The sequence below is a fragment of the Salmo salar genome, chromosome 10 (assembly GCF_965601325.2).
Source record: "Salmo salar chromosome 10, fSalSal1, whole genome shotgun sequence".
Lineage (NCBI taxonomy): Eukaryota > Metazoa > Chordata > Actinopteri > Salmoniformes > Salmonidae > Salmo > Salmo salar.
The window spans coordinates 10,290,746-10,867,461 of record NC_138300.1 but is presented as its reverse complement, the minus strand read 5'-3'; the positions used below and the strand labels follow the sequence as shown (position 1 = coordinate 10,867,461).

The 576,716-nt window shown below is 42.1% G+C and overlaps 8 protein-coding genes, 1 long non-coding RNA gene and 2 other non-coding genes across 17 annotated transcripts in view; 4 read left to right on the top strand and 7 right to left on the bottom strand.

The window, feature by feature from the left end:
- Positions 1 to 31,613: 31,613 nt before the first annotated feature.
- Positions 31,614 to 145,865, top strand: LOC106613492 (26S proteasome non-ATPase regulatory subunit 1). Its single transcript, XM_014215780.3, has 25 exons — positions 31,614 to 31,831; positions 42,505 to 42,548; positions 42,682 to 42,755; positions 42,860 to 43,029; positions 43,287 to 43,495; positions 43,717 to 43,860; positions 44,419 to 44,645; positions 44,914 to 44,971; positions 45,086 to 45,214; positions 46,899 to 46,987; positions 47,187 to 47,265; positions 47,378 to 47,551; positions 47,910 to 48,021; positions 51,557 to 51,753; positions 54,091 to 54,186; positions 55,444 to 55,508; positions 94,574 to 94,688; positions 110,665 to 110,781; positions 112,382 to 112,484; positions 124,358 to 124,527; positions 129,758 to 129,850; positions 130,260 to 130,346; positions 138,240 to 138,401; positions 139,890 to 140,054; positions 145,677 to 145,865. The coding sequence occupies exons 1-24, from the start codon at positions 31,816 to 31,818 to the stop codon at positions 140,034 to 140,036; spliced, it is 2,877 nt and encodes a 958-aa protein (XP_014071255.3). The 5' UTR covers positions 31,614 to 31,815; the 3' UTR covers positions 140,037 to 140,054; positions 145,677 to 145,865.
- Positions 62,332 to 82,211, bottom strand: LOC106613493 (5-hydroxytryptamine receptor 2B). The gene is made up of 4 exons (XM_014215781.3): positions 81,409 to 82,211; positions 79,703 to 80,339; positions 72,252 to 72,452; positions 62,332 to 67,893 (listed from the first exon to the last, which is right to left on the bottom strand). Exons 2-4 carry the CDS (start codon positions 79,962 to 79,964, stop codon positions 66,971 to 66,973), a joined length of 1,386 nt encoding a protein of 461 aa, XP_014071256.1. The 5' UTR covers positions 79,965 to 80,339; positions 81,409 to 82,211; the 3' UTR covers positions 62,332 to 66,970.
- Positions 145,866 to 157,424: 11,559 nt separating the features above from the next.
- Positions 157,425 to 276,108, bottom strand: LOC106613490 (arf-GAP with coiled-coil, ANK repeat and PH domain-containing protein 2). 3 transcript variants are annotated; one of them, XM_082956698.1, is made up of 24 exons: positions 275,706 to 276,108; positions 234,889 to 234,946; positions 232,116 to 232,235; positions 231,036 to 231,089; positions 220,403 to 220,461; positions 218,855 to 219,038; positions 214,462 to 214,506; positions 214,262 to 214,357; positions 204,629 to 204,703; positions 176,532 to 176,644; positions 175,498 to 175,549; positions 173,750 to 173,850; positions 168,915 to 169,020; positions 168,329 to 168,534; positions 167,808 to 167,877; positions 166,924 to 167,018; positions 166,276 to 166,478; positions 165,656 to 165,757; positions 165,175 to 165,267; positions 164,699 to 164,934; positions 164,443 to 164,552; positions 163,955 to 164,065; positions 163,621 to 163,682; positions 157,425 to 160,061 (listed from the first exon to the last, which is right to left on the bottom strand). In XM_082956698.1, the coding sequence occupies exons 1-24, from the start codon at positions 275,756 to 275,758 to the stop codon at positions 159,955 to 159,957; spliced, it is 2,511 nt and encodes an 836-aa protein (XP_082812824.1). In that variant the 5' UTR covers positions 275,759 to 276,108; the 3' UTR covers positions 157,425 to 159,954. The 3 variants fall into 3 exon arrangements, with proteins under 3 accessions (XP_082812824.1, XP_014071253.3, XP_082812825.1); XM_014215778.3 differs by having other exon boundaries at positions 168,329 to 168,537; positions 275,706 to 276,106; XM_082956699.1 differs by lacking the exon at positions 165,656 to 165,757 and having other exon boundaries at positions 168,329 to 168,537; positions 275,706 to 276,104.
- Positions 276,109 to 276,611: 503 nt separating this feature from the next.
- Positions 276,612 to 298,742, bottom strand: LOC106613489 (protein phosphatase inhibitor 2). Its single transcript, XM_014215773.3, has 6 exons — positions 298,209 to 298,742; positions 291,271 to 291,378; positions 282,325 to 282,396; positions 281,602 to 281,696; positions 279,853 to 280,017; positions 276,612 to 278,880 (listed from the first exon to the last, which is right to left on the bottom strand). The coding sequence occupies exons 1-6, from the start codon at positions 298,343 to 298,345 to the stop codon at positions 278,867 to 278,869; spliced, it is 591 nt and encodes a 196-aa protein (XP_014071248.1). The 5' UTR covers positions 298,346 to 298,742; the 3' UTR covers positions 276,612 to 278,866.
- Positions 283,309 to 283,381, bottom strand: trnaa-ugc (transfer RNA alanine (anticodon UGC)). The gene has a single exon. It is a non-coding gene; the product is annotated as a tRNA-Ala (tRNA).
- Positions 298,743 to 320,336: 21,594 nt separating the features above from the next.
- Positions 320,337 to 320,407, bottom strand: trnaf-gaa (transfer RNA phenylalanine (anticodon GAA)). The gene has a single exon. It is a non-coding gene; the product is annotated as a tRNA-Phe (tRNA).
- Positions 320,408 to 327,782: 7,375 nt separating this feature from the next.
- Positions 327,783 to 420,994, top strand: LOC106613488 (E3 ubiquitin-protein ligase RNF13). Of its 4 annotated transcripts, none has more exons than XM_082956695.1 (11): positions 327,783 to 328,065; positions 348,697 to 348,899; positions 349,113 to 349,193; positions 369,301 to 369,378; positions 373,444 to 373,569; positions 394,593 to 394,680; positions 397,422 to 397,512; positions 398,313 to 398,418; positions 401,112 to 401,205; positions 417,342 to 417,422; positions 419,442 to 420,994. In XM_082956695.1, the coding sequence occupies exons 2-11, from the start codon at positions 348,786 to 348,788 to the stop codon at positions 419,789 to 419,791; spliced, it is 1,209 nt and encodes a 402-aa protein (XP_082812821.1). In that variant the 5' UTR covers positions 327,783 to 328,065; positions 348,697 to 348,785; the 3' UTR covers positions 419,792 to 420,994. The 4 variants fall into 4 exon arrangements, with proteins under 4 accessions (XP_082812821.1, XP_014071245.1, XP_082812822.1 ...); XM_082956696.1 differs by lacking the exon at positions 327,783 to 328,065 and adding an exon at positions 328,210 to 328,402; XM_014215770.3 differs by lacking the exon at positions 369,301 to 369,378.
- A 2,805-nt stretch (positions 420,995 to 423,799) lies between these two features.
- LOC106613487 (profilin-2) lies at positions 423,800 to 430,582 on the bottom strand. 2 transcript variants are annotated; one of them, XM_014215768.3, is made up of 3 exons: positions 430,116 to 430,474; positions 427,756 to 427,948; positions 423,800 to 425,610 (listed from the first exon to the last, which is right to left on the bottom strand). In XM_014215768.3, the coding sequence occupies exons 1-3, from the start codon at positions 430,242 to 430,244 to the stop codon at positions 425,513 to 425,515; spliced, it is 420 nt and encodes a 139-aa protein (XP_014071243.1). In that variant the 5' UTR covers positions 430,245 to 430,474; the 3' UTR covers positions 423,800 to 425,512. The 2 variants fall into 2 exon arrangements, with proteins under 2 accessions (XP_014071243.1, XP_014071244.1); XM_014215769.3 differs by lacking the exon at positions 423,800 to 425,610 and adding an exon at positions 425,629 to 425,990 and having other exon boundaries at positions 430,116 to 430,582.
- A 71,915-nt stretch (positions 430,583 to 502,497) lies between these two features.
- On the top strand, positions 502,498 to 571,639 carry LOC106613485 (TSC22 domain family protein 2). The gene is made up of 3 exons (XM_014215765.3): positions 502,498 to 504,876; positions 567,194 to 567,245; positions 568,934 to 571,639. Exons 1-3 carry the CDS (start codon positions 503,228 to 503,230, stop codon positions 569,219 to 569,221), a joined length of 1,989 nt encoding a protein of 662 aa, XP_014071240.2. The 5' UTR covers positions 502,498 to 503,227; the 3' UTR covers positions 569,222 to 571,639.
- Positions 520,927 to 521,634, bottom strand: LOC106613486 (uncharacterized). The gene is made up of 2 exons (XR_001330490.3): positions 521,520 to 521,634; positions 520,927 to 521,424 (listed from the first exon to the last, which is right to left on the bottom strand). It is a non-coding gene; the product is annotated as an uncharacterized LOC106613486 (long non-coding RNA).
- A 4,021-nt stretch (positions 571,640 to 575,660) lies between the features above and the next one.
- The window catches only part of k0226 (K0226 protein), an 8,173-nt gene continuing 7,117 nt past the window's right edge, over positions 575,661 to 576,716 (top strand). The window contains 1 exon segment of the mRNA NM_001141377.1: positions 575,661 to 575,865. Coding sequence (NP_001134849.1) covers positions 575,828 to 575,865 — 38 coding nt within the window. The 5' untranslated portion in view covers positions 575,661 to 575,827.

Sequence of the window (576,716 nt, the reverse complement as noted above, 5' to 3'; positions counted from 1 at the left end):
AAGAGTCCAAAATACAAAGTCTACCAGATCACACAAATCCCCAAAAACAAAATAATACGTGACTTTCAGAACAGAGCAATGCAATAACACCTTTTCGCAAAGAACTGACGTGCAATCGTGTTTCCGTTATGAAAAGTAGCTCCCTCGAAGTTTCCCTCTCTGAAGATTTACACAGTGACGGTTCACACTGAATTAGATTGATAAGACCTCCGTTGGCTGTCAGCAGCAGTAATTCTTGTCTCAAATTAGAAAAGAGGGAGCTCTGTAAAACTAGACACAGCTATTTTCCTGACAAAATATTTTGTTCCCTTTTGCTCATGCAGATCTCATCCAAAAAACAATTATTTCCTGTCACGGCCGTTCTCCCGCTCTGGCGCCTGAGGGTGCCAGACTGCCTTCATTACGCACACCTGTCACCATCGTTACACGCACCTGCACTTCATCACCCGTCACCGTCACGTGCAGCAGCGCATCATTGGACTCACCTGGACTCCTTTAATTTGTTAACTGCCCCACCTATATCTGTTTGTTGCTTTGGTTAGATCCCTGTGTCAGCATTGTTGTCATTGTTTATTCCTGTCCAGACGCTGTCCCGTTCCATGTCCGAGGTTAATTAAATGTTCACTCCCTGTAACTGCATCTCTTCTCCTGCGTCATTCTTTACAGAATTCTGACACCAAAATTGAAAGCATCAGGGAGGCCTGTTTTTTTGTTGGTGACGTGGGGTCCGGGTGCCGTCGTCAATGGAACCGGGGGGTGCCTCAGCTAGCTCGTCGGGCTTCCATGCCCTAGCTGGCTCTAGAAGTTTTTCATGCCCCAGTGGGCTCGGCAGGCGCCCCGCCCCAGATCATGCTTCGGCCGGCCATCGGGCTCCCATGCTTCCGCCGGTTCGTCAGCCTCGCACGTCTCAGCGGGATCATCAGGCTTTCACGCCTCAACCAGATCATCAGGCCCCCATGCCTCAGCCGATTCGTCAGGCTCCCACGCCTCTGCCGGTTCATCGGGCATCTACGCCCCAACCGGCTTATCCAGCGCCCATGCCTCGGCCGGCCCGTCAGGCTTGCCCAGGTGGGACGCTGGGTGGCGCCCCTAGGGGGGGTACTGTCACGCCCGCTCTCCCGCTCTGGCACTCGAGGGCGCCAGACTGCCTTCATTGTGCACACCTATCACCATCGTTACACGGACCCACGCTTCATCACCGGTCACCATCACGCACAGCAGCGCATCATTGGACTCACCTGGACTCCTTTAATTTGTTGATTGCCCCCCCTATATCTGTATTTTTCTTTGGTTAGATCCCTGTGTCAGCATTGTTGTCATTGTGTGTTCCTGTCCAGATGCTGTCCTGTCCTTTTCCATGTTCGTGGTTACTTAAATGTTCACTCCCTGTACCTGCTTCTCATCTCCAGCATCATTCCTTACAATTTCCCTTTATTTTGGCAGCCGTGCCACAGATCACATTAGTCAGATGTGTCTTCAGCTCGGGTACTTTGGTCTCCCCACCCTTGAGGAACAAAATTGTGTACTGTGAACACAGCCCCTCAGTCTGGTGAAAAGTGTTGAGGTCATATTACCTTCAAAGGCTAATGTTGCAGGTGGACGATGGATGCTGCAGGTGCCAGTGCCCCTAGTGGCTCAGTTAGAGAATGCAGTCAGCACCAGAACCAAATGATGCCTCACAGCTTGGCCCAGGAGTTTTTTTTTTGTGTGACCATATTACTTAACCAGTAAAAATGAGGCCTTAGAGTATCAAAGTCAACACAGAATAATAATTGTTTTATTTAACCTTCATGTTTTGCAGGCATGTCAATTAAGAACAATTTACAATTTACAATTTAGACTATAGAGAGCCCCTGTGCCCAGTTTTTCAGAACTTTTCATCTGGATCAGAATTATTCTTTTTTTTGCCTTCCAGAATCAGATCGATCTGGCTGTTTCTGATCCGTTTTTTCTGAAAATAATTGGACATGATCATTCTGATCCAGATACCACAATATCAAGATCACAGAATCCGGATTTTACTTGCTTTGAACAGGCCAGCACCTTGCTATCTACTGGAAAAGTTATGGTACTACTTCTACACTGTCATAGGGTACCAGAGATGAGTAAACGAATACATGAATAAAGGTGCCTAGATTACTTATAAGTAAGTACATGCATTTATTTGTACTCAATATAACAACTGACCACATACCTGTACTGCGGTCAATTTAACGTAATGAACCTTTGTTTTTTCAGATGTAAGAAGGTTTTTAAACCTTGTCACCTTAGTTACATTGACCTTTCTTGGTTGTAGTGGCTCTCACCTGAATCCACCCTTCCAGTGGGATCAAGATAATCCTGATGTTCAGTATCAAAACTCTCCTAATCACCTGGAAAACGCAAAAACAACATTTAATCCCGATTAAATGTCAGAATGGATTACCAAATCTGAACACAATTTTAACATTTAATCCTATCCAACTTCCGAAATCTGATCAGATAACTTTCTAAAAACTGGGCCCTTGTGGCAGTGACTGAGAGAGGCACTTATCCAGGCAGATATTTTAGCTTAGGTGGCACTATGGCACAGAAGAACAGTGCATTGACAGTGGCAGGCTCCCCGGAGCGGATGCATAAGGCAGGTGCCAAGCCCCTACTACTCTTGTGCAAGGCACCCCTCAACCTGGGGGGAGATGGCAGCTCTGAGTCCTGGCTTCCAAATCATCAGTGAGCAGCTGCAGAGGAGCTCTCTGAGAGCTGGAGGGCAGCAGTGGCATGGTTTTCTCTTGGCTGGAGGATGGTGGGTGGCAGGAGGACAGAGCCAGTAGTGGGAAATACTGTTGTTGAGTCAGACTGCCTATACCCCTGAGTGTAGTAGGACAACACACTTAAATTGAGGTTTCAATTGTGTTTCTTCCTTTGTCTACTCATCTGTTATTTGTTACACATGTTTGTTTATAATGAAACATTTTGGAACAGATTTTGGAACAGAATTTTCAGCAATATTTAGTATAGAAGGTTCTTTACCTGCATTCCATGCATTTTTTTACTTCACAGCACAGGGCTTTCCGTAGAGCTTGTATTATAATTATAAGATTTCCCTGTAGCTCAGTTGGTAGAGCATGGTGTTTGCAATGCCAGGGTTGTGGGTTCGATTCCCACGGGGGGCCAGCACAGAAGAAAAAAAAAAATAATGAAATTGTATGAAATGTATGCATTCACTACTGTAAGTCGCTCTGGATAAGAGCGTCTGCTAAATGACTAAAATGTAAATGTAAAATTAAGATAGCTGCATAACCCTTCTTGAGGAAAGACAACAATTAAGATTGGGTAAACATTTCTGAAAAGTACCACTTTAACATGATCTAATATGAATAATAAAAGTTGTTCACATTGATCTGCAGCTGCAGGTTACTTGGCCCTTGCAGCTGAGAAGACGTTTCTGGTGAAGTTTCCAGCCCAATCACTTACAGTGGCGTGTATTCATACCAAGGGAACCCAGGCCTCCCAGAAAAAAATATATCAAAAACAACACAAAAAAAACAAATTATTTTATCTTTTGTCTCGCTGTGTTTCATAATGTTCCTTCAATTCACAAGAGGCTGGATGTATCTCACAGGAGAAAGCATCCGAGCAAGCAAAACAGCGCCCCTCTGTCTCTCTAAGTGTAGGCCATCAATCTGATGCCGTCTGGTCCAAATGAGTATGACATGTTTGCCGCCAGTAGCATTGAAGGCACGGGAAGCCAACGAGCATCTGGCCTCACTTGACTAAAAAAGTATACAAAATTTGCCAATCAGCGTTGAGCTAAACTGAGCGAGCTCCCAGTTTGGATTTGGCGTCATTCCTATCAAATCCCATTGAGAGCATTCATCATTGACAGAAAAAGTTGAATTGTTGCGTCTCGTTGTGTTTCATTGTGTTGTTGTCCTCCGGTGGCTAGCTAGCCAGCTAGCTAAAATTGGCCCTTTCCTAAATTAGCCATGGATGGAGATAGGGATTTGGACTTGGGGTTTTACTTAATTCTCTGGCTGGCTAATGATTATAACATGGATTCTGATCCAACCATTAATTCATACATTGTTGTGCCCCTGACCTGAGAGGATGGATGTTCCATAAGTAGCTAGATGTAGTAACTTGCAGTAACTCTCTGTGGTTCTAAATCAATAGTTGTTTAGTGGTCCAAAAATGTCAAAAACATTATCTTGCTTGACCATGCTGTAGGTCTGTTACTGTACATGCAATATGCTTTGTGGACTTCATCTGGAGAAAGGTTGCTATCTGGTTTTGTGATAAAACAGGTGTATAAACAAAAGAGGTGTATAAACAATGACTTTGTACTATACTAATTTAATAATATGTTTGTTATTGACTTGGAGTAAATTAGAACATATCATGATGTAAATAAATGTCCTAAATTTGGAGACTTAAAGTAGAAGTTTGCTTTTTTTCAACCAAATCCACATTTTTTATGTTAATTGCATGTTAAAGAAGGGTACCATTTGCCTTGTTTTTGAGAAACTTACCCCAACAGGAGACACTATACGGACACGCTTGGTTCCCAAATTGATCACTTATGTCGCGCAGCTGAGAGTCGAGACGAATGGAATCAGTTCAGTCAGTCATCCTGATGAACCCTTCCCAGCAAGCTAATTTATGCTGGCTAGCTGGCAGCAACAGCAGCATGGCGCTAGTTAAAAGAAAGTGATGTTTATTTCGATGGGCGAGGGAGAAATAACTTGTAGTATTGGTCACCATCTGGATGTCACCGTGACATGCCAATTAGCTAACATAACGACAAGCCGTTGCGAATGATCAGTGCAACGGTGTTGTTTCAAGGTGCTTGTTAGCCTCTCTGCTCCTGCCGATAGGTCGACTAGTGGTTTGCCGATCTGAGTTGCTTCCCACTGGGCAGCAGTTGCTTCCCACCACGAAGCTGTATCACATGTCGCCAGCGGTAGCTAAAGTGTCCCATTTTGTTCCATACCATTTCATTTTAGGATAACAGCCTACACAAGAAATAACTTGAAATATTGGTATTTTGTACTAGTAACCATCTGGATGTCACCGCGATACAGTATACTCCTTTGCACTGCAAGCCGGCAACACAACAACACAGCACAGTGTCCTTCACTGCCGCTTGCCGCAGTAAGGAGAGGGAAGTAGCTAGACAGGGTAGCCAATATCAGGCCAGGGTGAGAGCGAAAGCACATTTATTGTAGTGATTTTCACAGAAAATGTACAACTATGGCATTAACGTCAACATTTTTGTAAAAAGAAAATGAACAAATACTCCTATAAAAATTTAATGATTCTGAACACGTTCCCGAGCCACATCTATAAACTAGCTAGCTGGGAAGGGCTCATCAGGATGACTGACTGAACCCAATCTGTTTGTCTCCACTCGACTCTCGCTGCGCGACATGCAGTATGTCATCAATTGGGGCACCAGGCATGTCCATATAGTCTCTCTCTATCCCAACCAGCAATTTACTTCTTCATCCTCATTGTGCAGTACGGGGCTCTGAAAAAACATGCAAAAAATTGTTTTTTAATATTGTAATGCAGGTTTTAGATATTGTATACATGATCTGTTTCCCCCTATCCAGCTGTTTCAATATCTGTGTAGCCTGCTGCTAGAATGGACTGAGAGGTATTGCTTGATTCGCAACAAAATGGAAAATAACGTTGCGGATAAAATTTGGAATGACACAATTACATGTGTACAACATCTAAAGACCTGTATCACTATATTGAGAGCTTTTCCGTTTCTAAAATGACTTATTTGTGTGTTTTTTGAGTATTTGGTCATGTTCTTTCAGAGCCACTGTACTACACAACGAGGAAGGGAATCGGTGGTTGGAGTAAGTTTCTCAAAAACATGTGAAATCACATCAAAAAAAACTTTTATAATATGCCATTTACATTAAAAATAGATTTGGTTGTAAAAAAGCTAAATTATTTTTTAAAGACCCACCTCAGAGGACGTTTGGACATATTTGGACATGCACACGGACATTATCAAATAACTATATTCTTTGTTATCTCTGTTATTCTTTGTTCTGTCTGTTGTCATTTCAGCAAGCTAGCCAGCTATATATCAATGCATTATCTAAATTGTGGCCGCGAATCCGCCATAGAAATATAAATAATATAAGCTCTGGTAATATGGATAGCCTAATTATTAAAGCAATGGCCGAGTTCGTTTTGCATGGCCCGGTGCCCTGGGTGAGTAGAGATTTCTCTTTAGGATCAATGGAATCAATGGAATGTTAACAACATTAAGGCATTCTCAACACTTTTTTCAGACCAGGTAGCGACTTCTCTCTTCAAAGTCAAGACATAACTAAATCTATTGATATGACAGAGAGCAGAATTGACCATCCATCGAGTTAGACTCAACCATTATTTCCATGGTAATCAACCCAATCATCTACTGGCTAACAAGCTTCACCGTAGTTATCAATTAGCAGATATTGCAACTATTGATTCTGAATCAGTTGAATCAGAACCCAAATTATCAGAACCCAAATTAATCAACCAAACATTCTCCCATTTCTATAAAGAATTGTACACCTCTGATTGTAAATCAACACCAAGCCAGATCAAGTCGTTTTTAAAATATATAAGAACTCCTCTTCTCTCAACTGAGGAAGCCGGCTTGCTAGGAGCCCAAATCTCTCTCAATGAACTCAAAAGGGCATTGGATAACATGAAATAAAGGCAAATCACCTAGTTGTGATGGTATTCCTCCTGAGGTCTATTTAACATTTTGGAACCAATTAGATCCACTGTTACTTGAAATGGTTAACACAGCCATTCTCAAAGGTTCAATTGGCAGAGATGTAATTATAGTACTAATTTCGCTTTTATTAAAAAAGGTAAGGATGCCACCCAGTGCTCTCATTGTCGCCCTCTATCTATCTATCTTTGATAAACACAGATATTAAACTATTTTCCAAAATTCTGGTGTCCCATCTGAAAACTTACATACCCACATTGGTACATCTGGACCAAAGTGGTTTTGTTAAAAACCTCTGTCATCTATTACATATCTTACATGCTTCATCAAAAACCAAATATCCTTGGGCAGTTCTATCTTTTGACGCAGAAAAGCTTTTCATAGACTAGAATGGTCATATCTTTGGTCGGTTTTGGAACATATGGGACTTTGCTCCAATTTCATTAATATGATTCAAATACTATATGCCAATCCCTCAATCATAATAATAGCAGGCAATACCTGCTCTGTTCAATTCAGAATAACTAGAAGTAGCATGCGAGGTGATCCCATTTCACCTCTGCTATTTGTATTGTCTCTGGAGCCACTGGCTCAGGCAATTCATCATTCGAAAGAAATTACACCAATATCTCTCAATTCTATGGATCACTTCATCTCATGATACGCCGACTATATCTTACTTTATCTTGACAATGTATCTCAATTCCTCCCAAAAGTTTTGAATATCATAGACAAATTCAGCTGCATCTCAAGTCATAAAATAAATCGAACCAAATCTGCCCTACTGACTCTCAAGACCCCGATGGAGGGCTTCATCTGTACTTATGGAATCCCACTTGTCTGCCATTTTAAATGTTTGGGAATAGATATATACTTTCCTTAGATAAAACCATTGACAAAAACTTTAACAGAACGCTCAAATCAATTCAATCTGACCTCAGTAGATGGACTAATATCCCAGTTGCTTTATTAACCGGCAGATTATCTATTGTCAAAATGAATATATTGCCACAGCTTAATTTCTGTAGTTCAATGCGTCCCTTGTCTCCTGCTCCTGGCTATTGGGATAAAATCCATAGTGTCGTTTCAAAAATGTATATAGCAAGGTAAGCGCGCTTGGATAAAATGAACAAACTTGCAAAGAGGGAAAGATGTAGGAGGACTATCCATACCAAACTTACCAAATTGTATTTTGTCACATCTGCTCCTGCAACGCCCTCTTCTGCTCATCCTGTGTCTCCTTGACCTGCCGCCACTCCCCCAGTACTCTCTCCCTCTCCCTCTCTCTCTGTGTGTGTGTGTGTGTGTGTGTGTGTGTGTGTGATTGTGTGGGCGGAGACAGGTGTGCTGGAGTCAGAGCAGATCCCCACCAGCTGCAACCTCTTCCATAATCAAGACCTCTACAAATACTCAGCCCTGCCACTTCCACACTGCCAGATCGTAATCTCTGCTCAGTCAGTCTACATTTCTAGCCATTTGTTACTATTCAGATCCTGTTATCCGGTTGTACACTGTTTTCCTTGCCTGATGCTGTTTTCCTCTCCGCTACAGTTCTGCCTGCTCTGACTCTGGTCCCTGTCTCCAGTCCCATGTCTCGTCATCCTGTTACTCTGTCCTGGATTTCCCACTCTACTACTCCCTTGGATGAAAATGGCAAGCCCATACTCCAATATTTCACAATAACGCCTTATGATCTGGAGGGCGGCCTTTTGCATCCCCTCAAAGGTCCAAATGTGGAATTTGTACACTTGCCGATATGATGGATAGTAATGGTTTGAGAACATTCCAAGATTTGAAAGACACAGACACATTAACCTCTTACATCTAGACGATCCGCTAGCGGAACACCGCTCCAATATCCAATGATAGGCCGTGGAGCAAAATACAAACTCCTCAAAAATCCGAAAAATTCAATTTTTCAAACATATGACTATTTTACACCATTTTAAAGACAAGACTCTCCTTTATCTAACCACACTGTCTGATTTCAAAAAGGCTTTACAACGAAAGCAAAACATTAGATTATGTCAGGAGAGTACCCAGCCAGAAATAATCAGACACCCATTTTTCAAGCTAGCATATAATGTCACCAAAACCACAGCTAAATGCAGCACTAACCTTTGATGATCTTCATCAGATGACACTCCTAGGACATTATGTTATACAATACATGCATGTTTTGTTCAATCAACTTCATATTTATATCAAAAACCAGCTTTTTACATTAGCATGTGACGTTCAGAACTACCATTCCCACCGAACACTGCCGGTGAATTTACTAAATTACTCACGATAAACGTTCACAAAAAACATAACAATTATTTTAAGAATTATAGATACAGAACTCCTTTATGCAATCGCGGTGTCCGATTTTAAAATAGCTTTTCAGTGAAAGCACATTTTGCAATATTCTGAGTAGATAGCCCGGCCATCACAGGCTAGCTATTTTGACACCCACCAAGTTTGGTACTCACCAAACTCAGATTTACTATAAGAAAAATTGGATTACCTTTGCTGTTCTTCGTCAGAATGCACTCCCAGGACTTCTACTTCAACAACAAATGTTGGTTTGGTTCCAAATAATCCATAGTTATATCCAAATAGCGGCATTTTGTTCGTGCGTTCAAGACACTATCCGAAGGGTAACGAAGGGTGACGCGCCGGCGCGTTTCGTGACAAAAAAATTCTAAACATTCCATTACCCTACTTCGAAGCATGTCAAACGCTGTTTAAAATCAATTTTTATGCGATTTTTCTCATAAAATAGCGATAATATTCCGACCGGGAGTCGTTGTTTTCGTTCAAAGACTGAAAATGTAAAATGGACTCTTCACGTGCACGCGCGCACCCGTCTCATTGTTCTCAGATCGACCACTATCCAAACACGCTACTGTTTTTCAGCCAGAGACTGCAGAGTCATCGTTCAACGTTCTGGCGCCTTCTGCGAGCCTATTGGAGCCTTAGAAAGTGTCACGTTACAGCAGAGATCCTCTGTTTTGGATAGAGATGACAAAGAAGGTCAAGAAATGGTCAGACAGGGTACTTCCTGTACAGAATCTTCTCAGGTTTTGGCCTGCCATTTGAGTTCTGTTATACTCACAGACACCATTCAAACAGTTTTAGAAACTTTGGAGTGTTTTCTATCCAAAGCTACTAATTATATGCATATTCTAGTTTCCGGGCAGGAGTAAAAACCAGATTAAATCGGGTACGTTTTTTTATCCGGCCGTGAAAATACTGCCCCCTATCCATAACAAGTTAACATGCAAATTTAAAATTTAGGCTATGCTGGCCTTTAGAGTCCCTTGGGAAATGCAACTACTGAACCATCCAATGATGGGATTTATATATAAATTATCTGGGCACCCGAAAGGACTGATCTCTATAACATATAAACAACTTTTGGAAAGCTCATATTCTGATCTAGCCATTAAAGTATGGCCCAGAAATATAATTGAATCTGAACCACCTTTTAGCTGGAACAGAATATGGAAAATAATAACCACCTTTTAATTGTTCACTTTGTCCCCTAAATCAGGTAGGCACATTCTTCCATATGATGTGGGAGTGCGCTGCAGTTAAATGCCTCTGGGGTTTCTGATGAGTAACCCTAGTTGCTAGCGTGGCGGTGGGAAGGGGAGGGAAACATGGTTTCAGGTGGTGGTGGAGTTGGCTGGGTTGGGTTGGGGAATGGGATGGGATGGGAGGTTGGGGTTGGAGGCCCAGTTCTTTATTTCTTTTTTTCCTCTTTCTTTTTTTCCCTGTTTATAATGAATTTATTATCACTTAAACTCTGTATGTATTTCTTACTGTTTTTTTTATTTTGAGTGGCAGCCTATGAGTACATGTTTTATAAACATATAATTTGAATTGAATAATGTACCTGAAACCCTCCCCAAAATAACAAAACAAATAAAAATGTGGTCCCCCAACAAAAAGTGGAATGGTCGAAAATGAGCAAACCCGGGACACCGGGCCTTGAGGAACAAATTTGCCTAAAACGTTAGTGGTCAAAACCATTTATCACGGCTTCATCACATCTTGGAGCCCCAAAAACTTCTCGGCTGCAGATATAATGATGTCCAGCTTCTTGGACTTCTTAGACACTTGTGCTGTACAATTAACCTCTTACATCTAGACGTTCCGCTAGCGGAACACCTGCTCCAATATCCAATGATAGGCGTGGCGCGAATTACAAATTCCTCAAAAATACAAAAACTTCAATTTTTCAAACATATGACTAGTTCTGTTATACTCACAGACACCATTCAAACAGTTTTAGAAACTTTAGGGTGTTTTCTATCCAAAGCCAATAATTATATGCATATTCTAGTTACTGGGCAGGAGTAGTAACCTGATTAAATCGGGTACGTTTTTTATCCAGCCGTGAAAATACTGCCCCCTAGCCATAACAGGTTAATCACTGTGGCTATAAATGCCACAAAATCCACTTTCTTCCCAATGAGTGTATCTGTCACGACTTCCACCGAAGTCGGCTCCTCTCCTTGTTCGGGCGACGTTCAGCGGTCGACGTCACTGGCCTTCTAGCCATCGCCGCTCTATTTTTCATTGTTCCATTTGTTTTGTCTTGTTCCCTGCACACCTGGTTTACATACCCTAATCACATTGTATATATATATATTCCTCTGTTCCCCCGATGTCCTTGTGTGGAATTGTTTTTGTTACATGTTCAGTGTGCCGCGCCAGGCTGGTTATTTCCCCCCTGAGTATTCTTGTGTAACCCATGGGAGGTTGGATTATTACGTTTGTTTTGTGACACAATTTTGCGCATTTCTCTTTTGCTTTTTTGCTGGAGGCTTGACGCTGTTGCGTCCGTTTGTTGTGCTTCTGCCCAAATAAAGAGTGCGCCTGATCACAACTCTCTGCTCTCCTGCACCTGACTTCAACACCAGTGGCGCATACGCTGACAGTATCCAGATCACTCGATTGAATTAAAACACTAACAACTGGTTGCAATGTATCCCCCGCCATATCGTCAATACTACTGTTGCCTCTTGCCCCTTCGACTCTCTTCACCGCCTTCACATAGGAGATCTGCTGCACAGCCCTGATCCTTGACACCTCAACCTCCTTCACCCTAACAGGACACTCAAGGAAGTCCGGACTATGATCCCCACCACGGTTGCAACATTTTCCATTGACAGATTCTTCAATACTATACTTCTCCCGTCTGCAAACATTTGACACGTGACCATATCCTTTACAATTCCCACCCTGAAATGGTTTGGACACAAATGCTCTCACCGCATAGCTCACATATCCAAGCTTAACATATTCAGGTAGAGTCCCCTCAAACAACAATAATATAGATAGGCTTTTCTCCTTCCATATACCATACGGGTCAGGCGACGTCCCTGACCACTCCTGGGATTTTCTGATTAAGGTACTCGTCATCTATATCCAACGAGACTCCAGTTATAACTCCTTTGGCAGGCGCCCTGCTCCTAAGATCAATACATGTTACTTCTGACGTGGACAACTTTGCCAGATCCAGGTCACGCTTTTTCTGTTCTTCATCAACACAATTAACCAAAACAAGGCTGCTTCTAGTGATCGTGACTGAATCCACCTTTCCCACTGCTTTCTTCACAGTCCTCAATATTACAAATTGATTTCCCAAATGAATCTCCTTGTTCCAAAAACTTTGGCTCATTTGTTCCATTCTTTGATTTCACTATTTTCCATTCATTGTCAGACTTCACTTGCCGCACTTTCAGATTCAAGCACAGTCACCATTTCTTCTCCGCTCTAAACCCTGAAGATTTCCCATTATTTCGTTTTTGTAAGTACCCTAAAAACTTGCATGGGCTAGATCTGTACAATCAGCTGCCTAGGCTAGCTACTGGATAGTGCGGGTTATTTTCTTAGAGGATATTATGAAAAGATTGTATACAAAAATACAGTTCAACATCACACACAATATATAAATCTACTACAACTGGAGCAAGCCAACCCTGCTGGAGGTCTGCTGGGTTCTGTTTCAGCCCAACAATAACACACCTGAACATACCATATCTAATGAGTTGATAATAAAGTGCTATTGCTGGGCTGAAATAGAAGTCTAATCATTGGAGCAAGGTTGGCCACGACAGCAGGTATGGAGTTTTTTTGTTTTTGAAATGATGCTTTAGTAATAATAGCCTACTTGTTACTATTTAATTATCAATTGTTGTTCAGACTAAGATGCCTGTCTAATCTTTACGTACAAGTTAGTTTATTTGTACATTTTGAAGTGATGAATTATTGATTATCTCCGTATATCAGCTATGTGAATCCATTTTGCAGCTTATCATACAGTATGCATCGCCAGTGCAGCCATAGGCCTACAGTATGATGGCATTACTGGCCTTATGGGCATCTGTCATCTGAAGCAGAGAATAGCTAAACTCACATTGTTTACATGTTGAACTATATATTCTCAACTTAAAATTATACCAGTAGACAATGTATATGAGGCAAACCATACAGTGAATGTATTCAGACCCCTTGACCTTTTCCACATTTTGTTACGTTACAGACTTATTCTCAAATTGATTCAATTGTTTTTTCCCTCGTCAATCTACACACAATACCCCATAATGACATAGCAAAAACTGTTTTTTAGACATTTTTAACTGAAATATTACATTGACGTAATTATTCAGACCCTTTACTCAGTACTTTGTTGAAGTACCTTTGGCAGAAATAACAGCCTCGAGTCTTCTTGGCACACCTGCATTTGGGGAGTTTCTCCCATTTATCTCTGCAGGTCCTCTCAAGCTCTGTCAGGTTGGAAGGGGAGCATCGCTGCACAGTTATTTTCAGGTCTCTCCAGAGATGTTAGAACAGGTTCAGGCTCTGGCTGGGCCACTCAAGGACATTCAGAGACTTCTCCCGAAGCCACTCCTGCGTTGTGTTGGCCATGTGCTTAGTGTCATTGTCCTGTTGGAAGGTGAACCTTTGCCCCAGTCTGAGGTCCTGAGCGCTCTCAAGCAGGTTTTCATCAAGGATCTCTCTGTACTTGCTCCGTTCATCTTTCCTTCTATCCTGACAAGTCTCATAGTCCCTGCCGCTGAAAAACATCCCCACAGCATGATGCCACCACCACCATGGTTCACCGTAGGGATGGTGCCAGGTTTCCTCCAGATGTGACGCTGGCATTCAGGCCAAAGAGTAATTCAGAGCAGAAAATCTTGTTTTCATGGTCTGAGTGTGACGTGTTGAGGTTGGACGAAGGTACAGAGAAAAGACCAGATGAGGAATTAGTGGTTAAGGATAAACATAATACTTTACTGAGAAACGGTCGCCGCAGGATCACAGAACACTTGAAAAACAACAAACACTAAGTCTCAAAAACTCACTCAGGAAACAAATGCACACGGTAAACAATACATGCCTCTGCAAAGCACAACAGAAAACACACCTCTTTTAACCCTTTCACTCGTGAGTTCCAAATATCTCTAACGGTCGCCCAAGCGTGAGTTTTTTTATGCACGTGATGTTCGAACGTTCTCTCCATTCCAGAATGTGATTGTTACATAAACAACAACACTGAATGGCTCAGAGTGGGAGTGAGAGGTTACCGTGATTGACTGCCTGCACGCGCCATTTGTATCAATAAATCACTATCATAAAATGTTTTGTGTGGTATTATTGATATATTTAGTATTTTATTCACGTTTTTCAATTACTCGTGATAAATCATGCGTTCCGATTTTTGCATAAATTGTAATGGGCGCATAGTATGTGTGTAAAATAATATTTTGAAGGTTGTACTGATTATGATGAGCTAAGCTAATTCCAGCTATGTGTATGGAGCCATGTTTGTTGACATACAATGCATTCTGGGTTTCACGTAATCGTCTGTTTGACCAAAGATGTTATAACAAAATGAGGTGAGTAAGAGTTAACTCATTTTTTGAGGACTTCCGGAAATGAATGGTGGGATGTAAAAGACGGTAGATGACACACTCCTTCAACATGCAAACAAACAGACCAAACTCATCTTGTCTTCTCTTATTATCTTCGGTTTCTGTGAGGAAAAAATGCATGGCTGTGCGCTGAAACTAATCGTCGGATAACTTTCGATTTCTAGAAAGTGTTTTACCTAATTATTTCGATCAATGGTGAGCTCACCCGTGATGTGATTAATTATACATAGTAATTGCTATTAGCTAATTCATATTGTAGTTTACGTCAGCCGAGAGTTAGAAAATATGACTGCTTGTGTTGAGTCAATCTTTCCTCAGTTAGCGCTAGGACAAATGTAGCCTACATTTTTCTGGTTAGGATGATTGTGTTGTGCTATACATACTTCTGTGAATATCTGAACATTGCATCCAAAAATAAACTGCTCACATTCTGGAGATAACTTTGTAAGGACTGTGTTTGTGTAAATAGTTTCTGAAAAAAGTGTGGCCAGCTCAAATGCTGATTGTTGTGTCATTCGAAACTGGCCATTCTAAATGAGTGTTCTAATCACACAGGGTGTGATCGTACGCTTCAGGGACCACTGTAGAACGATCACACCCCGTGTGATGGTACGTGTGAAAGGGTTAACACAACTGAGTGTCGTTAATGTCTCTAGGACGGTCTCTGCCACCCTCTGGTGACAGGTGGAACCATGACAGTGCCCCCCTTCTAGGAACGTCTCCAGCTGCGGAGCCAGGGTGACCACCAAGTAGTTGGTTCAAGTCCCGAACATGTCCCGGATCCAGGATGTCCCGGGCAAGCACCCACACCCGCTCCTCGGGCCGCAGCCCTTCCAGTCCACCAGGTACTGCAGGGTGCCTCGGACCCGATGAGCCTCCAACAGACGCCGGACAGTGTAGGCCAGGCAACCATCAACAAGTCGAGGGGGCGGAGGGGCAGGTGTGGGGGGAGAGAAGGGACTGGTCCTTACCAGTTTGAGACGGGAGACATGGAAGAATGGACAGACCCTCATAGACCTGGGAAGCTGGAGACGATAGGTGACCAGGTTGATGCGACTCAGGATCTTGAATGGTCCTATGTAGCATTGAGCGAGCTTCCGCAAGTCCACCTTTAAGGGAAGATCACGGGTGGAAAGCCACACCCATTGACCCGGTTGGAGGAGCCGAAGAGGCCTTTGTGTCTTGTGAGCATACTCTGCCCAGATGAGAAACTTGCTCCAGTTGCTGGCCTGGGTGGAGACAAAACATTGGAGGAACTTCTCCAGCTCCTGGTTGGCCTGCTCTGTTTGCCCATTCGACTGTGGGTGGAACTCAGAGGAGAGGCTCACCGACGCCCCCAACAGGGAGCAGAAGGCTTTCCAATACCGTCCGACGAACTGGGTCCAATGATCCGAGACAATGTCCTGGGGAAGTCCATGTAGTCTAAAGACATAGGTAATCATGAGATCAGTGGTCTCCTTCGCTGAGGCCAACTTGGGTAAGGTGACGAAATGGGCTGTCTTGAAAAACCAATCAATGACCACCAGGATAGTGGTAAGCCCTTGGGATGGGGGTAACCCTGTGATAATGTCTACGGTTTGGTGTGACCAGGGCCGGTTGTGGATGGGCAGAGGTTGGAGCAACCCAGCCGGTCGCTGTTGTGAGGACTTGCTTTGGTCACATGTGGAGCAGGCCGTAACGAAGGATCTCACATCCTCAATCATGTTGGGCCACCAGAATTTCCACCTCATGACCTCCAGTGTCCAATTAACCCCTGGATGCCCAGTTAATTTTAGAGGAGTGTCCCCATTGTAGTACTCGGGAACGGGCTGATCGCGGAACATAAAGTCTGTTAGTGGGACCCATGCCGGGGTCAGTTTCTTGGGTCTTGGCTTGTCGAACCATGGTCTCAATCCTCCATATCACGGGGCCACAATGTGGGACCTGGGGATGATGGGCTCGGAGTCCCTCTCCTCATTAGAGACATCGTGTTGGTGGGACAGGGCTTCTGCTTTCTGATTCTAGGATCCTGGGCAATAGGCTAGTGTGAAGTTGAACCGGCTAAAGAACAGAGCCCTCCTAGCCTGGCGAGCATTCAACCTCTTGGCTTCTTGAATGGAGACCAAGATCTTATGTTCTGTCCGGACCACAAAATGATGAGATACCCCCTCCGACCAGTGTCTCCACCCCTCAAGGGCCCACTTAACTGCCAAGATTTCCCGGTTGCCTACATCTTAGTTGCGTTCCGCTGACGAGAACCGCTTGAAGAAAAAGGCACATGGGTGCAGTTTCTTGTCCCCCTCATTCCGCTGTGAAAGGACCGCCCCTGCTCTGTTGTCTGAGGTGCCTACCTCTACCACAAAGGGACGGGTAGGATCAGGATGGACAAGGATGGGTCCAGAGGGGAAATGTTCGCTGAGCTCCCCGAATGCCCTGTCAGCCTCGGGGGTCCAGCAAAAATGGTTCTGGGACTTGCAGGCTAGGGCCGTGAGAGGAACTGCAACCGCACCAAAGTTGTGTATAAAACAACTGTAAAAATTGGCAAACCTGAGGAACCACTGGCCTTGTTTGAGTGAGGCATGACGAGGCCAGTCGGTGACCGCCCTCACCTTTATGGGTTCCATTTGGATGCCGGCGGTAGAGATCATGTGACCCAGGAAAGAAACTTGGCATACATGGAACTCGCACTTCTCTATCTTGATGTACAGTTGACTCTGCAGGAAGCGTATCAGGACTTGGTGTACGTGCAAGGGTCTTGGAGAAGATCAGGATGTTGTCAATGTAAAAAAAATGAACTGATTCAACATATCACTAAGTGTGTCATTGACCAATGCTTGGAAGACTGCCGGGGAGTTCGATAATCCGAAAGACATGACTAAATAGTGGCCACTCGGGGTGTTAAAGGCAGTCTTCCATTCATCTCTCTCTCTCTGCTTCTTACCAGATTGTAAGCGATGCGGAGGTCCAGTTTGGTGAAGAATTGGGCCCCATGGGCCAACTCCAAGGCGGCGGACATCAGGGGTAGGGGGTAACGATTCTTAATCATAATCCTGTTCAGCCCTCTGTAATTGATACAGGGACGCAGACCTCCATCCTTCTTTCCCACAAAGAAGAAGCCTGCACCAGCTGGGGATGTAGAGGAGCGAATGAAACCTGCCTCCAGCGACTCCCAGATGTAATTGTCAATGAGTGCTGCTTCAGGGTTTGAGAGGGAGTACAGATGGCCCCGGGCAGGGGTGGAGCCGGGTAGGAGTGCTATAGTGCAGTCGTATGGACGGTTAGGATGGAGGGTGGTGGATTGCCTCTTATTGAAGTCCTCCCGGAGGTCAAAGTACTCAGGAGTGAGAGCGGAAAAATCTTGGTCTTCAATGGATGCCCGGGAAACACGGCAAGGCTCTTGGTGGGGGTCTTAAGCATTTAGTCTGACAGTTCTTACCCCAGTCTAGTAGGTTTCCCGTGGACCAGGAGAACAGTGGGTTATGTAGCACAAGCCAGGGATACCCTAGGATAAGGGGGTTGTCGGGAGCAGTGATCAAAAGAAAACTAAGAGTCTCTGAGTGGTTCACCCCAACCTGCAGTAGAATGGGCTTGGTCTGATATTCCACCTGGCCAGAGCTGATGGGGCATCCATCAAGAGCTTGAATCTGCAGAGGGATGGGCCATTTCACGCAGGGGATTTAATTCTCTGGTGAAGCCTTGGTCAATAAAATGATTATCCGCGGCCCCAGAGTCGATGAAGGTTTGAATGTGGTGTTAACGCTTGTCCCAATGGAGGGTTGCGGGTAGTGTCAGACAGGGACCGGGTAGCTGGTGTGTAACTGCACAACTCGTCAGAGCGTTAATTATTATTTATTTTTTTGTAAAATTACTATAATTATATATATTTTACCCCTTTTTCATGGTATCCAATTGGTAGGTACAGCCTTGTCTCGTCGCTGCAACTCCCGTACGAACTCGGGAGAGGCGAAGGTCGAGAGCCGTGCGTCCTCTGAAACACAACCTAACCAAGCCGCACTGCTTCTTGACACAATGCCCACTTAACTCGGAAGCCAGCCGCACCAATGTGTCAGAGGAAACACCATACATCTGGCAACCGTGTCAGCATGCACTGCTCCCGGCCCGCCACAGGAGTCGCTAGTGCGCGATGGGACAAGGACATCCCTTCCGGCCAAATCCGGACGAAGCTGGGCCAATTGTGCGCCGCCCCATGGGTCTCTCGGTCGCGGCCGGCTGCGACAGAGCCTGGACTCAAACCCAGAATCTCTAATGGCACAGCTAGCACTGCGATGCAGTACCTTAGACCACTGCGCCACTCGGGAGGCCCTGAGTAGAGCGATGATGTAGGTGATCATGGCTCGATTGGTGTGGAATGAGGTGGACTGTAGCTCGAACACCAGAGAGCACTGAGTGCACTTGCATCCTCCCCGGTGGCCATCATACCACTCGGTGGCTGCGATCTTAGGTTCCCGGTGCAGGTTCCATGGAGGTACTACGGTGACGCCTGTAGCACTGGGCGATGAGACTTGGGCATTGGCTCCTCCTGGGTTAGGGTTGGGCCGGGGTTGGAGGGAATTGGTAAGTGCCAGGAGGGTCTCTGATATTTGAGAGAGTTGTTCTTGCTGCTGCCCTAGCAGTACTCCTTGTTGGGTTATAGCATTCTGGATCTGGGTGATCTCTGGGGGGCTATGTTTAGGCAGAAGCTTGCTATGACGTGGTGAGGTTGGACCCTGGTGCAAAGAGGAGTCCAGACGAGGAATCAGTGCTTAAGGATAAACATAAAATGGTAGCCGCAGGATCACAGAACACTTGAAAAACAGCAAACACTAAGTCTCGAAAACTCACTCAGGAAATGAATGCACACGGTATACATTTCAAGCTTCAGAAAACACACCTCTTTTAACAGGGAAATCATAATGAGTAAATAGGACACACCTGAGTGTCGTTAATAAAAATCTTTGTATCTGTAAAATACTGAAGACATATTTTTGGTGCATTTTTTCAAAGAACATGTTATCTAGAATAAAACAATTACAACATAGCAGCAATTCCCTCTGAGCAAGTCTGGAGAATATACAGTACCTAATGATAACCACACAACATTTTGTGACTTCAGATGCTTCTCAAGCTGAGAAAAAATTGTTGGTGTGTGGGAGGAGTCAAACTTTTGGGAAATGGGAGTTAAAGACAAGTACATTACATTCAAACTACTAAATGCCTATTTAGACGCAATCAACATCTCTTCAAAGTAAGTTTCTAAATATAGTCCAGCTTGTAACACTCTCTATGAAATTAACTTTTACATTATATGTAATTTAATGTAGTTAGTTTTGAAATGATTGATGTGATGTATTTCCATTTTAAAGTGGTTAAAATTCATTACAATTTTGATTACAATAGTATGATAAACTAAAACATGTAATTAAGTTTAACATTGTTTAATTTTTGAAAATAATAATAATAATGGAGCAAAATACAAACAAATTGATAGGTAGATGCAAAAATGTCATTTCAGCCTGTGGTGCCTGGATTTAAGTGCTGACATATACAATTGTTTAGTGCAAATCCAACCCTTGTAATTTAAGTACAGTATGAAAATAAGGAAACAATTAGGCTCCAGGACATATTTCAGGTAACATTTTCTGAGGTTAATTTTATTTAATTAATTTCAGCAATGTTGCTTGCAGAATGATTGCAGTTTTTCCAATACATAGACAGTACATGGCTGCTCTATTTATCACTGACCCTGGATAAGCTAAACTTTTAGGCTCTGATCCCTCTTTAGCTGATTTTTGCCATGAAACTTCCCCAACGAGGCTGCCTCCATGGTAATCGACCCAGTCATCTACTGCTGACAGGCTTCGCAGAAATGATCAATTAGCGGATAATTCAACTATTGAATCTGAATTAAGTGAATTACTATCAGAAACCAAATGAACCAACCATCAAGATTTGCCTATTTACAGTACCATTCAAATGTTTGGACACACCTATTAAAAAATAAAGGGTTTTTCTTTATTTTTTACTATTTTCTACATCCTGGAATAGGTAGACGAAGCAACAAAATGTGTGCAAAAACCTTTTAACCTTGAGGTAAAAAATCCAGTGTATATCCAATATATACAGTACCATTCAAAAGTGTGAACACCTAATCATTCAAGAGTTTCTTGATTTTTACTATTGTCAACATTGTATTATAATAATAGTTAAGACATCAAAACTATGAAATAACACATATGGAATCATGTAGTAACCAAAAAAGTGTTAAACAAATCAAAATATATTTTATATTTGAGATTCTTCAAAGTAGCCACCCTTTTCCTTGACAGCTTTGCAAACTCCTGGCATTCTCTCAACCAGCCCCCTGGCTGAATATATATATATAGAGAAATATGGTGTCTCCTATTGCCCTGAGCGGAGAGGCGATGATATGAGGAGAGGGAGCGCAACAGGCACGAGAGGCAGCCCCAAGATTCTTTTGGGGGGGGGCACACGGGACAGTCGGCGGTGCCGAGGTTGGAACCAGAGCCAGTCGGGTTGACGTTGGAGGTGAGCGAAGGGTGCGAAGCAGAGACAGTGAAGGAGTTGATGGGGAGATTGGAGGAGAGAGAGATGAGAGAGCTGCTGGTTTGGTGCATAAGGCACGGCATTCGCCCTACGGAGCGTGTCAGTGAATTGATGTCACCTGAGTCAGTTCTCCATACTCGTCCTGAGGTGCGTGCTGGTTGTCTGGTAAAGACTGTGCCTACGCCCAGAAACAGGCCTCCTGCATGTCTTCCCATCCTGGTCAAGCCCGTGCCTCCTCCTCGGACCAGGCCTCCAGTGGGTCTCCCCATCCTGGTCTCTCCTGTGCCGCTTCCACGGACCATGCCTCCAGTGGGTCTCCCCATCCTGGTCAGTCCTGTGCCTCCTCCTAGGACCAGGCCACCAGTGGGTCTCCCCATCCTGGTCCGTCCGGTGCCACCCCCCAGGACTAGGCCGCCAGAGTGCCCCGCCTGTTCGGAGCTGCCAGAGTGCCCCGCCTGTTCGGAGCTGCCAGAGTGCCCCGCCTGTTCGGAGCTGCCAGAGTGCCCCGCCTGTTCGGAGCTGCCAGAGTGCCCCGCCTGTTCGGAGCTGCCAGAGTGCCCCGCCTGTTCGGAGCTGCCAGAGTGCCCCGCCTGTTCGGAGCTGCCAGAGTGCCCCGCCTGTTCGGAGCTGCCAGAGTGCCCCGCCTGTTCGGAGCTGCCAGAGTGCCCCGCCTGTTCGGAGCTGCCAGAGTGCCCCGCCTGTTCGGAGCTGCCAGAGTGCCCCGCCTGTTCGGAGCTGCCAGAGTGCCCCGCCTGTTCGGAGCTGCCAGAGTGCCCCGCCTGTTCGGAGCTGCCAGAGTGCCCCGCCTGTTCGGAGCTGCCAGAGTGGCCCGCCTGTTCGGAGCTGCCAGAGTGGCCCGCCTGTTCGGAGCTGCCAGAGTGGCCCGCCTGTTCGGAGCTGCCAGAGTGGCCCGCCTGTCCGGAGCTGCCAGAGTGGCCCGCCTGTCCGGAGCTGCCAGAGTGGCCCGCCTGTCCGGAGCTGCCAGAGTGGCCCGCCTGTCCGGAGCTGCCAGAGTGGCCCGCCTGTCCGGAGCTGCCAGGGTCGTCCGCCAGCCGGGCGCAGCCAGGGTCGTCCGCCAGCCGGGCGAAGTCAGGGTCGCCCACCAGACCTTCGGCGCGGCCAGGTGTGCCACCTAAGAGGGCGACGCCAAGGGTGGGGCAGAGGCCACGTCCCGCACCTGAGCCGCCACCGTAAGAAGGCCCACCCGGACCCTCCCTTCAGTGTCAGGTTTTGCGGCCGGAGTCCGCACCTTGGGGGGGGGGGGTACTGTAATGCCCTGGCCATAGAGAGGGGTTTTTTGTTCTTTATTTTGGTTAGGCCAGGGTGTTACATTGGGTGGGCGTTCTATGTTCTGTTTCTATGTTTTTGTATTTCTTTGTTTTGGGCTGTGTGAGGCTCCCAATCAGGCACAGCTGAAGTTCGTTGTTGTTGATTGGGAGTCACACATAAGTGCATGTTTTTCCATTGGGGTTTTGTGGGTAATTGTTTCTGTCATTGTGTTTCACCTGACAGGACTGTTTGGCTGTCGGTTTTTTCTTGTTTTGTTTGTATAGTGTTCTTCCTTAATTAAATATGACGAACACTAACTCCGCTGCGTTTTGGTCCACTCTCTCTCACGGCAGTCGTTACAGTTGCTTTGAGTAAAGTAATGTGAATTACTCATCTCTGTGTCCTGCACCTGACTCCGCCTTACCTGCTACACCTAGATGCCTTACAAATAAATAATGAAACATGTTCAATTTGGTTTAAATAACGCAAAAACAAAGTGTTGGAGAAGAAAGTAAAAGTGCAATATGTGCCATGTAAAAAAGATAATGTTTAAGTTCCTTGCTCAGAACATACGAAAGCTGGTGGTTCCTTTTAACATGAGTCTTCAATATTCCCAGGTAAGAAGTTTTAGGTTGTAGTTATTATAGGACTATTTCTCTCTATACCATTTGTATTTCATATACCTTTTGACTATTGGATATTCTAATAGGTACTTTAGTATAGCCAGCCTAATCTCGGGAGTTGATAGGCTTGAAGTCATAAACAGTGCAATGCTTGAAGCACAGCGAAGAGCTGCTGGCAAATGCACGAAAGTGCTGTTTGAATTAATGCTTACGAGCCTGCTGCTGCCTACCACCGCTCAGTTAGACTGCGCTATCAAATCATATAATAATAATATAATAACACACAGAAATACGAGCCTTAGGTCATTAATATGGTCAAATCCGGAAACTATCATTTCAAAAACAAAACGTTTATTCTTTCAGTGAAATACGGAACCGTTCCGTATTTTATCTAACAGGTGGCATCCCTAAGTCTAAATATTGCTGTTACATTGCACAACCATCAATGTTATGTCATAATTATGTGCAATTCTGGCAAATTATTTACAGTCTTTGTTAGGAAGAAATGGTCTTCACACAGTTCGCAACGAGCCAGGCGGCCCAAACTGCTGCATATACCCTGACTCTGCTTGCACAGAACGCAAGAGAAGTGACACAATTTCCCTAGTTAAAATTAATTCATGTTAGCAGGCAATATTAACTAAATATGCAGTTTTAAAAATATATACTTGTGTATTGATTTTAAGAAAGGCATTGATGTTTATGGTTAGGTACACATTGGTGCAACGATAGTGCTTTTTTTCGCGAATGCGCTTGTTAAATCACCGGTTTGGCGAAGTAGGCTGTGACTCAATGCAGGGGCGGAAATCCCGGGGGGGACGGGGGGGACACGACCCCCCCATCCTGGGAAAAATATGATTTGTCCCCCCCAATATATCACTGAAACATAACTACGCAATTTAAATAATATTAATAATACGCAATGAAAGCAATTGTGCTGATTATAGACACTTAATAGCGCGTTTTTAAGTTTCAAAAGATTGCAATCCCCCCACCCTTTGCCTCACAATGGTTTGATCCACTGCCAGTTCCTTAGCTTGTTAAGTAACAGAGGGGTCGTATCTACTGTCTGAAAGGCACTCAATGCACGTAACTGACGTGAGGTTAATCCAGTCAATCGCACACATACACTAGCTGAATATGCAGAGCTAGTGCGCAAATATTAACTATTAACCTCTTACATCTAGACGTTCCGCTAGCGGAACACCTGCTCCATTATCCAATGATGGGCGTGGCGCGAAATACAAACTCCTCTAAAATACAAAAACTTCCATTTTTCAAACATATGACTATTTCACAGCATTTTAAAGATAAGACTCTCCTTTATCTAACCACACTGTCCGATTTCAAAAAGGCTTTACAACGAAAGCAAAACATTAGATTATGTCAGCAGAGTACCAAGCCAGAAATAATCAGACACCCATTTTTCAAGCTAGCATATAATGTCACAAAAACCTAGAAGACAGCTAAATGCAACACTAACCTTTGATGATCTTCATCAGATGACAACCCTAGGACATTATGTTATACAATACATGCATGTTTTGTTCAATCAAGTTCATATTTATATCAAAAACCAGCTTTTTACATTAGCATGTGACGTTCAGAACTAGCATACCTAGCATACAAACTTCCGGGGAATTCGCTAACATTTTACTAAATTACTCACGATAAACGTTCACAAAAAGCATAACAATTATTTTAAGAATTATAGATACAGACCTCCTCTATGCACTCGATATGATTTTAAAATAGCTTTTTGGTGAAAGCACATTTTGCAATATTCTAAGTACATAGCCCAGGCATCACGGGCTAGCTATTTAGACACCCGGCAAGTTTAGCACTCACCAATATCAGCTTTACTATTATAAAAGTTTCATTACCTTTTGTTGTCTTCGTCAGAATGCACTCCCAGGACTGCTACTTCAATAACAAATGTTGGTTTGGTCCAAAATAATCCATCGTTATATCCGAATAGCGGCGTTTTGTTCGTGCGTCTCAGACACTATCTGAAATGGTAAATCAGGGTCGTGCGCGTGGCGCAATTCGTGACAAAAAAAATCGAAATATTCCATTACCGTACTTCGAAGCATGTCAACCGCTGTTTAAAATCCATTTTTATGCCATTTTTCTCGTAAAAAAGCGATAATATTCCGACCGGGAATCTCCTTTTAGCTAAACAGAGGAAAGAAAACAAAGCATTCGGTCGACGCGGGCACGCGCCTGAGTCTCACAGTACTGTAACCAGCCACTACCCAAACACGCTACTTAGTTTCAGCCAGAGCCTGCAAAGCCACGATTCAGCTTTTTACCGCCTTCTGAGACCCTATGGCAGCCGTAGGAAGTGTCACGGGACAGCTAAGATCCTCACTCTTCAATAAACAGAGAGAAGAAGAACGACACCTTGTCAGACAGGCCACTTCCTGCCTGAAACCTTGTCAGGTTTTTGCCTGCCAAATGAGTTCTGTTATACTCACAGACACCATTCAAACAGTTTTAGAAACTTTAGGGTGTTTTCTATCCATATGTAATAAGTATATGCATATTCTAGTTACTGGGTAGGAGTGGTAACCAGATTAAATCGGGCACGTTTTTTATCCAGCCGTGAAAATACTGCCCCCTAGCCATAACAGGTTAAGCTAGCTAGTACCTATTCCATTTATGTGGCGTCGTCAAAGATGGAATCAGCATGCAGATGATGTAAATTAGTGCTTCAAAGTCCCTGTGATAAGGTTAGCGATAAACTGAAATCCAAACTGAACAGAACTACACTCTCTTCAACCATTGTCTTAAATATATTTAATGGTCTCGTTGCAAAAGCTAAATTGTCACAAGTGAACTTTTATTTATTTATTTTATTGCACCTTTATTTAACCCGGGTAGCAAAGATTATAGCAAACACCACTGAAACTGAATTGGTGCTCGCTAGCTTTGCAAATTCAGCTATTGTTGGAAGCCAGCCAATATGAAACAAACTATTCAAATTACAAAAGGTTGCAGCATATGTTGTGTAAATGGTGAACTCATACAGCTGTCAACTCTTGTCATTTTAATCCGTTTCACATTTGCTAGTTACCTTTTACATCGAAGCCCAACTAGAATGATTGAAGATGATAGAAGCCCATCTCCTACTGTAAATAACCTACACACTGTGTGTGTAGCCAGCCAGCCAGCCAGGTAGAAAAATTGCAGAAAAATAAAAGACGGACATCAGAGTATTTTTCAGTACACCAAAACGCATAGTAAGAACCCTAGTAGCCTAATATCTCAAAGACTAGTTGACAAAATGTTCATAAGAAAGAAATGAAATTCTAATGGAAATGTTTCACAATGATGTCATTAGGCAGAGCAGGCAACAGATGGCACACAGACAGCAGAGTTGGGGACAGATATGCAGGGACAGACTGGCAGAGACAGGGAGTCTCAGGTAAGTTTGTTGAGTCTTTGTTTGGCAACATGAAAGGTTCTCAATTTTTTTGACTTGTAAAATAGGAACATAATTGGAAAATGCCATGGATACCCCCACTCTCAACTTAAACTGGTGACTGAACTATGATTTGTTAAAGGCAATGGTATTGCTGTTGTGATTAGTTGTGTAGTTTTGGGTACCGGTAGTTAGGAGTACGGAAAACACCTTATTTCTTTGGTTCCTCAATATACATTTACCATATTACAATGTAGGCTATGTGTTACAGCACTACTTTTGGTGTCCCCCTCAGGAATTGCTCTTGAGAAAATTTCATGTAATTGTCCCCTCCAAAGTTGATATCAGATTTTCGCCCCTGACTCAATGATAAATTAACAGGCACCGCATCGATCATATGCTACGCAGGACAAGCTAGATAAACTAGTAATATCATCAACCATGTTTAGTTAACTAGTGACTATGTTAAGATTGATTGTTTTTTAAAAGATAAGTTTAATGCTAGCTAGCACCTTACCTTGGCTCCTTGCTGCACTCGCATAACAGGTAGTCAGCCTGCCACGCAGTCTCCTCGTGGATTGCAATTGGCCATAATCGGTGTCCAAAAATGCTGATTACCGATTGTTATGAAAGCCTGAAATCGGCCCCAATTAATCGGCCATTCCGATTAATCGGTCAACCTTCCAGCAACTCTTTTTTTTCTAGATTTACAACTTAAGTCAGCTATACTGGCCTATGGAGTCCCTTGGGAAACCCAACTACCGAACTATCCAATGATGGGATTTATAAATAAATGATCTGGACTCACAAAAGGACTGATCTCTATAATATATAAATTACTAAATTACTACATTTTCTGAGCTGGCTATTAAACAAGTATGGTCCCCAGATCTAAGTGAATTTAACTTTTATTTAACTTGGCAAGTCAGTTAAGAACAACTTCTTATTTACAATGACGGAATAGAGTACGGAAATATATGACCTTGGCATTCCATAATCGGAACCGTCAACTTATACACTTTAAGTTTGTCCAAAGACACCAAGGAAAAGTTTTACGATGAAATTGGCCCCAACTACTACAGGAAAAGGTGGGCCGTACAGGCCCCCATTAACATCAACGTGGCTGTAGTGTAGCGGGTCGAGAGTTTAAAATTCCTTGGTGTCCACATCACCAACTAACTATCATGGTCCAAACACACCAAGACAGTCGTGAAGAGGACATGACAAAACCTTTCCCCCTCAGGAGACTGAAAAGATTTGGCATGGGTCCCTAGATCCTCAAAAAGGTCTACAGCTGCACCATCGAGAGCATCCTGACCGGTTGCATCACCGCCTGGTATGGCAACTGCTCGGCATCTGACCGTAAGGCGCTACAGAGGGTAGTGCGTACGGCCTAGTACATCACTGGGGCCAAGCTTCCTGCCATCCAGGACCTATATAATAGGCGGTGTCAGAGAAAAGCCCATAAAAATGTCAGAGACTCCAGTCACCCAAGTCATTGACTGTTTTCTCTGCTACCGCACTGTAAGCGGTACCGGAGCGCCAAGTCTACGACCAAAAGGCTCCTCAACAGCTTCTACCCCCATGCCGTAAGACTGCTGAACAATTAATCAAATGGCCACCGGACTGTTACATTGACCCCCCCCCCCCCCCATTTGTTTTGTACACTGCTGCTACTCGCTGTTTATTATCTATGCATAGTCACTTCACCCCTACCTACATGTACAAATCACCTCATCTAACCAATACCCCCGCACCCTGTATATAGCCTCGTTATTGTGTTACTTTTTTTTCTTTTTTTTTTTTACTATTGTTTAATTGGTAAATATTTTCTTAACTCTTCTTGAGCTGCACTGTTGGTTAATTTTCCTTCAATTCCCAAGAGGCTGAATGTATCTCACAGGAGAAAGAATCCGAGCAAGCAAAACAGTGCGCCTCTTTCTGTCTACGTGTAGGCCATCTATCTGATGCTGTTTGGTCCAAACGAGTATGACATTGTTGCCGCCCATAGCATTGAAGGCAAGGAAAGCGATCGAAGATCTGGTATGCCTTGACAAAAAAGCATAGTAGCTTTGAGATAAACTGAGCGAGCTCAACTGTGAATGGTCCTGGTGCACCAAAAAAAAGTGTCAAGGGAAGCCAGCTTGGATTTGGCATCACTCCTATCAAATCCCATTGAGAGCGTACGTCATTGATAGAAAAACTTGAACCCTTTGCATCTCACTGTGTTGTTGTCCTTCGGTGGCTAGCTAGTCAGCTAGCTAAAATTGGCCCTTTCCTAAATTAGCCATAGATGGAGATAGGGATTTGGACTTGTGGTTTTACTTAATTCTCTGTACTGGCCAATGATTATAAGGGGGATTCTGATCCAACCATTAATTCATACATTGTTGTGCCCCTGGCCTGAGAGGATGGAAGTTCAATATGTAGCTAGATGTAGAAGGCTTATGTTAACGAGCTAACGTTGCCCGTGAATGGAAGTTAGGCTAGAGAGCAAGCATTTTAGCCAGGTAGCCTAGAGCCCTATTCGGACCGGGTAAGTTTTACTGAAGGAGCTAAGCTAATTATGTGCACGAGCACAAATCACAACATCTGTCATTTTAGTCCCGTCCATATCAGTAATTTTTACTAAGCAGGAAGGTTATTATCCCAGCCCTAAAAACCTGTTGTTTTGAGGGATATTATAGAGTTAACAGGTGCAGCACCCAGTTTGGGTAAGAAGAACATGAGACAATGTTCCATGCTTCAAAACAAAGTACTATGGACCTATCCTACAGACGAACTATCTGTTTTGTCACATATCAACTTTCCTAGTGCCATTGTTCTCTTTTAAAAGATGAAGTGGATGATATTGAGCCAAATAGCTGATAAGTTGCCAAATACGTCAGGTAATTAAATGTCTGCATAGGTTACAGTTCATAGTTCTTTGATTATTGATAGGGTTTTATGGGTTTTACGCTGCATTGGCAAGATAGAACAGCTGCCTCCGGTAAGACAAGGGGTGGCGGTCTGTGTATATTTGTAAACAACAGCTGGTACACAAAATCTAATAGTAAGTAAGTCTCAAGATTTTGCTCGCCTGAGGTTGAGTATCTCATGATAAGCTGTAGACCACACTATTTACCAAGAGAGATTTCATCTATATTTTTCGTAGCTGTCTATTTACCAGCACAAACCAATGTTGGCACTAGGACCGCACTCAATGAGCTGTATACGGCCATAAGCAAACAGGAAAATGCTCATCCGGAGGTGGCGCTCCTAGTGGCTGGGGACTTTAATGCATGTTAAATGTGCAATCAGAGGAAAATATGTGCCTTAAATTCTAAATAAACACCTCCTCCATGCGGTGGGAACCACACATGCGGAGATCATCCGTTCACCTGCTCTGCATCTCACAAAGACACGGTGGTTGCAACCAAAAATCTCCAATTTGGACTCATCAGACCAAAGGACAGATTTCCACCTGTTTAATGTCCTTTGCTCATGTTTCTTGGCCCAAGCAACTCTCTTCTTCTTATTGGTGTCCTTTAGTAGTGGTTTCTTGAGCAATTCGACCATGAAGGCCTAATTCACGTAGTCTCCTCTGAACAGTTGATGTTGAGATGTGTCTGTTACTTGAACTCTGTGAAGCATTTATTTGGCCTGCAATTTCTGAGGTTGGTAACTCAAATCAACGTATCCTCTGCAGCAGAGGTAACTCTGGGCCTTCCTTTCCTGTGGCAGTCCTCATGAGAGCCAGTTTCATCATAGCGCTTGATGGTTTTTGCGACTGGACTTGAAGAAACTTGAAAAGTTTTTGAAATTTTCCTCATTGACTGACCTTCATGTCTTAAAGTATTGATGGACAGTCGTTTCTATTTGCTTATTTGAGTTGTTCTTGCCATAATATGCACTTGGTCTTTTCCGAAATTGGGCTATCTTCTGTATACCACCCCTACCTTGTCTACCCCTACACCTACCTGATTGGCTCATACGCATTAAGAAGGAAAGAAATTCCACAAATATATTTTGATTTGTTTAACACTTTTTTTGGTTACTACATGATTCCATGTGTTATTTCATAGTTTTGATTTCTTCACTATTATTCTACAATGTAGAAAATAGTAAAAATAAAGAAAAACCCTTGTATGAGTAGGTGTATCCAAACTTTTAACTGGTACTGTACATCGTTCCGTTTTGTACGTATTTTAATCTTGTTGTTTTTTGTTTCAGTTTATACTTGACTTCAATTAACATTAAGCCACTGATAGTTAGTTTGAGAAACATTGTTCTTTCACTCAGGCTACCCATGCTTTTAATTATTTTAATTGGCTAAATAAAAAGGTGTTAAAAACAATGAGAAACCAAGAAACGTGTAACATTTTGGTGCCTTAGTCTAATAATAATAGCAATTGCACTAATCCAACCATTTATGGGTTATGGGTTTAATCTAACTTGTGTTTATGATTTTAAACTAATGGTTGTATAATTGCATATTCATACAATATTAAATTAAAATATACTGAATTTAGTTGTTGGATTCTACATGTTCTGTCTTTCATGATTCATTCATTGTTTTCAGGCAATTCATAGTTTTGAAGCCGCTGCTTGTTAACCAATTACAATAACCAAATCCTTCAGTTAACCAATTACAATAGACTTATCAAACATTTTATTTTGAAAGAGCAACAATGTATTGCACCTCTTTGCTTTAAGTTATGTAGAAGGACTGATAAAAGGGAGATAAATGTAAGTCACACAAATCAATTTTCATTTAAAAGACGTAATAATGATGGTACAAAACTCGTCTAAAATAAACACGCACTGATGTGAATTCACTGTCATTATTTCTGACGGAAGATTACGAGTATTTTTTTTTCTCTCTCCAACGCTAGGTTTGCAGAAAAACGTGTGTATGACATGTAAAATAACTGATTCATGCGAGACTGGCAGAATAGAAGCCGGTTTGTGGAAACAAAATCATACCGACATGATGCTTAAAATGTTCTAAGAATCGAAATATACAGTCTTTTGACAATGATTTAAATCATAATTTTTCTTCACCCTTTTCAAGAATCAGCCAATTTGACAACGATGAGCTGTAATTTCACCAGGCACTAACTATATATACCTAACTATGGGTCTTTCGGGAAGGGGTTTTCATTATTGAACAAAACAATTATTTTCAAGAGATAAGTGTCCCTCTGTTGAGAACAACGGACACCTTTACGGTCCTTTCAAGATTTTGATTTTCCATAAGTTCATTGTTGCTAACTGAAACGGTACCTGGGTTCTTGGAGTTGAGGGGGAGAATAAAGAACCATGATAACATCTGCCGGTAAGCAGTAACGTTAGCAAATGTGAGCATGGAATACGGGAAAGATGCCGAGTCACATAGCTGGCTACCTATTTTACAAACTTTTCAAGCGAACTAACGTTATCTAACTAGCTAGAAACGGACAAATGTATTCCAAAACATTATTGTTAGTTAGCGTTTGCTATATTGTTTCATTATTCTGTAGTCAGCATTAGCTGTTGGACAACATAATTGCCTAGCTAGCTGGCTAACTTTAACTAATGTTAGCTGTCTGGCTACCTAAACTCAGCAAAAAAGAAACTTCCTCGAACTGTCAACAGCGTTTATTTTAAGCAATTTAACATGTGTAAATATTTGTATGAACATAAGATTCAACAACTGAGAGACAATTTGAACAAGTTCCACAGGCATGTCACTAACATAAATGGAATAATGTGTCCCTGAACAAAGGGGGGTCCAAATCAAAAGTAACAGTCAGTATCTGGTGTGGCTACCAGCTGCATTAAGTACTGCAGTGCATCTCCTCCTCATGGACTGCACCAGGTTTGCCAGTTCTTGCTGTGAGATGTTACCCCACTCTTCCACCAAGGCACCTGCAAGTTCCCGGACATGTCTGGGGGGAATGGCCCCAGCCCTCACCCTCTGATCCAGCAGGTCCCAGACGTGCTCAATGGGATTGAGATCCGGGCTCTTCGCTGGCCATGGCAGAACACTGACATTCCTGTCTTGCAGGAAATCATGAGCAGTATGGCTGGCGGCATTGTCATGCTGGAGGGTCATGTCAGGATGAGCCTGCAGGAAGGGTACCACATGAGGGAGGAGGATGTCTTCCCTGTAACGCACAGCGTTGAGATTGCCTGCAGTGACAACAAGTTCAGTACGATGATGCTGTGACACACCGCCCCAGACCATGACGGACCCTACAAGCCCTCAGTCCAGACTCTCTCAGCCTATTGCGGACAGTCTGAGCACTGATGGAGGGATTGTGCGTTCCTGGTGTAACTCGGTCAGTTGTTGTTGCCATCCTGTACCTGTCCCGCAGGTTTGATGTTGTTGTTACACGTGGTCTGCCACTGCGAGGACAATCAGCTGTCCGTCCTGTCTCCCTGTAGCACTGTCCTAGGCAAGTCACAGTACGGACATTGCAAATTATTGCCCTGGCCACATCTGCAGTCCTCATGCCTCCTTGCAGCATGCCTAAGGCACGTTCACGCAGATGAGCAGGGACCCTGGGCATCTTTCTTTTGGTGTTTTTCAGAGTCAGTAGAAAGACCTCTTTAGTGTCCTAAGTTTTCATAACTGTGTCCTTAATTGCCTACCGTCTGTAAGCTGTTAGTGTCTTAACGCCCGTTCCACAGGTGCATGTTCTTGAATTGTTTATAGTTCATTGAACAAGCATTTGAAACTGTGTTTAAACCCTTTACAATGAAGATCTGTGAAGTTATTTGGATTTTTACTGATTATCTTTGAAAGACAGGGTCCTGAAAAAGGGACATTTCTTTTTTTTGCTGAGTTTAGTTAGTATCTGCATCACATTAGCTGTTACCTTGTTGTAAGGTGTCAATAAAAAAACATATTTTGACCAATGGGTAAAATATGTTAATTGTGGAGGTAATCATCAACGAAAACCAATGGGTGAAACCTTGCGAATCCATTCCCAATTTATTGGTGGTGTTACCCTTGTATGATGATGGTGACTAAATCAGTGGAGGCCAGAGGAAAAAGTGATTAAAAATCAAGAAAATAGTATCGTTTCAGCTAGGCTGGATGCTGTGTGAGAATAATGGCTACCAGACTGACTTACCATTGAACTCGTTATCTTCTCAAATCCGGAGGACATATAACAATATCTATAGGTAAAATGGATACATTGGCGGTCGGTGCCGTTTAAGATAAGGGAGGACTATTTTTTTTTATTGGCCTTATTTCTATTACAGCATATTGGATGACTGTCGGTCATATTCCATTCACCCAGTTCAATGTAACATCGTAACATCGATAGGTTTAGGTTACCTCATGATACTCAAATTTTCCCTATACCCATAATGAGGTTGCTACAACCTAGCCTATGAGTGAAAGTTTACAGTGTAGGTGCAGAGGTCGAGATAAACATTTGCGTAATCACGGTGACAGTGACACGTTCAATTCCGCTTTGCACACGCTTACCTGCATCTAGCTGATTGACGGTGTAACCGTTAGTTCAACAGTTACAAACGAGAGTATTTATTGGACAAATTCAGGTATGTTTATCCCCGTTCTGTTTGCTTCTGTTTAAGAAATGTTTTTCAACAGAATCGGAGGAATGAATACCCCTGATCACACTCAAACACAGTTCACTTTCATAGCAGCCACAAACTAAGAGCATAATTGCTTTGCTTGTTAATTCCTTCTCGCTTCTACACACTCTACTCTCACCTTTTACCTTTGCTTGTAGGCTTCAGTGCAACACACATCAGCAGTATGGGATCAGGTGAAAAAAAGACTTTCCAAGCCAAACCTTCATATTATAACTTTTAACCGTTACACACAGCCTACATTGTTGTCCCCATATTAGCTAAAGTCAGTCAATCAACATAGCTACTAGAACTAACACATTAGTAAACCATCTACAATCATGCAGTACAGTTAGCTAGCAGTTACACTGGCGGGCCTCGGTGGCAATAAATTAATAAAACCATAAACTTCCCTTGACTTGGAAAAGTTCCAGTGTTGTATAGCCAGAGCTAACATGGCAACCCTTTCTGTTTGAGTAGGCTAAACTAGCTAGCTGCTTTCGCTAGCTAAGTGGAAAAAAATACAATGAAATATAGCTAGCTCTCCCTCTTGCTTGTCCTTTTTCTTTGTTAAACTATTGTCTTTCACTTTCTCGGTCAACTACTCACCACATTTATGCACTGCAGTGTTAGCTAGCTGTAACTTATGGTTCAGTACCATTATTTGATCCTTTGATTGGGTGGACAATGTCAGTTCATGCTACAAGAGCTCTGAAAGGTTGCAGGACGTCCTCCCTAAGTTGTCATAATAACTGTGCATGTCTATGGAAGGGGGTGAGAACCATTGCCCTCCTAGGTTTTGTATTGAAGGCAGTGTACCCAGAGTAGGACGGAAACTAGCTATCCTCTGGCTACACCATGGTGCTATTCTCCGGCTACACCATGGTGCTACCCTACAGCGTGCTGTTGAGGCTACTGTAGACCTTTGCAAAATAGTGTTGTAATCAATTATTTGGTGAAGTGAATATATTTAGTATAGTTTTATCTAAAACGGATAACTTTAAAAAAAATGTTTCACTATTTTTATGAAATTCACTGAGGAGTATGGTCCTCCCCTTCCTCTTCTGAGGAGCCTTCACTGGATAGATATTGATTTTGACATGACATGTCAAATTTTTATAGCTTACTTCATTTAGTATCATCCTAAATAAAGATATTTAATTATTTAGCCATATCTAATTAATGTATGTTACGCTACTTTCCATGAAGTGGACTGTATTTGTTACTACGTTATACAAGCTGACGTTTGACCACAGTGAATTGGGGGGGTATTACACATCCTTTTTACCTCAGATTGTTGATGTTTATAGTCAACACGATGACAAGATCAATTGCTTAAAACAGATCAATATCTTTGGTTTTGTACTGTTGATTTAGTCATACGCTGGGGTTCGCAGAAAAGGATAGCTGCATTTTTAAATGGCACGGATAATTCGGAGCGGTCTCTATAAAAGTCGCTGGCCACACACCAATACACGACTTTGAAAGTCAAACTATCATTTAAATAGCAGCCAACCATTGTCACTTGATATCCTATGGCGGATTGTGATTAGTTGAAATTAACAGAAAAAGTAGTTTGTTCCCTTGCGTGATGGCAGCCTCCCAAAATCAACATCCAACCATGTATAGGTTATTCAAAATGTCTCTGTGGCCTTTGAATAGTGTTAGTTTAAACAGTGCTACACCCCAAATGTTTGCCCCTTGTTCTATTGATTTCAGCGTGATATCGATGGAAGTGATTAACAAAAAAAGTGTTGCGTTACACTTACAGAGTTGGTGACCCACTTGAAACAAAATGCAACACTTAAATGTAGCTAGCTGTCTTTTACAAATTGTCCTCCAACCAGTGATGTACATATTGTTCCTAGATTCTGTGCGGTTTTGAGCTGTGTTCTTTTTAACAGGACGTGCAACCGCATCCTGTTCCTCTTTTAGTTTTGGTGACCCTCATATCAAAATGCATCATTCCAAAATGTACAGTGCCTTCAGAAAGTATTCACACCCCTTTACTTGTTCTATATTTTGTTGTTACAGCCTGAATTAAACATTTATTAAATTGAGATTGCGCCACTGATCTACACAATACCCCATATGTCAAAGTGGAATGAATTAAATGAAAAGCTGAAATGTCTTGAGTCAATAAGTATTTGACCCTTTTGTTATGGCAAGCCTAAATAAGTTCAGGAGTAAAAATAAGGTCTTGGGCTGTGACGGTAATTGAATAACTGTAACTGATGGTTATGGATGAAGACCGTCAGGAAATTTAAATATCTGTCAAAACCGTTTAAAAAGGCCTACATTCATTTTAGGAAAGTTTCCATTTTTTTATTAACTTAATTTTAATGTAGATGAACTAGACCTAATAGTGGGAGTGTTTTACTAATGATTATAAGCACTTGTTTTGCTAACTTAAGTCTATTAAACGTTCTACATCTCCTATTTCCAACTGATGGTGCACGGGGTGTAGAGCGCTATAGGCTAATCGTTTAATGTGTGAACCTGCATTGTATAAAAGTCTTCATTGCTTTGCTAGTAAATCGGTCTGACTATTCATAAATTATTCAACAGCAGTCGAAAAGGTTGTTCAGGCTCTGAGGCCTATAATGCGCTAATGTTGTTTCAAATGGAAAATGCGCCAATCCTCTCCAACCTAACATGTAAGGATGTTAATCGGTTAGCCGCTGAAAATACATTTGATGGTTCATGCTTATCGGTCTATAGGTTAATTTGCATAATGTGTAATGAAATTGCTGTGTGTGTATTTTCGGTAGTCGTCATGCATCTTATTTATCACGCGCACAGCATACAGAGCCTAGTTTGAGGAGAGGAATAGCCTCCACCTGTCAGACTGCACAAGAGTAGCTCCTATTAAAGCCGGTAGGCTACTGGAGTGAACCTACTTTTATAAGCCCAGTCATTACGCAACCAATAACAATTCTAAATGCAATCGTGTGTTAAAAACTTTGATGACGACGACAAAGGAGCTATTTTTATTTCTCAATTTCAACTCACAATTAAAGCGCTCCTCCCATTTACTTTTTCGGGTGCATAGGCTATAGTCTATGGTCCTGTGTGGCTCAGTTGGTAGAGCATGGTGTTTGCAACGCCAGGTTTGTGGGTTCGATTCCCACGGGGGACCAGTACGGAGAAAAAATGTATGAAATGTATGCATTCACTACTGTAAGTCGCTCTGGATAAGAGCGTCTGCTAAATGACTAAAAATGTAAAATGTTAAAAATGTCTGCCTACCGCATCATCCACCACTTTGCAATGTGAGTTTCAGGCAGTATAATTGTTTGAAACCTGAATGTTTTACTTTACTTCAAATAATGAAGCACTTCGTACTGGAGGCAATTATTTTATATGCCGTTAACCAGCATTTCTCTCCTGTTCTATTGGTTTTCATATCAACTTTCTTTCGTTGTCCAGAAGCTAAAGTCACAATTCTAGTCATACTTGCAACCCATTATAGTTGTTGCTATTAGATTTCCCCCTTTTTCTAGGTTTCTAACTGAGATTTTCATCTGTCACAACTGCCTATTAGGTGCGCTGTTTAGAACGGTATTTTCCGCAAAATGCCTTTTGGCAAATGTTTGAAAATGACATTTTATTAGCTGCTTCATTACATGTTCAATAATAGTTTATAGCCTTTTGACTGTAAGATGATAGGCTTGCTATTGTTGCATTTTTCCAATAAGTGCTTAATGAAACATGTCCGGTCGTTGTATGCATGCATAGTATCAGAGAGGAATAGAAAATCTGTTCAAAATAAGCCCTATGGGTTTATTTTGGGCCTAAACTAGTCACTTGCCTTCCCGCCTTGGGACGACTCCCATTGTTCGGGCGGAAACATAAGCATCTTGTCATTTATATACAGATCTCTGAGTATTTTGACCGTTTGTTGACCGGTTAATGAGGGTCAGTTAGTCAACATCAAAATTGACCGAAATGTACATCCCTACTGGCATGGTATAATTTGATACGGAATCTTTTAATTTATAGACTGAGCATACCCGGTCCTGGCCGATATGCCGCACAAACCTGGAATTTCGAGATTTTAGGGACAAGGTAATTTGGCCTTCAAGAGGTGCCCAATCTGCCACGGCACCAAGGACATCTTCTATGGCACCAAGCCCATTAACCAAAATAGCCAATTACATTTATTTGAACAACACTAGCTGTTCTTTTATTAAAAAAAGGTATGTAAATGTAGATAAATCATTTGCCTGTTAAAGTGTAGGTGACATATGCATGTTGGCTACAGCTTCACTGATGCTGACATGAGGGAGGCGCCAGAAAATGTAACCTAACTTTAATGAGACTTAATTACATATAGGCTTAAAGCCAGTCATGTTTGGCAAATATAATGTAGGATAATTAATATTAACTTCTAAAGGTTTGATTCTGTTGACATAGCTGCAGGGGTGTAGCCAGAAATTTGTTGGTGGGTGGGTCTGCAGAAATTGGGCCAACAGAGTGTTTTTGCTCATATCTGATTGGGTGGGCCTGTACCCTCCCTGACCCACCCATGCCTACGCCCCTGCATAGGCCTACTGGAGGCACTGTTAGTTAGTTAGTAGAGAAAGGTCATTGCTTGTTGCAAACTGCAAAATCACACACCGTGCAATCTGAGCGGATGCAGTCAACATTTTGAAACTATTTTGTCATTTCATGAGGCATGTCTTACCTTGTTTCAAAGTAGATTAGCCAAATTCCAAATGTAGGAATATTGAGGGAATTATTTAATGAACACTTCCTCATATGCCATTGAAACCAGTAGGCTATTTATCTCATGTTCTATTGGTTTTCAAATCATTGTCCTGCAGCCATGGACACAATCCTAGTCATATTAGCAACATATGCTAGTTGTAACATCTTTAGGTCTTCTCTCTTTCTAAATTTCTAAAGGATATTTTCATCTCTGTCACATGAAACAGCTCGTATTTGCAGTGGGCTTTTGAGAATGGTGTTTTCCTGCTAATTGGATTTAGGAACATTTGCACATATAGCCTACTGCCGTGTGCGCATTGCTGTGCTTATAATGTGAAGAAGGAATAGTTTGTCAACATTTTAAGTGAAATGTTTTGATCTGTTGCATCAGCCTCATTGCTGTTATTAATAGTTTGTACAGCGGTTGTATGAATTAGGGATTTGTTTGGAATATTTATTTCTGGCACAAAACGTCAAACTGGCTAACTAAACTTTTGTACTATGGGAGATAGTAGCTTGACATAAGCTAGTGCTTTTGCTGTTTGTTACTCATCTTATTGGCTGAGGAAAAGTAAATGTGGAGAGTTCTTCTAACACAGGGCTGTCATTCATTTCACGGAGGGCCTAGTGTCTAAAGGATTTAAGACAGCAAAAAAAAGAAACGTCTCTTTTTCAGGACCCTGCCTTTCCAAGATAATTCGTAAAAATCCAAATAACTTCACAGATCTTCATGGTAAAAGGTTTAAACACTGTTTCCCATGCTTGTTCAATGAACCATAAACAATTAATGAACATGCACCTGTGGAACGGTCTTTAAGACACTAACAGCTTACAGACGGTAGGCAATTAAGGTCACAGTTATGAAAACATAGGACACTAAAGAGGCTTTTCTACTGACTCTGAAAAACACCAAAAGAAAGATGCCCAGGGTCCCTGCTCATCTGCGTGAACGTGCCTTAGGCATGCTGCAAGGAGGCATGAGGACTGCAGATGTGGCCAGGGCAATAAATTGCAATGTCCGTACTGTGAGACGCCTAAGACAGCGCAACAGGGAGACGGGACAGACAGCTGATCGTCCTCGAAGTGGCAGACCACATGTAACAACACCTGCACAGGATCGGTACATCTGAACATCACACCTGCAGGACAGGTACAGGATGGCAACAACAACTGCCCGAGTTACACCAGGAACGCACAATCCCTCAATCCGTGCTCAGTCTGTCCGCAATAGGCTGAGAGGCTGGACTGAGGGCTTGTAGGCCTGTTGTAAGGCAGGTCCTCACCAGACATCACCGGCAACAACGTCGCCTATGGGCACAAACCCACCAAATTCGGTGTACCGTTTTATCTGTGGGTTAATTGTTGGAGTAGAGGACCTTGTGCATTTCAGGTAAAATAACAACCCAATGTTTATGTCCCAGGACAAATGATCTAGCAACAGCAAGCTAGCTAGCCTAATTGCCAAAAATGACTAATGCTTTTCAACCTGTCTCTGAATTAAGGTATTTAGTTGAGTTTGTTTTGATATTTCAACCTGCGTGTCCTGATCAAGTCTGGTGTGGCTGAACAAAAAAAAGTGCGCGCAATGGCGGACACATGTGCGCGTCCAGTTTGGTCAGCATGTGAGCATGCATTGAAGAACCTGGCCTTGCAAATGTCAAATGTAGGGAAGTGCCCAGCTGGGCTTATGTCATTTTTTTTTCTTCACCTCACACAGTAAGCCAACAAAGTCAGTTTCTTTTTACTTCCATTGAAATTATAATAGTTCCTCACAATATTTGAAAAAATGTTTCCAACACTCTCCCCCTCGATAATCAGCGTCGCTGATAAATAGGCTATGGACATTGCGTGTATTTGTTTCAATTTGAGTGATTGTCAATTTCATCTTCATACTATAGCATAGCTGTCCCCTTCATGCTTTCCTTGTCAATTCATTATCTTCTAGCCTACATTCAGAAACTCTAAGGTATGCCTAGGTTTTATAATACGTTTTAAAGAGAAAAATATTTGCTATTGTATCCGACATACGCTGGAGGCTTTTGAGTCTCTCCAACCTGGCATTTCTTAATTTGTTCATTAATATTTATAAGTAATTACCTGAATAATAATAGTAATGAAATGCCATGATAGTAACAAAGTGTAATGGCTTGTTTCAAATAGGTTTTATTAAGAAGCATATCCACGTAAACATGTGTACAAACAGAATTTTGACCTCCCCTTTTTTGTCCTCCCTTATTCAGTTGCCGCAGAGGGAGGAAACGGCTCAGGGATTTCCCCATAATGCCAATGGTGACTTTAAAACAGAGTTTATAGCTTGTGATGGGAGATAACTGATGATGGGTCAACAACATTGTAGTTACGCCACAACAGTAACCTAAATGAGAGTGGGGGAAAAAGGAAGCCTGTAAAGAATATTCCAAAACATGCATCCTGTTTGCAATAAGGCACTACAGAATAACTGGAAAAAATGTGGCAAAGAAATTACCTTTATGTTCTGAATACAAAGCCTTATGTTTGGGGCAAATCGGTGGTGCGCGCAACTCAATATTAGGAAAGTGTTCATAATGTTTGGTATACGCAATGAAAATTGCACAAGAATTATACATTTATGGACTATTTTAATGTATTGATTTCTCCTTATTCAACCCACCCTCCCTTCATCCACACAATATTTCATGACCCTAAGCCCGCCCATCCCGCGGATATGACTGCGGGTTGAGTTAACTCGCGCATCTCTAGCCCAGACACCCAGTGCAGGCTAAGTGGCACGGTGCACTCGCGCTATAAGGGGGACATCGGCTGTGCTGGTGTACGGACTTGATCAATGAGACACATTTGACAGAAGTTCCGAAAGCAACAAAAATTCTACTACCTAGCAGTTTTTCAGGTTCTATTATTGAAAAAGTACCGAAGTTCCGGGATACCGTGAAGCACTAGTACTTAGGCTTCCAGAAACATACTGCGATTTTTATTTTGATGATGTACCAGTAATCACCAAAACAGGTTTTCCCTTCCTACATGTAGTATTTTAGTATACGCTGTTCATAGTAATGCAAAGTTCTGTTTCTTTTTCGACTTGTCACAAAAACAAGCATATGTCTGTGAAATGTCAATAAAGCACTGAGCTTCCCACTAGCTTTTTATTTTCAAAGCCGTTTACATTTATTTCAGCTCGTGTCATGCTAATTATACTATTTGCGAGCTGTGAAAACAACTAGGAAGACAATTACCACAAAATGTAAATTCATCAAGTTTTGTCAAGAAAGCTGCACCGCTCTGTCTCGGATGTATTAAGTTACAACATTTTGGGATATGATGTTAATTATGTTAGAGTAAGACCCCACTGAATGATTCATAACATAAATAATCATATTTGTCTTGGTGAAATGTATTTTTATAACATAAGTGAAATGTCATCACCTAAGCGTGTTTTCACCACGCTGGGCAGAGTGGGTGGACACCCTACTAGTTGTCAACAGTTGTGCCCGGCCCATTCAGCTAGTAGGCAAACTAGATAATGTAAAACAACATGCTGTATAATTTGTTTTCAAAGCCTGGTAAACGCGGCTACTCGTTTGACCTGTTTGGGCTTCACATGTAGCTAATTTAACTAGCTAGGTAACTATGACAAACGTTAGCTAGCTAGGTACACATGCATCAGGTTTTATCCATGGTGTTGAAACTGACTAGCTACATATTCTTTGATTTCAGCTGGAATCATTTCGCTCCTGGATGAGGAGGAGCCCCAGCTCAAGGTATCATAAACACAGCTTGTTATCCAGTGAGAATACACCAGGTGTCACCAATTCTGGACCTAGAGTAGACCAAAATCCTATTAGACTGTGATCTTTAAATGTTATTCTAACGTTGGGATTGTTTTGCTTGTAGGAGTTTGCTCTGCACAAGCTGAACTCCATTGTCAATGACTTCTGGGCTGAGATATCGGGATCTGTTGACAAAATGTAAGTTTTTTTTGATAAGGAAGTTTTATTGGAAGAGAAACATGACAAGGTAAAGTTCTTCATGTTAAATGGGTTTATTTCTAAATGGTGTTCTCTCCTCACAGCGAGGTCCTGTATGAAGATGAGACATTTCGGAGCAGGGCGTTTGCTGCCTTGGTGGCTTCTAAAGTGTTCTACCACCTTGGGGCATTTGACGAGTCGTTGAACTACGCTCTGGGTGCAGGAGACCTTTTCAATGTCACAGACGACTCTGAGTATGTGGAGACCATTATCGGTGAGTGATGTCACAACTGCATGTTTTGGTGTCCTCAAGTACACAATCTTGATGATGACCTCAGCGTCCTGCTGATCTTTAGGCTTCCCTTTTGTTACATTACCCATAGACACCTCAATAACGTTCAATTGATGTATACCCACTGACCAGCGTTGCTAATTCAGATATCAACTCACTGATACCACAAATCACAGCGGTTAATTATTCCTCAGCGGTATAAAGGAGTTATTTGATGACCTCGGTTCTCTCCCTCTTAGCCAAATGCATCGACCACTACACCAAGCAACGCGTGGAGAACGCTGAGCTTCCCGAGGATGAGGAGAAGAAGAGCATCGACCCCCGGCTGGAGGGCATCGTCAACAAGATGTTCCTGCGGTGCCTGGGCGACCACAAGTACAAGCAGGCCATCGGCATTGCCCTGGAGACGCGGCGCCTGGACATCTTTAAGAAAACCATCCTCGAATCGGTCAGTGGTTCCCCTGGTCGTCGTCTGAACCAATTCTGTTTTGGTTACACAAATTAAGTTTAATTTGACTACTTAATGTAATCAAAAATTATTAGCTTCATGAAAATCCACAGATCATTGTCTTTTTGGTTTAGCCTACATTTGAATGGAATGTTGTGGTGTACATTTTTTTTCTTCCAGTAACAACTTGCAATCCTAACCCTTTTTCTTGTCTTGTACAGAACGACGTTAGTGGCCTACTGGCCTACAGCTTGAAGGTCTGCATGTCACTGATGCAAAATAAGAAGTTCCGCAATGAGGTCCTCCGAGTGCTGGTCAAGCTCTACATGAATCTGGAGAAGCCTGACTTCATCAACGTTTGCCAGGTAACAGGAAGAAAGGACACTTCAAATTGGGCTCAGATTTTTTTGGTATCCATTCAGTTTCCCACAGTTTGGTGGTAGGATAGTTCTCCGATTTCAGCATCTGAAACTGTAACTTCTTGACCCAGTGAGATTAGACAGTCATTCAATGACAAATTACTTTCAAAATTAACATTGTCACATGCACACCTTATTGTTAGGGGAGTATGTGAGAAACTGCATGAGGAAACGAGAAGACAAACACAATATTGTTCATAAACCACTTTTATTTGTAGCAATGTTTTGTTCTGAGGTGGGTCTTCATCAGGACAAACAGGTTGCATGTGCCCATACTCACGTGTTGCCAGCAGAATCAGTCGCTTTGAGGCTGACTAGAGATTACCGGTCTTCATTCCCCCCACCTAAATCTCTTTTTGTTTTGGTTACTGCAATTCAGCTTTTAGCTGCAAATGTGTTCAATGTCAAATAAATACACTTTACTAATATAAGGAAGTAACCACTTGACCACCATGCATCACACTCAAACTTTGTCTCTCTCCCTTCTTTCTCTCTCCTCCACAGTGCCTGATCTTCCTGGATGACCCACAGGCGGTGAGTGACATCCTTGAGAAGCTGGTGGAGGAAGACAACCTGTTGATGGCCTACCAGATCTGCTTCGACCTGTATGAAAGCGCCAGCCAGCAGTTCCTCTCCTCCGTCATCCAGAACCTGCGCACTGTGGGCACGCCCATCCCTGCCGTGCCCGGCTCTACCAACACGGGCACCGTGCCCACCCTGGACAAAGACAGGTAGGCGAGGCGGAGGGTACAGTCTCAGGGTGTGAGGGGTAGGTAAAGGAAAGAAAAAAGGGTTACGGAAAGATGGAGGGAGCAGGGTAAATGGGTAGAAAATGTAGTAAGATGTGTTAAAATTGCACCTTGGTGTAGGCAGGATATCTTGACACTTCACGAATAATTTACTGTGAAATGAAGTTGATTTTGCCAAGTTTAGCCAATCAGGATTGCATTTTATAATTTAAGTTGCATGGAAGTTATCATATTTTCTCCTTTGTCTCAGTGATGCTATGGAGACAGACGATAAGGCCGGCGGCTCCCCTGCAGGAAAAGCAGCAGACGTGAGTACGAAAGACCCAATGTTACCCCCACCTCAACCTGATGGTTGTCTTATGCAATTTTAAATGGTTGTTGTCGCCCAAAATAATTGGTCAGCCCTGCCTCTGCTTGCATAGAATGATGAGCCGAAGGACCAGAATGCAAAGATGACAAAAATTCTCAGCGGCGAAATGGCCATCGAATTGCATCTACAGTTCCTCATCCGGAACAACAACACAGACCTAATGATCCTCAAGAACACAAAGGTAAAGGATGCCAGTACGAGTATTAGACATACAGTACCAGTCTCAAGTTTGGACACCTACTCACTCAAGGGTTTTTCTTTCTTTTTTACTATTTTCTACATTGTAGAATACTGGGGTAGACATCAAAACTATGAAATAACACATGGAATTACGTAGTAACCAAAAAAGTGTTGAACAAATAAAAATATATTTGAGATTCTTCAAAGTAACCACCCTTTGCCTTAATGACAGCCTTGCACACTCTTGGCATTCTCTCAACCAGCTTCACTTGGAATGCTTTTCCAACAGTCTTGAAGGAGTTCCCACAAATGCTGAGCACTTGTTGGCAGCTTTTCCTTCACTCTGCGGTCCAACTCATTCCAAACCATCTCAATTGGGTTGAGAATGGGTGATTGTGGAGGCCAGGTCATCTGATGGAGCCCTCCATCACTCTCCTTCTTGGTCAAAAAGCCCTTACACAGAATGTAGTTGTGTTGTCCTGGTCATTGTCCTGTTGAAAAACAAATGATAGTCCCACTAAGCGCAAACCAGATGGGATGGCGTATCGCTGCAGAATGCTGTGGTAGCCATGCTGGTTAAGTGTGCCTTGAATTGTAAATAAATCAGCAACAGTGTCACCAGCAAAGCACCATCACACCACCACCTCTATGCTTCACGGTGGGAACCACACTTGCAGAGATCATCAGTTCACCTACTCTGCGTCCGACAAAGACACTCCGGTTGGAACCAAAAATCTCGAATTTGGATTCATCAGACCAAAGGACAGATTTCCACCGGTTTAATGTCCATTGCTTGTGTTTGTTGGCCCAAGCAAGTCTCTTCTTCTTATTGGTGTCCTTTAGTGGTTTCTTTACAGCATTTCAACCATGAAGGCCTGATTCACATAGTCTCCTCTGAACAGTTGATGTTGCGATGTGTCTGTTACTTGAACTTAGTGAAGCAATTATTTGGGCTGCAATTTCTGAGGCTGGTAACTCTAATGAACTTATCCTCTGCAGCAGAGGTAACTCTGGGTCTTCCTTTCCTGTGGTGGTCCTCATGAGAGCCAATTTCATCATAGCGCTTGGTTTTTGCAGCTGCACTTGAAAAAACTTTTAAAGTTCTTCAAATTTTATGAAGTGACTGACCTTCATGTCTTAAAGTATTGATGGACTATCGTTTCTCTTTGCTTATTTGAGATGTTCGTGCCATAATATGGACTTGGTCTTTTACCAAATAGGGCTTTCCTCTATATGCCACCCCTACCATGTCACAACACAACTGATTGGCTCAAACACAATAAGAAGGGAAAGAAATTCCACAAATTAACTTTTAAGAAGGCACACCTGTTAATTTAAATGTATTCCAGGTGACTACCTCATGAAGCTGGTTGAGAGAATGCCAAGAGTGTGCAACGTTGTCGAGGCAAGGGGTGGTTACTTTTTAGAATCTCAAATATAAAATATATTTTGTTTTGTTTAACACTTTTTTTGTTTGTTGGTTACTACATGATTCCATATGTTATTTCATAGTTTTGATGTCTTCACTATTATTATAAAGCAATGTAGACAATAGTAAAAATCAAGAAACTCTTGAATGAGTAGGTGTTCACACTTTTGACTGATATTGGATATATACTTGATTTTTTTACCTCAAGGTTAAAAGGTTTTCACACACATTTTGTTGCTTCGTCTACCTATTCCAGGATGCAGTCCGAAATTCAGTGTGCCACACAGCCACGGTCATAGCCAACTCCTTCATGCATACGGGAACCACAAGTGACCAGTTCCTCAGGTATAGCCACTATGCTTTAACATCACCAGCTATAACATTAACAAATGGAGACTATCACCTTCTGTTTTGCCAGTATAGTTTTACATTTCTCTTTTGTTGTGAGGGTGGTAGTGGGGTACATTTCCCTAGTGGTGTGAGGACATAAAGGAACAACGCTGTGTTTAAATGTGTGATGTGATTTTATTCATTATTTTAACAGAGAGAACTTGGAGTGGCTTGCAAGAGCCACCAACTGGGCCAAGTTCACAGCCACAGCCAGTCTTGGCGTCATTCACAAGGTAAACTTTTGCTGAAACAATTTAAACCTAAATGGATATCTGAGACCTCTTTTTGGTTTTCTGATTTTTATATAACGAACCACGTTTCACCCACATCTCTGCATATTTTCAGGGTCACGAGAAAGAGGCGCTGCAGTTGATGGCCACATATCTGCCCAAAGACACCTCCCCTGGATCGGCCTACCAGGAGGGAGGCGGCCTGTACGCCCTCGGGCTGATCCACGCCAACCACGGGGGGGACATTATCGACTACCTGCTCAGCCAGCTCAAGAACGCCAGCAACGACGTGAGTGGCAACAAGCAGATGCGTCACATTTATAGCGCCCAATTCCAAATCAACCTATAGTCTCCCTACCCCTTTGGTCACATAGATTTGATCTTTGTGTGTGTGTGTGTGTGTGTGTGTGTGTGTGTGTGTGTGTGTGTGTGTGTGTGTGTGTGTGTGTGTGTGTGTGTGTGTGTGTGTGTGTGTGTGTGTGTGTGTGTGTGTGTGTGTGTGTGTGTGTGTGTGTGTGTGTGTGTGTGTGTGTGTGTGGAGCAGTATATAAATAATTATCGAAGCCCATCAGAGGGACGTCATCTCACATTTGAGTTGAATTCAAAGTTGTCTTCATGTCTGTGGTTTGCTTTGTTTCCTTCCACAGATTGTCCGTCACGGCGGAGGTCTAGGCCTGGGATTGGCTGCCTTGGGTACAGCCAGGCAGGATGTGTACGACCTGCTCAAGTCTAACCTGTACCAGGATGACGCAGTAACAGGTACATGAACCTGAACAGACAATAGGGAATTCAGTGCTATTCAAGTTTAAATGAAGCCAACTAGCATCTCTCTGTAGCCTTTATCGAGTAGCATGGGATGTCAAATCCCCATCGGTAGTGAATTCAGAAAAACATTTTGATAAGAGTTCAGTGATACTAGCAAAAACAACACAGTGCCCCTATTGCCCAATTGGAGCACCGTGTTGTCCTATTGTATATCCTATATGTAGAGGGCAGAGATCATTGCGGCGTGGTCTGCATTTTTCATACTGGGTGCAAGTGGTCAGACAGATAGATAAATATGGAAATGGTCATCTTTCTGTTTTGTATGCGTTCTCCAATATATTGTATTAAAAGCACCTTTTTGTCACACTATTCTCACACACACACACTCATCATTCGCTGCTTCAAGTTCAGTAGCCTATACCTCTCCTCTCCTAGTTGGACATGCAAGATCATGTGTGACAATAGGCTAAATGTGTGGTCTCAATTAAATGTATGGGCAGAGAAGCATGGTACAGTTTCTTTCCAAGGAAATTCACTTTAAAACGATTAGGCTACAGTTTACTACAGTGTCTTGAAATAAATATTGATAATGGAAAAAAGTGGAGGGCACTCAACCAACGTGAATTGAGGTGCGAAGGAAAAGGCGCAACGTTATTTGTCTCTGGCTGCAAATCGTCCCACAAGGTAGGCTATAGGCCAGGGGTATTCAATTCTTACCCTACGAGGTCTGCAGCCTGCTGGTTCTCTTCAACCTGATAATTCATTGCACCCACCTGGTTTCCCAGGTATAAGTCAGTCCCTGACTAGAGGGTAACAATTAAAGAAACGCAGTGGAACTGGCTTCGAGGTCCAGAGTTTAGTTTGATGGCTATAGTCTGGCTATGCAAAATGTTAGACAAAGTTTCCTCTCATCATTCTTGCTGCCTTAATTTTCAGTAGCCTTCCTCTCCTAGTTGGGCATGCGAGATCAGGTGCACATGTGATCTCTATTAAATGAATAATCCAACCCCAGAAAAAAAGAAAGAAACTCCTATCAATTTGGTGAAAGCCTATGTTCTATCAGTGGGTAAAATAAGTGTTCCCCATGATTTAATTTCTAAGTGGTCCATCTGTAAAATCAGGAAATTGTGTAGGAACTTAGCTTAGACGTGCTCAATCTGATCGGTGTACTAAATTATTCAACTCAGTTTCTCCTTCAAGTACCATCTCGCAATGCGCCCTGTGTCTGTGGGAAAGAGCCGTTGTTGCCATAACAATGCACTCTGCACTCGCTCTGTGCAGAGAAGAACTGCAAGCTGAACTCTGTGAGATGAACTCCTAAATTGATCGTACAGTTTGTTTAGGCAATTTTACAGCTAGCTCCTTCTCATGATGATATTGACTTTGGTATTATTGTGTCCTCGGGTGGCCTTTTATTTTGTTTAAATATATTTCTGGGATGGAAAACACTTAAGTGTAAACTTAAACGACTAAAACCCAGATATAAAGTATGTAGAAAATATAATGGACCTACATTTTTAAAAATAATATAATCTTTGAGAACTAACAATCACCAAAATAAAAGCTAGACGGAGGATTGGCAATTCCAAAAACAATGAATTTAGCAGTATTTTATGTTTCAGCAAAAGAACACATTCATGGATAAATGAATAGAATTGCCAATTAGCTTTAAAACTGCTAAATGTTCTCTCAGCTGCATGGAAAAAATTGTAGAATCGCAGGAAACTTGCTTTAAAACTGAAGGAAAAAAACTCAGCTTTATGGAGAAATTAGTACAGTTGCAGGAAATTGGCTTAAAAATACAAAATAATTATCTAGTGGCAAGATGGAGGCCTCTAAAATGTAACCGCAATCATTGCCACGCCCCCTACCACGCTCACCACCTAACCCCCTTTTGATCCAGAAAAAACCCTGGTGTGAACCTAAGTTTGCTAGCTAGCCAGCCATCCTAGAGGGAACATTGCATTGTGGGTTTTGTAGTCTACTTTAGCGGCAACAGATTTCCACAACGATTTTCAGCTGTTACCAACCTTGTTTAACGACAAATAATGAAACGGATGCATTTTTTGTCATTATAACAAGGTTGGTAGCTACGTGGAAAAAAAAAAAAGAATACAAAAATTCACATTACTGTTAATCCTAGGGAATTAGGGATGGGGGTTTAAAATATTTTCACTAAGCGTATAATACATTTTTGTCGGGTATCCGGATATTCAAAATAAATGTGTATTTTTAAACATACGTTTCTAACTTGAGCATTACTACGCGAGGAAGAGGCAGGCGTTCTGTTGCTGCGGAGGTGCCGGTGAGATGGGCGCAAGCAGATGGAGGCAGAGAGAGAGAGACTACTCGGCTACTAGCTAACTTGTATCAGCCACAATGTTATTCATCATCCCTTATAACAGTGCCTGTATTGACTAGAGTAGCTTAGAAAAGATGCATAGCTAGCTAAGCCCAATCAGATAAAACAGCCTACCTGAACTCTGACTACATTTACTACACATTGAGCCTCTTGCTGCTTTGGTTGGCCAACATGAACAACAAGCTACACACGACGGCTGCCAGCCTTTTTATGGGGAGCATGTCATAAAAACCTAATTGAAAAGATTGTTGCTTTATTAAATTAATAATTTGAAATGTCATGGTATATTCTTGTATGGAACAATGTCAAATGGATATTTTAATTGATAAAAAGCCCTTTCAGTGTTAAAATAAGCCTATACATTTTCTATGTGCAAAAATTAAGACTAAATAGAGTAAGCTATATGCATGGGTGGGGAAGCACGGGGCAGTTGTCTTTTCAAGGAAGTTAACTTCCTAATTATGATTCATCTATAGTTTAGGTCTACTACATGGTCTGGAAATAAATATTTATCACCCATATTTGTCTCTGCCTGCTCCTGTTAAAGGAACAATCCACCCAAATCCACTCATTCCTTTAATTGACAGTGTTAAATAACACTGAGAACAATATTTTTTTGTTTACAATAAGGTTGGTAGCAACATAGAAAATCGTTATGGAAATCTGTTTCAGCTCAAGTCGACTCATCTACAATGCAATGCTTTCTCTATGGGCTGGCTAGCTAGCAAACGTAGCTACACACAATAATACCAAAGACAATATCAGCATGCAATGTAGCTAGTTAACTTTAAAATTGCCTAAACAAACTGAACTATCAATTTAAGAGTCTACAATCTCACCATGTTCAACCTGCAGATCGATGTGCCTCACAGAAAGGAGTCAAACGTTATTTTTGCCCATTTTGGTTTTGCCTATAGGGCACAAAAATTGCTGGGACCATGACTGCCAAGCAAGCTGTGTCACATACGCCTAAAATAACATTTACAGGACTGTGGTTTGGTTCGGGACCAGTTCTTGCAGGAGCGGGTGGGAGTCGGACAAAAAGGCAGCAGAAGTAGGCGCGTGTGGTATGAAAAGCTATAGGAGAGGGTGGGATAAAGAAATCAGTCCCGCACAGACCTCTACCATCATGCGGTGCTCATGTCTGCGTCTGCCCTCTGTTCCCAGGTGAGGCTGTGGGGCTGGCCCTGGGGCTAGTCATGCTGGGCTCGAAGTCGGCACAGGCCATTGAGGACATGGTGGGCTACGCCCAGGAGACGCAGCACGAAAAGATCCTGCGCGGCCTGGCCGTTGGAATCGCCATGGTCATGTACGGATGCATGGAGGAGGCAGACACGCTCATCGAGAGCCTCTGCAGAGACAAGGTAACAGTCGGACTTGGCACACATTCACACCCACACACTCTTCTTCCATTATGCCTGGTGATGATGGGTATATGGCTTCTCAGCACTTTGCATTGTAAGGGGGGAAACTCACCTTATCTGCTGCTACCACCATATTTATTCACATTTATTCCTTGGCTATGCACCCATGACAGTTAACCCTTTTGCCTATTGTTGCCAAATGTGTTTGCTTTTGCTTTTTTCCGGCCTGTATTCATCTCGGTTTCAATTTACTGTGACAATGAATACCTCTCTTGAACTATACAGCTCTGGAAAAAATTAAGAGACTGCTGCATATTTTTCTTAAATCAGCATCTCTACATGTATTGCTTCCATTCCAGTGTCTGTTGAATTCCAACACAGGCACACCTCATTCTACTGAATGAGGTACTGATTAGGTGATCATCTGAACAAAATCTTATTTAACGAGGAAAAGTATAAAAACCACTGCTGTGGTCATCACTATCCTCTTGCAATAGGACCAGCTGGATGGCAAAAGCAGTGCTTAGTAGTACCTCAAACGTAATTGGAATTAAAAATACCAATTGACCATGCCGAAAGTTTTGAGTGAGTGAAAGATGGGTTGAATTCTGGCTTTACTGGCAGAGGGATACAGTGAGTGTCAGGTTGCTTCCATCCTTACAATTTCAAAGACGGCGGTTCATAAGAACAAGGTCAAGCAGCAGACATTTTGGACAACAAAGGTACAGACCGGCAGAGGACGAAAATGACTCTCCACTGACCGGGATGACCGACAACTCATTTGAATGTCACTCAATAACCGTAGGATGATATCAAGTGACCTACAAAAATAATGGTAAATGGCAGCTGGGGTGAAGTGCATGGCGAGGACGGTTTGAAACAGGCTCTTAGGGGCAGGGCTGAAGTCGTGCAAAGCCAGAAAAAAACCCAATGAGAAGCAAAGAAGAGCCAGGCTGAGGTTTGCAAATGACCATAAGGATTGGACAGTAGAGGACTGGAGTCAGGTCATTTTCTCTGATGAGTCCAATTTTCAGCTTTGCCAAGCACCTGGTTGTCTAATGGTTAGACGGAGACCTGGAGAGGCCTACAAGCCACATTGTCTCGCACCCACTGTGAAATTTTGGGGGATCGGTGATGTTCAGGGGGTGCTTCAGCAAGGCTGGAATCGGGCAGATTTGTCTTTGTGAAGGACGCATAAATCGAGCCATGTACAAGGTTGTCCTGAAAGAGAACTTGCTTCCTTCTGCTCTGACAATGCTCCCCAACTCTGAGGATTGTTTTTTTTCCAGCAGAACAATGCCACACAGCCAAGGTGTGGATGGAGGACCACCAGATCAAGACCATGTCATGGCCAACCCTGTCATGGCCTGAACTCCATTGAAAACCTCTGGAATGTGATTAAGAGGAGGATGGATGGTCACAAGCCATCAAACAAAGCCGAGCTGCTTGAATTTTTGCGCCAGAAGTGGCATAGTCTCCCAACATCAATGTGAAAGACTGGTGGAGTGCATGCCAAGACACATGAAAGCTGTGATTGAAAATCCAGGTTATTCCACCAAATATTGATTTCTGAACTCTTCCTAAGTTAAAACATTAGTATTGTGTTTTAAAAATGAATATGAACTTATTTTCTTCGCATTATTCGAGATCTGACAACACTGCATCTTTTTTGTTATTTTGACAATTTTCTGCAAATAAATGCTCTAAATGACAATATTTTTATTTGGAATTTGGGAGAAATGTTGTCAGTAATTTATAGAATAAAACCAAAATGTTCATTTTACCCAAACACATACCTATAAATAGTAAAACCAGAGAAACTGATAATTTTGCAGTGGTCTCTTCATTTTTTCCAGAGCTGTATATTTCTACACTGAGGTTGGAATAATATTGTGAAAATGCTGATGAGGCCCTTTTAGTGTAAAAGCTGTTCACTTGAAATTTCAGCCTGTTTTGGTGGGTGTCGGCCTGCCTGGTGACGACATCAGACGGTAAATTAGTTAATAGACCAATAAGAGTTCCATACCTTTGCAAATAACAGAAAAATGTCCGTTTTCCCCTCCCCATTTAGACCACTCCCAGACAGTTCTATCAAAATGCTTGCTTGAGAAATTACTCTTTGCTAAGAAGCTATTTTTTTTCTTCTTTTGGGCTATTTTGATTGAAAACAATCACCGTAAGGTTCTTAATTGTCTGCGTTGGACCTTTTTTTAAATGTGCTAGATGTCAAATAAGATGTAGACGTTGTTGACTACACATTGTTGCCATGGCTAGACTTACTGCTGCAGACTCGTCTCTTAACTAAGGCTCTGTGTTCTGTCACTGTGTCTGCTCTAGGACCCGATCCTGCGACGTTCCGGAATGTATACAGTGGGCATGGCCTACTGCGGCTCCGGAAACAACAAGGCCATCAGACGTCTGCTGCATGTGGCTGTAAGTATCCTCCTTCCCTTTTCTCACGCAAGACACCGACAACCAGGTAACAGAGCACGCCATGGATAGCCAAGCTATTAAGTATTGTAAATGCGAGGATGGTTATGACAGACTATATACAAAAGTATATGGACACCCCTTCAAATTATTGGATTCCAAACTGCCTCTGGAAGCAACGTCAGCACAAGAACTGTTCGTCGGGAGCTTCATGAAATGGATTTCCATGGCTGAGCAGCTGCACACAAGCCTAAGATCACCATGTGCTATGTCAAGCGCCACCATTGGACTCTGGAGCAGTGGAAATGCGTTCTCTGGAGTGATGAATCACGCCTCACCATCTGGCAGGCCGACGAACGAATCTGGGTTTGGCAGATGCCATGAGAACGCTACCTGCCCCAATGCGTAGTGCCAACTGTAAAGTTTGGTGTAGGAGGAATAATGCTCTGGAGCTATTTTTCATGGTTCAGGCTAGGCCCCTTAGTTCCAGTGAAGGGAAATCTTAACGCCACTGCATACAATGACATTGTAGACAATTCTGTGCTTCCAACTTTATGAAAACAGTTTGGGGAAGGCCCTTTCCTGTTTCAGCATAACAATGCCCCTGTGCACAAAGTGAGGTTCATACAGAAATGGTTTGTCGAGATCGGTGTGGAAAAACTTGACTGGCCTGCACAGAGCCCTGGCCCCTCATCCCCATCTAACACCTTTGGGATGAATTGGAACGCCGATTGCGAGACAGACCTAATCGCTCAACATCGGTGCCTGACTTCACAAATGCTCTTGTGGCTGAATGGAAGCAAGTCCCCGCAGCAATGTTCCAACATCTAGTGGAAAGCCTTCCCAGAAGAGTGGAGGCTGTTAATAATCACAGCAAAGGGGAGACCAACTCCATATTAATGCCCATGTTCGACGAGCAGATGTCCACATACATTTGGTCATCTAGTGTATATTTTTCACGATAATGAAATCCTTTGGTAGTACAGGAAGCCCAAATAGATTAATTAATGTTATTGTTACTGGCTCAGATGGTTGTTCCTACAGATTGCAGCCTGCGTAAGCTAAAGGTGTGATTATGCTTTGATATGAGCTGTTTGTGAACAAAAGTATAGGCTTCTCCCAAATCTTTGATATTTTGGCTGATTGGGAGTTTTTCATTTTTGCTTTTGTGCAGCAAAATGATTAGTAATGGATGTTACATTATCTCCTTGCCCCACCGCATTCTTCCTGCTGTTAATTCGTCGTTCTCTACCTTTTCAGGTGAGCGACGTGAACGATGATGTCAGAAGGGCAGCGGTGGAGTCCATTGGATTCATCATGTTCAGGTAAGGCCTTGGCCCTATGCAATCCTGTATACCTCTATATCCTCTATGTAATCCCCTTTTCGCCCAGCTGAGGTCCCCCTACTTTCAGCCTCTTGGTCCACTGTGAGTCTCAGCCAAGCGAACTCTGATTAATCAGCCCCTACTTGTATACACATAGACGGCATTCTTCCCATATCCCGGGAATACTTTCCAAATGAGTTTGGAGTATGTCCTCGAATGGGTATTGTTGGCAGTTTATGTAGCCTCCGCCCACTCATCCCGACCGTTAAAACATCCAAAGCAAACAGTGAGATAGATATCTTCCGCCCAGACCTCAGATTAATAGATGTGACTTTTCCACTTGTGAATGCCACTGGGGCTGTTACCCACCTTCGGACCAGAGGTTAATCCATGTTCTCCCGTCAAGAATTAGGTTTTCACATGTCTTCACTACAGCCTGTGGAATTGTGACCTTGCTTGGCTAGAGAGTTAATGTTGTCTGAACACTGTTTTGGGTTTTAAGTAACCAAGGGCATGATGTATAGTTAAATTTAAGCCTAGATGGAGCTCTGGGCTGATCTCTGTTTTCTTATAAGCTGAATTGTTTATGTAAGTGCTGGGTGTCAATTGTCATTTGAAAAACCAACACTGTTAAATGTTTTGAAAGTGTGATTAAGTTTCCCGAAATGTGAGAACTTGTTTGATGTTCAAGTTAAATCTATTGAGTATGAAAACCCTTTGAACCACCCTTGTGGTGGTCAGTGCAATGGTTTTCGGTAGTCTTATCCAATTATTAAGTGTCATTCATGATCAAAGATATGACACATTTTGAAGTGATTTTACTCTTGAGAAAGTATTTCATTGCATCCTTATAGCTTAGCCTACCTCAAGGAGCTGAAACAATCCCTCACTTTCCTACAGGGTTGGCACTCTTAAGTGATCCCCATGTGATTGGTTTTCATGTGGAATATCAACATGACGTAATGACCAACATCTCCTCTGTCAAATCAAAGACAGAATTTAGATGCACTTTTAGCTGAGATGTTATAATTACTTCCTGGCTCTCCTTACAGGTAGTTCAGTGTCTTGAGGACATTTGTTTTTCATGTCGTCCTCTTGAGTCACACATTTTTCTTTTCTGTCTGTTAACGGAGACTCATCACTCATTCTCTGACGTGAATTTACCCATCAGGCAGCACTGCAGCATTAAACAGTGCGCTGGGCCAAGCGGAGGAACATGGGGATCTATTTTAAGCCCAAAAAAGGTTATGTGATATTCCCATGATCAATTGGCTGTTAGATAAACCGTGTGTAAATCCTTCCTGTGTTTAGAGAGCCCCCTGAGCAGCAACAATTCCCCCCCCCCCCCCACACACTCCCTTCTTTGTCTTGGGAGGCCAGGATGTGGTGCTCAGAGCCGCTGTCTCTGAGTGGGCCAGAAGTCAAAGGTCAGAGTGACTGCTCCAAAAGGCCAAGGGTATATTCTTCCCCATTGGCTAATCTCATGATCGCAGATATATGCATTGAAAGTTCTGAAGGAACCAAATGTGGGCTATTGCATTACATTTCAATGCAGGGTGGTACTTAATAATATTATTATAGATTTTATGCTATGGACTCCGGAATTAGTTAAACTCACCCAAAAATAATAACCTTTTTGGTTTATTATATAAATTCCTTCGTTGTTTTTGCTTAGTGACGTCACTTCATTCACTGGTATGGATTTTGTAATGGAGAATTTATCAAAATGCCCTCTTTTATGGCCACTCCTAAAGTGATTATGACACTAGGCACATAACTTCAGGATTCGGCCTCCCTGTAGTCGTTGTTTGTGATTATGAACTCCAGAGTTAGCGTGGGGGTTTATGGTGTGTTTATTTTTGCTCCCCTGTCCATTTAGCGAAATGTCCTTTCATAGGGTAGCCAGAGGCAAAGTCATTCATATTCATGATTTACTTTGGTTGATTGGTTGAGCCTTCTTGGGTGTGACGTCGCACAGATGCGCTGAAGAGCCATCTGTTTAGTTTGCTCACGGGCATGAGCAGTGAGCACCAAACGACTTGGGAAACCCAGCTTCAGCTGAATTAATTAATTGGGAAATAAATGAAAGCCCCACCAGATAGCTACCAATCTATTTTAGTTTCATTGTCCGATCTTTCATAAAGAGTCCACTAATTGTTATTTGTACCTTCCCACAAACTGTATCTTGCATGATATGAGCAAGTTAACCCAAATGTATCAAAGAATAGGAAATCCATGATTAGTTGGCTAGTAGTGGCTACTGCCAGGTTAGTAAGCTATCTAACGTTAGCTACATTTCAGACAGTAGCTATCCTTCTAAATATGGTGGTCACTGGATAAACTAGCTATGAGTTGAACATTAACTACCGGTCAAAAGTTTTAGAACACCTACTCATTCAAGGGTTTTTCTTTATTTGTACTATTTTCTACATTGTAGAATAATAGTGAAGACATCAAAACTATTAAATAACACATGGAATCATGTAGTAAACAAAAAGTATTAAACGAATCAAAATATTTTATATTTGAGATTCTTCAAATAGCCACACTTTGCCTTGACAGCTTTGCACACTCTTGGCATTCTCTCAACCAGCTTCACCTGGAATGGTTTTCTAACAGTCTTGAAGGGGTTCCCACATATGCTGAGCACTTGTTGGCTGCTTTTCCTTCACTCTGCAGTCCAACTCATCCCAAACCATCTCAATTTGGTTTAGGTCGGGTATTGTGGAGACAGGTCACCTGATACAGCACACCATCACTCTCCTTCTTGGTAAAATAGCCCTTACACAGCCTGGAGGTGCGTTTGGTCATTGTCCTGTTGAAAAACAAATGATAGTCCCACTAAGTGCAGACCAGATGGGATGGCATATCCCTGCAGAATGCTGTGGTAGCCATGCTGGTTAAGCGTGCCTTGAATTCTAAATAAATCACAGACCGTGTCACCAGCAAAGTACCATAACACCACCACCTCCATGCTTTACGGTGGGAAATACACATGCGGAGATCATCCGTTCACCCACTTCGCGTCTCACAAAGACAAGTTGGTTGGAACCAAAAATCTCCAATTTGGACTCCAGACCAAAAGACAAATTTCCACCGGTCTAATCTTCATTGCTCGTGTTTCTTGGCCCAAGCAAGTCTCTTCTTCTTATTGGTGTCCTTTGGTAGTGGTTTCTTTGCAGCAATTCGACCATGAAGGCCTGATTCATGCAATCTCCTCTGAACAGTTGATGTTGAGATGTGTCTGTTACTTTGGCTTTTTGAAGCATTTATTTGGGCTGCAATCTGAGGTGCAGTTAACTCTAATGAACTTATCCTCTGCAGCAGAGGTAACTCTAGGTCTTCCTTTCTTGTGGCGGTCCTCATGAGAGCCAGTTTCATCATAGCGCTTGATGGTTTTTGCGACTGCACTTGAAGAAACTTTCAAAGTTCTTGACATTTTCCGCATTGACTGACCTTCATGTCTTAAAGTAATGATAGACTGTTGTTTCTCTTTGCTTATTTGAGTTGTTCTTGTCATAATATGGACTTGGTGTTTTACCAAATAGCCCTACCTTCTGTATACCACCCCTAACTTGTCACAACACAACTGATTGGCTCAACCGCAATAAGAAGGAAAGAAGTTCCACAAATTAACTTTTAACAAGGCACACCTGTTAATTAAAATGTATTCCAGGTGACTACCTCATAAAGGTGGTTGAGAGAATGCCAAGCGTGTGCAAAGCTGTCATCAGGGCAAAGGGTGGCTATTTGAAGAATCTCACATATAAATGGTGGCCATTTGAAGAATTTGATGATTTAACACTTTTGTTTACTACATGATTCCATATGTGTTATTTCATCGTTTTAATGTCTTCACTATTATTCTACAATGTAGAAAATAGTAAAAATAAAGAAAAATCCTTGAATGAGTAGGTGTTCTAAAACTTTTGACCAGTAGTGTATTTTGGTGAATACTAACTAGTAGCCAGTTTGTTGTTGCCCATGGTGGAGTCATATCTACTAGCTGGCTCCTGAAACCTGTGGTCGTGTTCCCCTGCTCAGACGTTGCATGCATCAATCAATCGTTGCGTGCCATGTCATCGACTGTGTCATCGAATGACCGATTGCAATAACTAACATATGATGTGGTTAGCTGTTACTTAAAATACCTATCTAAGTCTGTGTCCATGCATGAGCTCTTGAGTATAGCTAATGTTATAGTACAGACACACCGATAGATCTGACTGCCAATAAGGGCTTTGCACAGTAGGAGGCCATTTCTTCTCTTGCTCGAACAATATGTCTCTGCTTTGTACCGACCTGGTGCCGACGAACCTGACGTTTCTACTTGTATACAAGCTGTTGATGCGCGCCTTTGGAACATCTACATATCCGTTTTTATATATATGTATGTATGTATGTATGTATGTATGTAAGTATGTATGTATGTATTATTTATTTTTTTAAATTCTCAGAAGAACAGAATGAGTTGGCCTACTGTATGTTATCTGGCTATTTGTCGTATGCTAGTTCATTTAGTGGACTAAATATGCTTAAGTCTCGTGCCATTATTGTCTATGATTTTATAGTATGAAGAATATAATTGAACTTGGCTGAAATAAAATAAAAAGGAGCGAGTGTGCATATGATGTGTCTATGTCAAGTCCTATACGCCAGATTTAGTTATTTGGTAGCTTTATTTGGGAATGATACAAACCTTAGAATGTCTTAGAACTCCAAAACAAATATAGGCTGCATGATGCGACCCTAAGCTATTGATGATTTGTCGCAAAAAAGCTTGTTCTTGCCTCAAGCTACACATGCTGTTCTCTCATCAAGTGATCATATTTTCACCCATCAGACTATTCTCAATTTAATCTTGTCTTTACTAGTATGGAGAATTTGTTTTGATTTAGAATGGCCCATCCCATTATCAAATTTGCATGGGAAAAAATACATAATAATAATAATAAAAAATACATAATAGTAATCCGTATGCACTAGAATAGGGAATGAAGACCGCTTCCTCGCATTTAGTTTTTTAATCATGCCGGGTAGGCTACTCCATTTTTATAGCTGAGCATGTGCTTAATATGAGCAGCTGAGAAATAAATTATAGTAGCTGCTAGGATCTTCCTTTTTAGTGGCAACTATCAAAACTCTGCTTTAACACAGGATTGCAGATAGAAATGTCTGGGTTTATAAGAACACTTACAGTACATGGCCAAAGTATGTGGACACCTGCTCGTCGAACATCTCATTCCAAAATCATGGGCATTAATATGGAATTAGTACCCCCTTTGCTGCAATAACAGCCTCCACTCTTCTGGGAAGGCTTTCCACTTGATGTTGGAACATTGTTGCGGGGACTTGCTTCCATTCTGCCATGAGCGTTAGTGAGGTCGGGCACTGATTTTGGGCGATTAAGCCTGGCTCGCAGTCGGCATTCCAATTAATTCCCAGAGGTGTTCGACGAGGTCAGGGCTCTGTGCAGACCAGTCAATTTCTTCCACACCAATCTCGCCAAACAGTTTCTGTATGGACCTCGCTTTTGCACAGGGGCATTGCCATGCTGAAACAGGAAAGAGCATTCCCCAAACTGTTGCCACAAAATTGGAAGCATAGAGTTGTCTAGAATGTCATTGTATGTTGTAGCATTAAGATTTCCCTTCACCTGAACTAAGGGGCCTAGCCCGAACAATGAAAAACAGCCTCAGACCATTATTCCTCTTCCACCAATCTTTACAGTTAGCACTATGCATTGGGACAGGTAGCATTCTCCTGGCGTCCCCCAAATCCCAGATGAGTCTGTCGGACTGCCAGATGGTGAAGCGTGATTCATCACTCCAAAGAACGCGTTTCCACTGCTCCAGAGTCCAATGGTGGCGAGCTTTACACCACTCTAGCTGCTTGGCATTGGTCATGGTGATCTTAGGTTTGTGTGTGGCTCCTCGGCCATAGAAACACATTTCGTGTAGCTCCTGATGAGTACTTCTTGTTCTGACGTTGCTTTCAGAGGTAGTTTGGAGCTCGTTATTGAGTGTTGCAACTGAGGACAGACGATTTTTACGCGCTTCAGCACTTGGCGGTCCCATTCTGTGAGCTTGTGTGGCCTATCACGTCACGGGTGAGCCGTTGTTGCTCCTAGATGTTTTCACTTCACAATAACAGCACTTGCAGTTGACCAGAGCAGCTCTACCAGGGCAGAAATTTGACGAACTGACATGTTGGAAAGGTGGCACACTATGACAGTGCCACGTTGAAAGTCACTGAGGTCTTCCGTGCTTGCCATTCTACCGGCAATGTTTGGCTATGAAGATTGCATGGTTGTGTGCTCGATTTTATACACCTGTCAGCAACGGGGGGGGGGGGGGGCTGAAATGGCCGAATCCACTAATTTCAAGGTGTTTCCACATACTTTTGTCCAACCACTGTTTTGAGGAGCATGCAGTCTCTTTGCATGACAGGTAATATATTCCGCCCAAAGTCTGTATGCCATGGGCTCTCCTACCCTGTTTCTGCAGCTACCGATGGTAATGTTTTCACAACTAAACATATTTCATTAAACTGCACGCTCAACATAGGAATGAAGGACAGAGAGGAGGAGATAAACACACAGTGGTGAGATATTCTGTATCTAAAGGTAATGTCTGCCTATTATGAAAATATAAATTCACTATAATTGTAGGCCAACTCTGTAAGCCGCCCTGCAAAATTAATGAGCCAATAGCGTTGCCTAGGCCTATACTTTCTCTCCAAGACTCATGCTACACTCCAAACATTCTATTCATAAGGCAACCAGCCCATCCAGTATGGATAATAATACAGTCCACACTCAAAAGAGATTACTAGAATTTGTTTAATTCTGGAGTATAGCCTAGACCAATTATTTACCAAGGACATTTTAAATATTTTATCAGCAACCATCATCCCTGTGTTCCAATGGCACGTTGTTAGCTAATCCAAGTTTATAATTTTAAAAGACTAATTGATCATTAGAAAACCCTTTTGCAATTGTTAGTACAGCTGAAACCTGTTGTGCTAATTAAAGAAGCAGTAAACTGGCCTTCTTTAGACTAGTTGAGTATCTGGAGCATCAGCATTTGTGGGTTCAATTACAGGCTCAAAATGGCAAGAAACATAACTTTCTTCTGAAACTCATCAGTCTATTCTTGTTCTGAGAAATGAAGGCTATTCCATGCCAGTAATTGCCAAGAAACTGAAGATCTCGTACAACGCTGTGTACTACTCCCTTCACAGAACGGCGCAAACTGTCTCTAACCAGAATAGACAGAGGAGTGGGAGGGCCCCGGTGCACAACTGAGCAAGAGGACAAGTATATTAGTGTCTAATTTGAGAAACAGACGCCTCACAAGTCCTCAACTTCATTAAATAGTACCCGCAAAACACCAGTCTCAATGCCAACAGTGAAGAGGTGACTCCGGGATGCAGGCCTTCTATGTTTAGAAAAGAACCAAGATATTTTCCCAACATTCATGCAATGCACTCTGGGTTTTTACCATTAGCAGGACAAGCCATTCCATTAATGTGTTATCAGACAGCTATACTGAACAAAAATATAAACACAACAATTTAAAAGATTTTACTGAGTTACAGTTCATAAGGAACTTAGTCACTTTAAATAAATTAGGCCTAATTCAGGGATTTCACATGACTGGGCAGGGGCACAGCCATGTGTGGGCCTGATAGTGCACAGGCCCACCTACTTGGGAGGTTGGCCCACCAACTGGCGAGCCAGGCCTAGCCAATCAGAATTAGTATTTTTTTCCCCCACGAAGGGGCTTTATTACAGACAGAAATACTCCTCAGCTGTCCGGATGGCTGGTCTCCAACAATTGCGGATGTGGAGGTCCTGTGAGGCAGGTTGGACATACTACCAAATTCTTTAAAATTATGTTGCTGGCGGCTTATGGTAGAGAAATTAACATGAAATTATCTCGCAACAGCTCTGGTGGACATTCCTGCAGTCAGCATGCCAATTGCACGCTCCCTCAAATTGAGACATCTGTGGCATTGTGTTGTGTGACAGAACTGCACATTTTCAAGTGGCCTTTGAATGTCCCCGGCAGTAGGTGCACCTGTGTAATGATCATGCTGTTTAATCAGCTTCTTGATATGCCACACCTGTCAGGTGGATGGATTATCTTGGCAAAGGAGAAATGCTCACTAACAGGGATGTAAACAGAATTGTGCACAGCATTTGAGAGAGAGAGAAGCTTTTTGTGCGTATGGAAAATTTGTGATTTTTATTTCAGCTCATAAAATATGGGACCAACACTTTACATGTTGAGTTTTATACTTTTGTTCAGTATAGATGTACCTACTTACATTTTGGAAACTAATAGATTACAATTATTGTCGCATCTTTTAACTAAATGCAATCTGAAAATACTAATAACATGTAAATATGATTGGTAACAGAATAAATAGCAGAAGAATAACTGCAGATTAAATATTGCTGTAATTTATAATTACAGCATTATTATTCCAGCGCCATGTGCTTCCTAATGTAGGCTATTGCCCCTTTTAAGAGCTATAATTTATTTTGTAAGTATACCTTATGTTGTGATTCTTACCAAGTATGTTGTCTTTTCACACTATTCAAACCCCAATTTAAATAAACAGCTGATGAAGCTATTTTAGCCAATAGTTCACATATTGCAAACAAATAATCTGAACTAAAATCTTTACACATATTTTGGAATTTCTGTGCATTCTGTGCATAATCTGTATCTAAAAACGGCACGTTTTTTCAGCGAACCTGCACATCTCTCTTGTGGCATCAATGTGAGGGTTTATGGCAGGGGAAACGGTGTTGCAGTAGTCTAGTGTGTGGTGCGGGAATAATGAGAAGTGAACTTGTAGAGCATTTCGAGAGGATGTCTGACCTGAACTCAGACCACCTCTTAATTGTATTTTCAGTTAGCTTCGGGAGCTCTTTTGAGGGGTCTGAGTTCATACTGGACAAAAAATTAAGCGAACGGTACTGAGTTTACCGAAATTGGCTGAAATTTTACTGCGGTCAAGACTCATGACTGCCGGTGTGGCGGTAATACGGTCACCGCAATCGCTCTAGTCCCATCTAGCTATTTTAAAGAGTAATCTACCCCCAGAAATAAAAATCATGAAACTTCTGTCAATTTGCAGAAAGCCTATGTTTTATCAGTGGGTAAAAAAAGAGAACTCCCCATGATTTAACTTCTAAGTGGTCCGTCTGTGAAATGAGGAAATTGTGTAGGAACGCGCCATGGTTCTCATCACTGGAGATGGGGGATAACCCACTATCACATGTCATAGCCCTTTGAAATCAATTACCTGCACTCCAGATTGCCAAAAGGCCAATGGATGGTACGGACATACTTGTCTAGAACACATCCATCCGTTTTAAATCGTCTTGACAAAGTATATATTTCACTTGGATGTGTTCAATCTAAACAGTGTACCAAATTATTCAACTCTGTTCGTCCTTCAAATACCATCTCGCAATGCGCCCTGTGTGTCTGGGAATGGGCCGTTGATGCCATAGCAACATACTCTGATAAATGACAAAAATGTAAATGTAGTATCAACAAGGGCTTTCTAACAATTCTAGCTAGCTAGCAACAAAATTAGCACAGCTTGCTAGTTAGCTTACATTAGCTACAGCAGGCACAAGCTAAACAAGCTACTGCCATCTTGTGGCCTGGAGTATTTAACAACGTAAAACTATTCCACAGTAAAATGTCAATTTAATAGCCTTGGCGTTTATTTGTTTAAATCACTGAACAAAACAGCCGCTTATTAGAGACAGTTTTCTATTTGAGCCTGGCATCTGTTTCCTTAATGCGCACACCTTTTGCTCATTTGCATACTTAATTGTTTAATTCCAACATTCACCTCCAGGATTTTAAACAATTTCTTAATTATCATTTACAGTGTCACATTTTTTTTGTTTAAAAATGATATATAAACATGTTTTATTTTACCACTTGAGGGCGATCAGACGATTTCTGCGGGTCTGTACTCCAGAAGTTCTTACTGGCAGTAAAAACTGATGATTGCCAGAACATGGTGTAGTTTTTAAATGCATTGGGGCCTGTAGATTGCCATGCTTCTCTCTATATTCAGCTATTAATAGGCTACATCTAGTTATTAAAAAGCTGTGTAATATAATTTTGCAATGCAAGTAATTACTATATTCTAAAGTATGTCATTTTGAGATTATTTTTTACATCCCAAAATAGGTCACTGCCCCTTTTAAGACAACCATTCCAAAATATATCAACTCGCTACAGTAGGCTAGCCAAGACACATGCTAGGTGTCTTTTTGTAGCTTTCTTTTAGCAGACTATCAACAGTAGCCAGCATATTGCTAGTACTGTATGTTCACTATTGAAGGTTGTAAATCACTTTCCCTAAAGTAAAGGAGCTCAGCGAATGGATTAATGACCATTTATTTTGCTCAGGACAGCTCGTGTGTGCTGTGTAAAGGCCATTGGCGTCGGCTAATAAAACATTTTTTTAATTTAATGTGCTGTAGTTGTGACTTGCGGGAACAAGTGGTGCTTCAATGAACGGTCAATCATATTGCTCAAATACAAATGGCATGACTTTATCGCGTGTAGTCTTCAGTGGTAGAGCGGGTAAATGTTGAACTGGAACACAAAAAATGCACTGAAAAGTTACTGGGCCAGTGAGACGAGATCCATCGGGCATAGTCAATGTCAGACCCAATTTATGAACCAGGAATTTTATGCTAAATACATATCCATCTGTAGGCTATACATTTGTATTTTACAAGCTTCCCATTTGCAAAGGTTTTGTCTTTGTTGCATTTTATATATAATAATCCATTTGGATGCTATAACAGTTTGGGAAAATAGGACCTGTGACTATACAATAAATCTATATTATTGTATATAAAAGCACTTACCAAAAAATTGCAATTAAAATGGGTGGTATTTATAAACTATTGTGTGAAGGTGACGTGTTTGTCCTCTCAATAGGTAAGAATCCCATCTCCTCAATGGAAATTGTCCATAGCAGAGAATTAAATAGCCCAAGGTGACAGGATTAGCATTGGAATACACATTGTATCCACTGAGAGAGTTTCCAGACAGTCATGTCTTCATTCCTTATGTATTTCTCTGGCGGCTTTCTTAAGAACAATCCGACCTGACCCTTGTCAGCTTATCTTTTATTGAGGGCAACCACCTCAACACACCTATTTGATGTCTCATTTTACGCATAATGTTCAGCTATCTCTGTACAGAGGGCCTCTTATTTGTTTGACAGAAATTGACATCTCCTTTTTGTTTTCCCCCTGAGAGCACACTGTTTTCTTGAATAGAAAATAATCCATGTGATGCTCATGGAAGGTAATCCCCTGGGGAGCTCACAACTCAAGCCTTGGGTACCTCTTACATGTGGCTTTCTGGTTCTAGTTGTTTCCCTTTTGCTGACTGCATTTTCCGAAAGGCCTACAAGAAACTGACATGCTCTTCGGATTTGCAGTCCTCGTTCTCGGTAAGGAGCAGTGTGTCCAGTAGAATGCTGCCAGAGGACTGTATTGGTGCTTGCCTTCGGCTCAGTTGACTCTGATAGCACACTGGCCCGATGCCGTTTTTCATTCCCCGCTTCATGAACAGCTTAGAGTTCTCCGCCACAGATGAACGGAAGGAGATCCGTGTTAGATTCCTGCAGCCATGCTGTTCCCTTGTATGGCTGCCTGGCCCATTACTGATGCCGCTGTAGTTAAAGGTGATGTAGCGTGTGAAGGCTTGGCGGAAAGTCTTGTTGAATAGGGTATAGACCAGCGGGTTGATACCAGATGACACGTAGCCCACCCACACAAAGATCTCCATCAGACGGCCGATCACATTGACGTCGCAGCTCGCACAAAGCACAGAGGTGATGTTAGTGATGAAGAATGGGCACCACATGACCACAAACAGCAGGAAGACGATGCCCAGCACCTTAGAGGCACGCTGCTCATTGGTCAGGTTTTGCATGGACTTCTTGCCCATGGTGGACATGCGACGGATGGGGATATCTTCACTTGTCATGGGGTTGGTAGGAGCGGTGGGATTTCCTGGCAGTTTCTCAGTTGTGGGAGAGGCCATGGACTGCTCCCTCTGGAAGACTGTGGAGACTGTTGGGCGAGTGAAGCGCTGGGTGACCTTTGACCTGAGCAGAAAAGCTTTCTTGCGCAACACCTGAATGGTGAGCAGGTAGATGACCATCATGATGGTTAAAGGGATGAAAAAAGCTGTCATGGAGCCATACATGATGAACTCTCGGAAGCTGTCTGGTTTCAGTAGGCAGGTATGGTTGCTGTTAAAGGTGACATTGTTTGGAAGATGGTAGTTTCTCAGCCCCTTGATGGGAATGGGGATTGCGATACCTGTGTAAGAGAGAGAGAGAAGTTTGGTTAATCAAATCATCAATGCAAACTTTGCATCCTACTCTTGGTTGTTTGAGATTCAATGTGTTTTGGGAGTAGATGTAGTATCTTCTCACAGCTTAGTTTTCCACGGTGGTCACTTTATGCCGCTTTTGTTTTTTGCATTTTATTGTTGGACATCAAATCTTCATATCTGCTTTTCCTTTTGATGTTGCCGGAGTATAAAACTGTATAAAGCCTCATGCTTTCACAACTGAGGACAGCAGAGGTAGTGCAAAGGGTTAGGAAGAAAAACTGCTTTCTGTGAGTCCTGGAAGTTCTCATTCTTTGCTTAACAATCCAATAAAGTAACCATATATCGCCAGCTATAATACAGTGACAATGAACACACACGCTGGACAAAGACACTCTTCCACAGTTGTGGTGTCTAAGTGCTGCCCCTGTAACTCAAAGCAATCTGGTTTTGCTCAGCGAAAGAAAGTAAATGTGTAGAACCTAGCCCTGAGTGAAAACTAGGGGTGTGCTGTTGTGAAGATGTCCGAACGCTCCATGACTACCACTATTGCCAGGCTAAACTCTGCCAAGTCCTCACACCGCAGTCTCCCAAATGCTTCAGCCAGAGGAACCGTCTGGGCTGACGATGTTAACGAGCATAGGGGTGTTTAATTTCATTTCCTACTGGAAAGCTAATATTTAACGGATAACAGATCATTAAAAGCAAACCAGTATGCTTATATACCGAGGGTTCACTGGCCAGTCATCAGTAATACAGACTCGGCAGTGGACTCTAAAGTAATATCATCAATCAGGAAAATAAAACGATGTTTGTTTCAACTGTCAAACTATCTCTTTGGACTATGGCAAATGACATTTGGGTCTAGGCTTACATTGGGCCAAAAATGGGAAACCAGTTTGAGTCTGGAATTCCCTCGTATGAAATATGCCCTGTGAGAAGAGGATTCCAGTGTTTCAGCTCCATCTGCACCTCATTTATAGTCTAATAATAGGCTAACCAAATGGATGCAATGATCAGGGGCCCTTCGAGTTCATTAAGGTAGGGGCTATCAATGAGAAGGCTAAGATATTCTACACATAACAGACCTAAGATTTGAACACACACTCCCATCTTTCATAGCAAATTAATCTGAGATTAATAGCAGAGAGAGGGGCAGGCAGACCGACAGTCGGGACTGTGCGTATAGGCGATAACATGGTCATCTTTATCTCACATTGTCTTGTCTTGCAATGCCTCAAATTCAGTCTATTAAAATATATACACTACCAGTCAAAAGTTTTAGAACACCTACTCATTCAAGGGTTTTTCTTTATTTTTACTATTTTCTACATTGTAGAATAATAGTGAAGACATCAAAACTATGAAATAACACAAATGGAATCATGTAGTAAACAAAATGGCATTAAACAAATCAAAATATATTTGAGATTCTTCAAAGTAGCCACCCTTTTCCTTGACAGCTTTGCACACTCTTGGCATTCTCTCAACCAGCTTCATGAGGTTGTCACCTGGAATGCATTTCAATTAACAGGTGTGCCTTGTTAATAGTTAATTTGTGGAATTTCTTTCCTTCTTAATGCGTTTGAGCCAATCAGTTGTTGTGACAAGGTAGGGGTGGCATACAGAAGATAGCCCTATTTGGTAAAAGACCAAGTCCATATTATGCAAAGAACAGCTCAAAAAATATATATATTTAAAAAAAATTATATATATTTTTAACCTTTTATTTAACTAGGCAAGTCGGTTAAGAACAAATTCTTATTTACAATGACGGCCAAGGAACAGTGGGATAACTGCCTTGTTCAGGGACAGAACGACAGATTTCGACCTTGGCAGCTCAGGGATTCGATCCACCAACCTTTTGGTTACTGGCCCAATGCTCTAACTAGGCTACCTGCCGCCCCAAATAAGCAAAGAGAAACGACAGTCCATCATTACTTTAAGACATGAAGGTCAGTCAATGCGGAAAATGTTAAGAACTTTGAAAGTTTCTTCAAGTGCAGTCGCAAAAACCATCAAGTGCTATGATGAAACTGGCTTTCATGAGGACCGCCACAGGAATGGAAGACCCCGAGTTACCTCTGCTGCAGAGGATAAGTTCATTAGAGTTACCAGCCTCAGAAATTGCAGCCCAAATAAATGCTTCACTCAGTTAAAGCAACAGACAAATCTCAACATCAACTGTTCAGAGGAGACCGTGAATCAGGCCTTCGTGGTTGAATTGCTGCAAAGAAACCATTACTGAAGAACACCAATAAGAAGAAGAGACTTGCTTGGGCCAAGAAACATGAGCAATGGACATTAGACCGGTGGAAATGGGGTGTTGCTGGTGACGCTGTCATTTGATATATTTAGATTTCAAGGCACACTTAACCAGAATGGTTACCACATCATTCTGCAGTGATACGCTATCCCATCTGGTTTGGGCTTAATGGGACTATCATTTGTTTTTCAAAAGGACAATGACCCAACACACCTCCAGGCTGTGTAAGGGCTATTTTACCAAGAAGGAGAGTGATGGAGTGCTGCATCAGATGACTTGGCCTCCACAATCACCCATCCTCAATCCAATTGAGATGGCTTGGGATTGAGTTGGACTGCAGAGTGAAGGAAAAGCAGCCACCAAGTGCTCCACATATGTGGGAACTCCTTCAAGGCTGTTGGAAAAGTATTCCAGGTGAAGCTGGTTGAGAGAATGCCAGGAGTGTGCAAAGCTGTCATCAAGGCAAAAGGTGGCTATTTGAAGAATCTCAAATATAGAATATATTTTGACTCTTAACACTTTTTTTTCTGGTTACTACATGATTCCATATGTATTTTCATAGTTTTGATGTCTTCACTATTATTCTACAATGTAGAAAATAGTCAAATAAAGAAAAACCCTTGAATGAGTAGGTGTTCTATAACTTTTGACCGGTGTTGGGTGTGTATGCTACCGTTCAAAAGTTTGGGGTCACTTAGCATTGTCCTTGTTTTTGAAAGAGAAGCACATTTTTTACGTCCATTAAATAGCATCAATTTCATCAGAAATACAGTGTAGCCATTGTTAATGTTGTAAGTGACTATTGTAGCTGGAAATGGCTGATTAATTTTTTTTTTAATGGAATATTTACATAGCTGTACAGATGGCCATTATCAGAAATCATCACTCCTGTGTTCCAATGGCATGTTGTGTTAGCTAATCCAAGTTTATTATTTGAAAAGGCTAATTGATCATTAGAAAACCATTTTGCAATTATGTTAGCAGAGCTGAAAACTGTTGGTCTGATTTTAAAGAAGCAATACAACTGGCCATCTTTAGACTAGTTGAGTATCTGGAGCATCAGCATTTGTGGGTTCGATAACAGGCTCAAAATGGTCAAAAACAAATAACTTTTTTCTGAAACTCGACAGTCTATTCTTGTTCTGAGAATTGAAGTCTATTCCATGCCAGAAATTGCCAAGAAACTGAAGATCTCCTCCAACGCTGTGTACTACTCCTTTCACAGAATAGCGCAAACTGTCTCTAACCAGAATAGAAAGAGTGGGAGGCCCCGGTGCACAACTGAGCAAGAGGACAGTACATTAGTGTCTAGTTTGAGAAACAGACGCCTCATAAGTCCTCAACTGGCAGTTTCATTAAATAGTACCCGCAAAACACCAGTCTTAACGTCACCAGTGAAGAGGCGACTCCGGGATGCTGGCCTTCTAGGCAGAGTTCCTCTGTCCAATGTCTGTTCTCTTTTGCCCATCTTAATATTTTTTCTTTTTATTGGCCAGTTTGAGATATGGCTTTTTCTTTGCAACTCTGCCTAGAAGGCCAGCATAACTGAGTCGCCTCTTCACTATTGACGTTGAGACTGGTGTTTTGCGGGTACTATTTAATGAAACTGCCAGTTGAGGACTTGTGAGGAGTTTGAGCCAGTTTGCGCTGTTCTGTGAAGGGAGTATAGACAGCGTTGTGGTTATGTGAAATTCATTTCCTTCCTGGAGGATAACTCTCAATCATTTAACCTCCCTTTTCATTTTATGCTTCTTTTGGTCAAGTCTTTCAGGATCGTTTACTGGGTTTTTCCACAGGTCACCTTGACTGCTATCACTCTGATGCTCTGTTACTGTTACGATGTGTTGCATTCCCTCCCTAGAAACTTCACCCCCACTTTATGTGAAAGTTTGTATAGTTTCTGCTTTTATTGCATCCGACTTTCTTTTCTGACCATCACAAGGCTTGCCACAGATGCTAAGGAATTGAACTGCAATGATATAGACTAAAGTACCTCGATCAAGCTATCACTTTAGAAACATTGCAGAATGCTCCTGATATCAACAGTCAACACAGGACAAAAAAAACAGCGCAGCTTACCAATGGATATGAGCCACACCACTGCTATCTTGGCCATGGCTTTGGACCTGGACTTATACTGGCTGTGCTGAATGGGTTTCTTGATGGCTATGTAGCGGTCCAGTGAGATGGCACACAGGTGCATAATGGACGCTGTGGAGAACAGGACGTCCAGGAAGAGCCAGATTGGGCAGAGGAACTCCGGAAGAGGCCACCCGGAATCTGAGAAACAGAAAAAAGATGGAAAGAATCGGATAGTTAACTGCTCTCATAGGCCAATACAGAACCATTTGAGATGAAAAGAACACAGTTCTCAAACTTGATTACTGTGGTGCTGAATCTTTTATGTTTTCACCTTACATCAGATAAGTCTTATTGAATTTAGATTTTAGTGACTAAGTCATGATGATTTTGTTTTAACAACTTGAGTTAAATTGCTATCTATAAGTGTTCGCTCATGAAACATGGGACCGAAATAAGATCCCAAAAATTTTCCATGCGCACAAAAAGCTATTTTCTCAAGTGTTGTGTTGAGGAGGATTTCTGTTTGTAATAAAGCCCTTTTTTTGTGGGGAAAAACTCATTCTGATTGGGTGGGCTTGGCTCCCAGGTGGGTGGGCCTGGCTACCAAGTGGGTGAGCCTTGGAGGGCATGGCTACACCCCTGCCCAGTCATATGAAATTCATAGATGAGGGTCTAATGAATTTATTTCAACTGACTGATTTCCTTATATGATCTGTAACTCAGTAAAGTCTTTGAAATTGTTACATGCTGCGTTTATATTTTTGTTCAGAAATTGTACTGATATGTCCTCAGCACACCTATTATATTGTAAATGGAGGTTGTGTTGTTGACCTCACCAGCATTGGGGAGATACGCTTCAATAGTGGATTAAAACCAGCTCTGATGTAGTGAATTCTGTTTGTTTATTTTAGTAAAGAATGAATTCACTGCAGAGATGCTTCTCTTATGACTGTGTATGGAGCTGAAAGCTCTATGCTCTTGATGTAGATGTGTTCAAGCACCCTTCTCTCCAGAACTGTTTATTCTGGGTCTCGGATGTGAAATTAGCGAGTAATGTGGCTGGATTATGTCCCATTGCACATCAGCATTGTAAAAGATCCTGTTGTTGAAAAAGTTGTTGAATGATTTATTTAGTTAGTGTTAACCCTTTAGCTGATTGCTTGTACTTCATAACTCGAGCATTAGTGAATACATCACATTTATTTTTGGATCCAAGTATTACTTCTAATGTATCTTCGTATACAATTCTAAAAGACATCCGCTTTTGAAGAAATGGTTCTTAAACACAATATTTGAGTGTCCTCCCTTCATGTTTTACATGCGCCCTAGGACTGTAATGGACACTCCTTACCCACTTTATTGGGTTCCACGGCACACCATTTCAGGTGCTTTGTTCAGCTTGATGCATCATTTTGCCATTTCTCCTTGTTTAATTATTATATATTTTGGTTTATATTTAAATAAACTTTGATAGGGACTTTCTAAGAGTATTTTTTTGTGGGCCCTTTGTAATTCCTATTATCTGTCTACTTAACATGGACAAAGACACAAAAAATTCTCTCTATGGGAATAAGCTCATACACTCAACATATTCTATACATGTGGTGATATTATGTGCTTAGACCGGAGTTTAAATCTGTCTGCAGGCAAAGTTTCTGAAGCTGTACACTGAACAATAATATAAACGCAGCATGCAAAACTGTACAGTTCATATAAGGAAATAAATAAATTGGGCCCTAATGTATGGATTTCACATGACTGGGAATATAGATATGCATCTGTTGGTCACAGATACCTTAAAAAAAAGGTAGGGGCGTGGATAAAAAAAACAGTCAGTATCTGGTGTGACCACCATTTGCCTCATGCAGCGCGACACATCTCCTTCGCATAGATTTGATCAGGCTGTTGATTGTGGCCTGTGGAATGTTGTCCCACTCTTGGCTGTGCGAAGTTGCTGGATATTGGCGGGAACTGGATCATGCCGTTGTACAAGTCAATCCAGAGCATCCCAAACATGCTCAATGGGTGACTATATTTTTTTTACATTTAACCTTTATTTAACCAGGCAAGTCAATTAAGAACAAAACCTCTTATTTACAATGAAGGCCTACCTTTTGCCTGACTTCAGTGTGCAAATGCTCCCCTTTGATATGCTCTTCACGGATGAATCCCGGTTTCAACTGTACCGGGCAGATGGCAGACAGCTTGTATGGCGTGTGGGCGAGCAGTTTGCTGATGTCAACATTGTGAACAGAGTGCCCAATGGTGGCGGTGGGGTTATGGTATGGGCAGGCATAAGCAACAGACAACAAACACATTTTATTGATGGCAATTTGAATGCACAGAGATACTGTGATGAGATCCTATGGACCATTGTTGTGCCATTCATCATCCACCATCACCTCATGTTTCAGCATAATAATGCACATTCCTTTGTAACTTGTCCCAATTGAAACCAGCTGCTTTCTATGAGAACGTCGCAAGGATCTGTATACAATTCCTGGAAGCTGAAAATATCCCAATTCTTCCATGGACTGCATACTCACCAGACATATGGGCTCCTGAGTGGCGCAGCGGTCTAAGGCACTTCATCTCAGTGCAAGAGGTGCCACTACAGTCCCTGGTTCGAATCCAGGGCAGCGCACAATTGGCCCAGCGTCGTCCGGGTTTGGCCGGGATAGGCCGTCATTGTAAGTAAGAATTTGTTTTTAACTGACTTGCCTAGTTAATTGAATGTTATTTAACCTTTATTTATCTTGCAACAGCTTTGGTGGACATTCCTGCAGCCAGCATGCCAATTTCCCTCAACTTGAGACATCTGTGGCATTGTGTTGTGACAACTGCACATTTTAGTGGTATTTTATTGTGCCCAGCACAAGGTGCACCTGTGTAATGATCATGCTGTTTAATCAGCTTCTTAATATGCCACAGGTGGATGGATTTGTTTGGCAAAGGAGAAATGCTCACTAACAGGGATGTGCAAAAAATTTGAGGGAAATTACCTTTTTGTGCGTATGGAAAATTTCATGGGTATTTTGTTTCAGATCATGAAACATGAGACCAACACTCTACATGTTGCGTTTATATTTTTGTCCATTATGTGTTGCCAATGCTACAGAGGTGTCCACCCAAGGCCACATTTATAAGTAAAACTTATAAAGCCATAGCAGTGGACCGGCTACTCTGTGAGAGCGAATACTTTGAAAACCGAGCTACAAACCTCTAGTGTAGGGTGAGGTCACCATTCCAAAGTGGGATAAAGCCAGTTAGCATTTTCAGCTTTGTTTTAGTACTGTCTTATTAAAGGGCTGTCTTTTGAGCATTATTGTCTTAACGATAATTATTATTGCTTACTTTAGAAAATGTCCCCGTTCCAGCAAATACCAGGGTATAAACGCTCTGTCCTGCGCCATTGATGTCTGTCAGGCTCTCTGATTACACAAGACATGCACACAGTTCTTAAAGGCCTCATACTTTATATGGGAATCGTTTTTTTTCTCCTCCACACTCCGAGTGCATCTGTAAACGCATCCTAAATCTTAAACACTCACCTGGCCATCACAATTGTTTTATGGTCTTTCTGGATACCCGTATTAGTGGAATCGGCTATTTATTAAGCCACACCAGTTGCTGACAGGTGTATAAAATCGAACACACAGCCATGCAATCTGAATAGCCAAACATTGGTAGTAGAATGACCTTTCAATGTGGCACCGTCATAGGATGCCACCTTTCCAAGTCAGTTCGTCAAATTTCTGACCTGCTAGAGCTGCCCTGGTCAACTGTAAGTGCTGTTATTGTGAAGAGGAAACAACTAGGAGCAACAACGGGTCAGCCACGAAGTGGTAGGCCACACAAGCTCACAGAACGGGACAGCTGAGTGCTGAAGCGCTTAAAAAGTCTGTCTTTGGTTGTAACTCTCACTACCGAGTTCCAAACTTCCTCTAGAAGCAAGGTCAGCACAATAACTTCATCAGGAGCTTCATGAAATGGGTTTCCATGGCCGAGCAGCCACACATAAGCCTAAGATCACATTGTCAAGTGTCAGCTGGAGTGGTGTAAAGCTCGCCGCCATTGGAGCAGTGGAAACGCGTTCTCTGGAGTGATGAATCACGCTTCACCATCTGGCAGTCCGACAGACTAATCTGGGATTTGGGGGATGCCAGGAGAATGCTACCTGTCCCAATGCATAGTGCAAACTGTAAAGATTGGTGGAAGAGGAATAATGGTCTGAGGCTGTTTTTCATGGTTCGGGCTAGGACCCTTAGTTCCAGTGAAGGGAAATCTTAACACTACAGCATACAATGACCTTCTAGACTATTCTGTGCTTCCAACTTTGTGGCAACAGTTTGGGCAAGATCATTTCCTGTTTCAGCATGACAATGCCCCTGTGCACAAAGCGAGGTTCAAAAATAAATGGTTTGTCGAGATTGGTGTGAAAGATCTTGACTGGCCTGCACAGAGCCTTGACCTCCACCCCATTGAACACCTTTGGGATAAATTGGAACGCTGAGTGCAAGCCGGGCGTAATTGCCCAACATCAGTGCCTGACCTCACTAATGCTCTTGCGGCTGAATGGAAGCAAGTCCCCACAGCAATGTTCCAACATCTAGTAGAAAGCCTTCCCTGAAGAGTGGAGGCTGATATAGAAGCAAAGGGGGTACAATCTCCAAATTTGATGCCCATGATTTTGATATGAGATGGTCGACAAGCAAGCAAGTGTCCACATACTTTTGGTTATGCAGTGTTGCTAGATACTTTGCTTGACAATTGAGGTCCCACAGATGAAAGTAAATAATTGTAGTTTTTTGAAGGCTGTAAGAACTTCCAGAGTTTTCTGTTTTCACTGAGGTCCTTTAAGGCAGCATTCATTCATAAATTGTATTGTTCTTGTTTTAAGCTCTCCACTGGAGCACTAATTTGATATTCTGGAGGTGGCTCAAAAGCTTTAAATCTAGCATGTTTTGACCCAGGATTCTCCAAACGAATTATGGTTAAGCCTAAATGAAAAGACAGCTCTGGTTGAGTGGGAAATATATATCTATGCCTACCTGTTGTGTGTGGGTAGACTGGGTGAGTCTGGGACCGAGGCATGCCTTCTAAAAGCGTGACCTCTCCCTGAAACAGACAGTATTGAGCTCATTAGTGAAGAAGGGTAAGAATGTTCTGTCATCCCCTTGGTTCAGAGGAGCATCGACCATAGTGACACTTGTGGGCTATTTCGTGAAATCTTAATCATCACTCTACTTTTCACACTGGTGGTTGAAAAATGTACATCGTTTCTGGAATGTCAGGTCTTGTGACCCAGTTGTCCCATGGCCCAAACATATTTAAGTAAGCATTTATATCTGTCCTCAATATAAACACATTTCGTCGTGCTACCTCGCAAACATGGCACTAAGGTAGGCGCCTCCCTGTCCGACTCCTTCAAACAGCTTTTCTTAATGGGTCTCTATGGTTACCCGAGACTTATTCAGCTGTATATTTAGGTTTACTCTGTAGTGTAGTCAGTTTACAGTGCACCTTTTTAAACAGTGCAACCATTTAATTTTTCAAGGTGTTGACTGTAAGCCTTAAATTCATCTGCTAGGCAGATGTGGAAAAGGACCTCAGGACTTCTTACAGCTCTTATAGACATCAATTGTACACTAGCCATACCCTCTTTCTCAGTAAAAGGTTTCATTTTGGAGGAAGGTCTAACTATGATTGGGTTCACCATCTCATTAATATTGGATATTTGATGCAATAGCTAGGCTAATTGGGATTAGTCTGGCATTTCCCCCGCAGCCAGGGCTTGGGATGGAGAGGAGATATTTATCCAGCCAGACACAGAAGAAAGTGGAGAAATGTTCAAAAACCATGAATTGCTGGCACTTTCTCTACGCTATGTAGTTGTGGTTTATTGGGTGTTTAGAGAGTCTTAGGTTTAATGTCAGTGGTATATTAGCGGTCACGATACTGTGGTTATATAACATGTAGCTACAACATGTCGTCCCTGTCCTCTGGTAAATGTCTTGTATTATTTGGATGTGAGCACTGATCCCCTCTCTCGCCATTTGCCTTCACACACTGTTCTTAGCGCCGCCGGCCTGGATGTACACACGCCTTAACTGGCCCACCGTGCCGAGAGGCTCTAAAGGCTCGGCGTGAAGCACTAAACTCTGTTTATGTGTGTTTATGTCCCCCTGACCCCCCCCCCGCTGTGTGCTCTGTCTCCAGCCAGTAGAGAAATGACAGCTGCCTCTGCACAGTCGTACTTTGCATCCATTCCGTACATTGACGAGCTCTGTGTGCTCTTACACGTGCGTACGCATACTCACACACACACACAGCCCCCCTCCATCCTCTGAACAAAGGCTACTTCTCTTCAAAAGCCACTAGCTGTTTAGTCTTGGCCCTTTCTGTCAACTATAAACTATGGTCACTGAATACAATCCATCTGCTCATGTTCTCCAGATTTAGAACTAAGACCCTCGAAAAAGACACAGGGATTGTCTGACATGATAAGCATGAGGACATGGCTTTGACATTGTTTATCCCCTGCTATCCATGCATCTAGCCCCGACGACTGCATTAAGATGTGATGGAAGGAAGCAGCTTCCCCCCCTTAGCAGTTTGCCTCATGCCCGCAGTTTGCACGGCACATTTGGTTCTTATGCAAAGAAAGTGCTTGTTTTCTGAAAGCATGACTTTTGCTTTCAGAAAGGTTGGTTTGTGATTTGGAAAATTGTCTGTGAAAGTCGTGCAGAAATTGGGTCATCATGATCATTGCTAGCTGATAGGGCTGTGCTACGGTCGTGATTACATAGCCAAAGGAAGTCGTTTGTTTATTGTCCACTATCTTGTGTTTTTGTCATCTGCTATAATTTGTTTACAGCTGGCGGAGATTCAGCAGCATCTCTGTTGGTGTCCTATTAAACTCTAGCGCTCTTGAATTATCGTAAATATGCACGCCTATTTTTTGGTTCTGTTAACGAATGATGAACACAATTCTTGTTGTCAACGAATGAGTCTGCTCGATCCAATTTCCATTTTTAGGCAACCTACTGTAATGGCTTTCTGCGTTGCAATGCATATTTACTGAACCGGTGCGCTCAGGTGTTTCCCGGGGCTCTCGACTGACAGCAGCTTTATAATGGCAGCTCCATGGGGACTGGGCTATACAAGTGCAATTTAGACCTAATTTATGGGAGCCAAGCTAAGCAAAAGTACTAGGCCAGCCTTTTCACTTGAATCAGCAATATGTCGCTGTATTGAGGCTGGAAGGGAATCATTCTAAATTAAGATGATGTTGAGGCAATCATCGGGTCACAGTTCTATGAACTGTTCACACTTGTAGGACCAGTAGATTTTAGTATAAGCAGTGTCTTGAGTTTCAAGTGAATGTACCATTGAAGGGATCCTTTCTCATGGCATGGCAAACGGGCAGTCATGTTGGGGTGACTTACTGTATAGCACAGTGATGAGGGCGATGGGCATCACCAGGAGTCCCACCAGCAGGTCGGCCACTGCCAGGGACATCAGGAAGTAGTTGGTGGCGTTCTGCAGCTTCCTCTCCAGCGACACGGCCAAGATGACCAGGATGTTGCCCCCGATGGTGGGGATGATAACCATGATGATGAGCAGAGCAGCCCAGTGCAGCTGAGCCCCGGCCACCTCCCCGGCCCCCGAGCCGTTGGTCCCCAGCGGGACTGCATCTGGCTGGGACATCCTGCTGTGGAAGGGATGGCTGACCTGGGCACGGGTCGTGGTTCTGCTCTGGCTGGCTCAGGGGGCTTGGCCAGCATGGTCACAGGGTCCCACAGGTACGGGGGAGGGCAGTGGAGGGCAGCTCAGAGCCAGCACACAGGGCGGTAGCTCATCCTCAGACTCAGCGTACAAACCAAAAGGGCCACGTCACAATCGAAAAAGCCCCACCACTCCAAAACTGAACAGGTCGCCTCAAGCTTGTTCCAGGTAGTAATCCAAGCACAGGTTGTACCACCACAGTAAAGGGGATGTTAGGTCAAGAGTTGGTTCTCTGACTCGTAGTTCAGGCGCCGGTGTCTTTTGGTTTCTGTACTCCCTAGAACATACCAGTTTCTACTAAAAGTTTTAAAAGGAAACAAAAGCGACAATGTTAAACCCCTTGCTCTGAAGGGGACATTAGCTTCAGTTTGAAGACTTAATGATGAGTGACATTTATGGTAACAAATGTTATGTATTTTTCCTGTATATTCATTAGTATTGGGTTCCAGTCCATGGCTAAGCAATTAACCAAGGAAGCAGATATCAGCTGTAATCAGTACTTGCATTCTTAACTCTGGCATGTTTGTGTGCGTGTGTTGGTTTTAGGTCTATTTCTGGAGTTTTCAAACAACTAACTTACAAAACAACTTTTAACCCGTAAGGTTTAAAACCATTGCATGTCATTTAAAAAACATAGAACTAATATTAAATGATACATGGTTTAATTTTGAACATACAATTTAATTAAGCTTATTTATTTTTGTTTTCAAATGCGATTTTAATTGACTTATTTCCTTAATTTCCCTATTGCTTTGTAGTGTTTATAGGAACTTAAAACATTGCTTATTTATTGCATATCCTAGTGGCTTTTTCTACTTTCATATTTCTAGATCAAAGTCATTATTTCATTGACAATAATATTACTCTAAATAGATTCATTGCATTCTCTAAATATACATGTTTTTTCCATCAATTTATCTTAGCCTTTTAATGTTAATTTGGACATACTCCAAGAGTCTTTTTGAAGTGTAGAACAATTATTTGACCCTCCTTAGCCTCTAGTCCGCTAGTTGAAGCCGCTCCCTAGAAACAAACTGCTTATCCCTGTTTAAGTTGTCACTGTTTTATCATTTGTCTACAACAGTTGGTACACCTCTGTCTGTGAGGGCTTTCAAAGGCTTTTTATAAATGCACTTGATAACGGAAAATAATTCAGGGTCTTAGCAAAAAGAAACTGGTTTTGTTAGACGTGAACTGGTCAAGTGGAATGGTATAGTCTAACGTTAGAACGAACAAAGCTCAGAAGTTCTTACAAATTGTAAACAATTTGAACACATTAACAATTTTCTGTAGATTTGTGATTATTTTATTTATTTTAGAATTATGAACAAACAGTAAGTGATTTTACTGAGTTTCACTTTCTTACCTTCAGCTAACGCAGAAGCCTGTGTGTTCTCCTTTAGTTTGTCCAGTTCATTTGCATCGCATTCAGAGCTGCTATATCCTTATTTTTCAATCACGCAATACCTTGCGCATTGGATAAACAGTGCTGTTCATCACCAAACAACTCAATCCTCAGACTCCTTTAGAGTGGCAGCTTTTTTTCTTGTCCCTGCTCACGTTTTTATATACGTAGAACCCCTCCAAAATCATAAAATGTCATAGGCAGCCCTCCCCTTGTGAAAATACTTGCCTAATATTATCTCACTTCGGTGCATTCCATGCTGAGGAATTTCCTTTGTCCCCGCATGTTGGATGAGCCCCTGGTTTGGATTCGCATCACCTACCGTTATCACAGGTTGAAAAGGTTCAGAGGTCCTCTCTCTGTCTCACGCTCTCTGTCTCACGCTCTCTGTCTCACGCTCTCTGTCTCACGCTCTCTGTCTCACGCTCTCTGTCTCACGCTCTCTGTCTCACGCTCTCTGTCTCACGCTCTCTGTCTCACGCTCTCTCAGGTTCTCTCTCGCTCTCTCAGGTTCTCTCTCTCGCTCTCTCTGGTTTGCTCTGTCTCTCGCTCTGTCGCTGTCCGTCTCTTTCTCTTGTCTCGCTCTTGCTCTCTCTGTCTTTGGTCGACTTGCTATTTCTCACTCTTTCTTTCTCCAACCTCCATGCTTACCCATGAGTCATGCTAAGGAGAAAATAGATGAATGTCCCAGAGTTGGCCGAATGCCAATGGTTCTGGGAGGTAATTTTCTTCAACACAGTCGTCCTACTGTTTATATTTGTCACTTTCTGCTCTCTCCTCCAGTAGGGACTGGGGATGGAAGTTGGAGGAGGAGGGAGTTGTTAGTGATGTCCTATTGAAACTGCATTTTCACTTCTTGAAAATATTTTTGTCTGCCTAGTCTCAAACGTTCATTGACATTTTTTTTAATCAAAGATAACATGATAGAAAGAATTGCCTTAAACGGGTATATTAGAAATTGCACAGCCAACCATTTTTATTAGTATTGATATACATACACCTAGCATCTCCTTGCATGCTTATATTACTTCCACTGCTGTCTTGTTGCATTGCTTTTAAAACCAGATGAAAAGCCATGAAGATGAGTATAAATATGATGTTCATGAAGTATACTGTGCTCCTAATGCACCTCAGGTGTCTAGACAGGAGTTGGACCAGACAAGGTATTTTATAAGCTCCCTTTCAGAGCCTGTTTAACATTTCAATTCACGGGAGCCCGAGAACGTTTCATCTCACTCCGATACCAGGCAGATACATTTTTGATAGTGCTCTAATTCATGACCACTGGTGTTAAGGACTGCCCTACCTCCACTGGCCAAGCGATTGCCTTTTAATTTCAGCTAAAGGTCATTCCTGATTCCTGTGTGGATCACTTGGATGCTCCTGATCCTCTGATGTAAGGAGTTGCTGAGAGACTTGCTGCTAGCACCTCACAGACATCTGTTCTCCACTTTGCTAGGCCAACGCTGCGGATGCTACTAGAAAACATTCTTGAAATAAATGCAATTTGAAGTTTCAGCTTACTTAGATATTCAGACCATGACATGCCCAATTCTTTAGATATCTTCTAGCTATACAGAATAACAATGGACATGTTTTCACTTAGATTTTCAGCCCTTTCAACTCTTGATTAAGTCTGCAGTCATTTCTAATTGGAGTGGGATTGATGGTGCACAAAGAGAAGAGCTGCAAAAGTTTCTTATGTCTGTTTGTGGAAAGAAACACTACACAGGTGCTTTTCATGGCACATTTTAATCATATGAATTGACAAAGCGAATCAAATCTGCTTTTTGGCATTGCAAAAATGTACTGGTTTCATTAACCTTTGTGTTTCCCTGCTTCTTTCACCTACTATGTGTGCCACTTCACTGGCCATCTCTGGAGGCTGAGAGTGGAAGGGACAGGATGGATTGATCTGGTGCTACTGTGCTTTTTTGTCTTTCCTGTTCTCTAAGCGTCAGACACCATCTGGATGTCTGGTGAAATGAAACATGAGGTGTGCACTAGGGTTGGTGCGATGTCATTCAAAATAAAGCTGTGATAGAGAATCACCTATAGACTCTGACTTTCACAATTGTTCCCATTTGAAAGCTGCAACTTTAGGACAAACAGTTATCAAATAAGCCTATTTGGGAAATATTGTCTTAAAGGGATACTTTGGGATTTTGGCAATGAGGCCATTTATCTACTTCCCCAGAGTCCGATGAACTCGTGGATACCATTTTTAAGTCTCTGTGTCCAGTATGAAGGAAGTAGGAGGTCGTTTTGTGAGCCAATGCTAATTAGCATTATCGCAATGATTGGAAGTTTATGGGTATCTGCTAGCGTGTCGCCTGTACAATTATTCTATAATGATATTAAAGCCTCTGACCTGGTGCAAGTGGATGAATTCTTCTAGAATGACCTGAAATGTTGATATGACCCCATTCTCTTCAAAGATGGCCACATTCTCTTCAAAGATGGATGAGACGGGTCAGAAAAAAGAAAAAAATATATTAGTAATGGATTTTTGTTAAGCCTATTTATGTTGTTTGTGTGCAAGGCACAAGACCATGGCTCTGATAGGGCTTGACATGAACCTTTTCTGCCACTTTGGACAAGTAGGACAGATTCTTTACTTGTCTGAAAGCTGAAGTCGGCACCCCAAAAATAATACTTTAACACCATCGCTCAAAATGGTGACAAAAAAATGGTGAATTACATAGGAGGGATCTGAAAGATCCCCCCCCCCCCCCAGAAAAAGACTGCTAGCTCAAACTCGCATAGACGGGCGAGGGAGGAGAGTAACCATGACACTATCCAGGTTTTCATCCAACCTTTTTATGATAGTAAAGTACATGTCGGATAAAAAAAAAAATGAAATGACAGTTCTGATGGAAACAGAACATTTTTCGGTAAAATGTCCAAATGTTCCTCAAAACAAAATACGCTACACACGGTGGGATCTTTTTGTGTCTAAAATTAATTATGTGAAAAATGTTGGTGGAAATGCTTTCATGCTCAAGTATTGATATAATAACCATCATATCGAAGTAAACTTGAAGTCATGCGATGCCATGTGAGCCACCCACTACCACTGATTGGGAAAGCATGTTTTCTGTTAGGTTACAGATTAAATAAATTAGGATGAACTTCACAGGGTGATGAAAGTGCAAGGTGATGCGCTTGATGTTCATTTCCATTAAATATCGAGGGTCTTATTCTGGTGACATTATAATAGATGCTTGGCTGCCGTTTGACTATGAAAAAGTCTCTCTTTTGTCATAATCTCATCATGTAGGCTATATGTGCGCTATAGCCAACAGCATCTCATCACGTAGGCTATACGTGCGCTGTAACCAACAGCGCGTACTTAGCCTTTTATCTGCAACAAGTAAATTTGATGGAAACACATCGTTGGTGTAAATTTTAGAATATTTCCATAAAAATCTGTCGCCAATTGGATGGAAACCTAGCTTGTGACAAAATATATGAATAGCCTATTCCACTCTGGTGGAGCTGTGGTACAAAGGCCTAGGCTACTACACATTTCCTATCTGGTTATATTTGTGTCTGTGTGGGATGAAGCGCGCAGATGGAGCAAGTTACAGTCAGCGAGGCTCGCTGGCTGTGCTTCTTGTGATGGGTTGTAAATCATCATGGGCTGCAGAGCAATTGTGCAGTCCTCAAAACTGGATAATTATAATTATTTGCATTTTTTTATCATTATAAACTGATTTGCATTTTTGCCTCATCCTGCTCTGTCTTTAGGCCTAGGCTACTAAACTCAGCAAAAAAAGAAACGTCCTCTCACTGTCAACTGCGTTTATTTTCAGCAAACTTAACATGTGTAAATATTTGTATGAACATAAGATTCAACAACTGAGACATAAACTGAACAAGTTCTGAACAAGACAGAAATGGAATAATGTGTCCCTGAACAAAGGGGGGGGGGGGGGGGGGGTCAAAATCAAAAGTAACAGTCAGTATCTGGTGTGGCCACCAGCTGCATTAAGTACTGCAGTGCATCTCCTCCTCATGGACTGCACCAGGTTTGCCAGTTCTTACTGTGAGATGTTAGCCTAGCCCACTCATCCACCAAGGCACCTGCCTTGTACAAGCTCAGTCCGATGATGCTGTGACACACCGCCGCAGACCATGACGGACCCTCCACCTACAAATCGATCCCGCTCCAGAGTACAAGCCTCGGTGTAACGCTCATTCCTTCGACGATAAACGCAAATCCGACCATCACCCCTGGTGAGACAAAACCACGACTTGTCAGTGAAGAGCACGTGGTCTGCCACTGTGAAGATGATCAGCTGTCCGTCCTGTCTCCCTGTAGCGCTGTCTTAGGCGTCTCACAGTACGGACATTGCAAATTATTGCCCTGGCCACATCTTCAGTCCTCATGCCTCCTTGCACCATGCCTAAGGCACGTTCACGCAGATGAGCAGGGACCCTGGGCATCTTTCTTTTGGTGTTTTTCAGAGTCAGTAGAAAGGCCTCTTTAGTGTCCTAAGTTTTCATAACTGTGACCTTAATTGCCTACCGTGCATGTTCATTAATTGTTTATGGTTCATTGAACAAGCATGGGAAACAGTGTTTAAACCCTTTACAATGAAGATCTGTGAAGTTATTTGGATTTTTACGAATCATCTTTGACAGGGTCCTGACAAAGGGACTTCTTTTTTTGCTGAGTTTATATGCTTTGTAGGTAGGTTGCATATTGCTAGAATAATAAGGAAATATCATTTCTTTCATATATTTTCCTCAGCTATAGCCTAAGCTTCCATTAGAATAATTTTTTGGGAAAAATTACTTCAATTTCTAATTTTGGTCGTTTGTTTCGCAACGGCAAGGAGAGATTTTCTTTCGGCCTCGCATGCATAATTTCTGCCTTATAATGCAATGCTCAAATCTAAGGTTTGTTCAAATTTCTCATTTTTATATCTTGCTATTGTTTCCTCTCTCATATGATTTGGGGTTATTCAAAAACAACTTTCTGAACTCTGTTAGATTCATTCATTGTTTGATCATGAAATAGCTGTATGCGAACGAGTGATGTGCGTTTTGGAGTAATACTGGTTGTATCCAAGGCTCAGCCAAATCATTCACATAACAGAATTCAGTATGCGACTGAAGAGAGAAGAGCTTGGCTAGTTACAGCATCAGCACGCGCTCTGGAAAGACAGCAGGAGAGTTGAAAGGCAGTTTACCAGTTAACTTACAGCAGCGCGTCCCCTAAACGATAACTAAGAGGTAGGTGAGAAGCCTGGTCACTGAGACGGGGGTGAGAAGGTGATGAAGCGTACTCCATGAGCTGTAACCGAAAAACAACTGGCATTTTGAACGTTTGAGGTGAGGGAGAAAGCGTGGTGGAACAAGTATTGTTAGCATTGTTAAGTATCTTGCTAGCTGGATCGAATGATCCGTTTGCTAGACAGAGAACTGTTGAGCAACATTAGCCAATTTAACTGATCAAATAATTGAGTTGATGGTGTGAAAATTAGCTGGCTAATAAAGTCAGACAGCTAACGTTAGCTAGCTAACGTTACAACATTAGATGAGCTAACTTTAGTAACCTAACCAATTCGCTATAGTATTAACTGGTAACATTATATGACTCCTTGCCTTTCCTCAAGTTATAACGTGTTAGTTGCTTACTGGAGCATGGCAATCTGTGTGAAATGTTAACTAGTTAACGAGCTATCTGTGAACTCATCTTTTCCCTCTACAGTATTAGGCTAGACACATGACATTTTTAACAATGTTTTTTTTTTCTGATTAAAAACTAATTAATTGCATCCACCGTGGAGCCCAGTTTCATAATATTACTATATGTCCCAGCTGCCTGCCATAGTTTTGAAGTAATCACGAAAAAACAGTCCTTATTTTAGGGCATTTTTCACCCTGCCAGCTCCTCTTAGCTCTATTGAGCACCGTGGCACTAACTCACCTTCTGAACGTTCTATTCCCAGCTTATTGTTCTACGTCACAATGCCTGCTTTGCTATGGTTGACAATTGAGATCGGTCCACGTTGTTTATAATTAAAATGTAAATAACAAAAATGTACTCATGGAACTCTGAGGTCGTCCCATTGTTTACTATAGGGAAATATAGGTATGTCTGTCAATTTCGCCAAATAATTGGATACCATTTTAAACATGACAATATCCTCTTTCTAATTATGTAAGGCTGGGCAGTGTATTCCGTTGTCATCAAACGCTAGCCCCGAAATACCTTTGCCCTGGGAACGCTGAGCTCCCCCCATTGTTTTCCTATGGAGAGGCATGCTAGTGTATTTCCCGAAATATCTTGCGATGTGTATATTTAGCTGTTTTTCAAGTCGGACACCATTTTACATTACATTTACATTTACGTCATTTAGCAGACGCTCTTATCCAGAGCGACTTAGAAATTGGTGCATTCACCTTATGATATCCAGTGGAACAACCACTTTACAATAGTACGTCTATATATTTTTTTTGGGGGGGGGGGGTTAGAAGGATTACTTAATCCTATCCCATGTATTCCTTAAAAAGGTGGAGTTTCAGGTGTCTCCGGAAGGTGGTGATTGACTCCGCTGTCCTAGCGTCGTGAGGGAGCTTGTTCCACCATTGGGGTGCCAGAGCAGCGAACCGTTATGACTGGGCTGAGCGGGAACTGTGCTTCCGCAGAGGTATGGAGGCGAGCAGGCCAGAGGTGGATGAACGCAGTGCCCTTCTTTGGGTGTAGGGACTGATCAGAGCCTGAAATTATGGAGGTGCCGTTCCCCTCACAGCTCCGTAGGCAAGCACCATGGTCTTGTAGCAGATGCGAGCTTCAACTGGAAGCCAGTGGAGTGTGCGGAGGAGCGGGGTGACGTGAGAGAACTTGGGAAGGTTGAACACCAGACGGGCTGCGGCGTTCTGGATGAGTTGTAGGGGTTTAATAGCACAGGCAGGAAGCCCCGCCAACAGCGAGTTGCAGTAATCCAGACGGGAGATGACAAGTGTCTGGATTAGGACCTGCGCCGCTCTTAGCACTCTGGGAGGAGGACACAATGGAGTTGTCGACCGTGATGGCGAGATCATGGAACGGGCAGTCCTTCCCTGGGAGGAAGAGCAGCTCTGTCTTGCCGAGGTTCAGCTTGAGGTGGTGATCCGTCATCCACACTGATATGTCTGCCAGACATGCAGAGATGCGATTCGCCACCTGGTTATCAGAAGGGGGAAAGGAGAAGATGAATTGTGTGCCGTCTGCGTAGCAATGATAGGAGAGACCATGTGAGGATATGACAGAGCCAAGTGACTTGGTGTATAGCGAGAATAGGAGAGGGCCTAGAACTGAGCCCTGGGGGACACCAGTGGTGAGAGCACGTGGTGCGGAGACGGATTCTCGCCACGCCACCTGGTAGGAGCGACCTGTCAGGTAGGACGCAATCCAAGAGTGAGCCGCGTCGGAGATGCCCAACTCGGAGAGGGTGGAGAGGAGGATCTGATGGTTCACAGTATCAAAGGCAGCAGATAGGTCTAGAAGGATGAGAGCAGAGGAGAGAGAGTTAGCTTTAGCAGTGCGGAAGTTGAATGACCAGTCTTGAAACCTGACTGATTTGGATCAAGAAAGTCAATCTGAGAGAGATAGCAAGAGAGCTGGCCAAGGACGGCACGCTCAAGAGTTTTGGAGAGAAAAGAATGAAGGGATATTGGTCTGTAGTTTTTGACATCGGAGGGATCGAGTGTAGGTTTTTTGAGAAGGGGTAATCATGATAATCTCCTCTTTTCTAATTATGTAAGGCTGGGCAGTGTATCTCGTTGTCATCAAACGCTAGTCAGAAGTTGCCATTTTATTCCCACTTCCTCGTTATGCAGAAGTAATCACACTTGGCACCATTGAGGTGCGGATGTTTACTTTCTACAGGAGTTGTTATTTTTCTGTTTCGTCGTAAGAACAGATTGTAGTGGTAATATGAAAAGGGATACATTTTTTTTGTGCCATTTAGTCGAAATGGAGTTCGAAACGTCGCTCCAGTCAAAACAGGCTCTGCGAACGTTTGATTCCATAAATTTGCTTTGGGCTCGGGCTAGTGTTCCAGTTTAGCCAACGTTATTTTGCCATCTCCAGCCTTGGGTGAATTTTGACTCGTTCTATTGTCCAGCCTAACAGTATTTGGTTATTTTTCAGAATGAGAGAATTAGGTGAAAATGAGGCATTGCTTGTTAAACAGTAAAGTGGAGCTGGGCCTGGCTTAAACTGGATGCCACTATAGAGGTGAAAGGAACACCACACACTTTCCCTCTTTTTCAATACATTGGATAAAGAGGGGTATCCCAGGTGTACTCTCTGCCTAAAATAGATAAATTATGCCAACAAAGGGTATCATGCATGCTCTGCTGGCACATTGTAGAACATATGTCCACATCAGGCAGAAAGTGTACAATGTAATAATGTGCAGTGTAGCCCAAAGATATTGCTTTTGTTGTGTTGAATTTGACAGTAACACTTGTGTGAGTGAGGGGGAATTATTAAATGTTTTACTCAGTGAATGTTATTTTTGCACACATGTAGCCTTGTGCACTTCATCGACGTCTACTATAGTGGCCACTATAAAATAGCAAAATGGAATGCCTATTTGTTTCATTCTTTTTCTACTTAAGATGTTTTTTCCCCAAGTGCAATATTTAGATATATGTGTGTGTGGTCACAAGCGTTCTATTATAAAGGCTGTCATGGCTAACTGCAATATTAGTGTATTGTTTTTTTTCTCAAGACTTGAGTGTCATTTAGTAATGTCTAGGCGAAAATAACATTGGATTGCTTTCTTTACATTTTTTTTTTGCTGTGAGTTAGGTTCACATGAACTACTTATTTCACACACAGAGACTGATCATGTAGATCATATTCTTTGTTGTTTAATTAGTTAAAACCTGCATTTCCCCCTAGCAGGGATTTTTTGCATGTTTCAGTGCAAAAAAAAAAAAAGTGTCACCTTTTTGGGCCCGCACCAGTTTGCATCCCTGATTTAAATTGAAAGAGTAGTGTAATAGGCCAGTCATCATATCAAATGGAGAGAAAATTGACTTCGGCTATTGGCCCAGATCATTTGAGAGAGAGAAAGAAAACGACTTATTTCCTGACTGGATATTTTGCGCTGCTTTGTTGACTCTTCGCTACTTTGTTTACTTTGTCTTCTGCTTTGTGTAAATGTAATATGTTTATTGAAATAAGCTATAGGAATATGGGCAATTTACTCAATGTTTATGTGCAATTTTGTATATATTTTTTTCTTCTATATTCTAGTTGTCCAGCAATTTATTTATTTTTTACTTGCCCCGGACAAGCCTTAATGTCCTGCGGTCATTACGCGACTTCCTTCAAACTGCACACAGAGACATAAAAATGGTATCCATGAGATCATTGGGCTTCATTGCCAAAATCCCGAAGTATCCCTTTATTGCTTTTGATAAGCTATTTTAATTAGTCGGTTTTGTATGTTCTTCAACAGCAAGTAGGAGGGATGCATACATTTATTTTGTAATAGACTAAGCTTTGCTCAACTGTAAGATTTGTTCAAACTAATCGTAAAAAAAATCTATCTTGCTATTTTTTTGTTCTACCTCTCTCATTATTACCTTAGCCCTATCATGTTTTTAAGTTATTCAGGAACAACCTAAAACCTTCTGAGAGACCGTAGAACTCCGTTGGCTAAAATGATTGTTTAATCATGAAGTAGCACGGTGGGAGAAAGCCAGCATGCATAAAAATTGCCATTCATATTAAATAGACAGAAAATACAGAATGGGGCTTTTATAGAGTGTCAGCTATATGGTGTTTGGTTATATGGACCAGATCATCTGACATTGAGAGAGAAAAAAAAAACATTTTCTGACTGGACAATTTGCACTGCTTTGGTGAAAATCCTAGCTTTGTCTACATTGTTCTCTTGCGTTTTGTAAATTGTTTCTAACATATTTATTGATATGTTATGCAGGCTGCAAAGGAATAGGCCACTTTGCATGGCCCTGCTTTGAGCTACCAGGTCATCTCTACTGCGTGGTGCTAGTCAAGTTGAAATAGGTTATACAGTGCATCGTCTGTTACATCACAATGTTGTCACCATCGACGATGGCTGTCAATCATCTTCGATATCCGATACAATCGTAAATATCGCTGAACCCTAGTGTGCGCGCACACAGAGACATATCTTACACTCACAGTCAGAATGTACAGCTAACTCCTGGAGCATTCCGTTTAACTCTGTTTATGAATGGTTCTAAATGTTAGTTATTTATCTGCAGTAGCAAAGCACATTCAACCTCAAGCCATTGCATTGCCACACAATGGTCGTAAACCTTACATTTAGAAAGCATTGGATCATTGGCAAGTTGTTATTCTACCACACCCTCATTCATATTTTGTAAACATTAGCTTGATGGATGAGAATTGTGGCATTGACAATTTTGGCACTGGCAGGAATGTTTTGTTTTGCCATACAATAGAGTTTATAGGCTACCTGAGGACCCTATCCACAAAGCCTGTGTTTGGCTTCACAGGTCTCGCTCTACTCTCTACAAGTTGCGGTTGATCCAAGAATAGATTAGTGGTAGTCATATATGTACCAGAATAGCATCTCATATCCCTGTTGGCGAAATTGAAAGGCAATCCAGATCTTCTAGAGATTTGCCATTTGTGATCAATGAAAGCCCTGGTTGGCCAGTTGAGATGAGATGCTAAATCCAATCAGGCCAGTTGACATTAGGCTGCCGGAATTCACCACTGCATTAATGGAGAAGACTGAATGAATGACCCTGGGAGGTTTATCGATTTATGTGCATAGAACCTTCTGGGCTTTATCATAGACACTGAAACAGTGTTTCAGACCCTTTCCGAGTACCCTAAGGTGTTTCATTTAGCGTTTGATTACAGCGAGCCGATTCTACTCCGATAAAAGCTGAAGTCAAATCACTCTATTTTTTTCCTGCTTGTTTGTGTTAGGGTTGGTTAGATGCTAGTTTTTTAATTGTGTGTAAAATCAAGACGGCGCAACTCACAAACATCAACGGATTCTAACGGTTTTCGTGAGCTACTCCTATGTTGATTTCGGTTTAAAAGTCTAATCAGGCTAAAATATGTTCTGAGTGGGAGCGCAACCGTATGAATGTGTACATTGTATTCAGTGTACGGCAACAGGGATCCACCTTTATTCCTCCTGAGCTCTTCACTCCATCAAACCAATAAGGTTTTGTTTTCTCTGAGAAGCAAAGGACCTCTTCAATTGCAGCAAAGCGTCACATTTCTGGGAGAGAGTGGCAAATGTGAAATTTTTGTGAGTTAGTGGCATGGGAGTCATCGATGATGCCTGTTTTTTTGGAGAAAGCTGAGGAGTCTGTTTTTATAGAGGATTGGTTTACCGCCTAGCGTTTGAGTGAATGACGATTAATACCTGACTGATAGACTCCCAATTACCATTACAGGGAACCGAACCTTTCTGGGAAATCTGAAGGCACATGGTAATCTGATTGGTATCACTGTTCATGCCGAGGCAATGTTGGTCTTATCAACCGCCTTTCACAGCATAGCAGGCTGTATAACACGCTGTTTGCTCCTCTATGGTTTCAACCATGTCTGTGCCTGAGAGACTCCCTAATTCAAGACATTACAACAGGCTATACCGTAATACATTTCCAACACTGGTAATATAGCACACATTATACTGATTTGAGTGACTTGTACAGTTATGTCATTACTTCAGAGGAAATCCGTCTCTTTCTCAGGCAGTATTATTCCATACCAGTTGTAATTTATTGCACTCCCTTTTTTTGTGACCAAATATGATTCATTAAACATTTCATTTAGCTGACAGGTTTGGCTGTCAGGAATTGGCAGGAATTTTCACTAAAAGATACACTGGAACACACAGTACAGGCTACAATCGACAGCACATTTGTATTTTTTAAGTTTCACTTTAATTTTCCCTCACGTTATGAGTGGTTCAAGGTTGAAAGCCATCCGCAACTTTAGAAGAATTGGGAATGTTGGAGACTGCTCGCATGTGATGGTTGGCCACTGACTGTTTTTGGCAGATCGTCGGCCATGTGTGTCCTCAAAGACCTACCTGTCTTGTCCCAGCAAGAGTCGAGTAGCCCAGATTTTCCTTCTTTATCCGGTCCCGCTTCATTCCTCTTAGAACAGAGCCCATTAAATTCACTTCACATCTCAAGCGCCTAATTGCAAATGGCCCTTACCCTAACGGCACATTAAGTGCTAAGTAAAGATGCAGTTACGGGAGGTTAGGGTCCCAAATCTACATCCCCTGGTCTCCACCCGTACACCCCACACTGCTCTTACCTCTATATTCTCACCCCATACGCCTGTAAGGGTTCTAATGTCCCAACCTGAACAGGGAAGGCAGCGGGTTAGGATGGGAGGGGGATCGACCATAATCACCTTGTGTAAATTGTTTAAAGAAACCATCTTGACACAGCTGCCTGGACTTGGGAGAGTTTGTAAAAGGTATTTGAGTCTTGGTTCAAAACGAACATGTGAGGAGGCTTCTCATAGTGAGACGGTTGGGCCCGTGGAAGCCAGGAAAATGTGATGGGGAAGAAGCCCTGGCAGTTACATGTGAAACACAAGATGGGTTAGCCAGAATATTCACTTCATTACCCTGGTGGTGTTAGACTTGAAGTAATATTCTGCCAAAATACACTAAGTTGGCATGGGGCACAGTTTTCAGCAAAAATCCAATCACCTAAATGATGGTGTTCTTTATTATTATTTAATAAAAAACATAATTTTATTAACTTTGACTGTTGGGTGGATGTTAAAATGTTTCAGTGTGCTTGTTCTTTTTGTAAGACTAAAAGGGATTTTGACATAGTGAACGAGTTAAGAGGCTGGCGTCGCCCCTGCTGTACGTCTTAATTGACTTTGCTCAGTCTTCACTTAAGTCAGCAAAGAAATAACAATTTATACTTAGCAGAGATAATTTTTTTCTCCATTCTGCGCTAGACTCATGCCATTATAATTCAAGCCAAAGATTTCAATCTAGCAAAATGGTTAAGCACAATGTTTTCCCTTTCCCATACAGCACACCCAGATAAAATGCATAAAGACTTTGAGAGGTGTTAGACCTAGTCTTTCTCTCTCTTTGTGTGTGTGCAGGACCCCAGAGCAGTGCCCTAGTGTGGTGTCCCTCCTGTCAGAGAGCTACAACCCCCATGTACGCTGCGGGGCCGCAATGGCCCTTGGCATCTGCTGTGCCGGGACAGGCAACAAGGTGAGTGCCCCTTCCACCTCATGTACTGTACATCCTTTCCCGACCTCCCTCCCTCCCCTCTCTGTGAACAACCTGCAAATTCTATTGTCCAGTCCAAAATCAGTCCATAGGCTTACCTGTAGACACTTCTTAATGCTGCTTCATGGATCTAAAATAATTTAAAGGGTCTATGAAATATTGCGAAAGCTCCTCCTAGCCTACCAAAGGGCTGTGTTGTATCCCTCCCACACACCATGAGTGTAGCAAAATAACGGACACCACCGAATACCTGAGGCTAACCGAGGCTAACTACTAGAAGACTCAACCTCTGCTAGGAACATACGGAGAAGGAACTGCCAGATGCGTCGTCATAGCCCGGAAGTAAAGCTGCACTGGGAGCCAAATTTGAAATTGAATACATGGAGCAGGTTGGAAAAAATCAAATTAAAACATGATTTAAATGTATTTTCAGAAGGGCTGTGGTCAACGTTCAAGGAATACATAAAATATAAACATTACATTGGTAGTGGGGAGCTATTTTATACTTTTTTCACAGACCCATTATTTTCTCATTTGTCTTATAGCAACCCTATATTTTTGGCAGCCCTGGTGTGAAGGGGAGAAATGGCAGAGCAGACCGTCATATGACACAAAATATTTTTGCTACTTGGAATTACAATTTAAGAGGACCAGTGCTTCTACAGCGAAAAATAAAATCTTACATCTCTGCTGTTTGGGAGCAGGTTCTGAAGGTTTGCATTAAAATAGTGTGTAGGCTACACTACATATCACTGGTGTAGCCTATAGGCCTGCTATGACATTTTTTTACAGCATATAACCTGATTGGATCCCCCTCACCTACTGAATGAACACGCTATACAGTGCAAAGCCCGCCACATCATCCCCAGCCCAGACCACCCACTCCACCACTGCTTTGATCTCCCATCAGGTCAGACAATTCGGACAATTAAATGACGCACACTGCACGCTTTTGGAGGAGTTTCATCCTACGGGCAATCACTTATTATGAACAACTCCCCATATGGGCAGGGATGGGAGGGTAGGAAAGGAAAGGTATCTGTCCTATTGTTTTGTTTCCTCTTGTAGGACAAACATGAATCTGAATCGGAATTGTTTTCACTTTTCCGTCATATGACAGTCATGATTCTAATGCATTGATACAGTTGAATTCAATCAAAGAATCAAAAGTTAATGCCGGTATTATTTTCTCCTTAATGGCATGAAGAGCGTAAGCTCATAAACCGTAGAGAATTTAAGATTGATTGGCTTCTTTCTCTCATTGATACATTTCACACCTTCACAATCCAGACCCAAACACACATTTGAATGACACACATGAGGACTTGATTAACATAATGTGGGATGTGATGGATTATGGTCTTCTCTATTCGCTACAGAAAATTGTAAAGGAATAATGTTATGAAACAATCTCAAACTACAGCGGTCAAATGATTTGGCATAAATAGAAGCGAGCACCAACAGCTTGATAAAAAGTATAAAACACACAGGTTAAGTCTTAATTACAATATTATTAGAGAATGGAATATAATTGGATAAATTACAAAAAAGATTAGTTGATGCAGCCACCACTCGCGTGTGGATCGCTATTTGTTATTATTATTATTTTTTTTGATCTTGTCTCATCGCTGCTACTCCCCAATGGGCTCAGGATAGGCGAAGGTGGAGTCATGTGTCCTCCGAGAAATATGATAAGCTCAATATCCTTTAATAGAGTAGGTAGGCCTATTAATAAACATGATTTTACCACTGTAATCAGATCAAAATTATTGTTATTGTCATTGAATTGATTAGCCCACTAACCAAGTTTTAAATGTGTAGTGTAGGGCTATAAATTGGGCAGCTAGTAGGCTATTTGCAAATAGGCTGTTCTGGCCTGCCGACTAGCTACAAGTTCAGGAAAGAAATGGCTAGAGGCCAAACCTAGTTGCCAACCCCCGTTGTATATTGTATTCAATCACCCCCTTCATCATCACATATTTTCCAAGATGGCGTAGCAGCAAGACGTGTTTGTTTTTGTCCCGTGTAAATATATATCTTTTTGGGCTTTTTTTTCTTTTTTTTCCTAGTTTTTCTGTATACATTTCAATCTCTTTTTCAATTTTGGAATTAAATATACCTTCCTGCAACCAGCCTCACCCAACATGGTACGGATCTGCAATTTTTTTTAGACCTTATAACTGGAACCTCCATCAGAAGCTAGCCAGCTAATTAGCCACTAGCTATTTAGTCATTGTTAGCCACTGCTAGCAGTTTTTAGCACAGACACCAGCCGCTTTAGCCCGGATAATATCTGCACAGCCCTGAACATATTCCTGCCGCAAGCTCTGGACCATTACACCGGATCATCGCAGCTAGCTAGTTGCTACCGAGTGGCTATCGTGGCTAACGCCCTTGTCCAGAAGCAAGCACCAGTTAGCCTCGAGCTAGGCCCATTCCCCCAGATAGCAAACGAAGTACACCAACTACAATACCTCTCTTGCCAATACCTCTCTTGTCGTTTGACCCCGGACCCAAGTTGGTCAGGATGATATCTATGAGGGTGCCCATGTTTACGGATTTGGGGTTGTACCTGCTAGGTTCTTTGAGGGCATCTAGCTTAGATTGTGGGACGGCCGGGGTGTTAAGCATATCCTGACCAACTTGCCCTCTAAATACACCTCTGCTGTTTTCAACCAGGATCTCAGCGATCACTGCCTCAATGCCTGCGTCCGTTATGGGTCCGGGGTCAAACGACCACCCCTCATCACTGTCAAACGCTCCCTAAAACACTTCTGCAAGCAGGCCTTTCTAATCGACCTGGCCCGGGTATCCTGGAAGGATATTGAACTCATCCCGTCGGTAGAGGATGCCTGGTTGTTCTTCAAAAATGCCTTCCTCACCATCTTAAATAAGCATGCCCCTTTCAAAATATTTAGAACTAAGAACAGATGTAGCCCTTGGTTCACTCCAGACTTGACTGCCCTTGACCAGCACAAAAATATCCTGTGGCGCACTGCACTAGCTTAGAATATTCCCCGCGACATGCAACTTTTCAGGGAAGTCAAGAACCAATATACACAGTCAGTTAGGAAAGCAAAGCCTAGCTTTTTCAAACAGAAATTTGCGTCCTGCACTAATTCCAAAAAGTTTTGGGACACTGTAAAGTCCATGGAGAATAAGAGTACCTCCTCTCAGCTGCCCACTGCACTGAGGCAAGGAAACACTGTCACCACTGATAAATCCACGATAATAGAGAATTTCAATAAGCATTTCTCTGCGGCTGGCCATGCTTTCCAACTGGCTACCCCAACCCCGGCCAACAGCTCTGCACCCCCCGCAGCAACTGGCCCAAGTCCCCCCCGTTTCTCCTTTACCCAAATCCAGACAGCTGACGTCCTGAAAGAGCTGAAGAATCTGGATCCCTACAAATCAGCTGGGCTAGACATTCTGGACCCTCTCTTTCTAAAACTATCTGCCGCCATTGTCGCAACCCCTATTACTAGTCTATTCAACCTCTCTTTCATATCGTCTGAGATTCCTAAAGATTGGACAGCGGCCGGGGTGCCACAGGGTTCAATTCTCGGGCCGACTCTTTTTTTCCTGTATATTTCAATGATGCCGCTCTTGCTGCAGGTGATTCTTTGATCCACCTCTACGCAGACGACACCATTCTGTATACATCTGGCCCTTCTTTGGACACTGTGTTAACCTCTCTGGGCCAGTGGGACGTTAGCGTCCCACTCTAGTCAACAGCCAGTGGAATCGCGTGGCACAAAATACAAATACCTCAAATGCTATAACTTCAATTTCTCAAACATATGACTATTTTACACCATTTGAAAGGTATGACTCTCGTTAATCCAACCACGTTGTCCGATTTCAAAAAGGCTTTACAGAGAAAGCAAAACATTAGATTATGTCAGGAGATTACCCTGCCAAAAATAATCACACAGCCATTTTCAAAGCAAGCCTATATGTCACAAAAACCAAAACCACAGCTAAATGCAGCACTAACCTTTGATGATCTTCATCATATGACACTCCTAGGACATTATGTTATACAATACATGCATGTTTTGTTCAATCAAGTTCATATTTATATCAAAAACCAGCTTTTTACATTAGCATGTGATGTTCAGAACTAGCATACCCACCGAATAGCCTCCAACACTCTACTCAGCAAATTGGATGCAGTCTATCACAGTGCCATCCGTTTTGTCACCAAAGCCCCATATACTACCCATCATTGCGATCTGTATGCTGCCGTTAGCTGGTCCTCGCTACATATTTGTCGCCAAACCCACTGGCTCCAGGTCATCTATAAGTCTTTGCTAGGTAAAGCCCCGCCTTATCTCAGCTCACTGGTCACCATGGCAACACCCACCCGTAGCACGTGCTCCAGCAGGTATATTTCACTGGTCATCCCCAAAGTCAACACCTCTTTGGCCGCCTTTCCTTCCAGTTCTCTGCTGCCAATGACTGGAACGAATTGCAAAAAACATAAGTTGGAGACATATCTCCCTCACTAACTTCAAGAGTCAGAGCAGCTTACTGATCGCTGCAGCGGTACACAGCCCATCTGTAAATAGCCCATCCAACTACCTACCTTATCCCCATATTTGTTTTTTTCTGCTCTTTTGCACACCAGTATTTCTACTTTCTACACATCCTCATCCTCACATCTATCACTCCAGTGTTAATTGCTAATTTGTAATTACTTCGCCACTATAGCCTTTTTATTGCCTTACCTCCTTACTTAATTTGCACTCACTGTATACAGATTTTCTATTGTGTTATTGACTGTATGTTTATTTATCCCATGTGTAACTCTGTGTTGTTGTTTTTGTCGCACTGCTTTGCTTTAGCTTGGCCAGGTCGCAGTTGTAAATGAGAGCTTGTTCTCAACTGGCCTACCTGATTAAATTAAGGTGAAATAAATAAAAATATTCAGATCATTAAAACATTTGTGGATAAAGTGCTAAACTTGAACTCGTGGATGTCTCGGTGAAGTGAAATTATTATGTTGCTCACCAGTGCGCTATGAAGAAGAAACAACGATACAATGTAGCCTAACATCGCTCGCAAACTTGACTTATATGACATTTGTTTCACTATAGAAGCACTGGTCCTCTTTAATTGTAATTCCAGGCTCATATCAAAATATTTCCATGCATATCGGATGGTCTCCTCTTCCTATAACAGTCACGCCAAGCATAGGGTTGCTATAAGACTGAAATGGGAAAATAATATATCTGTGAAGAAACTATGAAATAATTCCCCAATACCTTCTGATGTATATATTTACATATGTCTGATGTATATATGTATTACATGAATGGTGACCACATCCCTTCCGAAAATACATTTAAATGTTGTTTTAATGTGATTTTTTTCTTCTCTACCCAGCTCCATGTATTCAATGTATTCCATTTCAAATTTGGCTCCCAGTGTGGCTTTACTCCCGGACTATTATGTCGCATTTGGCAGTTCATTCTCTGTATGTTTCTGTAGCCTCTGTCCGAGTTGCTAAGCAACGGCTCCTCTTTCAGTGCAAATTATATCATGAATGAATGACACTGAAGTAAGCAAATGTGTGATTTCGTTTCGAAAAGGGTAATACAGTGCATTCGGAAATAATTCAGACCCCTTGACTTTTTCCACATTTTGTTACGTTACAGCCGTATTCTAAAATGGATTTAAAAAAAAATTCCCTCATCGATCTACACACAATACCCCATAATGACAAAGCAAAAACTGTTTTTTAGAAATGTTTGCAAAATACATAAATACCTTATTTACATATATATTTACATTCTCTTTGCTATAAGACTCAAAATTGAGCTCTGGTGCATCCTGTTTCCATTGATCCTCCTTGACGTTTCTACAACTTGATTGGAGTCCACCTGTGGTAATTTCGGAAAGGCACTAACCTGTCTATATAAGATCCCACAGTTGACAGTGCATGTCAGAGCAAAAGCCAAGCCATGATGTCGAAGGAATTATCCATAGAGCTCCGACACAGGATTGTGTCGAGGCACAGATCTGGGGAAGGGTACCAAAAAATGTCTGCAGCATTGAAGGTCCCCAAGAACACAGTGTCCTCTATCATTCTTAAATGGAAGAAGTTTGGAACCACCAAGACTTTTCCTAGCCAAACTGAGCAATCGGGGGAGAAGGGCCTTGGTCAGGGAGGTGACCAAAACACTGATGGTCACTCTGACAGAGCTCCGGAGTTCCTCTGTGGAGATGGGAGAACCTTTCAGAAGGACAACCATCTCTGCGACACTCCACTAATCAGGTCTTTATGGTAGAGTGGCCGGACGGAAGCCACTCCTCAGTTAAAGGCAGATGACAGCCCACTTGGGGTTTGCCAAAAGTCACCTAAAGACTCAGACCATGAGAAACAAGATTCTCTAGTCTGATGAAACCAAGATTGAACTATTTGGCCTGAATGCCAAGCGGCACGTCGGGAGGAAACTAGGCACCATCCCTACGCTGCCAAAGGTGCTTCAACAAAGTACTGACTAAGTACTGAGTTATGTAAATGGAATATTTCAATTTATGCAAACATTTCTAAACCTGTTTTTGCTTTCTTATTGATGTAGTGTGTATAGCTTGATGAGGGGGAAAAAACTATTTAATCAATTTTAGAATAAGGCTGTAACGTAACAAAATGTGGGAAAAGTCAAGGGGTCTGGAAACTTTCTGACTAAACGGTATGTTCAAGTCTAATAAATTATATAGAAAGGGAATGAATGAGAAATTATACCTTTTGCGCAACTCAGGAGGAGTTTGGTTTAATGTTTGGTTGGCATATCGTCACTGGTGGTCAGGGATCTAGGGGGAGGGAGAAGAGGCCATCCTCTTCGCCCTCGTCTTACCAAAGTAACAATGACCCTTCAGCACACAAAAAAGGGAATCATGAATGGAAGGGAATTATAAAAGTTCTCAATCAGCTTGCAGGTGACAAAAATAGATTTCATTATTGAAAGGTTTTTACTCTAACATTTGAGAACATGTAACATAATTTCATATCTGATAGTCCATATATGAAATAATATGTTAATGTGTGACTAAGTAGCAAAGTTACGAACCAGCTAACCTTAGACCAGAGGGGTATCCTACAAAGCAAGCTAGATCTACTCAGGGTTTTCTTCATGTGAAGCTTCAGTTAGCTTCACATGAAGCTCTGGCTTCATCCGTACTATGACGGTTGATATTGCTCGTCCGCCTGCTGCTAACTCTAGCAGGCTTGTAACGGCGTGTGCATTTAACACAAGGCTAATCAAACTCCGAACTCTTCATTGGGACAATGCTGAAACATCAATCCATGAGTGAGTCAGTACCACATTTTCATTTGTGCCGAAATCAAAATGAAAGACAAGTAATCTTGCAAATTCTGCAGACTATGGTGTGAATTAGGCTTTTAGAAGTACCAACTTCATTATTTATCATTAATGCCGTGTTTTGTGTGCTTATCAATGCACAAGCACCTTTTTTCCCCACTCTTCTCGCTATTTTTTTTATTTATTAAGTCATACAAAAGTTACATTGGGTGAAGTTTAAAACACATCTGTCATTACTAAATATGTAATGTGAAATACCTTAACATTACTAATTTCTATCACAAAAAAATATGATGAATAAAATATTAAATCATTTATCTTCAAATGATGGGGACAATGGCGACCCGTCACTCAGGGCAGGTGGGGCAGAGCTCTACCTGTTTAGCTAAAAAAATATACAGTACTAGTGAAAATTTGGACACACATACTCATTCAAGGTTTTTTTTTTTTTTTACCATTTTCTACATTGAAGACATCAAAACTATGAATTAACACATTTGGAATCATGTAGTAACTAAAAAAGTGTTAAACAAATCAAAATATAAAAAATGCTCTTGGCATTCTCTCAACCAGATCCACCTGGAATGATTTCTTGAAGGAGTTCCCACATGTGCTGAGCACTTGTTGGCTGCTTTTCCTTCATTTTGCGGTCCAACTCATCCCAAACCATCTCAATTGGGTTGAGGTCGGGTGATTGTGGAGGCCAGGTCATCTGATGCAGCACTCCCTCACTCTCCTTCTTGGTCAAATAGCCCTTACACAGCCTGGACATGTTGGTTCATTGTCCTGTAGAAAAACAAATGATAGTCCCACTAAGCGCAAACCAGATGAATGGGGTATCGCTGCGGACTTGGTGGTGCGCATGTAGCCTATAGCCTGTTTTAGAGAGATGTAATCATCGAATATTGTAAGTGCTTTCATTGTCTGCTTATATACCCCCTTTATTTATCCTACGGTTCTGACTTGGTGAATACTGTAGGAACGGTCCATGTTCTGAATTCTGTCGCTGTACATTTCAAATGTGCTGAACAAATAGTTATATTGACCACTTCCATCTTAGCTCGCTCATTAATGTCTTAATCGATATTATATTAATATTAATTGCCTCTTATCAGCTCATCGTTCCCATGACAAAGTTTGTACATCTCAATTGTCAGTAGAAACCACATTTGTTTAAGCAAGTCAGCTATGTTTTTATTTTTTTTAAGGCAGTAAATGAGGCTGAATTAACTGTTTCACTGACCAACAAGGCTCCGCTGATAGCCAGGTGTAGCGGTGGTGCGTATTCACTCCATGGTGCTGAAAATAAAGCTTTGCTGTTGGGACAGCTTTATGTAGGCCTTAACAGTTTGTGGGCAACGTTTGTCACTGTTATAGTGCAATTCATGTATTGTTTAGTGCTGTGTTGTGTTGTGGCTTTGCTGGCATGCATCTAAAAAGAAACTGTTGAGTTTTTAGGAATCATATCACAGATAAACCGACACATAATGAGATATTAGCTAGCTATATAGTTAGCTAGCTAGTTGTTAAAATGACTATATGGGATCATAATGTTACATTTTGGTAATATAGCAGTCCTGCAGATGTTCTCTCTTCCTGGCTTGCTAGCTACAGCAGCTTCATATCTAATCACTAGCCAGTTCGTTTTAGCTAGCTCAGGCCTGGGCAATAATTTTCCATGGAGGGCCACATTAGAATATATTTTTGCCATCATGGGCCAGAATCCTATTACAGGATTATACATCATGTGTATGACTGTGTTGACAGATATATCTACTGTAAATCACGTCCAGATATGCTACTTTTTAACATGCACAGAAATAAACCACATCCATGTTCTCCTTTTTGGTAGGTATTTTCATTATTAAACATGCAATGAACTACCCGGAGGGAAATGTACACTGTGCATTCAGCACCACGGACAGAACTCTTGTTAACGGGTATGCACAAAAACACAAAGTGAGAGCTCAACATTACATTTAAACTACTCAATCAGTGTGAGGAGTGAAGTCTCTGATGGGCATTGACTAGAGCAGTGAAGTCCGGTATAGTTTCTGATGTCGCTATGCGCAGGATTGGTAAGAGTCCGTAAGAGATGATCTGTGCCTTGACTTGTTAAATTTCATCACTGAAAATGTCTCTTCACATAAATAGGTTGACCCAAACAGTACAAAAATGTTCTGATCGTTACTCCTAATCTTTGGGAAGTATGTGTTCATCAAGAGATGCATAGAACCTCATCAGTGACATTGGAGAACTATTTAAAAACAATCACTGCATCAGACTGAAGATCGATAAGCTCAAGTTGGGAGCGTTATCCACATTGAAGGTGAAAGGAGAGGAAACCAACAAACTCACCATTCAAAGCACGCAGCTGGGAACAGACTAGTAGTGTTGGAAGGTGGGTGAGATTGTTGGCTTGTACTTGCCGGGTCAGGAGGAGTAAGTTTCCCTTGAAGGCTTTGACAAGGCTGTACATCTGATGTGCAAAAAGGCCTTTCCCTTGTAGTTTAGAATTCAGGTCATTCATGAGGGCCATGATGTCCACTGTGAAGGCAATATCAGCCAACCATTCTTTATCTTGCAGTTGAGGGAAATCCACATATTTTCCTTTCATTTGCAAAAACTCAGCAAACTCTGACTTCAGGTCCCACACCCTTTTAAGCACCTTCCTCAAACTCAGCCATCTCACGTTTGTGTGGTAGGGGAGATCTGCATGACCCGACTGTCTCTTCCAACAGCAAGACAAACTGCCTGTGGTTTAAAGATTTTGCTCTTATGAAGTTTACCACTTTAGTGACTATCTAAAACATGGTTCATTTTCAGAACACATTTACAGAGCACCTCCAGATGAATAATGCAATGCAGGAAAATAATTTTCTGATCTCTCTAATATCATGCCTCTCTCTAATATCAATATGCCTCGTCCATTACTGTCCTGGTCAGTGATTACTGTCTTATTTCACTGTAGAGCCTCTAGCCCTGCTCAATATGCCTTAACCAACCATGTTGTTCCACCTCCTACATATGCGATGACATCACCTGGTTTAAACATCTCTAGACACTATATCTCTCTCATCATTACTCAATGCCTAGGTTTACCTCCAATGTACTCACATCCTACCTTACCTTTGTCTGTACACTATGCCTTGAATCTATGCTATCGTGCCCAGAAACCTGATCCTTTTACTCTCTGTTCCAAACGTGCTAGATGTCCAGTTTGTATAGCCTTTAGCCGTACTCTTATCCTATTTCTCCTCTGTTCCTCTGGTGATGTGGAGGTAAATCCAGGTCCTGCAGTGCCTAGCTCCACTCCCACTCCCCAGGTGCTCTCATTTGTTGACTTCTGTAACCATAAAAGCCTTGGTTTCATGCATGTTAACATTAGAAGCCTACTCCCTAAGTTTGTTTTACTCACTGCTTTAGCACACTCTGCCATCCCGGATGTCTTAGCCGTGTCTGAATCCTGGCTTAGGAAAACCACCAAAAAACCCTGAAATCTCCATTGCTAACTATACCATTTTCCGCCAAGATAGAACTGCCAAAGGGGGCGGTGTTGCAATCTACTGCAAAGATAGCCTGCGGAGTTCTGTATTTCTATACAAGTCTGTACTCAAACAATTCGAGTTTCTACTTCTAAAAATTCACCTTTCCAGAAACAAGTCTCTCACTGTTGCCGCTTGCTATAGACCTCCCTCTGCCCCCAGCTGTGCCCTCGATACCGTATGTGAATTGATTGCCCCCCATCTATCTTCTGAGCTCGTGCTACTAGGTGACCTAAACTGGGACATGCTTAACACCCCGGCCATCCTACAATTTAAGCTTGATGCCCTCAATCTCACACAAATTATCAATGAACCTACCAGGTACAACCCCAAATCTGTAAACACGGGCACCCTCATAGATGTCATCCTAACTAACTCGCCCTCCAAATACACCTCTGCTGTTTTCAATCAAGATCTCAGCGATCACTGCCTCATTGCCTGCATCCGTAAAGGGTCTGCGACCAAACGACCACCCCTCATCACTGTCAAACGCTCCCTAAAACACTTCTGCGAGCAGGCCTTTCTAATCGACCTGGCCGGGGGATCCTGGAAGGACATTGACCTCATCCCGTCAGTAGATGATGCCTGGCTATTCTTTAAAAGTGCCTTCCTCACCATCTTAAATAAGCATGCCCCACTCAAAAAATGTAGAACTACGAATGGATATAGTCGTTGGTTCACTCCAGGCCAGTCTGCCCTTGACCAGCACAAAAACATCCTGTGGCGTTCTGCATTAGCATCGAATAGCGCCCGTGGTATGCAACTTTTCAGGGAAGTTAGGAACAAATATACACAGGCAGTTAGCTTTTCTAAGGCTAGCTTTTTCAAACAGAAATTTGCATCCTGTAGTACTAACTCAAAAATGTTCTGGGACACTGTAAAGTCCATGGAGAATAAGAGCACCTCCTCCCAGCTGCCCACTGTTCTGAGGCTAGGAAACACTGTTACCACCGATAAATCCACTATAATTGAGAATTTCAATAAGCATTTCTCTACGGCTGGCCATGCTTTCCACCTGGCTACCCCTACTCCGGTCAACTGCCCGGCACCCTCCACAGCAATCCGCCAATGCCCCCACCATTTCTCCTTCACCCAAATCCAGATAGCTGATGTTCTGAAAGAGCTGCAAAATCTGGACCCATACAAATCAGCCGGGCCCCTCTCTTTCTAAAATGATCTGCCGAAATTGTTGCAACCCCTATTACTAGCCTGTTCAACCTCTCTTTCGTATCGTCTGAGATTCCCAAAGATTGGAAAGCTGCCGCGGTCATCCCCCTCTTCAAAGGGGGTGACACTAGACCCAAACTGCTACAGACCTATATCTATCCTACCCTGTCTTTCTAAGGTCTTCGAAAGCCAATTAACAAACAGATTACCGACCATTTCGAATCCCACGCTCAAAGTCCTAAACGACATCATAACCGCCATCGATAAGAGACATTACTGTGCAGCCGTATTCATCGACCTGGCCAAGGCTTTTGACTCTGTCAATCCCCACATTCTTATTGGCAGACTCGACAGCCTTGGTTTCTCAAATGATTGCCTCGCCTGGTTTACCAACTACTTCTCAGATAGAGTTCAGTGTGTCAAATCAGAGGGCCTGTTGTCCGGACCTCTGGCAGTCTCTATGGGTGTGCCACAGGGTTCAATTCTCGGGCCGACTCTCTTCTCTGTATACATCAATGATGTTGCTCTTGCTGCTGGTGATTCTCTGATCCACCTCTACGCAGACGACACCATTCTGTATACTTCTGGCCTCTCTTTGGACACTGTGTTAACTAACCTCCAGACGAGCTTCAATGCCATTCAACTCTCCTTCCGTGGCCTCCAACTGCTCTTAAACGCAAGTAAAACTAAATGCATGCTATTCAATCGATCACTGCCCGCACCTGCTCGCCTGTCCAGCATCACTACTCTGGACGGCTCTGACTTAGAATACGTGGACAACTACAAATACCTGGGTGTCTGGTTAGACTGTAAACTCTCCTTCCAGACTCACATTAAGCATCTCCAGTCCAAAATTAAATCTAGAATCGGCTTCCTATATCGCAACAAAGCATCCTTCACTCATGCTGCCAAACATACCCTCGTAAAACTGACCATCCTACCGATCCTCGACTTCGGTGATGTCATCTATAAAATAGCCTCCAACACTCTACTCAACAAACTGGATGCAGTCTATCACAGTGCCATCCGTTTTGTCACCAAAACCCCATACACTACCCACCATTGCGACCTGTACACTCTAGTTGATTGGCCCTCACTTCATACTCGTCGCCAAACCCACTGGCTACAGGTTATTTACAAGTCTCTGCTAGGTAAAGCCCCACCTTATCTCAGCTCACTGGTCACCATAGCAGCACGCGCTCCAGCAGGTATATCTCACTGGTCACCCCCAAAGCCAATTCCTCCTTTGGTCGTCTTTCCTTCCAGTTCTCTTCTGCCAATGACTGGAACGAACTGCAAAAATCTCTGAAGCTGGAGACTCATATCTCCCTCACTTGCTTTAAGCACCAGCTGTCGGAGCAGCTCACAGATCACTGCATCTGTACATAGCCCATCTGTAAACAGCCCATCTATCAACCTACCTCATCCCCATACTGTATTTATTTATCTTGCTCCTTTGCACCCCAGTATCTCTACTTGCACATTCATCTTCTGCACATCTACCCTTCCAATGTTTGATTGCTATATTGTAATTACTTCGCCACCATGGCCTATTTATTGCCTTAACTTACCTCATTTGCACTCACTGTATATAGACTTTTTGTTTTCTTTTGTTCTACTGTATTATTGTCTGTATGTTTTGTTTATTCCATGTGTAACTCTGTGTTGTTGTATGTGTCGAATTGCTATGCTTTATCTTGGCCAGGTTGCAGTTGCAAATGAGAACTTGTTCTCAACTAGCCTACCTGGTTAAATAAAGGTGAAAATAAGATCTGAGTTCAGCTCTGCTACTTGCACTTGTATCCTTTTGAAAAGGCCAATGTTTTTTCCTGTCAAGTTTGGGCTGGATAACTTTTCAAAACTTAGTCCCAGCTTTGCCGCACACTTATTAACCTCCTCCAATAAATGTTTCCCTGTGGTTGTGCTCTTCATTGACTGCACTGAAGCAAGCTCATCTGTCATTAAAAGTCTGGGGTTATGCCTCATAAGAATATCAACAACTACGTCTTGTCACGTGCATCACTGCTCTCATCCAGGGCCAAGGAGAAATGGGTGAACTCCTTTACCTTGTCGTTCAACTGTTGTTCCATGTTCTTTGCGATGTCCTCAACACGCCGTGTCACTGTTTGTCTTGACAGGGAAACATTTTCAAACAGCTCTTTCTTGTTGGGGCAAAGTATTGCTGCAGAGTCAATTAAACATTCTTTAATGATTTTGCCCTCAGCGAATGGCTTGCTATGTTTTTAGCAATTTTGTGGGACAGTACATAGCTAGCTCTCGCAATTCTGTTTGCTGAATGCAGTTTTGTGAAAAGTCCTTGCTGCTTTTCCAACTGAGAAAGCAACTCTTTCAATGCACTTGCCCTCTGCTCAGAAGACATTCCTATATTTTGCTGCATGCTTCGTCTGGAAATGTCGGGACAAGTTGTAGTCTTTCAAGACAGCGATGCTCTCTTTGCACACTAAGCACACAGCTTTCTCTGATACCTCAAATAAATATTTCAATGTCCACTCTTGCTGGAACACCCTACATTCATTGTCTACCCTCCTTTTTTAAAATCTTTGTAAAATGTTCCCGCAATTTCTAGCTAGCTACTATTTGTAACTGTGACGTGTGTGTCAGCCTGTCTGTCCTTGTGCAGTTGTTATTTATACGTGCCTTGAAAATATATGTCCCACAAGCGGTGGAAGTTAAATCGTTACACAAAGGCGAGTATTCATTGGGCTTTTAAAATGAATAACAAATACGTTTTTCGAAACTTTACTATTGCAAATTCTTTGTGATCTGAGCATGATTCCGTGGCCCGTATTGAATCTTGTCCTGTGCCGCATATGGCCCCCGGGCCTGCCTTTGCCCAGGCCTGCTCTAGCGCATACCTAATGACAACTTTTTTTTTAATCGTCAATATGAGCATTTGACTTTGTGCCGTTATCAATGAAAACAATTACATCTAAAAGACAAGAGAAGACCTAAATCAAGTAGGCTAGCTAGCTACCTTGTCTCGTTTAGGCTGATTCAGTAATTGTCTAATGTTACTCGGCTTGTTATCAAATATACATTTTACAGACTCATCAATCGGAAAAGTACTCAAATAATTAACATAAAAACAGATTGTATATAGTTTCTTACCTTAATATTGTTGTTCTGATCTCCATGACAGAGCTGTAAAAGATGTGAGAAACATTTCTGGTCTAGTAGAGGTGTGGCAGCATTCACTTTCAGTCTCCGCGCAAAAATTCAAAATTTGCTCAGTCCTACCAACGACTCATTGGCGTCAGTTGTTACTATGGCAATTCAAGGTGGCGCTACCCATACCTCTAATAGTAAATGTTCACAATCATAATACAACAAATGCAGATGTTACCATGTTAAATGCACCTGTTTTGTATTAGTGGCTTGAATACATCTCTTTGCTTAGCTTTACTTTCTAAAGTGTTTTCAATCTATGAATCTGATAGAGATCTCAAGTGTAGGCCTCATCTTGGGTCCTCACTGCTGAGTGCTGAGTTTTGCCCTGGCACAGCTGAGCCCGCCCTTCCTCAGAAGCCCCTGGTAACTTGTGCCAAGCGGCTGAGCTGGCACCCTCTGCCAGGCTTACTTCTTAATACCCAGGAGAGCGCTGGTCCAAACACTGGCCTAGAAGTTTCTAACTGGACTGAGAGAGCTCACTGTTTACCCACCTGAGTCACTTCTCCCTTAAGGAGCTGGGGCTTATCCTCCTGTAGAACAGCAAAATACTGTGCTCGTACTTAGTGAGTAGCACCCAACTTTATCTATGTATTTATTTGGAGTCTAAACAACATGATAACCTTGTCTTGAGGATTTACCTGTTTTCTGTTCAAGTTGCCATCTAGGTATTTGTTTAATTTGTGTATTGTATTATCATTGAAAGTTATTTTGTTCTTTCTCTCTTCTCAGGAGGCCATCAACCTGCTGGAGCCCATGACTAATGACCCGGTGAACTATGTGAGACAGGGCGCCCTCATCTCATCAGCTCTCATCATGATCCAGCAGACCGAGGTCACCTGTCCCAAGGTGACTGGAAGTGAAACAGTCCATCCCATTCACAGCCCACATTTAGGAGAGAAATTGGCGACCAGTAACTTTGTTATTCACTGACTTTAATATATCTTCGTTGTATGGCTGATGGTGGAATGATCTGTTTGCATGGTATGCTACTGTAGCCTATTGAAATGTTCTCAACATTGTCTAGAATGTTACTTTTCGTTGCCTGGCTTGCTAGACTGACATATTTTAAATACATTTTTTTACTGTTTGTTTTTTGTTGTTGGTGGGGTGCAAAAAATGATGCAGGTAACGTTGCTATTTGGACCAGTCTTCTGCGCTGTCATGCAGACTGCTGTTTTTGTGATATACTTTTTCGTAATGACAAAGACAAGTTTTATGTCGGACACAAAAATAGAACGTTCATGATTTAATCCATGCCAAAGACGGTAAGATGAAAGGCGATGTTGATACTGAGGGGTTGGCGAGTCTTTGAAATACCTTACCGCAATCATGACTATGCTGGTTGGCGGAAATAAAAGTACAGGCTTTGTCGCCAGTAATACCTTTCAGATATAAAGAAAAGGTGGCAGGTTTTCGGTTCTGTTTGAAAGGGATATCAGTCAGCAGAGGGTAGGAAAGAGAAGGGTGGGGAGGCTAGCTAAAAGGAGCTGCTCTCTCTCTCTCTCCTCGTTTGCACAACAAGCTCTGTCACAGCCGTTTAAGAAATGCCAGACTCATTTTCAAAGCGTCCTCTGGTCTCGGCCTGTACATCAACAGCCTTTGAGCTCGGGGCGGTGTGAAAGATTGTGCAAGAGACTCATTTTAAATTGGAAACGGCAGGAGGCACAACATGTGTGCCTGTGTAATTTTCAGCGTCTTTCCAGATTTTGTTTGGTGTGCTCTCTCACTGGTGATGGTGGCATGGCAGCTTGCGTGACAGTGCGGCGGGTGTGTCAGTACACCTTGGGCATGCAGGTTGTTTATGTAGGCCTACACTGCCATACTGTTATGGACTGCCCGCCTGCTGTTTTTTTTTTTTAAACTAAACTTTTCTTTCATACACACACCCTCTCTGGGTTATTTCGTTGCATGACATTTTTTATGATTGAAGCCACGCTGTCATTAATTGCGGTGGGCCTGTTTAAATGTGAAGCCACACTGATGTTTTCAAGTGTTCTCGAGACAGGAAGGCGATTCGGTGCAGTTGTGTTAAATCGTGTTCGTCGAGTATGTGCCTCCGTGCCTCACACTCCCAGGTGGGCCACTTACTTTACAGGACTCATTTTTTTAATATCTTACATGGAATTATTAACGGTAATGTTTTAACCATATAACCCTTCTTATATATTTATTATTGAGAAGTGTGGCTAGTGAGTTTTTAACCAGCTACTAGTGGCTCTCACTTCATGTCAGTTCCAAATGTGGGCCTTGGCATGCATATTGACTTTATCAAAGCCAAAGTGACATGGCAGCCAAAAGGTTCCCCATATGCAGATGAAAAACCGGACAACAAAGAACTTAAGTATATTTCATCGAATACGAGTGCTAGATTGTAATGTGGAGGCCCACCAAATAAACTGAACAATGAGTTTGAGTCATGATGATTTTCGTTGCTTTCCCGGCACAGGTGAACCAGTTCCGGCAGCTCTACTCCAAGGTCATCAATGACAAGCATGATGACGTCATGGCCAAGTTCGGGGCCATCCTGGCCCAGGGCATCCTGGATGCAGGTCAGTGTCTTGTGTCAAGTGTATGTGACTGATATTTGGTGGCAGCGGTGGGGTTTCTTCAGAAAACTTGTGGGTGTATCTGTTTCTGTCTGCTCTTTAGGGGAAGTGTGTGTGTGTGTGTGTGTGTGTGTGTGTGTGTGTGTGTGTGTGTGTGTGTGTGTGTGTGTGTGTGTGTTGGCAAGATTTACAAGGGGTCCAGTTCCAGCCACCCCTCAGGGCTTGACCACCCCTGTGTCCTGTGATTTTCCCCAACTTCCTTCTCTGGAAGCGATCATGCTACGATGTATTAGCACCTGGCTGTCCAGCACTGAGAACAGCCACATGACTCTTGTTATTACTGTGTGTGTGTGTGTGTGTGTGTGTGTGTGTGTGTGTTCGTGTTCGCCAGGGTTTCCGTTAGCCGTTAGAGCTGAGATTAACCAAAATGTCAATGTTTTTTGTTGTTGTTGTGGTTATTAAACAACTAATTGACGTCAATTAGTTGGATACACTTTTACGTCTGCTACGTTAAGTTAGATGATACACACAGACCACATACACGGCCACATGAGAGGAATGTTCACAACGACAGGCGAGAGGGATGGAGAAAGTTTGAAAGTATGTCTGATCTACTTTGAAAAACGAGTAAAAATGATTGTCAGACAGCTCTGCACCGTACTTAGGCAGGCTAGCCTAGCTAAATAGGATGACTAAAGACAGTACAGTATGGGGAAAACAGAGAGACTAATGTTAGATGGTTGGCTGGCTGCTACTGCCTGAGTAGAGATCAGATGATGACTAAGGAATGAACAATTATGAAGTCATCAAATAAAACTAAGTGATATACACAACTGAAATATTTGGTTATTTCATAGAAATGTCGTATTTCTCTATGTGGCCCTGACAGAGATGATGGAATATTTTCAATGTTTTGGCAATTGAATGTTCACTGTTTTTGGCTTTGGAATTTAGGTTCATAATTTAGTGGAATTAAATTGGCGCGTGGGTATTTTCGTTAGTCGTTATGTTTATCACACAGCATACATGTACAGAGCCTATGATGAGCAGGAAGTCAGACAGCGCTACAGCTTTGCAAACAGCTCATTTGTTGCTGCTGGAGTGAAACGTGTATTTAAAAGCCCAATCATTGCGTAACAATTCTAAATGCAATCGCGTGTTAAACAGTTTTGATGGCCACGATTTAAAAATATCTATTTTTATTTCTCAAACTGGTAATTGAAGTAAGCTTTCCATTTGCCATTCAAGTGCATATAGGCAACGGTAGGCAGGCTTCAGTGCGTCACACACCACTTTGCAATGAGGTGGAGGCAGTATGCAATTTTTAACATATATTTAATTGTTTGAAATCTGAACGTTTTACTTCATATTAAGATGCATTTCTTACCTTGATTAAAAGTCAAATTCGACCATAGAAACGGTGAGGCAATTATTTCATAGACTTCCATATGTCATTGAAACCATTAGCCTATTTCTCTCATGTTCTATATACGGTTTGGCTATTTAGCAACAAAACAGACAGGGTTAGCTTAGATTGTTGACTTCATGTAAGCTATATTTCGTCTCCAATGTTTATTGAAAACATAAATACATTTGCAGAATGAGCACTTGCTGTCTCTCAAATACATCGTTAAAGTTGGTGTTAGCTAGCGAATTTTTGCCATATTAGCATTGACATGAAATCAGTCAAAACACCTCAAAACAAGACATGATATTGTTAGGGTTGAACTGGCTATTTGTATGCATAACCTTTATAATATACCGGGGAAGCTATGCTACAATATTAAGTATATAAACTACGGGTAAATCAACTGTTGAAGACAAGAAGAACTACAACCGGCAACAGGAAGTGCGTCACGACGCTGGGATCAGCCTGCACGCCGACGACAGGAGGAGCAAGTTTAAACCACGCTCCTCCTCCCTCTGACAGGCCAGCATTGAGCGGGAACTATCTCTGTCAGAGTATAAAAGAGAGAACAATAGAATGTGACACCCTCTTCTTCTGTCTGCCCTGCGAGGTGTTACAGAGAGACCGTATACGAACGACATATTTACCATACACGTGTTTGCATTAATTAAAGTACAACTAAATCAGAAGTTACTATGTGCTGACTATTTTGTTCTGATACCAGAAACAAACTGTCGTAACTTTAACAATATCAAGACCAAGATGAAACGAGCCACTTATGATTCCCCACATGGCAGTTTCTTATCATTCTTGCTAGCAATCTGGCCATCCGGAATCACAACAACACACTGACTTCTACCCCATGGAAGCGCGCACATCGTTTTCGTGACGTTGTAAGCGAACCTATCTAATGGTTTTCAAGTCCACTTTCTTTCATTGTCCACTAGCCAAAGGCACAATCCTAGTTATATTAGCAACCCATGCTAGTTGTTGCATCTTAAGCTCTCCCATCTTTCTAAATTTCCAACATATAGTTTGATCTCTGTCACATGAAACTGCTGGCATGTGCGGTGTGCTGTTGACAAGGGTATTCCCGCTAATTGCATTATGGAATGAACATTCCCATGTAGCCTACAGCCTTCTGCGCATTGCTGTATGTATAATGTGAAGAAATAATAGTTCATCAACATTTTAAGCTAAACGTTCTGATCTGTTGCATCAGCCTCATTGCTTTAAAATATATACAGTGCATTCAGACCTCTTTGACTTTTTCCACATTTTGTTACATTAAAGCCTTATTCTAAAAATGGATTGAATTGTTTTTTTCCCCTCCTCAATCTACACACAATACGTCATAATGACAAAGCAAAAAAAAAAAATGTTTTTGTGATTTTTATTTTGCAAATATATTCAAAATAAAAAAAGATAACATTTACATAAGTATTCAAACCTTTTATTCAGTACTTTGTTGAAGCACCTTTGGCAGAGATTACAGCATCGAGTCTTCTTGGGTATGATGCTACAAGCTTGGCACACCTGTATTTGGGGAGTTTCTCCCATTCTTCTCTGCAGATCCTCTCAAGCTCTGTCAGGTTGGATGGTTACCCTTTTTAAGGTCAAAATTGAGGGAGGGTAACTAAATCAACAAAGCCACCAGTTTCACAAAATCACATTGATTTCTCTTAATCCCAGGCCAAAAGCCTCGCTAACGTTTCCATTAGTCATTTATGACCATTTTAGCTTAACAAGCTTTTAAAAGTGAAAAGGGAACAAATGTCAGTAAAACAATGACCTGGCACGGCTAGTATAAGAGAAGAGTGGGTGGTGTTTGCTGTGATTAGGCGGTCAAGGGCTGGGGGTGCAGAGTTAGAATAATAGACTGCCATTGCCCTCTGGGAGACAAATACGGAGAGGAGGATGGAGGGAGTGGGAGGAAGAGAGGTGCGGAGGAGTATCAGGATGAAGGAAAAAGCAGGGTGATTGGAATCAGTGTCGGGAGATGGGGAGGTCCTTCCCCATATAAATAATGTAAAAAGTCCTTTCAGAACGAGTTACTTTGGAGGAATCATTCGATTTAAAATACATTATTACACTGGAAATGGTTCCAATGTAAAATCAGATTAGACAATAGTGGTTAAATCACGTGCCGCTTCAGCCCAGTTTTTTCTATTTAATTTCAGTGATGATGACTTGTGGGTCATTTAATTCCTTTATTTTGACATCTGAAATGGTCCCTCCTAATGCCCCGAACAAATGGATTTTGTCGCCAGAGTGACTCACAGATTCGAGTTGCTGCGCCTAAATGAGTGTCACGTTTACATTACATTTTAGTCATTTAGCAGACGCTCTTATCCAGAGCGACTTACAGTAGTGAATGCATACATTTCATACATTTAAAAAAATATATATATATAATTTTCCATACTGGCCCCCCGTGGGAATCGAACCCACAACCCTGGCATTGCAAACACCATGATCTACCAACTGAGCCACACGGGACCACGTGTCACACAAGTCTCTTTAAAACTTAAGACGCCTCTGGAAGGAGGGGTATGCTCTGTTTTTGTCAATCTATATGGGAATCGAATTGTAATTTTCCTTGGGGAGGGGACTTCTTTTCCCAGAATCCATAGGTGTTATGTGATTACTAGCTAGATCAACTACCATTTTTTTAGTGGTGGCGTAAGGTCCTTCGGCAGTACAGAGCAGAGGGATTTCTTTAGAAAGTTGCCCTGGATAAGAGCATCTTTTACATTATTTTCCAAAAACGTTTTGGAGGAGCTTTGGGAACTGAATACATGAACAGACACTGAAAAGCTTCACATTTAGGGCCGAGATTAAAAGGAGTATAATTCTACGTAATGAATGAGGGAATGTCTGGCGAGACGGAGGGAACGGTTGGGTGTGCGGTTTCTTGCGAGAGCTGCTTTCGAAGGCTAAACCCTCGGTAATGAAATGGAACCCTAATGGTTTCCGCCTGTCACATTTCATATGATTATCCAACCCCACTCATAACTTAAGACTAATACTCCACATCTGAAGTCAAAGTGGTACACTAGAAGTGAAGTGATCGTTCTTTAGGTGGAAGCTGCCTTTACAGTACTCATCACATAGCCTTTCTGCCTGCCTCAACACATGGATAAGTATCTGGGAGCAGTGACCTGACAGTTAAGGGTAGTAGAGCGAGAGGAAGAGGCGATAGCTTCAGTGTGCTATCTGGCTAACGATCGCGTATTAAGATCTTGTCTGGGCGGTCTAATGCGACAGAAAACAAAGGGGACTCGGGAGTTCTTTATCTTGGCAGGAGAATGGGGGCTCCCGGTTTGATCTTGTCTGTTGCTGTAGTGGCACGGATCGGCTAAAAGCATTATGGGAACACAAATATTGCAAAAGACTAATCCTACTGCAGTACGAGCCCAATATAGGCTCCTTTACTATAATGAGTCACACACACACACACACACACACAAAGTGCACATGCACAGCATAATTCTGATTTACACTTGTTGCCGGTGTTAAATTTGACTAAGTATTCTTCAAAATGAAACGAGGCTTGGTTGTGTATACACCAGGTTGTATACACCCGCACCTGATATGTATTTAGACAGCATTTAACACATAGAGGGACCTGCTGGTCTCTATCGAGGTAATACACAAGGTCCAATGTTAGCAGTGTGACATATGCCTTTCTGCTCCAGCCTGTGTTTGGGGTATGCGTATACACATCTGTGAGTGTGTGTGTGTCAAGTGTTTGATGTGCAGCTCTCTGGGACCCCACACACAAACACAAATGTAGACTGTGTGCTTGCACGCACACACAAAAGCGCTCACTGTACCCTTGCGCGCACACCAGGGTTTACGGACATTTGACCGAAAGCACTTTTATTTCACGGACATTTGAGAAATTTACCGGACCCATATGAGCAACGTGGGCATCCACCCAGAAATAGTGCCGATTGTAGATTCCATCAATGTAATTGTCGGCATCATTTCCAATCCCATATATTTATGTAAATGTGATAATTAAATTTGCTAACTTTTCTAAAAATGTGTGTGTGGGGGGGGGGGGGGGGGGGGGAGATCAGGACTGGACAATTATTTTATTTTCCATGGAGGGCCACATTAGAATATATTTTTGCCATCAGCCCAGAATCATATTACAGGATTATACATACTGTGTTGACAGATATCTACTGTAAATCACGTCCAGATATGCTACTTTTTAACATGCACAGAAATAAACCACATCCATGTTCTCCTTTTGGTAGGTATTTTCATTATTAAACATGCAATGAACTACCCGCAAAGTACACTGTGCATTCAGCACCACGAACAGAACTCTTGTTAACGGGTATGCACAAAACACAAAGAAGGAGCTCAATATTACATTTAAACTACTCAATCAGTGTGAGGAGTGAAGTCTCTGATGGGCATTGACTAGAGCAGTGAAGTCCGGTATAGTTTCTGACGTCGCTATGCGCAGGATTGGTGACAGTCCGTAAGAGATAATCTGTGCCTTGACTTGTTATACACTGCTCAAAAAAATAAAGGGAACACTTAAACAACACAATGTAACTCCAAGTCAATCACACTTCTGTGAAATCAAACTGTCCACTTAGGAAGCAACACTGATTGACAATACATTTCACATGCTGTTGTGCAAATGGAATAGACAACAGGTGGAAATTATAGGCAATTAGCAAGACACCCCCAATAAAGGAGTGGTTCTGCAGGTGGTGACCACAGACCACTTCTCAGTTCTGATGCTTCCAGGCTGATGTTTTGGTCACTTTTGAATGCTGGCGGTGCTTTCACTCTAATGGTAGCATGAGACGGAGTCTACAACCCACACAAGTGGCTCAGGTAGTGCAGCTCATCCAGGATGGCACATCAATGCGAGCTGTGGCAAGAAGGTTTGCTGTGTCTGTCAGCGTAGTGTCCAGAGCATGGAGGCGCTACCAGGAGACAGGCCAGTACATCAGGAGACGTAGAGGAGGCCGTAGGAGGGCAACAACCCAGCAGCAGGACCGCTACCTCCGCCTTTGTGCAAGGAGGAGCAGGAGGAGCACTGCCAGAGCCCTGCAAAATGACCTCCAGCAGGCCACAAATGTGCATGTGTCTGCTCAAACGGTCAGAAACAGACTCCATGAGGGTGGTATGAGGGCCCGACGTCCACAGGTGGGGGTTGTGCTTACAGCCCAACACCGTGCAGGACGTTTGGCATTTGCCAGAGAACACCAAGATTGGCAAATTCGCCACTGGCGCCCTGTGCTCTTCACAGATGAAAGCAGGTTCACACTGAGCACATGTGACAGACGTGACAGAGTCTGGAGACGCCGTGGAGAACGTTCTGCTGCCTGCAACATCCTCCAGCATGACCGGTTTGGCGGTGGGTCAGTCATGGTGTGGGGTGGCATTTCTTTGGGGGGCCGCACAGCCCTCCATGTGCTCGCCAGAGGTAGCCTGACTGCCATTAGGTACCGAGATGAGATACTCAGACCCCTTGTGAGACCATATGCTGGTGCGGTTGGCCCTGGGTTCCTCCTAATGCAAGTCAATGCTAGACCTCATGTGGCTGGAGTGTGTCAGCAGTTCCTGCAAGAGGAAGGCATTGATGCTATGGACTGGCCCGCCCGTTCCCCAGACCTGAATCCAATTGAGCACATCTGGGACATCATGTCTCGCTCCATCCACCAACGCCACGTTGCACCACAGACTGTCCAGGAGTTGGCGGATACTTTAGTCCAGGTCTGGGAGGAGATCCCTCGGAGACCATCCGCCACCTCATCGGGAGCATGCCCAGGCGTTGTAGGGAGGTCATACAGGCACGTGGAGGCCACACACACTACTGAGCCTCATTTTGACTTGTTTTAAGGACATTACATCAAAGTTGGATCATCTGTAGTGTGGTTTTCCACTTTAATTTTGAGTGTGACTCCAAATCCAGACCTCCATGGGTTGATAAATTGGATTTCCATTGATTATTTTTGTGTGATTTTGTTGTCAGCACATTCAACAATGTAAAGACAAAAGTATTTAATAAGATTATTTCATTCATTCAGATCTAGGATGTGTTATTTTAGTGTTCCCTTAATTTTTTTGAGCAGTGTATTTCATCAGTGAAAATGTCTGTTCACGTACATAGGTTGACCCAAACAGTACAAAAATCTTCTGAGCATTACTCCTAATCTTTGTAAAGTTTTTTTCATTGAGAGATGCATTGAACCTCGTCTGTGACATTGTTTTGAATAGTTCTCCAATCACTGCATCAGACTGAAGATCGATAAGCTCAAGTTGCAGGTCAGTGGGAGCGTTATCAACATTGAAGGTGAAAGGAGAGGAAACCAACAGCATGTCATTTTCCAACACTTTGAAATCCTCAAAACGACGAGAAAACTCACCGTTCAAAGCACGCAGCAGCGATGTATACTTCTCCCGCTGGTCATCTGATAGGGAACAGACTAGAGTTCGACCGATTAATCGGCATGGCCGATTATTTAGGGCTGATTTCAAGTTTCATAACAATCGGTAATCAGCATTTTTGGATGCCGATTATGGACGATTATATTGCTGACCACTTGTTGCGCCGTGTCACTGTTAGTCTTGACAGGGAAACATTTTCAAACAGCTCTTTCTTGTGGGGGCAAAGTCTTGCTGCAGAATCAATGAAACATTCTTTAATGATTTCACCTTCAGCGAATGGCTTGCTATGTTTAGCAATTTTGTGGGACAGAACATAGCTTGCTCTCGCAATTCTGTTTGCTGAATGCAGTTTTGTGAAAAGTCCTTGCTGCTTTTCCAACTGAGAAAGCAACTCTTTCAATGCACTTGCCCTCTGCTCAGAAGACATTCCTATATTTTTCTGCATGCTTCATCTGGAAATTAGAGGTCAACCGATTAATCGGAATGGCCGATTTCAAGTTTTCATAACAATCGGAAATCGGTATTTTTGGGCTTTTGAAAAAATTTATTTTTACTTACATTTTTTTAGACCTTTATTTAACTAGGCAAGTTAGTTAAGAACACATTCTTATTTACAATGACGGCCTAGAAACGGTGGGTTAACTGCCTTGTTCAGGGGCAGAACAACAGATTTTTACCTTGTCAGCTCGGGGATTCAGTCTTGTAACCTTATGGTTAACTAGTCCAACGCTCTAACCACCTGCTTTACATTGCACTCCACGAGGAGCCTGCCTGTTACGCGAATGCAGTAGGAAGCCAAGGTAAGCTAGCTAGCATTAAACTTATCTTAGAAAAAACAATCAATCAATCATAATCTCTAGTTAACTGCACATGATTGATATTACTAGTTTATCTAGCCTGTCCTGCGTTGCATATAATCGCTTAGGTACATGTTGCTCCAACCATAAACATCAATGCCTTTCTTAACCTCTTGGGGCTAGGTGGGACGCTAGCGTGCCACCCGTGGTGCACTCCATCAACAGCAGGTGCATTTCAAGAGCGGCAAATTTGAATCCAAATAAATGTCAAAATTCAAATTTTTCAAAAATACAACTATGTTACACCATTTGAAAGATAAACATCTCCTTAATCTAACCACGTTTTACGATTTCAAAAAGGTTTTACGGCGAAAGCATAAATTTAGAGTATGTTAGGACAGTACATTTACAAGAGTTGTGTGTAATGTTTTGTCAAGTCAAAGACAGGGTCACCAAAACCATAAAACCAGCTAAAATGATGCACTAACCTTTTACAATCTCCATCAGATGACACTCCTAGGACATTATGTTAGACAATGCATGCATTTTTAGTTCTATCAAGTTCATATTTATATCAAAAAACAGCGTTTTACTATGGCATTGATGTTGAGGAAATCGTTTCCCTCCAATAACCGGCAGTCAAGTCAGCGTCACAAATTAAATAATTAAAATTAGAAAACATTGGTAAAATATTATATTGTCATTTAAAGAATTATAGATTTACATCTTTTGAACGCAATCAACTTGCCAGATTTAAAAATAACCTTACTGGGAAATCACACTTTGCAATAATCTGAGCACTGCGCCCAGAAAAATACGCGTTGCGATACAGACTAGACGTCATGTTGGGGAGATCTAAAATCGAAAATACTATGTAAATAATCCATTACCTTTGATTCTCTTCATCAGATGTCACTTCCAGGTATCACAGGTCCATAACGAATGTAGTTTTGTTCAAAAAAGCTCATCATTTATGTCCAAAAATCTCCGTCTCGTTAGCACATGATGTAAGCCAGCCGGACTTCTCGTCATGAACGAGGGGAAAAAATATATTTCCGTTCGTTCAAACATGTCAAACGTTGTATAGCATAAATCATTAGGGCCTTTTTTAACCAGAACATGAATAATATTCAAGGTGGACGAATGCATACTCTTTTATAACGTATTGGAACGAGGGTACCCAACATGAACTAGCGCGCCAGGTGTCTAATGGGACATCAACGTTCCATGGCTCTTGTTCGGTCAGATCTCCCTCCAGAAGACTCAAAACACTTTGTAAAGGCTGGTGACATCTAGTGGAAGCAATAGGAAGTGCCAAAATATTCCTAAACCCCTGTGTTTTTCAATGGGATAGGTTTAAAGTCAATACAACACATCAGGTATCCACTTCCTGTCAGAAAATGTCTCAGGGTTTTGCCTGCCAAATGAGTTCTGTTATACTCACAGACACCATTCAAACAGTTTTGGAAACTTTAGAGTGTTTTCTATCCATATATAATAAGTATATGCATATTGTAGTTACTGGGTAGGATTAGTAACCAGATTAAATCGGGTACATTTTTTTTATCCAGACGTGCAAATGCTGCCCCCTAGACCCAACAGGTTAAAATCAATACACAAGTATATATTTTTAAACCTGCATATTTAGTTAATATTTCCTGCTAACATGAATTTCTTTTAACTAAGGAAAATGTGTCACTTCTCTTGCAAACAGAGTCAGGGTATATGCAGCAGTTTGGGCCGCCTGGCTCGTTGCGAAATGTGAAGACTATTTCTTCCTAACAAAGACAGCCGACTTCGCCAAACGGGGATGATTTAACAAAAGCTCATTTGCGAAAAAAGCACAATCGTTGCACGACTGTACCTAACCATAAACATCAATGCCTTTCTTAAAATCAATACACAGATGTATATATTTTTAAACCTGCATATTTAGCTAAAAGAAATCCAGGTTAGCAGGCAATATTAACCAGGTGAAATTGTCATTTTGTGTTCATTGCACGCAGTCAGGGTATATGCAACAGTTTGGGCCGCCTGGCTCGTTGCGAACTAATATGCCAGAATTTTACGTAATTATGACATAACATTGAAGGTTGTTCAATGTAACAGGAATATTTAGACTTAGGGATGCCACCCGTTAGATAAAATACGGAACGGTTCCGTATTGCACTGACAGGAAAAACGTTTTGTTTTCGAGATGATAGTTTCCGGATTCGACCATATTAATGACCTAAGGCTCGTATTTCTGTGTGTTATTATGTTATAATTAAGTCTATGATTTGATATAGCAGTATGACTGAGCGGTGGTAGGCAGCAGCAGGCTCGTAAGCGTTCATTCAAACAGCACTTTTTTGCGTTTGCTAGCAGCCCTTCACAATGCATTGCGCTGTTTATATCTTCAAGCCTGTCAACTCCCAAGATTAGGCTGGTGTAACCGATGTGAAATGGCTAGCTAGTTAGCCGGGTGCGCGCTAATAGCGTTTCAAACGTCACTTGCTCTGAGACTTGGAGTAGTTGTTTCCCTTCCTCTACATGGGTAACGCTGCTTCGAGAGTGGCTGTTGTCGATGTGTTCCTGGTTTGTTCCCCGGGCTGGCCTTTGCCCCATACTTTCCGAATGCATTGTAAGCCTGGGACATCAACTATTCAAAGTTGGCATTAGTAGGAGTCATTTATAGAATTCTGTATTTGTCCATTTTTGCAAATCACACTACTGTGAGGTGTGGCTCCATAACCAAGGTGTACAAGACGCGTACGGGGGAGGATTAGGGGGAAGATGTTATAGGAGATGATTGGTTGGTAGATTAAACCAATGTCTATGCACCGGGAGTTTCTCCCTGTCTTTCTGTATTGGCTGACGAAGACCAAGTTTGACGCTTTGGTCCACCAGACACTTAGCGCATTTGGGCGGAAGTGTCTGAGAACGAGATTAGTTTCATTCTATCCCCCTTTTGCGCCTAACTCTGTCTTTTTGTCTCTCTATTTCTCAGATTTATGGTTGACTGAAGTGGAAGATTATTGTTGCCAAAGCACAAAGATTATCACGACTATGTCAAAACACCCTCTCCTTCCTGTGTGTGTGTGTGTGTGTGTGTGTGTGTGTGTGTGTGTGTGTGTGTGTGTGTGTGTGTGTGTGTGTGTGTGTGTGTGTGTGTGTGTGTGTGTGTGTGTGTGTGTGTGTGTGTGTGTGTGTGTGTGTGTGTGTGTGTGTGTGTGTGCGTGTGCGTGCGTGCGTGTGCGTGCGTGTAGGTGGCCGTAACGTCACCATCTCGCTGCAGTCGAGGACGGGCCACACCCACATGCCATCAGTGGTGGGCCTGCTGGTATTCACCCAGTTCTGGTTCTGGTTCCCCCTTTCCCATTTCCTCTCCCTGGCCTTCACCCCCACCGCCATCATTGGGCTCAACAAGGACCTCAAGGTAAACAACGTGTGTGGGTGGGGTGCATCTGAAGTATACACATGTACAATTGAAGTCGGAAGTTTACATATACCTTAGCCAAATACATTTTTTCACATTTTTTCACATCATACAGTTTTTCACAATTCCTGACATATAATTCTAGTAAAAATTCCCTGTCTTAGGTCAGTGAGGGTCACCCCTTTATTTTAAGAATGTGAAATGTCAGAGTGATTTATTTCAGCTTTTGTTTCTTTCATCACATTCCCAGTGGGTCAGAAGTTTAAATCAAAATCAAATGTATTTATATAGCCCTTCTTACATCAGCTGATATCTCAAAGTGCTGTACAGAAACCCAGCCTAAAACCCCAAACAGCAAGTAATGCCGGTGTAGAAGCACGGTGGCTAGGAAAAACTCCCTAGGAAGGCCAAAACCTAGGAAGAAACCTAGAGAGGAACCAGGCTATGAGGGGTGGCCAGTCCTCTTCTGGCTGTGCCGGGTGGAGATTATAACAGAACATGGCCAAGATGTTCAAATGTTCATAAATGACCAGCATGGTCAAATAATAATAATCACAGTAGTTGTCGAGGGTGCAACAAGTCAGCACCTCAAGAGTAAATGTCATTTGGCTTTTCATAGCCGATCATTGAGAGTATCTCTACCGCTCCTGCTGTCTCTAGAGAGTTGAAAACAGCAGGTCTGGGACAGGTAGCACATCTGGTGAACAGGTCAGGGTTCTATAGCCGCAGGCAGAACAGTTGAAACTGGAGCAGCAGCACAGCCAGGTGGACTGGGGACAGCAAGGAGTCATCATGCCAGGTAGTCAGTCCTGAGGCATGGTCCTAGGGCTCAGGTCCTCCGAGTGAGAGAGAGAGAGAGAGGGAGAGAGAGAGAAAGAGAGAAAGAAAGAGAGAATTACAGAGAGCATACTTAAATTCACATAGGACACCGGATAAGACAGGAGAAATACTCCAGATATAACAGACTGACCCTAGCCCCCCGACACAAACTACTGCAGCATAAGTTTACATACAGTACACTCAATTAGTATTTGGTAGCATTGCCTTTAAATTGTTTAACCTGTTAGGGCTAGGGGGCAGTATTGACACGGCCGGATAAAAAAACGTACCCGATTTAATCTGGTTACTACTCCTGCCCAGTAACTAGAATATGCATATAATTATTGGCTTTGGATAGAAAACACCCTAAAGTTTCTAAAACTGTTTGAATGGTGTCTGTGAGTATAACAGAACTCAAATGGCAGGCCAAAACCTGAGAAGATTCCATGCAGGAAGTGGCCTGTCTGACAAGTTGTGTTTCATCTTGGCTCTTTTTATTGAAGACTGAGGATCTTTGCTATAACGTGACACTTCCTACGGCTCCCATAGGCTCTCAGAGCCCGGGAAAAAGCTGAACGATATCGAGGCAGCCTCTGGCTGAAACACATTATCGCTTTTGGCAAGTGGCCGATCAGAGTACTATGGGCTTAGGCGCGTGCCCGAGTCAACCCCATGCTTTATTTTCTTTCGTCTGTTTACCTAAACGCAGATTCCCGGTCGGAATATTATCGCTTTTTTTATGAGAAAAATGGCATAAAAATTGATTTTAAACAGCGGTTGACATGCTTCGAAGTACGGTAATGGAATATTTACAATTTTTTTGTCACGAATTGCGCCATGCTCGTCACCCTTATTTACCCTTTCGGATAGTGTCTTGAACGCACGAACAAACCGCCGCTATTTGGATATAACAATGGATTATTTTGAACCAAACCAACATTTGTTATTGAAGTAGAAGTCCTGGGAGTGCATTCTGACGAAGACAGCAAAGGTAATAAGATTTTTCTTATAGTAAATCTGACTTTGGTGAGTGCTAAACTTGCTGGGTGTCTAAATAGCTAGCCCTGTGATGCCGGGCTATCTACTGAGAATATTGCAAAATGTGCTTTCACCGAAAAGCTATTTTAAAATCGGACATATCGAGTGCATAAAGGAGTTCTGTATCTATAATTCTTAAAATAATTGTTATGCTTTTTGTGAACGTTTATCGTGAGTAATTTAGTAAATTCACCGGCAGTGTTCGGTGGGAATGCTAGTCACATGCTAGTCACATGCTAATGTAAAAAGCTGGTTTTTGATATAAATATGAACTTGATTGAACAAAACATGCATGTATTGTATAACATAATGTCCTAGGGTTGTCATCTGATGAAGATCATCAAAGGTTAGTGCTGCATTTAGCTGTGGTTTGGGTTTATGTGACATTATATGCTAGCTTGAAAAATGGGTGTATGATTATTTCTGGCTGGGTACTCTGCTGACATAATCTAATGTTTTGCTTTCGTTGTAAAGCCTTTTTGAAATCAGACAGTGTGGTTAGATTAACGAGAGTCTTGTCTTTAAAATGGTGTAAAATAGTCATATGTTTGAAAAATTGAAGTTTTTGCATTTTTGAGGTTTTTGAATAACGCGCCACAGGATTACACTGGCTGTTACGTAGGTGGGACGATTTGGTGCCACCTGCCCTAGAGAGGTTAACTTGGGTCAAACGTTTCGGGTAGCCTTCCACAAGCTTCCCATAATATGTTGAGTGAATTTTGGCCCATTCCTCCTGACAGACATTGTCAGGTGACCCTGTACAATTATAATAAAATCTATTGTAAGCCCCGTTCAGCAGGGAACATATAGCCAGATAAGAGTTCTCCTGTAACTTAACTGTAACTTCGAAATGTTTATAAATGAATTAAAAATGAAAAGCTGAAATGTCCTGAGTCAATGAGTATTCAACCACTTTGTTATGGGAAGCCTAAATAAATTCAGGAGTAAAAATGTGCTTAAGTCACATAGTAAGTTGCATGGTGTTAAACATGATTTTTGAATGACTACCGTAATGTCCGGACTATTAAGCGCACCTGAATATAAGCCGCACCCACTGAATTTAAAAAATATATATTATTTTGAACATAAATAAGCCGCACATGTCTATAAGCCGCAGGTGCCTACCGGTACATTGAAACAAATGAACTTTACACAGGCTTTAACGAAACACGGCTTGTAACAAAAATAAATAGGCTTTAACGAAACACGGCTTGTAACAAAAAAAAAATAATTAGCAGTAAGCTTAAGTTGTCTTTTTGCACTGAGTCAATTCCTCACGCTGCTGTTTCCAACGTCTTATCATTGACTCATTAAGACCAAGCTCCCGTGCAGCAGCTCTATTTCCTTTTCCAACAGCCAGATCAATCGCCTTCAACTTGAAAGTTGCATCATATGCATTTCTCCTGTCTTTGCCATGATGAGGGTGACAAAATGACTACCGTGATCAGAATGATGAAGTTTGAGAGCGCTCGATTTAATCTAAACAGTAAACAAAAAAGTTGTTTGACCTTAACCCGTTCGGCAATTTCAATGCCGCCAAAAAACTGAGCACGTCACAGAATGTTTTTTTTTTGGAAACAAAAAATTGAAAGTGGGAAAAATCCATATATTAGCCGCGTCATTATTTAAGCTGCGAGGTTCAAAGCCTGGGAAAAAAGTTGCGGCTTATAGTCCGGAATTTACGGTACCTAATCTCTTTAACCCACACATACAGTTATCTGTAAATTCCCTCAGTCGAGCAGTGAATTTCAAACACAGATTCAACCACAAAGACCAGGGAGGTTTCCCAATGCCTCGCAAAGAAGGGCATCAAATTGGTAGATGGGTAAGTTATTAATAACACTTTGGATGGTGTATCAAATCACTACAAAGATACAGGTCTTCCTAACTCAGTTACAGAGTTTAATTGGCTGTGATGGGAGAAATCTGAGGATGAATCAACAACATTGTAGTTAGTCCACAATACTGACAGAATGAAAAAGAAGCCTTTAAATAATACACATATTCCAAAACATGCATCCTGTTTGCAATAAGGCACAAAAGTAATACTACAAAAAAATTGCCAAAGCAAATCATTTTCTGTGCTGAATACAAAGTGTGGCAAATCCAGTACAACACTTTACTGAGTACCACTCTCCATATTTTCAAGCATAGTGGTGGCTGCATCATGCTATGGACAATAATGGAAAACAATGAATGTTTTTAAGTGTAGGAGTTAGTTTTGACTTAAATCTACTTGGAGACCTATGGCAAGACCTGAAAATGGTTGTCTAGCAATGGTCAACAACCAATTCAACAGAGCTTGAAGAATTTTAAAAATAATAATGGGAGAATGTTGCACAGTCCCAGTGTGGAAAGCTCTTAGAGACTTACCCAGAAAGACTCACAGCTGTAATCGGTGCCAAAGGTCCTTCTACAAATTATTCACTCAGGGGTGTGAATACTTATGTACTGAAAATGAGATATTTCTGTATTCCATTTTCAATAAATTTGCAGAAATGTCTAATGTTTTCACTTTGTCATTATGGGGTATTGTGTGTAGATGAGTTAAAACAATCTATTTAATTTTGAATTCAGGCTGTAAAACAACAATGTGGAATAAGTCAAGGGTCTGAATACTTTCTGAAGGCACTGTAGACAATGATCCCTCCTGCCTCCACCTGTGCCAGCCTTAGCATTTGCCCAGATCAGCAGTTGTGCACAGTGGCTTTTTTTGCGCCTAGAGGAAAAGACGTTGTTTACCAGCACTCATATTGCGCCAACCTACTGCAGCCATGCCATTCCATGCCAGCCTTTTATCGCAGGTGAAGTCACCCACTGCTTTGACAGCCAGAGAAGCACTTTATGTTCCCCTTCCCTCTCATACTTACCACCCTGCAGAGAACAGAAGTGAGTTATGACATAACATTAAACTAACTGAAAGCCTCTCTGGTCAGTGGTGGCTCCCTATATGGTTCTGTTTAAGAATTTGACGGGAAATGTTAAGACATTAATTTCCTGTGGGCATTATCAGTTGACTACAAGAGAGTAGGAGTTATACTATTTTGTTCCTGTGAAATAAATAATTTGTATTATTTACAGCTGACTTTCCATGAAAACGCATTTCAGATACAACGCTCAATGCGCTCGTATACATACGTACATACCATGCGCCGTAACTACTATGCTCACCAATAGCTTTTTCATTTTTGTTTAAATTCTGAGTGGTATTAGTATCAATGTGGCCAATGGAAGGTGGTGTTTTCAGCGTTTCTTGTTGTCAAACCAGTCTATGAATAAGTCAAACGGAACATCCCTTTTCAATAGGTGATGGGTCAGACTTTACAATCATTGCTTTTTTCTGGTGTTTGACCACACTCTCCCCCCCATCCAGATGCCCAAGGTACAATACCGCTCCAACTGTAAGCCCTCCACCTTCGCCTACCCTCCGGCCCTGGAGGTGCCCAAGGAGAAAGAGAAGGAGAAGGTGAGAGTCCCCCAACAGCGAAAGGATGTCACATTGTTTTGATCGATTGAAGTCATATTTGCTGCTACTCACGGTTGTCATTCTGAATGAAGTTTCCTCAGCCGAGATCAATTTCTTGGAGGGTTTTGTTATTAGTGTCCCTTTTTTTAAATCTTTCTCATCATTTTAATTTCATTGCCATGTTCGCAGTCTGAGACCAAGTTATTTTAGCTGCTCAGTCTAGGGCACAAATTTTGTTTCATTTTAGAACCGAGGTACAATATAATATCGTAATAAAAAAAACTGGCTATTTTGTGGTTCATGCATTCTAAGAAGTATTCTGATTGGCCTCAGTGCCTAAAGTATTGTTTTACCTTTCTTTGCAATACTCCCTTCATTTAGTCTCTCACTCCCTCTTTCTCCATGAAAGGTGTCTACTGCTGTTCTCTCCATCACAGCCAAAGCTAAGAAGAAGGAAAAGGAGAAGAAGGAGAAGGAGGAGGACAAGATGGAAGTGGTGAGTGTGTGGAAACAAAACCCATCCTTTTACGACAGCCAGCCCCATAGAGACCACTTTCTATTTTTTGAATTTTTTTTACGTCAAACGAAGTCTTCGTTTCTATGTAGTTGTTTTCAACCATCCTTAAGCAAGAATCCTGTAGCCCCCGTACCAAACAGTGCTCTGCTCAATCTGAACAGTCTATTGAGGAACGGTCCGTGTAATTGATAGTGAGGTGCTAATGGTTCAAAGACCTGAACCACAGTCTGAGACATTTTGGGCCCTGTACCAGGGCTCTTTAAAGGGGTAGTTCACTCCAAATACATAAACTGCTTATCGATTTCTTACCTCAGAAGTCATGTCCAGGCACATAGACTAAATCGAATCACATTTTATTGGTCACATACACATGGTTATCAGATGTTAATGCGAGTGGAGCGAAATGCTTGTGCTTCTAGTGCCGACTACTGCAGAGACGACCATTTCAAAGGTAAGAAAACGCTAAATTGAAATGTGAGTGAACTATCCCTTTAAAGCAGCAGTTATTACAAAATATGAAATGAGGGAACTATCCCTTTAACCTCTATGGGCTAGGTGGGACGCTAGCGTCCCCCCCGTGGTGCACTCCATCAACAGCAGGTGCATTTCAAGAGCGGCAAATTTGAAACCAAATAAATGTCAAAATTCAAATTTTTCAAACATACAACTATCTTACACCCTTTGAAAGATAAACATCTCCTTAATCTAACCACGTTGTCCGATTTCAAAAAGGTTTTACGGCGAAAGCATAAAGTTAGATTATGTTAGGAGAGTACATTGACAATAGCTGTGTGTAATGTTTTGTCAATTCAAAGACAGGGTCACCAAAACCATAAAACCAGCTAAAATGATGCACTAACCTTTTACAATCTCCATCAGATGACACTCCTAGGACATTATGTTAGACAATGCATGCATTTTTAGTTCTATCAAGTTCATATTTATATCCAAAAACAGCGTTTTACTATGGCATTGATGTTGAGGAAATCGTTTCCCTCCAATAACCGGCAGTCAAGTCAGCACCACAAATTAAATAATTAAAATTAGAAAACATTGGTAAAATATTATATTGTCATTTAAAGAATTATAGATTTACATCTCTTGAACGCAATCAACTTGCCAGATTTAAAAATAACCTTACTGGGAAATCACACTTTGCAATAATCTGAGCACTGCGCCCAGAAAAATACGCGTTGCGATACAGACTAGCCGCCATGTTGGGGAGATCTAAAATCGAAAATACTATGTAAATAATCCATTACCTTTGATTCTCTTCATCAGATGTCACTTCCAGGTATCACAGGTCCATAACGAATGTAGTTTTGTTCAAAAAAGCTCATCATTTATGTCCAAAAATCTCCGTCTTGTTAGCACATGATCTAAGCCCGCCGGACTTCACTTCATGAACGAGGGGAAAAAATATATTTACGTTCGTTCAAACATGTCAAACGTTGTATAGCATAAATCATTAGGGCCTTTTTTAACCAGAACATGAATAATATTCAAGGTGGACGAATGCATTCTCTTTTATAACGTATTGGAACGAGGGTACCCAACATGAACTCGCGCGCCAGGTGTCTAATGGGCCATCATCGTTCCATGGCTCTTGTTCGGTCAGATCTCACAGTAAAAGACTCAAAACACTTTGTAAAGGCTGGTGACATCTAGTGGAAGCAATAGGAAGTGCCAAAATATTCCTCAGCCCCTGTGTTTTTCAATGGCATAGGTTTAAAGGTAATACAACACATCAGATATCCACTTCCTGTCAGAATCTGTCTCAGGGTTTTGCCTGCCAAATGAGTTCTGTTATACTCACAGACACCATTCAAACAGTTTTAGAAAGTTTAGGGTGTTTTCTATCCATATATAATAAGTACATGCATATTCTAGTTACTGGGTAGGATTAGTAACCAGATTAAATCGGGTACGTTTTTTTATCCAGCCGTGAAAATACTGCCCCCTAGCCCCAACAGGTTAAGGAGCAGCTAGTTCTCAGCCTTGGCAGGGTCCCACAGCCCCTCTCTCCACTGATGTGACCAACTCACCCATGAAGCACACAGCTGGAACACACCAAACAAATCAAATTGTATTTGTCACATGCTTCATAAACAACAGGTGTAGACTAACTGTGAAATGCTTATTTGCGGGTCCTTTTCCAACAATGTAGAGTAAAAAAAATATATAGAGATATGTATATATTAGTACCAGTCAAAAGTTTGGACACCAACTCATTCAAGGGTTTTTCTTTATTTGTACTATTTTCTGCATTGTAGAATAATAGTGAAGACATCAAAACTATGAAAAAACACATAGAATAATGTAGTAACCAAAAAAGTGTTAAACAATTCAAAATATATTTTATATTTGAGATTCTTCAAAGTAACCACCCTTTGCCTTGATGACAGCTTTGCACACTCTTGGCATTCTCTCAACCAGCTTCATAAGCTAGTCACCTGGAATGCATTTCATTTAACAGGTGTGCCTTGTTAATTTGTGAAATTCTTTCCTCAATGCGTTTGAGCCAATCAGTTGTGTTGTGACATGGTTGGGGTGGTATACAGAAGATAGCCCTATTTGTTAAAAGACCAAGTCCATATTATGGCAAGAACAGCTCAAATAAGCAAAGAGAAACGACAGTCCATTATTAAGACATGGTCAGTCAATGCGGAACATTTTGAAAACGTTTAGTTTCTTCAAGTGGAGTCGCAAAAACCATCAAGTGCTTTGATGAAAAATAGCTCTCATGAGGACCGCCACAGGAAAGGAAGACCCAGAGTCACCTCTGCTGCAGAGGATAAGTTCATTAGAGTTAACTGCACCTCAGATTGCAGCCTAGATAAATGCTTCACAGAGTTCAAGTAACAGACACATCTCAATATCAACTGTTCAGAGGAGACTGTGTGATTCAAGCCTTCATGGTCGAATTGCTGCAAAGAAACCACTACAAAAGGACACCAATAAGAAGAAGAGACTTGCTTGGGCCAAGAAACACATTAGACCGGTGGAAATCTGTCCCTTGATCTGATGAGTCCAAATTGAAGATTTTTGGTTCCAACCGCTGTGTCTTTGTGAGACGCAGAGTAGGTGAACGGATGATCTCTGCATTTGTTGTTCCATCCGTGAAGCATGGAGGAGGTGTGATGGTATGTTGGTGCTTTTCTGGTGACACTGTTGCTGATTTATTTACAATTCAAGGCACACTTAACCAGCATCGCTACCACAGCATTCTGCAGCGATATGCCATCCCATCTAGTTTGCGCTTAGTGGGACTATCATTTGTTTTTCAACAGGACAATGACCCAACACACCTCCAGGCTGTGTAAGGGCTATTTGACCAAGAAGGAGAGTGATGGAGTGCTGCATCAGATGACCTGGCCCCCACAATCACCTGACCTCAACCCAATTGAGAGGGTTTTAGATGAGTTGGACCGCAGAGTGAAGGAAAAGCAGCCAACAAGTGCTCAGCATATGTGAGAACTCCTTCAAGACTGTTGAAAATGTTCCTCATGAAGCTGGTCGAGAGAATTCAAAGAGTATGCAAAACTGTCATCAAGGCAAAGGGTGGCTACTTTGAAGAATCTCAATATTAAAAAAATATTTTGGTTAGTTGAACACTTTTTTTGGTTACTACATGATTCCATATGTGCTATTTCATAGTTTGTCTTCTATTATTCTACAATGTAGAAAGAGAAAAAAAAAAGAAAAAAATTGACTTTTGAAAGAGTAGTAGGTGTGTCAACTTTTGACTGGTACTGTATAAATAAAAAAATGTGGGTTCACAGTTTAGACCGATCCGAGGTCCCAGTACTGAACAGTACTGATACGTGTACCGTTATGCACCAGTATTGCTTTTAGTAGGATGTCGACCACAGGGAATTATCGCCATGTTTGGTTTCATGTCCTCGTTGAGGAATTGCTTTGCGATCTGAGGCGAAGTTGGATCGTCTTATTTTGATTGATTGGGCTTGCTGTCATCAAGGTTAAGGAGAAGGGGCAATATTGTAGCCTTGTGTTATATCAGTGTTTTAGTTTAACCATTTTCTCACACAAACACTGTATGGGAGTGTTTGTTCTGTAGTAAACACACACACACAGACAAACAGGCGTGCTGATACGAGTCGCTGCACCACTATGGTTCAGTTTTCAGCCTAGCGTCAGACAGTGCAGGGCTTCCTGGTAGCAGCCGGTTCCACACATGCATGGTAGAGGCCTGGGCAGGGAACAGATGAGATGCAGGGATAGGTAACACCGGGAGGGCATACATAGAATGACAGGCAAGGTTTGTTTGTTTATTTCAGGTGTAGATGCACGGTGGCTAGGAAAAACTCCCTAGAAAGGACAGAACCTAGGAAGAAACCTAGAGAGGAACCAGGCTATGAGGGGTGGCCAGTCCTCATAGCAAATCAGCAACAGGTCAGCACCTCAGGAGTAAATGTCAGTTGGCTTTTCGTAGCCGATCACATTCAGAGTATCTTTACCGCTCCTGCTGTCTCTAGAGAGTTGAAAACAGCAGGTCTGGGACAGGTAGCACGTCCGGTGAACAGGTCAGGGTTCCATAGCCGCAGGCAGAACAGTTGAAACTGGAGCAGCAGCACGACCAGGTGGACAGCAAGGAGTCATCAGGTCAGATGATCCTAGGGGGTATGCCTCTAATTTGATAATGCCTCTAATTTCACGATGGCATCCCCTTTGTGTGGCCTTAATACACCCTAAAAGAAAATCATGCCTTTTGCGGCCAGTGGCCGTTGTGCTCTTGGCCCGAGTGCTGCGTTGTGACCTACTCCCTGAGTGCTGCGTGCTCTGAAGCACCTCTCACTCAAGTGGCTCTCCATCATGTGATTGGGTCTTTCTCACAGGCTACAGGTGAAGACAGACAAATCGGGGACGCAGCTGCGCGCATCCTTATCCAATTCCGAGGTGCATATTGAAGATATTGGAAGAACTGTCCATTTACTTTCCGTCGGCCAACAAAATTAGTAGGCCTAACAAACAGCAAAAGCACTAGCCTTTGTCAATCTACTTTCCCCCATAGTACAAAAGTTGACCTATTCTGTGCGAGAAATAAATATTACAAACATAGCCTGGGACAGTTGTGGGATGCGATAATTACTACTAGCATCAACAAAAACTTTTTTACGCAATATGGCTGATGCAGCATATGAATGTTTAGCTGTAAATGTTGATAAACTATTAGGCTATTCACGTTATAGAGCAGCAATGTGCACATGGCAGTAGGCTATAAGCAGGAATGTTCCATTAACAGGAAAACACTTATCAAAAGTGACCACAAATGCTACTATGCATGTAATGCTAATGACCATCAGCAGCATCAGAGCTCGGAGAAGCCTAATTACCGTGACTAAGCGGTCACGTGGAATTTGACTGCCTGCATGACTCGTGACCGCAGGTGTGGGGGTAATACGGTAACCGCAATAGCCCTATGCACAACTCCAATTGAGGTTTAGGTCTTGGAGAATATTTTGAACCAAATAAACTCAGCAAAAAATGAAACGTCCCTTTTTCAGGACCCTGTCTTTCAAAGATAATTTGTAAAAATCCAAATAACTTCACAGATTTTCATTGTAAAGGGTTTAAACACTGTTTCCCATGCTTGTTCAATGAACCATAACCAATTAATGAACATGCACCTGTGGAACGGTTGTTAAGACACTAACAGCTTGCAGACGGTAGGCAATTAAGGTCACAGTAATGAAAACGTAGGACACTAAAGAGGCCTTTCTACTGACTCTGAAAAACACCAAAAGAAAGATGCCCAGGGTCCCTGCTCATCTGCATGAACGTGCCTTAGGCATGGTGCAAGGAGGCATGAGGACTGCAGATGTTTCCAGGGCAATAAATTGCCATGTCCGTACTGTGAGGCGCCTAAGACAGCGCTACAGGGAGACGGGACGGACGGCTGATCGTCCTCGAAGTGGCAGACCACATGTAACAACACCTGCACAGGATCGGTACATCTGAACATCACACCTGCGGGACAGGTACAGGATGGCAACAACTGCCCGAGTTACATCAGGAACGCACAATCCCTCCATCAGTGCTTTGACTGTCCGCAATAGGCTGAGAGAGGCTGGACTGAGGGCTTGTAGGCCTGTTGTAAAGCAGGTCCTCACCATCTATGGGCACAAACCCACCGTCGCTGGACTAGACAGGAATGGCAAAAAGTGCTCTTCACTGACATGTTGCAGTTTTGTCTCCCCAGGGGTGATGGTCAGATTCGCGTTTATTGTCGAAGGAATGAGCGTTTCACCGAGGCCATTGAGTACGTCTGGGACCTGTTGGATCGGAGGGTGAGGGCTAGGGCCGTTCCCCCCAGAAATGTCCGGGAACTTGCAGGTGCCTTGGTGGAAGAGTGGGGTAACATCTCACAGCAAGAACTGGCAAATCTGGTGCAGTCCATGAGGAGGAGATGCACTGCAGTACTTAATGCAGCTGGTGGCCACACCAGATACTGACTGTTACTTTTGATTTTGACCCCCCCCTTTGTTCAGGGACACATTATTCCATTTCTGTTAAACTGAACAAGTTCTGAACAAGACTATGTCTCAGTTGTTGAATCTTGTTATGTTCATACAAATATTTACACATGTTAAGTTTGCTGAAAATAAACGCAGTTGACAGTGAGAGGGCATTTCTTTTTTTGCTGAGTTTACAATGCTTTTAGTTTTATATGTATTTAAGACCAAGTTATTTTGAATCACCTATTCTGGTACTGACTAACTCCTTATTTAGAATTTCAGTGAGCTCACTGTCTGTAGGTGCTGACATGTTGTGTGGATTCATTCTAGCTTTGTGTAAGACCAGTGGCAAATCATTTGTAAACATAAAGAGTGCTGTACATATCTGATGTTAGAAGAACTTCAATTGAAGAACACTCTCCAACCACATGATGGCAGGTGATGTAAAGCAAATATTATTAAAGGCTACGCTGAAATCAGACAATACAGCTCCAGCTATCATCTTATCCATTTATTTTAACCAATCATCTGTCATCTTAATCAATGCAGTACAAGTTGAATGCCCTTATCTATATGCATGTTGAAAGTCAGGAGTTGTTCTCTGAAAAATAGCATTTTGTTTGGTCAAACAATTCTCTCCATCAGTTTACTAAGAACAGGCAGCGAACTGATAGGGCGGCTGTCAGAGCCAGCAACAGGTGCTTTGTCGTTTATTTTGGCAGTGGAATTACTTTAGCTTCCTTCCACACCTGTGGACACACTCCTTTAGATTTTGGTTAAATATATAGCAAATAGGGGTAGCAATCCGGTCTGCTACCATTCTCAATAGTTTCCCATCAAGGTTGTCTATACCTGGTGGCTTATCATTATTGATGGATAACAATAGTTTTTCCACCTCTCCCACACTAACTTGACCAAAATAAAGTGTGTCCATTTCAGAGAAACGGAAAGTCATCCACTAAAAAAGACAGGCCAAAGAAGCTTGTAATATGAACTTAATTTTCATGCCCCCACAGGACCTTGTACCATTCAATAACTCAGACCCGACACACAGTGTCTTATAGAGGGGGAGTTTGTTGTATTGTTTGGATAGTTGAACAGTGAGATTGTCTTGCGCGGGGTGCTGCAAATAGCCTAACAAATCACTGGCCACCAAGTGCAACACAACAGATAAGGTGTATCACCCATCTCAAAATCAACACATCTTCCAGAGTTGAAACTTTTCGGTTGTCGGGAAACGTGTGACATGAAAAGCCCACTTTATTTCGGGGTTACGCTTATTGACATTGATATTTATTGTATTATCCAATGCATTTTGTAGTCACTGAGTCATGGGTTTTCCTCAGGAAGAGGGGGGAAAAACGCTTAGCATTGTTTGTGTTTGTTGGACTCTCAGGAGGTACAGGAGGCTGAGAAGGAGAAGAAAGATGAGGAGAAGGAGAAGAAGAAGGAGCCCGAGCCCAATTTCCAGCTGATGGAAAACCCAGCTAGAGTGATGCCCGCCCAGCTCAAAGTGCTTAACATGCCCGAGACATGCCGCTACCAGCCCTTCAAACCGGTACGTACTGTTGGTGTGGGATTTTTTTTTTTTAAGTGTGTTTCTCGGTCCAGCAATGAAGCTGTCTTTTATCAGACATCTTTTATTTCTATTTAGTCTAAGATTATAACCCCAGATGGTTTGGTTTTGGACCATGTACCTGACCCCTATCATCACCCACTGAGTCTTAACGTTGCCGGCATTACACCACTGGACTCTGGCCCCGCGCAAAGTGTTGACCGGTTTCCACAGTAAATAAAATTAGATATATGCATTATGCAGTCACCCGCACACTTATCGTAATCCCACTCCTATAAAGAGGAGCATTGTCTGGTTACGTGTAAAATCAACAAGTCGAGCTAGGACCAATTATCATATGACACAGGTGCCTCTTTGCTCTCGTCGATCTTCTAAAACATTCCACATTTTGTTTTTTGTATGCAACCTTGAGAGGTATTTATTTAAATTGAACCTTTATTTAACTAGGCAAGTCAGTTAAGAACAAATTCTTATTTACAATGACGGCCTACCCCGGCCAAACCCGGACGACGCTGGGCCAATTGTGCACCGCCCTATGGGACTCCCAATCACGGCCGGATGTGATGCAGCGTGGATTCGAACCAGGGACTGTAGTGACGCCTCTTGCACTGAGATGCGGTGCCTTAGACCATTGCGCCACTCGGGAGTATTGTTTTAAGACCAATACATCTATTGTTGCGGGGTCAGGGTGTGCCTCCCACAGAATTTCCCTCCATTTTGTGACTATTTCACCTCTTCCATAAAAGACAATCAGAGCACTGTTCCAAAGACCTTGTAGTGTGGTCTGTAAGTAGTTTAGTGTTAGCTTAGCTGCCCAATGATAATGTAGGAGTTAGAATCAAGCCTGTGCGGTGCTCACCATGCCAGATGCTTTAGTGTGGACCTGAAATGCATCATATCTTAAACAACCATATCTATAACACTGCTGTACAGTGATAACAAAGCTGCATGATGTACAGTACAACCACTCCGATGGCAATTTGATAACTGAGTATGTCTGAGGCAACCATCCTCTCAAAATCCTCACAGGCAGACCGAGAGACTGAAAAAATACCTGTTCCTTCTTGCAGTCACGATAAATCCCTTCACTGTTATCCATCACTTTGTCTGTGGATTGTTTTTGAAAGATCCTCTCTCTCTTCTCGGCTTCAGAGATTTACGTAGACATGAGCCTTCTGTGAAACCTTGTGAAATGTGTCCAATTATTGCATAAGCCTGCTAGTCAGTGTTGACAGTGGAGAGTGGGTGAGATTTAAACAGTATGAGGTGCAGTGTGTTCTCTTGAGTTGAGATTATCGTGGGGCAGGTGGGTGATGTTTGATAGGGTGTACTGATCAGTCGGGGAGGCAGACAAGGTGTTGGGTATTAACACAGCACGACACCGCCCTTGAGATCAAAAAGACACTCGTCATTGGTCAAACAGCCTACAGTCGCTCATGCCATTGGTCCGTGTCCCCTGTCTGTTTTCAGCTGCACACTGGTGGCATCATCATCATGAAAGACACCAGCGAGGAAGATGAGGAGCTGGTGGAGCCTGTCTCCGCCCACGGCCCAAAGATCGAGGAGGAGGAACAGGAGCCGGAGGCCCCTGAGTCCTTTGAGTACATCGATGAGTGAACGCCCTCCACGTAAAAGGTATCTATGTGTCTTACACCAGTGTTTATCAAATGATGGATCTGGATCCATTGATGGTTTGCAGGTAATTCGTAATGGGTTCTCTCTGAAAGAGTGGGTGCTGGTTAGAAACCGGTGTTGTTGACCAAAAGCTGTAGATGGGTCACATTGCTAAAATATTTTAGAACCGCAACCCCATTGGATCTGTAGTCTAGGGGTACATACAGTGACCATTCTTCCCCCTTTGTGTAAGAACTCAAACTTTCAGGATCAAGCTGCCTGAATATTTAATATTACCTTGTAATTTGCTATACAGAGCAGTGAGGCAGTCTCAGACAGAGTGGCTCTGCCCCATCGCTGGTACAGATATAGCAGAGAGAGGTAATGGTACAGTGCAGGTCTTTGGGTTTTTGTTCCCATGCCTAACCTGGCTCGCACCCATCGGTGCCTATGGAATGTAAACAATGCTGCCATTTCCAAACTACAACCCCTGAGGGTTGCACAGCAAAGAATGAGCTGAGATAGATTGTTTTGTCCGTCTTGGCCATCAGCACACTTATGTTTGTCTTGGTCCCAATTACTTCCCATGAAGGCTTGTACAACATCTTTAAAAAAATACAATTAGGGGATGTTTAGATAGTGTTATGCCTTTTGGGATTAGAAATGCTCTGCATGTAAGAGGATTTGAAATACACACCACTGTGGTTATCTTAATGAGTTGTTTTAATGAAAATCTTTAAATTATCATATTGAAAAGCATCATTTAACCTCCCTGGGCAAGGTGGGACATTTGCGTCCCACCTAGTCAACAGCCAGTGGAATCGTGTGGCGCGAAATACAAATACCTCATAAATGCTATAACTTCAATTTCTCAAACATATGACTATTTTACACCATTTTAAAGACAAGACTCTCGTTAACCTGTTAGGGCTAGGGGGCAGTATTGACACGGCCGGATAAAAAACGTACCCGATTTAATCTGGTTACTACTCCTGCCCAGTAACTAGAATATGCATATAATTATTGGCTTTGGATAGAAAAAACCCTAAAGTTTCTAAAACTGTTTGAATGGTGTCTGTGAGTATAACAGAACTCATATGGCAGGCCAAAACCTGAGAAGATTCCATGCAGGAAGTGGCCTGTCTGACAAGTTGTTGTTCATCTTGGCTCTTTTTATTGAAGACTGAGGATCTTTGCTATAACGTGACACTTCCTACGGCTCCCATAGGCTCTCAGAGCCCGGGAAAAAGCTGAATGATATCGAGGCAGCCCCAGGCTGAAACACATTATCGCGTTTGGCAAGTGGCCGATCAGAGTACTATGGGCTTAGGCGCATGCCCGAGTCGACCCCATGCTTTATTTTCTTTCGTCTGTTTACCTAAACGCAGATTCCCGGTCGGAATATTATCGCTTTTTTATGAGAAAAATGGCATAAAAATTGATTTTCAACAGCGGTTGACATGCTTCGAAGTGCGCCATGCTCGTCACCCTTATTTAACCTTTCGGATAGTGTCTTGAACGCACGAACAAAACGCCGCTGTTTGGATATAACAATGGATTATTTTGAACCAAACCAACATTTGTTATTGAAGTAGAAGTCCTGGGAGTGCATTCTGACGAAGAACAGCAAAGGTAATAACATTTTTCTTATAGTAAATCTGACTTTGGTGAGTGCTAAACTTGCTGGGTGTCTAAATAGCTAGCCCTGTGATGCCGGGTGCTGAGAATATTGCAAAATATGCTTTCCCCGAATATTGCAAAATGTGCTTTCACCGAAAAGCTATTTTAAAATCGGACATATCGAGTGCATAGAGGAGTTCTGTATCTATAATTCTTTGTTTCATTGTTCTCAGATCGACCACTGCTACTGTTTTTCAGCCAGGGACTGCAGAGTCATCATTCAACGTTCTGGCGCCTTCTGAGAGCCTATGGGAGTCTTAAAAATGTCACGTTACAGCAGAGATCCTCTGTTTTCTATAAAGAGGGTATAGAAGGCCAAGAAATGGTCAGAGAGGGCACTTCCTGTTTAGAATCTTCTGAGGTTTTGGCCTGCCAAATGAGTTCTGTTATACTCACAGACACCATTCAAACAGTTTTAGAAACGTTAGGGTGTTTTCTATCCAAATCAAACAATGATATGCATATTCTAGTTTCTGGGCAGGAGTAATAACCAGATTAAATCGGGTACGTTTTTTATCCAGCCGTGAAAATACTGCCCCCTATCCTAAACAGGTTAATATTGTTTGCTAACATTAATTTATTTTAACTAGAGAAATTGTGTAATTTCTCTTGCGTTCTGTGCAACAGAGTCAAGGGTATATGCAGCAGTTTGGGCCGCCTGGCTCGTTGCGAACTGTGAAGACTTTTTCTTCCTAACAAAGACAGCCAACTTCGCCCAACTGGGGAGGATTTAACAAAGCGCATTTGCGAAAAACGCACAATAGTTGCACGAATGTACCTAACCATAATCATCAATGCCTTTCTTAAAATCAATACACAGAAGTATATTTTGTTTAAACCTGCATATTTAGTTAAAAGAAATCCAGGTTAGCGGGCAATATTAAACTTGGGAAATTGTGTCAATTCTCTTGCGTTCATTGCACGCACAGTCAGGGCATATGCAGCAGTTTGGGCCACCTGGCTCGTTGTGAACTAATTTGCCAGAATTATACGTAATTATGACATAACATTGAAGGTTGTGCAATGTAACAGGAATATTTAGACTTATGGATGCCACCCGTTAGATAAAATACGGAAAGGTTCCGTATTTCACTGAAAGAATAAACGTTTTGTTTTCGAAATGAGAGTTTCCGGATTTTACCATATTAATGACCTAAGGCTCGTATTTCTGTGTGTTATTATGTTATAATTAAGTCTATGATTTGATATTTGATAGAGCAGTCTGACTGAGTGGTGGTAGGCAGCAGCAGGCTCGTAAGCATTCATTCAAACAGCACTTTCGTGCGTTTGCCAGTTCGCTGTGCTTCAAGCATTGAGCTGTTTATGACTTCAAGCCTATCAACTCCCGAGATTAGGCTGGTGTAACCGATGTGAAATGGCTAGCTAGTTAGCGGGGTGCGTGCTAATAGCGTTTTAATTGGTGACGTCACTCGCTCTGAGACCTTGAAGTAGTTGTTCTCCTTGCTCTGCAAGGGCCGCGGCTTTTGTGGAGCGATGGGTAACGATGCTTCGAGGGTGGCTGTTGTCGATGTGTTCCTGGTTCGAGCCCAGGTAGGGTCGAGGAGAGGGACGGAAGCTATACTTTTACACTGGCAATACTAAAGTGCCTATAAGAACATCCAATAGTCAAAGGTATATGAAATACAAATGGTATATAGAGAAATAGTCCTATAATAACTACAACCTAAAACTTCTTACCTGGGAATATTGAAGACTCATGTTCAAAGGAACCACCAGCTTTCATATGTTCTCATGTTCTGAGCAAGGAACTTAAACGTTAGCTTTTTTACATGGCACCTATTGCACTTTTACTTTCTTCTCCAACACTTTGTTTTTGCATTATTTAAACCAAATTGAACATGTTTCACCAGTTATTTGAGGCTAAATTGATTTTGATGTATTATATTATATATTAATTAAAAATAAAAGTGTTCATTCAGTATTGTTGTATTTGTCATTATTTCAAATAAATAAAAAAATATCTGACTGAATAATCGATATCGGCTTTTTTTGGTCCTCCAATAACCGGTATCGATATCGGCGTTGAAAAAGCATAATCGGTCGACCTCTAATGTTGATCACAGATACCTTAAAAGAAAGGTAGGGCCGTAGATCAGAAAACGAGTTAGTATCTGGTTTGACCGTCATTTGGCTCATGCAGCGAGACACACATCTCCTTTTGCATAGTTGATCATGCTGTTAGCTGTGGCCTGTCCCACTCCTCTTCAATGGCTGTGCGAAGTTGCTGGATATTGGCGGGAACTGGAGCAGGTTGTCATACACGTCAATCCAGAGCATCCCAAACGTGCTCAATGGGTGACATGTCTGGTGAGTATGCAGGCCATGGAAGAACTGGGACATGTTCAGCTTCCAGGAATTGTTTACAGATCCTTGCGACATGGGGCCGTGCATTAAGTTTACAGACGACACAACAGTGGTAGGCCTGATCACCGACAAGGATGAGACAGCCTATTAGGAGGAGGTCAGAGACCTGGCAGTGTGGTGCCAGGATAACAACAACCTCTCCCTCAATGTGATCAAGACAAAGGAGATGATTGGGGACTACAGGAAAAGGAGGACCGAGCACGCCCCCATTCTCATTAACGGGGCTGTAGTGGAGCAGGTTGAGAGCTTCAAGTTCCTTGGTGTCCACATCACCAACAAACTATCACGGTCCAAACACACCAAGACGGTCGTGAAGAGGGCACGACAACACATATTCCCCCTCAGGAGACTGAAAAGATTTGGCATGGGCCATAGATCCTCAAAAAGTTCTACAGCTGCACCATCGAGAGCTTCCTGACTGGTTCTACAACTGCTACAGAGGGTAGTGCGCACGGCCCAGTACATCACTGGGGCCAAGCTTCCTGCCATCCAGGACCTCTGTACCAGGTGGTGTCAGAGGAAGGCCCTAAAAATTGTCAGACTCCAGCCACCCTAGTAATAGACTCTTTTTTTCAGTCTCTCGGTCCCAGCTTTGATGCACCTGTACTGATCTCGCCTTCTGGATGATATTGGGGGTGAACAGGCAGTGGCTTGGGTGGTTGTTGTCCTTGATGATCTTTTTGGCCTTCCTGTGACATCGGGTGCTGTAGGTGTCCTGGAGGCAGGTAGTTTTAAGTTATTGTCCCCAGCACAAGGTGCACCTGTGTAATGATCATGCTGTTGAATCAGGGTTATCTTGGCAAAGGAGAAATGCTCATTAACAGGGATGTAAACAAATGTGTGCACAAAAGTTAAGAGCGATACGATTTTTGTGCATGTGGAACATTTCTGGAATCTTTTATTTCAGCGTATGGGACCAACACTTTACATGTTGTTTATATTTTTGTTCAGTATATAAAAAAAAAAATGTTTGACACATTGAATTTGGCATTACTGCTATTAGCCAATAGAAACACATTGCATAACAGATTCACTACATGGAAGAACAGATTGTCCCAAATAAAACAAAATAAATTGTTCTGAAGTGTCTGTCCTATATCTGAGATACAACAAAGATCAGGAAGCTATTTGTATTTATTTTTATTTAACTTCTTATTTAAGGCATTAAACTATCCCCATATATACTTACAATGGCGAATACCATCGTGTTCGTGGGAATTCTCATAATAGTTTGTAGGCCAAACCGTTTGGACGCTTTAGACTTTTTTGTGAGAAGACCGGTTTTTGGGACGTCTCATGGTCTGACCACTCTAGCACTGCCACCTTTTACCGCAGATGCGGAAGGGTGATATCGGCGGATGTGATGGATTGAGATGCAGCCCATGCAAAAAAAACCATCTCTAGATTTCCGCAGGGCCACGGACATTGTAGGAGAAGGGTTAATAAACATTGAAATATAGATAGGCCTAATTACCATAACTTTCTTGTAAAAACAAGCAATGAATTAGGTGTTTTGTGATCAAACACAGCCTATTCAGGTCGTATCCTTCTAACTGCTCTGGCCTTTCTATTCCACAGGTGGCGTTACGAGGCTTCTACAGGAAGAATCTTGACATCCCAGCATGCATCTCTTTGTCCCCCCTCCGTCCCTCTTTTACACGGTCCTGTCCTGGCCCCCTTTGTCAGACAGGGAATGTTTTACATTCTCTTGTTAAATGGTCTAATTTTCTGTCAGTACAATTAAAAATGTGTGTATATATTGGAGAATGGAGCATGTGTGCTTATTTTTGTTCCTGTATGTGCTGCGTGTACATAGCGTAATCCCTCTAATCCTACACATTTAGGCTGGTTTACATTCTCTGAGCAGTTTTTCCTCATCACAGTCTGCCCGTCAGCCGGGCCGCCTCAGCCTGCCATTGTTCCGCCCAGTTTAGCTTACTCCTTACCATACCAAGGGCTTGATGATACACACAGTCACATTGCATTTACAAGGACATACTCACCTACGCTTAGAAATACAGGTCTAATTAATATAAACAGACATCGCAACTGAGGTTTTTGGCTGCATAATGCAAACTGTTAACACTTGTTGATGGAAAGACAACTAACTAAATGAGGCTGTGTATAATTGAGTTTCAGTGGCACAGGGTATTTCTATTTCCCCAGTTGGTTTTGGTTTTATTTGTTTATATGAACGACTGTGGAATGCCAGTTGGGGGTATGGAGGCAACGTTTGATATTTAACATGAGAAGCAACTGTTAACTTTAAGGTAATTTGTATTTAATGAGTGGCTGCTGTTAAAATGTGCCCTCTTTATTCCATTGCCATCTGGGGAAGAGATGAGAGTTCTCTTGAAATGTCGCTGGGCAAGAATGAATGAAGCAAGTGTGGAAAGAAATTCCACAAATTAACTTTTAACAAGGCACACATCTTAATTGAAAGACATTCCAGGTGACTGCCTCATGAAGCTGGTTGAGAGAATGCCAAGAGTGCGCAAAGCTGTCATCAAGGCAAAGTGTGGCTACTTTGAAGAATGTCAAATAAAACATATATTTAGGATTAACACTTTTTTTTTTGTTGGTTACTACATGATTCCATATGTGTTATTTCATAGTTTTGATCTCTTCTCTAGTATTCTACAATGTAGAAAATAGTAAAAATAAAGAAAAACCCTTGAATGAGTAGGTGTCCAAACTTTTGACTGGTATTGTATATTTCACCTAATTTTAACGTTGTCATAAAGAGCACATGTTCACCTTTATAAATAAATAAATAAAACATTTCCCATCAAGAGGTTAAATAAAAAAAATACTATACTAAGTGCCTAATAAGAGCCAAATAAACATGGTGGATGATTTAATCTTAAATCAACAATAAATCCCCTTGTGACAGGGAATGGAAGTTTGTTGTGTGCAACAGGGGGTGGCAATTGAATGCAAGCTTCACCCCAAAAAATGTAATTGTAAAACCCAGCTAGCACAGTGGATCTGGGCCGATTCTGGCTGAGAGTCAGACACGGCCGACGTCATGTGGCTTGGGTCTGGGCTGCCTTCGGCAGTATTACTTATGGCTAGGATGCGGGGATTGAGCTCAGGCTGATTCCGGTGAGAGTTATCTTGCCCAAATGTACAGTTGAAGTCAGAAGTTTACATACACCTTAGCCAAATACATTTAAACTCAGTTTTTCACAATTCCTGACATTTAATCGGAGTAAAAATTCCCTGTCTTAGGTCAGTTAGGATCACCACTTTATTTTAAGAATGTGAGATGTCAGAATAATAGTAGAGAGTGATTTTAATTTCAGCTTTTATTTCTTTCATCACATTCCCAATGGGTCAGAAGTTTACATACACTCAATTAGTATTTGGTAGCATTGCCTTTAAATTGTTTGATTTGGGTCAAACGTTTCGGGTAGCCTTCCACAAGCGTCCCACAATGAGTTGGGTAAATTTTGTCCCATTCCTCCTGACAGAGCTGGTGTAACTGAGTCAGGTTTGTAGGCCTCCTTGCTCGCACACTTTTTTTCAGTTTTGCCCACATATTTTCTATAGGATTGAGGTCAGGGCTTTGTGATGGCCACTCCAATACCTTGACATTGTTGTCCTTAAGTCATTTTGCCTGACTGATGCCTTGAGAGTTTGCTTCAATATATCCACATAATTGTCCACCCTCATGATGCCATCTATTTTGTGAAGTGCACCAGTCCCTCCTGCAGCAAAGCACCCCCACAACATGATGCTGCCACCCCCGTGCTTCACGTTTGGGATGGTGTTCTTCGGCTTGCAAGCCTCCTCCTTTTTCCTCCAAACATAACAATGGTCATTATGGCCAAACAGTTCTATTTTTGTTTCATCAGACCAGAGGACATTTCTCCAAAAAGTACGATCTTTGTCCCCATGTGCAGTTGCAAACTGAAGTCTGGCTTTTTTATGGCCGTTTTGGAGCAGTGGCTTCTTCCTTGCTGAGCGGCCTTTCAGGTTTCCTCCAGCATCTTCACAAGGTCCTTTGCTGCTGTTCTGGGATTGATTTGCAGTTTTCGCATCAAAGTACGTTCATCTCTAGGAGACAGAACGCGTCTCCTTCCTGAGCGGTATGACGGCTGAGTGGTCCCATGGTGTTTATACTTGCGTACTATTGTTTGTACAGATGAACCTGGTACCTTCAGGCGTTTGGAAATTGCTCCCAAGGATGAACCAGACTTGTGGAGGTCTACAATGTTTTTTCTGAGGTCTTGGCTGATTTGTTTTGATTTTCCCATGATGTCAAGCAAAGAGGCACTGAGTTTGAAGGTAGGCCTTGAAATACATCCACAGGTACACCTCCAATTGACTCAAATAATGCCAATTAGCCTATCAGAAGTTTCTAAAGCCATTACATCATTTTCTGGAATTTTCCAAGCTGTTTAAAGGCACAGTCAACTTAGTGTATGTAAACTTCTGACCCACTGGAATTGTGATACAGTGAATTATAAGTGAAATAATCTGTAAACAATTGTTGGAAAAATTACTTGTGTCATGCACAAAGTAGATGTCCTAACCGACTTGCCAAAACTAGTTTGTTAACAAGAAATTTGTGGAGTGGTTGAAAAACAAGTTTTAATGACCTAAGTGTATGTAAACTTCCGACTTCAACTGTATATATTACTTGGGGCTTGGGCCGATTCTGGTGAGGGTTATCTGCCCCAAAGGTATTACTTGGGGCTCGGGCCAATTGGGGCTACTCTCTGGCAGATGATTACACGGGCTGCTTTATATAATTAACATTTATTTTTCCATATTTTCTCATTGTTTCCGTGATCAAAAAATACAATTAACATTTAAATGAAATTCTTTAGTAGTCCTGTGTAGTATTTTAGTATTTTGATACTTTGTGCAAGGCAATTGATAAGCATTAAATACTTTGGATGGAACTTCCGGAGTGGCACAGCGGTTTAAGACACTGCGTTGAAGAAAGAAACTGCGTTTCTACAAATGTTGGTTCGAGACCTGTGCCGGCCGTGACCGGGAGACCCATGAGGCGACGCCAAATTGGCCCAGCGTTGTCAAAGTTGGGGGGGGTTTGGCCGGCCGGGATGTCCTTGTCCCATCGCGTTGTAACGACTCCTGTGGCGAGATTGGCTCATGCACGCTGACACGATCACCTGGTGTATGGTGTTTCCTCCGAGACTAAATGTTTTTTTTGTGGATGGGTATAATTTACATGTATAATAGTAATATTTAAAATTACTAAATTGGGTAATTTTGTATACATTTACATAAATTTGCATCGGGCCGCTTCTGGGGGGATTCTGGTAAGATGCCGGCAAAGTCGACTGATTTCTGGTAGACGGAAACGGCCCGATGTACTTGGGCCGATTCTGGGCAGTCATTCATTTTGATTCCGGGCTGAGTCTGACACCCGATTCTGGGCCGATTCAATCAGTTCGTGCCCCCCGGAATTAAAATAAATAAATATATATATATTTCACCTTTTTTTATTAACCAGGTAGGCCAGTTGAAAACAAGTTCTAATTTACAACTGCGACCTGGCCAAGATAAAGCAAAGCAGTGCGACAAAAACAACAACACGGAGTTACACATAAACAAACGTACAGTCAATAACACAAAATAAAATAAAAACAGAAAAATCTATGTACAGTGTGTGCAAATGTAGAAGAGTAGGGAGGTAGGCAATAAACTGGCCATAGAGGCGAAATGATTACAATTTAGCATTAATACTGGAGTGATAGATGTGCAGATGATGATGTGCAAGTAGAGATACTGGGGTGCAAAAGAGCAAGTAATAATATGGGGATGAGATTGTCAGGTGTGCTATTTACAGATTGGCTGTGTACAGGTACATTGATCGGTAAGCTGCTCTGACAGCTGATGCTTAAAGTTAGAGAGGGAGATCTAAGACTCCAACTTCAGAGATTTTTGCAATTCGTTCCGGTCATTGGCAGCAGAGAACTGGAAGGAAAGGCGGCCAAAGGAAGTGTTGGCTTTGGGGATGACCAGTGCAATATACCTGCTGGAGCGTGTGCTACGGGTGTGTTGCTATGGTGACCAGTGAGCTGAGATAAGGCAGGGCTTTACCTAGTAAAGACTTATAGATGACCTGGAGCCATTGGGTTGGGTGACGGATATGTAGTGAGGGCCAGCCAATGAGAGCATACAGGTCGCAGTGGTGGGTAGTATATGGGAATTTGGTGATAAAACGGATGGCACTGTGATAGACTACATTCAGTTTGCTGGAACAGGGACGCTTCTGGGCCGATTCCTCATTGCTAGCTGGGCAGGGTTGACGTGTTATGCTCGATCCGCTCAGTTTTCCACCAGAAAATGTCAAAGAAGAGTAGAATCAGTTCAAATGCTTTTACACTATGATTTATAGATGTTCAATGTTTCTACTGAAAATAGTTTCACCGTATTAAATCGACAGTTCAGTTCATGTAACAGGGTTGACCTTAAAAACCTCTTAAGCTGACATTCCCCGCGAAATCTGGTACTAGAATTACTTAAATATCTATATGTTTACATTAGTTATTTTATTGATGTTTTAACTCATCTTCAGAAATGACAGTCAAAGCCACAAAATAACTAGGGCTTTACAATGATGGTGAAACCTTGAATAAATGGGTTGAAATCTTCCTAGAAGTGAGAGGGTGCATTTATTCAAGGTTTCACCATGTCAAAATGCTGAATCTTGATTTATTGAATTCTAAATGTGTTCTATTTTAAAGGGCACTTCATGTAATATAACAGGCTTTTAAAATGCAACGTTGGAGCACAGTTTCTACTTAAAATATCAAAGGGATGCAAAGGGCACTCTTTTTGTGGAACGACTCAAATGCATGTTTATTATAGAGGGAATGTTAAGCTTTTGGGAAATGATAATAATGGGCAGTTTTTCTGCATGATATGGAACTCTGGGGATGAAAGTATTGGTACTTAAATTTGTATCCATAAAAACTAGTGGAAAAGTCCAGTGCTACTCGTTAATTGCTTGTCAGAAATGTTTTGTAGCTGTCAATTCCCATTAATGAAATGGCTTGTCAGTAATATTACCAGTAGGTTTTTGGCCCAGACATTGAGTCATGGAAGTCTTCATAATAGCCTTTTATTGAGAGTGAGAGTTCCTCATTCCTAAATCTTTACTCATGTGAGTCCGGTCTCTATTCTTTTCGAGGTACAGTTGCTAACATCATTCACCATCTGGGAATACACAACTAATGAGATTGTAAATGCCTCCCTTAACTAATGGACTATCGAAATCCTGTTCTGATTATAGACTGAGCTAGTCACATGGGCCAAATTGTGGGTTTGAGGTGAATACCTAACCTCAAACAACACACGACGCTATAACACCCTGTACTCCCCAACTGAGAGGAGGAAATGTTTAGTCACACTATGAGCCTCCCTTCTCTCCACCCTGTTTCCCAAAGATGAGCGGACTGCCAACGTTTCACTTCCCGTATGTCTGTTCTATGCGGGTGGAATATTGTAGATTTCTGGAAAAAAAGTGGAAAATCATCTCAATTCCTGGAAGAAACTCATACATTTTAAATAGTTAACATTGACTTTAATGTTTATCTCAGCTTTGCTTGTTTTCTTCTTCCTCAACATCCTATCCTTGGCGCTCACTTATCTGACCAAGTAATTGAACAGAGTAATGACGTGCGCACACAAACCCTCTCCATCATCACTTAAGTAATCAACCTTTTTATGACCCCAGTATTGCCACATGGAATAATTCTATAGGTTCTATAATTCTATATCAACTCTAACCATGACTTTGTTCTGTGACCTCATGAACTCTTCCTGTAACCTTAACAAGTTCTAAACCAGGAACTTGTCTTTATGAATCAATATCCGGAGCAACATCGTCCTTTTCTAAAATTGGTGGGTTATGGGGGCAAAATCACAACACCATACAAGGCGAAAAAAATATATTCTAAGGTTGCGTCCAGCCAGGCCAAGCTGTAAACCCTGGGGAGAAGTTATGGGCAGGCAGTAGACCGGCGCCTCCAGTGCCTGTCAGCAAACTGACAAACAAATGAGGGCAGGGGAGGAGAAATGGAAGGAACGAGTAGCACTGTGCATACCTTTTGGCGTTCTCGCCCGTTTAGTCACCGTCTGCTGGAACATTGGTGAGTAAGTGTCGATGAAAGGACGGTGGCTCAACAGCATACTCATGTTGTTTAGGCAAACGAGCAGACCCACCGGATCAGCATGGGCCAGTAGTCGTCGGAGAGGAGGGTTGTGAAATTGAGTGTGTGGCTATGGAGCTGAATGCAGGGTCCCAGCATATTCGCTTGACTTATGGGCCAGCAAGTGACGTGTAGGTGGTTCATGGGACTCTGGACAGGGCAGACTGTTTTGACTCCTCTTGATGAGTCTTGAGATGGAATGGGTGGGATGTTGTGGATCTTGGGCTGATGTGGCCTGGTATCTCTGATAACTAGAGGGCAGAGTGCATCGGACATCCCATTGGGACAACGATCATCAAGAAAAACATGAAGAGATGACCCATCATGAAGTGATGATAGCACAAAACTGCATGTTCATCATGCTGAGGTTTGTTTGCATGCCTGCATCATCATTTCTTCTGAAGGACTTGGCTAATGTTCTTCACATGAAAACAAAATCGAGCCATGCATACTTACTTTCTCCCCAGTTACAATAAACGTGCAACTGAGTTCAGTGCTCTTCTTTAACCTGCAGCTTTTTCACTGGAGGTTACGACCTAGTTTGCATCACAAGAGTGGCTGTGCTCACGCGAGCTAGCTTTCCCTTGTTTATGAAGGGCTTACAGTGCATTCAGAAAGTATTCAGACCCCTTTACTTTTTCTACATTTTGTTATGTGAAAGCCTTATTATTCTAAAACTGATTAAATTGGGGTTTTTCGCACATCAATCTACACACAATTCCCCATAATGACAAAGCAAAAACATTTTTTTTTTTTTTTAGAAATTGTTGCAAAATACCCTTTACTCAGTACTTTGTTGAAGCACTTTTGGCAGCGATTATAGCCTCGGGTCTTCTTGGGTATGACGCTACATACTTGGCACACCTGTATTTGGGGAATTTCTCCCATTCTTCTCTGCAGAACCTCTCAAGCTCTGTCTGGTTGGATGGGGAGCGTCGCTGCACAACTATTTTCAGATCTCTCCAGAGATGTTCGATCGGGTTCAAGTTCGATCACTGGCTGGGACACTCAGAGACTTGTCCCAAAGCCAAGGACACTCAGACTTGTCCCAAAGCCACTCCTGCTTTGTCTTGGCTGTGTGTGTAGTGTCCTTGTCCTGTTCGACTGGGGTGAAGGTTCACCTTCCGAGGTCCTGAGCGCTGTGGAGCAGGTTTTCATCAAGGATCTCTCTGTACTTTGCTCCGTTCATCTTTCCCTCGATACTGACTAGTCTCACCAGTCCCTGCCACTGAAAAACATCCCCACAGCATGATGCTGCCACCACCATCCTTTACCGTAGGGATTGTGCCAGGTTTCCTCCAGATGTGACGCTTTGCATTCAGGCCAAAGAGTTCAATCTAGATTTCATAAGACCAGAAAATCTGTTTTTTTAGGTGCCTTTTGGCAAACTCCAAGCGGGCTGTCATGTGCCTTTTTACTGAGGAGTGGCTTCCGTCTGGCCACTCTACCATAAGGGCCTGATTGGTGGAGGTCTGCAGAGATGGTTGTCCTTCTGGAAGGTTCTCCCATCTCCACAGAGGAACTCTGGAGCTCTGCCATCTGGGTTTGGCGGATGCCAGGAGAACGCTTCCTGTCCGAATGCATAGTGCCAACTGTAAAGTTTGATGGTGGAGGAATAATAGTCTAGGGTTGTTTTTCATGGTTTGGGCTAGGCCCTTTCCTGTTTCAGCATGACAATGCCCCATGCACAAAGTGAGGTCCATACAGAAATGGTTTGTCGAGATCAGTGTGGAGGAACTTGACTGGCCTGCACAGAGCCCTAACCTCAACCCCATTGAACACCTTTGGGATGAATTGGAACGCCGACTGCGAGCCAGGCCTAATTGCCCTACATCAGTGCCCGACCTCACTGATGCTCTTGTGGCTGAATGGAAGCAAGTCCCCGCAGCAATGTTCCAACGTCTAGTGAAAAGCCTTCCTAGTAGAGTGGAGGCTGTGATAACAGCAAAGGGGGGACCAACTCCATATTAATGCGCATAATTTTGGAATGAGATGTTCGATGAACAGGTGTCCACATACATTTGGTTATGTAGTGTATCTAAACATAAGCCTGAATTCCATACCTCACAGAACAAGTATGAAAACCTCCTGGCCATGATATTACATACTTCCATAAAAGTTGTATGGTAAAAGCTGATTGACCCAAAGAAGGGATGTCACTAGGGCTAGACTTGCCAGCCTTCACTCTCTCCAGCTTGGGTTCCCCATCCCTGGCAGAGAGGGGTGTTCTGGGGTCCTCTGAACAGCTGGAGGCCAGACCTGTGATGAGTGGACTCAATTTTCCTAGCTGGAGCAGCCTGCTGGAAAGGCTGACCGCTGGCTGCTCACTGGGGTGTGAAGGACAGGCCTCCGGGAAGCCCTCTCTCATAAAAAGTCTCCTCTAAACGAGAGGGGCAACAGTGCCGGCCCATTTTGGGAACCTAGACATAAACAGCTGAACTGCAGAATGAAGTAGCAAGTGAGAGGAAGAGGAGGGGGTGGAAGGACTGTATAATATTCTACACGTCCTCCACTTTTCATCCTCCCTCTTTGTCAGGAAATGTGGTGGAGGACGAAGGATTTGCGGTGTGAAAGAATGCCTGCAACACTATGCCTATTCATCCTGGCCGTCCATTCATCATCAGCATTTAGAAAATACAGGCAGGACTGTTTGGATTCCCCTCGCAAGCCCATTACAAAATATGAAACCCTAGCCATTCTTTCTGAGTGAACTCGTGAGCAGTCTACCCGTTAGTGCTGTTAGCTTGTTGAGCTGTGGGTCTCGGGAGTTAGAGGTGAAGAGAACTGAGGCCTACCGCTAATGAGGTGGATACATCAAGGTCTGAGCAGGAGTTGTGTCCTGTCAAGCCATTGTCTATGAGGCCTCAGTCTCTGCCTCTGGTTCCAGTAGATTAAGTTATTACCTGGTCTTGTGACAGTTGGCTTTATCCTGAGGGGTAAGGATCCTCCTTTTGTGCATGTTTGAAGAGCAAAAGTAAGCTTAAGTGTACAAGTGTGTGTGTGTGTGTGTATAATCTGCAGTGTTGTATAAAAGGGTCATTCCACGAAATGAGGCCCTTTTGTGCCTGTTATATTAAATTAAGTGCCCTTTAATATAGACCACATGTAAAATTCAATGTATCTGTTTTTAATATGAATACAAAGTTGCTAAAGTGCCAAAATTCTGCATTTTGGCATGTCCCTCTGAATTCTAGGAAGATTTTAACCCACTTAACCCCAGAAGTTTACCATCATTGTAAAGCCCTACTTATTTTGTAGCTTTGACAAAATCATTTGCGAAGATTATTATTTGTGATTAGTGATTCATTTTAAGGACAAAAAAAAAAGTTTTAATATGGTGAAACTATTCCTTTTCAATGTTTTTTCCCCCCAAAAGAAACACTGAACATCTAATAGTAAAATTATAGTGTAAAAGCATTGAGCTGGTTGTACTGTTTTTTGTGTGTTTTTTTTGTTGCCATTTTCTGGTGTTTTGTGGTGGAAAACTGAGTGTGTCGAGCCAGTCTCTTCCCAGATAGCTGTAGACCCTGGCAGGCTCAGTGTACCGAGGAGACCCTTGGATGTTGTGGCTGGGTGAGTGACATTAATGGAGCTTGGCCTCTTTGCGTTTGTGCACATTTCTCTTTTATGGAGAGGAAACGTCTCCAGCAGCGGCCCTCTGCTTCTCTGCAGGGGAGCCGAGCGCAGACTTCTCCAAAAAAAGCCTAGGATCTAGGACCTGTGGCTGGGTACAGACTGGACAGATGGCCTTACCACCACAAACTGTGTCTAGACCTAGACAGGCACATCTATACAGGCTGAGTCTGCATATGCTCTTAAATAACCGTTTCCCCAGGCTCACAAATTCTGTTTTTTCAAAATGTGATTTGTCCTTTATTATTTATATATTGTTTTACATACAATACCAAAGAATGAACTATGAGTAACAGGCCTACACAGCAGATGTAATTCCATTGCCAATAGCACATACAGTTATGTGACCAGGCTAGCAGTACATTTTGTGATGCGTTCCAGGACAATGGTTTTGGAACAGACTAAACACACCACAGCTCATCGGAGGAATAGAGGACTGGATGCCTTACATTTTTGCACAAGGTGAAATAAACGAAGTGTAATTATTTAAGTGGGTAAGCCATCAGGGATGTACAGGTAACTGCCAAAGTAAAGGAAACCCCAACCGGAAGTGTCTTAATATGGCATTTTTTTTTTTTTTTAGTCATTTAGCAGACGCTCTTATCCAGAGCGACTTACAGTAGTGAATGCATACATTTTCATACTGGTCCCCCGTGGGAATCGAACCCACAACCCTGGCGTTGCAAACACCATGCTCTACCAACTGAGCCACACGGGACCACGGCATTGGGCCACCACGAGCCACCAGAACAGCTTCAATGAGCCTTAGCGTAGATCACAGGTGTCAAACTCATTCCACTGAGGACCGAGTGTGTGCGAGTTTTCGCTCCTCCCTTTTACTTGATTGATGAATTAAGGTCACTAATTAGTTAAGAACTCCCCACACCTGGTTGTCTAGGGCTTTATTGAAAGTAAATATGTAGGTTTTCAATTAGGTTGAGAGCTGGATACTGACACACCCTTTAAACCCCCTATGCTCCTTTGAAACCCCTCTTTCAAAGCCAGAGCTCTTTTTCTAGCCATTCTCAGCAAAAATAATGGGAAACTGGGAATTTTTATACATGACCAAAAGCATGATGATTAATTAACTCAGGAAACACACTTGTGTGGGAGCACCTGCTTTCAATATACTTTGCATCCCTAATTGACTCAATTATTTCCTTTATTTTGGCAGTTACCTGTATGTTCACTATGTCGCCGACATGGTGATCCTTTCTCTGTGACATCACTGTTGTGAGCACATTGCAAGGACGGCTGGTGAGGCTGAGACGCATGCATTGTTTGTATTCGCCCGCCTTCCATGGAGGAGGAACATAAATCCTTCATGAGGTAAGGACTTTGCTTGGAAGAGAGTGGGCGACTTTTCTCAGAAGGATCCGATAACATCTATGTATCAGGGATAAAATGAGGACAGGACATTTAATATGGAAGCCAAACTCAATTTTGTGTATTATAAAGCCCTTAATTATTGCTGTAATTGTTGTTGAAATTCATTAAGACAAAATCACAACGGAAAATGTATTTATATAATCAATCTGACAAAGCAAACAAACAATTCGACATTCAGCAATACATTTTCAGTCCACTATTTGCAGTAAATGTAATATAGTCCTTAATTACATGGATAGTATACATATGAGTGGTATAGGGAGAGAAAATATAAAAAGACGAAATGTAAGAACATGGACAGCATTTACAAGAGCTTATTTAATTATTCTGGTACCACTATATTTAACGTAGGCATATACAAAAGCAGTACAAGAGATATCCCATGTTGTATTAAGTATAGCCCCGTTTATACCTGCTGATAACATGTCCTGATCTTGCCCACATTTTTAGACGGGTATAGACAATTAAAAGAACCGATCTTCCTGACCACCTCCAGACAGTCAGGGATGAATTGATTGGTTGGATGAAAGCTCAGTGGGCCGAGTTTAGCGAGAGGTCAGTGGGTGGGTTTTTACAGGCGAGAGTCAAAGAAATGTTTAGGTTCCAGACTACCTCCAGAAGTAGTCAGGAAAATCTGATCACACTCCGTTATTTTAATCGTTTTGGCAGGTATAAAAATGTGGGCATAATCAGAATGTGGAGCCGATACGGACACAGGAAGCATGTTAGCACCAGGTATAACGGGCTGAAGAGCTCTTCGCGTTGTAAATGCAATGCCGAAAAGAGTGACAGTAGTATGTATCCACAGAATATTGAGTTGCACCCCCCTTTGCCCTCAGAAAAGACTCAATTTGTCAGGGCATGGACTCTACAAGTTGTCGAAAGCATTCTACAGGGATACTGGCCCATGTTGACGCCATTGCTTCCCACAGCCTACAGTTGGATGTCCTTTTGTTGGTGGACCATTCCTGATACACACTGGACATTTGAGTGTGAAAAACCCAGCAGCGTTGCAGTTCCTGACACACTCAAACCGGTGCGCCTGGCACCTTCAGTACTACCATACCATAAGTGCCCCATTCAAAGGCACTTAAATCTTTTGTCTTGCCCATTCACCCTCTGAATGGCACACAATTACAATCCATGTCTCAATTGTCTCAAGGCTTAGACTGCAGTAAAGTGCTACAGAAGGATTTCTATGACCAAAAGCACCTTCTTTGGCCTCATGGGTGGAATGTTAATATTTTTCATAATTATAAACAAAAATCTGGTGTCTCTCAAACAGTTTTGTTATATTTCAGTCTTCTGTGATGTGTATATAAAGTGTAATATTGGGATACAAACTCAATTTAATACATTTAAACTCTGACATGGTACAGGTGTATTTTCTTTAAAGCCCATAACCATGTGTGTGGTGTGTAGATTTGTTTAAGATTACCAAGAATCACTGTGACCATGATTTAGCCCAGTGCAGAAAAAGGATACCGGTCTCTTCATCTACACTGATTGTTTGTAGGTGTTATTTTTTGCTATCCAATGAGCAGGAAGCAAAAATACTGAGTTTGAAATATAATAGTGAGCATTTCAGAAACAGCGGGTACTACAATATGGGGACCTAAACTCAAACATGAACATACAGAAAGGGCCAAACACAGGGCCTCCCGAGTGGCGCAGCGGTCTAAGGCAGTGCTAGAGGCGTCACTACAGACCCGGGTTCAATCCCGGGCTGTGTCGCAGCCGGCTGCGACTGAGATGCGGCGCACAATTGGCCCAGCATCGTCCGGGTTAGTGGAGGGTTTGGCCGGCCGGGATGTCCTTGTCCCATCACGCTCTAGCGACTCGTGTGGCCGCATGCACGCTGACTTGTATAGTGTTTCCTCCGACACATTGGTGCAGCTGGCTTCCGGGTTCAATCCCAAAATGAGATTGAATATGAAATGATACTCAAACAACATAAGGCTTGTTTTCCCCACACAACAAAACAAAAACAAAACACTACTACCAATCCCCTCACAAACAAATAACTAGTCTGGTGTCAAACATGGAGAATCTGACAATTCATTTTTACCCCTAAAATCACACAAAACAAAAGTATTGTCATCAAAAATACCCACTATCAAAATCTTTGCATGTGCCACATTATGGGCTTTTCAACATTATCGGAAGAGTGACAAACCAGCAACGTGCACTCTACACCAACTGTACATCGACTCACACTTCAAAGTTTCACCGTAAACATCAGTGATGACTTAAGACGAGGAAAGTGGGACCTTGTGCAATTAAGTAAGATGGCAGGATATGTTTACCTGGGGGTTGACATTAACCTTAATGTTTAACATTGTGACATAATGAATCTCGCTTGTAGCTTAATATACAACAGATCAATGCTATGAAAACATGCTACCAGAACTGCAAAAAGTGCTTATTATGGATCAACAACAAAGCACCACATTGAAATGTATTTTTTACTCGAGGGGTAAAAATGTAGACCATTAAAACCAATTAAAAGCGATATATGACAGACACCTTCGCCATTGAGGTTCTGGAGAAACGGCCTTCTGATACTGGTGCTGAGCACACCCCGTTAGAATTCCGGACCTATCTGCACACTTCCAAGTGGGTCCTCCTGAGTTGTAGCATCTCCCTCATGGCCTCTGTTGCGAGTCGTACTGCTGGTAGCGGTTCAGCTTCTCCGGGTCGTTTGACGCCATCTGGGAAAAGTCCTGGAAAATGTCTTGGTAGGTTTCATCTCCTGCAAGTACAAAGTAAACCATTACAGTGTAAGTACAAGACTAGCAGAGACTTACAGAGAAGAAAAAAATTGCTATTGTATAATAGAATGCAAGACTGCGGAAGGAAAGTTTTCGAGAGCTCAAACATGATACAGGTGAGGGGTTTGAAGAGCGAGGGAAAGAAATATAGAAAGTTAGCCATACCTGTTAAAGTGTCACTGTGGCTCAGTAGAGAGAAAGCACATTATGCGGAGGAGAAAGAGGTGACAGAATGAAAGAAAGCAGCACCACAATGTTTGAGCAGTGTGAAGGCCTGAAGCAATACCAAGGTAAGGCCCTCTCTTTGCAGTGAATTGTGATGCGGGAAAAAAATCATCACAAGATTAGTTTTGTTAGCAACTGTATTGTATTTAAAGTGCAGGATTTATGTACAAAAATACAGCTGTGTTGGCCTCAGCACCCCAAAGAAACGAGAGAACAGAAGAAAGGCACAAACTCCGGGGAGAGAGAGGGAAAAAAGAGAACAGTACAGAAAACAGAAAAGTGAAGTTAGAGAAAGACTAAGTAACAAGACAGCCTCGTTCCACACTTCATTTGGATCCCTTCCCTACAACACATTCATACACTTCAGGTTCCTTCACTAACAAAGTGTAAAACATTGTCTTTGTAATCAACACTACTGTATCCACACTACTGTATTTGCTCTTGACCTTAAGGCAATAATAATCACTCACATCGCATTTTTAAAGTATGACAGAAGTTACATTGAGGAAAACGGTACGTGGACAGTCGTATTCAATCAAGTATTCTTCTTGTTACAGGTCCAATAATCTATGGTGCAGCTATGCCATCTATGGCCATTGACTGAATCTACATAGTGAGAAATTGCCAAACACATTTGAAATGGAGGAACAATATCCAATAGCCTACATTACGTCAAGTCCAAAGAGCAACATACTGTCACCTAGGCTGCCTTCCAAACGCAACTGTTAGCCCTCAGTATATTCCACTCATTCAGTGAATGGGGGGGAATTTCTAAATGCAGCACTCTTGTGGCACAAATTGTTTCCTTACCCTGTCAGACTCACACTTCAAACTCTAGCCTAAGGCCTTTGCAGACTGTACGATTTGACCTATCTTATGTCACGATTTTGTCGCCCCCGACAAAGTTTCCAAGTCGTCGGCAAATTCTTAGGTCGTAAACGATTTTCGGACATCTTGGCTCGTAGGGTCTGCCAATTAAGTACCACTACGTGCGGTCGTAGGCTCCGACCAATTTTTTTGCCTTTAATATTAATTAATATTATTGTGATTAGTCAGATTAAATATAATAGTTTGATTTAAACATGTACATGCTGTGCAAGAACAACGATTTCCCTAATAATCTTGTTTACATGACATCTGAAATCAGGCTACCTGATGAGATTTTGATAAATGCACAAAATCAGCAATCATAATAAACGTTCTACCACAGCGTCCATGTTATTTTTGGAAAGCCTATTTGACTCAGTTTGGACATATAAAGTTTGCATACTTCCAGTTTTTCCGAACTCACTTCACTCGCGGAAAAGCAGTGTGCTGGTACATGCGCAGATCAAATACACCGATGCAGTTGATGTAGCCTGTCTGGTGACGTGGCCAATTTGGTAACGTTGCACAGTGTGACGTGATAATCGTCAAAGACTGAATCGACATACAAAGGCCTTTAGACAAAACTTTTCAGGAACAGCGCTATCCATCACAATCATTAAAATCACTTTTTTAACTGATACTCAATCTCCTCAGTGCACACTCACACACACTGGCTGGTCACAGAGCAGGACTACATGGTACATGAGACCACCATTGACATATATCAGACAACCAAGGGGGAGGTACATGTCTTGCCTCTGGGCTGTCCAACCTGCTCAACATACAGTGAGATGGCTGACTGGATACATGGTGGAGTCTCTGTGTGTTCTCTTTCAGCTGATATCCATCCCCTTTGGCCAGGATCAGGGTACAGTAGTACTCAGTAAGTGCTAAGGGGAGTCTTATATGGACTTCTAGGAGCAGTCTGATGTGTCAGTAATGATGAGGTCGGATAAAAGTGCTTTTTGTCCTGTTTAAATTACCCATCTGGCCCGGGGGCATTGCCAGGGGCATAGACTACGAGAGCGGGGAGATGAAGGATGAAAGAGGGGTACATTTCATTCATTCATTATTTTCCAACAATTCTCGAGTGAGCTTCACACTGTTCTATATTGACATTCTCAGTAAAATCTTTTTTTTTTTTACATTTTCTTTAAGCTCCAATAAGTTTAAGGTAATTATATAACTAGTATGTGGTAAAATGCTGTAAATGGTTAAATATGGATACTTTTCTATACTACTGTCCTCTACCACCTTGATATCCCTTATCTAAACTTAAATTCACACCCTAAATAGTGTCAGCTAACATTAAGGACAGTCAATTAATGTTGTCAGACAAAGAACAGGATTCCCAGTGGGGGAAAATGTTCAATTTTGACAGGCAGCATACTGTAACCAGGTAGACTAACAATCAAATGAAAGCTTAATACTTAAAACAGGTGTATAAAATACCACACAATACAAAAAAACTAATACAAGGATGCAAGCACAGAAGCCACAGCACTCACCCAGTGTTGTTTTACATTACCGCTTCAGAGAATCTCTCTCAACTTTACTTCCTATTCTGCTTAATACTGTTATGATATAGACATGTATATTTATGTACAATACACAATTTACAACAATTTGTATGCTTATATGGATCCAATTGTCGTTTTAAAATAGATTCTTTCCCAAGTCAATTTCCCAAAAGTAAAGTTCATACGTAAAATGTGCCAAGATTGATACTTCATTGTAACGATAAAAATGTCAAACAAGACAAGGTCTTTTACACAGGAGTTTAAGACTCGCTGTGGGAAACATACAAGCATGTAACACACTGAAATATTGCATAAGCATATCAGGAATATGCATATAAATATTCCCTAAGGTAAATCACTAATAATCACACCTGGTGCATGGCAAGACACTGCTAGCTACTCAACAGTCTGATGGTCAAAACTGTCATTCAAAAAGTCAGGATTATTGCCTGATAGTCAAGACTGACGTAACATAGTCGTGACTGCTATTTGATAGTCATGACGACCTCTGTTGCAAGTCCTCTTTGAATAGACATTGCAACTAATAAAAGACATGGCTGTTTGAAAGTTGGAACACATCAGACAACAACAGCCACGACTTCAAAGGAGCAGCGAGTCACAGCAGTTCACTAGTCAAAACACTGGCTCTACGGCTAATGGCTTTGACCCCGGTCACGTAAATAAAAGTCTAGCACCTTTCTCTAGACACAAGATGCAGCTTAGCTTACCACCTGGCTGACCTGAGTCTTCATAGAGGTATTGAACAACAACACAGGACATCAAATGTCTGCTTATTAAAGATATGATGCCAGTCCTGTCTGTGTATTGGGGCTCTACTGTCTCTAGGGTTCATCCAGCTGCAGGTTAATAAACTCCTGCATGCACTTCCTGTATTGCATCTCGGTGGGGCTGTTGGTGAAATATTGACCTGACTGCATGTAGGGCCCCTCCGCCTCCCGCATCTCCTCATTCATCTTGGCCAATCGCAGCCTGGGAAAAAGGGAGGGGGGAGCAAGATTTTAACAAAAGTTAAGAGATTGATATGGGGAAAGAACAGTCATTTAATTCTTTCATCTTTTTTCAACCCATGTTTTGCCAACCTGTGTACGGTACAATTTTAATGATGCAAACACAGAATGTTAGCTTTTATTTCAAGGTTACATACAGGTATCCATTATACCATTTAAAAATAAATGCACTTTACGTATCTAGTATCTACTGTATATATTCTATTAAAAAAGGCCAACAGGCACAACACTCACAGTGTGACAATGTCTGCATTGGCAGCGTCCACTGCCATGGATAGGGGCGTTTTCTCTTCAATGTCTGCCGCTTTCTGATTGGCTCCTCTTTTCAGGAATAAACACACTTGACTGTATTGGAGAAAAAAAATCAAAAAGGAACCAATCAATTTTACCTCAACATGAACTAAGATCATAGACTGTCAACTTGGGTCACCACAATTAACCTCAAACACAAATAACCTCAAATACTACCCTGGTCTATTATGGTCAAATCAATTACAAACCGCCTTTGTGGAGGCTTGACATAATGGCTTTAATCTAAACCAAAACACAGTCTTATTAAGCCAAGTGAAATCGTCTAGGAATAACAGACCGTTAATGCTAGAGCTGTTTTCTTTGTACAGGCCTCTAATGTCAACTCTATAAGAGCAGTCATTGTATGGGTCTTTAACGGGCCTAGTAAAAGAGTGGAGGTTGTGGTAAGTAGTGAGAGGGGGGAGACTGACCCAGTGTGACCCAGGATGGTGGCGTGGTGAAGTGGTCCTCGGCCCTGGGCGTCCTGCTGGTTCACGTTGGCCGCATTTTGGAGAAGGAACTCACAGGTCACCAAAGAGCCCTGGAATAATAGGTGTGAAATGCAAATTTACACACGCATATAGGTGACAGATGTTTAGAAAAGGACCAGTCCATTTAACACACAAAGAACACACACACTCCCCATGCCTGTCAACAATACTCAAGTATCCTATCCATCCATCTCACCCCCTGCACAGCCATGATGAGCGGGGTCCTCTTATCGTCGTCGGTGTTGACCCAGTTGACCTCCCCTCCGTGGGCAAGGGCCTCAGCCATGTCAGGCAGGCTGCGGGCACACGAGGCCCAGTACAGCTGCAGTCCCGGGGAGTACTCCTTGGGCTCCGAGAACACCACCACCTCCTTACAGGGCGACGGAGGGGGCAGGATGGCAGGCATAGTCATGGGAGGCGCCTCGGCAGCTTCTGGGGGTGGGGGGAGGGGTAGAAAAAGAGAGAGGGGGTAAAGGGGTTATCAGGAGTATCAAGGTGTAAATTGTTGTTTGTCATGGCAATCAGGAGTATATTTAAATAAAGGAATTTAAATAAGGTATGGCGTTCTAGTTTCAATGTGTGCACATGTATGGGGTTATTGAACAGCTAGCTATATTTCACTATAGGCTGGGTACGAGTGAGACTCATCAGGCTGGTGTGTATGTGTCTTACCTGCTTCAGCCAGGCTGTTCGTGGAGGGGATGGTGGCCAGCATCTCCCTACTCCCATCAGCACTGTTCTGGATGCCACTGTCTGCACTTCTTACTGCAGGGGACCAAACAGTCACAATCACTATACAACAGCACAGCAGCGCACACACATTCACCAACTTCAACCAAGTGGTTAGAGAATTCAGTGCACTTTGGCCGCCACACCCAGTGAAGCCATTTCCCGGCTAACCCCACAGCCACAATAACCCATAAACAAGTCACTGACCACAACCACGTGATGAGACAACCCCGAGAAGGACACATGGTATGCTCCACACCAATACATTCAAGATGATTGCACTATCCATTTAGAGAGTGAGATTGGGGTTGTGTGAGGGGGATGGAATGGGTATTAGTCGACAGCCTGAGCGGTGAGTACAGATGGGTGGAGGGAGGGAAGGAAGGAGGGAGGTGGAGAGCGAAACACACAGAGCCGTACTTACTGCTCCTAAGCTTGGCGGAGGTGTCAAAGTAGGAGAAGAGCGAGTCAAGCTCGTCTGGACAGAAGAGAGAGTCACGGCGGGCCTCCAAGCCCTTGGTGGCAGCTAGGCAAGGGCAATGGATGGGGTCGGAGAGTAAAGGGCATGAGGTGGAAGGGTAGGAAGGAAAGAATAAAAGGCAGCGAGGGGGAAGGGGTTAGTCCAGAAGCACAGAGCAGCCGAAGGAGGGTGGAGAAGAGAGGGATTGAAAGGAGAGGATAGAAGCACAGGCAGTTAGACTACAGGCTAGGCTACCTCAAAGAGAGAGAGCAAAAAGAGAGAAGATGGGAGAGAAGGTGCCTAATGTTGTGTGTCCTGAGCATGACATGGTGTTGTTCTATTATACTAGTGTAGCGCAATTCTGTTGCTGTACCTTTAAAAGGCACACTCCATAGCTGGTACTGTATTTTTGGTCAATAGTAATAACAGTAACAGGCCCTAACGCGTTTGTTTTTGTTTTGGAGGACTGAGAGGGATGGGGTCTTCGCAAGTGTAAAATCAAAGAGGAAGAGAAACAGGTGCTATGACTGGCGTTTTTGTGCTGCACCTTCAAGAGACTGGATCCGGAACTTGTTGACACCTACCTGACTGACTTGAGGCATTGGAGGCGGGCCGGAGTTTGGGCGTGGGCGGTGGCGGCCGGGGAGGCAGGTGCTCCAAACTGCTGCTCAGCCTCTTCTCCTGCATGGACAGGGACACCACCTTGGAGCGCAGCTCCTCGTCAGACGGGCGCCGCACGAAATGCCGGTCCACGTACTTGGCCCTGATGTAGGCCTCGATCTCCTGCCTGGGGAAAGACATGGGATGCAGGGGGAAAGTGAATTCAACAAACTAAACAAATCTGGCAACCCAGGCAAAGACGGCACGCAATCTTGAGAGTGAATTCAACAAATTAACCCAATCTGGCAACCCAAGGAAAGATGGCAGTCTTTGAGCAATACTATTGCACACATGCTGTAGTATCACACTTGCTACTTATGTGGGACTATCCTTTATTTACTTAATAGAAATATAATGTAATTTTTCAGATGCTTTTATCCAAATCGACTAGTTGTACAGTTTATTTAATGAGGTTCATGGAGGACTAATCCACAAATCTAATGTTTCAAGTGCCATGAATTGTCCCTTTAATGTTAATATTCGTCATCATCAATCAATCCAATCAATGGTTAATGTTAACCATCGCCCCCCTTGTCTCCATGATGGTAGACAGAGAAGTTGCAGTACCGTACCTGGGGTCTGCTGGCCTTGGCTTCCTGGCTCCCAGTTCCTCTCTCCGAGCCTCGTAGATCTGGTTGATGACCCCGTTCCCCAGCTCACACATCAGCTGTGTACCACACACACACAAACAAGGAATAAAGTTACTATGTGTCAAAATTAACCAGCACATTCAGAGGACAGCATGCCACATTTAATGTAAAGTGACATATAAAGTCAGGCATGTAAAATCATGACATATAAAAAGTCTGTTAAGTCATGAAGTTTTGGCTGTGTTTATATAGGCCGTCCAATTCAGATTTTCCCCCTCAATAATTGGGCAAAAGATCAGAATTGGGCTGCCTGTGTAAATGCAGCCATAAAGTCATGACGTGAAGTCCGCTGTAATCTGTAACCATTACATTTGAGCATTTATTTGTCACCAAGGAATGTAAAAGAGTCTGAGTATGTGAAAGTCTGAAAGAGACACTTAAGTATGTAAGCTGCCTTAAGGCTTCTGCATGCTTCAGTTTGGCTGGCCAAACAAGTGTCATTGCATACTCCCTTAAAAGAACATCGCTTGAAAAACAAGAAAAAAAGCGGCAATAGTATTGTTTGTCCATTTTGAGATGCCGCAGCCAGTATACACTTCCTCAAAATAGTCTGAATTAACCTAAAATAATTCACGCAATTTTGCATCTGTTTGGTGCAGTTTTTCTCATTGAATGACAACAAAGACTTTATTGAAGAATCCCTACTGTTGACCAATCGCCAGCGAAGGGGCGTAGACAAAAATGTCAGAAAATGTTGTCATAATATATGTACGAACTGTTCCGAACAGTTTCGTCTGGGAAGCATGTGGACACCTTTAGGACCATCTGTTAGGCAAACCCTCCTCCCACTCTCTCTCTTTTTTCACCTTGAGTAGTTCCGGTTCCCATGAGTCCAGAGTGAGCGAGCGCACCTTGGAGAAATGGACCCCCAGACTCCTGCAGATGGAGAGAGTCTGTTAGCAACTCATACATCAATGATATTGTCTACAAATATCTAAATGACTCCACACAGCTTCAAGGGCTGTGTAGTTTGCGTTACACGCTGGTCCATCGAGGGTGTAGTGTGTGCTGTGGCCACAAGGTGGGAGTATACAATCAGTAAGAGAGAGTCTACAGTCCAAAATGTACTTGGGGCCAAATTTGCTGAGCCTTTGATTTTTTTGTATCATTATTCCCATCTAGTAAAAAAACGTTGAACATTAGTTCTGCTGTATAGCACCAGTCTAGTACCATACCTTTATAATACCATGGTAAGATAATACTTTGGATTTATCTTAGTGTCATCTTGATGGTACTTCGGTATTGTACGTTGGTGAATACATATGAAGTTTGGTACTTGTATACAGTAGTGCCTTGGTGTGTAGTATTTGCAGTGATAGGAATGTACCTGTGTATTCCAGAGCACTGGATGCAGAGGGTGATGCCCAGGTTGATGCTGGCCCAGCGAGGGTCAGGCTGGCCACAGTCGCAGCAGCAGGCATTGCCCCCAATGACCATGACCCTCTGGAGGGCACTCTCCCCCTTTAGTGACTTTTCTTTGGGTTCGCCGCCCGATTCCAGGCTGCCAGTCGACGTGGAAGACTTCCGGTCCAGCTTCTGGCGTGGAAGGTCGAATACATGATGTTATACACAAGATACACACACACACACACACACACACACACACACACACACACACACACACACACACACACACACACACACACACACACACACACACACACACACACACACACACACACACACACACACACACTCTCTAGAAGATTACTTTATTGCCTATTGTCACAGACCACATAGATTTGTCACACAAGACAGATATTCACAGACACACGGAGGGGTTGCAGCACACTAGAGGGATATCCTTTATTTTTGTTCACATCTTTTGTCTATGAGGTATGTCTGATTATTTTCATCCTGACATTGAGATAATGGATTGATTGCATAAGTTAAGCCAGTGTGTGGTGACTTACCTCAGCGTCCTCTCCCTGCTCCCTGAAGGCGGTGGCGATGCTGTTCTGGACAGCTTTGATCCAGGCCTGCCTCAGCTTCTCAGAGTCCGCCTGCATCATACAGCTCCTGAGAGGGGAGGGACACCAAGAGACATCAATCAGCCTGTTCCCTGGCCTGCTACTGGAGCTCTTCACTATGTGTCTCTGTGTGTGTGTGTATGTGTCTCTCTCTCTGTGTGTGCTCATTTCTGAATGCGAGTCATGTGACGATAGTTGGGTGTCTAGGTACTCTGTGTGCACTTGTATCTATAAATGTATACGCACCTAGACTTCTTCCAAATTTTGCTGTGTTACAAAGTGTGATATTTTTGGTCAATGATCTACACAAAATACTCTGTCAAAGTGGATCAAAAAAATAATAATAATACATTTGAAAAAAAAATATATATAAAAAAATACCACTAATATATATTGAGTATTCCTGAGTATAAGTATTCAACCCCCTGAGTCAATACATGTTAAAATATCCTTTGGCAACGATTACAGCTAAGATTCTTTCTGAGTAAGTCTTTAAAAACTTTGTACACCTGGCTGAAAATTAAGTCAAAACTGTAACTAGGCCACTCAGGAACATTCAATGCCATCTTGGTAAGCAACCCCAGTGTAAATTTGGCCTTGTGTTCTAGGTAATTGTCCTGCTGAAAGGTGAATTTGTTTCCCAAGGTCTGATGGAAAGCAGACAACCAGGTTTTCATCTAGAATTGTACTTGTGCTTAGCTCTATTCCGTTTCTTTTTATCATAACAAACTCCCTAGTCCTTGCCGATGACAAGCACACCCATAACATGACGCTTGAAAATATACCCATGCTTGAAAATATGAAGACTGGTACTCAGTGATGCGTGTTGGATTTGCCCCAAACAACGCTTTATATTCTGGACAAAAAGTTAATTTCTTTGCCACATTTTTGCAGTTTTTGCCTTATTTCAAAACAGGATGCATGTTTTGGAATATTTCTTATTCTATACAGGCTTCCTTCTTTTCACTGTCAATTATGTTAGTTTTGTGGAGTAACTACAATGTTGTTGACCCATCCTCAACTTGAATAGTAATTGACTCAAGACATTTCAGTTTTCCATTAATTTGTAAAAATGTCTCCCCCAGCGGCCAGCTCTAGGAAGAGTACTGGTGGTTCCAAACTTCTTCAATTTAAGAATGATGGAGGCCACTGTGTTCTTGGGGACCTTCAATGCTGCAGACATTTTTTGTACCCTTCCCCAGATCTGTGCCTTGACACAATCCTGTCTCTGAGCTCTACGTAGAATTCCTTCAACCTCATGGCTTGGTTTTTACTCTGACAACTGTGGGACCTTATACAGACAGGTGTGCGCCTTTCCAAATCATGTCCAATCAATTGAATTTACCACAGGTGGATTCCAATTAAGTTGTAGAAACATCTCAAGGATGATCAATGGAAACAGGGTGCACCTGAGCTCAATTTCACGTCTTATAGCAAAGGGTCTGACTACTTTTGTATCTGTTTTTTAACCTGTTAGGGCTAGGGGGCAGTATTGACACAGCCGGATAAAAAACGTACCCGATTTAATCTGGTTACTACTCCTGCCCAGTAACTAGAATATGCATATAATTATTGGCTTTGGATAGAAAACACCCTAAAGTTTCTAAAACTGTTTGAATGGTGTCTGTGAGTATAACAGAACTCATATGGCAGGCCAAAACCTGAAGATTCCATGCAGGAAGTGGCCTGTCTGAGAAGTAGTGTTTCATCTTCGCTCTTTTTATTGAAGACTGAGGATCTTTGCAATAACGTGACACTTCCTACGGCTCCCATAGGCTCTCAGAGCCCGGGAAAAAGCTGAACGATATCGAGGCAGGCTCTGGCTGAAACACTTTATCGCTTTTGGCAAGTGGCCGCTCAGAGTACTATGGGCTTAGGCGCGTGCCCGAGTCGACCGAATGCTTTCTTTTCTTTTGTCTGTTTACCTAAACGCAGATTCCCGGTCGGAATATTATCGCTTTTTTATGAGAAAAATGGCATAAAAATAGATTTTAAACAGCGGTTGACATGCTTCGAAGTACGGTAATGGAATATTTAGAATTTTTTTGTCACGAATTGCGCCATGCTCGCCACCCTTATTTACCCTTTCGGATAGTGTCTTGAACGCACGAACAAAACGCCGCTGTTTGGATATAACGATGGATTATTTTGGACCAAACCAACATTTGTTATTGAAGTAGAAGTCCTGGGAGTGCATTCGGACGAAGACAGCAAAGGTAATAACATTTTTCTTATAGTAAATCTGACTTTGATGAGTGCTAAACTTGCTGGGTGTCTAAATAGCTAGCCCTGTGATGCCGGGCTATCTACTGAGAATATTGCAAAATGTGCTTTCACCGAAAAGCTATTTTAAAATCAGACATATCGAGTGCATAGAGGAGTTCTGTATCTATAATTCTTAAAATAATTGTTATGCTTTTTGTGAACGTTTATCATGAGTAATTTAGTAAATTCACCGGCAGTGTTCGGTGGGAATGCTAGTCACATGCTAGTCACATGCTAATGTAAAAAGCTGGTTTTTGATATAAATATGAACTTGATTGAACAAAACATGCATGTATTGTATAACATAATGTCCTAGGGTTGTCATCTGATGAAGATCATCAAAGGTTAGTGCTACATTTAGCTGTGGTTTGGGTTTATGTGACATTATATGCTAGCTTGAAAAATGGGTGTCTGATTATTTCTGGCTGGGTACTCTGCTGACATAATCTAATGTTTTGCTTTCGTTGTAAAGCCTTTTTGAAATCGGACAGTGTGGTTAGATTAACGAGAGTCTTGTCTTTAAAATGGTGTAAAATAGTAATATTTTTGAAAAATTGAAGGTTTTGCATTTCTAAGGTATTTGAATAACGCGCAACGGGATTACACTGGCTGTTGAGTAGGTGGGACGCAAGAGTCCCACCTAGCCCATAGAGGTTAAATATTTTTTATACATTTCTAAATACCTGTTTTCACTTTCTCATTATGGGGTATTGTGTGTAGTTTGATGAGAATTTAAAAAAAACTATTTTAGAGTAAGGCTGTAACAAAACAAAATGTGGAAAAGGGGAAGAGGCCTGAATACTTTCCAAATGCACTATATACAGTTGAAATCGGAAGTTTACATACACCTTAGCCAAATACATTTAAACTCAGTTTTTCACAATGCCTGACATTTAATCCTTGTAAAAATTCCCTGTCTTAGGTCAGTTAGGATCACCACTTTATTTTAAGAATGTGAAATGTCAGAATACTAGTAGAGTGATTTATTTCAGCTTTTATTTATTTCATCACATTCCCAGTGGGTCAGAAGTTTACATACACTCAATTAGTATTTGGTAGCATTGCTTTAAATTGTTTCATTTGGGTCAAACGTTTCGGGTAGCCTTCCACAAGCGTCCCACAATGAGTTGGGTACATTTTGGCCCATTCCTCCTGACAGAGCTGGTGTAACTGAGTCAGGTTTGTAGGCCTCCTTGCTCGCACACACTTTTTCAGTTCTGCCCACAAATGTTCTATAGGATTGAGGTCAGGGCTGTGTGATGGCAACTCCAATACGCTGACTTTGTTGTCCTTAAGCCATTTTGCCACAACTTTGGAAGTATGCTTGGGGTCATTGTCCATTTGGAAGACCCATTTGCGACCAAGCTTTAACTTCCTGACTGATGTCTTGAGATGTTGCTTCAGTATATCCACATCATTTTACCTCCTCATAATGCCATCTATTTTGTGAAGTGCACCAGTCCCTCCTGCAGCAAAGCACCCCCACACAACATGATGCTGCCACCGCGGTGCTTCATGGTTGGGATGGTGTTCTTCGGCTTGCAAGCCTCCCCCTTTTTCCTCCTAACATAACGATGGCCATTATGGCCAAACAGTTCTACATTTTTTCCATCAGACCAGAGGACATTTCTCCAAAAAAGTATGATCTTTGTCTCCATGTGCAGTTGCAAACCGTTTTTATGGCGGTTTTGGAGCAGTGGCTTCTTCCTTGCTGAGCGGCCTTTCAGGTTATGTCAATATAGGACTCGTTTTACTGTGGATATAGATACTTTTGTACCTGTTTCCTCCAGCATCTTCACAAGGTCCTTTGCTGTTGTTCTGGGATTGATTTGCACTTTTCGCACCAAAGTACGTTCATCTCTAGGAGACAGAACGCGTCTCCTTCCTGAGCGGTATGACGGCTGCATGGTCCCATGGTGTTGTTACTTGCGTACTATTGTTTGTACAGATGAACGTGGTACCTTCAGGCGTTTGGAAATTTCTCCAAAGGATGAACCAGACTTGTGGAGGTCTACAATGTTTTTTCTGAGGTCTTGGCTGATTTCATTTGATTTTCCAATGATGTCAAGCAAAAAGGCACTGAGTTTGAAGGTAGGCCTTGAAATGCATCCACAGGTACACCTCCAATTGACTCAAATTATGTCAATTAGTCAATCAGAAGCTTCTAAAGCCATGACATCATTTTCTGGAATTTTCCAAGCTGTTTAAAGGCACAGTCAACTTAGTGTATGTAAACTTCTGACTCACTGGAATTATGATACAGTGCATTATAAGTGAAATAATCTGTCTGTAAACAATTGTTGGAAAAATTACTTGTGTCATGCACAAAATAGATGTCCTAACTGACTTGCAAAAACTATAATTTGTTAACAAGAAATGTGTGGAGTGGTTGAAAAACGAGTTTTAATGACTCCAACCTAAGTGTATGTAAACTTCCGACTTCAACTGTATGTGCAATATTTTGTGTGTGTGTGTGTGTGTGTGTGTGTGTGTGTGTGTGTGTGTACACTCACTTGGTGGGGGACACCACTTCAAAGCAGAAGCGGCGTTCGATATCCTCACAGTGTTTGACTGTGCATAGCCGCAAGTCCTCCACCACCACTGTGGGATTATCCTGGGAAAGGAGAACACACAGTCTTAGTAAAATGAGCACACTACAATGCACAATACACACACTCAGATACAATTGCACACACACACACAGTGCTCTGACACACATGCACAAATGGAAATGCTTCATAAGTATACAACACTGCATAGACTATGATTTCACATTGTAACCAGCAGCAGAGTGAATTGTTTTCCTCCACATTCCACAAACTCATCATCTATTAACTGTGCTCCTTATTCAACGCTACTTCATTACATACAAAATGTAAGGGGAATATTAGGCTGGAAGTGAAACATGTACAGTACCGTTCAAAAGTTTGGGGTCACTTAGAAATGTCCTTGTTTTTGAAAGAAAAGCACATTTTTTGTCCATTAAAATAACATCAAATTGATCAGAAATACAGTGTAGACTTTGTTAATGTTGTAAATGGCTATTGTAGCAGGCAAAACGGCAGATTTTTTATGGAATATATACATAGGCGTACAGAGGCCCATTATCAGCAACCATCAGTCCTGTGTTACAATGGCACGTTGTGTTAGCTAATCCAAGTTTAGCATTTGAAAAGGCTAATTGATCATTAGAAAACCCTTTTGCAATTATATTAGCACAGCTTAAAACTTTTGTGCTGATTAAAGAAGCAACAAAACTGGCCTTCTTTAGACTAGTTGAGTATCTGGAGCATCAGCATTTGTGGGTTCGATTACAGGCTCAAAATGGCTAGAAACAAATCACTTTCTTCTGAAACTCGTCAGTCTATTCTTGTTCTGAGAAATGAAGACTAATCCATGCGAGAAATTGCCAAGAAACAGAAGATCTCGTACAACGCTGTGTACTACTCCCTTCACAGAACAGTGCAAACTGGCTCTAACCAGAATAGAAAGAGGAGTGGGAGGCCCCGGTGCACAACTGAGCAAGAGGACAAGTATATTAGAGTGTCTAGTTTGAGAAACAGACACCTCACAAGTCCTCAACTGGCAGCTTCATTAAATAGTACCCGCAAAACACCAGTCTCAACGTCAACAGTGAAGAAGTGGCTCCGGGATGCTGGCCTTCTAGGCAGAGTTGCAGACCATATCTCAGACTTGCCAATAAAAAGAAAAGATGGGCAAAAGAACACAGACACTGGACAGAGGAATTCTGCCTAGAAGGCCAGCATTCCGGAGTCGCCTCTTCACTGTTGACGTTGAGACTGGTGTTTGCGGGCACAATTTCATGAAGCTGCCAGTTGAGGAAATTTCTAAGTGACCCCAAACCCCAAACTTGAACGGTAGTGTATATTTGATGGTGGGTGGTGCAGTTGGAGTCTGCATCCTAAATCAATCAAATTTATTTAAATCAATCAAATGTATTTATTACGCCCTTTTTACATCAGCCGATGTCACAAAGTGCTGTACAGAAACCCAGCCTAAAACCCCAAACAGCAAGCAATGCAGATGTGGAATCACGGAGGCTAGGAAAAACTCCCTAGAAAGGCCAGAACCTAGGAAGAAACCTAGAGAGGAACCAGGCTCTGAGGGGTGGCCATTCCTCTTCTGGCTGTGCCGGGTGGAGATTATAACAGAACATGGCCCTATTAAGTGCACCACTTTTGACCACGGCCTATAGGGAATAGGGTGCCATTTGGGACACTGCCGGGGTCATCGGACTTACCTTGAATTTCTTCTGGTAAACTAACTGATTGTTTTGAATGGAGAACCAGCGCCTGAAAGGAGATCACACCAGCAGTCACGGTCACAGGTAAACGGGTGACACAATTTATCGCATTTATCTCAGAGGCTAAAGGTTGACTCTGAAATGCATGCTAGCATTCCAGCTATTCTCAGTAGTCAGAGAAACAAGTTAGTTAAGAAAGTAAATTGAAATGGTTATAGATTTAATGAAATATAAATATATAGATTAATGTCCCTAGACCTGATAATATCGTTTTTAAATCCTGGATTCTTATTCTGGGAGCGTAAGGTAGAAAACTATGCTGTCATGGTTTGACAGATTTTCTGTGTGGTAACATTTAACTTTGTAACATTTGAAACCCAATTGTTTGCCTGAGACAAATAGTTGATTAGATAATACAAGTTATTCTCAAAAGGCATGGTTCCAGAGACCTTCATCTTGCAGTACAGGGAATGGCTTTGAAAGCTACAGGACAATAAAGAGCTGGAGGTCTACTTGCTAACTCCATGCAGCACACAGAGCCATACGCCATTCAGGCAGCGCTCCCCGTGGTGTCAGTTGACTACGCCACATGTCACTATTGATCGCCATGGAGACGCCGCCTCAGCAGCTTGAATCCCTCCCTCTCACCATCTCTACCTCCCTCCATCCTTCCCACCTGGCTGAGTAGGGCCCTGGGCGGATTCATACTAAACAGAGAATTATCACCTCTCCACCCTAATCACCATACAGTTAGAGGACATAAAGATTACTTCTCCTATGCATGTTCTACATACTGGACATGTATTGTGGGCTTTAGTGCACTGGTGAAGCTGTGCTCGGGGACAGATATCAGCTTGACCAGAAAGAGACAGGGGGGGAAGGTGAAGGGAGAGAGAGAGAGCGAAAGAGAGAGAGAAACGGAGGGAGAATGATAAAGAGAGAGACAAGGGGGAGAAGGAGAGAGAAAAAAAATAGGGAATGTCAGAGAAAGAGGGAGGAAATAAGAAAGAGCATCATTTCTTGCAGCTGACCTGTTCCATGTCTTGAAGGCATTGCTGGCCCTCTTAAACAGGTAGCCCTCCATCGCGATGCCATTGTCTGCGTCCACATTGTACTCCAGCTTGGTGTCGTCATTCGAGAAGTCCTGCAAGGGAGAGTCAGTCAGGAGGGTCAACAGAAACAGTCTGATCCTGATTCACTGTGGGTGGCCAGTTGAGGACGATGAGTGACTCAGTACTGTGCCACTGAGCCACACATCTGGGGTCCAGAACAAGGAGGTACCACCTGAGCTAGTTTAATAAGAAATGCCCGTTTTGCTACGATGGGCGTTAACCCGTTGCACTCGTGGGAATTGGCCTATATGTATAGGGCTAAATTGAAATGTTTCTTACAGAACAAATATGAAAATGCATAACCATGGTAGCACTTGATAGGGAACAGTTTGGAGATAGAGATTTTTTGTTGTTGACCAAAGGTGAGTACACAACAGTTTACATGACAAGTCTGAATCCAAATATTACACTGTTCACTTTCTGTGCATTTCACATTTACTGTACTTTTCGCAACGTTTGTTGATAACGAAATCTTAAAATACTCTGGATACATTCAGTAACATGAAAAATGTAGGGGAAGGTGCAACATAAGACAAAAAAATGACAAGGGTTTGAGTGAGATGACTAACTGGTGTCTCCAAGTGGCCATACACCACTTCAAAGTGTGCAGTTTCAAAGCAATTTCAATGCACTTTTATGACTCAAAGAAATCTTCAACTATAAGATACTTTTTTGAGCTCTCTGAGCTGTGTCGTTGAGGAACTAGAGCAAGCACACTTGTAGTTATTTATTTTGGAACACAACCCTGAATCCCCGCCATGCACACAATTACTGTTGTTGTACAAAAACGGTACATTATAAATCACAATCTGGGTCAGGTGTGCATGATTTGAAAGCTTGATCTCTTGTCAACATACAATCTTACAGTGTTAGGCTTTCACAAGGTAATTCAGAGAAACAGATCGTAATTTTGGTGTCCATAGAAAGTAGTCATGAGCGCATTCAGGTGCGTGTGCTCCGGCAAATGTCTTTCATAGGCTCAATCTGTTCAGAACAACCCAGGCTATGACGACATGTCATCTTGTAACAAACAGTGATCATAAATATTGACACTGTATATGACATGAGTTTTATGATTTGGAGATGTGGAGTAGATTTGGACTCATGGGTGTTTGACTTGCTTGTATAGACTGTCATGACGTGGCCCTCTTTGGGTATAGTGAGTGGCTTCCCCCTCTTAACCTCCTACACCCAGGTTCTGTTATCTCAGGTTGTAAATTCCTGGAGGAGAGTTTCTCCTTCTGGCCATGCAGAAAGAGACACATAGAGAACAAAAGGAACTTCTTCTACATCACAGAACTTGAGAACTGAAGAATATCCATGTTTTGGAGAATGTGTAAACGGTCGATGGAGATTCCAGCTAAGACCCGGTCCATTTTGTTTCATGTTTGTGACCTCATGAAAGACAATACAGCCACATTACCATAACTCTGTTTATACAGGAGCCGACTTGGAATTCTAAGTTGGATGACAAGTTTTTTAAAAACTATCCCCAGTTGGAGCTCGTTTTTTTTCAAGATCCCTGTTGTCTTGAACGCACCGAACTCGTGAGTTCCCAGTTGTTTTGAACGTGGCATTTCCCTCACTCAGTGTGACCATGGTCCTATGTCCTCCGTCACTTAATCTAAAGACATGCTTATATGAATAATTGTTTTTATTTTACCTTTATTTAACCAGGTAGGCAAGTTGAGAACACGTTCTCAATAACCAGACACAGATGATTTACGGTTGATGAGCACATTTATTTATTTATAATAAAGTGGGTTAGCGATGTCCTACTGGTTGTTGCTGATCACCAGTAAAAGAAGAAACATGTATAAGAGTTTGGAGCACCGGCAACTGGTTTGGCGGCGAAACCTATTGTTGTGCGTCTCCCTGTAAAATGTTACTTTCTTATCACGTAGGCTATGCAATGATCAGAAGCTACCTATATAATGTGATCATGTTTAGCAATTGAAACGTTAAGGTGAATCTTTAGAAATGATCCCTTTGTTTTCCTCTGTGACTGAAGAGGGTTCTATCCATTTTCTGGTCCGAGACATAACGGTCAAATGGGGTGCTTTCGATCGCATAGTTAATGAATAGTGCGGTAGTAGCTTATCCCGGGGAGACATACATGTTTATATCCCAGATGGTATTTATGCTCTAAAGCATGGTTTCCCAAACTTGGTCCTGGGTTAGGGGAAAGTCAAGAGGCAAAATGAGCCAGCTACTACACTGAACAAAAATAGAAAAGCATCATGTAAAGTGTTGGTCCCATGTTTCATGAGCTGAAATAAAAGATCCCAAAAATTGTCCATACGCACAAAAAGCTTATTTCTCTCAAATTTGGTGCACAGATGTGTTTACATCCCTGATTGTGAGCCTTTCTCCTTTGCGAAGATAATTCATCCACCGGACAGGTGTGGCATATCGAGAAGTTGATAAAAAGCATGATCATTACACAGGTGCACCTTGTGCTGGCCCCCCCCCCAAAAAGCCACTATAAAATGTGCCGATTTGTCACACAATACAATGCCACAGACGTCTCAAGTTTTGAGTAAGCGTGCAATTGGCATGCTGGCTGCAGGAATGTCCACAAGAGATATTTCCAGTGAATTTAATGTTCATTTCTTTACCATAAGCCGCCTCAAATTTAATTTTAGAGAATTTGGCAGTACGCCCAACCGACCACACGATCGCAGACCACGTGGCGTCGTGTGGGCGAGCAGTTCACTGATGTCAATGTTGTGAACAAAGTTCCCCATGGCAGCGAGGGGGGTTATGGAATGGGCAGGCATAAGCAACGAACAAGGAACACAATTGTATTTTATTGATGGCAATTTGAATGCACAGAGATACCGTGACAAGATCCCGAGGCCAATTGTCGTGCCATTCATCCGCCGCCATCACCTATGTTTCAGCATGATATTGCACAGCCTGCCCCATGTCGCAAGGATCTCTACACAATTTCTGGAAGCTGAAAATGTCCCAGTGCTTACATGGCCTGCATACTCACCAGACACGTCACCCATTGAGCATATTTGTTTTTTCATATTTTATTTATTTATTTTTAAATGTATTTTTTCAAAAGTATTATTCACCTCGTAAAGCTATCGGCAGTTTTGTACAACGCGACTCAGACCAGAGCATACTGGACCTATTTTCTCTCCATATCCCTGAATTTCTACCGCAAGCTCTGGACATTTACACCTGGATCTTTCAGCTAACTAGCTGCTATCCGAGTGACTATTGGCTAACGTCAATTCCGGAGCAAACACCAATTATCCCGGAGCTAGCCAGCTGAAGAGTTCCATCAGCCACTCCTGGGTTACAATCACCTATCCGGACCCGTTTTACTGCCGATGCGGAGCCCCACCGGGCCTTCACGACTGGAATTCCGACGTTATCTCCCCGAGGGAGTTATTCAACTGGCCCCTCCATCGCAACGTAACCTGAACGCCCATCTGCTAACTGCGGCCCGCTAATCGTTAGCTGTCTTGAGCATATCGGGCATATCGGCTGCTATCTGAACAGGTCTATCGAACAATCTTCTTGGGCCACTATAACTATAACTATTTTGACAATTGGATTGGTCCTCTCTACCACACAGAACCCACTAATATACCGACGGAAACGGGTGGCTAAAAACACACCATGTTCTGCTAGCTTGCTACCCATGGCACGGCTAGCTGTCTGAATCGCCGTGACCCCAACCAACCTCACTACTCACTGGACCCTTATGATCACTCGGCTAAGCATGCCTCTCCTTAATGTCAATATGCCTTGTCCATTGCTGTTCTGGTTAGGTAGCCCTGCTCATTATACCGTATCCAACCCTTCAGTTCCACCACCCACACATGCGATGACATCACCTGGTTTCAATGATGTTTCTAGAGACAATATCTCTTTTATCATCACTCAATACCTAGGTTTACCTCCACTGTATTCACATCCTACCATACCTTTGTCTGTACACTATACCTTGAATCTATTTTAATCGCTCCCAGAAACCTGCTCCTTTTACTCTCTGATCCGGATGTCCTAGACGTCCAATTCTCATGGCTTTTAGCCGTATCCTTATCCTACTCCTCCTCTGTTCCTCTGGTGATGTAGAGGTGAATCCAGGCCCTGCAGTACCTAGCTCCACTCCTATTCCCCAGGCGCTCTCTTATGATGACTTCTGTAATCGTGAAAGCCTTGGTTTCATGCATGTTAACATTAGAAGCCTCCTCCCTAAATTTGTTTTATTCACTGCTTTAGCACACTCTGCCAACCCAGATGTCTTAGCCGTGTCTGAATCCTGGCTTAGGAAGACCACCAATAACTCTGAAATCTCCATCCCTAACTACAACATTTTCAGACAAGATAGAACGGCCAAAGGGGGCGGTGTTGCAATCTACTGCAGAGATAGCCTGCAGAGTTCTGTCCTACTATCTAGGTCTGCACCCAAACAATTTGAACTTCTACTTTTAAAAATCCACCTCTCTAAAAACAAGTCTCTCACCGTTGCCGCCTGCTATAGACCACCCTCTCACCCCAGCTGTGCTCTGGATACCATATGTGAACTGATTGCCCCCCATCTATCTTCAGAGTTTGTGCTGCTAGGTGACCTAAACTGTGACATACTTAACACCCCAGCCATCCTACAATCTAAGCTTGATGCTCTCAATCTCACACAAATTATCAATGAACCTACCAGGTACCACCCCAATGCCGTAAACACGGGCACCCTCATAGATATCATCCTAACTAACTTGCCCTCTAAATACACCTCTGCTGTTTTCAACCAAGATCTCAGTGATCACTGCCTCATTGCCTGCATCCGTAATGGGTCAGCGGTCAAACAACCTCCACTCATCACTATCAAACGCACCCTGAAACACTTCAGCAAGCAGGCCTTTCTAGTCGACCTGGCCCGGGTATCCTGGAAGGATATTGATGTCATCCCGTCAGTAGAGGATGCCTGTTTTTTTTTTAAATGCCGTCCTCACCATCTTAAATAAGCATGCCCCATTCAAGAAATGTAGAACTAGGAACAGATATAGCCCTTAGGTCTGGAGAGAACCGACTGCCATTAACCAACACAAAACCATCCTGTGGCGTTCTGCATTAGCATCGAACAGCCCCCGTGAAATGCAACTTTTTAGGGAAGTTAGAAACCAATATTCACAGGCAGTTAGAAAAGCCAAGGCTAGCTTTTTCAAGCATAAATTTGCTTCCTGCAACACAAACTCAAAAAAGTTCTGGGACATTGTAAAGTCCATGGAGAATAAGAGCACCTCCTCCCAGCTGCCCACTGCACTGAGGATAGGAAACTCTGTCACCAACGATAAATCCACTATAATTGAGAATATCAATAAGCATTTCTCTGTCCTTATATGAACTGTAACTCAGTAAAATCTTTGAAATTGTTGCATTTATATTTTTGTTCAGTATGTATGTATATATATGTATATATATATATATATAAATATACACACACATATATATATATATATATAACTGTATATATATATATATAACTGTATATATATATATATATATATATATACTGTATATATATATATATATATATATATATATATATATATATATATATATATATATATATACACACACATATATATATAACTGTGTATATATATATATATACACACACATATATATATATATAACTGTGTATATATATATATATATATATATATATATATATATATATACACACACATATATATATATATAACTGTGTATATATATATATATATATATATATATATATATATACACACACATATATATATATAACTGTGTATATATATATATATATATACACACACATATATATATATAACTGTGTATATATATATATATATATATATATATATATATATATATATATATATATATATATATAGTAATATATATACACACTGCTCAAAAAAATAAAGGGAACACTTAAACAACACAATGTAACTCCAAGTCATTCACACTTCTGTGAAATCAAACTGTCCACTTAGAAAGCAACACTGATTGACAATACATTTCACATGCTGTTGTGCAAATGGAAGAGACTACAGGTGGAAATTATAGGCAATTAGCAAGACACCCCCAATAAAGGAGTGGTTCTGCAGGTGGGGACCACAGACCACTTCTCAGTTCCTATGCTTCCTGGCTGATGTTTTGGTCACTTTTGAATGCTGGCGGTGCTTTCACTCTAGTGGTAGCATGAGACGGAGTCTACAACCCACACAAGTGGCTCAGGTAGTGCAGCTCATCCAGGATGGCATATCAATGCGAGCTGTGGCAAGAAGGTTTGCTGTGTCTGTCAGCGTAGTGTCCAGAGCATGGAGGCGCTACCAGGAGACAGGCCAGTACATCAGGAGACGTGGAGGAGGCCGTAGGAGCGCAACAACCCAGCAGCAGGACCGCTACCACCGCCTTTGTGCAAGGAGGAGCAGGAGAAGCATTGCCAGAGCCCTGCAAAATGACCTCCAGCAGGCCACAAATGTGCATGTGTCTGCTCAAACGGTCAGAAACAGACTCCATGAGAGTGGTATGAGGGCCCGACGTCCACAGGTGGGGGTTGTGCTTACAGCCCAACACTGTGCAGGACGTTTGGCATTTGCCAGAGAACACCAAGATTGGCAAATTCGCCACTGGCGCCCTGTGCTCTTCACAGATGAAAGCAGGTTCACACTGAGCACGTGACAGACGTGACAGAGTCTGGAGACGCCGTGGAGAACGTTCTGCTGCCTGCAACATCCTCCAGTATGACCGGTTTGGCGGTGGGTCAGTCATGGTGTGGGGTGGCATTTCTTTGGGGGGCCGCACAGCCCTCCATGTGCTCGCCAGAGGTAGCCTGACTGCCATTAGGTACCGAGATGAGATCCTCAGACCCTTTGTGAGACCATATGCTGGTGCGGTTGGCCCTGGGTTCCTCCTAATGCAAGACAATGCTAGACCTCATGTGGCTGGAGTGTGTCAGCAGTTCCTGCAAGAGGAAGGCATTGATGCTATGGACTGGCCCGCCTGTTCCCCAGACCTGAATCCAATTGAGCACATCTGGGACATCATGTCTCGCTCCATCCACCAACGCCACGTTGCACCACAGACTGTCCAGGAGTTGGTGGATGCTTTAGTCCAGGTCTGGGAGGAGATCCCTCAGGAGACCATCCGCCACCTCATCAGGAGCATGCCCAGGCGTTGTAGGGAGGTCATACAGGCACGTGGAGGCCACACACACTACTGAGCCTCATTTTGACTTGTTTTAATGACATTACATCAAAGTTGGATCAGCCTGTAGTGTGGTTTTCCACTTTAATTTTGAGTGTGACTCCAAATCCAGACCTCCGTGGGTTGATAAATTGGATTTCCATTGATTATTTTTGTGTGATTTTGTTGTCAGCCCATTCAACTATGTAAAGAAAAAAGTATTTAATAAGATTATTTCTTTCATTCAGATCTAGGATGTGTTGTTTAAGTGTTCCCTTTATTTTTTTGAGCAGTATACATATATATATATATACACACATATATATATATATATACATACACACACATATATATATATACATACACACATATATATATATACATACACACATATATATATATACATACACACATATATATATACATATATATACATACATATATATACATACATATATATATATATATATATATATATATATATATAAAGAAGGCCAGAATCCCGGAGTTGCCTCTTCACTGTTGACGTTGAGACTGGTGTTTTGCTGGTACTATTTAATGAAGCTGCCAGTTGAGAACTTGTGAGGCGTCTGTTTCTCAAACTAGACACTAATGTACTTGTCCTCTTGCTCAGTTGTGCACCAGAGCCTCCCAAACCTCTTTCTATTCTGGTTAGAGCCAGTTTGCGCTGTTCTGTGAAGGGAGTAGTACACAGCGTTGTACGAGATCTTCAGTTTCTTGGCAATTTCTCACATAGAATAGCCTTCATTTCTCAGAACAAGAATAGACTGACGAGTTTCAGAAGAAAATACTTTCTTTCTAGCCATTTTGGGCCTTTAATCGAACCCACAATTGCTGATGCTCCAGATACACAACTAGTCTAAAGAAGGCCAGTTTAATTGCTTCTTTATCAGAACAACAGTTTTCAGCTGTGCTAACATAATTGCAAAAGGTTTTTCTAATGATCAATTCGATTTTTTAAATGCTAAACTTGGATTAGCTAACACAACGTGTCATTGGAACACAGGGGTGATGGTTGCTGATGATGGGCCTCTGTACGCCTATGTAGATATTCCATTTAAAAAAATATGCCGTTTAAAAAAAAAATGCCATTTACAACATTAACAATGTCTACACTGTCTTTCTGATCAATTTGATTTAATTTTAAATCTGCTTTTCTTTCAAAAACAAGGAAATGTAAAAGTGACCACAAACTTTTGAACGGTAGCATACCTACCTACCTACCTATTCATTCAAGGGTTTTTCAAGGGTTTTTCTTTTTATGCCTTGTTAAAAATTAATTTGTGGAATTTCTTTCCTTCTTAATTTTGGGTTAGTATACAGAAGATAGCCCTATTTGGTAAAAGACCAAGTCCATATTATGGCAAGAACAGCTCAACTATGCAAAGAGAAAGAGTCCATCACTACATTAAGACATGAAACAGTCAACCCGGAAAATGTCAAGAACTTTAAAAGTTTCTTCAAGTGCAGTTACAAAAAACAAAACCATGATGAAACTGGCTCTCATGAGGACCACCACAGGACAGGGAGGCACAGAGTTACCTCCGCACCTCAGATTGCAGTCCAAATAAATGCTTCACAGAGTTCAAGTAACAGACACATCTCAACATCAACTGCTCAGAGGAGACTGCGTGAATCAGACCTTCATGGTACAATTGCTACAAAGAAACCACTACTAAAAGACACCAATAAGAAGAAGAGACTTGCTTGGGCCAAGAAACACGAGCAATGGACATTAGACCAGTGGAAATCTGTCGTTTGGTCTGATGAGTCCAAATTTGAGATTTTTGGATCCAAACGCAGTGTCTTTGTGAGACACGGAGCAGGTGAATGGATGATCTCTGAATGTGTGGTTCCCACCGTGAAGTATGGAGGATGAGATGTGATGGTATGGGGGTGCTTTGCTGGTGACACTGTCAGTGATTTATTTAGAATTCAAGAAGTTCTTAACCAGCATGGCTACCACAGCATTCTGCAGCGATATGTCATCCCATCTGGTTTGTGCTTAGTGGGACTAACATTTGTTTTTCAACAGGAAAATGGCCCAAAACACAGTGATGAGTGCTGCATCAGATGACCTGGCCTCCACAATCACCCGACCTCAACCCAATTCAGATGGGTTTTTGTTATTAACCTTTATTTAACTAGGCAAGTCAGTTAAGAACAAATTCTTATTTACAGCGACGGCCTACCGGGGAACAGTGGGTTAACTGAATTGTCAGCTCAAGGATTCGATCCAGCAACCTTTCGGTTACTGCCCCAACGCTTTAACCACTAGGCTAACTGCCACTGTTTGGGATGAGTTGGACCGCAGAGTGAAGGAAAAGCAGCCAAGAGTGCAAAGCTGTCATCAAGACAAAGGGTGGCTACTTTGAAGAATCTCAAATATATTTTGATTTGTTTAACAATTTTTTGGTTACTTCATGATTCCATACGTGTTATTTCATAGTTTGATGTCTTCACTATTAGAAAATAGCAAAAAAAAAAAAAATGGAATGTGGGAGTCCAAACCTTTGACTGGTACAGTACATACATACATACAGTTGAAGTAGGGAAGTTAACATACACTTAGCTTGGAGTCATTAAAACTTGTTTTCAACCACTCCACTCTTGTTAACAAACTATAGTTTTGGCAAGTCGGTTGGGACATCTACTTTGTGCATGACACAAGTCATTTTCCCACCAATTATTCACAGACAGATTATTTCACATATAATTCACTGTATCACAATTCCAGAGGGTCAGAAGTTTACATACACTAAGTTGGCAGTGCCTTTAAACAGCTTGGAAAATTCCAGAAAATTATGTCATTCAAAAAAAATAAAAAATAAAAATGTTTTCACCTTTATTTAACTAGGCAAGTCAGTTAAGAACAAATTCTTATTTTCAATGGCGGCCTAGGAACAGTGGGTTAACTGCCTTGTTCAGGGGCAGAATGACAGATTTGTACCTTGTCAGCTCAGGGATTCAAACTTGCAACCTTTCGGTTACTAGACCAATGCTCTAACCACTAGGCTACCCTGCCGCCCCAATGGCTTTAGAAGCTTCTGATAGGCTAAGTGACGTCATTTGAGGTGTACCTGTGGATGTATTTCAAGGTCTACCTTCAAACTCAGTGCCTCATTGCTTGACAACATTGGAAAATCAAAAGAAATCAGCAAAGAACTCAGCAAAAACTGTAGACCTCCACAAGTCTGGCTAATCCTTGGGAGCAATTTCCAAATGCCTGAAGGTACCACGTTCACCTGTACAAACAATAGTATGCAAGTATAAAAATCATGAGACCACACAGCCGTCATACCGCTCAGAGATGAATGTACTTTGGTGCCAAAAGTGCAAATCAATCCCAGAACAACAGCAAAGGACATTGTGAAGAAGCTGGAGGAAACGGGTACAAAAGTATCTATATCCACAGTAAAACGAGTCCTATAATTGACATAACCTGAAAGGCCGCTCAGCAAGGAAGAAGCCACTGCTCCAAAACCGCCATAAAAAAGCCAGACTACGGTTTGCAACTGCACATGGGGACAACGATCATACTTTTTGGAGACATGTCCTCTGGTCTGAAGAAACTAAAATAGAACTGTGAAGCACGGGGGTGGCAGCATCATGTTGTGGGGGTGCTTTGCTGCAGGAGAGGACTGGTGCACTTCACAAAATAGATGCCTTCATGAGGAAGTAAATTATGTGGATATATTGAAGCAACATCTCAAGACATCAGTCAGGAAGTTAAAGCTTGGTCGCAAATGGGTCTTCCAAATGGACAATGACCCCAAGCATACTTCCAAAGTTGTGGCAAAATGGCTTAAGGACAACAAAGTCAAGGTATGGGAGTGGCCATCACAAGGCCCTGACCTCTATCCTATAGAAAATTTGGGGGCAGAACTGAAAAGGCGTGTGCACGCAAGGAGGCCTACAAACCTGACTCAGTTACACCAGCTCTGTCAGGAGGAATGGGCCAAAATTCACCCAACTTATTGTGGGAAGCTTGTGGAAGGTTACCCGAAATCTTTGACCCAAGTTAAACAATTTAAAGGCAAAGCTACCAAATACTAATTGAGTGTATGTAAACTTCTGACCCACTGGGAATGTGATGAAAGAAATAAAAGCTGAAATAAATCACTGTACTATTATTCTGACATTTCACATTCTTAAAATAAAGTGGTGATCCTAACTGACCTAAGACAGGGAATTTTTACAAGGATTAAATGTCAGGGATTGTGAAAAACTGAGTTTAAATGTATTTGGCTAAGGCGTATGTAAACTTCCGACTTCAACTGTATACAGTGCCTTTGGAAACTATTCAGACCCCTTGACTTTTTTGACATTTTGTTACATTACACCCATATTCTAAAATGTGTTAAATTGTTTTTTCCCCTCAATCACAATACCCCATAATGACAAAGCAAAAACAGGTTTTTAGAATATTATGCTAATTTATAAAACATGTAAAACTGAAATATCACATTTACATAAGTATTCAGACCCTTTACTCAGCACTTTTTTGAAGCACCTTTGGCAGCGATTACAGCCTCAAGTTTTCTTGGGTATGACGCTACAAGCTTGAAGTACCTGCACAGGTATTTCCAGGTCTCACCAGAGATGTTCGATCGGGTTCAAGTCCGGGCTCTGGATGGACCACTCAAGGACATTGAGACATGTCCCGAAGCCACTCCTGCATTGTCTTGGCTGTGTGCTTAGGGTTGTTGTCCTGTAGGAAGGTGAACCTTTGCCCCAGTCTGAGGTCCTGAGCGCTCTGGAGCAGGTGCTAATCAAGGAGCTCTCTGTACTTTGCTCCGTTCATCTGTCCCTCGATCCTGACTAGTCTCCCAGTCCCTGCTGCTGAAAAACATCCCCACAGCATGATGCTGCCACCACCATGCTTAATCGTAGGGAGGGTGCCAGGTTTCCCCCAGATGTGACGCTTTAAAGTCAGGCCAAAGAGTTCAATCTTGGTTTCATCAAATTAGAAAATCTTGTTTCTCATGGTCTGAGAGTCTTTAGGTGCCTTTAGGAAAACTCCAAGCTGGCTGTCATGTGCCTTTTACTGAGGAGTGGCTTCCGTCTGGCCACTCTACCATAATGGCCTGATTGGTGGAGTGCTGCAGAGACGGTTGTCCTTCTGGAAGGTTCTCCCATCTCCACAGAGGAACTCTGGAGCTCTGTCAGTGACCATCGGGTTCTTGGTCACCTCTCTGACCGCCCTTCTCCCCCGATTGCTCAGTTTGGTCGGGTGGCCAGCTCTAAGAAGAGTCTTGGTGGTTCCAAACTTCTTCCATTTAAGAATGATGGAGGCCACTGTGTTCTTGGGGACCTCAATGCTGCAGACTTTTTTTGGTAACCTTCCCCAGATCTGTGTCTCGACACAATTCTGTCTCTGAGCTTTACGGACAATTCCTTCGACCTCATGGCTAGGGTTTTGCTCTGACATGTACGGTCAACTGTGGGATCTTATATAGAAAGGTGTGTGCCTTTACAAATCATGTCCAATCAATTGAATTTACCACAGGTGGACTCCAAGTTGTAGAAACATCAAGGATGATCAATGGAAACAGGATGCACCTGAGCTCAATCTAGAGTCTCGTAGCAAAGGGTCTGAATACTTATGTAAATAAGGTATATCTGTTTATTTTGAATACATTTGCAAATAGTTTTTTTTCCCTTCTTTTTTTCCCTTTGTCATTATGGGGTATTGTGTGTAGATTGCTGAGATTTTGTATTTTTTTTATATACATTTTACAATAAGGCTATAACGTAACAAAATGTGGAAAAAGTAAATGGGTCTGAATACTTTCCGAAGGCACTGTACATACATACATACATACATACATACATACATACATACATACATACATACATACATACATACATACATACATACATACATACATACATACATACATACATACATATATTGTTCTGTACTCAAGTCATTGGCCCTATGATGGTCAAACATACAGGTTTATTTGATTTAGGCCTAGGTGAGATCAGATGTTGATCAAAGAAAGATACTGACAGGGATAGCTACGGTAATCCAGGGTCATGTTCATTTGGCATGAGATACAGGCCTAGAAGACACACAGAAGGACAAGGGAATGACTTTTAAAATGGTTGGCAGTCCACCCATTACGGCATCATTGACTTGAATGGGGACGCCATTCTAGTTCTACTCATTCTAGTTCTGTGACAATGCAACCTTTCAGTGTGTCTGCTGCATCCGCATCCTTGTTTCCAGCAACAGTAAACTGACTAACACCTGTGGTCTGGGGCAGAGTTGACTTCTCTCTGAAAGAGCCACCGACAACCCCATAACCCGACAGGCTAGCCACAAGTGTCATGAGCTAGATCTCACCCCTGCCACACTATCCTCTGTAACACTAGACACCACAAACAGTCAGGGTGTTGGTGGAACGATTGAACTTCTATTAATTCACTGTTCAATTCCAAGGATTGTTGTGGGAAACATTTGAAGAAAAACAATAGGAGTCAATGAAAAAGTCCTTGAAGCAGTCAATCGGGGATCGAAAGATATTACTTTAATTTGTAGGCTTATAAACATCAAAGTGGAAATGATAGAAGTAATCCTCAGCTCCAAATGACTATTAGCGCGACATGGAGATCACAAGGCACTTCCTAAGATTGTCATGGTCAAATCTGCCGTCTTCATACTGTCAGATATTGGTTCCACTAGCCTATATTCGGCCCAATTGCTCCTGAGTCTGTAAGATCTGCAAAACGCCGTTGGCTGATCTGGATAGGAGTTTGACCATTGTGTTGTGCTTCATCATCACTCCCTCAGACTATACTTACAGAGAGCTGTGTGTGTGTTTGTCTTCACAGCCAGATTAGATTCTGCACTGTAACCTGAGCAAAGGGGCCTGGAGCTAAACACCTCAGCCTAGTGATTTCCTGATTGGACACACCCTCTTTTCCACCATGACACACCGTAGGACAGAGGATATTTCTGGATGGGGTACAGTACAGAATGTATCCAGTGGACAGGGCCAGGCTCATGAATGTTAGGGGAACGGAAAATGGCATATAAGATGCCCAACTGTGTCAATACAAGACTCCCATCACAAAATGTAATTAACCCTTCAATCCAAGTGTGGGTGACTGGTAAATACACCACAACTCTCATACTACTGGCAAGTATCACTATCGAGTGCCCCTGTTTTGAAATGTATTACTGTTATAGTGTTGCTGTATTTTTGCTAAATATAAAAAAAATATATGAAAAAAAAAGTAACTATAGAGTCTAATGTTATGCTAGAAAGACACATTAGAAAGAAAAAACTATTTAGGGTTGGGCGATGTCAACCTTTGTCCTATCATGATTATGCACTCATAAAACATTGTGATATGATGCTATCGCCCCCTATTCCGAAAAATTTTACTCCGCTAAAAAACACAGTTGGGCTGTAGCACGAAATCGCATGCTACAACTGGACAAATCATGATGAAATATCATGTTGTTGAAAGCCTGGGCAGAGGCTAAGGGCAGGCAAATCTTTTCTAATATTCCTTTTTGGTGGAGCTTCAGCATGGAACAGGTTTGTGTGTGTCTGTCTGTCTGTGTGGCACGCACATGGCGGATCAAAGCGACTGATGAACTGATGAGGAATGGACTGTCCTGCTGTAATGAGTTCGATTATAGAACTGGATAATAATTGCTTTATTTGCCTCATCCTCTTTTAATATTGTTTGTTCAATCTCTCAAAGTTGTTACTGAGAATAGCCTATACCAAGGCCTATAGACTCAGACTTTCATTCTTGTTCTTTTTGAAAGGGGCAACTTTAGGACAACACCGTCTTAGGCTATTACAATACTTGGGAAATAGGCTAGGCCTACTGTTCATAACTTGAACTTGTCTTAAAGCTTTTATGATAGGTCTAGTAGGAGGATTGGCCATTTGGTTTTCAACCTCGCATGGAGTGATTTTTATACCCCACACGGATAATTTATTTCTTAATAAGCTTAAACTTGATTCAACTTCTCATTAGATTTTTATATAGGCTATCGATATAGTCCCCTGGATACCTTTCGTTTTTGAAGGTATTCAAACAACTTTTTGAGATGGAACTGCATTAAATTCATTCATTGTTTGATCGAGAGAAAGCGTACCATAGCCCAAAGTCATATTTATAGCCTATGAATGGAGAGAGAAGGGAATATAGCCTACTTTTTTAAAACAGCTAGACAAGATAGTCAAAGGAAAATTCCACCCAAAAAATATATTTTGATATTTGTTTCATTAGTCCATTGTTGATATAGTCCCAAACTGTTTTGCATGTCAGCAATCACGTCGTCAAGATCTATATCTTTCAAAATTCCGAAATACAGCCGAAATGATGCATTTTCTATGATGACCAAAGTATGAAAAATGACTGTTGCTTCTACATTGATAAAATTGGATCTTAAAGTTACTGAGACCCTCCCATCCTTGGATTCAGGAGGCCAGATTATTAAGGGGATAGGGTGATATCACCCTGTCATTTTAATACACCAATGGTAACATGATATTCTCTTACTTAATTTAAATAAGTACTGCCTTTTAACCAACATCGGAAAAGGCGTCTTTGCGGAGGGGCGTGGTTTATATAGCTAGATAGCTACTCGACTATAGGGTTTTAGCAATTATAAAAGTTTACGCTATTCATCTATGGCAAAGATACATATATGTCTGCCCTTTCATCCGTGTCTGACGTTAGCTAGTTACTGGCTAGCTAGGTCTTCAGCCAGCATGGAACAAAAGGGGGGGGGTTCATTCAAAACTGCTGCTGTGAACCGCATCACAAGAGCCAAACGGGAGATGTATAAAAAAAAATTACATCATTGATATAATTTCCATGTTGCTTGACTTGCTTTGTGTATCACCAAATTTGCTTGAGATGATTTTACTGAAACACTGCTCATAGCATCCAAGTTTCTTGACATAGGCGTTTCAAAGAACTGTCAAGGAACTGCGAGCTCATGAATATAAGCTCCCCACCCACTCAGCCGGTCTTTTCAAAGTTCCTGGTAGTTAGCCATGGGAGAAAAAAAATACTTTCTCAATTATTTAGCATTGCTATCCCCCAAAAATATGATGGGTGATATTTTAGTCACTCAAAAGGCTATTTTACATGGGAATTAGATTTAAAGGTCCCGAACGGTCAAACAAATAAAAATCAGAAATTACAGATGCTTGGGAATTGGGGCGGTCGCACCCAAGGCCCTCAAGCTTTGTATTTATTTTGTATTAGTTGTTAAACAAAATCTTTCTCTGAGCAATTGCATAAGTATGAAATAATATAATAAAAATAAAGTATACAATAGCATACAAATAGAGTATTTGTATTTATTTTATATAATTCCAGACCCCACAGTATATCAAAAAAATTGAATAGGTTTAGGCTATAAGGCCCATGCATCCGACAGAGAGAAACAATATTTTATGATTCGACATTTTGCACTGCTTTGGTGGAATTCTCGCTCTGTTTACCCTACATTCCACTCTTGCATTCTGTATACAACATATTTATTGAAATAGGTTATAGCAAATAGAAATTACTCGGAATGTCACTTGTGTGCTGCCCTGCTGTGCGAGATTTTGTTCTTTACTGCGGGGCGGCAGTCAAGTTAAAATAGGCTATCCATCGTCTGTCATATCACAATGTTTTCACCATCAACAATGGCTCTCAATCATCGTCGATAGATGATACTATCGTAATATCACCCAACCCTAAAACAATTTACCCTAGTGTGTACACTGTACAGTACACTTCAACTAAGGAATCATTGTTCAATGTAACATAGTGTGTAGCCTACTCAAACAGACTCTCTAAGACGTATTTTTAGGCTGTATGTATTATTCAAGGCCTCTGTCCCAGCATGTGCCCTGGAGAGGAATAAAATAGTTGTTACTTTTGGGCAGGGATAAAAACATGGCATCCCTCTACATACACACCACTAAACCTGGATCCTGTCCACAATACCCACACACAAAGCCATACAACTGTAAAACAGCCATACAGCCAGGACTCAAGACAGACAAGGGACATAGAATCCAATCCAATCCCCAACCGGTCAAAGGCAATAATCGAATGTGTGGGCAAAACGTGGCCCTGTAAAAAAAATAACTGATCTGACAAGATTGGATAGGTGAAATCATGGGTTGCATCATATGTCAATCCATCCATGTCAGATCAGATATTGCTTCAAGGAACGGAGGTAATAAAGGTGTCAAACAGAGCCCAAGTAATGACAACAACCAGAGCACAGAACTCACATGTAAGCAGACGTCAAACCCATGCTTCTTTAGCCTGATCCCAGATCCAATTGGGCTGTCTTGACAACTGGACCATGAGTGATAAGGAGTTGGCAAGACAGCACAAACAGATCTGGGACCAGGCTATTGCTTTGTAGTCAGAAGGTAAACCGTGGGAGCCATACTTTAGAATGAGAAAACCACATGAACGTACAGCATGACAATGGAATTCCTCATCACTCTGGTTATGCAGGGAGAAGAGGAGGGAGTTGGTGGGGGGGGTCAATGGAAACCAAATAGCAAATGAAAATCAAGTATTACATACGGAGGACCTCCACGCGCAAAAGCTGCGTCCATCGGGTAAAGGTTCAACCTCTGTCACCTCCTAAAAGAGTAACACCAGAAGACTGAGAAAGGGCTGAGAAACTGAGAAAGAGGAGACAATTGATTCCATGACATACAATTGGAGATAGTTGAACACACACACAACAGAGCGCATGACCATGGCACAGAGCCATATGAAGCTAAAAATAAACATGTTTTGTCCCCTTCTTTCAGCGGACTCACCAGATACCACACATAGTGGAATCTGCTGAAGAACTTCATCTTCATGTCTGTGACAGCAGGTCAGTGTATGTGTCGGTGTCCCAGTCACCTTGACAATGGCTAGCTAGCGGTAGCTACCTCTGCCTGTCCTCCCGCAGCATCTCAAGTGACAGCCCTGTCACACTCGGACTAGCTCCCTCTCTCCAAAACTAGCCTCCCTCCTTACCCTGTGTGTGTGTTGGAGGCAGTGGATTGTGACTGGTGTGTGTGTGTGTCTGTCCGTCCCTCATCAACACTCGTCACTGCTGCTGGCTGAGTTTGGCACCTCCCCCTTCCGCTGAAGCCGCAGCGGCATGCGAACTCATTGGGATGCGAGTGTGTGTGTGTGTGTGTGCAGGTCGATGCTGGCTGGCGCAATGGGTTTAGAATAACCAACCGAACCCCGTGCAGATTAGCTCCAGCATGAAACATTTATACAGCCTCTATTTGAGAGCCATGTACTCTACTTCTCCCAGTGTGTGTGTATGTATACAGACTCATGTTTTCTCCTGCAGCATGCACAAACCAGAAAACCAAAATTAACCCTTTCCAGTTCACAATCCACTGCCTCCTCCTCTGAGAAGCAGAAAAGCTAATACTTTGAGCTAAACTTAGAGCCCCCCTCCGTCCAATGGGGACAATCTGTAACACGACGGAGCCCTCTAGAAATGTATTAATAATTCACACAGGCAGATATAAGGCATACTAAGCACACTCTAAAAACCGCAGTCATGAGGAAATGAAATGCACATGAGTCTAGGCGAATATTTTAACTGAGCATTTAGCTAGTATGTTATAGATTCAGCCTATCCCAGCTAGCACATTTTCGTAATGTTCTGCAACGTTGCAATTAGACCGATATCAACCTTGCCTCTCACATTCCCTTTGCAGTAAGGCATAAAGACTAGACTGTCGCAATATGCTGTATCATAAACACATTAGGTGAATGAATGGCTGGCATATAACACAGCCGACATGCATGGATTTCAACAGACATGCGCATACCTGTGACGAGGACTGAGTGGTCTTAACCCGGTCACGTCATGTATGTGTCAATAATATATCATGATGACTTCAGACTATCAACATGCAGAAAGAACCGAAATAGCACAGAAATACACAGAGGAAAAAAGGCTTACCTGCAGAGCAGCCTGGGGAACAGTGGAGAGAGGTAGAAGAAAAAGAGGAGAGGTTAGAACTGCTGATACATACTGGCAGAAAGAGAAAGAGAGAGGGAGTGAAGGAGAGGCAGAGAGAGGGAGGGAGCGAGACAACATAAAAATAGCATCTAGTAAAAGGGATGGGGGTTGGACAGGGAGGGCGCTGGGATGCAAGACGCACAAGGATGAGCGTAAATTTGCACGGCTGCGAATGAGAGGGCTCCTGGCTGGAAGTGCTGCTCATGCCGGAGAGCAAGCTGCTGCTCGCCATGTCCGCTCACACACACAGACAGACATGCACACACTCTCACACAGAAACAAAAAAGGGAGCTGGAAAGAGATTTCCATATAGACACAGACTGACAGACATACTAAGAAGCCAGACAGGCAAACAAACTTGGACACAGATACATACACCGACATTCACACACAACAAATCCCACCAAACTCACTCATGCACAAAAACAGGTTCCAGTGAAACTTATCCATTGTGTTCCCTTTTTTTAAATTTGAGATATATGCATTCAAAATGTATTCAGACGCCTTGACTTTATCCATATTTTGTTACGTTACAGCCTTTTTCTAAAATCGATTTAATCATTTTTTTTTCTTATCAATCTACACACAATACCCCATAATGACAAACTGAAAACTGGTTTTTAGAAATGTTTGCAAATGTATTAAAAATAAAAAATTGAAACACCTTATTTACATAAGTATCAGACCCTTTGCAATGAGACTCGAAATTAAGCTCAGGTGCATCCTTTTTCCATTGATCATCCTTGAGAATTTTCTACAACTTCATTGGAGTCCATGGTCTCTATAAGGTCCCACAGTTGACAGTGCATGTCAGAGCAAAAACCAAGCCATGAGGTGGAAGGAATAGTCCGTAGAGCACCGAGACGACAGGACTGTGTCAAGGCACAGGTACAAAAAATGTCTGCAGCATTGAAGGTCCCCGAGAACACATCATTCTTATATGGAAGAAGTATAGAACCACCAAGACTCTTCCTAGAGCTGGCTGCCTGGCCAAACTGAGCAATCGGGGGAGAAGGGCCTTGATCAGGGAAGTGACCAAGAACCCGATGTTCACTCTGACAGAGTTCCTCTGTGGAGATGGGAGAACCTCCCAGAAGGACAACCATCTCTGTAGCACTCCACCAATCAAGCCTTTATGGTAGAGTGGCCAGACGGAAGCCACTCCTCAGTAAGAGGTACATGACAGCCTTCTTGGAGTTTGCTTAAAGGCACCTAAAGGACTTTCTGACCATGAGAAACAAGATTCTCTGGCCTGATGAAAGCAAGATTTAACTCTTTGGCCTGAAGGCCAAGCGTCACATCTGGAGGAAACCTGGCACCATCCCTACGGTAAAGCACGGTGGTGGCAGAATCATGCTGTGGGGTTTTCTTCAGCGGCAGGGACTGGGAGACTAGTCAGGATCGAGGGCACGATGAAAAGTACAGAGATATCCTTGATGAAAACCTGCTCCAGAGCCATCAGGACAACGAGCCTAAGCACACAGCCAAAACAACGCATGAGTGGCTTCGGGACAAGTCTCTGGATGTCCTTGAGTGGCCCAGCCAGAGCTCGGACTTGAACCCGATCGACCATCTCTGGAGAGACTTGAAAATAGGTGTGCAGTGTAGCTCCCCATACATCCTGACAGAGCTTGAGAGGATCTGCAGAGAAGAATGGAAGAAACTCCCCAAATACAGGTGTGCCAAGCTTGTAGTGTCATACCCAAGACGACTCGAGGCTATAATCATTGCCAAAGGTGATTCAACAAAGTACTGAGTAAAGGGTCTGAATACTAACGTAAATGTGATATTTAAGTTTTTTTTTGTTTTCTAAAAACATGTTTTTGCTTTGTCATTATGGGGTATTATGTGTAGATTGATGAGAAAAAAACCTGATTTAATCGATTTTAGAAAAAGGTAACATAACAAAATGTGGAAAAAGTCAAGGGGTCTGAATACTTCCCGAAAGCACTGTATACAGTACCAATCAAAAGTTTGGACACACCTACTCACTCAAGGGTTTTTCTTACTTTTTTACTATTTTCTACATCATGGAATAATAGTGAAGACATCAAAACTATGAAATAACAAATATAGAATCATGTAGTAACAAAATAAGTGTTAAACAAATCAAGTAGCCACCCTTTGCCTTGATGAAAGCTTTGCATACTTGGCATTTTTCTCAACCAGCTTCACCTGGAATGCTTTTCCAACTGTCTTGAAGGAGTTCCCACATATGCTGAGCACTTGTTGGATGTTTTTCCTTGACTCTGCAGTTCAAATCATCCCAATTTGGTTGAGTGACTACCTCATGAAGCTGGTTGAGAGAATGCCAAGATTGTGCAAAGCTGTCATCAAGGCAAAAGGTAGCTACTTTGAAGGATACCAAAAATAATCTGGCACTGTGTGTGTGTGTGTGTGTGTGTGTGTGTGTGTGTGTATGTATATATATATAATATATATATATATATATATATATATATATATATATATATATATATATATATATATATATATATATATATATATATATATATATATATATATATATATATATATATATATATATATATATAATATATATATAATATATATATATATATAAATATATATATATATATAAATATATATATATAATATATATATATAATATATATATATATAATATATATATATATATATATATATATATATATATACATATATACATATATATATATACAGTATATATACAAAAGTATGTGGACAGCCCTTCAAATTTGTGGATGTGTCTATTTCAGCCACACCCGTTGCTAAGAGGTGTATAAAATCTAGTACACAGCCATGCAATCACCATAGACAAAACATTGTCAGTAGAATGGCCTTATTGAAGAGCTCAGTGACTTTCAACATGGCACCGTCATAGGATGCCAGCTTTACAAAAAGTCTGTTTGTAAAAAGTCTGCCCTGATACAGCTTCCCCGGTCAACTGTAAGTGATTTTATTGTGAAGTGGAAACGTCGAGGAGCAACAACTGCTCAGTCGCAAAGAGGTAGGCCACACAAACTCACAGAATGGGTCCGCCGAGTTCTGAAGCACTTGGCGAGTAAAAATCGTCTGTCCTCGGGTACAAGACTCACTACCGAGTTTCAAAATGCCTCTGGAAGCAACGTCAGCACAAGAACTGTTCGTCAGGAGCTTTATGAAATGGGTTTCCATGGCCAAGCAGCCCCACACAAGCCTCAGATTACAATGTGCAATGCCAAGCGTCTGGGGTCGTGTAAAGCTCACCGCCATTGGACTATGGAGCAGTGGAAACAAGTTCTCTGGAGTGATAAATTATGCTTCACCATCTGGCAGTCTGACGGACGTATCGGGGTTTGGCGGACGCCAGGAAAACGCTACCTGACCCAATGCATAGTGCCAACTGTAAAGTTTGGCGGAGGAGAAATAACGGTTTGGGCTAGGCCCCTTAGTTCAAGTGAAGGGAAATCTTAATGCTACGGCATACAATGACATTCTAGACGATTCTGTGCTTCCAACTTTGTGTCAACAGTTTGGGGAAGATCCTTTCCTGTTTCAGCATGACAATGCCCTTGTGCACAAAGCGATGTCCATACAGAAATGGTTTGTCGAGATCGATGTGGAAGAACTTGACTGGCCTGCACAGAGCCTTGACCTCAACCCCATCGAACTCCTTTGGGATGAATTAGAAGGCCAACTGCAAGCCAAAGCCTAATCGCCCAACATCAGTGCCAGATGTCACTAATGCTCTTGTGGCTAAATGGAAGCAATGTTCCAACATTTAGTGGAAATCCTTCCCATAAGAGTGGAGGCTATTATAGCAGCAAAGGGCAACTCCATATTAATGCCCATGAATTTGGAATGAGATGTTCAATGAGCAGGTTTCCACGGAGAGCATAGCCTGAAGGTATGCTCCGTAGGTATGCTCCGTTTGCTCCGTAGGCAAACAACAGGGTCTTGAAGATGATGCAAGTTTCAAATGGAAGCCAGTGGAGTGTGCGGAGGAGCAGGGTGACATGGGTTGAACACCAGGCGGGCTGCGGCGTTCTGGCTAAGTTGCATGGGTTTGGTGGCACAAGCGGGGAGCCCAGACAACAGAGTTGCAGTAGTTTAGATGGGAGATGACAAGTGCCTGGATTAGGACCTTCGCCACTTCCTGTGTGAGGAAAGGTTGTACTCTACATGGATGTTGTAGAGCATGAACCCGCAAGAGCGAAGTCACTGCTTTGATGTTTGCAGAGAACAACAGGCTGTTATCCAGGGTCATGCCAAGGTTCTTTGCACTCTGGGAGGAGGACACGGTGGATTTGTCAACCATGCGTGATGGAGCGGTCTTGCCAGTGATGGAGAAATCATGCCAATTGCACAATCCATCAAAACCTGAGACATCTGTGGCATTGTGTTGTGTGACAAAACTGCACATTTTCGAGTGGCCTTTTAACGTCGCCGGCAGTAGGTGCACCTGTGTAATGATCATGCTATTTAATCAGCTTCTTGATATGCCACACCTGTCAGGTGGATGGATTATCTTGGCAAAGGAGAATTGCTCACTAACATGGAACTAAACAAATTTCTGCAAATAATTTGAGAGAAATAAGCTTTTTGTGCATATGGAAAATTTCTGGGATCTTTTACTTCGGTTCATGGGACCAACATGTTGCGTTTATATTTTTGTTCAGTGTACATTCATAAAGCATGTCACGGACCATTCTAAAACTAGGCTACTTGCGGACGGGGCTGCTAAAAATTTGTTTAGGCTTCACCTTGTTCAGGCTTGTTACCTCATTAGTTCCCATTCAAAGTCATTAGTCTCCGTTTTACTTTTGGACATCAATGTGGCTTCGGCGTCTGTGGAACATTGATAATGGCGCGATCGAGTGACAGAGGTGGAACGTCTCCCTCTCCGTCGCTTTTTAATATCTATGTAGGCTTAGGAATTCATGGCCAGATTATTATTTTTTTTCCCTCATATTTCTTCTGTTGGGAAGAGAATAGGATGTTATGCAGAAAAATGATAGACTAAAAAGAGTTCCAAAATGAACACTGCCCGGGAGGAAGAGCAGCGGTGTATTGTCGAGGTTGACCTTGAGCTGGTGGGCCGACATCCAAGTTGAGAAGTTTGCCAGGGTGTAAAGAGAAAAAAAGGATAGGGCCTAGAACCGAACCCTGGGGAACAGCAGTAGTGAGAGCACGTGGTGCAGACACAGATCCTCTTCACGCCACCTGGTAGGAGCGACCTGTCAGGTATGATGCAATCCAGGATTGTGCAGAACCTGAGACACCCAACCCTGAGAGGATGGAGAGGAGGATCTGATGGTTCACGGTGTCGAAGTGAGCAGTTAGATTTAGTCGCAGAGGAGAGAGAGTCAGCTTTGGCAGAGAGGAGAGCCTCCGTGACACAGAGGAGAGCGGTCTCAGTTGAGTGAGTCGCCTTGAAGCCTGACTGGTTAGGGTCAAGAAGATCATTCTGAGAGAGATAACGAGAGAGTTGGTCAGAGACAGCAGGCTCAAGTGTTTTGGAAAGAAAAGAAAGAAGGGATACCGGTCTGTAGTTTTTGATGTCAGGGATGAGTTGAGGGAAGTGAAGAATGGGAGAAGGTCTCCAGAGATGGTCTGGAGAAGGGAGGAGGGGATGGGGTCAAGTGGGCAGGTTGTCGAGCGGCCAGACATCACTAGTCCCAGGATCTCATCTAGAGAGAGAGAGGGGAGAAAAAGGTCAAGGCGTAGGGTAGTTCTGTGTGAGTGGGATCAGTGGGCTCAGTAGCCTGAGAGAATGAGGAACGGATATTGTTAACCTTTTTTCCAAAGTGGTTGACAAAGTCGTCCACAGAGCGGGAGGAGGGAGATGGTGGAGGAGAAAGTGGAAAAAAGCTTGAAATTTAGAGTGATAGAAAGTGGCTTTAGCAGCAGATACAGAGGAAGAGAAGGTACAGAAGGGGGAGTGGAAGGATGATAGGTCATTCAGAAGTTTAGTTATCCTCCATTTCCGCCCAGCTGCCCACAGCCCTGTTCTGTAAGCACACAGTGAGTCACTCAGCCACGGAGCAAGAGGGGAAGGTCGAGCCGGCTGGGAGGAAAGGGGACAGTGGGAGTCGAAGGATGCGGAAAGGGAGGAGAGTACTGTCGAAGAGGCAGAGTCAGGAGACAGGAGGGAGAAGGATTAAGCCAAAGGAAAAGAGGATAGGATAGAAGAGGAGACAGTAGTGGGAGAGAGAGAGCAAAGATTGCGGCGGCACATGACCATCTAGGTAGGGGCCGAGTGGGAAGGGTTGGAGAAGTAGTGTTCCCGAGACATGGAGGGGGGTTGCAGAGAGATTAGAAGGCAAACAGCCTCTTGTGAAGATGAGGTTAAGCATATTGCCTGCCTTGTGAGTGTAAGGGGACTGGGAAAGGGGTAAAAAGAGTAAAGGACAGGGTTCCTACACATTTTGACAGATGGAATTTCATGACTTTTCCATGATTTCTCCATTACTTTTACCCCCCCCCCCCCCCCCTCCTCCAAAGTAGAACCCTGTTAGGCAACGGTATAAATCACGTGGTCTACCCTCAGTCTGGAGAGGTTCTGGGTGTGCAGGCTTTTGATCAAGCTCTGCTCAAACACAGAGCCAGTTTATCAAGGTCCGGTTGAGCAGTTCATTTCTAAAATTAGGTTTGTTAGAGGGGCACTGGAATAAAAGCCTGCACACCCATTAGCTCTCCTGGAGGATGGTTGACCACCCTTGATGTACAACATTGCAACATTACAACCAAATACGTTTTATGCTTTTTGAAATAATTCACTCATTTAATATATCAAAGATCAAAAGGCTATTCAGCAGAAGCAAGCCCACACTCGCAAGTGTCGGTGGAAAGTTTTTTGGGTCATGACGAAAACATTTAACTACAAGATATGTTTTGAATTGGCTACCTAGTTATTAGTCTGTTCTCTATCATATTGTTCGACTGCCTCTCTCTCCTTGAGCAACGGCCCACTCGTCTCGGACCACACATGCATGCAGGTGATACTCGCTAACACAGACGCGCTAAAGTGTCATTCCGATTCTGGCTGATATTTTTATTTGATTCATAAAATATTTAAAAACAGTACCTAAATAAATTACATGAACTGAAATGATTTAATTTCCATTGACTTTTCCAAAACTTTTCTGATTTTATAATTTCTAGGCCTGGAAAACACAACTTCAAAATTCCATGACTTTTCCAGGATTTTTATGAAACCCTGAATGGAGTGAAAAGAAAGAGTTGGAAAGAAATGAATTGCAGTCAGGCGTCAGGAGTTTAAAGTCGCCCAGTACGATGACTGGTGAGCCATCGTCGGGAAATTAGCTTATCAAGAACTCTCCAAGGACACCTGGTGGCGATAGATGAAAACAATGTTAAGCTTGAGTGGACAAGTAACAGTGACCAGATGGAATTCAAATGAGGAGATACTGGTGAGAGAGAGGGAAAAGAGAAAATCTCCAATTAGGAGAAGTTAGTAGCCCAGTGCCACCACGACCAGATGCTCTCGTATTATGAGAGAACACAGTCAGATGACGAGAGAGCAGCTGGAGTAGCAGTGTTTTCTGGGGTAATCCATGTCTCTATCAGGGCCAAAAAGTGTAGGGACTTAAGGGCAGCCTTATTGACCACAAATCGGCAGTTCTAAAAGCTGCCGGAGACTAGGAATTCCATATGGGTTGCAGCCACAGGCTGGGGAGCATCTATAAAAACTACAGGGAGAGTAGCGAACAGGGATAGATGGTGAAACGTATCCCTGTCGTTTGGTAAGTGAGCCCCGAAGCGTCCAACCCACTTGAATAAGGCATGGTGTGTGACTGTGTGTCGGTGACTTATTAGGGTGCCATTTAGGACATAGCCTGTGAGATCCCATTATCAACGCCTGCCCAATGACTCCTCTACTCTTCTAGTGTTCCACAACCCATTAGTAAGTTGCAGTTCTGTGTTTCATAGCACTAAATAAACCATTAATAGTCATCATTAATGAAATAATGAACTACCATTCATACTGTTTGCATAGAAATAGAATGATAAATATAATGATAGCGTGTGTATTAGAGTGAGTAGATATGTACAGAAGTGAATGGGTAAAGGGGTGACAAAATACAATGACAAAACACATCATAGATAGTCGTTAATAATAACTTTTTTTCATTACAATACATGCTGTACTCAGAAGTAGAATGACAGATCCTCCATTTCTATGACTGCATGCATTCGAGTGAAGAAGAGCAGAAGTGGATGAGTAACTGGGGGTATATTGGTGAGGCTTTCTGAAAATCCCAGTTTCAGGGCTGATCCTTTAATAGAATGGGTTGGAGTGCAATAAGAAAGGCTTTATGGCTGAGGGAAAAGGATCCACCTCAGTCAAATCACTGCTTTAAACCAGAGCTCCCCAAGGCTAGAGACAGGGAGGGGGTGTGTGTGTGTGTGTGTGTGTGTGTGTGTGTGTGTGTGTGTGTGTGTGTGTGTGTGTGTGTGTGTGTGTGTGTGTGCGCGCTCAAGGTTAGCTAGAGCAGGGTTTCCCAAACTCTATCCTGCCAGTGCCAAAGGACATCCAGCCAACTTGGGAACCATTGGAGTCAACATGGGCCAGCATCCCTTATGGAATGCTTGACACCTTTTTGAGTCCTTGCCCCGACGAATTGAGGCTGTTCTGAGGGCAAAAGTGGGGGTGCAACTCAAGATTAGGAAGATGTTCTTAATGTTTTGTACACTCAGTGTATAGCGCAAGTGTGCCAAAAAAGGTGAGTCATGTTTCCGTGTGTGTGTATGTGTGTGTTACCTTCTGTTGAATGGTGGAGTGTTTCTGCTCCATGTCCCTCTTCTCTTTGGCTGCATCAACCACCAGCTGGTCCAGCTGAAACACACAGAGTACAGGATAGGATTGTTTGAAACCATCAAGTGTGTGTGTGCCATATTTTTAAGCAGGTTGCAATAGTCTAAAGAATGTGACCGTTCCTTAAATGGACAAGTTCAGGTAGTCCCTCCCTATTTCAGTTAGATATCTGTACGTTTTGTGCCTAATGAACATGATCCAGGTCTGTTCCCCACAATCCCCAGTAGGCCTCTATCCTCTCTAGCTACAGTAAAGGGTTCAAGGCTAGTTTGAAAAGGTTTTTATGTCTGCTGTTGCTAATTAACTTTCAGTTTCCCCTACAAATAGAGCTCATATGCAAAATACTTGGTTATCTGAAGTGGCTTTCTCTACTCATCCGATGTTCTTAATTTAGCACTGTTCTGAAAACACTAGATGCATGAAAGCAATATTGCAGTCTGTAGTCTGTACGCTCTCTTTCAAACTTGGACCATAAAGGTGTCCCTTGGATAAATAACTGCTCCACTACGAGAGGAGCTCTCCTCCTTCAGATTGAGGAACTTAAAGACTGTTTGAGTAGATCGTTGGATGACCCCAGAGTTTGTTTCCTACATCCGTGTAATTCTAGTCTCCGCTTCGGAGGGTTTTCGGCCACAAACAGCCTAAATCAGCATCTATGATAACTCATCTCAAGCAAACACTATCTGGTAACAAAGATAATTTGTCGAGAAAGGAACCAGGATGCAGCGAATGTGTGTCTAATGGAACTCCTGTATCATCACAACCTACAGAAACGATCTAACCTAAGGGAACTATGGGACATTACACTTTATTTTACAGTTCTGTTTCAGTCTTGTTATTAACTAAGAAACAACCTATTACTTACAGTAGATTTAGAGTTCAATGAACCCCAAAGAATCAAAAAGTAGGTAGTCGATTTGTAATAACCCTTTTTCATGTAATGTCTAAGTAAATACCAGGGCTGTAAATTAAAACATAAACAACCTCACTGATATAACTTATTAAACAACATGCTTATAAATGAATGAATACACTGAGGAGGATTAGCTAACACTCCACATAATCTATACTCCAATACACCCAGTAGTAAGTAACGTTAAGAGAAAGACATACATTAATGTCATCAGAGGCAATCTGGGGGGCTTTGTTGAAACAAAGAGCACAATTACAGCACAGATTCGCCACAAGTGCAGCATAGCATAAGCCTAATTTCATAATTCATACAAGACAAGCCTACACTATGGAATAAATTATTCTAAGGAGCCTAAATCAGGATCCAACTCCACTCACACTAAACCTGGGCGGCAGGAAGCCTAGCGGTTAAGAGTGTTGGGCCAGTAAACGAAAGGTCACTGGTTCGAATCTGCTGTTCCGCCCTTGAGCAAGGCAGTTAACCCCCAACAACAACCGCTTCCTGGGCACCGATGATGTGCACATCGATTAAGACAGCCCCCCGTACCTCTCTGATTCAGAGGGTTGGGTTAAATGTGGAACACACATTTCGGTTGAATGCATTCAGTTGTGCAACTGACTAGGTATCCCCCTTTCCCTTTTCCTTTCCCAGCACCCACTACTAAAGCCCATTACTAGATGCCTCTGGAGCTGAGATATATATTTGGGGACAGATTTTGTTTTGTTTTAGCAGAAAGTTGGCGGTTGTCGGAATGGCAGCTGGACTGGATTGGAAATGTTTCCCCCTTCTCCATAACAACCAGCCCGATAAATTCCACTAGAAGCTGTAGTCTAACAGTACATGTGACTATATTCATAAACACAGAATTACAGTCCCTTCTGGTCATTCTATTTCTCTGTGTAGGCTATATCACTGTAACTGGTCCATTCAGAAGTAGGCCTTGTGATTCTGACTCACCCACTGCACGACCACCGACTGACTTGGTCTACAATTCAAACGACTCACTAGGGTGGTGGTTGTGCATCTTTGTTCCCTTTCACTCTAATTGTCATCAACACCTCTGGCCTGCTCGCCTCCCTACCTCTGAGGAAGCACAGTTCCCGCTCAGCCCAGTCAAAACTGTTCGCTGCTCTGGCACCCCAATGGTGGAACAAGCTCCCTCACGACGCCAGGACAGCGGAGTCAATCACCACCTTCCGGAGACACCTGAAACCCCACCTCTTTAAGGAATACCTAGGATAGGATAAAGTAATCCTTCTAACCCCCCCCTTAAAAGATTTAGATGCACTATTGTAAAGTGGTTGTTCCACTGGATATCATAAGGTGAATCCACCAATTTGTAAGTCGCTCTGGATAAGAGCGTCTGCTAAATGACTTAAATGTAAATGTAAATGTAATGTAGAAAATCAGTCACTAGTTACACAGTGTGCATATTGGTTCTGACATTTGACTGATGAACAGTCATGGTAAATGAATTCATTCATTTGTGAGTGTAAAAAAATACATTTCGTTATTCAGCCTAGGCTAAAAGCGTCTTAGAAAGACAATCGCTTCAATCTTTCAATTCCTGATATGAAAAGTTCAGTTACCGAAATCCCTAAATTGTTTAGGAAAAACATTCCCTACCCTTGCTCTCTTTACATGAAACATGTTAGTATTGCATGCATGTGACCAATAGGGCCTGACCTATAGGCGGGGCGGCAGGTAGCCTAGTGGTTAAAGTGTTGGACTAGCAACCGAAAGGTTGCAAGATCGAATCCCCGAGCTGACAAGGTAAAAATCTGTCGTTCTGCCCCTAAATAAGGCAGTTAACCCACTGTTCCTTGGCCGTCATTGAAAACAAGAATTTGTTCTTAACCGACTTGCCTAGTTAAATAAAGATTTAAAAAAATACAAAATAATAATAAATGCCTAACATAATCACATCAATAAATTGGTTAAAACTAACTCTGAACCCATTAATGTCGACAGCAAAATGTATGCGGAGGACGTGAAAAAGAAACTTGAAATGGGGGAATGTTTACTGGTTGCTCCGGAGGGAAAGGGGAAGTCAGATGTGTGGAAGACATTTGATATAAGTGTGGAAACTACTGGAGATCAAGAAAAAGGAAGGTATAGGAGCAAGTGTTACATTAGTATTATGTGTGCCACACAGTTCCTGTTAGATTACAATATAATAATTTTTTCTGACCATTTGGAACAATGTAAACACTAAATAAGTTTACCAGAAAGTCTGTTCTAACGAGAAAATAAATAAATATATAAAGCATTTATTTACATGTTACATTTTAGTAATTTAACAGACGCGCTTATCCAGAGCGAGTTACAGTAGTGAGTGCATACATTTTCTTACTGGTCCACCGTGGGAATCGAACCCACAACTCTGGCGTTGCAAGCGCAATGCTCTACCAACTAACCTCAGACTAAAAACAGTTACATGCATTCGTGAATAGCGTTTTATTTATTGTTGAGACTGATTATTCAAAGCTCCCTTTGTTATTTAATTTTAAAACTAATATGCTTGATTGCATTTCAAAGCATGAACATCTCGTATGTTGTGTGATGGCATGAACAAATTAATGACTGATTGATAGATACAGTAGCCTATATATATTGAAAAATAGGCCTAAGTAAGTTACGGTACAAAGATGCGCTCTTAGGCCTACAGCTCGATGGTGTTTATACAAGGCTACTATACAAAGCCTACTAATGATAACGATATTACTTATTATTATTATAATGATCATAATAATAATTCTAATAATAACAATAAGAAGGAAATCAAGAAAAAGAAGGGTACAGGAGCGAGAGCTGTGTGTATATTACGTGTGACAAACAGGTGCTGTTAGATTACAATACTCTTTCTGCTTGTTTGGAACAGTGTAGGGCTGGGCGATAAATCAATATGAATAATTATCGAGGTAATTACTTCCCTCTATAACGATATAAAAACGATTAGATTCATTTTCGATAATGTCGATATAGAATAATTAGGTACAGCAGTCCATTTCACCTCTGTGACGGCGCAGGAGCGTGCGGAGAAGTGACAATATGCATGTGGAGAGGTATACGCCCACTGAAAACCACTTAGCACCTCGAGTGATGGAGTAGCCACTATTAACCACGAAAAATGAGTGATGTAGGCGAAAACAGTGGCAGTGATAGCCATGGAGAAGGAGCAGCTTCCAACGAAGAAATGATTGATTAAAAGGGTTAAACTGTTTCAGTAATTTGGAAGTGGTTTGGCTTTTTGAAGTCCGACAAACAGCAGAGCAATGTTCAGTCAAATTGTGCCGTAGACCGGTGGCTACGAAGTCTGGTAGTACGACAAACCTTTTCAACATCTGAAGCAAAATCACTCTTTGGAACACGCAGGAAGTCTGAGTTTGCGCCACGGTATTGATAAATGCCCCTCAAGCACCAGCCAATCTAGAGATGTTTGCCCGAAGCAGTCAACACTGACAGCGTTTATGCCCTACAAGTAAACATTGAAAAGACAAAGACATCACAAATGCCATTATGCATCGCTAAGGACATGCTACCAATTAGCACAGTTGAAAAGGAAGGTTTCAAGAGGCTTATCAATTTAATAGACCCCAGGTATGTGCTCCCTGGCTGCAAACATGGAACAACTTTCCTTCAAGTATAATTTTATGTGTAGCTCACATAATAATAATAAAAATGTAACCTTTATTTAACTAGGCAAGTCAGTTAAGAACAACTTCTTATTTACAATGACGGCCTATCAGGGAACAGTGGGTTAACGGCCTTGTTCATGGGCAGAACGACAGATTTTTACCTTGACAACTCGGGGATTCGATCTAGCAACCTTTTGGTTACTGGACCAAAGCTCTAACCATGGTTTGTTCAGGCATTCTTGAGTTTGAAGCAGATATGCACCTTTAAAACATTATTTGATTAATATCGTGATAATTATCGTTATCGAATGAAAAAATATATAGATATATAGAAAAAAATATATATAGAAAAAAAAAAATGTAAATGTATATCGTGATAATTTATTTGCCATATCGCCCAGCCCTAGAACAGTATAAACACGAAATAAATAAGTAATACCAGTCTGTTCTCACCAAAAAAACTAAAGTAAAGCCTTTACTACAACATAGCAAAGATTAAAACAGCCAAATCTGTGAAATGTATACAACATTTTGCCATTGCATGGGGCTTGGTGCTCACGGAATCAGCAGGCTATTAAAAAACACACAAAAAAAGGCAACAGAAGCAATATCTGTCTTATTTCTGTAGATATACAGCGCATTCAGAAACTATTCAGACCCCTTCCCTTTTTCCCTTTTTTTTTTACATTACAGGCTTCTTCTAAAATGTATTACATCCTTTTTTCCCTAATCAATCTACACACAATACCCCATAATAACAAAGCGAAAACAGGTTTTTAGAAATAAAATAAAAAACAGAGTTACCTTATTTACATATTTATTCAGACCCTTTGCTATGAGACTCGAAATTGAGCTCAGGTGCATCCTGTTTCCATTGATCATCCTTGAGATGTTTCTACAACTTGGAGTCCACCTGTGGTAAATTCAATTGATTGGACATGATTTGTAAAGGCACACAACCTGTAAATATAAGTTCCCACAGTTGACAGTGCATGTCAGATCAAAAACCAAGCCATGAGGTCGAAGGAATTGTCCGTAGAGGTCCGAGACAGGATTGTGTTGAGGCACAGATCTGGGGAAGGGTACCAAAATATTTCTGCAGAACACAGTGGCCTCTATCATTCTTAAATGGAAGAAGTTTAGAACCACCAACACTCTTCCTAGAACTGGCCGCCCAACCAAACTGAGCAACCTGGGGAGAAGGGCCTTGGTCATTCAAGCTCTGTCACTCTGACAGAGCTTCAGAGGTCCTCTGTGGAGATGGGAGAATGTTCCAGAAGGACAACCATCTCTGCAGCACTCCACCAATCAAGCCTTTATGGTAGAGTGGCCAGACGGAAGCCACTCCTCATTAAGCGGTACATGACAGCCCACTTGTTGTTTTCCAAAATGCACCTAAAGGACTCTCAGACCATGAGAAATAAGATTCTCTGGTCTGATGAAATCAAGATTGATCTCTTTGGCCAAGCGTCACGTCTGGAGGAAACCTGGCACCATCCCTACGGTGAAGCATGGTGGTGGCAGCACCATGCTGTGGGGATGTTTTCAGCAGCAGGGACTGGGAGACTAGTCAGAATCAAGGGAAAGATGAACAGCGCAAAGCAGATCCTTGATGAAAACCTACTCCAGAGCACTCAGAACCTCAGACTGGGGCGAAGATTCACCTTCCAACAGGACAACAATCTTAAGCACACAGCCAAGACAACACAGGAGTGGATTTAGGACAAGTCTATGAATGTCCTTGAGTGGCCCAGCCAGAGCCTGGACTTGAACCTGATCAAACATCTCTGGAGAGACCTCAAAAATAGCTGTGCAGCGATGCTGCCCAACCAACTTGACAGGCCTTGAGAGTATCTGCAGAGAAGAATGGGAGAAACTCCACAAAATCAGGTGTGTCAAGCTTGTAGCGTGATACCCAAGAAGACTCAAGGCTGTAATCACTGGCAAAGGTGCTTCAACAAAGTACTGAGTAAAGGGTCTGAATAATTATGTAAATGTGATATCAGTTTTTATAAATTTTTTACATTTGCAAACATTTCTAAAAACCAGTTTTTGCTTTGTCATAATGGGGTATTGTGTAGATTGATGAGGGGAAAAAAACAATTTAATACATTTTAGAATAAGGCTGTAACGTAACAAAATGTGGAAACAGTCAAGGCGTCTGGATACTTTCCAAATGCACTGTAAATGGATGATTTATAAAGCCAGGCACATTTAACAGTTAGGCTATTGTTTATAGACCTAATTAAGTTGGGGATTGCTCACTCCTCAATTTTCTAAGACAATTAGGCTGTCTTATTAGCACGGGACTAGTATCACTAACGTTGGTTATGTAATTATTATCCCAGAATGTCCGTTATTCCAGAGGACAATTCAGACGGGATTCGTTTCTTCCAAACTGCCCCCTTTAATTATATTTTTTGTATATTTCATGCTGGTTAATTTTGCTATTATACACACAGCAACATAGGGAAAGATGCCAATTGCAAGGCGCACTGAAGATTATGTTTCAGAACCGCGGTCAGCGACCATATCCAACGCGGGGGGAAAGCGCATTTGTTATAAAATAATATTACATTTATTAGTGTTGCGTCATTATTTTTACATAATATAACCAAATACAATTTCAGTATCACATGTCTTAGAGTGATGGACTGTGTCATCCCCGTTGCATCCGCAATGGATTAGTCCACTGAGATAGGCGCGAATCAGACAGGTGTCTTGTGCACCATGATTTTTTTTGTTGTTGAAAATTGCGACTGCTCGACTAAAGAAATCTTGGTCGACCAACAGCCTATCGACCAAACAATCAACCAGTAGACATAATACACGTCAAATACTTCAGCCTTGCTTGATTTGCTTAGTACAACGTAACTAACGGCATTGTCTTAAAAGTGCTAAAGCTTTGTCAGTCGTCCCATCTTTCTATCAATATCAAACTGATAATGTTGTCGTTAAGCACTGGTCTCAGACCTGTTGGTAGCTCCTCCACACCTCCCTGCATAGCCTCGCCACCGTCTTCAGCTTCATGATGGCGTTTGACAATCAGCCTTGGAGTCCGCCGTTATAATCCACACTCCCCTGCCGCTGTCTATCTGCCACTGTTCCCTCCTTTTTTTTTCTCCTTCAGTCTACCACATGAGGAACTCCTGTCTCCTTCGCGCCTCGTCTACCGCTCCCACAGTGACAAAGTCCTCCAAACTGGCCCCCTGTTCCTCCCTCTTTCTACTCCTGTCTACACCCGCTACCCCTCTCTCTCCTTCACTAATAAGCCTACGTTCCGGGTCCCAGGGTGGGAATAGCCTGTCATTCCTCTTCCAGCCCTCCAGCTTCCTCATTCCCACTGCTCTACTAAGATAATAATCATCACAGGAGCAGCAGATCGGTCATGTTTTCCCCTGTTTAAACTAGGGCTGGGTGGTATACCGTATTTTATGATATACCGGTATTGATGCACAGACCGGTTTTGGTTTTTACTTTACCTTCTATGACGGCATTTGAATGTTTAGTTTGTTAAATGTGATTCGCCGTGTGTAAAGTCAATTTTTATAATTTACTTCGCTACTTGAGTCATCTCTCTCCGCTCTCTCCATGCCGCTTTCTACACAGACCTAGTCCCACCCCGTCACTCAAGGAGTGCATTTGTTGTTCCTCGACCACGAGACATTTGCGTTCAGTCTGCATGGTCAATGCAGCACAAGCAACAATGTTGATGTCAACAATGCTGCTTTAAATTTGCTTCTTAATATAAATCCCCTAGCGTTCTATCATTACATCGTTAGTTTGTGTTCCTTACATCTGCAAACAGCTAGTTTGTCTTTTCTTAGCAAGTTGGGCCTAAATTTTGTTAGCCGCTAATGCTAATCTCTAGTTAGCTGGCTAGCTAGCCAGGTATTTGGAGGTATTTGGACATAAAGAATGGACTTTATCGAACAAAACAAACATTTATTGTGGAACTGGGATTCCTGGGAGTGCATTCTGATGAAGATCATCAAAGGTAAGTGAATATTTATAACGCTATTTCTGACTATTGTTGACTCCAACATGGCGGATATATTGTATGGCATGTTTTTGTGTCTGAGCGCCGTACGTGATATGATACTTTGGCCATATCGCCCAACCCTAGTTTATACTCCTCCTGGTCCAGAGGAAGCTGCTGATATATCTGACCAGTGATGATGGGGGGGAATCGATAGTTACATATTATTTTCGGATATTTCACTCCATATTTCACCCCACCTAGTGCCAATTACTATTATTTGCTACTGTAGGTAGCGTTAGCTAGTGCTAGTTGTCAAAACTCCAGTATGTTTTATCCTATAGCTTGTTCTCCATCTTCTTTTAAAATAGTGAGCCAACAACTCTTCAGTACTTTTATTTGCCTGACTGATCAAAACTTGTTTTCTCATGCTCTCTCTTCTCTCTGCAGCAGACATATAGTGAGCAATATCGAATTGCAATACATATAGAATCACAATACATATAGTATTGGCACCTAAGGATCATGATAGTATCTCATCAGGTCGGCCCTACCAGTGGCCATGACACACACAATGAAAGTGCATCATCACTGGCCACAGGCCTAGTGTTGGTTGGCCCCACCTAGTGCCACTGAACTAAACTAGGGCACATTTTTGTACATGTGTGCACCCAGCAAAAAGAATGGACAACAGTTTGGTTTGTGGGCCGAAGCAATTACTTTTCACCCTAGTTCCACTCCTTAGCAGGGAGGAAAAGCGTTGACTGGCATGGCTTTACCTTTCTGTATGGAGAGTAAGGGCTTGATGATAAGCTGCCAAGTTGAATCAGGTGTGCTAGCGCTGAGGGAACAGTGGTTTTCAAACCTCTCCTCGGGGACCCCCCAGAGCTAGCACACCTGATTCAACTTGGCAACTTATCATCAAGCCCTTGACTAAGTGAATTGTAAAACATCTGGGGATCAACAAGGAGAGGTTTAAGAACCACTATGCGTTTGGATGGGCTAGGTGAAGATACAGTTTAATCGGAGTAAATGGGGTAAAGGCCTACCTGTCCCCCCAGCTGTTTCATGAGAGGTTGTAGTTCACTGAAGAGGTCGTATCCCTGGTGGAAGAAGGTCAGGTGGGCGTACATGAAGGACAGCATCTACGGACGGGAACGTACCAGTCAGAGACGTCGTACACGAGGCAAGAGACATGGGAACAACAGTTAGGTTCATAATGGTTATTTCCATAGAAAACGATATTTACCGATTTCAGGATTTCCGATCTTCTCTTAGACTGGAGTACATTGATCTGTGTGGGTAGAAAGAAAAGCTCACAGTTAGATTAGGGCACCACTGTGTGTGAGCGCGTGTGTATATGAGAAAAAGAGAGCACTGTACTAGTGAAATTATCGAATAAAATACTCATCCTAGTTCACACCAATGAACTTCAAAGGCATTTAAAGTTCATTGGTTCCCATTAAATGCGCATCATGAATAGTGTATAATTAGCCAGAACTACATCACTGTAGATGTGGTAGGAACTGGATCGGTAGAAGCAGGCCCTAGGAATGGGATAGGTTTATTGCATCTACTCAATTCTACTCTCCTCGCTTCTACTATTGCTTTTACTTTCTTTCATACATCTGCAAAAGCTGAAGGGTTTGAGACTAGTGGAAGGTTATTTTCAGACTGGGCAGTTGAGAGGACATTGAGCAACTTAAAGAACTGTGCCCATGTCAATTGGTAAACATCTAGATGTTCCATTATAGCTGCTAAGGAAAGTGATGTTGACATGCTGCTGACTCTCGTGTGGATAAGAACAACATATTAAAATGTGGAACTTCAATGGAATGCCCCTTTAAAATCAGCCTTTCTTTACGGGCTTATAGATTTTCTGAGCGCTTCATAGCAGGCGAGCTCGATACCGCACTACCTCTTCAAGGGGAAGGCTTTGATAAATTATTGTAAAACGTGGGTGCTAGTAGGGTTGCAAAGGGTCGGACACTTTCCGATAATTTTCTATGGGAATTCTGCTTAAATTCATAAATAAATGTAGCTTATAACAGTGAACCTTTTTTGTGGGATAAACATAAGGCAATTCTAGGTCTTGTGGCATCTTTTGGTTAAACTATCCCCAATTCAATGGAATTGCAACCCCCTGCATGCGTTCTTCCATCATATGTGTACTGCACTCTTCCATCACATGTACAGCTGATTCTGAAGATCTTGCACACTAATGAGATGTTATTGAGCCCACACTACTACACTGTCTGAGCCAAGGACTACATGCTTTCTGGTAAGCTTTGATTACAATACTGGGTGGGGTGAATATATTTTATATGAGATACATGAGTTTTTGTTAACTAGTAAATAGTAGCCTACAGCAAAATCTGTTTAAATAATTTTTAACTTGTTAACAATTTCTGCTAGTTATAGTTTTTCCTATCATGTGGGGTTTAGCTTGCTTGAGCCTGCTAACTGAAGAGTGTTAATTCACCCGTTTCCATACATGTTTCATTTTAAAACATTTATCTTACAAAGGACTGGTTTAATCTAACTGCTTAACTATTTATCTGTACATGGAATTGTATTTGTTTTTTTCTAATCTTTACAGGAAAATGCCAGGGGCATTATCTGATGTGTGGAGACAATTCACTGCAGCTAATGTAGAAGGAAAAGCTGTGTACATATGATTTGGCACAGTATTTGCATATGTGAAGAATGCAACAAAGATGCAGAATCATCTGGCCAAGTGCATAAAGTTCCCTCTGCGCTCACAACAAGCAACCTCTGACATAAGGCCCTCTACTTCAATTTGAGGTGAAAATTATAAATCAGACACCTTATCGATAGCAACAGCTCATGGTCCTCCTGGAATCAGAAGATCTTTTGACTCAATGGAGGAATGTAATCAGAGAAATGCTGATGAATGTCTTGCTCGAGCTGTGTATGCAACTGGTTCACCTCTGATGCTCACAGGCAATGTGTATTGGAAGAGATTTCTGAATGTTCTTCGCCCAGCGTACACCTCTCCAACCAGACATGCTTTATCTACTAATTTGCTGGATACAGAGTTCAACAGAGTTCAAGTGAAGGTCAAGCAAATCATAGAGAAAGCAGACTGTATTGCAATCATCTCTGATGGGTGGTAGAATGTTTGTGGGCAAGGAATAATTAACAACATAATCTCCAACATAATCTCCACCCCTCAACCAGTATTCTACAAGAGCACAGACGAGCTAAAGGCAGTCATCAATGACCTTGGACCACAGAAGGTATTTTCACTGGTGACATACAATGCTGCGAACATGAAGGCTGCTTGGTCTAAAGTGGAGGAGTCCTACCCTCACATCACACCCATTGGCTGTGTTGCTCATGCATTGAATCTACTCCTCAAGAACATCATGGCACTGAAAACAATGCATACACTCTACAAGAGAGCCAAGGAAATGGTTAGGTATGTGAAGGGTCATCAAGTTATAGCAGCAATCTACCTCACCAAGCAAAGTGAGAAGAATAAGAGCACCACATCATGTTTGACAGTCTCCTGGAGGGAAAGGAGTCTCTTCAAGAAATGGCCATATCACAGTCTGCCGATATGGACAGCCCCATCAAGAGGATCCTCCTGGATGATGTATTTTGGGAGTGAGTGGTAAGCAGCCTGAAACTCCTGAAACCTATAGCAGTAGCCATTGCACGGACTGAGGGAGACAATGCCATCCTGTCTGATGTTCAGACTCTGCTTGCAGATGTAAGAGAAGAACTCTGTACTGCCCTGCCAACTTCACTGTTGCGCCAAGCAGAGGAAACTGAAGTTCTGAAATATATCAAAAAGCGTGAAGACTTCTGCCTGAAGCCCAAACACGCCGCAGGGTACATGTTGGACCCCAAGTATGCTGGCAAAAGCATCCTGTCTGGTGCAGAGATCAACAAGGCCTATGGTGTCATCACTACTGTGTCTCGTCTCGCCTCCTTGGCCTGGATGAAGGTAAGCTTCTTGCCAGTCTAGCGAAGTACACTTCCAAGCAAGAGCTTTGGGATGGAGATGCAATATGGCAGTCGTGCCAACATATCTCATCGGCCACCTGATGGAAGGGACTTTGTGGATCTGAGGCTCTTTCCCCTGTTGCCTCATCATCCTTTAAATCCCACCAACATCAGCCGCCTCAGAATGCAACTGGTCCTTGTTTGGGAACACACACACCAAAGCACGCAACAGGCTGACCAATACAAGGGTTGAAAAATTGGTGGCCAACCGGACAAATTTGAGGCTTTTTGAGCCTGACAACGAGCAATCCTCCACAAGGTTGGAAAGTGATAGTGAAGATGAGGCCTCAGAGTCTGATGTTCAAGAGGTGGACATTGAGGAGGTCTAGGGAGAAGACATGGATGCCTAAGAGGAAGACAACCAAAGCTTTAGTTTCTAGACTATAATTTTACAGATGTATGTTGAAAATGTTTTTGTGAGATGCAATGGATCATTGAGGATAATTCAATATTCCCTTTCTTTTGTTGTTCAGTGAAATCATCCCATGTTTAGAGTCAACTCATTTAATTAAAGTTCAATTCGCAACAATTATTTATTTATTTTTCTATTGGAAGGACTTAATCATTTGCAATTATGTCTACTTATGATAGGGTAAAATGTTTATGTTTCTGTATCCATATGATATGGTAAATATATCCAATGCAAAAATATCTACATTTAAACGGTATTAATATTAATTCCCATATATTCCTGTTAATTCCCACGGAAAGTTTCCACCTCTGAATATTCCCTAAAATGTGCAACCCTACGTGCTAGGAAATGCAGTCCACTTCCCCATTCACAGCAACACTATGAAACCCAAGCTATAGCTAATGCTAAGCTGCCTGGCCCCCTTATCAGCCGACATGGCCCACTCATCATCATTGCAGCAGCCCAGGAGAAGACCAGGCAATGAAGGTACGGCTGTATACATGATGGTACTCTCCATTGTGAAAGGTCAGCTTAGCCATCAGGGGAACATAGCACATACTGTAGAGCCATATGGGTTTGACAAGCAAGGAACTTCAGAATAGTATGAAAGAAAGGGCTATAACACTTTGGTATCTATGGGAAGAAAAAAAGACTGAGGCTCCGTGAAAATTACTCTGTTGGTGTTGGACCTGTAGACGGAATATACCCAAGTGTTAAGCGTCTAATCAGGGTCTGTATGGCATTGTATGGACATAATTGATAGCTGGCCTTTACTTTTAGGCTACAGCCTTTCATCAAAGAGGCTTAAAGAAGTTTAACATTGGAATGGGGGGTAAACTCACCCTTGTGCCAGACCCTCACCATACGTAAAATGCTACTGAACAATAGTGGTCACCAACCCTAGTCCTGGAGAATACAGGCTAGTGTTCCAGACTAACACTGTCACACCTGATTAAATCAATCAACTGCTCAGCAAAATCTTGATTAGCTGAACCAAGTTTAAGAGCAGGGCTGAAACAAAAACATGCACCCCGATGTTGCTTTCCACGACCGTGGTTGGTGAACCTCAGTCTATGTTTAATCCTTCATAGAAGGATAAAGTTGTCCCTAAGAAATTGATCTAAGGTCAGTTTAAGGATGTTTACTCTCTAAAGGTTAAGTTAAGGATTTCTAATGTAAGCTGATCCTGGATCTGTACCTGAAGGACATAGTCGAGGACGATGTGGCGGAAGCATTTGCGTGTGGCCGTCAGGATGTTGGTGGCCTCCTCCACCTCGTGCTGCTTGTTGCGCGGCACCTGGGCATTCTTAGTCAGCGCCGCCTCCTTCTCCTCGCTCACCTTGTCAAACTGCTTCTTGGACTCTTTGAACTTACGCAGGTCCCTAAGGGCGGGAAGTGAAACATAAGTAAGAAATAGGTATGATAATGAGGAAGTCACACCTCTGCTAAATCTTTGTCAATGTAGTAAAAATGTACTTGATTTCATTTGGAAACTTCAAATCCAGGAGTATAGACCTTTCTTTCGTTGGCATTCAATTGCTTATTTGTAGTCATGTTTTGGTTGTACAAGTTGTATAGAGAAGGTTTTGTGGTTTTACACGGTTTGAAAAACAACCAGAGCAAGTGGCTTCAATGGCATAATCGTCCAAATACCAGTAAGCAAGGGTCCCATTTCTTATTTTCACCTTTGTGAGTGGAATGAAGCCACTCACAAAGGCAAAAAGAAGATATGGGAAACATTGAACAAACAATCTAGCTAATAGGAAAAAGTCTATCGTCTATGTCTATTTAAAGGTCTACTCAGTTTATTAGGTGTTTGACTAAAGGGAAGCAATTGCCCTAAAAATCTAATTTCTCTCACAAATGTGTCTACAAAAGGCTTTGGGGGTGATTTGTAACCAGCAAGTACAGTATCATTTGACAAAGCAATTAACGACTATTTGGAAATTTGCCTCACATGCACCCTGACACAACTTCCAAGTGGAACGCAATGTTAAAGCTTGAATCATTTGCTAGTGTGCGCAATGTGAATTGTACATTTAGAATGAATTGGCACAGATATGAGGACACTATTTACTCCAAATGGAGGGACAAAGGACACTACTTAAACTCAAGTGCCCACATCTTGTTCTTTGGCTTGTACTGCTTGAGTGAAATAAAGTCACCTTGGACCACAGAAGGAGGAGTGAGTAATTGTTTGGGAACATGGTTTTGAGCTCTTCATTTATAGGGCAGAATGCTGATGTAGGAGTTTAGCCCGTGTGTGGTGTGGGCAAAGGCTGAGGCAGAGGGCTAATCCTGCATAATGAAACAAATGAGGTTTCCCTGCAGGCTTAAACTCTTACGCAAACTGTCTGGGAAAATGTGGGTGCATTAGCTAATAGGTTAGGAAACATTTAGAAGCTATACTTTTACACAACCTTTAATTCTGAGCAAATAATATAGCATTCCACATTGCGTCGCGGACCGTGTCTCATCCCATCCTTTATCGTATCGGATACACTGCCACCGATCGCCTCATACATATTCATGTGCTGTTTGTGTGACTGAGATTCCTCCTTTTCAGCAGTTGTGCTGTGTGAATTTATTTATGTCATTTCCATTTCCTTAGTTATTTTAGTCCTAGACCATGATCTATCACAAATCATTTGAATGTTGAATAGAAACACTGTCCATTGTTATTGTGTACAATAAGAATACAACTAGCAGTGATATGATGAGGGAGCATTCATTTCGACCTACTTACTCCTTCACAAAAGTTAGAAGCTGGGTCTTGACCGATCGCTGGGCCTGGTCAAACAAAATCTATAAGCAGAGAAACATGACTGATTAGTACTTTATGCAACCGGGTAACAGTCACAACCTTTTTACATTTTCATTATTACAAGCAGAAGTGTGTATGAAACAAATTTATTTACAGGGAATGGTGTGTTCTGCAAGTTAGCACCTCAAGCCAGGGTGTGTATCTTTACTTCAAAGGTGGGCTCATAAAATACATTAAAAAATCAGCATAGATCGGGCTGACTTTGTACCTTTCAGGAGTACTTTTTTTTATGCACACCAGCACAACAGCCTATTGGTTTCAGCTCAATAATGACATGCTGTGCTGCTGTGTTCATTCTCACTAGTTAGAGGCCACAGACTCATAAAACTTCTACCTCCTTTAAACAGACAGCCAGCAAAATTAGCATCAGAGACATCGAAGTTAAATCCCTCATGGTGTTAAGCCTGCTGATGCAGGGCCAGACAATATGACTGGAGGGCCCGTGCTCTGGTGACAAACAGATTCGGCTCTGTGCTTTAAGGATCATGTGCTCGGGTTAACGTTGAATGGCAAACTATAACCATCAGTCAGCTGATCCCACCGCAGTCTCCAGTGTTGAGTCACGGTCTTAGATCTGTGGCCCTCAGGGGTTTAGGGAGTATAGAGAGGAACTAGGACACTAAGAAGGGACTAGGGGGGGTGTCTCCAGTGATGAGTCACGGTCTCAGACTCTAGGGCAGGGGTATTCAACTCTTAACCTACGAAGTCCGGCGCCTGCTGGTGTTATGTTCTACCTGTTCTAATTGCACTCACCTGGTGTCCCATGTCTATATTAGTCCCTGATTAGAGGGGAACAATTAAAAAATGCAGTGGAACTGGCTTCGAGGTCCAGAGTTGAGTTTGAGGGCTCTAGGAAGCATAGTTTTTTAAATGTATTATTATTTATTTATTTATTCATTCATTCAGGGAAAACCCATTGAGTCATGGTCTCATTCCCAATGGTGCCCTGATCACAATACACAACAACCAATATATTGTAAAACAAAACAGCAATTAATACAAAACACAAAATGTATGACAGTTACAGTCCTCAGCTACTAGGTCCTCAATTAAACAACCTAAACTGCCCGAGTAGCACCTGAACATCTAATCGTAATGAGTTTTGCAAGTTGTTCCAGCAGTGAGGCGCATTAAAACTAAAAGCGGATTTACCTGAGAAACCTCAAGGGTTAACCAACCCTGTGAACGGGATTGGTAACTGATGTTTTCATACTTCAACAACAAAGTTAGGTAACTCGGAAACAAAAAGGGAATAGTACAGTTGTCACAGGCGTCGTATAGAGGAGACCAAGACGCAGCGTGTTGAGTGCTCATCTTGTAATTTTTATGAAATTAAACACTTATACAAAAAACAAAAATGACAGCCGACAGTTCTGTCAGGTTAATACAAACTAAACCGAAAGCAACTACCCACACAAACCAGGTGGGAAAAGGCTGCCTAAGTATGGCTTCCAATCAGAGACAACGATAGACAGCTGCCTCTGATTGGAAATCATACCCGGCCAAAACATAGGGGGTGGGCATTCTATGTGTTTGTTTTCTATCACACCCTAACTTAACTAAACAGACAAAAAACAGCTCTCTTAGGTCAGGATGCAGTGATGAGTATTAAAAATGTCATAAAGCAAAGGGTGCTATAGTAGACGGCATCGAAAGGTTTAAGAATAGTGGCTGCTGCATTCTGGTAATGGTGTCACCATAGTCAAGTACTGGCAGAAAATTGACTGTACAATCTGCTTCCTGCTTTTTAGGGAGAGGCAAGACGTATGTAAATTTTTTTTTTTAAATAAGCCCACTTTAAATCTTTGCTTTTTATCTAACCCATCAGTATGTTTTTTTTAGGCGTTAAATCCTTGTCTATCCTAGCGGCTAGAATAAACGATATGCATATTCTAGCGATTTATTGATAGGACAGGCGCCTGACAGTCACAAAGTGAGCGATGACAAGGAAACACTTGGTTTGACATAAGGCTGGGCAATATATCAAATTAATTCAATTAATTTGAATGTATGTTTTTGCGTGATATTCCAAATGCCTGTATCACAAGAATCAAGGTTTTGTTATTTTTCGTTTTTATGATTGATGTCCGCTTGTTCTCTTGTTGTATTTTTGGTCTCGTCTCCTTTGCTCCTCTGTGCACCTTCCCATTTACACCAGAGATCAGTATATAATGATGAGATGCACATCTTCGCCCTAACAATGGGAGTAGTTGTCCCAAAGGCGGGAAGGCAGGCAACAAGCTTACTGTAGGTCCAAAAAAAGCCCATAGAAACACATTGGCCTTATTTTGGACAGATTTTAGCTTCGCCACTTCCTCTATGGTTTACACACACACCAAGCCCCACCCCTTGCCTCTGACGCCAACAGAGTTGAGAGATGACATCTTCCTCTCTGACATTTGCATTTGAGGTTTGGTCCCACAGAATCAGTCATATGGACACCAAAACACATTGACACACTGTAATAGAGGGGAAGTTAACTTCTCTAACGATACCCTGTTTATTTGTCCCAACTACTCAAATTGCACGCAGAGCAGACACTACTAAAACGAGAGTATCAATGAACATTGATTCTGGAAAATGACTGAATGCTCATTTTGGCTAAAATGCTGCTAGCGGTACGTGACAAAGACTGTTATACTAGCTGTCTAGTTTGTGTTTTATAAATGTGCAATAAGCATAAACACAATTTTGTCGATTTGGCAGCTCGATCTCATTCAAGAGAAATAAGGTAGGCCATTTGATTTCAACATCTGAACAAAGTGGACAGGCTAACATACTTTTCAAACAGTTGGAGACAGACAAAAGGTGTTTTCATAACAATTCAACTGTTCAAACTGATTAGCTAGCAAATAGATCGAAGTTGGCTACAATTGAAATATAAAGATTAGCTGGCTAATCACTAGCACATGGGCTTGAGAGATTGTTGATGAGACCTGTCTTAATATTCTATAACCTAATGCCCGCTACAAGAAGTTAGTCATTATTAGTGAATGTACATTATGCATGGTTCTAGTTAAATTTGTATCAAAAAAGGGCATTTTCATAGACTTGAAAGCCAGATCAGTGATTGCAATACAAAACAGGTTAACCTGTCTGGGCTAGGGGGCAGTATTTTCACGGCCGGATGAAAAACGTACACAATTTAAACAGGTTACTACTCTGGCCCAGAAACTAGAATATGCATATTATTAGTAGATCTGGATAGAAAACACTCAAGTTTCTAAAACTGTTTGAATGGTGTCTGTGAGTATAACAGAACTCATATGGCAGGCAAAAACCTGAGAAAATTCCAAGCAGGAAGTGGAAAGTCTGAGAATTGTAGTTATTTTGATTCTCTATCGAAACTACAGTGTCTGTGGGGGACGTTGCACTTCCTAAGGCTTCCATTGGCTGTCAACAGCCTTCAGAAAGTGGATTGAGCATTCTCCTGTCACTGGGCAGATAATAGGAGCTCAGTTTCTGAGTGGACTGCCTGGCAACAAAGGGATTGGATATGCGCTGTCACGTGAGCGCGCCGTTCCTTCTTTTTTTTCTTGAATGAATATGCTATTGTCCGGAATATTATCGCAATTCTACGTTAAAAATACCACAAAGATTGATTTTAAACAGCGTTTGACATGCTTCTAAGTATGGTAATGGAACATTTTGACTTTTCGTCTCTGGTTCCGTGCTTCGCCTTTGGATAAGTGATCTGTACGCACAAACAAAATGGAGGTATTTGTACATAAATATGGATTATTTCAAACAAAAACAACATTTCTTGTGGAAGTAGCAGTCCTGGGAGTGCTTGGCGGGTGTCTGAATAGCTCGCTGTGATGGCTGAGCTATGTACTCAGAATATTGAAAAATGTGCTTTCTCCGTAAAACTATTTTAAAATCTGACAAAGCGGTTGCATCCAGGAGTAGTCTATCTATAATTCTTTAAATAATTGTTATATATTTTGTCAACGTTTATGATGAGTATTTTTGTAAATTGAAGTGCACATTCACCGGACGTTTTGGTGGGAATACATTTTCTGAACATCACGCGCCAATGTAAAATGCTGTTTTTGGATATAAATATGAACTTTATCGAACAAAACATACATGTATTGTGTAACATTGTCACAGGATCGGTCGGGCGGCACTCGGCGGTCGTCGTCGCCGGCCTATTAGCTGCCACCGATCGTTGTTTCTGTGTCTTTTAGTTTTGTCTGTCTGTTCCGCACCTGTTTTGTGTATGTCATTAGTGGGGGCTTATTTAATGTGTGTTTTCAGTTGGGATTTTGTGCGGGATTGTTTATTGTCCACGTTGTGTTACCGACAGTTTTGTCGAGGGATTTACCGGGCTGCGCTCCTTGCCTTTTTGTGCCTTGGAATTATATTTTGTGTTTTATGGGCGCAGTTAAAAATACGTGAACTTTGTATAGCGCCCTGTGCTTTTCGGCGTTTGTGTGAGTCAGGTTTATTAACCTCTTGGCGTTCCCCTAGGATAGGGGGCGCTAAAGCGATTTTTGAAAAAAATTTGTGCCCATATTAAACGGCCTCCTACTCAAACTCAGAAGCTAGGATATGCATATAATTAATACTTGTGGATAGAAAACACCCTAAAATTTCTAAAACGGTTTGAATGGTGTCTGTGAGTATAACAGAACTCATATGGCAGTCAAAACCCCGAGACAGATGGAAACAGGAAGTGGAATTCTGAATTGCGAACTCAAATTCATCACGTTGCCTATTAATCACACCGTGAGCTATGGTTCATTGAGAACTTCCTATTGCTTCCACTAGATGTCCCCAGTCTTCACAAATTGGTTTGAGCCTTCTACTGTTAAAATTGAATGAATGAGATGCTGTGGAACGTGGTCACACGGAGAGGGCCATCACCATTATGACGCCGGCGCCCCTGGTTACCCTCCCCTTTCGAAACGTTTTGAAACACAATGCAATCGTCCCCCTCGAATCTTATTGGCTCTCTTGTTGAAAAACGCCCTGAAGATTTATGTTATACAACGTTTGACATGTTTGAACGAACCTAAATGGGGGAAAAATGCATTTTCTCGAAATGGCTGTCCCGTGGCCGACGGAAGTTTTGGAGCAGCCTTCAGACGCGTTAACAAGAACAAGCTCTTGGAACATAAAGGAGTATTTTTTTCGAACGAAAATACATTTGTTGTGGACCTGGGATTCCTGGAAGTGCTTTCTGATGAAGACAACCAAAGGTAAGGGATTATTGACAATAGTATACAAGACTAGATGTGATATGCGATTGTTCCAAGATGGTGCTGAACTGTAACGTTAGCCTATTTTTCAGAGTATCGCATCCCCTTTCATCGCAAAGTATGATTACCCAGTAAAGTTAATTTTAAATCTGGCATTACAGGTGCTTTCAAGAGATATTCATCTATAAATCTTAGAATGACAATATTACATTTTAAAAATGTTTTCGAATAGTAATTTAGTAAATTGTAGCTCTGTTTCATCGGATGCATTTGAGGGAAAATAGTTAGTCAACGTTACGCACCGATGTAAAATGCTGTTTTTATATATAAATATGAACTTTATCGAACAAAAGAATGCATGTATTGTGTAACATGATGTCCTAGGTGTGTCATCTGATGAAAATTGTCAAAGGTTAGTGCTGCATTTAGCTGTTTTTTGGTTATTTGTGATGCATGTGGTTGGTTGGAAAATGGCTATGTGGCTACTTTTACGATATACTCCTCTAACATAATCTAATGTTTTGCTTTTGCTGTAAAGCCTTTTTGAAATCGGACAACGTGGTTCGATTCAGGAGAGGTGTATCTATAAAACAATATAATTTGAAAAAAATAAATAAAAAAATGATTACATTTTGTTATGCTAATGGAGATATGATTTTTCGCTGGATGTCCGCACAGGGGTTAAAAGACACTCACCTCCAGCACCTCTGTCTCCTGCATTTGATTCCGCCTATCCGCCAGTCCAAATCAGACGTGACAAACATAATGTCCTAGGAGTGTCATCTGATGAAGATCAAAGGTTAGTGCTTCATTTAGCTATGTTTTGGGTTTTATTGACACATGTCCTTGCTTGGAAAATGGCTGTGTGATTATTTTTGTCTATGTACTCTCCTAACATAATATAATGTTTTGCTTTCGCTGTAAAGCCTTTTTGAAATCGGACAATGTGGTTACATCAAGGAGAAGTGTATCTTTAAAATGGTGTAAAATGTTTGAGAAAGTTGAATTATGACATTTTGTTGTTTTTGAATTTGCCGCCCTGATATTTCACTGGCTGTATCCCGCAGGTGGGACGCTAGCGTCCCACGTAGCCCATAGAAGTTAAACTATTTTGAAAAAATAATGAAATTATTAGTGGGTCTTGTGGTTGTGGAAGGCTTATATTTAGCCTAGGTATAACTTCACAAGCCCTGAATTAATTTCATTATTGCTGACTGTTTGAAATGCAGTGCGTTTGACCTTTAATTGTACAACAACGCTTATTTAGAGAAAACATTAAACAAATTGATAAACACTACCATTCAAAGGTTTGGGGTCACTTAGAAATGTCCTTGTTTTTGAAAAAAAAAGCACTTTTTTTGTCCATTACTTAACATCAAATTGATCAGAAATACAGTGTAGACATTGTTAATGTTGTAAATGACTATTGTAGCTGGAAACGGCTGATAAGCTGGTAAGCCTTTTGGCCCCTATCTGCAGACAAATAATGAAAACATTCGATGAAGGTAGTGAATCCTCCTCAATGCATAGGTAGGCTACTGGAGTGATAGCCACACTCTGGTCCAAAATATAAAATAAAACAGATTTAATTGTTTTAAAAGCTAATACTTATACTGAACAAAAATATAAAACACAACATGCAACAATTTCTAAGATTTTACTGAGTTACATATAAGGAAATCAGTCAACTGAAATAAATTCATTAGGCCCTAATCTATGGATGTCACTTGACTGGGAATACAGATATTAAAAGTTATCCTTTTTTAAATAAAGCTATACTAAATATAGTACATCAAATAATTGATTAAAACACACTGTTTTGCAATGATGGTCTACAGTATCCGGAACAGCACTCTGTAGGGTAACACCATGGTGTAGACAGCTCTTGTTTGCAACTGTTGGACTAATGATTACACCCTAGATCAGCTACTCAAATTTTGCGACTTGTGCGCATACATTCATAGGCTAGGTTGTAGCAACCTCATGGTGGCTGAAGGGAAAATTCAAGTATCACGTAGTAGCCTAAACCTATCGATGTTACATTGAGCTGGGTGAATGGAATTAGAATGACAGTCATCCAATATGCTGTAACAGAAATAAGACCATGCTCATAAAAAAATGTATCATCCCCCTCATCTAAAAAGGCACTGACCGCCACTGATCTGTTGGTCAGATACCTTAAAAATAGGTAGTGGAGTGGATCAGAAAACCAGTCAGTATCTGGTGTGACCACCATTTGCCTCATGCAGCGCAACACATCTCTTTCGCATCGAGTTGATCAGGTTGTTGATTGTGGCCTACAGAATGTTGTCCCACTCCTCTTCAATGGAGGTGCGAAGTTTCTGGATGTCGGCGGAAACTGGAACACACTGTCTTACACGTCGATCCAGAACATCCAAACATGCTCAATGGGTGACATGTCTGGTGAGTATGTAGGCTATGGAAGAACTGGGACATTTTCAGCTTCCAGGAATTGTGTACAGAACCTTGCAACATGAGGCCGTGCATTATCATGCTGATACATGAGGTGATGGCGGTGGATGAATGGCATGATAATGGGCGTCAGGATCTTGTCACAAATCTCAGGGCATTCAAATTGCCAGCGATAAAATGCAGTTGTGTTCATTGTCCGTACCTTATGCCTGCCAATACCATAACCCCACCATGGGGCACTCTGTTCATGTTGACATCAGCATAGTGATAATGTTCATCCCCTAAGGTCGAAGTCCACGCCCCCGCGGAAATCTAATTATCACAATTTTTTTAAATCCCTTAAAAACCTGTCCGTTTTAGCTAGAGATATCTGTTTTTTGCATTGGATGCGTCTCAATCCCGCCTATGTCGCACTTCCACATCTGTGGTGAAAGATGACAGAGCTAGAGCGGTGTTTGTCAGACCATGAGACATCCTGAAAATCTGTCTTCTCGCAAAATTGTGTGTAGCATCCAAACGGTTTGGCCTACTCGGGCTCCCAAGTGGAGCAGCGGTCCGAGGCACTGCATCTCAGTGCAAGAGGCGTCACTACAGTCCCTGGTTCGAATGCAGGCTGTATCACATACGGCCGTGATTGGGAGTTCTATAGACAATTGGCCCAGCGTCGTCCGGGTTTAGCCGGGGTAGGCCGTCATTGTAAATAAGAATTTGTTCTTAACTGACTTGCTTAGTTAAATAATGGTTAAATAAATAAATAAAAAAAATTTACAATAATAAATTACCCCTCTATGGAAAGATGAGAATCTCAACAACATGATAGCGTCTTGGGACTCGTCTGAAGTCGGTACAGCCGATCTGCCAACTTCTGTCAGTAGTGTCCAAACAATTTGGGCTACACACTAATATGAACCCTCTGTGGAAAGGTGAGACTCTCACAAACATGTCAGTTGTTTTGCTCTAGGACACCCACAAGCCTTTCAAGACCCGTCTGAATCTCCAGTTGAAAAAAATGTATGGAAGTATATATATATGGAGACTGTTTAGTGACTAAAATAAGGGGTTAAATACATCTACAAATAAAAAAAATAGGCCGGGGGGGCTTTACTTGGATCATCGCACTCTAGCGATTCCTTGTGGTGGGCCGGGCGCCTGCAGGTTGACTTCGGTTTTCAGTTGAACGGTGTTTCCTCCGACACATTGGTGCAGCTGGCTTCCGAGTTAAGCGGGTGGGTGTTAAGAAGCGCGGTTTGGCGCGTCATGTTTCGGAGGACGCATGACTCGACCTTTGACTCTCCCGAGCCCATTGGTGAGTTGCAGCGATAGTACAAAATTGCAATTGGATATCAAGAAATTGTGGAGAAAAAGGGGGTAAAATACAAAAAAGTAAATAATAATCTCTCAGATACAGGACAGACACCTCAGAACAGAATTTCTTTTGATATTTGTATTATTATTTATGAATCTGTTACTGAATGCGTTTGTATGGGCTAATAGCGGTAAGCTCAAATAAAAATTATAGGCAAAAAATATATATACATTTGTTTTTTGACATTTCAAGGGATCTTAAAATTCTAAATCTAATAGCAAAATTACCCTTGGTATGACCTTCTTAAAACAATTGCATATAGCTTAGCAGTACCCCCCCCCCCCCCCATTCTAGTACAAATATGATAATTAGGGACCTCACGGAATACAGGCATTAAAACAGAATTCAACAATATTCAAGCTTTTATTGAAATCAACTAAATCAGGGATGGGCAACTTTGATGGAGGTGGGGGTCACAAAAACTCTGAACTCATCATGAGGGGCCGCAGTGGTTCGCGGGTCTGCGTACCCACATCCATACCCACACATGCAGTCAGCCTGCCCTAGCCTTTTAGGGGCCCTTAGTGAAATTTTGTTGGTGGGTGCCGGGGGGACCTTGTGAGCAAAACATTTTAGTGGCCACCCTCAACAGCAGAGAGAAAAAAATTCAAGTTCTAGTTCATTTCTGGCAATTCTACTCATTTTGCCATAGGGTGTCGAGATGTTAGCCGTTTTGAATTTGATATCGGAGTGAGAGTGACTAACAAAATCAAGGGGAGCCCACCGGTCAGTCATTTGACCATGATTAATACAAGTTTAAATAGCTGGCTATACCAACTTGCCAATCTAAAACATTTTAGCTGACATGGACTAATTGAATGACTATTAGTGACTGACATAAAACTGCTGATGCACAACCACATTTCTGAAATTGCACCTTGTGTATTCTACTATTCTAACTCTCAACATTAAGTTGAGACATGACTGAGTTACAACCCCCCCCAGTATTCAATAATTTTCACTGTGTATTTCAGATGGAATCAAGGCAGTAGATGTAGATCTTTGTCATGATTGGGTGTATTGATACACCATCCAAAGTGTAATAATTGTACCATGCTCAAAGGGATATTCAATGTCTGCCTTTTTTTACCCATCTACCAATAGGTGCCCTTCTTTGCGAACCATTGGAAAACCTCCCAGGTCTTTGTGGGTGAATCTGTGCTTGACATTCACTGCTCGACTGAGGGACCTTACACGTAATTGTATGTGTGGGGAACAGGGTCATTTAAAAATCATGTTAAACACTATTATTGCACACAGAGTGAGTCCATGCAACTTATTATGTGACTTGTTAAGTCCATTTTTACTCCTGAACATATTTAGGCTTACCATAACAAAAGGGTTGAATACTTATTGACTCGAGACATCTAAGCTTTAAATTGTTATTCATTTGTAAACATTTCTAAAGACATAATTCCACTTTGACATTATGGGTTATTGTGTGTAGATCAGTGACAAAATCTCAATGTAATCCATTTTAAATTCAGGCTGTAAAACATAAAAGGTACCGTATAGCACACCAAGTTCTGTTTCACATCAAATGTCGCTTTACCGTGTGATAGTTGATCATCTCCTGCAGACTCTCGGCAAACTTTGTGAGACTGGACTGTGGGAGGAAAAAGAAAAGTGTAAAACAGAGAAAGTAAATAAATATGTAGACACATGGGATAGAACAGTTCTATGTAAAACATCGGTCTCAGAGTAAAATGTATTATACACCTATGCATCAATGTAAAATAGTCCTATTGTATGAACTAGTCACACCATCTCAGACACACGACATGAGTGAGTGACAGGGTATAATAAACACTGAATTCCAGACTAGTAAAACCTACTAACAGTGACTGAGGTATGTGTATGAGGAAATGCTCTAGTGCAGGGGTCTTCAACCTTTTCTTGCCCAGGGACCCCCATGTTAGATGTTAACAATTTTCACGTCTTGTCTTATCAGATAAATGATAATGGCAAGGAGAAGTAATAAACATTTGAAATTAACAGATTTGGTAGATAGTTTCATTATTTTGGCCTCTCCACATAATTAGCTAGAAAAATGTATATTCAAACATATTGACGCTAAAAGCAGCTATTTAACTGGTTAAACAAAGGTGAGCCATTTGTTGGCAAAAATGTATGGCCACGTCAAGAAAGCTTTGCCGTGCCCTGTACTCGTGGATGCTTTTTCAAAGCCTGTGTCATAGACTCCAATGAGTGTAATTTGCTCAATATTAGGAGTTTAGAAATACAGTTGACATCATTAGAAAGAAGACAATTATTTATTTTCGCAGACCCCTGCAGTACCTCCGCAGACCCCGGTTGAATACCCTGCTCGTGTGCTGCTACACCACTTTAGCCATTTGAGCAACAATGGTGCCTTCAGGGAGAATTCTTCAACAATAGGGACATTCTTTCAGAAAAATGCACTGTGGCTGAACTTCAGACCCAGGAAGTAAAGAAAATATACAAGAAGGAGCGGAAATGCAGGCCACTCAACGCAAAAATGTGTGTGAGAAAATAACAGAGGAGCCCCACAAGCCTAAAGGGACATAGTTGAGGAAACCAGTGGTTTTCTAACAATATAAAACGGTCAGTTTTGACTTGCGAAGCTCAAGCTAGGTTACTGTAGCTCTTTTACCTCGATGACTTCATCTTTGGTGGAGCTTGCAGCGAGCTCGCGGATTCCATTGACAAACTGTTTATTGGCAGTGTTGTAGGCCTTGCCGGCATCGATCATCCCGATGCATAGCTTCACCAGCTAGAGAGGAGAGAGGGATGACAGAAGTGATTAATGGATGAAATAGTGCTTGCTTTCCATGCCATCCCTTTAGGACACTGTTCTGTGTTCTAACACTGAAAATGTGTTCCTGACAAAAGATAGCAGTTTGATACATAAACAAAACTATTCAGAGGTTTGAAAATGAAACAGCTGTTTGCTTGGGCAAACATAACTTCACCAGAAACTAGCTACCAGTAATTAGGCTAACAAGCAACCCTCTACATTTAACACTTTTTCTGACTCATTGGGGGCAGACATGATGCAATGTTAAGTAATCCCACAAACACACCCTGGACTTTATCCATGAACTCCCACACAAGAGTAAGCAAGGAAGTGGAGAGGCTAAATGTTCCGCTATGGTCTGTCTGATAGCTTTAGTGCTTACGAGAAACAGCCTCACTCCATGACAGGGTCTATGACCAAAAGCGAGAGCCTTTAGTAGAGATTCTGTAGTTTAAGGTGAAATTGGACAGGCTACATGCCTAATTTAAGGATACTTGTGATACCTTTGCTTAGTTAGCACTTTCCCCCTGAAGAAAGCTGCTCACTTCCCTTACTGCCATCATTGACTGCTGCTCACAAATAGGGTTGTTACGTTACCACCACACCTGCAGTCACGAGTCATGACCGCAGTTCTGATGCCAAAACCGAGCTCTGATGCCGCTGATGGTCATTAGTAGCCTACCCAACTTGCTAACGGCCAGTTGCTAATGGCCTGGTGCTCAGTGCTCCATTGTCCCTCTAATCACTCTAACATCAATGCAAATGAATTTGAAATTCAAACACTTCATGAAAACCCTGGCATTTAAAGTTTGAGCGGAGCTGGTTGACGTATGGAATGAAATAAGTGATCCTATAAGCCCATAATGCTCAACATTTCTATAGGCTATGCAATTGCATGAGAAAACAATAGTTTTGATGGCCTATATTAAAAATCATAGTCGCATGTTTCATGTAGCCTAGCCCATAGGCCTATATGTTTTGATAAGGTTTGTATCAAAACTAAAGTGGCCAAATATCTAAGTGCATAGGACCCCTGGAACAGTGTTGGAGCGCCCAAGCCTACAGAGCTTAGCGAAACATATGTTCTGATAATCCCAGTCATTGCGCAATCGTGTGTGAAAACAGAGTTGACTGGCCACTATTTTAAAGAGGTCCCCAGCTTTCACGTGCTTCATTTCCTGCAATTCTACACATTTTGTCATAGGGTGGAGGCAAATGTTTGCCGTTTTAAATATGATAACTAATTATCAAATGGGCCCCACCCCGGTCGGTAATTCAACCATTCTAATTACATGTTTAGATAGCTGGCCGCTAGACTAAGTTACCAATCTAAAAAAAAAAAATGCTGACATGGGCTATTTAAGTGACTGCTGATGCACAACCAAATTTGAAATTGCACCTTGTGTAACAGTACAGATGAGACCCCGACTGAGTCCCCCCCCCTCCCAATTTTTTTTGTAATTTTTTTATTGTTCCGCGGGCCTACAAAAGGGGGACCGCCAATTGCCCATCCCTGATATAGACAATATCACCATAGTAAATAATCGGAATGAGGGGATGTTATTGTCTGAAGTTTATTTACTTTACATCCAAGGGGAAATGTGCTTCAAGAGACTTAATATTGGCCCAATAAAGCCTGTGTTGTTTTAATATTCAACTTGGCTGTGTGGGGAGCTTTCTCTATCTCAATGGCAAGGCTTAGTTTCTTAGAAAAGACTGAACTTTAGCCTCCTCTTCAAGGCACCCTCCACCCTGCTGTCACACCAAACCCACCTGGAGCAGATCCTTCCACTACAACGCAACGGGGAAGTGACACCAGGGTATGGAATGAGTCAGATACATGATGACCAAAGGGTGGGAGACTAGAACAATGCAGTGGCAATCACAGGAGATCCAGGATCAGTGAGTGAACTTGCAAAAAATGAGTCAATTTCACCAACAAACCATTGAAATACTCCAGTGACTGGCTGCAGGGTCTTTATAGACCTACCAGTGGGATTTCATCACAACTCTCTTATGAACATAGCTTCACAGTTTGAGACTCTCACCCCCTCACTCGGTGTGATCTCGTACTGATCTCAGGCCAGTTATAGGGGACCGAGACCCAGGGTTTTTATAAACAGGAAGTGGTTCATAATGCAAACAATAGGATTTCCATCATCATTGCTTCAAACTAGGGTTGGGCGGTATCCGAATGTTCATATCGTCATACTGTCCTTCTCTCATCCCAGGATTTATGGTTGTACCGTATTAGTACACAAGGAGCAGCTAAAAACACAAAACAACTCCTTATTGATTCGGCCACTTAATTAACTAACTAGCAAGTTAAACCAAATACACAGCTGGACTACTTAAAAATAAACACCTGACTGGCTCAACTGTTCTGAGGAACTACGGTAAGCTTTATAATGTAAAATAAAGTAACAGGTCAAATGAAGTATGCAATCAGATTTATCTCTTAACATATTGCCCAAGTTGACTAAGTAGGCTAGCTACAAATATTCTAATATATAAAAAAAACTTCAAATAAATAGTTTTGAAAAACCCTCCTGTGGCTATTTCTAAATACCCCTGTATGTATGGTATACCGCCCAAGCCTACTCCAAACCCAAAACTGGACCCTACTCACCTTGTCAAGTTTGGACTCCAGTTCCCCGACATCCCCCTCCACCTCCTCTACAGTGGCCCTATGAGGAGGAAAACAACACATTTCAGTTACTCTACTGGCAGAAGGGGCTGCTACATTTCAATAGATAAAACAGTCAATGGCAAACAAGCTACAAGGGAAAATGAACAATCGATACATTGCTTTGCACTGGAAGGTGAGTCATTAGACTGAAATGAGCATTCCACGTGAAGGTGGGGCAATGCATAGGACAGACGCAGAAAGGAAGCGAAAAGCAGAGGAAAAAGGGTAGACACTTTTTCTACCATTTAATCCACCTAAGCGTTTTTTTGGGCCGCCTATGTCCAAATATACACTACCATTCAAAAGTTTGGGGTCACTTAGAAATGTCCTTGTTTTTGAAAGAAAAGCAACATTTTTGTCCATTAAAATAACATCAAATTGATCAGAAATACAGTGTAGACATTGTTAATGTTGTAAATGACCATTGTAGCTGGAAATGGCAGATTCTTTTAAATGGAATATCTACATAGGCGTACAGAGGCCCATTATCAGCCACCATCACTCCTGTGTTCCAATGGCTCATTGTGTTAGCTAATCCAAGTTTATCATTTTCAAAGGCTAATTGATCATTTGAAAACCTTTTGCAAGTATGTTAGCACAGTTTAAAACTGTTGTGCTGATTAAAGAAGCAAAAAAACTTCTTCTTAGACTAGTTGAATATCTGGAGCATCAGCATTTGTGTGTTCGATTACAGGCTCAAAAATGGCCAAAAACAAATAACTTTCTTCTGAAACTCGTCAGTCTATTCTTGTTCTGAGAAATGAAGGCTATTCCATGCGAGAAATTGAAGATCTCGTACAACGCCAAGAAACTGAAGATCTCGTACAACGCCGTGTACTACTCCCTTCACAGAACAGCGCAAACTGTCTCTAACCAGAATAGAAAGAGGAGTGGGAGGCCCCGGTGCACAACTGAGCAAGAGGACAAGTACATTACTAGTGTCTAGTTTGAGAAACCGATGCCTCACAAGTCCTCAACTGGCAGCTTCATTAAATAGTACCTGCAAAACACCAGTCTCAACGTCAACAGTGAAGAGGCGACTCGGGGATGCTGGCCTTCTAGGCAGAGTTGCAAATTAAAAGCCATATCTCAGACTGGCCAATAAAAATAAATGATTAAGGTGGGCAACACACAGACACTGGACAGAGGAAGATTGGAAAAAGTGTTATGGACAGGGGAATCTAAGTTTGAGGTGTTCGGATCACAAAGAAGAACATTCGTGAGACACAGAAATAATGAAAATATGCTGGAGGAGTGCTTGACACCATCTGTCAAGCATGGTGGGGGCAATGTGATGGTCTGGGGGTGCTTTGGTGATGGTAAAGTGGGAGATTTGTACAGGGTAAAAGGGATCTTGAAGAAGGAAGGCTATCACTCCATTTTGCAACGCCATGCCATACCTTGTGGACGGCGCTTAATTGGAGCCAATTTCCTCCTACAACAGGACAATGACCCAAAGCACAGCTCCAAACTATGCAAGAATTATTAAGGGAAGAAGCTGTCAGCTGGTATTCTGTCTATAATGGAGTGGCCAGCACAGCCACCAGATCTCAACCCTATTGAGCTGTTGTGGGAGCAGCTTGACCGTATGGTTCGTAAAATGTGCCCATCAAGCCAATCCAACTTGTGGGAGGAGCATCAGGAAGCATGCGGTGCAATCTCTTCAGATTACCTCAACAAAATGACAACTAGAATGCCAAAAGGTCATCAAGGCCATAATTGCTGCAAATGGAGGATTCTTTGACAAAAGCAAAGTTTGAAGGACACAATTATTATTTCAATTAAAAATCATTATTTATAACCTTGTCAACGTCTTGACTATATTTCCTATTCATTTTGCAACTCATTTCATGTATGTTCTCATGGAAAACAAGGACATTTCTAAGTGAGCCCAAACTTTTGAACGGCAGTGTGTATCATACATGCATAACATACATTACATACATACGTGTGTGTGTGTGTGTGTGTGTGTGTGTGTGTGTGTGTGTGTGTGTGTGTGTGTGTGTGTGTGAGAGAGTGAAAGAAAGAGAATTCAGAAAGTATTCAGACCCCTTGACTTTATCCACATTTTGTTAACCTATAGCCTTATTCTAAAATTGATATGGTTTTCCCCCTCAATCTACACACAATACTCCATAACGACAATGAAAAAAACTTTTTTAGAATTCTTTGCACATTTATGAGAAAAAAAACGGAAATATAACATATACAAAAGCTACTCAGACCCTTTACTAAGCACTTTATTGAAGCACCTTTGGCAACGATTACAGCCTCAAGACTTCTTGGGTATGACGCCACAAGCTTGGCCCACCTGTATTTGGGGAGTTTCTCCAATTCTTTTCCGTAGGTCCTCTCAAGCTCTGTCAGGTTGAATGGGGAGCGTTGCTGCACAGCTATTTTCAGGTCTCTCCAGTTATGTTAGATCGGGTTCAAGTCCGGGCTCTGGCTAGGCCACTCAAGGAAATTCAGAGACTTGACCTGAAGCCACTCCTGTGTTGTCTTGGCTGTGTGCTTAAGGCCGTTGTCCTGTTCGTAGGTTAACCTTCATTCCAGTCTGAGGTCCTGAGTGCTCTGAGCAGGTTTTCATCAAGGATCTCCCTGTACTTTGCGCCGTTGAGCTTTCCCTCGATCCTGACTAGCCTCCCAGTCCCTGCCGCTGAAAAACATCTCCACAGCATGATGCTGCCACCACCATGCTTCACCGTAAGGATGGTGCCAGGTTTCCTCCATATGTGACACTTCACATTCAGGCCAAGGAGTTGAATCTTGGTTTCATCAGACCAGGGAATCCTGTTTTTCATGGTCTGAAAGTCTTTAGGTGTCTTTTACTGAGGAGTGGCTTCCATAAAAGCCTGATTGGTGGAGTGCTGCAAAGATGGTTGTCCTTCTGGAATGTTCTCCCATCTCCACAGAGGAACTCTAGAGCTCTGTCAGAGTGGCCATCGAGTTCTTGGTCACCTCCCTGACCAAGGTCCTTCTCCCCCAATTGCTCAGTTTGGCAGGGCGGCCAGCTCTAGGAAGAGTCTTGGTGGCTGCAAACTTCTTCAATTTAAGAATGATGGAGGCCACTGTGTTCATGGGGACCTTCAATGCTGCAGAAATGTTTTGGTACACTTGCCGAGATCTGTGCCTTGACACAATGCTGTCTCAGAGCTCTACGGACAATTCCTTTGACCTCACAGCATGGTTTTTGCTCTGACATGCACCGACAACTGTGGGACCTTATGTAGACAGGTGTGTACCTTTCCAAATCACGTCCAATCAATTGAATTTACCACAGGTGGACTCAAATTAAGTTGTAGAAACATCTCAAGGATGATCAATGGAAACAGGATGCACCTGAGCTCAATTTCGAGTCTCATAGCAAAGGGTCTGAATACTTATGTAAAAAAGGTATGTTTTTTATTTTTAATCCATTTGCAAAAAAAATGTAAAACCTGTTTTCACTTTGTCATTATGGGGTATTGTGTGTAGACTGATGATGATTTTGTTTTAATGTGATCCATTTTACAATAAGGCTGTAACATAAAATGTGGAAAAAGGGATTTGGTCTGAAAACTTTCTGAATGCACTGTGTGTGTGTGTGTGTGTGTGTGTGTGTGTGTGTGTGTGTGTATATATATATACACAAATACACTTGAAGTCGGAAGCTTGCATACACCTTAGACAAATACATTTAAACTCAGTTCTTCACAATTCCTGACATTTAATCCCAGTAAAAATTCCCTGTCTTAGGTCAGTTAGGATCACCACTTTATTTTAAGAATGTGAAAAGTCAGAATAACAGTAGAGAGAATGATTTATTTCAGCTTTTATTTCTTTCCTCACATTCCCAGTGGGTCAGTTTACATACACTCAATTAGTATTTGGTAGCATTTCCTTTAAATTGTTTAACGTGTGTCAAACGTGTTGGGTAGCCTTCCACAAGCTTCCCACAATAAGTTGGGTGAATTTTGGCCCATTCCTCATGACAGAGCTTGTGTAACTGAGTCAGGTTTGTAGGCCTCCTTGCTCGCACACGCTTTTTCAGTTCCACCCACAAATTGTCTATAGGATTGAGGTCAGGGCTTTGTGATGGCCACTCCAATACCTTGACTTTGTTGTCCTTAAGCCATTTTGCCACAACGTTGGAAGTATGCTTTTGGAAGTATCCATTTGGAAGACCCATTTGTGACCAAGCTTTAACTTCCTGACTGATGTCTTGAGATGTTGCTTCAATATATCCACATAGTTTTCCTCCCTCATGATGCCATCTATTTTGTGAAGTGCACCAGTCCCTCCTGCAGCACCCCCACAACACGATGCTCCCAACCTGTGATTCACGGTTTGGATGGTGTTCTTCGGCTTGCAAGCGTCCCCTTTTTCCTCCAAACATAACTATGGTCATCATGGCCGAACAGTTCTATTTTTTCATTTGACGGTTTTGGAGCACTGTCTTCTTCCTTGCGGAGCGGCCTTTCAGGTTATGTCGATATAGGACTCATTTTACTGTGGATATAGATACTGTTGTACCTGTTATCCTCCATCATCTTCACAAGGTCCTTTGCTGTTGTTCTCGGATTGATTTGCACTTTTCGCACCAAAGTACATTCATCTCTAGGAGAAAGAACGCGTCTCCTTCCTGTGTGGTATGATGGTTGCGTGGTCCCATGGTGTTTATACTTGCGTACCATTGTTTGTACAGATGAACGTGGTACCTTCAGGCGTTTGGAAATTGCTCCCAAGGATGAACCAGACTTGGAGGTCTACAAAAACATTTCTGAGGCCTTGGCTGATTTCTTTAGATTTTCCCTATGATGTCAGGCAAAGAGGCACTGAGTTGGAAGGTAGGCCTTAAAATACATACACAGGTACACCTCCAATTGACTCAAATAATGTAAATTAGCCTATCAGAAGCTTCTAAAGCTATGACATAATTTTCGGGAATTTTCCAAGCTGTTCATAGGCACAGTCAACTCAGTGTATGTAAACTTATGAGCCACTGGAATTGTGATACAGTGAATTATAAGTGAAATAATATGTCTGTAAACAATTGTTGGAAAAATTACTTGTGTCAATGACAGAGTAGATGTCCTAACCGACTTGCCAAAACTATAGTTTGTTAACAAGAAGTTTGTGGAGTGGTTAAAAAACGAGTTTTAATGACTCCAACCTAAGTGTATGTAAACTTCCCTACTTAAACTGTACCTCTGCTGCAGAGGATAAGTTCATTTGAGTTACAAGCCTCAAATTGCAGCCCAAATAAATGCTTCACAGAGTTCAAGTAACAGACACATCTCAACATCAACTGTTCAGAGGAGACTGCGTGAATCAGGCCTTTATTGTCAAATTGCTGCAAAGAAACCACTACTAAAGGACACCAATAATAAGAAGAGACTTGCTTGGGCCAAGAAACACGAGCAATGGTCATTAGATCAGTGGAAATCTGCCCTTTGGTCTGATGAGTCCAAATTTGAGATTTTTGGTTCTAACCGCCATGTCTTAGTAGGTGAACAGATGATCTCTGCATGTGTGGTTCCCAACCTGAAGCATGGAGGAGGTGTGATGGTGCTTTGCTGGTGACACTGTCTGTGATTTATTTAGAATTCAAGGCACACTTAACCAGCATGGCTACCACAGCATTCTGCAGCGATACGCCATCCCATCAGGTTTGCGCTTAGTGAGACTATCATTGGTTTTTCAACAGTACAATGACCCAACACACTCCCAGGCTGTGTAAGGGCTATTTGACCAAGGAGAGAGATGGAGTGCTGCATCAGATGACCTGGCCTCCACAATCACCCGACCTCAACCCAACTGAGATGGTTTGGGATGAGTTGGACCGCAGAGTGAAGGAAAAAACAGACAACATAGGAGGGAACTCCTTCAAGACTGTTTGGAAAGCATTCCAGGTGAAGCTGGTTGAGAGAATGCTAAAATTGTGCAAAGCTGTCATCAACGCACTAGGTGGCTACTTTGAAGAATCTTGTTTAACACTTTTTTGGTTGCTACATGATTGCATATGTTTTTTATTTCATAGCTGATGTCTTCACTATTATTCTACAATGTAGAAAACAGTAAAAATAAAGAAAAATCCTTGAATGAGTAGGTGTATCCAAACTTTTGAAATTTCCAGGATGGAAAAACACTTTCTGTGTAAACTTAAATGTCTAAAACCAGTATGTAGAAAAGATAAATGGGCCTGTATACTGTTTTCATAATATTATCTTTGCGAACTATCAATCACCAAAATAAAAGCTAGACAGTCAGGAAGAATTGAAAACTCCCAAAACAATGAATTTAGCATTATTGATTTTGTTATTTTGATTGAGCAAAACAACACAACATTAGACATGGCAAAATGCATCGAATTGCAGGAAACTAGTTTTTAAACTGCAAAAATGTCTCTCAGCTCAATGGAGAAATTTGTAAAGTTGCAGGAAATTGCCTTAAATTCACAGATTTTGCTACACCTCCAAGATGGGGTTATCTAAAACGTTGTCTAAAATTCAGCTGGGCTGACCACACCCATACTACCTAAGCCCCTTTTTGATTCAGAAAAAAACCCTACACACACACACACACACACACACACGGCCAGATTAAGAGATGCCACAACGCCACGGGCCTATATCTGGCATTTTTCTAGAATAAACATGACACAGCTTGGCCTTCCTGGGAACAATATACTTGGAGCAGCAGCAGCAGCAGAATGCCACAGGAGAGGAAATGGAAACTGGAATGACAGCATCTCACGGTTCTATTAAAGAACAGTGCCGTCGCTTGAGAATCTCCATTTGACGGACAAACTTGAGCCCCTATGGGAATAGCAGTAGCTCAGAACAGCAGAGCAATAGGTCAGAATTATGCACAATGCTGTCCAGCAGTCTTTGTTGCATATTGGGGACATGATCTTGAAAAAAATTGGAGACCATTTTATTTTATTTATTTATTTCACCTTTATTTAACCAGGTAGGCTAGTTGAGAACAAGTTCTCATTTGCAACTGCGACCTGGCCAAGATAAAGCATAGCAATTCGACACATACAACAACACAGAGTTACACATGGAATAAACAAAACATACAGTCAATAATACAGTAGAACAAAAGAAAACAAAAAGTCTATATACAGTGAGTGCAAATGAGGTAAGTTAAGGCAATAAATAGGCCCTGGTGGCGAACCATTGCGACAGAACACTGATAAATCCCTCAGAAATGCACTTGCTTGTGATGTTAGCACTTTGGCCTCACCATATCTACATTTTAACAGATAGTAGAATGGAAGATGGACACAGCACAAGCTTAGCTCGTTGCAGTGTGTTACCAATCTATTTGCAAGAGAATAAAAGCAGATCTTGTCTGGTGAAGGTGATCTCTCCTTATCCTTATGACACACCCCAGTAAAAGAAGATCCCCCCCCCCCAGGGACACAAGGTGGGAGCAATTAATTATCAGGTAGAAGAGAAAACCAGCAGGCTCCAGACCTCGTAGAGTAGGAGTTGAAAACCCTGATATAAAGATCACAACATAAAGAGGACCAAGCATAGGACTCATTTGAGGAATCACTTTCACTCTATTCTGGAGTTCCATATTAGACTATGGTACCCAGCAAGCCTCTCCTTAATATCAAGGGAATGATCTCAAAATCAAACTAATCCAATTTTATTGGTCACATACACATGGTTAGCAGATGTTAATGTGAGTGTAGCGAAATGCTTCTAGTTCCGACCATGCAGTAATATCTAGCAAACAATATAACAATTTCACAACAACTACCTTATACACACAAGTGTAAAGGAATAAATAAGAATATGTACATAAAAATATATGGATGACCATTGGCCGAACGGCATAGGCAAGATGCAGTAGATGGTATAGAGTACAGTACATACCCTACATTACTCATCTCATATGTATGTAAACATTATATAAAGTGGCATTGTTTAAAGTGACTAGTGATACACTTATTACATCCAATTTTCTATTATTAAGTGGCTAGAGATTTGAGTCAGTATGATCTCCGGCCGTTATGCAGGCTGCAGCACAGCTAAAGTGCTGACTGTATGCTCATGCAACCTTGAGTTCAGACCCTCCCCCTTCTTGGCTGCTGCTGGCCAGACAAACCTGGCCGCATGTCTGGTCAAGGTATTATCCCAGATGGCATACTGAGTCCTGAGATAACAAGGTGGGGATAAAAAGGTGGCAGAACATAGACATTCTGCAATGCAGCCTAGTATCAGAATCGTTAAGGCCTAAACTATTGATGTAATTAGGCACAAAGCCTATGGCATGAAAATAGAGTGAAAAGAACATGGGTTACTGAGGGTAGAATTTCAGTCCCGGCCTGGGTTTTTCCACAGTACTGCGAACACATACTGCAGTGAAAGCTTATCTTGTTCTCTCCACACATCCTGGCTATGGTTCCTCATCGGGACAATGAGGCACCGATAGGAATCAGTGACAGTCTGAATAAGCGATTGGGGAATACGGGCTTATTCCCCCGGGGTCATTTTAGTTCGATGTGCTGCCATTGGGATTGTATGGTGCACCCAGCATAATCAAATGAAGATAGTGGTGCGGGGGTGGGATTACAGTGACACCCAGGGTGGACCAGGCGGGAGGGTCCATCCAAACACCCTCTAGCTGTTTCTATGGCTGTCATGTCCTGCACAGCACCGCTATGCCACAACATCTGGCCACGGAGTGAGAATAACGAGATGCAAGCATGTTTCTGTCAAAGTGAGAGGATGCTTTGAAGAGGAGCCCCTGCTCCCCTTGAATATTTTAGGGAATTTTTTCCATCTCACTGAGATTGTGCGTGTGCCTCTCTGGCTGTGTGTTTGTGAAAGACATGCACAGATAGACAGCAATGACACTAAATAGTCCTAGAATGGAATTAAGTTAAAAAATATTTTCTGGCTACCAGCCCCCCAAAAAATGGAGCCAAACAACTATTTTATGCGTCTACACCGAACTCTAAATATAACACAAACAGTCGAGAGTTGTACAAGACTCTTTACAGATCCATGCATCCTCACAGTCAGAGCTTTCGAAATGAGTTTCTCTCATAAGGAGCTATGATTTAGTTGTCACTTCACCCACCCTGTATACTTAAGACTCCATTCCTTTGTTGTTTGCTTTACAATAATTCTGCTGGGCAGTTATAGCTTGACATGGGCTGCCACTGGTGAATACTTCCAAAATGTATTATAGACCGATATCAAATATGATGGTAGACTGCACATTCCAGCTGAAGCCATAGATTCTACCCCACCTACCGAAAATACTAATTAGGGCCCTGGTCAAAAGTAGTGCATTAAATAAGGAATATGGTGCCCGTAGGAGGAGAGGGAGTGGTGGCCTATTTTAAATTTGACAATCCCCAGGGCCCTATAAAATCTGTGCTGCAGAGAATCCAGACATTAAAACAGATTCAACAATATTTCAAAATGTATTGAACTTAGTTGGAAATCAACCAAATGTACTGAACTTATAAGAACATTCATTATTTTTCCCAAGATGATCATAAGAAAACAGATCAGTGATACGCATTTTCCTTAAACTTCTGAAGAGCTAATGGCACTGAAATGTCTGTGCATCTGTGTGCGCACACGTTTCTCTACCACTTTATGTAGCCGTTAGCGATATTGATAATGCATTGACAACCATCTTCTGGTAGATGGAAAGGCTTTCCCAAAAACCTTTAATTTATGCTGAACAAAAATCTAAAACGCAACATCGTTCAAGAGCTGAAAAAAAATGATCCCAGAAATGCACAAAAAAGCTTATTTAAAAAAAGAAGTATGTACATCCCTATTAGTGAGCCTTTCTCCTTTACCAAGGTAATCCATATACCTGACAGGTGTGACATAAAGAATCTGATTAAACAGCATGATCATTACACAGGTGCACCTTGTGCCGGGAACAATAAAAGGCCCCTCTAAAATGTGCAGTTTTGTCACACAACACAACGCAACAGATGTCTCAAGTTTTGAGCGAGAGTGCAATTGGCATGCTGACTGCAGGAATGTCCACCAGAGATGTTGCCAGAGAATTCAAAGTTCATTTATGTATCCTTTTTAAGGACATCCAACTGGCCTCACGACCACAGACCACATGTAACCATGCCAGCCCAGGACCTCCACATCCAGCTTCTTCACCTGCAGGATCATCCGAGACCAGCCACCCGGACAGCTGATGAAACTGTGGGTATGCATGCACAACTGAAGAATTTCTGCACAAACTGTCAGAAACCATCGCAGGGAAGCTCATCCACTGGTACGCTGGGGAAGTGTGCTCATCACGGATGAATCCCAATTTCAACTCTACTGGGCAGATGGCAGAGCGTAGTGTTGGCGAGAGGTTTGCAGATGTCAATGTTGTGAACCGAGTGCCCCATGTTGGCTGTGTGGTTATGGTATGGGGCGGTATAAGCTACAGACAATGAACACAATTGCATTTTATTGATTGCAATTTGAATGCACAGATATATCGTGACGAGATCCTCAGACCCATTGTCGTGCCATTCATCCACGCCATCACCTCATGTTTCAGCATGATAAAGCACGGCCCCATGTCGCAAGGCTCTGTACACAATTCCTGGAAGCTGAAAATGTTCCAGTTCTTCCATGGCCTGCATACTCACTAGACATGTCACCCATTGAGCAGGTTTGGGATGCTCTGGATCAACGTGTGCGACAGCGTGTTCCAGTTCCCACCAATATCCAGAAACATCGCACAGCCATTGAAGAAGAGTGGGACAACATTCCACAGGTTACAATCAACAGCCTGATCAACTCTATGCGAATAAGATACTGTGCTTTCGGAAAGTATTCAGACCCCTTGACTTTTTCCACATTTTGTTAGTTTACAGCCTGAAGGTTTTTTTCCTCATCAATCTACACACAATACCCCATAATGACACAGCGATTACAGCCTCAAGTTTTCTTGGGTATGACGCTACAAGCTTGGCACACCTGTATTTGGGGAGTTTCTTCCATTCTTTTCTGCAGATCCTCTCAAGCTCAGTGAGGTTGGATGGGGAGCGTTGCTGCACAGCTATTTTCAGGTCTCTCCAGAGATGTTCGATCGGGTTCAAGTCCGGGCTCTGGCTGGGCCACTCAAGGACATTCAGAGACTTGTCCTGAAGCCACTCCTGTGTTGTCTTGGATGAGTGAATAGGGTCATTGTCCTGTTGGAAGGTGAACCTTCACCCCAGTCTGAGGTCCTGAACGCTCAGGTGCAGGTTTTCATCAAAGATCTCTGTACTTTGCTCCGTTTATCCTTGCCTCGATCCTGACTAGTCTCCCAGTCCCTGCCACTGACAAACATCCCCACAGCATGATGCTGCCACCACCATGCTTCACCGTAGGGATGGTGCCTGGTTTCCTCCAGACGTAACGCTTGGCACTCAGGCCAAAGAATGCAACGGTTTCATCAGACCAGAGAATCTTGTTCCTCGTGGTCAGAGTCTTTAGGTGCCTTTTGGCAAACTCCAAGTGGGCTGTCATGTGCCTTTTACTCCGGAGTGGCTTTCGTCTGGCCACGCTACCATAAAAGGCCTGATTGGTGGAGTGCTGCAGAGATGGTTGTCCTTCTGGAAGGTTCTCCCATCTCCACAGAGGAACTCTGGAGCTCTGTCAGAGTGACCATCGGGTTCTTGGTCACCTCCCTGACCAAGGCCCTTCTCCCCAATTGCTCAGTTTGGCCGGACGGGCCACAGTCTTGGTGGTTCCAAACTTCTTCCATTTAAGAATGGAGGCCACTGTGTTCTTGGGGAGCTTTAATGCTGCAGAATTTTTGGTACCCTTCCCCAGATCTGTGCCTCGACACAATCCTGTCTCGGAGCTCTACGGACAAGTCCTTCGATCTCATGGCTTGGTTTTTGCTCTGACATGCACTGTCAACTGTGGGACCTTATATAGACGGGTGTGTGCTTTTCCAAATCACGTCCAATCAATTTAATTTACCACAGGTGGACTCTAATCAAGTTGTAGAAACATCTCAAGAATGATTAATGGAAACAGGATGCACCTGAGCTTAATTTCGAGTCTCATAGCAAAAGGTCTGAATACTTATGTAAATAAGGTATTTTTGTTTTTTATTATAAATTTACAAACATTTCTAAAACTAGTTTTTGCTTTGTCATTATGGGGTAGTGTGTACAGTTGTGGCCAAAAGCTTTGAGAATGACACAAATATTAATTTTCACAAAGTCTGCTGCCTCAGTTTGGATGATGGCAATTTGCATATACTCCAGAATGTTTTGAAGAGTGATCAGATGAATTGCAATTAATTGCAAAGTCCCTCTTTGCCATGCAAATGAACTGAATCCCCAAAAAACATTTCCACTGCATTTCAACCCTGCCACAAAAGGACCATCTGACATGTCAGTGATTCCCTCGTTAACACAGGTGTGAGTGTTGACGAGGACAAGGCTGGAGATCCCTCTGTCATGCTGATTGAGTTCGAATAACAGACTGGAAGCTTCAAAAGGAGGGTGGTGCTTGGAATCATTGTTCTTCCTCTGTCAAACATGGTTAACTGCAAGGAAACACGTGCCGTCATCATTGCTTTGTACAAAAAGGGCTTCACAGGCAAGGATATTGCTGCCAGTAAGATTGCACCTAAATCAACCATTTATCAGATCATCAAGAACTTCAAGGAGAGCGGTTCAATTGTTGTGAAGAAGGCTTCAGGGCGCCCAAGAAAGTCCAGCAAGCGCCAGGACCGTCTCCTAAAGTTGATTCAGCTGCGGGATCGGGGCACCACCAGTACAGAGCTTGCACGCACAGTGAGGCGAAGACTTTTGGAGGATGGCCTGGTGTCAAGAAGGGCAGCAAAGAAGCCACTTCTGTCCAGGAAAAACATCAGGGACAGACTGATATTCTGCAAAAGGTACAGGGATTAGACTGCTGAGGACTGGGGTAAAGTAATTTTCTCTGATGAATCCCCTTTCCGATTGTTTGGGGCATCCGGAAAAAAGCTTGTCCGGAGAAGACAAGGTGAGCGCTACCATCAGTCCTGTGTCATGCCAACAATAAAGCATCCTGAGACCATTCATGTGTGGGGTTGCTTCTCAGCCAACAGAGTGGGCTCACAATTTTACCTAAGAACACAGCCATGAATAAAGAATGGTACCTACACAACCTCCGAGAGCAACTTCTCCCAACCATCCAGGAACAGTTTGGTGATGAACAATGCATTTTCCAGCATGATGGAGCACCTTGCCTTAAGGAAAAAGTGATAACTAAGTGGCTTGGGGAACAAAACATCGATATTTTGGGTCCATGGCCAGGAAACTCCCCAGATCTTAATCGCAATGAGAACTTGTGGCCAATCCTCAAGAGGCGGGTGGACAAACAAAAACCCACAAATTCTGACAAACTCCAAGCATTGATTATGCAAAAATGGGTTGCCATCAGTCAGGATGTGGCCCAGAAGTTAATTGACAGCATGCCAGGGTGGATTGCAGAGGTCTTGAAAAAGAAGGGTCAACACTGCAAATATTGACTCTTTGCATCAACTTTATGTAATTGTCAATAAAATCCTTGGACACTTCTGAAATGCTTGTAATTATACTTCAGTATTTCATAGTAACATCTGACAAAAATATCTAAAGACACTGAAGCAGCAAACTTTGTGGAAATTAATATGTGTCCGTCTCAAAACCTTTGGCCACGACTGTAGATTGTTTAGTTTTATTTTTTTTAAATACATTTTAGAAAGACTAAATGTAACAAATGTGGAAAAAGTCAAGGGGTCTGAATACTTTCCGAAGGCACAGTATGTCACGCTGCATGAAGCAAATGGTGATCACACTTGATACTGACTGGTTTTCTGATCCACGCCCCTACCTTTTTTTAAGGTACTGTATCTGTGACAAACAGATGCGTATCTGTATTCCCAGTCATATGGCAAGCCATAGATTAGGGCCTAATGAATTTATTTCAATTCACTGATTCCCTCAATTAAACTGTTAGTCAGTAAAATCTTTACAATTGTTGCATGTTGCATTTATATTTTTGTTTCGTGTAAATGTAAACTACGAAGTAGCCTATGCCTACCTGGAAGAATGATATCATGATTATCTGCATCAATCCAGTGGCCATTTGTTTTACAAACTCTGCAATCACAAGAGCACTACAGAAACATTGCTAACCAAAACAACGGTTTCTTGTTGGTGCACACTTGCATTAAAAGGGTAACTAAATCAAAATTACTGTCTAGGCAGCCACAGACAAATGCCATTTCATTGACTTAACCTTTTTTATTTTTATTATAAATGATAAGTTGAATGGCTATGCCTCCTGGAAAATATCAATGGGAGACAGATGACATGGGCATAGGCCTAAATTACAAAAACTTAACAATGCGATGACAACAAGCAAAGTAGCCTACGCTTGGCCACTTGGACTCAACTAACAATATTTAGGCCTGATAAATTTAGGCTTAAGGCCAAAGACTGTAAAAAGATCATTTCTAATTTGTAAGTAGTCATTGGTGATCTGTTCTAGTCAATTCCTTAAAAAAAATCCCAATAGCTGCCATCTAACCCAAATGGAAATGAATTGGTCCACTTTCATGCTCTGTCTAGCCACGAGAATGTGAAAGTTCTCTTTTAATATGAAACTCTGGCCTGGAAGGGAGAACTTGTGAAAGTGCTTACGGATGATAAAATAGGAGGGATTCTGGCTAACGAAATCTAGGACGTTGCTTCACAGCCTTGGAGAATGCCCAGTGTATATCTGTATAATGAGCAGAGAGCGAGAGTCACACTAATGAGGGAAGTTCACAGAGACACAAAGGCATCACTTTAGACCAGGAATTCAGTGACACATCAAGGCAATAATAGTTCTAACTATTACTACTCAGTGGCTGGGTCCAAAAACCCATACTAGCGTAATACAGTTGAGGTCGGAGGTTTACATACACCTTAGCCAAACACATTTAAACTCAGTTTTGCACAATTCCTGACATTTAATCCTAGTAAAAAGTCCCTGTCTTAGGTCAGTTAGGATCACCACTTCATTTTAAGAATGTGAAATGTCAGAATAATAGTAGAGAGAATGATTTATTTCAGCTTTTATTTCTTTCATCACATTCCCAGTGGGTCAGAAGTTTACATACACTCAATTAGCATTTGGTAGCATTGCCTTTAAATTGTTTAACTTAGGTCAAACGTTTCGGGTAGCCAGCTTCCCACAATAAGTTGGGTGAATTTTGGCCCATTCCTCCTGACAGAGCTGGTGTAACTGAGTCAGGTTTGTAGGCCTCCTTGCGTGCACACGCTTTTTCAGTTCTGCCTACAAATGTTCTATATGATTGAGGTCAGGGCCTTGTGATGGCCACTCCAATACCTTGACTTTGCTGTCCTTAAGCCATTTTGCCACAACTTTGGAAATATGCTTGGGGTCATTGTCCATTTGGAAGACCCATTTGCGACCAAGCTTTAACTTCCTGACTGATGTCTTGAGATGTTGCTTCAATATATCAACATAATTTTCCTCCATCATGATGCCATCTATTTTGTGAAGTGCACCAGTCCCTCCTGCAGCAAAGCACCCCCACAACATGCTGCTGCCACTCCCGTGCTTCACGGTTGGGATGGTCTTCTTCGGCTTGCAAGCCTCCCCCTTTTTCCGCCAAACATAACGATGGTCATTATGGCCAAACAGTTCTATTTTTGTTTCTCCAAAAAGTACGATCTTTGTCCCCATGTGCAGTTGCCTTTCAGGTTATGTACTGGGCCGTACGCACTGCCCTCTGTAGTGCCTTGCAGTCGTAGGCCGAGGAGTTGCCATACCATTCAGTGATGCAACCAGTCAGGATGCTCTCGATGGTGCATCTATAGAATCTTTTGAGCATCTGAGGACCCATGCCAAATCTTTTCAGTCTCCTGAGGGGGAATAGGTTTTGTTGTGACCTCTTCACGATTGTCTTGGTGTGCTTGGACCATGTTAGTTTGTTGGTGATGTGGACACCAAGGAACTTGAAGCTCTCAACCTGCTCTACTACAGCCCCGTCGATGAGGGTGTGCTCGGTCCTCTTTTTCCTGTCGTCCACAATCATCTTACTCATTATTATGTTTAATAAATGTATCGTATAGAGTGTGTGTGGCAGGCTTACAATGATGGCAAAAAACAACATTTGAGAGTGCGCTGACCCTGGTGCGCTGACCCTGACCCTGGTACGCAGCTGTAGTTTGAATGTTTGAAAGGGTATGGGACTACAAAATGTTTGGGAACCACTGGTCTAGAATGTAAATGTATGCCATAGCATTAAGATTTCCCTTCACTGGAACTAATTCCTCCTCCACCAAACTTTACAGTTGACACTATGCATTCGGGCATTCCATCAAACACAGATTCGTTCATTGGACTCCCAGATGGTGAAGCATGATTCATAACTGCAGAGAACGCGTTTCCACTGCTCCAGTCCAATGGTGGCGAGATTCTAGCAGGGCAGAAATTTAGCAGGGCAGAAATTTGATGAACTGACTTGTAGGAAGTCACTGAGCTCTTCGGTGAGGCCATTCTACTGCCAATGTTTTTTCTATGGAGATTGCATGGCTGTGTGCTTAATTTTATACACCGGTCAGCAACAGGTGTGGCTGAAATAGCCAAATCCACTAATTTGAAGGGCTGTCCACATACTTTTGTATATATAGTGTACTTCAGTCTGATATTGCCATCATTGAAGTCGTTTGTGGCGATGTCAAAATGAGGGGTGTTGTACAAAACAAAGTCAGTGATTGGATCATTTCTAACCGATCAGACCAATGACACATTTTCAAAACCCAAGTGGTTTTAAATGGGACTTTATCTGTTTTATACTGTTCAATCAAACTTCAACCCAAAATCATTTTCAGCATTTATCAATTTCTTAATTTCCTTCACTCATTTCTTATCATTTCCACACTATCATATTTGTCGTCTTTTTTTTGTGTGTGTGCTGTTGGTGATAGGTGCACTTGATTCAGCAGCCCTAGCGCTGGAAAGGCAAAGTGTTCCCATTTGAACCATTTCATGTGTCTGAAGGTAGAACTGCGCTTACCTGGCAGGCCCAGAGAGCAAAATCAAGTGCACCTACAGGCCTACCGCTGGCCAATCAGATAGCTCAGATCACCGTGTCTGCAGTTTCCTCAAGCCATAGACTGTAAAAAGAAGCCTCAAGCGTGCAGAAACGCTGATACTGTAAGATTTCAAAATATACTGCTCAAAAAAATAAAAGGAACACTTAAACAACACATCCTAGATCTGAATGAAAGAAATAATCTTTTTCTTTACATAGTTGAATGTGCTGACAACAAAATCACACAAAAATAATCAAATGGAAATCCAATTTATCAACCCATGGAGGTCTGGATTTGGAGTCACACTCAAAATTAAAGTGGAAAACCACACTACAGGCTGATCCAACTTTGATGTAATGTCCTTAAAACAAGTCAAAATGAGGCTCAGTAGTGTGTGTGGCCTCCACGTGCCTGTATGACCTCCCTACAACATCTGGGCATGCTCCTGATGAGGTGGCAGATGGTCTCCTGAGGGATCTCCTCCCAGACCTGGACAAAAGCATCCGCCAACTCCTGGACAGTCTGTGGTGCAACGTGGCGTTGGTGGATGGAGCGAGACATGATGTCCCAGATGTGCTCAATTGGATTCAGGTCTGGGGAACGGGCGGGCCAGTCCGTAGCATCAATGCCTTCCTCTTGCAGGAACTGCTGACACACTGCAGCCACATGAGGTCTAGCATTGTCTTGCATTAGGAGGAACCCAGGGCCAACCGCACCAGTATATGGTCTCACAAGGGGTCTGAGGATCTCATCTCGGTACCTAATGGCAGTCAGGCTACCACTGGCGAGCACATGGAGGGCTGTGCGGCCCCACAAAGAAATGCCACCCCACACCACACCACCACCAAACCGGTCATGCTGGAGGATGTTGCAGGCAGCAGAACGTTCTCCACGTCGTCTCCAGACTCTGTCACGTCTGTCACGTGCTCAGTGTGAACCTGCTTTCAACTGTGAAGAGCACAGGGCGCTAGTAGCAAATTTGCCAATCTTGGTGTTCTCTGGCAAATGCCAAACGTCCTGCACGGTGTTGGGCTGTAAGCACAACCCCCACCTGTGGACGTCGGGCCCTCATACCACCCTCATGGAGTCTGTTTCTGACCGTTTGAGCAGACACATGCACATTTGTGGCCTGCTGGAGGTCATTTTGCAGGGCTCTGACAGTGCTTCTCCTGCTCCTCCTTGCACAAAGGCGGAGGTAGCGGTCCTTCTGCTGGGTTGTTTCCCTCCTACGGCCTCCTCCACGTCTCCAGATGTACTGGCCTGTCTCCTGGTAGCGCCTCCATGCTCTGGACACTACGCTGACAGACACAGCAAACCTTCTTGCCACAGCTCGCATTGATGTGCCATCCTGGATGAGCTGCACTACCTGAGCCACTTGTGTGGGTTGTAGACTCCGTCTCATGCTACCACTAGAGTGAAAGCACCGCCAGCATTCAAAAGTGACCAAAACATCAGCCAGGAAGCATAGGAACTGAGAAGTGGTCTGTGCTCCCCACCTGCAGAAACACTCCTTTATTGGGGGTGTCTTGCTAATTGCCTATAATTTCCAACTGTTGGCTATTCCATTTGCACAACAGCATGTGAAATGTATTGTCAATCAGGGTTGCTTCCTAAGTGGACAGTTTGATTTCACAGAAGTGTGATTGACTTGGAGTTACATTGTGTTGTTTAAGTGTTCCCTTTATTTTTTGGAGCAGTGTATATAAAACCATGACTAGAGAGAGACTCAATGAATACAGCAAACTGCTGTTTAAGTTGTTATTCAGCACTGTCAACACTTTGTTCAACACTTTTATAAGCCATAAAATGTGTGTTCTCCCTACTTCGACCCATGCTACAACCAGCACTGCAGCTGCAATGAATGAGTATAGCAAAGTGTTTAGAGAAGCTTGCGTTATTATTAACGGCTTGTCTCTTTTTATATCAAGTAATATTTCACTTTATCTGGACATCGAATTAACAACATGAATTGGTGCATGAGGCAGAAATAATGCAGCGCGACTTGAGTTTCCCCATCAGCTGTAACACTGTGTCCCCTTTTCTCTGCGGAGGGAGGGAGAGCAGAACGACGGCGAGTCGGGTGAGAGGCAGCCTCCCCGCTACTCCCCTCAGACTGACCATCAGATGCAGGCCATAAAAAATATAATTAATATGCTCACTCAGCTGTGACTCACAAATAATACAACAAATGATCGATTACCAGCGTGATCATATAACTAAAATGTTGAAATATAATTTCAAAATGGTCTGAGACTAATATTGGCATGGCAATTCAAGCATGCAGTGACAATATATTGGACACAGCCTACTACAAACCTCATTGCTACATAACGGTTTTAAATAGGTTAATGTTGCATAGGCTTACATTTTTTAAGTCATGTTTAAAAAAAAATCTGTGCAGTAGATGTAGGCTTGCATTTTGAGTCAGTGATCTTGACTCAGAAAAGGTTGGTTACCACTGATTTAAATGTAAAAAAATAAATAAAAATTATGTGAATTCACAATTCAGATGTGGTTCTGCATATGACCGTGAGGGGGCAATGCAGTTCAATCTAACGCAGTCCACCTACCGGTCGTCACTAGTTACTGCAGCCACAAATCCTGCCTATTTCTACAATTTCTCCTCTTAAAATGTGTTTTTAAATCTAACCACACTGCTAACTTTATGCCTAACGCTAACATAAAACAAAAAGTGTTTAAGCATTTTTTCCCCCGATATAGACACTTTTAAATTTGTGGCTGTGGTACCTAGATGAAACCCTACCAGACAGCACTCACCTTAATACTGTCCCCCACCAACTCACCTAGTAGGTATGGGGATTCGAACCAGTGACCTTTCGGTTACTCGCCCAACGCGCTTAACCACTAGGCTACCTGCTGCCCACGGATGGTGGTTGAGAGCTTGCATTTTGTACTTGCAGAGCAATCATTGCACAATTTCTCCATCAGGGCCATCACAGTTTTACGACATGGCATCTTGTAGTCTGGTTCTAGATATGCCATTATGCTATTGAAGCAGACATCCTCTACCATTGACCATGGCTGCATATCAACTGCAATAATTTTGTTAATCAGAGCTATGATTTACTCACTCTGTCCCTTATTGCACTGTGCCAGCAACGGGTTGAGTTGTCCCTTTCAGTCTTGCACATGTACTGCCACTGTAGCGCAACTCCACCTTGCAAAATGTGCAATTCATCACCTTCTCAAAGTAGCCTATAGCGTTTCTGTCGCTTCCCTGTCATACTGCCATAAAGATGTGCGGAGCCTAGGGCTGGGCGATATGGCAAACAAATTATCACGATATCTATATAGATTTTTTCATTTGATAACGATAATTATCACAATATTAATCAAATAATGTTTAAACGGTGCATATCTGCTTCAAACTCAAGAATGCCTGAACAAAACATGGTTAGAGCGTAGGTCCAGCAACCGATTGGTTGCTAGATCGAATCCCCGAGCTGACAAGGTAAGAATCTGTCGTCCTACCCCTGAACAAGGCAGTTAACCCACTGTTCCCCGATAGGCCGTCATTGTAAATAAGAAGTTGTTCCTTTTCAACTGTGCTAATTGGTAGCATGTCCTTAGCAATGCATAATAGCATTTGTGATGTCTTTGTCTTTTCAATGTTTGCTTGTAGGGCATGAACGCTGTCAGTGTTGACTGCGTCGGGCAAACATCCCTAGATTGGCTGGTGCTTGAGGGGCGTTTATCAATACGTGGCGCAAACTCAAACGTCCTGCGTGTTCCAAAGAGTGATTTTGCTTCAGATGTTGAAAGATGTTTGTTGTACTACCAGACTTCGTAGCCACCGGTCTACGGCACAATTTGTACCGAACATTGCTCTGCTCTTTGTCGGACTTCAAAAAGCCAAACCACTTCCAAATTACTGAAACAGTTTAACCCTTTTAATCAATCATTTCTTCGTTGGAAGCTGCTCCTTCTCCATGGCTATCACTGCCACTGTTTTCGCCTACATCACTCATTTTTCGTGGTTAATAGTGGCTACTCCATCACTCGAGGTGCTAAGTGGTTTTCGGTGGGCGTATACCCCTCCACGTGCATATTGTCACTTCTCCGCACGCTCCTGCGCCGTCACAGAGGTGAAATGGACTGCTGTACCTAATTATTCTATATCGACATTATCGAAAATGAATCTAATTGGTTTTATATCTTTATAGAGGGAAGTAATTACCTCGATAATTATTGATATTGATTTATCGCCCAGTCCAAGCGGAGTCCTTTATACCCGTCGCAAATAATTTGAAAGATGCATATCTTTTATTGTATTAGGTATTTGTTTTATTTCAATGTTTCCCTTTATGATGATACATCGGGGCCTGTTGGTGGTAGTTTTGTGCTAACTGCACTGTGACTTTAATTTGATACTTTTTCAGATAGTGATTTTTTCTAAACGTTAACAACCCCAATGTCGTTTAAATGTTCACACCCCTAATATGTAAGGTCCCTCAGTCGAGTAGTGAATTTCATGCACAGATTCAACCAAAGACTAGGGCATAAATGGTAGATGGACAAAAATAAAAAAGCAGACATTATGAAGTTATTAATTAGGCTTTGGATGGTGTATCCATACACCAAGTCACCACAAAGATGCGGGCGTCCTTCCTAACTAAATTACCAGAAAGCAAGGAAACCACTCAGGGATTTCACCATGAGGCCAAGAGTGATTTAAAAAAAGTTAGAGTTTAATGGGTGTGATATGAGAACACTGAGGATGAATCAACAACATTGCAGTTACTCTACAATACTGACAGAAATGAAAAGAAAGAAAACTGTTCAGAATAAAAAATATTCCAAAACATGCATCCTGCTTGCAACAAGGCACTAATGTAATACTGCAAAAAATTTAACAAAGAAATTAACTTTTTGTCCTGAATACAAAAAAACTAAAAAACAACACAGAGTATCGTAAATTCCGGACTATAAGCCGCAACTTTTTTCCCAGGCTTTGAACCTCGCGGCTTAAACAATGACGCGGCTAATATATGGATTTTTCCCTCTTTCCATTTTTTTCTCTCCAAAAAAACACATTCTGTGACGTGCTCAGTTTTTTGGCGGCATGAAGCTTTCATTAGACCAATGAAATTGCCGAACGGGTTAAGGTCAAAAAACGTTTTGGTTTACTGTTTAGATTAAATCGAGCGCTCTCAAACTTCCCATCATTCTGATTACGGTAGTCATTTTGTCACCCTCATCATGGCAAAGACACAGAGAAATGCATATGATGCAGCTTTCAAGTTGAAGGCGATTGATCTGGCTGTTGGAAAAGGAAATAGAGCTGCTGCATTAGTCTTAATGAGTCGATGATAAGACGTTGGAAACAGCAGCGTGAGGAATTGACTCAGTGCAAAAAGACAACTAAAGCTTACTGCTAATTTTTTGTTGTTGTTGTTACAAGCCGTGTTTCGTTAAAGCCTATTTATTTTTGTTACAAGCCGGGTTTCGTTAAAGCCTGTGTAAAGTTCATTTGTTTCAATGTACCAGTAGGCACCTGTGGCTTATAGACATGTGCGGCTTATTTATGTTAAAAAATAATAATAATAATAATAAATTCAGTGGGTGCGGCTTATATTCAGGTTCGCTTAATAGTCCGGAAATTACGGTACCACTTCATCTTTTCAAGCATGGTGGTGGCTGCATAGTGTTATGGGTATGCTTGTCATCGGCAAGGACTGGGGAGTTTTACTGGATACAAAGAAATGGAATGGAGCTAAGCTCAGGTAAAATCCTATAGGAAAACCTGGTTCAGTCTGCTTTGAAACAGACAGAGATAAATTCACATTTCAGCAGGACAATAGCCTAAAACACAAGGCAAAATCTACACTGGAGCTGCTTACCAAGACTGCATTGAATGTTCCTGAGTGGCCTAGTAACAGTTTTGACTTAAATATGCTTGAACATCTATGTCAAGACTTGAAAATGACTGTCTAGCAATGATCAACAACCAACTTTACAGAGCATGAAAAATAATAAAATGAGCAAATATTGCAAAATTTTGGTCTGCTAAGCTCTTAGAGACATACACAGTACCAATCAAAAGTTTGGACACACCTTCTCATTCAAGTGTTTTTCTTTATTTTTACTATTTTCTACATTGTAGAATAATAGTGAAGACATCAAACATATGAAATAACACATATGGAATCATGTAGTAACCAAAACAGTGTTGACTCCAAATATATTTTATATTTGAGATTCTTCAAAGTAGCCACCCTTTAACTTGATGACAGCTTTACAAACTCTTGGCATTCTCTCAACCAACTTCATGAGGTGTAAACCTGGAATGCATTTCAATTAACAGGTCTGCCTTGTTAAAAGTACATTTGTGGAATTTCTTTCCTTCTTAATGCATTTGAGTCAATCAGTTGTGTTGTGACATGGTAGGGGTGGTATACAGAAGATAGCCCTATTTGGTAAAAGACCAAGTTCATATTATGGCAAGAACAGCTCAAACAAGCAAAGAGAAACAACTGTCCATCATTACTTTAAGACATAAAGGTCAGTCAATCACGAAAATTTCAAGAACTGAAAGTTTCTACAAGTGCAGTCGCAAAAACCATCAAGCGCTATGATGAAACTGGCTCTCATGAGGACCACCACAGGAATGGAAGACCCAGAGTTGCCTCTGCTGCAGAGGATAAGTTAATTAGAGTTACCAGCCTCAGAAATTGGAGCCCAAATAAATGCTTCACAGAGTTCAAGTAACAGACACACCTCAACATCAACTGTTCAGAGGAGACTGCGTGAATCAGGCCTTCATGGTCAATTGCTGCAAAGAAACCACTACTAAAGGACACCAATAATAAGAAGAGACTTGCTTGGACCAAGAAACACGAGCAATGGACATTAGACCGGTGGAAATCTGTCCAGATTTGAAATTTTTGGTTACAACTGCTGTGTCCTTTGTGAGACGCAGAGTAGATGAACGGATATTCTCCGCATGTGTGGTTCCCACCGTGAAGCATGGAGGTGGAGGTGTGGTGGTGTGGGGGTGCTTTGCTGGTGACACTGACTGTGATTTATTGACACTTAACCAGCATGGATACCACAGCATTCTGCAGTGATACGCCATCCCATCTGGTTTGCGGTTAATGGGACTATCATTGGTTTTTCAACAGGAAAATGACACAAAAACACCTCCAGGCTGTATAAGGGCTATTTGACCAAGAAAGAGAGTGATGGAGTGCTGCATCAGATGACCTGGCCTCCACAATCACCTGACCTCAACCCAATTGAGATGGTTTGGGATGAGTTGGACCTCAGAGTGAGGAAAAGCAGCCAACAAGTGCTCAGCATATGTGGGAACTACTTCAAGACTGTTGGAAAGCATTCCAGGTGAAGCTGGTTGAGAGAATGCCAAGAGTGTGCAAAGCTGTCATCAAGGCAAATTTGTGCACAAAAGTTGAGAGAATGAACATTTCTGGTATATTTTAATTCAGCTTATGAAACATGGGACAAACACTTTACATGTTGGGTTCATATTTCTGTTCAATATACATCCAAAATACTGATTTGGTTAAAATAAAGTGAACTTCTCCTTTCAGCAAGGACACTCCAAATGCAATGTTTACAGTACCATGTCCTTGAACCACTCTAAAACAAAGCAGACTGATTAGAATGAAAGAAAAGAGCAGGATTTTACTGAGCCTTGAGATAAACAACTTCCAAGTGTTCTCTCAAGTTCCTGCAGTACTGATAGTAGCATTAGAGCAACAAAACGAACAAGAACATTTGATTCGCTTCTTTGTCAAAAATTAACCGTGAGAGGGCAAAATGGAACAATAGCAATAATAGTAACGCAATGACGTTTTTGCTGACCAAAATCTATAGGCTACAGTATCTCTAGACTGCAGCAGACGCCATGACACCGGAGGGAGACTTTAGGATTTACAGAAGAGGGTGAAGGAAACGTCTAGGCTACCCATTGATCATGCAAATCATGTTCATGCTCCTTGCCAATCAGGATCTTCCCAGCGACATTTCCTGAATACTTCCAAACAACACTGAAAGACCAAAAACAAACTGAAGAACATTTACAGGCATGAAATGATATTTCACTCTGAGCAAGACCCCATTGGTGATCCTGGCTTGTTAATCATATCAACAAAAACTGAGAAGAGCACAAAGAAACCATGTGAAATATAGCCTAGACAAAAGGATATCCAATCATAACAATGCATTGATAAAGTTACAGATACAGGTCTGTAGAGCTAGACATCCTTTAAATAGGAGGCACATGAAAGGAAACTATGCAACAAGATTGGTGCTGAATAATGAAATTGGAAGCTCACTTGAAGAATATTGTTGATTAGTAAGGATCCTTGCAACAGACTGATTACTGTGGTTTTAACTTGCACAAGCTGGTCTTAATTGTTGTACTGCATTTCATAATGGCTTCAAAATGTCCAGCTTCCATCCCAGCAACACGAGAACTCACGCTGATGGGTGATGAAAGCAATACTAGGGAGATAGAGGTGTCCTGTCTTCCTCTCAAAGGGATCTTGGACAAAATACAGGTATCGGTCTCTCGCAATCTAAAAATAAAGACGTCTAGCTAACAAAAAGGCACACAGGGAGTCATCTGAAGAGGTAAAAGGGTCCAAATCTACTAAGATTTCGCAATCCACGCCAGGGAGACAGGAAAGTAGGGTTGTCCCTGACTAAAACAAATCTTGGCTTAACGAAAGTCAGCTGCTCTTTTGACCAATCAGTTGGTCGAAATGTTATGTATTTTTCCATATATAGACAGACCCTATGTGTTTTAATAAAATCAGCTATATGCATTGGGCATGTATGATGCTTTAAGTGCACCGGTTGATGAAATAAGACACAAATGACTCAAGAGGGAGCCAGAGATCAAGATAACCAGAAGAAAAAAAACAACCTGACCATCCTCGTCCTGCTGGCTTTTGCAGATTCTGACATTACTCTCCTGAAGTTGCCGGTAATAGGCAACCTTTCACATGTGAAATGCCAATTTATCTTACCATGTCTACCAATCTGCATGCTAGTTATGGTTTTCATATGCAAATTTTTTGTGGAACAGTTTCATTTCACTTATAATGACATCTTCGTATCTCAGAATTCTGATTAACCGCATGACAATGACTATCTAAATGAAAATTATACATAACTAAAAAGTAACTTAAATTGCCTAATTGGCTATATAAAAATAGCCTACATAAAGCCAACAAATAAAACATTGCAGCCTGCAGGTCGAAAATATGCTGATAAAAATCTAAATATCCTATAAAACACATTGGCTAAGAATGGCCTGTCTGCAATGAACTTGAAACATTGCATCAACTATCAACTTGGGTCTGACAAACCCTAGCAAACGTGTAACATTGTATAAAATATGCTGGGCCCTCAAAAGTTTCCTGCGCCAGTGAGCTCGGGACAGACACAGCTGTAGGCTATTTGCGCAAGGGATAAGAGTTCATCAGGTAGGCCTATTTTATGACAGGAGAGAGCTGGAAAGATGTTTTAAATACATTAAACAACTTTTTCGGGATTGGTGTCCCTTCCATGGGACGGTTGAGCTAACGTAGGCTAATGCGATTAGCATGAGGTTCTAAGTAACAAGAAAATGAACAACAAAAATATCGGATATTGGCAGAAAGCTTAAATTCTTGTTAATCTAACTGCACTGTCCAATTTACAGTAGCTATTACAGTGGAAGAATACCATGCCATTGTTAGAGGAGAGGGCACAATTTTGAACATGAAAAGTTATTCATAAACAAATTAGGCACATTTGGGCAGTCTTGATACAACATTTTGAAAAGAAATATAATGGTTCAAGGGAACAGTCAAATTTTGCACATACACTGCTGCCATCTTGTGGCCAAAATATAAATTGCACCTGGGCTGGAATAATACATTATGGCCTTTTTGATGCATTTCAAAGATGAAAAAAAATAAATAAATAAAGAACGGTTGGTTTTTTCTTTGTATTATCTTTTACCAGATCTATTGTGTTATATTCTCCTACATTCCTTTCACATTTCCGCAAACTTCAAAGTGTTTACTTTCAAACGGTACCAAGAATATGCATATCCTTGCTTCAGGGCCTTAGTTACAGACAGTTAGATTTGGGTATGTCATTTTAGGCGAAAATTTTTAAACAGCCAGATCCGTAAGAAAAGAAAAAAAATACTTAATTTGCTTGCTGAGATGAAGAAAACATTACTTTGAGAAGCTCCACAGCTCATTAGTGCTGGTGCGTTAAGCCAATCAGAAATACGATCAGATCCTCAAATGAGCACATTCCTATGCCTAAATTGGCCCGCAGGACAGGTGGCCTATAGGCCTACTTCGCGTAATTAGGTGCACGTCCATACTCAACATTGACAGGAGCGCTCCAAACGAAAGACAATGACTAAATTGACAAAACTCGTAAATGGAATGAAATAAACTAAAACTTGTTTTTCACAAGTGTAGCACATGTTGTGCGCTCTGCAAACAACGTGTCCACTTCGACAATGACAACGGTAAGAGAGTGAAATAATAATATATTGAATGATTTAACAGAAATTAACATAACCAATCAAACATTGTAAATTAGAAATTATAGGAAGAACGATAAATGTAATGGGGAATTGATAGACACGAACAATCAAATGCAAACGATACACAAAATGAAGTTATAAAACAATGAATATTCACACATTAGCGGGAGAGTGCGCATTCTGGAGAGAGAAGTGCATTTTAGCCACAATCCCATTCTTCCCCGCGGCCTCCGCAATGGATTAGTTCTCTGAGATGGGCACAAATCAGACAGGTGCCTTGTGTGCCATAACAAAAATTGATATTTGCTACTGCTTGACTAACAAAAACCTTGGTCGACCAACAGTCTATCGACCAAATAATCAACCAGTCCACTAATTGGGATCAGCCCTACAGGAAAGGGACTGACAGGCAAAACCAGCACACTCGCTGACCTTTTCTTTGTAAGAGCTTAGACTCTTCTGGGTCGTTCCACATGAATTCAATAACTTTTTGACCAAAACCTTCCATACTTGTTTGCCCATGTTAGAAGTGGACAGAAACTGAAACTGAATGCAAAAACATTCAGGAGATAGTGCTAAAATGTAACCCATTTTGTGTACCCCACCACACCACGAGACATACATGTCTTCGTCACTGAAAAACAACAGTTGAGTTATGCCATTTGAAAGTTTACAAAGAGGGTTTTTAATCTATTCCATAATTTATTGAAAAACAAATACATATATTTTACCTTTAAAAACACCCACAAGAGCAGAAATTAATTTATTTTCAGCTGAAAGATGATGCCCATAGTTCACCCATGATGTTGCACAACGGTTTAAGTCAATTAGTCATTGTTTTAGTCAAAGTATGATATATTTGGGGTTGAAATGGGAAAGCCGAATTTGTAACTTCTGATAGTTTCTGTGCCAATGCTGTGCGTTTCCCTTATGATATGACGTGCTAATACTTTTCAGTCTATGCTTATTTTCCGGACTGGGTTTTATTTGAATGTTACCACCCACCAGCATGCCATTGTTAAATAAATCAGAAACACCTGAAAAGCTTTCCAGGTGAAGCTGGTTGAGAGAAATGCCAAGAGTGTGCAAAGCTGTCAAAGGCAAAGGGTGGCTACTTTGAAGAATCTCAAATATAAAATAGGTGTGTCCAAACTTTTGACTGGTAATGTATGAGGACTGCCGCTGACTGGATGTTTTTTGATTGACGCACCATTCTGGGTAAACCCGAGACACTGTTGTGCGTGTAAAGCCCAGGAGGCAGACTGTTTGAGATACTGGAACCGGTACGCCTGGCACCAACGATCATACCACACTCAAAGTCGCTTAGGTCACTCGTTTTGCCCATTCTAACGTTCAATCAAACAGTAACAGAATGCCTCAATGCTCGTCTGACTGCTTTAAATAACAAGGCACTCACTGTCTGTAGGGGTGAACCATATTCATGAACGGGGTGGTGTAATAAACTGGCCACTGAGAATATAAAACACAGGAAAATCACGTTGAGTACACTGGACATTTAAATTGGACAACTTTTAATAAAAGTTTGACAACCCTACTTGTACGTTTTCAAAATGATAAACTGTTGATAAACGGTTGTCTAATGGTATAGTGGGTTATGCAAAATGGGTCAACTTCGAGCACCTCCATCTCCTGAATGTTTTGTCATTCAGTTCCAAAAAGTAACTTTCTCACCACTTCTAGCATGGGAAAACATGTATGGAAGGTTTCGATCAAGTCAAAAGGGGCTGCGGTCAGCAAGTGATAGATAAAGGGTTGTTTCATTTGAATTCTAAGATTTCCCTCTCAGAAGAGGCCAGACAGAACAATTCTGGAAAAGAAGCAACAGCACATGTTTAACCTAATAGCTCTTTATTGCAGAATGAAAAAGCAAGAATACAGGCAAGAATTGAGAAACTTTCTCTGTGTTTAGTGCAGTTTGGGTGTGAGTGAGAAGCTATATTCAGACTTTTGTGTGGTATGAGGGAGACTGAAACAGGCCCATGAATACACATTTCAGGCAGGCCTGGGAAAACTACATCAATAACAAAGGCCAACTCAGCATTACAGAAGGGAAGTAGGCCTAGAGGTCGAAGCAGCCTCAAGGCGCTGGTCAAAGGCAATGTTTGGGTAAGGCTCCTCTAGTTTAGATTCAGTTGACTAGGTGTGAAATACTGATCCTGGACATCAACAGGGCCCATCTGTTGGGGAGTCCATTATTATACTCTGTACCACCAACTCCCATTTCCCACCATGTTCATACAAAACTACTGTGGAGTCACCCTGGCTGGCACATAATCAGCCTTACAGTGCATTCCATAGGAGGCTGGTGGGATGAGCTATAGGAGGACAGGGCTGGAATGGAATAAATGGAACATTATCAAACATATAGAAACCACATTTGACTCCAATCCATTGATTCCATTCCAGCAATTACAATGAGCCCGTCCTTCAATAGATCCTCCCACCAGCCTCCACTGGTGCGTTCTGAAAGTATTCAGACCCCTTCACTTTTTCAACATTTTGTTACGTTACAGGCTTATTCTAAAATGGATTAGAATGTATTTTTTTTTCTCATCTACAGACAATACCCCATAATGACAAAGGAAAAACAGGTTTAGAAATGATTGCAATTGATAAAAAACAGAAATATCACATTTAAATAAGTATTCAGACCGTTTACTGAGCACCTTTGGCAGCAATTAAAGCCTCGAGTATTCTCGGGTGTGACGCTACAAGCTTGGCACACTTGTATTTGGAGAGTTTCTCCCATCCTTCTCCGCAAGCTGTCCATGCTCTGTCAAGTTGCTGCACATCTTTTTGCAGATCTCTCCAGAGATGTTCGATCGGGTTCAAGTGCGGGCTCTGGCTGGGCCACTCAAGGACATTCAGAGACTTGTCCCGAAGCCACTGCTTTGTTGCCTTGGCTGTGTGCTTAGGGTTGTTGTCTTGTTGGAAGGTGAACCTTCCCCCCAGTCTGAGGTCCTGAGCGCTCTGGAGCAGGTTTTCATCAAGGATCTCTCTGTACTTTGATCTGTTCACCTTTCCCTTGATCCTGACTAGTCTCTCGGTCCCTGCCGCTGAAAAACATCCCCACAGCATGATGCTGCCACCACCATGCTTCACTGAAGGGATGGTATTGGCCAGGTGATGAGCGGTGCCTGATTTTCCAGACCTGACGCTTGGCATTCAGGCCAAAGAGTTCAATCTTGGTTTCATCAGACGAGAAAATCTTGTTTCTCATGGTTAAAGAGGCCTTCAGGTGCCTTTTGGCAAAACTCCAAGTGGGCTGTCATGTGCCTTTTACTGAGGAGTGGCTTCCATCTGGCCCCTCTACCATAAAGGCCTGATCGGTTGAGTGCTACAGAAATGGTTGTCCTTCTGGAAGGTTCTCCCATCTCCACAGGGGAACTCTGGAGCTCTGTTAGAGTGCCCATCGGTTTCTTGGTCACCTCCCTGACCAAGGCCCTTCTCCCCCAATTGCTGTTTGGCCGAGCGGCCAACTCTACAAAGAGTCTTGGTGGTTCCAAACTTCTTCCATTTAAGAATGATGGAGTCCACTGTGTTCTTGGAAACCTTCAATGCTGCAGAAATGTTTTTGTACACTTCCCCAGATCTGTGCCTCGACACAATCCTGTCTCGGAGCTCTACGGACAATTCCTTCGACCTCATAGCTTGGTTTTTGTTCTGACATGCACTGTCAACTGTGAGACCTTATATAGACAGGTGTGTGTCTTTCCAAGTCATGTCCAATCAATTGAATTTACCACAGGTGGACTCCAATCAAGTTGTAGAAACATCTCAAGGATGATCAATGGAAACACGACGCACCTGAGCTCAATTTCGAGTCTCATAGCAAAGGGTCTGAATACATGTAAATAAGGTATCAGTTTATGAATTTGCTTACATTTCTAAAAACCTATTTTTGATTTGTCATTATGGGGTAGTGTGCAGATTAAAATTGATTAAATAAAAATTATTCTCAGAGTAAGGCTCTAACGCAACAAAATGTGGAAAAAAATCAAGAGGTCGGAATACTCCGAACGCACTGTACATACGTATAGCTTGAAATTGGACACCTGTTACAGTGCTATTTGGGCTAATTGGATTGGTTCTGGCATTTTTTTTATTTTTTATGTATTGATTATTTGTGTACTTGTTTGACATTTTACTGCATTGTTAGGAGCCAGTAACATTTCACTGCGCCCGCTATAACATCTGCTAAACTGTGTACGCATCCAATAAACATCGGTTTGATAGTCATGATGAATAGCCTACTGGATAGACTGTTTACATTCGGCCATCCTACTTTCCTATGCCCACACCACAAAGGCTCGGACTGAATCAAATGGCCACAATGAAGGTAGACCTACAACGAGTGCACAAACCATTAGGAACACTGACTCATTGAGGGTTTCCAGAGAAAAGTAGCCAGAGCCTAAGTTGAGTTTTGTTGGCTGTTTGCCAAGAGGGAGTTGTGTGTTAGCCTTAGAGTGGGAGTGAGGTAGTTCAAAAGTTTAGGCCTAGTCACTCACACACACACACACACACAAAATGGACTCCTATGTGGGGCCCAGCACAGTGAATCCCCAGCACAGTGAATCTGAGGCACCAATCTGAGTAGTACATCAAAACATCTCCCAAATCAAATGCTGTGTTGCACAGGCTCTTCCTGCCAACTTGTAAGTACATCAATATCCTGTAGGATCTTATGAGCCGAGAGTGGGGTTTAAGGGACAAATGATGACATTCAAACTTCTTCATGACGCTCAATTGAAAAATGCAGAACTAGGCCGAGCCCATGTGCTGTGGCGTATATCCTGTCATTGTTAGAGTGGGGATGCGCTGATGGGGGGGGGGGGGTCCCGCAAGGGTTAAAAAACAACCATAACAGAACCAGTCAAAAGTTTGGACACACCTACTCAATCAAGGGTTTTTCTTTATTTTTACTATTTTCTACATTGTAGAATAATAGTGAAGATATCAAAAATATGAAATGACACATACGGAATCATGTAGTGACGCAAAAAGTGTTAAACAAATCAAAATATATTTGAGATTCTTCAAAGTAGCCACCCTTTGTCTTGATGACAGCTTTGCACACTCTTGGAATTCTCTCAACCAGCTTCATGAGGTAGTCACCTGGAAAGCATTTCAATTAACAGGTCTGCCTTGTTAAAAGTAAATTTGTGGAATTTCTTTCCTTAATGCGTTTGAGCCAATAAGTTGTGACAAGGTAGGGGTGGTATACAGAATATCGCCCTATTTGTTAAAAGACCAAGTCCATATTATGGCAAGAACAGCTCAAATAAGCAAAGAAAAACGACAGTCCATCATTACTTTAAAACATGAAGGTCAGTCAATCAGGAAAATGTCAAGAACTTTGAAAGTTTCTTCAAGTGCAGTCGTAAAAACCATCAAGCGCTATGATGAAACTGGCTTTCAGGAAAACCGCCACAGGAACGGAATACCCAGAGTTACCTCTGCTGCAGAGGATGAGTTCATTAGAGTTACCAGCCTCAGAAATTTCTGCCCAAATAAATACTTCACGGACTTCAAGTAACAGACTCATCTCAACATCAACTGTTCAGAGGAGACTGCGTGAAATCAGGCCTTCATGGTCGAATTGCTGCAAAGAAACCACTACTAAAGGACACCAATAAGAAGAAGAGTCTTGCTTAGGCCAAGAAACACGAGCAATGGACTTTTGGTCCTTCGGTCTGATGAGTCAAAATGTGAGATTTTTGGTTCCAACCGGTGTCTTTGTGAGATGCAGAGTAGGTGAACGGATGATCTCCGCATGTGTGGCTCCCACCGTGAAGCATGGAGGAGGTGTTGTGATGGTGCTTTGCTGGTGACGGAGTTATCGCAAGTCTATTTGCAATGCGTTTACACAGTGGGAAATGCAGAAGTATTTTCTTTTCAATATGAACAGCTTGTCAAAAACTTTAGGGATAAACTTGAACCCACTAATCTTGACAATGGCATGAAACTCTTGGACAACAGTTGTGATTGTCCATTTTACTTTGACCTGTCCTGTTTTTAGGATATGTTGCTTTGTTGAGCGCCATTTCAGTTAGGCTATTTGATCTGAGAAACCTGCATAGGCCAAGAAAAATGTAAAAAGTGTCCGTGTCATTACATTGTCATTCATTTTATCTCCAGGCTGTATGCTACAGAAAAGGGCACATACTCTTTCTACCATCTCTTATATCTGCTACATGATTTATGTTAGATCATTTTTGGACTGAACGAATGTTGGTGGAGTGCTGCAGAGATGCGTCTCTCCAACATCACCCTGGAGAGGCATGCTGGGAACGGACAAGCAAAATATTTTGCAATCCCTGCCTTTGACAGTGGGTACTGCTATCAAAGGGTGGCATCAGTACTCACCTAAAAAACCCATATGCCACTGGTTGAGAGAAACTGGCATTGTTTTGGGGCAGAATTGCGTGAGGTTTTGTGTGTTGGAGGTGCGTCTTGGTCAATTTAGCTCAGAAAATGCCGCCCTTGTCAATCGCCTAATCTTGCCTAATAAGCGGGCAGGCCGTGCTTATAGCATATCATATTCACATCAATAAATTGGTTATAACAAACTCTAAACACAAACACGTGACAGCAAAATGGATGCAGAGGACGTGACAAATAAACTCGAAACAGAGGAATATTTATAGGTCGCTCAGGAGGTAATGGAAAAGTCAGATGTGTGGAATAAATGTGACTAGTTGTGGAAAATACTGGAGATTAAGAAAAAGGTAAGGAGCAAGAGCTGAGTGCATACTATGAGTGGCAAACAAGTGCTGTATAGATTACTATATAATTTTTCTGACCGTTTGGAACAATGTAAACCTTAAATGAAGTATAAGTGTACCAGAAAGTCTTGTAATAAAGGCTTAAAAAATGTTTTTAATAACAAAGACTAAAAACAGTGTCACTCATTTGTGAATGCAATTCCCGAAATGAAACCGTTTATATATTGTTTCAGCAAATTATTCAAGGCTCGCTTTATTTCATTTTAAAACTAAAATATTTGATTGCATTTCAAATCATGAATGACTCGTATGCTGTGTGATGACATGAATGAATTAATAATTGATTGATACACTATAGAAGTATTGAATTATAGGTTATTATAATAAATAATTTCAGACCATTTGGAATAGTGTAAACACTAAATAAATGATCAATAATACTAGAGGCTGTTCTAATGAAAATAAAAGCGTAAAGCCTTTATTACAGCAAAGCAAAAGATTAAAAACAGCCGAATTGGTGAAATTATTTACTTAACATGTTGTTGTGTGAGGATTGGTGTTAACGGAATCAGTAGGCTATTAAACAAACACTCAAACAGGCAACAGAAGAAGGATCTGTCTTATTTCTGTAGATATATTGATGATTTATAAAGCCAGGCACATTTAATTGATTATAGGCCTAATTAAGTTCAGGTTTCCTCTTTCATCACTTTTCTTAGACAATTTAGTTCTCATCTCATTCTGCTGCTGCCTATTGGTTCTCAACCCCAATATGCTGCTTAACGTTGCTATTATGGACATAGCAACATGGTGTAGGAAAAGGCGCCAATTCAACAGCGCACTGATCCGTTTCAGAACTGTGGACAGCAACCGCTATCCAACAATGGAGAAAGCGCATTTGTTACAAAATAATATAATTTTTGTTATGTAATATAACCATATACAATTTCAGTAGCACATCTTAGACTGATGGACTGTGCCATCCCCACGGCCTCCACAATGGATCAGTCCACTCAGCGCAAATCAGACAAGTGTCTTGTTTACCATGATATTGTTTTGCTACTGCGCGACAAAAGAAATCTCGATCGACCAAACAATCGACCAGTCGACTAAACGGGAACACCACAAGCGTGATTCAGTTACAGTAACTAGGGAGCCAGTTCAAGAGTGAAAAAAATGTGTAGGTTACTGCTTCACAATGGACCATAATAGACGCTCAATGCACAGAAGGTAGAAAACAAAACAAAATTCTGCAACAAAAAATGAATCACAATACTTCAAACCAATACAAAAACAGTTTAAGCAGATCAAACATCCAAAGATAGCTTGAATAGACTACCATGTCCTCTGACCCCACCCAAAACTCTCAACGATGAGGATTCCCATGATTCCACCTCTTGCAATAGTGTAATAGGCTGACAGACAACAATGTCTCAAGAGATCTGCTCAACTGTAGGCTATATCCAGAGGCGCACCCAAAAGTCAGTCATATCCACATAAACCACCTTGATGACACCTTTTTTAAAAGGTTAGTGAAAGATGAATAAGCTACTGTACTCAGTAGTGTCCCAGCTGCTCATTAGAAAATGTGTTGTGTATGTTCATAGCTAATGGTATCCTGTAAAGTCACGAGGGAATCATAGATTAGGCTGAGGCTATATTGGGTGTGCAAATGAGATCACCTGAAGGGAGCCAAAGACATTATTGTTGACAACCTGAAAAGCTAACTACAGTTAGTCCAGTGACTAGCCCACCATTAACGTTCTTGAACTAAGGTTAAAGTATCTGGCGCTGTCCTCTGCATTATCAAGGCTAGTGATGAGGTGCCAGCTGTGGGGTCATCAATGAGGCAGAACAAATTGCTACCACTATCGAGTGGCCTATGACATCATGTAAATGGCACTCTGCCAAGCTTGGTTTTTGAATGACTTTCAATTACACCGCATGTTAACAGGGTAAAGAGGAGAGAGAACATAAAAGGACAATCCATAATTACTAAATGAAAGACAACCTCCTCAAGTGCTTGATATAGGCTGAAATGAATGGGTGCAAAACCAAACGGTCACAAAAATTATTTAAATTCTCAACCATTTTTACTGTGCTTTTTATTTCTTTAAAGCCTTAAATGTGGTTCAAAGTCACTCATAACTGACACATTGTCTAGTCTAGGCCCAACTGTCATTGCCACTGTACTGTGGAACTTTAATAATGACTTTGTAAGAAAGTTACGTTGTGTTTAGCCTAATCTGTAAAGCAGATAAGAACCAAATTCCACAGTTCAGAGAAAAGATGACTTATGATAGGCCTACTCTTCAGGGAATTTCAGGTTGCATATTTGAAGAGGAGCCAGTATAACTGTAGTGAAAAGCTTTCAGTGAGCAATAGGCTGCTAGAGTTGATATTTCAGCAATCTCATAGCGTAATGCAAATTACAGTAGGTCTACAGAATCAGCAGAATTTGCATCAGAGTCCCAGACCAGTCGTTGAAAACTGGTTTCAGGGCTACATGATAACTTTTGCTACATCTAAAAAGAGACCTTAGAGAGAGGGAATGTGGGGTGTAGCCTACTGACTTGGGAAAAAAAAAATCGCCCCACATTTGGGGGCTCCACATTCACTGGCACAGAGTTGAAAGCACACACACAAATGGAAACAGATGTCAAGAGACAGAGTTATTCCTCGCTGGTCTGCATCCGTTTTCATCCATTACTCTCCAGCTCTCTTTGTGTCCTCTGCCAATTCAAACATGATGGAAAAATGAGAGCGATGCAATGGTGGTCAAAGTGGAAAAAATGTATGTTGTTTAAGGATCTTTGGTAAATCCTTAACCACAATGAACCCCAGCGGTGCTGAGGTTAAGGGCTAATGGAAACGATAACCCTCAGAAACCTGGTATAACTTTGTCAGTGGGCGTATGACGGAAGCTTTGTGATTCAAGGGATCACAGCAACATCGCATAGAATATTTATTATCTTTCCTTAAACAAGCTGCTGAAGGTGGAAAGAGAATCACTGTAGGTAATTATTATTTGTGGGTCGGTGAGGGAGTGTAGGCATCATTCACAGCTGATTCACAGTCATATTATATAGCCTAGTTTGCCTAAGAGAAAGATAGGGCAGGGATTTTAAATCACAAGTCTTGTGAAGGAGCCAAACGAAAGCACAGGTGCCACCACCACGACAAGTGCCAACCAGAGTTTGTGCCAGTCATCGTTTCACGCTCAGCTGATTGGAAGGCTTTAGTTCAACCCACAAGCTGATCCTTGAGGAAAAAATAAAAAAGCCTCTTTCCAAATTTGCTGCAAACAACTTTCTAACATCTGCTCCTCATTTTGTAAGAATAATGTTCAGCGCAGAGGGAGGGAGGGGACAGAGGGGAGGGGTGGCCCTTTCTCAAAGCTTGGAAAGCCCAAGCTTGACTGAATAGGATGAAATAACACTTAATTTGAGCAAAGTTTACTTCAGGCAATAGGGCAAGAGAGTATGCATTGGGGAAAAGGCTAGAAATGAGACGACATCAGGTGTCAATCCCTTAATGGCTGCATGGCAGGCAAGACACACTTGTACATCTCCTTCGAAGCAAGCACAGGGAATTAGCCTATATTAGAGAGATATCAATTGTTCTTGAAAGATATAGGCAGTTGACAATGAGATCAATGACAACACTGTTGAAAACCTAGAACCAAGCTGCAATGTAAGCTAAAACTTGCTACTTTATGGTGGCCAGTTGAGGCATCTCTCTGAATGTTTATCTTGATATTTATTGCCTTGTTGGCAATATCATCCCATGACCCAAGTCCAAGAAAATATGGGCTTGTGATACTGAGGTGACAATGCAGGTACAACTGGGAGTTGACCCTGACAGTGAAAATTAATAGGACAATCATTTTCACTTACTTAGCTAGCCTACGAAGCTCGCTGTCACTTAATGTTAATAACATTAAGTACAGTTATCTTAACAGTAGGGCATTACATAGAAGCTTGCAAAATTAGTACTCGGCCAATGATTCTACCGGTTATAGCAGCACGTGTCCCGCGTTGGATGGTATCCATAATCGGTAGATTGGTCTGGTGGAAAGGCAATGCCCAAGAACGTATTCAATCCAATTGTTTGATGTTACCACACCCATCCAAATCAAAACCAAAAATAGATCTCAATGTTTGCGTGAACACGCTCGGTTAATGCTGTCCGAAATCCTTAGAATGTCCCGACCCTAAAATCTTTCCTCAAAAAGCTAAAATATTGTACATATATCTTTACGATAGCACAGCCACAAAAGCAAAATTGTCCATCTAGTGGAAACCCAATTGACCCTTCGCTAAGCCCCGCCACAGAATTTTGGGCAATCAATTGCAGCGCTCCAATGGATAGCAATTGTCATCGAGTCCGACATCTCGGATAAGCTCATGTTTAAATCACATGAAAGCCAGTGAGGGCTATGACAAAAACTGAGTTCCTTGTCTAAAAACAAATGTTTAAATGGCTAAATAATTTAACTTGCTTCTGTGATTGCTGAAATGTAGAGCCTGTTGGGAGTATTTTACGAATCCTAAATTATACTTTTGTTATATTGTTTGCTAGCTCAGGTGGTTAGCTAGCCCTCAGTCTCATTGACTACCAAACGTTGCTAACGCTAACTAGCCACTTAATATAACAAGTTTTACCAAAATGTATGTTAGCTAGCATTATTATGAATACAACTCCCATCTGCTGTTAACATCAGGATATGATTGAGAGAACTAGTTAGTTCCAAAGTTGGTTAGAGCTAAAGCCTCGACTGCATGCTGATTGGCTCGGAATTCACTGTCAGCATTCAGAAGATACACTACAAACAATTTTATCAGGTTCCTGTAAAGGAATTGACAGTTCACCACAACATACCAAAGAGTTTCCTTTTTAGCAAGGGGTAGTCTGTGTTCAATTTCATTGTGTATTAGAAACACCGTTTGAGATCATTGTGAGGGGATTTCGCTAGTGGTTGAATTGGGCTTCCCCGGAAAATGTTGTCCAAGGTTGCAATGGTAACCAAGGGGGGTGGGGCTTAGCGAAGGGTCAATCGTGAGGCCGATTAGCGTGAAACTCCTGCAAAAGTATACTGGAATTATAAACGTATTAAAACTTCTTAAGGATCGAACCCTTTTTTTTCCGAATTTTCACCTAACATGATACACCCAAATCTAACTGCCGGTAGATCAAGACCTGAAGCACGGATGTGCATATTCTTGATACCATTTGAAAAGAAACACTTTTGAAGTTTGTGGAAATGTGAAATTAATGCAGGAGAATATAGCACATTAGATCTGGTAAAAGACAATACAAAGAAAAAAACATGCTTTTTTTGTACCATCTTCGAAATGCAAGAGAAAGGCCATAATGTATTATTCCAGCCCAGGCGCAATTTAGATTTTGGCCACTACATGGCAGCAGTGTATGTGCAAAGTTTTAGACTGATCCAATGAACCATTGCATTTCTGTTCAAAATGTTCTATCACGACTGCCCAAATGTGCCTAATTGGTTTATTAATAACTTTGCACTCTCCTCAAACAATAGCATGGTATTCTTTCACTGTAACAGGTACTGTAAATTGGACAGTGCAGTTAGATTAACAAGAATTTAAGCGTTCTGCCAATATCAGATATGTCTACGTCCTGGGAAATGTTCTTGTTACTTAGAACATCATGCTAATCCCATTAGCCTACCTTAGCTCAAACGTCCCCCGGGGGACCCACGGATCCTGTAGAGGTTTTAACATGAATTTGAATGCGGTATGGGATTGAAAAATTAAATATTGTCACTAACAAAGTCTGAAGTGTTTATTATTATTCAGTTAACCAGGCAGGTACTGTCACGATTCAAAATAGATGTGTGTTGTCAAATTGAAAATTAACCTAGTAATTTATTGTATTTGCACCAAGATTGTTTCAGACGGATCTTGGGACCTCATATTTTTTGGGGGAAATACCGCACATAGAACAGAATGAACAGAACAGAAGTCTCTTAGACTTGCTTTCAATGAGAATAAATGTGTCTACATTTGGTGGGTTTGCTCAAAAAGTTACTTATTGCAGCTTTAAAATGGTGAATGCATACATTTGAAAATGGTTGTCCAAAGCTCATCCTAAAATGCCTGTGAAGGCTTAACAAGCTATGCATTTTGGTTTGAATGTGTATAAACTTGTCTGTTTTGTATACTGTGTAAAAAACTAGGCTAGTCAGTTAAATTCTTATTTTCAATGACGGCCTAGGAACAGTGGGCTAGCTTCCTTGTTCAGGGGCAGAACGACAGATTTTTACCTTGAGGTGGTAGCATCAAACGATTACGGAGGTCGTTTTGGACGCGGAACACATGCTCCTAGCAGGTACCGTCATAAAACCATGACTTGTGTAGGAACAAAGATGAGGAGAGGTCACTTAGCCTACCTGAATCTTGGAGAGTCTTTGAGACATTCCTCGAATTCCACCGTTATCTTCATTTTCTTTAACAAGTAAAAACAGGGATTAAAAGCAGCTGCTGTATGCCCTGGATTTGGCTACCCGCTACTAGCTAACGCTAGCTGGGCTATCAAACAAGACCTCGGCCAGCTAGCCTGTATGGCTGGCTAGCTAATAATAGGCTCGCGACAAATGTAACCATAAACAAGTAAAATAAATACTTCAATATAACGTTAGACCAAAAATGGAATAATTTAGTCAAATTCAAAATGAAAAAAAGAAAGAAAAAAAAAGAGTTCACTAGCTTGGTGATAGCAGCCAGTGGGAGGCGTTTCTTTCACACAAAACAGTACAAACTGAATCGACATATTATATAATCGTGTCAAGACAAGTGCTACTGCTTCCCGATCCATGAAAAACGCACGTGAGTGATACTTGAAACAACCAATGAGAACGCTCTCTTCAGGATTATAGGCTGGACTTTGTTCCCCCCCCCCCCCCAAATGTACTCTACTCCTACTGTACTTCATTGACAACTTGATTTAGCCAATATAGAAAAAGTAACAAATAGTGATGAGGATTAGTGGTACACACACAGTACATATTTATCTTTCAATTAAATATGTATTCTACCCTTAATTGCTGTATCTGCCAATATATTATGCAAATGACAAACTAGAGAATATGAAGCCTGAGAACTAGAAACCTTTACACTCAGCAGTTCCCCTTATATGATTACAGTCAACATGAAAGTCAGATTAATTGTAGACTACTGCAATCTAGTGGCCACACTGAAGTACTGGGCATTTCTGCAGAAGGTACCTGGTTCAAAAACAGAGTAAATAATAAAACGAAGGGCCACAGTTCCACATTAAACAAGACAGAAAAAGCAAATGGGTCCATAAAACATTTTAATGTGAGACAAAAATAAAACATTCTTATGATTAAGAACATGCACATTTAAGAGCTCAAAAAAAAAAAAAAAAATCCCCATTATTTGGGGACAGATAAATGATCATGTGAGACAGAATCTTAGTCCACTGTCCCTAGTAAAGAAAGGGAAAGAGGGTGGGATACCTAGTCAGTTCAACTGAATGCATTCAACTGAAATGTGTCAAGAAAACTAAGCAAAACAACAAATAGGCAGGGGAATCCAAGCCGTTGAACTGCACCGCTAAAATTGAGCGTAGCTTATTCACTTAGAGACAAGTACATACATAATATAGGCACATTTGCCTTCTAATATCGACCAATAGTTAATGTCATACAAGTTTTTTTTTTAAGTTTTTTTTTTTACAAAGCTATTCATAATTTCAAATAATTACTCATAATTACTTAAATTAAGTTGTTTCTTTTTGTCAATAAATCTTCCCTTAACATAGACATGATAAAAAAAAATAAAAAAAAAGTGGGAACAGTCATGGGATCAGTCAGTATTTCCTGTGGTTGTTGTATTTTCCAAAAGGATCCAGTAGCGAGCTTCTGAGATTGTAAGGACAGAATCCAATGGATAGCCTCTTATGGCCATTAAGACAGGTGAAACGAAAGGGCTCAAGTCTAGTTCTGAGAAGAAAAGATGAAACCATCTCTACATGTCCTGATAAAACAATACCTTTTTTCTTATGTGCAAAGAAACTTAGTCATCATGGGAGGACAGTGGTTCTCAAAAGTTCACATGTAGATCAAGGTGCTATGATTCAAAATTCATAGAAGAAATTAATAATACACAATAGCTAACTGTCTTGGTTGCCCAGATATCACTCCTTTTATCAGCAAGGTAGCAGGTCGCAACAACGGGGGTTAATTGTTCCTTATCAAGGACATGCTACAATACCATACGCTTAATACAAAAAATGGCAATGAGCATAATATCAACTACAGTACATATCCCAGAAATCTTGCCGTTCAACCTACACACCCCCAGACCTATTGATATTGTATTGGACACAGTCCTGGGGTGTATTCCTTAGTGGACACCGTAGCAAAAATATTTTCTGATTGGATAAGTGTAGATTAATCCCTTGCCATTTTAGCTGTTTGGTTCCTAGTAAATACACCCCTGCTTATCAGTAGTACAAACCTTCTCTGGGGTTCATTTCCCCAATGCTATCCCTCATTAGCTTAGTGAGCAAATGTCACATTAGTGCTGATGGCCACAAGGCTTTAGTAGCCATGCTTAATACAGTTGGGTTCCATAAGTATAATGGTGAACCTGACCATCTGCATATTCATTTTCCTGTGTGAAATGACCTTATGCATGTTATCACAAGGCAATACATAATAAATGAATATAATTTTATTGCATGAGAATAAATAGGTTTAGCTGTCAATGTCAGTACATTAGCCACCATATTAAGAGAATGGTACCTTGTTGGAAACATAGCTATTCCTATTTGTCAGTGCACATGCATCTGTACCAAATCCTATAGTGGGTGTAAATATGTGTAGGACTGAGTCGAATGCTGGTCACCTTAGATATCGAGATGCCCTGTGGGCTGGTTAAAAATGCAGTCTGCCGTTCCTATATCCATTCCAGATAACACCAAATCCAAGATCGGAACGGAGGAGGAAATTGAGAAAAAAAACAGCAGGTTTCAGATTTCTCCAATTAAGGTTCTGGTGGTAGTTAAAAAATATTATTTTTTTTAAACAAAAAACAGGTATGGGTACAGAAGGAACAAGACAAAAATCAAGAGACAAAAATCCTCCTACCACCGTCAGCATAATTATCCACCACTTTCATCCAATGAGAAATCCAACGGGTGCTGCTGTTCTTTCTGACAGCATTCGCCAGGTGCTCAGGAGGAGCCGGGACAGATGGACAGAGACGGCAGCGAGCGAGCAATGCAGGAGTCCTCACTGACAATAACAGTCTTTAGGTCTCAGATCCTTGAGGTCTGGTTCCTTTAAGGCAATGAAAACTTTTTGTGAGGGACTCTTGGTAATGAAGAGAAGCAACCAGCAGGGTCAAAATGCTTAGCATTTCAGTGTTACTAGGAAATATACACACGCATGAACAGAGGTTGTTTGAGGGAAGATTGTGAAGCAGTGTCCTTCTGCTCTATGGCCCGGCACTGTGTGGCTAAGTATCTCTTAAATGTTTCAGAAGCCGAGACAGGCTGGGGACAGGAGAGGTGGCGCGTCCTTCTCTAGGAATCCAGAGCTGTAATCCAAAGAGAGCTAAGTGTTAATTAATACGACATCAAATCTAACAGAGAAACAACAGGTGAAATGCTAATATTTTAGTAGTCTTTTAGGAGTGGGAACAGCTCATTTCAGACTGTTCTATCAACAACATTGCTGAGTCCAGTATTAAGACTTTCAACATTTTCCCCAGTTTACCACACCAATCCCTTGCTGAGGACTGTTTGACATTTGGATGGCCTACTAAATCAGGGTCCGGTAACCTTCTGTGTGGAGCTTACACTTATCTAACCCGCCAAGAATCAAATTGACTTTGTTATGCTTAAATGTCTTCTGAGCCATTTACTTTGTTTTTATTCTTATCTTTTATTTCTTATTGTTGCATTGTTAAGAAGGAACCTGCAAGTAAGCATTTAGTTGGAGTGTATACCATGTGTATCCTGTACATACAACTAGTAAAAACTTGAAAGCTGAACATTAAATATAAGGGAAATACCTAGTCAGTTGTGCAGCTGAATGCATTCAACTGAAATGTGTGTTCCGCATTTAACCCAACCCCTCTGAATCAGGGAGGTGCAGAGGGCTGCCTTAATTGACATCCACGTCTTCGTCGCCTGGGGAACAGTGGGTTAACTGCCTTGCTCAGGGGCACCACGACAGATTTTTAACTTGTCAGCTCGGGGATTTGATCCAGCCATTATGCACATGCTTGGCGATATGATGGGGCGATTGGCCAATTGAGGCTCGCTATAGCTTCCAGCCCGTGCTGAATTGGCTGTTGATACCCAATCAATACCTAGCATGCTGTTGGCTTGCTGCTCAAAAAAATAAATAACTCCCACAGTGTCGATGACCAACCGTTGGTGAATCAAGCATTTTATCGCCATCAATGGATTTAACTGGTGAGAGCTCCTGATTTTCTTTTTCTGATTAGTCACCATCTGAAATGCCCTGCCATTATAAGATTTCTGAGTACCCCCATTTCTCTTACCGTCTTGCGGCGAGTCTACGTTGATGTCCTCCGTTTCGTCTCTCATCTCTTCGTCCTCGTCCTCTTCTTCCGCCAACTCGTTAGCTATGAGTTGCCTGGCCATCCTGATGTTGAGGCCCTCGTTGTAATGCATCTTCCTCATCATTTGAAACTGCTTATTTTTCGCTGTGGGGTATGAGTAGTAGATAGTATGAGTGAGAGAGACAAAGCTAGAGAAAGACAGAGAGAGAAGACGGAGGGTATGTGGTGCAGAGGGAGGCTAGGAGAGCCACAACTCAGACGTGTAAACATCACGATTCCTCCGTGTGGAGGAAATAGAGCGATAGAGCTACATTAGGGGAGGCTCAGATGGAGCGTTCAAAAGCTAAAGGGGGGGGGGGGGGGTCAGTTTAAAGAGAAGGGAGAGAGTTAACACGCTCATCCTCAAATGGCGCTTCAAGGACGAATACGTCAAACTATTTTTATGAGGATCCTGGCTGAACAGTTCCAGTAGAATCTAATCTACTTTCAAGGACATGGTTCAGAAATGAAAAACTGTAAAAAAATATATATATATATATATATTAATAATAATAATAATAATTGCTTTCCAATTCAAGAGCCTATAGCATCAAACTACTACACACAGAGACATTCTCAAAGCTGACTTGCAGACGCACACGGTGCTGTAAGAGGCAGGCAAGGCTTATTTTTTAGTAAACAATTACTACTAGACATCAAGGTCACTGCAATCAATTCCACTGTTTGTTCCAAGCACACATTTTATACAACTCATTTTAAAGTAAAATGATGTCTGATCAAAACTAAAGCAACACCATTCAGGTAGAATTCTAAACCAACTCCATTCCGGTGCTTGCAGCATAAATAAAATAGGGGGCTGTGCATATTTACTGGGAGTTGGTCAACTGGAAAAAGGATTGGAGCAAAGGGTCTGTCCTGCGTGCTAGCCTGCAAGGGCACCACTATACTGGTAGATTCACACTGGAGGGAATAACTACTTCAAATTCAGGTCACTCATACTTTTGAAAATCTAAAAAATTATCTAATATTAAATACATTTTATATTAAGTTGATGGCCCATCTAACTCTAATGAATAGTATGTATGAGTGCTTTTTACCAGGTCTCATACACTATACACACACAAAAGTATGTGGACAACCCTTCAAATTAGAGGATTTATCCATTTCAGCCACACTCGTTGCTGACAGGTGTATACAATCGAGCACACAGCCATGCAATCTCCATAGCCAAAACATTGGCAGTAGAATGGTTTTACTGAAGAATTCAGTAACTTCCAACGTGGTACCGTCATAGGATGCCACCTTCCTAACAAGTCAGTTTGTCACATTTCTGCCCTGCTAGAGCTGCTCCAGTCAACTGAAATGTTATTGTGAAGTGGAAACGTCTTGGAGCAACAACAGCTCAGCTGCGAAGTGGTAGGCCACACAAGTGCTTTTCGCTGTACTGCAGAGATAAAAATGTGGGAAAGGGCAGAGAGAGACGTGTTGGTCTAGAGCCAAAATGGACCAGAGTAAACTGGAACAGTCTCCGGGAGTGAGCTCCGTTTGGACCATTGGCCGTGCTCGTGGCCACTGAGCTGTGAGAAACCATTATTAGAGCACACAGGGCTTGACATGACAACACATGGAGAGGTCAGGGAAAGGTCAGTGCCAGACGCCCAATGGGAATAGAGACAAGGTGGGGATGAGAGGAGGTCGACAAAGAGGGGGAAGAGGGAGACAGCCCACCTTGATCCTCTGGGGTTAGGTCATCTTCCTCTTCTTCACTACTCTCCTCCTCCTCTCTCATGAAGTGTGGTTCCATTCCCTCTGCCGCTGCCAATCTGGGGGGAAGAGAGGAGAGAGAAAGTGAACCGAGCAAAGGAGCAATAGAAAGTGAGTGATTCAGTTTACCCCTCTATTGTAAACTCAACTGGTTCGAGGGTCAACAGAGGGCTCCTTAGAGCGAAATTCCATCTAGGCCTATACTCCATGTTAACGGCGGGACATCAAATGCCCTTGACCTCAAATAGTTAAAATCCAGATAATATACAAAGAGTGTATATATATATATACACACACACACACACACACACACATATATACACAGTATATCCAAGCAATAAACCATAGTGAGAGTCCCCACCTTCAGTCTCAGGCCCAGATCACTGCATTACTACCCTCCTCTTATAGCAGGGGTGGGAAACATAGGCATTCAATCTGACCCGGGGGAGGTTTGAGTAAAAAACTAGATAGAAAGTATGTAGAAATTATAATGGACCTTTATGTTTAAAACTAACTGCCCTTTCTCTGGTGGGCAAATTGCTTTTGACAAACAAATTGTCCAGAAAATCTCTCGGCCCTCCGCTGAAATCCTGATGTGGCCCTCGTTAAGTGTCATAACCTTCCAAACCTTTGAGGAACAATATCCTCCCCTCTCCCAGACCTATCCAGTTAGCGATGTTGACTTACTTCGAGGCCAGGTCATCCACGTTGGGCACGTTGCCCTCTGAGTCGCTGTGCGCCCCTTCGTCCTCCACCATCCTGAGGAAGAGGGAGAGAGAAAAAGAGAATGAGTGAGGTAAAGTGAGAGGGGGAGAAGGACAGGGGTGACCTATGTAGCGGCCTTGGCAGATTGCAGGGGGGGCTCATAACCCAGACAGGGCTAGGGCCCTATGAAACCTGGATTTTTTTTCTCTCCAAATTCTGTTTTTCTGAATTCTGTGTTTTACACAACTTTTATCACCAGAAAGAGTGTCTAATAATGTGAATTAATAAAAAGTCAACAATTTAATAAGATATAACAGTACATTTGTAATGAAGCAACATGACATTGCACCAAGTGCTTCAGTACAGAGTTCTACTAAGTGTTTCATTATAAATGAAAAAAAGTAATGCAAGAATGTAGGCAACAATGCAGCAACATTCTCCTCTGTTTCCAGCTGGCTGAGGATGTTTGTGACTGCATGGGATGATGACTTTTCTGCCAACAAAAACTCTGTACAGATGAACATGCTCTGCATGGTACTTCACGGCCTCAAACCAGCTATTCCATCTGGAGCTCACAGCTTCAGGAGGAGCCTTGGCCTGCACAAACTCCTTCATAATGAGGAAGCTCACCCATCTTCTCTTTCTGGTAGGCTTCTTGAAGAAGACAGATCTCATCCATGTCACAAGTGATGCAACTTCAGAGAAATATTTGTAGTGCTGCCAGATCTCACCCACCAGATTGATGACATGGCAAAGACAGGTTACATGGACACTGTTGAGCATCACTCCTTTCAGAACCTCCTTGTATGCCTTCAGGCAGTAGGAGGCATTATCTGTGACCACTGCCCGGGCATCACTCAGGTTCAGATCGCTACATTTTTACATTTTAGTCATTTAGCAGACGCTCTTATCCAGAGCGACTTACAGTAGTGAATGCATACATTTCATACATTTTTTTTCTGTGCTGGCCCCCCGTGGGAATCGAACCCACAACCCTGGCGTTGCAAACACCATGCTCAACCAACTGAGCTACGGAGGCTAGTATAGCTTGGGAAAACGTTGAGTAGTTGCATCTGTCCATGAAAATGACATCCACCAGAAAGTACTGGTTTTGTACACCTGCAATGAAAGATAATTTCAAGTTTTTCTTATGTTTTAACCTAAAATAATATTGTGACAAAATATGTGTTATTTAAATTTCACATGTAAACACAATATGGACACAGCGATATTTAGCTAGATGGAGAGGCAGACTGCTGCTGACATTATGCATTGCTATATTTCACCACGATAGCTCGTCGTTTGGAATATCACAATTTGCATTAGTACAATTGGCATTGCAGAATGTAAATGTAGGCTATTGCAACAGTATATTAATAGGCTGTTAACCTGTTGGGGCTAGGGGGCAGCATTTGCACGTCTGGATAAAAAAAATGTACCCGATTTAATCTGGTTACTAATCCTACCCAGTAACTAGAATATGCATATACTTATTATATATGGATAGAAAACACTCTAAAGTTTCTAAAACTGTTTGAATGGTGTCTGTGAGTATAACAGAACTCATTTGGCAGGCAAAACCCTGAGACATTTTCTGACAGGAAGTGGATACCTGATGTGTTGTATTGACTTTAAACCTATCCCATTGAAAAACACAGGGGTTTAGGAATATTTTGGCACTTCCTATTGCTTCCACTAGATGTCACCAGCCTTTACAAAGTGTTTTGAGTCTTCTGGAGGGAGATCTGACCGAACAAGAGCCATGGAACGGTGATGGCCGATTAGACTCTGGCGCGCGAGTTCATGTTGGGTACCCTCGTTCCAATACGTTATAAAAGAGTATGCATTCGTCCACCTTGAATATTATTCATGTTCTGGTTAAAAAAGGCCCTAATGATTTATGCTATACAACGTTTGACATGTTTGAACGAACGGAAATATATTTTTTCCCCTCGTTCATGACGAGAAGTCCGGCTGGCTTACATCATGTGCTAACGAGACGGAGATTTTTGGACATAAATGATGAGCTTTTTTGAACAAAACTACATTCGTTATGGACCTGTGATACCTGGAAGTGACATCTGATGAAGAGAATCAAAGGTAATGGATTATTTACATAGTATTTTCGATTTTAGATCTCCCCAACATGACGTCTAGTCTGTATCGCAACGCGTATTTTTCTGGGCGCAGTGCTCAGATTATTGCAAAGTGTGATTTCCCAGTAAGGTTATTTTTAAATCTGGCAAGTTGATTGCGTTCAAGAGATGTAAATCTATAATTCTTTAAATGACAATATAATATTTTACCAATGTTTTCTCATTTTAATTATTTAATTTGTGACGCTGACTTGACTGCCGGTTATTGGAGGGAAACGATTTCCTCAACATCAATGCCATAGTAAAACGCTGTTTTTGGATATAAATATGAACTTGATAGAACTAAAAATGCATGCATTGTCTAACATAATGTCCTAGGAGTGTCATCTGATGGAGATTGTAAAAGGTTAGTGCATCATTTTAGCTGGTTTTATGGTTTTGGTGACCCTGTCTTTAAATTGACAAAACATTACACACAACTCTTGTAAATGTACTGTCCTAACATACTCTAAATTTATGCTTTCGCCGTAAAACCTTTTTGAAATCGTAAAACGTGGTTAGATTAAGGAGATGTTTATCTTTCAAATGGTGTAAAATAGTTGTATTTTTGAAAAATTTGAATTTTGACATTTATTTGGATTCAAATTTGCCGCTCTTGAAATGCACCTGCTGTTGATGGAGTGCACCACGGGTGGCACGCTAGCGTCCCACCTAGCCCCAAGAGGTTAAGCTAACTCACCAATGACGATGTTTAGAACGCTGCAATCCCTTGCATCTTGTCAACAACCACCGCAAACTTCTTCCCACGGATCTTCTGTAGAATGGCAGTCATATGTTGGTCGAACACACCGAGCAGGTGCGTTTGATGGAGGCTGCTCTCATTTTCGGGCAACGGCCCTCCCTGTTTGCAATGCTTCACTAGAAACAGCCGTAGCTTTCTTAGCTTTTGTAAGGGGATGTCAGACTCGGCGCACACAGCCACAAAGTCCTGAATAAATTCTCGTCTTGAATCTGCTGATGCGCTTGCACTAGTAATGGTTGTTTGAAGAGGCATGCTCTGGCTAACAAGGTGCTTTTCCTTGTTCTTCACATGGGCTTTAGACTTTAAGTGGTCACAACACATATTTTTACGGGTCCAATCAATAGCATGTTGACAGAATTTGCAAAACAGCTTATCGCCTGACTCATAATAGTCCTTTGGGTATTGCTCTGCTCTGAATTTAGGGGTTAGGGTCGAATTGTTTTGTTTTTTTGAGGACTTGGCCCTCTCAGACAGCCTCTTCGACATGTTTCTCAAAGTGACAGCCAAATTGTGAGGTGACGTATGGGTCCCACGCACGACCGACCCCCCTCTCAAAATACCCCAATCGAAAACTGAATTATTTCTCTAGGCCTACTTATCTGTAATTTGACAATTATGAAATCATTTAGGTTCCTACAATAATTACGACTACGTTTGGTTATTTAAAAAATAAAAATCTTTCAAACAAATGGAAAATTCTGCAATATTCCACATTTTACAGTTGATTCCATTTTAATTACCAAATTCCTTCCATTCGCGTTTTCCACATCACGGAAATCATAGAGCCCTACAGGGCAGAAACTCATCCACACACTGAACCTGCACTGCAAGACTGCTTCATGGGAACTGAGGTCTCTAAAGTAAACATATTATGTACAAAAATTATCAATCCAGAGTAATCTCTTTTCAACCTCACTAGTCATGTTCACACTGCACTTAGCCCGGGGTTAAAACGCCCAGTGCAGTCAAAAACGTGTAACACTGCCCCTCCCACCATGCCCAAACCGGACGCACCTTGTGCGCGAGCATTGCAAAATAAATGTATACATACATGTTATTCAATCATTGCGCCAACGAGTGTCTGCGTTGCCAGGCGTTAAAATAGAAGTTGATTCTATTTGTGACGCAGAACAGGCTGCAAGTCCTGCCTCTCCCATCTCCTCATTGGTTTTTAGAAGCATATACCCACGTGCCATCTTCTCATTGGTTTTTAAGAACATACCCACGTGAGTGATTGAAAGATGAACCAAAGTTGGTTATGGTAATGCACCTTATGAAAGTTAGTTGCCATATAAAGTCCAAAGAAGAAAAAGGAGCATGAAAGGAGGAGAGATGACTAGAAATGATTGGGTTGACCGTTTTATGTGTGGATTAATTGTCAGAGTAGCAGACCTTGTGCATTTCAGGTAAAATATTAACTCAATGTTTATATCCCTGGACAAATAGCTCACTAAATAGGACAAATTAGCTAGCAACTGCAAGCTAGCTAGCTAAATTGCCATAAATGTTTAATGTTTTAGAACTGTCCCCAAATGAATGTAATTGGTTCAGAGTTTGTTTTGATATTTCAACCTGCGTGTCCTGATCGCGTTTGGTGTGGGAGGACAAAATGTATTTGTGCGCATCCAGTTTGGGCATGGTGTCAGTGTCATTCAAACATACTTTTTGTTTTGTTTTATTTTGACCTTGTTTTTTTACTTTTATCTTTGACCGTCATTCTACCCCCCCCCCCCACAGCAACTCCACTCCCACTTGTCTCCAATTCCACATTCCAACCCTCAGCCCATCCCACCTTTCTACGCACCATACACCTTTAAATTATGTTGTGATGTTTAACATACAATTTGAATCAAATAGAATCCACAGATTGCGAGTTGAAGATAAATACTTTTACTAAGACTATTAGTAATTGACTGACCAGGTCTCTCCAGATCTCCCAACAATACTATTTCTAGGGTCAATTTTAGATCAATGTTATGCATTTTCAGCCATTCCAGAACCTGAGACCAGAAACAGGCTACCTGAGGGCAATACCAAAACAAATGGTCTATTGATTCTGTATCCTCACAACAGAGCTGCGATGATTGTATGCCTGCAGAGCTGCGATAACTGTATGGCCCAAATATTCAACATTTATGAAACATTGTTTTAAACATCAACTCATACACCCTGTACCATGGAATCGGTACATCAAATCTCTTACCAACTATTTTGCAATCTGTATGGCACAGCTGTCAACATCCTGGTCCTGAAATTAAACTGGTATACTTTCCTATTTTTATTCCTCTGACAGTTTTGATCCTTTATATTGGGCAGACAGACCAGTTCCCTACCTCCTCCCACTGCCACATCTATTTTGGGGGTAATGCTGTAATCAATTGACTGTAATCTTGGATTGAGCAGACCTTACCGTACAATTCTGAGAACTCCATATAATACATACCATTCATAATATCCTTTAAAAACAAAAATACCCTTTTCAAACACTTTCACATCAATAGAGGTATTTTATCAACCAGCACATTTGAGTTCATCCATAATATTTGTTGTAATATTTAATCTCTTTTCAGGGGGATGAAGTTGAAATTGTAGCCAGCTCTGCAATGCTTGTTTGAAAAAGAGATGCACTTTGAAAAATTCTTAATTTTCAATTAATCTGCACAAAGAGCAAAAAGGTCATTTTGAAACAATGGATGAGCTTTTCTTAGTAAAATACTTAAGAACCATTTAGGGTTCAAGTTAAACTTGTCTAAGTTAAGCATTTAGAGAGACATTTAGTGCTTTTATATTTAAATCTCAACCCATCCAGTTCATATTCATTATATGGATAGGCACACTTTATCGTGTCTGGTTTAGTAATCCCAGATAAAGCTAAATATTTTTTGCTCATATGATTTGATTTGAAAAATGAATCATCAGGAATAGGCAGCGCCATAAGTGAGTGAGTAAACTGAGATTTGACTAAGTAGTTAATCAGGTAATGTTTTCCATAAATAGACAGCCAAACATGGACACCTTTGTTTTTAAGCCTTGGCTTTCTAATCTTCTAATGTTGTTATTTGACCTGATTTTAATAGCCATTAACCTGTTATGGCTAGGGGGCAGTATTTTCACGGCTGGATAAAAAACAAACCCGATTTCATCTGGTTACCACTCCTACCCAGTAACTAGAATATGCATATACTTATTACATATGGATAGAAAACACTCCAAAGTTTCTAAAACTGTTTGAATGGTGTCTGTGAGTATAACAGAACTCATATGGCAGGCAAAAACCTGACAAGGTTTCAGGCAGGAAGTGGCCTGTCTGACAAGGTGTCGTTCTTCTTGTCTCTGTTTATTGAAGAGTGAGGATCTTAGCTGTCCCGTGACACTTCCTACGGCTGCCATAGGGTCTCAGAAGGCGGCAAAAAGCTGAATCGTGGCTTTGCAGGCTCTGGCTGAAAAAAAGTAGCGCGTTTGGGTAGTGGCTGGTTACAGTACTGTGAGACTCAGGCTCGTGCCCGCGTCGACCGAAAGCTTTGTTTACTTTCCTCAGTTTAGCTAAAAGGAGATTCCCGGTCGGAATATTATCGCTTTTTTACGAGAAAAATGGCATAAAAATGGATTTTAAACAGCGGTTGACATGCTTCGAAGTACGGTAATGGAATATTTAGATTTTTTTTGTCACGAATTGCGCCATGCGCGCGACCCTGATTTACCATTTCAGATAGTGTCTGGGACGCACGAACAAAACGCCGCTATTCGGATATAACGATGGATTATTTTGGACCAAACCAACATTTGTTATTGAAGTAGCAGTCCTGGGAGTGCATTCTGACGAAGACAACAAAAGGTAATGAAACTTTTATAATAGTAAAGCTGATATTGGTGAGTGCTAAACTTGCCGGGTGTCTAAATAGCTAGCCCGTGATGCCTGGGCTATGTACTTAGAATATCGCAAAATGTGCTTTCACCAAAAAGCTATTTTAAAATCGGACATATCGAGTGCATAGAGGAGGTCTGTATCTATAATTCTTAAAATAATTGTTATGCTTTTTGTGAACGTTTATCGTGAGTAATTTATTAAAATGTTAGCGAATTCCCCGGAAGTTTGCGGGGGGTATGCTAGTTCTGAACGTCACATGCTAATGTAAAAAGCTGGTTTTTGATATAAATATGAACTTGATTGAACAAAACATGCATGTATTGTATAACATAATGTCCTAGGGTTGTCATCTGATGAAGATCAAAGGTTAGTGTTGCATTTAGCTGTCTTCTGGGTTTTTGTGACATTATATGCTAGCTTGAAAAATGGGTGTCTGATTATTTCTGGCTTGGTACTCTGCTGACATAATCTAATGTTTTGCTTTCGTTGTAAAGCCTTTTTGAAATCGGACAGTGTGGTTAGATAAAGGAGAGTCTTATCTTTAAAATGCTGTGAAATAGTCATATGTTTGAAATATTGAAGTTTTTGTATTTTAGAGGAGTTTGTATTTCGCGCCACGCCCATCATTGGATATTGGAGCAGGTGTTCCGCTAGCGGAACGTCTAGATGTAAGAGGCTAATGGCCATTACAAATACATATGGTGACAGCGGACACCCCTGTTTAACTCCTTATGACAACTCAAAACTCTGAGAAGTAGCCTCTATTTACTATTTTACACCTGGGGTTGCTATATTACTTTTACCCATTTTATAAGAGACTGACCAAAATTGAAAAAATAATCCAAGCATTTATAAATAAAATTCAGTCTTACTTTATCAAAGACCTTTTTTTAAATCTGCTATAAATACCAGGCCTGGCTTTTTAGATGTTTCATGTTGTTCTATATTATCTCCAATGTATCGTCCATGTAAAATAACTTGTGATCAGGATGAACAATAACTGGTAAAACCTTTTTAATTCTGAGTGCTATGCAGTTAGCTTGTATTTTTCGCTAGCCAATACTCCCAGTCGGTATTCAAGAGCATGTTGTGTCTTAACCGATGGTGGGCACAACACTAAAACCTCAGATGCTGTAAAATAGGGTCTAAGCTACAACATATGAGAATCTGAAAAAGAATCTACGTAAATTGACATGGAAGGTTAAAACCTCTTAAGGATCAGACCCTCTTTTTCAATTACTGGCTACAATGACCCAAATCTAACTGCCTGTAGCAAGGATATGGATATTCTTCATACCATTTGAAAGGAAACACTGAAGTTTGTTGAAATGTGAAATTAATGTAGGAGAATATAACACATTGGAGCCAGAGACAGCAGCAGGGTCAAACTGTAAAACCCAGTTCCTACATTTGAATATAAAAATGTATTTTTTTTTTTCAAACAAACTACACATTTTATCTCTGGGACCCTCAGGATGACAAATCAGAGCAAGATTACTGAATGTAAGTGCATTATTTACCTTCAGAGGTGAATGTATCAAACCAGTTGCCATGATAAGTGTTTTGTTGTTGTGCACTATCCTCAAACAATAGCATAGTCTTTTTTTGTTGTAATAGCTACTGTAAATTGGACACTGCCGTTAGATTAACAATAATTTAAGCTTCCTGACCACATAAGACATGTCTATGTCCCGGGAATTGGCTGTTTACAACGTCATTCTATTCACATTATCGCAATTTGAGCAAGAGCTGTCCCGGTTTAGGGACACCGAGCCGTAGAGGTAAAAAGAAAAGTCAATTTATTTTATTCAAACTTTTTTTCAACTGTTTATCTTTTCCAGTGATGAAGACAAAGATTTCTCATGGTATGGTGGTGTAGGCAAAACAGGTGAACACCTTTATCTCTTGAATGGTTTTGGCATTCAGGTCCAAAAAGTAACCTTGAGTACTTCTACAATGGGCAAATATTTATGGAAGGTTTAGTTCAAATCAAAAGGGGTGCGGTCAAAAAGTGATTGAATTCAAATGGATTTACCCTCTAACATGAATCCAAAACACTTTTCGGCACAGTGCTATCTTTTCCCCAATACTGGGAAGCAATTTTTGCAGTCTCTGGGTAACTATGTCCTTACCTGTTCATGAGAATGAATGGGGCAACTCACCTGTTGTAGGGTGTGCTAGGCTCATCGATCTTCATCATCCCGTAGTCCTTGTCTGCCGGGTGGTACGTTGCCAGTATGTTCATCTCGTCCCATTTCTGTGACTTCTTCCTGAAAGAATGGGACCAGAGAGGAGAGCTCAGGGTGGCATTTAAAACCAACTAAAGATATTACCCTAGAGACGTGTCGCATTTAATATAGGACTCCACTGTGCCCCAGTTCTCACTCCTGTTATGCATTTTGGAAACAAACAACGTGGCAATTAAATAAAAAGGGTCTTATTCGCTGCAATTCAATTAGTAATTGTTCGGAAAATTACGGTGGCCTTGTACAGAGGTGGTTCACATCACCTTCAGGATAATGCTGAGGGTGACTGAATAAGTGGGTGTGGAGAGGAAGTGCTTTTCCTTCACGTGCGAATGAGGTCAGGAGACTTGTCTATTCTGACACTGAGCTCAAGGTACATTTTGGGGGAAAGGACAAGTAGAAGTTGTGGCCCTAGGAGAAGGTAGAAGTTAGCACTAACTGAACATACAGGGTCAGACATTTAATTCCCTTAATGGTTAAGGTTAGAACTAAGCAACTAAGGGTAGTGTATTCTGACCCTAGATCTGTGGTTAAAGGTAACTTCTTCCTCGAGGGTGCCCCTAGCAGTCCTGCTAAGGATTGTACTTTCCAAGGTACAAATTGTAGGCTCTCTGGGCTTCTGGTTGGAGTCCTCTTTATCATCACAGTCCGGACTTGGAGACTGTGCCAAATACAGCCGTTAAACTGTCTCTGCTGGCGCTCCCCTCTCCTGTCATAAAGCAGCCTCGTGGGCGTGTTCATGGAGGGAGAGGCCTATCATCATGAGAGAGAAAGGCAGGGGGGAGAGGGCAATAAATCTACTACCTGCTGCAGTAATCCTGTAGAGCCTCTCCTAGCTGCAAACTCACAGACACCTCTCCCGCACACGCACATAGGTTCTCAATAAGTCAGGCGCACAGCAGGCAGTTTGACTGTGTCGATGGCACTGGGCTAAATCAATCGGGGACATGCCCTGTCCTGCTGTGTCTCAGACTAACATGGCAAATCATTGGATATGGCACATATGCATTACTGCTCAGTTAGGCTACTGTACCTCAGCAAGCCTGACTCTAAAAATGGGATACCTAGTCAGTTGTACAACAACGCATTCAACTGAAATGTGTCTTCCGCATTTAACCCAACCCCTCTGAATCAGAGAGGTGCGGGGGGCCTGCCATAATCGACATCCATGTCTTCGGCGCCCGGGGAACAGTGGGTTAACTGCCTTGCTCAGGGGCAGAGCGACAGATTTTTACCTTGTCAGCTCGGTGATTTGATCGAGCAACCTTTCGGTTACTAGTCCAATGCTCTAACCACTAGGCTAAGCAATGTTTCATAATATGTAGGCCTATATCCCATGGGATGCATGACAGGAAAAACATACTTTTTCACTACACAATAGATTGTCAGAGACTTCCAGCAGTATGGGTGTTACATTTGCACACAAAATCACAACTTTGACATACAAAATAGAAATAAAACTTTTGATGTGTATTGTACCCCTTGGGGGTAAGTGAGATTTGTTTTTTTAACCATTCCTCTCACATACTGAACGGTTTGTCCTGTCTGAACTAGTTAATTTCAGCTTTTGCCCTTCTGCTCCAAAAAGGGGACTTCTACATATGGGCATGTTGGAGAAATAAAGCAAAAATGGACAGATGTTATGGATGTTTCATGACATGGGCAAGCTTTTTGGGGGAAATTGAACATGACTCATTTCAGGAAAATAGGCATATGTCGTGCGTCATTGCTTCACAGGAGCAGCATTTGAACGTAAACTTTTTTTTAATCTAAATGCATTTTTGGGCAGAAATGCCTTCTGTAAAATGTGAACATGTGCCTTAATAACAAACTTGTATCCCATCTGTAAATATGAATAAAATTGTTAAATTACGAGCCTAGTTGGTTTAGCCATGGAAAAAGTCAGGAACCTTCAAGCTAACCATGATTGGCTGAGATAATGAGTGGGCTGGATATGCCGAGAGATGAGTTCGGATTGGTCTGCCATGTAGCACACGTCGGTCTATAATAGGAGCTGGTCAGTATGTTAAGGTAATCCTTTCTAATGCTGCTTTTTTGAAAGATATCAGATAGTAGAACTGCATAAGTGTTGCTCTCCACTTTCTGGAGGACCGAGTTTTGAAATCGGTGGAATTAGAGTATGATAATTCTGCCGTTTGATTGCAAATATGCATACAGAGTCGAAAAGAGAACGCACAGAAGGCTGCTGTTGTATAAAACACTTGTATCCAGATTATATCTTCAAATTGAGGGCAACCATGGAATCCGTGACAGAGGGAGAAGCATCCATCCATGTAAAACAGGTAAGAGAGTCTAATTAGCTAAAGTTTCAGATATTACACGTTTCTAAATGTCAGAAAGTCATTCTCATTTCAAGTTAAAGTGTACTGTTACCTAGCTAACGTTAGCTGGCTGGCTAGCTAACGTTAGGTGTATGATCTGTGTAGTAATATTATTTCGCATCTCAGCGCTATTTGCATTGCTAGTTATAGCCTAATGTTAGCTAGCTAACATTGAACCTGGTTGGTTAGCTACCTGTAGATTCATGCAAGGTATTAACATTATGAGTTGCGATTATGGTTCATTGTTTTGCTAGCTAGCTACATATCTAAACAAGAAACTCCACTATGCAAGTATCTATTTCAATAGACGTAGCTGGTAAATTCGCTCTGGCTAGCTACTCCGATTTCAGAGCCCTCTCGTCTGAGTGTGCCAGAGCGCAGAATATCTAATGAATTTACAAAACGCTCAACACCCGTTGAATATGGCCAGTGTCAGTAAACATTGCCAAAAAAAAAAAAAGGGTCATTAAAAATTGTTGCCAGCAGCACAGTTGCTGTCACCAACACCCTGGATAACATAAAAACAGCCCAACCAGCTCTGCTAGGGCGAGTAAAATGGTCAGCGTGAGCTGTTCTCTCATTTGTGTCTGGAAGTTGCTATCAAGCTAGCCAATGTTAACAGCAGTCAAGCACCCAAGCTAAGTCAGAACGCTCGGATCAACCCTATGTTTCGGGCCAGTGCATCCAGTGTGCACTTCGAGAGCGAAACGCTCTGAATTTACGAACAGACAATCTGACAATGCTCTGATTTTACAAACGCCCAGAGCACACTCTAGCACTCCAGATTAAAAATGTACGAACACAACCGTAGTATAAGCCAGCCTTTAGTCTTGGAACCTTTGGTTGTTTAGTACATAGCCTCACATGTAAATCCTTAAAGAGATGGGTGGGGCTAAAGCTTAGGAGGGTGTGAACGATGCTGAATGGGTGTAGACAAAGAAGATCTCTCCAGTAGGTACCAAAACATTCAAGGGCCATTTTCCCAAACGTGAGGTTAGAGGTCTATCAACTTTCAAAGCAGAATTACTTTCCCATTGTTCCTCAACTATAGTGTATGATATACAATTTTCTAGCTAGAGTCTACTTTTATCCAATGTAAAAAACACAATTTCAAATTTTGCTACATAAGACCGAATCGAGCCGGTCGGTCCCATATTGGTAAAAGTCAGTTGAAGTCTTAGGTCAAAACATGGATAGCCATTTCGGAGGAAAGGCTTGGCTGAACACAAAATGATCATTTTGAAGAGATTGTCATTTCCATTATTACTTTAGCAATCAAAAACGACCGTTATTGATGATGTTCCACCCTCTTAAGGATGTTAGTCTGAAATAGACAAATGTAAAAAAATGTCTTAAATGCAATATCTAGATTAAAAAACATGAGCTGGCGCACACCCAGAAAAATTAGTTTATGTGGAGGTGCTCACTAACGGCGAATAAACTTAAAAAATAAAGTCACACATTCCATGTATAAACTCCCAGCAATTTAATGGGTATTTACCAACGTTTCTGCATCACTGTACCTTCCTCAGGGTAATGTCAAGAATACTTGAACCAGGTTATGTAGAGAAACAGTGCAATTAGTGCAACCAATGACAATAGTGAGGGGTGTGTCATAATGATTAAGTTAATTAAAATGAATGTGTGAAACTTTAAAAAAAACAATACGTTTATGGCATATTAAATATATTACGCTATTGTTATCATATAGAAACATAATTGAATATTGTACATCATATTAGCATCAACATACATTGTTTAATTCAATTTCACATAATTGTTTAAAAGTTTACATGTAACAAATATGAAATACGAAACAATTGTGAAATTGAATTAAACAATCATGTATGTTGGTGCTAATATGATGTACAATATTAAATTATGTTTCTATATGATAACAATAACGTAATATATTTAATATGCCATAAACCATTGTTTTTTTAAGTTTCACACATTCATTTTAATTAACTTAATCATTGACACACCCCTCACTATTGTCATTGGTTGCACTAATTGCACTGTTTCTCTACATAACCTGGTTCAAGTATTCTTGACATTACCCTGAGGAAGGTACAGTGATGCCGAAACATTGGTAAATACCCATTAAATTGCTGGAAGTTTATACTGACTGACTGACTGACTGACATACATAATGACAATTACAACAATACTGAATGAACACTTATTTTAACTTAATATAATACATCAATAAAAACTATTTAGTCTCAAATAAATAATGAAACCTGTACAATTTGGTTTAAATAATGCAAAAACAAAGTGTTGGAGAAGAAAGTAAAAGTGCAATATTTGCCATGTAAAAAAGCTAACGTTTAAGTTTCTTGCTCAGAACATGAGAACATATGAAAGCTGGTGGTTCCTTTTTACATGAGTCTTCAATATTCCCAGGTAAGAAGTTTTAGGTTGTAGATATTATAGGACTCTCTCTATACCATTTGTATTTCATATACATTTGACTATTGGATGTTCTTGTAGGCACTATAGTATTGCCAGCCTAATCTCGGGAGTTGATAGGCTTGAAGTCATAAACAGTGCAATGCTTGAAGCACAGTGAAGAGCTGCTGGCAAATGCAGGAATGTGCTGTTTGAATGAATGCTTACGAGCGTGCTGTTGCCTCCCACCGCTCAGTCATACTGCTCTATCAAATATCACCTCGTTTAGTCATTGTCAATTTAGCACAAGGTTCATTAGGCTGTAACAACGAAAAAACAGCATTCAGCATGAATTTTCGTAGTGTGACCATTTTGCCGAAACAGATTGTGAACCCAAATATGTAACTGATTGTAGTGGGGGGATAACACATTGAAAAATAATTTTGGTTGGGTGTAGGGCGGGTCAGATTTAGACTGTCATCTTGTCTTCAGGAGACTATTTTAAAAATTGGGTCTTTCACAATAGCTGATAGGCCTAGTCATTAGAACAATTCCCATCTCCTACAATGGGAGATTTTTTTTTTTTTGACTAATGCATCTTACCTCAAATATCCTGTTATGTCATTTTAGTATTGTGCACAAGCTGCTACGCATAAATGCCTTGTCTATGTAGAGTAAGATGATAGACACATTTCGCAAATCAGCCTCAACCACCTTTAGATTGATATTCATTAGATTTTTCTTGAATGTGGGGTAATTTGCTACATTAACATATTCAAACCACCAGTAGTTAAGAAAAACAGATCAGGGGTTGGCGGCCAAACCTCTTGAAGGACCGCCTCTAGGCAGAATTTTCTACAGTCCTATTTTGTAGGGATAGTTCACCCAAATTAATTACATATTTACATGTTGGTTTCTTATGAACAACGAGTGACTAATTCATCCTATGGTTAGCCACTGTCACCAACCGTTGATATTAGCATATTCTAACCAAAAAAACGATGTAATTCAATGTCCCCCATATAGCATACTCTAAATGTCATGCCCAAATAGTAACCGCAAACCAAGTCGTCGAGTTTTAAGTGTGTATAGACCGGTTGGTTGTTTACCAATAAAACCAACCCATGAACAACTATGGGGCAAAACAGACAGGGTTGGCTTAGATTGTTGACATGTAAACTATATTTCATCTCCAATGTTTATTGAAAACAAACATTTGCACAAAATGAGCACTTGTCTCAAATACATAGTTACAGTTGTTAGAGATTTAAAAAAATCAAAATCAAGAACAAGATAAAACTAGCTGAGCCAAACCACCAACGATTCTCCACATGGCAGCTTCTTGTCGTTGTTGCTAGCTATCTAGCCAACAAGAATCACAACAACACATAGGCTTCTGCCACATTGAAGTGTGCGCATCGTTTGTGACATTGTCAGCTAACCCATCTATTCAACTTTAAAAGAATCCTGAATACAGCTGACCTGTGACTAAAAATATATAGAATATTCCACCCTGGACAGAAGCCATGTGAAAAAAACAGTTTAACCGGGCGCTCTAGAAAGAGCTCCTGCAGCAGCCCATTCATTCGATTCCCCTATTCTAAATATGGAAGTTGTTTTTTTTGCTGGTAAAAATGGCTGTGCCAAATGCCAACTGCCAGGCAACCAGCCCATTCACCAACCTTTAACAAGTTGCCTGATGACACAGCCACATTTACACTTGTTTACAGGTCAGAAGCCGGATAAGATTTTAGATACTTTAGTATTTCTCAGCTGATAAGCAGACATTGTGATTGATTCTAACTGATTCTAACGTCTTGGGCAAAATAACTAGTAAATTGGTTAGCAAATATTAACTGGCACGTTAGCCAACTAACGTTAACAGCCATAGAAAGAACGAGATGAGGAAATCAGAAAAGCAAGCATGACAACTTACTGGCTAACTAGCTAATTATGTGCAACCCCTGGAACATTGCTGACGACGTTAACAAGTCCATAACGTTTTTAGTCAGGGCAGCACCCACGCCTAACAAACTGGAATAGCTAACTTAGCTAGCCATAGATACCTAGCCTGAGTGTCCGTGTCAAGACTCTAAGCTAGCTAACTGACCATCTACTCACTGTGGGTCATCCTCCAGAAGTCCAAGTGCCACTTGTTCTGGAGTCTCTACTGGTATTTCTTCGGCCGGGCCCACCTTGATGCCTGTCCCGCTGTTCTTGTTCTTCAGAATACCTTTTATTGGCCGGGAAGCTGCCATTCCACATGCGCTAGGTCACTGGCGTGGTTGTCAATGTTCAAAACTAGCTGGTACGCGCTGCACCTCTATTTAGTAAACTTTGCTTTTATGATTCTAAAAGCAGAACCATATCAAGCTGTAACTCTGCCTGCACTTCAAACTCCTGGTTGCCTTGTAAACACACGCTATAGCTGTGATAGCTGAAACTATTGAAACTACTGGCATGTCCCAGACGCCGCCTGTGCGCTGTTTTGTCTGTGTGTGGCGACTGGCGGTAAAAAGCATCTGTCGCCGAAACTTCTTATTTTGGAATCATCGCGAGAATATAGGCAAATACCCTACAGTATCAAAGTTAATTGATATTCTGACAAGATACATGTCTCGACTCCGCAATAACAATGGGAGTCGTTGTCCACCAAGCGGCACCGCGGGCTGTCTAGCTCCCGCCTATCCTTTCTTTGGATTGGTGGATACATCTCATTATTGTAATACCTTTTTGAATATTTGATTAGGGTTGTTGACGTCAACCTCCTCACCTCCTACGTCATGTAATAGACAACTCCGATATAAAGTGGGTTTTTTTTTCTCCAAATTGTCGGGATGTCACGTGCCCTAGCTAGTTACCCATAGCTGGCTAGCTATGTTTTATAGGCTCCTCACTATGAGACTAAGACAATTTGCAAATGCTAAAATCAATGTCATATATATATATATGTATAGTTCACTCGCCCTCTCAAGCTAAATCAAGGGTCGAGGGGGCAATGTTTGTGAATTGGACCGCCCCTTAAGATGGCAATCAAACTGCATCCGGTTTCGGGATGGGGATTCCCCTGAATCCCCGAGGGAAAGTGGCAAGCACAAGGGCTGAGGGAGTACAAATAACCTGTTTGGACTGCAGTCCGATTTTCTGCCTGCCTCTTTCTTCCTGTCTTGCAGTATGAAGATAGGTAGAAACTGCGGGCTTGTTTGAGTGGTAAGGCTGAAAGTCGAGGAGTAAAGTCAGGGAGGTCCATCTACTAGTGTAACCGATGTGAAATGGCTAGTTAGTTAGCGGTGGTGCGCGCTAATAGCGTTTCAATCTGGTGACGTCACTCGCTCTGAGACCTGAAGTAGTTGTTCCCCTTGCTCTGCAAGGGCCGTGGCTTTTGTGGAGCGATGGGTAACGATACTCGAGGGTGGCTGTTGTCGATGTGTGCAGAGGGTCCCTGGTTCGAGCACAGGTAGGGGCGAGGAGAGGGACGGAACCTAGACTGTTACACTAGGTTACAGCCGAAAGTTGGACACAGGTGACTATTTTAAACAGCAAGGCACAGTGCAACATGTCAGTGTTGCCATTGTTTATAAACGTTTTTCTTTGTAATTTCGAAATAAACATGTCTCCAACCCCCATATCACACACTCACAAACTGTAGATATGTATGTACATTACTATCAATTTTGGAGAGAAAGACTCAAATTTCACATTCATTTGTACATAATACATATCCACTGTATACATCTGAATCGTGGCAAAGTTGCTTCCTGTTTCAGTCACTTCTTTGGCCCAGTTCTCGTGGATCAAACAAAAACACTCGAATGTTTGGTTGACGAATAGTTCCTCCCACAATGCAAGTGATGGCTGAAAGTGGCAGCTGGTGAGGAGCAACTGCAGAAACTGGCAGCATTCCAAACACTTAAAAGACACACCCTATCCCCTCAGCCCTCAAATTAAGTGGACATTTATGATGACGTATCATGACGTCTGACGAGTATACACTTGCAGGGCAAGAGGTGAGGGAGGAAGGAATGATTTTTAAATAGACCGCTCTTGCCCGGAAATTCGTCACTTGTTCATCCGGCCATCGGTAGCTTGTGGATGCTTTATATGTGCTACAGTCAATTATGATTGCACGTCTAGTTATATTAACTATATAATTATTAGTATACGCCTACTGTATGATAGCTAGCAAATTAATCAGCTAACTAACATTAGCCTGCCTAGCTACTTCTGAAGAAGGATTTTTTTCTTCTACAATTTCCAAAAGCTAATCAAACAAAAATATAGCTTTTACGAGATATGTTTGTGCATTAATAGCACAATTATGAAATTATTTACATTCGTTTTTACTTACACTTGTATGTTGACTCCATATTGACGTTGAGGTTTTAAGTTTTGGCTGACTTTTCTTAGTGGATGTACAATCGTCACAAATTGAATTATGGGGAGTTTCAGGCCCCGGAGTGAACATAATTGTTCACTCGCAAACTTCCCTTGCTTGGCTAATCATTTGGACCACCCTCCAAGATGGTGAAAAGGATTTCTCCAAGGGCATAAGACGAGGGTGTGTCTTTTATGAGTTTGAACCACAGCCAATGTAAGTTGACTGCAGTCTAAACTTCATGACCTTTGATCACATGGTTGTTGTAAAGTTCATGCAGTTGGACAATATTTATCCAGTGATATAAAGTACTTAAGTAAAAATACTTTAGCTAACTATTCTCACCTGTGAACACACACACAAGAACCCACATCAAACCACACACTTAATGAACCACATCTAAAACGAGGCCAAATCAGGAAGTGCAGTCACCCTTTAAAATTCTACCTTGCTACCTTTCAGATGAGCAAAGGAGGATAAATGAGAACAGCAGGCCACTGGAGCACTTAGAACAGGAGCAGCCAGAGGTAGGGAAGAGGATGATTTAGGTCACCAAAACACAGGCCCGAAACAAGTTAAGCTACCCCAGTATCTCCTTGACCGTTTTGGATTGCACAGCTAAAGAGACACGTGAGACAAGACACAGAGACAACAACAGAAAAATAGATGATGGAGAGAGACACCAGACGAGACACAGAGGCAGCAACAGAAGAGAAGCATAGAGACACACCAGACAAGACACAGAGACAGCAACTGAAGAATAGGCGATTGAGAGAGAAACCAGAAGAGACATAGAGACAGCAACAGAAGAATATGATATGATGGAGAGAGACACCAGAAGAACAGAACAGGCCATAACAGAAGAGGATAGACAAAGGAGACAGTAACAAACAAGACACTGAGACAGCAACAGGCAAAACACAGAGAAAGTGACAGAAGAATGCAGATGGAGAGAGAACAGAGGTGGGTTAAGCACACAGTAGTCTGTATCACTTCAAGCTGCTCTATAGATTCTAATGAGTTGGATTTATTTGCACAAATTATAAGAGGTGAAATACAGACCGTGAAAAAGTAAAACATGGTTTACAAAGAATTTGCTGGTGAGGTGAAAAAGCCTGTGAAATTACTATTAAAACAATTGTTTACTTTTACACATTTTACAACCGGGGGGGACGAGAGAGGAAAGTAAACAAGAGACAGCAACATAGAATACTAAGAGACAGCAACAGATCAGGGCAGACGAGAGACAGCAACAGACGACCCAGAGAAAGCTATAGAAAGAGACAGAGGAAGGGTGAGCACACAGTAGACCGTTTCACTTAAAGCTGTTCAATGGATTCTAATTACTGTGTGTGTGTGTGTGTGTGTGTGTGTGTGTGGTGTGTGTGTGTGTGTGTGGTGTGTGTGTGTGAGAGAGAGAGAGAGAGAGTGTACTGTGGGATTCTTTAAGTTTGGCTAATTGGACAGGTCAGAGTTTGAAGTTGTTGAATCGTTTTTGGCAATGAACTGTAGATGTATGTGTTCGAGAGTAGAGCGTGTTTCAGAGTAGAGAGACTCACAGTGTACTGGCAGCGTCTAGTGTGTCAGATGAGAAGTTGCAAGTTACCTGAAAAATATCTAATCTGTCAATGTTTTAATCTCTCAATGTTCATCTCAAAGTGAACCAAACTCATGCATTAAGCTTTTTTGAAATGACAATTTTTTTATTTACAATTTTTTGCTGGGGGAGAATGCCCCCGGATCCACCTACTGGCTTTGGGCTAAGTCACTAATGTCTTCAAATCCTAGAAACGACCCTGCTCCTGGTCACCCAGCAGTGACACAACCTCCGTGCCACACCCAGGAACATTTTGCAGTGCAGTCATTTTCTCTCCAAGCCCGGGGAAATGGACAGAGCACACCCTCTCCTCTCCAGGCTCTTGAGAGAGCTTGGTCATAATAAATTCAGTATCAGTAAATGTTCGGGATGAAACCACACACACACCATCATAGGGCAGACACCCCTGCAGAGCGCCCCCCTTTAGGAACAGCAAAAGAGCAGGAAAGTGACAGTTCAGCCTCCAACATGGCGTCTTCACCAGGGCTCGACTGGTAATCTTGACCTTACCCTTATAAATCAAAATCAAATATTACAGGGGGAGGCATATCACGTTATTCACTTAGCCTACCACAGAGATGAGAAGTATTTTTCCACGCTTTTTATGGAAACCCAAAGGAGTCAATCCTAACTGCCCCAGTGGCTTTCCATAGCCCCCCTACACACACCAGAACGCGCTGTCCATTGTGCTGACACAGCGCAGCGTAGAAAGATTGTATTTTGCTACCAACCTGTCACTCAAACAGGGACATAAAACTGAGGGGGCACAAGTTTGATCTGAGGGGGCTAAGCTCCCCTTAGCCGTCTCATGGAGCTGCAGGCCGTCAAATCAAAGGCACTCCTTCCATATAAAGTTTTTTTATTTGACAAAAATGAAAACTTGTCAGTTTGCCACTTTCACAAGGTTGGATTAATAACATGTTCAACTACACTGTAAGACTTTTCTGTAATTTCAACAGTAAAGCACTGTATGATTCACAGTGTAATAACATAAATGTGTTTTACAGCGTTTATCCTGTAGATTGCACTGCATTATGGGTAAAATGCTGAAAAATACTTTTATTAACTGTAATTCGGAAGCATCCTGTTAAAATTACTGTAGATTCAAATGATCCGTTTCAGGAGCCCTCATGCTGTCAGGTGAGACACATGAAGCTCAGACTATTTTAGTAAATATCTTCTTGAAGCGGCTGTGAAGTGGAAGAATACTTTCAGCAGCTACTGGGTAGGGACCTTGCCTTGTTTATAAGCATATTTATTGCTAGACAATGTTGAATTACTGCATGTTTCCTTAGCTAACTTAGCTAGATAGCTGGATAATGTTTGCTAGCTAGCTAGCTAGTTGATGTTGACAAAAGCCATTTTGGTCTGCTCTAAATTGCTCCGCGATACCTAGCTGTGCGACCTAGAAAAACATCACAGAGAGAATATTGTGATCATAGAGGCTGCAATACAGCCTAAGTGCCATCGAGAATACACTGAGTGCAGATTCGTGACCGTTATGTTTCCACCAATAATACAAACAAAATGGCTTGTTTCTAGCAGTTCAAAAGATGACCCATATTTGTTCGGCTTGACGGGCGCATTTTACACATAAATCGCGTTGTGGGCCGTACTCTCGAGCCGCTAAAGCTGATGCGAATGACCAGTGCACTATATTGTATTGAGATGCCTGCCAACCTAAGATGCAGTGCCACTGGTCAGCTGTAGCCTAACACAGTGTCGGCGGTATAAACTATAACTTGGCAAATTTTCCCCTCAAAGGATTATACAGTATTTAAAGTAGGATAGCAGATGTCACTGTGATATATTTTACTCAATGGGGAGAGCATAAATGTCAAACACCGGGACAGTGTCCTCCTTAGCTGTTACAACCCGGTGTGATTCAGTTCACTTGGCTCCCATCTGCGCGACATAAATCATCGTTTTGTAGGTCAGGATTGTCCATATTGCCTCTCCCACTAACCATTTGTTTAATTTAAAAAACATTGTTCCATAATGTTACAGTATTAGCTAAACCTGTTCACTTTACCAGTATTTCACAAACATTTGTTAATTCGTTTTTAATGTCGTTACCAATTTGAATACATGTATTTTATGTAGAAATGAATTGTTTTTCTTACATTTAGATTTTTTCTTACATTTAGATTTTACTAAATGTACAGCATTATCCTGGCGCCAGAGTTGACAGCTTAATACTGTAATTTTTCTTTACAGTACTATTTTCCTTACTGTAAAACATTAAGCATCCGTGTAAATTTACAGCAAGGATGATGTAATATGTCTTTACAGTAAGGAAAATAGTACTGTAAAACACATTACAGCATTTCTTCTGTAAAGCAAAATCACAGTATTAAGCTGGCCACTGTGGTGCCAGTATAATGCTGTACACTTACAGGGAATTCTTTTACAGTGTACTTAAGATATTGGCTCGAATCTAGGTTTTCCCTAATGATTTCGAGAAAACGTTTCACTTCTCCCATTGACTTTCCAAATCCCCAAACCCCAGCCCGGTGTGCTAGGTCTGTTTAGAAAACATTCTCGAAGTCCGACGATGTTGCGCCTCTGGGTTTAGAAACTCTGTAATATAAGGTTGCTATAACAAAGCTCTCCACAGTGTCCTGTAAAAGTAGCCATACTTATTGGGTACTAGAAATAATCACCATACTGGGGACAATCTTGATGTGTATATTAATAGCAGAGATCTGTATATAATGACGAGATGCTCATGTCTCCGCCCAAACAATGAGAGTCATTGTCACAAAGGTGGAAAGGCAGATGACAAGCTTAGGTCCAAAATAAGCACAGAGCAACACATTGGGCTTATTTTGGAGAGATTTTGGCGAGAGTGAAACCTCTCGCTTCGCCTCTTCCTCTTTGTTAATAGTCAATAGTTAAGGGGTCTGCCCTATATTTTTATTGGAATTTCACAATTTTCTCCCGTATTAAGAGATACAGTAACAAAGATAAAATAAGAATAACAAAAAACCTAACAAAATAACCAACATACAGACAGAAATTAAAAACAAAAGCTCAATTTAAATAAAGGAATTAGGTCCAACACATGGAAGGTACAATGTACCCGAGACAAGTAAACAACCACCATTCTAAGAAAATCCTTACAGCATAATAGCTGATAAATCAGGTTCTAGGTCATTTAAATAAGGTTCCCACACTTTGTAGAACTGATCTGTTTTAGAATGTAATGTACATGTCAGATCTTCCAATGGCACCCATTCAAATAGTATCTTATGCCAATCCTTAATAGAAAAGACCATGTCATTAATCCAGTGTAAGAGGATGTTTTTCCTTGCTGCGATGGTAAGGATGTTGTAAAGCCTCCTCTTACGCATATAAGTAATATGCCTACTAGGGAGACCTAACAGCAAAGAAACTGGGTCGAATTCTAGGTCGACCCCCTAGGATTTTTTTAATTTCTTGAAGAACATTAGATCAGTATCTTTGTAGTTTGGAAAATGACCATAAACAATGTGTTTGGGTGCCTGTATCCGTTTTACATTTAAGACACTGAGGAGAGAAGGAGGAGGGGCTTAAAGCATGTCTGCGATTTGGGGATACATGCAATCTTTGTATTATTCTTAATTGGATTGCTCTTGTACGATTACAGAGCTATTGTTTTTGCATATCTCCAAATGTCCTCTCCCATCTCCTCGTCAATAGTAACAGACAATTCTTTCTCCCACACTCGCTTGACCCTCTGTGTGTCAACAGTAGAAAAGGACCTTAAAGCATCATAAAAAAAAACGTTGATATTTTCCTTTGAGAAAAAATGCATTCTTTCAATGACAGACACATCAGGGTTGCCAAACAAGGTCGTGTTCTTCAAAATATAATGTCTTGTAGAAAGTGGGAAAAGTCCTCCTTTGGGAGTTGATATTTCTCAACCATCTGGTCAAATGACAATAAAATCTTATCAGCGAATAAATCATTTAGTCTGCCTATGCCCTTATTAAGCCAAATGTTAAAGCCAGCATCCAGCAATCCTGGTACAAAATCTGGGTTGTTAAGAGTCGGGGTAAGAGCAGAGGTTAGTTTGGACCTTCCCAAAAAACATTGAACTGACCTCCATGCTTTGAGTGTGTTAAGTGGAATGGGATTATTGCAGTAATTTTTTACAGATTTGAAGCTTTTGAAAAATAAAAGATCCTGCAAGGGGTATTTAGAAAAATAAGTCTCAATGGCTAACCAAATAGAGGAGTCATCATTTGTGATCCAGTCAGAAATATAACATAAGTGATAAAACCAAATATTGGGCAGATCCAAGACCCCCATCGAACCTGGCAGCTGCAATATTGCTTAACCAGCCATTTAAATATTTGATTACCTTATTGGAAAGTAAGATTGGGATAATTTGCATTGGGTAAAGTAGTCTAGATAAAATGTTCATTTTCAAGAGGGATATTCTACCCAACTATGAAATCGGAAGAGTTGCAGCGCTTCAGATCCTGTCTTATTGTATCAAATAAGGGGGAAAAATTAGCTTTGTACATTTGCTGGAATTTATGAGTTACAAATATACCCAGATACATTAAACTGTGAGTGAGACCATTTAAAAGGAAAGGGGGTTGAGTTAGTAGGTACAGAGTGAGGACTACCAAGTGGCATAGCCTCTGATTTAGTTAAATTAATCTTGTAGCCTGAGAATTCACTGAATAATCTATTTTTTTTTATTTAAACCTAACTATGCATGTCAGTTAAGAACAAATTCTTATTTCCAATGACGGCCTACCGGGGAACAGTGGGTTAACTGCCTTGTTCAGGGCCAGAACGACAGATTTTTACCTTGTCAGCTCGGGGATTCGATCCAGAAAAAATTTGGTTACTGGCTCAACGCTCTAACCACTATGCTACCTGTCACCCCGACAAGAGATGTAATTTAAGTCTTTGGGCTAGAGATGAATATCAAAACATCATCCACATACAAGCTTATTTGATGATGAACGTCACCAATGAGCAGACCCTGTATAATAGGCGTTACTCTGATGGCCTCGGCCAGTGGTTCTGTAGGGAGCGCAAATAGGAAAGGGGACAGAGGACAGCCCTATCTGGTACCTCTGTGTTTGGAGAAGCTATGCCCTTAGCCCATTAGTAAGGACAGCAGCCTGAGGGTCATCATATTTCTCACTGTTGCCACTCCCTCAGCTCCCAGCTGTGCCCTGGACACCATATGTGAATTGATTGCCCCGCATCTATCATCAGAGTTCGTACTGTTAGGTGACATAAACTGGGATATGCTTAACACCCCGGCCGTCCTACAATCTAAGCTAGATGCCCTCAATCTCACACAAATTATCAAGGAATTTACCAGGTACTACCCCAAATCTGTAAACATTGGCACCCTCATATATATCATCCTGACCAACTTGCCCTCTAAATACACCTCTGCTGTTTTCAACCAGGATCTCAGCGATCACTGCCTCAATGTCTACTTGTGTTATGGGTCCACGGTCAAACGACCAACCCTCATCACTGTCAAACGCTCCCTAAAACACTTCTAATCGACCTGGACCGGGTATCCTGGAAGGATATTGACGTACTCCCGTCAGTAGAGGATGCCTGGTTGTTCTTCAAAAGTGCCTTCCTCACCATCATAAATAAGCATGCCCCTTTCAAAAGATGTAGAACTAAGAACAGATATAGCCCTTAGTTCACTCCAGATTTGACTGCTCTTGACCAGCACAAAAACATCCTGTGGCGCACTGCACTAGCTTCGAATATTCCCCGCGACATGCAACTTTTCAGGGAAGTCAGGAACCAATATACACAGTCAGTTCGCCTCTCTGGGAAATGTTGGACGCTAGCGCCAGTGAAATAGCAGAGCGCCAAATTCAAAACAACAAAAATCCCATGATTCAAATTTCTCACACATACAAGTATTATACACCATTTAAAGATAAACTTCTCGTTAATCCAACCACATTGTCCGATTTCAAAAAGGCTTTACAGCGAAAGCATACCATTAGATTATGTTAGGACAGCACCTAGACAAGAAAAAGCACACAGCCATTTTCCAAGCAAGGAAAGGCATCACAAAAACCAGAAATACAGCTAAAATTAATCACTAACCTTTGATGATCTTCATCAGATGGCACTCATAGGACTTCATGTTACACAATACATGTATGTTTTGCTCGATAAAGTTCATATTTATATCCAAAAACCCCATTTTACATTGCCGTGTAATGTTCAGAAATGTTTTGCCTCCAAACCTCCGGTGAATGAGCACATCAATTTACAGAAATACTCATCATAAACGTTGAAAAAATATACAACTGTTATGCATAGAATTTAAAGATAAACTTCTCCTTAATGCAACCACTGTGTCAGATTTCAAAAAAGCTTTACGCCGAAAGCACACTTTGCAATAATCTGAGTACAGCACTCAGTCACCAAAACAAGCCATACAGATACCCGCCATGTTGTGGAGTCAACAAAACTCAGAAATAGCATTATAAATATTCACTTACCTTTGATGATCTTCATCGGAATGCACTCACAGGAATCCCAGTTCCACCATAAATGTTAGTTTGTTTCGATAAAGTCCATATTTATGTCCAAATACCTCCTTTTTGTTCGCGCGTTTAGTCCAGCATTCCAAATTCACAAGAGCGCGCGTTCAGTCAATCTGAAAAGTCAAAATAGTTACATTACAGTTCGTAGAAACATGTCAAACGATGTATAGAATCAATATTTAGGATGTTTTTATCATAAATCTTAAATAATATTCCAACCGGACAATTCCTTTGTCTTCATAAAGGAAAGAGAAGGGAGCTCGTGCTTACTGCCAGACACCTGATTACAACAGCTCTCATTCTCTTCCCATTCACAGTAGAAGCCTGAAACAAAGTATTAAAGACTGTTGACATCTAGTGGAAGCCTTAGGAAGTGCAATATGACCCCCCGCGTAGCATGGCTTGCAACTGTTTCAACTTTTCTGAGGTGAAGCTGCACACAGGCCTCTCTGCCTAGTAGTGGTTTGTCAAATGTATCTGTAACATAGAACTGTAGATGTGCTTGTCTGTGCACTGTGTGCACTTGCAATGTCATTATGCCCTTTGGTTTGACGCGGGTGCCTCCATACGCTATGAGTACAGTCTGTCTCTTTCACTTTGAATTGCTTGGGCAATTTGTCTGCTATTGCTTGTGGGAGCACATTAGCTTCAGCTCCTGAATCGAACTTAAAGTTGACTGTCTGTTCCCCTATGCGTAAGTTTGTGTGCCAGCCGGCATTTCTTTTGCGTGCTAGTGTCACTGCACCTATGAACAACGTGTCCGCTTCCCTGACCTCTGCTTCAACAGGTGCAACATCTGTCCCTGACCTACGCACAGCTGCAAAGTGATTTCTAATGCCACATTTTTTAGAACATTGTGTTTGTGTGTTTTTCCACAAGTCTTTGTATGCTGCACACTGATTGCGTAACATGGCAACCTTTTTTTTCCATAGCATGCACAAACTGTTCTGTGCTACTGGTAGCTGATATAGCCTTAGCCTGAGTGGACGTAACTTATACTGCTAACATCTATGGCCTTAGCTAGGGTTATCTGAAATGTGATGCTAATCACAATTTTGTCCCTCAGCATTAGATCCTCATATTTCTCCAAACCTCTCTTATCCTGAGTTTGCACACAACTGCCAGGACATTAGATCTATGGCGACACTCAAGTTTTTGAATCCTGACACTCTCAACACATTCACAAAAATAGTAATGGCCTCTAAACCTTCCGGCTGTCTACTGGACCCTATTCCAATTAAACTACTGAAAGTACTACTTCCTGTGCTTGGCTCTCCTATGTTGAACATTATAAATGGCTCCCTACCCTCACTAAAAGTGGCAGTAATCAATAAAAAAAAATGCTCTTGATCAGCAACTCCCTGCCTTCCTGAAGACAAATAATGTATATGAAACCCCATCATTGCACTCGTGAAGGTGGTAAATTAACTTTGAATAACATCAGACCAATGCTCTGTGTCTGTCTTGTGTTCCTAAACCGAAACAGACACCATCGATCATCGTACACTGTACCCGTACACAGCCAATCTGTAAATAGCACACCCTACTACCTCATCCCCATATTATTACTTAACCTCTTGCTCTTTTGCACCCCAGTATACTCTCCTTGCACATCATCATCTGCACATCTATCACTCCAGTATTAATGCTAAATTGTAATTATTTCGCCTCTATGGCCAGTTTATTGCCTACCTCCCTACTCTTCTACATTTGCACACACTGTACATAGATTTTTCCATTTTTATGTTCTATTGTGTTATTGACTGTACGTTTGTTTATGTGTAACTCTGTGTTGTTGTTTTTGTCGCACTGCTTTGCTTTATCTTGGCCAGGTCGCAGTTGTAAATTAGAACTTGTTCTCAACTGGCCTACCTGGTTAAATAAAGGTGAAATAAAAAATTGAATGAAACATTATTTTGGAAGGATTGGAAACCGTAATTGGTCTACGTGGACAAGTTCTTGCCTGGTTTAGATTTTATCTGTCGGAAAGATATCAGTTCGTCTCTGTGGATAGTTTGTCCTCTGAGAAATCAGGGGTGCGGGGTCTCTGTGGGCTATATCCTGCCTTGTCTCAAGTAAGTCAGTGGTCTGTTGATATCCCTTTGGTGGTGTAGGGGCTGTGCTTTGGAAAGGTGGGTGTGGTTATATCCTGCCTGGTTTACCCTGTCCGTGGGTAACTTTGGAAGGGGCAACAGTGGCCACTGACCCACAACTCCCCCCATCTGTCTCCATTATCTATGCTGCAATAGTCTGTGTTGTCGGGCTAAGGTCAGTCTGTCATATCTGTTGTAATTCTCCTGTCTTATATGGTATCCTGTGTGATCTTAGGTAAGCTCCCTTTAATTCTCCCATCTCTCTCTCTCTTTCTCTCTCTCTCTCTCCCCTTCCGGAGGACCTGAGCCCTAGGACCATGCCTCAGGATTACTTGGCCTGACAACTCCTGGCTGTCCCTGTCTCCAGTCCACCTGGTCGTGCTGCTGATCCAGTTTCTGCTGTTCTGCCTGCGGCAAAATGGAACCCTGACCTGTTCACCAGTCATACATTTACTCCTGAGGTGCTGACCTTTTGCACCATCTATAACCACTGTTGTTGTTATTAGACCCTGCTGGTTATCTATGAACGTTTGAACATCTTGAAGAACGTTCTGGCCTATTCTTATCATCTCCACCCGGCACAGACAGAAGAAGACTGGCCACCCCTCAGAGCCTGGTTCCTTTCTAGGTTTCTTCCTAGGTTCCAGCCTTTCTAGGGAGTTTTTCCTAGCCACTGTGCTTCTATGTCTACATTGCCCAAAACTGATGTCTCTCAAACACAGTATTCCGCTGTGGTGCGCAGTAGTTTTCAAACGCTTTCATCGCCTCTGCCAGTTTCTTGTTTTCCGGATCGGCATATGAAATCTCTATCATGTTGTAGATCTCCAGCTCGTCCTTGCCAATGCAGTGTAGCAAAACTGTTATTTTCCTATCTTCCGACTTGTAATTTAGCCCACTGACTAAGTAGTACAGGTTCAGTCTTTGTCCCATTTCTGCCAATTTTCTGAACGGTTTCCATTCAATAACAACGGTGATGGTGGTGTAAATGACTGCACTGCTGCTAATCCCAAACTCGATAGCTGTCACGTCCTGACCAGCAGATGGAGCTAGTGTTTTAGTTTTGGGGTCAGGACGTGGCATGTTTGTATTGGTTAAATGTTGGGTGGATGATTGGGACTTCCAATTGAAGGCAGGTGTGTATAGTTGCCTTTGATTGGAAGTCCTATATAGGTGTGTGTGTTTTTCTTTGGGGTTGTGGGTGGTTGTTTTTTGCACTGCGTTTCTAGCCTGCAGAACTGTAGCTGTTGTTACTTTGTTTGAATTGTTAAGTGGATGCTTTACTCCTTTATTTTAATTAAAGATGAGTATTCACGTACCTGCTGCGCCTTGGTCCATTTCTACAGAAGACAACCGTTACAGAACCACCCACCAAAGGACCAAGCAGCAGAAGAGGAGGAAGCCACAGGAGAGAAAAAGGGAACAATGGACATGGGAGGACGTCCTGGACGGCAAGGGAGCCTACACCTGGGAAGAGATCCTGGCCGGAAGGGATCGCCTCCCATGGGAACAGGTGGAGGCACTCAGGAGAGTGGAGGCAGCTGGACAGAGGAACCATCGGGAACGTTACGCTGGAACACGGTTGGCTAGGAAACCCGAGAGGCAGCCCCAAGATTTTTTTTGGGGGGGGCACACGGGTAGTTTGGCCAGGCCAGGGAAGAGCCGTAAGCCAGCTACCCGTGACTACAGGGAGGTGCGTACGAGGTGGAGGGCGCCATGTTACGCTGAGGTGCGCACCATCTCGCCTATACGGACGCACAGCCCAGTTCGCCCAGTACCAGCGCCCCGCAGGTGCCAGGGCAAGGGGAGCATCGAGCCGGAAGGGGTGATGCCAACCCTGCACTCAAGACCGCCAGTGCGCCCTTTCGGTCCGGTGTTTCCCGCCAGACGCACTAGCATGGAGGTGCGTGTCTCCAGGCTGGCACGTCCTATACCAGCCCCACGCATCAGGAGTCTAGTGTGTCAACCCAGCCTCGCCAGTCAACAGTCGTCAGAGCTGCCCGCCAGTCAACAGTCGTCAGAGCTGCCCGCCAGTCAACAGTCGTCAGAGCTGCCCGCCAGGCAACAGTCGTCAGAGCTGCCCGCCAGTCAACAGTCGTCAGAGCTGCCCGCCAGTCAACAGTCGTCAGAGCTGCCCGCCAGTCAACAGTCGTCAGAGCTGCCCGCCAGTCAACAGTCGCCAGAGAGGTCAGACTGCCCTGAACTGCCGGAGTGGCCAGACTGCCCTGAACTGCCGGAGTGGCCAGACTGCCCTGAACTGCCGGAGTGGCCAGACTGCCCTGAACTGCCGGAGTGGCCAGACTGCCCTGAACTGCCAGAGTGGCCAGACTGCCCTGAACTGCCAGAGTGGCCAGACTGCCCTGAACTGCCAGAGTGGCCAGACTGCCCTGAACTGCCAGAGTGGCCAGACTGCCCTGAACTGCCAGAGTGGCCAGACTGCCCTGAACTGCCAGAGTGGCCAGACTGCCCTGAACTGCCAGAGTGGCCAGACTGCCCTGAACTGCCAGAGTGGCCAGACTGCCCTGAACTGCCAGAGTGGCCAGACTGCCCTGAACTGCCAGGGTGGCCAGACTGCCCTGAACTGCCAGGGTGGCCAGACTGCCCTGAACTGCCAGGGTGGCCAGACTGCCCTGAACTGCCAGGGTGGCCAGACTGCCCTGAACTGCCAGGGTGGCCAGACTGCCCTGAACTGCCAGGGTGGCCAGACTGCCCTGAACTGCCAGAGTGGCCAGACTGCCCGGTTCTGCCAGAGTGGCCAGACTGCCCGGTTCTGCCAGAGGTGCCCGCCTGCCCGGATCTGCCAGGGTGCCCTGCCTGTCAGGATCGGCCCGAGTGGCCCTCCTGTCCTCCGGCTTAGCCCGAGGGGCCCTCCTGCCCTCCGGCCCAGCCCGAGGGGCCCTCCTGCTCTCCGGCCCAGCCCGAGGGGCCCTCCTGCTCTCCGGCCCAGCCCGAGGGGCCCTCCTGCTCTCCGGCCCAGCCCGAGGGGCCCTCCTGCTCTCCGGCCCAGCCCGAGGGGCCCTCCTGCTCTCCGGCCCAGCCCGAGGGGCCCTCCTGCTCTCCGGCCCAGCCCGAGGGGCCCTCCTGCCCTCCGGCCCAGCCCGAGTGGCCCTCCTGCCCTCCGGTCCAGCCCGAGTGGCCCTCCTGCCCTCCGGTCCAGCCCGAGTGGCCCTCCTGCCCTCCGGTCCAGCCCGAGTGGCCCTCCTGTCCCCCGGCCCAGCCCGAGTGGCCCTCCTGTCCCCCGGCCCAGCCCGAGTGGCCCTCCTGTCCCCCGGCCCAGCCCGAGTGGCCCTCCTGTCCCCCGGCCCAGCCCGAGTGGCCCTCCTGTCCCCCGGCCCAGCCCGAGGGGCCCTCCTGTCCCCCGGTCCAGCCCGAGGGGTCCTCCTGTCCTCCGGCCCAGCACGAGTTGTCCGTCTGCCAGGGTCAGCCCAAGTGGCCCATCTGCCCGGCGCAGTTAGCAGCGCCACCGAAGTGGGCTACGCCGACGGTGGAGCAAGGTCCACGCCCTGCACCTGAGCCACCTCCAGGATAGGTGGGTTGGGGAGGGAGGGTGTAGCACAGTGCCGTCGGTGACGGCAGCCACCCTCCCTTCCCTCCCTTATTGTTTTAGGGTTATTGTTTATGGGTTTTGTGTTGTTTTTTTTTTGTTGGTAGGTGCATTCCGGGGTCTGCACCTTGAGGGGGGGGTACTGTCACGTCCTGACCAGCAGATGGAGCTAGTGTTTTAGTTTTGGGGTCAGGACGTGGCATGTTTGTATTGGTTAAATGTTGGGTGGATGATTGGGACTTCCAATTGAAGGCAGGTGTGTATAGTTGCCTTTGATTGGAAGTCCTATATAGGTGTGTGTGTTTTTCTTTGGGGTTGTGGGTGGTTGTTTTTTGCACTGCGTTTCTAGCCTGCAGAACTGTAGCTGTTGTTACTTTGTTTGAATTGTTAAGTGGATGCTTTACTCCTTTATTTTAATTAAAGATGAGTATTCACGTACCTGCTGTGCCTTGGTCCATTTCTACAGAAGACAACCGTTACAATAGCTAATGACATGAACGTATTTTCATTCACTCATGTCCAAAAAACGTTAGCACTTAGTATGCTAACTAGTCACTTGTCGTAGTAGTCTGCTGGCAAGGTCAACGTCCTCATGCAGCTAACCTTAGCATTGGAATTGTCTCTCTTTGTTCTTTGATAGAAGATAATGTCTGATTACAGCCACTCTTCTTCCACTTCTGACACCATGTTGTGCTCTTAAAAGCAAATATATTTGCCAATAGAGACTGAAGTGATATAGACGGGTTAGCTGAAAACGTCACGAAAACAATGTGCATGCTTCAACGGGGCAGAAGTATGTGTGTTGCTGTGATTCTGGATGCCCAGATAGCTAGCAACAATGACATGAAGCTGCCATGTTGGGAATCGTAGGTGGGTCGTTTCAGCTACTTTCATCTTGTTCTTGATACCATATCTTGTTTTGAGTTGTTTTGACTGATGTCACGTCTATGTTAATATGCCTAAAATTTGCTAGCTAGCTAACCAACAACTGTAATGATGTATTTAAGAGACAACAAGTGCTCATTGTGCAAATGTATGTTTTCAATAAACATTGGAGAGGAAATGTAGTTTACATGTTGTCAACAATCTAAGCCAACCCCATCTGTTTTGCCCCATAGTTGCATTTATGCATTTGCCAAATAACAGCCTATTTAATAAAGGGTTTGGTTTGTGAGACTGCTTTGAAATAAATATTAATTACTAAAGCATTACTGAAAGATCATGTTTGGGAGCAGAAAAATAGTGAGTGGACATGCCCTTTTTATCATTATTTTAGCCAGCACCCGTTAATATTTTGGATGTGCGTAAAAGCCTCCATAGTCTACCTTAATATTATATGCCCACGGGAAGCAATTATGGTGCCTTTTAACTGTATTTAGACATAGCCTATTTATCTGTTTTGCCCCATAGTTGCACACATTAACTCTTTATATCAATACCGAAGCATGGTAAAATAACAGGGTGCATGCAGGCACACTACAAGACAGCTGCCATGTTGCTCATTTGCATATCTAATTGATCTTCAACCTCGAGTGATACTGATCAGCTGTTAAACATAAGGGAGTTATGGACTAACATTAAAGTTGTATAGCTCCGTATACTACAGACATAGTCCCTTTTAAAACAGTCCTAATAGTGGAAATCTGGTAGTCTAACGTGAACGACGCCATGTGATGAGCATTCCGAGCAACCTCCACTTCTTCACCCCCAATTGACCTCCTCCTAGCAGAAACCCATTTAAGTCACGGCACCAATGTGACCGGTAGGGAATCGCGAACCCCCGTGTCCTGCTTCTCGCCACAAGATGGGATTTGAACACTACTACTTGCCCCACTGAATAAAAGCTGTCAAAGTTATCACACATATATGATCATGTCTTGAAGGAGATCGGGCAAGGGAGAATTTAGCTTAATTAATTGTATTTCATGACAGAAAACATGACCATGCTTGTTTAAAGGTGGGATATGTGCGAATGGTCAAATGTGGTAGGCATACATCTTCTGAATTTAGGTCACATAGGCTATGTACATAAAACAGAGAACAAAACTGAACACATAGGCCTACAGCCCTATTGCCGGCTTCTGATTTGAGGTGAAGTGTGGCTGTGATCTAACATGCATAGAAAAATAATATGGAAACATGTTTATTGAAAATAGCTTTGTTTTGTTTTGGACTTTGTTTTGAATGTGATACTCACACCTTTATGATGTCATAAAGAATGACATGCATACTTTGAAGAAGACTTTATTATAAATTTTAAATGGCCTACAAATGCATGTGTGTGTATTTGCTCTTAACATGATATTGCCAGATGGAAGAAAATAATAAGGTAGGGGTAAACTGTAACAAGTTATACATTATAGACTGTTTCAGTGTATTTGGGGAACCCATGGGGAACTCTGGATTTACATTAACATACATTTCAGTTTTTTATTTTTAATAAATTTGCAAAAATTCTAAAAACCTGTTTTTGCTTTGTCATTATGGGGTATTGTGTGTAGATTGATGAGGGGGACAAAAACTATGTAATCCATTTTAGAATAAGGCTGTAACGTAACAAAATGTAGAAAAGTGAAGGCGCCTGAATACTTTCCTAATGCATTGTATACAGTGCCTTCAGAAAGTATTCACACCCCTTGACTTTTTCCACATTTTGTTGTGTTACAGCCTAATTTTGTGTCAGTGTCCTACACACAATACCCCATAATGTCAAAGTGGAATTATGTTCTTAGAGTCTTTTTACAAATTAATTAAGAATGAAAAGCTGAAATGTAATCAATAAGTCAATAAGTATTTAACCCCTTTGTTATGGCACGTCTAAATAAGTTCTCATCTCTGTACCACACATTATCTGTAAGATGACTAAGGTACCTCAGTCGAGCAGTGAATTTCAAACACAGATTCAACCACAAAGACCAAGGAGGTTTTTCAATGCCTAGCAAAGGGCACCTATTGGTAGATGGGTAAAAATATAAAAAGCAGACATTGAATATCCCTTTCATGATGGTGAAGTTATTAATTATACTTTGGATGGTGTATCAATGCACCCAGTCACTACAAAGATACAGGTGTCCTTCATAACTCAGTTGCCAGAGAGGAAGGAAATCAATCAGGGATTTCACCATGAGGCCAAAGATGACTTTACAACAATTACAGATTTTAATGGCTGTGATAGGAGAAAACTGAGGATGGATCAACAACGTTATAGTTACTCCACAATACTAACCTAAATGAAAAGATGGAAGCGTGTCCAGAATACAAATATTTCAAAACATGCATCTTGTTTGCAATAATGGACTAAAGTAAAACTGTAAAAAATGTGGCAAGTAATGAACTTTATGTCCTGAATATGAAGTGTTATGTTTGGGGCAAATCTGACACAACACTTCACTGAGTACCATTCTTCATATTTTCAAGCATGGTATGGCTGCATCATATTATGGGTATGCTTGTCATCGGCAAAGACTAGGGAGTTGTTAAGGATTAAAGTTTACAGAATAGAGCTAAGCACAGGCAAAATCCTAGAGGAAAACCTGGTTCAGTCTGCTTTTCAACAGACACTGGGAGACAAATTAATCTTTCAGACGCCCTTATTATTCACTGTATCACAATTCCAGTGGGTCAGAAGTTTACATACACTAAGTTGACTGTGCCTTTAAACAGTATGGAAAATTCCAGAAAATGATGTCATGGCTTTAGAAGCTTCTGATAGGCTAATTGACATCATTTCAGTCAATTGGAGGTGTACCTGTGGATGTATTTCAAGGCCTACATTCAAACTCAGTGCCTCTTTGCTTGACATCATGGGAAAATCTAAAGAAATCAGCCAATACCTCAGAAAAAAAATTGTAGACCTCCAAGTCTGGTTCATCCTTGGGAGCAATTTCCAAACGCCTGAAGGTACCACGTTCGTCTGTACAAACAATTGTACGCAAGTATAAACACCATGGGACCACGCAGCCGTCATACCGCTCAGGAAGGAGACGCGTTCTGTCTCCTAGAGATGAACGTACTTTGGTGTGAAAAGTGCAAATCAATCCCAGAACAACAGCAAAGGACCTTGTGAAGATGCTGGAAGAAACAGGTACAAAAGTATCTATATCCACAGTAAAACAAGTCCTATATCGACATAACCTGAAAGGCCGCTCAGCAAGGAAGAAGCCACTGCTCCAAAACCGCCATAAAAAAGCCAGACTACGGTTTGCAACTGCAAATGGGGACAAAGATCGTACTTTTTGGAGAAATGTCCTCTGGTCTGATTAAACAAAAATAGAACTGTTTGGCCATAATGACCATATATTATGTTTGGAGGAAAAAGGGGGAGGCTTGCAAGCTGAAGAACACCATCCCAACTGTGAAGCAAGGGGGTGGCAGCATCATGTTGTGGAGGTGCTTTGCTGCAGGAGGGACTGGTGCACTTCACAAAATAGATGGCATCATGAGGAAGTAAAATTATGTGGATATATTGAAGCAACATCTCAAGACATCAGTCAGGAAGTTAAAGCTTGGTTGCAAATGGGTCTTCCAAATGGACAATGACCCCAAGCATACTTCCAAAGTTGTGGCAAAATGGCTTAAGGACAACAAAGTGACCATCACAAAGCCCTGACCTAAATCCTATATAAAATTTGTGGGCAGAACTGAAAAAGCATGTGCGAGCAAGGAGGCCTACAAACCTGACTCAGTTACAGCAGCTCTGTCAATAGGAATGGGCCAAAATTCACCCAATTTATTGTGGGAAGCTTGTGGAAAGCTACCTGAAACATTTGATCCAAGTTAAACAATTTTAAAGGCAATGCTACCAAATGATAATTGAGTGTATGTATCTTACCCATTGGGAATGTGATGAAAGAAATAAAAGCTGAAATAAATCATTCTCTCTACTATTATTCTGACATTTCACATTCTTAACTGACCTAAGACAGGGAATTTTTACTAGGATTAAATGTCAGGAATTGTGAAAACTGAGATTAAATGTATTTGGCTAAGGTGTATGTAAACTTCCGACTTCAAATGTAGGTCTTAGGGAATATAGGGCCCAGGGAACATAGGTTGAGGGATTATAGCGCCCAGGGAACATAGGGCTGATGAAAATCCTCTCCTTCCATTCTACAGGTAACTGCCAAAATAAAGAAAACACTTGAGTAAATGAGGGATACAAAGTATATTGAAAGCATGGGGTGCTTCCACACAGGAAGTTCCAGACACTTGAAGAATCTATGCCAAGGCGGCTTGTGGTGGTCCAATGCCCTATTAAGACACTTTATGTTGGTATTTTCTTTATTTTGGCACTTACCTGTAGCAGCAGGCTACACAGAGAATGGAGCAGTTGGATAGGTGAAAAAGGAATATAACATTAATGGATAAAGTCTGGAATGACTCAATTTCATGTGTACAACATCTAAAGAACTGCATCACTATACTAAGAGCTTTGTTGTTTAAAAAAAAACGTATTTGGTTGTAGGATTACAGGTTTGGATCTGACGAGAATAAACTGATCCTAGATCTGTGCCTAAGGGCAATTTATACCTAGTGCCCCTATTACCAAAGAAGAGATAATGTTTGCAATTGAAAATCTGCAAAATGGTACGGCCCCAGGATGTCGTTGGGTATGTCATTTTAGGCGAAAATAGAAAAAAAGGGTCAGATCCTTGAGCTAGAGACAAATCAGAGGTCCATGCTATATGAGCTTGTGATCTCCACCATCTTGTGGCTCAAGCTTGTAACAACATTTTCAAATTCATATCACTGTTGTACTGTACTGAGCTTTACTCTATCAAAATGAACTGGGTGCTAACTACTCTGGGTGCCAAGACTAAATTGTAAAAAACTGTAAAAAACTGAAAAGAAATGAGTATGTATTTCAAGGAACCAATAACGTATACAACTACTGTTCAGCGAACACCAGACTGAGGTAAAGGCAGTTACATGGGGAAAGGTTTTATGACTATATGGGTGTTGGGTACAAGGACAATGCTGCATTGGGCCACATTCCAGCTCCATCCCTGGGCAACCATACCCTACTATACATTTACATTTTACATTTTAGTCATTTAGCAGACGCTCTTATCCAGAGCGACTTACAAATTGGAAGAAGGAACAACATCTAATGCCGAAACCCGGGATTGAACCAGGGACCTTTAGATCTTCAGTCTAACGCTCTCCCAACTGAGCTATAGACTTCTACTCTAGTCAACCAGCAAGTGAGAGAGACAGACAGGTCTGGCATTGACTCTTTCAGTGAAGGGATGTGAACGTAAGGAGTAAAGCACAGAGCACGGAGTCCAACTTAGAGGCATAATAATGAAAAAGGGGTGTTAAGTGTCATTCGCCACATGCTAACTATAGTTTTGTTACGATTTACAGTTTGAACTAAAAATATAAAACAAAAGCCCATTAAACGGATGGTTAAATTTGCACTTTGTTATGCAACCACTCTCATCTGTTTGAAAACCTTTCACAGATCTTTGTGTAACAGAGTAAGTGCTGTTCCCGACCTGACCTGGTATCGAACCCGGGACCCTCTGCAAAACAATACTTCATACTCACAAAGCAGTGTTCTTACTAACCAATTGCTCTACCATAACCATGGTCTTGGTTGAGCAAGGGCAATGTTACTTCAAGTCTCAAGGTTGACTTTGACAGCAAGTGAAGCAGATAGTATGGTAAGGTCACTGTTTAAAGCAATAACCAGTACACTATTTGTAGTTGTATTTATTAAGGATCCCCATTAGCTGTTGCCAAGACAGCAGCTACTCTTCCTGGGGTCCAGAAACATTAAGGCAGTTATGTGCAATTTTAAATATTCCATGACATTACATTTCATAACACTTTCCACAACACATTACGTGTGTTCCCTCAGGCCACTACTGTACTACCACATATCGACAATACAAAATCAATGTGTACGTGTGTGTAGAGTGCGTGTCTTATCATGTGTATGTGTAGGCATGCAAGAACCCTTTTCACAGAGGGTTCTACCTGGAACCCTAAAGGCTTTGTCAAAGGGTTCTTCCATGGGCAAGCCGAAGAACTCTTTGGAACCCTTTTTTCTAAGAGTGTACAATTCATGTGACTTAACAAATTGAATCAATTATTGGGTGAATGATTGATCAAATACACCTTTTTCATTCATTAGTGGCCATTTATAAGGATTTATATGTATATCTGTTTGTTGTAATGTGGCTAGAGTTATATGCCTGGCTGGTACCTTTAGTAGGCAACGGATGGCACTGCCAGGGGTGATGCCCATGTCGGTCAGGGCTCAGAGGTCCTGAAGGATGGCACCAGTTCCAGGAAGTGCCTCGCCTGCTTGTCATCTGACAGTTGCACATGGAAGTAATCCTGCCAGAAAGAGATGGAGTGTCCCATACAGTCAGAGAAAGAGGGCTCAACACTGATGGAACAGTAATGGAGGGTGTCCCACACATACAGAGCCATTATGGAGGGTGTTCCACTCAGACAGAGGTGAATGGATGGTGTGTCATACAGAGAGAGCCGTAATTGGAAAAGATTCCACTGGTGTACAATAGTAAAATAGACAACAAAATCAACATAAACATCATTGATCATCATCATTTCAATCCCCATCACATAACCATGCCTCCTACTGTAAGTACTACTCACATAGAGCCCGATTCCGACTTAGGAAACTACGCCTTACTTACGTACGCCTTTCATACGTACTTCTCAGTAGTTGGTATTCAGACTTACCTTATGAAGGTGTGTAACGGGCTTTGCAGACGTGGTTCCCAAGTGTGAACTGAATAAATGTAATTCAACTTTTGAAAACCCTTCCACTTTCTGGCCAACAGATTTTCTGGTGGAGTTTTCATTCAATGGGGTTTTCAGTACATTTATCTTAAGTCATCCCTTTAAATACGGTGTACCTTTCATTTGAATTTTGTTGACAGACTAGAATACATCGAAAGAACGGGTTCAGAAAATAGAGATCAATGAAAAAAAAACATCTAAATATATGCATATTCTTCTCAGTTTCAACACCAACTGGTAGATTTAAAAATACTCTGATCTTGTAGATTATTTAGGCAAATTGTAGGGTTAGGAAAATATATTTTGTGCGTAAAGGCTCAGTGATTTGATTGATTCTGAAAATTGCCACATTCAGTTTGTTAACCCATGGTAATTTTGGAAGATTAGTTTATATAGAATTATAATAGGGAGACTATTGTACAATAGTAGGCTATACACTCATCTATTGCCCGCACTAACCATGGAACTGTGTGATGACACAGCCAAGTATTGCGCCATGTGTCAGGTTCAAACTGTTAAGGCTTGGTCTGCGCTCTGCTTCATAACAATTTAATTAGCCTTTTTAAAATAAATATTATTAACTGTTACAAATGATCCTCAGCAACAACCACATGGCAGTGATGGCGTTAACAGAGGAAGCAAATGAAGGTAAACGAAAACATTTAATGAAATATAATGATAATGTACAGTAGGTTCTACCAAATTAAGGGAACTAACAGTAAATTGGCAGTTGAATATGTTGTTATTAGTCCTACTGACTTCGGTACTGATAGTGCTATTTAACATGATATAAATAGTAAACGGAGAAAGTCAGCCAGGGTAGCCTATAATTAAGACATTTGAGAGTGCCCATCCTTACAAGTTAAAATGCCATACAATTTAAATCATAAACTTTACTGTGGGAAAGTTTGCTGCCATATTTTTGTATTGTTTTATTTCACCTTTATTTAACCAGGTAGGCTAGTTGAGAACAAGTTCTCATTTACAACTGCGACCTGGCCAAGACAAAGCAAAGCAGTGTGACACAGACAACAACACAGAGTTACACATGGAGTAAACAATAAACAAGCCAATAACACAATAAACATGACTGGTTTCACATTTGTCTCCAGCTATTATAAGGTAAAATATATCTAAAACAAGTGTAATTTATATGTACAATTCATAGAAATACCCCCATTATCCATGCACTGTTGTTATGTCACAGATATATGGCATTTCAAGAAGCTGATAAAACAGCATGATCATTACACAGGTGCACCTTGTGCTGGGGACAATAAAAGGCCACTCTAAAATGTGCAGTTTTGTCACACAACACAACGCCACACATGTCTCAAGTTTTGCGGGAGTGTGCAATTGGAATGCTGACTGCAGGAATGTCCACCAGAGCTGTTGACCCCAAAAATGTTTTATGTTCATTACTCTACCATAAGCCGCCTCAAACGTTGTTTTAGAGAATTTGGCAGTATGTCCAACCGGCCTCACAACCGCAGACTACGTGTAACCACTCCAACTCAGGACCTCCACATCTGGCTTCTTCACCTGCGGGATTGTCAGAGACCAGCCACCCGAAAAGCTGATTAAACTGTGGGTTTGTACAACCAAATAATTTCTATCAGAAACAGCCTGAGCCTCCAGCGACGTCCCCCAGTCCAGAGTCTTCAGCGACGGTCCGCTGTCCGGAGTCTTCAGCGACGGTCCGCTGTCCGGAGTCTTCAGCGGCGTTTCGCAGTCCGGAGTCTCCAGCGGCGGTCCGCAGTCCGGAGTCTCCAGCGGCGGTCCGCAGTCCAGAGTCTCCAGCGGGGCTTTCATGTTCAGAGCCTCCGGCGATGATTCATGGTCCAGTTCCTCCGGCGATGATCCATGGTCTGGTTAAACAAAAGCGGAGGGATCAGCGGGCGGAGTGGGGGCTACGCCCCGAACCGGAGCCGCCTCCAAGGATAGATGCCCACCCGGACCCTCCCCTATAAGTTCAGGTTTGCGGCCGGGGGTCCGCAAAGGGGGCATTATCACTTAAGAGTACTACAACATGCTAAAGTAAGCACTACATAATCAAGAGATACTACAGTGTGTAGTATAGTACTCTACAGTATACTACAAAATGATATAGTAAGCACTACACATGCTCAAGGGATACTACAGTGTTGAGTATTACATTCTACAGTATACTACAAGATTCTATAGTAAGCACTACATGATCGTGGGATATTACAGTATACTACCAAATTATTTAGTAAGAACTACACAATTGAGGGGATACTACAGTGTGTTGTGTAGTATAGTAGTCTACAGTAAACTACACAATTTTATAGTAAGCACAGCCTGATTGAGGGATACTACAGTGTGTAGTATAGTATTCAACAGTATACTACAAAATTCTATAGTAAATACTAAACATGCTCAAGGGATACTACACTGTGGAGTATAGTATTCTACAGTATACTACAAGATTCTATAGTAAGCACGATATGATCAATGGCCACTACAGTGTGTAGAATAGTATTCTACAGTATACTACACAATTATATAGTAAGTACTACACATGATCAAGGGATACTACAGTGTGAAGTATAGTATTATACAGTACACTACTTTGCTACAGTTCCTTACAGAATTCTATAGTGACCTCATGGCACAACGCCTCTCCTTTATTTGACCTAGATAGTTTGTGTGTATGTACTGATATGTAGGCTACGTGTGCCATTTTTAAATTGATGTAGTTCTGACCTTGAGCTGTTCTTGTCTATTAATGTTCTTTATTATGTCATGTTTTGTGTGGACCCCAGGAAGAGTAGCTGCTGCTTTCCAAACAGCTAATGGGGATCCTAATAAAATACCAAATATAGTAAGTACTCTAATATTCTATAGAAAGCTGTTTTTCATGTGGGAAGCAAAAATGGTCCCTGGTAAAATATAGTGCACTACATAGGGAATAAGGTGTCATTTGGGATGTACATATACAGTGGTTCTTCCTTTAAAATTGTGTCGTACTGCAGCACACCTTGCGGGCTGCCGCAGAATTCTATGGCACGTTATTTAAGTGTCAGCCATTGTTGCCATTAATGCTAGTTAGTGCTAGTTTGACCACCATAGGGCATCTTTGAGAAGCATTTGACTGTTTTTAATATTGACTGTACTAGAGATTTTTTTTACTTTTTTTGTAAGAACATAGTATATGGGATTGATTTGAAGAAATGTAGCTTAATTCATTTGAATAATATTATGGTGTTTCTATTCCAAGAAAAACAAAACCCTCAGGGTTTCCGTTAGGAAAAACTGGCGCTGTACAACACGACCGGTTGGGAGTAGGCTACTAAGTGATTGCGTGAAGAGCTAACATCCTAACATCCAATCCTAGCATTTCCACACCCTAATTGTAGGCTAACCAATACCCAAACGGAGATTCACTGAAAAGAAAAATCTCATTGATTTATCAAGACCAGTCCTCATGCTTGTCTCAGAGCAGCGCAAAACAGTGCTGAAATAGTTGACCACACGCGGGTAGGCTTGTCACGTGTGCTCCCTCTCCAACCTCTAGGTCACCAGGCTGCTTGTTATGGCGCAAACCTGCCACCATCTTTACGCGCACCTGCGTGTCGTCAGACTCACCTGGACTCCATCACTTCTCTGATTACCTTCCCTATATATGTCACTCCCTTTGATTCCTTCCCCAGGCATTATTGTTTCTGTTTCTGTTTCTTGTCTGTGTGCTGTTAGTGTTTCTTGTTTTGTACTCACTCCCTGAACTTGCTTCCCGACTCTCAGCGCACATCATTAGAAGGCTATTTCTTCAAACCTTATTATAACAATTGGATGACTTTTGGGTGTCCCAGTAAGCAACAATTTTTTGCCTTCATTAGACTACTTTATTCCAATATTTCTGTCATTCGGTGATATTTATTCACATAGTAATTTGTTATGGATCCATCCAGATGCGGTTAGAAAACAATGCATTTGGTGGACTCGGTAAGAGTCTATTGTCCTGTTGATAGCCCATCAAGGTTGGATAGGATGATAGAATGATAGAATTGTTCAACAAGCGTTTTGTACTTATAAATTCATGGCTTAATAATTCCGTATAATTCACCCTATTACAATACATTCACTCCATTACAATAAGCTGCCATGTCTTTAACATGAAACAATAACTCAGTACACCACCATTTGCTAATTTCCTCATTATTCAGTTGAGGAATTACTCTTTAATAGATGTCGGCTCATAAATGTTTTACATATGACTATGTCTATCAACGTGTAACTGTTTTATTCATTGCGGACTGTCGCCTACATTTGACATAGCAAAGATTGTTCAGAAGTCAGTGATTTAGGGAAACTGGTTGACAATTACATTGGTAGATGTTTTTATGATTTTTTTACGCTTTTCACAGATGGATTCAAGTACCCAGATAGTGGGCGCACAGGAGCAGGTGTTTACATTCCTGAATTTGGTGTACAAATATGTAGAAGACTAATAGATGAACTGTCAACATACTCAGTTGAACTGTTGGCGATAGTAGTTTCCCTCCAGTGGGTGGAGGACGTACAACCTATTAGAATTATAGTGTGCTCAGATTCTCTGTCTGTATTGAAATGTTTATCATCAGGTAAATCTAATAGGAATGATCTACTATTGGAGGTATTAATGTTATTATGGAGAATTGAGAGACTGGGTGAAGCAGTGAGATTCTGCTGGGTCCCAGCACATTTGGGTGTTGAAGGGAATGAAATTGTAGACCAGTTAGCCAAAAAAGCTTTGAAACGAGATATAATTGATATTAATGTTCTACTGGGTAAAGGTGAGGGCAAATGTAAGGTTAGAGACAATTTGATATGAGCAACCAGAGGAAACTGAAAAAAACCTCTACACCTCCTTTACGCCACACACAGAGACTCTACCACACCCTCCATTTGGTAAATCTGACCATAATTATATCCTTCTGATTCCTTCTTACAAGCAAACACTAAAGCAGGAAGTACCAGTGACTCGCTCAATACGGAAGTGGTCAGATGACGCCGATGCTATGCTACAGGACTGTTTTGCTAGCACAGACTGTAATATGTTCCGGGATTCATCCAATGGTATTGTGGAGTATACCACCTCAGTCACCGGCTTCATCATCAACTGTCGTCCCCACAGTGACCATATGTACATATCCCAACCAGAAGCCATGGATTACAGTCAACATCCGCAACGAGCTAAAAGCTGCTGCTTTCAATGAGCGGGACACTAATCCGGACGCTTATAAGAAATCCTGCTATGCCCTCACCACACACCCGGGTTCGATCCCGGGCAGTGTTGCTGCCGGCCGCAACCGGGAGTCCCATTAGGTGGCGCACAATTGACCCAGCATTGTCCTGGTTATGGGAGGGTTTGGCCGGCCGGGATGTCCTTGTCCCATCACACACATGAAGTGTGTATGCTTCAACAGGAGATGGTCAGACTGGAAGAGGTATATTAGGAATTTAAGGAACCAAGTTTTGGTGATTGACTCATTCACTGTCCATTCATCCCATCTGTATAATTGAAATGAGCCCCTGTTTGGTTGCTATAGGAACAGTCAGTGTTCTACTGAGAACAATAGAATAAGAATGTGTTAGTATTATATATCCTTAGGCCATTTTTTCCACAACTTTGGAAGTATGCCTGGGGTCATTGTCCATTTGGAAGACCCATTTGTGACCAAGCTTTAACTTCCTGACTGATGTCTTGAGATGTTGCTTCAATATATCCACATAATTTTACTTCCTCATGATGCCATCTATTTTGTAAAGTGCACCAGTCCCTCCAGCAGCAAAGTTAAACTGTGATTGACCACACACTCCAGCACAGTTGGTGACAGTATGCACCTTTAACTTTTGTTTGCGGATCACCATTATATCATAGAAGAAGAACAAGAAGAAGAAGCTAGCTAGGGATTATTGTTGACATTCTGTCGTACTGACATGTCTAACGGAATTAAATTATTGGAAATTATTGCGATTCTATTGATAGATAGTAAATTATTGTAATATCCATATTAGCCGCATCTTTTTTTAAACCAGATGAAACTTCGGTCTGATTTAAAGGTAAGGATCCACGCTCTAGCTAACTGTTATAGCATTTGTAGCTAGCGTTGATTTCTAGCTAACGTTAGCTAGGTGTTAGCAACGTCAACTATGCTTGTGGCTGGACTCGAGTCATGTAATAATGTCGCCAGTAAAGATTACCATCCGTACGCTTGTTTATAGCTGCATTGGGGTTGGACAGATTTCCTGTTTAGATTAAGACACCACGGAGTCGGCGCGAGCTATGGCTCGGAAAATGTAATTTGAAATAATGGCCTTCTCATCCCTGGATTACAATTTGAAATTGGGATAATGGGATAATTATACCCACAACGCGATTTCTCATCCCTGGATTGAGGTACGTTTTCTGAGCCATATCTCCGCAGTGTCTTAAACTAAGGAAGTATGTCCAAACCCAGTACAATTTTAAGCAAGTGTAGGGTCAGAATATATTCTGGTTTCAAGTTGAACAGATGCCTAATTGTATTTTAGTGTGTTAATAATGGCAGCTTGCTTCATTGGGCATGTTTAGAAAGCTTGCAATAGCTTGCGAAACAGGGTTGGACCAGATTTTCCAATTTGCCACTGTGTTTAGGTTCGCTAGATAGGGGATTTGTGACCAGCATAACATTAGCTCGGAAGTTCTCACTTGCCAAATGAAGCTCACCAAAGGCAAATTATAGTTTGGCTAACTAAATAGGTTGTCATTCAAGAAGGCCATGTGCAGTGTTGGGGTTAAAGCGTTACAGTAATAATATAAGTTACTTATTGTTCCAGTTTGAGTAATAATACTGATCAAAAAAATTGTTTGCTACTTTTATCATTCCCTTCCTATTACAGTTATTGATCCAAATAAATATTTGTGACTATTATTCCCTCTCTGTTGGAGCAATATTTAAAAATCCCCTTGCCCCAGATTCTAATTGTTTTCGTCCTCACCAAGTTCCTGATTACGCAGGCATGCACTACTAGTGAGGGAAATGAAAAATGGCAGAAGCATCTAAAACATTGACTTTCTCAGCATGGAAGTACGCCCATTACTTAGATTTGGTAGGACAAAGTGACAAGAATATTATTGTAAACTGTGCCCAGGTGAGAAACTCCTTGAAACGCTACTTCCAATCTCTTGAAGCACCTGTAAAGGCAACACGCCAACACATAACTTATAGGGAAAGACCCCTGAGATCTGACCACTGCTGCTGAAGATGATTGTAGGTCTACCTCATCCAAACAGTCAAGGCTTGATTTTAATCTTTCAGTAGGACAGGCTGTAACCCTTGGAGAGCTGAACAAGCTTGTAACTGGGTATGTAGTAGAGGAAATGCTGCCCTTATCCATGGTAATTTAAGCTATTTGTGTTGGTGTATATGCCTAGATAATTTTGACATTGTTTAAATTGAGGATACGCAATGTTTTGGAGTGTAACGCAAAAGTTATATAACGAGAAGTGTATCAAACTACTTTTCCCAGGGAGTAATATGTAAAGCAATTCGTTATTGTTGAAAGAAGTAATGAGTAATAGGAATTATAAACTGGGTGGTTCGAGCCCAGAATGCTGATTGGCTGACAGCTGTGGTATATCAGACCGTATACCACAGGTATGACACAACATTTATTTTTAATGTTCTGTTTACGTTGGTAACCAGTTGATAATAGCAATAAGGCACCTCGGGGGGCTTTGTGATATATTGCCAATATACCACAGCTCATGGCTGTGTCCAGGCACTCCTCGTTGCATCGTTCATAAGAACAGCCCTTAGCTGTGGTAAATTGGCCCTATACCACACCTCCTCGGGCCTTATTGCTTAAATATATAACGCTTTTTGTATACATGATAGCATATTTCATGGCCATTAATTACTATTTATTGCACGACTGCTATTTTCATGCTAGCAGTCGTGCATGTCACAGTCACACAGTACAGTAGCAGCATAATTTGGTAAACTACAACAAGATAATAGATTTCAGGCATTCAGAGCGTACATTGTTTTCTGCATTTTGTCTTATTTTACTGTTAAATTATCCTGTCATTGTTATACATAGATGCCAGTTTTGTAAATTTTACATTTATCTCAGGTGGGCTTAAAGGGTACAGTAGTACCAAAAACACTACCTCTATACAGAATGTAAATGTCAATAAAGAAGCATTGTTCAATAGGATCAATACTAACTTTGCATTCTATTTTAGTCTATACTGTGTATTTAAAACTCAAACCATTGGTTTTCATATATTTTATCAGTCAACTTTGTTATTCTGACTTTTTTCACCATAAATCACTGTTGTTCTAGTTAAGCCCAGTATGCACCTATTAAGCCTGGTTTGCATTAAAACACATGGAGATAGTGTGTTGATATCCCTAATATTCAATGAACCTGAGCGTAAATATGTTTTTTTTTGTTCAGATTTAAATTGATTAAAACACAAGAACTGCAGTTATATTATGCATCTAGCCATTTACCAAGATTAGAAACAAATAAGCCCGATGAATAGCAATGATAAGTTTATTTGAATAGCTTCAGGGGAGATTAATATAAATCAAATTTTACATAAATGTCAGTTTATACATTTTAACATTTTGGAAATTAATTTAAATAGATTATTTAAGAGGTCGGCTTATTTGTAACACCCATGGGATAAAAGGAAAGACAAAGTACGAAAGGCAGGGCCGGAAGTTATTTATAAGACTTCATACTAAGTCTTTTCTCAATACTCTTTTGTTGAAGATGTTAAATGTTTATCTTGGTCTGATGTGTATAAGGAGCAGAATCCAGATGCATGGAGTATTTCTAAAATTATTCTTGCCAATTGTTGACAAACAGTCTCTTAAAACCTGTTGGGGATAGGGGGCAGTATTTGCACGGCCGGATAAAAAACGTACCCGATTTAATCTGGTTACTACTCCTGCGCAGTAACTAGAATATGCATATAATTGTTTGATTTGGATAGAAAACACCCTAAAGTTTCTAAAACTGTTTGAATGGTGTCTGTGAGTATAACAGAACTCATTTGGCAGGCCAAAACCTGACAAGATTCCAAACAGGAAGCGCTCTCTCTGACCATTTCATGGCCTTCTTGATCATCTCTAACCAAAACAGTGGATCTCTGGCATGACGTGACATTTTCTAACGCTCCCATAGGCTCTCAGAAGGCGCCAGAAAGCTGAATGGTGGCTTTGCAGGCCCTGGCTGAAAAACATTAGCGCATTTTGTAAGTGGTCGATCTGAGAACAATGAGACTGGGGCGCACGTGCCCGAGCTGACACCATGTTTACTTTCTCTCTCTTTGAACGAAAACAACCACTCCCGGTCGGAATATTATCGCTTTTTTACGAGAAAAAATGGCATAAAAATAGATTTTAAACAGCGGTTGACATGCTTCGAAGTACGGTAATGGAATATTTAGAATTTTTTTGTCACGAAACGCGTCGGGCGCGTCACCCTTATTTACCCTTCGGATAGTGTCTTGAACGCACGAACAAAACGCCGCTATTTGGATATAACTATGGATTATTTGGGACCAAACCAACATTTGTTATTGAAGTAGAAGTCCTGGGAGTGCATTCTGACGAAGAACACCAAAGGTAATCAAACTTTTCTAATAGTAAATCGGAGTTTGGTGAGTACCACACTTTGTGGGTGTCAAAATAGCTAGCCTGTGATGGCTGGGCTATCTACTCAGAATATTGCAAAATGTGCTTTCACCGAAAAGCTATTTTAAAATCGGACATAGCGAGTGCATATAGGAGTTCTGTATCTATAATTCTTAAAATAATTGTTATGCTTTTTGTGAATGTTTATCGTGAGTAATTTAGTAAATTCACCTGAAGTGTTCGGTGGGAATGCTAGTCACATGCTAGTCACATGCTAATGTAAAAAGCTGTTTTTTGATATAAATATGAACTTGATTGAACAAAACATGCATGTATTGTATAACATAATGTCCTAGGTGTGTCATCTGATGAAGATCATCAAAGGTTAGTGCAGCATTTAGCTGTGGTTTGGGTTTATGTGACATTATATGCTAGCTTGAAAAATGGGTGTCTGATTATTTCTGGCTGGGTACTCTGCTGACATAATCTAATGTTTTGCTTTCGTTGTAAAGCCTTTTTGAAATCGGACAGTGTGGTTAGATTAACGAGAGTCTTATCTTTAAAATGGTGTAAAATAGTCATATGTTTGAGAAATTGAAGTAATAGCATTTCTAAGGTATTTGAATATCGCGCCACGGGATTACACTGGCTGTTGAGTAGGTGGGACACAAGCGTCCCACCTAGCCCATAGAGGTTAACTTCTATGGGCTACGTGGGACGCTAGCGTATTTCACAGCCAGTGAAATATCAGGGCGGCAAATTCAAAAACAACAAAATGTCATATTTCAACTTTCTCAAACATACAACTATTTTACACCATTTTAAAGATACACTTCTCCTTGATGTAACCACATTGTCCGATTTCAAAAAGGCTTTACAGCGAAAGCAAAACATTAGATTATGTTAGGAGAGTACATAGACAAAAATAATCACACAGCCATTTTCCAAGCAAGGACATGTGTCAATAAAACCCAAAACACAGCTAAATGAAGCACTAACCTTTGACGATTTTCATCAGATGACACTCCTAGGACATTATGTTACACAATACATGTATGTTTTGTTCGATAAAGTTCATATTTATATCCAAAAACAGCATTTTACATTGGCGCGTGATGTTCAGAAAATGTATTCCCACCATAACGTCGGGTGAATGTGCACATTAATTTTCAAAAATACTCATCATAAACGTTGACAAAATATATAACAATTATTTAAAGAATTATAGATAGACTACTCCTGGATGCAACCACTTTGTCAGATTTTAAAATAGCTTTACGGAGAAAGCACATTTTTCAATATTCTGAGTACATAGCTCAGCCATCACAGAGAGCTATACAGACACCCGCCAAGTTCGGAGCAACCGAAACTCAGAATTAGTATTAGAAATATTCTCTTACCTTTGCTGATCTTCGTCAGAATGCACTCCCAGGACTGCTACTTCCACAAGAAATGTTGTTTTTGTTCGAAATAATACATATTTATGTCCAAATACCTCTGTTTGTTTGTGCGTTCAGAGCACTATCCAAAGGCATAACGCGCGAGCGCGGTATCAGAGATTCAAAGTCAAAATGTTGCATTACCGTACTTAGAAGCATGTCAAACGCTGTTTAAAATCAATCTTTATGGTATTTTTAACGTAAAATTGCGATAATAGTCCAACCGGACAATAGCGTATTCATTCAAGGAGAAAAAGAAGGAACGGCCCGCTCGCGTGACTGCGCATATCCAATCCCTTTGTCCACAGGCAGTCCACTCAGTAACTGAGCTCCTATTATCTGCCCAGTAACAGGATAAGGCTGAAACAACTTTTTGAAGGCTTTTGACAGCCAATGGAAGCCTTAGGAAGTGCAACGTAACCCCACAGATACTGTAGTTTCGAAAGGGACTAGAAAGAACTACAATTCTCAGATCCGCCACTTCCTGGTTGACTTTTTCTCAGGTCTTTGCCTGCCATATGAGTTGTGTTATACTCACAGACACCATTCAAACAGTTTTAGAAACTTCAGAGTGTTTCCTATCCAAATCTACTAATAATATGCATATTCTAGTTTCTGGGCCAGAGTAGTAACCTGTTTAAATTGGGTACGCTTTTCATCCGGCCGTGAAAATACTGCCCCCTAGCCCAGACAGGTTAACAGGTGCATAACTGTGAGAACTGTTAGAGCCCCCTGGATCGATGATGAATTGAAAAATTGTATGGTTCAAAGAAATTATGCTAAAAATGTGGTAAACAAGTCAGGTTGCTTAGCTGATTGTTTGAAATACTGTCAATTGAGAAATGTTGTGAAAAGACTTTGGAGCATCTTAAATGATATTATGGGTAGAATACCCAATTAATCTCCATCGTTCATTAAAGTTAATGGGTCATTTAGAACAAAACCTTTTGATATAACTAAAATCTCAATGATTATTTCACAGGTAAAGTAGACAAACTGAGAAGTGAAATGACAATATTGAACTGTGAACCATCATATTTGTGTATTGAAGATCTAATAATGAAAGAGAGGGATTGTGTTGAATTTGGGCAAGTTTGTGTGGAACAGCTGGAAAAACTATTGTTATCCATCAGTAATGTACAGTAAGCTACCAGGTATAGACAACCTAGATGGGAAACTATTGAGAATGGTAGCAGACTATTGCCACCCCTATTTGCCATGCATTTAACTAACATCTAAAGGCGTGGAAGGAAGCTGAAATAATTTCACTATCTAAAAATAGTAAAGCACCCTTTTCTGTCTCTAACAGCTAACCAACCAGTTTGCTGCCTGTTCTTAGTAAATTGATGGAGGAAGTTGTGTTTTAAAAAATGCAGTGCTATTTTTCAAAGAAGTTAACTACTGACTTTCATCGTGCATATAGGGAAGGGCTCTCAACTTGTACTGCACTGACTCAGATGACTGATGATTGGCTAAATAAATGGTTAATAAGATGATACCAGTTGCTCAGGAGGGAAAGGGGAAGTCAGATGTGTGGAAGACATTTAATGTAGTTATGGAAACTACTGGGGATCAAGAAAAAGGAAGGCAAGTGCTGCATGACTATTGTGTGCCAAACAGGTGCTGTTAGTTTACACAATATTTTTTGGGGACCATTTGGAACAGTTGCCAATGACACTAAATCAATTATAAGTGTACCAGAGAGTCTGTTATATTGAAAATATATAAATCCATTACAGCAAAGACTTTAAAAAAGTTCCATGCATTTGTGAATTGCCGTTCTAGTTATTGTTTAGGCTAATTTTCCAAAGCTCTTTGTTATTTCATTTTAAAACTAAAATGCTGGATTGCATTTTAAAGCATGAATGACTTGTATGCTGTGTGATGACATGAACGAATGATTGACTGATTGATTTATACAGTAGCCTATATATTGAAATCTAGACCTAAGTTACGGTATTAAGACTAAACAGGACACGCTCTTAGGCCTACAGCTCGATGGTGGTTATACAAGGCTACTACTATAATAGTTATACAGTTGCCATGGCGCCCTAGTTGCAGCCTAAGCACAGAGCTCCTGTAAATGTGTACATATTTAGATATTTTAAGTGTTTTTAATTGTTTTTTAATGAGCTATTTTGTTTTTGATAACATTGAGGTTTTATTGCATTTCGCTGGCGTTTTTGAGCCATGTATTTTAACTGACAGGTTAACACATTGAGGCTTGGCTAGCTTCATTAGGGTAGGGGCCACTATTTTCACCTCTGGATGAAAAGCGTGCCCAAAGTAAACTGCCTGTTACTCAGGCCCAGAAGCTAGGGTATGCACATAATTGGTAGATTTGGATAGAAAACACAAAAATTTCCAAAACTGTTCAAATAATCTCTATGAGTATAACAGAACTGATATGGCAGGTGAAAACCTGAGAAAAATCCATCCAGGAAGTGGGATTTTTTTATGTTTGTAGTTTTCTATTGAATGCCATTACAGTATCCATTGACTTAGGACTCAAATTGCACTTCCTATGGCTTCCACTAGATGTCAACAGTCTTTAGAAATTGTTTCAGGCTTGTATTCTGTAAAATGAGGGAGTAAGACCAGTCTGAATGAGTGGCCACTTCAGTGTCCCAGAGGTTTTTCATGCGCACGACCGAGAGCACGCCTTTCTTGTTTTCCTTTTTATATTGACGAAGCTATTGTCCGGTTGAAATGTTATTGATTATTATGACTAAAAACAACCTGAGGATTGATTATAAACATCGTTTGACATGTTTCTACGAACTTTACTGATACTTTTCGGATTTTTCGTCTGTCTGTTGTGACTGCCTTTGAGCCTGTGGATTACTGAACAAAACGTGCGGACAAAATTGAGGTTATTGGATATAAAGAGGGACTTTATCGAACAAAACGAACATTTATTGAGTAAATGGGAGTCTTGTGAGTGCAACCATATGAAGATCATCAAAGGTAAGTGATTTCATTTTATCACTATTTCTGACTTGTGTAACTCCTCTACTTGGCTGGTAACTGTTTGTAATGATTTGTCTGCTGGGCGCTGTTCTCAGATAATCGCATGGAATGCTTTCGCCGTAAAGCCTTTTTGAAATCTGACACCGTGGTTGGATTAACAAGAAGTTAATCTTTAAACCGATGTATAACACTTGAATATTTTATGAATTTTTATAATGATTATTTCTGTTTTTGAATTTGGCGCTCTGCAATTTCACTGGATGTTGGCCAGGTGGGACGGTAGCGTCCCACACCCCCTAGAGAGGCTAGCTAGCTTTTGTTTAAAAAATGCATCTGCACAGTACAATCTTTTTGGTTTCACTTGGCTGACAATTCCTGATCCTTTGAGAACATAATTTGAGGAGTCTCTCATGCTGCCAAACATACTGTACCCTCGTAAAACTGACTATCCTACCGATCCTTGACTTCGGCGATGTCATTTACAAAATAGCCTCCAACACTCTACTCAGACTGCATCCAATTTGCTATCACAGTGCCATCCGTTTTGTCACCAAAGCCCCATATACTACCCACCACTGCGACCTGTATGCTCTCGTTGGCTGGCCCTCGCTTCATATTCATCGCCAAACCCACTGGCTCCAGGTCATCTATAAGTCTTTGCTAGGTAAAGCCCCGCCTTATCTCAGCTCACTGGTCACCATAGCAGCACCCACCCGTTGCACTCGCTCCAGTATATGTCACTAGTCACCCCCTAAGCCAATTCCTCCTTTGGCCGCCTTTCCTTCCAGTTCTCTGCTGCCAATGACTTGAACGAACTGCAAAAATCACTGAAGCTGGAGACCCATATCTCCCTCACTAACTTTAAGCACCAGCTGTCAGAGCAGCTCACAGATTACTGCACCTGTACATAGCCCATCTGTAAATAGCCCATCCAACTACCTCATCCCCATACTATTATTTATTTTCCTTTTCACCCCAGTATCTCTACTTGCACACTCATCTTCTGCACATCTATCACTCCAGTGTTTAATTGCTATATTGTAATTATTTTGCCACTATGGCCTATTTTATTTTACATTTGGTACCCATTAAATCAAATCCAGACTTTTTAGAAATATTTTATAATTTAAAAGTCTAGCTCCCTCCAGTAACCATAAACACCACTGTTGGATCGTTATATTCTGCACCATTTTAACTGGCAGTTTTATTCTGTAGTTTTAGTCAGAAATGTCACCTTCTGTGAGAACTATGAAGTAAATGAAAATACAGTTAAGCACACTCTTGCAACTTGTCTTATGAGTAACTTATTAGCTTGATATAACTCTGAAGTGCTTACATACATAAAAACAGTTTAGCCAGAGATATAACAGTCTCAGATTAAACACATGAATAAAGGAAAATACCTCATTGGCTGCTTATTACAGAAGGGAGGAAATCAAAAACATCACACTTATTCCTGGCATGAATTCACGCGTCATCCTTAATTATTATAACGTTACCATCCGTGGGATTGGGACAGCGTGGGATTGCCTTCACTCCAAAAGTGTGTTGCTACGATAATAATCCCCGTTACAACAGTTCTTAGTCACGTAGTTCCGCTTGACTTACCATTTCCCCCGCATAGTGAACATGTAAACAAAAAACAACGACAGACTGACAGGTTATTTGTCAGTTACAAAATGTAAAGTCGTACAACTTTACATGAGAGATACATTTTCCATTTTAGCTTCACTTTTCCTACAAAAATAGGGCAGTATATGTTAGAAATGTCTAATCCTTCCAATTGTTACATGACTGTTCAGAAGCTACAGAATATAACGATCCAATAGGCTGAATTAAGAAAGGTGTCGTTAAATTATTTGCTCCATCACACAAACACATACAAGTACACACACCAACAGAATAAAGAATGTTTATTCAAATGGTCATTCATTGATAGAAAAGCTAAAACCAACTACATTAATGTGAGACGTACTCTGGCAGTGTGCAGTATTAATGACCAGTAAGCTCAGACAATATCCATAATGACTATAGAAAGTACGAACACTTCAAGACCCTACGGTCAGATGTCTTTTCCTAAAGGCGGCATGGTAAGAAATGGAATTGAAGTTTCTTGGTGTGTAGGAATTATAAATAGTGTTGTTGTGGACACTAACACACACACACACACACACACACACACACATTTACCAAAGCTGTGATACTGTACTTATGTTACTCAGTTCAGGTAGCATTCAATGTCCTGTGTTTGTGTTAACCATGGCAGCCAGCATTGCAAATAAAGAGATTCGTAGAAAGATAATCAAACTCTTTCTGTGGATCCTTTCCCCTTAAAGTAATTTCCATGTCAGCCAGGCCAATCTTTTAATATAAACACAATTTATTTCACGCTTTAGTTGAGCAAAATAAGTAGTGTTGCTTGGTTGACAAGACAATTGAAAGAGTGCCTGAGTCATGCAGAAAAATATCAATGCTTTATCCTGAAGTGAGAACAAGTTGTTGTTTCCCTCACTGCTACCTACAGTATGGCTGCTAGTCAGAAATGCTAAAGCCTAACAGTAAATTAATAGTGACATTCACTGCAATTATAAACCTGTCTCCAGTATAAAGCTACATACACAGACAGACCCACTGTGGATCTTTGTCAAATAATTCTGTATGAAAGGCATCCCAGGTCTGTTTTGTCAACGAGCACAATTGTGACCCTTTTCAGGAAACTAGGCGTATGTTGCGGTCACTACTTCACAGGAGAGCCATTTGAACGTAAACTTATTTTTATTTATCAAAATAGTTTTTTGGGCCAGAAATGCCTTCTCGAACATGTGAACTTTCATATGCCCTAATAACAAACTTGAATGCCATCTGTAAATATGAATAAATTATGAATAAATTATGAGCCTAGTTAATTTAGCCACAGAAAAAGATGGCAACCTTCCCGCTAGCCATGATTGGCTGAGATAATGAGTGGGATGGACATGCCAAGAGATGAGTTTGGATTTGTCTGCCATATAGCACGATTCTATTTGAGCTGGTCAGTATGTGTAGGTAATCCTGTCTAATGCGACTTTAAGTTTTACTACACAATAAAAAAACATTTTAACAAAAGACTCCTATGTAAGTGTCCATTTCAATAGAATGTCACTGCAAAACCTGTTTCAGAGCACTCTCGTCTGAGTGGGCCAGAGTGCAGAATAACTGATTAATTTACGAATGCTCAACCCCCGCTGAATATGGCTGGTGTCAGTAAACGTCGGCATAAAAGCATAATTAAATTGTTGCCAGGGGCACAGTTACAGTCACCAACACCCTGGATAACATAAAAACAGCCTAACAAGCTCTGCTAGGGTGAGTAAAATGGTCAGAGTTTGGGTGGGGGCTAAAGCTTAAGATGATTTTCATGGCATTGCACACGGTCAGTGTGAACCAGAGTGACTTGACACAACAACGGCGGGCAAAGCAAGCTGTACCAACAAAACGGAAACGACACAGGACGTCTTATTTAATGAAAGGCGTTGCAGTCTGCCGTGATGTTCATCCATATATACAGGTAAGAGTCTAGCTACAGTTTCAGATATGTTTCTAATTTTGTCAAAGTTGTTTTCATTTCAAGTTAAAGCTTACTGTTAGCAAGCTAGCTGACGTTAGATGGCTAGCTCGCTAGCTAACATTCCGTTTATGATCTGTGTGTAGTAATGTTATCTCAGAATGCCATTTCGCATTACTAGTTATAGCCTAATCTTAGCTAGCTAACTAGCTAACATTGAATCTATTTGGTTAACCTTTAGCTAGCTATGACAATCGGTTTGTATTGCTAGTACTCTATGGATTAGGATTATGGTTCATTGTTTAGCTTGCATGTCTAAACAAAAGACTCCACTTCGCCAGATGATTACATGACCCATCAAGTTAGCCAGGTGTGACTGACGGTGATTACGGCTATCTATTGTATAATAATGCCAAAATATTTGTATCTGGAATTTGTCTTTCAGCATCAGTAGAACACGACTGACTCTCCTCCACCAGTCATACAAGGAGAATGGTCTAATGCCTCCCATCAAAAAGAGAGCTGGTCCAAGCAAGCACAGGTTACACCTGAAGCATGAGGACTTGCAGTGAGTGGTGAACTTCATCAACAACTACGCAGAGGATAATGCAATAGTATTACCAGGATGCCACCCAGGACACAAACGGTGGAAAGCTGCCGCCATCCCATGTGACAAAAGCAGCGACGTGGCGTCTCTACACGGAATCGATGACAACACTTGGTATGTAAAAGCATAAACAACACATTTTGATTATTTAATTTACCTCCAACATGATTGGCACTACTTTTATTGATCTCACATAATTTTTTTTTGTTATTTCCCGTTTTACAGCTTCGGTGCTCTGGAGCCTTGTGTTGTCACCAAGGAGCATTCGGACTCCGTCGGGAACAGGTTTCAGCTACTGCGCAACGCTGACGTCCTTCCTCCCATAGATGGTCTGCCTGCACAAGCACCACCTGGACTGGACACAGCTAGACAAACGTATCTTTTTGAGAAGATCAGGGAGTTTTGTGACAAAGAGGCTATTGACATCACATGCCCTGCGCCAAAGTCAAGGGCAGGACAGAATCGGGCTCTCCGAATATAGATTCCCTTGTTCATGCGGGGTTCGGACGGATTCCCAGCCATCAGCACTATTTGCAGTGCCTCTATTCAAATGACTGTGATAAGAAGAATGGCGCCGGAGAGGATGGTTAATGTTTTACGTGCTCCTAACCAACTGTGTTATTTTGTTCGTCTTTTTGCATTGTTTGTAACTTATTATTTTACTTATTTTGTACATAATGTTTCTGCTACCATTTCTTATGACTGAAAATAACTTCTGGACATCAAAACAGCGATTACTCACCACAAACTGGTAGAAGCTTTATCCTTTAACGAGTCCGACGAGAATGAAATACTTCTCTCCCGGGAATAGGCCCAAATCCCCTTCATTTGCGTGAAGAGAAGGGAAAAAAGGGGGCGGAGGTCGGGCTGCCTTCTGAGAATTCGTAGGCGAGAGAGTAAACCCCCACTACCATCTGTTCTATTGCCCAACGTGCAATCATTGGAAAATAAAATCGATGACCTACGAGCAAGATTAAACTACCAACGGGACATTAAAAACTGTATTATCTTATGTTTCACCGAGTCGTGGCTGAACGACGACATGAACAACATGCAGCTGGTGGGTTTTAGACTGTATCGGCAGGATAGAACAGCGGCCTCTGGTAAGACAAGGGGTGGGGGTCTATGTATTTGTAAACAACAGCTGGTTCACAATATCTATATTCACGGTATCTCATGATAAGCTGTAGACCACACTATCTACCAAGAGAGTTTTCATCTGTATTTTTCGTAGCTGTCTACATACCACCACAGACCAATGCTGGCACTAAGACCACACTCAATGAGCTGTATACCGCCATAAGCAAACAGGAAAACGCTCAGCCAGAGGCAGCACTTCTAGTGGCCGGGGACTTTAATGCAGGGAAACTTAAATCCGTTTCACCAAATTTCCACCAGCATGTTAAATGTGCAAACACAGGAAAACAACTCTAGACCACCTATACTCCACACACAAAGATGCATACAAAGCTCTCCCTCGTCCTCCATTTGGCACATCTGACCATAATTTTATCCTCCTGATTCCTGGTTACAAGCAAAAATTAAAGCAGGAAGCAGCAGTGACTCAGTCAATAAGAAAGTGGTCAGATGAAGCAGATGCTAAGCTACAGGACTGTTTTGCTAGTACAGACTGGAATATGTTCTGGGATTCTTCCAATGGCATTGAGGAGTACACCACATCAGCCACTGGCTTCATCAATAAGTGCATCGGTGACGTCGTCCCCACAGTGACTGTACGTACATACCCCAACCAAAAGTAATGGATTACAGGCAACATCCTCACTGAGCTAAAGGGTAGAGCTGCCGCTTTCAAGGAGTGGGACTCTAACCCAGAAGCTTATAAGAAATCCCGCTATGCCCTCCGAACCATCAAACAGGCAAAGCGTCAATACAGGACTGAGATCGAATCCTACTACACTGGCTCCGACGCTCGTCAGATGTGGCAGGGATTGCAAACTATTACAGACTACAAAGGGAAGCACAGCCGAGAGCTGCCCAGTGACACGAGCCTACTAGACGAGCTAAATTACTTCTATGCTCGCTTCAAGGCAAGTAACACTGAAACATGCATGAGAGCATCAGCTGTTCCGGATGACTGTGTGATCATGCTCTTCACAGCTGATGTGAGTAAGAACAGGTCAACATTCACAAGGCCGCAGGGCCAGATGGATTACCAGGACTTGTACTCCGAGCATGCGCTGACCAACTGGCAAGTGTCTTCACTGACATTTCCAACCTATCTTCAACCTCTCCCTAAGTCTGTAATACCAACATGTTTCAAGCAGACCACCATAGTCCCTGTGCCCATGAACACTAAGGTAGCCTGCCTAAATGACTACCAACCCGTAGCACTCACGTCTGTAGCCATGAAGTGCTTTGAAAGGCTGGTCATGGCTCACATCAACACCATTATCCCAGAAACCCTAGACCCACTCCAATTTGCATACCGCCCCAACAGGTCCACAGATTGTGCGATCTCTATTGCACTCCACATTGCCCTTTCCCACCTGACAAAAGGAACACCTATGTGGGAATGCTATTCATTGACTACTACACCATAGTGCTCTCAAAACTCATCACTAAGCTAAGGACCCTGAGACTTAACACCTCTCTCTGCAACTGGACTTCCTGACGGGCCGCCCCCAGGTGGTAAGGGTAAGTAACAACAAATCTGCCACGCTGATCCTCAACACGTGGGCCCCTCAGGGGTGCGTGCTTAGTCCCCTCCTTTACTCCATGTTCACTCACGACTGCACGGCCAGGCACATCTCCAACACCATCATTAAGTTTGCCGATGACACAACAGTGGTAGGCCTGATCAACGACGAGATGGCCTATAGGGGAGGAGGTCAGAGACCTGGCCGTGTGGTGCTAGGACAACAACCTCTCCCTCAACGTGATGAAGACAAAGGAGATGATTGTTGACTACAGGAAAAGGAGGACAGAGCACGCCCCATTCTCATCGATGGGGCTGTAGCGGAGCAGGTCGAAAACGTGAAGTTCCTTGGTGTCCACATCACAAACAAACTAACATGGTCCAAGCACACCTAGACAGTCATGAAGAGGGCATGACAAAACCTATTCCCCCTCAGGATACAGAAAAGATTTGGCATGGTTCCTCAGATTCTCAAAAGGTTCTATAGCTGCTCCATCAAGAGCATCCTGACTGGTTACATCACTGGCTGGTTTGGCAACTGCTCGGCCTACGACCACAAGGCACTACAGAGAGTAGTGTGTACACCCCAGTACATCACTGGGGCCAAGCTTCCTGCCATCCAGGACCTCTATACCAGGCGGTGTCAGTTCGAAGGCCCTAAAAATTGTCAGACTCCAGCCACCCTAGTCATAGACTGTTCTCTCTGCTACCGCATGGCAAGTGGTACCGGAGCGCCAAGTCTAGGACCAAAAGGCTCCTTAACAGCTTCTACCCCCAAGCCATAAGACTCCTGAACAGCTAATCAATGGGCTACCCAGACTCCTCTTTTACGCTGCTGCTACTCTCTGTTTATAATCTATGCATAGTCACTTTAACTCTACCTACATGTACATATTACCTCAATTACCCCGCACATTGACCCCCTGTATATAGCCTCGTTATTGTTATTTTACTGCTGCTATTTTAGTTTTTTCTTTTCTATTTCTTAATCATTTTTTATTTATTTTTTTAAGCTGCATTGTTGGTTAGGCCTTTTAAGTAAGAATTTCACAGTAAGGTCTACACCTGTTATATTCGGCGCATGTGACAAATAACATTGGATTTATTTGATGTTAATAGTTAGCAATTAATACTTAACAAATAGTAGGACATTTTTGTTCTGTTTAATTCTGTGAGAAACCATCTCTTTACAAAAACACAGAATTAAACAGAACAGAAATGTCCTACTATTTGTAGCAAGTCTGGGCGTATGGTCAACTAAATGGGTTTTGCTAGAGATGGCTTGGGCAGACAATGACTTGGTGATTAATTACCTAAAGTTGGCATTCTATAGACAAGATGTGGTATGTGTGTGTGAGCCGAGATAGGCATTGTCCTAAACTCTTCCAGGCTAATTGTCTGATCATCCTGGCATCTGGGAAACTAAGCCGGGTTGGAAGTATAACAATATCCTGTGTGGACAACCAGGAGATGAACAAGGTGGCTTATGGGAGTTGGAACCAGCCTGACTAAGCATTTTTAGGTTCTATATAACATCAGTTTTTTTTCATGATCAGTTAAGCCCTCTGCAACACACTTCGGCGTGTGGGGTCGACAGTTTCATTGTTGCAGTAATTAATTTATATTAAATAAAAATTATTGTTTTTCAAGAAATAAGTCTCTCTCAATTCTGAATTTCCACGACATGATTCTCCTAACACACATTGCTGCTACTATTATTTAAAAAAATTATCCTGCTGCTCAGGGACTTTACCCCTGATTGTATGCATATAACTACCTCATCTATCACTGCTATTGTTCTTGTACATACTGTATATTATTTTCTTTATATTGACACTATCTGTTTCTGATATTGCTACTGTGCAAGTAAGCATTTGGCTGTACTGTTTACACCTTCTGTAGAGACCATCCACTTAGCAAGATGTGGCTGGGTGGTATAGCATTTCTTTCACATGACCAATCAATTTAGACAAGTGTGTCTGGGTAAGCGTCATCTAATATTTATAAAATATTTTATCTGGAGACTTTGTTTACCTGGAATTTTTCCTTATTGTAGGCTACTACTTTAACCACTTTTAGTCTTAATCTTTACTACACTACTCTCTGTTTAGCGCATGACCTCACATGTGGATCCTTAAAGAGATGGGTGTGAAGGGTGTGAACAATGCTGAATGGATGTAGATAAAGGAGAGCTCTCCAGTAGGTACCAAAATATTCAAAGGCCATTTTCTCAAAAGTGAGGTTACAAGTTTATCAAACTTCAAAGCAGAATTACTTTCCCATTGTTCCTCAAATGCAGTGTATGATATTCCAGTTTGTAGTTCTGTGTCTCAGCTTTTATCCAGTGTAAAAAACACTATTTCAAATGTTCCTACATAACACCGAATCAAGGCGGTCGGTCACATTATAAGCTCATTTATTTGTGTGGCTGCCAGCCAAATACCGTTACAGTTCTATTGTCATCTGATGAAAAGCTATTTTCTGCTGAATGTGTTTTCTGTGAAGGAAACTGTAGATGCACATCTCTGATCAATTTATTGAAGCAAAAAATAACACTTGACTTTCAATATGAAACGCGACCCCGTCAATACACAGCTGGTCACCTGCTCCGGTTGTGCTATTTAAAAACAAACAGGTGACTGACTCAACTGGTCTGGGGAACTACGATAAGCTTCATAATGTAAAATGATGTGACTGGTGAAATTAAGAGCGCAATCTGCTTTATCTCCTAATGTATTGCACAAGTTGACTGCATGGATTTACTTAAGTATCTACAAATATTTAAATGTATGTGGAAAAACTTCAAATAAATAGTTTCAATGGTATTGAAAAATCATCCAGTGGCTTTTTCCAAATACCTCGGTATACAGTATACCGCCAAAGCCAAATTTTATGTCAATGCTAATATGGCAAAAATTCGTACAGTTGAAGTTGGAAGTTTACATACACTTAGGTTGGAGTCATTAAAACTCGTTTTTCAACCACTCCCCAAATTTCTTGTTACAAACTATAGTTTTGGCAAGTGTGACAAATAGTAGCTAGCTAGAAATTGTACAAAAGTGAGTTTTTCAAAGGAAAGTAGACAATGAATATAGGATGTTCCAGCAAGAGTGGACATTTATTATTTATATTTATTGAGGTATCAGGGAAAACTGTGTGCTTAATGTGCAAAGTGAGTATCGCTGTCTTGAAAGACTACAACTTGTCCCGACATTTCCAGACTAAGCATGCAGAGAAATATAGGAATATGTCTTCTGAGCAGAGGGCAAGTGCATCCAAAGAGTTGCTTTCTCAGTTGCAAAAGTATCAATGACTTTTCACAAAACTGCATTCAGCAAACAACGGAATTGCAATAGCTAGCTATGTACTGTCCCACAAAATTGCTAAACATAGCAAGCCATTCGCTGAGGGCGAATTGATTAAAGAATGTTTAATTGACTCTGCAGCAAGACTTTGCCCCGACAAGAAAGAGCTGTTTTGAAAATATTTCCCTGTCAAGACGAACAGTGACACGGTTTGTTGAGGACATCTTAGAGAATATGGAATAACAGTTGAAAGACAAGGTAAAGGATTTCACCTATTTTTCCTTGGCCCTGGATGAGAGCAGTGATGCACGTGACACGGCGCATTTGTTGATATTCTTAAAAGGCATAACCCCAGACTTTGAAATGACAGAGGGGCTTGCTTCAGTGCAGTCAATGAAGAGCACAACCACAGGGAAAGATTTATTGGAGGAGGTTAATAAGTGTGCGGCAAAGCTGGGACTGAGTTTTGAGAAGTTATCCAGCGTGACCACTGATGGGTGCCAAACTTGACAGGAAGAAATGTTGGCCTTTTGAAAAGGATACAAGATCAAGTAGCTGAGCTGAACCCAGATCAGAAAATTATTTTCCTGCCTTGCATTATTCATCAGGAGGTGCTCGGTAAATGTGTTCTGAAAATGAGCCATGTTGTGGATACAGTCACTAAAGCGGTAAACTTCATAAGAGCAAAATCTTTAAACCACAGGCAGTTTGTCTCGCTGTTGGAAGAGACAGTCGGGTCATGCAGATCTCCCCTACCACACAAACATGAGATGGCTGAGTTTGGGAAAGGTACTTAAAAGGGTGTGGGACGTGAAGTCGGGGAGTTGCTGAGTTATTGCAAATGAAAGGAAAATATGTGGATTTCCCTCAACTGCAAGATAAAGAATGGTTGGCAGATTTTTTGCCTTCACTGTGGACATCATGGCCCTCATGAATGAACTGAATTCCAAACTACAAGGGAAGGGCCTTTTTGCACATTCGATGTACAGCCTTGTCAAAGCCTTCAAGGGAAAATTGCTCCTCCTGACCCGCCAAGGAGGGGCCAACAATCTCACCCACCTCCCGACACTACTAGTCTGTTCCCTATCAGATGACCAGCGGGAGAAGTATACATCGCTGCTGCGTGCTTTGAATGGTGAGTTTTTTTCATCATTTTGAGGATTTCAAAGTGTTGGAAAATGACATGCTGTTGGTTTCCTCTCCTTTCACCTTCAATGTTGATAACGCTCCCACTGACCTGCAACTTGAGCTTATCGATCTTCAGTCTGATGCAGTGATTGGAGAACTATTCAAAACAATGTCAATGACGAGGTTCTATGCATTTCTCGATGAACAAAACTTTCCAAAGATTAGGAGTCATGCACAGAAGATGTTTGTACTATTTGGGCAACCTATGTATGTGAACAGACATTTTCAGTGATGAAATATAACAAGTCAAGGCACAGATCATCTCTTACTGACTCTCACCTCTCAGCAATCCTGCGCATAGCGACGTCAGAAACTATACTGGACTTCACTGCTCTAGCCAAAGCCCATCAGAGACTTCACTCCTCACACCGATTGAGTAGTTTAAATGTAATGTTGAGTTCTCTCTTTCTTGTGTTTTTGTGCATACCCGTTAACAAGAGTTCTGTCCGTGGTGCTGAATGCACAGTGTACTTTTCCCTCCGTGTAGTTCATTGTATGTTTAATAATGAATGTAAGTGTCAAGTGTAGACACAACCTAGGAGAGGAGAGAGAGTCTATAGGATACTGAATCTGATCCAGCAAGAATGATGAGAGAGCAGATACTTGCACTTTCTCTTCAGTTACATTTTGCCTACCTTTTAGGAGTGGGACGATTTGCAGGCAGAGACAATAAATGGGTTGTCAATATTTATTTCCAGAAAATGTAGTAGGCCTAAAGTATAGCCTAATCATATTAAGTTAAATTATTTGGAAAGATAACTGCACTGTGCTTCTCCGCCCATGCGGAGGGTTGTAAAGGGAAAGTATATTACTGAGAACGTTCAAAGTTTGCCAGTAAACTACCAGATTTTTGGTAACTTTCAAGTTATGGGGGGAATTTATTTATCTATCTATTGGCCTTTTTGATTTAATATTATCACAGGTGTCTATTTATCCCTGGCCCTTAGTGTAGCCTTATCACATGTAAAATATTAAAATAATATTTTTTTTAAAAGAACAAAAAACATATACAGCATTACAAAGCTGTAAAACATCCTAAATATAAACTATCAACTTAGTGAATACCATTGGTGTTTCATATGAGGGTTTCAACATGAGATATCCTTTTTTTTTTTAACACACTTTTATTTATTTTACGATGTAAATTTGTCTTTTAAAAGATATAAAAATGAATACTTTTTTTTTTTTTAAGTATAAATTATCAAAGTTACCATAGATTGCCATAAATGACCTAGGTATTTGAACCCAGGTGTGGTGTGTTTATGTTTTCTGTTCTGTGGGAGGCTGGGAGAGCAGATGTAGGCCTATAGACAGTGACAAACCTGTGTTTGTGCATGTGTCTACACTCTGCAGGTGTGAGAGCCGCCAGCACTGGGACAGTCCATCCGTGTGTCAGTCTGTGCAGGTGTGTGTCAGTCGACTGGCACAGCTCGGAATGCAAGATGCTGTTCTCCCTGGGGATGCTGATGCTGTCCGCCACACAGATCTACACCATCTTCACCGTGCAGCTCTTTGCCTTCCTCAACCTGCTGCCCGTCGAGGCTGACATCTCTGCCGTGAGTCCCGCAGACTGCGAGACGGACGGGCGCGTGGGTGGGCAGGCATGCAGATAGACAGACAGATACACAAACAGACAGACGTGGTCTACAGACATTCAGACTGACTGACTGGCTTACAGAAAACATATTTTGGCTCTGTGCTTGGAGCTTCTAGTTATTAACACCACCAAGTAGTTCATGATACGATTTGTATTCTTATTTCTCTTTCAGTACACATTTGACAACAAAACGGGAAACTTTGATGACCTGCCTGCACGGTTTGGGTACCGGTTGCCCAGCGATGGACTCAAGGTGGGTACAACAATGGTCCAGACGTTGACTGTTTACATACCCAGTCATTTCACTGCCATTGACACAAGTTAAAGTATAACCATCATCAGAATATGAACGATAAGAATGGAATTCAATTTTGGGTGGCATTTCTTCTTGAGATAGAATGCCCATCTCAGAAAAACGAATGTAAAACTAAAAATGTGTAACAGAGTGAATTGATTATCAAAAATGATCACTAATGCATATACACTGAGTGTACAAAACATTAGGAACTCCTGACCTCAATTAGTTGACTGGTCATTGTTTGGTCATTAGGCTGTTGGTCGACCGAGATTGTTTTAGTCGAACAATAACAAATATATGTTTTAGTCGAGCAATCGACTAATACAATCTCGGTCGACCAACTGCTTAAACGACCAAACAATCGTCCAGTCTACTAATATACAGTACCAGTCAAAAGTTTGGACAGACCTACTCATTCAAGGCTTTTTCTTTATTTTACTATTTTCTACATTGTAGAATAATAGTGAAGACATCAAAACTATGAAAAAACACATGGAATCATGTAGTAACAAAAAAAGTGTTAAACGAATCAAAATATATTTTGTATTTTAGATTATTCAAAGTAGCCACACTTTGCTTTGACAGCTTTGCACACTCTTGGCATTCTCTCAACCAGCTTTATGATTTAGTCACCTGGATTGCATTTCAATTAGCAGGTGTAACCTCGTTAATTTGTGTAATTTCTTTCCTTAATGCATTTGAGCCAATCAGTTGTGTTGTGACAAGGCAGGAGTGGTATACACAAGATAGCCCTATTTGGTAAGCAAATAGTCCATCATTACTTTAAGACATGAAGGTCAGTCAATGCGGAACATTTCAAGGACTTTTCAAGTTTCTCTAAGTGCAGTCGTAAAAACCATCAAGCGCTACAATGAAACTGGCTCTTATGAGGACCGCCACAGGAAAGGAAGACCCAGAGTTACCTCTGCTGCAGAGAATAAGTTCATTAAAGTTACAATCCTCAGAAATTGCAGCCCAAATAAATGCTTCAGAGTTCAAGTAACAGACACATCTCAACATCACCAGTTCAGAGGAGACTGTGTGAATCAGGCCTTCATGGTCGAATTGCTGCAAAGAAACCACTACTAAAGGACACCAATAATAAGAAGAGACTTGCTTGGGCCAAGAAACACGAGCAATGGACATAAGACCGGTGGAAATCTGTCTTTTGGTCTGATGAGTCCAAGTTTGAGATTTTTGGTTCCAACCGCCGTGTCTTTGTGAGACGCAGAGTAGATGAACGCATGATCTCTGCGTGTGTGGTTCCCACAGTGAAGCATGGAGGAGGTGGTGTGATGTGTGGGGGTACTTTGATGGTGACACAGTCTGTGATTGATTTAGAATTCAAGGCACCACAGCATTCTGCAGCAAGCATCCCATCTGGTTTGCGCTTAGTGGGACTATCATTTGTTTTTCAACAGGACAATAACCCAAAACACACCTCCAGGCTGTGTAAGGGCTATTTGACCAAGAAGGAGAGTGATGGAGTGCTGTATCAGATGACCTCTCTCACAATCACCCGACCTCAACCCAATTGAGATGGCTTGGATGAGTTGGACCGCAGAGTGAAGGAAAAGCAACCAACAAGTGCTCAGCATATGTGGGAACTCCTTCAAGACTGTTGGAAAAGCTACATGGTTACTACATGATTCCATATGTGTTATTTCATAGTTTTGATGTCTTCACTATTATTCTACAATGTTGAAAATAGTAAAAATAAAAAATAAACTTTTGAATGAGTAGGTGTTTCCGAACTTTTGACTGGTACTGTATATATTTGTGCCCATCTCAGTGAACTAATCCATTGACGAGGCCTACAATAAAAGCCAATTTATGCTTGATTTGAAAATGTGGTCGGAGGAGGGTGTGATATGGAGGGTGTGACGCAATTGTGGAGGCATGCAGAAAACAAATCCAGCTCTGTATCTCATCGCCATGTGCCTCCCAAATTTTTTTCAAATGCGGAGGGCTCTGTATAGTTCCGCATTGACATGATTGGTTGACGGTAGGTGTGGGCGGTACATCCTGTGTAAACACAAACTCACTTCCTTGACAATAGCTCTGCACTGTTCTGCGAAATGCAAGAATTATGAATGACCTGACTTCTGCTGAGGCCATGTCACTGTAAGTGCTGCATGGCCAATGCAGATGTCGGATTGACCATGCACCCAGATGAACAATGCAATTTGTGCACATTCATTGTTTAATAACTTAATTGTGTGAGTTGTTTGATTGTTAGTGTATATCAATACCTCATTACATATCACCAGTAGTACTTTTACCATTCATTCCTATAATATCGAATCTACAATTTTTGTTTCTTTGGTTATTGTCATTTCAATATTGTATTCCTGTTTTCATTTTCTCATTGTCAGAGTAGACATATTGTTTGCAGAGTTCACAACCTATGCTACATTTGTGAGAAAGAAGTTTTGGTTTATTTAATTCCATTTACTAGTTCTGTCAATTTAGTCATTGACTTTTGTTTGGAGCTCTCCTGACAATGTTGAGTCAGGACCTGCATGCATAGAAGTAGGCCTATAGGCTACCTGGTCTGCGTGCAAATGTAGGCATATACATGTGTCCATTTGGGGATCTGATAGGATTTCTGATTGGCTTCACTCACCACCACTAATGACCTGTGGAGCTTCTCAAAGTAATGTTTTCTTCACCTCAAACAGCAAGCAAACAAAGTCTGTTTTTACATCCATTGAGAATTACAATAGTTCTTCAATGTATTTGAACAATCTTTCCAGCTCTCTCTCTTTCGATAACCACTCAGCGTGAAAGGGAAAAATGTCATGCTCTGATCCAGTGGAAACGTCAGTGCTTGACTTGGACTGAAAAAGGTTCTGGTACTCATTTTGTGTACTGGCACGGTTTATATTTAGGTCCAGGAGCTCCACAATACTTTTGAGCTAGAGGAACAGGAGCTCAAGCAGTAGAAAATCAGTAGAAAATTTGAGGTGGTGTTACTCGGCTCCAAGTCAAGCACTGCTTATTATGTGCTTCTTAGCCTACAGCTGTGTCTGTCCTGAGCTCACTGGAGAGGGAATATTTTATACAATGTTGCAAGTTCGCTATGACAAGTTTTGGGGTGGACCCAAGATAATAGTTGGTACAATGTTTCAAGTTCGTTGTTCACATCGGCTAGAGAGTGCGTGATCACACAGTCGTCCGGAACAACTGGTGCTCTCATGCATGCTTCAGTGTTGCTTGACTCGAATCGAGCATAAAAGGCATTTAGCTCGTCTGGTAGGTTCCCATCACTGGGTCGCTCGCGGCTGGGTTTCCCTTTATAGTCCGTAATAGTTTTCAAGCCCTGCCACAACCAACGAGCATCAGAGCCGGTGTAGTAGGATTCAATCTTAGTCCTGTATTGACGCTTTGCCTGTTTGATGATCCGTCTGAGGGCATAGCGGGATTTCTTATAAGTGTCCGGATTAGTGTCCCATTCCTGGAAAGCAGCAGTTCTTCAGCTCAGTGCGGATGTTGCCTGTAATCCATGGCTTCTGGTTGGGATATGTACGTACGGTCACTGTGGAGACGACGTCGTCAATGCACTTATTGATGAAGCCGGTGACTGAGGTGGTATACTCAATGCCATTGGATGAATCCCGGAACATATTTCAGTCTGTGCTAGCAAAACAGTCCTGAAGCGTAGCATCCGCGTCATCTGACCACTTCCGTATTGAGCAAGTCACTGGTACTTCCTGCTTTTGTTTTTGCTTGTAAGCAGCTATCGGGGGGGTATAATTATGGTGAGATTTGCCAAATGGAGGGAGAGGGTGAGCTTTGTATGCGTCTCTGTGTGTAGAGTAAAGGTGATTTAGAGTTTTTTTTCTCAGATTGCACATGTGACATGCTGGTATAAATGAGGTAAAACGAATTTAAGTTTGCCTGCATTAAAATCGAACGGATGGTAGAGGCGGCTTACCCACTCACTGACGAATTCTCACAAGGCGACTGATCTCTGCCCCCTTTATTTCCGTATTTTCTATACGCGAATGTTGGGGTTTTGGGCCTGGTCTGAGAGAAGCAGTATATCCTTCGCGTCGGACTCATTACAGAAAAAAATCTTTGTCCTGTTCAAGGTGAGTAATTGCTGTTCTGATATCCAGAATATCTTTTGGGTCATAAGAGACAGTAGCAGCAACATTATGTACAAAATAAGTTACAAACAATGTGAAAAATCATACAAAATGGCACAGTTGGTTAGGAGCCGGTAAAACGGCAGCCATCCCCTCCGGCGCCATTATTATTAGTATTGACTCTTTAATATGACCCCACCTGGGATTTGAACTCACAACCTCTGGATTTGAGGTATGCTGTCCCCTACACATTCATTACCTATAATACATCTCTGCATTTAGCTAAAGAGTTACATCTGCCCTGCTATTTTAATTATCATTTAATCTGACTATTCTTTCATTGATTTAATTTACTTATTTCAGCAATTTGAGTTTGGGTTTTCAGTATAGTTGTTGGTGGGACAGATTATTCTGTTTTAATGTTGCTCCTGAATCAATATGATAAATATAATAGTTATTCTTCTGTGTATTTTTAACAGAGCTGAGATTTAAAACCGGGAACTAGACAAAAACCTCCAGGGGACCATGACACAATGTCCCAAGAAGTGTTAAAAACATCCTCAGGAACGTTCCCGGGACCATCCGGGAACTAGACAAAACTTCCAGGGGACCATGACACAACATTCTGATGAATTTAGGCCACCATTCCGTGACGTCCCAGGGACGTCCTAATGACTCATTATTGTTTGCAGGGTAACCACGTTTCGAGGTTATACAGTGAGGGGAAAAAAGTATTTCATCCCCTGCTGATTTTGTACGTTTGCCCACTGACAAAGAAATGATCAGTCTATAATTTTAATGGTAGGTTTATTTGAACAGTGAGAGACAGAATAACAACAAAAAAATTCAGAAAAACGCATGTCAAAAATGTTATAAATTGATTTGCATTTTAATGAAGGAAATAAGTATTTGACCCCCTCTCAATCAGAAAGATTTCTGGCTCCCAGGTGTCTTTTATACAGGTAACGAGCTGAGATTTGGAGCACACTTGAAGGGAGTGCTCCTAATCTCAGTTTATTACCTGTATAAAAGGCACCTGTCCACAGAAGCAATCAATCAATCAGATTCCAAACTCTCCACCATGGCCAAGACCAAAGAGCTCTCCAAGGATGTCAGGGACAAGATTGTAGACCTACACAAGGCTGGAATGGGCTACAAGACCATCGCCAAGCAGCTTGGTGAGAAGGTGACAACAGTTGGTGCGATTATTCGCAAATGGAAGAAACACAAAAGAACTGTCAATCTCCCTCGGCCTGGGGCTCCATTCAAGATCTCACCTCGTGGAGTTGCAATGATCATGAGAACGGTGAAGAATCAGCCCAGAACTACACGGGAGGATCTTGTCAATGATCTCAAGGCAGCTGGGACCATAGTCACCAAGAAAACAATTGGTAACACACTACGCCGTGAAGGACTGAAATCCTGCAGCGCCCGCAAGGTCCCCCTGCTCAAGAAAGCACATATACATGCCCGTCTGAAGTTTGCCAATGAACATCTGAATGATTCAGAGGATAACTGGGTGAAAGTGTTGTGGTCAGATGAGACCAAAATGGAGCTCTTTGGCATCAACTCAACTCGCCGTGTTTGGAGGAGGAGGAATGCTGCCTATGACCCCAAGAACACTATCCCCACCGTCAAACATGGAGGTGGAAACATTATCCTTTGGGGGTGTTTTTCTGCTAAGGGGACAGGACAACTTCACCTCATCAAAGGGACGATGGACGGGGCCATGTACCGTCAAATCTTGGGTGAGAACCTTCTTCCCCCAGCCAGGGCATTGAAAATGGGTTGTGGATGGGTATTCCAGCATGACAATGACCCAAAACACACGGCCAAGGCAACAAAGGAGTTGCTCAAAAAGAAGCACATTAAAGTCCTGGAGTGGCCTAGCCAGTCTCCAGACCTTAATCCCATAGAAAATCTGTGGAGGGAGCTGAAGGTTCGAGTTGCCAAACGTCAGCCTCGAAACCTTAATGACTTGGAGAAGATCTGCAAAGAGGAGTGGGACAAAATCCCTCCTGAGATGTGTGCAAACCTGGTGGCCAACTACAAGAAACGTCTGACCTCTGTGATTGTCAACAAGGGTTTTACCACCAAGTACTAAGTCATGTTTTGCAGAGGGGGTCAAATACTTATTTCCCTCATTAAAATGCAAATCAATTTATAACATTTTTGACATTCGTTTTTCTGTATTTTTTTGTTGTTATTCTGTCTCTCACTGTTCAAATAAACCTACCATTAAAATTATAGACTGATCATTTCTTTGTCAGTGGGCAAACGTACAAAATCAGCAGGCGATCAAATACTTTTTTCCCTCACTGTATAGTGTTTTTTTACATTTACTTTGTTTACATACATTGGAGTAAAATTGGCTTGTATTTTGGGTTCTGATGGGGTACGATAGTTGAACTAAGCTCAGGAGGCATTTATAAGTTACAGGTGAAGTCGGAAGTTTACATACACCTTAGCCAAATACATTTAAACTCAGTTTTTCACAATTCTTGACATTTAATCCTAGTAAAAATTCCATGTCTTAGGTCAGTTAGGATCACCACTTTATTTTAAGAATGTGAAATGTCAGAATAATAGAGAACATGATTTATTTCAGCTTTTATTTCTTTCATCACATTCCCAGTGGGTCAGAAGTTTACATACACTCAATTAGTATTTGGTAGCATTGCGTTTCATTTGTTTAACTTGGGTCAAACATTTCGGGTAGCGTTCCACAAGCTTCCCACAATAAGTTGGGTGAATTTTGGCCCATTCCTCCTGACAGAGCTGGTGTAACTGAGTCAGGTTTGTAGGCCTCCTTGCTCGCAAACGCTTTTTCAGTTCTGCCAACAAATTCTCTATCGGATTGAGGTTAGGGCTTTGTGATGGCCACTCCAATACCTTGACTTTGTTGTCTTTAGGCCATTTTTCCACAACTTTGGAAGTATGCTTGGGGTCATTGTCCATTTGGAAGACCCATTTACGACCAAGCTTTAACTTCCTGACTGATGTCTTGAGATGTTGCTTCAATATATCCACATAATTTTCCTTTCTCATGAAACCATCTATTTTGTGAAGTGCACCAGTCCCTCCTGCAGCAAAGCATCCCCACAACATGATGCTGCCACCCCCGTGCTTCACGGTTGGGATGGTGTTCTTTGGCGATGGTCATTATGGCCAAACAGTTCTATTTTTGTTTCATCAGAACAGAGGACATTTCTCCAAAAAGTACGATCTTTGTCCCCATGTGCAGTTGCAACCGTAGTCTGGCTTTTTCATGGCAGTTTTGAAGCAGTGGCTTCTTCCTTGCTGAGCGGCCTTTCAGGTTATAGGACTCGTTTTACTGTGGATATAGATTATTTCGTACCTGTTTCCTCCAGCATCTTCGCAAGGTCCTTTGCTGCTGTTCTGGGATTGATTTGCACTTTTCGCACCAAAGTACGTTCATCTCTAAGAGACAGAACGTGTCTCCTTCCTGAGCGGTATGACGGCTGCGTGGTCCCATGGTGTTTATACTTGCGTACTATTGTTTGTTCAGATGAACGTGGTACCTTCAGGCGTTTGGAAATTGCTCCCAAGGATGAACTAGACTTGTGCAGGTCTACAATTTTTTTCCTGAGGTCTTGGCTGATTTCTTTTGATTTTCCCATGATGTCAAGCAAAGAGGCACTGAGTTTGAAGGTAGGTACACTGCCAGTTGACTCAAATTTTGTCAATTAGCCGATCAGAAGCTTCTAAAGCCATGACATAATTTTCTGGAATTTTCCAAGCTGTTTAAAGGCACAGTCAACTTTAATTAACTAATTAATTTAATTTAACACTTTAAACCCCCTATACTCCTTTGAGACCCCTCTTTGAAACTCACTGAGATTTCTTCTAGACATTGTTGCCAAAATAATGGTTAACTGGGATTTTTTTATACTTGACCCTAAGCATGATGGTATTTTAATTGGTTAATTAACTCAATAACCACAGCTGTGTGGAATTACCTGCTTTCAATATACTTTGTATCCCTCATTTACTCAAGTGTTTCCTTTATTTTGGCAGTTATCTATAGGTCCCAATACTCTTAAATAGCTTCCTTTCCCTATCTCCCTTCCTTCACAACTGATTAGTGAATCAAGGTCTGTATAGGATTTCACCATTGTGCGTGCACCTTTCAAGTCCTCACAGTTCAGTCGTCATGAAGGAGAGGCTTGGAAAGGAAGCGATCTTTCTAATACCCTTTTCACACTACTGAGCCAAGTCAAGCTAAACCAAGCCAAACTGTGCTGGCCTGGTTACACATCCACCATAGTTTCTGGAACCATGCTGGAAAAGACCATGTGAAGAGAACATATCTTAACCAGCACAGTGCAGGTCGGTTCGGCACGTTAGTGCGAAAAGGGTATAATTCAAGACCATTGGAGTATGGCCTGCTGGCTCCATGGTGGCAATGCAACCACCTGCTGTTGTGACAGTATTTCTTCCAGGTAACCCAGTATGGGGTGGGCTAGGACGGGGGACGGCAGTGCCAACTGATGAGTTTAGCCCCTCCCCTCCGAGTTCTAGTAAAGAGGCAGGGGTCACGTCTGTCACTGTATGTGTTCAGCCTGCCAGGCTTACTTGCGTATGGCATCTGATTATAAAGGCTGAGCGATGAGGGCATATGCCTACTCTCTAGCTCTCTCTCCTTCTCTCTCTGTTTTCCTTACCCGCTCAGTCCTCTCCCTCTCTTATTCTTTGTCGCTCTTGCGCATTCATTGTTTTTTTTCTCTCTGTTTATCTCTCTCCAAGCAATCAATCCCCTTTTTCTCTGTCTCTCTCTTACTCACTGTCTTACTCTACCGCTCTTTCTCATTCCCCCTCTCCACCCCCCTCTGACTGGAGCTAAGCCCAGCCACTTCACCCACCCGTTTGAACTCTCTGCCAGCCTCTGTGTGGATGCACTGTGGCTTTTAGGAAGGCAATCGTGGTGACCAACACCCTAGGCCTCATCATGTTGCTTTGACATATTGTTCCATATTGTACTTATCATTCCATCTTGTCCAAACAATATGGTCTTTACATCTTCGGTCAGATGCCGTTTGGCTTCAGCAGGTCGCCCTGCTGCGGTTGTGGTCGTATCGGTGGCAGTGTTTCAGTGTTTGGACCATAGCCTGTCCTGCTGTGTTAACAAACTGGTTTGTGATTGTAGCGTGTCGACCGTGGTGACTGTATCCCGGTCTACTGTCAAGGCCCCTGCTTACCCTGCCAGCAGAGTGCTTATCTGTGTCGTCGGGTGCACTTACCCAGGACTCTGTCTGGCTGCGTCTAACTCCAAAAAAGCTGTCCCCTCCTCGCTAAACCTTGTCTAGTCTCAGTCGCAGATCTGAGACGATTGGGGAGGTCCAAGCAGGAGCTAAACCCTGGTCGTGTTCATTAGGGCACGCAAATTAATACTTTGTGAAACGTTTTGCAACAGAAAACAAAAAGTCCATGTGCTTAAGGAACTCCACTCCCACCCCTATTTCCTTCTTATTGCCTTCACCTATCCATTCCTGGACGATCTGCAAAGGCTAGTGAACAATGGAAGAACTGAGAGAAGAATGTTCAGGAATTGCATGTCCAAGGGATTGCGGTCCTAAGAATAAACTTCCTCCCACAAAGGAGCTTGCAGCTTTTACCAGAATCACCAGACACTTACCAGCTTGTTTATCTCCTATGATTTCACCATGGTCCTCAGTCTGGTCTTTCTTTGAGAGGAACCGCACACCTCCAATGCCCCGAAATGGCACAGTGTACGGCTAGGCTGTACGACTTCCTCTCAGATTCTGATTACAGTAGTTTTAGGTTGCATCCCAAGTGGCTAAATTCCCAATCTGGCTTTCATACCATCATGGTCACCTAATCATCCTCAGCTTACAATTAAGTGCCAATCACTGGTGCCATTAATGCTAGTTAGTGCTAGTTTGAACACCAGAGGGCATCTTTGAGAAGCATTTGATAGCCTTCAATAGTGGCTGTACTAGAGAATTTAAATCCTTTTTTTATAAGAACATAGTATGTGGGACTGATTTTAAGAAATGTTGCTTAATTTATTTGATTAATATTATGGTGTTTCTATTCCAAGAAAAACCAAAACCCTCTGGGTTTCTGTTAGGATGGAACGGAAAATATGATGGTCGGGAGTAGGCTACAGTACTGGGCTATTTAGCTAAAGAATCCCTGTGTCGTGTGGGAGACTGGGGTTCAATTCCCCAATGGGGAAATAAGAATTTGTTCTTAACTGACTTGCCAAGTTAAATAAACGTTACACTAAGAGCATAACATTTCTGCACCCTAATTGTATAATTGTAGTCTAACCAATACCCAAACAGAGATTTAGTGAAAATAACTATCTCATTGATTTATCAAGACCAGTCCCCATGCTTGTCTCAGAGCAGCGTGAAACGGTTGTAGGCTATTGCTTCAAATACTGTGGCTTCTAACTTCAATACGCTCTTTAAATAAATAAGACCTACACCACATTTAACAGCACATTACAAGATACCTGTGCTGTGCCGATGGCTGCCGGCACGGGTATCGAACCTGCATCTGTAGCAACGCTACATATCGAACTTACAGATGCAGGATCAATACCCATGCCTACCGCCACCGGGAGACCCACAAGGCGGCTATTGGTTTTAATTTAGAATCCTCTGATTCTCTACATGTAATTATAGAGTCGCGTCATATTTTTCGATATACTGTAGGCCTACCAATAGTGTCTTAGACAGCTGCGCTACTCGGGAGGCCCCATCCACAAAGTATCAAAATAGAGAGAGGTGTTCGTAAAGGTATATTGTCCTGCTAATAGACCATAATGGGCTATTATAATACTGTACATGGTGTCCAGGTCAGGATAACCAAAACATGTGTTTATTAAAGACTATCAGAAAGAATGTTGGTACTTATTTATTTTGATCCAAAGCCATGAATGAGTGAGACACTCAGCCTAATGTAGGTGCCGGGCTATATGACGGTGCCATCAACTTGATAATATATAACGATATTTTGGAGGTTATTTCGTTTTCCAAAAAACTAAGTGAGCGATTGTAATCTGAATAAAGGCCAAAATAATATTTCTAAAGGCCAAAACATTTATTTCTGTTTTTAGAGGGAGAGAAACGCTGGGCCAGTTGTGCGTTGCTCTATGGGACTCCCAATCAAGGTCGGATGTGATACATAATAATAATAATAATACTTTTTGTTGTTTTATTTGTTTTGTCTTTTCTGATGGATTAAACTGAAATGGCAACCAACCATGGCCAACCTAAGTAAGAAATACATTTGGCGATAGAATTCTCCCCCTACCCTCCTAGGCAAGTCTATTGTCCAGCTACCTGCTAATCGTCATAATGGCGCTGTACAACGTGACCATTTGTGTTTGAAAGAATATTTTCCAGTAAGCAACAATTAGTTTACCTTCATTAGACAACTTTGTTCCAATATTTCTGTAATTCAGTGATATTTATTCCCATAGTAATTCGTTATGGATCCATAACTAAATAAACATCGGCTTTTTGAAAGAGTATTTGTATCATTATTTTATTAACGAAAGCATAAAGATGCCATTATTAGTTACATTGTTTTAGTTTGAACGTGCAGACTGGCATTAAGAACAGCGGGAACGTTTCCCTAGTCAGTGCCATTATTAGTGCAATGGTCCTTAATGTGTTGCTCTGCGTTTTATTTATTTTTTATTTATTTAACCTTTTATTTAACTATGCAAGTCAGTTAAGAACACATTCTTATTTACAATGACGGCCTACCAAAAGGCAAAAGGCCTCCTCTGGGGACGGTGGCCTGGGATAAAAAAATAAATAAAAATTAATACAATATAAATATAGGACAAAACACACATCACAACAAGAGAGACACAACACTACATAAAGAGAGACAACAACATAACAAGGCAGCAACACAGCATGGTAGAAACAGTACATGGCAACAACATGGTAGCAGCACCCTCAGAGGTAGTAATAACACCTGTGGGAAGAGGGGCATTCTTCTTACCAAACCACATGACCTTTGTTTTGGAGGTGTTCAGAACAAGGTTAAGGGTAGAGAAAGCTTGTTGGACACTAAGAAAGCTTTGTTGTAGAGCGTTTAACACAAAATCCGGGGAGGGGCCAGCTGAGTATAAGACTGTATCATCTGCGTATAAATGGATGAGAGAGCTTCCTACTGCCTGAGCTATGTTGTTGATGTAAATTGAGAAGAGCGTGGGGTCTAGGAGTGTCCACCCCCCATCCCCCTTCCTCCTCCCTTCCCCATGGGCTAGGTCTGTCTTCTGTGCACGGCTCTGCGGCCCATCCTGTGCCCCCTGCTCTCGTACCTTGAATCTCGCGCGCTTTCAGTGTATACAGCTGGAAAACTGCAAGGCAATCCCATTGTGCGCCATTCGGGAGCCATGACCAATATGACCAATATATATTGTCCTGCTAATAACAGGGTTAATAATATATCTGTGAGAATATCTAAGTGGCTTTTATATAATTCTAAATTATTAATAATAATAATAACAATGATAATAATGATAATCGCTTTGTTTAAAAAATAACAATATTTTGGAGATGATTTGGATTTCAAATAATGAAAAATGTGCGAGGAAAAAGGCCATTCTTGAACATGGGGTGAGACATTGTTACTAATTTGTAAGTTTGTTATTTAGAATGATTTATTTCTGTTTTTAGAGGGCGAGAAACCAAAAACCTACGGTCATCTCATGTGTCTCCCAGTCGAGGCCGGCACGGGTATTGAACCAGAATCTGTAGCAACACAGCTTGCACTGCTACAGTGGTTCCTCCTTTAAAAGTTGTGAGCTTACACCGCAGGAGGTACCCAGGGTCACGGCTTCATTGCTCCAGACCACCACAAGGGGGAGTTAGAGCACTCATTATGCATTTGGGTCCCAAGGTTTTTATATGACCAATCATATCGAGTGGTTCCAATGACGAATTTGACGCGAGCCACCCGTCCCTGGTGACGTTCTTCAGCAAAGATGGCTGACAAAACATTACGGGGGAAGCAAATGTAAGTAGTTATAACGTCATAACGAGTAAAGCTAAAAATCTACAATTGAGAGGAATATGTTAGTTAATGTAGAGACAAACGATTGTGCATATTCTTTTGTCATAAAATTAACTTACAAAAATTGCTATTTAGCAAGTTAGCTAACTAGCTAACATTAGCAAGCTAGCTAGCTGGTGTTATGACATGAGTATGACATTGTAATTCGTGTTGTTTGTTTTAGGGACTCCTGAGAACCAGCAAACCAGACTGTCGTCTTGGGAAACAGTGGATGTAAAGAATCTAGCTAGCTAAAGCATTTACTGCAAATTGAATGTACAATTGTGTAAGCTTGCCTTGCTGTGCAATGCAGCTGAAGTAACATAGCTAGCTAACTATTTACTTGCTTATTGTGTAGTGGAGGATAAAAATAACTGTATGCCTAATGGATGTGTAGCTAGCTACAGTATGTTGCCGATCTGTGTATGGACCCTAAAACGTTAGGTTCTGAACTAATATTCATACCAATCTATGAACTTCAGCTATCATAGTTGTTGTATCAACTTCAAGTCTGAATGGCATTAATGAAGCCTATGGATTGAGTAGAATATAATAACGTTATTGTGCCAAGGATGCAAGTCCTATATACATGTACTGTAGTTATTACCATGCATGAGATCCCCACATTGTAGCCTTACATTGAATATATTCACTGATCATGTACTTTTCCTTTGCAAATAAAGGTGTGGTTCAGGTATGAATCTCGTTGAGACATTCTTTTTCATTCATATCCAATACCAGGTGTATCAAATTCCATTCTTTGAATGATGCTGTGTCTGCATGTACAGTGGGGGGAAAAAGTATTTGATCCCCTGCTGATTTTGTACGTTTGCCCACTTACAAAGAAATGATCAGTCTATAATTTTAATGGTAGGTTTATTTGAACAGTGAGAGACAGAATAACAACAAAAATCCAGAAAAACGCATGTCAAAAATGTTATAAAAGGATTTGCATTTTAATGAGGGAAATAAGTATTTGACCCCTCTGCAAAACATGACTTAGTACTTGGTGGCAAAACCCTTGTTGACAATCACAGAGGTCAGACGTTTCTTGTAGTTGGCCACCAGGTTTGCACACATCTCAGGAGGGATTTTGTCCCACTCCTCTTTGCAGATCTTCTCCAAGTCATTAAGGTTTCGAGGCTGATGTTTGGCAACTCGAACCTTCAGCTCCCTCCACAGATTTTCTATGGGATTAAGGTCTGGAGACTGGCTAGGCCACTCCAGGACTTTAATGTGCTTCTTCTTGAGCCACTCCTTTGTTGCCTTGGCCGTGTGTTTTGGGTCATTGTCATGCTGGAATACCCATCCACGACCCATTTTCAATGCCCTGGCTGAGGGAAGGAGGTTCTCACCCAAGATTTGACAGTACATGGCCCCGTCAAATGATGCGGTGAAGTTGTCCTGTCCCCTTAGTAGAAAAACACCCCCAAAGCATAATGTTTCCACCTCCATGTTTGACGGTGGGGATAGTGTTCTTGGGGTCATAGGCAGCATTCCTCCTCCTCCAAACACGGCGAGTTGAGTTGACGCCAAAGAGCTCCATTTTGGTCTCATCTGACCACAAGTCACCAGTTGTCCTCTGAATCATTCAGATGTTCATTGGCAAACTTCAGACGGGCATGTATATGTGCTTTCTTGAGCAGGGGGACCTTGCGGGCGCTGCATTATTTCAGTCCTTCACGGCGTAGTGTGTTACCAATTGTTTTCTTGGTGACTATGGTCCCAGCTGCCTTGAGATCAATGACAAGATCCTCCCGTGTAGTTCTGGGCTGATTCTTCACCGTTCTCATGATCATTGCAACTCCACGAGGTGAGATCTTGCATTGAGCCCCAGGCCGAGGGAGATTGACAATCCTTTTGTGTTTCTTCCATTTGCGAATAATCGCACGACTGTTGTCACCTTCTCACCAAGCTGCTTGGCGATGGTCTTGTAGCCCATTCCAGCCTTGTGTAGGTCTACAATCTTGTCCCTGACATCCTTGGAGAGCTCTTTGTTCTTGGCCATGGTGGAGAGTTTGGAATCTGATTGATTGATTGCTCTTGTGGACAGGTGTCTTTTATACAGGTAACAAACTGAGATTAGGAGCTCTCCCTTTAAGAGTGTGCTCCTAATCTCAGCTCGTTACCTGTATAAAAGACACCTGGGAGCCAGAAATCTTTCTGATTGAGAGGGGGTCAAATACTTATTTCCCTCATTAAAATGCAAATCAATTTATAACATTTTTGACATGCATTGTTCTGGATTTTTTTGTTGTTATTCTGTCTCTCACTGTTCAAATAAACCTACCATTAAAATTATAGACTGAAAATGTCTTTGTCTGTGGGCAAACGTACAAAATCAGCAGGGGATCAAATACTTTTTTCCCTCACTGTGTGAGGGAAACATCCTGACGACTATTGTTATTGTTAGCAGAGATTAACAGAGAGGTTCCCCTGCGAAATCTAGTCTGTCCAAAACGGGATGTAACATTACAGAACGTTTCAAATGAAATGTATAATTTAGAACAGAAACCATTGTCTGTCAGATAGAATAGGGAGTCATGTCAGCTCTAATTCTCTTTCTATTTGCAATGTTTCGGAGCGTTTCACATCCCTGGCCTTGAAAACACCCCTTTATAATTTTTTGGTAAACAGAATGGCAACAGTATGTTTTTCATTCTAATCAAGTGGCATCCTCTGACTTCCACTCTTCTTAAATATAGACTGAACATCGAAACCAGCGTTTCTTGTGGAAAGTTTATGATGCGACACATGTACATACAAACCTAGCAAAACTGGTCAAGCCAACCAAAACCAAGCCAAACTGAGGAAGCAAAACTGGTGTTAGATTAGGCCCTGTTTACTTTGGGGTAGCCTAATCACTGATCTAAACGAATAGATTGCTGTAGGCTATGCGTTGGAACCCCTGATTTCTCCTATCCAGTCATGTCAGATATGTGACTAGTCCATGCTCTGGATGCAGGAAGGGGAGTGGCCTGGGAAAGTGGAGGGCGGTAGCTGGATTCGGCCTGCGTCTTTGGAGTTGGGCTGTGGCTATGTACACGTCTTTCCCGTGCGAAACATGGAGGGAGCTGAGGGTGAGGTCTTGACAAAGACTGGGAGCTAAACCGGATCTAGACGGACTGACTGACTATCTCTGTGTTCTCATAGTCATCCAGTACATATTGACAGATCTCTTTAATGGTCAACTAATGCCCATTGCTCCTGACTATTTTAGGTGGTCTCTGCTTTTCTGAAAACTCGTCAAATAACTTATAAACAAAGTCGTTTTGAATAATTCTGTGCTGGTTTGAGCAAGATCATGCTGACCAATTTCCTGTCCACAGATCTACTGCCAAAATCTAGACAACCAATCCATGGTTAAAAATTATACATTCCTGTAACATTACCTGTGCTTCAGTCAGTGTGTGGGTATTTTCATCCCTTGTTGTTTTTGTCCGAGCCAGTGCTTGCATTTACAAAAGGACATTTTTTGGTAGCCTACTTAGAGACTGAACCCCATGCACTCAGATTCTGGCCTGGAGCATGACTTACATTTCAGCACAGTCCAGTAGCTGCTATCTATGCAACTGTGTTAGAGCCCTGGTGCTGGCACTCCCAGGATACGTCCCAAATGACACCCTATTCCCTATGTAGTGCACTACTTTTGACCAGGGCCCATAAGGCTCTGGTCTAAAGTAGTGCACTACATAGGAGAAACAGCCATTTCCTCACAGCAGAGCAGAGCGAGGCCTGAATCCAGATACACTATATTTACAAAAGTATATGGACACACCTTCAAATTAGAGGATTTGGCCATTTCTGCCACACCCGTTGCTGACAGCTGTTTAAAATCGAGCACAAAGCTATGCAATTTCATAGACAAAGATTGGCAGTAGAATGGCCTTACTGAAGAGCTCAGTGACTTTCAACATTGCACCGTCATAGGATGCCACATTTCCATCAAATCAAATTGTATTTGTCACATGCACCAAATACAACAGGTGTAGACCTTACCGTGAAATGCTTACTTACAAGCCCCTAACCAACAATGCAGTTCAAGAAATAGAGTTAAGAAAATATTTACTAAATAAACAAAAGTAAAAAAATCTACAAAAAAAGTTAAAATAAAATTACATAACAATAATGAGGCTATATACAGGTGGGTACCGGTATCGAGTCAATGTGCAGGCATACAGGTTAGTCAAGGTAATTTGTACATGTAGGTAGGGGTAAAGTGACTATGCATAGATAATAAACAGCGAGTGGCAGCAGTGTAAAAACAAAGGTGGGGGGTGTTCAATGTTAATAGTCCGGGTGGCCATTTGATTAATTGTTCAGCAGTCTTATAGTTTGGGGGTAGAAGCTGTTAAGGAGCCTTTTGGACCTAGACTTGGCGCTCCAGTACCGCTTGCCATGTGGTAGCAGACTGTTCTCTCTATGACTTGTGTGACTGGAGTCTTTGACAATTTTTTGGGCCTTCCTCTGACACCGCCTAGTATATAGGTCCTGGATGGCAGGAACCTTGGCCCCAGTGATGTATTGGGCCGTACGCACTACCCTCTGCAGCACCTTACGGTCGGATGCCGAGCATTTGCCATACCAGGTGGTGATGTAACCAGTCAGGATGCTCTCAATGGTGCAGCTGTGGAACTTTTTGAGGATCTGGGGATCCATGCCAAATCTTTTCAGTCTCCTTGGGGGGCAAAGGTGTTATCGTGTCCTCTTCACAACTGTCTTGGTGTGTTTGGACCATGATAGTTTGTTGGTGATGTGGACACCAAGGAATATGAAACTCTCAACCCACTCCACTACAGCTCCGTCAATGTTAATGGGGGCCTGTTCAGCCATCCTTTTCCTGTAGTCCACGATCAACTCCTTTGTCTTGCTCACATTGAGGGAGAGGTTGTTGACCTGGCACCACACTGCCAGGTCTCTGACCTCCTCCCTATAGGCTGTCTCATTGTTGTCGGTGATCAGGCCTACCACTGTTGTATCGTCAACAAACCTAATGATGGTGTTGGAGTCGTGCTTGGCCACGCAGTTGTGGGTGAACAGGGAGTACAGGAGGGGACTAAGCACTCACTCCTGAGGGGCCCCATTGTTGAGGATCAGCGTGGCAGATGTGTTGTTGCCAACCCTTACCACCTGGGGGTGGCCCGTAAGGAAGTCCAAGATCCAGCTGCAGAGGGAGGTGTTTAGTCCCAGGGTCCTTAGCTTATTGATGAGCTTTGTGGGCACTATGGTGTTGAACGCTGAGCTGTAGTCACTGAACTGCATTCTCACATAGGTGTTCCTTTTATCTAGGTGGGAAAGGGCAGTGTGGAGTGCAATTGAGATTGCATCATCTGTGGATCTGTTGGGGTATGCGAATTGGAGTGGGTCTAGAGTTTCCGGGATGATGGTGTTGATGTGAGCCATGACCAGCCTGTCAAATCACTTCATGGTTACCAACGTGAGTGCTACTGGGCGGTAGTCATTTAGGCAGATTACCTTCGCATTCTTGGGCACAGGGACTATGGTGGTCTGCTTGAAACATGGGTATTACAGACTCTGTCAGGGAGAGGTTGAAAATGTCAGTGAAGACAGTTGCCAGTTGGTCCGCACCTCTTTAAAGGTCTTGCTCACATCGGCTATAGAGAGCGTGATCACACAGTCGTCCGGAACAGCTGGTGCTCTCATGCATGCTTCAGTGTTGCTTGCCTCGAAGCAGGCATAAAAGGCATTTAGCTCATCTTGTGGGCTCGCGTCACTGGGAAGCTTGCAGCTGGGTTTCCCTTTGTAGTCTGTAATAGTTTTCAAGCCCTGCCACATCCAAAGAGCATCAGAGCCAGTGTAGTAGGATTCAATCTTAGTCCTGTATCGACGCTTTGCCTGTTTTTATGGTTTGTTTGAGGGCATAGCAGGATTTCATATAAGCGTCCAGATTAGTGTCCCGGCTCCTTGAAAATGGCAGCTCTAGCCTTTAGCGCGGTCCGAATATTGCTTGTAATCCATGGCTTCTGGTTGGGATATGTACGTACGGTCACTGTGGGGACGACGTCGTCAATGCACGTGTTGATGAAGCCGGTGACTGAGGTGGTATACTCCTCAATGCCATTGGATGAATCATGGAACATATTCCAGTAGGTGCTAGCAAAACAGTCCTGTAGCGTAGCATCCGCATCAACTGACTTCCTTATTGTGCGAGTCACTGGTGCTTGCTGCTTTAGTTTTTGCTTGTGAGCAGTAATCAAGAGGATAGAATTATAGTCAGATTTGCCAAATGGAGGGTGAGGGAGAGCTTTGTATGCGTCTCTGTGTGTGGATTAAAGGTGGTCTAGGTTTTATTTATCCTCTGGTTGCACATGTGACATGCTGGTAGAAATGATGTAAAACTGATTTAAGTTTGCCTGCATTAAAGTCTCTGGCCACTAGGACCGCCGCTTCTGGATGAGCATTTTCTTGTTTGCTTATGACATTATAGCTCGTTGTCTGCGGTCTTAGTGACAGCATCAGTTTGTGGTGGTAAATAGACAGCAACGAATAATATAGTTTAGAACTCTCTTGGTAAATAGTGTGGGATACAGCTTATCATGACGTACTCTACCTCAGGCGAGCAATAACTTGAGACCTCCTTAATATTAGACATCGCACACCAGCTGTTATTGACAAAGACAGACAGCAGCATCCCTCATCTTACCAGACATAGCTGTTCTGTCCTGCCGATTCACAGAAAACCCAGCCAACTGTATATTATCCGTGTCGTCGTTCAGCCACGACTTAGGATAGTCTCGACCGTAGATCATCGAGTTTGTTTTCCAGTGATTGCACTTTGGCCAATAGAAGCCATGGTAAAGGCGATTTACTTACTCGCTTACAAATTCTAACAAGGCACCCCGACATTCTCCTTTGTTATCTCTGCCTTTTCTTCACGCTAATGACAGGGATTGGGCCTGTTCTCCGGAAAGCAGTACATCCTTCACGTCGGACTCGTTAAAGAAAGAATCTTTGTTCAGTTCAAGGTGAGTAATCACTGTTATGATGTCCAGAAGCTCTTTTCGGTCATAAGAGATGGTAGCAGCAACTTTATGTATAAAATAAAAAGTTATAAACAATGTGAAAAAACTAAGAAATTAGCACAGTAGGCATCCCCTCCTGCCCCATTATTATTAACAAGTCACTTCATCAAATTTCTGCCCTGCTAGAGCTGCACGGGTCAACTGTAAGTGCTGTTATTGTGAAGTGGAAACGTCTAGGAGCAACAACGGCTCAGACGCAAAGTGGTATGCCACACAAGCTCACAGAACGGGACCGCTGAGTGCTGAAGCGCGTAGCGCGTAAAAATCATCTGTCCCCGGTTGCAACACTTACTTCCGTGTTCCAAACTGCCTCTGGAAGCAACGTCAGCACAAGAACTGTTCGTCGGGATCTTCATGGCCGAGCAAGCCTAAGATCACCATGCTCAATGCCAAGCGTTGGCTGGAGTGGTGTAAAGCTCGCCGCCATTGGACTCTGGAGCAGTGGAAACGCGTTCTCTGGAGTGATTAATCACTCTTCAACATCTGGCAGTCCGACGGACGAATCTGGGTTTGGTGGATGCCAGGAGAACTATACCCCAATGCATAGTGCCAACTGTAAAGTTTGGTGGAGGAGGAATAATGGTCTGGGGCTGTTTTTCACATTTTGGGCTAGGCCCCTTAGTTCAGTTGAAGGGAAATATGAATGGTACAGCACAAGGCGAGGTCCATACAGAAATGGTTTGTCGAAATCGGTGTGGAAGAACTTTACTGGCCTACACAGAGCCCTGACGACAACCCCATCGAACACCTTTGGGATGAATTGGAACGCCGACTGCGAGCCAGACCTAATCTCCCAACACCAGTGTCCGACCTCACTAATGCTCTTGTGGCTGAAAGGAAGCAATGTTTAAACATTTAGTGGAAAGCCTTCCCAGAAGAGAAGAGGCTGTTATAGCAGCAAAGGGGGTACAAACTCCAAATTAATGCCCATGATTTTGGAATGAGATGTTCAACGAGGTGGTGTCCACATACTTTTGGTCATATAGTGTACATCAGAAGTCACATGAGCCGTTTTTTTCCAGCTTTCTCCCTTCTGCAGGGAGGGAGAGAGCAAACTCCACTGAACTAGTTTCAATTTATGCAATCTGATTTGGTTCTGGGTGCCAAGACTACTTGATTTCCTAGATGAGATATGTTTGGCTCTACTAGCCTAAATACCATTTTTTTGTGCTGTCTAAAATGAACCTTACTTGTGAGATTATTGTTGTGTGTCATACTTAGTTGTTATGTTCTTGGTAGTTTAATTGTAACATATGACATCATGGGATTGAAGGGGCCTAGACATTGTTCAGTACAGTTGAAACAGTTGAGCTGCTACACCTTTGTGTGCAGTGTGTCTATGAAACCTGCTCTATTATTCTGACGTTTGATTCATTTGTTTTAATCTTAGCACAAGCTGGAGGCAAATTAATTATTCCTGTGTTTTCTTCTGTCGATACCAGGGAAAATCTGTGTTATGCTCTGTATTTGTGACATTTCCCACATGGATTAGGTAGAGATCTGTGAAGAAAACAGAGGGCAGCAGAGGGCAGCCATACTACAGCACCCCTGGAGGAGGAGGAGGAGGAGGAGCAGGAGGTGTTGGTGGTGGTTTAGGAGAGGGGTAAAGGCTTAATCGGTTGCATGATCTAGTCATGCTCTCCTCTAGAGTGGAAAGTCACTGAACACTGAATCACTACGCTAAAGCGAAAACCCACCTCCGGAAATGGGTTTTTGAAATGGTTCTTCTTCTAGGTCTATATGTTTAGGGAATGATTCAACAACATTGGCCCCGGATTCAAAATCTGGAACTAACAGTTGGTTGTTGAACTTGAAGGTGTTTTATTGAATTCCTCCTCAATTATACAATGCTCTGTACGGTTGTGGTTAGGGATTTCCCTCTGGGTTTCTTTGTGGGTCCATTGCCAACAGGGGGAGCTATTGTAGCTTGTTTTGAACCCCGTGAAAATGTGAGACAGCGTCATTGTCATAGCAGGCTTTGCGGAAGGTATCCAGGGAGATTTCGAGTCTGTTTTCCTTTTGAAAACAGGAGTCCAGATAAAGTAGACAACAGCTTCCAGTGCCAGTTCTTCACCATCTCTTTGTATGAGATCAAGAATGTAACGACAAAAGCTTTTGGAGTTTCTATCCGTCCTATTGAAAAGTGATGGAATGTTTTATACATTTTACTGTTTCATTTTCCATCCCTGTCATTTGGAGAGAATGGCAGCATGCAATAGGTGTGTAGGTACCATTTAGACACACGCTTACACACACCCACACACACAAGTCTTTCTAATGTTCCTCCTCTTGAGGGACACCTACCAGTCTCAGCATTGTGTGCATATCAACGTGCACTGTGTTCACACAAAAACAAAAAGGGCTGACGATCCGGGAAGGCTGGGTCCTTTTTGAAGCGCTCTGTACTGGCAGTGCTCCAGAGAGCGAACTCTAGCTCCTTCACTAAAATGAACTCATCACTTTCACAGCTGACTGTAGCTGCCGAGTCATGGGTCCACCCCCACCAAATCCCGCAGCAATTTACACCTTGTTTGTGTCCTGAGTGGCACCCGATTGCCTACATAGTGCACTACTTTTGACCAGGCCCCATAGGGCTCCAAAAAAAAGTTGTGAACTATAAAGGGAATATGGTGCCATTTGGGACATAGACCTCATCTCTATCTCTGACTAGCCTGCCACCCCTGACTACAATCTGACTACCATCTGCACCTGATAGGATATGAAAACGCATTACACTGGATTTAATAGTGCATGGAAACGGGACAAATATGATAAAATCAACATATCCCCACATAACACGGTTATCGGTTAATGTGGATCTAATGAATTATGTCAGCTCTATTTATTACATTTCTGTCTGCAATGTTATGAACGTTTCACTCACTGAAGACACCTCGGGACACCTCTCCCTACATGGAAACACTTGAACAGAACCTCAGTCATTGGACAGCAGCAGGCCCTCAAATTCAGGATGTATACTTGTTATTGGACAGTATCTCTGTCATTCTCAGCTGGCCTGCAGGTGATTGGCTTCGGCCTTGGGCCTGCCACTTTGGCTGTGTTCTGATAGGCCGAGTCATGCCCGAGGCAGGTCCCAGACTCCCAGAGCTGTAGGACCTGCTAGGTTTCATTAATGCAGTGCTCTGTGTGGACTCCACAGTCCATGTTGGCACCAATATTCTGTTGAAAATAGCATTCTAACACAAGTACTTTAGGTGCCAATATGGTTAGCTATCTCAAACAGTACCAGCCAAACTCTGAGCTGTCTTTGGCTTTTGGGCTGATCCTACCCTGTCTCTCTTTCCCTTTTGCTCTCTCTCTCTCTCTCTCTCTCTCTCTCTCTCTCCTCTCTGTCTCTCTCGTCCTGCAGCACAGGACATCTTGGGCGACCAGAAGAATTCAATGCCAAGATATGATCTCTTGATTGGGTTTTTTTCATCTGTGGATTTTACCGTGGATTTGATCAGTCTTAGCTCAGTCCCAAATGGCTCCCTATCTCGTGCACTACTTTTGACCCTGTGGGCCCTGGTCAAAAGTAATGGACTAAATAGGGAATTGGGTGCCATTTGGGACATTACCTTACTAATCTCGTGGCAAGGGAGGGTTTGAATAAAGCATTATGTTTCTTAATTTAAACATAATTCTGGCTCTGTATTGTTGTAGTTGTAGCCATTTTGAATTCTTTAGCCTATTTCTGAATTCTTATTTCTGTTCTCTTTGTTCAGTGTCTCACCAGCCTGCAGATTCACCATTTCTCCCTAGATTCCAATGGATTTAATTTTAGATGTTTGACCTTCCAGCGAATTTTTATTTAGGATCCAGTTTCTGTTGAGGAGAGCAACTATGAATATGCACACCACCACATTTCCTCTGTTTGTGGTGATGATTCTACTTTTTGCTCCTACTCCCACACTCTTTTTTTACTTGACCTGTTTTGTGGGTGTTGTACAATTGAGTGATAAGTCACATAACTGATGCTCTAACTGTACTGTGATGTCACACCCACAGGGCTTTTTGATTGGTGCACGGCCCGAAAATGCCTGCGAACCCATTGACCCGCCCCCTATTCGGGACAACCTCACTGGTGCCTTCATCGTGCTCATCAAGCGCTTCGACTGCAACTTTGACATCAAGGTAGGGTGCATCGCAATCACACAAACCTCCCCATGTGGTGTATAATTTGTTGCCCCGAAGTTGCTAACCACGTACACAAGATTAGATATTTTGGCATCCGTCTAATGGTTAGGGTTACGATTGGGGGTAGGGGTAATCTGATCCTAGATCTGTGGTTAAATGTAGTTCCTACCTAAAGGCTCCCTTATGGTCTATAATGAAGTTGCCTGTAATGAAAAAAAAATATATATTTTATTGAACCTTTATTTAACTAGGCAAGTAAGTTAAAAACAAATTCTTATTTACAATGACGGCCTACCCCGGCCAAACCAGGACGACGCTGGGCCAATTGTGCGCTGCCCTATGGGACTCCCTATCACAGCCGGATGTGATGCAGCCTGGAATCTAACCAGGGACTGTAGTCACGCCTCTTGCACTGAGATGCAGTGCTTTAGACCGCTGTGCCACTCGGGAGCCCTGAGTACTGATCCAAAGTCAGTTTCCTTTTTTACCTCCTGATGGATATGGTTAGGGATGGGATTGGGAAAGCTGATCCTAGATCTATACTTAGGCACAACTTCTACCTCGAGCCCTTCTTACGTGCAGCACAGTACACAGGAAATAGCTGTTGCCCAGTCAGGACTTCCTGTGCTGGCACTGAACCATCTCTCCCTCTTTCCAATCCCCCCTTCCCTCTCTCCGCTCATCCCCTGCTTCTCTGGTTCATCTACTGATGTGGTGCATTAACTGGGTGCCCTCAGCAGCTCTCTGCAGAAATGCAAATAAAAGCATTGTTGTCGTTTTAACATGGTATGGAAAAGACACCTTTACCTCGCGCCAACATCACAACCAAAGAGAGAGGAGGGCATGGTTCTATCCCTTTAAGAAGGGGGAAAGCATAATTTCTTATTACCGAGATACAACATTTTATGCATGGCAAATCCACGAAGACTTGAGTGTAGCGGGATATTAGGCATATTTTCTTCTTCTCAGCAACAAAGGAGCCATTTAGTTTTTACGGCGCGGCACTCCGAAACGTCTCGACTCGAATGTGTCTGTCTGCGGAAAGTGTGTGTGTGTGTGTGTGTGTGGCGTGCTCAGAGTCGAGAGGACGAGTTGTTTTCCTAATAAATCCCAGGAGCTGTGGAGAGCACCACTCGATCCATCCAACCTTGAAGTGAGGCCGTGTGCAGCGAACAGGAGTAGAGCGAGGCGTAGAGAGCGAAGAAATTAGGAATGGAGAAGGAGGGGGAAGTGGAAGGATACAAGGAGAGGGACAGTGCATTTGGAAAGTATTCAGACCCATTGATTTCTTCCACATTTTGTTACATTATAGCCTTATTCTAAAATGGATTAAATTGTTTTTTTTCCCCCCTCATCAATCTACACACAATACCCCATAATCAGAGTTGGGGAGTAACGGATTACAAAAAACGTTAACTGTAATCCGTTACGTTACAAGCAAAAATATTGTAAACAGATTACGGATACTTTTGAAAAACTTGATGATTACTTCGAGGATTACTTTTAATCCAAGCCTATGGAATAAAAGTGCTCAATTATTGCTCAATCTAATTCATTCTGATAAAAATAAATAAATCCATATGTTTAATGGACACATGCTCAAACTTGTACACTTTTGATAGACATAAAGGGGCAATCTGTAGTTGCTACATCAATTTTTGGATTTATACACTTTATTTATATATATATATATATATCTCTATTGATTCTTGAAGAATATAACTTATAAATGCCACATGAGTTTAGTTTAACTGTCACACTCCATAAGAACCCAAAATATAAGCTTGTTTTACAGTAATAACAAACAATTATTTTTATATAATGGATGGTCTGTCCTTGCATCCAAAGCTCTGTCTATTAATCTGAGAGTGGTTACATTTCTCCAGGCCCATCCCTCAGCTTTTTACCAAAACAGAGGCCGGGCGACCATTTTGTTATTGTTTCATCTGTGGATTTGCCCTTTAAACAGCTGCATATTATCAAGATATCAAAGTGTCACCAACAAAAAGGTCAACAATAGGCCTTTAGCAAATGCGGCATATGGCAATCACTTTTCACATGTAAATCACACTTTTCAGTAGTGCTCAAAGAATGCCATTGCTTGAGAGCAGAATTTATTTTTCAACTTGAAACAATGATCCCAATCAGTCCTCCATGACAACAAAATCCTAATCAACAGAGTAGGGCTGGCTAATAAGTCCTTAGTTTTGGCGTTATGCTCAGGTGAAACAATTTGGCTAATACATACTTCCATATTTCCAAGTCCTATTCTTGAAGATCAAGGGGTATAACATTTATTGGAATGACTGGAATTCTGATATACTTTGTTTTTTTTAATGTAAAGATATAATTGAATCATATTATTATATGTAGTAGAAAGTGATGGGTTAGAAGAAGCCTACATAACCAACCCATAAAGTAAAATTTAACATCCATATTATGGTCAGCTATGTAAACTTTAACATTGATTTATCCTGCAATAGATGTCGTTCAGTTGGTAACATACATTTGTGTCTTCTTCTAATGCCTCTTAAGGGGAAAGTAATCTAAAAGTAACAGAATGTAATTGGATTACGTTACTGAGTTTGGGAAATCCAAAAGTTACATTGCTGATTACAATTTTGGACAGGTAACTAGTAACTGTAACAGATAACATTTAGAAAGCAACCGACCCAACCCTGCCCATAATGACAAAGCAAAAACAGGTTTTTAGATTTTTTTCAAATGTAGTATTTTTTTTACTGAAATATCACATTTACATAAGTATTCATACCCTTTACTCTGTACTTTGTTGAAGCACCTTTGCAGCGATTACAGCCTTGTGTCTTCTTGGGTAGGACGCTACAAGCTTGGCACACCTGTATTTGGGGAGTTTCTCATATTTTTCACTGGAGATCCTCTCAAGCTCTGTCAGGTTGAATGGGGAGTGTCACTTCACAGCTATTTTCAGGTCTCTCTAGAGATGTTCGATCGGGTTCAAGTCTGGGCTCTGGTTGGGCCACTCAAGGACATTGAGACTTACCCCGAAACCACTCCTGCATTGTCTTGGCTGTGTGCTTAGGGCTGTTGTCCGGTTGGAAGCTGAACCTTCGCTCCAATCTGAGGTCCTGAGCACTCTGGAGCAGGTTTTCATCAAGGAGCTCTCTGTACTTTGCTCCGTTCATCCTTCCCTCGATCCTGACTAGTCTCCCATCCCCACAGCATGATGCCGCCACCACCGTGCTTCACCGTAGCGATGGTTCCAGGTTTCCTCCAGACATGATGCTTGGCATTCAAGCCAAGATTCTCTGGTTTCATCAGACCAGAGAATCTTGTTTCTCATGGTCTGGGAGTCCTTTAGATTGCCTTTTGGCAAACTCCAAGTGGGCTGTGGTGCCTTTTTACTGAGGAGTGCCTTCTGTCTGGTCCACTATAAAGGCCTAATTGGTGGAGTGCTGCAGAGATAGTTGTCATTCTGGAAGCTTCTCCCATTTCCACAGAGGAACTCTGGAGCTTTGTCAGAATGACCATTGAGTTCTTGGGCACCTCCCTGACCAAAAGGCCCTTCTCCCCCGATTGCTCAGGAAGAGTCTTGGTGGTTCTGAACTTCTTCAGTTTAAGAATGATGGAGGCCACTGTGTTCTTGGGGACCTTCAATGCTGCAGACTTTTTTTGGTACCCTTCCCCAGATCTGTGCCTCGATACAATCCTTTCTCGGAGCTCTACGGACGATTCCTTTGACCTCATGGCTTGGTTTTTGCTCGGACATGACCTGTCAACTGTGGGACCTTTATATAGACAGATGTGTACCTTTCCAAATCATGTCCATCAGCTGAATTTACAACAGGTGGACTCCAATCAAGTTGTAGAAACATTTCAAGGATGATCAATGGAAACACCTGAGCTTATTTTCGAGTGTCTGAATATTTATGCAAATAAGGTTTTCCTGTTTTTTAATTTTAATACATTTGCAAAAATTTCTAAAACCTGTTTTTGCATTGTCATTATGGGATATTGTGTGTAGATTGATGAGAGAAAAACCACAGATTTAATCCATTTTAGAATAAGGCTGTGATGTAACAAGAAGTCAAGGGGTCTGAATACTTTCCGAATGCACTGTAAATGAGTGAAGAGTCTAGGCTAATGATAGAAGTATATATGGATTGATGGAGGGAAGAGGTGGAAGTGGGGGAGGGGGTATGAGATGTAAGGAGTAATGGATTCTATGATAGATGTCAAGAGAGATGGAAGCGAGTGAGTGGGAGAGAATGAAAGCTAGAGGGAGATTCATTGATTTGATCTCTAGAACAGGCAGTCTGGCTGTGGTGTGTGGGGCTTTCTCTCCCTTGTCCCTCTCCCGCTCCATGCCTTATAAGGCCTTTCTGCATCACACACACACCACACAGCGAGGTGTTCCCGAGGCAGGACTGAAACCGGATGCCCCCCCTGCCCTCTCCAGCCTGTCGTGCGTCAGCCAGAGACAAACACACTAGCACACACACTAGGCCTGACCTGAGATCAGCCTGTTCCATGATACAAACTGAACCCCTTATCAGTCAGCACTTCAGACAAACTGATCTAAGAACAGCCGATACCACACTCGGCCTGACATTGGATCACTTAACGGGACAGTTCAGTCCCAAATCAGTCAGTTACTATCCCACTCTTCCCCTGGACCACAGAACAGCAGATGTCAAAGGTTTACAAAGCATTAGCTGAGAGTCTGGCTCTAAGATCTGATGTAGAATCAGTCCTTGAATTTCAACTCCTGCCTATAGTCAAACAGCACAGAGCCACCGATCCTGACTCAGGATCAGCCAGACAGATGTGTTCTCTACAGAAGTTGAGTTACCTAAGAGCTGGGGAGGGACTGGCATGCGCACGAGACTGCGTTCAGGAAAGGGCAGGGACATAATGTAGGGGGACGGACCTTAGGTTGGAGGAGGGGCGTGTGTGTGTGAGAGAGAGAATGGGTTAATGTCTTACGTTGGCCTCCAGGCTTTTGATTGACCATTAATAAATCTCCAATCAAGCAGGTGGGGGGGGTACAGAAAAAGGAGATCCTTAAATACTCCACCCCCCCCCGTCCACCCCCAAAGCTGTACAGCTCCCAGACTTTTAAATGTACCAGAAGCTCAAATGTCAGAGAAACAAAGGAGGAATCCAGGAATCTATTTTGGCTCAAAATAGGGGAGCAGAGGGAGGTAAAAAATGTCTGGAAATGTTTCGCAGCATATGTGTTTTTTTTAGCGTTGCGCTAAACAGTACCATGTGAATGAAAACTGATTGTTTCTGAGTACCATCAGATATAATGGGAGATACAGTAATGCACGCTCTGTTGAGTGTCCGGGGCAGTTTGAGAGCTTGTGAGTGTTGGGTTTGATGTGCCGGGGTAGACATGCCACTCTGTGGGAGTGTGTGGTGGTCTGGGATGGGGAGCAAGAGAGCAGATGATCTAGTGAGGGGGCTTCTAGCATTAATGGGTGGACTGGAGTGTGTAAAGTATTCAGACCCCATCCCTTTTTCCAAATTTTGTTACGTTACAGCCTTATTCTAACTCATCAATCTACACACAGTACCCCATAATGACTAAGCGAAAACAGGTTTTTAAAAATGTTAGCAAATGTGTAAAATTTTTTTAACACGTTCCTTATTTACATACAGTTGAAGTCAGAAGTTTACATACACCTAGGTTGGAGTTATTAAAACTCGTTTTTCAACCACTCCACAAATGTCTTGTTAACAAACTATAGTTTTGGCTAGTCGGTTAGGACATCTACTTTGTGCATGACACAAGTCATTTTTCCAACAATTGTTTACAGACAGATTATTTCACTCTATCACAATTCCAGTGGGTCAGAAGTTTACATACACTAAGTTGACTGTGCCTTTAAACAGCATGGACAATTCCAGAAAATTATGTCATGGCTTTAGAAGCTTCTGATAGGCTAATTGACATCGTTTGAGTCAATTGGAGGTGTACATGTGGATGTATTTCAAGGCCTACCTTCAAATTCAGTGCCTCTTTGGTTGACATCATGGGAAAATCAAAAGAAATCAGCCAAGACCTCAGAAAAGAAATTGTGGACCTCCACAAGTCTGGTTCATCCTTGGGAGCAATTTCCAAACGCCTGAAAGTACCACGTTCATCTGTACAAACAATAGTACGCAAGTATGAACACCATGGGACCACGCAGCCGTCATACCGCTCAGGAAGGAGACGCATTCTGTCTCCTAGAGATGAATGTACTTTGGTGCGAAAAGTGCAAATCAATCCCAGAACAACAGCAAAGAATCTTGTGAAGATGCTGGAGGAAACAGATACAAAAGTATCTATACCCACAGTAAAACGAGACCTATATCGACATAACCTGAAAAGCCGCTCAGCAAGGAAGAAGCCACTGCTCCAAAACCTCCATAAAAAAGCCAGACTACTGTTTGCAACTGCACATGGGGACACAGAATGTACTTTTTGGAAAAATGTCCTCTGGTCTGATAAAACAAAAATAGAACTGTTTGGCCATAATGACCATCGTTATGTTTGGAGGATAAAGGGGGAGGCTTGCAAGCCGAAGAACACCATCCCAACCGTGAAGCACGGGGGTGGCAGCATCATGTTGTGGGGCTGCTTTGCTGCAGAAGGGACTGGTGCACTTCACAAAATAGATGACATCATGAGGAAGTAAATTTATGTGGATATATTGAAGCTACATCTCAAGACAGTCAGGATGTTAAAGCTTGGTCGCAAATGAGTCTTCCAAATGGACAATGACCCCAAGCATACTTCCAAAGTTGTGGCAAAATGGCTTAAGACAACAAAGTCAAGGTATTGGAGTGGCCATCACACAGCCCTGACCGCAATCCTATAGAAGTTTTGTGGGCAGAACTGAAAAAGCTTGTGCGAGCAAGGAGGCCTACAAACCTGACTCAGTTACACCAGCTCTGTCAGGAGGAATGGGCCAAAATTCGCCCAACTTATTGTGGGAAGCTTGTAGAAGGCTACCCAAAATGTTTGACCCAAGTTAAACAATTTAAAGGCAATGATACCGAATACTAATTGAGTGTATGTAAACTTCTGACCCACTGGGAATGTGATGAAAGAAATAAAAGCTGAAGTAAATAATTCTCTCTACTATTATTCTGACATTTCACATTCTTAAAATAAAGTGGTGATCCTAACTGACCTAAGACAGGGAACCTTTACTCGGATTAAATGTCAGGAATTGTGAAAAACTGAGTTTAAATGTATTTGGCTAAGGTGTATGTAAACTTCTGACTTCAACTGTAAGTATTCAGACCCTTTGCTATGCCAGTCGAAATTGAGCTCAGGTGTATCCTGTTTCCATTGATTATCCTTGAGATGTTTCTACAACTTGGAGTCCACCTGTGGTAAATGCAATTGTTTGGACATGATTTGGAAAGGCACACACCTGTCTTTATAAGGTCTCCCAGTTGACAGTGCATGTCAGAGCAAAAACCAAGCCATGAGGTCGAAAGATTTGTCCATAGAGCTCTGAGACAGGATTGTGTCGAGGCACAGATCTGGGGAAGGGTACCAAAAGGTGTCTGCAGCATTGAAGGTCCCCAAGAACACAGTGGACTCCATCATTCTTAAATTGAAGAAGTTTGTAACCACCAAAACTCTTTCTAGAATTAGCAGCCCGGCCAAACTGAGCAATCAGGGGAGAAGGGCCTTGGTCAGGGAGTTGACCAAGAACTCGATGGTCACTCTAACAGAGCTCTTGAGTTCCTCTGTAGAGATGGGACAACCTTCCAGAAGGACAACCATCTCTACAGCACTCCACCAATCAGCCCTTTATGGTAGTGGCCAGCCGGAAGACACTGCTCAGTATAAGGCACATAACAGCCCGCTTGGAGTTTGCCAAAAGGCACCTGAAGGACTCTTACCATGAGAAAGAAGATTCTCTGGTCTGAATGCCAAGTGTCACGTCTGGAGGAAACCTGGAACCATCCCTACGGTGAAGCATGGTGGTGGAAGTATCATGCTGCGGGGATGTTTTTCAGCGGCATGGACTGGGAGACTAGTCAGGATCGAGGGAAAGATGAATGGAGCAAAGTATAGAGAGATCATTGATGAAAACCTGCTCCAGAGCGCTCAGGACCTCAGACTGGGCCAAGGTTCACCTTCCAACACGGCAACGACCCTAAGCACACAGCCAAGACAACGCAGGAATGGCTTTGGGACAAGTTTCTCAATGTCCTTGAGTGGCCCAGCCAGAGCCCGGACTTGAACCCGATCGAACATCTCTGTAGAGACCTGAAAATAGCTGTGCAGCGACGCTCCCCATCTAACCTCACAGAGCCTGAGAGGATCTCCAGAGAAGAATGGGAGAAACTCCCCAAATACAGGGTGCCAAGCTTGTAGCGTCATACCCAAGAAGACTCAAGGCTGTAATCGCTGCCGAAGGTGCTTTAACAAAGTACTGAGTAAAGGGTTTGATTACTTATGTAAATATTTCATATTTCATTCGCAAACATTTCTAATAACCTGTTTTTGCTTTGTCATTATGGGGTATTGTGTGTAGATTGATGAGGGAAAAAATCTATGTAATCAATTTTAGAATAAGGTTGTAACGTAACAAAATGTGGAAAAAGTCAAGGGGTCTGAATACTTTCCGAATGCACTGTATGTGTGTGTGCGTGTGGGAGGCGAAGGGGATCCCAGCACTGCTGCTCCTTTTACAACTCCAGCCTTCCCGAGGGACAGGGCTCGCAGCTAAAGGGGAAGTGGTGAAGGAGCGAGAGGAGGAGGAGGGGGTAAGGTTAACACTTCCTGCTTGCTGGGCCTCTGAAATAGGAGAGGGAAGGGGGGGCTCGCTGGTGACCCATCTGACCCCAGCTGTGGGGGAAGGAGACTGGGAAGGAAACCTGACACTACACCCCCCCCCTTTCTCCGACCCCCCTCACCCCTGTCCGCCTGTGTCAAGAGTCCCTCCATCCTCCCTCCAGCTGGCGAACCAACCCTTTTCCTGCCACTCTCTTGACACACACAACACATCACACACTCATACACTCTCAATATACATTCACGCAGGCACACAATGGTTGTGTTATATAATTACGTGCTCTCGCACGCGCTCTCTGGTTACCGTCACACACACACACACACACACACACACACACACCACACACACACACACACACGTGTTTGCCTAATCCACAATGGCAGAGTAGCCCTTTTGTCCCTTTGTCTCCCCCTCTCTCTCATTTCATTACACCTATAGAGAGAATGACAACGGGATTCCCCTTTAGCCTACTCTACTAGCCTGACATCTATTGTGTTTTATGACAGTTTGGGACAGTTTCCCATAAACATATAAAAGTACACATAGCCTATGTGTATGACTAGTCTGGATCAGGGGAGCGCAAGCCAGGATGTGGCTTATCTCCTGTTGCGTCCCTGTTGTTATGTCTCCGTGCTGTTTTGGTATCAACACAGTCTGCGCTGCTGCTCTGCTCCCCTGACCTTAATGACATGTGGCCTTGTGATGTCATCTCCACAGAGTGGCGGACACACACACACACTTGCACGGTTTTTTCAGTGCTGTAGTGCTGCTGTGCAGTATTATCAGTTGCAAAGCCCCTTCCTGCAGTTTGAATAGCTCTTATCTAGTCAGAAGTCTGAACCTTGAAACCAAGCCCCACTTTGCACCAGATTCTTCCTAAAAGCAAATGAGAAAGAGAGCGAGAGGGCAAGAGAGAGATGAAGAAAAGTCTAGAGAGGAATTGGCAGGGAAGGCAAAAGGGGTTAATGCAGAGAGAGCGAGAACGGAGAGAGAGAGAGGGAGGGGTGGAGTAAAGTAGAGAAATTGGCATGGAGGACAAGACGTTGATGCAGGGAAAGGGAGGGAGAACTAAAGAAGGAGAGAGAGAGAGAAAGTGAGAGATGGCAGACTGAGCAAGTGCAAGAGAAAGAGAGCGAGAGAGAGATCAAGGAGTGTGAATCCAGCCTAGTGAAGAGAGAAGAGGAACTGATGTGTAGCTGCTGTATAAACAGTAGGGGGAGGGGATGGGGACGGGGACGGAGAAAGCCTCAGTTGGCCAGGAGAGGAGAGGCTGACAACTCCAGTCCAGGAGACGTTGGTTGTTGTCTGCCCCACCGTTTGAGGAGCCATGATTCAGCAGTGCTGGCTTACAACTCAGCAACACACAGTCACACACACACCCTGATGCGGCAGTAATTACTGACGCCATCAGCTGTCTCCGTCTCACCACCAAGGCTATGGATCCCACTGTTGTGCCCACTGTCTCGCGTAAGGTCGTGTGGGTGTGTGTTTGACTCATTAGAGCAGTACTTAAACATTCCATATTCTTCATTTACCTTACTCTGAGAATACTCTTTTTTTAAAAATAATATTTCTTTAGGGGGTAGATCAGCTTTAATATTGCAGATAGAGTGTGGCTTCTATCAATGTAATTGTCTGCATCATTTCCAATCCCCCATACAACAAGCCCTCAGTCCAGCCTCTCTCAGCCTATTGCGCACAAGCATGGGAAACAGTGTTTAAACTCGTTACAATGAAGGTCTGTGAAGTTACTTGTATTTTTACGAATAATCTTTGAAAGACAGGGTTCTGAAAAAGGGACGTTTCTTTTTTTGCTGAGTTTATTTTTCAACTGTGCTGTTTCACAAATGTTCTGAACCTATATACATTTTACGGATACAGTATATTTTACATAAATTATCTAGTTATTTTTAGTCCCACCCTTCAGCTCCACTCAACCCCTCGCATCGATCTCTGAACACCATCCAAGTTTGATTACCATTTGCCATATATTTTTCACAAATGTGATGTTTCACAAAAGTTCGGAACCTTTATATTCTCATAGTTTTTGCAGTAGTCTTTGATTTTATTATACAACTTTATGCACTCTCTGCCCTACCCATACACTGTGGCACTCCAAGAGTTAACTGTACTGCACTAGTGAGTCATGCATCTCCAGGTGGCACAGTTTATACAGCTCCATCAATCCATGACCAATGAGAGAGATGTCTGATAAGCTTCCTCTTAACTCCTCACGCCCTACCTAGCTGCTCCTGCACTGGAAAACTACAACATGTTGTAGTCTCTCATGAATGCACGCACACACACACACACACACACACACACACACACACACACACACACTACCACCACTGCAAATGCTCCGGTTACCTCCGCCCTTCAAAACTGATATGAGATCAGTTTTCCCTCCCCTAAGTTCAACTTTAACATTACATTTGTTACACTTTCTGGTTAATGTTTTTGGACTATAACATAACCAGATAAATACCTAGGATACTGTTTTGTAGCCACATGGTAATTAAGTAATAAGTGTCAGTACTTAAACAGTAAATGACTACATTTGGGAAATGAATTACTAGTGTTACCTTTTTAAATATACTATTCCATACCATTGCCTTGCTTTTTCTGCTCAGTACTCTATGTTCTCCCTCATATGTTTTCTCATATGAGGGAGCACTTAGAGCACTGAGGCAGAAAAAGCAAGGCACAGTTAATGAAATTAGTGTTAATTGCAAAGTTCTGTTAATTAGGCTATCTCGTAAACCATATCTCGATCAAATTGGCATTGCAGGTTAAAAGGGTGCACATGTACGATGTATCGCTGTCAGCATGGGTTCGAATCCGGTCCACTGCTCTTTCAGCACTCTCTCTCTCCTACATTTCATCTCTCTCTCTTTCTATCCAATACACATATACAAAATACTTAAAGGGGCAGTGCAGTCAAAAACATGATTTCCTTGTTTAAAAATATATATATATTTCCACACTATGAGGTTTATTTACCTGGAATTTCAGCCTGTTCAGGTGGGATAGAGTTTTGACATAAATCCCTGGATCAGATTGTGATATTATCTGCCATTGAAATCCTTGGTCGGGCTGGAAAGAGCTAAAGGCTCAAACTAGCCCGACCAAAGATTTCAATGGCAGAAAAATCCCTCCTGATTCCTGCTTACAAGCAAAAACTAAAGCAGGAAGTACCAGTGACTTGCTCAATATGGAAGTGGTCAGATGACGCGGACGCTATGCTACAGGACTGTTTTGCTAACACAGACTGGAATATGTTCTGGGATTCATTCAATGACATTGAGGTGTATACCACCTCAGTCATCGGCTTCATCAATAAGTGCATCGACGACGTCGTCCCCACAGTGACCGTACGTACATATCCCAACCAGAAGCTATGGATTACAGGCAACATCTGCATCGAGCTAAAGGCTCAACACTAGTGTAAACTTAACTGACTAAAACAAGATGTAAAATATGTAGAAAAGATAATGGACCTATATATTTTTTATAATATAATCTGAGAACTAACAATCACCACAATAAAAGCTAGAGTCAGGGAGAACTGAAAATTCCTATAACAATGAATTTAACAGTATTGATTTTGTTATGTTTGAACAAAAGAACAAAGCATTAGCCATGGCAAAATGCATAGCATTGCAGGAAATTAGCTTTAAAACGGTAACATTTTCTTTCAGCTCCATGGCAAAATGTGTAGAATTACAGGAAATTTGCTTTAAAATTGAAACAATTTCGATTAGCTCCATGGAGAAATGTGTAGAATTGCAGGAAATTGGCTTAAATATATAAAAATGTCTAACCCACCAAGATGGGGCCTCTAAAATGTTCTCTAAAATCCTATACCCATTGCACGCCCACCACCTAAGTTTTTGATCCAGAAAAAACCCTGCGATCTGATTATTCTGACCAATGACCATTCATATTTTTATTTGCATATGTATCCTCCCACTTTGAAGCTTTGACGTTAGGCTGTAGACTAGTCTAGATGATCCTATCTGCCCACACGATTCGAATGAGCATTTTAATGGATAAAGGAGACTCAGAGAAATACATTATACATTTTTTTATCTTTAATCAAATCCAAAAATCTAATCAAACTTCATTCGTCACATGCGCCGAATACAGTATAGATCTTACCGTGAAATGCTTACTTACAAGCCCTTAACCAACAGGGCAATTCAAGAAAGAGTTAAGAAAAGATTTATCAAATAAACTAAAGTAAAAAATAATAAAAAGTAACACAATAAATTAACAATAATGAGGCTATATACAGGGGATACCGGTACCGAGTCAATGTGCGGGGGTACAGGTTAGTGTCAATGTAAATAGTCAGGTGACCATTTGATTAATTGTTCAGCAGTCTTATGGCTTGGGGGTAGAAGCTGTTAAGGAGCCTTTTGGTCCTAGACTTGGCGCTCCGTTACCGCTTGCCGTGTGGTAGCAGAGAAAACAGGTGACTTGGGTGACTGGAGTCTGACAATTTTTGGGGCTTTCCTCTGACACCGCCTAGTATATGGGTCCTGGATGGCAGGAAGCTTGGCCCCAGTTATGTACTGGTCCGTACGCACTACCCTCTGTAGCACCTAACGGTCAGATGCCAAGCAGTTGCCATACCAGGCGGTGATGCAACCGGTCAGGATGCTCTCGATGGTGCAGCTGGTCAGGATGCTCTCTGAATGTTGCCCTGTTTAAAGAATTTACATCAGCTACCGAGAGCGTTATCACACAGTCATCCATAACAGCTGGTGCTCTGATGCATGCTTGAGTGTTGCTTGCCTCAAAGCGAGCATAAAAGGCATTTAGTTCATCTGGTAGGCTCGCGTCACTGGGCAGCTAGCGTCTGGGTTTCCCTTTGTAGTCCGTAATAGTTTGCAAGCCCTGCCACATCCGACTAGCATCAGAGCCGGTGTAGTAGGATTTAATCTTAATCCTGTATTGACGCTTTGCTTGTTTGATGGTTCGTCTGAGGGCATAGCGGGATTTCTTATAAGCGTCCGGATTAGTGTCAAGCCTTTAGCTCGATGCAGATGTTGCCTGTAATCCATGGCTTCTGGTTGGGATATGTACGTACGGTCACTGTGGGGACGACGTCGTCGTTGCACTTATTGATGAAGCCGATGACTGAGGTGGTATACACCTCAATGTCATTGGATGAATCCCAGAACATATTCCAGTCTGTGTTAGCAAAACAGTCCTGTAGCATAGCATCCGCGTCATCTGACCACTTCCATATTGAGCAAGTCACTGGTACTTCCTGCTTTAGTTTTTGCTTGTAAGCAGGAATCAGGAGGATGGAATTATGGGCAGATTTGCCAAATGGAGGGCGGGGGAGAGCTTTGTATGCATCTCTCTGTGTGGAGTAAAGGTGGTCTAGAGTTTTTTTCCCTCTGGTTGCACATGTGACATGCTGGTAGAAATTAGGTAAAACGGATTTAAATTTGCCTGCATTGAAGTCCCCGGCCACCAGGAGCGCCACTTCTGGATGAGCATTTTCTTGTTTGCTTATGACCGTATACAGCTCATTGAGTGCGGTCTTAGTGACAGCATCGGTTTGTGGTGGTAAATAGACGGCTACGAATAATATAGATATGAACTCTCTTGGTAGATAGTGTGGTCTACAGCTTATCATAAGGTACTCTACCTCAGGCGAGCAATACCTCAATACTTCTTTAAATTAGACATCGCCACCAGCTGTTATTGACAAATAGACACACACCCCCACCCCTCGTCTTACCAGACGTAACTTCTCTGTCCTGCCGGTGCATGGAAAATCCCACCAGCTCTGTATTATCCGTGTCGTCGTTCAGCCACGACTCGGTGAAACATTAGATATTACAGTTTTTAATGTCCCGTTGGTAGGATAATCTTGATCGTAGGTTATCGATTTTATTTTCCAATGATTGCACATTGGCCAATAAAACGGATGGCAGTGGGGGTTTACTCACTCGCCTACGAATTCTCAGAATTCGCAGGCCCGACCTCCGCCCCATTTTTCCTCATCTTTTCTTCACGCAAATGACAGGGATTTGGGCCTGTTCCCTTAGAAAGCAGTATATTCTTCGCGTCGGACTCGTTAAATAATTTTTCATGAAATAAACACTCACAGTTGTTTATTAGTGTAACGGCTGTTGAATGGAGTAGACCAAGGCGCAGTGTGGTTAGTTCTCATCTTTGTAATTTAATGGGAAAAGAGAACACTTTACAAAATAAACAAAAGACAACATCCAAACAGTTCTGTCAGGTAACAAATGACTAAACAGAAAATAACCACTGACAAAACCCAAAGGAAAACAGGCTGCCTAAGTATGGCTCCCAATCAGCAACAACGATATACAGCTGTCCCTGATTGAGAGCCATACCCGGCCGAAACAAAGAAATACCAAACATAGAAAAAAGAACATAGAATGCCCACCCCAACTCACGCCCTGACCAACCAAAATAGAGACATAAAAGGATCTCTAAGGTCAGGGCGTGACAATTAGTCATACAGTGATGATTTAAAAGTGTAATTAAAAAGACTGCATGGAAGCTTAAAAAACACATATTTAAATTATTATTTTTGCTAAATTCAAAAGTTTTAGCTGACTGTACTGCACTGAAAGTCAACCTGGAAATGGGATAAAAAGCAGAGAAGAAAATAACATTTATTTTGTGAATTTGTCATTTATCGTCAACAGTCCTCAGTGCACTTAAATGTTTGTGCATGGGAGAAGGCTAACAAATTTCTTTGGTGACTGACCAGTGACCACCAATAAATATTCCATGACCCAGTTACTTGTGATTTATAAATTCACACATCCATTCACAAACACACATGCTGAGACTTATCGGAAGCATGTGCAGATGCTTGCCTGAAAGCTCACATTGCACCCCACTGTGTCACCACCACATCAGGACGCTAGAGTCTATATCTGCTACACAGATGGTCCAGACTCTATATTGCATCATACACACATACACTATGTCCATTCAGTATTGCAGTTATCCTTTAGACTCAAAGATTTTGTTTCTGCCCTTGGACCTCGGTTGAGAGGTATAGACTTCAATAAAGACACTGTCAAGCTAACTGCAATGGAAGCGCGTCATTAATGGAGTGTGCTTTTGATTGTGTTACTATTTACATTTTTCCAATCTTTTTTTTAACTCTGCATCGTTGGGAAGGGCTCATAAGCAAGCGTTTTACGGTAAAGTCTACACCCCTTATATTCGTAGCATGTGACAAATATTTTTTTTATTTGATATGATTTTTCTTCCGGGGATTACAGTAATTAACAAGCACAGTAAGTGCTGTTAAATTGTGATCGAGGATGTTGTTGTTGTTGCTCCGTCGTTAGTTTGCAGACATGTTGTGCCTTCAGTCTGGGATCAAAGAAAATAGCGATTTGCTGTGTGTGGTTGTGTGTCCATCCAAGCATGCGTGTGTATGCATGCTATCGATTTCTCAATGTGAAGGTTCGTGTCTTGGTAGGCTCTGATTTGCACCCCCCCTCTTTTCATCTTCTTTCTTTCTTTCTTTCTTTCTTTCTTTCTTTCTTTCTTTCTTTCTTTCTTTCTTTCTTTCTTTCTTTCTTTCTTTCTTTCTTTCTTTCTTTCTTTCTTTCTTTCTTTCTTTCTTTCTTTCTTTCTTTCTTTCTTTCTTTCTTTCTCTCCCTCTCTCTCGTCCTGCAGTCTGAGAGGAATGCACTGAATGTCCTTATCTCTGCCCATGCAAACATTCTGTGAGCCAGTAGAGGTTGAATTCCTCTCAGATTGCAGGCAGACCACATGCTGGCATCAGAGGTGAAGCAGCCTGAGGGGCTTCTCACGATTACACTGAAAAACAAGGACACTTAAAAGCCTTAAAGAACATGAAGAAAAACACGTATAAGAATACAAAAAAACAACTCCGAAGTCAAGCTCCTTACTTCCGCCGCCATCATAGAGTTGTCAAAACACTAGCAGCATTCTTAGCTCAAGATATCATACCAAAACAGCCTACAGTCACAATTTTGAGTACACAAATCATCTGTTTTCTCGGTTTTTATGTTTGTAACGAATCTCCTGTTGTCACAGTAAAGATAGGATTATGTAGATTCCAGTTTCTTAACAGGGCCTCAATGGTTTTGCATTTGTCTCCTCTGTGGGGGATGACTTTCTCTCTCATAGGAGACTTTAATGCTGTGGGAATGAAGGGGATGGGGGAGAGACTGCGACAGGAATCATCTGCTGGCTCGCTAGCTCTCTGTCTCTTCTCAAAGACAGCCTCATACATATGGAGACACAAACAAAGAAGCACACACAGACAGATGCGCGCACACAGACGTTCACACACAAACGCACACACAGACGTGTACACACTGTGGCCTGCAGTAGCTCTCAGAACACACAAAATATTTATTCCTAGGTTGACACTCACGGTTGCAGACACACTGTAGTCATTGATGCACACACACACAATACACCCTCACAGGCAAATACTGGGCCTTATACAGCTTTGCACTCAACACAAACTCACACACACAGAGTGCAGAAAATTCCAGTGACAAACAAAAGGCAGCCCTGCACTAATGTCTGCTAGCATCTCGATTCCCTCAAACAACCATCTCTTCTCTCATCCTCTTTGTCTGAATGAACAATACATTTTGTTAGCTTAGCATAGCTACAGAAAATGATACCAGAATATTATACTGGGCATAGTGTGGGGAGTGTAGCCCTGTCTTAGCCTAGCCTAATCTATAGCCTTAGGTTAACAAGCACTAGGCTAATGCTAGTCCACTGTGGTGCAGTCAATGGATGGGGACATTAGCTGCTCCGACTCTCTGGGCTCATAGCGAGTCAGAGACAAACTGATTCCTCACCCCTATTCTTTACATAGTATGCTCTTCCCTCTGCATCATTGTCTCACTTTCACCACCATGGCGGGGGTGTACATTTACACCAAGAATAACACATCTTTACCCAAATTATTTATGAGGAAACTTCTTAAAAGCATTTTAAGTGAAGTTGGATTTAGGCATATGATTATAACATCTAAGTGTAACATCCTTTCACTTTACACTACACTAACATCGCTCACTTAGTCTAATTGTAAATTAAATATTTGATTTGGTCTTGATTGAATTTCAAGTTTAGGATTGGAGAGAGAGGGGGAGAGAGGGAGAGAGAGACGCTACTAACAGCTTACTAAACAACATACACTTAGTGTTCATTTCTTAGCTACGGTATACATATCTCCCTGGCATATTACTTATGCAGAAACATACATTACATATTTTTGGACTCACCGTTGTTGTGTTGTGCTCACATGAACAGGAAGGTGGCACGGCGGTCCTTGTTGTGGGCAATCTTCTCAATTACTATGTCATCAAAGTCTGGTGTTCTCTGGATGAAGTCATGCTGGATTGACAGCATGGCCAATACATTCAACTTTTTCTGGCCCATGGTGTTGTGTGTGAAAGTTATCATTTTAAGGGTGTAAAAGTTTCTCTCTGACTCAGCGGTTGTCATCGGATTAGTGGTGATAATGATTTTGAGAAAAGAGACCGTCTCAGACAAAGCCTTTTGCAGGTTGTTCTCGTATAGTGATTTCAATAATGAAAGTGGCATCTTTCCAGTGTGCAGCTCAGGATTCCGGTAGGGATGGACAGCACCGTTTTCATGCCGGTAGAACGCTCCGTTTCCCACGGGCCATAGCTTGGTAGAACACTGGAGCTCTGTGTTCGGAAAGGAATGTTCATATTGGGGTAAAAACGAGTTGTCTATCAACTTTGCCACAATTAATTGGTCACTTTCAGAAAACCTTTCTTGCACATGAGCAGCGATTGTGTGCACTCTTGGCCAGTGCATGCCTCCATCACAGGTGCAATGTTAAGGTTTCTCTGCCCTGGTTCAGTGGCATCAACATGTCCTCTTGGCCAGTGCATCAGTTTGCTCGCCAATGTTTTTAATGTTCACCTTAAAGGTGTCAATTGCTCCGGCATTTCCTGCTGCGTCAATGGTTCGTTTCTGCATTAAGTTGTACTAAACATCCACCTCTGACATGACCAAAGAAAATAACTTGAGCAGTTGCAGAAATGTGTGATCCTTAAGTTTCATGGACAGGTCATATGCCTCACTGATGGGGATCTCATTCCATCCAGGGGGCCAGTGCCTCACGTTCCTCCCACACAGCATTGACGGTTCTGCTTTTGAAGTTCCATCGTGTACCCGGTGGCCTGGGGACCTGTCTGTTCGCTGACTCCGCGAGAGTGGAGAGTCTTTTAGGTGAGAGCGAGAAAAAGGTGAAAAAGTAAGATAGGTCTGCAAAAAAAACACTTTGTAAGTACACTTACTCGCCCTGCACAGAGTCGGTGAAGTGTTAGATTCTGTTGGGTGTGCGTAACAGTGCACAAACTGCGCGTTTGGGTAAGTCTCCTTAAGTAGCGTTTGGACACCACGTGCATTACCACTCATCACCGCTGCCCCATCCTAAGTTTGTGCAACCAGCTTCTCCTTCACGTTCAGTGGCGCTAGGACTTGTTTGATGGTGTTGGAGAGGCAAACACCAGTTTTGTTTGTCCTTCACCTCTACAAACTCCAAAAAGCTCCCACACACACTGTGGTCTGATAACATGTAGCGCAGCATTATTACCATATGTGATTTACAGGAGACATCAGTGGTTTCGTCTGCTTGTACAGATGCAAAAGGAGTCTCGGACACCTCCTTAGCTATAGCTTCTCTGTACACTTCATTTTTTTTGGATGGTGCTTTATGTACCCTTAAAAATGGGTTGGACGTCATAATGCCTTTGTAACCTGTAATCTCTTTCACGCATGCTCTCAAAAATACACCTGAAAATGTCTGAGTTCAAGGAGTGGGCTGACTCATCATGGCCCTTGTGCTGTCTCACAATTACCACACAATTGAATGCATGCTATAATTCTGGCAAGCATTCTCCTCTGTTTGTTGGTTGTGAAGGACATGGCTCGTCTACATGTCTAGCTGAGCCACAATGTTTTATTTTCCCAGTAATCCCAGGTTAGCTGCATTGTCTACATGTCATGCACAATTCTCATGTTTTGAGAGACTTTCAGATAGATGTTTTAAATCCTTAAACCCAGACTTGGACCACACGCCCTCTCCACCGAAAAGCAGGCAGGGGAAGCAACACTCAGTCAGCCACTGCTTCCTTCTTAACCTCTCATTGTTGAATTTGCGATTTCTGACTTGTTGTGTAACATTTATGTCCAATGGCACAGAGACATTTTATCTCTAATTTCTCGTCATATGACAAGGATTGAAAAGCATTTGCCAGTAGATTGTCAACGTGATTCATGATGATGACTGCTAGCTAAGATTTTGAAAGTGTGATGTTGACATGATCAGTCCAATCAAAGCTACGGGAGATATAATGTGATTTGATGTAATTTTATATGTGGGCAATGACCTTAAGACTTCTTGGATGGGCACGTTTACTGTAAATCTATGGCAGCACACAAGCGGGGTTGAACTGCCTATCTCTCCTGTAGATTCTGTGGTGAGGTAGTGTCCCCATGAGTGACAGAACCCTGAGCCAGTCACGGCACAACCAGATAAGATTAACAACGCCTATGCTCTGTGCTTTTGCTGGCTGCTCCTCCACCACAGAAAGCACTGAGCTAGGCTGAAACCAATGCATTTAGGAGCTGCCTTACTCAAGAAATAGACCAAGTTTGTATGCTGCTTTATTAACTCAAGGATTCTTTTTTTTTTTTACATTGTATGCTGAACTGATATGTGACATGAATTAATGCCAGAATAACATTTTATAATTTAACAAAACAGGTGGGCCTCTGCTCTGACCCACCTGCCCTGAATGATGGGTCACCACTGATTACATACCCTCTACAAGCTACTATGTCAAATAAGTTATTTTAGCCATTGATTTCTTTCAGAATTCTATGTGTTAAGCTACATTACATGCTATGCAAATTCTTGCCTTGTTCTCCATGTGCTGGTGTGTCCATATAGCATGTCATTATCATTATACGCACATAGTATACAAATGCATGGACATTTACAAATATTCAACTGAACCACACGCTCCCTGCCCTGAAGTGAAGTCAGTTCCAAAATAGTTACGGAGATAGCTGTCACAGAATGGATACAGTATAAAGATACTTAGATATTTAGGTGGGATGGGCTGGCTGAACACACACTGATCCATAGGAACCACACACACACAATGAACACAAAGGTTTTGTCTCCTGCAGGTCCTTAGCGCCCAGAAGGCCGGCTACAAGGCGGCGATTGTTCACAACGTGGACTCTGATGACTTAATCAGCATGGGATCCAATGATCGTAAGTTTCCCCCCTCTTCCAATCCTTCTCTTCTGCAATGCACACACAAACAAAAACAGAAACGTGCAGCAGCACTGCACACAGTCGTCTGTTCATGTGTCTCCTCATTCGTGGTCAATACAGCTTTGATTCCCAAAACCTGAGCCTAGAGGACTTTTCGGACTCGCTGGGACTTAGAGATATTGCAGCCATAGCGCCAATTCCCACTCTTAATGTCGTTGTGGAGGAATGTGGTGCTCTGGTTTTCAGTACGTCGCCAAACAGTTCAACCCTGTCCAAACGGCTCAATCGGCCCGGGAAATTCACAGTGCCCTATCTACCATCAAATTAAGTTTTTTGGAGGAGGGATATCTGTGCAGTTTCTCTTTTCTCAACAGCTTATTCTTCACATAGTTTGTCGCTTGTCTCCCGCCTCTTGCTCTGGGGTGTACGACTACGTATCATGAATAATCAAGACAGCACCTCATGCTGGTAATTGTCTAGGACGGATCATCCAGTCGGATGGGTTATTTTCAAACGTTGGTCAGCGAGCCATTTGTTAACTTATCAGCCATCCAAGAGATTTATGTCACCGGGGTTCTGTGGGCCCTACCAACTAATAATATACCCACAATATGCCCACAGTCGTGCATGAGCAGAATCATATATAAGACGGTGGCACAAGTGGGCATCAGCCTCAACGCAGGGGCAGACTGGAATCATAAATCAGCGCACCAGGGGCAAATTGTCCGTTCTACTAAACTACTTTGGGCTGGTGTCTGAATGGGACAGCAGCCCATTAGCCAAAATGGTAATTCTGCCGCAAAAAATAATGATAACATTTCTTAATAGACTCATTATTTAAAAAAATGCCCATTGGGCTAAAGATGGATCAGACCACCAGGCATTTGCTCAAAATTCCCTATGCCAGTTTGTTTCAGGCTCAAAGGGTCCCATAGACCCTGGAAATTACCCCATCTAACAGCTTTAAAGATCTGTGGTTCGCCATAGTTATGGTCTGTCTAAATAAATGACTTCAGAAATGCCAGATGTTATACTGGAGTGCCTCGACAAATTTACCATTCTTTCTATTTTTGTATCTTTCACTGGGGCGAAAATCTGATATCAACTTTGGGGGGGACAATTACATGAAATTTTCTCAAGAGCAATTCCTGAGGGGGACACCAAAAGTAGTGTTATAACACATAGCCTACATTGTAATATGGTAAATGTATATTGAGGAACCAAAGAAATAAGGTGTTTGCCGTACTCCTAACTACCGGTACCCAAAACTACACAACTACTCACAACAGCAATACCATTGCCTTTAACAAATCTTAGTTCAGTCAGCAGTTTAAGTTGAGAGTGGGGGTATCCATGGCATTTTCCAATTATGTTCCTATTTTACAAGTCAAAAAAATGTAGAACCTTTCATAATGTTGCCAAACAAAGACTCAACAAACTTACCTGAGACTCCATCTCTGCCAGTCTGTCCCTGCATATCTGTCCCCAACTCTGCTGTCTGTGTGCCATCTGTTGCCTGCTCTGCCTAATGACATCATTGTGAAACATTTCCATTAGAATTTCATTTCTTTCTTATGAACATTTTATTAACTAGTCTTTGAGATATTAGGCTACTTTGCGTTTTGGTGTACTGAAAAATACTCTGATGTCCGTCTTTTATTTTTCTGCCATTTTTCTACCTGGCTGGCTGGCTACACACACACACAGTGTGTAGGTTATTTACAGTAGGAGATGGGCTTCTATCATCTTATCTTTTATCATTCTATTTGGGCTTCGATCTAAAAGGTAGCTAGCAAATGTGAAACGGATTAAAATGACAAGAGTTGACAGCTGTATGAGTTCACCATTTACACAACATATGCTGCAACCTTTTGTAATTTTAATAGTTTGTTTCATATTGGCTGGCTTCCAACAATAGCTGAATTTGCAAAGCAAGCGAGCACCAATTCCGTTTCAGTGGTGTTTGCTATAATCTTTGCTACCCGGGTTAAATAAAATAAATAAATAAAAGTTCCCTTGCGACAATTTAGCTTTTGCAACGCGACCATTAAATATATTTAAGACAATGGTAGAAGAAGAGTGTAGTTCTGTTCAGTTTGGACTTCAGTTTATCGCTAACCTTATCACAGGGACTTTGAAGCACTAACTTACATCATCTGCATGCTGATCTCGGAATAAATTGACGATAGCAAAGATTCCATCTTTGATGAGGCCACATAAATGGAATAGGTACTAGCTAGCTTAATAGTTAATATTTGCACGCTAGCTCTGCATATTCAGCTAGTGTTTGTGCGCGATTAACTTTACGTCAGTTACGTTCATTGAGTGCCTTTCAGACAGTAGACACGACCCCTCTGTTACCTTGCCAGTGGATCAAACCATTGTGAGGAAAAGGGTGGGGGGGTCGCAATCTTTTGAAACTTAAAAACGCGCTATTAAGTGTCTATAATCAGCACAATTGCTTTCATTGCGTATTATTAATATTATTTAAATTACATAGTTATGTTTCAGTGATATATTGGGGGGGACAAATCATATTTTTCCCAGGATGGGGGGGTCGTGTCCCCCCCGTCCCCCCCGGGATTTCCGCCCCTGATCTTTCACCGATAACTGACTCGAATCTTAATTTCTTCCTTCGAACAGATTATTTCATGATGGTCTAGATTTTATTTTATGATGGGCATCAATATGTGGCCACCTCATGTATAAATACATTTTCCTTCTCTTTTCCCTTTTAGTGGATATTTTGAAGCAGATTGACATTCCATCAGTATTTGTGAGCGAAGAGACTGCCAATTCCCTGAAAAAAGACTACACATATGACAAGGGGTGAGTCATGGGCCAAAATCTAATTTCCATGTCAATCAACATCAAGGCTAATTCAAGCCGGAGGCATCCAAACTGGCGTACTCTATCCATACTGTCTAAGAATCCTGTCCAAATAAATCTGTCAGCGTTATTTTTTTTAAATAATATATTTATTTATTCTATGAATGCAATGGAAAGACGACATAACATGATCTTTTTATCTTTGTGTTACATTACTATGTCATAATGGCCTCAATTGACGTGCTGGCATCGTAAAGCAGATCTGCCTCATGCTGTCATCACATTCCCAGAGCTATGCAGAGAACAGTGGATAATCAGGGAATGACTGTTTTTTCATCCCACCATGCTGTCAGTAATAGACCTCTTTCTTTGCTCTGATATCAATCATACATTCGGATTAGTACCTCTTTTGTCCTGGCATGCAGACATACCAAAATAGTACATTTCCAGTCAATTGCCTGGAAATATTGCAATGTTCTTCACAAAATGTTATTATAGAAACGTTAACTGAATTTGCCTATATGTATTTGGAAAATAATGATGAGGGTGAGTGAAGTCTTACCCATTATTTCACAGTGTGAAATTACATTAGTCAGATGGGAGGGCGTTTATGTGACAGGACGTCATGAGGTGTAAAATTAAAATGAGTCGCCTCGTGTGACATGCTATAGATGATGGGCCATGTCGAAACGCTCCAATCGTAAGGACTCCTTGTAGGTCACTATTATTTGGAGTGTATCTAATTGTCAGTCATAAACACTTAATTAAATCTCCATAATGGCGCTGTTGTTGTTTTTCAGGGGTCATGTGGTCCTCATGCCGGACTTCAGCCTGCCTCTGGAATACTACCTGATCCCCTTCCTCATCATCGTGGGAATCTGCCTCATCCTCATCGTCATTTTCATGGTAGACAAATGCACTATCTTCTCAACATGTCAATGAAGTTTATTCATTCATTCATTCATATACACTGAGAATACAAAACATTAAGACCACCTGCTCTTTTCATGAAATAGACTGACCATGTAAATCAATGTGAAAGCTATGATCCCTTATTATTGTCCCTTGTTAAGTCCACTTCAATCAGTGTAGATAAAGGGGAGGAGACAGACTAAAGAATGATTTTCAAGCCCTGAGACAATTGAGACATGAATTGTGCATGAGTGCCATTCAGAGGATGAACGGTCAAGACAAAAGATTTACAGTGCATTCGGAAAGTATTCGGACCCCTTCACTTTTTCCACATTTTGTTACGTTACAGCCTTATTCTAAAAAAAATCTCATCAATACCCCATAATGACAAAGTGAAAAATAGGTTTTTTGCAAATTTTTACAAATGCATAAAAAATTAAAAGACAAATACCTTATTTACATATGTATTCAGACCCTTTGCTATGACACTCGACATCAGCTCAGGTGCATCCTGTTTCCATTGATCATCCTTGAGATGTTTCTATAACTTGATTGGAGTCCACCTGTGGTAAATTCAATTGATTGGACATGACTTGGAAAGACACACACCTGTCTATATAAGGTCTCACAGTTCACAGTGCATGTCAGAGCAAAATTCAAGCCATGAGGTCGAAGGAATTGTCCGTAGCGCTCCAAGACAGGATTGTGTCAAAGTACAGATCTGGGGAAGGGTACCAACATTTTTTTGCAGCATTGAAGGTCTCCAAGAACACAGTGGTCTCCATCATTCTTAAATGGAAGAAGTTTGGAGCCACCAAGACTCTTCCTAAAGCTGGCCATCTGGCCAAACTGAGTAGCCATCTCTGCAGTATTCCACCAATCAGGCCTTTATGGTACTGACGGAAGCCGCTCCTCAGTAAAAGGCACATGACAGCCCGCTTGGACTTAGCCAAAATGCACCTAAAGGACTCACAGACCATGAGAAACAAGATTCTCTGGTCTGATGAAACCAAGATTGAACTCTTTGGCCTGAATGCCAAGCGTCACATCTGGAGGAAACCTTGTACCATCCCTACGGTGAAGCATGGTGGTGGCAGCATCATGCTGTGGGGATGTTTTTCAGCGGCAGGGACTGGGAAACTAGTCAGGATTGAGGGAAGGATGAACGGAGCAAAGTACAGAGATCCTTGATGAAAACCTGCTTCAGAGTCCTCAGGAACTCAGACTGGGGTGAAGGTTCAAACAGGACAACGACCCTAAGCACACAGTCAAGACTATTTATTTTTTTATTCTACCTTTATTTAACTGGTCAAGTCAGTTAAGAACAAATTCTTATTTAATACCCCGGCCAAATCCTAACCCGGACGACACAGGGCCAATTGTGCGCTACTCTATGGGACTCCCAATCACGGCTGGTTGTGATACATCCTGGAATCGAACCAGGGTCTGTAATGACGCCTCTAGCACTGAGATGCAGTGCCTTAGACCGCTGCACCACTCAGGAGCCCCAACGCAGGAGTGGTGATAGTCTCTGAATATCCTTGAGTTGCCCAACCAGAGCCTGAACTTGATCCCGATCGAACATCTCTGGAGAGACGCTCCCCATCTAACCTGACAGAGCTTGAGAGGATCTGCAGAGAAGAATTGGAGAAACTTCCCAAATACAGGTGTACCAAGCTTTGTAGCGTCATACCGGCCTTCCCTGTAGCTCAGTTGGTAGAGCATGGTGTTTGCAACACCAGGGTTGTGGGTTCGATTCCCACGGGGGGCCAGCACAGAAAAAAAAAAAAAAAATGTATGAAATGAAATGTATGTATTCACTACTGTAAGTCGCTCTGGATAAGAGCGTCTGCTAAAATGACTAAAATGTAAATGTAAATACCCAAGAAGACTTGAGGTTGTAATCGCTGCCAAAGGTGCTTCAATAAAGTACTGAGTAAAGGGTCTGAATACTTATGTAAATGTGATATTTCCGTTATTTATTTTTTAATACATTTGCAAAAATTTCAAAAAACCAGTTTTTGCATTGTCATTATGGGGTATTGTGTGTAGATTGATGTGGAAAATGTTTTATTTAATCAATTTTAGAATAAGGTTGTACCGTAACAAAATGTGGAAAAAGTCAAGGGGTCTGAATACTTTCCGAATGCACTGTAAGTGCCTTTGAACGGGGTATGGTAGTAGGTGCCAGGTGCACTTGTTTGTGCCAAGAACTGCAACGCTGCTGGGTTTTTCATGCTCAACAGTTTCCCGCGTGTATGAAGATGATATCATCAAGCCTGCTACAACAACAAAAAAATGTTTTCATTTTTTTATTTAACTAGGCAACAAATAACAGAGAACTTGCTCATTAGATTTGTCTGATGAGTTAAAAAGCAGAGTCAGTTACCCAAATCATCCCACTTCCCAAAGAATTGACAGAAGAGCGTGATAAATGTCATTATTTTAAATGCCCATACAATTACTTGGAGTACTGTTTGAGGTATTTCTTAACTGCAGAGAATTCTTAATTCGGGAAATAACTATCAATGAAATGGTGACGTCAGACTTTTGGAAAGAGGGTGCATGGTTGAAGTACAAGAGTGTTGCCTGGTTCCAAAAAACTGTTGGGTTATTCATCAGGATTTTCAGTGAGGTTAAGTGACTCATAACTCCCCAACTGACTTGACTTTTCCCTTCTCGCTCAGATCACGAAGTTTGTCCAGGGCAGACACAGGGCTCGGAGAAGCCGTCTGCGCAAGGACCAGCTGAAGAAACTTCCCATTCACAAGTACAATAAAGGTATGGAGGGATATCGCTATCAACAAAGCTATCTTGACTTCAACGTTGAGAAGTGAGATGGGCCAATAGTTTTGTGTTTGGGTTCGTAAGCATTGACAACACTGATCTTTTTAGATCTGTGTATTGTTGTAGTAATGTCGTTCAGGGATGTAAGGTATCCCCTTATGTTTTTCCTCACTTTGTGTGAATGTATGGATTACTGTCAAAGCTGGTTGCTTCAACACGGGTTCAAGCTGAGGGAGTATCTGTGTACATTGGAATTTGTCATTGGAGAACAAGAGTCTAAAAATTGTTTTGTGTCAGTTTGTTTGCCTGCCTGTGTGTCAACAACACAAAGAATGAAACCTGGCTTTATGATCGGAAGGCACACGTATACCCTTGTATGAGATTATTTAGAATGGTATTATGACTCACTCACAGATCTATCGACTTTCGTCCTCAATGAACAGTTGACCCTAAACGCTCACCCTAACCTTCGACCTAGATGAGAACTCCAAACTGACCTTAGATCTCCACCGGGTCTAGCCACGCTATGCCTTGTGTCATACGACTGGGCCACAATGCGGGTGACATAATGAACGAGTTATGACACCTCAATCTGCTCCAGCGCTTCGTGCCATGAGCTAATGAGATTAATACAGCTTGATTTTCCACAGAGCCTGCTCCCCAGATTAAGAATGCCGCTATCTCAGATATGAGAAGGCTCTATATAAATACATATTCTGTTTACCTCGAGGGAGGTAGATTTTAAACTCCTTAATTGGAAGTCATGGACTTGAGGGTTTCTCCATTTTGTGTTTCTCCCCTCGCTCAGCTCAGGAGGTATTTATAGCCCTGCTTTTGCATTGCAAATACTGTTTTTCTGAGATCTGCACCTGGTCAAATGTCAGTCCTGAGTAGAATGTTGGCTGTATTCACACTTGGAAGGAGTTTAGAGGCTTGGTTTGGGGTAGGAAGCCCCTTGTTCAAAATCGGGTGTGCAGGAGACACTGAGGAGATTTTGACAGAGTCTAGGTGATGCATATTAAGTAGCTCCCTGTGTGGTTGTGTGAGACTGTGTGTGTGTGTGAGTGGCTGTGCGACAACCCTTGTCTGACTGACAGTTTCCACAGGCATTAGAGGGAGTTCAGACATCCAGGGAATGGTTCCATCAGCTGCAGTTAAAATATTTTTTTTGTATTATTGGGCCAACCACTACCGCCTCCTCTTCTGAGGACAAAAATAAATGTTGTTTTTACAGTTTTTTTCTTTTTTTTGTTACATGTACATTCTACACACACATTTTACATACATGGCACTTCTCTCTTTCTTTTCTTCACAGTAGTTACATGGCACGAGTATAGTTACTTGACATGCATCACATCCAGATAGACTGTATCCAAACATACTGTACCAGTCAAAAGTTGGGACACACCTACTTATTCAAGGGTTTTTCTTTATTTTTACTATTTTCTACATTGCAGAATAGTTGTGAAGACATCAAAACTATGACATAACACATACAGAATCATGAAGTAACCAAAAAAGTAAAAAAATTAAAAATCTAAATATGATTTATATTTTAGATTCTTCAAAGAAGCCACCCTTTGCCTTTATAACAGCTTTGCACTCTCTTGGCATTCTCTCAACCAGCTTCACCTGGAATGCTTTTCCAACAGTCTTGAAGGAGTTCCCACATATGCTGAGCACTTGTTGGCTGTTTTTACTTCACTCTGCGGTCCAACTCATCCCAAACCATCTCAATTTGTTTGAGGTCGGGTGATTGTGGAGGCCAGGTCATCTGATGCAGCACTCCATCACTCTCCTTTTTGGTCAAATAGCCCTTACACAGCTTGGAGGTGTGTTGGGTCATTGTCCTGTTGAAAAACAAATGTTACTCCCACTAAGGGCAAACCAGATGGGATGCTTGCTGCAGAATGCTGTGGTAGCCATGCTGGTTAAGTGTGCCTTGAATTCTAAATAAATCACAGACAGTGTCACCAGCAAAGCACCCCCACACCATCACATATCCGCCTCCAATGCTTCACAGTGGGAACCACACATGCGGATATCATCCGTTCACCTACTCTGCGTCTCACAAAGACACAGCGGTTGGAACCAAAAATCTCAAATTTGGACTCATCAGACTAAAGGACAGATTTCCACCGTGTTTCTTTACCCAAGCAAGTCTCTTTTTCTTATTGGTGTCCTTTAGTAGTGGTTTCTTTGCAGCAATTTGACCACGAAGGCCTGATTCACGCAGTCTCCTCTGAACAGTTGATGTTGAGATGTGTCTGTTACTTGAACTCTGTGAAGCCTTTATTTGGGCTACAATTTCTGAGGCTGGTCGGACGGACGGACGGACGGAAACAGAAGTCACTTGAACCCAGTCTGACACAAAGAGAAGATTCATATGGTAGACAAGCCTATACACCATCTATATACACACACCATTAACCACATAGAAGATTCATATGGTAGACAAGCCTTTACACAATCTATATACACACACCATTAACCACATAGAAGATTCATATGGTAGACAAGCCTTTACACAATCTATATACACACACCATTAACCACATAGAAGATTCATATGGTAGACAAGCCTTTACACCATCTATATACACACACCATTAACCACATAGAAGATTCATATGGTAGACAAGCCTTTACACCATCTATATACACACACCATTAACCACATAGAAGATTCATATGGTAGACAAGCCTATACACAATCTATATACACACACCATTAACCACATAGAAGATTCATATGGTAGACAAGCCTTTACACAATCTATATACACACACCATTAACCACATAGAAGATTCATATGGTAGACAAGCCTATACACAATCTATATACACAAACAAAATTAACCACGTCGACGCTAAATATTTGTACAATTTATTCCAGGCTTTATCGAAATCTTCTGCGAACGGGAATACACAATGGACAAAAAAAACCATTTCAGTTTCTCCTCATCACTCAGCCACATAATGCCAGGGTATATCTGGTGGGCTTTCTGGAATAAGAGCAAGCGTATGTCGTGGTAGAAAGGGCAATATAGGATAAAATGAGTTTGATTCTCTATTTCTTCCAGGTCACAATAATTACATAATCTTTCCTCTTCCACTTCACCACAGTACCGACCTGTTTCAAAACGCAGAGGCAATATCCCTGATCTTACCTGTGCACATAGCAATCTATTGTTTTTAGGTAGGTTATACATAATATATGTCTCACACACAAACTCACCCTTAATCAAACAAAAGGTTCTCAATTTGGGTTCATGATTAATCTCCTCCACCCATTTTTTTTTCTCATATTGCATCAACAGTTGTATTTTAATCATATCTATGTCTCCCTTCATTTGGTTTTTGTACAGATGTTCATAGTCAGACTGTTGAAAAAGGTCAGACATTTCAGTTGCCCAGGCTCTCCTATGGATAGATCCCATTGAAAAACTTTACTATCTATTCTGGAAGTTGGCATATCTAACAGTCTATTCCAAAGTCTCACCATACACGCCTTCCATCTCACCTCACAGGGTTCCCAGCCCATGTCCCCAGTTATTGCAAGTACAGGTGCAAACTTGTGGACACCTAAAAAGTAACCTACTGCTCTGCTATGAACATGTTCATTTAAAAAAAAAAAACTCTTAGCACCCCACACTCCTGCTGAATAGTCCAGAACAGGACACACGCATGTCTGATACAGTTTGGAATACGTAGCATAACCAATATCTTTGATTGTTTTTGTTTTTCCTATAACTCCCCCAAGCGCTTTACTTGCTGAGTCGGACAGGGCAGATGTTGCATGTAGAAAGGTAATATGTTCATCAATAAAAATACCCAAATATTTATAAATGGTAGTAAACTCAAGAATTTCTTCACCAAAACAAAACTGAAAAACACTTCTCTTAGTAGCTGCTTTTCTAAAATGCATTCTGTTTTTGTCTGGTTAATCATGAGTCTCCATCTTTTTCTGCAGGTCTTGTTCAGTTTCTGCCATCAACATAATATCATCAGCCTTTAAAAGGATACTTAGCATTTCATCATCATATCTTACTCCAATATTTAACGGTTTCATTTATTTTGACAAATAATTTATAAACAAAGCAAACAAAGTCGGTGATAAGGCGCCTCCTTGTTTAACACCCGAGGGTGTTGGGAACCCAATCTGTACGATATTCATTAACACGCACACAAGCAATTGGTACTTTGTAAAGAGACTGGATCGCTCGATAAAATGTCCCATCAACCCCCATCTTTAACAAAAACTATAGGCTAAAAGATCCCTATTTACAAAATCAAAAGCTTTCTGGAAATCAATGAAACATGCAAAAGTAGGCTTCTCTTCATGTAATCTATTTCTAATTATACAGACCGAGAAGATATGATCTAGACAGGCTCTGGATTTACAAAAAAATACATTTTGTTCTTCCACCAGAATGTTTTGGTCCTTCAGGAAGGAGACACGTTCTGTCTCCTAGAGCTGAACGTACTTTGGTGCGAAAAGTGCAAATCAATCCCAGAACAACAGCAAAGGACCTTATGAAGATGCTGGAGGAAACAGGTACAAAAGTATCTATATCCACAATAAAACGAGTCCTATAATCGACATAACCTGAAAGTCCGCTCAGCAAGGAAGAAGCCACTGCTCCAAAACCGCCATAAAAAAGGCAGACTACGGTTTGCAACTGCAGATGGGGACAAATATCGTACTTTTTGGAGAAATGTCCTCTGGTCTGATAAAACAAAAATAGAACTGTTTGGCCATAATTACCATCGTTATGTTTGGAGGAAATAGGGGGACGCTTGCAAGCCGAAGAACACCATCCCAACCGTGAAGCACGGGAGTGGCAGCATCATGTTGGGGGGGGGTGCTTTGCTGCAGGAGGGACTGGTGCACTTCACAAAATAGATGGCATCATGAGGGAGGACAATTATGTGGATATATTGAAGCAACATCTCAAGACATCAGTCAGGAAGTTAAAGCTTGGTTGCAAATGGGTCTTCCAAATGGACAATGACCCCAAGCATACTTCCAAAGTTGTGGCAAAATGGCTTATGGACAACAAAGTCAGCGTATTGGAGTTGCCATCACAAAGCCCTGACCTCAATCCAATAGAACATTTGTGGGCAGAACTAAAAAAGCCAAAATATGAAGTATACACGCAGAGGACACTATTTCCGAACTTAGGGCCCATAATGCAATTCTTAAGGAAATGGGCATGGCTTCACATCGTTTTCAGATTTGAAGAAAATGGCGAAAAATATGCAGCCGAAGTCCAACGAGAGTGGATAGAAATTCATTGCTTTAACTAATTATGACAAATGTTAAGAAAATGTTGAGCAATGTAATAAAATAATGACTTTTCAAATAAGTTACCTTACATGTTATGTTGGCTGACAATTTTTTAGCTACGCTGTCCTAAATAACAGCATAGTATATCATTACAACAGTATGTACCGGTATGTTAGCTAGCTGCCTAACGTTAGTTGGCTACTTATACATCAAACTTGCCAGTATATTAACTATAGGCTATCTAACTAACTACCCAATGTTTATTGACTTGATTATTCCCTTCATTCTTAGCTTAGCTAAATTCTATAGTCGTTGTGCGTTCTCAATGGACATTCGGGTGTTTTTGTAAATTCGCTCTGGCTATCTACTCTGATTTCAAAGCACTCTCTCTGAGTGTACCAGAGCGCAGAATAATGAATTTACCAACGCTCAACACCCGTTGAATATGGCCGGTGTCAGTAAACGTTGGGAAAAAAGCGCAATTAAATTGTTTCCAGCAGCACAGTTACATTTACTAACGCTCTGGATAACATGAAAACTGCCTAACCAGCTCCGCTAGGGCGAGTAAAATGGTCAGAGTGGTCTCATTTGTGTCTGGAAGTAGCTAGCAAGCTAGCCAACATTAGCTTCGGTACTTGACTGCCGTTGTAAGGCCAGAACGTTCAAATCAACCCTACTCCTCGGCCCGAGCGTCCAGTGTGCGCTCCGAGAGCGAAACGGTCTGAATTCACAATCTGACAACGCTCTGAATTTATGAGCGCACTCTGGCACTCCAGAATGAATTTAAGAACACACCCGAAGTCATAAAATGTCTAACTAGTCATTTGTTATGCTAACTAGCTAACGACGTTGCATAACAACAGCATCAACTTCGGTAGACAGGCAAAGATTTAGTACGCTCAACTGAAAGGATATGGTTCAGTAAACTAATAAACTAATAATAAAACTAATAATAAAACTAATAATAAACTAATAGTATATAGTGTACAGTATGTTAGTATGTGTATTCGAACACAGCTCTGGTTTTCTAAATTTTTCATGGTGTGCTATTGCTTCAAATACTTGTCTTATATTATCTCCAATGTATCATCCATGTAAAAAAAACCTGTCTGGTCAGGATTAATTATCTCCGACAACACCTTTTTAATTCTATGTGTTATGCATTTTGCTAGGATTTTTGCATCACAACACAGAAGTGTAAAGGGGCCTCCAGTTTTTTAGTTGTACTGGATCTTTATACTTAGCACATGGATCATGTTTCAGTTATCGTGAAATCAGACCTTCTTGCTGAGATACTGATAGTATACCGTTTTTATAGGAGTGGTTAAAACATGCTAATTGTGGATCTTAAGTACATTTGAAAAATGTTTGATATACAGTGCATTCGGAAAGTATTCAGACCCCTTCCCTTTTGCCACAACCTTATTCTAAAATTGTTTACATCATTTTTTCCCCTCAGCAATTTACACACAATACCCCATAATGATGAAGTGAAAACAGGATTTTAGACAATTTTGCAAATGTATTAACTTAAAACAGATACCTTATTTACATAAGTATTCAGACCCTTTGGAGAGCATGCATTTAGTTTTACTTGCATTTAAGAACAGTTGGAGGCCACGGAAGGAGTGTTGTATGGCACTGAAGCTCGTCTGGGGCCAGAAGTATACAGAATGGTGTCGTCTGCTTAGAGGTGGATCAGAGAATCACCAGTAGCAAGAGCGACATCATTGATGTATACAGAGAAAAGAGTCGGCCTGAGAATTGAACCCTGTGGCACCCCCATAGAGACTGCCAGAGGTCCGGACAACAGGCCCTCCGATTTGACACACGGAACCCTATCTGAGAAGTAGTTGGTGAACCAGGCGAGGCAGTCATTTAAGAAACCAAGGATGTTGAGTCTGCCAATAAGAATGCGGTGATTGACAGAGTCGAAAGCCTTGGCCAGGTTGATGAAGACAGCTGCACAGTATTGTATTTTATCGATGGTGGTCATGATATCGTTTAGGACCTTGAGGGTGGCTGAGGTGCACCCATGACCAGCTCTGAAACCAGATTGCATAGTTAACTTGTCTTTCGAAGACCTTAGAAAGGCAGGGTAGGATAGATATAGGTCTGTAGCAATTTGGGTAAACAGTGTTTCCCCCTTTGAAGAGGGGGATGACCGCGGCAGCTTTCCAATCTTTAGGGATCTCAGTCGATACAAAAGTGAGGTTGAACAGGCTAGTAATAGGGGTTGCAACAATTGCGGCGGATCATTTTAGAAAGAAAGGGTCCAGATTGTCTAGCTCAGCTGATTTGTAGGGGTACAGATTTTGCAGCTCTTTCAGAACATCAGCTATCCAGGATACCCGGGCCAGGTCGATTAGAAAGGCCTGCTCGCTGAAGTGTTTTAGGGAGCGTTTGACAGTTATGAGGGGTGGTCGTTTGACCACCGACCCAATACGGACGCAGGCATTGAGGCAGTGATCGCTGAGATCCTGGTTGAAGACAGCAGAGGTGTATTTAGAGGGGAGGTTGGTCAGGATGATGGCTCTGTCAGAGTGTTTGGCGATTCCAAGCGAGGACACCAAATCTCTACCTAATCACCCTTTAAGCCCTGCACACCGGATCTCTGCTTGCATTGCGTGGAATAGGCCTGTGGGGAGTCCGGAAGGCCTGTACCTCGCTGTCTTATGGAGAGTGTATAAGTACTGGTAGGTAAGGGGAGGAAGTGTAGTCAATGACCGACATTGGACAGTTTTTTATTCAAAGCAATGATCTGAGGGTTTCCTTGCTTTTTGATTGGCCTGTTAGGCCTGAGGGATCCTAATAGGCTGGAGCGGGTTTGCCAGCTTGGCGCCATTTCAACATGGAAGGTGAGGTAGCTGGTTAGCTAGGCTGACAGTGCTGTGTTCCGGGATGGAATGGCATCCCAGATACACACTCGTCCGAGGCCGAGCCTTGCAGCCGTTCCATCTCTCTACATGGGGTGGGCGATGACAAGCCTGAATCACGGAGCCACCTTTTAGATCACTCGTTGGACTCGTTCTGCGCTAATTGTTTACAGTGTGCCAACACGAACGGACCTCTTTTTATACCTTTTATGCAGAACTCAGAGCTCACGTTCTCCAGCCCAGGGTATTTTTAGCTGTCTCTAACACCACTGTGTGACCGCAGCGGCAGCAAGGCAAAGCTGAGTGCTTCTGTCTGCTGCTTCCCTTTCTCCATGACCTCACTCTCTTCCACTTGTCTATTCTCCCGGCGGGCTGTGTTTGGGCAGGGTGCCAGTAACCAGGGGTCAGTGTGTGTGTGTGGGAATGGTGCCCTTAGCCACCATCCTCAGCTAAACCTGATGCTGAGTCTGGTTTTTAACTGAACCTACAGTAAGTAGATGCCTGGTCTTCACTGGCACTGTGTGTGCTTGTCTACATATGTGCGTGGACAATTGAAAGAGAAGGCCTGTCACTGAGGGCTTTGGATTGGAACCAGTCTGTGCCCACTGCAAAATGTTACACGAAGATGGGAACCATGCGCCACAATGGTTCAATTGCATCATCTCCCAGAAGTGCCTACAAGTCAAAGACAATTAGAAGCAACTTCTCTCTACACAGGCCTCTATGTCCTCTGGCTGTAGGTTAGTTGTGTTATTATCAGCAGTGTTAGCGATGCTAATCTAATGGTATCACATTGTAGTGTTAACGCACTAGGCCTTTTAGTTGTTTTCCCTGTCATTCCAGGGGTGGTTTTATGGCCTTGTCACAACTCTAGGCTAATCCCAGAGGAGTGCAGTGTGCGCTGATGCAATTATATCTCTGGTGGTGTGAATAAAGCATGTATTCATTCCCTTAATTGAGCGATGCAGGCTTCTCTGGGCAGGGGGATGACATGGGGGGAGATGCTAGCTGATTAGCCAGCCTACCGTATTGTCTGTGCATTGAGGAGTGGTGCTTCTAGCCTGCAGCGCTAATGAGGAATTTGGCAGGAAGGGGGAGGGAGTCTGAATAGGCTTAGAGTACCTATCTCAATGCAATGTACAATAGCAGTGTAATTAGCACACAATACCAGTCTGAGGAGTATTACCGTGCCTTCAGAAAGTATTCACAACCTTTGACCTTTTCCACATTTTGTTGTGTTACAAACAATACCCCATAATGTCAAAGTGGAATTATGTTTTTGACTTTGTTGCAGCCTTGTTGCTAGCCCTTGCATCATCCATATGAAGTTAGCCTCATATACAGTGCATTCGGAAAGTATTCAGACCCCTTGACTTTTTCCACATTTTGTTACTCTTTTTGCTTAGTCAACATGGGGTATTGTGTGTAGATTGAGGGAAGAAAAACGATTTAATCCATTTTAGAATACGGCTGTAACGTAACAAAATGTGTAAAAGTGGAAGGGGTTTGAATACTTTCCGAATGAACTGTAAGCTTACCATGTGACCGTGCGCTTTTTGTCTGGCTTTCTGGCTCTGGTTAAGACTGAGGGACCCAGCTGTGTGTGTGGTTTCGCCACCAGACGGAGAGCAGCCACAGAAACTTCAAAACCAGCTGTTCCAGAGAAAGAGAGAAACAGAGGAAGCCAGGGAGATACATTTTCACCTTGCTCCAGTTCACCCTCTAAAACCACTGAACTTAAGATGGTACCCCATCGCCCTGTTTACGAGAGGGACCGGGCTCTCCCTCTGACCCCTGCCCTCCCGTCTCTCCCCAGGGCTCCCCGACTGATGAGTCACTGTGTGTGCTCCTCCCCTCCCTCTGCTCTGTTCCAGCCCTGGGCTGAGTACACACTCACACAGAGCGAAAGCAGCTGCGGAGGTTCTGACACTGTGTGAACAGTGAGGCAGGAGTATTGTGATACAGTCCCTTCTCGTCACAGAATACTGCAAGTAGCCTTACCACAGCCATGTTGGCTCTAGCTGTAGGTAGCTGTGCAGATCTGTGCGCATCACACACACTCTTGTCTCCTCGCTCTGATTAGTTTAGTAAGGGAGCGTGATTCCTCCTGAGATCCAGGAATGCTGGCTGGCTGACTGGAGCAAAATGGAGGACTTTCATTGACATTCTGGCTCTTTTTAAACTACCGGTCCCCAAAGGCCCTTAGGGGCCACTTCAACACGATGTCAGATAAGGTAGTGTTGAAAAGAGTCTGTCGCAATCAGCGATAATGGGATAATAACCAGCCAATCAAACCGTATACAGAGTCTGATTAACATTATTTTCTAAACAAGGTTGGATGAAAATTCTTCAATAATTTGTTTTTATGCTGCTGTGTAAGAACAGTTTTTTCCTTCTCGGACGACATGGTCATGCATGGTCTGTTCCGACATTTGTTGACGTGATGTATATAAATAGTCATGTCATTACTAACTTTACCCAGTAGAAAGTTACAGGGAATTGAGTTTTTTTTACCTTTATTTAACTAGGCAAGTTAGTTAAGAACAAATTCTTATTTTCAATGACGGCCTGTCTTGTTCAGGGGCAGAACAACAGATTTGTACCTTGTCAGCTCGGGGATTCGAACTTGCAACCTTTCGGTTACTAGCCCAACGCTCTAACCACTAGGCTACCCTGCTGCCCCAGGTTGAGTGAGTAATGTGCCCACACCAGCTCCTTTGATCAGCCTGAGTAGTTTAATCCCATGCTTTCATGAGAAGGGATGACCAGACCGTGAATTCTGCTCAAAAAGAGAATTCTGCTGCCGTGCTTCTCTCTGACCAACAAACACAAAAAAAACTTGAACTGCTTGATATGGGCATTTGACTTTAAAATTACAAAATCTGATAAGGCTCTCGTCGTAATGTAATTTAGAAATCAGAAAATTAAGAACGGAAAAGGTTCATTAATAACCTCAATGTAATAGTAAAGAACACAAGTTAAAAAAAACGATATGTGCAAAAGCATGTGGACACCCCTTCAAATTAGTGGTCCCGTGTGGCTCAGTTGGTAGAGCATGGTGTTTGCAACGCCAGGGTTGTGGGTTCGATTCCCACGGGGGACCAGTACGAAAAAAAAAAAGGGAAAAAAATGTATGAAATGTATTCACTACTGTAAGTCGCTCTGGATAAGAGCGTCTGCTAAATGCCTAAAATGTAAAATGTAGTGGATTCTGCTATTTCAGCCACACCCGTTGCTGATAGGTGTATAAAATTATGACAGGTGTATAAAATTGTGACAGGTGTATAACATTTCTGCTCTACTAGAGCTGCCCCGGCCAACTGTAAGTGCTGTTATTGTGAAGTGGAAACATCTAGGAGCAACAACAGCTCAGCTGCGATGTGGTAGGCCACTCAAGCTCACAGTGCTGAAGCACGTAGAACGTAAAAATCGTCTGTCCTCGGTTGCAGCACACACTACCGAGTTTCAAACTGCCTCTGGAAGCAACATCAGCACAAGAACTGTTAGTCAGTAGCTTCACGAAGTGGGTTTCCATGGCCGAGCAGCCGCACACAAGCCTAAGATCACCATGCGTGATGCCAAGCTTCGGCTGGAGTGGTGTAAAGCTCGCCGCCATTGGACTCTGGAGCAGTGGAAACGTGTTCTCTAGAGTGAGGAATCGCGCTTCACCGTCTGGCAGTCCAACTAACAAATCAGATACCTGCCCCAATGCAGTGCCAACTGTAAAGTTTGGTGGAGAAGGAATAATGGTCTGGGGCTGTTTTTCATGATCGGGCTAGGCCCCCTTGTTCCAGTGAAGGGAAATCTTAATGCGAAAGCATACAATGACATTCTAGACAATGTTGTGCTTCCAACTTTGTGGCAACAGTTTGGGGAATGCCCCAGTGCACAAAGCGAGCTCCATACAGAAATGGTTTGTCAAGATTGGTGTGGAAGAACCTGACTAGCCTGCGCACAGTCATGACCTCAACTCCATCAAACACCTTTGGGATGAATTGGAAAGCCGACTGCGAGCCAGGCTTAATCGCTCAAAATCAGTGTCCGACCTCACTAATGCTTTTGTGGTTGAATGGAAGCAAGTCCCCGCAGCAATGTTTCCGACATCTAGTGGAAAGCCTTCCCAGAAGAGTGGAGGCTGTTATAGCAGCAAAGGGTGGACCAACTCCATATTAATGCGATGATTTTGGAATGAGATGTTCGACGAGCAGGTGTCCACATACCTTTGGTAATTTACTGTATGATACTTGTGTTTTTGCTTACTTGGCTATATCAGGTTGTTAAACTGAGTTATGCTGGAGAACTTCTCGGGACAAGTGAGGAACAGGTCTTAGATGTCACTGTTTGTGAATGTGCCTTTGCATGTATGTCTTACTTAGCAGTGTACACACCCTTTGAGTTTGTGGTGTCAAAGTATTTTTCTGCTTAGTGCTCAACTTCACTCAGAATAGCCCAGTGCCACAGTTCAGCATTTCCTGAGTTTGTGCTGGAGCCATGCTTTTATAAATGCTCCCTTACTCTCCCCCCCCCCCCCCCCCCCCCCCCTTCAGCACTGGGTTCAAGTTCAGAGAGAGAGAGGGAGAAATGAATAAAGACAAGAAGTGACAATGACAGAGAGAGAAAAAAGAAAGTTGGAGACAGGCAACAAAGACAGTCTGAGAAAAAGAGAGCACGAGACAGAGGAAAGAGAGAGGGGCAGAGAAAAGGAAAAAAGAGGGAGAGATTGAGTCTGTGACTTTACTGAAAGGGGGGGGGGGGGTGGACGTGACTCCCCATCCTTATACGGTTACATGCAATCCTGGCACGGGTACTGAGGAGCAGCAAAACATGCTCATTTAAAGCTTACATAAACACTGGCCCACATATCCGGCTCCCTTCACAGCACACCACCTCATCCTCCCTACAGGAGAAGGGGCAAGAAAGAATGCTGTGGAATTTGAAAGGGAGTGCATTTTATTTGACTATTTTTAACCTTTATTTAACTAGGCAAGTCAGTTAAGGTTTGGCCCGGTTTGGTAGCCACATACATGGCGGGAATGTGCTTGGAGTGGAATTTCAGCCATTTTGGAAAGAGTGAGAACTTTGTCCGAAACAAATGTAGGGAAATGACTTGAAAGCGGAGGTACAGAGGCTTGCAGAAGTATTCACCCCCTTGGCACTTTTCCTATTTTGTTGCCTGACAACCTGGAATTAAATTAGATTTTTTGGGCCTTGTATCATTTCATTTACACAACATACCTACCACTTTGAAGATGCAAAATATTTTTTATTGTGAAACATTCAAGACAAAAAAACAACTTGAGCGTGCATAACTATTCACCCCCCCCAAAGTCAATACTTTGTAGAGCCACCTTTTGCAGCAATTACAGCTGCAAGTCTCTTGGGGTATGTCTCTATAAGCTTGGCACATCTAGCCACTGGGATTTTTGCCCATTCTTCAAGGCAAAACTGCTCCAGCTCCTTCAAATTGGATGGGTTCCGCTGGTGTACATCAAACTTTAAGTCATACCACAGATTCTCAATTGGATTGAGGTCTGGGCTCTGACTAAGCCATTCCAAGACATTTAAATGTTTCCCCTTAAACCACTCGAGTGTTGCTTTAGAAATATGCTTAGGGTCATTGTCCTGCTGGAAGGTGAACCTCCGTCCCAGTCTCAAATTTCTTGAAGACTGAAACAGGTTTCCCTCAAGAATTTCCCTGTATTTAGCGCCATCCATCATTCCTTCAATTCTGATCAGTTTCCCCAGTCCCTGCCGATGAAAAACATCCCCACAGCATGATGCTGCCACCACCATGCTTCACTGTGGGGATGGTGTTCTCGGAGTGATGAGAGGTGTTGGGTTTGCGCCAGACATAGTGTTTTCCTTGATTGCCAAAAAGCTCAATTTTAGTCTCATCTAACCAGAGTACCTTCTTCCATATGTTTGGGGAGTCTCCCACATGCCTTTTGGCGAACACCAAATGTTTTTCTGGCCACTCTTCCGTAAAGCCCAGCTCTGTGGAGTGTACGGCTTAAAGTGGTCCTATGGACAGATACTCCAATCTCCGCTGTGGAGCTTTGCAGCTCCTTCAGGGTTATCTTTGGTCTCTTTGTTGCCTCTCTGATTAATGCCCTCCTTGCCTGGTCCGTGAGTTTTGGTGGGCTGCCCTCTCTCAATCTGATACACGTCAAATCAGTTTTCTTGATCTTCTGATCTTGTGTGAAGATAATGTTCTATACACTGATCTTTACAGGAAATCTACTGATCGTAACATTTTGTTGAGGGCTGATAGTTGTCATCCACTTCCCTTGAAAAACAGTTTGCCCAATCAGATTTCAACAGAAATATGGCTGAGACGCAAAGAAAATTCAAGGAGAGGGGGTACAAAAATGGTCAGATTAATACTGCCATGGAGAAAATTCAAAACAAAACGAGACATGAACTTTTTCAAGGTCAGTCTTGCAAAAATAAGCATTCTTGCGTTCTAACTACCCGCTATTCAAAGTGCTCGGAACAAATTAAGGGAATCGTTCACAAACATTGGCACATTCTAAGATCCGATGATAGTATCGGTAATGTGTTTTCGGACCTTCCCTTGGTCGTATTCTCATGGGGCAGAAACCTCAGAGATCAATTGGTAAACTCTGATTTACCACCCCAAGATATCCCTGCACAACATCTATTTGCTGGATGGAAACTACAAATGTAATGGCTGTGCTCAATGCAATGGCACTTATAAATATAGATCCTTCAAACACCCACAAACAGGGAAACAGATCCCAATCAAAGGTGTTATCACGTGCTCCACTAAGGCAGTTATTTATCTTATAACTTGTCCTTGTGGTAAAAATTATGTGGGTAAAACAAAGCGCAAATTAAAACGTATCTCGGCGCATCGTAACACCATTAGGTGCAAAAACTCGATTTACCCAGTTGCGGCCCACTTTTTGGAAGAAAACCACTCGATTTCGTCTCTACGTTATATTGGCATCAAACATGTCATGCCTCCCTTGGAGAGGGGGTGACCTCGACAATTTATTGTTAAAACGAGAGGCTGCCTGGATCTTTAATTTAAAGACCCTTGCTCCCTTCGGTCTCATCGTAGACTTTGATCTGAAGCCATTCTTGTGATTTTGCTATTGCAAAGGTTTGTAGGCGTATGTAGCCAAATTGTATCTAAGATCGTACGCTATCCATTTATGTTTTTTGTATGAGAATTAACCAGTGATATCAGGCCACACCCGGCCATGATTACAGACACCTGTGTGTGTCCTTTGACACTATATAAATGAGTCATCCCGCTGTGTTTATCATTATACCCTGATGAAAACAGCTTGTCTGTCCAAACGTTGGACATAAATATTTTTGCATCTGAGCTCCTAGAGTGTGCGGCTCTCCTTTATTTTTTAAGGGCGGCCCTCTCATCTGTACTTCTCCACAACTTTGTCCCTGACCTGTTTAGAGAGCTCCTTGGTCTTCATGGTGCCACTTGGTGTTGCCCCTTGCTTAATGGTGTTGCAGACTCTGGGGCCTTTCAGAACAGGTGTATATATACTGAGATCATGTGACACTTAGATTGCACACAGGTGGAATTTATTTAAATAATTATGTGACTTGTGAAGATAATTGGTTGCACCAGATCTTATTTAGGGGCTTCATAGCAAAAGGGGTGAATACATATGCGCGCACCAGTTTTACATTTAACTTTAAGTTATTTTTTTCATTTCACTTCACCAATTTGGACTATTTTGTGTATGTCCATTACATGAAATTAAATTTAAATGACAGGTTGTAATGCAACAAAATAGGAAAAATGCCAAGGGGGTGAATACTTTTGTAAGGCACTCTGAGTCAGTTGACAGTAGTCTGACTCAGCCCGTCATTTAAATAAATACAGGCTACACAATTGAGTAAAATTAAAATGTCTTTATTAAGAGTTTTCTGTATTTTGTTTTGCCATTGAACCGTGTGTCTTTTGTACCTAGGGGACGCCTACGATGTGTGTGCCATATGCCTGGATGAGTACGAGGAGGGAGACAAGCTCCGGGTCCTGCCCTGCTCTCACGGTGAGGCTTGGCCTGCCATGCCCTCTACCCCCTCCCGACACACACACAACCACACAACAACCTACTACCCTAAACCCATCTACTTGCCACCTACCCTCTCTGCTACTCCTCACCTTCCTCTACCCCACCCCCATCCAGCAACCTGTGCTCCTCCACTGCAGTCCTCTAGATCAGTGTTTTCCAACTCTATAGTCTTCCAACAGCACACATTTTTGTTGTAGCCCCAGACAAGCACACCTGATTTAAATGAGTCAACTAATCACTAAGTCCTCAATGAGTTGAATCAGGTGTTTTTGTCCGGGGCTACAACAAATGTGTGCTGTTGGAAGACTAGAGTTGGGAAACACTGCTCTAGATACACAAAAGTATGTGAACACCCCTTCAAATTAGTGGATTCAGTAGGGCATCGTCATAGAACGCCACCTTTCCAACAAGTATGTTCTTCAAATTTCTGCCTTGCTAGAGCTGCCCCAGTCAACTGTAAGTGCTGTTATTGTGAAGTGGAAATGTCTAGGAGCAACAACGGCTCAACCGCAAATGGTAGGCCACACAAGCTCACAGAACAGGACCGCCGAGTACTGAAGCACATAAAATTAGTCTGTTCTAAGTTGCAACACTCACTACCAAGTTCCAAACTGCCTCTAGAAGCAACATCTACACAATAACTGTTCATCGGGAGCTTCATGAAACGGGTTTCCATGGCCGAGCAGCCACACACAAGCCTAAGATCACCATGCGCAATGCCAAGCGTTGGCTGGAGTGGTGTAAAGTTCACCGCAATTGGACTCTGGAGCAGTGGAAACGCGTTCTCTAGAGTGAGGAGCAGTGTTTTCTGGAGTGAGGAATCACGCTTCACCATCTGGCAGTCCGACGGACTAATCTGGGTTTGGCGGATGCCAGGAGAACGCTACCTGCCCTAATGCATAGTGCCAACTATAAAGTTTTGTGGAGGAGGAATAATGGTCTTGGGCTGTTTTTCATGGTTTGGGCTAAGCCCATTAGTTCCAGTGAAGAGAAATCTTAACGCTACAGCATACTGTGCTTCCAACTTTGTGGCAACAGTTTGGGTAAGGCCCTATCCTGTTTCAGCATGACAATGCCCATGTGCACAAAGCAAGGTCCATACAGAAATGGTTTGTCGAGATTGGTGTGGAAGAACTTGACTGCCTGCACAGAGCCCTGACCTCAACCCCATCAAACACCTTTGGGATGAATTGGAACGTCAACTGCGAGCCAGGCATAATCGCCCAACATCAGTGCCCGACCTCACTAATGCGCGTGGGTAAATGGAAGCAAGTCCCCGCAGCAATGTTTTCCAACATCTAGTGGAAAGAGTGGAGGCAGCAAAGGGGGGACTAACTCCATATTAATGCCCATGATTTTGGAATGAGCAGGTGTCCACATACTTTTGTCGATGTAGTATAAAACACTAGGTCATGCGATGTCTCAGTGGGCGACAGTCTGAAAGGCTCTACTGCACCCTGTGCTGTTCCTGGAACCATGCCTGTCTGTATCATCGCAGAAAATCATCTATTTGGCTCCAGCGCACTTTGCTGCATCTAATATGCAGCTGGCCTGACCGCTAGTGTTCTTAGAAAACCGCCGTAGCTTCTGGACACTGTCAAGCTATACTAATACTGTATACAGTACTGGTAATGTAGAAGTTAAATAGAATGCCATTTTCTTGGTGAAAATGGCTGGTTTTAAAGCATTATTTCCTGAAATGTCCACAATCCCCTATTTGTAAACCTATTAAGCTTAAATCCTAGTATTGTAATACATCAAGCTAGGTTTGCCTTTGAAATTCCCCATTACCCTCTCCAGGTGTTGTAGCCAAACCTAATCAAAATTGTCCACCCTTATATAGTCATGTTACAACATTCATTCAGTAGATAACAAGCACACCCTTAGGATTACCTTGTGTGTTGGACCTTTGATTTACAAGCCTAGAAAAAACCTACATGCTGCCTATGATTGTGAGTGTAATGACCTTTTTCCCTGTCCTCTCCCTCCCTCCAGCTTACCACAACAAGTGTGTGGACCCCTGGCTGACCAAGACCAAGAAGACGTGTCCTGTGTGCAAGCAGAAGGTGGTCCCCTCTGCGGGCGACTCCGACTCGGAGGAGGGCGACAGCGGGCCCGATGAGAACGAGGTGTCAGAGAGCACCCCGCTGCTGCGCTCTCTGGCCTCCACCAGCGGCCACTCCTTTGGCACCATGTCGGGCGCCTCACGTTCCGAGCCCGATCCGGAGTCCTCCGAGTATGAAGACGACCACCTGGACACCAGCAACGACAGCGAGGTCACCGTGGAGACAGTGGTGCAGCTGCAGGAGCCTCGTCCTGACGACCACGACCCGGTCCGCGCCTGATTGGCTGGCCTGAGTTGACAGACAGGTGGCCGTTCCGCCGCCCCTCTCTCCCACTCACCCTATGGGGTTGCAGAGACTCACGCAGGAGGCGTGGTCAAGAGGATTTGTTTCATTTTTACTACTGTTTAATAATCTATTTTATCTCCCTCCAAGTTTAGAATGTAAATCATCATAATTCTCCTTTTGTTGTATTTTTAACCTGATTACTGAAGGGTGGGACAATGTGCAGATGGTGTCTGGATGACAAGATGAGTGTCATCATGTGTTTTGGGCTAAACGGCGTCGATTTCACAGGAATGGTGCCGTACACTAGACTGTATTTTACTCTGGTTTGTCAGTATGGGGTGGTTTTCTGCAGACATCCTCCGACTAGTGTTATACTCTGTTCACTGTGAGAAAGGGCTCAGTGCTCTCGTGTGCACGAGCATGCTTGACACCAACTGTGAAGGAATGCATTGAGAGTATATATATAATGTATAGATCACCATAATTAACATCTTAAAACATTTGATTATTTTTTGGCCTGTATATCTGTAGCCTGTTATATTGTATATATTCCTGCTGCATAGAAATATCTAAATCAAAGTACTATACAGCAGCCTTTTATAAAATCAGTTGATCTGACCTTTTCCATGTGAATATATAAAAACGAGAGCCCATGGGAACTGGGTTTTGCCAATCGGTCTCTATCCTGGAGCCAGTCGCTCATCTGACTATGATTTTGACGCGACTGATCTGTTACGTTGACCTGCACAGACAAAATTAAGCCAAACCGGTTGTGCATTTAGCCAAAGGAAGATAGGTTTGCTGTGTGTTTGCCCAATGTTATGGGTAACCTCTCAGCAGTCGTGTAATACAAGCAGAGGGGGTGGGGAGAAACAGTTTTGTTCAGGTAGTACCCCCGTCTACACTGCTACAAGCAGTCTGCTGTAGACTTCATTTGGCTGCTCTAGACACATCACAGACCACTTCTCTGAAATGCATGATGCCATTGGTGGATAGGTCTTGCAACATGTATTTGATTTCACGTCATATTGTACGTAGGAAGTTCTACAAGTAAAAATAATTTTTCTAATATGACTTGAACTGTTCTATGTTGAGTCCTGTTGCCTTTTTATTTGATGTCTTGTAAACATGTTATGCTCACACATGCCTGTATTCAATTTAATTTCACTTCAATAAAGACACTATTTGTCAATAGAATGCCGAGGCCTTCCATCCATTTCAAGAGGTTTGTGATCAAGGCACAAAGCTACAGTGATTTAATGAAGTGTGTTCTTCATCGTCAAGAACTTTTATGATGGATCAGAACAAGTAGTGACAGTGGATCAGTGAACCATAAACCAGCTATGTTACTGTGCTCTGCCATGACATTGGTTTCAAAAGCCCCATCTCTTTGATCAGACTTACAGGTAACAAGTAACATGGTGGCCTGGATCTGTCACCATTACATAATGGAGACTATTAATTATTACTTCCATTTTGGTCTGACAATCAGCGCTGTATTGTGTCCAATTGATGCAGGTTCGAACATGAGAAACAGCCTGAACCGTGTAATACTTGCCAAGTAGACTACACTAATTAGGCCATAAGCCTTATACAGCGTATTGGGAAAGTATTCAGACCCCTTCACTTTTTCCACATGTTACATTACAGCCGAATGTATAAAAAAATAAAAACGGATACCTTAATAACATAAGTATTCAGACACTTTGCTATGAGACTCGAAATTGAGCTCAAGTGCATCCCATCAACATAGAGTTGGGCCAGCCAAATGTTTCATTTGAAGCCACTGCCTTATGCTAACTTTATTTGCATTATTATGAAATTACCAGACTGATTTTCAGTTTTGAATACGAATACACTCATCTTATCTTTGAAAATAGATGCTGTGACTGATACACATGGCGCAAATCCAGTATTCAGATAACAGTAAGAATGAAAAGGTTTTAGATATAATCATTTTAGAATGAATCATTCTAGTGATTAGTGATTATGTTAAGATTGATTGTTTTTTATTAGATAAGTTTAATGCCAGCTAGCAACTTACCTTGGCTTCTTACTGCCCTCGCGTAGCAGGTAGTCAGCCTGCCACACATTGCACTCCACGAGGAGCCTGCAAGGCAGGTGGTTAGAGCGTTGGACTAATACCCGGAAGGTTGCAAAAACGAATCCCCGAGCTGACAAGGTAAATATCTGTCGTTCTGCCCCTGAACAAGGCAGTTAACCCACCGTTCCTAGGCTGTGATTGAAAATAAGAATGTGTTCTTAACCGACTTGCTTAGTTAAATAAAAGGTGTATATAAAAAAAATATAAAAAATATCTTAAACAAAAATAAGAAAAAGAAAATTCGGCAAATCGGTGTCCAAAAATACCGGTTACCGATTGTTTTGAAAACTTGAAATCGGCCCTAATTAATCAGCCATTCCGATTAATCGGTCGACCTCTAATGAAAACGTATGCGAAAAAGTACATTGTCAGCACTACATCACACTAATTTTTATCTGCAACAAGTTAGTTTGGGGGAAACACTACTGGTGGGAAAATGTGCATATTTTCTATATGTATTTTCCAAACTGTTCCCTTTCAGTTGCTACCATTTTTATGCATATGCTTTTCATATTTCTTCTGTAAAACTAGAGCCCTACCGATGGGTTTGTCAGATTACGTTTCTCCCCCCCCCCCCCAAAAAAACAATATAGCTGCCAATATACTGTTTTAGTCAGGAAATAGACTTTCCCACACTGAATTCTCAAATTGCCATCCAAAATAGCAATTGTCCAATAAACTATGCTTAAAATGTTGATTTCATACATTGTGACAACACGAGAATGTCAACAAGCATTCAGATAAGCATGAGTTTCCTTCCACCCCCCCCATCCCATTTACTGAATACCGGGTGGAATTGTCAGCCAATACCAACATAGCGGTAAAAAGCCCATATCGGTTGATACAGGTTTTCAATCAGCTGGGCTCTAAGAAACATAACATTTAAAACCTATGCATATAGGCCAATTCCCAAAAGTGTAAAGGGTTAATGGAACGCTGTGAAGCCAATAAAAATCACTTGTCAAGTTGTTGAAGTGATACTCCTAATTCCCCCAGTTTGGTTACTTCTACAGAAACCAAGACATTAAATAGATATGACGCATTCACCATCAAGTTACATCATCTTGAAATATCAAGTCTTCGATAGTCTACTAGAAAGAAAAGTACATTTTTTTGGGACCCTCTATACATGGTGACAGGATGAAGATGCACATACCCCAAATTAGTCTGGGATGCAATCTGACCATGGGTTGTGAAAATGGCTTTAAGAAAATGTTCCCGTTTCAGAGATCTCATTCACGGTAAACGCTGCCTGAATCGGAAATTGCCTTCAGAAGCTGCGTTGTCGACAATTGAATCCGGACCCGTTTAATAATCGTTGCTTCCCCAGTTCTAGGCTGAGACGAAAGGTCAGACCTAAGCCAATGTTTCAGTCCACCTAGCCCTGTGGTTTTCAAACCTCTCCTTGGAAACCACCAGCGGTTCCATGTATTTGAACTATTTCAGAGCTAGCACACTGTATTCAACTAATTACGAAGCCCTATATTAGTCCATCAGGTGAGCTAGTTAAAGGCTACAGCAACATTTTGAAACGTCTGGGTGTCCCCCAGGAGAGGTTTGAAAACCACTGATCAAGCCAATAAACACCCACTGTCAAGGCAATGCACATTTTGGTATGTTACCATCAGGCCCTGTGGGGTTCCCAGGCCTAATTCTGCCACAATGACTCAGCCAACATCCTCGTACCTTTCTACAAAAGGAACATCACCATGTTTACCTGCAACATACCTTTAAAGATTAACCAAGAGTATCCCAGTTGAACTATTTAGCTCCAGGCCAGGGTAATAGGAACCTCCAGACCAATTCCAGTTTAATAATTAAAAAAATAAAACTGCTGCTCTGGCTCAAAAACAGAGAATACATTTCAACTTGAAAAGCAAGAAAGTACATACAATCAATCTGGTTGGAATAAATTTATTTGATCGGTCTGTAAACAAGGTGATAAATCAATTTATGGCATTTATTGGTTTATGCATATGAAATCCAATGTGTTAGAGACTATCCCAGGTGTAAGAAAGGTGTAGGGGGAAGAAATTAACAAAAATCAGCAAATAAGATTTTAATTAGTACACATGCCACAAGGCCTGAACATTGGAGCAGATGCTAAAACACCCCTAAAAGTGCCAATGAAATTACCCCTTACTGGGCAGCAGTTCAAATCCATCACACAATAGCAACAGATCTCTACATTATGGCACAGGATACCCATGTTTTGTATTTTAAGTTTCCACGAGAGAACCAAGTGTTCTTATTCCAACTATCCCATCTCCCATTAAATTGAGTGTCATTTCTACTGTAAGTTATTTTCAATTGGAGATTACATTAAGTACCGAGCCTGAACACAGTTTGATACCACATCTTAGTTGATGACTAGAGAACAAGGCAATTTATACCACAGTTTCTTCACACAGCATGGGTTTTCAAATGCAGTAATTCATTTCTTAAAAAAAAAAAAAAAATGCAAAAAGGTTGACAAATGAGGAAACAGATTTCCTCCAATAACTCTCCCCCCCCCCCCCCCCCTCCGCAGCTTTATCTGGTGTCATGTGATAGTGTGGTTTTATGTTAGTGTTGTTTTGCCTTCAGCAGAAAGATGAGGCTAGCAGTCATCCTTCACAATGATTTAGCTAGAGCAACTGTATAAATACCCAAGCTGCAACAAAAGTTGGTCCTATGAAAAATTCAAACTGGACACACTCCAGATCGTTATGCTGGGATATCTACTGTCCAAAATGGCAGCCTTAAAAAAAAAAATTACAGGAGCTGGCAAACAATATTTTAAGTGCCTGAGCCATTGCAACGATGGAATGTCCATGGGGTTCATGTAGTCAGAAAGGTCATGAAGAGGGCGTAGGAGGAGATTCTACCTGCATCAACGCTGTTTTGCCATTTGATTCAATCAATACCAAAAATGGATTGGGCCCCCCCCCCCCCCCCCCCCACTTAAAAACCCATCTGGGAAAGGGGGCTATGGAGGACTTTAAGGTGTAGTGGTTGGAGGAATATGCCTCCTGAGTACTGATGGAGTGTCACCTACTATGAACAAACAGGATGGGAAAGAGGGAGGGAGGGGGAACAGACATTTGGCAGGAGTTACAGGGCATGCGGGGCAGACGGAACAGTATTTCAGTAGGCTCAAAGATATGCATGGAGTTTCCCCTCCCAGACATGCTCCAGAAAAGGAAGACAATATGAGCTTGATTACTGCTCAAGTGCTCCAAAGGCATCGGCTGCTCAAGGGTCTGAACTACCGGGCACCATCATATGAAATCTCTTTAATTTAGGTTTCCTTCACTTTAGGGTTTTCACTGAGCATTGGCTAGAATGGTACAGGTCTTTATAAGTACAGATTTGTCACAATGTCCTGTTAACAACATGCTCATCTTTAACTATGGTGCAACAGTAGTGCTAGAATGGGATAGAGTACACAGTGTGAATGCATAAAGATGACTGGAAAAGGACAAGAGAAAAGGGGATAAATAAAAAAGGGAGCAAAAAATGGGAGGGGGCAGAGTAGAGAAAAATAAGCAACTACCAACTAGAACTGGAAGTACTGTGAAACGCAAGAGGGTGGTAAGGGTGAGCTGCTAGGAGGCTGGGCAGAGGCTGCTTTAGTATCCAGACTTCCTCAGGTAGTCAGCCATTGTATACGCTTTCTTGTTGAGCTGCCCTCCATGGACACCTTCCTTTCCCATGACTAAAACCAATGCTGGAGTACACAAGAAAAAAAAAAGAACAGAAATGAACAGACATGGTGGTGGGGGGGGATAAGATACCACTTTTCCCCGCTAAAGGTGGGCTACATTGACTGCAGGGTCTTAAACATGTGGCCCTGCACTGCCAATAACGCTGCCAGGACTCATTTTAAATAGGACTGCTTGAAAGGAAAATATTAACAGCAATCTCTTTGCTTTAACATTTTTATTTTGTGTTTTTTCTTTACTTCTCTCCTCTTCCTCAACTACTACACTTGGGCTATGTCAAGACAAAACTAGAACCCTGAATCCCTTAAGTATTTTGCCATTGAGTATGCCTTCTTATTCAATCCGCCTCCATGGACCCCTTCTTTGCCCAATACAAGAACCAAGACTGAAAGAAAAGAGAGAAGGGAAATTGAGAAAATGTGAAGTTAGATAATTTAATATTAAAGAAATTGTCAAATAGAAACACGGTGGTGGACAGGGCTGGTTAGTATGAAGGAAGACATAGGAAGCTCACCAGAGGCCCCGTCCATGGCCAATATGCAAGCATTCATTTTCTTATTATGGCTGCTGCCCTTGGACTGGAAGAAAACATGCAAAGCTCTCACTAAAATTATGCAATAGTGCTGCCCATTCAAGCCCATTAGCCTACAGTATAATGAAACACATCTAGCCTACTCTTCTGAACTTAGGAATGTCTGAATCATCCGCTTATGTTAACAAAGTCCATAAATGGCTTTTTTACCCAGTCAGAAGCTGTGACAATAACAGCACTAATTGCTCCATTCTAAACTGGTGTAAAAGGTGGCAATGGCAAGTAAATCAGAAACAAAACACTGGCCTAAGACTACCCTTTACTTTATCCACTACTTAGCTATGAGTCTACATGGCATGCCAGCAGCAGGGAGGAATAGGAAAGTGAATGCTTCTACTCACTACCACCAACACTAATGCAGTACACATGCAGTCAGCATGCTTGTAGTACCTCTCCTCAATACATATGAACAGCAGCAAAATCCTTGAGTGCCACTACCAGAGCAGAAATGCCTAAATTGACAGGGACTAGGGTTAACATGTGATAGGAATAACCTGAACTTGACACTTAAGCGTTGATGTGAGGGGAAAAGGGCATCAATTACAGAGGGATAGGGAATACGCATGCAATTCAAGGTTGATTCGATCAGGAAGAAGACCAGAAGGATAAACTCAGAAAAGGTTGCCCAGCTTGCCCTGTGACAGAAACATACACAGATGGGAGGTTGTGTATTGCAAGTAGGAGTGTCATGGACTTAAAGCTGCTAGGGACATAGGAGAATAGGGACCATAAAGGCAAAATGAACATTGGCACAACTCACAGGCATCTTGTTTTTCGAATGGCAGGGCATCTCCCCTTCAATTCAGTGGCCCATCAAGACTTGACTCATTTGACCAGCTAGCAGTTGATCAAATATTGTCCCTGAATCCAATCTGATGCAAAACTAACATATTCTTTAAAACAAATGGTATTTGATTGGCTTCCTTAATCTGAAAAATACTTGAAATTGAACTTAAGTCCATTATACTGCATGAACCCCCTTTCCCATACATAATAGCTCTGTGCTTAAAAGGGAAATTCCACTCAAACCATATTTTGGTACATTTCATTAGTCCACTGTTTGGGATGTCAGCAATCAAGTTTAAGCTACAGAACTTTCAAAATCCAGAAAGCGTCATTACGCATTTTGAAAGTTCTACATCTTACACTTGATTGCTGACATTCAAAACATCCAGGAGCGTATGAACAGTGGACTAATGAAACAAATACCAAAAGGCGTTTGAGTGTAATTTTCCTTAAAATAACAACTACATCAACATATGAATTAGATTACAAGTAAACTTTCCAATTGTATTATATCCCTTTCTACTATTTTAAAGCCCATCTAGGTCCTGATGCTACAATTTTGTGTAAGCTAAAGCATGATTGTGCAATGCATTTGTTGATTTAATGTGACAGACTTAATTGCATCTGTACCTTAAATACATTTTATATATTGAGGAGGTGAATACCAGTATATTGTACATGCACAGCAAACTTTAATTACAACCAAACTAAACCTATGCACTACATACAGCCTTAAAATGTTTGAGCAGTGAAGAAATGGGACAGGCATTACCTTTGCCGGCTTTGCCTATGGAAACGTTGTATGTGGGCTCTCCTCCTTGACTCTTTGTCCTGATGTCCATTGTCCAGTCCCCATCGGCGTGGAGGCTGTCTCTGATGACAGAGAACTTCTTTTGGCCTAGGGTCAGCCCACCGCAGAAGAAAGCTTCTCGGTCCTTTCCTACTATGACGTCGATTTCGTCAACCTACGGATGAGCATTGGACAAATGTCAAGCATATAAAGTTAGAAAGTCATATGTATAAAAAAATTTGTCATTACAAAACAATAAGATAAGAGCATATGTGACAACTTGTTTATTCTCTCCAATACTCTACAATGTCTAAAACAGGAAGAATCAAAGTTGGGTGAAAATTAGCAAAACTTCAGAGGGAGTATTATTTGGTTAAATTAAAACATTTCAACAAAAAGGCAGTCAAAAGCAGTCAGACTTGTGAAATAAATCGGACATTTTTTGGAATCACAGTTGGAGAACTTGGCAATTTGAGAAGTATTGCAGTTCACATTTGTACTACCAGGCAGAAAGGAACACATGCTGAAAAATAGTTTAGGGTACTGTGTGATAGAGATTGATAGTGTAACCATCTCAGCGCTCATTGGCCAGTGTCCATTGAATTTAACCTTCAAATCATGTATTCAGTGAACAAATTAAACAATCCAGTTTTATTTATTTGCAATACATATCAGGCATTGCTTGGCTGTCATGGTCAGCAACTGACGCCTAGCTAGTCTGATTTAGTATAGTTTGCCCATACATTTACTCAATGAAAACAGACTGGTTTATTCTCAGGTTCTAAATAAATGACAGCACATAAAGGCCTCACCCTCACAATAAAACAGACCCTTCCAGAAAAAAAATGAAGGGAATTCAGCGTATTTAATGTGGCCATCTAGCAAGCAAAGTAGCTAGCCAGCTATGCCATAACGCCTTGGCAAAGCTAGAAGCTGGCCTCCTCGTGGAAGTCTCTAGAACACTAACGTTAGAAGCTAGCAGAAGCCAGAGTAATTCACCAAGGCAACACAGCAGGACAACTGATTTGACAGCTTGCCTACAACCTGTAACATTTGAACATAAACTTAGCAGAGTAACTGCCAACTTATTCATGTCACAGCCTGGGTACCAAACAGCTAATGGTTAGATGTTTAGCCATAGTTTAGCAAAACCAAAAGAATCATCTGACTGAAAAATAACCTCCAACATCCGCACGGCAATCTATGATACAGGAATCGCAATTTCATTAGATTATGGGTAATATCCTGTCGCAGTTCCACACTAGAAAGATAGCTAGTTAAAACGTGCATGTTTGTTAACCCGCTAACCTGTAGCAAACTATCGAATAATTGTTCTGCACGCGCGTGAATTTACATATTAAACTGTTTTTGACAACTCAAGCAACTCGAAATAGTTGATTTACATGCATGCTTGCTAGCTAACAAAATGGAGGGCCAACGAATGACCGGACTGATGCAATATGTAAAATAAACCTGCAGGCCAATTGGACGGTATACTATTGTACAACCAATTTGCCTCGAGCTGGTGCATCCAATTTAGGTTGCAATCCGATCAAATTGCGTAGACAGGAGGGAAAAAAATAATAAATGCAGAGTGGAGGCGCCATCTTGGGAAATCAAAAGGGGCGAGAGCGAGGGCCTGATTCACAAATGCATCTGTGAATATCGCCGAGTGTACAAAGCAAATTGTACATGTAACATATGCATGCAGCGTAATGAGCCAACAATTTTGCTTAATAACTTTCGAATCTGGGTGACAGGCCTGATTTGTGCCATTTTTCGATCCCGACACCCCTCCTCCCAAAGCCCGCATTGCCGGCTAGACATAACAGTAAACGCTGCAAGACGGGAAACCGGTCTCCATTTAACTTTCACATATCCCATATGGGGTATCAAATTGCTGAAAGCACGGTTGTGTTTCATTTGCAAGTTCTAGTTCAGATAGTTAAACACATTAGTCAGGCTAACTAAACATGTTAGCCAGCGGATTACCTCCTACACTTTCATGTTGAATAGTCAATGTTTAACTCAAAAGGAAAGCTTTAGACCTTAGCTATATTGATAACACCATGACATTCTGAATGTAGTTGTGGTTCTGAGCCTATGCACTTACGCTTCAAATAAAAGTGCAAAAGTGTATATCTGTACAAGAAAACACCGGATACCATGTGTGCTAGCTTAGCCAACATTCAATGCCTGGCTCGAGCCTAACATTACCTTATCATTCAATCTAGGGCTTCCCCATTAGGCAAGGCCTTATTCCCATATTAAATGAACTAACAGACTAAAATGGCGGCATTTCCCTTTGTTTGTAAGTCTGTAATTTTTGATTGTGTCCTTACCGTTATGTTAACAAATGTACCACCGGGAAACGATGCCCAGACATATTTAGCGTCCGTGTACCCAACAATGGCGGAGTCCTGGCAGCTGCCATCGGCCATCAGGTTATCCACGTAGCCTTGCCAGGACATACTTGCGTATTAGTTCAAATATGGAAAAATCTTAAAAATATATATTTAACGGGTACTCTCGCACAACACTGAGGTTTCTGTAAACTATATTTTCGGTGATTCTGGGACCTCCGACAATTCCCCAGTTCCGTCACGACCCCGCTTTCTTCTGGGTTTGGGCTGAGAAGAGGACCCACTGCATTCGGGCAGTGCCTGGGTGTAGTCCTTAAATAAATCACTCCGCGCAGTCGTTGTTAGGTTGAACTTCATAGCAAGTCGTAGGTTGTCGCGGATGAATAAAATGGGTGTTACAGATCCAAAGAATGATTTGGACCGTGTCTATCTTACTAACTTGTCAATATGCCGCTAACTACTATCGTTTGCTATCTTGTGTGATATTTTGCGCAAGCAGTAAGTTTCCGAATCGGTTAATGGTAGACATAATTGGTCATATGACGTGAGCATACGTAGTCCTTATTTTCCCGCCACGATGCCCTTTTACCGGTATGAATCAAAGTTACAAAGTATCAGTCATCGGAAATTGTTGATATCGTCATCGCTCATCATCAGAAGATTCTAGTGCGATAATTTGTTAGAACTCTATGTATTGAAAGCATGCAAGAGTTACATTTTATTTTTGTGTTAGATTATGTTCCTTCAGTTTAGAATGTTACTTATTTTACAACAAACAAGTCTGAGATCTTAATGACAGTTAAGAGAAACAAAACTAGCCCATTTAGCACAATTTTGATTTTAAATGGTCAGTTTAGGGTTAATTGGTTCTTCAAATAAGCCTCCCCCTCTACACCGCACATTATTAGAAAATAGAGGTTGCCATATTAGCTGACGTTTAATGCATGTGATTGAACTAGCCAGTTCTTGTGGCAGTCCAGGCCAGTGTGAGACATATCACAAGAAACTTAGTATACAGAATAAATACACATATTGGTTACTTATTAACTCACTCAGGGTGTAACAGGAGTAGATATCTATTTATTTTGTTTATCGCCATATGCGTGGAACAGCATGATACTTTTCATTGTCTGCCTAGTTCTCTGAGAGAAACTGTATTTAGCTATAACAAAAAACTATCATATTGTGAGAAAGTGATTAACAGAGCAAAGTCTTTCTAGCCCAGTCCCAGATCCTTGTAGAATTCATCCAGTCCAAGCACCCTGAGAATTTGCATGATATTGCCATGTTGGGACTATTACTTCAGAGGTGTGGTTTGTTTTCTGAGTTATGTGACAGTCTTTGTTTTTCCATAAAGGTGCTGAGGCACATAGCAACAAAGCAATATTCTCTATGTAGGCCCGAATACCTGGAATTTCACCTCACCTTATCTATTTGTTATCAAATAGCCAATCATAAAGAAGGTGAACTGTACAAAAAATGTTTTGTTAGTCAGCTGACCACACCCATATCCTTCCCATGTAGTTGGTTTGTAAAACACCCTTGTTGTGTAGGGGTAGTTTGACCAACCAACTGAGTGAGTTAGCCAGCCAAGGAGTCATGGACAGAAAGCTGACCCACTTTTATTTTTATTTTTCCAGAGGGAACAACTCAGCAATAGTACTGCTTTTGGTTGTGTACACATATTTATGTCTACACATGTTTATGTTCTTAGCTCCAACGGTGCAGTAATACCTAACAATACAAAACAATACACACAAATCCAAAAAAGAAAAAGAAAGGAATTGAGAATTATAGAAATATTAAAACGAGCAATGTCGTGGTCCAAATATAGGGGCTGGTGTGTGGGAATAGACTAAAGCATTGGTTCCCAAACTTTTATAGTCCCGTACCCCTTCAAACATTCAACTTCCATCTGCATACCCCCTCTAGCACCAGGGTCAGTGCACTCTCAAATGTTGTTATACGATACACTATACGATACATTTATTAAGCATAAGAATGAGTGTGAGTTTCTGTCACAACCCGGCTTGTGGGAAGTGACAAAGAGCTCTTATAGGACCAGGGCACAAATAGTAATATAATAATAATCAATAAATTTGCTCTTTATTTAGCCATCTTACATATAAAACTGTATTTGTTCGTCGAAAATTGTGTATAACTCACCACAGGTTAATGAGAAGAGTGTGCTTGAAAGGATGCACATAACTCTGGAATGTTGGGTTGTATTGGAGAGAGTCTCAGTCTTTTTCCACACACAGTCTGTGTAAGGGTTGCGGAACTGGAGGCAGTGAAGTCAGATGCAGAGCGCAGAAATAGGAAATAGCCGGAGCAGTTTAATTACAAAACCCACGGCAATACAAAAACAACCTACATGGGTACAAAACCTGACGCGCACCAGTAACATAGAGTACAAGCACTTACAAACAAACAATTCCACACAAGGACATGGGGGGAACAGAGGGTTAAATACACAACAATAACTGAGGAAAATGGAAACCAGGTGTGTAAGAAAACAAGATAAAACAAATGGAAAATGAAAAGTGGATCGACGATGGCTAGAAGACCGGTGACGCTGACCGCCGAACACCGCCCAAACAAGGAGAGGAAATTACTTCAGTGGAAGTCGTGACAAGCCGCGCGCCGACAACGGGGACGACCCGGAGGGCGAGGTGCAGGGCGATCCGGACGGAGACTGTGGAACTCCCGCAGCATTGAAGGGTCCAACACGTCCTCCACCGGAACCCAGCATCTCTCCTCCGGACCGTACCCCTCCCAGTCCACAAGGTACTGAAGGCCCCTCGCCCAACGTCTCGAATCCAGTATGGATCGAACGGAGTACACCGGGGCCCCCTCGATGTCCAGAGGGGGTGGAGGAATCTCCCGCACCTCAGACTCCTGGAGCGAGCCAGCCACCACCGGCCTGAGGAGAGACACATGGAACGAGGGGTTAATACGGTAATCTGGGGGAAGTTGTAACCTGTAACTCACCTCGTTCAGTCTCCTCAGGACTTTAAATGGCCCCACAAACCGCAGACCCAGCTTCCGGCAGGGCAGGCGGCGGGGAAGGTTTCGGGTCGAGAGCCAGACCCAGTCCCCCGGTGCGAACACCGGGGCCTCACTGCGGTGACGGTCTGCGCCGGCTTTCTGGCGCAGCACGGTGCACTGAAGGTGAACATGGGCGCCGTCCCATGTTTCCTCCGCGCGCCGGAACCAGTCGTCCACCGCAGGAGCCTCGGTCTGACTCTGATGCCAACGTGCCAGAACTGGCTGGTACCCCAGTACACACTGGAAGGGGGAGAGGTTAGTTGAGGAGTGGCGGAGCGAACGCTGCCCACTCCCCCGGCCGGTCCTGGCAATAAGACCTCAGAAACCTATCCACATCCTGGTTTACTCTCTCCACCTGCCCATTACTCTCGGGGTGAAAACCCGAGGTAAGGCTGATCGAGACCCCCAGACATTCCATGAACGCCCTCCAGACCCTCGAAGTGAACTGGGGTCCCCGATCAGACACTATGTCCTCAGGCACCCCGTAGTGCCGGAAGACGTGTGTAAACAAGGCCACCACAGTCTGTAGGGCCGTAGGGAGAAAGAGAGCAGGACTTAGAGAAATGATCCACAACAACCAGGATCGTGGTGTTTCCCTGTGATGGGGGAAGATCGGTCAGGAAATCGATCGACAGGTGTAACCATGGCCGCTGTGGAACGGGTAAGGGGTGTAGCTTACCTCTGGGCAGGCCCCTAGGAGCCTTACACTGGGCGCACACCGAGCAGGAGGAAACATACACCCTCATGTCCTTAGCCAAAGTGGGCCACCAGTACTTCCCACTCAGACAGCGCACCGTCCGACCGATGCCTGGATGACCAGAGGAGGGTGATGTGTGGGCCCAATAGATCAGCCGGTCACGGACAGCAGACGGAACGTACAGACGCCCAGCGGGACACTGGAGGGGAGCGGGCTCTGCACACAACGCCTGCTCAATGTCCGCGTCCAGCTCCCACACTACCGCCGCCACCAGGCAGGAGGCCGGGAGTATGGGGGCTGGGATCCACGGGCCGCTCCTCTGTGTCATACAGCCGGGACAGTGCGTCTGCCTTACAGTTCTGGGAACCTGGTCTGTAAGAAAGAGTGAAAACAAATCAGGTGAAAACATGGCCCACCTTGCCTGGCGAGGGTTCAGTCTCCTCGCCACCCGGATGTACTCCAGATTGCGGTGGTCAGTCCAGATGAGAAAAGGGTGTTTAGCCCCTCAAGCCAATGTCTCCACGCCTTCAAAGCCTTGATGACAGCCAACAGCTCCCGGTCCCCCACGTCATGGTTTCACTCCGCTGGGCTGAGCTTCCTCGAGAAGAAGGCACAGGGGTGGAGCTTTGGTGGCGTACCCGAGCACAGCTCCTATCCCAGCCTTGGACGTGTCCACCTCCACTATGAATGCCAAAGAGGGATCCGGATGGGCCAGCACAGGAGGCGAGGTAAACAGAGCCCTCAGGTGACCAAAGGCCCTGTCCGCCTCAGCCGACCACTGCAAACGTACCAGTACCCCCTTCAGCAGTGAGGTAATGGGAGCCGCTACCTGACCAAAACCCTGGATAAACCTTCGGTAGTAATTGGCAAACCCTAGAAACCGCTGCACCTCCTTTACCGTGGTGGGAGTCGGCCAATTACACACGGCTGAGATGCGGTCACTCTCCATCTCAACCCCTGAGGTGGAAATGCGGAACCCTAGGAAGGAGACGGACTGTTGGAAGAACAGACATTTCTCAACCTTGGTGTACAGGCCATGCTCCAACAGTCGATCAAGCACCTTGCGCACCAGGGACACATGCTCGACGCGTGTAGCGAAGTATATCAGAATGTCATCAATATACACCACTACAACCTGCCTGTGCAGGTCCCTGAAAATCTCGTCTACAAAGGCTTGGAAGACTGATGGAGCATTCATCAACCCGTACGGCATGACGAGGTACTCATAATGCCCTGAGGTCATACTGAACGCCGTCTTCCACTAGTCTCCCTCCCGGATACGCACCAGGTTGTAAGCACTCCTGAGATCAAGTTTGATGAAGAAGCGCGCCCCGTGCATTGACTCAATCGCCGTGGCGATAAGAGGTAGCGGGTAACTTTACCTCACAGTTATCTGATTAAGACCTCGATAATCAATACACAGGCGCAGACCTCCCTCCTTCTTCACAAAAAAAGAAACTTGAGGAAGCGGGGTAAGTGGACGACAGAATGTACCCCTGATGCAGGGATTCGGAGACATATACATTTTTACATTTTTACATTTTAGTCATTTAGCAGACGCTCTTATCTAGAGCAACTTACAGTAGTGAATGCATACATTTCATGCATGTTTTTTTTTTTTTTGTACTGTATATGTTTCCATAGCCATCGTCTCTGCCTGTGACAGAGGATACACATGACTCCTGGGAAGTGCTGTGTCTACCAGGATATTTATCACGTCCTGACCAGTAAAGGGGATATTTGTTATTGTAGTTTGGTCAGGACGTGGCAGGGGGATGTTTGTTTTATGTGGTTCGGGGTTTGTTGGGATATGTGTTTATGTAGAGGGGTGTTTGTTTAGAGTATTTTGGTTATGTTCTATGTTTTTTATTTCTATGCTCTGTCTATGTTGTGTATTTCCTTGTGTTGGCCTAGTATGGCTCTCAATCAGGAACAGCTGTACATCGTTGTTGCTGAATGGGAGTCATACTTATGTAGCCCTGTTTTCACCTGTCCTTTGTGGGAAGTTGTTTTTGCATAGCTGTGTGTGTAGCCTGCATTACTGTTTGTTCGTTTTCTTGTTTTGTTTTTTCAGTGTTCTAATAAACGTTAAAATGAGCACTCAACCCGCTGCGCCTTGGTCCATTACATACAACAATCGTTACACGCACAATCCCCCCGTTGATGGGGTGGTAATTGAGTCGCCTTCTTTTTGGAGATGGCAAGAGCCAAATCGGCATATTCAGGGGGAATGCGCATGGTGGAGACCTGGTCTGGACTTTCCACCATAGTAGCACCTATGGAAACCCCTAAACACCTCCTCGAGTACTCTCGCGACCACCCCGTGAGAGCCCTCCGTAGCCATGAAACAGTGGGGTCATGACAAGCTAACCAGGGTAGGCCTAGCACCACGGGAAACGCAGGAGAGTCAATGAGAAAGAGACTGATTCTCTCCGTGTGACCCCCCTGCGTCACCATGCCCAGAGGAGCATGCCCAGAGGAGCCTCCCTAATGAACCCTGACCCTAATGGTCAACTATCTAAGGCATGATCTGGGAAGGGCATAGCCACAGGAACGATGGGGATCCCTAAACTATGGGCAAATGATCTGTCAATAAAATTCCCAGCCGCGCCTGAATCGACGAGCGCCTTGTGCTGGGAATGTGGGGAAAACTCAGGAAAAGTGATGAACAAAAACATGTGTGCAACAGAGGGCTCTGGGTGAGAATGGTGCTTTCTCACCTAGGGTGACGCCAGAGTGCCCTGCCTGCTTTCTCAACCCCGAGAGGAACCAACCCGGCACCGACCGGCAGTGTGACCTCTGCGGCCACAGATGGTGCACAAGATGGAACCTTGTCAGGTATAAATCCAACTGCAGCAGGAACCCCTGGCAGCGGGCAGCCGTCCCATCGTACTCCCCGGGGTGGGTGAGGCGAATCTCACTGGAACCGGGTGCAGGGGGAGTGAGTAGTGGAGGCCCCTGTTGTGCTGGGGGAGGCGCTGGAGGAACTCCCTGTCTCTCCCAGCGGTCCATGATTTGGACAACGCGGTCCATGGCGGCGCCGATATGGTGGATCATCGCCTCTTGCTCCAGGATGCGCTCCTCGACCCCTATACCAGGGGCACCTGCTCCTGCTGACTCCATATGGGTGGTGTGGAATTCTGTAAGGGTTGCGGAACTGGTGGCAGTGAAGTCAGACGCAGGAGAGCAGAAATAGGTAATAGCCGATGACTATTACCTATCTACTATCTTCTAGCCGATGACTAGAAGACCGGTGACGCCGACTGCCGAACACCGCCCCAAAAAGGAGAGGAAACGACTTCGGTGGAAGTCGTGACAGTCTGTGCCTGTATTTAGTTTTCATGCTAGTGAGGGCCGAGAATCCACTCTCACATAGGTACGTGGTTGCAAAGGGCATCAGTGTCTTAACAGCATGATTTGCCAAGGCAGGATACTCTGAGCGCAGCCCAATCCAGAAATCTGTCAGTGGCTTCTGATTCAATTCAATTTTCACAGAACCGCTTGTTGCAATTTTGATGAGGCTCTCTTGTTCAGATATCGGTAAGTGGACTGGAGGCAGGGCATGAAAGGGATAATGAATCCAGTTGTTTGTGTCATCCATTTTGGGAAAGTACCTGCGTAATTGAGCACCATTTAGCGAAGCACTCAGGTGCTTCGCTAAATCACATTTGACATTGTCCGTAAGCTTGAGTTCATTTGCACACACAAAAAAATCATACAATGATGGAAAGACCTGTGTGTTGTCCTTCTTAATGCAGACAGAGAAGAGCTCCAACTTCTTAATCATAGCCTCAATTTTGTCCCGCACATTGAATATAGTTGCGGAGAGTCCCTGTAATCCTAGATTCAGATCATTCAGGAGAGAAAAAACATCACCCAGATAGGTGTCACGACTCCCACCGAAGTCGGCCCCTCTCCTTGTTCGGGCGGCGTTCGGCGGTCGACGTCACCGGCTTACTAGTTGCCACCGATCAATGTTTCACTGTTCGTTTGGTTTTGTCTTTATTGTGTACACCTGTTTTTGATTTCCCTAATTATGTTCATTATTTAACCCTCTGCATTTCCTGTTTGTCTTGTCAGTGATTGTTTCCTGTTTTGTGTTGTTGGAGGGGTTGTTCCCCAATCCTGTATTTTTGGATTTGGAAGAAGTTTTATTATGAATTTTAGTAAACATGTATTTGTTTACACTCATTCCATGTGTCCTGCGCCTGACTCCGACACTTCTTCTAACTAGTGCATTACAATAGGCCAGTTGTGTGAGAAACTCGTCATCATGCAAGCGGTCAGACAAGTGAAAATTGTGGTCATTAAAGAAGAATTTAAATAATAAAACAAAACGTGTTAATACTTTGCCCCTTGATAACCAGCACATTACTGTATGTTGTAAAAGTGTTACATGGTCGCTGCCCATATCATTGCATAGTGCAGAAAATACACGAGAGTTCAGGGGCCTTGCTTTAACAAAGTTAACCATTTTCACTGTAGTGTCCAAAATGTCTTTCAAGCTGTCAGGCATTCCTTTGGCAGCAAGAGCCTCTCGGTGGATGCTGCAGTGTACGCAAGTGATGTCGGGAGCAACTGCTTGCACTATATCTTCCTGTCATGGCTTTTGCACCATCAGTACAGATACCAACACATCTTGACCGCCAAAGCCCATTTGATGTTAGAAAGCTGTCCAGTACTTAAAAAATATCCTCTCCTGTTGTCCTGGTTTCCAGTGGTTTGCAGAAAAGGATGTCTTCCTTAATTGACCCCCATAAACGTAACAGACGTACCAGGAGCTGTGCCCGGCCCGCCACGTCTGTTGACTCATCCATCTGTAACACTTAGAATTCACTGGCTTGTATGTGAAGCAGTTATTGTTTCAAAACATCTCCTACCATGTCACTGATGCGTCGTGAAACAGTGTTGTTTGATGAAGGTATTGTCTGTATGTTTTTTTTGCCTTTTCCCCCAGCATTGTCACAGCCATATCCACGGCAGCAGGAAGAATGAAGTCCTCCACAATAGTATGGGGCTTGCCTGTCCTAGCCACTCGGTAGCTCACCATATAAGATGCTTCTAGACCGTTCTTATTAATGGTATCTGTTGCTTTTATACGTCTTACTAATCGAAAGTCGTCTTAATTCTTGCTCAAAAAATTCCCATGGCTTATTTTTCAAATTGGCCAAAAAAAAAATCTAAATGTCTGCGCAAGAGTAAAGGTTTCATCGAGTTGTAAGCTAGTACTTTGCACTGAGGAAAGGCACTACTCCCAATATAAGTGAACCCCAAATCAATGTAGTTCTTATCATATTTGCGCCTGTTCGATGGTCCAATGTCCCTGTCTGTTGTTCGGTGCCTCTTCACTGTTGAAGGGTACTATTTAATGAAGCTGCCAGTTGAGGACTTGTGAGGCGTCTGTTTCTCAAACTAGACACTCTAATGTACTTGTCCTCTTGCTCAGTTGTGCACCGGGGCCTCCCACTCCTCTTTCTATTCTGGTTCGAGCCAGTTTGCACTGTTCTGTGAAGGGAGTAGTACACAGCTTTGTACGAGATCTTCAGTTTCATGGCAAGTTCTCACATGGAATAGACGTCATTTCTCAGAACAAGAATAGACTGACAAGTTGCAGAAGAAAGGTATTTGTTTCTGGCCATTTTTTGCCTGTAATCGAACCCACAAACACTGATGCTCCAGATACTCAACTAGTCTAAAGAAGGCCAGTTTTATTGCTTCTTTAGTCAGAACAACAGTTTTAAGCTGTGCTAACATAATTGCAAAAGGGTTTTCTAATGATCAATAAGCCTTTTAAAATGATAAACTTGGATTAGCTAACACAACGTGTCATTGGAACATAGGAGTGATGGTTGCAGGAGGAGGAACCAAAGTGGTAGACCTGGTTTCAAGGACAGAAAAGTAATTTTTTGATTTGGTTTTTACATTTGCCATATTGCGTTGAATACGGTTTTGAAAATATGCCACGTTACTTTTTCTACTATTTATTGCATTTCTGTTTGCCTACTGACAAAAAGATTGAAGCAATAGAGAAAAAAACATAATGTGGTGTAGCGGTGGTCACTTGCCAGCTTGGAGTCCAAGAGAATACTCAACACTGCATGGGAGAAGAGGGAAAAAGCTGTGTTGAAGACCATCTACCACTCTGCTCTGGAACGCAAATTCATGTGCGGCTTAATGTGGAAATATGCAGGTGAGAGTAATGGAAATCTTTGTACCATTGTTGGAGTTCTATATGCACATTAGGATAACTTTATCTAAACTGTAATACTAACTAACTGTAACACTGTTTTGTTTTTGTTTCATTTCAGAGGGTCAAGCAATGGCAACAAGGTTGTCAAAGCAAATCTTAACTTAATATTAACTTAATAACTAATTCAGGGCATCAATATAGCTATACAACCTGAAGAGGCGTGCCATACCCTTCTCCAATCTCCCTCAACTGCTGACTTTTGAAGCGACAATCGATCTGGAGGGTGGTGTCTGGAGCCAATGTGGAGAGAGTTTTTGTTTAACCTCAACAACAACAAAAAATTGCTATGAGAAAGCTTGACTGTAGAATGTAGATCTTGCCACGTTGCTCTGTAATGTTTATTTAAATTATCAGACTTTTCTCTGTCTTCTGTCGTTGTACTGGACATTTTGGGGGATTTCAAGGTCTTTATACTGTAATTGTGAATAACATTTATAAAATACATGTGTCAACAATGAAGGTGTACAGTTACTTATGATTTTCACTTTGCATGTACCGGAGATAAAAGTATTATCAATGTAATGGATATAAAATGGAAAAGTAAAAAAAGAACAACAAGCATGTAATTTGTGTGCATTGCCACTTTTTAAAGGTTTTTTATTGACAGAATTATTTCATTAATAGGCCTACATTCTTTCACTTAACCAAATATACAACCCCAGGGGTTTTCTGCCATCTGCGTGATAATGAATTCAGCGCATCAATGTTTATCAATATCCGAAATAGACATATACAGTGCATTCGGAAAGAATTCAGACCCCTTGACTTTTTCGTTATGTTACGGTCTTATTTTAAATGGTTTAAATAAAACATTTTCCTCAATCTACATACACACAATACCCCATAACGACAAAGTGAAAACAGGTATTTAGAATTATTTGCTCAAAACAAACAACAAAAAAACAGAAATACCTTATTTACATAAGTATTCAGACCCTTTGCTATGAGACACGAAATTGACCTCAGGTGCATCCTGTTTCCATTGCTCCTTGAGATGTTTCTACAACTTGATTGGAGTCCACCTGTGGTAAATTCAATTGATTGGACATGATTTGGAAAGGCACTCTCCTATCTATATAAGGTCCCACAGTTGACAGTGCAAGTCAGAACAAAAACCAAGCCATGAGGTTGAAGGAATTGTCCATGGAGCGCCGACACAAGTAGAGCCCTGAGACAGGATTGTGTCGAGGCACAGATCCGGGGAAGGGTACCAAACAATTTCTGCAGCATTGAAGATCCCCAAGAACACGGTGGCCTCCATCATTTTTTAAGTGGAAGAAGTTTGGAACCACCAAGACTCTTCCTAGCGCTGGTTGCACAGGCCAAACTGAGCAATCAGGAGAGAAGGGTCTGTAACGGCTGTCGTGAGAGAGAGTAGACCAAGGTGCAGCGGAGTTAGTGTTCATCATTGCATTTAATAACAGAAAGAACACTATATGAAACAAAACAAGAAAACCGACAGCCAAACAGTCCTGTCAGGTGCAAAAAACTAACAGAAACAATTACCCACAAAACCCAAAGGAAAAACATGCTCCTTATGTGTGACTCCCAATCAGCAACAACGCTCTACAGCTGTGCCTGATTGGAAGCCACACGGCCAAAATCAATGAAACAAACCAACATAGAAAAATGCACATAGAATGCCCACCCAATGTAACAGCCTGGCCTAACCAAAATAAAGAACAAAAACCCCTCTCTATGGCCAGGGCGTTACAGGGTCTTGGTCAGGGAGGTGAGCAAGAACCCGATGGTCACTGACAGAGCTCAAGAGTTCCTCTGTGGAGATGGGAGGATCTTCCAGAAGGACAACCATCTCTGCAGCACTCCACCAATCAGGCCTTTATGGTAGAGTGGCCAGACGGAAGCCACTCTTCAGCAAAAGGCACAAAGACTCTCAGATCATGAGAAACAAGATTCTCTGGTCTGATGAAACCACGATTGATCTCTTTGGCCTGAATGCCAAGCTTCACGTCTGGAGGAAACCTGGCACCATCCCTACGGTGAAGAATGGAGGTGGCAGCATCATGCTGTGGGGATGGTTTTCAGCTGCAGGGACTGGGAGACTAGTCAGGATCGAGAAAAAAAACAACAACTGTTTTTTCTTTGTCATTATGGAGTATTGTGTGTAGACTGATGATGAAGAAAAACAATTTAGTCAATTTTAGAATAAGACTGTAAGTTAACAAAATGTGGAAAAAGTCAAGGGCTCTGAATACTGTATATTTTAGTTGAGACACATGTATGCATAAATAAAAATGTATTCAATCTGGACATGAGACTTGCATTTACTTTAGACCTTTAAAATCATTAACTCTAAGTGTATTTGTCTTGATGTTTATGTCATCACAGAAGTTAGCACAAAAAGTTATTGTTTTGTTATCTAACAATAAAAAATGAAAATATACAAAACTTTATTGCATTTGGTCATCCCCAAAGTGTGGCCATTGAAAGTCTGTGGATAGCTGACCAACAGGGTGGCAGGTTTTTTCATTGTGCTGCTCTAGAGTTCAATAGCCCAGCAGACTCACCTAGAAGGAAGGTGGATGAACACATGTAAGTTTTGATAAAAGTCTGGTAGACTTTTACAGGGAGGAGAGAGCATAGTTTTGGAGTGAGTACAGTAAATCCAATCCAACCATTGGCCCTGTATAATATGCTGGAAAAACACAAGCCGACTGCCATAGTGAAGGAGGTTTACACAGTGCATTAAGTATGCTATTATGAGTGTATCAGATATGAAGGTAAGACCCAGATGCAGACCCCGTCGAATAAACAATAGTTTAATATTTCAACAGTGGCCAGCGATAGACAGGTCAAGGCAGGCAGGGGTCAGTAAACCAGAGCTGGGGCAACGGTGCTGGACGGCAGACAGGGTCAAGGCAAAGCAGAGTGGTCAGGCAGGCGGACTCAGAGTCAGGACAGGCAAGGGTCCATACCTGGAGGTCGAGAAAAGAGAGACTGGAAAAAGCAGGAGCTGAGAAACAAAATGCTGGTTGACTCGAACAAACAAGACGAACTGGCAAGAGACAAACAGAGAACACAGGTATAAATACACAGGGGATAATGGGGAAGATGGGCAACACCTGGAGGGGGGTGGAGACAATCACAAAGACAGGTGAAATAGATCAGGGTGTGACAGTACCCCACCTCTGGGGGGCCTAAGTGGGAACTTACCTGGTTGACCAAGGTGTCTGAAAATCCGCGATGAGGCCTGGGTCCTGGATGTCCTTGGCGGGGACCCAGCACCTCTCCTCCGGGCCATCACCCCGTGGGCTGATACCCCAGGGAACACTCAAATGTTGCGGGCGTAATCCACCCACACCACCTGCTGGCTCCAGGCAGCAAAGGCTGGTGTCGAGGTCCTGGTTGGCTCGCACCGACTGGCTGTTAGACTGGGGGTGGAACCTGGAGGACAGGCTGGCCGATGACCCAATGAGGGCGCAGAACGCCTTCCAGAACCGGGACGAGAACTGAGGGCCGTGGTCGGAGACCATGTCCACGGGCAGTCCCTGGATCCGGAAGACATGCTGCACCATAAGTTGGGCTGTCTCCTTGGCAGAGGGTAACTTGGAGAAAGGAATGAAGGGGTGGCCTTGGAAAAGTGATCCACCACGGTCAGGATGGCGGTGTTGCCATCAGACGGGGGGAGACCCGTGTCCAGGGAGATGTGAGACCAGGCGCAATGAGGGACGGGCAGAGGTTGGAGGCCAACCGGAGCTTGTCGAGGGGTCTTGTTCCGTACACAGACCGTGCAGGCGGCACAAAGGCACCGACGTCCGGAACCATAGCAGGCCACCAAAAGCATTGTCGCATGAAGGCCAGGGCCTGCTGGGAGCCCGGGTGACAGGCAAGCCTGGAGAAATGGGCCCACTCCAGGACCACATAGCGGACAGCGTCAGGCACAAACATCCGGTTATCTGGGCCCCCCCCGGGAATTGGCTGGGACCGCTGCGCCTTCCGGACCTGTTTCCTGATACCTCAGCTGAGTGCCGTCGCCAGGCATGAGGTGGGAAGGATGGTCTCGGGCTCCGGGGTGGTAGCCGTGGGGTTATAGCGGCAAGACAGGGCATCCGGCTTGACGGTTTTGGACCCCAGCTGGTAGGAGAGTGAAAAGTTGAACCGGGTAAACAGCAGGGCCCATCTCGCCTGCCTGGAGTTGAGGCACACGGCGGTGCGGAGATACTAAAGGTTTTTGTGGTCGGTCCACACAATGGATGTTCCTTCCCTTCAAGCCAATGCCTCCATTCCTCCAAAGCCATCTTCACCGTCTGAAGCTCCCGATTCCCCACATCGTAATTCCTCTCCGTGGCGGTGAGGTGGTGGGAGAAGAAGGAGCAGGGATGCAGCTTAAGGGCTAGGTGGCACCAAATCGTCCCACCTACGTAACAGCCAGTGCAATCCCGTGGCGCGTTATTCAAAAACCTTAGAAATGCAAAACCTTCAATTTTTCAAACATATGACTATTTTACACCATTTTAAAGATAAGACTCTCGTTAATCTAACCACACTGTCCGATTTCAAAAAGGCTTTACAACGAAAGCAAAACATTAGATTATGTCAGCAGAGTACCCAGGCAGAAATAATCAGACACCCATTTTTCAAGCTAGCATATAATGTCACATAAACCCAAACCACAGCTAAATGTAGCACTAACCTTTGATGATCTTCATCAGATGACAACCCTAGGACATTATGTTATACAATACATGCATGTTTTGTTCAATCAAGTTCATATTTATATCAAAAACCAGCTTTTTACATTAGCATGTGACTAGCATTCCCACCGAACACTGCCAGTGAATTTACTAAATTACTAACGATAAACGTTCACGAAAAGCATAACAATTATTTTAAGAATTATAGATACAGAACTCCTCTATGCACTCGATATGTCCGATTTTAAAATAGCTTTTCGGTGAAAGCACATTTTGCAATATTCTCAGTAGATAGCCCGGCATCACAGGGCTAGCTATTTAGACACCCAGCAAGTTTAGCACTCATCAAAGTCAGATTTACTATAAGAAAAATGTTATTACCTTTGCTGTCTTCGTCAGAATGCACTCCCAGGACTTCTACTTCAATAACAAATGTTGGTTTGGTCCAAAATAATCCATCGTTATATCCAAACAGGGGCGTTTTGTTCGTGCGTTCAAGAACTATCCGAAAGGGTAAATAAGGGTTACGAGCATGGCGCAATTCGTGACAAAAAAATGCTAAATATTCCATTACCGTACTTCGAAGCATGTCAACCGCTGTTTAAAATCCATTTTTATGCCATTTTTCTCGTAAAAAAGCGATAATATTCCGACCGGGAATCTGCATTTAGGTAAACAGACTAAAAAAAATAAAGCATTCGGTCGACTCGGGCACGCGCCTAAGCCCACAGTACTCTGAGCGGCCACTTGCCAAACGCGATAAAGTGTTTCAGCCAGAGCCTGCCTCGATATCATTCAGCTTTTTCCCGGGCTCTGAGAGCCTATGGGAGCTGTAGGAAGTGTCACGTTAGAGCAAAGATCCTAAATCTTCAATAAAAACAGCCTAGATGAAACACATCTTGTCAGACAGGCCACTTCCTGTAAGGAATCTTCTCAGGTTTTTGCCTGCCATATGAGTTCTGTTATACTAACAGACACCATTCAAACAGTTTTAGAAACTTTAGGGTGTTTTCTATCCAAAGCCAATAATTATATGCATATTCTAGTTACTGGGCAGGAGTAGTACCCAGATTAAATCGGGTACGTTTTTTATCCGGCTGTGTCAATACTGCCCCCTAGCCCTAACAGGTTAACCCTTTCAGACGTACCATCACACAGGTGTGATTATTCTATAGTGGTCCCTGAAGCGTACGATCACACCCGTGTGATTAGAATGCTTATTTAGAACGGCCTGTTTCGAATGACGCAACAATCAGCATTTGAGCTGGCCACACTTTTTTTCAGAAACAATTAACACAGTCCTTACAAAGTTATGTCCAGAATGTGAGCAGTTTATTTTTGGATGCAATGTTCAGATATTCACAGAAGTATCTATAGCATAACACAATCATCCTGACCGGAAAAATGTAGGCTACATTTGTCCTAGCACTAACTGAGGAAAGATTGACTCAACACAAGTGGTCATATTTTCCAACTCTCGGGTGACATAAACTACAATATGAATTAGCTAATAGCAATTACTATGTATAATTTATCACATCACGGGTGAGCTCACCGTTGATCAAAATAATTGAGTAAAACACTTTATAGAAATCGAAAGTAATCCGACAATGATTAGTTTCAGCGCGCAGCCATGCTTTTTTCCTCACAGAAACCAAAGATAAGAGAAGACAAAATGAGTTTGGTCTGTTTATAGTATGCACTCAGAAATCATTACATGTGCTTGCTGAAGGCAAAGCACAATTCTAGATTTCTCTAACGGTCTTATTAGGTATGCTTGCAAGGCAAAGCACAGCTCTAGATTTCTTACATAGTCTTATATTTATTCTGCCCGCTTTAGAGCTTAAATGATTCAAGCTATTAAAATCAAACCACCTTCCAAATGTCCCAACTGCCCCAATTTAGGAATATTGTTGTTGCAATTCAAAATGGTCCTGTTCCTTGGTCAATTAAGCTACAAGACCAACGTTAAAATGTTCACGGTATCCTAACTTCAAATTGTACAAAACTTTTATAAAGTATAACTATAATTTGAATAGATTAGCATAAGACAACTCACCAACAGTAATTCTTGAACCGCTGAATCTAGAGACACCTAACCAACTTTCACATGTTCAGTCTATTCTAACTTCAAATTCTTTCAAATCTTAATGAACTACAACTATGTAAATGCGCATACATTTGCATAAATTAACTCACCAACAGTAACTCTGGAACCATTCAAGATAGAGACACAAACAAACATTCACATGTTCAGGCGATCCTATCTTATCATATCAATCAACCAATCAACTTATGAATCAATAAATAAATCATTCAATCAATCTATAATATGAAACAAAGATCAATGATATAAAGATTTACAGTAAAAATCTTTGGAGCACTTTAAATTACATTTTGGGCAAAAAGGCCAACTCAGCTCCATCATTCATTGACTCAGATAGCTCATTCATCACAAAACCCACTGATACTACTTTAAGGATTTTTTAATTTGCAAGAAGATCAGCAAACTTAGGCATGACATCCCAGCGACAAACACTGACCCTACACATCCAAGTGTAACTGATCAAATTATGAAAGACATGCATTGTCATTTTGAATTCGATAAAGTGAGTGAGGAAGAGGTGAAAAATGATTGCCTATCAACAATGACCTGGGTCTGACAACTTGGATGGAAAATTACTGAGGATAATAGAGGACGATATTGCCACTCCTATTTTCTATATCTTCAGTCTAAGCCTACAATAAAGTAAACTCAGCAAAAAAAATCCCTTTTTCAGGACCCTGTCTTTAAAAAATTAGTCTTAAAAATCAAAATAACTTCACAGATCTTCATTGTAAAGGGTTTAAACACTGTTTCCCATGCTTGTTCAATGAACCATAAACAATTAATGAACATGCACCTGTGGAACGGTCATTAAGACACTAACAGCTTACAGATGGTAGGCAATTAAGGTCACAGTTATGAAAACTTAGGACACTAAAGAGGCCTTTCTACTGAATCTGAAAAACACCAAAAGAAAGATGCCCAGGGTCCCTGCTCATCTGCGTGAACGTGCCTTAGGCATGCTGCAAGGAGGCATTAGGACTGCAGAGCAATAAATTGCAATGTCCGTACTGTGAGACGCCTAAGACAGCGCTACAGGGAGACAGGACGGACAGCTGACCACGTGTAACAACACCTGCACAGGATCGGTACATCCGGACATCACACCTGCAGGACAGGTACAGGATGGCAGCAACAACTGCCCGAGTTACACCAGAAACACACAATCCCTCCATCAGTGCTCAGACTGTACGCAATTGGCTGAGAGAGGCTGGACTGAAGGCTTGTAGGCCTGTTGTAAGTCAGGTATGTTAGGGTTCTGCCATGGCCAGTGTAGAGCCCGGATCTCAATCCCATTGAGCACGTCTGGGACCTGTTGGATCGGAGGGTGAGGGCTAGGGCCATTCCCCACAGTCTGGGAACTTGCAGATGCCTTGGTGGAAGAGTGGGGTAACATCTTACAGCAAGAACTTGCAAATCTGGTGCAGTCCATGAGGAGAAGTTGCACTGCAGTACTTAATGCAGCTGTTGGCCACACCAGATACTGACTGTTACTTTTGATTTTGACCCTCCCTTTGTTCAGGGACACATTATTCCATTTCTGTTAGTCACATGTCTGTGGAACTTGTTCAGTTTATGTCACAGTTGTTGAATCTTCTTATGTTCATACAAATATGTACACATGTTAAGTTTTCTGAAAATAAACGCAGTTGACAGTGAGAGGACGTTTTTTTGTTGTTGCTGAGTTTATGTGCCCTCAGGCCTCGAGGGAAGCAAAAGTAATTTTGGGCGGCAGGTAGCCTAGTGGTTAGAGTGTTGGAGTAGTAACCAAAAGGTTGCAAGATCAAATCCCTGAGCTGATAAGGTAAAAATCTGATATTCTGCCCCTGAACAAGGCAGTTAACCCACTGTTCCTCAAAATAGGGCAGCACGGTTGGCCCTTAAATGCACACGGAGAGCTAACATTAATAATATGCATTTCAATCTCTCATAGTAGAGGAGAGATTGACTTCATCACCACTTGTTTTTGCAAGAAGTATTGACATGTTGAATGCACCAAGCTGCCTATTTAAACTACTAGCACACAGCTCGGACACCCATGCATACCCCACAAGAAATGCCACCAGAGGTTTCTTCACCATCCCCAAGTTCAGAACAGACTATGGGAGATGCACAGTACTACATAGACCCATGGCTACATGGACCTCTATTCCACATCAGGTAACTGATGTAAGCAGTAGAATCAGATAAAAAAAACAGATGAAAATACACCTTATGGAATAGTGGGGACTGTGAAGAGAGAGACATACACACAGGCACAGACACATGCGTACACATACATACACACACACATGCTAACACACACACTCTACATACACATACACATGGATTTTGTATTGTAGATATGTGGTAGTAGAGTAGTTGCCTTAGGACACACACTTAATGTGTTGTGAAAAGTGTTATGAAATGTCATGTCATGTAATATTATTAATTGTATATAACTACCTTAATGTTGCTAGACGCCAGTTAGAGTAGCTGCTGACTTTCCATCTACCTACTTTTTAAAATATAACCAGTCACTACTGCAGTCACTACCACTACTAGAACAACGGCGACGTTGTTTTGGGTCGGCCTCTGGGATTAGATCCAATGACCTGGGTGGAGGTCCGAACAAAGGATCCGATTCGGGAAAGTCATATTCCTGGTCGTAATGTTGGTAAGTTGATGTCGCTCTTATATCCAATAGTTATTCCCAGCTGTATGTAATAACACAATATTTTCTGGGCTAACAATATAAGAAATAATACATAAAAAAACTAAATACTGCATAGTTTCCTAAGGACTCAAAGCGAGGCGACCATCTCTGTTGGCACCATCTTGCTATTAGTACGGGGAGCTCATGACTGCAACGTTTGGGTATCACACAGGCACACACAGAGGCACACACACATGCATTCACGGCACGCATGCACGAACGACATGGCTGCTCCAAGGCCTTGGGACTCACTTGTAGCATGATGGGCTCAAACCATGTGTTCCTGCCAGAACAAAGCCAACCCTTCTCACCCCCACATCAGGCCAGGGCAAACCGAGGGGGGGGGGGGGGGGGGGGGGGGGCTATGTGCTCTACCACTTCCGCTCATCTGCAGCCATAAACCAGTCCAGAGGATAGCTGCGGCCGACTGTGCCCCTAAGAGTCAGCCCCCCTCCCTTGGACCGTACTCACAGAATCCTCCTTTCACACCCTCTCCAGGGAGACCCTCCTCCTTCCAAGTTCCAGCCACCATGCAACTGATGTTCACTGTCTTTTAACCAGCGGCAAGCCACTAACAGACCATTAACTCATGCAGAACAACCATTCAGTTATAGATATCAGTCACCACATAACTTAGATGGAGATAGATAGATAGATAGATAGATAGATAGATAGATAGATAGATAGATAGATAGATAGATAGATAGATAGATAGATAGATAGATAGATAGATAGATAGATAGATAGATAGATAGATAGATAGATAGATAGATAGATAGATAGATAGATAGATAGATAGATAGATAGATAGATAGATAGATAGATAGATAGATAGATAGATAGATAGATAGATAGATAGATAGATAGATACACTCATTGGCTTTGTAGAAGGATGGTATGAATTTATTACACACCATACTGATATACATAGTCTTTCTACATGGAACGATGGTCTTATAATGTACAGTCTGGTGTAATCTTCTACTGTTCTGTTGACTGAATGGAAGTGATTCATTTGAAGGAGAACTGGAGTCCTGTCCTTGGAAAGACGCATTTGCATTTGGAGTAATATATTCAGAACAGCCTTGGGCCTGGTGGGGATTGCGAAAGGAGGCTCTTGTAGATCCTCGTTATAGGTGGGGACCTGTAGAGATCTTCGTAGAGCTATAGAGGCCAGGGTAAACCCACTTATGGATATTCAGAGTTAATCTTTTAAAGGATTCCATCCTAACTAAACCAAGGAGTTTATCATTGGTTTCATTAGTGAATGATAGTCTTCTTATTGGATAGATCTCCAGCACCAGGATTGAGAGGGCAACCATGTTCTATATTTGTTTGTGTGAGTACAAGGTTGAAAGCTATGTTTTCGATTCACTCCAATGAAGCATCACTGAGTACATGATCTGTTAAGTCCGAGTTGTGTCACTACCTGGTACAACAACTACAACAGAGCAAAGGTTGTCCTTCCAAAAAAGCCACCAGTTGTTTGCAAGTCAAATGAACAATAAATAGTAACCTGTGCGCACGACTGTTCTACTCCACTCTGCTCCAGTCCACTGCAGCAAATAACCACATACAGCATATCAGCATAATAGAGGCCTTGTCTGGTGCAGAGAGAAAAAGAGAGGGGCATTCTGAGGTCAGAACCCAGCTAACACATTTGGTTCCTTGTAAGTTGTGGGAACGTACATTTTTGGTTTCCCATTAGTTCTAGGAACGAAGCCATATGTTTCCTGACAGGTAAAATTGAACTTTTTCTGAATATTCTATGAACGAAAGTGAACATTTCCCCTGTTCTGGATACGTTAATTGTTATGTTGCAGGGAGGTTCTGAGAACGTTTTACTATGGTTCTCTGAAGGTTTTCCTGGGACATTTTATTAACATTCTGAGAATGGAAATGATAGATTATTTGGAGGTTTTTGAATAACGTCCTTAAAACTTTCACTGCATGTTTCAATAAGACTTTTAAACAACACTGCTAGATTAGGTTAACTGTTTTGAACTCCAAGCACAGATAAGACACATGGAAATTAATTTGCTTAGGCACAAATCCTGTAAACAAATACATTTTTTTTAGTGTGATACATCAGTGAGATTCAAACCTATAATCTTCTGTTCTCTATCCATGTAATTTGTCCACTGCGCCACCAGAATGAAGCTGGTATGCCATGTTTTTTTTAAACTCATACAAAGCTGTTCATTTTAGTTTATTCAAACAGACCTTGTTTCAAAGGAAACAAGCACTCATTAAGATCAGGTGTCTTGCCATTTTGAGCCTGTAATCGAACCCACAAATGCTGATGCTCCAGATACTCAACTAGTCTAAAGAAGGCCAGTTTTATTGCTTCTTTAATGAGAACAGTTTTCAGCTGTGCTAACATAATTGCAAAAGGGTTTTCTAATTAGCCTTTTCAAGTGATAAACTTGGATTAGCTAACACAACGTGCCATTGGAACACAGGAGTGATGGTTGCTGATAATAAGCCTCTGTACACCTATGTAGATATTCCATAAAAAAATCTGCCATTTTCAGCTAGAATAGTCATTTACAACATAAACAATGTCTACACTGTATTTCTGATAAATTTGATGTTATTTTAATGGACAAAACGGTGCTTTTCTTTCAAAAACAAGGACAGTTCTAAGTGACCCCAAACTTTTGAACGGTAGTGTAAACATTAGGACAAGCAATGTCAGAGTGGCATTGACTAAAATACAGTAGAATAGAACAGTATATACATATAAAATGAGTAAAGCAGTATGTAAACATTATTAAAGTGACTAATGTTCCTCACTGAGTTCACTGAATTCCTATCGGATCTTGTAGTCATAGCAGATAATATTCTAATTTTTGGTGACTTTAACATTCACATGGAAAAGTCCACAGACCCACTCCAAAAGGCTTTCGGAGCCATCATCGACTCAGTGAGTTTTGTCCAACATGTCTCTGGACCTACTCACTGCCACAGTCATACTCTGGACCTAGTTTTGTCCCATGGAATAAATGTTGTGGATCTTAATGTTTTTCCTCATAATCCTGGATTATCGGACCACCATTTTATTGCGTTTGCAATCGCAACAAATAATCTGCTCAGACCCCAACCAAGGAGCATTAAAAGTCGTGCTATAAATTCTCAGACAACCCAAAGATTCCTTGATGCCCTTCCAGACTCCCTCTGCCTACCCAAGGACGTCAGAGGACAAAAATCAGTTAACCACCTAACCGAGGAACTCAATTTAACCTTGCGCAATACCCTAGATGCAGTTGCACCCCTAAAAATTAAAAACATCTGTCATAAGAAACTAGCTCCCTGGTATACAGAAAATACACGAGCTCTGAAGCAAGCTTCCAGAAAATTGGAACGGAAATGGCGCCACACCAAACTGGAAGTCTTCCGACTAGCTTGGAAAGACAGTACCGTGCAGTATCGAAGAGCCCTCACTGCTGCTCGATCATCCTATTTTTCCAACTTAATTGAGGAAAATAAGAACAATCCGAAATTTCTTTTTGATACTGTCGCAAAGCTAACTAAAAAGCAGCCTTCGCAAATGGAGGATGGCTTTCACTTCAGCAGTAATAAATTTATGAACTTCTTTGAGGAAAAGATCACGATCATTAGAAAGCAAATTACGGACTCCTCTTTAAATCTGGGTATTCCTCCAAAGCTCCATTGTCCTGAGTCTACACAACTCTGCCAGGACCTAGGATCAAGGGAGATACTAAAGTGTTTTAGTACTATATCTCTTGACACAATGATGAAAATAATCATGGTCTCCAAACCCTCAAGCTGCATACTGGACCCTATTCCAACTAAACTACTGAAAGAGCTGCTTCCTGTGCTTGCCCCTCCTATGTTGAACATAATAAACGGCTCTCTATCCACCGGATGTGTACCAAGCTCACTAAAAGTGGCAGTAATAAAGCCTCTCTTGAAAAAGCCAAATCTTGACCCAGAAATTATAAAAAACTATCGGCTTATATCGAATCTTCCATTCCTCTCAAACATTTTAGAAAAAGCTGTTGCACAGCAACTCACTGCCTTCCTGAAGACAAACAATGTATACGAAACGCTTCAGTCTGGTTTTAGACCCCATCATAGCACTGAGACTGCACTTGTGAAGGTGGTAAATGACCTTTTAATGACGTCAGACCGAGGCTCTCTATCTGTCCTCGTGCTCCTAGATCTTAGTGCCGCTTTTGATACCATCGATCACCACATTCTTTTGGAGAGATTGGAAACCCAAATTGGTCTACATGGACAAGTTCTGGCCTGGTTTAGATCTTATCTGTCGGAAAGATATCAGTTTGTCTCTGTGAATGGTTTGTCCTCTGACAAATCAATTGTAAATTTCGATGTTCCTCAAGGTTCCGTTCTAGGACCACTATTGTTTTCACTATATATTTTACCTCTTGGGGATGTCATTCGAAAACATAATGTTAAATTTCACTGCTATGTGGACGACACACAGCTGTACATTTCAATGAAACATGGTGAAGCCCCAAAATTGCCCTCGCTAGAAGCCTGTGTTTCAGACATAAAGAAGTGGATGGCTGCAAACTTTCTACTTTTAAACTCGGACAAAACAGAGATGCTTGTTCTAGGTCCCAAGGAACAAAGAGATCTTCTGTTGAATCTGACAATTAATCTGGATGGTTGTACAGTCGTCTCAAATAAAACTGTGAAGGACCTCGGCATTACTCTGGACCCTGATCTCTCTTTTGAAGAACATATCAAGACTGTTTCAAGGACAGCTTTTTTCCATCTACGTAACATTGCAAAAATCAGAAACTTTCTGTCCAAAAATGATGCAGAAAAATGAATCCATGCTTTTGTTACTTCTAGGCTGGACTACTGCAATGCTCTACTTTCCGGCTACCCGGATAAAGCACTAAACAAACTTCAGTTAGTGCTAAATACGGCTGCTAGAATCCTGACTAGAACCCAAAAATTTGATCATATTACTCCAGTGCTAGCCTCCCTACACTGGCTTCCTGTTAAGGCAAGGGCTGATTTCAAGGTTTTACTGCTAACCTACAAAGCATTACATGGGCTTGCTCCTACCTATCTTTCCTATTTGGTCCTGCCGTACATACCTACACGTACGCTACGGTCACAAGACGCAGGCCTCCTAATTGTCCCTAGAATTTCTAAGCAAACGGCTGGAGGTAGGGCTTTCTCCTATAGAGCTCCATTTTTATGGAATGGTCTGCCTACCAATGTGAGAGACGCAGACTCGGTCTCAACCTTTAAGTCTTTACTGAAGACTTATCTCTTCAGTAGGTCCTATGATTAAGTATAGTCTGGCCCAGGAGTGTGAAGGTGAACGGAAAGGCTGGAGCAACGAACCGCCCTTGCTGTCGCTGCCTTGCCGGTTCCCCTCTTTCCACTGGGATTCTCTGCCTCTAACCCTTTTACAGGGGCTGAGTCACTGGCTTACTGGTGTTCTTCCATACCGTCCATGGGAGGGGTGCGTCACTTGAGTGGGTTGAGTCACTGACGTGGTCTTCCTGTCTGGGTTGGCGCCCCCCCTTGGGTTGTGCCATGGCGGAGATCGTTGTGGGCTATACTCGGCCTTGTCTTAGGACGGTAAGTTGGTGGTTGGAGACATCCCTCTAGTGGTGTGGGGGCTGTGCTTTGGCAAAGTGGGTGGGGTTATGTCCTGCCTGTTTGGCCCTGGCCGGGGGTATCATCGGATGGGGCCACAGTGTCTTCTGATCCCTCCTGTCTCAGCCTCCAGTATTTATGCTGCAGTAGTTTATGTGCCGGGGGGCTAGGGTCAGTCTGTTACATCTGGAGTATTTCTCTTGTCTTATCCGGTGTCCTGTGTGAATTTAAATATGCTCTCTCTAATTCTCTCTTTCTCTCTTTCTGTCTTTCTCTCGGAGGACCTGAGCCCTAGGACCATGCCTCAGGACTACCTGGTGTCATGACGTTGGCCTGTGGGTAAGGTTTATGACCCCCCCCCCATAAATACCTTTCTCCCTTCCCCTCTCTGACCCTACTGAAGGACTGCTGTCCTGTTAAATATAGAGAGTCTGGGAACATCAAACAAATGGGAAAAGGAACCATATTTTGGTAATAAAACCAGTTGGAAATATGCTTGATAACGTAATGAGTATGTACGTCAGTTCGCTTGTCATCTGAGACATTATGACTGATGACAGGATGACATAAACGGTACCTGAGAAAGTATACACTCTGTAGTTATCAGAGTAACATGGAATTGTTATTCAATTGAAATGTTTGATATTGAAATTGTTTGTTAGGAGATTAAATGTAATTTTAGCTTCCAAATGAGAGAATTGGGTTTTCATAAGGAAAGTGCCCTGCTTGATCAGTGGCCCAACCCTGTGAAGAGACAGGGGTTATAAACGATGAAACACATCCACCCCCTCTCCACTATATAAGCCTTTGACGAAAAGATAACCAGGTGGTTCCAGTACGTGAGGTCTGCAGCCTCTACGTTAGAAGGACACACAGGTAAAGTACAGAACTAAGCCAACCTCGGCGTGAGCTTTGGTGGCGAATGGTATGAACTTTGAGCTTATTCACTACAGAAGTGATACTTCCTAGCCGTTGAGTTAGCAGCGGCCGCTGTAGACGTGGGCTAGGAAAGGACGGACGACGGATCCAGTCTAACAGACGGACGAAGATACCACCACGTATCCAATTTACCACCAGAGACATTCTTCCGAGGACAGGAGAATCTGTTGGCCAACACGGCCAGCATCTACGACCAACCTACCGAAGCGCAGCTCAGAGTAAATATTTATTGCATTTTCCTTTTCCAAATGGGCGGTAATTTAGTAATGCATAAGATAATGTATTTACGATAGCATAGCTGCTGTTTCTTTGTTCCTAAATCTTCCCGCTCTTTCATTCAAGCCCAACCCCCTTTCCTTTGTGTAACCAGCCATGATACAGGTTCCGTCCACCAGGACGTTTTTGTATGACATCATATGTATTCGGTGTATTTGTAATTCTGTGTGATAAGTTTAGGTATTTAGTAAATAAATAATTAAACCCAATTTTGTATTGCTGATTCAACTTGTTAGCCAGGGTTCGTGAAGATAGCCAAGAATTTACAACTTTCATTATGAGACTGAAAATAAGATAAGGGTTAATATTGACTGCTATCGATGTAAAATATTACTAAGTATTTTAAGAGTTTATTCGGAAGATAACGGCTCTATAAACGTTCTTCCGTGGTGCCCCGACTTTCTAGTTAATTACATTTACATGATTAGCTTAATCAGGTAATATTAATTAGAGAAAGAATTTTATAGGTTAGCATGTCATATCACTTAATCCGGCATAGCCAAAGACACGACACTGGTATGATGACTCCTTGCTGTCCACAGTCCACCTGGCCGTGCTGCTGCTCCAGTTTCAACTGTTCTGCCTGCGGCTATGGAACCCTGACCTGTTCACCGGACGTGCTTGTTGCACCCTCGACAACTACTATGATTATTATTATTTGACCATGCTGGTCATTTATGAACATTTTAACATCTTGACCATGTTCTGTTATAATATCCACCCTGCACAGCCAGAAGAGGACTGGCCACCCCTCATAGCCTGGTTCCTCTCTAGGTTTCTTCCTAGGTTTTTGGCCTTTCTAGGGAGTTTTTCCTAGGGAGTTTTTCCTAGCCACCGTGCTTCTTTCATATGCATTGCTTGCTGTTTGGGGTTTTAGGCTGGGTTTCTGTACAGCACTTTGAGATATCAGCTGATGTACGAAGGGCTATATAAATACATTTGATTTGATTTGATTAATGTTCCATTATTAAAGTGACCAGTGATTTCATGTCGATGTATATAGGGCAGCAGCTACTAAGGTGCAGGGTTGAGTAACTGGGTGGTAGCCGGCTGGCTAGTCATGGCTATTTAACAGTCTGAAGGTCTTGAGATTGAAACAATTGAAAAACATCTTCAAACGTTCTCTGACTATTTTGAGAACATGACTTTATATAGAATCATGAGGAAACCTGTGGAAAACGTTAGGCTGAAGTACAGAAATTCCCACAGAAGGACATTGTTTCTTAAAGTTCTCTGAATATTTTGAGAACATGACTTTAAATAGAACCATGAGGACCTGTAGCAAACGTGATGCTGAAGTACTGAAATTCCCACCTAAGAAACATATGGTTCTCAGAACGTTATGTGCAAGCTTTGTATCCTGCACCATTCCTAGAACATTATGGGAAGGTTGTATGCAAAATAACCACGGGACATCCACACTCTCACCAAGCTCTAAGAAGCATATGATTCTCAGGACATTATATGCTAGCTGGGAGGGAACTTGATGTGAACTGACAAGGTCATAGAGACCACCATGTGAATCGCATGACTATGAGCCAAGTGGCCATATTTAGACAAGATCCATTACACACAACTTGTATTTAGAGTGAAAGTTCAGATTCACCATTACAGCAGGGAAGGAGTGCAGGTACTTTCCAATCCAAACTATTACAGGTAGAGATGACAAAAATCATACTGGGTTTAATTAATTGAGCTTAATGTGAAGCTATGGAATCTGATTGACTGATAAAGATGAATGAATGTGATCTATATGTGCTTATGCCCATAAATCTATACTGAACAAAAATATAAATTTAACATGCAACAATTTCAATGATTTTACTGAGTTACAGTTCATATAACGAAATCAGTAATTTGACATAAATTAATTGGGCCCTAATCTATGGATTTCACATGACTGGGCAGGGGCCCACCCACTTGGGAGCCAGGCCCAACCAATCAGAATAAGTTTCTCCCCACAAAAGGACTTTATTACAAACATAAATACTCCTCAGTTTCATCAGCTGTCCTGGTGGCTTGTCTTAGACGGTCCCGCAGGTGAAGTAGCTAGATGTAGACTGAAGCTGTCTTGGGATGGCGTGGTTACACATGTTCTGCGGTTGTGATGCTTGTTGGACGTACTGCCAAATTCTCTAAAATGATGTTGGAGGTGGTTTATGGTAGAGAAATGAACAGTAAATTCTCTGGCAAAAGCTCTAGTGGATATTCCTGCATTCAGCATGCCAATTGCACATTATGACATAGTGTGACAAAACTGTGTGGCTTTTTATTGTCCCCAGCACAAGGTGCACCTGTGTAATGACCATGCTGTTTAATCAGCTTGTTGATATGCCACACCTGTCAGTTGCATGGATTATTTTGACAAAGAAGAAATGCTTACTTACAGGAATGTAAACACATTTCTGCACAACATTTGAGAGAAATAAGCTTTTGTGAGTCTGTGATGTTTCATTTCAGCTCATGAAACACGGGACCAATACTTTACATGTTGCGTTTATATTTATGTTCAGAATATTTTGTCAGCTTATAAGACTGATGAAAGCCTGGTGGCTAAAACCTGTCCTTATGACTGCTGCTCTAAAAAATCTAAAGAAATAACCTGTGATTTGATCACGTTTGATTACTTTATTTGCGTTTTCATATTGATTTATTACTTTATTTGCGTTATGAATACATTTGGTTACTCCTGGGCTACAACACCCAAAATATCGTTGTAAGAGTTGGGCCAGCCAAATGTTTCATTTGAAGCCTTGAAGCCACTGCCTTATGCTAACTTTATTTGCATTATTATGAAATTACCAGACTGATTTATATGTTTGTCAGTTTTGAATATGAATACACTTATCTTTGAAAACAGACGCTGTGACTAATACACATGGTGCAAAGCCAGTATTCAAATAATGGTAAGAATGAAAAGGTTTTAGATATAATCATTTTAGAATGAATCATTTGGCATGAGGCTAGACTTGGAAACTTTTTACATTCACATTTACATTTACGTCATTTAGCAGACGCTCTTATCCAGAGCGACTTGCAAATTGGTGCATTCACCTTATGATATCTAATATACTTACTTATATCCCCAGAATGAAGTTTGAATTTGAAACAAAGGGGATTGTTTTGCCAATAATAGCTGCCTTTGTTTACAATAATGCATTTTGTTCAAATTACACCAAAGTATTGATTTATATTTGGACACCTCTGCTTAGCCTGGTCCCAGATCTGTTTGTGCAATTGACATTGACCATAGGAAATGGCAAGACAGCACAAAAGCAGATCTGGGACCAGGCTTAAGAGTCTGCTAGCCCCATGCTCTTAAAAATAAAGGTGCAAGTTGGAACCAAATAAGGTGCCATACGAGAAGCATACAGTGCATTCAGAAAGTATTCAGACCCTTTCCCCTTTTCCACATTTTGTTACGTTACAGCCTTATTCTAAAATGGATTAAATAAGAAATGTTGATCATCAATTTACACACAATACCCCCATAATGACAAAGCAAAAACTGTTTTTTAAGAATTTTAGCAAATTTATAAAACAAAACCAGAAATACCTTATTTACATAAGTATTTAGACCCTTTGCCATGAGACTTGAAATTGAGCTCAGGTGCATCCTGTTTCCATTGATCATCCTTGAGATGTTTCTACAACTTGATTGGAGTCCACCTGTTGTAAATTCAATTGATTGGACATGATTTGGAAAGGCACACAGTTGTCTATATAAGGATTCACGGTTCACAGTGCATGTCAGAGCAAAAACCAAGCCATGAGGTCAAAGGAATTGGCTGTAGAGCTCCAAGACAGGGTTGTGTGGAGGCACAGATCTGAGGAAGGGTACCAAAACATTTCTGCAGCATTGAAGATCCCAAAGAACATCATTCTTAAATGGAAGAAGTTTGGAACCACCAAGCCTCTTCCTAGAGCTGGCCGCCTGGCGAAACTGAGCAATCGGGGGAGAAGGGCCTTGGTCAGGGTGGTGACCAAGAACCAGATGGCCACTCTGACGAAGCTCCAGAGTTCCTCTGTGGAGATGGGAAGGACAGAAGGACAACCATCTCTGCAGCACTCCACCAATCAGGCCTTTATGGTAGAGTGGCCAGACGGAAGCCACTCCTCAGTAAAAGGCACTTTACAGCCCGCTTAGAGTTTGCCAAAATGCACCTAAAGGACCATGAGAAACAAGATTCTCTAGTCTGATGAAACCAAGATTGAACTATTATGCCTGAATGCCAAGCGTCACGTCTGGAGGAAAACTGGCACCCTCACTATGGTGAAGCATGGTGGTGGCAGCATCATGCTGTGGGGATGTTTTTCAGCGGCAGGGACTAGGAGACCAGTCAGGATCGAGGGAAAGATAAACAAAGCAAAGTACAGAGAGATCCTTGATGAAAACCTGCTCTAGATTGCTGAGGACCTAAGACTGAGGCAACGGTTCACCTTCCAACAAGACAGCGACCTGAAGCACACAGCCAAGACAATGCAGGAGCTGCTTCAGGACAAGTCTCTGAATGTCATTGAGTGGCCCAGCCAGAGGTTTTGGTTCAACTCTAGTTATTAACGCCAACACTGGAGTGATTTTACAGTGTTAATTTAACTCCTGTATCAACACTAGAAATGTTACACTGAAAAATCACTCGTGAACACTGGCCAATGTGCTGTCTTCCATACATTTCAAAAACCTTTGGTGATCTAAGGATTAGGCCTGTGTGTTTGGTCTGACCAGTGAGAGGCCGGGGGTGTGTGTGTGTGTGTGTGTGTGTGTGTGTGTGTGCGTGCGTGCGTGCGTGCGTGCGTGGGGACAGACACTGGAGAAGAGAAGCAGGTACGGGGAGTTGAACATTTAATGTGGAACAGACATCAAACCAGACAGAGACAGCGTCAGAACCGGGTATACAAAGACAAACTGACATTAATCCTGAAGCAGGGAACAGAGCTTGGGAACAGACAGATTTAGGGGAGGTAATGACACAAGTGAGTCCAATAATTGCTGATGCGCGTGACGGGAGTGGGAGCAGGCGTGACAGCATGTTTGTGTGCGTTCATGTGTGCGTGCTTTCTTGCATACGTTCGTGTGTAATACAGTTCAGCCCCTTAAAGGTACAATCTTTAGATTGTTATCGCTGCAGTTTGGCCCACCTGTTGCGACAAGTGGCTCTGTTTCTGAGAAACAGATTTGCATAGAGAGAGAAAACATCTCGAACCAAACCCACCTCATAACCTGCTAGTGACTTAAAGTGGTGTGTGTGTCTGTCTTTCTGTCTGTGTATTTCTGGTTTCTGTGTGCAGGTGTTTGTATGTGGTGCCAATGTATGTGTATTTGAGATAGTTTGTTTAGTTGGCTTTTTTTTGCACTTCTCACTTAATTAACTCTGAGGCCAAGTTATTGTAGCTATGAGGACAGCTGTCACATCTGTCGTCAGGAATGGACCAAGGCGCAGCGGGTTGCGTGCTCATCATTGTTATTTATTAGAGAACACGAAAAAAAAACTAAGAAACACGACAGTACAACAGTCTTGCAGGCTATACTAAAAGCAATGCAAAAACAACTACCCACAAAACCCAAACCAAACACACACCTAATTATAGGACTCTCAATCAGAGGCAACTAGAAACACCTGCCTCCAATTGAGAGTCCAACACCCAAACCTAAACATAGAAAAACTAAACTAGACAGAACATAGAAATACATACAAAAACACAAACCCTCTGCCACATCCTGACCAAAACTAATACAATTACTCCCTCTGCTGGTCACGATGTGTCAACAGCTACAATACCTCTAGTGACATTTTCCCTCAGACATCTTTGTATGAGCGATAGAACAGTAAAATAAGTCCTGCAATTTGTTTTATAATGCTACCCCATTCATCAACAAAACAAAAATAATAACAAAGGTGCTGTGGTGAACAATGGCACTGTGTACCCGAATACAGATTCCATATTTAAACAATCAATGGCTATTTAAAAGTTAAAAAAATGTATTTACCAATCCCGGATTGCCCCTTTAAAGGACAACTCCGCCACTTTTGCTTCTCTGTGAGGTTTTCAAGAACGATCCCTGAGATGACCTATACACACATTATGGTTGTCTTTGTCTAATAACATCTGTAAATATTTAAAATAGACACTCAAAAACCTATAGAATGATATTTATAGTCGGCTTACTCCAATATTTTTCTATTTGGCTCAAACTCCAATGATTCCATTCGGCAAAACCACTCCCACCATCACCGACCAAAGTTGCAACTCCAGCAGCCTTGGTGCCCTTTCCAAATAGCCTATGTTTTCGTATTGAATTACTTGTAAACGTCCTATTTTTTTATTAGTGTTGTTGGATGGTTGCTTGGATAGTCGCTGTGGCGATTTGTCTGTTATCGCTGAAAAAACTTCATTCAGATGCAGCAGGTTTAGTGTTACGTGAATCAAGTTATCAATGTTCTTAAACTGAACTTCAGTTAAACTACTCAGTCTGCCCCCCAGAGTGTGTAAGATTCTGGTTGAATGGAGAAGACGGATAGCCAGCCCATCCTTACAATGTACAAAGCCTTTTATATTAACACACACACACACACACACACACACACACACACACACACACACACACACACACACACACACACACACACACACACACACACACACACACACACACACACACACACACACACACACACCAGTAGAGAACTCCACCCAGCTTTAGGCGGCTGTATTTTTCCACAATACCCAGACCACCTGTCTCCTTATCTTTTGCCAGCCTAGCTGTTCCCAGGCCGTTGTTTCTCTCCCTAATTTAGGGAGACCTTTTCTCCTGTTCCTTTCCCAAGGTCGTCTTATCAACTCTGCCTTGCTCATTTTTTGAAGTGGTTACAGTGTCTTACTCACACACAGTGTTGGAATATAGTTTTGAACCCATTATTATAGCCTTATTTCGAATACATTTCAACAGGTTATAGGGTTTCTGAGTGAAATCATTTAGTCAAACCTTTAATCATATAATTTCCATTACATTTAGCTACTTAGCTAGCTAGCATTGCTAATGTTAGCACTAAAAATACAGGCTGAGAGATTAGGATTCCATACTGATTTGCCTATAAATTTGATAATAAATGTTATGTTGTTCTAACAGGCCTACATGTTGTTTGAACTATTGTGTAAGATGAAACTCGGCTGTTATTGTTGCAAACACTATGATTTTGAATGTAGCAGTCGAGATTGCTAGGAGATACAGACCCTACCTTTACGCTTGTTTACACTGAGTTGCACTGAAGTCGGAACGCAATCATGGTTACATTAATTAAGACAATCATGGTTACGTTAAGACACCGTGGAGCAGGCGCGAGATATGGATCGGAAAATGTACCTCAATTCAGGGATGGGATATGCCACTGTACTCCAAATTTGACATTTATCCACACTGCTCCATCGAGAAGATTGAAATACTGTTCGTTTTCCCGGAAAACTGGCCTTTTCGTCCTCATGCTAGCTATCGGTAGCCACTGCAGCCATTTTGGAATGGCAGTGTCAGCCAATCAGCTCCTTTGTTGTCCAATGCGACATTCCATTCCATAACAGCTGTTATGGCTACAGCTAGCTAGCATAAGGACAAAAAGGGCAGTTTTTCTTCTCGATGGAGCAGGGTGGATAAAGGTAAAATATGGAGCACAATGGCATATTCCATCTCTGCACTGAGGTATACTTTCCGACCCATATCCAGGGTTGCCATGTCTGTGGTTTTCCTGAAAATTGGGCAACTTTTAAAACAATTAAAATGTATAGGTTATTTTTTTAAATATGAATAATTTCACTGTGATCTGCTACTGCTGACTATCAGGCAATGAGGCAGGCTGTTGCTGAGTGAATGAGTCAGTGAGTGGTGGGGGAGGGCAGGAGGGGTGTGTGTGTGTGTGTGTGTGTGTGTGTGTGTGTGTGTGTGTGTGTGTGTGTGTGTGTGTGTGTGTGTGTGTGTGTTGAGCACAGTCATTGAGAGAGCACTGCAGCTGGCGGTCAATGACAAGTGATTTGAGAACAACAAACGAATTAACTAGCACTAGCTAGCTACGTACTTCTCCCTCATAATATTCTTTTGTCTTGTTTGTTGTATCCTGAATGCCCCCAGTCCTACAAATCATTAACCTACTAGAGCAAACACAGCAAAGGACGGAAACTGAAAAATAATCATCCAACAGTTTCAGAGAGAGGCAGAGAGGATCAAACAATGTGCTTTCTCTCTGGAAATGTATCCAGGGCTTGAAATTAAAAGCGTTTTGTCATCTCGGGAACGATATAAAAAAAAATGTCATACAACTACTATACATCCATAAAATGTAAAAGCAATGAGGCTAATGCAACAGATCAGAACGTTTAGCTTAAAATGTTGATAAACTATTATTTCTTCACATTATAAGCACAGCAATGCGCATGCAGCAGTAGTCTACGCGTGAATGTTCCAAAATGCAATTAGCGGTAACACACCATTCTAAAAAGCACACAGCACATGTGAGCGGTTTCATGTGACAGAAATGAAAATATCTGTTCGAAATGTAGAAAAGGGGGAGATCAAATGATGCAACAACATGCATGCATTGCTAATACAGTATTACTAGGATTGTGTCGTTGCCTGCAGGACAATGAAAGGAAGTTGACTTGAAAACCAATAGAACAATGGAAATAGGTTTCAATGGCATAACCGTGAGATTTTAAATAATTAAGTTCATGGTTAAATAGTTTCAAAATGCTGACTGCCTCCATTCAGATTGCAAGGTGGGTGATGTGTGCTGTACCCAACAGGCACTGGCCTTTCTCTCCACTCTTGTGACCATTTGATCTGAATGAACCCTGCCTCGAGGATGTCAGCAGAATCAAGCCTTAAGATGTTAATGTTAATTATCCTACATTATAACTGTCAAACATTACCGGTGTTTAGCCTATGGTGTGGACATAAGGGGCTGTAGTCAATATGCATATAACCTAGACTACACTTTTAAATGTAGGCTAAATATTTATGTACATTTATGCAAAATATTATTCAAATGTTGGCTGTTTTAGTGACAATTTTTTAAATGTGAATTTCTGGCTCAGTTGACAGCCCCATTTAACTATTTCAGTAGTAGGCTACTCTTATTAGCCTTTTAAATCAAAGTTTAATTTGCATTTCGGGACGATTCTGAGATGGTGAAGGAAAAGTTATTCTCGAAGAAATCCGCATCAAAATCCATAAATTTAAGCTAATAGATACACTATATATAGAAAAGTATGTGGACACCCTTGAAATTAGTGGATTCAGCTATTTCAGCCACACCCGTTGCTGACAGGTGTATAAAATTGAGCACACCGCCATGCAATCTCCATAGACAAACATTGACAGTAGAATGGCTTTATTGAAGAGCTCAGTGACTTTCAACATGGCATTGTCATAGGATGCCAACTTTCCAACAAATTTCTGCCCGGCTAGAGCTGCCGCGGTCAACTGTAAGTGCTGTTATTGTGAAGTGGAAATGTCTAGGAGCAACAATGGCTCAGCCCCGAAGTGGTAGGCCACACAAGCTCACAGAATGGGACAGCCAAGTGCTGAAGTGCTTAGTGCGTAAAAAACGCCTGTCCTCATTTGCAACACTCACGACCAAGTTCATAACTGCCTCTGGAAGCAACGTCAGCACAACAACTGGTCGGGAGCTTCATGAAATGGGTTTCCATGGCCAAACAGCCGCACACAAGCCTAAGATCACCATCTGAAATGCCAAGCGTTGGCTGGAGTGGTGTAAAGCTCGCAGCCACTGGGCTCTGGAGCAGAGGAAATGCGTTCTCCGGAGTCACACTTCACCAAGTCCGATGGACGAATCTGGGTTTGTCAGATGCCAGGAGAACGCTACCTGCCCCAATGCATAGTGCCAACTGTAAAGTTTGGTGGAGGAGGAATAATGGTCTGGGGCTATTTTTCATGGTTTGGGCTAGGCCCCTTACTTCCAGTGAATGGAAATCTTAACGCTACACCATAAAATTACATTCTAGATGATTCTGTGCTTTCAACTTTGTGGCAACAGTTTTGGGAAAGCCTTATCCTGTTTCATAATGACAATGCCCCCGTGCACAAAGCGAGGTCCATACAGAAATGGTTTGTTGAGATCGGTGCAGAAGAACTTGACTGGACTACACAGAGCCCTGACCTCAACACTATCGAAAACCTTTGGGATGAATTGAAACGCCGACTGCGTGCCAGGCCTAATAGCCAAACATCAGTGCCGACCTCACTAATGCTCTTGTGCCTGAATGGAAGCAAGTCCCCGCAGCAATGTTCCGACATCTAGTGGAAAGCCTTTCCAGAAGAGTGGAGGCTGTTATAGCAGCAAAGGGGGTAGCAACTCCATATTAATGCCCATGATTTTGGAATGAGATGTTTGACAAGCAGGTGTCCACAAAGTTTTGGTCATGTAGTGTATCTGTTTTTTGCATGGGCTGTATATCAATCCGCAGCGTTCGCCTATGTCGGCTTTCCGCATCTGCGGTGGAAGGTAGCCGAGCTACAGCGGTTTGTCAGACCATGAGACATCACGAAAGTCAGTCTTCTCACGAAAACGTCTGTAGCATCCGAACGGTTTGGCCTACAAAACTAATATGACTCTCACGAACACGATGGCGCTCTCTGTTTTGCTCACGGGATTCATCTGAAGGTAACCCATCCAAATTAATGGAAGTATGGAGGTTGTTTTGTGGCAACGAAAATAAGGGGTTAAATGTGTCCAAAAACGAATGAATGCATTTCTATGGGCTATAGTAGTAAAGGCCAAATTCAAAAAACATTTGTGACAAAACCATCAGTTGGCCTAGAGTTGAAAATGTGATGAAACCCATTTCCCTTGTATTGAATTTCGCCTCAAAAGTTATTTTTAGACACCCTAAAGACACTGGTAAGTGCGCTAATTTAGTGTCACTTTGATTATGCATTCACATCATGGTTCACCAGCAGCCACAAACACCTAAAGAAAAAGCTACAGACTAGGGATGAATATTTCCCTGATATTTTACAAATGTTCCATCCCGAGAATAATCACTTTTCTCCCAGGTAACCCGGTATTTCCCGCCAAAACCAGTAGTGTCATTCTAAAGCGGCAGGTAGCCTAGTGGTTAGAGCGTTGGGCCAGTAACCAAAAGGTTGCTAGATCGAATCCCTGAGCTGATGAGGTAAAAATCTGTCATTCTGTGCAATGCAGTTGGTTTGCTGAGATCGGTGCAGAAGAACTTGACTGGCCTACACAGAGCCCTGACCTCAACACTATTGAACACCTTTGGGATGAATTGAAATGCCGACTGCGTGCCAGGCCTAATAGCCAAACATCAGTGCCGACCTCACTAATGCTCTTGTGCCTGAATGGAAGCAAGTCCCCGCAGCAATGTTCCGACATCTAGTGAAAAGCCTTTCCAGAAGAGTGGAGGCTGTTATAGCAGCAAAGGGGGTAGCAACTCCATATTAATGCCCATGATTTTGTAATGAGATGTTTGACAAGCAGGTGTCCACAAAGTTTTGGTCATGTAGTGTATCTGTTTTTTTGTATGGGCTGCATATCAATCCGCAGTGTTCCTAGGCTGTCATTGTAAATAAGAATTTGTTCTTAACTAACTTGCCTAGTAAAATAAAATAAAAAATACATTACGCAACTTTACTTGTCATACAAATGTATGTTTTTGTTTTTAATGCATTCTAAGGCTGCATGATGCAACTCCAATGATGATTTGAAAAAAGTTGCATGAAAGGCATGAGATCTGCTTTGTTTTTTGCGCAGGCTGCACACACTTCATCAGTCTCTCATTCACAATTTGACAAGCACTTGACAATGCATAACATTTCCTGGTGGCATCCCCCTTGTGTGGCCATAATGCCCCCTAAAAAATCCATGTCTTTTGCGGCCAGTGGCCGTTGTGCCATTGGGCTGAATAAAATAATTATACTGTAATTCCCTTTTCCCGGCTGCGTGCTCCGAAGCACCTCCCACTCACATGGCTCTCTCAGATATCTCAATTATTAGCCAATGCCTGTCACTTCGGGCCCTTCTCACATCTCAACTCCGAAGTAGCTACAAGTGAAGACAGACACATCGAGGGACGCAACTGCATGAGTCCTTTTTATGGAATTCCGAGGAGCATATTGAAGATGTTGGAAGAACTTTCCACATGTACTTTTCGTCAAGCCAACAAAATTAGTAGGCCTAACGAACAGCAAAAGCACTAGCCTATGTTGAGCTATTCTATTGGTCAACTTGTCCTTCTGCGTGAGAAGAAAATATTCCAAACATAGTCTGTGACATTTGTGGGATGGGATAGATCAGAAAGTTTAGCTTAAAATGTTGCTAAACTATTAGGCTATTTCTTCCCATTATAAGTGCATTAATGCGCAGACGTCAGTAGAATATAAGCGCAAATTTTCCAAAATGCAATCAATTAGCGGGAAAAGACCATTCTCAAAAGTAACCGCAAATGCAATTATGCATGTAGGCCTAATGCTTTATCATAAAGCATAAAGCATCATAAAGCAATCTTCCCCAAACTTGAAACTCACATGCCGCCTATGTATGCTAGTTAGGCTTTACACCGGTCGTTAAGCGGATTAATGTGCTTAATTTTAAGACATTATTTGGCCACTTTAGTTGTAATACAAACATTATCAAAATGTATAGTCATATGAGCTAGGCTACATGTGGTGCGCGACTAAAATTTGAAAAAGTTGCAAAAAAAGGTATGCATTGTTTCTTGCCTTACTGCACATAAGCTAAGCATCATTCACAAGTGATAGGCTAATATTGTCACACATCAGACTATTCTTGATTTAATCTTGTCTTTACATATACTAAATAATATATGTGTGAAATTTGTTTTGATTTAGAATGGACCATTATCATGCACCTGTCTCGAAGCAGGGGAATAAAATATGCGTAATCTATGCACTTAAATAGCGATTGGAGGACGCTTTTCCCGTGGTTCATTTTAATGCCAGCCAGGTAGGCTATTCTCCTGTTGTAAGGAGAAGCAATGTGCTTAATATTAGGAAAGTTGACAAATAAATATAGTAGGCCATGAAAACTGATGGGATCCTCCTCTTTTTAATAGAGGCCATCAAAACTCTGTTTCCTAACTCAATTGAAATGTTGCACAACATGAGCTCATGGGCTCTCGTTAAGTGTTTGATTGAGTGTTTTCGATTACATTTCCATTGATGTCAGAATGATTAGAGGGACAATAGAATGCTGAGTACCAGGCAGTTAGCAAGTTTGGCAGGCTACTAATGACCATCAGCAGCATCAGAGCTTGGAGAAGTCTACTTACCGTGACAAAACTGACTTATGACCTGTGTGACGGTAATATGCTCAACGTAACAGCCCAATGCTGGACCAAATGGTGAGTGGGTTGAGTGCAGCCCTAGGACAGGTTGCATATTCCTGGGTTAGCGTAGACTGTCATGTGACTACTAGACACTCAAGGAAGATTTCAGGGCTATTTTACCATGGGAATATCCCTGATTCTGAAGATCTCTGAAGGAGTCTAGGGTTTGTTTTACCTAAAACCCTGGCACGTTTTAGCCTCATCATTAGCTTAACATTTGGCATCTAAGCGCACACAAATACACTCTCTACCCGAGGGAACCAACAACTCAAGAGACCCACTTTCACAGGTGTAAACGCCACAGAAGGAAAAATTAGGGAAAACTCTCTTTGAGTTTAAAATTCCTAACTAGCCCTGGTACTTGGTGTCATTAAGGGCTTTATAAATAAATGTTATTGATTGATTACTGCTAATGGAGTGAGCCTATGGCCATATGCAGTGTTTGTTGGAACAGTAGTGGAGGTGTGAAAGGGTTGGAGTGTCAACAATACAATAGTATAATATCTCATTGCTGAAATATGGTAGTGGACGAAGATTCTATCCCCTGGGCACAGACTTCAGTTCAATTGGATTGGATTTAGGTTAGAAGTTGGGTGAAAAAAATAAAAAATAATCAAAATTCCTGTACATTGATGACATTTTGCAAATCCAATCAGTTTTCCACGTTGATTCAACATCATCACATTGAATTATGTTGAAATTATGTGTAAACAACTTCGATTCAACCAGTTTGTGCCCAGTGGGATATTACCCCAAAAACCACTGTAGAAGACTTGAGAACCTACTGTACATGTAACCGGTGTGAATTGGCTAGCTACAGTGTGGGAAAAAAAGTATTTGATCCCCTGCTGATTTTGTACGTTTGCCCACTGACAAAGAAATGATCAGTCTATAATTTTAATGGTAGGTTTATTTGAACAGTGAGAGACAGAATAACAACAAAAAAATCCAGAAAAACCCATGTCAAAAATGTTATATATTGATTTGCATTTTAATGAGGGAAATAAGTATTTGACTCCTCTGCAAAAAATGACTTACTACTTGGTCTGACTGGCTAGGCCACTGGCTAGGCCACTCCAGGAATTTAATGTGCTTCTTCTTGAGCCACTCCTTTGTTGCCTTGGCCGTGTGTTTTGGGTCATTGTCATGCTGGAATACCCATCCACGACCCATTTTCAATGCCCTGGCTGAGAAAAGGAGGTTCTCACCCAAGATTTGATGGTACATGGCCCCGTCCATCGTCCCTTTGATGCGGTGAAGTTGTCCTGTCCCCTTATCAGAAAAACACCCCCAAAGCATAATGTTTCCACCTCCATGTTTGACGGTGGGGATAGTGTTTTTGGGGTCATAGGCAGCATTCCTCCTCCTCCAAACACGGCGAGTTGAGTTGATGCCAAAGAGCTCCATTTTGGTCTCATCTGACCACAACACTTTCACCCAGTTGTCCTCTGAATCATTCAGATGTTCATTGGCAAACTTCAGACGGGCATGTATATGTGCTTTCTTGAGCAGGGGGACCTTGCGGGCGCTGCATTATTTCAGTCCTTCACGGCGTAGTGTGTTACCAATTGTTTTCTTGGTGACTATGGTCCCAGCTGCCTTGAGATCATTGACAAGATCCTCCCGTGTAGTTCTGGGCTGATTCCTCACCGTTCTCATGATCATTGCAACTCCACGAGGTGAGATCTTGCATGGAGCCCCAGGCCGAGGGAGATTGACAGTTCTTTTGTGTTTCTTCCATTTGCGAATAATTGCACCAACTGTTGTCACCTTGTCACCAAGCTGCTTGGCGATGGTCTTGTAGCCCATTCCAGCCTTGTGTAGGTCTACAATCTTGTCCCTGACATCCTTGGAGAGCTCTTTGGTCTAGGCCATGGTGGAGAGTTTGGAATCTGATTGATTGATTGCTTCTGTGGACAGGTGTCTTTTATACAGGTAACAAGCTGAGATTAGGAGCACTCCCTTTAAGAGTGTGCCCCTAATCTAGGTCAATTATATTTTCATATTTTTATTTGCCCAGCGTGTGCATGAATCATAACATTTAGTGGCAGACAATATAACTATCCTGACTGTACTGGACCCAATCTGTGTTTAGTTACCCACATTGTTACATTGTAATTAGCTCACAGGGATCATTTGATTCAAGTCAGTCACTATTTTTTTTGGGGCGCATATAATTGACCGCTCTCTAGAGTTCCTCCCAGAAATATGTGAAGTGACCAATTCATTCTCAAGCAGTCCTTGTGCTCCATCTATGTTGCATTCTGCTCATAACACCAAATAACTTTTCCTGAAAAGAAATTAAACTGCAGTAACAGGCTCTGGACACTGTGTGTCTTCATTGAGCAGAGACATGTTCAACAGAGAGGAGATACCTGCTCAAGATGACCGTGTTCGAGAGCATCAAAACTGCTATGTATCATGGTTAAGTTGGGACTGACTGACTTATAGACCATTTATATTTGTTTATAAGTAGTTATTTATGATGCAAGGTGATTTGTAGAGCAATGTCGAACGCCACCAATGTTTGGTTTAGTCCTAATAGATAGAAAGCATGATACTGTATATGCAAAGGTGAGAAATAAAAACTTTTTTGTTGAAGAGCATAATACTTCTATCATTTTAAATAGCACAAAAGTATATTTTTGTATTTGTTTCATTAGTTCATTGCTGATATAGTTCCAAAATCTTTTTCATGTCAGCAATCAAGTTTCCACAATATTTAACTTTCAAAATACAAAAATACAGCCTGTATGATGCATTTAGGATGTGATGCTGTGTTTTGCATCATACTGGAATGTTCATTTAATTTATACATTTTCAAAACTGTCAATAATATAAGCAATGAGTCTTAAAATGTAATATCAGTAGCAATATTGCACAGTTATTATATAATATGATAATAATGACATAATAAAGTGAATATAAGGTGACAGAACTGGGTTGACTTAAGGCTTTAGCAGACCAAGCACACCAAGACTTGTTACTTTTATTTCTTATTCTTATCTGTATTTTCTAAACTGCATTGTTGGTTAGGGGCTCGTAAGTAAGCATTTCACTGTAACGTTTACACCTGTTGTATTCGGCGCATGTGACTATTTTATTTTATTTGACTACATTTGATTATAAATAAAAGAAACAGTATGATATGTACAAAAGTGACAAAGGCATGCCTCAAACATGTAAGGGTAACTTCATAATAACATATTAAATATGTGTTCATAAATTACTTATTAACTATTAATAAAACATTTATTTCATTATTTACTATTTTAACCCCAAAGATTTTTCTCAAGCTAGAGGTAATTTGTGCAGGCAGCTTTCCTTTCTCACAATAGCTATCCAAACACCCCATAATGCTCTTTCAGCTCATACTTACGGGTTAATCTGAAATCAATACTAGATTTTAAAAAGCAAATATTTTTCAGTTTTCTGGTCAAAAAATAATTTCTAATAAAAGCATCAGCCATGCGCAAAGACCACATGCGTATTATTTATTATTTACCTTTTTCAGATATGACCTGAACACAGAGAGCCTTTTTATTCTCTATTTTGGTTAGGTCGGGGTGTGATTGGGGGGGGGGGGGGGGGGGGGGGGGGGGTTTCTATCTAGGTGTTTTATTTCTATGTTGTCTCTGATTGGGGATCATATTAAGGCAGCCATTTTCCCACTGTGTTTTGTGGGATCTTGTTTTGAGTTAGTGCATGGAGCACTGCTGATGTTACGGTTAGTTGTTTGTTTCCTTTTGTTTTGTAAGTTTCACTAAATAAAATATGTGGAGCTCAGAGCACGCTGTGCCTTGGTCCGTCTCTCCACACAACTGTGACAACCTGGGATGACTCTTCGTACCCTTTTGGAGCCTACCATTTTAGAATGTGTGGGCCGAACATTTTAGAATGCGCTGAGTGATCTTTGGTCAATTATGTTTGTTTACTGTGCTCTCTCAGCCCACAGTGTGTGGCTAGAGGTCAGAGGTGACCATGGCCAGGACCGCTCTCCTGAAAAAGCTGGCCACACAATACCTGACTTGTTACCACTGGCGCACTCTGAAAGTGGGCCCAAACCGTAACACAGTTCTCAGTCACTGGCAAGAGTCAACCCTCAGACCAGCACAAATAAACATGACCAGCTATACAAACTGTTGGGCCTATTTGGAAGAGCCTACACACAAGTTCTTAGGGTCCGTTTCTAAGTAAAGTCCTATGGGAAAGTATATGTAAACGTGTAATATAATAGTCAGTCAAGCCAAAACTGATGTAAACAAACTTGGTTCTTTGCTCTTTAGCAGTCTATTAAAGGACACTCTAAATATTGGTGAAAACAACACTGATTTGATTGCCATCCCATAAAAAATGTTGCTGTACATCACAAAAGAAATGCTTAATTCTTTAGAGTGTAAGACGTTTGGGGACGGGGGGTGCTAAGCTGACATATGGAATTGTATTAAGATGGTCATAGTATGGATCATGTAGGACCCCTTGAGGTATCAAATAAAAAATATATAAAAATTTGATAAAGATTTGATAAAATATTGCTGTAGGTATCCTGGAGGGCAGGTAGTTTGCCCCCAGTGATGCGTTGGGCAAACCGTACCACCCTCTGGAGAGCCCTGCGGTTGCGGGCGGTGCAGTTGCCATACGAGGCTGTGATACAGCCCGACAGGATGCTCTCAATTGTGCATCTGTAAAAGTTTGTGAGGGTTTTAGCTGCCAAGCGAAATTTCTTCAGCCACATGAGGTTGAAGAGGCGCTGTTTCGCCTTCTTCACCACACTGTCTGTGTGGGTGGACCATTTCAGTTTGTTGGTGATGTGTATGCCGAGGAGCTTTCCACCTTCTCCACTGCGGTCCTGTCGATGTGGATAAGGGGGTGCTCCCTCTGCTGTTTCCTGAAGTCCATGATCAGCTCCTTTGATTTGTTGATGTTGAGTGAGAGGTAATTTTCCTGGCACCACACTACCAGGGCCCTCATTCTCCCTGTAGGCTGTTTTTTCATTGTTGGTAATCAGGCCTACTACTGTTGTGTCGTCTGCGAACTTGATGACTGAGTTTGAGGAGTGTGTGGCCACGCAGTCATGGGTGAACAGGGAGGAAAGGAGGGGGCTGAGCACGCACCCTTGTGGGGACCCTGTGTGGAGGATCAGCAAAGTGGAGATGTTGTTTCCTACCTTCACCACCTGGGGGCGGCCCGTCAGGAATTTCAGGACCCAGTGGCACAGGGCGGGGTTCAGACCCAGGGCCCCAAGCTTAATGGTGAGCTTGGAGGGTACTATAGTGTTGAATGCTGAGCTAATATCAATTAACAGCATTCTTACATAGGTATTCCTCTTGTCCAGATGGGATAGGACAGTGTGCAGTGCGATGGCGATTGCATCGTCTGTGGATCTATAGGGGCGGCAAGCAATTTGAAGTGGGTCTAGGGTGTCAGGTAAGGTAGAGGCAATATGATACTTGACTAGTCTCTCAAAGCACTTCCTGTAGCTGACTGCTACAGGCCGATAGTCATTTAGTTCAGTTACCTTTGCTTTCTTGGGTACAGGAACAATGGTGGACATCTTGAAGCATGTGGGGATAGCAGACTGGGATACGGAGAGATTGAATAGGTCCGTAAACACTCCAGCCAGCTGGTCTGTGCATGCTCTGAGGATGCGGCTAGGGATGGCGTCTGGGCCGGCAGCCTTGCGAAGGTTAACACGCTTAAATGTCTTACTCACGTCAGCCACGGTGAAGGAGACCCCACAGTCCTTGGTAGCTGGCCATGTCAGTGGCACTGTGTTATCCTCAAAGCGGGTGAATAAGGTGTTTAACTTACCCAGAAGCAAGACGTTGCTGTCTGCGGCGTGGCTGGTTTCCCCTTTGCAGTCTGTGATTGTCTGTAGACCCTGACACATACGTCTCATGTCTGAGCCGTTGAACATTTCCTGAAAACTCAGTCACCATATCCCTGTATTTGTCGATGTTATTCTCAGAGGCTACCCGGAACATATCACAGTCCGCGTGATCAAAACAATCTTGAAGCATGGATTCCGATTGGTCAGACCAGCATTGAATAGTCCGTAGCACGGGTACTTACTGTTTGAGTTTCTGCCTATAGGAAAGGAGGAGCAAAATGAAGTCGTGATCAGATTTGCAGAAGGGAGGGCGGGGGAGGGCCTTGTAGGCATTTCGAAAAGCTGAGTAGCAGAGGTACACTGTTTTTTAGAGCGAGTACTACAGCCAATTGTGCTGGTAGAACTTCAGTATCATTTTCCACTGTCACGACTGATTTGGACTGGTGTAAAGGCGGAATCAGATGCAGGAGACAGAGGTGCTGGAGGTGAGTGTCTTTTAATGAAATGACACACACAAAGGCCGTAAAGCACAGGGCGCTACACAAAGTTTGCCTGGGAAAAACACATTCCCACAAAACACAAAAAGGTATATATTCCACGGCACAAAAGGCAAGGAGCGCAGCCCGGTAGATCTTTTGACAAAACTGTCGGAAACACAACGTACAAAAATACGTCCCACCGTCCTGAGTGGACAATAAACAATCCCGCACAAAACCCCAACTGAAAACACACATTTAATAAGCCCCCACTAATGACAGACACAAAACAGGTGCGGAACAGACAGACAAAACTAAAAGACACAGAAACAACGATCGGTGGCAGCTAATAGGCCGGTGACGACGACCGCCGAGCGCCGCCCGACCGAGGAGGGGCGCCACTTTCGTTGGATCCTGTGACATCCACAGATTAGCTTTGTTTATAAGGGCACAAGGCGAGACCCAAATGCAGACACAGGAGGCAGATGGTTGAGTTCCGATATTTATTATAACAAAGGGAGTTGGCAAAAGCAGGTCGGGGACAGGTGAGAGTTCATCAACCAGGTCAGAGTCCAAACAGTACCAGGCGATAGGCAGTCTCGAGGTCAGGCCAGGCAGGGGTCAGAAACCAGGAGGACTAGAAACAAACAGAGACTGGGAAAAATAGAAGCAAGGAAAAACGCTGGTTGACTTGGCAAACAAGACGAACTGGCACAGAGAGACAGGAAACACAGGGATAAATACATTGGGGATAATAAGCGACACCTGGAGGGGGTGGAGACAATCACAAGGATAGGTGAACCAGATCAGGGTGAGACATTATTAAAATCCCTGGCTAGAATAAATGAAGCCTGAGGATACATGGTTTCCAGTTTGCATAATCCAGTGTAGTTCTTTGAGGGCCGTCGTGGTATCGGCTTGAGGAGGAAAATACACAGCTGTGACTATAACCGAAGAGAAATTGGTAGGTAACACAGTCGGCATTTGATTGTGAGGTATTCTAGGTCGCGTGAACAAAAGGACTTGTGTTCATGTATGTTATCACAATCACATCATGTGTAGTTAATCATGAAACATACACCCACTCCCTTCTTCTTCCCGGAGAGATCTTTATTCCTGTCTGTGCGATGAACTGAAAACCCAATTGGCTGTACGGACTCAGACAGTATTATCCGAGAGAGCCACGTTTCCGTGAAACAGAGTATATTACAATCCCTGATGTCACGACGCTCCAAAGATACGGTACGGTATTTTATTCGGTGTGGTGGAATTACAGTACCGTTTGAAATACAACAATTTTCCCACAATGCACCATCATTTACAGTATGCTGCAGTAAAACGTTTCAGAGTTTTTTTTTACTGATGATAATACCAAAAATACTGTAAACGTATACCATTTTCCATTACAGTGTGCTTGTGAAGAGCCATCAAATCAAATCAAATTGATTTATATAGCCCTTCTTAGATCAGCTGCTATCTCAAAGTGCTGTACAGAAACCCAGCCTAAAACTCCGAACAGCAAGCAATGCAGGTGTAGAAGCACGGTGGCTAGGAAAAACTCCCTAGAAAGGCCAAAACCTAGGAAGAAACCTAGAGAGGAACCAGGCTATGAAGGGTGGCCAGTCCTCTTCTGGCTGTGCCGGGTGGAAATTATAACAGAACATGGCCAAGATGTTCAAATGTTCATAAATGACCAGCATGGTCAAATAATAATAACAGTAGTTGTCGAGGGTGCAACAGGTCAGCACCTCAGGAGTAAATGTCAGCTGGCTTTTCATAGCCGATCATTCAGAGTATCTCTACCGCTCCTGCTGTCTCTAGAGAGTTTAAAACAGCAGGTCTGGGACAGGTAGCACGTCCGGTGAACAGGTCAGGGTTCCATAGCCACAGGCAGAACAGTTGAAACTGGAGCAGCAGCATGGCCAGGTGGACTGGGGACAGCAAGGAGTCTTCATGACAGGTAGTCCTGAGGCATGGTCCTAGGGCTCAGGTCCTCCGAGAGAGAGAAAGAACGAATGCGAGAAAGATAGAATTAGAGAGCATATTTCAATTCGCACAGGACACCGGATAAGACAGGAGAAATACTCCAGATATAACAGACTGACCCTAGCCCCCAACACATAAACTACTGCAGCCGAAATACTGGAGGCTGAGACAGGAGGGTCAGGAGACACTGTGGCCCCATCCGATGATACCCCAGACAGGGCCAAACAGGCAGGATATAACCCACTCCACTTTGCCAAAGCACAGCCCCCACAACACTAGAGGTATATCTTCAACCATCAACTTACCATCCTGAGACAAGGCCGAGTATAGCCCACAACGATCTCCTCGACGGCACAACCCAAGGGGGGGCGCCAACCCAGACAGGAAGACCACGTCAGTGACTCAACCCACTCAAGTGACACTCCTGGGCCAGACTACACTCAATCATAGGACCTACTGAAGAGATGAGTCTTCAATAAAGACTTAAAGGTTGAGACCGAGTCTGTGTCTCTCACATGAGTAGGCAGACCATTCCATAAAAATGGAGCTCTATAGCAGAAAGACCTGCCTCCAGCTGTTTACTTAGAAATTCTAGGGACAATTAGGAGGCCTGCGTCTTGTGACCGTAGCGTACGTGTAGGTCTGTACAGCAGGACCAAATTGGAAAGATAGGTAGGAGCAAGCCCATGTAATGCTCTGTAGGTTAGCAGTAAAACCTTGAAATCAGCCCTTGCCTTAACAGGAAGCCAGTGTAGGGAGGCTTGCACTGGAGTAATATGATCCAATTTTTGGTTCTAGTCAGAATTCTAGCAGCCGTATTTAGCACTAACTGAAGTTTATTTAGTGCTTTATCCGGTTAGCCGGAAAGTAGAGCATTGCAGTAGTCTAACCTAGAAGTAACAAAAGCAGGGATTAATTTTTCTGCATAATTTTTGGACAGAAAGTTTCTGATTTTTGCATTATTACGTAGATGGAAAAAAGCTGTCCTTGAAACAGTCTTGATATGTTCGTCAAAAGAGAGATCGGGGTCCAGAGTAACGCCGAGGTCCTTCACAGTTTTATTTCAGACGACTGTACAACCATCAAGATTAATTGTCAGATTCAACAGAATATCTCTTTGTTTCTTGGGACCTAGAACAAGCATCTCTGTTTTGTCCGAGTTTAAAAGTAGAAAGTTTGCAGCCATCCACTTCCTTATGTCTGAAACACAGGCTTCCAGCGAGGGCAATTTTGGGGCTTCACCATGTTTCATTGAAATGTACAGCTGTGTGTCATCCGCATAGCAGTGAAAGTTAACGTTATGTTTTTGAATGACATCCCCAAGAGGTAAAATATATAGTGAAAACAATAGTGGTCCTAAAACGGAACCTTGAGGAACACCGAAATTTACAGTTGATTTGTCAGAGGACAAACCATCCACAGAGACAAACTGATATCTTTCCGACAGATAAGATCTAAACCAGGCCAGAACTTGACCAATTTGGGTTTCCAATTTCTCCAAAAGAATGTGGTGATCGATGGTATCAAAAGCTGCACTAAGGTCTAGGAGCACGAGGACAGATGCAGAGTCTCGGTCTGACGCCATTTAAAGGTAATTTACCACCTTCACAAGTGCAGTCTCAGTGCTATGATGGGGTCTAAAACCAGACTGAAGCATTTCGTATACATTGGTTGTCTTCAGGAAGGCAGTAAGTTGCTGCGCAAACGCTTTTTCAAAAATATTTGAGAGGAATGGGAGATTCGATATAGGCCGATAGTTTTTTATATTTTCTGGGTCATGGTTTGGCTTTTTCAAGAGAGGCTTTATTACTGCCACTTTTAGTGAGTTTGGTACACATCCGGTGGATAGAGAGACATTTATTATGTTCAACATAGGAGGGCCAAGCACAGGAAGCAGCACTTTCAGTAGTTTAGTTGGAATAGGGTCCAGTATGCAGCTTGAAGGTTTAGAGGCCATGATTATTTTCATCATTGTGTCAAGAGATACAGTACTAAAACACTTGAGTGTCTCCCTTGATCCTAGGTCCTGGCAGAGTTGTGCAGACTCAGGACAACTGAGCTTTGGAGGAATACACAGATTTAAAGAGGAGTCCGTAATTTGATTTCTAATGATCATGATCTTTTCCTCAAAGAATTTCATAAATGTATTACTGCTGAAGTGAAAGCCATCCTCTCTTGGGGAATGCTGCTTTTTTGTTAGCTTTGCGACAGCAGTGAGGGCTCTTCGATACTGCACGGTTCTTACTGTCTTTCCAAGCTAGTTGAAAGACTTCCAGTTTGGTGTGGTGCCATTTCCGTTCCAATTTTCTGGAAGCTTGCTTCAGAGCCTGGGTATTTTCTGTATACCAGGGGGCTAGTTTCTTATGACAAATGTTTTTAGTTTTTAGGGGTGCAACTGCATCGAGGGTATTGCACAACATTAAATTGAGTTCCTCAGTTAGGTGGTTAACTGATTTTTGTCCTCTGACGTCCTTGGGTAGGCAGAGGGAGTCTGGAAGGGCATCAAGGAATCTTTGGGTTGTCTGAGAATTTATAGCACGACTTTTGATGATCCTTGGTTGGGGTCTGAGCAGATTATTTGTTGCGATTGCAAATGTAATAAAATGGTGGTCCGATAGTCCAGGATTATGAGGAAAAACATTAAGATCCACAACATTTATTCCATGGGACAAAAATAGGTCCAGAGTATGACTGTGGCAGTGAGTAGGTCCGGAGACATGTTGGACAAAACCCACTGAGTCGATGATGGCTCCGAAAGCCTTTTGGAGTGGGTCTGTGGACTTTTCCATGTGAATATTAAAGTCACCAAAAATGTGAATATTATCGGTTATGACTACAAGGTCCGATAGGAATTCAGGGAACTCAGTGAGGAACGCTGTATATGGCCCAGGAGGCCTGTAAACAGTAGCTATAAAAAGTGATTGAGTAGGCTGCATAGATTTCATGACTAGAAGCTCAAAAGACGAAAACGTCGTTTTTTTTGTTGTACATTGAAATTTGCTATCGTAAATGTTAGCAACACCTCCGCCTTTGCGGGATGCGCGGGGGATATGGTCACTAGTGTAACCAGGAGCTGAGGCCTCATTTAACACAGTAAATTCATCAGGCTTAAGCCATGTTTCAGTCAGGCTAATCACATCAAGATTATGATCAGTGATTAGTTCATTGACTATAACTGCCTTGAAAGTGGGGGATCTAACATTAAGTAGCCCTATTTTGAGATGTGAGGTATCACAAACTCTTTCAATAATGGCAGGAATGGAGGAGGTCTTTATTCTAGTGAGATTGCCAAGGCGAACACGGCCATGTTTACTTTTGCCCAACCTAGGTCGAGGCACAGACACGGTCTCAATGGGGATAGCTGAGCTGACTACACTGACTGTGCTAGTGGCAGACTCCACTAATCTGGCAGGCTGGCTAACAGCCTGCTGCCTGGCCTGCACCCTATTTCATTGTGGAGCTAGGAGAGTTAGAGCCCTGTCTATGTTTGTAGATAAGATGAGAGCACCCCTCCATCCTGTTCTTTACCCCTCCACCATTCTATCCCTTTAAGCAATGAAATAAACTCAGCAAAAAAAAGAAACGTCCTCTCAATGTCAACTGTGTTTATTTTCAGCAAACTTAACGTGTAAATATTTGTATGAACATAACAAGATTCAACAACTGCGACATAAACTGAACAAGTTCCACAGACATGTGACTAACAGACATGGAATAATGTGTCCCTGAACAAAGGGGGAGTCAAAATCAAAAGTAACAGTCAGTATCTGGTGTGGCCACCAGCTGCATTAAGTACTGCAGTGCATCTCCTCCTCATGGACTGCACCAGATTTGCCAGTTCTTGCTGTAAGATGTTACCCCACTCTTCCACCAAGGCATCTGCAAGTTCCCAGACATTTCTGGGGGGAATGGCCCTAGCCCTCACCCTCCGATCCAACAGGTCCCAGACGTGCTCAATGGGATTGAGACCCGTACTCTTTGCTGGCATGGCAGAACACTGGCATTCCTGTCTTGCAGGAAATCACGCACAGAACGAGCAGTATGGCTGGTGGCATTGTCATGCTGGAGGGTCATGTCAGGATGAGCCTGCAGGAAGCGTACCACATGAGGGAGGTGGATGTCTACCCTGTAACGCAGCATTGAGATTGGCTCCAATGACAACAAGCTCAGTCTGATGATGCTATGACACACCACCTCAGACCATGACGGACCCTCCACCTCCAAATCGATCTCGCTCCAGAGTACAGGCCTCGGTGTAACGCTCATTCCTTTGACGATAAACGCGAATCCGACTATCACCCCTGGTGAGACAAAACCGCGACTCATCAGTGAAGAGCACTTTTTGCCAGTCCTGTCTGGTCCAGTGATGGTGGTTTTGTGCCCATAGGCGACGTTGTTGCCGGTGATGTCTGGTGAGGACCTGCCTTACAACAGGCCTACAAGCCCTCAGTCCAGCCTCTCTCAGCCTATTGCGGACAGTCTGAGCACTGATGGAGGGATTGTGCATTCCTGGTGTAACTCGGGCAGTTGTTGTTGCCATCCTGTACTTGTCCCGCAGGTGTGATGTTCGGATGTACCGATCCTGTGCAGGTGTTGTTACACGTGGTCAGCAAGGACGATCAGCTGTCTGTTCTGTCTCCCTGTAGCGCTGTCTTAGGCGTCCCACAGTACGGACATTGCAATTTATTGCCCTGGCCACATCTGCAGTCCTCATGCCTCCTTGCAGCATGCCTAAGGCACGTTCACGCAGATGAGCAGGGACTCTGGGCATCTTTCTTTTGGTGTTTTTCAGAGTCAGTAGAAAGGCCTCTTCAGTGTCCTAAGTTTTCTTAACTGTGACCTTAATTTCCTACCGTCTGTAAGCTGTTAGTGTCTTAACGACCGTTCCACAGGTGCATGTTCATTAATTGTTTATGGTTCATTGAACAAGCATGGGAAACAGTGTTTTAAACCCTTTACAATGAAGATCTGTGAAGTTATTTGGATTTTTACGAATTATCTTTGAAAGACAGGGTCCTGAAAAAGGGACGTTTCTTTTTTTGCTGAGTTTACTACACTGTTAAAAAGTTCCTGTAATTTTACAGTACACTACAGGCTACTAGTTGCAGTGAAAGTAATGTCAACAACAAGTATTACAGTGTTATAGCTGTAAAAGGACATCATGTTGCTGAATGCTGCTTGAGACAAAGATGGTGCCGTACGGTATGGCTGCTATTTTGCAAACGCCGACCCAACTTTGCGATTGTTTTGGCGTTTATCTTAACTTTATTTTCACAAAATATATTCAATATCATTTCTAATAACCGACAATAACTTTTGAACATTCAGATAGGCAGTTATTTATCTCAATTCCAGCTACAACTTCGACTCATCTGCCCTAGGCTTTTTCTGTATTTCCAACGCAATTTCCGGGTATCCAAGAGAAAATGTTGTCGTTACAGAGGCAAGAGAGTGGGAGTTCTGGCAGATTAAGGTGAAGGGAAAACCGGCCACCTCTTCCCTCCATTCTATTGGTCAATGTACAGTCACTTGAGGCCTCCTGAGTGGCGCAGTGGTCTAAGGCTGTGCCACTAGATATTCTGGACTCGAGTCTAGGCTCTGTCGCAGCCGGCCACGACCGGGAGACCCATGAGGCGTCCCACAATTGGCCCAGCGCCATCCTGGTTAGGGGAGGGTTTGGCCGGCAGGGATGCCCTTGTCCCATCGCACACTAGCAACTCCTGTGGCGGGCCGGCGCAGTGCACCCTGACACGGTCGCCAGGTGCACGGTGTTTCCACCGACACATTGATGCGGCCGGCTTCTGGGTTCAGTGTGTATTGTGTCAAGAAGCAGTACGGCTTGGTTGGGTTGTGTTTCGGAGGACGCACAGCTCTCGACCTTCGCCTCTCCCGAGTCTGTACGGGAGTTGCGGCGATGAGACAAGACTGTAACTACCAATTGGATACCACGAAATTGGGGAAAAAATACACAAAAAATAATAATGTACAGTCACATGATAATAAGATGGATGACTTCCAATAATGGATTTGCTACCAACGGGACTCTCGTAACTGTAATATTCTCTGCTTTTCTGAAACATGGCTTTCAGACAAGATACCCCCATGGCTATCCAACTCAATGGATTCTCCATTCATCGAGTGGACAGGACAGTGGAGTCAGGAAAATTGAGAGGGGGAAGGGTTTACCTCTTCATCAACAATAAATTGTGTGCTGACTCGAGCGCAGTGGAAGTCTCGACCCATTGTTCACCCGTCTTGGAATGATGGTCAAATGCCAACCCTTCGACCTCCTGAGGGAGTTATCTTGACTGTTGTATACATTACACCTCAGGACAATAAAAATAACAAGCTGGAAAACCTTCATTGTTGCCGGCGATTTAAATTAAGACATTTGATGCCCAACTTACATTAACACGTCTCCTTCGCCATTAGGGGCGATAAAATCCTGACCACTGTTACTCTGCCCACAAGCAAGCATACAAGGCCCTCCCTCGTCCCCCATTCGGCAAATCAGATCATGACTCCATACTCCTGCTTCCTGTTTAAAAGCAGAAGCTAATACAGGAAATACCTGTGACTCGCGCCGTTGAGAAATTGTAATCAGAGTATATGATACAGGACTGCTTTGCTAATGCTGATTGGAATATGTTCTGAGACTCCGCCGATAACTTTGAGGAGCTAACCACCTCCGTCAATGGCTTCATTAGGAAATGCATTGGCGACATTGTCCCCATAGTGATGGTTTGCTGCTTCCCCAATCAAAGCCCTGGATTAATACCGAAGTTTGTGATAAGATAAAGGACAGGGCTATTGCAAACAGGGCTATCACAGAAACCCTGAGGCTATGACTGAGGGCAGGAACAAGTACAAGATGTCCCGCTATGATCTCTGCATAGTCATCCAACGAGCAAAAGAACAATATAGGAATAAGGTGTAGTCATATTACACAACCTCTGATGCCTGATGCGTGAGGCATACAGTCCATGATGGATTACAAAGGAAGACCAAGCCATGATCTGCCCAAAGATGCCTTTCTACCAGACGAACTCAATGCATTTTATGCACACTCCGACAATAACAACACCATGTCGTGCATGAGGGCACCCAACGACCCAGAGGACCGGGTGATCATGCCCTCTGTGTCACGTCCTGACCAGTAAAGGGGTTATTTGTTATTATAGTTTGGTCAGGACGTGGCAGGGGGTATTTGTTTTATATGGTTCGGGGTGTGTGTGTATGTAGAGGGGTGTTTGATTTATGTATTCTGGGGTTTTGGTCAATGTTCTATGTTTGTATATTTCTATGTCTGTTCTAGGGTGTTTAGATCTGTGTTTAGGTATTGAGTTTGGGCCTTCAATTGGAGGCAGCTGTCTATCGTTGCCTCTGATTGAAGGTCCTATAATTAGGAATGTGTTTGTCATGGGAATTGTGGGAGGTTGTTCTTTGCATAGCTGTGTGTTGCCTGCAAGACTGTTTGTCGTCCGTTCATTGTTTTATTTTGTAAAATAAACATGAGCATTCACGTACCCGCTGCGCCTTGGTCCACTTACTACGACGGCCGTTACACTCTGAGGCTAGAGTGAGTAAGGTCTTTAATCAGGTCAACTTTGCATCAAGGCTGGATGGTATTCCAAGGTGCGTTCTCAGAGCATGTGCAGAACAGCTGGCAGGCATAATCACAGTCATTTTCAACCTCATGCCACAATGACTACAACCCTATAGCACTCACATCTGTAATCATGAAGTGCTTTGAAAGGCTGGTTATGGCACACAAAAACGCCATCATCCCAGACACCCTAGACCCACTCCAATTTGCAAACTGCCTCAACAGATCCATAGACGACGCAATCTCAATTGCACTCCGCACTGCCCTCACCCACCTAGCGTTAGAACACCAATATCCCCTCCAAGCTCATCACCAAGCTTGGGACCATGGGACTGAACACCTTTCTCTGCAACTGGATCCTGGACATTATGACGGGCCGACCGATCATCATCAAGTTTGCTGACGACATGACGGTGGTAAGCCTGATCACCGGTGACTATGAGATAGCCTACAGGGAGGAGGTCAGTGACTTGGCAGTGTGGTGCCGGGACAACAACCTCTCCCTCAACGTTAGTAAGACCAAGGAGCTGATTGTGGACTACAGGAAACAGGGGGGGGGGGGCAAACACGCCCCCATCCACATCGACGGGACTGCAGTTGAGCAGGTTGAGAGCTTCAAGTTCTTCGGTATCCAAATAACTAAGGAGTTAAAATTGTCCATACCCACGCGGACAGTCGTGAAGAAGACGTGACAGTGCCTCTCCCCCTAAGGAGGTTGAAAAGGTTTGGATTGGGCCCTCAAATCCTCTAAAATGTATACAGCTGCACCATTGAGAGCATCTTGACTGGCTGCATCACTGCTTGGTATGGCAACAGCACCACCCTCGATTGCATGGCTCTACAGCACATCACTGGGACCGAGCTCCCCGCAATCCAGGACCTCTATATCAGGTGGTGTGAAAGGAAGGCATAGAAAATCTCCAGCCACCCAAGCCATAGATTATTCTCTCTACCGGTGCATGAAGTCTGACACCAACAGGGTCCTGAACAGCTTCTATCCCCAAGCCATAAGACTGCTAAATAGCTAACAAAACGGCTACACAGACTATCTGAGTTTATTTTGCAATTCACACTCACAGGACTTTACATAGTCACGTACACTGACACTCCAACACACACACACACACACACACGTAGGCTGCTGGCAGGCACTTCTGGTATCTAGCTAAAGCTACACCAATCATAGCATGTAGTGAAGCAAAACTTGAGTGGTCAAAACCATTCATCGTGGGGCGAAGGGGGGAGCGGTTTTGCAAAATGCTATCATATCATGCAATTATACAATTTATAAAATGTTCATATACAGTACCAGTCAAAAGTTTGGACACACCTACTCATTCAAGGGTTTTTCTTTATTTTTACTATTTCCTACATTGTAGAATAATAATGAAGGCATCAAACTATGAAATAACACATATGGAATAATGTAGTGACCAAAAAAAGTGTTTAACAAATATAAATATATTTTCTTTTCTTCAATGTAGCCACCATTGCCTTGATGCCAGTTTTGCACACTCTTGGCATTCTCTCAGCCAGCTTCACCTGGAATGCTTTTCCAACAGTCTTGAAGGAGTTCACACATATGCTGAGCACTTGTTAGCTGCTTTTCTTGACAGAATGCCAAGAGTGTGCAAAGCTGTCATCAAGGCTACTTTGAAGAATCTCAAATATAAAAGTAACCAAAAAACTGTTAAACAAATCAAAATATATTTTAGATTTGAGAATCTTCAAAGTAGCCACCCTTTGCCTTGATGTAAGCTTTACACACTCTTGGCATTCTCACAACCAGCTTCACCTGGAATGCTTTTCCAACAGTCTTGAAGGAGTTCCTACATATGCTGAGCACTTGTTGGCTGCTTTTCCTTCACTCTGCGGTCCAACTCATCCCGAACCATCTCAGTTGGATTGAGGTCAGGGGATTGTGGAGGCCAGGTCATCTGATGCAGCACTCCATCACTCTCCTTCTTGGTCAAATAGCATGCAATTGGCATGGTAACTATCAAGGAACAAGGCAAGACCCTGATGCAGACACAAGAGGCAGAAGGTTGGAGTCTTACAATGTTTAATAATCCAAAGGGGTAGGCAGGAGAATGGTCTTGGACAGGCAAAAGGTCAAAACCAGATCAGAGTCTGGGAGGTACAGAGTGGCAGACTGGCTCGTGGTCAAGGCAAGCATTATGGTCAGGCAGGCGGGTACAGAGTCCAGAAACAGGAAAGAGTAAAAACCAGGAGGACTAGAAAAAGGAGAATAGCAAAAGGAGTACGGGGGGAAAAAAGCTGGTTGACTTGACTAAAGATGAACTGGCACAGAGAGACAGGAAACACAGGGATAAATATACTGGGTGTCACAACTTCCGCCGAAGTCGGTCCCTCTTCTTGTTCGGGCGGCTTCGGCGGTCGACGTCACCGGCCTTCTAGCCATCGCCGATCCACTTTTCATTTTCCATTTGTTTTGTCTTTGTTTTACACACCTGGTTTCAATTCCCCAATTACATGTTCATTATTTAACCCTCTGTTTTCCCCATGGTTTTTGTGAGTGATTGTTTTATTGTAGTTCGGTCCGATGTTTGTGGGCTTGGTATTACTTCATGTATTTGGAAATTTTGAGTAAAGTTCATTGTGTTACTCATCTCTGCTGTCCTGTGCCTGACTCCTCTGCCCCAGCTACACCCAGAACCTTACAATGGGGAAAATAAGCAACACCTGGAGGGGGTGGAGACAATCACAGGAACAGGTGAAACAGATCAGGGCATGACAGGTAACTGCAGGAACATCCACCAGAGTTATTGCCAGAGAATTGCATGTTCTTTTCTCTAGCATAAGCTGCCTCCAACGTTGTTTTAGAGAATTTGGAGTACGTCCAACCGGCCTCACAACCGCAGACCAATGGAATCATGTCAGCCCAGGACCTCCGAATCCGGCTTTTTCACCTGTGGGATCGTCTGAGGGGGGCTGTAGAAATTTGGCTGGTCACCTAAAACACTCATATCACCGCCTGGTACGGCAACTGTATCGCCCACAACCACAGGGCTCTCCAGAAGGTAGTGCGGTCTGCCCAACGCATCACCGGGGGCAAACTACATTCCCTCCAGGGCTCCTACAGCACCCAATGTCACAGGAAGGCCAAAAAGATCATCAAGGACAACCCACCCAAGCCACTGCCTGTTCACCTCGCTATCGTTCAGAAGGCGAAGTCAGTACAGGTGCATCAAAGCTGGGACCGAGAGCCAGCTTCTATCTCAAGGCCATCAGACTCTTAAATAGCCATCATAAGCACATTAGAGGCTGCTGCCCTATGTACATAGACTTGAAATCATCACTGGCTACTTTAATAATGGAACAATAGTCACTTTAATAATGTTTACATATTTTGCATTACTCATCTCATATGTATATACTGTATTCTATCCTATTCTACTGTATCTTAGTCTATGCCACTCTGACATTGCTCGCCCAAATATAAATACATTCTATTTATTTGTTGAAATTGTTAGATAATACTTGTTAGATATTACTGCACTGTTGGAGCTAGAAACACAAGCATTTCACTACACCCGTAATAACATCTGCTTTACATGTGTATGTGACAAATAAAATTCGCCAGAGTTTTTTTTCTGGTAAACAATTCTCTCGAGATTCTATTTTAATCTGTGGCAAGCCTGTGGCAACAATATTTATTGCCACTACGAGTGAACAGTTTACCAGAATTTGTTTATGGGGAACATATAACTTCCAAGACCAGTAACCAGGGGCGCAACTTTCACTAGGGACGAGGGGGACATGTCCCCCCCACATTCTGAATCTGCATTTTTGTCCCGCCCAGTTTTATCATTGGAATGTGATACAAAATGAGGCAATGGTGTAATTTAGGACCATGCGTATGCCTCCGAGAGGTCGGGTAGGCTGTTTGGAGTGTTTATCCGACTGGATAATAAAATGAATAAATAAATAATTATGCCCCTCCCCCACTTCTAAAACCAAAGTTGCGCCCCTGCCAGTAGTTGAGGGTAGCAGAAAAATCAGTTGCAAATGGAAACCAAGCAATCGACCTACCATAGTTGACTGGTAAGTGTGTACAGTAACTAATTGACTAATTAAACATCCTAATAAACTTTCAAATGTGTTAGCTAATTGATGCCTGGTTTGCAGTGTCATGTTTTATGGGATAGAGTGAAACACATTTTGTTGCTATATCAGTTTCAATCTGTCAGCACCACTGACAGGCTAGCTAGCTAGTTGGTGCTTAGCCAGCTAATGTTTACTATCATATTTTTTGTGATAGCTAGCTAACTAATGATTTGCCGGATATTTTAAACACTTATATTTTTAGGTGAAGACGTTGCTGACTTTTAAAACCTACAGTGCCTTCAAAAAGTATTTAGACCAATAGATTTTTTCCACATTTTGTTATGTTACAGCTTTATTCAAAATGTATAAAATATTTTTTTTCTCAGCAATCTAAACACAATACCTCAATGTCCAAGCAAAACTGTTTTGGGGGAATTTTTTGCAAATGTATTAAAAATGTAAAACAAAAAATAGCTTATTTACATAAGTATTCAGACCCTTTGCTATGATACTCGAAACTGAGCTCAGGTGCATCCTGTTTTCATTGATCATCCTTGAGATGTTTCTACAACTTGATTGGAGTCCACCTGTGGTAAATTCAATTGATTGTACATGATTTGGAAAGGCACACACTATATACGACTATATAAGTTCCCATGGTTGACAGTGCATGTCAGAGCAAAAACCAAGCAATGATGTCAAAGAAATGTTGGTATTTTGGTATTTTATTAGGATCCCCATTAGCTGTTGCAAAAGCAGCAGCTACTCTTCCTGGGGTCCACACAAAACATGAAACATAATACAGAATTACATAATACAGAACATCAACAGACAAGAATAGCTCAAAGACAGAACTACATAAAAAAAATAAAGGCACACGTAGCCTACATATCAATGCATACACACCTACTATCTAGGTCAAATAGGGGAGAGGCGTTGTGCCGCGAGGTGTTGCTTTATCTGTTTTTTGAAACCAGGTTTGCTGTTTACTTAAGCAATATGAGATGGAAGGTTGTTCCCTGCAATTAGGCCTCTATATGCTGTATGCTTTCTTGAATTTGTTCTGGATTTGGGGACTGTGAAAAGACCTCTGGTGGCATGTCTGGTGGGATAAGTGTGTGTGTCAGAGCTGTGTGTAAGTTGACTATGCAAACAATTTGGGATTTTCAACACATTAATGTTTCTTATAAAAAGAAAAGTGATGCAGTCAGTCTCTCCTAAACTCTTAGACAAGAGAGACTGGCATGCATAGAATTTATGTCAGCCCTCAGATTACAATTAAGAGCAAAACGTGCCACTCTGTTCTGGGTCAGATGCAGCTTAACTAGGTCTTTCCTTGCAGCATTCTCCACAGAGGTTCGAGACCAGATTGTGTCGAGACAAAGATCTGGGGAAGTGTACCAAAAAATATCTGCAGCATTGAAGGTCCCCAAGAACACAGTGGGCTCCATCATTCTCTAGAAGAAGTTTGAAACCACCAAGACTCTTCCAAACTGAGCAATTGGGGGAGAATGGCCTTGGTCAGGGAGGAGACCAAGAACCCGATGGTCACTCTGACAGAGCTCCAGAGTTCCTCTGTGAACCTTCCAGAAGGACATCCATACCTGCAGCACTACACAAATCAGGCCTCTATGGTAGAGTGGCCAGACGGAAGCCACTCCTCAGTACAAGGCACATGACAGCCTGCTTGGAGTTTGCCAAAATGCACCTAAAGACTCTCAGACCATGAGAAACAAGATTCTCTGGTCTGATGAAACCTAGATTGAACTCTTTGGCCTGAATGCCAAGCTTCACGTCTGGAGGAAACCTGGCACCATCCTTACGGTGAAGAATGGTGGTGGCAGCATCATGCTGTGGGGATGTTTTTCAGATGCAGGGACTGGGAGACTAGTCAGGATCGAGGCAAAGATGAATGGAGCAAAGAACAGAGATCCTTGATGAAAACCTGCTCCAGAGCGCTCAGGACCTCAGACTGGGGGCGAAGGTTGACCCTAAGCACACAGCCATGACAATGCAGGAGTGGCTTCGGGACAAGTCTTTGAATGTGCTTGAGTGGCCCAGCCAGAGCCCGGACTTGAACCCAATCGGATATCTCTGGAGAGACATGAAAGTAGCTGTGCAGCAACGCTCACCTTCCAACCTAACAGAGCTTGAGATGGTCTGCAGAGAGGAATGGGATAAATTCCCCAAAGACAGGTGTCGAGCTTGTAGCGTCATACCTAAAAAGATTTCAGTCTGTAATCGTTGTCAAAGGTGCTTCAACAAAGTAAACTGAGTAAACGGTCTGAATACCTATGTAAATGTGATATTTCAGTTTTTAATTTTTAATACATTTGCAAAAATATGTAAACCTGATTTTGCTTTGTCATTATGGGGTATTGTGTGTACATTTTTGAGGGAAAAAAACTATTGAATACATTTTAGAATTTGGCTGTAATGTAACAAAAAGTTGAAAAAGTCAAGGAGTCTGAATACTTTCCGATTACACGGTATACGCATGTCAATATGATAGCGTCACTGTTCAGTATCATGTTAGCTACAGTGAGGGAAAAAAGTATTTGATCCCCTGCTGATTGTGTACGTTTGCCCACTGACAAAGAAATGATCAGTCTATAATTTTAATGTTAGGTTTATTTGAACAGTGAGAGACAGAATAACAACAAAAAAATCCAGAAAAACGCATGTGAAAAATGTTATAAATTGATTTGCATTTTAATGAGGGAAATAAGTATTAATAGAGATGAACGTACTTCGGTGCGAACAGTGCAAATCAATCACAGAACAACAGCAAAGGACCTTCTGAAGATGCAGGAGGAAACAGGTACAAAAGTATCTATATCCACAGTAAAACGAGTCCTATATCAACATAACCTGAATGGCCGCTCTGCAAGGAAGAAGCTACTGCTCCAAAACCGCCATTAAAAAAGCCAGACTACGGTTTGCAACTGCACATGGGGACAAAGATCGTACTTTTTGGTGAAATGTCCTCTGGTCATATGAAACAACAATTGAACTGTTTGGCGAAAATGACCATTGTTATGTTTGGAGGAAAAAGGGGGAGTCTTGCAAGCCGAAGAACACAATCCCAACCGTGAAGAACGGGGGTGGCAGCATCATGTTGTGGGGGTGCTTTGCTGTAGGAGGGACTGGTGTACTTCACAAAATAGATGGCATAAAATTATGTGGATATATTGAAGAAACATCTCAAGACATCTGTCAGGAAGTTAAATCTTGGTCGCAAATGGATCTTCCAAATGGACAATGACCCCAAGCATACTTCCAAAGTTGTGGTAAAATGACTTAAGGACAACAAAGTCAAGGTTTTGGAGTGGCCATCACAAAGCCCTGACCTCAACCTATAGAAAATATGTGGGCAGAACTGAAAAAGCATGTGTGAGTACGGAGGCCTACAAACCTGACTCAGTTACACCAGCTCTGTCAGGAGAAATGGGCCAAAATTCACCCAACTTATTTTGGGAAGCTTGTGGAAGGCTACCCGAAATGTTTGACACAGGTTAAAGACTTTAATAGCAATGCTACCAAATACTAATTGAGTGTATGTAAACTTCTGAACCACTGGGAATGTGATGAAAGAAATAAAAGCTTAAATAAATCATTCTCTCTACTATTATTCTGACATTTCACATTCTTTAAACAAAGTGGTGATCCTAACTGACCTAAGACAGTGAATTTTTAATAGGATTAAATGTCAGGAATTGTGAAAAACTGAGTTTAAATGTATTTGGCAAAGGTGTATGTAAACTTCCGACTTCAACTATATATTTACGCATAGCTGTCCTTGATCGTCGTCTCTTTGTTGAACCACTTTCTAAAAAAGGGTTTGAGTTTCCCATCCCACTTTGGTGTGAGACTCGGCTGGTCTTGGAGTGTTCGTTGGAATAGATACTTCAGATGTACCAATGATATTTTGAGATGGGGATTCTTCCTTCCAACCTAGTGTCTTTAGTCAAAGTTCTAGGACCACTTACATGCACAGTTGCAGACTGTGAATGTTCTGGTCTAGTCTTCATCTTCTTCACTTGGGTTGAGAGTTTCACAGTTTCTAGCCATTTCAACATGTAGCCACCGCTCCACACTTTCTGGTCTGGTAGTTTCAAGAATTTGTAATGTCCAGCTCACCGTCCCTCTACTTAGTCTAATGTAAATATCGTTACCAAGGCTCAGGTAAAAAGGGGGCGTTCCATCACTCCGACACAATGACTGTGCTCAGTTGGGCGTGGTTACTGACTGGAAGAAATTGTCTAATTTAGAAGGCTAAAATCACATTGCTATCTTCACAAAAGTACTCTCATATTTAATCATATATTTTATACAACATCTCGATTTAAAGTTGATACATAGAATGCGTACACTTTACAGTTACTTTGTTATGCCATCCTTAATGACATCACAAAATAATAAACAATATGACAGGATTATTCTTTAGATCCCCACGACCATTCTTAACATTCCTATTTTAAGAATATTGTTCCAAAGTTCATTCTCTTGGAGAAAAAAGGTTTTGGTGGCAAAAGTCTCTGGACAAAGAGGTTTCAGTCTTCCCATACCTGACTGACGTGCCCAAAGTAAAGTGGCTGTTGCTCGGGCCCTGAAGCCAGGATATGCATATAAATGGTACCATTGGAAAGAAAACACTTTGAAGTTTGTAGAAATGTTAAAATAATGTAGGAGACAATAACACAATAGATATGGTAGGAGAAAATCCAAAGAAAAACCAACCGGAATTTTAATTATTTTGAGAGCCCATGCTCTAACAATGGAAAGTATAGGGGCAAACTGAATTCTAGCTCCCAGGATGCAATTCCTATGGCTTCCACAGGGTGTCAGCAGTCTATGTTCAAGGTTTCAGGCTTGTAACTTCCAAAATGAATAAGAAATATGAGTTTCAGTACAAGGACACAGTGTTGGAAATTCGTGTTTGGGTGCACGATGACGACAAGACGCACCTGCTAAAATCGGTTTCCTATTGAACACACTTCTTTCAATAAGAAATGTTATAGTTTGATTACATTTTAGGGTATCTGAGGAGTCAATAGAAACATATTTTGACTTGTTGAAACAAAGTTTAGCGGTAGATCTTCGGATTCCTTTCTCTGCATGTTGAACGAGTGGATTACTTAAATCAATGGCTCCAACTAAACTTTTTGGGATATAAAGAAAGATTTTATGTAACAAATCGACACTACATGTTATAGCTGGGACCCTTTGGATGACAAATCAGAGGAAGATTTTCAAAAAGTATATGAATATTTCATCGCTATTTGTGAATTTATGAAGCCTGTGCCAGTGGAAAAATATTTTGATGTGGGGCGCCGTCCTCAAACAATCGCGTGGCATGCTTTCTCTGTAATGGCTACTGTAAATCAGACAGTGCAGTTAGATTAACAAGAATTTAAGCTTTCAACCGATATAAGACACTTATATGTACCTAAATGTTTAATATTCATAATTTGTATGATTATTTATTTGAATTGCGCGCCCTCCAGTTTCACCGGAAGTTGTCCCGCTAGCGGAACACCTAGCCCTATTAAGAGTAAAGATGGTGATTTGGCACCTTTGATCCTCACCAAGGAGAGAGAGTCATGACAACTAGTAGACACCTGTTTCTTAATGATGAAGTCCTCAGTCTAGATTCAAGATCATAGTTAGTTGATTCATTTAAATCAATTGTGTTGATGCTTGGCTTGAGAAAAATCTTGTTTACAATTTCAACTAACTGTAGAGGCTGGTGGGAGGAGCTATAAGAGGATGGGCTCATTGCTCAGTTATCACTTGGCTTACGTAAATTCTGTAGTTGCTCATTTAAACATAAGGTTAACGTCCCCATAGTGTTCACATTTCTCTCATGTAAGTGTTGTAGATACATAAAAAGATTAAATAAACAGTTTATCTGGGAAATATTTAGTCTTTGCTCTTGTCTTCATTAGCATTCTGATTTCAAGGTTAATATTGCGGCCCCTGGCATAATGTTTTCATTGTGAAATAGATAAGAAAGGTGTGTTGGGTTTATTTTTTGATCTGTTAAGACATTGAATACATGTTGCTTAGTATATTTTGTACATTTAGTATGTTTAATTTTCTCCGTGAGAAGCAAGTTCATTTAAAGTTATATGTGATTTGGTTTAATTAGAAGACATTTCAATGTTGTTATACACAAAGTAAGCAAAAACCTGATCTAATTTGCATATTCATAATGAGTTTTCAGCAAATTTGTAGCAAACAGTAGAATGTTCGCCGCGAGTTTCCCAGAGTTCACGAGTCGCCTCTAAGTTGCTGCAACAGTTTGTTACAAAACTCATTTGCATGTGAAAATATATGCTTGCCCCAAATTTACTCAAGATTTGCCACAAATGTTTGCCAGAAGCCAATTTTTTTCTGTAAGGGCGGGTGCTTTCACTAATCTTGGGCTAGGCAACACCCTGGACATATAATTTATTTAATCTTTCAATCAGTGATTAATTTATTTAATTAAAAATATAGAGGCATAATGTTCTTATTGGCAAGCTGAGAGACAGAAAGACCGTACTAGATGCAGACATACTGGTTATAGCTCTGATTCAGAGGGGTTGAGTTAAATGCGGAAGACACATTTCAGTTGAAGGCATTCAGTTGTATAACTGACTAGGTATCCCCCTTTCCCTTTCCCTTTCCCTTGCTGCATTGAGCTTTGGTAGAATTATCTGTCAGCAAATGGATCGTTCCATGAAATGAGTCCTTTTTGGGTAATGTCACGAAGAGCATGTTTTATAATCTCAAGAGGTTAAATTAAAAAAATAGTATACTAAGTGCCTTTTAAAGGATTGGTTCACTATTTTTGAACCAAATCTCTATTTTTGATGTAAATGGCATGTTATAGAAGGGTCCAGACACTTTTTTAGCGATTTCACCTGGTTTTGAGAAACTTACCCCAACCGCAATAAACTTCTTCATTGTGCATTCTGCAGTATGTAGGCTATGGAAAAGGCTCCAAAAACATCAGAATATGTCATTTTAGAAACATTCATAATCATACACTACATGACCAAAAGTATGTGGACGGACACCTGCTCGTCAAACATCTCATTCCAAAATGATGGGCATTAATATGGAGTTGGTCCCCGTTTGCAGCTATAACAGCCTCCACTCTTCTGGGAAGGCTTTCCTCTAGACGTTAGAACATTGCTGTGGGTACTTGCTTCCATTCAGCCACAAGAGCATTAGTGAAGTTGGGAACTGATTTTGGGCAATTAGGTCTGGCTCGCAGTCGGCGTTCCAATTCATCCCAAAGGTGTCGGATGGGGTTGAGGTCAGGGTTCTGTTCAGTCTGCTTTCCACCAGACACTGGGAGAGGAATTCACCTTTCAGCAGGCCAAATCTACAATGGGGCTGTTTACCAAGACAGTGAATGTTCCTGAGTGGCCGAGTTACAGTTTTAACTTAAACCTGCTTGAAAATCTGTGGCAAGACCTGAAAATGGTTGTCTAGCAATGATCAGCAACCAATTTAACAGAGTTTGAAGAATTTAGAAAATAATTGTGTCGATTGTCGTAAGGAGTGGACCAAAGCGCAGCGTGGTAAGTGCTCATGATATTTCTTTATTTAACTCAGAACACTAAAACAAAACAATAAACAACGGAAAACGAATGTCACGTTCTGCAGGCTAACTGAGCTGTACAAAAACAAGATCCCACAACTGAAAGTGGGGAAAAAAGGGCTGCCTAAGTATGATTCCCAATCAGAGACAACGATAGACAGCTGTCTCTGATTGGAAACCATACTAGGCCAAAAAAGAAAAAGACAACATCGAAATATAACACATAGACTTCACACCCTGACCTAACAAAATAGAGAAATAAAACATCCCAGGTGGCCTCTCCACTCAGACACAGCTAGGGGCCGGGTCCCGCGGGGCCTCCCTGGCCCCCCACTTGTCAATCACGAGGGCAGCTTGTCAATGACGAGGTAAGCGCCGGGGCTTCCTGTTTTAGCCCGAGTTCTGTGACACATCCTGGCAGGGGGCGGCTGGTGTCAGCTTGTCACCTGGAGGGGGGCTGTTGCAGCACACACACGCACAAACATATACATGCACACATACTCTCTCCCTTTCGGATGTCCTCTGCTCTCTAAGGCTGGTGACTCCGCAGCAGAGGCAGGGCCCTACCTACCTGCAGGCTGCCGTTAGTGCAGTCGGTGCTGCCGTCTCAGAGGTCGCATGAGCCACAATCCGACCTCATTAAGAGCCGGGGGAAAGAACATACAATTGCCTATCACCAGATAACTCACTGCTGAGTGTGAAGGTAGCCATTTTTCATACGCAGCCATATTTAAGACTCAAACGCACCCCTGTGACCTCAGGGTTTCAACAGCGATTCAAACTGGCTTTAGCGGCTTTTGTGTCACACCAGCTTGCGAGCAGGGCTCACGCTCCCTACTGTATCTCCCTATCCCACACTATGTCAACGGACATACGCATGCATACGCACACACACACACACACACACACACACACACACACACACACACACACACACACACACACACACACACACACACACACACACACACACACACACACACACACACACACACACACATCTACGCCCGTCTTCAAAGAAGAGGTCAGGCTGTGTGTGTATATTTGCTGTAGCTAAATGAACTAACTGTATCAAACAAACTGTAGCTAAATTAGATATCTCTAGCTAACAAACTGTAGCTAAATGAAGTAAAGAACTATTGCTAAATGAACCAACTGTAGCTAAATGAACTAACTGTAGTTAAGTTTTACTTTGACAGGTAAAGTGTGAGCATGGGTGACAAGGAACATTCCAACAATTGTCTTGTCTCTGTCAGGCCCTGTCTATTGTAGATATGTCCTAAGAAATGATGAACGAACGCCACTGTAAGGTTATTTTCTATACTAAAACATCTAGCCGTAGGGACAACAACCAAAAACAGAAATCCGTTGAGGTGAAGTGCAGATAGTCACATTTCTCACCCTTAATTAAACCACTGTAGCGAGGGCCATTGTTTAACTCCAGAAATTGTCATTGTATTAAAAGTGTTGCTGTCTTTTGTTCTGGCGATGTATGCTGCTGTCAGTGGTCCTGTCGTTAATGTGCCATCACCACGCCTCCTATCCTCAATAGACACCGCCATTATTATTTCCTCTGTCTGTTTGTGTGTGTGTGTGTGTGTGTGTGTGTGTGTGTGTGTGTGTGTGTGTGTGTGTGTGTGTGTGTGTGTGTCTTCTCTCTCTCTCTCTCTGTCCTACATATCCCTTGGCAGGAGAGGAAGAGTGGAAGAGCAATATGGTGCGAGACAGTGATGTCATCCAACATCTGAGAGACCTGGGGCTCTGTCACACACACACACACACACACACACACACACACACACACACACACACACACACACACACACACACACACACACACACACACACACACACACACACACACACACACACACACACGTTGTATACACATACAGGACAAACAATAATAGGACTATATTATATAATATTGTATCGCGTTACTACAGTTGGATTCCTACCTTTTTCTGTGAATGAGCAGTCTTTTTCCTTTTTGATTTGGGTGTGGCACTATACAGCATAGTGACTAACATGTCCTGGAGCCTACAATGCTTCAGTGAATGGGTGTTGGCCAGGCAGATAGTATGACAGACAGGAAAGGATCATCCAAGTGTCACCCACACAATTACCACTTAGTGTCCACAAGGTAGAAATATAGTGCCTTCAGAAAGCATTCACACCTCTTGAATGTTACAGCCTGAATTTTAAATGGATTGAATTGAGTTTTGCTTGTCCCTGGCCAACACACAATACCCTATAATGTCAAATTGGATTTATGTTTTTCAATATTCTTACAAATTAATAAAAAATGAAAAGCTGAACTGTCTTGAATCAATAAGTCTTCAACTGCTTTGTTATGGCAAGCCTAAATAAGTTCAGGACTACAAACTTGCTTGTCAAGTCACATAATAAGTTGCATGGACTGTTTAACATGACTATCTCATCTTTGTAACCCACACATACAATTATATGTAAGGTCCCTCGGTCGAGCAGTGTATTTCACACACAGATTCAACTACAAAGACCAGGAAAGTTTTCCAGTGCCTCGCAAAGAAGTGCACCGATTGGTAGATTGGTAAATAAAAAGCATACATTGAATATCCCTTTGAGCGTGGTGAAGTTAATAATTACACTTTGGATGGTGTATCAATACACCAACTCACTACAAAGATACAGGTGTCCTTCCTAACTCAGTTGCCGGAGAGGAAGGTACCTGCTGAGGGACTTCACCATAAGGCCAAAAAACTATACAACAGTTAGAGTTTAATGGCTGTAATAGGAGAAAACTGAGGATGGATCAACAACATTCTAGTTACGCCACAATACTAACCTAATTGACAGAATGAAAAGAAGGAAGCCTGTACATAATAGAAATATTCCAAAACATCCATCCTGTTTGCAATAAGGCACTAAAGTAAAACTGTAAAAAATGAGGCAAAGAAACGTACTTTATGTCCTGAATACAAAGTGTTAGGTCTGAGGCAAATCCAACACAACACATCACTGAGTACCACTCTTCATATTTTCAAGCATGGTGGTGGGTGCATCATGTTATGGGTATGCTTGTCATCGGCAAGGACTAGGTATTTTGGGGGGATAAATTAAACAGAATTTTTTACTTTTTTATTTCACCTTTATTTAAGCAGGTAGGCCAGGTGAGAAAAAGTTCTCATTTACAACTGCGACCTGGCCAAAATAAAGCAAAGCAGGGCGACAAAAACAACAACATAGAGTTACACATGAGATAAACAAACGTACAGTCAATAACACAATAGAAAAATCTATGTACAGTGTGTGCAAATGTAGTAAGATTAGGGAGGTAAGGCAATAAATAGGCCATAGAGGCGAAATAATTACAATTTATCATTAACACTGGAGTGATAGATGTGCAGATGATGATGTGCGAGTAGAGATACTGGGGTGCAAAAGAGCAAACATGTTTTATAAATAACAATATGGGGATGAGGTAGTTGGGTGTGCTTCTTACAGATGGGCTGTGTACACGTACAGTGATTGGTAAGCTGCTCTGACAGCTGATGGGAATGTAGCTGGATATATTATTTCTATGATAAACATTATAAATGATGGCCATGCATCGTTTTTGAAAAAAAATCCTTATTTTTCATTGTAAGCTCATTTCCTTGTGTGGCTGCCATCCAAATAGCATTGCATTTCTTTTGTCATCTGATAAAGATGAAGCTATTTTCTGCAGAATCTGTTGCACTAATATATTTTCTGTGAAGGAAAACAATGGTTGCAAGTCCCTGATCCCTCTGTTGAAGTAAAAAAACAAAACACTGTTGACTTTCAATATAAAACACAACCCCTGTCAATACACAGCTGGACTCACCAGCTCCTGCTTTCACCCATTGTGCTATTTTCAAACAAACCCTTGTCTGGCTCAACCATTCTCGGTAACTATGGTAAGCTCATAAAGTAAAATAATGTGACAGGTTAAATGAAGAACTTGATCTGGTTTATCTCCTAACGTATTTCACAAGTTGACTACAGGTATTTACTTAAAAAGTAGCCACAAATATACACATGTATTGATAAAACTTTCCAAATACCCCTGTATAAGGTATATACCGTATACCACCTAAGCATAAAACCAACACTTGCAAAGATGGCTGGTTATTATTCTAACGAGCTCCGCCCCCAAACAAGTACACAGTTGGTCTGTCAGGACCAGACCAAATCTGAACGAATCATAGACCTCTAGGCTGTTTCACAAGTTTGAACAGCACAGGACATTAGTTTTATTCAGTAGAGTACATTACAGTATAGTACAGTACGGTACAGTACAGAAGAGTTTAATTCAGTAGAGTACAGTTTAATTCAGTAGAGTACAGTACAGTTAAATTCAGCAGAACATATTAGAGTAAAGTAGGGTACAATATAGTACATTATACTGTGCTGTACTCTACTGTACTGAACTACACTTTACTCTACTGCGCTCTATTGTACTGTGCTGCACTGTCCAAACTTGTGAAACATAGATGTCAATGATTTGTTTAGATTTATTCCGGTAGGACCTATTATTTGTTCAGATAAATCTAAACAAATCATTGACATCTATGTTTCACAAGTTTGGACAGTGCAGCACAGTACAATAGAGCGCAGTAGAGTAAAGTGTAGTTCAGTACAGTAGAGTACAGTACAGTTAAATTCAGCAGAACATATTAGAGTAAAGTAGGGTACAATATAGTACATTATACTGTGCTGTACTCTACTGTACTGAACTACACTTTACTCTACTGCGCTCTATTGTACTGTGCTGCACTGTCCAAACTTGTGAAACATAGATGTCAATGATTTGTTTAGATTTATTCCGGTAGGACCTATTATTTGTTCAGATAATCTAGACATTTTTGGGAGAAATTAAGGCCGTCTATGTGGACGTTGAAATCAAGGCTGATCTGTATCTGACCCAATATTAACCAAACACAGATGTCTATGTTGGCAGAAATTTCACACGTGTCTGGGGATATTTGGGGATATGAAATGTGTTTTAGATACCGTATTCTTTCAGAATATTAGCAAATCATCGTATCCCCTCCGAATTATTCAATTCTCAAATGATTTATGCACGCCAATCACAGACAGGACGCCAATGCGCAACTCTCCCAGAGTGCTGTGCGTTTTTTTTTGCCATCTTGTCGAGTGGTAGAGAATGAGCAGAGCCATACTTGAGCTAGCCTGCTAGTAAGTGAATTTCAGTCACAGTAGGAGTTCTAAAGAGTGAGAGAACCCGAGGACGGGGAAGCTGAACTTTCTTCAATTCAGGAATTTATGTCTACCGTAGGAGGATATAGATTCCATGTGACGAGTTGAAGAAGGATATGGACTTGTTTATATGATGTCGTGCAGGCTGGTTCCTGTGTAAGGAGAGAACTAACGATAGCTATTTGGCTAGCTAGCTAGTTCGCTTTTAGCTACATTAGCTGGCTGGCTAGCTAAAAGGGAGAGTGGTGAAAAACGAGGCCCGCCAGTCAGACTGAAGTATCGGTAGCTGCCGGTGAGCAGTAACTGCGACAGCGGCCTGCTTGCAACTCCGGGCCGTAAAAATACCTCACACGGGAGGCCAGGTCTGGAGGAGCCGGAGGAGAGGAGACGGTGGTATCGGGAGACTTGTCACTTTTAGTGCTGACGGAGACTAGCTTGCTAGTTACCTTGTCCGAGTTCAGAGGAAATTTGTTTGTTCGTTTTTATACTCAGACACACTCTGCAACAGGAGAGGGGAGCAAGGAAGATGTCGCATACTTGTCTCTCGTTATAAACTGTGAGTTCTTTAGATGGATAAGTTAGAAGACTACCTAACTAATTGAGCTCATACTTAACACTTTAATCTGTAAATAGAGAGCTGGAGTGACTAACATATTAAATATGTCAAAAATGCCAGCAAAGAAGAAGAGCTGTTTTCAAATCACAAGTGTGACACAGGCTCAGGTGGCGGCCAGTAGCATCACGGATGACACCGAGAGTCTGGACGACCCTGACGAATCCAGAACCGAGGATGTGTCATCAGAAATATTCGACTTGTCACGGGCCGATATTGACACGGGGGTATGTGACAGAAGTTCATCCGAGGAAACCTTAAACAACGTAGGGGAAGTGGAGGCTGCAACAGGTCATTTTAACGGGGGGCACGCTTTTAGAAGTACAGGCAGAAGTCATGTCAATCAAAACCTTTTAGGGGGTAGTGTGCCTGTACCAGCCGCGAGTAAGCCCTCCATTCCAACCTTGGCAACTCAGCAGCTGACAACAGTCAATGCTGTCCCTGCTGCGAATGTCTCCCCAACAAGTGTGGCTCAAACGCCCCCAGCTGCGCCTAGCACTACAACCACTGTAAGCTATAGTTCACGTTTCAGGGTCATTAAACTTGACCATGGTACAGGGGAGCCCTTCAGACGGGGCAGATGGACATGTACAGAGTTCTATGAGAGAGATTCTGAGGGCTCTGGCATGAGCAGGACTGTGGATAGCATAAAACACACTGTCACCCTTGACCACAATGCAGACAGGGACACTGGGCTTGGGGCCACAGGAGACTCTGTGGTTGCTTCTAGTACCCTGTCCACAGAGGCTCAAGAGTCCACAGGTGATAGTGGCTACTCCACTATCCATCATGGCCATCCTCCGGAGCCTCAGCAGCAAGGCTACGGCCTAGCGCCCCAAATAGGGAACGGGGGGAGTTCCTTCCAGCCCATGGGTTACTCAGCAGTGGTATCCCAGGCCCAGGTCAACGTCCAGCCCGCTGTCCCCCAAACACTTCACCCTACTGGCCTCAACGGGGCGCCCCAAGGCGGCATGCTGAAAAAATTTCCCCATATGCCTCTTGCCACGCAAGCCCAGCAGTTTGCCTACTCTGCTCATCCCTCTGGCACGCACCCCAGTCAGCTGGACTACTTACCCCCTCACCAGCCTCAGAGCTCCAGCACTCAAACCCTCCCTATGGCCTCCCTCACTGTGGGGCCTCCTGCGAGCCAGGCCCCCTCGCCTGTCATCACCCCAGCCGGCCCCAGTGCTCAGGTGCTGGGGTTGTTGGCTCAGGCCGGGGAGCTGACAGGGTCTCTGCACAGCGGTCCATTAGCCTCAGTCCCGGGGATGTTACTGCAGGTGGGCAGCGGTGCAGTGATGGCCCCTCTCCTGCCCGGGGGTGCCATACAGCACCCTGTGAGTCAGCCCCTGCCTTCAGGTGGAGTGGGCAGTGTCCTCGCACCTTCCACAGCCTCCGTTGTCCAGAACGTGCCTGCCACAGTGCCCAGCGCCACCAACACCCCCCCAGGCCCAGGAGGACTCTCCCAGGCCCAGGTAGTTTGCAGTGGGGCCACGTCGGGATCTGCTGGGCAGGGCCTTCCCGCAGCCAGCCAAGAGGATGACAGCCGCAGGAGGTCAGACAACCTTCCTCAGCCCAACGCCACCCTGGGAAAAGATTTCATGAGGCCTTTTATCCCAGAGAGCCTGCAGCTGGCCAATCCCACCGTCAACAGTCTGTTCGGGATAGCCATTCCCATGGATGGGGATGAGGATGGGTAAGAAAGATGACTGTTTCAATTTCATTTAAAATGCCAGTGGCCACTCCCTATCTCAATGTTCAACCTCATTGTATTCTTTAGTGTACACACAAGGTGTTTATACATTCACACTCAACAGGTGTCAATGAGCATCATGTTAAGATAAACAAAAAAAAACGTAATCATGTTTTACATCACATTCTGCAGCAATGCAGTCATACTCGACATTGTGTAGTGAACACCTCCCCTTGCCAAGGCTGGTGTGAGGTATGCTATTCCTGGAATTGTTTAGTTGTATGTAAAAACATGTCTTGCAGTTGTGTTCAGAGAGTAAATTTGGAGTTTGGCAGGCGGGAGTGCGGCTGGCAGGGAGGAGCATTGCGCCAGAGAGAACTATCGTAAAGTTTTGGTGTTTTTCTTTTGTGCCCACAAACAGGAGGCACAAAATACTTGAGGATAGCTGGTGGGGGGGTTGGATATATGACCCTGTTCGAGAATTGAATTTCTTAAAGACCTGAAACATATAATAATTTATGCTTAATTCTAATATAAAAATGTCCATTCTGCATATCTAAGCATACCTCTTGAGCCGTCTGTATCCTACTTGACTAGTGGTTCTATTTTTAAAGAAACTAAATATGCATCTCTTGCGAAAATCTGGGTAAAAGATTTAAAGGAGAGTCTTATGTGAGTTTTATTCTTTACATTTAGTTATTGCTTGGTTTTCTAAAGTCTACCAACCTTGCCAGCAGGCATGCCAGCTAAGATCGTTAGAGACACAGGTGGCGCGTGAGTTGTTTTAAGTTTGGGGAAGATCATTTTCACCATAACAATGCACCTTTATAATAAAGCATTCTGTGCATTATCGCATTTGCAGACTTTTATGTAAGATGGTATACTATTCCTAATGTCATGAGTAGATTGCATAGTCCTAATTTGGGCTAATAACATAACTCAATCTTTTTATAAACATATTTCATGCTAATCTACTACACTTTATATGACTGGAAGGTGGAGACATTAGCAGAATCTTTTATAATATGACAAAAATGACAGGGTAGCCTACTTTGCTGACACTGACAAACAGATCAATAAAAATTGTCTGATCCATCTCATAGTCCTACGAGAAGATTGATGAGGGGTACTTATGGTCGTTGTCCTGTTGGAAGGTGAACCTTCGCCCTCAGTCTGAGGTCCTGAGCGCTCTGGAGAAGGTTTTCATCAAGGATCTCTCTGTAATTTGCTTTGTTCATTCAGGCCAAAGAGTTCAATCTTGCTTTCATCAGACCAGAGAATCTCGTTTCTCGTGGTCAGAGTCCTTTAGGTGCCTTTTGGCAAGCTCCAAGCGGGCTGTCATGTGCCTTTTACTGAGGACTGGCTTCCGTCTGGCCACTAGACCATAAAGGCCTGATTGGTTGAGTGCTGTAGAGATGGTTGTCCTTCTGGAAGGTTCTCCCATCTCCACAGATGAACTCTGGAGCTCTGTCAGAGTGACCATCAGGTTCTAGGTCACATCCCTGACCAAGGCCCTTCTCCCCCGATTTCTCAGTTTGGCCGGGTAGCTAGCTCTAGGAAGGGTCTTGGTGGTTCCAAACTTCTTCCATTTAAGAATGATGGCGGCAACTGTGTTCTTTGGGACCTTCAATGCTGCAGCCATTTTTTGGTACCCTTCCCCCGATCTGAGCTCTACGTACAATTTCTTTCGACCTCATGGCTTGGTTTTTGCACTGACATGCACTGTCAACTGTGGGACCTTATATAGCCGTGTGTGTCTTTCCAAATCATGTCCAATTAATTGAATTTACCACAGGTGGACAAGTTATAGAAACATCTCAAGGATGGTTAATGGAACTAGGATGCACCTGAGCTCAACCTGTTTTTGCTTTGTCATTATGGAGTATAGTGTGTAGATTGATGAGGGGGGGGAAACTATTTAATACATTTCAGAATAAGTCTAAGGTAACAAAATCTGGAAAACGTCAAGGGGTCTGAGTACTTTCCAAATGCACTGTATTTGTTATTTCTCAGCTCTGTTTTGAGCTCAATAGCAACTATTTTACAACTAAGATATTTAATATGGCTTTGATACAAATACAATTTGACATCCATCTAACCTGGAGGAGGAAATTGTCTAAAAACAAACTTTCAAGTGGCACTGACCCACCAATGATGGAGTGAGTATACGAACTCACCGGGAATATGATCGATACTCTCAACTGGTGCCAATAATATAGGCTATAATGTTAGCTCAATTAAGTTGAGAATTTCTTTGTCTTCTCTTTACAGCAATAGTCATTTGCTTTCCAAACTACGTTTTCCCGCGATTGTGTTTAGAAATATAGCGATATGCCTGGCTGGGCCTCTACTTTTCACTGACAGTCGCAACTCAATAATAATCTATTTGGTGTTTGCCGCTCATGCTGCCGAAATGGCATGCCCTTCCGACTGTAGACAATGCGATTTAAAACAATACATTTTTAAAGAAGCTAATGATCCTCTGTGGCTCAACCATACTTTCTGGTGTAGTAGCCTATTTTGAATGATTTAATTTATTTCTGTATTGATAGGAGTAGGCAAAATAATTTTGGTAATTTAATTCAGTTTATATTAGGGTAGGCTGAGTCTTATGGACGTCCCACCTATGGCTTGACAAGCTAGCTACTCTAACTTTATTGATAGCCTGAAATGGCTTCTTGGTAGCTAGCTATGAGGCTGGGAGATGGCTATCCCAGATTGGGAAACTAAAGCCGACTTGATAAAGTTGCTAGTAGTATACAGAGAAACAACAAAAACATTTTTACAGGACAAATCTGAGGGGGCACATGCCTGTGTGCCCCCTATAGGCATGATGCCTCCGCCCACAAAAACTGGATAATAACCCACTTCGTTATAGACAATCAGTACCCCTTATTTACCACCTCTCCTTTTTGAGTTGAGGGCTCTCAAATAAATTACACTAAAAGTAATTGTTTTGCAGCTGACACTTTAACTGAAATGAATACGCTCCTAGCATGTAGCCCTGTGTTTTGTTCTCAAAATGGTGTCGAATGTCTCCTTGCTCTCGTCCTCGCATGCCACCTCATCAATACCCACTTTTCAATTGTCTCTAGTATAGCGGGGTGTGTGTGAAATGAGGTCTGATTGTATTGTCCCGATGCTTTTTTTCCTGAAACTAATCATTGTTTGCCGACAGACTTTGTTCCAGGCCAGCATCACAGAGTTGTTGATGTGCATGATAGGGGAGAGAAGGAGGAATGGTGGTGGACAGAGCGAGTTGTTGCCAGTGTGATGTCATCGGGGAACAGCCGTGCCCATTTGCTAATCGTTCTCGTATGTCGGCCATGACATCAGGGGAGCCCTGTGTAACCGGCACTGCTTTTGACCAGAGCCCTACAGGGTGCCATTTGGGACGCAGCCCAGGACAGGCTGTGTCGGAGGTTGAGTGGACAGAGGGGACAGGTGGCGATGATAGCCAATGGATCTGGGGCCCAGTTAGCTATGAGATAACATGGCTCGATTGAGTCACCAGGCCTCGCCTCTGTCAACTGCCTCGATCGGTCCTGACCTGGGGTGGTTGATGTTGGGCTTTTTTCTGTCCTTAATCTATCATTGTTCAGGCTGACTCTTGTTGGCTTTTACTCTCACTGTTTATAGACTCTTGGGGGGGGATCTCCAGAGGGTTCCTATAGATGCGCACCAGAACACGTGTGTAGAATGTTCCTGTGCTGAAGTTTGGTTAACCTTGGAGTGTGTATGCTGGTAGGCTAGCCTATATTTGTTTATTTGGATCCCCATGAACTTTTGCAGAAGCAGCAGCTACTCTTCCTGGGGTCCACAAAAAAAGTTTCAAAACACTAATACACTGATGCCAAGAGTGTGCAAAGCTGTTATCAAGGCAAAGGGTGGCTATTTTGAAGAATCTAAAATATATTTTAACTCTATTTTATTGTATTATTATTTTTTGGTTACTACATGATTCCATATGTGTTATTTCATCGTTTTGATGTTTTCACTATTATTCTACAATGTAGTAAAAATAAATAATCTCTTGTGGTACTGTATATACATTGCATTCGGAAAGTATTCCGAGCCCTTCCCTTTTTCCACATGTTATGTTACAGCCTTATTCTAAAATTGATTAAAATGTTTTTTTCTGTCTGTCTACACACAATACCCCATAATGACAAAGTAAAAACAGGTTTTTATACATTTTTGCTCATTTATAAAAAACTGACATTACATTTACAGAAATATTAAGACCTTTTACTAAGTACTTTGTTGACAGGGATTAGTCTCGAGTCTTCGGTATGACGCCACAAGCTTGGCACACATTTATTTGGGGAGTTTCTCTCATTCTTCTCCGCAGATCCTCTCAAGTGCGGTCTGGTTGGATGGGGAGCGTCGCTGCACAGCTATTTTCAAGTCTCTCCAGAGATGTTCGATCGGGTTCAAGTCCGAGCTCTGGCTGGGCCACTCAAGGACATTGAGACTTGTCCCTAAGCCACTCCTGTGTTGTCTTGGATGTGTACTGACGGTCGTTGTCCTGTTTGAAGGTGAACCTTCGCCCCCCAGTCTGAGGCCCTGAGCGCTCTGGAGCAGGTTTTCATCAAGGATCTCTCTGTACTTTGCTCTGTTCATTCAGGACAAAGAGTTCAATCTTGCTTTCATCAGACCAGAGAATCTCGTTTCTCGTGGTCAGAGTCCTTTAGGTGCCTTTTGGCAAGCTCCAAGCGGGCTGTCATGTGCCTTTTACTGAGGACTGGCTTCCGTCTGGCCACTCTACCATAAAGGCCTGATTGGTTGAGTGCTGCAGAGATGGTTGTCCTTCTGGAAGGTTCTCCCATCTCCACAGATGAACTCTGGAGCTCTGTCAGAGTGACCATCAGGTTCTAGGTCACCTCCCTGACCAAGGCCCTTCTCCCCCGATTTCTCAGTTTGGCCGGGTAGCTAGCTCTAGGAAGGGTCTTGGTGGTTCCAAACTTCTTCCATTTAAGAATGATGGAGGCCACTGTGTTCTTGGAAACCTTCAATGCTGCAGCCATTTTTTGGTACCCTTCCCCCGATCTGAGCTCTATGTACAATTTCTTTCGACCTCATGGCTTGGTTTTTGCACTGACATGCACTGTCAACTGTGGGACCTTATATAGCTGTGTGTGCCTTTCCAAATCATGTCCAATTAATTGAATTTACCACAGGTGGACAAGTTATAGAAACATCTCAAGGATGGTTAATGGAACTAGGATGCGCCTGAGCTCAACCTGTTTTTCCTTTGTCATTATGGAGTATAGTGTGTAGATTGATGAGGGGGGGAAACTATTTAATACATTTCAGAATAAGTCTAAGGTAACAAAATCTGGAAAACGTCAAGGGGTCTGAATACTTTCCAAATCCACTGTATTTGTTATTTCTCAGCTCTCAGTTTTGAGCTCAATAGCAACTATTTTACAACTAAGATATTTAATATGGCTTTGATATGCAGTGCATGCGAAATACGCATTGGCCATTGCATTGGGCGCTAGGCTACAACTGCAACTTTTTTGGGGACATTAAACATATCTTAGATTAATACAAGGCTACTAGCAGTGGGTATTATATTTAGAGTTTGATCTAGCTAATATGTTTTTTCGTTTCCACTTACGTAGGTGGTGAGTTAGCCCCAAATAAATTACCCTATGATATTAGTGCACTTAAAGATGCAGCCAAATTGAGAGAGAGAAAAAAAAAACCGAAACGTTCTGTAACCCTATTTTAACATTCAAATATAACAAATACAGTTCATTTAATTTTCATGCTTTATCTGATCAACTTTTTGTAGGAAATGACTTGACAGTCCATGTTCATGACAAACAACTGTAGATATGTTATCTTATAAAAACAACACTGAAAATAACTACAATAAAAAAGTGCTTCTTTGAAATTGTAACACTAACCCTGTTTTACAAAATGACCTCAAACGCTGTGTTTCCTAGAATAATGTTGATGACTATTTTAGAATGTGCTTTTAAATAGTGTGTGATCTGTGACTACTAAGCAGACATGGTAACCTTTTCACTTTGCAACTACACACTTGTATCTAACTTATTATAACGGCATCAGACATTTTTACTGTGGAATTTTAAGGTTATTGATACTGCAAATGGCCCCTTCAAAATGTTAAATTCATCCTCATGGAATGACCCCTGACCTCTGTGTAAAATAGGAAGACCTAATAGTAGACGTGCTTTGGATCTGGGAACTAGTCCCAAGTTCAAAATGTTCATTTTAAATGGCCGTTTTCCATATTATTAACCTTAAAAATGTCTGACACTGTTAAGTTATGTAAATACAAGTGTGTATTTCAGCTTCCACAGACAAGGGTCCCTCCTCTAAGAAAAACAACTCTGAAACAAGAACATTGTTGTTTTGCCTTCAGAGTCCATACTAACCCAGTTTACATTTGGAATTGAATCAGCCCCATAGTGTGTCACAGGCAGTTCCCAGAATGTTGACCATGTACAAACAACTGTGCATGTTGGCCAGGCATCTCTCTTGCTGTCTCCCCCTGGCATTCTATCGCTCTCTTGCTTTCTCTCACTCTTCCTTACACACCATTTTTTTCATAGTGGTTACAGTATGTGAAGTATCTCTGGGCTTCATTTCAAAGGGAAGTCTCAAGACCAAAGAGAAATTGTCAAAACCTTATCGTTCTCGGCCCACTACCCAAGTAGACGACTGTTCTCCTGGTGATGACAATGACTAATGGACCCCTTCAGATTCTTAGAAATGTTCAATGAGTCCTTTCGGTGGGCTCTCTGACCTGTACTAGCCTATGTCCTGGGCTGCTTGTTTTTTTGTAGGTTACATCAGATGACTTGACCGAGTCTCATAAGTTCACCTACATATTTCAGAAATGTAACTTGTATTTCATTACATTGGTTACGATCATGGCTCGAGACTTAACTTTTTCCATCAGTCCCAGAATTTTCCCAAAATGCAATTTCAGCCATCCCAAACTGAACATGAACTGTCCCAAATTAAAAATATATACCTGCCAGCTCCCTGCCTACCGACCTACCTACATACACACTAACGTTCAAAAGTTTGGGGTCATTTAGAAATGTCATTGCTTTTGAAAGAAAAGCAAAAAAAAAATGGTCCATTTAAAATAACATCAAATTGATCAAAATCATTGTTAATGTTGTAAATGACTATTGTAGCTGTAAACTGCAGATTTCTTTTGTGGAATATCTACATAGGTGTACAGAGGCCCATTATCAGCAGCCATCGCTCCTGTGTTCCAATGGCACATGTTGTGTTAGCTAATCCAAGTTTATCATTTTAAAGGCTAATTGATCATTAGAGAACCATTTTGCAATTGTTAGCACAGCTGAAAACTGTTGTGTTGATTAAAGAAACAATAAAACTGTCCTTCTTTAGACTAGTTGAGTATCTGGAGCATCAGCATTTGTGGGTTCGATTACAGGCTCAAAAGGGCCAGAAACAACTTTCTTCTGCAACTCGTCAGTCTAATCTTGTTCTGAGAAATGAAGGCTATTCCATGCGTGAACTTGCCATGAAACTGAAGATCTCGTACAACGCTGTGTACTACTCCCTTCACAGAACAGCGCAAACTGTCTCTAACAAGAATAGAAAGTGGGAGCCCCGGTGCATAACTGAGCAAGAGGACAAGTATATTAGTGTCTAGTTTGAGAAACAGACGCCTCACAAGTCCTCAACTGGCAGCTTCATTAAATAGTACCCGCAAAACACCAGTCTCAACGTCAACAGTGAAGAGGTGACTCCGGGATGCTGGCCTTCTAGGCAGAGTTCCTCTGTCCAGTGTCTGTTCTTTTGCCCATCTTAATCTTTTCTTCTTATTGGCCAGTTTGAGATATCTTTTTCCTTTTGCAAATCTGCCTAGAAGGCCAGCATCCCGGAGTTGCCTCTTCACCCTTCTCCCCCGATTGCTCAGTTTGGCCGGGCGGCCAGCTCTATGAAGAGTCTTTAGTTGTTCCATACTTTTTCCATTTAAGAATGTTTTCTTGGGTATCTTCAATGCTGCAGACCTTCAATGTTGCAGATCTGTGTCTCGACACAATCCTGTCTTGGAGCTCTAAGGGCAATTCCTTTGACCTCATGGTTTGGTTTTTGCTCTCACATGCACTGTTGACTGTGGGACATTTTTATATAGACAGGTGTGTGTGCTTTCCAAATCATGTCCAATCAATTGAATTTACCACAGGTGGACTCCAGTCAAGTTGTAGAAACATCTCAAGGATGATCAATGGAAACAGGATTCACCTGAGCTCAATTTCGAGTCTCATAGCAAAGGGTCTGAATACTTATGTAAATGAGGTATTTCTGTTTTATTTTTAATAAATGTACAAAAAGTTTTAAACTTGTTATTATGGGGTATTGTGTGTGTGTGTGTGTGTGTGTGTGTGTGTGTGTGTGTGTGTGTGTATTGATGAGGGAAAAATTAATACGTTTTAGAATAAGGCTGTAACTTAACAAAATGTGTAAAGTAGTCAAAAGGTCTGAATGCTTTCCGAATGCACTGTAAGTCCCAAATGGAAGGCAAACAAATTGTTTGTCACCTATAGCACTGTAGACTCCAATGATCAGCCAAAACAAGCTCAATATCACAATGCATGCAACACAATCCCTATTTAATATATATTCAGCTGTATTGTGAGTAGGCCTATGCCATCTTAATTTACCCAGTTTGTCAAGACATTTACCAAAAAAATCGGTATTGGCCCTAAAAAAATACCATATTGGTCATTCGACACTTCCTACGTTCTTTGAGAACGGCAGCTTGTGAGTCACTCAGGGCCACTGATGGGACTCTCCTCCATGCAATTCCATGTCTCTGAGATTACTCATATGAAGAGCGGCCCTCTGAGATTATTTGGATGGTCTCGTATTTTACAGAGCGTCGCTCTGATCCGCCAATGTTCCACCTCCATGAGGTGTCTTCAATAGACTGGTTTAATGGTAGGCCTTGTTGTGTTAGGGCCCTCCATATGTTCTGAGGATCAGGGCTTGGATGTTGAGCCAGGTAGGCTGCTTCAGAGAGCTGCTGTGGTTGTCTGGATAATCTCTTCTATGGTGTTGAACGCTGAGCTGTAGTCAATGAATAACATTCTCACATAAGTGTTCCTTTTGTCCAGGTGGGAAAGGGCAGTGTGGAGTGCAATAGGGATTGCACCATCTGTGGATCTGTTTGGGCGGTATGCAAATTGGAGTGGGTCTAGGGTTCCTGGGATAATGGTGTTGATGTGAGCCATTACTAACCTTTCAAAGCACTTCATGGCTATGGACATGAATGCTACGGTCTGTAGTCATTTAGGCAGGTTGCCTTTGTGTTCTTGGGCACAGGGACTATGGTGGTCTGCTTGAAACATGTTGGTGTTAGACTCAATCAGGGACATGTTGAAAATGTCAGTGAAGACACCTGCCAGTTGGTCAGCACATGCCCGGAGCACACATCCTGGTAATCCGTCTGGCCCTGCAGCCTTATGTATGTTGACCTGTTTAAAGGTCTTACTCACGTCGGCTACCGAGAGCGTGATCACACAGTCGTCCAGAACAGCTGATGCTCTAATGCATGCCTCAATGTTGCTTGCCTCGAAGCGAGCATTGAAGTGATTTAGCTCGTCAGGTACGCTCGTGTCACTGGGCAGCTCGCAGCTGTGCTTCCCTTTGTAGTCTGTAATAGTTTGCAAGCCCTGCCACATAAGACGAGCGTCGGAGCCGGTGTAGTATGATTCAGTCTTAGCCATGTATTGACGCTTTGCCTGTTTGATGGTTCGGTGCAGGGCATAGCAGGATTTCTTGCAAGCTTCCGGGTTAGAGTCCCACATCTTGAAAGCGGCAGCTCGACCCTTTAGCTCAGTGCGAATGTTGCCTGTAATCCATGGCTTCTGGTTGTGGTATGTACGTACAGTCACTGTGGGGACGACATCCTCGATGCACTTATTGATAAAGCCAGTGACTGATGTGTACTCCTCAATGCCATCGGAAGAATCCCGGAACATGTTCCAGTCTGTGATAACAAAACAGTCCTATAGTATAGCATCTGCTTCATCTGACCACTTTTTTTATAGACCGAGTCACTGGTGCTTCCTGCTTTAATTTTTGCTTGTAAGCTGGAATCGGGAGGATAGAGTTGTGGTTGGATTTACCAAATGGAGGGCGAGGGAGAGCTTTGTACGCGTCTCTGTGTGGGGAGTACAGGTGATCTAGATTTATTTTTTTCTCGCACTAGTTGTACATTTAACATGTTGATAGAAATTTGGTAGAGCTGATTTAAGTTTCCCTGCATTAAAGTCTCCGGCCACTAGGGGCGCTGCCTCTGGGTAATTGCTTTCCTGTTTGCTTATTTCCTTATACAGCTGACAGTGCGGTCTTAGTGCCAGCATCTGTCTGTGGTGGTAAATTAACAGCCACGAAAAGTATAGCTGAAAATGCTCTCGGCAAGTAGTGTGGCCTGCAATTTATCACAATATACTCTACTTCAGGCGAGAAATCTAGAGACTTCCTTAGATTTCGTGCACTAGCTGTTGTTTACAAATATGCACAGACCACCCTCCCTCGTCTTACCGGAGTGTGCTGTTCTATCTTGCCGTTGCAGCGTATATCCCGCTTGCTGAATATCCATGTCGCCATTCAGCCACGATTTCATGAAACATAGGATGTTACAGTTTTTGATATCCCGTTGGTGGGATATTTGTGATCGTACCTCGTCTAATTTATTGTCCAATCATTGCACGTTGGCGAGTAGTATTGACGGTAACGGCCGTTTTCCCACTCGCCTTCTCCAGGTCCTGACCAGGCATCCGGCTCTTTGTCCTCTGTACCTGTGTCGCTTCCTCTTGCAAATAACAGGATGTCGGCCCTGTGGGGTGTTTGGAGGATGTCTTGTGCGTCCTCCTTGTTATAGAAAAGCTAGCTAGCTGCAATCCGAGTGGCTACTCCTGGCTAACGTGTCTGTCCCGAAGCAAGCACCAATTAGCCTGGAGCTAGGCCCATCTCCCGGCTAGCTGAAGAGGTCCATCAGCCACTGCTGGGCTACAATACCTATTTTGCCAACTGGCCTGGATCCCTTTTACTGCTGGTACGGAGCCCTGCCGATCCTTCACGACTGGACTACCGACGTAATCTGCTCGAGGGGGGTTACTCAACTGGCTCCTATGTCGCGACGTCCCCTGAATGCCCATCTGCTATCCGTGGCCCGCTAGCTGTCTAGAGCATATTGGACTGTTAGCTGAATAGATCCATCGGCCACTTTCTTGGGCCACTATACCTACTTTGCCAATTGGACTGGACCCCTTTGCTACACGGAACCCTACTAATACATCATGACTGGTCTACCGAAGTAACCGCACAAGGAGGCTATAACAGACTTCCTCCGTCGCGACGTCCCTCTAGCACCGGCCTGCTAGCTGTCTGAATCGCTGTCTCTCCAGCCAACCTAATCTACTCACTGGACCCCTATGATCACTCGGCTACGCATGCCTCTCCCTAATGTCAATATGCCTTGTCCATTGCTGTTCTGGTTAGTGATTATCGTCTTATTTCACTGTAGAGCCTCTAGCCTTGCTCAATATGCCTTATCCAACCATTTTAGTTCCATCTCCCACACATGCGGTGACATCACCTGGTTTAAATGTGTCGAGAGACAATATCTCTCATCACTCAATGCCTTGGTTTACCTCCCCTGTACTCACATCCTACCATACCCTTGTCTGTACATTATGCCTTGAATCTATTCTATCGCGCCCAGAAACCTGCTCCTTTTACTCTCTGTTCTGAACGTACTAGACGACCAGTTCTTATAGCCTTAAGCCGTACCCTCATCATACTCCTCCTCTGTTCCTCTGGTGATGTAGAGGTTAATCCAGGACCTGCAGTGCCTAGCTCCACTCCTTTTCCCCAGGTGCTCTCATTTGTTGACTTCTGTCACGGTAAAAGACTTTGGTTTCATGCATGTTAACATTAGAAGCATCCTCCCTAAGTTTGTTTTATCCACTGCTTTAGCACACTCTGCCAACCCAGATGTCTTAGCCGTGTCTGAATCCTGGCTTAGGAAGACCACCGAAAACCCTGACATTTCCATCCCTAACTACAACATTTTACAACCAGATAGAACTGCCAAAGGGGGCGGAGTTGCAATCTATTGCAGAGAGAGCCTGCAGAGTTCTGTCATACTATCCAGGTCTGTACCCAAACAATTCGAGCTTCTACTTTTAACCTCTCTAGGGTATGTGGGACGAAATCGTCCCACCTACGTAACAGCCAGTGTAATCCCGTGGCGCGTTATTCAAAAACCTCAAAAATCCCAAAACTTCAATTTTTCAAACATATGACTATTTTTCACCATTTTAAAGACAAGACTCTCGTTAATCTAACCACACTGTCCGATTTCAAAAAGGCTTTACAACGAAAGCAAAACATTAGACTATGTCAGCAGAGTACCCAGCCAGAAATAATCAGACACCCATTTTTCAAGCTAGCATATAATGTCACATAAACCCAAACCACAGCTAAATGTAGCACTAACCTTTGATGATCTTCATAAGATGACAACCCTAGGACATTATGTTATACAATACATGCATGTTTTGTTCAATCAAGTTCATATTTATATCAAAAACCAACTTTTTACATTAGCATGTGACGTTCAGAACTAGCATACCCCCCGCAAACTTCCGGGGAATTCGCTAACATTTTACTAAATTACTCACGATAAACGTTCACAAAAAGCATAACAATTATTTTAAGAATTATAGATACAGACCTCCTCTATGCACTCGATATGTCCGATTTTAAAATAGCTTTTTGGTGAAAGCACATTTTGCAATATTCTAAGTACATAGCCCAGGCATCACGGGCTAGCTATTTAGACACCCGGCAAGTTTAGCACTCACCATAATCATATTTACTATTATAAAAGTTTGATTACCTTTTGTTGTCTTCGTCAGAATGCACTCCCAGGACTGCTACTTCAATAACAAATGTTGGTTTGGTCCAAAATAATCCATCGTTATATCCGAATAGCGGCGTTTTGTTCGTGCGTTCCAGACACTATCCGAAATGGTAAAGAAGGGTTACGCGCATGGCGCAATTCGTGACAAAAAAATTCTAAATATTCCATTACCGTACTTCGAAGCATGTCAACCGCTGTTTAAAATCAATTTTTACGCCATTTTTCTCGTAGAAAAGCGATAATATTCCGACAGGGAATCTCCTTTTCGGCAAACAGAGGAAAAAATCACAAAGGCGGGGGCGGTCGGGTCACGCGCCTAAGCCCAGAGTCCCTTGATCGGCCACTTGAGAAAGGCGGTAATGTGTTTCAGCCTGGGGCTGGGATGACGACATTCAGGTTTTTCCCGGGCTCTGAGCGCACGACGTAGGAAGTGTCACGTTAGAGCAGAGATCCTTAGTAAAAGATAGAGATGGAAAAGAAGTTCAAGAAATGGTCAGACAGGCCACTTCCTGTAAAGGAATCTCTCAGGTTTTGACCTGCCATATGAGTTCTGTTATACTCACAGACACCATTCAAACAGTTTTAGAAACTTTAGGGTGTTTTCTATCCATATGTAATAAGTATATGCATATTCTAGTTACTGGGTAGGAGTGGTAACCAGATTAAATCGGGTATGTTTTTTTATCCAGCCATGTCAATACTGCCCCCTAGCCCTAACAGGTTAAAATAGCTTTTCGGTGAAAGCACATTTTGCAATATTCTCAGTAGATAGCCCGGCATCACAGGGCTAGCTATTTAGACACCCAGCAAGTTTAGCACTCATCAAAGTCAGATTTACTATAAGAAAAATGTTATTACCTTTGCTGTCTTCGTCAGAATGCACTCCCAGGACTTCTACTTCAATAACAAATGTTGGTTTGGTTCAAGATAATCCATAGTTATGTCCAAACAGCGGCGTTTTGTTTGTGCGTTCAAGACACTATCCGAAAGGGTAAATAAGGGTGACGAGCATGGCGCAATTCGTGACAATTTTTTTTTCTAAATATTCCATTACCGTACTTCGAAGTATGTCAACCGCTGTTTAAAATCCATTTTTATGCCATTTTTCTCATAAAAAAGCGATAATATTCCGACCGGGAATCTGCGTTTAGGTAAACAGACGAAAGAAAATAAAGCATGGGGTCGACTCGGGCACGCGCCTAAGCCCATAGTACTCTGATCGGCCACTTGCCAAAAGCGATAATGTGTTTCAGCCAGAGGCTGCCTCGATATCGTTCAGCTTTTTCCCGGGCTCTGAGAGCCTATGGGAGCCGTAGGAAGTGTCACGTTAGAGCAAAGATCCTCAGTCTTCAATAAAAAGAGCCAAGATGAAACACTACTTGTCAGACAGGCCACTTCCTGCATGGAATCTTCTCAGGTTTTGGCCTGCCATTTGAGTTCTGTTATACACAGACACCATTCAAACAGTTTTAGAAACGTTTGGGTGTTTTCTATCCAAAGCCAATAATTATATGCATATTCTAGTTACTGGGCAGGAGTAGTAACCAGATTAAATCGGGTACGTTTTTTTATCCGGCCGTGTCAATACTGCCCCCTAGCCCTAACAGGTTAAAAATACACCTTTCTAGAAACAAGTCTCTCACTGTTGCCACTTGCTATAGACCACCCTCTGCCCCCAGTTGTGCCCTGGACTCCATATGTGAATTGATTGCCCCCCCCATCTATCTTCAGAGCTCGTGCTGCTAGGTGACCTAAACTGGGACATGCTTAACCCCCCGGCCATCCTGCAATCTAAGCTAGATGCCCTCAATCTCACACAAATTATCAAGGAACCTACCAGGTACAACCCCAAATCCGTAAACACGGGCACCAGGTACAACTCCAAATCCGTAAACACTGTCAAACGCTCCCTAAAACACTTCAGCGAGCAGGCCTTTCTAATCGACCTGACCCGGGTATCCTGGAAGGATATTGACCTCATCCCGTCAGTAGAGGATGCCTGGTTATTCTTTAAAAGTACCTTCCTCACCATCATAAATAAGCATGACCCATTCCATTTTTTTTTTATACCAGGAACAGATATAGCCCTTGGTTCAATCCAGACCTGACTGCCCTTGACCAGCACAAAAACATCCTGTGGCGTACTGCATTAGCATCGAATAGCCCCCGTGATATGCAACTTTTCAGGGAAGTTAGGAACCAATATACACAGGCAGTTAGTAAAACTAAGGCTAGCTTTTTCAACCAGAAATTTGCATCCTGTAGCACAAACTCAAAAAAGTGTTGGGACACTGTAAAGTCCATGGAGAATAAGAGCACTTCCTCCCAGCTGCCCACTGCACTGATGCTAGGAAACACTGTCACCACCGATAAATCCACTATAATTGAGAATTTCAAGAAGCATTTTTCTACGGCTGGCCATGCTTTCCACCTGGCTCTCCCTAACCCGGTCAACACTTTGCACTTCCACAGCAACTCGCACAAGCCTCCCCCATTTCTCCTTCACCCAAATCCAGATAGCCGATGTTCTGAAAGAGCTACAAAATCTGGACCCCTACAAATCAGCCGGGCTGGACAATCTCTATCCTACCCTGCCTTTCTAAGGTCTTCGAAAGACAACTTAACAAACAGATTACTAACAATTTCGAATACCACCGTACCTTCTCCGCTAGGCAATCTGGTTTCGGAGCTGGTCATGGGTGCACCTCAGCCACGCTCAAGGTCCTAAACGATATCATAACCGTCATCGATAAGAGGAAAGGGATTAGATAGAAAAACTACAACCCTCAGATTTCCCACTTCCTGGTTGGATGTTTCTCAGGTTTTTGCCTGCCATATGAGTTATGTTATACTCCCAGACATCATTCAAACCGTTTTAGAAACGTCGGAGTGTTTTCTATCCAAATCTACTAATAATATGCAAATATTTGACTCTGGCCCCGAGGAGCAGGCAGTGTACTCTGGGCACGCTTTTCATCCGAACGTGAAAATACTGCCCCCTATCCCTAACAGGTTTTAAATGTTTTTTGAAGCATGTTTGTAATTGTTTCCATAAAGTACTCCTTGCGTTTGCTTATAAATCACAATAAAAATGGACATAGATTCAAATGTAATATTTTAATGTTTTTGAATGAATTCTACACATTGCAGTGTTTTGAAATGTGGGCTTTTATTTTGAATACTAGTCAGAATAGTGTTTTTGAGAGCTAAAGAAAACCATTGTGATGGCCTTAAAATATACTATTTGGTTTGTTGTTGAACACAGCATCATTTGTCCTTGTCTTTAACTTGTCTCGAATTGTCCCTTATCCCGTCTTTCACATCCTTTACTAAAGAATCCCGAAGTCTTCCGGCTTTTCTCCCCATCTCCCCGACGTTTTTAGGCAGTCCCGAAGCCTCATGTCGTATCTGACGAACTGTTTTGAACTTCAGCAGTTTGGTTGTCGCATGTTTTCCGGCAATTCTTGCCTTCATCCAGGCATAAGCGGTGAGCTGTGCGGCCCGTCGTATAGGTCGCAACTCGGCCAGTTTTTCCACCACTTGCGCTTTGTTGAGCAGAGCGGATAGAAGACGACTCAACACCATGTTACAACGATCTGTTTGGGAACAATACAATAACCTGACTTTATAATGTATGCAATCGGTAGGTATAGAGGAATGTGAAATGAGGATACATGTAAATGCAAGCTACCTTAGCTGTCCCGTTCTGGACTCTGCATTGCTTCTTCTTCGATAGCCCATCTATATGGAATGTGAAAGGTTTTTTAGGTCCGTGTCGCCATCTTGTGTCACGGAGGTCCTGAAACATTTCTGAAAAACTCATAAGGGTCGTTCCACTAATTCGGTGCCTTTTGGAGTTGTGGAGAAAAAAAAACACTTATTTCACCTAATTTTAACATTGCCAAAAAGAGCACACGTTCAACTTAAAAAAAAAAAAAACACACATCCCATCTCGAGGTTAAATAAAAAAGACCTATATTAAGTACCAAAAAAAGTATCAGGGTTGACGGTTTCATCTTAATTCAGACATAAACCCCCCTGTGACAGGGGAAATGGAAGCTCAGGTAACCGGGTAGAAGTGTATGCTCGACCCACTCAGTTTTCCACCACAAAACACCAGAAAAGGCCCCAAAAGTGCAGAACCAGCTCACCTTCCTTTACACTATGATTTGACTATTACATAGATGGTCAATGTTTTCTTTTTGATATTTATTTTATTAAGGAATAGTTTCTCCATATTAAGACAAGAGTTCAGTTCACGTAACACGGTTGACCTTAACACAAGGGACAGATTTTTTTTCTTTACCTTTAAAATTAATCACTTTAATCAAATGAAATTAATAATCAGAAATGACTGTCAAAGCAACAAAATAACGAGGGTTTTTACAGTGATGGTGAAAACTTGGGAGCCGTGTGGGTTAAAGGTAAGAGGTCGATACAATCGGTCGTGTGTCCTCCTTAACACAATTTTTTTACACCCCCTCCCCAATTTTCCTTTAGTTGGTCACTGTCCAGTAACTTTGACATACTCACTGTGTCTGCTGATCTACAGTGAGGCTCAAAAAGTATTTGGACAGACACATTTTTTGTTGTTGTTTTGGCTGCAAAAAAATACTTTGTTGTAGCTGCACAATGTGAAGCAAAAAAAGACGTGGGTTAAGCCCGTCAGTGGTGACTCGACGAAAGCTTTCTGTACTTTATGCGTCGGGAATTCTCAATTGGCCATGGAGGGGAGAATGACCTAACTCAGCATGCATCCACAGAAATGCGCTAGGCCACGCGAGCTAAAGGTGCTAGTAATATCGGTGCATTCTTCTTGACGTATACTGCGGAAACACCTCTCCGTTTACCAGTTATTGAGCAGTGCCAACAATCGCATTTTGAAAGCTAATTGCCCAGCTCACATAGCTCATAATGCCTGCAAGCACGCCTGCTATCAGCTGTCAGTGGATATTGAGACAATTGTTTTACAGATCTACAGCCACTTATCAGTATCTGCTTCCCGAAGAGAGGAACTGCGTGCATTTTTTTGCCTTTGTTGACATTGAGTGGCGTGAAATTTTGTGACATGTTTGCACACGATGGCTCTGTCTTCATCCAGCTGTCGATCGTCTCCTGCAAAGCTGGCCAGCTCATACTTCAGGTCCCTTGGGGAGACCTGTCCCGTGAGTATATTTGAGTATGAAGAAAAAACAGAATCTGCCGAGATTTATCTGTGCTTTTTCCACAACGTGGGTGTGTTTTTGACCAACTCGTAAAAAGCTGGAGGAAACAACGCTCTGCATCACAGATGTTTACGAGGAAGTCCAAAAGTTCAAAATGAAGATGCTTCAGCTGAAACAGGACCGTTTTTTTTGGTACCAGACCAAGCAGCTGATGGACAAACAATTGTCAGCACAAAGGTCCAAGCAGCAACAGGACTTTGAAGTTATATGACACTGTCATTACATACATTGACAGGTGGTTTTGATTTCTCACCAGAACATGTAATGGTGAAACTGATCAGCCTCTATGAGGAGCTCTCCTTCACTGACCTGGAGCAGGTGGTGGTTGCCCTCAAAATGACAGACAGTCAGTATGGACCAACTCTATGAAGAGTTTTGTGCTAGCCTGGAGGAAATACAGAAAGCCAGACAGGAAAACAGTGAAAACAGAATATGGGTGGGAGGGGGAAACGGAAAGTTGTGAGGGCAGTCGGTAGATAAAGCTGCAGAAACAGACAGAGAAGAAGACAATGAGGAAGAAAAGAAAACCGTGTGAAGAGAATGACGACTGAGAATCGTGTTTTCACGACATACCCAACTCTGAGTGGTGTAAACACAATGGTTCTCTGACACTACATACCCCACGCAAGAACAACCAATAGACACCATTTTTGTTGTTAGCCAAATGGAAAATTAAACTGTTTTCAAATGTCTTGCACATTGGTCAGTCGGTGCATTACTAGTGTGCAATATGGATTAGTTGAGAAGCTCCCGTATAGTTTGAATAGCGTGCCTTCTTTTGGTTTTAGCTAGTAACAGTATGCCACACTCATGAAGAATGAATGTGGCTTTGGCCACATCACATCCAAGGCTAACGTAAGTCTATTCCGTTTTAGAAAACCCTCTTGTAGTTAAAGCAGAACTAGGAACCACGCTACTGTAGATGAACCCAATGAGGGCAGAGAAGAAGAGAATCATGTGACCAGAAAACAAATGAAAAGGAGGAACAGAAAACAAACGAAAAGGAGGAACAGAAAAGAAGTGGATTAAAAGCAATGGTTCTGAAACTAAACGAGGACAGTGAAACAGAACGTTGTTTTTAGAGCTTCTACCCAGTCCTATCTATCCAAGAGGACAGTGAAACAGAACGTTGTTTTGAGAGCCTTCCCTGTGGCTCAGTTGGTAGAGCATGGTGTGTGCAACGCCAGGGTTGTGGGTTCGATTCCCACGGGGGGCCAGTACAAAAAAAAAGAAAAATGTATGCATTCACTACTGTAAGTCGCTCTGGATAAGAGCGTCTGCTAAATGACTAAAATGTAAATGTAAATGTAAGAGACAATTCTGTGCATCTGTATTCATTGACCTGGCCAAGGCTTTCGACTCTGTCAATCACCACATTCTTATCGGCAGACTCAACAGCCTTGGTTTCTCAAATGACTGCCTCGCCTGGTTCACCAACTACTTCTCAGATAGAGTTCAGTGTGTCAAATCAGAGGGCCTGGCAGTCTCTATGGGGTGCCACAGGGTTCAATTCTCGGGCTGACTCTCTTCTCTGTATACATTAATGATGTCGCTCTTGCTGCTGGTGATTCTCTGATCCACCTCTATGCAGATGACACCATTCTGTATTCTTCTGGCCCTTCTTTGGACACTGTTAACTAACCTCTAGATGAGCTTCAATGCCATGCTACTCTCCTTCCGTGGCCTCCAACTGCTCTTAAATGCAAGTAAAACTAAATGCTCTTCAACCGATTGCTGCCTGTCCAGCATCACTACTGTGGACGGTTCTGACTTAGAATGTGTGGACAACTACAAATACCTAGGTGTCTGGTTAGACTGTAAACTCTTCTTCCAGTCTCACATTAAGCATCTCCAATCCAAAATTAAATCTAGAATCGGCTTTCTATTTCGCAACAAAGCCTCTTTCACTCATGCTGCCAAACATACCCTCGTAAAACTGACCATCCTTCGGATCCTCAACTTCGGCAATGTCATTTACAAAATAGCCTCCAACACTCTACTCAACAAATTGGATGCAGTCTATCACAGTGCCATCTGTTTTGTCACCTATGCCCCATATACTAACCAATACTGTGACCTATATGCTCTAATTTGCTGGCCCTCGCTTCATATTCGTCGCCAAACCCACTGGCTCCAGGTCATCTATAAGTCTTTGCTAGGTTAAGCCCCTCATTCTCAGCTCACTGGTCACCATAGAAGCACCCACCCGTAGCACGCGCTCCAGCAGGTATATCTCACTGGTCACCCCCAAAGCCAATTCCTTCTTTGGCCGCCTTTCCTTCCAGTTCTCTGCTGCCAATGACTGGAACGAACTGCAAAAATTACTGAAGCTGGAGACTCATATCTCCCTCACTAGCTTTAAGCACCAGCTGTCAGAGCAGCTTACAGATCACTGCACCTGTACATAGCCCATCTGTAAATAGCCCGTCCAACTACATTATCCCCTTACTGTATTTATTTATTTATCTTGCTCTTTTGCACCCCAGTATCTCCACTTGCACATCAATCACTCCAGTGTTGGTTTATTGTAATTACTTCGCCACCATGGCCTATTTATTGCCTTACCTCATTTGCACTCACTGTATATAGACTTTTCCTACTATATTATTGACTGTAGGTTTGTTTTACTCCATGTGTAACTCTGTTGTCGTATGAGTCGAACTGCTTTGCTTTATCTTGGCCAGGTCGCAATTGTAAATGAGAACTTGTTCTCAACTTGCCTACCTGGTTCAATAAAGGTGAAATAAATAAATAAAAATCGACAAAAATGTAGTGGAAATTCAATACTCAGAGATGTTAATTTCTCCAAACAATCATCTTCATTTAATATCGATTAATTTTTGCAATAATGAGGCTGGTCGACCCCCACCCTTGAGTGTTGGACCGAGTAACCTAAACTTTACTCAAATGCGGAGTACTATATATAGCTCACACTAACAATGGTCAGTCATGGTTGGTTCAACCCCCCTCATGCAGACCAAGGAGCATCATAAACCACACTGGGTTCATCCTGTCGTTATCTGTATGTGGGTGTTGTCTTAACCCCTCCCTGGCTTAGTTTCCCAGGTGCAAGGAGGATTTGGGAGACATTGAGGAATTTTTAGCTATCTCGTTTACACCCACCACATCTTGCCTATGTAATGCAGTCTTTAACTCATTTGTCAGCTCAAGCCATCTCTGGTGACCATACGCCCAGATTAGCTGCAGGGAACTGGAGTGGAGACTATTTAAAAACACTAACAGGACAGAAATATCCTCCTATTTGTTTAAATTGCTTCAATTGCTAACTATTAATATCACATTTCTCTATCACGTGTGTCTTTCAGAACCCCTCCTAAAACCCCACCTGTTTCGTTTTGGTTGTTGGTCAGTGACTCTCTTTTGTTAGTTCTCCCTTCTGTTTAAGTCACATTTTTGGGTTTTCTTGCTGGGGAACGTACGTTTTTATATATTTTATATCGTCTGACCTGATCGTTGCATGAGTTCACCTAGATTACATGTTGGCGCTGAATTCCTCCTGCCCCCCCCCCCCCCCCCCCCCGTACACGTTTAGAATTTTGCCCTAGCACCCGATTCAAAGCTTTGATAATTTGAATCAGCTGTGTCGTTACGGCAAAAAACTAAACGTGGACCCTTTGGGGTCCCGAGGACAGAGTTTGGGAAAAGCTGTGATGGGGAGAAGGTGAGTGTGGGGACAAGTAATATAATTAGATTCACTCTGTTGCAGAGAGATTTCTTATGTGAAAACTAATCTTGGAAACCCAGAACTAAAATCTTGCGTAATTGTTAGATTCAGTGATGGAAAACCAAAGCACAGGAACTACTGTTGCTCATTAGTCATTGCATCCAACAGTATTTTGACAGACATTACGATACCATTTGTTACATAGTCTGTCCACAAGAGATTAGGCCTATACAGTCAGCCAACATGCAATAAAATAAATGATGAAGCAAAAACTATTTAAAAAAATCTACCTGCCTCTATAAATGGCTCCCTCTTGTTTACTGCTTCAGATGTTGCAATGAATGCTAGGCGTGTTGCTGTGGCCTCACCCTGCCTTTCTGTCCATTCCCATTGACTCTGACATAAAAAGCTAGCCGATCTAGCCCCTTCAGAAACTATAGGGCTGTGTGTTGCAGCCAGTCGACTCACAGGGGGAGTGAGGCTTAACAAGGAGGTTTCTGTGCAAATGGTCTCCTCAGAGCTGGAATGAGACTGAATAGTGAGTAATGAGGATGTGTGGAAAGCATGGCAGACAGCTGGGTCTGAGTCATCAATCCGCTCTGTACTCTCTCTTTCTGGGTGTCGGTAAGGGATAAGGCTTTAATCTCTGTGTTAGGCCCGTCTCTCTGGGAGTGTATTTGTGTGAGAAAGTTGGAGAGAGAATGATCAGTTGGTTAATTTCCCTTACTGTGAGTGTTCGGCTGTTTAGGCTATGATATCAATCCTTCTCTGAACTGCTCTGGCTGTCTCTTTCCCTCACTCTGTGAGTGATATGGGCTGGGGGATTTACAAAACTCTGGAAGCCAGAAAATATACAGTGTGTCAAATCACTGTAGTGATGATGTGCAGCAGATTAAAAACCACACTATGTAACAGAAGAACAGTGAGGTTGCATCAGCCATGTAGGGGAGTCACCCTCTGATGCTTTTTAGGTTCACATTGAGTGGATATAGTGAGTGAAACATATAGATGCCATCTGATGTCTTTTCTCTGCAGTTGAAATCTGACAATGCAAATTCTTCTGGGTGCTTTTCTCCCCTCATCTCAGATCTGGCCTAAAAGATCCAATGCAGACATTTTTTTCTAAATATCAAATCATTTCTGGGTAACATTTTAGTACCTTACTGTGATTGTTTTCAATTCAAATGGTAAAAATAGTTTCTGAGCAAAGAGCAATTTCTCAAGTAAGAATTTTACTAGGACTGTCTGGGAGTGGTCTGTTGGAAGGGGAAAACTGAACTAGCTGTTTTTGGCAGAGAGGTTTGGAACTCTTTTATTGGTCTATTAATTAATTTACTGCCTGGTGATGTCACCAAGCAGGCCAAAACTCTATCCCACCAAAACAGGCTGAAATTTCAGGCAGTTTTTTTCAAACAGTTCTTACACTAAAAGGACATAGTCACTCTAACTCTTCCTATATGAACATATTACCTAAATTACCTCGACTAACCTGTACCCCCTGTATATAGACTTGCTACTGTTATTTTAATTATTTTTTACTTAAGGGCTTGTAAGTAAGCATTCACTGTAAGGTCTACACCTGTTATATTTGGCACGTGACAAATACAATTTGATTTATTATCTTTTTCACAATTTCAGTGTTATTCCGACCTCGTAGTGTGGAAATATACAGTGCATTCGGAAAGTATTCAGAAACCCTTGACTTTTTCCACATTTTGTTACTTTACAGACTTATTCTAAAATTGATTACACACTAACTCATAATGACAAAGCGAAAACTTTTTTTTTTTTTTTTTTACAAATCTTTGCAAATGTATACAAAATAAAAGCCATAAATATCTTAGTATTCAGACCCTTTGCTATGAGACTTGAAATTGAGCTCAGGTGCATCCTGTTTCCATTGATCATCCTTGATGTTTCTACAACTTGATTGGAGTCCACCTGTGGTAAATTCAATTGATTGGACTTGATTTGGAAAGGCGCACACACCTGTCTATATAAGGTCCCACAGTTGACAGTACATGTCAGAGAAAAAAACCAAGCAATGTTGTCAAAGGAATTGTCCATAGAGCTCCAAGACGGGATGATGTCGGCACAGATCTAGGGAAGGGTACCAAAAAATGTCTGCAGCGTTGAAGGTCCCGAAGAACACAGTGGCCTTCATCATTAATAAATGGAAGAAGCACCAAGACTGTTCCTAGAGCTGGCTGCCCGGCCAAACTGAGCAATCAGGGGAGAAGGGCCTTGGTCAGAGAGGTGACCAAGAACCTGATGGTCACTCAGACAGAGCTCCAGAGTTCCTCTGTGGAGATGGGAGAACCTTCCAGAAGGACAACCATCCCTGCAGCACTCAGCCCTTTATGGTAGTGGCCAGACGGAAGCCACTCCTCAGTAAAAGGCACATGACAACCCGCTTGGAGCTTGCCAAAAGGCACCTAAAGGATCTGCAAAGAAGAATGTGAGAAGCTACCCAAAGACAGGCGTGCCAAGCTTGTAGCATCATACCCAAGAAGACTCAAGGCTGTAATCACTGCCAAAGGTGCTTCAACAAAGTACTGAGTCAAGGGTCTACTTATGTAAAACTGATATTCCAGTTTTAAAAAATGTATACATTTGCAAAACTTTCAACAAAACTGTTTTTGGTGTGCCATTGAGGAAAAAATATAATTTTATCAATTTCTAAAATAAGGCAGTAACGTAACAAGAACTGGAAAAGGTGAGGTGGTCTGAATACTTTTCCCGAATGCACTGTACAGTAGCAGGGCTGGACGACAATGCCTAAAAATCATATCTCGATTCATTATTTAAATAGATATAGATATAATGAATCGAGATAGGATTTTTAGGCATTGTCGCCCTGCTACTGTGCAGTGTATAGATAGATGAGATGTAAACATTTGTACATGTTTTCTCTAAGCTTTGTTGTACAATTTAGGGCTTGTGAAATTATACCTACGCCAAATATTTAATTTTTTTATTTAGCAATGAGCAATTACAATGACGGCCTACCCCGACCAAACCTGGACGATGCTGGGCCAATTGTGCACCGCCCTATGGGACTCCCAATCACGGCCGGATGTGATGCAGATTTTATTTATTTATATGTATTACACACTACCGTTCAAAAGTTTGGTCACTTAGAAATGTCCTTGTTTTTGAAAGAAAAGCAACAAAAAAAATGTCCCTTAAAATAACAACATATTGATCAAAAATACAGTGTAGACATTGTTAATGTTGTAAATGACTATTGTAGCTGGATTTGTATGTATGTATGTATGCACATACGTACGCACGTACGTACATATAGCGGAAAGATTGTTGCTTCCATCAATGTAATTGTCTGCCTCATTTCCAATCCCCCATATCTTTTTTTGGTAGATACATACATACATACATACATACATACAGTTGAAGTCGGAAGTTTACTTACACTCAGGTTGGAGTCATTAAAACTCGTTTTTCAACCACTCCCCAAGTTTTGGCAAGTCGGTTAGGACATCCACTTTGTGCATGACACAAGTAATTTTTCCAACAATTGTTTACACACAGATTATTTCACTTATAATTCACTGTATCACAATTCCAGTGGGTCAGAGGTTTACATACACTGAGTTGACTGTGCATTTAAACAGCTTGGGAAATTCCAGAAAATGATGTCATGGCTTTAGAAACTTCTGATAGGCTAATTGACATCATTTGAGTCAATTGGAGGTGTACCTGTGGATGTATTTCAAGGCCTACCTTCAAACTCAGTGCCAAAAGAAATCAGCCAAGACCTCAGGAAAAAAAACTAGACCTCCACAAGTCTGGTTCATCTTTGGGAGCAATTTCGGAAAGCCTGAAGGTACCACGTTCATCTGTACAAACAATAGTAAGCAAGTATAAACACCATGGGACCACGTTGCCGTCATATCGCTCAGGAAGGAGACGCGTTCTGTCTCCTAGAGATGAACGTACTTTGGTGCAAAAAGTGCAAATCAATCCCAGAACAACAGCAAAGGACCTTGTGAAGATGCTGGAGGAAACCGGTACAAAAGTATCTATACCCACAGTAAAACGAGTCCTATGTCGATATAACCTGAAAGGCCTCTCAGCAAGGAAGAAGCCACTGCTCCAAAACCGCAATAAAAAAGCCAGACTACGGTTTGCAACTGCACATGGGGACAAAGATCGTACTTTTTGGAGAAATGTCCTCTGGTCTAGTGAAACAGAAATAGAACTGTTTGGCCATAATTACCATCTTTATGTTTGGAGGAAAAAGGGGGAGTCTTGCAAGCCGAAGAACACCATCCCAACCGTGAAGCACGGGGGTGGCAGCATCATGTTGTGGGGGTGCTTTGCTGCAGGAGGGACTGGTGCACTTCACAAAATAGATGGCATCATGAGGAAGTAAAATTCTGTGGACATATTGAAGCAACATCTCAAGACATTAGTCAGGAAGTTAAAGCTTGGTCGCAAATGGGTTTTCCAAATGGACAATGACTCCAAGCATACTTCCAAAGTTGTGGAAAAATGGCTTAAGGACAACAAAGTTAAGGTATTGGAGTGGTCATCACAATGCCCTGACCTCAGTCCTATAGAAAATGTGTGGGCAGAACTGAAAAAGTGTGTGCGAGCAAGAAGACCTACAAACCTACTCAGTTACACCATCTCTCAAGAGGGCCAAATTTCACCCAACTTATTGTGGGAAGCTTGTGGAAGGCTACCTGAAATGTTTGACCCAAGTTAAACAATTTTAAAGGCAATGCTACCAAATACTAATTAAGTGAATGTAAACTTCTGACCAACTGGGAATATGATGAAATAAATAAAAGCTGAAATAAATCATTTTCTCTATTATTCTGACATTTCACATTCTTAAAATAAAGTGGTGATCCTAACTGACCTAAGATGGGGAATTTTTACTAGGATTTAAATGTCAGAAATTGTGGAAAACTGAGTTAAATGTATTTGGCTAAGGTGTATGTAAACTTCCAATTTCAACTGTATATAGTTTTTTTAGAATATATCCTTTATTTTTCCCCACAATCCCTACCACCCATACCCCAATTGGAGTAAACTAATAAACAATAACACTTAGGCTTCTACCTTGAGTTTATATACATCTTACAGACACAATCTATTTTACAATAGTTGTATTTTGTTTTTAGTCCTTCTATTTCTGATGTCCATCCATTTTGATTTCTGTTTGTAACTGTGCTATTTCACAATTCTTATCCTATATACATTTTACAGACCCCGTATATTTTACATTGGTTATCTTGTTATTAGCCCCACCCTTCAGCTCCATTCAACCCATCCATCTCTCTTAACACCATCCATTTTGGATTTCTATTTGCCGTATATTTTTCAACTGTGCTGTGATGCTTCACAAAAGTACAGAACCTTTCTATTCTCATAGCTTCTAGAGTTTAAATTAAAGAAACATTTTTTGTTAAAATAATTATTATATTGATTGATTGACCATGGCTTTTCAAATCACCCTGTATTGCTATCTGCAGCGTTAGTTCTAAGCAAATATTGCAATTCTTCAGCCATTCCTGGACCTGTGACCAAAAACAAGCTACATATGGACAGTACTAAAATAAATGACCTAATGACTCCGCCTCCTCACATCAAAATCTGCAGAGCTGGGAAGATTGTATCCCCCATATATATAACATTCTATTAGTTGCAAGAATTTTGTATAGTAATTTAAATTGAAAAATTCGAATTTTTGAATCCGGCGTTGTTTTGCTTGTCATTTCATAAACCATGTACCCATTCCATTGGCACATCGCAAGTTTTTTCCCAACTATTTTGCAATTTATATGGCACAGCTGTAATTTTTTTGGTCCTTAAATGAAATTGGTATGTTTTTATTTTCACATTCTTTAACCATTTATGTTCTTTAATGCAGGGCCGACAGAGAAGTTCCTTACTTTTTTCCCATTTACTTGCCTCTTCCATTTTTGTGGTAATGCTGCAATTAGTTGGATGTAATTTTGGGTAGAGCAGACATTTCCATATGTCTGTGTTAGCTGCATGTGTGACATAACTCCACCCATCCTATTTATGATATCATTCACTAAAATTATACCTCTTTTTAAACATTTCATCAAAAAAATATTTTTTAATCAATTATTACATTTGTTGTATTTGTTGTCTTTTCAGGTGGATTAAACTGAAATTTCCACCAACTTTCTAAGGCTTGTTTAAAAAAATAACGATATTTTGGAGATTATTTCCTTTTCAAACAACCGAAAGTGAGCAGTTGTAATCTGAATAATGGGGGAAAAGGACATTCTTGAACATGGGGTGAGACATTCCTACCAATTTACCAGAGAACCAGTTTGGATTTAAGTATAACTTTTGTATCACTGATGCCTTTAGTGAGAGGTCTAATGCTTTAATAATTTCTGCCCTCTGAATTCATATTCGTTATATAAATAGGCCCTTTTAATTTTATCTAGCTTCCCATTCCAAATACTATTGAATATTTTTTTTGTTCATATAATTTAAAAAGTAGGTGTAGGCAAAACCATAAGCAAATAGGTCAACTGTGATATGACTAAAGAGTTAATCGGGGAGATTTTTCCACAAATAGACAGGTATTTTCCTTTCCATGGTAGCAAGATCTTATCTGTTTTTGCCAACTTTTTATAAAAAATTATTGGAGTGAGATCATTTCTTTCTTTTGGGATTTGTATACCGAGTATGTCCACATCCCCGTCAGACATTTTATTGGTAAACTACACGGTAATGTAAAATTAGCAGTTTTTTGTGATCCAATACGTAATATAGTACACTTATCATAATTTGGTTTTAATCCAGAGAGGTTAGCAAAAGTATCTAAATCCTCTGAGGCTGTGGAGGGATTCTAAATGTGGTTTTAAAAAGAAAACATGAATTATCAGTGTACAATGACACCTTTTGTTTTTAAGTCCTGTATTTCTAATCCCTTGATATTATTGTTTGATCTGATTTTAACAGCTAACATTTCGATGGCAATAATAAATATGCCGATAGTGGAAAACCTTGTTTTACTCCTCTAGACCGTTTTAAAACTTTCTGAGATGTAGCCATTATTTACTATTTTACACCTAACTTTAACACATTTAATTAAAGATTCCCCAAAATTTAAATATTCTAGGCATTTATTTATATATAAACTCAGGTCGTACTTGATCAAAAGCCTTTTCAAAATCGGCTATGAAAACCAGGCCTGGTGTCCCCGATATTTCATAGTATTCTATTGTTTCCAGTGCTTGTCTTATCTCCAATGTATCATCCATGTAAAAAAAACTGTCTGATTTAAAAAAAAAAAAAAAAAAAAAAAAAAAAATATGCGCCAAGCATTATCTAGGATTTTTGCATCACAACACTGAAGTGTAAGAGGCCTCCAATTTTTTAAATGGACTGGATGTTAATACACTGCTCAAAAAAAATTAAGGGAACACGCAAACAACACATCCTAGATCTGAATGAAAGAAATAATCTTATTAAATACGTTTTTCTTTACATAGTTGAATGTGCTGACAACAAAATCACACAAAAATAATCAATGGAAATCCAATTTATCAACCCATGGAGGTCTGGATTTGGAGTCACACTCAAAATTAAAGTGGAAACCACACTACAGGCTGAGCCAACTTTGATGTAATGTCCTTAAAACAATTCAAAATGAGGCTCAGTAGTGTGTGTGGCCTCCACGTGCCTGTATGACCTCCCTACAACGCCTGGGCATGCTCCTGGTGAGGTGGCAGATGGTCTCCTGAGAGATCTCCTCCCAGACCTGGACTAAAGCATCCGCCAACTCCTGGACAGGCTGTGGTGCAACATGGCGTTGGTGGATGGAGCGAGACATGATGTCCCAGATGTGCTCAATTAGATTCAGGTCTGGGGAACGGGCGGGCCAGTCCATAGCATCAATGCCTTCCTCTTGCAGGAACTGCTGACACACTCCAGCCACATGAGGTCTAGCATTGTCTTACATTAGGAGGAACCCAGGGCCAACCGCACCAGCATATGGTCTCACAAGGGGTCTGAGGATCTCATCTCGGTACCTAATGGCAGTTAGGCTACCTCTGGCGAGCACATGGAGGGCTGTGCGGCCCCCCAAAGAAATGCCACCCCACAACCTGACTGACCCACCGCCAAACCGGTCATGCTGGAGGATGTTGCAGGCAGCAGAATGTTCTCCACGGCGTCTCCAGACTCTGTCACGTGCTCAGTGTGAACCTGCTTTCATCTGTGAAGAGCACAGGGTGCCAGTGGCGAATTTGCCAATCTTGGTGTTCTCTGGCAAATGCCAAACGTCCTGCACGGTGTTGGGCTGTAAGCACAACCCCCACCTGTGGACGTCGGGCCCTCATACCACCCTCATGGAGTCTGTTTCTGACCGTTTGAGCAGACACATGCACATTTGTGGCCTGCTGGAGGTCATTTTGCAGTGCTCTGGCAGTGCTCCTCCTGCTCCTCCTCGCACAAAGGCGGAGGTAGCGGTCCTGCTGCTGGGTTGTTGCCCTCCTACGGCCTCCTCCACGTCTCCTGATGTACTGGCCTGTCTCCTGGTAGCCCCTCCATGCTCTGGACACTATGCTGACAGACACAGCAAACCTTCTTGCCACAGCTCGCATTGATGTGCCATCCTGGATGAGCTGCACTACCTTGGCCACTTGTGTGGGTTGTAGACTCCGTCTCATGCTACCACTAGAGTGAAAGCACCGCCAGCATTCAAAAGTGACCAAAACATCAGCCAGGAAGCATAGGAACTGAGAAGTGGTCTGTGGTCTCCACCTGCAGAACCACTCCTTTATTGGGGGTGTCTTGCTTATTGCCTATAATTTCCACCTGTTGTCTATTCCATTTGCACAACAGCATGTGACATTTATTGTCAATCAGTGTTGCTTCCTAAGTGGACAGTTTGATTTCACAGAAGTGTGATTGACTTGGAGTTACATTGTGTGTTCCCTTTATTTTTTTGAGCAGTATATATACCACTTGGGTCCTGTTTCAGTAATAAGAATATCAGACCTTGTTGCGTGTCCGATAATCTAGCATTTTATATAGGAGTGGTTAAAACATGCTAATAATGGTCCTCTGAGTATATCAAAAACAGTTTGGTATACTTCCACTGGTATGCCATCCAGCCCTAGAGTTTTCCCAGCCTTAAAGGCTTTAATTGCATCAAGAAGTTCCTACTCTGTAATTTGGCCTTCACATGAGTCTTTCTGTACAGATGTTCATTTTACATTATTATTATTAGGAAAAAAATCCATACAATTGGCTTCGGTTAGTGGAGATGGAGGAGACTGAAACGAAAAGATATTATTAAAGTACTTTCTCTTTCAAAATATAATTTGGTGAATCATGCGTGACTCCATTTGTAACAAGTTTCAATACATTTTTTTTGGTAGCATTTCTATATTGAAGATTGAAAAAGAATTTGGTGCATTTTCCCCCATATTCCATCCAGTTTGCTTTATTTTTATAGTATATCACACTGGATCTTTCTTGAATAATTTCCTCCATTTCTTTTAGTTTTTCCTCTAACTTATTTTGTGCCTCTATGGTACAGTTTTTATTGCTATCTAACTGTACTGTTATTCCTTCAATTTCCTTTTATTGTGGGCTCTTTCATTCTTAATTGCTTTTGTTTTATAGATGTGTACTGAATTGCATGGCCTCTGAAGGTACATTTAAATGTGTCCCGTACAATAAGGGGATCTGCTGTACCTAAGTTATGTCTGGAAAAAGTCTTATAAATTATTCTGTCCTAGTTATAAACAATTTATCATCTAGTAGGCTTTGATTAAATTTCCAATATCCTCACCCATGTGGAAATCTGGAAGAGTAACGTATGTAATCCGACCGCATTCTGTCCCCTATCAACACTTTTTTAGCTTTTGATGCCAGAGAGAATGACAGTGTATATCTCACTAGGTCAGGGTATTTAAGCCTCCATATATCCACTAATTCCAATATATCCATGACATTCATGGTTTCCTTAAGTGCCTGAGGGTGATTTCCTTTACGGTCCATAGAGGTATTTAAGACCGTATTAAAATCTCCCACCATAATAATAGAGTCTAGTGTTGCTTGTAGAGTTGATAAATTCTTATATTTTCAAAGAAGCTTGGATCATCATTATTTGGACCGAATAGGTTAATAAGCCATATCTGTTTATTGTCCAATAACATGTATAAAATAATCCATCTACCTTGATGATCTGTTTTGGACAATTTGCACAATGGCTGATTTGATTTTTATGGAATTTCTACATAGGCGTACAGAAGCCCCCCCCCCACACACACACACACACTACCGTTCCAGAGTTTGGGGTCACTTAGAAATGTCATTGTTTCTGAAAGAAAATCACTTCTTTTTTTTCTCCATTAAAATAACATCAATTTGATCAGAAACATTGTTTCGTTCAAATATTTTTTATTGAACACATACACAAGAATGGTGTATAGGTATAAAAGACAAGTTTACAGTTCTTATCTAAACATAAGAGAACAGACATTAACCAAAAGACCCAGAGTTCTGGGCACAAAACAAATATTACAAAACAAGACATACAAAACAAGGACAGGTAGAAAGAAAAAAGGGTCGATGTAACCCCCCCACTTATACCCCCCTTTATCCCCCCCTTATTCCACCCTATTCCCCTCCCAACTGCTCGGGTGGCGGGGCCAGCACATGCTGCCCAAAGGTAGATTACCATATGACAATTGAGTGCGTTTAAAAAGTGCAAATTTGCAGCGCCGCCTGTTCCAAGTAAGAGAGGAAAGGCTGCCAGATTTGATCAAATGTTGATAATTTATTGTTCAGAATATATCTAATTCTTTCTAAGTGTACAGTGTTTGCCAATTCGCTGAGCCATAATTTGGTAGAGGGTGCTTCCCTCTTTTTCCAAAACAACAAGATTAATTTTTTTGCCGAAATGAGACTAAGAGATGAGTTGTTTTTGGGAGTTGGTTAATCCGTTTAGGGAATCGGACACTCCTAGGATTATCAGAAGCGGGTCTGGGTCTATTGGAGTCTCCAGAACTTCAGAGAGGACCCCAAAAATTCCACACCAATACCCATACAAGTTAGAGCATAGGGCAAAGCAGTGGAGTTGTGTACCCTGCTCAGCCTGACATTTATCACACATAGGGGATGTACCAGGAAATATCCTATGCAGTTTGGTTTTGGAATAGTGTAATCTGTGTAATACCTTGAATTGTATGAGACGATGTCTGGAGTTAATGGAGCAGGTGTGGATATACTCCAAGCTGTCCTCCCAGTCTGCCACCGAAATATCAGTCCCTAGGTCTTCCTCCCATTTTGCCTTAATGGCATCAGTAGAGGGTGCACTAACAGATTGATAAGCGTCATATATACGAGATATCAGTTTGTCTGAGGTGGGGCATATTTTTATGCATCCGTCAAACATGGAAGGTTTAGCATTCCCAAATGTTGGGAGGTGTTTTCTAACATAGTCTCTAATCTGTAGGTATCTGAAAAAGTTACTTCTGGGAAGATTATAAGTTATCCTCAGCGATTCAAAGGAAGCAAATGTTCCCCCTATGTATAAATCCCCTATGGTACTTATCCCCAACTCTCCCCACCGCTCAAAGGTGTTATCAAGGTTAGAGGGGGCAAAGGAGGGATTCCTGGCAACAGGAAGCATGAATGATATTGGTCTAAGCTCAAAGTGGACTTTAATTTGATTCCAGATTCGGACTGTGCTATGTATAATAGGATTGTTACGGTAAAGTGACATCTCCAGATTGACAGGTGACAAAATCACAGCACCAATAGAGAAGGGGTGGCACTCCTCTCGCTCCATACTAAGCCAGCTGGGTGGCGGGTGTGCGTCATCCAGCAAAAACGTAACAGCGCGGAGGTTGGCGGCCCAGTAGTAAAATATAAAGTTTGGGAGAGACAATCCTCCTTCCATCTTGGATTTACAGAGGTGTTTTTTACCTGTGTGTTTTATAATCCCAGGTGAAAGGATTAATAATAGAGTCCAGTTGTTTATGAAAGGATTTAGGTATGAATATTGGGATGTTCTGGTATAGGTAGAGCAGTTGTGGGAGGAAGACCATTAATTCTTCCGAGCAGAGAAATTGGGAGAGTTCTCCAAAATTGTATGTTTGCCTTAAGTTTTTGCATCAGAGAGGGGAAATTCTCTTTTAAATAGTAAGGAGTATTCTTTGGTAACTACAATTCCAAGGTAGGTAAATTTATCTGAAGATGGCTTAACTGGAAGATGTTCTAGCCAGGAGGTGTTTTGCAACCAAATGGGCATTAATTCACTCTTGTTCCAATTTATTCTGTATCCCGAGAAGGTACCAAACAAATTAATCCCCTCCAGAATAGCTGGAATACTATCTTGGGGTTCTGTTACATAGAGGAGAATGTCATCTGCGTATAGGGAAATCTTATTTAGAGTATCTTTAGTATTATAGCTGTGTATTGCTGCATGAGATCTGATCGCTTGAGCGAGAGGTTCAATAATTAGGGCGAAGAGCATAGGCGACAGCGCACAACCCTGCCTTGTCCCTCTGTAAAGGTTAAATCGGGGCGACAATGATTGGTTAGTGAGTATTCTCGCACAGGGGTTCCTATATAAAAGCTGGATCCACTTTATGAACCCATCTCCAATATTACAGTTCGGTAGGACCTTGAATAGATAGGGCCACTCAACTTGGTCAAAGGCCTTTTCGGCGTCAAGAGATATAACGGCAAGGTCCACGTTAGGTAACCTCTAAGAATACATAATGTTGAATAGGCGCCTGAGATTGAAGAATGAGTTTCTGTTAGGGATAAAGCCGGTCTGGTCCAAATGGGCCAATTTGCCAATTAAAGTGCTAAGCCTAATAGCCAAAGTTTTTGCTAAAATCTTTTGGTCTGTATTAAGGAGGGATATTGTTCTGTATGACTCTACCTCTTCTGGATTCTTACCCTTCTTATGTATAACTGTAATAAACGCCTCATCCAAAGTGGATGGGAGCGCTCCATCCTCGTTGGCCTGAACCAACATTTTGTGTAGGTAGGGAGAGAGCATGTTGCTGAATGTTTTGTAGAATTCACCCGGGTATCCATCTGGGCCCGGGGTCTTACCACTCTTTAGAGATTTTATTGTTTCTCTAATTTCTTCAAGAGATATTTCCTTATTCAGGAAGTTAGTCTTCCTGGTTCAGGGCAGGAAGATTACAGTCCTCCAAAACGTTTTGCATAATTAAGGTGTTAGGATCCGCTTTAGATGTATATTAAGTCTCATAAAACTGACGGAATCTGTCATTTATGTCTTTGGGGAAGAGAGTAATTCCCCAGATGCAGATTTAACTTTGTGAATCATTCGGTCACTCACATTCCTACAAAGTTGTCTGGCGAGTAGTTTGTGTGGTTTGTCACCAAACTCAAAATATTTTTGCTTGGCATAGAGAAAAGATTTAGCAATTTTAGCAGAGAGGATCTGATTGTATTTAAATTTTAAAGACATCATTTTTTAATGTTTCTCCCTAGATGGGTGTCTAGCATTCTCCCTATCCAGTAAGTGAATTTGTCCCTCCAGTTCTACCAATTTTCTTCTGTTTTGCCTACTCCTGGCAGTCTGAAAGGAGATTTTTTTTTTTTTTACATTTTAGTCATTTAGCAGACGCTCTTATCCAGAGCGACTTACAGTAGTGAATGCATTTCATTTCATGCATTTTTTATTTATTTTTTGTACAGCCTCTCAAATAAGCCTTCAGCGTTTCCCACAGTAATGCTGGGGAAGTCTCTGTGTTGTCGTTGGTATCAAAGAAAAATGTAATTTGGTCTTTAAGATGTTCACAGAATGTTGGTTCTGTGAGGAGCTGAGGATTCAACCTCCAGACCCTCTCGTTTGGTACGATGTCACCCAATCTCAGGGAGAAGGTGAGTGGACTGTGGTCAGAGATTATAATATCATGATATCTCACATTACAGGTATAGGGGAGGAGTTTAGCATCAACCAAAAAGTAGTCAATTCGAGTATAAACATTGTGAACATGAGAGTAAAAGGAGTATTCCCTACCCGTAGGGTTAGAGATCCTCCATATATCAAATAAGTTAGAATTTTTTATGTAGGTATTCAAGAATTCACTTGAATAGGAGGTAGGGGTTCGCCGGGTAGAGGATCTATCCAAATATTGGTCTAGTACACAGTTGAGGTCCCCTCCAATGACCAGGTTAGTATGGGAGGTATCTGGAATCAGGGCAAGGACTCTTTTGAAAAAAGAGGGGTTATCAATGTTTGGCCCATAGATATTTAGTAGAGTTACAGAAGTAGAGTGGATCTCTCCTATTACGATCACATAACGACCCTCTTTGTCCACAAAAGTGGTTTTATGTTGAAAGGGAATTCCTTTCCGTACCAGAATCGCTGTGCCTCTCGTTTTGGCAGAGAAGTTAGTGATACACTTGCCCCACCCACTTACATTTAAGTCTGTTATAAGAATTGTTTTTCAGATGGGTTTCTTGCAAAAATATAATATCAGATGAGAGTGCTTTCAAGTGGGCTAGGACCTTGCCTCTCTTAATTGGTTCATTTAAACCCTTGACATTCCAGGAAGTGAATGTAAGCCCCGCCCTCCTCTCATTTGTAGTTCCTATGGTGGCCTGCATAGCATGTAAGTTACTAAAAAGGTAAGAAAGCGCACCAAACCATCACGATCAGCATATGTTGCACCTACACCCGAGCAGTATCCAACCCACCCCTCCCCCCCTGCAAGCACCTTTACTCTCCACCCTGTTCCCCTACTTTCCCCAACATGTACCCCTCTTATCAACCCACATTTAACAGGCATACACAAAAAGGAGAGAAAAAAACATGAAAATAAAAATAATAAACACATTGTCTGGCCGATGCCAAAAAAGCACGGCGCGACCTCGAACAAGAGGTAAAACCAAAATAAAATCCCAACTACACGTTCACCTCTCATTATCCTAGAACTTCTACTAACATCTGAACTGAGGAGGCTCCCGTGATTAAAGTGTTATGGACACACCCTTCTGTCCTTCTCCAGCTGTTTGAACAGCATGCTAGCCGGTCTAATTTGTTAGGCCATTTGATTTCAACATCTTATCTTATTTCTTAGAATGAGTTGCCAATTCCCTATATAATTGTGTTATATGCTTATTGCACATTTCTAAAACACAGACTAGATATCTACTATAAAGATCATTGGCAAAAATTCTGCTAGCGGTAGTGCGGCATGTCTGCTTTGCGTGTAATTTGAGGACATAAAACGGGTATTGTTAGAAAGGTTAACTTCTCCTCTAAATCCGAAATGCAAATAGCGAGTTGAAATCGCTTGTCAGGGAGGAAGTAGTGATCTCTCATCTTTGTTGTTGTGAGTGGCAGGCAAAGGAGCGTGTGCGTGTGTGTGTGTGTGTGTAAATAGGAAGGTGCACAGTCACAGCAGAAGGAGCAAAAGACGCGAGACAACATGAGAATAAGCGGACATAATTGCTCATTTTAAAAACAATATAAATAAAAAAAACTTGGTTCTTGCAATACAGGCATTTGGAATTTAATTTGATATATCGCCCAGCCCTATAGAGTAGCTGTTATCACACATGGATTGACTCATGGTGACAGTGCCAGTAAAGATGCCCAAATAATTTGAGTGGAATTAACACCCTTGGCATGTAGAGCTGTTTCAAATCTGTGTGACATCTTTGGTGCCTACCTTTCACTGATTTTTACATTTGGCCAGCTACTGGAGAGGTGCTTGGATCTTATTTTATCACTGCGAAGCCCAGGGTTGTGATCTTTCTGGTAGCGCCTTGTGCAGATACCTCTCCCATCTCCCCGTTCACACGCTGTGTTTGGATGTTTGGCGAGACGCCCGCCCACACCCTGCCGACTGTGACCCGCCTCATCCTCCTCCGTGTCCTGACTACTCCTAAGGACAGAGGCAGGGATGGGTGATGGTTAGCAGCACAGATGGTACTCTGCCTGAGTCAGTATGACTGTAAGGTTGGCCCCATACTGAGAGTCATGTCGCCCTCTCCCAGAGCGCAATCCATCAGCTCTTATGAGAGTAACTCTCCTACTGCAGCACACTCACTCACTATAGTTTGAGTCCCCATCCAGCTTACTTACTCTGCCTTCTGCATCCCGTCAGTCATCAGTCTCTGTGCACTGAGCTCACACTCCCTCTGTCATTAATGTCCGTGTATGTAGGGCTGGCCCAATTACCATATAACTGCAACCAACGGTTATGGAGGAAGACGTCATGAAAATAAAATAACCATCATAACTGTACATTAATTGTGTGTGGAACAAACATCTGACTGAAGACGGGACTGCCGGGCATTTGTGCGGTTGATTCGTTTCGGCCATAACAAGGACTCTTAACAACTTGACTTTGTTGCTCCTCGCTGAAACAATGCAGCAGCACACATAGAAATAGAATGAATAGAACGGGCTTGGAACCTCTAACCCTGGCAATTTGACTGGTAAACTCATGTGTACACTCACATCGCTGGCTGGTATTGTGATGCAATACTTTTCATGGTAATGTAGAATGTTCATTAAATGATAACTGATGTGGCTCATGCAATGGAATGTGTGTTTTTTTGTAATGGTAGATTGGTTGAATCAACAAATCCCAGCACATATTTTACTTCCTGTGTTGCGCCTATGGCTACACTCGCAATGGCCGCCAGTCCACCCATTATGCCATCATTGACTTGAATGGGGATGCCCGTTCTACTCACGCTATATCAATTCCAGCACGTCTTCCCTGCCTAAGCAAGTTCTGTCTGACTTTGGCATCATAATTGAGAAGAATGGGATAAGTGATTCTTTTTATCATAATTTTATCTCCACAGGCTTTTTATTTGATAGAAACGGTGGTCTAGTTGACCCTGGTCAGTCAAACGACCGCTTTTCCCTCTGCCAGCCTCTAGCTGATTTGACGGTTAACCCGTTAACGTCTAATGAAGCTTAGTCAATTGTTGAAAAGAAAATTGTCCCAGGTTTGACCGGAGTAGGCCGTCATTGTAAGTAAGAATTTGTTCTTAACTGACTTGCCTGGTTAAATAAAAAATCTACTGGAGCTGATATGCTTGATCCATTTTTGCTGCAGCTCTCTGCCTCACTGAATCATTAACCCATATTTTCAACCTCACAATTATATCTGGTACTATCCCCAGGGTTTGGAAGGTGGCCCCCTTCACAAAAGTGGTGACCCTTGTGATCTAAATAATAACTTTCTTGCCTAGCTAAAATATTAGAGTCCTCGATTAATTATCAGCTCAGATCTTTCTTATCTTTGAAATGTATTCTAAATGTTTATTAGTTGGGTTTTAGACCAGGTCATAGCACTATCTCTGCTGCATCCAAAGTTATAAATGTGGTTAAACTGTATGGATAAAAGGCAACATTGCGCTGCCCTCTTCATTGACCTCTCAAAGGCTTTCGATATTGTTGATCACTCACTGTTAATTCGGGGGCTTTTCTCAATTGGCTTGGACCAGGCTGCATGTATCTGGTTTAAAAATGTCTTGACAGATAGAACGCAATGTATATCTACTGATTGTGTTAAATCAGGTTTCATGGATATTACGAAATGTGTAGAGCAGGGGTGAATTCTGGGTCCTGTACTTTTTACTGTTTACATTAACAATAAACACATGTTTGTAAAAATGTGTAACCTGCACTTGTATCCAGATGAGACTGTTGTGTATGCTATTGCCCTCACGGTTGACCAGGGGGAACTACAGTCTGCCTTCATTGTATTACAATGTATTACAATGACGTGAAATTAGTATTGATTGCAGGTAAAACGAAGTAATATGTTCTCTAGAGCGCATAAAAAAATAAATCTGATTTAAGCAGATGTACTTTGGATGATGTCCATATTGATCGTGTCCGTGCTTACAAATATCTGGGCATCTAGATAGAGGAAAATGTGTCTTTTTAGAGAGCATATTGATGAGTTAGTTAAGAAGCTGAGAAGAAAAATGGGCGTCTTCTATAGAACTAGGTCCTGCTTCTCGCTAAATAGTAGAAAGCAGATTATTCAGTCGCCGTTCCTGTCGGTCCTACGCTATGGCGACATCCTCTATTACTGCAGCTGCCATTTTAATTAAAGCCGTTAGATGCAGTTTATCATAGCGCACTGCGCTTTATTATGGGCAACCATTTTAGTACTCATCACTGCGTTCTCTACCAGAAAGTTGGTTGGCCCTCTTTTTTTTCTTTTCTTTCTTTAACCTTTCTTTAACTAGGCAAGTCGGTTAAGAACAAATTCTTATTTACAATGACGGCCTACCGAGCAACCGTGGGTTAACTGCCTTGTTCAGGGGCAGAACGACAGATTTTTACCTTGTCAGCTCGGGGATTGAAGCCAGCAACCGTCCAACGCTCTAACTATTAGTCTACCTGCCGCCCCAAATATGCAGGAACCCGTCCACTGCTTTCTGCAAAGCCTTCTCGATTAGCAAGTTACTGGGGTCGAAGTGTGTGTGGGGACCAGCCGTGGCTGACGATCCCCAAGTTTGCATGGTTGAAAGCATGGCATTGTGGGAAGAGTTGGGGCAGGTTGGAGTTTCTCAAATCAAACTTTATTTGCCACATGCGCTGAATACAACAAGTGTAGACTTTACCGTGAAATGCTTACTTACAAGCTCTTAACCAACAGTACAGTTCACACACAATTCAGGCAACACTTTTGAGACATTTGTAGTGTGGCAATATACCAGTCACAAGGACCCAGTATTCAAGTGTCTTTTGCCCCATAGGTCTACAGAGTAGCACCATGGATTTAGCACTGCAAATAGAAAATCACATCAAGATATTACTTTGTATAATATCCCCTCTTACGATGCAACTTACGTAATATTTTGTAAGCTCTATGTTTGGGAGAGCTGAAGAGCAGATGATTGGTGAATACCTTCACCTCGTTTAACCCAGGCAAGGTATTTTTCGCTCGTCCCTTAGCCTTAGTGATTTGATGATTATCTAAAATATCACTCTTGCATAGAAAATGATTACGTACAAAACTGAAGATGAACACCCCAAAAAAAGTAAAATATTGAATTAGAAGATAAACCAGGCAGTAAAAGAGGACATATATATTTTCTATGTTGACGTGATTGATGGAACTCCCTTAATGAAGTATCAGTTCAGTCTCTTGTTTGGAGTTACTGGGGTCAGCTAATGATTAATCGATAACCAACTGTGAAGTGACCCAGTAACATGGTTTTGGCTTGTTTGACCACACCTAATTCCTATGGAGCATAAATCATTCACTTGCATTAAATTGACAAAATAACTATGTATCGAAGGTGAAGAGTAAACGTGTGCATTATTGAAACACTTGGAGAACTTGAATCGTGTGTGTTGTATTGTCTTAGTAACAAAACAGTAAGTGTCGATTTTCGCAAGTATAGGCAGACATTGTATCAAATCCTTCCCTTCTACCCACCTGAAACTGAATACAGTTGAAGTCGTAAGTTTACATACACCTTAGCCAAATACATTTAAACTCAGTTTTTAACCATTTCTGACATTTAATCCTAGTAAAAATTCCCTGTCTTAAGTCAGTTAGGATAACCACTTCATTTTAAGAATGTGAAATGTCAGAATAATAGAAGTGATTTATTTCAGCTTTTATTTCTTTCATCACATTCCCCGTGGGTCAGAAGTTTACATACACTCAATTAGTATTTGGTAGATTAAAACGTTTCGGGTAGCCTTCCACAAGCGTCCCACAATAAGTTGGGTGAATTTTGGCCCATTCCTCCTGACTGAGCTGGTTTAACTGAGTCAGATTTGTACGGCTCCTTGCTCGCACACGCTTTTTCAGTTCTGCCCACAAATGTTCTATAGGATGAGGTCAGGGCTTTGTGATGGCCACTAAAATACCTTGACTTTGTTGTCCTTAAGACATTTTGCCACAACTTTGGAAGTATGCATTTGGAAGACCCATTTGCGACCAAGCTTTAACTTCCTGACTGATGTCTTGAGATGTTGCTTCAATATATCCACATAATTGTCCTCCCCCATGATGCCATCTATTTTGTGAAGTGCACCAGTCCCTCCTGCAGCAAAGCACCCCCACAACATGACGCTGCCACCCCCGTGCTTCACAGTTGGGATGGTGTTCTTCGGCTTGCAAGCTTCTCCTTTTTCCTCCAAACATAACTATGGTCATTATGGCCAAACAGTTCTATTTCTGTTTCATTAGACCAGAGGACATTTCTCCAAAAAGTACTATCTTTGTCCCCATGTGCAATTGCAAACCGTAGTCTGGCTTTTTTTATGGTGGTTTTGAAGCAGTGGCTTCTTCCTTGCTGAGCGGCCTTTCAAGTTATGTCAAAATAAGACTCGTTTTACTGTGGATATAGATACTTTTGTACCTGCTTCCTCCAGCATCTTCACAAGGTCCTTTGCTGTTGTTCTGGGATTGATTTGCACTTTTGGCACCAAAGTACGTTCATCTCTAGGAGACAGAACGCGTCTCCTTCATGAGCGGTATGACGGCTGCGTGGTCCCATGGTGTTTATACTTGAGTAGTATTGTTCGTACAGATGAACGTGGTACCTTCAGGCATTTGGAAATTGTTCCCAAGGAAGAACCAGACTTGTGGAGGTCTCCAATTTTTTTCTGAGGTCTTGGCTGATTTCTTTTGATTTTCCCATGATGTCAAGCAAAGAGGCACTGAGTTTGAAGGTAGGCCTTGAAATACATCCACAGGTACACCTCCAATTGACTCAAATTATGTAAAGAAGCTTCTAAAGCCATGACATCATTTTCTGGAATTTTCCAAGCTTTTTAAAGGCACAGTCAACTTAGTGTATGTAAACTTCTGACCCACTGGAATTGTGATACAGTGAATTATAAGTGAAATAATCTGTCTGTAAAATTATTGTTGGAAAAATTACTTGTCATGGACAAAGTAGATGTCCTAACCGACTTGCCAAAACTATAGTTTGTTAACAAGAAATTTGTGCAGTGGTTGAAAAACTAGTTTTAATGACTCCAACCTAAGTGTATGTAAACTTCCGACTTCAACTGTATATGCGTATTGTAAATCAATAATTGAATCTCCTTTTGTAATGAATTGTGCTATTGGTAATACAAGTGACGATATTGGATCATATTGAGTTGAAGAGGAATCCAGGTGTTGTTTTGATGTGGTGGGAGAGGAGCATGCATTACTCATGTCCCTGTTTCGAAGATGAAAGACTTTCCCATGTGCTGTCTCATGCCTCTGCAGTGCCTTGACTCTCTGCCATGGACGTTATTGGCTGCGAGCTAGCACCTTTGTTTTATGGGTTAGTTGGCAGTACACATCTCATTCATGTCTGTTTGTTGAGACGTCGTAGCTAGGGCCCGTATACATAATATCTGAACTCATGGTTGATGTAATGAGTGGTCACCCATGAAGAATGTGCTTTTGTGGTACAGGGTCTGTGGTAGGTATACAAAGTGCACCAGTGGGTAGGCCTATGCTGAAGCTATCTCTAAGGAGGTGTTTCTCAATAGTTTCTCAATTGCCATATTCAATTTCATGCAAGGTCACTGCCATAGAAGTTTGCATGTAGGGTGGGGTATGTTTTCTATTGCTGTTTTGTCACACTTGGCAAGAGATGAGATTTTTCCACCTCTGTTTGTTTATTTACACACAAGTCAGCTAGGGCAGGGAATTGCAATGAACCTCACGATATCACAATACTTAGGTGCCGATACGTTATGTATTGCGAATCGATATTGCTCGCTATATGTCTGCTGCAGAGAGATGAGAGGGCATGAGAAAACAAGTTTTGATCAGTCGGGGAAATAAGTGCTGAAAACATGTTGGTTAGTAAAATGGAGAACAAGCTATCGTATGAAACACATCCAGAGTTTTGGCGCAGGTACAGCCGACTAGCGCTCGTTAACACAACCTTCAGTAACCAATATTTTTGGGGGGATGGGGGAGTCAAATATCTATATAATATTGCGATATGTAACTGTATATAACTAAAGTCAGCTGTCACAAAACGCAGGCTCCGTAACCTTTACCAATAGAGTTCAGTGCAATAGCCCTGTACGTCATGTATAAACAATAGGTATTTGTGTGATTGCCACGCTGAGCATGAATGGCGTGGTCCGTATGGCCGCGTTGTTCTTCAAAAGGGGAAGCAAGGAATCTGCTGTTGAAATGGGTTGTGTTGGGGTAAACAACAGTAGCCGGGTTGTGCAAGAGCCGTGGCTGTGTGCCGTGGGTACACCGCTTATGTGTTTGATCCCCATCCAACTGAAGTGCCTGTGGGCTGCTGTGATGAACAGTGAGTCTTTATTCCCAACTGTTTCAACAAACCACAGGTAAACCTGAGAGCTTCCTCCCAACCATCCTCCCTTTGAATGTAGTCAGTTAACTCTGCAAGGTCTGACTTGTTGGAAAGGGGAAAACATGCTCAAAAGCAATTTGAGGGCAAAGCACTGACTTTTTGACCAATGCCAAACCTTGTGGTAGGTGCAGGGCTGGGAATTGCCAGTGACCTCACGATACGATATTGTCACGATACTTAGCAATAAAATATGTATTACAATTGTCATGATTCTATATGTATTGCGATTTGATGTTCAAAACTTATTGTTCACCCATATGTCTGCTGCAAAGGGACAAGAGAAAGCCATGAGAATAACAGTTTTGATCAGTCATGGAAATAAAAGTGCTGAAAACAAATTGGTCCCCTATTTTAAAAGATGGAGAAGAAGCTATGAAGGAAAAATACTGGAGTTTTTGTGCAGGTACAGCCAATTAGCGCAAAAATATTGTGATATTGTCAAAACGATACAATACTATATATCGTCAAATGATATCCCGATATGTAACACTTTTCCCCCATCACGAGATGGGTGGGTCAGATCAGTCACTGTTTTGCGTCTCCATCGATGGCGTTTTCGTTGGCTTATCCCTAAGTTATATTATAATTGCCATTCGAACTTTATAGTGCAACCAGTGGTGTAAGCCAACACAGAAATTGCGTTGGTCTCGTGTGTTTCCTTTGGCTATTTTAAAACAGGGGTGTTGTGAGCAGAGTCACTTAAGTTCACATCTCTACCTGTTATGGGATACCTTTAAACAGCAAAAAGCAGAGCGATGACAAAATATTTTGTCGCCATAACGAAATTCGCAATCACACTCACTCTGTAAACATTCCAGGAAAGCTACTTGTTGGCATGCTAGATGGGATCATTTTAAAAGGTGGCAGCACCAATATGTACTTGTCCCCAAACTAAAGTAACAGAGGTCTTCTCTTTTTTACTACCCATATCCCTGAATAAAATACTTTATAGGCCATAAAAGTAGACAGATTTATATTCATAGTGCTATGACACTTGAAATTGAGCTCAGGTGCATCCTGTTTACATTGATCATCCTTGAGATGTTTCTACAACCTGATTGAAGTCCAACTGTGGTAAATAAAATTAATTAAACATGATTTGGAAAGGCACACACTTGTCTATAAGGGCCCACAGTTGGCAGTGGCATGTCAGAGCAAAAACCAAGCCACGAGGTTGAAGGAATTGTCCGTAGAGCTCCGAGACAGGATTGTGTCAGCACAGATCTGGGGAAGGGTACCAAAAAATGTCTGCAGCATTGAAGATCCCCAAGAACACAGTGGTCTCCATTTTTAAATGGAAGAAGTTTGGAACCACCAAGACTGTTCCTAGAGCTGGCCATCCGGCCAAACTGAGCAATCAGGGAAGAAGGGCCTTGGTCACAGAGGTGACCAAGAACCCGGTGGTCACTCTGACAGAGCTACAGAGTTCCTCTGTGGAGATGGGAAACCCTTCCAGAAGGACAAACATCTCTGCAGCACTATATGGTTTTTACGGTAGTGGCCAAACGGAAGCCACTCCTCAGTAAAAGACACATGACAGCCCGCTTGGAGTTTGCCAAAAGGCACCTAAAGAGTCTCAGACCGTGAGAAACAAGTTTCTCTGGTCTGATGAAATCAGGGTTGAACTCTTTGGCCTGAATTCCAAGCGTTATGTCTGGAGGAAACCTGGCACCATCCCTACGTTGAAGCATGGTGGTGGCAGCAGCATCATGCTGTGGGGATGTTTTTCAGCGGCAGGGACTGGGAGACGGGATCGAGGGAAAGATGAACAGAGCAAAGTACAGAGATCCTTAATGAATACCTGCTCCAGAGACTCAAGGCTGTAATCGCTGCAAAAGGTGGTTCAACAAAGTACTTAGTAAAGGGTCTGAATACTTATGTAATTGTGATTTTTCTGTATTTTTTTATATAAATTTGCAAAACTTTATAAAAACCTGTTTTTGCTTTATCGTTATGGGGTATTGTGTGTAGATTGAGGGGATACAAAAAAATATATTTTAGAATAAGGCTGTAACATAACAAAATGTGAAAAAAGTAAAGGGGTCTGAATATTTAATGACTGCATTGTATAGTGTATGTAGAATTGCAGGAAATAGCTTTAGAACTGCAAATTCTCTCTCAGCCCTATGGAAAAATATGTAGGATTGCAGGAAATTTGCTTAAAAATGAGGTTTTTTTCCTCACAGCCCCATGACAAAATGTGTAGAATTCCTGGAAACTTGCCTTAAAACTGTAAAAAAATAAATAATAATCATCTGCCCCAATGGCAAAATCTGTAGAATTATGCTAACTTTGCCACCGCTGCGTCGAAAAAATCATAGGGGAAACACTGCAGCTTATAAGCTCACAGTGCAGCATGCAAGGGACATCTGCAGACAGAGCAGCTGATTGTGTGTGTGTGTGCGTGCGTACATGCACCCGCCCAAGGATTATGCAACAGGACAGTGAACAAGCTTTTCAGTTTTTTATTAAGGCCTGTTTACAGGATAGGCATGGGAGGAACACTGCTCGTGACTCTGATTTCGCACTGGAAAAATACCACCAGTTGCCAGATGGTGTGCAGGCCAGGGGCGGTTGAGGCTGTCCACTCTTTCGTTCTCTGTATCGTTTCTATTGTGTCAACCAATCCCCATGTATAGTAGACGACATATCCTAACAATGCAGCCTCAGAAAAACCCTTGTTCAGATGAACCTGTTTATCCATTTCCCACATCCTTCAATTGTTGTCTTTCATGGAAAGATGGCATTATCCCTTCCAAAGGAATTGAGACCGCCAGATAGTCCTCTGCATTTTGTGTGTGTGTGTTCTGCTGCGTGTGTGTGTGTGTGTGTGCGCTGCTTCGTGTGTGTTTTCAATGTGTAGGCCTATAAATGTGTGTGGTTTTTGTGACATGTTTGTAAGGACAGTTTAACTAGATTTTAACTACGCACGCTTCATCCTGTAGCATTTTCCTTGCTGATCTCCACTAGCTACTTGTTCCTCAAAGAATTTACTATAAAATGTTCCTCGTCTACAAAGCCCTAAATGGACCTGCCTACCTGTCAGACCTACTCTCCCCCATGAACCTCCACCCACCCTACGTTCAAGCCACACCAAACTGCTCCATGCCCCCAGGACTAGGCTCCACACAATGGGGTACCCTGCCTTTTCCTCCCACACACCACGCCTATGGAACTCCCTGATAATTTCAGGGCTCCTCCGAAAACATCTGAAACTCTACCACTTCAAACAGTTTCCTAAATAATCCTCCTTCTCATGTCAGCAACCAGCACTTGACTGCCCCCCCCCCCCCCCCCCCACAATACCCCATAATGACAATGCTATTTTTTTGTGCAAATGTATAAAAAATACTAAACTGAAATATCACGTCTACATAAGTATTCAGACCCTTTACTCAGTACTTTGTTGAAGTACCTTTGTTAGCGATTACAGCCTTAAGTCTTGGGTGTGACGCTTGGCACACCTGTATTTGGGGAGTTTCTCCCATTGTTCTCTGCAGATCCTCTCAAGCTCTATCAAGTTGGATGGGGAGCGTCGCTGCACAGCTATTTTCAGGTCACTCCAGAGATGTTCGATCGGGTTCAAGTACGGGCCCTTGCTGGGCCATTTAGGGACATTCAGAGACTTGTCCCGAAGCCACTCCTGCATTGTGTTGTCTGTGTGCTTATGGTCGTTGTCCTGTTGGGATGTGAACCTTTGCCCCAGTCTGAGGTCCTGAGAGCTTTGGAGCATGTTTTCATCAAGGATCTCTCTGTTCTTTGTTCCGTTCATCTTTCCCTCCATCCTGACTAGTCCCCACAGCATGATGCTACTACCACCATGCTTCACTGTAAGTATGGTGCCAGGTTTCCTCCAGTCGTGACACTTGGCATTCAGGCCAAAGAGTTTAATCTTGGTTTCATCAGACCAGAGAATCTTGTTTCTCATGGTCTGAGAGCCCTTTCGATGCCTTTTGGCAAACTCCAAGTGTGCTGTCATTTGCCTTTTACTGAGGAGTGGCTTCTGTCTGGCCACTCTACTATAAAGGCCTGATTGGTGGAATGCTGCAGAGATGGTTGTCCTTCTGGAAGGTTTTCCCATCTCCACAGAGGAACTCTGGAGCTTTGTCAGAGTGACCATCAGCTTCTTGGCCACCTCCCTGATCAAGGCCCTTCTCCCTCAATTGCTCAGTTTGGCCGGAGGGCGGGCTCTAGGAAGAGTGTGGATGATTCCAAACTTCTTCCTTTTAAAAATGGGGTCTGAGTACTTTCCGAATGCACTGTAAATGTTCACTCTTCAGGCTTTAAGTCTCACCTCTATCGGCTGGGCTACCATTATGGCCTTCCTCCTAGACTTTGATTGTTGCTTTCGTGCTATGTTTTATATATAAACCAATATTTTAAACAATTTCTGTTATTTTATTTCATGCACTCATAATATTTAACCAGCTGCTCTTAGCGAAAAATGTGTTAGCCTATTAGCTAGAAAGGTCACTCCTATGATAGTTCACACTTCCTCTTCCAATTATAATGTGGGGAGGTCAAAAATAATGAAAAACTACAGTATCTACCAAATCTATTCATTCCTTACTTCTCCTTGCCATTCACCTGATAATAAGACAAATGTTTTTGCTAACGTATGATGGGTTTGCCTGGGAGGGGGTCCCAGGGCAAGATAAGGTTGAAGACCCCTGACTTAACATGGTCCACACACACCTGCATAGTTGTCAATGGGGCACGACATCGCCTCTTCCCCCTCAGGAGGCTGAAAAGATTTGGCATGGGTCCTCAGATCCTTAAAAAAGTTCTACAGCTGCACCATTGAGAGCATTGGTATGGCAACTGCACTCGACAGCAATGCACTACAGAGGATGGTGCGGACGTCCTAGTACATCACTGGGGCCGAGCTCCCTGTCATCCAACACCTCTATATCAGGCAGTGTCTGAGGAAGGCGTGAAAAATTGCCAAAGACTTCAGCCACCTAAGCCATAGACTGTTCTGCCTGCTACCGTCCGACAAGCGGTACCATAGCTTCGGGTCTCGGACCAACAGGCTCCAAGACAGCATCTATCCCCAAGCCATGAGACTGCTAAATAGTTAACCAAATGGTTACCCGGACTATCTGCAATGACCCTATTTTGCACTGACCTTATTCACATTCACAAGACTGTACCCACACACACTACACTACCAGTCCCTATATATAGCTTATTTCTTCTATATTTTTATTCCTTTTGTGTTCTTCATTTTATTATATATATTTTTTTACTATGTATCGTTGAGAAATGGCTCTTAAGTAAGCATTTCACGGTAAAGTCTACCCATGTTGTATTCGGCGCATGTGGCATACAATTTGATTAGATTTTTTTGGTATCTGACACATACCAATTCAAAAGACTCAAAAACAAGCTTGAACCTGGTTTGAATTGCACTGGTGTCCGTTGTTGCAAAACGCATCTACCTAAAACAGCATTTTTTTTTAAAGTATGGGTCGTGACCCAAAGTGTGTCGCGGACCTGTTAATGGTAGGTCGCGACGTAAATGTATAATTATTTCATTAATAACTGGAATTGATTTGGCCAAGTGCAACTGCGAACTCGGTTCAGTGTGCTCTCTGCTTAGCATCTGTCCCTGCTCAGTTTGGCAGCTGCGCGGAAGGGAGAGGTAGAGGGAGATGCCCGTGTGCTTGGCGGTTTATCTGATCTTTTTTCTGCAGTTTTCTTGAAGATCACTCCACGACCCACACACTGCAGCGATGTCGTTCAAGCCACTGACTTGTTATTCCCACTCGCCATCACTCACCGCTGCCATGAAATGGACTCATGCTAGCCACACGTTCTGACTGAGCTCAATCGTCATGAAACGCAAATACAGTGATGACTTTTTGTCTCTTTCTTACAAACTTTGAGAAATTATGAGGAGCGCCCACAATGTGTTTTGTGTGGGGAAGTGCTTAGTAATGAGTCTCTCAGAATGAACAAATTAATAAAACGACACATCCTGATGAAACATCCAGGCACAACATGACGGTAAACCCAGGGAGTTCTTTCAGAACAGGGCAGAATGCTTCAGGAAACAGTGCTTCGACAGTGGAAAAGTAAGTCAACTAGCAAGGCACAACTGTTGCTGTTACAAGTAATACTTTTTATTCGGAACTGGAATAAACTGATTGAAGCAAGATGCTTTTTGAGGCAAACACTCACACAGTTCTGGGTTGCTCATCTGCATCAGGAAGCGGTCTCCTGCCTGACTGAGAAAGCAGTAGATGTTCTGATCCAGTTTGGCACCACATACCTATGCAAGTCAGGGTTCTGAAGTACAGAAACGGTCTCAATGCTGAGCATGACCTCAATGTTGCACTGTCAAAAACAGCCCAGAATAGACATGCTTGTTGGAAACTTCAACCAGCCACACACCTTTCATTTGGACTGTGTGTATGTGTGTGTTTTCTGGTCTACATCTGTGTGATGTGATTAGTCAGTTTATTCCAATTCAGAATAAAAACATGTTTTTTAACAGCAACAGTTCCAACCTAGACTTTCTATCAACAAACATGTATACAGTAAGATGTACAGTAGGCCAGAATTTTTCATCTGTACTGTTACTTAGGGTTGCACGATCAAAAAGCATGTGTGTGTGTTCTGTTATACATCTGTGTGATGTGATCAATCCATTTATTCCAGTTCAGAATGAAATTATTAATTGTATTTTAACAGCAACAGTTCCAACCTACAGTTGTGGCCAAAAGTTTTGAGAATGACACATTAATTTTCACAAAGTCTGCTGCCTCAGTGTCTTTAGATATTTTTGTCAGATGTTACTATGGAATACTGAAGTATAATTTCAAGCATTTCATACGTGTCAAAGGCTTTTATTGACAATTACATGAAGTTGATGCAAAGCGTCAATATTTGCAATGTTGATCCTTCTTTTTCAAGACCTCTGCAATCTGCCCTGGCATGCTGTCAATTCACTTCTGGGCCACATCCTGACTGATGGCAGCCCATTCTTGCATAATCAATGCTTGGAGTTTGTCAGAATTTGTGGGTTTTTGTTTGTCCACCCGCCTCATGAGGATTGACCACAAGTTCTCAATGGGATTAAGGTCTGGGGAGTTTCCTGGCCATGGACCCAAAATATTGATGTTTTGTTCCCTGAGTCACTTAGTTATCACTTTTGCCTTATGGCAAGGTGCTCCATCATGCTGGAAAAGGCAAGGTTCGTCACCAAACTGCTCCTGGATGGTTGGGAGAAGTTGCCCCCCGGAGGATGTGTTGGTACCATTCTTTATTCAAGGCTGTGTTCTTAGACAAAATTGTGAGTGAGCCCACTCCCTTGGCTGAGAAGCAACCCCACACATAAATGGTCTCAGGATGCTTTACTGTTGGCATGACACAGGACTGATGGTAGCGCTCACCTTGTCTTCTCCGGACAAGATTTTTCCGGATGCCCCAAACCTTCGGGAAAGGGGACTCATCAGAGAAAATGACTTTACCCCAGTCCTCAGCAGTCCAATCCCTGTACCTTTTGCAGAATATCAGTCTGTCCCTGATGTTTTTCCTGGAGAGAAGTGGCTTCTTTGCTGCCCTTCTTGACACCAGGCCATCCTCCAAAAGTCTTCGCCTCACTGTGCGTGCAGATGCACTCACACCTGCCTGCTGCCGTTCCTGAGCAAGCTCTGTACTGGTGGTGCCCCAATCCCGCAGCTGAATCAACTTTAGGAGACGGTCCTAGCGCTTGCTGGACTTTCTTTGCCGCCCTGAAGCCTTCTTCACAACAATTGAACCGCTCTCCTTGAAGTTCTTGATGATCCGTTAAATGGTTGATTTAGGTGCAATCTTACTGGCAGCAATATCCTTGCCTGTGAAGCCCTTTTTGTGCAAAGCAATGATGACGGCACGCGTTTTCTTGCAGGTAACCATGGATGACAGAGGAAGAACAATGATTCCAAGCACCACCCTCCTTTTTGAAGCTCCCAGTCTGTTATTCAAACTCAATCAGCATGACAGAGTGATCTCCAGCCTTGTCCTCGTCAACACTCACACCTGTGTTAACGAGAGAATCACTGACATGTCAGCTGGTCCTTTTGTGGCAGGGTGGAAATGTTTTTGGGAGGATTCAGTTCATTTGCATGGCAAAGAGGGACTTTGCAATTAATTGCAATTCATCTGATCACTCTTCATAATATTCTAGAGTATATGCAAATTGCCATCATACAAACTGAGGCAGCGGGCTTTGTGAAAATTAATATTTGTGTCATTCTCAACTTTTTGGCCACGACTGTAGACAGTGTTTTTAATGGGGAAAAATAAGCATGAAAATATATTTATGGGTATTTAATTATTTGTTTTTGTCTATTACATTTTTTGGGGGGCATAAGGGCAATGAAATATATCGATATTCACGTATAGTTGCATATTTTCCTTAGCTTGGGTTCCAGGAAAACACAGAATTTCTCATTTGGGTCCCAATATTGACTTTGATCTCAGGCCCTTCTTATGAACAAATCTTTCTTTTATGAACAAGTCTTATAAATTGATATATTCTTGCTACAGCTTATTAGCGTACAACTAATATGTTCCCCCTGTTGATGATGCTCATTATACATTTAAGGTTGAACCAAAAGATTACATGTAACAAATATGAAATGAAATACGAAACAATTATGTGAAATTTAATAAAACAATAATGTATGTTGATGCTAATATGATGTACATTATTCAATTATGTTTCTATATGATAACAATAGCGTAATATATTTAATAATTATTTTTACGTTTCACAAATTTTAATTAACTTAATCGTTATGACACCCTCACTATTGTCATTGGTTGCACTAATTGCACTGTTTCTCTACATAACCTGGTTCAAGTATTCATGACATTTCCCTGAGGAAGGCACAGTGATGCCGGAACATTGGTAAATACCCATTATATTGCTGGGAGTTTATATATGGAGTGTGCGACTTTATTTTGATAGTTTACAGAAAATCGCATCTATAACAGCAGTGATTTCCAACCTTTTTTTTAACCTGTGCCCAGCTTGATGGTAAAAAAAATGTTGGGCATCCCTAAAATGTCCTTATTAATTCATTTAGTATATAGACCTCATCTGCTCCATACTGCAAATAATTTTTTTTTAATTGTGAAAAACGTTTTTTTTTATAGGTTTTATTTGAACTATTTTCATAATTCTGTACCCCTTTAAGTGCGTTTTGCGAATCTGTGCTAAAAAATATTTGTTTGTATAGCTCCGTTAAAATAAGTCTTCAGTTTTGAATGGTTTGTGCTAGAGACGAGCGGTGCAACAACGGACACAAAGCCATGCTCCGTTTGTTTCTATGGCAGAGGCTTTGGTACAGCAAAGCCTAAGCAGACTTGCCTCTGCTAATGGTTGTCACAGGCGACGTGAAATGAGACAACTGACATTGCTTGTGATGTGCACCCCTCAATTGATAAATGTAACAGCCTGAACGCACTGGACTTGAAACAATGATGGAGATGTAATCATGTACCATTCATATATTATCTGAGCGGCACTGGTGCTCCCAAATAAAAATGGCATGTGGATTTGACATACATCTAAGGGTTATATGTCAGTGTATCAAAAAATGATCAAGATTCAGAACGGTTTTGTGGCACACGAGAGTTCCTCAAGGCACACCAGTGGGAATCAGGGCACCCATGTAAGCAGTCAAAATATAACAGGAGTAAGAATAACATTGGTTTAGACTCATTGTTTTAGGGCATGCCCCAGAGTCCCTGTAAATGTTCCTCCTGGCTTCCTATTTGATTGAAAAGGTCATTATTAGCCCAATAGCATTCCTAGTCCCCTTAGGACCCTAGAGACCCACCTCCAGGCAAGTTTATACTGGGCTCCTTCCTTAAATAATGGGTACCATCAATTAAGGCAATGGGGGAGCAAAGCTGGTTTATAACAATGTTATTTGTCTTTCAGGACCATTGTCTCTTAAGTCTTCTTGACTTGGGTGAACATGGACAAAATATAAAAGTGTTTATTAAGATACCTTTATAACTAAGCTTCTTTTTTCTGTTTGACTTAGTTCATAATCAGCTGGAGTCGTTCCTCTTTTGATTTAGGTGAGGATAATGGCTAATAACTCAGACTCTGCTGACATCAACTGGTCTAGCGACTGTAGTGCAGCTTTTGAGGAGATTAGAGAGGCCCATATGCTGTTAACTCTGGGGATAAATAAGGTCTCTGCATATGAAAGAGCTTAGCAGCGTGTCGTCAGTCAATAAGATCTTCTCTTAGCACCCCCCCTCTCCGTAGTTTGAGATCCATTGGCCGAGGGGAGCGGCCATTGAAGTATGATTTGTACAGCTGCCTTCACCTAGTGTGGTGTTCGTATGGGTTTGCAGGGTGAAGTGTGCTTGTGCGTCTGTCCCTTAATGAAGAACACATTGGAATTTTTGTCTCCGAAAGCATGTGATCAGACGAGAGAAAAAAGGGGAGACCGTACTCTCTGCCCTCGCACATGTTCTCTGTGTTTTCGTCTCCCCGTTATCCGGTCAGCAACCCCAACCCTGAATGTGGGGTGTTTTGGTTCTGCCGGTGCCCCGTCGGGGGTGGGGTGACTTCGATGTGTGGTGTTGGGGTTTATGCCGCTGGGGTGACTGGAATGTGTTGGGGCTCTGGGGGCGACTGGAATGTGGGGTGTTGTGTTCCTAGGGTTGTTTGTTGTCTTGACACACACACACGTGTGCACTGTTGTGGTCAGCACAGGTCCTTGTTGTGGGTGACACACACAGCAAGCCATCTCTTATATAAACAGCCCATATGTCCCCTCCCGGAATAAAATGTACAGGCCGCCTTGTTTTCCTTAGATGCTGATTGCCAACAAATTAGATTTAGCTGCCAGTGCCTGCACTCCACTTCCTTTTAACCCCTCCCTGCCCATCATCCTTTCCCATCTCTCATTAGGCAGAGGCACAGCAGAACATTGCCGACTGCTGTCACTGTGTTTTGTTATGGTTGTTTCAGAGGAGGAAGAATGTATTATTCTCTCCTTGTTTATCAACCACTCAGATTGCAATCAAGGCGGGCCAAAGATGTGGAATGCGGGCAGTTCATTTTGCGGTTTTGCATGTTTTTGTGGACCTGTCAGCATAGCATAACATTCCCCTCTACCCGTATGTTGAAAGTAGGTCATCACAGCAGGAACAATAGCTCCTCAGTGGTCCACTTTTGAGTAGAGACACCGGAAAAGGTCAAATGGTATAATGATCCAGTTTTATTTTTCCATCTTTTGATATCTGCTTTTGATAGTTGGACATTTGCATTTTGAAACTCTGCTTCAGACTGGACAGAGGACATTGTTGACATGAGGAAAGTTGAGTTGGAAATTTGATTAGTTTAATTATTTGAGTAAATTCACTAACGGAACAAGTTTTTATCATGGGATTAGGCTAATATTAAAAACGATTAAATCACTGTAAAGAGTAAAATCATAAATCTTCTTATGACTAAAATCTGGACAACAATGTAATAGAGAAATATAGGTTCCCAGTTGATAGTGTTGTAGCAGTTTGCTTCATGTATGTGTAGTCAGCCACAAGCACTTAAAGAATAAATGCTGTGCTCTAAACATTAAGGGTTTTGCGCATTGGAGCTTTTAAATAGACTTAAGGCAAAGTAAATTAAAAGGCACACACAACCTGAAAATATTAACTAGCACCCTGAATATCCATATTCAATAATGTAGTTATTTAAACATGAGTGCCATAATTTGGTTTTAAGAGAAATCAAAACATCTAATGTGCAGATTTTTTAAAGATATTTATGAGTAAACTTCTTTAAGACTCATTTAGTAACAGTGTATATGGATATAATAAAGGTTGACACGTGGTGTGATTAAATTTGGCAGTGAATGTCAGTAAATGTGATCATATAAGCCTGTCGCATGAGAAGGCAAATGAGAATGTCAAGTGCACCAAACTCCTCCCCTAACATTCTCCCAAGCAAGTCAATGTGACATGTAAAAAGGCTTTTAAAGACTGGAGACACACAACTGTCAAAACACTGATACCTATGACAGAGTTGTGTTTATGGAACTTTTGGGCATCATGCGTTGCAAAATGAGCTACAGTCTTCCCTGCACACCAGGAACCTTACCTGCATATTCAGGACGTTTTGTTTCTTACAGAGCAAGATGCAGGTAATTAGCTTTTGAGTATTTGGATACATTTGTATTACCTCATCATTGTGTAGCTGTCTTTGCTATGCTATGAAAAAGACTAATCAATAATGCTTGATTTTTATCAATGTTTTTGAGTGGGATTTTATCAACTTGCTTGTGCTCTTGCTCTAGTTTTGTATCCATGATCAGTTACTAGAAGAACAACGTGTCCCATTTTTAGAATTGTTACTGTATTTTATCATTGGTCTGTTGTGCCACTGTATTACAATTTGTATTGACTTTGCAGGGATACAAGGGCTTTCTTTGGCTTCTTTCTTGTAGCATCAGTAACTTTTTAATGTGGTGTGACATTTGATGGGCGGTTGTCTCTCTGCAAGTCCAATCATAGCCTTGCTGTGCTGCTGCCAGTCACATACAGAGCCTAGGCATTACCATAGCATCGATGATTGACAGGTGCCTTGTTTACATTGCATGGAGGAGTCTATGGCATTTATGGAATACTCGGACCTGATTGAAAAGGATTGCATAGTTTTCTGCAATAGTTGAGATACCATGACACAGACACACACAAGTTTGATTTGTGCTGAGGAAACCTAAAACTTCCGCAGTCTTTGGAGCATAACAGCATGGGCCGTATAGTTTTACCTCACCCGTGAATATGGAGGAAGAATAACATTTCATGTATTCCGCTGGTTCAGTAAAATTTGAAATCACATTAATAGCAAACTTCTACAGACCTGCACAATATGTTATCTTGCCAGAGCACCTTCTAGTGGCGTGTTGCGCGCGAGCCCCTTTGTTCAGTCGTGCAGGGCGGTGTTGTACTGGAAAGGCAAGCGACTGCGCATTGGTCTTTGTAAAGTATCAAAAACGACAACCTTTGAGGATTAAATAGCGACATGTGAGATTTATTTAATGTGTCAACGAGACGGTGGGCCCTAAACGATGTGAGTATTGTGCATTTTCTTTAAGGATACGGCGTTTAACGGAGTGATAAACGAGAGGTATTGGGAACCATCATAAAAAGGGTACAATAAACGCGGTGTATTCGACTGTGTTGTCGATTAGACAACAAAAGATTGCAACAAATAGTATCCTCAAACCTGTCGAGATAAAACATGACAAAAAAAGTATAGTTTTATATTGTATTACATCTGAAAGGAGAAATATTTATTCAGAGGATGGTGTTTGAAAAATAAAATTCCCGAACAGTTTTCACTGCACACGGTGGTTGAGAGCACTTCACGCCTCCTTGTGCTTTTACATCAAAAAGAGATGCACGGTTGTGAGATTAGTCCATTTACGTATGATTTGATTTGCATTAGAAGCGAAAATAATACGTTTCACATCCAATAACAATGGTCCGTTCTGTTTTGCGTGGCATGTTATTGTTCTGCCTCTAGAATGCAGTGACCACCAGTTGCCCACCAAAATTGTTTATTTTCTTCACTACAACAATTTTATGGGAATTCGCTTATTCCCTAATCCTTGGGTTTTATATGCATTGTATTAGATATCATATTTGAGTATTTGCACAGGGTGCGCCGACGAGGCTCGCTGTGCCCGGTAGAGGTGTATGGTGCATTGTACATCTGAAGGGGCAGTCTGCAGTTGCATTGTCCATTTTTGGACTTATGAATTCATGACATGGACTCATTGATTCTTGAAGAATATAATTTATAAATGCCTAATGACCTTAGTTCAACTGTCGTACCCCATCAGAACCCAAACTATATACTTGTTTCACTCCAATGTGTGTATACAAAGTAAATGTAAACAAACCATATAGCCTCAAAACATGGTTAAAACTATAATTTTGATATGGATAGTGAGTCCCTGCATCCATAGCGGTCTATGAAGTTGAGTGGTTACATTTTCTCCCTTAGCTGTTTTACCTGAAACGGTGGGAGGATGCTTTATCCTCCCATGCTTATCCTCCCCCATCCTCCCATTAAAGCACTGCTGATCAGCGCATCAATGGTGCCTATTAAAAGTGCACAGTATCAAGAAAGATGACTTTCCAGTACAATGGAGCGCGCAATGAGGTGGTCGGTCGGCCGGCCGGCGGATTAGGCGGCCGCCTGGCGCGGCAGATTGACAAGGGCAGCATTTCCCGAGCTAAACTGACCAAGAATCACCAACAACACCTCACATAATTCTGCCCCAAAACAATGAAAACTTGTCTCACCCAGTGGTGGGCTATTAAGGTGAGCACTGATGATGCCCCATTATAAGCAGTGCCCACTGCCAAAGGCAGGGAAAATATGTATATTGGCCATACCACTGTCAAAGTCATCTAACATAAATCATGTAGCATATACAGTAGAGAGTATATAGCCTCTGTGGCCTTTTCTGTCTCCTACAGAATGTCATGGACACTTTTTACATCATGCGTGCTTCCGATCAAATAGCCTAAATGGCGCCGTATCAAAAAATGTTTGCTTCGATATGAATATAAAGTAACATGTTAACAAACATACCATATCCTAAAAACAGGACAGGTCAAAGTAAAATGGACAATAGCCTATGGATTGAAATTAGGCTACTCACAACTGCTGTCCGGGAGTTTCACTCAGTGGGCTATAGTGTCAGGGTAATTAGGGATTTTGAGTTTGTAGGCCTATTCGTCAATTTCTGAGCTAATCATGGCAAAGAAGAAAATATGAACTGCATTTTCCAAGAACGCGATGCCTGATAAACTTGGGTAGGACTATAGCTGACGTAGGCGGCGCGTGAGTTTCTGCATGACAGTTATGATCTTCACATTTTCATGGAACAGTTTCATTTCAATAATTATTTTGTTTCTCAAAACCATTTTCACGTGGTTAATTATGCAAATCTGAATTAAAATGATAAAAATCTAAAGGGAAAAATGTAACCAATGCGAGAGCACCAGCTTCTGCCATGTGGACACATTGATAGGCCGACACCGTGAACCATTGGTGGTTAAAGAAATGAGCACATGGAACTGAGAGAACCAATTCAGCATTGTCAACTAAGTAAAAATACACAGCTGACAAATAAAAACAGTAAGAATATCGTGATAAAAATTCTGTTTCTTTAAATCGCATTAATCTATTCCACCTGTATGTCCCTTTCTATCTGTCTTGAGAACATTTTTTACAATACATTTTTTATTAAAATGTAGGGGGTAGATCAGCTTTTGGCTTCCGTCAATGTAATTGATCCCATCCTTCAGCTCCACTCAATCCCTCCTGTCTATCTCTGAACACTATCCTGTTTAGATTAGAGGTCGACCGATTAATCGGAATGGCCGATTTAATTGGGGCCGATTTCAAGTTTTCATAACAATCGGTAATCGGTATTTTTGGCCGCCGATTTTGCCGATTTTATAATTTTTACATTTTTTTTTTTTTTAAATGTAAAAAAAAAAAGTGACTTTTTTTTATATTTTTTACACCTTTATTTAACTAGGCAAGTCAGATTAAGAACACATTCTTATTTTAAATGACTGCCTAGGAACGGGGGTTAACTGCCTTGTTCAGGGGGGGATTCGTTTTTGCAACCTTCCGGTTACTAATCCAATCCAACGCACGAGGAGCCTGCATGGCAGGCTGACTACCTGTTACGCGAGGGCAGCAAGAAGCCAAGGTAAGTTGCTAGCTAGCATTAAATTTATCTTATAAAAAACTATCAATCTTAACATAATCACTAGTTAACTACACATGGTTGATGATATTACTAATTTATCTAACGTGTCCTGCGTTGCATGTAATCGATGCGGTGCCTGTTAATTTATCATTGAATCACAGCCTATTTCGCCAAACGGGTGAAGATTTAACAAGCGCATTTGCGAAAAAAGCACTGTCGTTGCACCAGTGTACCTAACCATAAACATCAATGCCTTTCTTAAAAATCAATAAACAAGTATATATTTTTAAACCTGCATATTTAGTTAATATTGCCTGCTAACATGAAATTGTGTCACATCTCTAGCGTTCATTGCACGCAGAGTCAGGGTATATGCAACAGTTTGGGCCGCCTGGCTTGTTGCGAACTAATTTGTCCGAATTTTATGTAATTATGACATAACATTGACATAACATAACTCGTAAGCATTCATTCAGACAGCACTTTCGTGCGTTTTGCCAGCAGCTCTTCGCTGTGTTTCAAGCTGTTTATGACTTCAAACCGGGTGGGTATAATTTGTGGAACGTTCCAACAGGAATCTATTCCAAAAACTTTGTAAATAACAAGGTTGCCAAAAAACAACGCATACAAAGTTGTATAGCGGCAGAATAAGATACCGGGTAGTGAGTGGTCTATTTCATTGCGTTTTTCACTCATCACGTTTATTCCGAAAAATGTCTGTCCTCACTCTGGTTGCCTATATACAAACATTAAGAATAAGCTACGTGGTGAGTTGATGCCTATTCGGCAGCTAGTTAGCTAGGTTTGTATGCGTTGCTACTTTGTATGCGTTGTTGGTTGGCAACCTTTTACTTGACGTTTTTTGGAACAGATTCCTGTTGGAACGTTCCACAAATTATACCCACCCCTTCAAGCCTGTCAACTCCCAAGATTAGGCTGGTGTAACCGATGTGATATGGCTAGCTAGTTAGCGGGGTGCTCGCTAATAGCGTTTCAAACGTCACTCACTCTGAGACTTGGAGTAGTTGTTTCCCTTCCTCTACATGGGTAACGGTGCTTCGAGGGTGGCTGTTGTCGATGTGTTCCTGGTTCAAGCCCAGGTAGGAGCGAGGAGAGGGACGGAAGCTATACTGTTACACTGGCAATACTAAAGTGCCTATAAGAACATCCAATAGTCAAAGGTATATGAAATACAAATCGTATAGAGAGAAATAGTCCTATAATTCCTATAATAACTACAACCTAAAACTTACCTGGGAATATTGAAGACTCATGTTAAAAGGAACCACCAGCTTTCATATGTTCCCATGTTCTGAGCAAGGAACTTAAACCTTAGATTTTTTTACATGGCACATATTGCACTTTTACTTTCTTCTCCAACACTTTGTTTTGCATTATTTAAACCAAATTGGGTTTTGGGGTTTTTGGTCCTCCAATAATCGGAGGGCCAAAATCGGTATCGGCGTCAAAACCATAATCGGTCGACCTCTAGTTTAGATTTCTATTTGCCAACTGTGCTGTGATTTTTCAAAACATTTCTGAACCTTTCTATTCTCAGATTCTACATATTGTAAATTAAAGATAAGCCTTTTTGCTAAGAGTATTATTGATTGATTGACTGACTTTTTAAATCACCCAGCGGTGCTATTTGCAGAGTTAGCTCCAGGTAAAAGTTGCATTTCTTCAGCAATTCCTGAACCTGTGACCAAAAACATGCTACATTTGGAAAGTACCATATTTGACTTCAGCTAGTGAAGTGCAACATTGATTTGATACAATCAACTAGGTCTGTTGCCAGCAAACTTGCAACAATATATCAACTAGCCTATTCCGGCAAGGGAAAAGTGTTCGGCATTTTATGACGTTTCCACTGGATATATGGGATCATCAGAGCATGACATTTTGCTCTTTCACACTGAGACTTGGTGATTATCGAGGGGAAACTATTAGCCTCTCATTTGCAATGGATTAAAAAAAAAGAAGGTACGCTGTCCCCGCAGCAATGTTACAACATATAGTGGAAAGCCTTCCCAGAAGAGTGGAGGCTATTATAGCAGCAAAGGGGGGACCAATTCCATATTAATGCCCATGATTTTTGAATGAGATGTTCAACAAGCAGGTGTCCATGTTTTTGGTCAAGTAGTGTACCTTGGAAGGGCAGTTGTTCTGCTTTACTCCAAAGTAGAGGGGAAATCATATGTCATTTTTGACATGCGTAGGCTTGACTGGTGACCGACATAATTGAAAACAGAAACATACATTTGAATGTGTAATAGATGATTCTCTTCAAAGGAATAGGGTGGCCTCTCTTCCTCATTCCTTCGGTATTAACATAATTTTTCTCTTATCTCCACAGTGCTTCCGGAGCCAGTGTTGTTGCCATCGATAACAAGATAGAGCAAGCAATGGTGAGTGCGTCTCTCGTTTTACCTTTAACCTCTTACAGCTAGACGTTCCGCTAGCGGAACACCTGCTCCAATATCCAATGATAGGCGTGGCGCGAATTACAAATTCCTCAAAAATACAAAAACTTCAATTTTTCAAACATATGACTATTTCACAGCATTTTAAAGACAAGACTCTCCTTTGTCTAACCACACTGTCCGATTTCAAAAAGGCTTTACAGCGAAAGCAAAACATTAGATTATGTCAGCAGAGTACCAAGCCAGAAATAATCAGACACCCATTTTTCAAGCTAGCATATAATGTCACAAAAACCCAGAAGACAGCTAAATGCAGCACTAACCTTTGATGATCTTCATCAGATGACACACCTAGGACATTATGTTATACAATACATGCATGTTTTGTTCAATCAAGTTCATATTTATATCAAAAAACTGCTTTTTACATTAGCATGTGACGTTCAGAACTAGCATACCCCCCGCAAACTTCCGGGGAATTTGCTAACAATTTACTAAATTACTCACGATAAACATTCACAAAAAGCATAACAATTATTTTAAGAATTATAGATACAGAACTCCTCTATGCACTCGATATGTCCGATTTTAAAATAGCTTTTTGGTGAAAGCACATTTTGCAATATTCTAAGTACATAGCTAGCCAGTGATGGCTGGGCTATTTAGACACCTGGCAAGTTTAGCCTTCACCAAAATCAGATTTACTATTGTAAAAGTTTGATTACCTTTTGTTGTCTTCGTCAGAATGCACTCCCAGGACTGCTACTTCAATAACAAATGTTGGTTTGGTCCAAAATAATCCATCGTTATATCCGAATAGCGGCGTTTTGTTCAAGCGTCCCAGACACTATCCGAAATGGTAAATCAGGGTCGCGCGCATGGCGCAATTTGTGACAAAAAAATTCTAAATATTCCATTACCGTACTTCGAAGCATGTCAACCGCTGTTTAAAATCAATTTTTATGCAATTTATCTCGTAAAAAAGCGATAATATTCCGACCGGGAATCTCCTTTTCGGCAAACAGAGGAAAAATCACAAAGACGGGGGCGGCAGGGCACGCGCCTAAGCCCACAGTCCCTTGATCGGCCACTTGAGAAAGGCGATAATGTGTTTCAGCCTGGGGCTGGGATGACGACATTCAGGTTTTTCCCGGGCTCTGAGCGCCCATGGAAGACGTAGGAAGTGTCACGTTAGAGCAGAGATCCTTTGTAAAAGATAGAGATGGCAAAGAAGTTCAAGAAATGGTCAGACAGGCCACTTCCTGTAAAGGAATCTCTCAGGTTTTGACCTGCCATTTGAGTTCTGTTATACTCACAGACACCATTCAAACAGTTTTAGAAACTTTGGAGTGTTTTCTATCCAAAGCCAATAATTATATGCATATTCTAGTTACTGGGCAGGAGTAGTAACCAGATTAAATCGGGTACGTTTTTTTATCCAGCCGTGAAAATACTGCCCCCTAGCCATAACAGGTTATCTAGGCACTACTAACATATTGAAAAGTTAAAGTACATGATTTGTCCTGAAGTCAGTGGTAAAGCTTGTGAGTAATGTTTGACATGGTATTATATCTCTCTTGCTAGCCATCTGACAACCTCTCATCTCTATAGTGTGTGTGCATTGTTGTATGGTCCTAAATTGTTGTGCTAATGGCAGGCCTCTCTCTCCTCAGGATCTAGTGAAGAGCCACCTGATGTACGCAGTGCGGGAGGAGGTGGAGGTGCTGAAGGAGCAGATCAAGGAACTGTGCGAGAGGAACTCTCAGCTTGAGCAGGAGAACGCCGTGCTCAAGTCCCTGGCCAATATGGACCAGCTCACCCAGCTGTCGTCCACCCAAATCAGCCCTGCCGGCAGCACCTCCCCGTCTCAGCAGCTACCCTCCACCAATACCAACACCCCCCTGGAGGGTGAAACCCAGGCTTTCAGTCTGCCACAGCAGCCCAACGTCACCTCTGTGTGATCCCATGCCCCCGTAATACACCTCCCTGACATACGGGAGGAGGAGACCCCAACAAACAACCAACCCCTGCCTCTCCCGCTGCCTTGCAACATAAAAAAAGAGCTCAGAACTGCATTTGATGTTTTTTTAGAAGCAAAAAAAAACAAGCAAAATCAGCTTTTGTTTGCCAACCCTTGTCTTCGACTCGTGTGAAGAGCCATGCTTCATTTTGCGTGCTGCTGCTGTCGTCTGGCCTTCCCAGTATTAGACAATCATCATCATGTGATAGCATTCTTTTGGCCGGGTGTCCTGCGTTAAGTCTATGGGGAGCTGGCCAAGGGAGGAGTGCGGTGCAGGGCCACGGGGGGTAAGAGGCAATCCGGCGCATGGTGGCGGTAGTGGAGGTGGTCCAAGAGGCCGAAAAACGTGGGGGGGGTCCTACGTGTTGGGAGGCCCTTGACTGTTCTATCCCCCACTCCACACTGGGTTGTTGGTAGCAAGTGGAAAAGAACGGGGGAATGAGAATGACAAATAGAGACTGAGGTGGAGGAAAGGATTCCCCCCACCATAGGAAGAATGTGTCTCACGCCGTGAGAAGACCAAAACTAGTTTTCCCAGAGCCACCACACTGACACAAATCAAAAAATAACTTAATTAGTTCAGTTTTAATGTTTGCATTTATTTATTTCAGGGATACAATTTTCATAATGTAAATGAACAATGTCACGGAAGTACATGTTAAAGTATGTTAGATTATCGGTCAGGCAGTCAATTGGTAGTCTAATCAAAAAGTAGTTCCGTAAATGCAATAGGTTCTTTTAAAAAGGCAATTCCCACGGCATAGCACCGCTAACACTAAAAGGCAGTTAACTTAATTAAATTAATACAGGTTGAATGTACATTTTGTAAAGAGTAAAGTGTTAAAAGCATAGAGGGATTGTACAGGTGAATGCCAGTTATTGAGATATGAATCGTTGGTAGTTATATTTTGATAAACATTTGCTGTAGTTTCTTTGTCGCCAAAATTGGAAGACAATTGCCATACTTTCCCAACATTTAAAAAATTCTATTGCACATATTTACTGTCTGGGCTGGGGGTAAAAAAAGCTGTGAAATTGTTCAACCTACGTTGTAACCAAAGACTCAAAGCTGTGTAATAATTTAATTTTTAATGCACACGTTTCTTTTAGATTTTTTTTTTTACTTCCTTGTTTTTTTGTTTCTGTTTAGCATGTTCTGCATGATCTATAATTAAACCACTTTCTTACCTCATCTTTTTATTTAGCACTCTTATTGTAACGTAAAGTTAGTCTGCTCTGTCCTTTACCCATTGTTTACAAAGAGCTGCCAGTTAGAACGAGAGAGGAAGGAGAACGGAATGGAAAGAGAGGGGGAGAGAATGAGGGGATTAAGAGAAAGGGAGAGTCAGAAGCACACACTAGCAGAAAATGAAGTTTGAGCCATCTTTTTGTTTATGTAAAGTGTTTTGAATTTCATATGCAGACCAAAAAAGTTTTGTTAAATTGCAAATGTTACTGTATTTAAAGGCCCAGTGCAGTCAAAAACGTGACTTTATATTTCCACACTATGAGGTTGGAATAATACTGTGAAAATTGTAATGCCCTTTTAGTATAAGAGCTGTTTGAAAAGACCACCTGAAATGTCAGCCTGTTTTGGTGGGAGGGAGCTTTGGTTTTCCATGGTGACATTACCACACAGTAAATTAGTTAATAGACCAATAAGAAAGTTCCAAACCTCTCTGCCAATAACAGCTAATTTTCAGTTTTCCCCTCCCCACTCAAACCACTCCCAGACAGTCCTAGCAAAATTCTTGCTTGAGAAATTGCTCTTTGCTTAAGTAGCTCTTTTTTTTTTTATTAATTTTTTTGACCATTTTAATTGAAAACAATCACAGGAAGGTACTGAATTGTTACCAGGAAAGGATTTGATTTTGAGATTTAAAACAAATGGCTGCATTGGACCTTTAAGAAATGCAAACATTTAGATTCTGATTGTAGTGTACCAAAACATACTTCAATAAAAAAACTGCTAGACTATAATAACTTACAAACTTAATGGAAACTATTGTACACATTTCACAACTTCAGCTTGAATCTGGTAAACTATTGAATGAGCATATTATGGTATGTCCTGTCTGCGTTACATGTCTTTTGTGCTTCCTGTACCATTCTTTGTGGCTTAGAACCAAACCAAAATTATCATCTTTAGCAGGATGAACTTAGATTTCACCTTTGCAACTGGGTATTATTATTTCTTTTTTTGAAGGAGATGCCATGTACATGCCAGGTGTGTACTGTATGAACGTGATGATCACTGAGCCTTGGAGAAAATATCTTAATGATGCCCTTGTAATGTGCTGTTGTGGCAACAAAAAAAATGGTGTAAAAAAATAAATTACTGTTTTATTAAGAATGTCAATGTCTTGCCCAGTGCAAATTGTGTCTTGTTTGTGTGTCATCTTACAATGAATGACTAATAATCAACCTTATGGTTACTGATGACTGACTTAGTTGTTGTACAAGTATGAAACATGCTGTATCCAGGTTATAGAGATGCCAAAACATGTATCTCTCACCTCAATCTCTGCTTGCTGTACTTTGCTCTAGGATCAACAAGAACTGAATTGATGTACACTAGGCTATTTTATTTACTCATAGGTACGGTTTTGTGCTCCAAACGTATTGGGGAAGTGACATATTTTGTGTTTTGGCTCTGTACTCAAGCACTTATGATTTGAAATGATACAATGACTGAGGTTCAGGCTTTAATTGAAAGGTATTTCATCCATATCGGGTGAACCGTTTAGAAATTACAGCACTTTTTGTACATAGTCCATTTTAGAGAACCAAAGGTATTGGGAGGAATTCACTTATGTGTAAGAAAGCTAGACATATCATACCCCCACAAATGCTAACCTTCCCTGTTATTGTAATGGTGAGAGGTTAGCATGTCTTGGGGGTATGATATTGGTGCATCTGTAACTTCCTCACTCGTCATTATTCACAATTAATTCAGGACTATCCGTAATCATGGTAGCATCCACATTTAATGTAGAAGTGTTTAGAAACATATTCTTATTGACAATAAAAGTGACTCCTAAATGACACATTATTTACGATTAGTTTCTGTTCGGCACAAAATAATCTATAAAACAACCAAAACAAACAACAAATGCATCCAACAAGTTTGGAGAGTCACAAGCTTGATGTAATCATTGCATGCTTGGAATATGGGACCAAATACTAAACCTTTGACTACTTTAATGCACATAAGTTCATTTGTCCCAATACTTTTGGTCCCCTAAAATGGGGGGATCATGTACAAAAAAAGTGTGGTAATTTCTAAACGGTTCACCCAACGGATGAAAATACCCTAAAATTAAAGCTGACAGTCTGAACTTTAACCTCATAGTCCTTATATTATTTCAAATCCAAAGTGCTGGAATACAGAGCCAAAACAATACAAAAAAAATTGTCACTGTCCCAATAGTTTTGGCGCTCACTATAAATATTCTGAACCAGGATCCTGATAGAGAAACATAAATTAGATTGAACACAAGTTACCTCTCCGCAATGTAGGTGCTTTGAAACCTAGTGAAAAGTACAATATAATGCATGTTGGTATGAAAACAGATTATGAGCACTCACTACTCTGCTCAGTCAATGTCGCCTGAGATGTCACCAGCCACGGCTCCCATTTACCTCGACTGAATAGCTTTATTATACAGTAATTTAATAAACTGGTCTATGCAGAGACTTGTTACTGGGGAGGTTGAGGAAGCTTACTCGGGTATGTGCATGAGTGGAGCCTACACACAGTTATTTAAAGAATACAGGAAATGGCCCAACAATATTTGTGCATGTGCACAGGCGTTTTCAGAAATGGCGCACACAGAAATTTTGGCTGAAATCTACGCAACAGTTATAAATAACATCCTTCTTAATTCATCTGTCGGAGAGGAAGGACACCACTCATGGATTTCATCATGAGGCCAATGGTGATTTTAAAACAGTTCAATGGCTGTGATAGGAGAAAACTGAGGATGGATCAACAACATTGTAGTTACTCCACAATATTAACCTAAATAACAGAGTGAAAAGAAGGAAGCCTGTACAGAATAAAAATATTACAAAACATCCATCCTGTTTCCAATAAGGCACAAAAGTCATACTGCTAAATATTTTGCAAAGAAATGAACTTTTTGTACTGAATACAAAGCGTTATGTTTGGGACAAATCCAACATAACATTGAGTACCACTCTTCATATTTTCAAGCATGGTGGTGACTGCATCATGATAGGTTTGCTTGTCATCGGCAAGGTCTATGGAGTTTTTTAGGATAAAAATAAACATAATACAGTTAAGCACAGGCAAAATTCTAGAGGAAAAACTGGTTCAGTCTACTTTCCAACAGACACTTTCACCTTTCAGCAGGACAATAACCTGAAACACAAGGAGTTAATTACCAAGAAAACATTGAATGTTCCTGAGTGGCCAAGTTACAGTTTTGCCTTAAATCGGCTTGAAAATCAACAACCAACTTGACAGAGCTTGAAGAATTTTAAAAAGAATAATGGGCAAATATTGTACAATCCAGGTATGCAAAGCTCTTAGAGACTTACCCCAAAACACTCACAGCTGTAATCATTGCCAAATGTGATTCTAACATGTATTGAATCAGGGGGTTGAACACTTATCTAATCAAGATATATTAGTGTTTTATTTTTCATAAAACATTTTAATTGTAGAATTTTTCTTCCACTTTGACATTACAGAGTATTGTGTGTGGATCGTTTGCAAAAAAAGGACAATTAAATCCATTTTAATCCCACTTTGTAACATAACAAAATCTGTAAAAAGTCAAGGGATTTGAATACTTTCTGAAGGCCCTGCATACACAATCACACACACACACTACACAGATTCACATACACACACGCGCATACCGACAACACACTTTTACCCTCATCATACGCTGCTGCTGTACCTCTGTTCTTTATTTTACTCGTATTATTATCTATCCTGATGCTTAGTCACTTTGTCCTTGCCTTCATGTACATACTGTAGCTACCTCAAATACCTCGTACCCCTGCACAATGATCTGGTACTGGAACTCCCTGTATATCGCTCCATTCTTGTGTATTTTATTCCTCTTGTATTACTATTTTTCTTTTTATTATATTTTTTTAACTGCATTGTTGGGAAGGGCTCATAAACAAGCATTTCAAGGTTAAGTCTACACCGATTGCATGTGACAAATAAAAATGTATTTGATTTACTTGGAGGAATTGCCCTGGAGGAATATGGTACATTGGACTAATAGCCCTTTCTTCTTCTTTTCACCAAAGTAGGACATGTCAGCAATTGAAAATACTACATACTGTTTTTTCCTCTCTGTCTTCTGTTTGCCAACATGACCAGCGATGAGAGATGCATGTCCCCTGTAGGTAAGGCTGTCAAATCCTCTCCTTATGCATGTGGTGCCTGGACATAATCTTTTGTCTGTGGTTTGTTTGTGTGTGTGGTTTGTTTTGTGTGTGTGTGTGTGTGTGTGTGTGTGTGTGTGTGTGCTTGAACAGCTTATTGAGCAGAGCATACAACAAGTGATTGGCACACAAGGCCAGGGGCCCGTATAGATTAGGAATTGCTATTCACACATGGTATAAAGATGTGGATGTGTTTAACTACTCTTGTAAGGGAACAGAAGTACCCACAAGAATAGTAAACAAACAAAAATGTTACCAACTGGGGTCCTGACAAATTCTATTTCTAGGGGGTTTAGGGTTAAGGTTAGAATTAGTGTTAGAATTACGTTAAGGGTTAGGGTTAGGAGCTAGGGTTAGTTTTAGGTTTAGGAGCTAGGGTTAGGTTTAGGGTTAAGGTTAGGTTTTTGGGTTAATGTTAGGGTAAGAGTACGGGTTAGGGAGAATAGGATTTTTAATGGGACTGAATTGTGTGTGTGTGTGTGTGTGAGAGAGAGAGAGAGAGAGAGAGAGAGAGAGAGAGAGAGAGAGCCCTTCACCACCAGCAGGTGCCATCATTGTCAAGCTATTAGCAGGTTTTGCATAAAAAGTGGGGTTCTAGGCTGTACTGGAATTTTCTAGAAAAGTAATTCATGCATTACCCACCAGTTACAAATAATAATGTGAAACTTTATATTGAATGTCACTGACTTGATTTAACAGAGAATGGAGGATAATTGAATAAGGTAGCAAATGTGCAGGCATCTTCATATGAATAACTCACAGTTATAAATTCAGCATAAGGGTATTTTGCAATAAATAGAAAATAAAATACATCTCAATCAAATAAATCTCAATCTATCACTTCAAAAACAACCTGTGTCAAGGAGTAGGAGTCTTTGAAACATCAACCCCGCCCACTACTGATGATAGCCAGGTCATGCGGTTTTGTGTTTCTGTTTAGGCCTCGGTTTGACACTGACAGCGCTCGTATTGGACCACACCAGTCACCACTCCTACTAGCCAAAGTGAATGCGACGAGATAATGTTGAGCCACTGACTGTAAGCGGCCGGTGACTTGTGCGTACTGGAAGTGGACTTGGGGGAAGCTGATACCGTATTCGGTTTCCCCCGGTTCGAGGAAATGGAGATTACGGCGGAGGCTGAAGCCGAGGAACGCAGGTGAGGGACTAGGTGGGGTATCGGCTAACCAAGCTAGCTGTTGTTTGCTAGCTAACTAGCTAGCTTAGCCGGCTAGCTCGTTGGGTAACTAACTAGCTACATTACGGTTGTTCACGAATGAAAACAAGTCTGAAATTGGCCAATGAACTTCAAATGTTGTCCTCAGTTACATGCCATATATAATACTGTCCATAACAATATGTATTTGCTAACTAGTAATGTGAACTAGGTAGCTAACGTTAACTAGTGTGTTGACTAAATTAGCTAACGTTCGCTAGCTAACTTGAGTTAGCATTATTAGCTAGATGTCGCTAAACTAACTTAACTTTATATGTAGTTATCTTGCAAACTGGAAGAAAGTGCAAATTCTCCATTACAGGTGCTGTACAAGAGGGGTATTTATCGAATTCACCGGGAGTGAGCCAGGTGCCCCGCTCTGTCCGGCGTGAAATTGGCTCAAAACAAAAGTGGTGTAATTAAACAATTATGCTAATCAGTAGGATTCTGCGTTTTCCCATACAAAAGCGATTTCTTTTGATAAAAAAAACTCTCCTTCCCATTGAGAACTAGTTTGAAAATGCAAACATTTATAGAATCTCTAGTGTGTTTCTGGAGGATGCACTATGCTGTCTTGTTGACAACATGACCGAGAGGTGCAGATTACTGTTTGATATAAGGAGGGCACTCCTCTCCAGTTTAGGCCTGATGATGTGACGGGCCATAGCACGGTGTACCCCGGGCCATATTAATCTAACCCCCTCAGTGTTACAGTACTGTAGGTGTGTCAACATGACCTGGATGATGGGCACTTTGGGGTGGACCCACCGGTTTCAATCAATGAGAGAATATTT

What these genes read in the sequence shown, in the direction of transcription:
- LOC106613489 (XM_014215773.3), bottom strand. Translation starts at nt 298,345, where the DNA reads ATGGCAGCTTCCCGGCCAATAAAAGGTATTCTGAAGAACAAGAACAGC. An exon ending in CCTAGCACACCCTACAACAG is followed by an intron (nt 282,397 to 291,270) that starts GTGAGTTGCCCC and finishes CCTCTTCCTCAG; the next exon opens with GATGGTGGAGGACGAAGGGG. An exon ending in GTGGATGACCTGGCCTCGAA is followed by an intron (nt 281,697 to 282,324) that starts GTAAGTCAACAT and finishes TCTTCCCCCCAG; the next exon opens with ATTGGCAGCGGCAGAGGGAA.
- LOC106613488 (XM_082956695.1), top strand. Translation starts at nt 348,786, where the DNA reads ATGCTGTTCTCCCTGGGGATGCTGATGCTGTCCGCCACACAGATCTAC. An exon ending in GAATCTTTGTTCAGTTCAAG is followed by an intron (nt 369,379 to 373,443) that starts GTGAGTAATCAC and finishes TCACACCCACAG; the next exon opens with GGCTTTTTGATTGGTGCACG. An exon ending in CAGCATGGGATCCAATGATC is followed by an intron (nt 394,681 to 397,421) that starts GTAAGTTTCCCC and finishes TTTCCCTTTTAG; the next exon opens with TGGATATTTTGAAGCAGATT.
- LOC106613492 (XM_014215780.3), top strand. An exon ending in GTCTTGGCGTCATTCACAAG is followed by an intron (nt 47,266 to 47,377) that starts GTAAACTTTTGC and finishes GCATATTTTCAG; the next exon opens with GGTCACGAGAAAGAGGCGCT. An exon ending in GTGCCGGGACAGGCAACAAG is followed by an intron (nt 94,689 to 110,664) that starts GTGAGTGCCCCT and finishes CTCTCTTCTCAG; the next exon opens with GAGGCCATCAACCTGCTGGA.
- LOC106613485 (XM_014215765.3), top strand. Translation starts at nt 503,228, where the DNA reads ATGTCAAAAATGCCAGCAAAGAAGAAGAGCTGTTTTCAAATCACAAGT. An exon ending in ATGGATGGGGATGAGGATGG is followed by an intron (nt 504,877 to 567,193) that starts GTAAGAAAGATG and finishes TTATCTCCACAG; the next exon opens with TGCTTCCGGAGCCAGTGTTG. An exon ending in ACAAGATAGAGCAAGCAATG is followed by an intron (nt 567,246 to 568,933) that starts GTGAGTGCGTCT and finishes CTCTCTCCTCAG; the next exon opens with GATCTAGTGAAGAGCCACCT.
- LOC106613493 (XM_014215781.3), bottom strand. Translation starts at nt 79,964, where the DNA reads ATGTCCCAGCCAGATGCAGTCCCGCTGGGGACCAACGGCTCGGGGGCC. An exon ending in CCTCATCACTGTGCTATACA is followed by an intron (nt 72,453 to 79,702) that starts GTAAGTCACCCC and finishes TCTGTTTCTCAG; the next exon opens with ATTCCGGGTGGCCTCTTCCG. An exon ending in GGTGTGGCTCATATCCATTG is followed by an intron (nt 67,894 to 72,251) that starts GTAAGCTGCGCT and finishes TCTCTTACACAG; the next exon opens with GTATCGCAATCCCCATTCCC.
- LOC106613487 (XM_014215769.3), bottom strand. Translation starts at nt 430,244, where the DNA reads ATGTCCTGGCAAGGCTACGTGGATAACCTGATGGCCGATGGCAGCTGC. An exon ending in GTACATTTGTTAACATAACG is followed by an intron (nt 427,949 to 430,115) that starts GTAAGGACACAA and finishes GCTCATCCGTAG; the next exon opens with GTTGACGAAATCGACGTCAT. An exon ending in CATAGGCAAAGCCGGCAAAG is followed by an intron (nt 425,991 to 427,755) that starts GTAATGCCTGTC and finishes CTTTTCTTTCAG; the next exon opens with TCTTGGTTCTTGTATTGGGC.
- LOC106613490 (XM_014215778.3), bottom strand. Translation starts at nt 275,758, where the DNA reads ATGAAGATAACGGTGGAATTCGAGGAATGTCTCAAAGACTCTCCAAGA. An exon ending in CCAAGGCCAGCAGACCCCAG is followed by an intron (nt 166,479 to 166,923) that starts GTACGGTACTGC and finishes GTCTTTCCCCAG; the next exon opens with GCAGGAGATCGAGGCCTACA. An exon ending in TCATCATGGCTGTGCAGGGG is followed by an intron (nt 164,553 to 164,698) that starts GTGAGATGGATG and finishes CTATTATTCCAG; the next exon opens with GGCTCTTTGGTGACCTGTGA.